The sequence below is a fragment of the Pleurodeles waltl genome, chromosome 7, assembly GCF_031143425.1.
Source record: "Pleurodeles waltl isolate 20211129_DDA chromosome 7, aPleWal1.hap1.20221129, whole genome shotgun sequence".
Taxonomy (NCBI): Eukaryota; Metazoa; Chordata; class Amphibia; order Caudata; family Salamandridae; genus Pleurodeles; species Pleurodeles waltl.
This window is the reverse complement of record NC_090446.1, coordinates 575,197,487-575,774,202: the sequence shown is the minus strand read 5'-3', so window position 1 is coordinate 575,774,202 and position 576,716 is coordinate 575,197,487. Positions and strand designations below refer to the sequence as shown.

The following is a 576,716-nucleotide window of genomic DNA, read 5'->3' as shown; positions in this document are numbered from 1 at the left end:
TTACTCATTCTAGGTATGGAACATTATGACAACTTTTCATTGATTAATCAGAACATGTTTTCCTGGCTGTAGGCGCTCTGACACTTTCCCCACTATGGGCCTGGTTTATTACCCTTTGCAGTCTTGGATATTGTTAGCGCATCTGACCTTAATAAGTAAACTTACAAGGGGACGCAAATAGGTCAATAAACCTTTTGACTCGCAATTAAGATGATCCCACCATAATTCCAGTGCATGCAGATCAATAATCAATAACCAATACACAATAGCAATAATCAACAATAATCAATAACATTAACAATCAATAGAGTCAGTAATTGTCACACACCATGACCTTTCAGCCATGAATAACCACACCTTTTAGTAAAAGTTAAAATATTTATTTCCCTATATTAACAATATTAACATCATGTAAATTGCCTTCAAAATCAAATGATACACATACAGAAACAATACTGGTTGTCCAAGGCGGCGGAGGAAACGTAATCTAATCAAAGGTTTAACTACAACACATTCTAAGGTTAAAGTACCAATTAATAACAAGGACAAGTGCGTCAACGTGATCACATACATTTAAGTTCAGCAGAGAAACTCATCAAGCATTATTCCCTATTAGCCTTAGCAGAATTTCATTAGTGAGGATCCTTAACTAATATCAGATTAGCATCAGCATGTTGGGCTTCATGCAAACCAATTTAGTAACACGAATTTGGAAAGACATTTAACTAAGGCTCTAACAAAACAGTGCAGTTGGTAAATAGAAAAAAGCAAATATGCATCACAGACACATAGATATGAGTTATACCTCTCCTCAATTGGATCGGCAACACAAGATAGTCTTCGTCATCAGGACATCAGTCGGTCAGCAAGGCATCAGGATTCAGCATCAAAGTTCAGAAAACGCAAAGTCTTTATGCAATAAAGTTAAGCATGTCTCTTGTCAAGACGCACAAGAAAATATTGACCTTTCGGCCAGCAAGAAAATGGACAATGAGCCTGTCTTTCTTCGGTGCAGTCTTGTTAAGTTGAATCCACTAAAACTATTTCCCAAACCCCTATTGGTCAAGGGATCACATGTTCACACCTTGTCCAATAAAACTAAAACTCCAAATCTATGAATTCTACCACTACTCCGTTCACATGTCGTTGATTTGTTGTCCTTTCAATGTCCTCATCATCCGGCTCGTCAGGTAATAATATTGTTGCAGCTTCTATTACAGTCAGTGTCTCCATTGTTCTCCGCCTGAGAAAGTCAGTCTTACACACATTACACACATAGGCCCTCATTAGAACCCTGGTGGACGGCAGTAATTTGGGGAAAGGTACTGCCAACAGGGTGGCGGTACCTTTTCCCAAATTATGACAAATTATGCCAATGTACCACTCCTTCCGCCAGGGTGGTAACGGCCACTGGGCTGGAGACTTCCGTCGCCAGCCAGGGGGCTGTCACAATCCCACCCTTGGGATTATGATCCCGCCTACCGCCATGATTTTCGTGGCAAGCGAACCGCCACGAAAACCATGGCAGTAGGCACCATCAGTGACAGGGAATTCCTCCCCTGGAACTGATAGGGGTCTCCCCTGCCCCCCTCCCCAGAGTCCTCCCCCACCTTCCCCCTCCCTCTCCTGCACATTTACACACCCACATGCACACACATGCACAATCATACACACACGCATACCCACATCCACCCACACATGCACACATACATACCCACACACCGCAACACACACCAACATACATTGTTGCACACACGCATTCACAACACACAACATATACGTACACTCACATTCAGTCATTCATGCACGCCATTCAATGCGACTCACACCCCCATGCACGCATACAAAAACAGACACACACCCCACACACACAACACCCCCCAAACACGCACAGCACCCCCCACCTCCCTCTCCCGTCAGAGAACCCGACTTACCTGCTTGCAGGGGGTCCTCCGGCAGGAGACGGTACGCGGCACTGCTGCCGCCAGCAGCGTCCACCAGCACAACACCACCAAGCCGTAGCATGGCTCATGATATGGTCGATGGTGTTTTGCTGGCAGCAGCACCACCTTACCGCCGTCTGCCACCATGACTGTCGACGGTGTTCCGCCAGCCTTCTGGCGGAATTTCGTCTACGGTCATAATGCGGGTGGGCAGCTGGTAGCCACGGCAACTGTATATTGGCGGCCGTCGCCGTGGCGGTAGGCAGCAGTTACCGCCAAAGTCATAATAAGGGCCATAATGATACATTTAGCAAAAACAGCATCTTCTAGCAGACGGTTCTCATGAGAAAACTTCTCATCTACGAGCACATTTAAACAATACAATGGAAAATCACAGTTAAACTCTCTAGGACAGCCATTTATTAAACTTTAAGAAATACAGCTTGACATGAGTCCTGGCAACTAGGCCAAGAACTTCGCTAAGTTAAGGCCTACAACTAATAAAGCTAATGCATAATGCATAACTCTTAATATGACATATTACTACATTAGTCAAACATATGCTCAACATTTCATAGTATTAGAATATTAATAAGTACACTTCGTGAGCATTGAAGGCCACTCATCATAATCACATTTTCAAATGCGTGCATTATTTTTCTACGTTACTATATTTTCTACACAAATCCTTTACTCAAAATACATGAACACCCATTAATAATTTTTATTAGAACACCTGCGCTAGCGGCAGTGTAGGTTTACTTTATCCTCGGCCGTTCCCACCACTGAGCAGATGTCCGACATCACCCCACGCCAGACACGAGTGATGACCTCTCACGTCCCTAGTCATTATATTTTCCCAGCTGTCGGTATAGAACTGCAAATACTTGAATACATTAAAAACGTAACTGTATTGTTTACTCATTCTAGTATGGAACATTATGACAACTTTTTATAGATTAGCCAGGACATGTTTTCCTGGCTGTAGGCGCTCTGACACTTTCTCCACTATGGGCCTGGTTTATTACACTTTGCAATCTTGGATATCGAGCAACCTTGTGTCGAGCTTGGCTTATAAGCCAGTCCTGGTTTTTAACTATTTACTATTCGAAGTGCAAACTGTACCCTAATACGTAAATTGTTGGCAGCTGAAAAGCTAGGATAGTCAGCACCTGTCATACGTTACACAGGTCATATGTCTAATTGTTCCACAGTGTCTGTCACAGATAACCCTTTCCTGTAATCAAGAGTTTCCCACTTTTTAAAATAAAAATAACTACACATAGTTAATATACACCCTTCATTAACTTGTCTGATCACATTCCATTCATTGGTGTTTGAAATGGGCAGCAAATGGACTAGCATCCACCTCTATTCCAATGTTTCTACCAATACATCTGTGCCCCTCTCCTCATCACTGTTCTGTGATATAAATTAGAAAAACAAAATTAATTCCTAAACTTTGAATCTTTTTCTTGTATTAATTTCTGCTCCCATGTAATTTAAGTACAGGAATATGCTGTGCCACCTGAGTCCATCCAGTCTGAGACTGTCCTAGCCACCCCTCTCCCCCTCTCGTTGCTTCCACTACTCTGAAGAGAAACCTAAAGGGACCTCCTTTTTATCAGCCTTGGCAGGATGAGACGCCAGGTCGGGACCTATGCCCTTGAAATATTCACACACTTATCCAACATATAAACTCTGCTTTCTAAGGCCCTTTCCTAGCTACAAGACATGTTGCTTCTTTTCCGCATTGACAGGCAAAGAGCCACAATTCAACACACACACAATTCCACTACTAATAAAAACACATGATTAAATGACATTGTCATTTACAGTGCAAATAGCTCTAACTCTCGCAAATGCGAGACAGATTGCATTGCAAATGCTTGTTTTATACTAAAGTGGCAGACAGAAATTGAGTATTAAGGCACTTTAGTTCTGCTCTTTTGATTATTCCACTAAGACTGGTCCACCAAAGTCTTAGTCACAGGGGGTGAGCAGGGAGGTGGATGAAGCTTGGAGTCTCCAGGCATGAGAAACCAAAAAAGAGACCAAAAGGCGAGGGAGCTTGCCACACTGAACAACCTTTTAACCTGTATTTCTGGCATGTCCTGGGGGCCTTCCAGTTTCATATATGCTGTCTGGACTCTCCCTCCAACTCTCCAACTTAGGTACCACCTGAATGAAGTAAATACAAAATAATTACCAGTGTGGTTATGTCCACCAGTGTTTGTGATCCATGCATCCTCTAGACATCAAGCATTGCTCAAATACAACATACATGTCCGACATGAGGGGCAAAGGACACAGTTGCAGGAAACTGGTAGACTAATTTAAAAAAGGTGAGAGAAGACAATAGGCGACTTTTCCAAGCCTGGGCAGTTATAAAGGACTACCGTGCCCCTAAGAACTGTATCACTGGTACTCTTGTCCATCCTCTACTTATCAATGAAGAAGGAGCACATGGTGTGCCCCCACGGGCAGAGCCCCACTCCGGGTCGTGATCCGTGTCACATACAGTACCTCCAACGCACATCTGGGAAGTTAGCGGAAACGTGTAGGTGTTGGGGACAAATGAGTATGTGAATAGAAAACACACCAGTCAGCACGGACACTGGAAAATGAAATGGTTGCCTGAGATTCCCTCAAACATTAAAGAATGCCTATTAGCATATCCTGCATATGCCACACACAAGTAAGATTCTTCACATGGGCACACAGTGAAGGCCCCACCGTGGCAAGAGGACAGCAAAGTGAGTGGGATCCTCCTCCACGGAAAAGTATCAAGGCTCTGAGCTGACTGAATTCATTGTCCGTGTTTTCCTTCTCCCCAGGACACAGGCGTCTGCCCACGTGCTTGTTGTGTTATGAGAAGGGCAGGAAGATTCAAGACAGTGGATCGGAGCACCCACTGCTCAAGTGTAGGCTGGGGTGGGTTGAGGGATTGCATCTTCAGTGCATGTTCATGCTCCCAGCACTGGTAACCATCATCTGGCGTTTCCCTGCTAAGCAACCCTGCCCCACCCTGGTGTTGGACTACCCCCAGCACGTTTTAAAAAGGATAGGGGTGAAAAATAGGCTGGCCTATCGGTGCTATGCGTTCATATTTTCAGGATACCCAAATGATCATGGCCCTGTCACTGCCACAGTTTGGCAGACAAGTCTAAAATGTGCACCAGGAAGAGAAGAGGGGTGGAAGCAGGAAAAGGAGAGAGAAAAATTAACAAGCATTGACAAGCCAAATAGATCTCACCTCCAGAACCTATTGGCTTTTACCAGCCTTGCAGGATAGCATCCTCGAGGCTGTGCCGCATGGCTAAAGACTATAAATAAATAACAAGTTTGATGCAGCCAGCCGTGTCATTTTGTGAGTGTCCATATTACACATGAGCACTTACAAAACGGATGTTTATTTTTCTTTTCAGCTACCAATCCAAGTTGCATTGGATTTTTAAAGCGGTGGGGGGGGAAACAACCGAGGCGGGTGTAGCAAGGCGGAGGGCGCAGAAATAACACAGGGGCAAGCGTGGAAAAAGCACATGTAGTGCAGAAGCATAACACGGGTGTGGGTGGAGGTAAGTAACATGGGAAAGTAACATTGGGAGATGGAACGAGAAAAAGAGCAACATGGAGCTGGTGGGGAGAACGCATATGGGAGAGAAGACAAATGGGAGAGGCACACTTCTGAGAGAGAAGCACAGAGCGCAACTTGGGAGGGAAAAGCACACGAAGGAGACAGCAGGGACATCCTCGCCCTCTTATAAAGTGCTAAAAAAAAGAAAAATAATGGCTGAAAAATCATGCAGTGGAAGAACACAGCAGTGCAATGCATGCTCGAGGAGTACGACAAGCAGGAAGAGGATGTAAGGTCCACACCTAATGAATAAGGCGCAAGCAAAGGAGTGACAATGAAGCCAACAAATGGGTGCGCAATGGGCAGGCTCCAAGCACACTGTAAGACAATGTATATCTACATACAGTAGATGCGCTTTCTTAAGTAGGACCTGAAAAAGTAGCGGTAGAGAAAGAAGACGGAGAAGTGTGAAAACAGGAAGGTGGAAGAGAAGTGGGAGAGAAGAGGGAGGCAGGAAACCGATGAGAGATTAGAGAGTCTTAAAATGAAGTGGAAAGAGGAAAGAAAATATACCTGATACAGGCAGACAGAATGGTGAGCGAGGAATATCCAAATACTGAAAAAGTGAGACAAAGATGTGATGACCAGAAGAAAAAAGTAAACACAATAGAATGGAGATGAGGGAATAGAGGAGCAAAATGAAAGAAAACAGACAGAAAAAGTTAAAGCAAAGTTATAGGAGAGATAAAAAAGTGCACAGGCCCAGTATCTACATAACGATGCGAGTGCTTCTTTCTGTTCGCCAATCAGAGCTGAATTAGTTAACCAAAAAAAGTAGCAGGGGAAACCCCATAATATAGGGATGTGAGTGGGCACCCATCACCCAGAGCTGTGGACTCTGGCTGCTCCCCACATAGTGGTGAGGACCCCCAACCTTTGGCCCAGACCGCACTCTCCAGTTACAGAAAATTGGCTTGTTTGTGGGGTGCCTATTTTTCTCTGCATTCTCTGAGGCCATTGTACAAGGCTAAAGAGGAATGACAGTTGGCCCTCCTTCTCCCTGCTGACCACACTGTTCATATGGAGAGACTGAAGCCTCGGGGTAGCAACCTGTGCCAGTAAATCTCACCTAAGACGCGATGCCACAGCCCCACGCAATGGACACTTCGGCGATCCCACTTCAATTTCAGCTAGACAGAAACCTGGAAGCCATTACAGACACCAAGGCCACCCCCCAAACACAAAATTGGCAGTGTGTCTGCCGAGGTGGGACTGCTATGCGCCGATCAATACAAACTCTCATATAGGTTGAAGGGCAGAGGCAAGATTTGACGAACTGCAGCTGGCCCAACAGTCTCTGCACCTACAGGTATTCATACTCATGGACAGAGTGTGAGTGCTGGAACACCAAGATGAGCTTGCAGAGGGGCACAACAACATAAGGGTGGTAGGCCTCCAAAAGGGAAAGGAGGCTGGCAACATGGTGTCTTACTTCGAGAGGTGGCTCTGGAAGGAGGTGGCTCCAACACAGTTAGCACCCTTCTTTGCACTAAAGAGGGCAAATTGTGTAGCAGTTCTACCTCCTGCGCTGGGTTTCCCCCTAACCCCCCGTGGTAGTCAAACTACTCCACTACAGGGACAGAGACGTCCTGCTACAGAAAGTGAAGTCGAAGAGCCCAATCTGTGTGGGGAACGGCACAGTGTCCCTGTTCCCCGACTACACAGACACCATACAGGCCAAAAAGGCCTCGTTCCTGGAGGTGAAGAAAGTGCTGCATGGGGAAGGCCTAAAATACTCCCTACTGCTCTCAGTGAGACTTAATATTATCATAGGGAAGACTATACATTTCCTCGCTGAATGAGCAGAAGCTTGAAACTGGGTAGAGACAAAGAGCAAGGGATGGCCTTCTAGTGGAGTGGCAGGAGGAGAGACAGAGAGTGGAGAGAGAAGAGAGAGAGCTAGCTTTTCTCCCCCCCAAAAAACCCAACCAGGTCCCAGACAAACCAAGCCCAGGCCACGGCACTCCAGACAACAGTGGAATTTACAGTACAGAGACCCTGTGGCTCACAGAGCAGCTCTTGGGAGCGCCATTCAAGGCCATGGTTCTGAGAATGGTGATCTTCCAGTGGTCACACCACAGACATTGGCAGACCTAATCTGAGGAGCGAAAATGTGGCTGAGGATCTCTCAGGCAACACTTCTCCAGCCCGCATGGGAGTTTGGATACCCCTACACCCATTGAGGGGAGATGACACTGTTGCCCGGATTGCCCTGGTCTATGGGGTGAAGCCACAGAGACCATGGGTACTGGTGACGTGCTGGGGACCCAAGCTCTGTGACCCAGGGCACTGGGGACCCCTCTCTGGGGTGGATCTCTCACTGGTACTGGACACCTGCAACAACCCACGGTTTGTTGACTCTCACCCAGGCTGTTGCAAGACTAGCCCCCGCATTCCGCAGGCCTGGTTTGTGGCAAAGTAGAACTATAGTTGAATCACATTTAGGTGGTCAGCCGTTGCTGGACGGCTCTAGGGTTGGAGAGTTTGGGGATGTTTTGTTTGTTACTTGTCTCAGGGACCAGAGTGCATGAAGACCTAGGGGTGCTGGGCCAGTGAGTGGTGGATGTTGGTGTGTTCCTCTAATGACTCCTTTACAAGACTGACACACGACAGGACACAGTACTAATGTTGTGGAACATCTGGGGTATACGATCTGCAGCCAAAAGACACTCAATACATAACTTTCCTGTGGGAAAGGGGGGTACACATTTGGCTTTGGCGCAGTCAGGTATTCGCAACAACATACTAGACCTATGCCAGAGGGGCTCTGCTCTGGGTAAGGGACAGAGTCCCCTTCGAGGTAACATGCACAGTGATTGATGGAGGGACACTACGTACTGGTAGATGGCAGACTACACGACAGGCAGGTCACACTAGGCAGCATATATGCAATGAAACAAGATTGTCACATTCCAACATACTCTATCTGCACCCATTGGAACCCTTTTGAGCGAGGCGTTGCTTCTGGGCGGGGACTCCATTGTGTGGTTGAACTGCAGGCAGGTCACTCCACTCCTCTCCCTGGGGCAGTAGCGCTGAGAACAGCAGCAGGTTTTCAAGATTGGTTGAATGACTGGGGTCTGTAGGATGTTTGGAGGGTACAACATAGTGCAATCAGAGAATACTCTTACTATTCCCACATATAACAACTCCACACCTGCCTCAACAGGTCTGACTGCTCATGCTGTTTAAACCAGTGTTTGACTGGGTCAGAATATCCGGGTCGCACTTTAGCAGACCACAGCTTGTTGCTACTGGGCCTCAACATTAAGGCAGAAAGTCCAAAGATCCCCACGTGGCAAGTAAAATCAGCCACTTTGGTAGACTCACAGTGTGGGAAAGTACCCTCTTTTTGGCATTGTTACACCCACTTTCTGCCTGATCTGCTGTCAGTGTGTTTTTGACTGTGTTCACTGGGATCCTGCTAACCAGGATCCCAGTGACTGTGGGCTCTCCCTCTCAATTTGGTTGTTCCAGACTTTGTGCACCCAACAATTGGCATATTGGTGCTCACATGTAAGTCCATAGTGTATGGTACCTAGGTACCCAGGGCACTGGGGTACCAGGGGTTCCCCCATGGGCTGCAGCATGTATTATGCCACCCATAGGAGCCCATGCAAAATGTGTCTGCAGGCCTGCCATTGCAACCTGCATGAAAAGGTGCATGCACCCTTTCACTACAGGTCACTGCACCAGGTCACTAAGTCACCCCTATGGTCCAGAGGGCAGGGTGCAAGTACCTGTGCGTGAGGGAACCCCTGTATGAGTAGAGGTGCCCCCACAAACTCCAGCTCCATTTTCCTGGACTTCATGAGTGAGGGGAAGCCATTTTACCTGTGTACTGGACATAGGTCACTACCAATGTCGATCTACATAATGGTAACTCTGAACCTGGGCATGTTTGGCATCAAACATGTTTGAATCATACACCAATACTGTTGCCAGTATTGATTGTATGATTCCATGCACTCTGGGGCTCCTTAGAGGACCCCCAGCTTTGCTCCTACCAGTTTGCAGGGTTTGCCCAGGCATCCTACAGACAGGTTTCTTCCCTCTTGCTGCTTGAACAGCTCAAGCCCAGGAAGGCAGAACAAAGGATTTCCTTTGGGAGAAGGAGGCAACAACCTCTCCCTTTGGAAATGGGTGTTTCATGGTTTGGGAGGGGTAGCCTCCCCAAGCCACTGGTATGCTTTGAAGGGCACATTTGGTGCCCTCCTTGTATAAACTGGTTTGCACCAGTCCAGGGACCTCTGGTCCCTGCTCTGGTGCGAAATTGGAAAATGGTAAGAGGAGTTACCATGTCCCTGTCCATCACCACCCCAGGGGTGGTGCCCAGAGCTCCTCCAGGTGGCCACTTGATTCTGTCATCTTGAATCCAAGGTGGGCAGACACCTCTGGGAGCATCTGAGTGGCCAGGTCAGGCAGGTGACGTCACAGCCCCTCCTGATAGGTGGTCACCCTGCTAGCAGACCAATCCCCCCTTTTAAGGCTATATAGGGTCCTCAGATTAGACATGCACGGTTCCAGCAGGACTCCTCTGCAACGTTTACTTCAACTTCATGCCACTGAAACTGCAACTGGACTTCACAGGAACCTACAATCTACAGCTGCAGCGACGACTTTGCTCTGCAACATTGTTTCTCCAGCTCCTTACAGCAACTAACACTTCCCCAGCTGTGCATTCTCTGAGGGCGGCAAGTCTTCAGTCGGCACCAGAAGCAAGATGGAATCTCCCTTGGAGTGAAGGAGTCACTCCCCTGCATCCGCAGGCACTAACTGCAACGACAGCCAGCCGCAACATGGCATGGATCCTACAACAAAGGTGGTGGTCCTGAGTGGTCCCCGCATTCCTCTCTACCAGCTGTCCAACTTTTGAGGTAGTGAGTCTTTGTCTCTCCTTGCAGGATAGTACCCATGTGCACCGCGACTCTTGCAGCTACCAAGGCTTGTTAGCCCTTCTTCCAAGGAATCTTCAGGCTCCGTGTAGCCCGGGCCTCCACCACTCTCCTCTGCAACGCCTAGTCTCCTGCCTGCTGCTCTAGCGACGTGGGACTTCTTTCCAGGTGTGCTGAGTGGGCCTCACTGCGGCTGCTGTGCCTGCTGCTTGTGAGGTACTCGTGGGGGCTGAATCCTCAACTTCTGGTTCTCCTCACTGCTGAGGGTTGCCTGGGACTCCCCGCCTTGGGTTGAGTCCCCTCTGACCTTCCTGGTCCCCAGCAGCTCTGCAACTCTTCCTCTGCAACTCTTGCCTTTGCCAAGGTTTGTTGGTGTTTTTTCTACACTACTAATTTACTGCAACCCTTCTTCCAATGTGGGACATCAACTGCATCACTTTTGGAACTCTTCTTATGCTCCTGTGCTGCATAGCCGACTTCTGGTCTTCACCATCAACCTGGTCCTGCACATCCAGAAGGGTCGGTAATGGCTCCTGCCCCAACCGGACACTCCAACTGGAACTGGACTTGGTCCCTCTTCTGTCTGGATCTATCTTCTGTTTCTTCCTGTCTTGCTTGGGTCTTGCACAGTCCTTTCACAAAGTTTCACTGTAGATTTGGGGAAAAGCAGGTACTTACCTCTTCTCTCCTGGTCGCTGGTGGGCACTTTGGTACTTACCTTTTGGGGTTCCTAGTTCCTCCAGCTCCCCTCTATGGATAATACTTACCTGGGTGGGGGGTCTGACTTTCACATTCCATTTTTTAGTATATGGTTTGGTCTCCCCCAGGGTCTTTATTGTTTACTGTTATTCCACGGTTTTCTATTGCTTTCTATGCCTATTCCTGGTTACTAAGGAGCATTGCCTATATAGTATTTTAGTATTTGTGTTACTCTAATAAAGTATCTTTATTTTTGTAACACTGTGTGGTTCTTCATGTGTGTAAGTGCTGTGCGACTACAGTCGTATTGCATAAAGTTTGCATGTCTCCTAGATAAGTCTTGGCTGTCATCCACAGCTACCTTTAGAGAGCCCTGGATTCCTAGATACTGTCTACACTACATTAGTAGGGCATACCTGGACCTAGTATAAGGTGATAACACCATAGGTGCTCACCACACACCAGGCAAGCTTCCTACTCGCAGTATAAGGAAGAGTTGTAGGAGGCCATAGTGTGGTACTTCGAGGCCAATCAGGTAACGAGGTAGACTGCATGATTAAATGGGAGGCCCTCAAGGTGGTGATCCGTGGACGTTGCTTGAGTTGCTCGGTGGGTGTGCGGAGGAACTGGATCAGAAACGGCGAACCCTTGTTCATGCTGTTGGTAATGCCTTTGGCATGGACCTAGTGGTGCAGACCAAACTCCTGCCCGCGAAGACAACACAGCGCGGTGCTGGAACACCTGTGACTTCACAACTACAAAGATTACTGGGGCCCACAGAGCAGAGGGCAGGGCAGGATGCTCTTGGTCTGGCTAGTCATAAACAAACTCGAGGCACACCCATCACCTGACTGCACACAGATGAAGGTGAGACCCTGTATTCTCCTAGAGCCATAAACTATCTTCTGTGATTACTATGTTTGCCTTTACAGACATCTGGACCCACTTCTTTTGAGGTCGGTCCATGCTCTGCTGGACTAGCTCACAGTCAGGACCCTACCACGGGAATGGACGCTACAGGAAGTTAAGACGGCCATTAAAAGCATGGCCACAGCTAAGACCCCAGGGCCAGATGGACTGCCTGCGGAGTCATACATTACATATGTGGATTTCTTAGCCTTCAGGTTTTTATCTGTCTACACCAAGGCGTGCACAGCAGGGTGACTGTCAGCCTCAACAAGGGAGGCAATGGTAGTGCCTCTCCCCAAAAGCAGAGCTCTGGGGTCCCTAGTGAGGGCATTCTTCTCATTCTCCATAGATTTCAAGGTCCTCAGCAAGGTTTTGAGAGCCAGACTCCTGCCACATATGTAGACACTAATCCAAACTATTGGGTCAGCTCCCTGAGTGTTGTTGCTCCGCTTCAGGTCTTGTGGCTGGCCTCGACTTGTGCTGCCTCTATCTGACCTCTTTTCACTTTTCTCTCCACCTGCTGCCTCTAATTTTTCTTGTTGCCTGCCTTATCTTTGTCTCTCTGTCTCGGAGTTTCATATGTTTCTTGTCGCTTGCCTGGACTTGTCTGACTTTGATTTCATTGTCACTCTTCTTCCTCCATTCCTCTTCTTGCTTGCCTGAACTTGTTTCTTTTGATCTCTTCAACTCGCTGTCTCACTTTTTTCTTTGTCTTTGTCCTCACTTTCCTGGCGTTTTCCTCCCACCACCAACTTCCCGGCAATTCCCACCCTCCTCCCCACACACCCCAGGGCCTATTTAAAGGAGACAGCAGTGCAGTCGAGCTGCGGGCGCCCCAAAGGCAAGCCCTTCTGCACCTGTCCACAGCCAGTGCCAGAACCCCTGGCTGTCCCACCCTCCAAAGTTACTCTGTGGCCAAGCTCAGAGACATCAACACCAGGAATTGAGACAACTGCTGCACACCATCCCCTCCGGACCACAGTTGGACATTTCACCTGCCTCCTATGCCGCTTCTGTTGCATCACCAAGTCACCAACTGCCTCCTCGGCTCCCAACAGGAAAGGCCGTCCACTGCCCAATACTCAACACCACATCCCTCAGCAAACACATCTTAGAATTTTGGGACACTATCACCACCCTCAACCTGGAACCTGGCTCAAGCCCTTAGCCACCCAGACATCTGTTGCACAAACCCACCAGGCTGCAAGATGATCCACAAAGTCTGCATCAACAAACAGGGTGGAGGCATCGCCATTATCCATAAGGACCACCTTCAATGCACCTCCATCGAAGATGAACCCTCACCCCACAAAGAGCACCTCAAATCCATCGTCTGCACCGATGCCACCACCACAATCAGAGGTACCCTTGTATACCATCTGCCGGGCCCCCAAGCTACCCTCTACAAAGCCATCACCGAACACATGCCCCCCCTCAGTGATCAATTCTAAATACTGCATACTTCTCTGCAACCTCAACTTCCACCTACACTATCCCAACAACCACAACTCCACCAATCTCCTGGAAAGCCTTGACACCTTTGGACTCAAGCAACTTGTCTCCAAGCCCACACACATTGCAGGACAAACCCTCATTCCCACTTTCCCAGCCAGCGACAGAAACCATTTCTCCCTCACCAGAGAAATCACATGGACTGACCACCACATCGTCCACTTCTCCATAGAGGGTAAGCCAGAACACACCACAGCCCCCTCATCACAGATGGGGTAAAATTACGGAGTCACAATGGTCCGCCACCCACAAGCCCAGTTACATAGGCCACCTCGGGGCACACACCTTTAATTTCAATGATGGATCCTCAAATGTGCCAATGAAGTCGCCCCAGCCAGAAAGTCCAAAACCAGCTGAACCAATGCGCCAGCCTCCTAGTTTCCCCCGAGCTCCAGGCATGCAAGAGGGAATGCAAGCGACTAGAAAGACAGAGATTTAGCAAAAACGCCGCAGACCGCACCACCTTCAAAAGAACACTCAAAACGTACCACTTCCACCTCAAAGAAATTATAAATAACGCGCTACACAGCCGCCTTGAAAGCCAGGAACAACCACTCGAGGGAACTCTTCAAAATCATCAAGGAGTTTGCCTACCCCGCTGCCACCACGAACACTTTTCAACCCTCACAGACCCTCTGAGACTCCCTTGTCGACTTCTTCCATGACAAAATCATGACCATGTACAGCAACTTCCCCCTCAACGCACAAGCATCGTATCACCTCCTCATCTATCCAGACGTCACTTCCAGCGACATTATCACAGATTGGAAACAGCTGACCTGCCAGGAGACAGCAGCCCTCATGAACTCCACCCAGTCTCGCTCCCCCATAACCCCTGCCTTCACCACACCTACAACCTCAGCCAGACCAAGATCAGCAGCATCCTCACCCCCATTCTCAACTCCTCTATCAAGACTGACACTATCTCAGAGATCGGGAAACAAGCAGAGGTCAAACCTCTTCTAAAAAAAAAAAAAACAACAGCGGACCCCAAAGAACTCAAGAACTACTGCCCAATCTCGCTGATCCCTTTCCCAGAAAAAGTCATAGAAAAAGCCATCAACTGTCAACTCGCGGATCACCTGGAAATGCTCAACCTCCTGGGGCCCTCCCAAGTTGGATTCAGAGCAGGCCACAACAGCTAAACTGCCCTACTCACCGCCACTGACAACATCAGACCCCTCCCTGACTGGGGCGAGAAGGCATCCCTGATCCTCCTTGACCTCTCCGCTGCCTTTGACACAGTCTCTCACCACACCCTCGTGACTAGATTCCACCTCCTGGGAATCTGTAGCAACGCCCTCTAATGGATCCACAACTTCCTCATAGGACACACCCAGAGGATAAACCTTCCTCCCTATACATTAAAACCTAAGATCATCATCTGCTGCATCCCTCAAGGGACCTCCCTCAGCCCCACACTTTTCAACACTTACATGTCCCTCCTGGCAGAGATCGTCCGAACCTACAGACTCAAGATCATTTCCTACAATGATGACACGCAGCTACTAATCTCCCTCTCGGAAGAACACTCCACCGGCAGATCCAACTTCAAAAGCAACATGGCCAACATCGCAGAATGGATGAAGTCCAACTGCCTCAAAGCAGACAAAACTGAAGTTATGATCTTCAGTAACAACCCATACCCCTGGGATGACTCATGTCGTCGAATACACTGGGTACTCCCCCTAACCCTGACTGACCATGCTCGCAACCTCGGCATCACCATAGATAAGGAACTCTCATTCAAACGGCAGATAAACGCAGTGGTCTCGTTATGCTTCCACATCCTTCACATGCCCCGGAAAACCTTCAACAGGAAAACCTGGCATGGTCCTCATCGTCAGCACCCTCGACTACGGCAACGCCCTCTACACCAGACTCCCAGCACAGCTCCTCCACCGCCTGCAAACCGCTCAGAACCCCGCAGCTAGGATCATCCTCAACATCCCCAGGCGAGCCAGCATCACGCTGTGAGAAAGTAGCCTCTTTCTAGCCTTGTTACCCCCACTTTTGGCCTGTTTGTGAGTATATGTCAAGTTGTTTTCACTGTCTAACTGGGATCCTGCTAGCCAGGGCCCAGTGCTCATAGTGAAAACCCTATGTTGACAGTATGTTTGTTATGTGTCACTGGGACCCTGCTAGCCAGGACCCCAGTGCTCATACGTTTGTGGCCTATATGTGTTCCCTGTGTGATGCCTAACTGTCTCACTGAGGCTCTGCTAACCAGAACCTCAGTGGTTATGCTCTCTCTGCTTTCCAAATTTGTCACTAACAGGCTAGTGACTAAAATTACCAATTCACATTGGCATACTGGTACACCCATATAGTTCCCTAGTATATGGTACTGAGGTACCCAGGGTATTGGGGTTCCAGGAGATCCCTATCGGCTGAAGCATTTCTTTTGCCACCCATAGGGAGCTCTGACAATTCTTACACAGGCGTGCCAGTGCAGCCTGAGTGAAATAACGTCCACGCTATTTCACAGCCATTTACCACTGCACTTAAGTAACTTATAAGTCAAATATATGTCTAACCTTCACCTGGTGAAGGTTGGGTGCAAAGTTACTTAGTGTGTGGGCACCCTGGCACTAGCCAAGGTGCCCCCACATCGTTCAGGGCAAATTCCCCAGACTTTGTGAGTGCGGGGACACCATTACACGCGTGCACTATACATAGGTCACTACCTATGTATAGCGTCACAATGGTAACTCCGAACATGGCCATGTAACATGTCTAAGATCATGGAATTGTCACCCCAATGCCATTCTGGCATTGGTGGAACAATTCCATGATCCCCCTGGTCTCTAGCACAGAACCTGGGTACTGCCAAACTGCCTTTCCCGGGTCTCCACTGCAGCTGCTGCTGCTGCCAACCCCTCAGACAGGTTTCTGCCCTCCTGGGGTCCAGGCAGCCCTGGCCCAGGAAGGCAGAACAAAGGATTTCCTCTGAGAGAGGGTGTAACACCCTCTCCCTTTGGAAATAGGTGTGAAGGGTGGGGAGGAGTAGCCTCCCCCAGCCTCTGGAAATGCTTTGATGGGCACAGATGGTGCCCATCTCTGCATAAGCCAGTCTACACCGGTTTAGGGATCCCACAGCCCTGCTCTGGCGCAAAACTGGACAAAGGAAAGGGGAGTGACCACTCCCCTGACCTGCACCTCCCAGGGGAGGTGCCCAGAGCTCCTCCAGTGTGTCCCAGACCTCTGCCATCTTGGAAACAGAGGTGTCTGTGGCACACTGGACTGCTCTGAGTGGCCAGTGCCAGCAGGTGACGTCAGAGGCTCCTTCTGATAGGCTCTTACCTCTCTTGGTAGCCAATCCTCCTTCCTAGGTAGCCAAACCTTTTTTTCTGGCTATTTAGGGTCTCTGCTTTGGAGAATTCTTCAGATAACGAATGCAAGAGCTCACCAGAGTGCCTCTCAATCTTCCTCTTCACCTTCTGCCAAAGGATCGATCACTGACTGCTCAGGACGCCTGCAAAACTGCAACAAAGTTGCAAGACGACTACTAGCAACCTTGTATCGCTTCATCCTGCCGGCTTTCTCGACTGTTTCCAGGTGGTGCATGCTCTGGGAGTAGCCTGCCTCCTTTCTGCACCAGGAGCTCTGAAGAAATCTCCTGTGGGTCGACCAAATCTTCCCCTGCAACCGCAGGCAACAAAAGACTGCATCACCGGTCCTCTGGGTCCCCTCTCAGCACGACGAGCATGGTTCCTGGAACTCAGCAACTCTGTCCAAGCGAATCCCACAGTCCAGTGACTCTTCAGTCCAAGTCTGGTGGAGGTAAGTCCGCGTGATTTGCAGCTGCTCCGGCGCACTCTTCCAGGATTTCCTTCGTGCACAGCCAAGCCTGGGTCCTCGACACTCTAACCTGCAGTGCACAACCTTCTGAGTTGTCCTTCGGCGTCGTGGGACTCCCTTTTCCGACTTCGGGTGGACTCCGGTTCACTTTTCTTCTAAGTGCCTGTTCAGGTACTTCTGCGGGTGCTGCCTGCTTCTGTGAGGGCTCCCTGACTTGCTGGGCGCCACCTCTGTCTCTTCATCCAAGTGGCGACATCCTGGTCCCTCCTGGGCCACAGTAGCATCCAAAAACCCTAACCGCGACCTTAGCAGCTAGCAAGGCTTGTTTGCGGTCTTTCTGCGTGGGAACACCTCTGCAAGCTTCTTCACGACGTGGGACATCCATCCTCCAAAGGGGAAGTTCCTAGTCCTCTTCTTTCTTGCAGAACTTCAAGCTTCTTCCAACAGATGGCAGCTTCCTTGCACCCTCAGCTGGCATTTCCTGGGCTCCTGCCCACTCTCGATACTGTCGCGACTATTGGACTTGGCCCCCTTGTCTTACAGATACTCAGGTCCGGAAATCCACTGTTGTTGCATTGCTGGTGTTTCTTCTTCCTGCAGAATCCCCCTATCACAACTTCTGTGCTCTCTGGGGGTAGTAGGTGCACTTTACACCTACCTTTCAAGGTCTTGGGGTGGGCTAGTGTTCTAACTCTCACTGCTTTCTTACAGTCCCAGCGCCCCTCTACAAGCTCACATAGGTTTGGGGTCCATTCGTGGTTCGCATTCCACTTTTGGAGTATATGGTTTGTGTTGCCCCTATACCTATGTGCTCCTATTGCAATCTATTGTAATTCTACACTGTTTGCATTACTTTTCTTGCTATTACTTACCTAAGTTTGGTTTGTGTACATATATCTTGTGTATATATCTTATCCTCATACTGAGGGTACTTACTGAGATACTTTTGGCATATTGTCATAACAATAAAGTACCTTTATTTTTAGTAATTCTGTGTATTGTGTTTTCTTATGATATTGTGCATATGACACCAGTGGTATAGTAGGAGCTTTACATGTCTCCTAGTTCAGCCTAAGCTGCTTTGCCATAGCTACCTTCTATCAGCCTAAGCTGCTAGAAACACCTCTTCTACACTAATAAGGGATAACTGGACCTGGCACAAAGTGTAAGTACCTCTGGTACCCACTACAAGTCAGGCCAGCCTCCTACATTGGTTGTGCTGCAATGGGATAAGTACTTGTAACTACTTACCACTTTGTCATTGTGTACTTTCATAAGATAATAATATACAAAACAAGTTCATGGTATGTACACCTAACCAAAAAGTTTTGCTTTTCTCCTCTTAAACTTTTTACTAAGTTCTGAAAAGTACTCTAAAACTTCTAAAAGTTTCTAAAAAGTTAGAAAATGTTTTTTTTCTCTGTTCTTTAAAAAGTTCTGAAACTTTTTCTTTCTTCTCACTGTCTCTAAGCCTTCTTCTATCATGTCTGATGTAGAGTCTGCTCTTAAAATGGTCAATACTACCTATGACAATTTGAATTACAAGAGCCTAAGGAGTCTCTGCTTAGATAGCGGTTTAGTGATAGGAAAGAACCCCACAAAAGAGTTTCTGTATAACATGCTTATTGTAAATGAGTCTCTAGGAGGCACTTCAAATGAGAAGTTAATAGATGTCTCCCATTCTGATTCAGGGGATCTCCTTGAGGGAGGTGGGGAGGGTTCTGTTCCAAATCTGCCCCTTAGCAGGCCACCTAGTAATGCTGGTAGTAATTGAGGCTCCCATCATAGTAGGGGTGTCTTTATTCCTGGAGGCCAGGTTATTAGAGTCCAGTCAGTTAGGGACAGATCTCTCTCTGTTGTTTCCAATTTATCTTCTGTGTCCAAGCATTTCCAACCCACCCACCCTGAAGACAACATGTTAGAAAGGGAACTCAAAAAGTTGAGAGTGGAAGAGACCAGACTGAAGCTTAAACAGCAACAGCTGGCCTTAGATAGGAAATCCCTAGACCTGGAGAAGGAGAGACAGAGATTGGGGTTTGGACCCCATGGTGGCAGCAACAGCAGTATTCCTGATAGTAATCCTATTAGAGAGCAGGATTCCAGGAATCTGCACATGATAGTCCCCCCTTACAAGGAGGGGGATGACATCAACAAGTGGTTTGCTGCACTTGAGAGCGCCTGTATGGTACATGGGTCCCTCAAAGGCAGTGGGCTGCTATATTGTGGCTATCTTTCAATGGAAAGGGTAGGGATAGGCTCCTTACTGTTAGAAAAAGTGATGCTAACAATTTTGCAGTTTTGAAGGATGCACTCTTGGATGCATTTGGCTTAACCACTGAACAATACAGGATTAAGTTCCGAGACACCAGAAAAGAGTCCTCACAAGACTGGATAGACTTTGTTGACTGTTCAGTGAAGGCCTTGGAAGGGTGGTTACATGGCAGTAAAGTTTCTGACTATGAAAGCCTGTCTAATCTTATTCTGAGAGAGCATATTCTGAATAACTGTGTGTCTGACTTGTTACACCAATATCTAGTGGACTCAGATTTGACCTCTCCCCAAAATTGGGAAAGAAGGCAGACAAATCGGTCTGAACAAGAGTGAACAGAAAAGTTAATACAGGGGGTGACAAGGATGGCAAGAAGAAAGATGGTGAGAAATCTCAGGATAAGCATGGGGATAAGGGTAAAACCAAAGATCCTTCTTCAAATCCTAAACACTCTTCAGGGGGTGGGGATAAATCAAATTCTTCCTCTTCTTCACAACATACACACATTAAAAAGCCTTGGTGCTATGTGTGTTAAAATAAAGGCCATTGGCAAGGGGATAAGTCCTATCCATGTAAACCCCCGGAGCCAACCACCACTAATACATCAAACTCTAGTGCCCCTAGCAGTAGTGGTAATAGTGGTAGGACTGCCGGCAACAGTCAAAGTAAGGGTGTAGTTGGGTTCACCTATGGGTCCATCATGAAAACTGGGGTAGTCTGTCCCAAGACAGTTTCTGTCACACCTAGTGGCATTGGCCTTGCCACACTGGCTGCTTGTCCCCTTACAATGGATAAGTACAGGCAGACAGTTTCAATAAATGGTGTTGAGGCCCAGGCCTACAGGGACACAGGTGCCAGTACCACTTTGGGGACTGAAAACCTAGTGCCTCCTGAACAACACATCATTGGACAACAGTACAAGATTATTGATGTCTATAACTCCACTAAGTTTCTTCCCTGAGCTATAGTTCAGCTTAGTTGGGGTGGAGTTAATGGCCCTAAGCATGTGGTAGTGTCACCTAGCTTACCTGTAGACTGTCTCTTAGGTAATGACCTAGAGACCTCAGGTTGGGCTGAGGTAGAGTTTTATACCCATGCAGCCATGCTGGGTATCCCTGAGGAATTGCTTCCTCTCATTTCTACTGAAATGAAAAAGCAAAGGAGAGGAACAGGCCTGAAAACTCAGGATCCTTCTCCAACAACAGGTAAAAAGGGCATCACAGTATCCCCTACCTACCCTGCCATTCAGGATACCATTCCTGTGGTAGGAGAAACCTCTCCTGGGGTGGCACCTGTACCAAGGGAACCATCAGCTGGCACAGCTGTACTCCCTGAGGTGGAAGTACCTCTCTGTGGGATAACTAATATTGGTGAGAAAAAGTCCACCATTGTAGTTAACATGGAGCATCCCTCCAACCCTCTCAGAGAAACTTTAGTGCAGCAAACCTGCACTGCCTCAAAACACTTAGGACAGCAGCCCTGCCCTAGTGTGGACCTCATAGGACAGCATCCCTGCCCTGCTCCAAAACAAGAGAAACAGCATCCCTGTTCTCTCTTACAGCCATTTGGGCAAAGTTTTTGCCCAGCTATGGCTTTGCTGAGACAGCATCTCTGTCTGGCATTCTCATCACTAGAAATAGGTCCAGTGGACAATTCCCACTGTTCTAAACTAAAACTTATTGATAGGAACTCTGAGAATATATCTTCACATTGTTGGTTAGCTAAAAAACTTCAAAAAAGGGTGGTTTACATCCCCACAGGGAAGTAACCATATAGTGGATGATAAAGGGAGTACCCAGTCTATTGCAGAGCTGCTCTCTACTTATCACCACTTAGACAATAAAGACTCAACTGGCCAAGGTTAGCCTTATTGTCCTTCGTTTGGGGGGGGGGGTTGTGTGAGAAAGTAGCCTCTTTCTAGCCTTGTTACCCCCACTTTTGGCCTGTTTGTGAGTATATGTCAGGGTGTTTTCACTGTCTCACTGGGATCCTGCTAGCCAGGGCCCAGTGCTCATAGTGAAACCCTATGTTGTCAGTATGTTTGTTATGTGTCACTGGGACCCTGCTAGCCAGGACCCCAGTGCTCATAAGTTTGTGGCCTATGTGTGTTCCCTGTGTGATGCCTAATTGTCTCACTGAGGCTCTGCTAACCAGAACCTCAGTGGTTAAGCTCTCTCTGCTTTCCAAATTTGTCACTAACAGGCTAGTGACTAAAATTACCAATTCACATTGGCATACTGGTACACCCATATAGTTCCCTAGTATATGGTACTGAGATACCCAGGGTATTGGGGTTCCAGGAGATCCCTATCGGCTGCAGCATTTCTTTTGCCACCCATAGGGAGCTCTGACAATTCTTACACAGGCCTGCCAGTGCAGCCTGAGTGAAATAACATCCACATTATTTCACAGCCATTTACCACTGCACTTAAGTAACTTATAAGTCACCTATATGTCTAACCTTCACCTGGTGAAGGTTGGGTGCAAAGTTACTTAGTGTGTGGGCACCCTTGCACTAGCCAAGGTGCCCCCACATCGTTCAGGGCAAATTCCACGGACTTTGTGAGTGCGGGGACACCATTACACGCGTGAACTATACATAGGTCACTACCTATGTATAGCGTCACAATGGTAACTCCGAACATGGCCATGTAACATGTCTAAGATCATGGAATTGTCACCCCAATGCCATAGCGTCACAATGGTAACTCCGAACATGGCCATGTAACATGTCTAAGATCATGGAATTGTCACCCCAATTCCATTCTGGCATTGGGGGAACAATTCCATGATCCCCCGGGTCTCTATGACAGAACCCGAGTACTGCTAAACTGCCTTTCCGGGGTCTCCACTGCAGCTGCTGCTGCTGCCAACCCCTCAGACAGGTTTCTGCCCTCCTGGGGTCCAGGCAGCCATGGCCCAGGAATTCGGAACAAAGGATTTCCTCTGAGAGAGGGTGTAACACCCTCTCCCTTTGGAAATAGGTGTGAAGGCTGGGGAGGAGTAGCCTCCCCCAGCCTCTGGAAATGCATTGATAGGCACAGATGGTGCCCATCTCTGCATAAGCCAGTCTACACAGGTTTAGGGATCCCCCAGCCCTGCTCTGGAGCTAAACTGGACAAAGGAAAGGGGAGTGACCACTCCCCTGATCTGCACCTCCCAGGGGAGGTGCCCAGAGCTCCTCCAGTGTGTCCCAGACCTCTGCCAACTTGGAAAGAGGTGTCTGTGGTACACTGGACTGCTCTGAGTGGCCAGTGCCAGCAGGTGACATCAGAGGCTCCTTCTGATAGGTTCTTACCTCTCTTGGTAGCCAATCCTCCTTCCTAGGTAGCCAAACCTCCTTTTCTGGCTATTTAGGGTCTCTGCTTTGGGGAATTCTTCAGATAACGAACGCAAGAGCTCACCAGAGTTCCTCTGCATCTCCCTGTTCACCTTGTGCCAAAGGATCGACTGCTGACTGGTCAGGACGCCTGCAAAACTGCAACAAAGTAGCAAGACGACTACTAGCAACCTTGTATCTCTTCCTCCTGCCGGCTTTCTCGACTGTTTCCAGGTGGTGCATGCTCGGGGGGTAGCCTGCCTCCATCCTGCACCAGGACCTCTGAAGAAATCTCCTGTGGGTCGACGGAATCTTCCCCCTGCAACCGCAGGCAACAAAAGACTGCATTACCGGTCCTCTGGGTCCCCTCTCAGCACGACGAGCGTGGTCCCTGGAACTCAGCAACTCTGTCCAAGTGACTCCCACAGTCCAGTGACTCTTCAGTCCAAGTCTGGTGGAGGTAAGTCCTTGCCTCCCCACGCTAGACTGCATTGCTGGGTACCGCATGATTTGCAGCTGCTCCGGCTCCTGTGCACTCTTCCAGGATTTCCTTTGTGCACAGCCAAGCCTGGGTCCCCCACACTCTAACCTGCAGTGCACAACCTTCTGAGTTGTCCTCCGGCGTCGTGGGACTCCCTTTTCTGACTTCGGGTGGACTCCATTTCACTTTTCTTCTAAGTGCCTGTTCAGGTACTTCTGCGGGTACTGCCTGCTTCTGTGAGGGCTCCCTGACTTGCTGGGCGCCACCTCTGTCTCTTCATCCAAGTTGCGACATCCTGGTCCCTCCTGGGCCACAGCAGCATCCAAAAACCCTAACCGCGACCCTTGCAGCTAGCAAGGCTTGTTTGTGGTCTTTCTGTGTGGGAACACCTCTGTAAGCTTCTTCACGGCGTGGGACATCCATCCTCCAAAGGGGAAGTTCCTAGTCCTCTTCTTTCTTGCAGAACTCCAAGCTTCTTCCAACAGGTGGCAGCTTCTTTGCACCCTCAGCTGGCATTTCCTGGGCTCCTGCCCACTCTCGATACTGTCGCGACTATTGGACTTGGTCCCCTTGTCTTACAGATACTCAGGTCCGGAAATCCACTGTTGTTGCATTGCTGGTGTTTGTTCTTCCTGCAGAATCCCCCATCACGACTTCTGTGCTCTCTGGGGGTAGTAGGTGCACTTTACACCTACCTTTCAAGATCTTGGGGTGGGCTATTTTTCTAACCCTCACTGTTTTCTTACAGTCCCAGCGACCCTCTACAAGCTCACATAGGTTTGGGGTCCATTTGTGGTTCGCGTTCCACTTTTGGAGTATATGGTTTGTGTTGCCCCTATACCTATATGCTCCTATTGCAATCTATTGTAATTCTACACTGTTTGCATTACTTTTCTTGCTATTACTTACCTAAGTTTGGTTTGTGTACATATATCTTGTGTATATATCTTATCCTCATACTGAGGGTACTCACTGAGATACTTTTGGCATATTGTCATAACAATAAAGTACCTTTATTTTTAGTACTTCTGTGTATTGTGTTTTCTTATGATATTGTGCATATGACACCAGTGGTATAGTAGGAGCTTTACATGTCTCCTAGTTCAGCCTAAGCTGCTTTGCCATAGCTTCCTTCTATCAGCCTAAGCTACTAGAAACACCTCATCTACACTAATAAGGGATAACTGGACCTGGCACAAAGTGGAAGTACCTCTGGTACCCACTACACGTCAGGCCAGCCTCCTACACACGCCCCATCTCATAAACATTCACTGGCTACCCGTCCACAAGAGATGCAAATTCAAGATCCTCATCATCGCGTACACGGCTCTCCACAACACCAGACTGAAGATCAATCACAGACTATCCTTCTACCTCCCCACCAGAAAGCTCTGTTACGCCTTCCTTGCTTACATCCCCAGGATCCACTGCAACCACAGCGGAGGGCGCGCCTTCGCCCACGTCACCACCAAAGCAAGGAATAACCTCCCTCTCCACCTCTGCACCACTCCTACCCTTACCATCTTCAGAAGACAACTCAAGACCTGATTCTTCGACCTGTGATTACCCTGCAGCTAGCACACAGAACTACTCCAGCACGTGCTTATCCCTCTGGGTGATAATTCACACTTTATTAATACCAGTGATCGACTGTTTGATTGATTTATTCATCCAGTCACGGAACACCTCCCGGTTTCACAGTATATTATACGGAGACGGGGGGCAGGTTCTGGCACATGGGGGCTGGGAGCACCCAGACTGAGTTATACATTCTGGCAGCCCAGCTCCAGTGGGCCTCTCATTGGCTGGGCGGTACCTGTCAGAAGGTGCACAGCCCACTCTGTACGGAGTCCACTCAGAGAGCATTACTAGCTAAGATGCTGAAGCTGGCCCCAAGGCTCCTGGGCATTGCCCCCCCCCCCCTACTATCAGCGGCTTTGCACTGCTGGTGTTGCTGCATACAAGTGCTCAGCCTCTATATGCCCCAGCCATGCCACCGGTGGGACCTTCGCAAGCGAGCCCCTCTCCTGCTTGTCTGGAGCACAATTGAGCAACTGGACCAAGGCAGGACTTTCATATGAGCATCCTTTTATCTCTGGAAGACATGACAGTACAGAGGATCTCCCCCAGGTCAATTTCTTACATACAAAGCAAGGGTACAGGGGTATAGAGACCTGTGGGATAGTGGTGATAAAGAGCCCCAGCACCATGAAATACTCCAGCTACTGGTGGCAATGGGTTCAGCCAGACACCTGTGACGTGTTTCTATAGGTCCCTAAATGGAATGGTGAGTAAACCCCTAGCTGGTCTCAAAGCAGGGTGGATGGTGTAGGAGGCTGGCCTGGTTTGTGGTGAGTACCCTAGGTACTTACACCTTATACCAGGTCCAGTTATCACTTATCAGTGAAATGTAGTCAGTGTTCTAGCAGCTTAGGCTGTTAGGGGTAGCTGTAGGAGAGCAGCTTAGGCTGAGCTAGGAGACATGCAAAACTCCTGCAATACCACTATAGCTACACACACTTATACACAATAAAAGACACTACTCAGTGTTACCAAAAATAAAGGTACTTTATTTTAGTGACACAAGGCCAAGGATATCTTAGAGGCAATACTCCTTCTGGAGGTAAGTATTATACACAATATATACACTGAACACCAAAACAGGTAATTAAATAGTCACAGAATAGTGCAAACAGTAGGAAATACAATAGAATGCAACAGGAAGAAATAGACCTAGGGGCAACACAAACCATATACTAAGAAAGTGGAATGTGAATCACAAATTCCCCCCCAGGCAAGTGTAGTTTGTAGAGGGGCGCTGGGAGGATAAGAAAACCACAAAGATGAGTAAAATACCCCACCATAGAGCCCAAGAAAGTAGGAGTAAAGTACTCGGGACACACTACAAGTCGTGATAAGAGTTATTGCAAGAACCAAGCAACAAATGGTGGATTCCTGGACCTGAAGACCTTTGAAGAGAGGAGACCAAGTCCAGAAGTCACAGAAGATTCCAGGAAGGACAGGAGCCCCTGTCAACCTAGAAGATGGTGCAAAAGTAGATTCTCCGGTTGGAAGAAGTCTGCAGAAGAGCACCAAAGAAGATGGCTCTGGGTTCCTGCATCATGCAAAGGATGTCCCACCTCGAGATGTTGAATGCAGGTGAGTTGCAGCACTGGATTCATCCAACAAGCCTTGGTTCAAGCAATGTCGCGGTTTGCGTCAAAATGGTGCTGCCTGGACCCAGGAGTGACCTGGGGGCCTCAACTCAGACTGAGGAGGCAGATGGTGCCCTCACACTTAGAAACTTTGCACCTAGTCTTCAGTAAACGAAGGCTAGACATATAGGTGACTTATAAGTTACTTAAGAGCAGTGAAAATGGCTGTGAAATAGTGTGTGCACTATTTCAGGCAGGCTGCAGTGGCAGTCCTGTGAAAGGGTTTGTCTAAGCTCCTTATGGGTGGCAAAAGAAATGCTGTAGCCCATAAGGATCTCCTGGAACCACAATGCCCTGGGTACCTAGGTACCATATACTAGGGACTGATAAGGGGGGTCCAGTGTGCCAACTGGAATTGGTAAATGAAGTCACTAAACTATAGTGACTACTTTGGAAGCAGAGAGAGCATAAGCACTGAAGTTCTGGTTAGCAGAACTTCAGCGACAAAGTTAAGCACTACTGACAACACACACATTAGGCCACAAACTATGAGCACTGGGGTCCTGACCAGCAGGATCCCAGTGATACAGACAAAACATACTGACAAACAGGTAGAATTTGGGGGTAACATGCCAAGAATGATGGTACTTTCCTACAGATGGCAGGGGCACTGGGGAGGCTATAGTGGGGTTAGAAATTCCAGACAATGAGTGGCACAGGTTATTGGCATAACCACATAAGGTATCCCGAAATACACAACTGATATCCATCCAGTTCAACTACACCCACATGCTCTATCTAACACCGCACAGCAAACTGGCTATTTACGGGGAGATCACAGGGGATACCCAGCGTTGCACCCACCTGGAGGCGCTGACTTCTGTCACATGGCCCCCACCTACAGAACTATTAGTCTGCTGTACTGGTCCAGTCAAAAGGGGTCCTGAACCACACTACTGCAAACACAGCAGAGACATGTCTCCTTCCCCAGGACTAAATTGAAAAGGGTTTGTAATAGATTCCTCGACTTGGCGCTGGTCCGGAGGAGGATAGCAATCGCCTGGAAGGCTAACGTTGGACCCATGATGGGGCTCTGGGATACATATGTAACCACGTAGGCTAGGGTGGAGGAAAGAGCCCTACAGGAGGAGGTGGCGGTCAAGGGTGTACGTGGGATCCCCATAGCTGGACTGTGGGCAGATGTAATCAATGAATGGGAAAACCCTTGGATGAGGTGGACCTGGGTGAGAGTGCAAAAGGCCCTCTAAAGAAGATGGAATCTGGGAAGGATTGAGCAGCACCCTGAAGTCCCTCCTCCCAGCCCAGATACAATGGTACAAGGCCCTCCTGCCAGCTTACCCCCCCCCCCCCTCAGCTGCTCCAGGAACACCCCCCACAAAAGGGAACCTGGCCCTCTCCCAAACCCCTCCACCCCTCCCAACCTCGCAAGAAGCATATACACTGTTGAGCAAGGGCTTTTCCTTCCCCTGAAGACAGCTTCTCTACATTTTTGATAAAAATATATTCTAAAGCAAACCCCAATAGCTTTGTAACTTCGTACAGGTGCCCTCCATTCAGATAGCGGAACAACAGTTTTAGGGCTTTCTAGAGGATGGCTAAACATTTTCAGGTGTGCCTTTCTAAAATGCATGGACTGTAGGTAAGTTTTTTTCAATCAAGTAAAAGCAACAGAAGGGTGACCCACCTTCAAATGTATCATAACTCCATGCACAGCAAATGTAGCAAGCGCCCTTCACAGATCTGCTGAAGCAACAGTGCTACGTTGTTTCATACATGCAGGAGACAGCACCGAGAACCACCATAGTAAAATCCCAAAAAAGAGGCAGAGGGCATCTGCCTTGGGCTGCATTAGAAGGTCTTGTAAGCAATTTAGATATTTGAATAAAATGAGCACCTACGTCGGCAATAACATTTCTAAGCCAATAGTTAATTAGGCATGCCCCTGTATGCGTGTGCATTTGGAGCTCGAAAAGTTAACATACTACGTCAACACTTCCATCTCTCAAGGACCCCTTTACAGTTAGAGCCACAAGTAGTCGAAGTTTTCAAAAGCACCGTAGCATTGTATTAAAAGGATAACAAGCGCACCTTTAAAGTAGGTCACACTTAAGACAGAATGTATACTTAATGCATTCAGGAAGCAGTGCTAATGCATAAAGACATAAGTGACTATTATCTACATTATCCTATTTTTCTCTTCAAAGAAAGTCACCCTGTTTAGTTTGCCGCATATGCCTGCCATAAGGTAAACAAGCATTTGCAAAAGAATAGGCCTCGCATTTGCTTGAGTTAGAGCTATTGGTGTTGTAAATTGATAACTGGACTTTTGTTGACACATAAATTGGTCAAGCTTGCCTCATAATTTTGTCTTTTCCTTCCACATAATTCCAGTGGTCTTGCATATAACTCAAGAACTTCCATTTACCTTCTTCCTCTATCTGGAGCAAAAAATGAAAATGTTGCCATTTAGCATTCTAATTTACATCTGCTTTAATTCCCATAGAACACTACATTCACCACCCCACTATCAGTTGTTGGCTGGCTAACAGAATTACCCCCCCCCCCCCCAAAAAAAAAAAAAAGACACAAGACAGCCACAGAGCCATGCCAGTTATAGCGCAACACAACTTAAAAGTGGCTGGAGTTGGGATTGAATTGATAGTCTAGACCTTTTGACTTCTGAGAACCCTACTTAATCATTACTGAAACTCCCACAGAATCATTATTGGACTCTAGGGACACACCCCAACCCCTCTCTCCCCCCTCCAATGAGTCATTACTGAAGCCGGGGGCCCAGGCCTAAGCATTTTCGATGATTTGAACTGCAAAACAATACAGAAACAAGCATTTAGGGAATAAATACACAAATGGTGACATGTTGTATTTAGTTCACAAATATAAATCAAAATTTTAACACAATAGTTGGATCGTACACCCCCTTCCCTTGTTTTAGTGTGGCATTAGGAAAGAGAAAGGGTCCTGTAATGCCAAAAAAGTGAGAAGGGATGATCTGAGGTAGGTAGAATAGCTACCAGCACGGCCTGCACTTAAGCACCAGTCACTGGGTTCAGAAGAGGAGCTTTCTTGTTGTGTTCCAGTTCAGGAGGATCACTCATTATCACCGAGTGGGGGCTTTCTTCAGTGCCCGGCAACATTTGGCTGAAAGTAGAAGTGGGTGTCTTCGCTGAGGGTCAGAAACACGCAAACGGAGCCAATTATTTCTATTTGTTTGCTTTCTACACAATCATCAAAGTGGAAAGTAAGTCAATGTGTGCCTTGTATATTGTATTGTTTCATGGACAGTTATGTACATTTTTGCAGTTTCGGCTATCTAAGAGGCGCAACCAAGAAACTGCAAGTAAGAACCAGTAAACCCAGACTGACCTTCATCCGCAGTCAAAATACAAACAGAACTCGACAAAGCACACGCGTTAACTACATAAAACAAACATTTTCCATGCAACACGTCTTGCATTTGCTCGAGTTAGAACTATTAGCGTTGTAAAGAAAAAAACAACTCAGCGCGATCGCACTATGTAAAATGCTTCTGTGTTCTCCTCGTTGAGATGGCGGACTTGTTTTCAGTGGAGAGAGTAGGCAGTAAAGCAAGACACCCGAACTCCTCCGCCACCCCCCACCTGAAAGTACCACAATGTGGTCCTCATGCCCAAACGTACGTGTTCTGCACACGGACCGCAACATAAAAAGTATCACTGTCACTAGCCGGAAGACTAATAAGTGGGCTTGTGACACAAATCAGAGACAGCGCAGTGGTTCTGCCGGGAATAGAAGGCTCTGTAGGGCGAGCAGATGGCGAGCAACACTTTCACGTCAGTTGGGCGGGCACATGCCACTTCCAAAACCCAGTCTGTCTCACTGATGGTACAAGGAACAACAGTCACCACAACTCTACGTGTTGGGTAAATGTGTGACGATTACCAAACATGAATCACCGACATCCATTACTTAAATCTACAGAGAAGAAAATGCAACATGACTTCCTACATCGCATTTGTTTTCAGATATTGAAAGAAGTTCAATGTTGAGCGTCAAATTCACAGATGAAAAACTCCTATATACCCCACTATGGGAAGTGATGTCAGTAAAAGTACCATGCGTTGTTGTGTAGACGCGATCTCTGCCAAAACACCAATTACTCCGAGTTAACTCTCACGAGGAACACGTAGAGGGGTCTGAGTGAGTACAGACACTGTTAGAGCACAAAGACACTGCTGCTCCCCGCACAGCTTCACCCGAAGGCGAAAGAAACAAAGCAGCAGTATTAAAGCCGGGGCAAAAAGGACCCGCAAAGCCCTTTCACTAGCAAGTTGATGGGGTGTAGGAGTCTGCGCTCCGATGCTCAGCAATGAACCGAAGCAAGTGATTGCAGATACACAGGTCACCCCTCTCTTGGAGGCTCAACGCCCTGTTACCCTCAGGAGAGAATGGTGCGGAACCACACAAACTCAAATCAATTAATCATAGCATTTCTAAGGTGCACTACTCACCCACGAGGGTCTCAAGGCGCTGAGAGAGGGGAGGGGGGGGGGGGGGGGGAAGGGGTGTACTGCTGCTGCTCGAACAGCCAGGCCTTGAGGTGCCTCCTGAAGGTTAGCAGGTCCTGTGTCTGTCGCAGGTGGATAGGAAGGGTGCTCTATGTCTTGGCGGCAAGGTGTGAGAACAATCTGTCACTGGCGGTCATTCTATGGATGCGTGGAAAGGTGGCAAGGTCAGCGAAGCTGGCGGGTCAGGGTGTAGAAGGCAAGTCGTCTGTTGAGGTATTCTGGTCCAGTGTTGTGTAGTGCTTTGTGAGCGTGGGTGAGGAGCTAGAACGTGATTCTCTTGTTGGTGGGGAGCCAGTGCAGGTCTCTCAGGTGGGCTGTGATGTGGCTGTGCCAGGGATGTCCAGGATGAGGCATGCAGCGGCGTTCTGTATGGGTTGCATTCTTTTCTGGAGCTAGGCCGTGGTTCCTGCTTAGAGGGTGTTGCCGTAGTCCAGTCTGCTGCTTACGAGGACTGGGTGACTGTCCTGGTTCCGGTGGGGATCCATATGTAGATCTTCCGAAGCATGTAGAGGGTGTTGAAGCAGAAGGAAGAGACGGCGTTGACTTGCTGGGTCATTAATAGCGAGGAGTCCAAGATGAACTCCAGGTTGCTTGCGTGGTCAGTGGGTGTTTGTGCGGTTCCCAGTGTGGCAGGCCACCAGGAGTCATTTTAGGCAGAGCGGGTGGAGCCGAGGATGAGGACCTCAGTCTTGTCAGAGTTCAGTTTCAGGCAGGTGTTAATCCATTCAGCGATGGCCTTCATTCCTTCGTGGAGGTTGGTTTTGGCGATGGCGGGGTCCTTGGTAAGGGAGAGGATCAGCTGAGTGTCATCGGCATATGAGACGATGTTGCGGTCATGTGATCGGACGATGTTTGCAAGCGGTGTCATGTAAACGTTAAAGAGGGCCAGGCAGAGGGATAACCCTTGGGGTACGCCACAGATGATCTTGGTGGCTTCAGGGCGGAATGGAGGGAGGCAGACTCTCTGGGTTCTACTGGTGAAGAAGGAGGTAATCCAGTCCAGGGCTCTGTCACGGATCCCTGCGTTGAGGTGTGTGCGTAGGGTGTGGTGGCAGACAGTGTTGAAGGCGGGCGAGAGGTCCAGGAGGATGAGGGTCGTGGTTTCGCCGTTGTCAAGACGGGGCCTAATGTCGTTGGTGGTGGTGATGAGGGCAGTTTCAGTGCTGTGGTTGCTGCAGAGTCCAGAGTGTTGTTCTCCTCGAGGAAGCAAGTCAGTTCTCTGTTGACAATCTTCAATGACTTTTGCCGGGAAGGGGAGCAGGGAGATTGGCCGGATGCTCTTGAGGTCCTTTGGGTCCGCCTTGGGTTTCTTGAGGAGGGCGTTGATCTCAGCGTGGTTCCAGCTCTCCGGGAAGGTGGTGTTCTCAAAGGAGCTGTTGTTGATCTTCCGGAGTTGGGGTGCAATGATTGAGCTCGCTTTGTTGAAGATGTGATGAGGGCAGGGGTCTGATGGTGAACCAGAGTGGATGGTGGCCATGATTTTGATGGTGGCTTTGACGTGGGTCCAGAAGAGGAGGAGGTTGGTGTGGCTGGGGGGTGGTGAGTCTGTGGTGTCGGTGGTTGACGGGGGGGGGTCTGGGGATTGAAGCTGCCATGAATGTCTGCGATCTTGCGGTAGAAGAAGGTGCCTAGGGAGTTGCAGAGGTCTTGCGATGGCAGGATGTCATTGGAACCGGGGTTGGAGAGTTCCTTCACAATGTTGAAGAGCTCCATATAGCTGTGTGCGTTTTTGTCGATGCGTTATTTGAAGGAGGTTCTTTTAGCGGTTCGGATAGGTTGGTGTCTGCTGATGGTGTTCTTGAGGGCTTTGTGGTTGTCCGGTGTCTGTTCTTGGCGCCACTTCTTCGAGTGTTCGGCATGTTTGCTTGGATTTTTGGAGGTCAGCGGTGAACCAGATGGCCTTTCTGTCACTGCGTCTGTTTGAAGGTTTCTTGATCGAGGCGAGAGTGTTGGCACAGTCATCGAGCCATTGCCTGAGGTTGCGGGCGGCTGTGTCGCTGTCGTCTGTCAATTGGTGGGTTCCGGGAGAGGGTGGTGATCAGCTGGTCTCCGGTGACCTTGTTCCAGCTGCGGCAGGGGAATCCGCTGCTGGTGGTGGTGCATTGTGGGTTTCTCGAAGGTGAAGTGTATGCGGCGGTGGTTGGTCTAGTGGAGTTCGGTGGTGTGGCTGAAGGAGACGTGATTGCTGGCGGAGAAGATGGGGTTGAGCATATGTTCTGCGGAGTGGGTGGGGTCACGACAAGCTGCTGGAGTCCGAGTTTGTCGAGCAGGCTGGTGGTGTTGTTGTCATTGATGTTCTTGAGGTGGAAGTTCAGGTCACCAAGGAGTATGTAGTCTGTGGATGCGAGGGCGTGCAGACTGACGTCTGTGATGGAGTCGCTGAACTGCTGTCAGGTTCTGGTTAGAGAGGGTCCCTCTCAGGGTGGTGTTTGGATTGGTGTGGATCTGGAAGTGTAGGTGTTCGGCAGCACTGAGGGTGTCTTCCGTGCTGGTCGTGATTCAGAGGGTATTCCAGTGGACAATGGCGATGTCTCCTCCTGATCTGTTGGTGCGGTCCCTACAGATGATCTTGTAGCCGTCTGCGATGGCTATGGCGACGTCGGGCGCTGAGGAGGGGTTCATTCAGGTCTCGGTCAGGAAGGCGACGTCCGTCGAGGCTGAATCAAGTAGGTTCCAGAGTTCGATGACGTGTTTGTGGACGGAGCGGGTGTTGAGTAAGATGCATCTGGGACGGTTGCACCCGGATCGCTGGCATGGAGGCTGGTGAAGATGAGGCTCAGGCAGGAGAAGGGTCTGCGGGTGAGTCTCCGGCTGGCCTGGTGGCAGGTGGTTGAGCGGCAGGCGTTGAGTGCGTGGAGGGTGATGAAGTCATAGCGGCCTCGTGGCGGTGGGGGGGAGCGAGAACAAGGGGTTCCGGTGCTGGGCACAGTCCAGACGTGGCCAAGAACAGACAGGCATGCCTTAGGCGCACCTTCGGCTGCGCAGCAGCCGCCATTAAATAGGGAAGGGGAGGAGAGGACAGCTGGGAGGTGGGAGTGGGGGAAGAGAGGGGGGAGAGCGAGAACACAGAGTGAGAGGAGAGTAACGGGGAGGAGAGAGTGAAACACAGAAAGTGAAGACAAAAGGGACAGAACACGGAAGGAAAAACACGCAGAGTTAAACAGAGGCAAAAGAGGAAAAAAGGAGGAGGCAGAGGGCAGCCTAGTAGAAGAGCACAGCTCTCCCACTAGACACCAGGGTTGAGGAGAAGGCAGAAGCCTGCTCATGGAGGAGGGACTTGAACTCCTGACAGAGGTCAGAGTTCGGAGGAACGAAGGGCTCTACTTGCCGGTGGAGCTACAAGGAGACCTAGCAGTTCACTGAACTTTCAGATAGCTAAACTATCGCCTCTGCTCATGGAGGGAAGTGTTAATAACTAGCACGAGGCCAGCAAGATAGCAAAAGTTCTCTGAAGTAATCACTCAAGCCCCTGATCAGGCACATACACGACACAGAACGAGCCGGGTGGAGAGAGGATCGCGGCTGAGATTAAAGGCATAACCAAAACCAGGCTGGAGGAAGAGCCATCAAAGTGCTCCAATACCACCAATTGACTTAGCGCTGTAAGAAACTCCAAAGCACGAAGGGGAGAAACAAAAGAAGAGAGGGTGCCCATGCTGAAGTGTATCGGTAATCGTGCAATTATCTGTGTAACAGGGTCAGTTTGCAAAGAGTAACAAAACAGCCTCAAGGCGGGACAAACGTAAAGCATTAACCAATGACATCAGGGGGGTTTCGTAAGGCAAGCCCAGGATCGAATGAAAGTGATGGGTGTGAGATGGGCGTGGTTAAACCCCACAAATAGATTACAACAGGTCTAAAAAGCAGTGCTTGTGCGCTGCTATGCTCAACCTAAAAACTGAAGCAGATATTTTTGATAAAATGGCAGCTTTTATTATTTTGTTACACGTTTCCTTTATTTTTGACATGCAGTACAATATCAGGAAGAAGCTGGTAAGTATGCTTTAAAATCTTCTGTGTAAGTTTTTACAGTAAAGATTAGAGAAACTCTTGGCAGTTCTGTTGCGGTCTAAATGACTTGACTTATGAATGTTGAGCTCCTTCCAACCAGCATGGTTTCTTTCATGTTCACTTCAGGGAGCCCACCATAGTGGTGTGACTAGCCCGACAGTGTAAAACGCTTTCTGACCATCTAATTTCCCACCTGTCCTGGTGCCAAATGGGCCTCAGGGTAGGGGGTTGCATCTCCGGTCTGGGGGAAGCCGGGGTCGCTTTTCATAAGCAGCTGAGACTTTGAAGTACCTGGCCTTGCTTTGCAGATTTACTAGCCATCCTGCTGGAGGTAGTGGTAACGTCTGCTTTGGCAGAATGTGTTGTTTCTGACCTCTGAGAGCACAGGCTTTCATCTCCAGGTGGGTTAGACACTCATCTGTGGTGGCAGGCTCGGCAGTACCAGTCAGCCAGCACACTAGAGGACAAGTAGGGTTTCAGGGAGCACTTCTAAAAGGTGCCCACTGGGCACATTTCATAATAAATCCAATACAGGCATCAGTATGGGTTTATTTGGTCAAGGTGTTTGATACCAAACTATAGGTTTCAGTGAAGCCATTACCTAGCTGGGTAATTCATTTTGACCACTGCCCCGTACATACCTCAAGATTGCTTCACAGCTCACTTGTAATATGTAGCAATGGTACTAGACATTACAGGGGCATATCTGCTCATGCAGATATGTCTTCACATGTGCTACAATTCACCCTTCCTTAGAGCCCCAAGTTCTGTCGTAGAGGTGGCTTACATATAGACCATGCCATGTCTTTGGCATGACACACAGGTGTGTGCCATGGCATGTTTTCAAACGTGGTATGCACCACGACACGCAGCCTGAGATGGCAGTCTGTGTGTAATTGGTTGTGGGTCCCTTAGGGTGGCATATGACAAGCTGCAGCCCTTGGGGTCCTTCATTAATACCCATTCCCTAGGTACCAGGGCTACCATTCACTAGGGAATTACAGGGATGCTAAAGTCCATGTCAACTGGGTTACAGTTATACTGTTTTAAGCCCTTCTGTGCTGGGGACGTAATGGTTACGTCCACCGGCACAGTGCTCCTGTGCCAAGGACGTAACCATTACGACCTCAGACAGGAGCTCGGAAGGAGTGCTAGCGCTCCCTCCGTGAGCTTCCCTCCCACTCTCCCCCCCCCCCCTCCAAGGCAGGGATGGAAGGGGAAGCCCTTCCCCTTCCACCCCGACCCCTCCCAGTGACGCCTGATGACGTCAGCACACAATTGCGCGCTGACCTCATCAGAGGCCACCTCCCATTCGCGCTGGAAGCTCAGCTTCCAGCACGATCGGAAGAGAAATGCAAAGCATTTCTCTTCCGATCATGTGATGAGGGCCTCAGAGGCTTCAAAGGGAAGGAAAGGAATTTCCCTCTCTTTGAAGTCTCTCAGAGCATTTCAGAAGCCAGATCATGTAGTGATCTGGCTTCTGAAATGCCCACTAGACACTATTTAACTACAGAAATTGGCATAAGGGGCGCTACCCCTTGGGCAAGGGTCGCTCCACAGGGAGGCAATATTTTTCAAAGCCTTTTTTGCCCCCACACCCTCGGGGGCAGACCAGCCTCTTGTTATTAGGCCAATCTGCCCCCAGGGGGGAGTAGAAACCACCTGGTGCCAGGGATCTTTTTTTTTTTAAAGAGGTGGGGACCGACCCCTTAGGCAAGGGTCGCTCCACTAGGGGGCAAATTATATTTAGGCCATTTCAGCCTATTTTTCTGAGGTCAATCTGCCTCCAAGGGGGGCAGAAACCACTAGACACCAGGGAGTTTTGTTTTTTTAAAGCAAATTCACGCAAAGGGAACAAATTTATTTTAGGCATTTTCTGCCCCCCACTGGGGGCAGATCAGCCTATTGTTATTAGGCCCATCTAACCCAAGGGGAGGGGGGGGGGGGGCGGGGGCAGAATACTCAAAGAGCCAGGGATCTTTATTTTTTTTGTGTCAATTTCATGCAAGGGGAGCAACCCCTTAGGCAAGGGTCGTTCCCCTGGGGGGGCAATTTATTTCAGGACATTTCTATCAGCCTATTTTTATTAGGCTGATCTGGATTGGTGTGTGTGTGTTGTCTTTAGGGGCAGCCCATTGGGTAAGGGCCGCTCCCCATGGGGGAGCATTACTGTTGGCCATATCTGCCCCCCCTTGGGGGCAGATTGGCCTATTTTTGGAAGGCCTATCTGCCCCCAAGGGGGGGGGGGGGGGGGGGGGGTTAGAAAGCCCACCAGAGACCAGGGAAGATTTTTTTTCCCAAAATAAGAGGGTGGGGGGTGTGGCCATACCCCTACCCCCAAATAAATGTAGCCAAAGTTGTTCTGCCCACCAGTGGGCAGATAGGGCAATTACCCCTGATCCACACACCAGGGGGAGGGGGGGGGCAGAAAGTCTACTAGATGCCAGGGAATAAAATTAAAAAAATAAAAAAAAAGTGGGGTGGGGGCTACCAACCAGTATGGGCCTGGTTATGCCCCCACCCCAACTGAAGTGGTAAGTCTTTCAGCTCTCCATCGCACACTAAAACATCTTATCCCACGGCAAGCAAGAGGACATTGGATTATTTTGGGTTTTGGTTTTACATTTGGGCCATGAGAGCTTGGCTAACTCAAAATCATCCCACTTGGAACGGTGAGGGCTGCACTTTTTGTACTTTGGGACGCTGCCAGGTAGAAAAATCCACAAGACCTAGACAGATTTGAAAACTAAACATCTGGGTGATTCCAGGGTGCTGTGTTTCACATGCACCCGCACCATTTTCTTACCCACAATGCCCTGCAAACCTTCCTTTGCTGGAAATCACACATTTTCCCCACATTTTTGTGATGGAACCTTCCGGAATCTGCAGGAATCCACAAAAATCCTATCGCCCAGCATGGTCTCATCTATACCGATAAAAATTCTGCTGCACTTGTCAGCCTAAATATGTATTATTATTTTTTTTCCCAAACTGCCCTTTTGGACCCGCTTTGGTTTCCCCTCAATTTCGACAGGTTTTTGGCTCTTCCCTGTCACAAGCACTTGGCCCACCTACACATGTGAGGTATCATTTTTACCGGGAGACTAAGGGGAACGTTGGGTGGTAGGAAATGTGTCCCGGTGCAGTGATCCCACACAGAAATGTGGGACAAATGTGATTTTTTTTTTTTAAGCTAAATTTGAGGTTTACTGAAGATTCTGGGTAAGAAAACATTGGGGGATCCACACAAGTCACACCTCCCTGGACTCCTTCGCGTGTCTAGTTTTCAGAAATGTCTGGGTTTGGTAGGTTTCCCTAGATGGCTGCTGAGCCCAGGACCAAAAATGCAGGTGCCCCCCATAAAAACAGGTAGTTTTGTATTTGATAATTTTGAGGTGTCTAGATAGTGTTTTGGGGGCATTTCCTTTTGCAGGCGCTAGGCCTACCCACACAAGTGTGGTACCATTTTTATCAGGAGACTTGGGGGAAACATTGAGTGGAAGGAAATTTGTAGCTTCTCTCAGATTCTAGAACTTTGTCACCGAAATGAGGGAAAGTGTTTTTTTGGCCAAATTTTGAGGTTTGCAAAGGATTCTGGGTAACATAACCTGGTCAGAGCCCCACAAATCACCCCATCTTGGATTCCCCTAGGTGTCTTGTTTTAAAAAATGTGCAAGTTTAGTAGGTTTCCTTAGGTGCTGGCTGAGGGAGAGGCCAAAATCTACAGCTAGGCACTTTGCAAAAAAACGTCAGATTTCAATGTAAAAATGTGATGTGTCCATGCTGTGTTTCCTGTCGCGAGCATTAGGCCTACCCACGCAAGTGAGGTACCATTTTTAATCGGGAGACTTAGGGGAACACAGAATAGCAAAACAAGTGTTATTGCCAGTTGTCTTGCCCTACATTTTTTTCTTCCAAATGTAAGACAGTGTGTAAAAAAAAAAAAAAAGACTCCTAATTGAGAAATGCCCTGTAATTCACATGCTAGTATGGGCACCCCGGAATTCAAAGATGTGCAAATAACCACGGCTTCTCAACACCTTATCTTGTGCCCATTTTGGAAATACAAAGGTTTCCTTGATACCCATTTCTCACTTTTTATATTTCACCAAATTGCTGTATGCCCAGTATATATACACAATGAAAACCCATTGCAAGGTGCATCTCCTTTATTGGCTCTGGGTACCTAGAGTTCTTGATGAACCTACAAGCCCTATATATCCCCGCAACCAGAAGAGTCTAGCAGACAGAACAGTATATTGCTTTTGAAAATAGGACATCGCAGGAAAAAGTTAGAGTAAAACTTGGAGAAAAATGGCTGCTCGTTTCACCTCAATGTCAATATTATTTTTATTTTAGCTGCTATTTTCTGTAGGAAACACTTGTAGGATCTACAGAAATTACACCTTGCTGATTTCAGAATTTTGTCTACTTTTCAGAAATGTTTAGCTTTCTGGGATCAAGTATTGGTTTCACACCCATTTCTGTCACTAACTGGAAGGAGGCTGAAAGCAACAAAATTTTTTTTTTTTTTTTAAATAGCCCATTTTTACTATGTCCCAGTAAAATGCTAAAATCGTGTCAAAAAATGTGGTTTCTGACTCATTCAAGTCAGCCTGGGAAAGCTGGGAAGATGGTGATTTTAGCACCGCAAACCCTTTGTTGATGCAATTTTCAGGGAAAAAAAAAAACAAAAAAACACACAAGTCTTCTTCAGCCCTTTTCCCCCCCATTTTTTTTTTTTTTTTAAAACACATTTTTTGTTCTATTTTGGCTAATTTCGTGGTCTCCTCCAGGGGAACCCTGGGTACCTCTAGAACCACTAGGATGTTGGGGAAAAAAAAAAAAAAAAGACACAAATTTGGAGTGGATTGCTTATGTGGACATAAAATTATGAGGGCCTAAGCGCGCACTGCCCCAAATAGCCAAAAAAGGCTCGGCACAGGAGGGGAAAGGCCTGGCAGCGAATGGGTTAAGGGAAAGAGCAATTTCACTGAGGTCTGATTAGCAGGCCTTCATGCACCGTCGGTGTTGAAAACCAGCATCTAGTAGTTTTCAAGAGCGCAAAAATAGAGGAGACAACTGCAACAAAATTCCAGTTTCCTACACAGAGCAAATGTAGCAAGCTCCCCTCACAGAGCTCCTGAAGCAACAGTGCTACGTTCTCTCATGCATGCAGGAGACAACACCGAGAACCACCATAGTAAAATCCCCAAAATATAGGCAACGGACATCTGCATTAAAAAGGTCTTATAAACAATTTAAATATTGGAATGAAATGAGCACCACCGACTGGTCTAAACCTTCTAAAGTAACACTTAAAAAAGCATGCCCTCTATGCTGGAGCATTTGGAGTTTGAAAAAAGTAAGGTACTCTGACAACACTTCCTACTCTAAAGGACCCCTTTACAGTGAGAGCCACAAGTAGTAGATGACGGTTGCTGGAGTGGTTGAACCGAACAAGGACTGATACTTGTTCTCCAGTAACTCAAGGGAGTTTTCAAAAGCACCACCTCAAAGGGTAGAAGTTACTTTCAAGTTGCCTTAGTGCGTTTTGATTTGCATTAAAAAGGATAACAAGCGCACCTTGGAAAAAAGGTCTAGCTTCAAACAGAATGTATATTTTATGCATTTAGGAGGCTGTGCTATGGGTAATGCCATGAGTGACAAAAAATATATAGGAGAACTAGTTAAGCAATCTTTCAATTATGCTCAACGAAAGTCACCCTGTTTAGTTTGCAGTATGTACCTCCCATAGAGTAAGAAACCAAAGCGCATATTTGTTTGATAAAATGGCAGTTTATTGTTTTGTTGCTTGCTTCTTTTATTCTTGACATGCAGTACAATATCAGGAGGAATCTGGGTTAAAGTTTTTACAATGAAGATTAGAGGAACTCTTGGTGGTTCTGATCAGGTCTAAATGGCTTGGCCGCTTATAAATGTTGTGCTCCATCCAACTGGCAGTTAAAAAACGTATTACAGCAGAAATAGCAGAAAATCCATCCAAGAAAGGATGAGGGGTTTAATCTTAACACACAGGTTGCTGTCCAACACCTTTCACTTTTTGGAATCTTAAAAAAAAACGTTTTGGCCAATCACCAACAGGAAATAGCGTTGTTTTTTTACTTTGTAGATTGCCATACATTCTAGAAAGACCAACATTTTTTTTGTTCTCCGTATACTATGTTACAGTCCAGGCTCGCCAGGGAGACCCAAAAAGCCTTTTTGGCACACATAATTAGTTAACTGCATTTCAAATGGATTTTTTTTTTGTAATTTAAACCGGAGTCTAACCCTCATTTTATGAATAAATATCACTCCTCGTAAGGTACTGCATGAAGCAGACTGCCCAATATACCAAATCAAGTAAAAGTTGTACATATGAACTCTGGCTCACCACCCATACCTCATCTCAGAGTGTGGGTCAGGGACAGTCAACAACAAATTAAACTTCTACGCAATCACATAGAGAAAGAGACCATCTCCTGCTCAAACGACCACCCAGAAGCAGTTCTATGGGTACACAAACAGGTAAGTATATCTGCTAACTCCGCATCGCCACCCAGAACTATAAAGAGCTGGGGCGATCACATCTTTCAGAGCCCATTACAATGTCAAAGGTGTTCCCCCCCTCCCCCCTAAAAACTGGCCACGCTACTTATTCCAGTAACCCAATACCACTGCATCAGCAACTGGAGTGAATAAAAACATTGTATCCATAAAAACAGTCCTTAAAGTAACAGAACATCAACAGCTGAACAGTTGCCCCAAAAACTGAGATCGTGTAGTTGGAGTCCTTATCGGAGGGCTTTGGCGGCATTTCAGGTCACAGATGTAGAAGTGCTTCGGCCTCCATTTCCACATTTTACAGCAGCAATACAATCGATCTCAGGAGGGCAGAAACTCAAGCTGATAAAAACTGGAAACTTGGCTCGCATGGCAACAAGGCAACTGTAAAAAAATAATAACAACATTTCAAACGTCCTTGCCAAGCAGTGCAGAAACACGCAGCAGCAGGACTGAGCTTGGTCCCACTGTGGGATGAGCGATTAGTCTCAAACAGGGGCAAAACTTCTCTCTGCTGACAACCTCCTTCGCTCCCTCGATTGAAGTCACTTCTAACTTCTTGTCACTCGCAGATGCATGGGAACTCAGTCTCTGTACTCTGTGTATTTCTTGGCAGAGCCGTGTACTTTGCCAGCTGGGTACTTTTGGGCATTAAGCGCCATCTTGGTCAGCACAGCCCGAGGCAAGTCCACATGGCACTTCTCAGCAAGCTCCACAAGGTAGATGAGAACATCACTCAGCTCGTGGGAGAGGTCTTCCCTCTCCTTATCAGTCCAGTCTGGAAGGCCTTCAGCGACCTCTCCTCTCCACTGGCTGCAGAAAGGAAAAAACAAAATCGGTTTGAGAGGACTGGGAAACGTTAGCAGAGCCGGTTACTCACAGGTACAGAGACTGTCATTACAGATTTATGCATGGCACTACAGCAGCAAATGTCCTGCCCAAATTAGGGATTAAGGTAAGAGGTGGAAGATATGCGAAGAAAGAATATAAAAACAACGTTTTTGTAAAAAGCAACTTTTATTTCTTTAAAAAACAAACTATGCACAGCAAGGGCAATAAGTTGTGACTTAACAAGCTCGACACCAAGATGGCGTACACAACTCATCTTTATCTGCAGGTTAAGTGTCAGTGAGGAGACAAGGTGTACCTTCAGTTTCACAATGCCCATTCTTGGGCCACAGTAGATCACTCAGACGTGCTCTCATTCAATTGTAGCTTCGCACGGCAAGAATCTACGATGTTATCCAGTCCATAAAAGTTCCTGAGGCCCCCACGTTTTCAGGATTTTTCAGTCACCCCCTACTTTAGCAATCACTCCACTTACATGCACTAATCCATTCCCAGGAACCACTTCGATTTAGTAGAGCGCACAACAAACCCTTCCACACTATCCCAAAAAGGTACCACTGGCAACAAGAGAACTTGTTGCAAACACAACGGTGAAGACTAGGATAATTTAAAACAGGCATTCACCTCAAAGGTTATGGAAAGTTATTAGGCAACACTCACAGCTCGACTGGGAACCCGGTAACACAGTAAGATATATCGTCGGTTTTCGAGGGTGACTGCATTTCCTGTCCTGCTTGTCATCGCTTAGAGCATGTTTTTTTGGCAATTCCAAGTTTCACAAATAAGTAGTTCCAAACACACTTTATTCAGTAGGATGTGAAACTTCAGGTATATTAAATGTAAGTAAACATTCATTGTTGACGGTTAAAAAATAAAAATCTATAAATATTATTAAAATTAAAAAGAACATTCGATAAACATTTGCAGTGCAAACTATTTTTTTTGCTAAAAGCAGCTCGTTAAACCCAAATGAAATATGGGGGCTATTTAGCACAGATTTATATCCAGATTACACTGGCTCAAGCCTTTGTCATGTCCAGTGATTTGTCCAAGGCCAATAAAACAAGAATCATGTATTTAATGAACCACTAACTAAAAAGCCATCTGTGTTAAAACAGACAACAATTGATGCTCTTCAGTAGTTTATGTTCACTGATAACAACAACATGCGCTAGAGATTGTCTCATCTGCAGGTACTACAGCTTGCAATGGGCCTACTATACTTAAATTTTTGCAGACCCCCGGGTCAAAAAGTCTGAAGTCCAAATGAAGATAGCGGTTCTTCGGCTCTCACAAGTTAGAAAGACCCCGATTTAGCTGGGCTTGTTTTTTTTCATAGCTTTCTGAGACCAGCTATGAGCTCGGTCACTAAACGTTGGAAGTTTTTTTTGCTGTATTTTAGATGAGCATACTTTAACAATATTTTTTAACCTTCGATAGTTTAAGTTGTAGTTCCAAGGTGGCGCCATTCCAAGATCTTAGAGCATTAAGTCAAGCACTCCATGCCATGGCATTTTGATGGAATGATTTAACAGATCAAATTCCTTGAGAGTCCTTCGATAGCAGCTTTCATATGCGTTTTTCCAGTCTGAATCAATATCTTAGTATAACTGCATTCTGTTCCAGAGACTATTTAATAAGTTGCAAGTACAGGTTTTCCTGTTGAGTTATATCAGATGTTTTCCTTATCTCTGCGGGGGAAGCTTCTGAAGGTCTTTGAGGAAGCTCGAGTGCGGGTGCTGCCAGACACCATGCGTCAGGGTATTGTGTGTTTGATGCTCAAGCCGGGAGGGAACCTGGTGAGCCCTCCTCGTATCACCCGCTTACCATGTTAAATAGTGATGTCAAGATACTTTGCAAGATTTTGGCCACCCAGCTTCAGGGATTGGTACACAGGGATCAATGTGGGTTTATCCCTGGTGGCAGTATGTCCTATTATTTGCGTCGCTTGGCACATATCCTGCACGAGACCGAAGATGTGGAGAATGAATTGACACTAGTGTCCCTGGATTTGGAAAAAGCCTTTGATACAGTTGAGCAGGGTTAGCTCCTAGAGGTCCTGCAGGGCATGGGGTTTGGCCCCAGTTCCTGTGCTTAGTGCAGCTACTCTATACTGCTCCTACTGCACAAGTACAGGTAGGGGGAAAACTCTCAGCCGCCTGGGAGAGATCAGCAGGGGCACGAGGCAGGGATGACTGCTCTCGTCGCTACAGTTTGCTTTGGCGGTGGAACCACTAGCGATATGGCTTCAAGAGTGGCTGGAGCAGTGGGGGATCCAGGTAGGACGGTCCACACATGTAATTTCTCTGTATGCGGATATTGCATTGGTATATGTATGGGATCCTCATGTTTTGGTGCCAATGCTGCTGCAGAGGTTAGATGTTTCTGGGGCTGTCTCTAGTCTCAGGGTCAATGGGAAGAAGTTGCTCCTGTTCCCCTTAGGCAGATCAGCCTACGGAACCGCTCTAAGGCAGGACTCAGGTGGGAGGTTGAGAATTTTCAGTATCTGGGTATATGGGTCACTCACTCTGACTGCGCATGATAAACAATGTTGAGCAAGTAGTCGCCGGCCTGGAATGCCACCTTGTTTGGAAGGTATTAGGCCACTGGAGTTATGCCCACTTCCCAGTGGAAGTGGTCATAATAAGGGTGCAGTCAACCTCAAGGTGGTCAGACTATAAAATGCACCTACAGAAGAAGAAAAGAAGCAGCTGACTTGGTATCAGCCCCACTGGCTTACCTGCTGAACTTGATGGACTCTGCCCAAAAAGGCGGCTCATCCTGCAGCCGAACCTCCAAGAAACCCAGGAGGACTGCCTGCCTTCCACAAAGACTCAGACACCCGTGAGCAGCAGATCTGCTCTGCAACAAAGTCTTAAGAAAAGACTCTGTACAAACATTACCCTCCATCCATACAAGCGTCCACGACCCTTTCCCCCGCTATAGCACCACAGTATGGCAGGTGCACGCAAAGTGGGCGTACATAACCACTATGCCCCTGGACCCAATGCACTGCTTGCCTCTTTTTTTCCCCCACTTTGTTACAACATGATTTACTAACAGGGTGTGCGTAAAAGTGGGAATGTTCAAATGATAAAGTATGCAAGATGATTCGGCTTTCACCATAAGTAAAATACATATAAAAAATTGTCCATAAATTTACTCACAAGTGCTCGGCAACCTCTCCCACCTCACCCACCATGGCAAGCAGCAGGTTTCGGGGCTTGTGAAACTGGTTCCAGTCCCTTTCATCTGTGAAGTCGGCTTGTCGCTGTCGGCTGCAATAAGATACAAGAGGTTAAAACAAAACAATATTACCATATCACAATATCCCTGCCTCGTGCATTACCTCATTCCCAATCCTACATTTACTCTACATTTCTCATGTTCCTACTTCCCTTATGGTGCTCATCAATCCCCCCCCCACCTAATGTTGCTCTTCCAAACACATTCTGCTGATCCTATCACATACCTACTCCCTTAGCTACCAGACCTGTAAAATCTGCCCCAACATGCATAACTACCTTTGTCAGAAACGTTACCGCACAATTACTTCAAGTTGCAACAGCTTGTACAGTATGCCACAATGCAACTTGTGTATTTTCCAATTTTTTAGTGACATTGTCAAAAAAGCGACTTTGCGTCACACTGCAATTATCAAAATAAGAGATTCACTGTACAAAAGCAATTTAGAAAAATAGTTGAGAAGGTTCACCCTTGAGGAGGAGAAGCGATAGTTTGTTAATCATTTGCAAGGATGCTCACATTTCCTCCAAAGACGGAGAGTCGCTGAAGGTGAATCCGTTACGTCTAGACTCCGTTGCACCATTGAGACTTTCCGCACCCTTTTCAATAACCTCCCCATTCTGCATTATTCCGTCCAAGGCTGTTCCTTTGTCCATCATGCAGTTTGCTTCCACTGCTGCGAATGCTACCGTGCAAACCTGAAAATAAAAGGTTGAAGATAAGTCACTGCATCGTCTAGGTACCATTGTGAAAAGGACCCGAGGGAGCAGGGCCTTTTCCACATCCTATTCAAGCAGCAGTCGCTTGAAATTGGTATTTTCCATATGCGAAGGCATTCTGAAAAATACAGAAGGACAGCAAGTGTTCTTCCATTAATAAAGACCAGATACGCATAATAAATAATTATGAAATGCAAACCACAGTGGGATACACAAAATAAAGCCTAATTCGGACATCCTGTTTTGTGTAATTACCGAAAATACAATAATTAACTTATAGTTACATCTTTCTGGCGCAGTAAACTTTACTCTGTTTAAACAATTTTGCAGAAGACTTCTCTAATTGGGCACCTCTAACATGTGTGGTGTTTAAATTCACTATCCTGCAATAGACATTTGTGAAAAAGATGTGCTGCCACTTTTCCCTTAAGAACAATCTCAGCGGGGAGCCAAGGAGTGGAATGAGAACGTTCCTAAGTCCCCTTCCTAGTGACAGGACTGGCCGCATAGTTTTCTTCGCAATCTCTTTATCAGGGTCACCCTCCTTGCATTTATATGTTTTAAATACGTGAATGGAGTCAGTCATTCCCCCTCACACCCACCTCCCTCGCCATCCACAAAACCTCCTTCTTTGAGTACAACGAGCCCCAAGGAATTACTGGCCTTAAAGACTCAAGAAGTTGAGAAGCCTGAAATCCTAGTTCTCCCCATGAAGTGTGAGAGAGGAGAGTGTGTGTTTGAATATATATATATATATATATATATATACACACACACATACCGGGGGGGAGGCACTGTTACGAGCACATAAGTATGCGCAAACACACAATCCACCGAGACAGCAAATAGTGCTGTTGCCCCAGGAGGCTGTAACGCCAGCCACGTGAGCACTGATTTTATTACTCTGTTTAGATGTTATCCAGCCCCTAATGTTTTCGAACTGTCGGAGACGAGGGCAGCGATTTGTATAACTCCATTTCGGATTGCTGTGGAGAGCTCCACGTGTGACAAGCCACTTTACTCGTGGATAACGGGGCGCTTAACCCACTCACCTAAACACACCACGATCTACCTTCAGCAAAGCTTTCGATCCCGGCGCCTACCCTAGTACTCCGCGACGTCGACTTCAAAACAATCGCACTGCTCCAGTCCCAGAAGAGATAAGTACTACAGCGCTACCCTTTAGTTATACTGCTTCCAAAAAGCTAGCGCGCCCGCTTTCTTAAACGCCGGATGTCACAAACATTTTAGTCCAATCAGTGCCAAAGCCGAGTACCCTGATAGCCAATCGGGAACTAGGATTGGGTATGCAAACTTGACCACGTACCCTCGGCCACACAACCAGCCAATAATTTTAGGCACAGTGATCCGGTTGTAATCCAACCAGAAACCAGAAGAGAAAACATTCATGCTATTCGTAGGTAACAGAAATCTTCTGATTGGATGCCATTTTTTAGACTCCGTTAAAATTCAACGGGAGTCAGGCGGGTGTGGTGAGACCAGACTGCCTCCCAAATTCGTCTGTGTACAAAGTTCCTGGCGGATAGACTTTGAGCTCATGGCAGCCAACCAGAGCCCTAGGACAGTAAAATGGAAGGGAGGGGTATGGAAATACCTGTGCCTAGCCCATCCCCCAGATTGCATCTAGCAGTAAAAAAAAAAAAACAGGCTAATTTAGAGCCTACCTGGGTGGACGCAGACGCAGTGGATTAGTGGGGTAAGAGTGCTGTACGTTATTATTCTCCAAGGTTTTGGAACTGTGTAACTCGACAGCTCTGCTTGTTTGCTCGTAAAAAAGAATGTATACGAGAACAGTGTAGCGTTGCCGCATATGCAGTTTTAGAGGTGGATGAATGAGATGAGATGCTGGTGTTGAGAGGAGCGCTTTAACGTAGGAGTTCCGACTATGGATGATTTGAGATGTCCGGATAGGGTCCTTGAGTTCTGGGGATGGTGCGGCTAGAGGGAATGATAACTTGTGTGATAGGGGTTGTGGTAGTGTGTCGATGGTCGTGGAAGCTTAGGTTTGCTGTTGATGTAGGAGCCCCGTAGATGCTTGGTGTTGGGCAGTCCTTAATTTAAGATGGTTGTCGTAGTTGGGGCCCCACCAGCACTCCTTTTTTAGGGACTGGTACTTATTTTTCTTCTTCAGACCTTGACCCAAAGCATGGGAGTGAAAACGCACCCAATAAAGAAAGGAGAGAGAGAAAATACCTACAAAATCGTGACAGAGGCGGAAAGCAGGAACTTTCAAGTTTGATATAAAGGGCACTAGTGACTATTGCTCGATTAAAGAGGATTGAGATACAATCAAGGCTACGCAGTCTTGGAATTCGGCACATAGATATTCATTAGCGCAAGCGGTAGGCTTCTGAGAATAATCTTTGTACCCTGACACCTATAAAATTAAATTCTCGTCTTGGGGTCCTGGGTAATTTTACAGGAGTTCCATAAATATTTCCAAAGTGGTGGCGTTTTATGATGCTTGATGTGGTGTTCGTGCCTTTTGCAGTGTGTTGAGGAAAATGTGGAGTTGCTTTGTTAAGTAATTGTTCTTCATCTAGGGTGCAGCTCATGTGTGTAAGTAACCTCTCAGTAGTGGCGGGCTGCCCAGGTGTTCCAGCCTGTCTGGTTGTGCCTTGCCACATAGCCTTGGGATGTTCGCTGATCTGAGGGGAGGTGGCACAGCTAAGTGTATGTCGAAGAAAATGCTGCTTGTCCTGGTAGTTTGGAGAGAGGCAGTCCACGGGCAGTCTATGCGGTGGTGAGGGTAACACATTTCTGGTTGAATGGTCATTTGCACTGTGTTGGTTGCATGCATGTAAAGGGTACAATACTGGTAGTCAAACCAGTTGGTCCATACAGGTGTAATTGTAAAAGGCAGGGCCACTGGACCTATGCGACATGGGAGGACCAAATTATGCATCAGGGTTGACTAAATTATGCAACAAGAAAAGACACATTTTGCAAGTTAAATTAGCCCATTTTGTGATAGTAGTCATACATTTGTCGTTTTCTTCTCACATTATCATTTCCTGGTCAAAGGGTTCCCTCATTGTTGGCAGTTAAACATCTAAATACTGCAATAAGCAACTGGAAAATGACCAGTCAACATTTGCAAAGGGCTTTCTACTGAGTGGCAACATGGGTCAACGTGATTTTAGTAACTTTTAATCCGTTTGAGCTACCAACATTTGTTGTGTTAAAATCTGTAGGTTATACAACAGCAGATTATGTGGCGAATGCAGGAAATACATAAGTTACGTGAAACTCCACAGGCGCAGAATCACATAATTACAGTAGCCCTGGTAATGTGGAAGCAAGGAATAGGAAAGTAGCATGAGTATTCTGTTAGTGACAACATCTTGCCAGTGCGTTGACCTCCGGTGCAGAGGAGGTACGTAGAAAATAAGTTGGGATGTGAGGAAAATGAAATGATGCAAGTGTAGTATGCATGAGCACAAGGGCTCCTATAGTTCAAGAAGGTGTTGTGTACATGTTGGGTTGTGATAGTCAACACAACAAGAGCAAATATGTCACCACCCCTAAGTTCTCTTTATGACCTGTACCTATGTCCGTGAGACCTCTTTTTGGTTCTTTAAAAAGACTCCTCACCCACCAACCTAGTTGGTGGCATGCTTAATCATGGGGGTCCCACCCCGGGAGCCTAGCGCCTCTGGGGTGTGCAACAACTCCTGATTACAGCAGAGCAGGTGGTTCACAGTGGTCAGTTCATACAGAAAGTGATCAGTGCTAAAAGAAACGAGATGAGTTTCATGTTGGGCTCTGCACACTTTCTAGCTGAGGTCCTGTGTGTTGTGGATAAGGAAAAAGGGTAGTTGTGTGTCTCTGGTTCGGAACCTAGAGCTGCTCCTATGCACTCAGATAACTAAGTGATTTTGGTCTTGAGGGTGATGTTGTAGGAAGCCATTCTTGTGAGATGGCTCCAGTCTAACTAACTGTGTTTATATTGGTATTTAGGTTTAATGTGCAGGTCTGAAGGGAAGTATTCCTGATTTGTTAAATTGTCAGTGCTCTTGAGAAATGCTATGTTTTGAATATTTGGGAAAAACAATGTCTCTTTATTTTGTGACTGTGTTTGGTTCCTGTGTTCCATTGCATAGGGACTTCTCCAGAGGGCTGTGGACCCTTTGGCTCTTTTTCTGGTTATTTGGGACAGAGAGAAACTTTGCAGATGCTGAGTAGTTGGCTTAAACTATGATTGAAATCACACTGGTTTTTGTGACATTAATATTTGATGTAAGAGTAGGATTTAGCACATACACGTTGGTGGCTTCAGATGAAAGAATAATGCCTTGACTGTGGAGGCCATTGTTATGTGTCTGTGACCTTGGCAACATTCTTTACTTTAGAGGTTGAAACTAGAAGATTAGAGAGGGGTCATATGGTGCCGGGGTGTAGCCTGACTCGAGAGGCCACAGCAATTTGTAGGGAAGGAGCGGGCCCAAGCTTTGCCCATGTGAGAGCAGGCAAGTAGACAGGGCTGCTTTATTATTGTTGTTGTTGTTGTTATTGTTATACATAACTTATAAAAGGCATAGCTACCAAAAGAGGTTTCCCAGCACTATCCGAAATTACGGATTGAAGCACTCCTGGCAGCTCAGAAAAGGGGCAGTGATTTGGAGACCAGATAATTGAAACAGCCAGGTGTTTAAACGTTTCCTGAATGCAAGGATACAATCAAATTCTCTCAGTGTTACAGGCAAGTCATTCCAGAGTTTTTGCCCCAGATAAGAAAATGCCTGACCTCCTTGGCGAGATTTCCTAATTCTAAGAATTAGAGCCAGATTCTAATTGGCCAGGTCTCAGCGGGTGATTATGGGAATATCGAGAGATCCATGATCTCAGTAAATAGGACCAGGGTTATATAGGCATTTGTGTATATAGCACAATGCCTTAAATTGCACCAGCCACTCAATAGGCAGCCAGTGAAGGGACCTTAGCAAACTGACAGAACCAGAAAACCTAGGAGAGAAAAAAGCAGGAGACGTGCAGCAACGTCTTGCACAATTTGGAGGAGTTTAAGTAATGATTTTACCACCCCCAGATATAGGATATTGCATAGTCCAGCCTGGAGATAACTAAGGCTTGAACTACAGTTCTTTGAGCTGAGGTGGAAAGGCAATGGAGGATCTTCTTAAGCAATTTCAGTATGCCAAAACAGGTGGCTGCTACCTTGCTAATCTGCTGATCATAGTGAGTTCATGATCCAGCCAAACTCCGAAGTTCCTTACAACAGGACTAGGGGAGTTGCCCATAGAAGAAGGCCACAAATGTGCACCCCAGGGTGTAGAAGGATTCCCCACCAACAAGACCTCCGTCCTGTCTCCGTTTAACTTTGAAGAGTTAGCACCTATCCATTCTGAAACTCGGGCGAGACAAGAAGGCAAAGCCGCAATATTCTGGTTGTCCTTAGATGACAGATAGAACAATTTGTGTATCATCTGCATACAAGCAAAGTGTAAGGCCCTAGTTTTCCACAATATCTGCCAGAGGTCTCACATATAATTTTACAAAGCAGAGGAGTCAGAATGGAGCCCCAAGGCACAACTGAAGATAGTGTAATTTTGATTTGTGTTTTGGTAAGTGCGCACAAAGATTTTCCAGGCTAATGCAGTAGTCCTGTATTCCCATTCCCTCTAATCTTTGTCAGAGCGTATTGTGGTTGACAGTATTAAATGCTGCTCGGAGGTCCAACAAAAGTAGTGCAGCAGCTCTGCCTTCATCTAGCCCAAGAAGCGCAGATTCGGTGCTATTACCTGCTCGCAATCCAGACTGTGATGGATGGAGTAGGTCATTCTGTTCTATAGGTTTTGTGAGTTGCAAGTTTACATGTTTTTTTATAGCACTTTAGAAAAGTGGCCAGCAAAGATATCCGTTTCTATTTAGACCATATGAGGGGGTCTGCATTATGGTTTTTCAATAACGGAGTGACTAAAGCAATTTTCCCTTTTTTTTTTTTTTTTTTTTGGAACTACCCCCTCTGCCAATCACTGATTTAACAGTTGGCCAATCCGCTCTTTAACTTTCTGGGAAAGCTTCCCTATGATATCTGGAGGCCAGGGATCCGATGGGAAACCTGATTAGATCAATGAAGGGATGGTCTTAAAAGACAACACACCCAAGGGCTGAAAACTCCCTAAAACTGTATCAATCTTAGGGATACTTGTTTGAAAGTTGGCCTCAGCTGATTTGGAAAAAGTAGCCTTAACATCATCTACGTTTTTTAAATGGAAAATTAGGCAATTTCTTCACACTGCATATGAGAGAGCGGAGTAGTTTGTGCCATCTTTGTAGGACAAAATTTTACTTTTCTTTCAACACCAGTCATCTGCAGACATGCCTCTCTTCATTTTACCCTACCTAACTGATACTGTCCCAGGCACACCTCACAGCTGTGAGTGATAGCCACCAAAATGGAAGATGGCTGGTGAGTGGCCACTTTTTTCTTTTTTTTTTTCCAATGGCTTTCTGTATCATTCTGTGTCCCCATGCGTTGTATACCGGAGCTGGGTGCTGGAATGCTGAGTAAACTATGTATTAGAATGTTGGTGTGGCGTGGAACCTGGAGCCCTGACAGGACCTACATGTTGGTGCTGCAGCTTAAGGACCTAACATGAAATGAAGAACTTGCCTCCTACCTGAGTGGCACCAAACTCTTATGTAAAGACCCTGCTCTCTAAATATAACACTTATAGTTTTTGTATATATTTGTAAAGTGCAAACCTAGCTGCAAAGTAATATATGCACTACATTATCTGAGAAGTAGGGTGACGATTTACAAGATATTGTACATCAAGTGAGAATTACACTAAAACATTTCACAAATATTTAGGCACAGAGACTTAAGTGGTTTGCCCAGAATAACACCTTGTTAAGTCTAGCATAGAGGCTGGGATTCGAACCTGGGTCCCCAGGTCCCAAAGGTAGCAGCTGGAGCTGCTAGGCTACATCCCCTCCCCGCATCTTCTTCTGAGAACAAGTAACCTTTGCAAATGTCCAGCATAGCTATTACCTTAGGTTGCCAATGCTCTCCAAATTGCTCTTTCCATTTAAGCTATGCAGGGTCATTGCTCACCAGGTATCAGCCTTCAATCAATAAGAGAACTGGGCTTTGCATGGTGACTGGGGCTGAATTATACTCTGAACTTCTGTCCGCAAAATATATCACCTAATCCACTAACAACAATATGTCCTTGGCCTGCTAATAGTTAGCAGTCATGAACTTTGGCCATCTTAACCATAGAGTGAGAAGTCCCTCTGTGCAAATGGAAAGTCCCAGACACAGAAAGTTTGCAGAAACTGGACCTTCTGACTGCAGATGCAAAACGTGGGAGAGTTTGACTTAAAGGACCTGTGTTCCAAAAGAACAAAATACAGCCCTGCCTTCACTTTCAGTAGATCCTCACTAATATTGTGTGGCTGTGCCTCCTCTGTGGGTACAATATTCATAATTAGACTGTCTGCTTGTACCCTATGAAATAGATTCCAACCACTGAGTCAGGTTTGGTTTTTGGAGGGACTGATTGTTTATACTGGATGATGAACTTGCTTCTCGCCAGTTACGTAGACATATGCCCATTGTCATGATAGCCGGACAGTGTGATGTCTTATAGAATCCAGTACAGAAGTTAGAACCAGAATGAAGATGACCGGTACTGAAGGGGTTAGTGGTTGCAGAATCAGTATCTACACTTATGGACTGTGCAAAGGTGGACAAGAATGGGCCAGTGTCTCTTCCTGTCCTATGTAAGCAAGAGGCTGGGTAGTTCTGTCTCTTTCTTTTGATATGGGTAGTGCTGCCTTCGTGGAGGGAGATAGAAAAGTTAGGAATACTAGGCATAAAGTGGTTTAAGAGTGCTGGACTGTGTCAAAGGATTGTTGTGGTGTTGTCTCAGTACTGCGGTGGGACATGGTGACTGCAGGTTGTTAAGGAGTATGTAATTGGCCGTTTAACTGGTACAGAAACATTGGCTTTGGACCATGAAGTTGGGGGGCATCAAAGGTATACAGGAGGTGGAACAAGATCATTCATAAAACAGGAGTAGCAAAAATAAGTGTTTAAAAGAAGTGGAAGAAGATTTAATAAAAAAAAGAAATGCCTTTTCATTTAATTTAAATAGCGCACACACACTGACAGCAACAGTTATATCCCCATCTGGGAAATAGATGGGGGAGTTGAAAATTCAAGTCCAATCAGATCCAACATTTATACCCTGAAACCTTTCAGAAGTGGGTACACACTCATTGTAAGTAATTTTGAGCAAAGATTCATAGTTAGCATCAAGATGCTCTTAACCCCCACTTGACAAGCAGGAGAGCCAGCTGTCGTTAGAGGGAGTACCACAAGGCTAGCCCTCCTGATTTAATTGCAAATCCTGACTGGTGAGGTCACAAGATGTGCTTATTTTCAAGGCCCTATCCAAAAGGTCAAATGCACCTGCCTACAAACCTTCCTCTAGTTGCTTATTAACAGCCAGGCCATACCACCGGGCATCTGGGAAAATATATCTGTATCTTTAAGGGATATCATGAGTACCATGAAGGGGTTTTCTGGCACTGATTCTTCCATGTGGAAGACCAACCAGACAGACCAGGTGCCTAGGATCTTTCCTGAATCACTGACATAACCTCTCAAATAAGTTAGGTCCTCAAAGTCCTAGAATCAACAGGAGCTGCTGTCTACAGGGCTTTGAGATCATTAAATACATTGGATGTATGCCTTTGTTGCTTTTTCCACCAGGATTTGTGCTCTGTTTGCGACCTTGCTTGGACCATCGCTGTTTTTAGGGCTGCTACTTTGGGTAAGCCTGCTTTTGCTGAGTCGTTTCTTCTTTTTCATCAACCCAATTTGCGGTCCATACAACAAATTAGGGCCAGACATTTGAAAGTCGGCCCGAAGTCAGTACAGGTCTTGGGGTCAAGCATCTAAGACATGCTCCTGGGGAATCTCCTATCCCCAGCTAGATATCTATATTTGCATCAGAACCTATTTGTTAAAATACTATGGGCCTCATTACGAGTGTGGCGGTCTGAGGCCCGCCACACTCCAGTTAACGGTCGAACCGCCACACTCCAGGCGGTCCGACCTCCCAATTACAAACCTGGTGAGTGGACCTGACTGAGCACCTATGTCCCTGCCCAGAAGATGGTTCATGACAGCGGTCAGAGTTGTACTCTGTGCTGTCTGGCTGATTACAACTCCCGTCACCACCAGCCTTTCCATGGTGGTCTGACCGGCATGGAAAGGCTGACGGTGACGAAGTGCTGTGGGCCACAGGGGCCCCCTTCCCAGCACCATTGGAATGCGCACTGTCTGCTCTGCAGACAGCACGCATTCTGAGGGTGCTGGTCGGCCTCCTCTGTGCTACAAGATATCACTCGACTTCTTTAAGGGAGCCGGGTGCTAACTTGTAGCACTGTTCCTGCCAGTCTGACCGGTGTGAGCGCTCTGTTGCAAGGACTGGTGGGAACATTATAATAGTGCCGGAGGTGACTCCCCCGCCGTGGCGTTGGCGTTCTTCCTGCAAATTTGATGGGACCCCCAAACTCAAAATGAGGCCCTTAGTTTCTCTTTTTATTCAAGATAGCAAAATGTACTGCTTGGGTTTCTTGGAGGATTCTTAAAGAACTGTGCAGGTGTTTCCCAAGACCTCCCCACTGTGATTTATTGAACTTATTTTATCTTTATACATTTGGCCGAGTCACTTAGTTCTGTTATCGCTTTATGCCAGCTCAAACCCAAATGACTAAGCCTACAGTATGGTCCTGTTCATCATGGCAGTTCAGACATCACTCATCAGCACTAAATATGTAGTTGCCTACTGGGTATTTGGGGATGTATGGATTGGACGGAGGCTACTCCAGATCAACACTGTCTGAGCAGTTGTCAGTTTAGGTTTCATTACTTCAAGGTCAACCTATAGGTGGTTCTACTAAAAAAACATATTGTAAGAGATGGAGGGGAGCACTGTGCAGCCTCACTTTTTTGATGTTCAAGAAACCAAGGCTGGTGGAGCATCCCCAACCAGATGCCTTATTTTAAGGGTCGAGCGCACAAGCGCTCCATCCCTGTGTTAATCTGTCTTTGGGCTTTTAACCAAGCCGGTGTCACGCCTGTCACTTTCATTGGTTTTTGGGCTTGCATTTTAAAATCTGTTTGATTTCATTAGTGAAAGGCATGCATACGTCATGCCTTTTCCGGTGTTTAGCCCTCCTCGAGCGCACGGGCCAACTACTGAAAACGTACTAGTCTCCATGTTTTCAGCCTAGTTTCTGCACTACTTTATCTCTTCTTTTTTTTTTCCACACCTCTTCATATAACACCTCAAGCCAAATGTAACTTATATCAACATGTTGAACAATTTCTTGATGAAAATAAGGACTCCGTTACAGATGCTAGTATACTTTGGGATGCTGGTAAAGCAGGCATTAGAGGAATGATTATGAGAGACTCATATATTCTTAAAAAACAACTGAATAGTGAAAGGGTATTATTGGAAAAAGAGGTAATGTTACTCTCTAATGAGTATAGTAAAAACAAATCGGCCAGAGATTTAAAAAAAGTTATTTTCAGCCAAATTCACACTCAATAACTTGTATACTTCTCACATAGAAAAATGTCTATTTTTAACTCGTCAATGTAATTATGAAAGGGGGGAGAAAGCTGGAAGACTTCTAGCATATCAATTACGCCAACAAGAATCCTCTAGAACGATATCTGCTATTAAAAATTCTTCAAATCATTTACTTACACAACCAACAGATATTCTGGCACAATTCCAGAACTATTATGAAACAGTTTATACATCATTGAATTGTGATAATACTAAAGAGAAAGATGTCTTTTTTACTAACTTGAAAATCCCAAAATTGACCCAAGAACAGTCTGGAAGGGCACATAACAACAGAAGAAATTACAAAAGCTATTGATTGTTTAGCTGCAAATAAAGCACCCAGGGAGGATGGCTTTCCTATCGAATTTTATAAGATTATAAAAGTTCACATAATCCCACTCTTACAAAACTTCTTTAACGAAGCCCTAAAAAAGGACATCCTTCTCCAGAATTTTTACAAGCATGTATTACTGTAATTCTTAAACCTGATAAAGACCCACTTGAATGCTCTAGTTATAGACCTTTCTCATTAATAAATTCTGATATTAAAATTCTGGCTAAAATACTTGCGACTCGCTTAAATTCAGTCATTACATTGCTTATCCATCCATCTCAAGTCGGTTTTGTTCCATCTCGTTCCTCTTCAAACCATCTCCGAACAATTCTACACCTATTATGGCAACAACGTAATAAAACAGAAGAAAATATTATTTTGTCCCTGGATGCAGAAGAAGCTTTTGATAGAGTGGAATGGAGATATTTATTTCGAACCATGAATAGAATAGGTATTGGTACAGATTTTATTACTTTAACTGAAGGAATGTATCAATCCCCAACTGCTGCGATCACTTGTAATGGCTTTACATCGCCATACTTTAAAAAAAATTCATGATACCAGACAAGGATGCCCACTTTCCTAGTTATTGTTTCTCATTGCTTTGGAACCTTTAGCTATTGCAATTTGACAGAACATTAATATACAAAGTTCTTTTTACCCCAGCAGGAGAGGTAAAAGCTTTTTATTATCCAGATGGTATATTACTAACATTGTCTAACCCAGATTCTTTGGTTAAAACCTTGATCACTCTATTAAATCAATTTTCAACATTCTCTGGTTACAAGATTAATTGGTCCAAATGTGAAGCTTTACCAATGAACAATAATACTACACCAATCTCACTAGGTAATTTCCCATTTAATTAGAAATCTTCAAATCTTAAATATCTTGGGATCCTACTTAATACTGGACTGAAGAATGTTGTAATGGACAATTTGAATCCAATTATAGATAAACTTAAGAGATTTCATAAGATGGTCTCAGTTGAATGTCTCTTTATGGGGTAGAGTACAGATTATAAAAATGAATACAATCCCAAAATTCAATTATGTGTTCAGTATGTTATCACTCCCAATTACTTCTAATTTCTTCAAAAGTACTTCATCTCTAAGAACTGTTTTATTTGGGGAGGAAAAAATCCTCGTACAAGTAGTTCAAAACTACACTCCTCCTCTTTAAAAGGAGGTTTAAGACTTCCACATTTGGAAAATTATTGGATAGCTCAACAATTATCACACTCAACATATATGATATCCATAATCGATAACATGCCCCTATGGGTGAAAATAGAACAGTCTTTATTGAAAATTACTACTATGATGGCTATTTATTATACCAAATGTCCAAAATATTCACAATCCTTAAATCCAGTTACCTACTCCTTTCAATTAGCATGGCAGAAGGCTCATAAAATCATAAAATTCAACGCCTATGTTCACTTAAATGCCCTAATTTGGAATAACTCTGCAATTCTCTATTGAGGTAAAGAGCTTAATTGGTTAGTCTGGAGAAATCACAAAATGAATACCCTGTCGGACTTATATACACGAAACAACTCTCTGAAATCCTTCTCCTATTTGCAAGAGACGTATAAACTTCCAAAATCGCAATTTAATAATTTTATTTTTATATCATCTATTTTAGATTCCAAAATAGACTGAACTATAGATCCTATACTACAGTCAAGTATTGCTCGTTATATATGTGCATGGAGGAATTTCAAAGTTACGGTGTCAGGCTTATACTCCATACTAATTGATAAATCTTTTTCAGATGATACTTCTGAAAATTTAAGAACATGGTGGTACACACGACTAAATATCGTCTTTTCAGATAAAGAGTGGGCTAAAGTTTTGGAAAATTATAATCAGGGACGCTGTGATGCAAGATTAAAATGTAATTACTTTAAAATACTTCATCAATGGCATTGGTCACCTTCTAAACTCTACTCTGCTAAACTTAGTCCAAATTCTGATTGCTGGAGATGCCATCAACCTAATTGGGACATGTTCTATGGGAATGTTCCGATATTCAACAATTTTGAACACAAATAACAAAATATTTAAGAACATTTTTACCTAATTTTTTGTCTCAATCACCCCGATTGTTTTTATTACACAATACCTCCGGAATGGGTAGGGTTACGTCACTAATGTTCAGGTGGTTATCTACGGCAATTAGCCTGGCAAAAGTTAATATATTACGTTTCTGGAAATCTACATTTTACCTCCAATCCTGGTTGAAAGATATGTTTGACATTGCGCAGTTTGAGAGAGTGATATACAAATTACATGACAACTTAAAATTATTTGAGAATATTTTTGGAGCTCTTTTCTAGAATAAGTGTGTTCTCTATTATCTCCTTATGATGATTCCTTGAGGGAACGCTCATAATTAGTTTTTTTTCTTCTTAGATTCTATTCATTAATCTGGTAAATACGTTTCTTGTAATTTAAGCGATTGCTATTTTCATTTACAAAATATTAATATTCTTTGTTTTTTCTTTTTATATACATTTGGGAAAGTTTATTTGTACAGAAAACTATCTAAATGTTTCTTAATAATTTGTAGTGTATTTTCTTTTTCTTATTTAATATAGAATGATTATGTGGATTCCTTATTAGTGCATTTTTTTTTTTTTTTAGATATTTGATGTATATTTTATATAATCATTGATAAACTTATGTGTGTATTTGTTTATAAAAATGTAATGAAGAATTGAAACATAAAAAAAAGAGATTCAGTGAACTGACAACCTTTTGAAGCAACACAGTTTTTTTTAACATTCTTGGCCAGCATTATAGGTAGACTGTATTTATCTGTCTGAGTCATGGTATCCACGTCTGATGTAATCTCACTCTTCTGTGGTGGTATTTACAAATTCACTGTGGTAGCTGTGTTGCCAGAAATCGACCAAGTTATACTTCACTGACAAGACATAACAAGGCCGCAATCAGTCTGGAGTTGCTTGTGTACCCTTATGGAAGGGGCCTCACTCGTCTGACAGTTCAGGCTGAACTATTCCCCTGAGAAGCAAGGTCGGAACAGATTTGAATAAGGGGGGCCTCTGTCGAGAGTAGCATAGTGAGTGAAATATTTTGGGTTGGAATGCTACCTAGAGTGATTGCTAGTTGTTGAGACTGACTGTCAGTGTTTAGAGTATTTTCAAGCATTCTAGCATCATCATTTGTATGTTTTTGGTAATTTCCTGCCTGCAGTCCCAAAGTCTCCCCCAATGCCTTTTGTGGAGAATTTGTGAGTGTCTGGACCCACACAGTTTTTCACAGCCACGTCTTGATTGTGAATAAACTGAGTTTCTTGTTGTTAAAATAATACAATACTGCTGAAGCGGGGCTGGTTTTCACCCTCTTCCACAGTAGATCGCCTAGTCACAGGGAGCTCTGTAGAGGGAAAAGTGGGCAGATTCACACCGGACGCTCCAAGGCAGATTAAGGTGCAGCCTGAGTGCTGCTGCTATGGAGTCATCACCTGTGGGTGCTTTCTTTAGTAGCTTCGGATAAGGCAGGTGATACTCTTAGCCAGGGACAGCACCATACGCTTGTTCATGTATAGTGCAGTGGCAGGTGTTTCTGCAGCCCCTCCTGTTCAGTGCCTGGCATACATTAGCTAGGTTCTCGCACGTGAGCCCCGCGTTGATTTTGACAGGACTGCAGGTGTTTACCCAAGCCTCGGGTATCAGTTTTTCTTTAGCTGGGATCAGGGGGCAGAGAAGCGGTATCAGGCATTCAGTGTTAACAAGGATGTGGAGCCTCGCTGTCCACGGGCAGGTAAGGAAGTCCGCACCATGGGTCTCGCTTTGGTAAGCCTTGTCAAGTTGGGTGGCGCTTTTTCAAGGATGTAGTGGATAAGAACCCCTTTGATCATAAGAAATTCGGAGCTCGGAAGAGTTCAAAACATGGGTGATTATAATGTATCCTTTAAAATTAAAGTGGCTTGACAGCAAAAGATCTAATGCATCCGAATAAAATTTTCCCAAGCCAACTGAATAGGGATTCTTGTCACTAAGTGTTTCTGCTTTCACCTATGTTTCCCACGATTTTCCGACAGGGACTTTTCTTTCCTAAAATGGTTAGGCCAGGCTCAGCATTGTCTCCTAGGGTAGAAGGGTTTAAAGGGCCCGGTATGGCATCTTCGGTGCCCCCTGTGCTGAGCAGGGGTACCTATACACAAACGGACCTCCCTGGTCAGTCAGAGGTATGTATAGTAATGTGCAGCAAGGTCTGGGTCCTTAGAGAATCTTTGGTTTTCAGTTTGGTAGCTGACTGGCATCGCCCCTGTATACTCAGTGTTGTACTCTTAAAACAAATCATCTGCCCGTGAGGTAATCCGTTTACAGCACTTCGTGCTACTTTGCAGTACATATCATGAATTACCATCTCTTCAACTCGGAGCATGTTTCGCCAGAGTCAAAATCAGATAAATCAAATGGGAAAAATATTTAAAATAATTGAGCATATTATAAGCTCCACACCATTTAAGACTTTCAGTAGCACTTCCATGCAGCAAACAACCGACCGAAGCTTCAAACTCACAACACTGGAATCCAAGTGGTGCAAAGAAACACTCCTACAACCCTTATACCCTATTCCCTACGTAAAGCTTTAGGCCAAGGTATGCAGGCACCACTATTTAGAAGAAGACAGAGGTCTGACCTACATCTGTGAGGGTAGATGGATGGCCTCCATGATCCTATCAAAGATCAATACAGATTATTTATGCAAAATCACTGACTCCATGTGAAGTATTTTTCCAGTACTATGTTCAGACATGTTACTGAGCAGACTTCAGGCTACATACATTCATCTTGAACATACCGGTGCTCCCCTCCAAACAACACTTCACCATGCTCAAACAAAAACACCCAAACGTAGAAAGTGACCAGAGTTCCATTTTTATTGACTTACGCTTCACAACTCTTTTGTGGTGGACATGAGTCACTGATGTATCAGACTAGAAAATTCATTATTTATCCCTGGTCAATGAACACATCTTCTGGCTCAGGAAATAGGATTAAATAGTTCAGTCCTGGCATAAATGAGTGACCACTGTTTACTTCTCAGGCGGTATGCAGGTGGGAGGCAGAGTTCTGGATTAATCTGTCATCCCTGCAGGCATGTTTATGTAACTTTCCTACTATCGATTGCCTTCTGACTGGCAGGAAAACGTAATATTATCATGTCAATAAACTAACAACATGGAAATTGACTTGGCTCACTGCAATACTGTGACTACCTGCAGGTAATCGTTCTATGACTGTGCCAAGCAGGGCACCTAAACACCACGAGTCAGTCAAATATTAAGATCTCGCAGTATCGTATATGTGTATTTCTGCTTATCTCGTCACATCCCAATATAAGCACACATGCCAATATCCCATTTAACGGGCAAAAAAATTGTCCCACTGCACATAACTGATGCAAAAAATATTGTTTACATTTTTAGTTTTTATAAGTCACATATAAAAAACTTTTCATTGGTGACGGCACAGTGATTGTGTGGTTGTAGGAAAGTACCATCTTGCCTGGCATGTTACCCCCGTTTTTCACTGTATATATGTTGTTTTAGTTGTATGTGTCACTGGGACCCTGGTAACCCAGGGCCCCAGTGCTCATAAGTGTGCCTGAATGTGTTACCTGTGTAGTGACTAACTGTCTCACTGAGGCTCTGCTAATCAGAACCTCAGTGGTTATGCTCTCTCATTTCTTTCCAAATTGTCACTGACAGGCTAGTGACCATTTTTACCAATTTACATTGGCTTACTGGAACACCCTTATAATTCCCTAGTATATGGTACTGAGGTGCCCAGGGTATTGGGGTTCCAGGAGATCCCTATGGGCTGCAGCATTTCTTTTGCCACCCATAGGGAGCTCTGACAATTCTTACACAGGCCTGCCACTGCAGCCTGAGTGAAATAACGTCCACGTTATTTCACAGCCATTTTACACTGCACTTAAGTAACTTATAAGTCACCTATATGTCTAACCTTTACCTGGTAAAGGTTAGGTGCAAAGTTACTTAGTGTGAGGGCACCCTGGCACTAGCCAAGGTGCCCCCACATTGTTCAGAGCCAATTCCCTGAACTTTGTGAGTGCGGGGACACCATTACACGCGTGCACTACATATAGGTCACTACCTATATGTAGCTTCACAATGGTAACTCCGAATATGGCCATGTAACATGTCTATGATCATGGAATTGCCCCCTCCTGGCATAGTTGGCACAATCCCATGATCTGTAGCACAGACCCTGGTACTGCCAAACTGCCCTTCCTGGGGTTTCACTGCAGCTGCTGCTGCTGCCAACCCCTCAGACAGGCACCTGCCCTCCTGGGGTCCAGCCAGGCCTGGCCCAGGGTGGCAGAACAAAGGACTTCCTCTGAGAGAGGGTGTGACACCCTCTCCCTTTGGAAAATGGTGTGAAGGCAGGGGAGGAGTAGCCTCCCCCAGCCTCTGGAAATGCTTTGTTGGGCACAGATGTGCCCAATTCTGCATAAGCCAGTCTACACCGGTTCAGGGGACCCCTTAGCCCTGCTCTGGCGCGAAACTGGACAAAGGAAAGGGGAGTGACCACTCCCCTGACCTGCACCTCCCCTGGGAGGTGTCCAGAGCTCCTCCAGTGTGCTCCAGACCTCTGCCATCTTGGAAACAGAGGTGCTGCTGGCACACTGGACTGCTCTGAGTGGCCAGTGCCACCAGGTGACGTCAGAGACTCCTTGTGATAGGCTCCTTCAGGTGTTGCTAGCCTATCCTCTCTCCTAGGTAGCCAAACCCTCTTTTCTGGCTATTTAGGGTCTCTGTCTCTGGGGAAACTTTAGATAACGAATGCAAGAGCTCATCCGAGTTCCTCTGCATCTCTCTCTTCACCTTCTGCCAAGGAATCGACTGCTGACCGCGCTGGAAGCCTGCAAACCTGCAACATAGTAGCAAAGACGACTACTGCAACTCTGTAACGCTGATCCTGCCGCCTTCTCGACTGTTTTCCTGCTTGTGCATGCTGTGGGGGTAGTCTGCCTCCTCTCTGCACCAGAAGCTCCAAAGAAATCTCCCGTGGGTCGACGGAATCTTCCCCCTGCAACCGCAGGCACCAAAAAGCTGCATTACCGGTCCCTTGGGTCTCCTCTCAGCACGACGAGCGAGGTCCCTCGAATCCAGCGACTCTGCCCAAGTGACCTCCACAGTCCAGTGACTCTTCAGTCCAAGTTTGGTGGAGGTAAGTCCTTGCCTCACCTCGCTGGGCTGCATTGCTGGGAACCGCGACTTTGCAGCTACTCCGGCCCCTGTGCACTTCCGGCGGAAATCCTTTGTGCACAGCCAAGCCTGGGTCCACGGCACTCTAACCTGCATTGCACGACTTTCTAAGTTGGTCTCCGGCGACGTGGGACTCCTTTGTGCAACTTCGGCGAGCACCGTTTCACGCATCCTCGTAGTGCCTGTTTCTGGCACTTCTCCGGGTGCTACCGGCTTCAGAGAGGGCTCCTTGTCTTGCTCGACGTCCCCTCTCTCTGCTGGTCCAATTTGCGACCTCCTGGTCCCTCCTGGGCCTCAGCAGCGTCCAAAAACGCTAACCGCACGATTTGCAGCTAGCAAGGCTTGTTGGCGTTCTTTCGTCGGGAAAACACTTCTGCACGACTCTCCACGGCGAGAGGGATCCGTCCACCAAAGGGGAAGTCTCTAGCCCTTTTCGTTTCTGCAGAAACCTCAGCTTCTTCTGTACAGTAGAAGCTTCTTTGCACCCGCAGCTGGCATTTCCTGGGCATTTGCCCATCTCCGACTTGCTTGTGACTTTTGGACTTGGTCCCCTTGTTCCACAGGTACCCTAGATTGGAAATCCACAGTGTTGCATTGCTGGTTTGTGTCTTTCCTGCATTATTCCTCTAACACGACTTCTTTGTCCTTAGGGGAACTTTAGTGCACTTTGCACTCACTTTTCAGGGTCTTGGGGAGGGTTATTTTTCTAACTCTCACTATTTTCTAATAGTCCCAGCGACCCTCTACAAGGTCACATAGGTTTGGGGTCCATTCGTGGTTCGCATTCCACTTTTGGAGTATATGGTTTGTGTTGCCCCTATCCCTATGTTTCCCCATTGCATCCTATTGTAACTATACATTGTTTGCACTGTTTTCTAAGACTATACTGCATATTTTTGCTATTGTGTATATATATCTTGTGTATATTTCCTATCCTCTCACTGAGGGTACACTCTAAGATACTTTGGCATATTGTCATAAAAATAAAGTACCTTTATTTTTAGTATAACTGTGTATTGTGTTTTCTTATGATATTGTGCATATGACACGAAGTGGTACTGTAGTAGCTTCACACGTCTCCTAGTTCAGCCTAAGCTGCTCTGCTAAGCTACCATTATCTATCAGCCTAAGCTGCTAGACACCCTATACACTAATAAGGGATAACTGGGCCTGGTGCAAGGTGCAAGTACCCCTTGGTACTCACTACAAGCCAGTCCAGCCTCCTACAGTGGTGAGAAATATGCTTGGTGCTCTAATAAACAAGATACGCATTATAGAACAAGAACACAGCCCATTTCTTATATACAGTATGCATAGGATCCATAGAAGTAGTGGAAGTTTTGATCATGAATGGGGGGGTTGTGTAAAACTGCCCAAATCGGGGAGAAAAAATAAAGAACATCCAAAGTTCAGAAAAATGTAATGTTACAAAGTGAGGTACAAGCAGATAAAGTTTAGTCGGTATTCACAGAAAGGGAAGTGTGAGCTTCTCAAAAGGAAAGAGGCGGCCGTCCCTAAAACAATATAGGAGAGTTCAGGTTATAGCCGGCACAATGCCAGACAGTGAAAAAACCATAGTAATGGTGAGGAAGACAAACTCTACCTGAATCTCAACAGGGAGACAAAAATATTCAGATGATTGCAGTGTTCAACCTGCTGGAGTATGACTAAAAAGATACAACAATGAGAAAATTGAAAAATACATCTCAGGTACCCAAAGGGAAAAAATAGAAAATTAATACAAACATTAATATAAAAAATAATTTAAGCATACTTTGCTAGTTTTCCAAAAAGAGATTTGCACCAACAGTAGGGGCAATAAGTACTAGCGCGTCAGACCTTATTAAGTAAACTGACAAGGGAGACGCATATAAGCTGATGGACCTTTTGACTGCACCTTAAGTAGTTCCCACCATATAACCCCGTACCAATACAGGTCAATAACAGCAACAAACAATGACATCAATAATCAATAGGAGCCAGTAATTACCACTCACCATGACCTTGAGATCATGAATAAACACACCTTTATGTAAAAGTTAGAAAGTTTATTTCCCTGTATTAACAATGCTAATGTCACGTAATTTAGTCTCAACATCAAATGATAAACATGCAGAAATAACACTGGTTGATCAAAGCGGCAAAAGAATCGCAATCTAATCAAAACTTGAGCTACCACACATTCTAAAGTTACAATACAAATCAATAACACGAATAACTGCTCAAATGATATAGCATACATTTAGATTCAGCAAAGAAAAGATATCAACTGTTATTACACATAGTGAACTTCATCAGTGAGAACCCTAACTAACATCATTAGAATAGCATGTTTGGGCTTCGTGCAAAGCAATTTAGTCACACAAATTTGGAAAAACATCTAACTATGGCTCCGTCAAAATAGCGGTTGATACCTAGGGACAAAAGCAAATAGACATAACAATCAGTAAAATCATCTTATACCTTGCCTCGGTATGGTTCAGCAAGCTGTGACAGTCTTCGTCAAATGGCCATTAGTTCGGTCAGCAAGACATCAGGATTCAGCATTAAAGTTCAGGAAAAACAAAGTCTCTTCAGGCAGTTCGGAAAAGATAGCTAAATGTTCAGAAAGAAGGGGGAGAATGGCGAAGAATGGCTTCTCTCCTCTTGGTGCAATCCGGCTAAGTTAGATTTCCTTACACTATTTCCCATGTCGTTATTGGTCAAAGAATTGCATGTTTACACTTAGACCAATGAAAATAAAACCCCAAATCTGCAGTTTTACTAGTACATGGTTCACATGTCGATGGTCGGCTCCTCTTCCCATCGTTCTGCTTGTCAGGTTTCAATATTGTTTCAAGTCGGTGCATCCATTGTCTTCTTCTGGGAAGGTCACGTTTTACACATACTACATTATACAATGTTTCTATAGCTAGCACAGCATCTTCTTGCAAGCAGTTTCTCATGAGAACTAACTTCAGCTATGAACACATAGTCAGTACAGTGGAAAATCACAATTTAATTCTCTAAGCAACAAATTTATAAGAGGACAGAAATTGCAGCTTGACATGATGCTGTGCACCTAGGCCCAAGGCCTCGCTAAGTTAAGGCCTACGATTAATAAAGCTAATTCATAATACATAACCTTCAATATGACATATTACTACATCAATAAAACATAAGTTCAACATTTCATATTAATAAGCTATTAATAGGTACTTTGAGAAGATTGGCTACCATTCAGGTAGGCGCAACTTCAAATGCGTGCATTATTTTTCTCTAAGCTAATTCATTTTCTACGCAAATTCAACCTTCAGAATACATGAATATTCATTAGTAAAATTCAGCGTCAACACAGGCATTAAAATACAGCCGTATCTTGGTCTCCAAAGCAAAGTGTAAAGCGAGAATAGGAGTTTGGGCTTTAGCAAGCACAAATTGCTTTGCCGCGTGCAAGTTTCAAAGTGTACTGCGCTGCATTTAATAACAAATGGAGACTGAGAATCGGTGTGTGCGAGAACAGAGTACTTTGTTGTATGCGACGTTTATAAAAGGTGCTGGGGGTTCCCATTCTATGGTCACAATACTGCATGATTGACGAGGAATAATCCATAACAAGCAGGTCTGCAAGTGGAATGCACAGTGAAGGGAGCGCTTTGCCAGCCTATAAACAGAAGTGGCTTCTTCAAAAACTGATCTGCACATGTTCAGGCCGCCCCTCACTCACTGTGATGGGAGAGCGGTGGAAAGTAAAAAAAGGCCCAAACAAATTGAGGATTAGCGGCTGCCATATTGAAAGAACGAAAATGAAACGGGGTGCAGAAGTAGAATAAGCAATAATCTCCAAATATACAGTGGTTAAATGGGGTAGTTTCCACCTATTTTTCATGGATCTAAGAGCTGCATTTGACTGGGTGTATTTAGGGAGATTGTGGTCCATTATGCTTGACATGGATTCTGATTAATCATTAGTCCATTTTTTGGCACAGATGCTTGATGGAGTTACACCGAGGGTAATGTATGTTAAAAATGGTGATTTTACTGATGTCTTTGAAATAAAAGGCGGTGTCAGACAAGGCTGGGGTGACTTGCAGTGAACCAATGGTGAAAGGATGCATGCACCTATTCACGCAGGCTGCAGTGGCAGACCTGCAGACACATTTTGCATTGGCTCCCATGGGTAGCACAATACATGCTGCAGCCAATGGGGAACCCCTGGTGCCCCAATGCCCTGGGTACCTAAGTACCATATAAAAGGGACTTATAATGGGGCAGCAGTATGCCAATTGCTGTTTGTGCGAAGTCCTAGGCAACCAAATTTAGAGGGAGAGAGCACAATCACTGGGGTCCTGGTTAGAAAGATCCCAGTGAAAATAGTCCAAACAGCCAAAAAGTGGGAATAACCATGCCAAAAAGAGGGCACATTCCTACAGTACCTTTCATACTTCCTTTTTAGAGCCTTGCCCTTGTGACAATAACCAGTCAGTCTTTGTTACATATGATATTTTTTTTGCAAGCTATATGCTTCTCCAAGGAAACGGTATCTGATTCCATTGTTGAAGCATTTGAATGTAAGGTGTTGTAGACCAGCTCTATTATATTTGCATCTGCTTCAAGCAGAGTGTGTGTGTGTGTGTATGTATGTGAATATATATATATATATATATATATTCTGCTGTATATATTACACAATTTTGGTAATATACATGCTGTTTGAATTATAGTTCTGTGTACCTGATGTTATACTTTATTTATGCTTATATATTTAACCCTTTCTCTGCTATGCTAAGCTTTTTTTGGCTATTTGGGGTAGTTTGTACTCAGGGATCCATAACCTTTTTGTCCACATAAGCTATCCATGCCAAATTTGTGTCCTTTGTTCCAACATCCTGGGGCTTTTGAAGGTGCACAGGGTTTGTGGATTCTCCTGGGGGGGACCAAGAAAATACAGAAACATTTTGAGTTTTTAAAAAAGAAAATGGAAAAAGTGTCTCAGATAAGTGTCTGTTTTTCCCCTAAAATGGCATCCACAAACGGTTTGCTGTACTAAAGTCACCATCTTCTTAGCTTTCAGTTACATGCAGAGCTAAATAAAAAACAAAACCTAATTTTGTCCCACAGTTTTGGGATTTTTCTGAGGTATCCTATTTTCGCTATTTTGTGTGCTCTCAGTCTACTCCAATTTGTGGTGGAAACCATTGTGAAACCCATGGGTGATCCAGAAAAGCTATAGAGTTCTAAAAAGTTTGAAATAAAGAAATATTGAAAATGAGTAGGAGAAAAATGAGCATTTGTGACATTTTCATCTGTAACTTTTTGTCACAATGGCTGCTTGACAAAAGCAATATACAGTTACGTCTGCTAGGCCCCTCTGGTTGCGGGTATATATAGGGTTTGAGGGTTCTCCAAGAATCCAAGGTACCCTGAGCAAACAACTGAGCTGCACCATACAATGGTTTTTCATTGAGTACCAAGTATAGACCAATACTTATAGCGAAATAGGCAGAGTAAAAAATGAGTGTCAAGGAAACTTATGTATTCCTGAAATGTGAACAACATATAGAGTTTAGGAGCAGTGGTTATTTTTACATCTATGAATTTGTGGGTACCTGTACTAGCGTATGATTTGAAGGGTATTTTCCAAAATTTCATCTTTCTTATAAACTTGATTACTTTTGAAAGGCACAAATGCAGAGAAATACTATTGGCAATAACGCATGTTCTATTATTCTATGGTCCCAGAAGTCTTGCGATTCTTTTTATTAAAAAAAAAAAATTATTAAAGAAAAAAACTTCTGTGGGTAGACCTAGTGCCCAAAATGCAACATGGACGCAGCACATTTTCCTACCCAAAAGTGACCCCCTTTTTCCGATGTGTGTAGTTCTAGATTTTGGACCTTAGCTCAGGTGGTACCTAGGGAAACCAACCTGTACATTTTTTTCTTTTTTTTTTTTTAAAATTTTTTACTAGACACCTAGGGGTATCCAGGGTGAGCAGACTTGGGTGGCTCTCGCCACTTTTTTTTTTTTTACCCAGAATCCCCTGCACACCTCAAACGTTGTTTAAAGAAAACAAATTTTCCTCACATTTCTGTGATGGAAAGTTCTGGAATCAGCGGACAACCACAAACTTCTTTGCACTCAGCATTCCCCCAAGTCTCCCAATAAAAATGGTACCTCACTCATGTGGGTAGACCTACTGCCCATTTCTTCCTGGATATCACTATCAGAGTCCTTGCTCAATCTTAAGTCAATCAATCAGTATTTGTAGACTGCAACTACTGACCGTGAGGGTCTCAAGGTGCTGGGGGGGGGGGGCCTCATCCGATGAGCCACGTCTTGAGGTTCTTCCTTAAGATGGTGAGCGACAGGCTTTGTCTGAGGTGCAGGGGCAGGTTGTTCCAGCTCTTCGCTGCAGTGTAGGTAAAAGATCGTCCTCTGCCGGTGGTTTTGCGGATGCGAGGGACTGTGGCCAGGGCCATCAGGGTGGAGCGGTGGGATCCGGTGGGGGTGTGGAAGGAGACGTGGTGGTTCAGGTAAGCTGGTCCTGCGTTGTGTATGGCCTTGTACATGTGGGTGAGAAGCTTGAAGGGGATTTGCTTCTTGACCGGTAGCCAGTAGAGGGTTCTTATGTGTTGGGAGATGTGTTCTCGGTGAGGGAGGTGCAGAATGAGTCTGGCGACGGGATTCTGGATGAGTTTAAGTTTTTTGATGTTCCTAGTTGCTGTGCCGGCGTAGAAGCATTGCCGTAGTCGAGCTTGCTCATGACTAAGGCACGGGTGACTGTCCTGCGACAATCTGCTGGGATCCATCTGAAGATCTTACGGAGTTTGCAGAGTGTGTGCCAGCAGGAGGAGTTTACCTGGCGGGTCATGGATAGTTAGGAGCTGAGGATGATTCCTAAGTTACAGGCATGCTCGGTCGGTGCAGGGGGGGTGCTGAGGGATGTGGGCCACCAGAAGTCATCCCAAGCTGAGGTGGCGTTTCCGAAGATGATGAGCTCCGTCTTGTCGGAGTTGAGCTTGAGGCAGCTTTCTCTCATCCAGGTGGTGACGGGTTCCATTCCTGTGTGAAAGTTCCTTTTGGCCATGTCTAGGTCTTCAGTGAGGGAAACAATGAGTTGTGTGTCATTGGCATATGACACGATGTTCATACCTTGGCTTCTGACGAAGGCAGCAAGTGGGGCCATGTATACGTTGAACAGTGTGGGACTCGGTGAGGATCCTTGGGGGACTCCGCAGTTGACTTCTGTGGTCTGGAGCTGTAGGACGGGAGTCTGACCCTCTGCGTCCTCCCAGAGAGGAAGGAGTGGATCCATTCCAGGTCTCTTCCACGGATTCCTATGTCGTGGAGTCTGGTGTTCAGAGTGCTGTGGGAGACTGTGTCGAAAGCTGCTGAGAGGTCGAGGAGTATAGGTGCTGCGGTGCGGCTGCAGTGTAGGAGTAATTGGATGTCGTCAGTGGCTGCCAGGAGTGCTGTCTCCATGCTGTGATTGCTGCAGAAGCCAGAGTGGGAGCTGTCCAGGGAGTTGTTGGCCTCGATGAAATTTCGTAGTTGTGCGTTGATTGCTTTCTCTAGTAATTTGGCGGGGTAGGGTAACAGCAAGATGGGCCGGAAGTTCTGATGGGTTGGCCGAAGGTGTCTTCAAGAGAGGGTGTATTTCGGTGTGTTTCCAACTCTCAGGGAAGGTGCTGTGCCGAAGGAGCAGTTGATTGTGTTACGAAGCTCGGGGCGATGGATGCGCTGGCTCTGATGTATATGTGGTGTAGGCAGGGGCCCAAGGGGGCTCTGGAGAGAGTGCTGTTCATGATATTGACTGTTTCCTCTGTGGTAAGCGTGGACCTGCCGTGGATGGTCTGGGCGGGTTCCTGTGGGGTGGGTCGGTTGCAAGTTCTAGTGCCACAAGATGGAAAGCTGTCGTAGATGTCCTGGATCTTGTGGTGGGAAAAGGAGGTGAGTTTGTTGCAGAAGTCCTGTGACAGGAGGATGCTGGTGGCTTCGGAGAGGGGATCTGTGAACTCGTTGCTGACTTAGAATTCCTTTGAGTTGTGTGCAGAGGAGTTAATGTGCACCCAGAGTGCATCCTTCCTTGCGTTCTTGATTTTTTTTTTTTGGTGGGCGGTGGTTGCGTCTCTGAATGAGGTGAGGTCTTCCCTGGATTGGCTGTTCCTCTATTTTTTTCCTCTAAACGTCTGCGGGTATGCTTTGATTCTTGGAGTTCGGTGGTGAACCAGCTGGCCTTCTTAGGTATGCGTTTGGCCGATGTCAACCAGAGAGGCGTTTCTGGTGATCCATGCGTTGAGATTGTACGATCCTGTGTTGGTGTTGTCAGAGGGGGGAGGGAGGGATTTGGAGAGCGATGAGATGAGTTGCTCGTTGGTGAATTCGTTTAATTTCCTATGGGGGGGATCCTGGAAGTGCGGGTGCGGCTGCTGCTGCTGGGTGCGGTGATTGTGAAGTGTATGCAGCAGTGGTCGGTCCAGTCTGGGGTGGAGATGGCCTTGATGGTGATCCGGTCACTTGAGGTGAAGATGGGACTGAGTGTGTGTCCTGCGATGTGTGTGGAGACCAGCTGTCTGAAGCCCAGGGTGGCGAGGAGAACGTTATGTTCTCAATTAGATATCCGGCAATATGCCTCTGCTTTGTAGGTGTCCTTATTCTATAGTACTATGCCTCGTCTATTGTTTGATGATTTGATTATGAGAGATGAATTGTTTGAAGGCATGTAGAATCTTGCGTTCATTTAGCAAGAAATATGGTAAGAAGGTCTTTTGTTGGAAGTTTTGAATATCTTTAAGAACAAACTTTTCAATACTGAGAATTTCAATGAGGGTACTGCTGGAAGTGGGTAAGGATGTAGAGGAAGAGTGGAGTCCTGGGGCTTCTGTGCAAACACGTGGTTCTGTCCCCTTACAGAAAGCTCTCAGTCTCATTTTTCTAAAAAAACAAAAACCTCATGAGATCTCCCTGTAAATCTAGAAAGTCTACTCGTTCCCTGGGAGTCTGGAGCTAAGTATTAAGGAAATAGATGCGGATGACAAATTATGTTATGATAAATTGAAAGCTGGAATAGACTGTGGTTCACCTATTCTAAGGGAAGATCTCATTGATATTGTTTCAGCTGTCTGTCTCTCCCCAGCTGTGGTGTTAAACCATTTCTGATTTCTGCCTCTCCCCATCCAAGTGGGTTGTGATTGTCATCCTCCTAAAAAACGTCAGAGTGCTGGGTGCCATTCAAGTCACCTGGCACTGGGGAAACACTGCTCCTGTGAAGAATTACACTGTTTCAGGAGGGATTCCATTAGGTATTCTGCAACCCCTGTATATGGAAAGAGCAAGTAAGGCTTGCTTTAGCCCATGGTATAACCCATACAGCTCCACTCAACTCTATTTATGTGAATGGAGGCATAACCATAGCACCGCGAGGCTTCACCTGTGTGTCAGTCGCTCAAGACGAACCATGATTGTTTCCATCACCTAAATACTGCTCCACACTGCAGTCAGCTGTTCTTGATGTATAGGGGCAACTCATCCTCTTTGACTTTCATAGAGGGGATGGTACTGTGCTGAAATTGGAATGTCCCCTCCATGATTGTAGTCATGTTACTTTGGTTTTTGATTCCTGGCTGTAAACCTCCAACTATCTTCTGTGTGCGCCAAGGCCTATTCCTGCCTCTTGACATGTGAGATCCTGATCAGTCCTGGAGATGCACACCAAGCATCCCCTCATTGCACTGGCAATGTACTACCAACCCTTTCATTGGTTTAGTACATAGAATGATGTTTGCAGCATATGTGTTTGTGAATCCATAGTTGTGACAGTCTGTGTCACTGAAGTGAAGGCTTACAGTCCCACTTCTATAAAGTTCTGCTTCTGTGTCCTAATGCAGATCTTATTGCTAACACCCCAAGTATGTGCGGTGTTTTGGGGGCAAGTGGCCTGCACGGTACCTGCACAGCATGTCTGAGTGAGCAAGAGTAACGGAGCCCTATGGGATCCATTTAGGATGCCATTAGCCTGGTTTTGTGGACAAGATGGAGGCGAAGTTGTTTTCACAGATGGTGGAAGTGTATTACTGACATTTGTAAAGCTGGTGTGAGGAGCTGCTGATTAGTCTTATTGTAGCAGTGTCATTTGATAGATGGTGGGGCTGAAGGGTTATGATGTGGTCCCTGTGGTTCAAGGTTGGCAGGGCCTCTTGGGTGAGACCACCTTATTGTTTTTCCCTGATCACCCTTCAGTGTGGATAACAGCCTTGTGCAGAAAGTTCAGAGAGAGGTGCAGCAAGACCCCTTTGCTTGTGGAATACACCGAAGGAAGAGGACAGAAGAGAGGTAACTGAGTGCCCAGGTACCTGCAGGTAGCGGACGCTCAGGTTTGAGGTTCGAGGCAAGAAATACGATTTGACCTGTGCTAGAAGAGGATAGGAGCATGCCCTGTGCTGCCGTGACCCAAAGAGAACATTGAGTCTGTCTTTGTGCTGCTGCTCTTGAGAACAGTGCAGCCTAGCCCGAGCCACCTTGACAAGATAAGTGGGGCCTGTAACAAGCCTTCTTGCCTGTGAAGTTGGCTTGTCCATGGCTAAAATAAGACCTCACTGAAGATGAGATGGAAGCGTAGTGCCTGGGAGGAGCCATGCTAGAGTCGATGTTCATGCACTAGATCTCCGATTTTAGATCTCCTGGAGGTTTTCTTCCAAATTAATAGCCCCCCCCCCCCACCCCCGCCCTCTGAAACTGAACAAAGTGAATTCAGCCACCAGGGTCTCTCTCATCTGTGCTGGGAAGTCAGGAGATGCTTCACTCCGCTCAGGCGAGCTGACTGCAGTCGTCTGTGTCATTCCTGCTTTTACTGCTCACAGCTTTTCAGCTACACTATAGTCACTGGGCACTACTTTTGTATTTCATTTGTACTTCACACCTGGTAGCTATCTCACTAATCATCTTTTTGTTATTGCAGAACAGAACAATGTGCAATTTTCGCATGCGATGATGTTCTTTCATTTGAACTAGGCTGTTCTTTTTATAAGTTCTTTGTTCCTTGAATAAGTAACATTTGGGAGCATACACCCTATGCTCACTAGTTCCTCTAACTTCCCCTTGGTTGTGTCATGGATAAGACGTGGTGGAAAGACCAGGAGAAAAGCAGAATCCTGTAAAGTTACTTCGTTAATCTGTTAATGAGAGGTTGGCTGGGTCTTTTTCTCTCCCAATTTTGCAAGATCTAGGATTAAGATGTGCTTTTAGCCTGTCCCAGAAAGCTATTTTTTTTTTCTTTTTTTTTTTCTAAGTTCAGCATGGAGATGTCGAGGGAGCACTGACTTAAGCAGAAGCTGTTGGGGTGCATGTTCTGTGTGAATGCTGGCAGGAGGATATACGTTGCAACACAGAGACCGATTTAAGACCACAAAAGAATCCTTTAGGACTGCCTAAGGGTCACTGGGTGATGTTTTAACAACACTGGTGGTTTTGGTAGGGCACTGTTGGGTGATCTAGGAGCGCCAGTTATCTTGTATGGATGTTTGGAGTTGATGTGCATTCTCTTTGGTTCCTTGTACATGTAATCTCCTGTGGTCCTACTACAGGTGCCATGGCAACTCGACCAGACTTCGGCCATCTGCTTCATCCGGTAACGCTCAAGAAGCTTGCACGTGACTGGTTAAGGGAAGACACTCCTGGCTTCGACTATGGTGGCTTTGTGGTGGGCGAGCGAGAGGAGCTTGCTGTCCTGCTGTGCAAGTCACCAGGGGTGCTTGCTGGGGCACCTTTCTTTGATGCCATCTTTAATGAGTTGGGCTGCACAGTGGAATGGTCCCACCCAGACGGCACCTGGCTTGAACCCATAGCTCGGGTGGCTTCGGTCCGGGGTAAGGTGCGCCATCTACTACTGGGTGAGCGGGTGGCACTTAACTGCCTTGCCCGTTGTAGTGGAATTGCCACCTCTGCACAAAAGGTGGCAGATTTGGCCAAGGTTGCCAAGTGGCATGGGCAGGTAGCTGGCACCCGGAAGACAACGCCTGGATTCAGATTGGTGGAGAAGTATGCTATGCTGGTGGGGGGCTGTTCCACTCACCGCTACGACCTCAGCAGCCTTGTCATGCTGAAGGACAACCACATCTGGTCTGCTGGTAACATCACTCAGGTATGTGGGGTGGGGAGAGGGAAGTCACTGCCATGGATGACAGAACCACACATTCAGTGCTAGAAACCTTTCCCTGTTCTGACACCAGATGTGCCCGTGGGACAACAGCAGAGTTATCCATCAGAGTTACAGCAGAGCAGGCCTTTGGGGTGAATGTATATCTAGCCCAGGTTAACAACAAAGTTATCCTTGCAATGCCAGTTTACGGTAGCCAAGAACTCTCCCTCAGGAGACAGCACAGTGATCTGTCCCGTATCAACACAGGTATATTGGGGAGACAACAGAGTGGTCACTGGGGGATCTCTAGGGTTAGAGGAGAGTGGTCCCCGAGGTGATGATTTAGCATTCCGTGCAGTCATTACATATCTATCTCGTAGGCTTACAGTAGGGCATTTTCTGGATCTATGGCAGATTTGTATTCGCCCGGGTTACAGCAGAGCTCTACTTAGGGTTATGGAAAAAACACCTTTGTGTGTAGAGCATAGCTGTTCATGGGGTTAAGGGACTACCGTCCCTGGTGTTACAAAAAAGCTATTTTAAGGTTACAACAGAGTTATCTTACTGGTAAAAGCAGAGCCATCTTTGGGGTGAAAGTAGGACTTCTTCCTAGGGTGACAGGGAGCTTCCCCTGGAGTGCCAGCAGAGCTATCCCACCTATGATAGAAGTCCCTTCCCTCATGTCCTACTCCTCTTAGAAACCTCTATTTCAGCAAAGTTGATCTTTACAGGGTAGACAGTTAATTCCTTGTATGGAATTCACTGGTGGTTCACACTCCCAGCAGGAACCACGGGGTAGCTGAAATGTATCCTGCAGTAAGTCATCAGAAGCCTATTCCAGGACCCTGGGCAGAGTAATGCGCCAAAGGTGGCGGAGGGCATCTTCATGCAAATCAGTGCAGGGCACCTCCACAGAAGAAGGGGATCAGGACTTCAGGAAGATTACCCACAACATGTTAATCCATCTAAATGCTTGATCACTGAGCAGTGCAGTGTCGTAAAAAATACCTCACTATTGTTTTTTCCTTGTTCATTCCATGTTGCGCATATCTCACAGACTTCTGTTTCGAACAGCAGAACTATCCTTCAGTGGCAAATATATTGTCAACCTTCTTTTCTGATTGTATTCTATGTGTCACACATCGAGTAGACATCTGCTTCAGATATCAGGGCGTCCCCTCACGCTTCACACATCTTACTGAGCTCTCTTTCCTATGTCTGACTTTCATTACACTTGAGCTCGCCCTCTATCCCCTTCTCAACTTTCCCACTAGATGGTTATCTGAAATACAAACTGCATCCGAAGTTGCCCATTCCAAGAGTTTTCTCATTGGAACCATGCATGTTTGTGTACCATTCATCTTCCTCCTCACACCCTCTGCACCTCCCATTTTTCTGCGATGATCAGAAGTAGTCTCCTGTTCTTGAAGCTTCTTGATATGAAGCCTAGTACCGAAAAGCCTATGGATCTTTTTGGTTATTTTTCCCACTGTTTTCTTCCTTCAGCTTAGGTAACTTTTACTGCAGTGCTGCAGATTTAAGCTTTACCCACCTTGTCACTAGCTGTTTGCAGCAGATATGCCAGAAAACGTCAGACCATCTTGCTTGAGGAACAGTTGTATTGTGCATGGATGAGATGTGTCTGCCTCCATTAACGCAATGTCCCCCAAAACCCGCTCTCTTCCTTGCAGAGTAAGGTTCATGGGTAAGGGAACTCCTGTGCATAGCAATAAAAGGGTGATGGCACCACATTTAGTGCACCTGCTCCCGACTTCTGCCACAGTTTCAAGACTGTCACTCAGCTGTGCCTTTGCTCTGGACCCCTTATGTCACACAAAGCCAGTTCATGACTTGTCCCCTCAAGGCACTTTCTGAAACCTCAGTTCCTTTATTCATGCCAAGTATCTCCATGACCTGCCACCACAAGTGGTTCCCTCAGGCTGACCAGCCACTGGTCCTTACCACCCCCAGCCCCCAAACTGCAGGCCTTGGCCCTCCCTGACCACTGTGCTTCTGCCTCAGGCTGTTGAAGATGCCCGAGTGGTTGCAGGCTTCTCCCTGAAAATCGAGGTGGAGTGTCGTTCACTGGAAGAAGCTAGAGAAGCAGCACGAGCTGGGGCGGACATAGTGATGTTGGACAACTTTAAACCACAGGTGAGTGAGGCACAAAGAGTCTGTGACAAAGTGTAAGATCTGCAAAAACAACACATGATGGATGGAATGTGGAACAAATCAAACATTCACCCACAGTCACAAATCTGGGTTTAATCCATCAGTTTTTTTGCTCACCATGCCATTCCAGTTTGGCCCCAGCCATATGCAAATCAGTCTTGACACTGCTTCCCATGGGAACAGTCCAGCCTGAACTGCCAGGCCAAGTCCTCCCTAGACCAGAAACAAACATCTTTGGAATGGTTTCTGGGTATCACCCCTCATCAACCAGGCTAACTTGAATCTGGTGGCATAGCGAACACAGAACCCACGTCTGGGCATACCATTTCCACTTATGGCGGCAAATGCCAAAACAACAGATGATGGACGGAATGCGGAGCAAATCAAACAATCACCCCCAGTCACAGAACTGGGTTTAATCCTTTATTTTTATTTTTTTGCTCACCATGCCATTCCAATTTGGACCCAGCCATATACAAATCGGTCTTGACCCTGCTCCCCATGGGAACAATCCAGCCCGAAATGCCAGGCCAGGTCCTCCCTAGACCAGAAACAAGCTTCCTGGGACCGGCTTTGGCGTATCACCCCTCATCAGCCAGGCTAGCTTAAATCTGGTGGCATAGTGAGCATGGGACCCAAATCGGGGCATACCCTTCCCACTTAGGGCAACAAATGCAGAAACAATGATGAAGGGTGATACCCTGAAACCAGTCCCATGATGCGTGTTTCCGGGCCAGGGAGGGACCTGGCTTGGCAGTTTGGGCTGGACAGGTCCTCTGGGGATCAAGGTCAAGACTGATTTGCATATGGCTGGGTCAAACTTGTATCGGTGGTGGGCAAAAAAGCAATGGATTAAACCCAGATCTTTGTAACTGGGAATGAATGTTTGCAATGTTCAGCATTCCGTCTATCATCTGTTCTTTTTGATAAAGTGTTAGATCTCGCATGACAACTTCAGACATGGGGTTCCTGATAATGGAGTGGGTGTAGGTACAGCTATAATATCTGGGTTGCAGGCTAAACTGGCAAATTTAGGGAGGTGTAACAGCTGGGGAAAATACAAGCTATTCTCTGATTGACATCTATGAAAACACCTTGTATGGGAGTGCCTAATACCCTTATTTTTCTGTTCTAAATCCTGCAGGAGGTACATACAGAAGCCCAAGCCTTAAAAGATGAGTTTCCTCAACTCACTGTGGAGGCAAGTGGTGGCATCACGGAGGAGAATGTGACTCGGTTCTTTGGACCGCATGTGGATGTGGTGTCACTCGGCTCAATTACCCAAGCCTACAAAGCTGTGGACTTCTCCCTGAAAATTACCAGGAAATACAAAGAGGAGGCAGTGAGCAACATGAATAATAACAACAGTGGTCCTGTGGGTGGAGTAACTGAAGTAGCACCTGTGGCTTCGCCAACAGCTCCCCCCAGTCTACCAGAGACGCCAGAGACACCAGGAAGACGCAACTTTGCTTTTTAGCCTGAGGTAGCCACAGAGACCTGCAATAGATAAACTACAAAAAAGGAAACATTTGAAGTTTTATGGAAGATGTGAAATACTGACTGGGTTCTTGACTTTAAAAGATTCGAGGTACATCATAGTTCATTAGCTCTGTACAATAATTCTAATGATTTTTGTGTTTATTGAAGTCTAATTTTACAGTTAAGCATCCTTTTCCACCGTTTTGAATACAGTTGTCCTGAACCAGTATGGACTGACAATTTGAGTGGGGCTTTGTTGGAATCAACTGTAGTTTTAAATTCAGTATAGTACAAGGATATTTCTACAGTATGGAAGATGTACATTGCAGTCCCTGTGGTTATGTAATACAAACTGGGTAGGAAGTGTACTTGCATTATGTCCGGAATTCCAGAGTGCCAAAAACGAGTTGGCTAGTACAAGCATGTTGTCACCTCCCATGTGCCAGAGAAAAAAATGCCAAGAAGTCCATGAAACAAAGATGGCATGAAATATAACAAGAGGGGACAGCTGGTCTTCATTTTTTGGTATATAGGGACACATTTTGCCCCGGTTTAATAGATAAAACCGGGTGCACGTAGGAGACTTGTTGAAATGGTAAGAATGTAGTGATTAATATAAAGGAATTATACGTTTGGGAAACCTTTTTCAAGGTGAATACTTAAAGAATTTGATATTGCTGCAAATAGGAAGACTGGTTGACTGCTGAAATTGAAGTTTTTACATCAGAAAGTAGTACGTTTGGGAAGTTGAATACTGGTTACAATTGCTTAAGTATTTTCCTTTAACCATAGATAAGACGAAAGTTTGGGAATTTTATAGGAAGGTAGTGTTTTGCAGTCTAGCAAGTCACAAATAATAAGTGTGCCAGGAAGTTTGATATCGGACAGTGAAATATTAGATGTGTGAAGAGGTTGTGACTGTGAGAGTATTAATTTGGTTTGTAGTTTCTCTTTCACTGTATTTCAATTATATGAAATGGCAGCTGATTAATGCAACTTCCAGTGCTTATACCTTGAAGATTTTTTTTATTTTTTATAAATTAGTATGAAAATGAACCTATATGTGCTGCACAATAAAAGGAAAGATGTTCTACCTTGTTGATTCAAAGGTAAGAAGAGTGTTAGAAGGCTATAATTTTAGTTTAGGAGATACTGATTGCAACGAACAGCTAATCTAATTTTAATAATCTCTTTAGAACCAGTCGTGCATTTACCAGCATTGACATTGATCTGTCAGTCTCCCACTTGACCCTATATAATAGCGAGCATGAAAATCAAAAAAGAAGAAAAATCACGTATTTCGTGTCTATGGAGTTTTAAAAAATATCATAAGCTTAACCTTAGAAAAAGTAGTAGCATATAGCTAACTCCTGGGGCTACGAAATGAAGGCACAATTTAAATAATTGAGTTTAAATACAGTAGCATGGAAAGTACAGTAGCAAGTAAAAAGTATATACATCTAGGTTGTAGGAAGAGGAGAAATGGGTTCGTATTTGGATATTATTACTGCTGCTGTGAATAACACGAATAATTCTGTCAGTCAACTGTATACTTAAACTTTACAGCTCAAAAAGATTTTTAAATTCATCCATGCCAAATCTGTTTATGAATAGGGGTTTAAAATGTATAGAATGGAAATTGTGCCTAGTGTACTATTACTCGTGAAAAAGTGAATAAAACAGTTTGGGAATATATTGGATTCTTTAAATGTTTATCAACAAATCTGTTAGAAAAAATGCAGAGTAACTATTACATTGTAGACGCCTAAGGGTATTTTGTGTAATAGAATATTCTCTATAATTCTGGTTGTTTTCTTTACAGCTCAGAGAAAGTTGTTCTCAACCACGAAACCAATGTTTGCTGTATCATGTGAGAACTAGGAACTTCTGATAAAGATTATTCATCTGGATGGCCAAAGAATGTTATAATAAATGCCCAAAGTGGTTAAATATATAATTTTATATGGACTAAGATTGCAGTGATTTACCGGTTCAGCACTGGGAGATTGAGATATTTTCCTTTTTACACTGAATGTACGAAGATGGTTTGTGACTTTTAATTTTGTTATAAAGGAATTTGAGAAAGAGTGCTGAGAAGGTGTGGGAAGGTCCTTATACTATTCTTAAAAGGGTTGAATTTACACGGCAATTCCCAAAAACACATTTTATCATAATAAAGTATAAGCCAGAAGGGTTATTGACTAAGTGGGTGGAAGGGGTGCAGGGCCGTTAGTGTCAGTTACTCCTTAAGTATAAAACACAATTAAAAAGGGGTCAGGGGATTTTTAAAAAGTGTTAATTTACTAATAACTGATACCGTTTCAGGAATCAAATGAAATCTGGCAGTCCTCTAGCTTGTTTAGTTTTCTGTTGGACTATCAAGGCTTCTGGATACCAATCAAGTGGGGATAAAAAAGTCACTTTGGTGCCTTTTTGATAGATCTGTACGGAGTTTGACAAACCTTTATCATGTTTAGCTATCTCTCGATTTATTATGATTTGTGCAGATCCATCACAGTCAAATGTTGCTAATAACTTTAACGTTGGTAAATGAAGCAGCGTAATATTTCACACACTGTTAGCAAGGTAAGGACTCTCCAGATTCAGGCAGATGTGATGGGTTTCAAAATTAAGGAGGGGGGTTGGAACATATTTTATTTGGTGATTTATCACAGACTTCTATGAACTTTGCCATATCCTTAGCATTTCTAACTTACTCTTCTTATCTTGAGTTTCATGCTAATCTGGCAAGAGGTTTTTTTTTTTTTTTTTTTTTTTTTTTTTTTTTTTAAATCTTTGTATTATTGCAAACACAACAACTTGTACCATTGACAACCGAGTCATTCCATTACAGTACATATTTATCGGATCATTTTGCAGAAAGCAAGCAAGTTGAAAATTACTTTTCACTGGGTGCTGGGGGTGGAGGGTTGGAGAGGCTGGGGGGGGACCCATAATTGTGTGCCCTGCTACATTATTGATAGTTCCAGACTGCACCTAGCACCCATCCGCCCATGATGGGCATACTGAGGTGGAACCATAGGAGCGTCGTGTGGGTATAGGTGGGCTCATGTATCACCCCTGTGCATGCCGCACTTGCTAAATTAGATCTGTGTAGAGGGTAATTGTACTACAGGTCGCGTCTGCTAATACCAGATAACAGCTCAGTATGTGTCATCTTTGGCCTCAATTGAAACTATATATTTATCCCATATGTCCTTTTATCCGTACTCGCCTGTCTAGCAGGGAGTGTAGAACCTGTACCTTCATCCTAGCCCATTTCAACAGGTCGCTCAGCCAACGTTGCGTGTCTGGTGTGTTTGGCGCCTTCCATTGCATTGCCAGAAGGCGCTTTAACAGTACAAACGCCAAGTCAATGCACCTGTGTAGTTGCTTTCCCTTTGCCAACCTCGGGAGTACCCGTAGTAGGCAGGACTCTGGGGAAGGGAATAGTGGGTGTTCCACCATTTCAGCTGTCAGGGAGGTAATAATGTGCCAGGATCGTAGAACTGGGGGCAATCACACATCATGTGATAAAATGTAGCTTTGGGCTTCCTGCATCTAGGGCATTCGTGGTTATTATGAGGGAACATACGCTGAAGACGGTGGGAGGCATAAGTAAGTTTGGTGTAAATAGTTAAATTGAGTGTAGCGAAAGCGCGGATTACTAGACACCGTTTTGACTGTGCTGAGCGCCATGCTCCATGCCATTTGCGATATTGGTGTTGAAAGAACTTGATCCCACTTAGCCCTGGTTTTAACAAGGGCATCTGCTAAACTCCCCAGCAACACGCTATATAACTGGGAAATGTTATATTGAGGTCCCATGTCCACTAGTAAATTATGTAGTAGGAATGAAACTGTGGGCTCATTGTCCCCGTTTTGCCATATCCTACGTCTGAGTTGTTGTAGTGCGCAGTAGTTTTTAAAGCTTTCTGGTCCAATGTCGTACTCTGCTGCGAGTTCAGAGTATGCCATCAGTCTACCTTACTTGAAGATATCCCCTATTGTTTGTACGCTTAATGCTGGGCATGTCTCAAGAGCAAGATGTACACTTAGCTGCCGCACCCCTGAACAGCCGACAATGGAATCTTAGGCTAGTAGGGTGGGGCCTATTCCCTCATTCAATATATAACGGTGACAGTACCCGCGGGCGAGGATGTGCATTTACATAGATATGAGTGCATCATCCACATAGAGGGATACTATCTGATGCCCGCCGCTGTCCAGGATATTCCACTGTTGTGCCCGTGTTCTGAGCTGGGCTGCTAGGGGTTCTATTGCTATTGCAAACAGCAGGGGTGATAAGGGGCACCCCTGCTTAGTTCCGCGGCCGATAGTGAAGCTTTCAGAGATAACCCTGCCCGATTTAATCCTAGCCGTGGGGCTGGAGTGCAGAGTATCGATCCAGCCCATGAATACTGGGCCGAATCCCGTATTCTTCAAGGCTGCTCTTAGAAAAGGCCAACCATGTGTATCAAAAGCCTTTTCAATATCCAAGGAAACTGCAAACCTCTCGTCGTCCAATTCCGGGGCACCTGATACGAACCGCAACAGTCGTCAGACGTTCAAGAAGGTATTCCGAACAGGAATGAGCCCTGATTGGTCTTCACGTATCAAGTGTGACATGAACGGGAGCAGACGATTCGTGAGTATTTTTCCCAGTATCTTACAGTCTAAATTCAACAACGATAAAGGCCTATATGATCATACATTTAGTGGATCCCGACCTGGTTTGGGCAAGTCTTACTATTAATGCTTCACGCTGAGAATCAGTCAGTTTCCTCTTTATCTGTGCTTCCGGAAGCATCTCTTGATACGGATTAAATATCTGTGCCATGAAAGTTTAGTAATATTCCACTGGTAAACCATCGCCACCCGGTGCCTTATTACGAGTTAATTGTTGCAGCGCCGACTTTATTTCTTTTGCACCAGTGGGTCTTTCTAACTCTAACGGTTGTGGTGACAAAAGCTGAGTGAGAGGAAGTGAACAAAAGAAATCAGCTATCCATGAGTCAGGGGGGGGGTCAGGTCTCGCCTCATATAGTGTACTGTGGTATTGCTTAAAGGTGTCATTGATGCCTGCCTGCGTGTTAACTAATGTCCCGTTGTAGAGCCGAATTGCTCCTATAGGAGTGCGTGGTAACTCACCCCTAACCAACCGAGCCAATAATCTACCTGAGCTGTCACCCTTTGAGTGTGTCATGGCTATATAGTGACGATAGTCACATTTCTGCAGGCGCATTTCCGCCTCGTTCCTACATCTGCGAGGCTCGAGGAGGGCGTCTGGTTTGATTTTACCCTTCGCCACCTCACATTCTACGCCCCACAAGTCTGTTTCAATTTGTGTCAACTTGCGCGATAATGTGCATCACAGTCCCCCTGCAATGGATAAACAATAGCCTCTTAGCACCACTTTATGGGCATCCCATTCTATTGCGCGCAATGTGGCCGTTCCCCCATTTATTTCAAACCGAACTGACCAATAGGTCTATGTGGGTGTGTAACCGGTGGACCATTGAGTAGAAGGAGTATTCCCTATCTACGGGGTGGGTAAGACGCCACATGTCGCTCATTCCCCTCTCTGAGATCTTCGTCTGAAGTGTCTTGGTTATTTGTCTTCTAGGGGCGCCGATTAGTGGTGGGTGGGACCTATCCATGTCAATGTCTGGTACACAGTTTAGATCTCCTCCCCATGTGATAAGTTGGGTCCCAAAATAGTGTGGTTTGAGCGATAGGAGGAATTCCCCTGTTTCGTGTTGGGGCGTATATCCCCACAAGGGATAGTGGTTTTCCATCCAGTGCGCCTTCCAGCAACACATAACGACCATTAGCGTCTACCATGTAGTGACCCACCGCATAGTGAACCTCTGGAGCCATCCACACCAACACCCCTCTGGCATATGCCGATGTTGTTGTACCAAGTAATTGTCCTTGCCACCTAGTATCTAGAGCATGTAGTTCTGCCGCCGTTAGGTGCGTTTCTTGCAATATTGCTATGTGTATCTTGTACTTTTTTAGGTAAGTATAGATCCTGGTAAGCTTAATGAGAGTGGCAATGCCTCTCACATTCCAGGTTAATGCATTATAAACATCGGTGCTCATATGATTTCAATATTGTGTAGTGGAGTAAGGTCAGGACTTTACTACCTTTGTGTTCATCCCCCCCCCCCCCCCCCCCCCCCCCTCTTGCTGCTGTTGGGTCGGAGTCAAGTAATATGTGCTAACATAATAACAATGAAATAAGGTGCAAACTTACTGGGCAATACCCAGCATGTGACATGTGCGCACAACCGGTGCAACATAAAACAACAGTGTCAACTGTGTCTCTACGGAAACCCACGGGATATGGAGGGGCATGGATGAGAGAAGTAGATGTGGCATGGGCCTGTGGCCCAATCAACTGGTCTGTTTGCCCGTTCTAACTTATCTGCATAGTCTTTTGTTGCGCCTGTATTTCAGCGACAGGCCCCGGAGGGAGCTCTGAGCAAGCTGATGCATAACCACTATAGAGGGGAGACTCAGCTCTTCCAACAGTTTCCTTGCTTTTCATGTGTAGCCTTGTCCATTGAACCAGGGAGTTAGCAGCCTGGGTCATGAGGCCAGGGCAGGGCCCACAGGGCCACACATGCCGGCCAAGACTAGAGGTCATCTGCTATGCGTGGGGTGAGTTCCGGGCCAAATGCCGATGGGGACGTGGATGCACTGGAGCGGCCTTGTGATGAATTCGAGTCCATGCTTTTGTCCTCGCGGAGGGGAGCTTATTGATTAGAGGAGAACTGGTTAGCTTCCATCAAGGCTTGTGCTTGGTTTGCAGCTGCTTGCGCCCTAGATGGGTGTGTTGTGATTCCGGATTTTTTCTTGCGCCATGTTTGGGGTGTGACCCAGTCATTTGTTTTGGTTGTGTCACTTTCAGGCGAGACCAATCCTTTGGCATGCACTCAGGTCCATGAGTTCTTCGTGGAAGCGAAGATGTGAATTTTTTTCCCCATCTACCACCCTGAGGCATGCCGGGAACAGTAGGGAGTAGGTGATATTGCACTCCCATAAGAACTGTTTAACCTTCGTGAAGGACGCTTGCTCTGGCATTGTACTTCCATAGTGTAGTCGGGGTATGCGGTAACGTTATCAAATTGCCATGGTCCCTGCGATCTAAAGTTCTGAAGAATCTGCTCCCGATCACGAAAGTTGAGGAACCTTGCAATCAACGGACGGGCCGGAGCCTGCCCGGGATCCGGTGAGCGCGCTCAACCGCAAAGGAAGGTGATGTATAGTTCGCTAGCACTGTGTCCTTTAACCATTGTTCCAGGAATACCTCGGTATTAGGGATCTCGGCTTGCTCTGGGAACTCCACAAAGCGAACGCTGTTTCTCTGCGATCTGCCCTCCACATCCTCCTCTCTGCGTTTCAATGTTGACACTTCTGTTTCCAAACTCTGCAACTTATTCTGTATTGCGGCAATTTCGGGTCGAACCGTTATAAGTGAGGTTTTGTTGGCAGATACCCTGTCTTTTAGTTTGTGTTGGTCTGCTTTCAGTAGATTCACCTCAAGCACCACTGAGTCTATCTTGCCTTCTTGGGTCATTTTAGTATCTAAAACGGCCTGTAACAATTTGTCAAATTGTGAAGAGTGGGACTGTAATGTCTCGTTCATTTGCTGAGGGGATACAGCCTGGTCACTTGCAGCAGTTTTGGGGAGTAACATCTTGTCTCCAGTGGATGAAGGCGGTCGTGCCTGCTTCGGTTTGACCATGATGGTGGGTGACCGTATCTCTGGTCATGCAGTCGCACATGTTCTGTGTGGCTGCAATTAAGTTGCGCCCGTCTTCTGCGCAGCCCACCCTCGTTGGCGATGCAACACTATATGTAGGTGTGGATACCGGTAAGAAGCCTTGGGGGGTCTACCTTCGCACCCCCCACGAAATTTACTGCTCACCCGGGACGTGGCCAGAGCGTACTCCTTAGGGCCTATTTGAGACGGCCTGCAGAAATCATCAACACTCGCTCTGAGTTAAATATGCATGTGGCATGCCTCCCTTCTGTTATGTTTGATCTGTCCCGCTTTGAGGCCACTCACCAGCTCCAGCCTGCCGCCCCCGTGGCGAGAGGATCTTGGTCCCAAGAGGTCCGCGCCACTGTAATGTATCAGTGCCAGCTGGTCATTAGTTCTCTTTACGTCCCTTGCAGGACTCACTCTGCGTCCACCCTAGGCACTGGAGCGTTTTGGGCAGGACTCCTGGCACCGAAGTGCCCCGCAGTTATGCTGTGCCATCACCTCTGTGCGCAGGCTCGTGGGGTCTCCACCATCTGGGCCCAGGCCGCCGATGCGTCCACCAGCCGCCGCGTTCCTCTCCTAAGGGACACTGACTCCTGTTCCGAATGATGCCCCTGATCCTCCAGGCTACGTGGCACTGCTCTGTCAGCCCGGACGGCCCACGGGGCGTGTGTAGTGAAATATGTGTTTTTGACCACTGACTTTGTGTTGCACCACTTTGCAACTGGATTAGCTGTTCATCAGTTGCAGACTACATTTTGTATTCAGTTTAGCTGCTCATTGACTTTATCGTAGCGTTAGACACTGCCATGTTAAATCTGTTCCTATTTTTCCACATTTCAAACTGTGCTTGTTTTCGTACTTTTTCTCACCGAAGAGCTAGGACATATTATCATCTAAGAACTAGTACAAAATTTGGAGGAGTTAGGCAGTCAGCACAATGAGAATGTATCAGACTGATGTTCATAGTGCAAGCAGGGAACGGTTTGACTTTGGGAGGGGTGCCTTGTGATTCTGGCCAGGTCCCAAGGCATTTCTTTCAGAGCTTACCTAAACTAGCCAGCATTTTTTTAATATTTCTTTTTTATGGGAGGGGTTTTCTAGAAAGCCTTTCTCCAGTTCTTTAAGATATCAAAAAGACGCAGTGCAACAAAGAGAGGAGTGGCCCCAATCAGGATTCTTGACGTCGGATGCCTGATATCTGTCCCGTGAAGGTGGTTATCTCTTTCTCTTTTGCAGTCGAAAGGGGTCATCGTCTTGCTGGCATGAGAAAGATGAAGAGCTTGGCAGGCCCTACGGTGTTGAATTTTTACCTCATTATTTGCTTTCCAATTATAATATAACTACATATATTTGCTTTGTACATTGCAGTTGAGAATCATTTTGGTATGTTTTCCTTTCCTTGCTGTGACTATTTTTTTTAATGTATGCTTTCAACATGCTAACCTCCTTTTTAGGAACCTCTGGGCGAAATAATAATAAATGTCTTCTTTGAACTGAGAAGTGCATTCCAGAGATTTTTGTCAGCTCGGTCATTAGTGAAAGCAAAACAGTGTGCCCGCAGCTGCTCCCTGCCAGGCACCACCCCGCCGGGAGGCAACGGAGCAACCGGCAATGATGCCACCCCGATGCGCGCAAGCCCACGAGTGCACCAATGGAGCCCAGGTCGCCGGCGCGACCACCTGCTGTATACGTCTCCCTAGGGACGCCTCACTCCGCCAGGCCGCACTACTCCACTCTAACAGTTCACGCAGCCCGTGAAGCGTGTACGCGCAGGCTCACGTCCAAACCCCCCAGGGCTCCCCGCGAACACATTAGCAGGCCAGGTCAGGGTGGGATGTGGAATAGGGTCATTTTTGGGTCAAAAGCGGAGCACACTATTTAGCGTCCACTCCGGTGGCCATCTTGGCCTCGCCCCCTAATCTGTCAAGAGTTAACACAGGTACCAGGGAACCGGGGGTGGTAGAGACGTTTCAATTTGCTGATAACTTTGACACTAGTTGAGGAGTCTGCACTGTATTTGTCAGACTCTAAGAATCCCAGAGGAGAGATCTCATGTTTCAACATGATCTGACAAGGGACTGACCAGGCCATGTACTGTGGTTGTTGTCCAGTCCCTGCAGGGTACCTACAGGGCGAAAGGAAGTGAGCCACAGGGCATGGCCTGTGTTTTTGTTTTTTAATATATTTTTATGGGTTCACATACACTGTTCTGGGGTTCACAGACTCAAACTTGGCAATACGGATCCGAAATTAACAACAGGAATACAAAGTTTGTTCATTCAAAATGGACCTTTATTTTAAACTTTAGGTCTGTGAACAGTCGACAAACCTTGGTTTGAGGACTGTCCACGCACTAAAGGTTTACATATGTGTAACTTTTAATCCTTCCGAGCCCACTAACACATTGTGATGCTTATATCTCAAAGTATCGGATGTACACCAGACCAAAAAAAGCACATTCCTGAGTACATTTTTAGTTTCATGTTAAGTTTGCTGAAATTCCATTATGGGTGTTTTTTCTGTAACAGGGTGAAAATATTCCAGTATGAGTTAAACATAGGAGATGCTGCTTTTTGACAACAGCATTAGGTATTTCCCCACTCTGTTGATGAATTTGCAAGTACTCCAGATATCAGAATTAAGGTAAACATGGTAGGTGTCTGCCAGGTGCTGTACAAATCCATAACATTGAATCGAAGTTATTAGAAAAGAAATGATTTGTTGATCATCAATTACCTTTGTCATCCTTGTTGGATTCCCAGTAGACCTAAAACTCCTGCACTGGACTTAATATGCTAACAGACTGCCAAATTTCATGCAGGTTTATTAAAAAGCACAAAAGCTCTTAGCACCTGAACATGTTTTTTGATCTCCTACCACCTTTTTACCTATGCTTCCTCTTGTTGGGTTTGCTCCAAAATAGTCAAGCCCACAGAACACTATACAAGCTAAATGTCTGCAGTTTCATGTGGATTTGTCAAAGGGTACCATAATTATTAGCAAATGTACACTTTTTTTTTTTTACCCTACCCCCTTTTTAAACTGTGCTCCCTTCCACAAATCTTCACAACCTTATAAACACCAAGAGTAAGATAAATGTGACAAATGTCATGCAGATTCATCACACAGCACTAAAGTTATAGGCAAATCACAAATACACCTCTCCCACTGTCAATATATTTCTACAATTTTACCTCTTTATGCCCTTATTTAATTCCTAATTTCTCAAACAACTTAATGGATTCACACCAAACCAAGCAAGGGCCCTTACTTGGCTAAATAGCTACTTTCATGCCACGTTGGGTGTAATTCCATTGAACTGTTTTTTTTTCTGTATCAAGGACCAAACAATCCTATGAGAAATTTCACTTTTGGAGATCCCTCCCAACACCTTTTTCTGTCCACATCTAACGGATCTGCATGAAACTTACCAAAAAGAACCCAAAGTAGATTAACTTTTGAGCAGATTCACTGAGGAGCGCCAGAGTTACTATCAAAGCAAAAAATGTCTCTTCAATGTAAAGTCTGACCCAACTGTACTTAATAACTGCTTTTGCCGGCTGTTTACTTTGTGTGTATGTATATATCTATTTGTGTGTGTGTGTGTGTGTATATATATATATATATATATATATATTGTATTATCTTAATTGCATCTCAACACTCCCCCCCCCCCCCCCCCCCCCCCCAACAAACTGATATAAAGAGACCCATCTTGAGATAGAATTGTAAAAACAAATCTGCTGGATTACATAAATCAGGGTCGAATAGCTGGTATCGGAGAGAGGCTGGAGTCACGAGGGTTGGACTATGATTGCCAACCTATACACAAATGACATGGAGGGCAGCAATCACCAACACCATCCTCTACTGAGGGACCAAGGGCATCCGAAGAAACAGCGAGTCCTTCAGAAAGGTAGTGAGCATCACTGGGGAGGCGTTTATTCCCGAGTTGTCCTGGAGAAACAGAGCAGGCAGCACCTGAGCAGCGGTGAGAGAGGCGACCGTACGGGGCAGCACTACGAAGCCAGCGAGAGGAGTGTTTATCCGAGTCCCACACAAGGTAAGGAGAATAACATGCTCTAGGGCATGTTTATTTTTCAGCTCATTCACTGTAGCATATCTACCTTTCAGCTTACGCTCACCATGGACTCCACCACCAATCACACACAAATACTGCATGTGGCAAGGCTGCTAGCTATAAACTCAACGAATCACAAGAAAAACTGTAAATAAGTGCGCGCTGTTCAAGTTTTTTTTTTGGTTTACATTTTGCATAGAAATGTTACTGGACTAACGTTTATTTAATATAAAATGTGTTGCTGGTGCCTTTCACAATTTATATTCTATTAGCAGCCTAAGGGAGGGAACATAATCTTGCATGTTCACGTTATTCCACCTATACCATTCAATTGACATTTTGAGTTTTTTTTTCTATTTGTAGTGATTGATTCTCCCATTGCCTGGATTTCAGTAGTGATTTGCATACTTATAGAAAATCAACAAATAGGCTGTTTATTTGCAGTGCTCTAGCAGTGGCTTTCCCCCATTTTACCCAACATGAAAAAATTAAATGAGACTGGCTTTTACTTGCCTCACTCATATTACCGTTTAACAACGTGCTGTAGAAAGGCTTAGTCAGATTTCAAGTGGACTGAACACCTCAAAAAACTTTGTAGTTGTTGATACCTTAATGCAAGTATTCTTTCTTGGCTGTCTCTAGACAAACACTTTGTGTAGTGATGCCCCTCACAGCAGTATAGTCTCCTGCTTAGAGCACGTACGAAAAGGTGTGAGGTCTTTGCATTTGCCTATGATCAACACTCTTCTCAAAAAACCCAAAGCAGACCCGGAAGACCTCCCAAACTACCGACCCATTTCTCTTCTCCCCTTCCCCACAAAGGTTGCTGAGAAGATAGTAAACGCACAACTTTCTCGCTTCCTAGAAGAAAACAACATACTCAATGCCTCCCAGTCTGGATTCCGCAAGAACCACAGATCGCCCTCATCGCCTGCACAGACGACATCAGGACCAGAGTGGACAAGGGCGAGACCGTCTCCCTCATCCTCCTAGACCTCTCTGCAGCTTTTGACACTGTATGCCACCAAACTCTCCGCGCATGCCTTTTCGACGTCGGAATTCGCCACAAGGCCCTGGACTGGCTCACCTCCTTCCTCCCCGAAAGAACCCAAAGAGTTTGCCTCCCTCTTTTCCGGTCTACAGCCACCAAGATTATCTGTGGGGTCCCCCAAGGATCCTCCCTCAGCCCCACCCTCTTCAACATCTACATGGCTCCTCTCGCCAACATCCTCTGCCCCCACAGTGTCACCATCATTTCATACGCTGACGGCACCCAGCTCATCATCTCCCTCACCAGGAACCCAGCCACCGCCAAGATTAACCTGCATGCCGGACTCCTTGACATCGCCAAATGGATGACAGCAAGCCACCTCAAATTGAACTCAAACAAAACAGAGATCATCATCTTCGGCCCCAACAAGACAGCATGGAACGACTCCTGGTGGCCCACCACCCCCAACACCCACCACCCACGCATGCAACCTTGGCATCGTACTGGACTCATATCTCTCCATGACCCAGCAAATCAATGCCATATCATCCTCCTGCTTCAACACCCTTTGCATGCTATGCAAGACTTTCAAATGGATTCCTTTAGAAACAAGAACAGTCACCCACGCCCTCATTAGCAGCAGACTGGACTACGGCAACGCCCTCTACGCAGGGACAACAGTCAAGCTTCAAAGAAAACTCCAGCGAATCCAGAATGCAGCCGCACGTCTCATCCTCAACCTCCCTCGCCACAAACACGAATCCACCCACCTCAGATCCCTACACTTGTTGCCCATCAACAAAAGGATCATTTTCAAAGTCCTCGTCCACGTTCACAAAGCCCTCCACGACACGGGACCGGCCTACCTCAATGAACGAGTAAACTTCCACATACCAACTCGACAGCTCCGCTCCGCCGACCTCGCCCTCGCTACAGTCCCTCGCATCCAACGCACCACCTCCAGCGGCAGATCCTTCTCCCACCTCGCCACCAAGACCTGAAACTCCCGCCCCACCAACCTACACAAGACCCAGGACCTCCTAACCTTCAGAAAGCACCTTAAAACATGGCTTTTCGAGCAGTAACCGCCCCCCTCCACCCCCAGCTCCTTGAGACCCTGCCGGGTGAGTAGTGTGCTTAAGAAATAATTTGATTGATTGATTGAACAAGAAAGACCGAAACAGACTCTACACGCCCATCCTGCCCCTACCATTTACCAAAGGACTGTGCTTCAAGATGTTTAACAAACAGACCGCTTGCTTACAAAGTCTTCATTTCATTTCTAAAGGGCGCCCAGCCACCATCTTCCTTACCTCAATGTCTGTCTCTTTACCCTTTAGAAACAGCAATAAAGGAAATACGCTTCTGCTGTCTAAGTTGACCTCCCCCTCCATTTTGTGCCATGCTGCAACCAGGGGCATCAAAAGGGATGCCACTTTGCTTTCTATATTTAAAACTGTGATGCATATTTGAACATGAACATCAGCAGTCTTGGCACTGCAACGTTTTCAGAATCTCTTTCTCAGTGTTAGCTTTGTTAACCAATCTATCTTCTCACATTGCTGCTTCCTTCAAGCAAAGCCTAAAGCTCTTGATACTACCCAGTAGATGTGTCCAGCCATTACTTTATGCTTCCAGCCTGTGAGCTGAAAGACTGTTTACCTGATTCTAGTGCATATCAGAAGTACCTAGCATGTCACAATCTTCACATACAAAGTACTGTTTTGTCTACAGTCTTGCAGACTCAGATTGCATGATGTCTCAAAATTCAACCCCTATATTTCTAAATCATGCATGAAAAACTGATCTACATAGAACGGATTGTATCCTCTCCCTTTTGTCTTTAAAATGGCTCTTTCCTTCACTAGTCTGCATGCCTCCTTTCTCTTTCTCTGAGCACAACTTTCTCAAAACCAATTGGTTACTTGCCTCACTCTCTCTGATTGCATTATTGAAAGTGCCCCACAACTCAAATAAAAGAACACAACCTGTTGTTTGAAAGTCATAACACTGAGCTGTTAAGGGATGTTTTTCGAACTATGGGGTTTCCAGTGGAGGAGATATTAGGCACCTAAATTTACAAGGTAATAAGACAGCTACAGAGAGCTCCCTCTTCTGGCCTCTTACTGCATCAAATATTGTTGGATGTGATTAAAATGGAATAGAACAAGCGAGGTAAGATTAATGTCTCCAGATTTATGCCTAAGCTGTATCCTTTGAAATCATGGATAGACATGTCCCAGAGTCATTCTCGTTGGTGGCCATTCTGTTAGGAAGAACAGCCAAGACTGAAGACATCATTCTTATGGATCAAACAGCAAGAAAATAGATTCAGCCCTTAAAAAGCTATGTGGAAGCATATTTAACTATCCATGTAGCCTGTACAAGCCAGTCATTAACATCAGATTTCAAATAACTTTTTAAGAAGGTACAGATTGGTTAGTGTTTGACTTGTCTTTAGTGTCTGGTCACCCTCTGTGGTGAAGGTGCTTCTATGTCAACCAGAAGAAATGTATGCATGAGAGACATGCACACAGCTTCTGAACAAAGACAGCACTACCCATGCCTTTGATGGAAGCAAATTGTTTGGGTCAGAGTAAAAGGAAAATCTACATTGTCTTTTTAATTAGAAGAAACATTCCTCTTCATTTCAACAGACTGTTTGTATTTTTGTTTGTGTTCTTCCATCCAAACATTCTCTCAGGCACCATTTTGGCACCCATTGAGAAGATCACCAGGTCACCAACAATCATCTTTTTATAGGGGGCAAAGGAGTGAGACTTATAAATCCAAGGTGATCAAAGGGGGAACCTCAATCACCGGGAAAAAAACGTTCCTGATTGTGATGAATGGCATCTTGGCTGACCATGACGTGCTAGCAGCCATTCGGGACTCAGACTCAAAGTGCTGGCAGCAAATCAAATCTCAGCATGAGATCTGTCAGATCTTCAGAGAATCTGCATTCCTAGATATACAGATTTATTTTTCCTTTATTAATTCAAAACTACTGAACGGATTTACACACAATTACAAAAAGGGCTCTTTCTGGACCAAGAGCTAGCTTTCTGCCAAATTTGATGTAATTCCGTCCAGCGGTTCAGGCTGTAGCCGTGTCTAAAATCCCTATGGGAAATTGCATTGGGAAAACGTGTTTTAGGACCCCCCTCCTTTTTTTTCGGCCCGCTTACAAATCACCCTGAAACTTTCAAGACAGCAGCTGAAGTGAGTGGCTTACTAGTTTTGAACATTTTGTGGAGATTCATGAAATGGCACCAAAGTTTTTGGCAAACCAAAAATCGTTTTTCCCATCGAAACTAGGTCCTAACTAGAACTACCTACTGGTGACCGCCAGTAGGTTATATATAGCAAAATCTTTCTGCTGCCAGAAAAATAGACAGGCACTCTAGGATGTGTTGCCTGTGAACAGTGCTTCAGACTAGTTTTGGCTCCCATGAGCCTTGGTCAAAAGCTTATGTGAGTTGAAACACGTCTGAGTGTTAGTTTGAGGAGTTTGACTGTCCCAAGCACCTTGGACCTGAGCTATGGAGTTGTTTCAGTAAAAATTATATATACATATATATATATATATATATATATATATATATATATATATATATATATAATAATATATAAATATTTTTCAGTGTGAAGAGGCCATAATAAAATGAATGTTTTCTCTTCAGTGGATTGGTTAATAGTTTGTTCTATCTGGACATACGTATTGCTCCTTAAAAATCAGCAAGATGAGGTCACAATCAGTTGTGTCGGAATAAGGGCACATGCTGGCATAGTAATGGAGTTTACTATCTCACTGAAAGTTTCAAAGAAAAATCTTCTTAAAATAAAATAGAACTGGTCTAACCGCGTGTTTTTTTTCAATTTTTTTGACCTAACAGCCTTTTTTTTTTCCCTCCAAACATTTTTTCTTGGAGATTTGTTGGTGGCTTGCACATTCGAGCTGAGCAGGGTTTATTAGATATCTCATATTTTCAAGGTTAATGGAGTAAGGCCTGGGTCACTGAGAGACATGTAGGTGTATATAGATATCCTCTATCTGAAGAACTCAAGTTGCTAAAGGGATATCCATAATCAATGGATTCTCTTTATGGCCTCAGGACTATGACGCAAGTCAGATAACTATCTTCTTTTATTTCACAGCTTTTAACATAAATATTTTGCTCTTTTCTAGCGTTTCTTCCTTGTACATAGTATATTGGAGGCACTTGGATGATAAGGCAACAAACATAGGTGCTGGAAGTAGGGCAGGTGGGTGCTGCAGCACCCCCCCTCTCCTGAAATAAACGTGCTACAGTTCAGAAGGTGATTGAACATTAAGGATGCCTTTACATTTAATCTCCCTCTTATCACTTTTGCTCATTGTTCAAAGGCAGAGGCCATGTCTTCTAAAAAATTGCTGCTTATTAGTTTCACATGGATAGTGATATTTGCATTTCTTTCTCAGACTGATAAAAGAGAGGATTTTGTAAAGTGAAATCTAACAATCTTGCTGGAGTACAGGAAATGTAAAAGGAAAGGGTGTAATGTCAGTTTTTTTCTAATACCATAACATTTAAATACCTGTATATAAACTGTACAAATAGTTAAAAATATATCAGAAGTTAGAAAAGCACAACTGAAGCACTTTTTTTTGTAATTCTAAAGTCTGATGGAAACAAAGATTTCAATAGGATCAAAACAAATCAGGACAATTTACTTGGTGATGTGCAAATGATAAATGTTTGCTGAAACCTGATTCCTAACACAATATTGTCTGAGTGCTTTATAGTATTATCAGTAAAGCTTCATGTCAGTGTGAATTTTCTGGTCCTCTCAATGGGTAATTTGCTGTCTATAAATGACACTGTGCTACCACACCATGCTTTAGTAATATATTTGCAACTGTGTGCTCCAAAGTGCACCACTGGATGCAAGCCACGCCTTTACCATTCTCCTGTTGAATGGGCTTAATTGCTGTGCTTGTTTATGTGACATGCTAGAATTTTTCACAGTCTCGATCACTTCAGTAACATAACATTAAATGCAGCACCCCCTCTTTGAAAACTGTTCCAGCATCAATAGCAAAATGTTTCCCTTTGAGTAAAAGGCGGGGGGTTGTTCTGGCTGAGGTGTGCTTAAGATAAACATTGTATCAGGATATTAAGTTTGTGTTAGGACGGAAAAGTCCTCTGCATGGTAAAAGACGTGTACCCCAGCCCTGAGTGCCCAACTGTAATGGCTGGGTCCCTTATGCTGATTTTTCTTGTCCTGGGCAAACACGATCAGGCGTGTGCACCAGGAAATACTCCTGTCTCACGGATTGCAGTCGTGTTGGATAGGGATGGGCACCCAGAGCGTTACATTCATAGTGGTGGAAGGCTACCACCTTCACCAAGGAGTTAAGTAGCACAAGAAAGTTGGTGGCAGTATACCGTGTAGTGATCAGTAGGAGCGAACAGGTCCTTTTTACCCTGTGTCACTGGAGTGCAGTGCTATAAAGGGATAGAGCAGTGCATGTATGAGTAGTTCATGAACTGAATCTATGTATGTATGCCCATGAAGAATACATTACATGAGAGATGTACTGCTGTGCAGTGTATGTGCAAAGAAAGCATGTGCTGGGTGTATGTGTGCCTGCAAGACATGCAATATATGAAGTATTGTGCAACTCGCACTTGGTGAGTGTGTATGCTGGAAGTGTGTATATTTGCAAATAGCATACCATGGTACAATACAAAGAAGCTACAGCACTGAACAGTGCACACAGATTGAATATGTGTGTCTGTGGTGGCACAATACATGTAGGTAACTGTGCTGGACAATGTGTGTGCTGTGTCTGTACACCGAGTGCAACTGAGCCTGTAATGGTACATTACAGGAAGGACTCTGTGTTCCATTTTAGGAAGCCCAGGCCTGCCTGGTGAAGACATAAAGAGTAGAGGAATTCCCCTAGACAGATTTGTGTGTTGTTGCGTTTCTGTGAGCGGGGAGGGACACATTGGGGGAAAGGAGTGAAAGATTCTCCCTCTACACTTCAAAGGGGTGCTCTTTGATTGAGTGATAGATCACAAGGAATGGAACTGGACACATCTCAGGAAAGGAGATAGGGCTGATAAGGGAATCATAAAGAGTGGGTCTAGTGGCCTAGGATTAACCTTTTGATGCACATATTACTGTGGCTGACATCCAGTTTTGAACTCTAATCACTTCCTTAGTCGGGGTTTTGGGACTATCAGCTTTGGTGACTCTTCTGCCGTGACAATCTTTCAAGAAGAAAGAAGAGAAAGAAGTCTACACTTGAAAGAAGCATAGCCCTAACATAAAGCTTAAAAGACTGAGGCCCTAAATCTAATTTAGTGGCTGGAAAGGACCTATAAGAAGGGGAGGTTGAGATTTCAAAACGTGTTATCTGCTAAGCAGCCAGACTGACTGTTTGAGGAGGGGAATCTCAGCAAGCCTTCTCCCTGTGACCAGGACATAGGGCAAAGGCCCTCTAGTCTCCCTGCTGGATATGGGGACATCACCCAGGGAAACTAAGACCACCTGCCCTGTACCCCCAGCACCTGCTTGCCAAGACCAGTGTACGCTGTGAGGAAGAATAGAGCTTTGGAGAGAATGAGGTCCAGTGGGAAGCCCTACTGGGAGTTCTCCCTGTGTGAGGATACAGCTGTGCACCGATTGGGTTGTTGAACATATTCCAGATTGAGTAAGTGACTTGCATGACAGGAGAGCCCCATAACAGCTCTACACCAGCCTCCATCAGCTCCTCACAGATTGGACTGCTACCAGGCACCCCAGAGGAAAGCTGTAGATACACCAAGTGAGCAGAGGGGGACAGATAGTGACCAGAGATCTGTGATCCAGTGTGTCAATATTTATTGTTTCCACAGCTGGTTTCTTCCTTACCCAGTCCTGGGCCCATGCAACAAACAAGATGAGGCACCCACTGAAGTGACGGGCTCAGGCTCAACTTCATAACGTTTTTTAAAATGAAACCATATACAATACCAAACACGTGTTACTGTAAAGTAATCAGTAGCAGGGAAAGCAGCTCCCTGCACCCTTCCTACAGCAGCCCATCCCCTCTTGAGATGATTAAATTGTTGCCGCTCACTACTCCATTGTCCCCTTTGGCCTACTTTGCCCCCATCAATTGAAAAGAATGGCGTTTTGGTAACCACTCCCAGGGCCAGTGTATATGCTCCCAAAAATCAACGCTATAAATCGTGTTGTGATTACCTATGCCCTCTAATAGGATGTCACTGCTGTAGCATGTGCCTCCTGGTTGAAAACCACCTTGTTTGGCTGGCACATGTGCAGCAGGAAATTTCCAAAATCCATCTCTCTTCCCCCCCCTAAGAAAAATGCACAGATTCAGACCACTTTATCACCGAGCAGCAAGTAGTCATTTCTTTTGGCTGCTTTGTGTTTTTTATTCTCTTCTTGTCTCTACCATCAAGGTGGTAGGGCAGTGCCCCTTACGGCAGTTAACACCAGCCGTCCCTGCCTGTATGCCAGGAGATTGCTGCTGGTACTAAGCTGTCAGAGTTGGAGCCACTGCGCAGGACAAAACTGAGGCTTCAACCAGCGGGTCAAGCCCAGTGTATCAAGATTTGCCCCTGATCAACCCCTGAGTACCTTCGAGGATGCCGAGGAAGACGTTGCACCTAGGCTGGGGTCTCTCCCTTTAAACTTGGTTGCTTGGACCCCAAACACCCCACATTTGGCATACTGGTGCCCCCTTGTAAGCCCCTAGTATATGGTACCCAAGTACCCAGGGCATTGGGGCACCAGAGGTCCCCCATGGGCTGCAGCATGTATTATACCACCCATGGGGAGCCCATGCAAAGTGTATCAACAGGCCTGCCATTGCAGCCTGCGTGAAAGAATACATGCACTCTTCACCAGAGGCCACTGCACCAGGTCACTGTAAGTCACCCCTATGGTAGGCCCTCCTAGCCCAGAGGGCAGGATGCAAGTACCTGTGTGTTCGGTCATCACTGCATGAGCAGAGGTGCTCCCACAAACTCCAGCTCCATTGTCATGGACTTCGTGAGTGCGGGGATACCATTTTACGTGTGTACTGGCCATAGGTCACTACCTATGTCCAGCTACAGAATGATAATTCCAAATCTAGGCATGTTTGGTGTCAATACCCCAATATTGTTGCCAGTATTGGAAGTATGATTCCATGCACTCTGGCGGCTCCCTAGAGGACCCCAGCATTGCTCCTACCAGCTTTCTGGGGTTTTCCAGGCAGCCCAAGCTGCTTCCGCCCCCAGATGGGTTTCTGCCCTCCTGCTGCTTGAACAGCACAATCCCAAGAAGGCAGAACAAAAGATTTCCTTTGGGAGGGGGGTAACACCCTCTTCCTTTGGAAATAGGTCTTATATGGCTTGGGAGGGGTAGCCTCCTCAAGCCACTGGTATGCTTTGAAAGGCACATTGGGTGCCCTCTTTGCATAAAACAGTCTGCACAGGATCAGGGACCTCCAGTCCCTGCTCTGGTGCAAAACTGGACAATGGAAAGTGGAATGACCACTCCCCTATCCATCACCACCCCACGGGTGGTGCCCAGAGCTCCTCCAGAGGGTCCCTTGATTCTGCCATCTTGAATCCATGGTGCCTAGAGGCCTCTGGGAGCATCTGAGTGGCCAGGTCAGGCAGGTGACGTTCAGAGCCTCCCTGCCCCTGATAGGTGGTCACTTGGCTAGATGACCAATCCTCCTTCCAGTGCCATTTAGGGTCTCCCTCTTGGATGGGTCCTTAGATTCGACAAGCAAGACTCCAGCAGGATTCCTCTGCATCGTTTACTTCGACTTCTGGCCACTTGAACTACAACTGGACCTTCAAGCTGCATCCACAAGGAAGACTCTGTTTGCAACAGCGTTTGCACAGCTCCTTCCAGCTTCTGCACCATTTCCCCAGCTGTGCATCCTCTGAGGGCGGCAAGTCTTCAGCCTGCACGAGAAGGAAGAAGGAATTTCCTTTGGAGTGAAGGAGTCACTCCCTGCATCTGCAGGCACCAACTGCAACGACGACCGGCTGCGTGGATCTCCCCTCACCTTGAGTTGCATGGATCCTGCATCATGGGTGGTGGTCTGGGGTGGTCCCCTTGGTCCTCTCTGCCAGCTGCCCAACTTTGGTGAAGGTAAGCCCTTGCCTTCCCATTCAGGACAGTACCCCCATGCACTGCACTGTTGCACCTACCAAGGCTTGTTGGTACCTCCTTCAAGGGATCTTCAGGCTCGGTATAGGCCCAGCACTCTTCCCTGCTATGCTCAGCCCTCTGCATGCTTCTCCTGCAGCGTGGGACCCTTCTTAAGTTGTGCTGCGTGGGCTCCTCTGCAACTCCTGGGTCCTCCAGTGGATCTCCTGTGGGGGCGGCCTTTTCTTCTGTGGACTCTCTGCATTGTTGAGGGTCCCCTGGGACTCCACTCCGTGGGTTGAGTCCTTCTGGACCTTACTGTTCCCCGGCACATCCACTTTTTGTCTACTACGACTCTTGCCTTTACCAAGGCTTGTTGTTGACTTTTACATGCCACAGACAGACTGCAATCTTCCATCTGGCGTGGGACGTCGACTGCATCCTCCAGGAACTCTTCACCGACTCCAGGGCTGTATTGCTGACTGTCTTCGTCCTACCGTCGACCAACTCCTGCAACCACAGACAGGTGGATAGTGGCTCCAGGTACTCCTGCGACTTCTGGACTTGGTCTTTCTCTTCAGGAATCCACCGCTGGTTTCTTTCAGTCTTGTCTGGGTGGTGCATTATCCTTCTTTTCAGTCCTTTTGGTGGTTTGGGGAAAAACCAGTAACTTACTCCTTTCCTCCTGGTCGTTGGGGGGCACCCTGGTACTTACCTTTTGGGGTTCCTAAATCCTCCAGCTCACCTTTACAGATTCCACTTATCTGGTTGGGGGTCCTGCATTTGCATTCCATTTTTTTAGAATATGGTTTGGGCTCCCCCTAGGATCACTATTGTCTATTGCTATTGCACTGTTTTCTGTTTATGCCTATTTCTGACTACCAGTATACATATTTAGTGTCACTTACCTCCTATTGGAGGGTTGCCTATGTAGTACTTTTTGGTAATTGTGTCACTAAAATAAAGTACCTTTATTTTTGTAACGCTGCATGTTTTCTTTCATGTGTGTGAGTGCTGTGTGACTACAGTGGTATCGCATGAGCTTTGCAGGTGTCCTAGTTAAGCCTTGGCTGCTCATCCACAGCTACCTTAAGAGAGCCTGGCTTCTAGACACTTCCTACACTACACTAATAGGGGATACCTGGACCTGGTATAAGGTGTAAGTACCTTAGGTACCCACCACACACCAGGCCAGCTTCCTACAGAGAGCATCTCCGATCACGGGGAATAGTCGGTAGCACAGCTTGGGAGATTGCCTGCATTTGATGGGTGCTAGTGCGTGTACAGCAAGCAGCCCGACTTCACTGAACAGGATAAGAGCTTGCAAGGGCTTGCAGCCAGGGCCCCCGCTGGCACCTGGAATGCTACATTTGATTAACCTGATATGATTTTGTATACGCCTGTTTCTCTTTGCCTTCCTGATAAATAACCTTTTTGATTGAATCTTTTTTTGATTGAATATCCTTACTTAAATGTTGATGAATTCTTTTCCAAAGGACTTTTATAAATAAATAATTTCATAAGTATTCCCCTTGTTAGCATTTTAGCTTATAGTTTTTATACTTTGGCCTCTTCAACTTCCCTATTCCTTTCCACTTCTTCCTCTAATCACTCAACATCTTCCTAATATTAAGAAAAAGGCAGCGTAGGTGATAGTGGTCCTTCCATTATGGCATTGCAGAACAAGGTTTCCTGAATTTATGGCTGTGGCTGTGCCTCTGCCTTTGAGGGTTTGACTATCTCTGTTTCCTCTTCAAGCACCAGAGTATCTTCCTCTTTACTGTCATCACTATCAACCTGGAACTTCAATGGTTCAAGCTACCAGACGAGGAGATTCCAGCCGGGACTAACCAGAATTCTAGATGCCCGTGAACTCTGAAAGCCTGCACTAAACACTGGAAACAGATTCAACAAAGGTGGGATCTAAGATTGTCCCCATTTGATTGTAAAATTTCTTATGTGCTTCAGTTTTTGTATGATTGGTTTGGAAGGAATTAGCTGTAGCTACTCGTAAAGCTTAATGATCAGCGATTAAAGCTTTCCTTGGACCTTCTGATGGATTTGAGAATGATGCAAATCGTGGATTTCACCTGTTGAAAGGGTTTGCTAGATTCAGACCTAGTACAACCTTCCCTACCACCATGATGGTTGATTCTGTTACTTGCATGTCTTCAGAATTGTCCTTTTGGGCCTTTAAATTATGTGGAACCGAAGTTCCCAACTAAAAGGGTGGTATTTTCAGTGACAATCACATCTGTAAGAAGAATTGATGAGATTGGGGCATTGTTTTGTAGATCTCCTTTTCTGAGACACATGGAAGAGGGCACATTGTTAAAGCCAAACCTGACCTTTATTTCAAATGTAGGTCTGTCTTTGTTGTACAGAGCTTAGATTACACTGCCAGTATATTTCCCCTCTCCTTCTTCTAGGAAGATCTATTGCACCTCTCGGATATGAAAAGAACATCAAATAAAGTGTCAAGAGCTTTATGGCAACATATTTGCTGCATTGGAATTAATATTATTTGGTCAAATTGATGTTTTCTCATTGACGAGGGAATATGAGTTATGTGACCTCAAACTTGTTGCCTTTTTTCTGAGTATGTGTCTTCAATTAGGAGGATTCATGTTTCTTGATAACATTGGCCAGAAAGGTAGGACTTGAGATGGGGGTGATTAAGGCGAACATTGAAGGAGGTCAAGGTTAGCTTTCTTAAGTAGTTGGGGGGTACATGTGCAGCTTTAAGGCAGTTTGGTTGAACCTCGTTTTGAAGAGATGAATTTGTGAGGACAGGCCGATGAGTTAAAAAGACCTAAACAAGGTCTTTGGAAATGGAGAGTGGACTGGATCACTGGAGTAGGAGCAGGGTTTGCTATTAGAGACAACTGCGAGAGGTGTCTCTGCTGAGATAAAAAATAAAAAAAATTCCAAGGAGGGCTCGGTTTGGTGTTGGGGTACCATGTGGAATTAGGAGGAGGGATGTTGTAGAGCTAAGCCATCATTTTTGAAGCTTCGAAGTTCTATCTGTTTTTGTTATTTTGTCAAAAACATATCTGGAAGCATTTTGACGAGAAGATGGCGTATTTTCTTGGGTTTTTTATCAGGGACGCTGCTCTTGCTGGGAGGATGGGTTGGAGCTGGGTAATTGACTGGAGTGTGTTTTTTTTTCAAGCTCCACATCCTTTCTGCTTTTCTAAGAGTATGTCTTTGAGACTGCGGCTTGAAGACAACCATTTGGAGGCCTTGGCTTTTTGCAGGGTTTTCCTAGAGCGAGAGGTTGATGTCATCAGCAATAGCTTCAATGAGACAGTTAAATGTTTTCGAGTTTGGCATCACAAGAGTCAGGTGAAATGATGGGGGAACAGAAGATGGTGGTTCTCTCTCGGTCTGGAGTTGATGCTCTCTGCATCTAGTATGTTCACGTTGGGTTTGAGCCTGTGCACCAGTGAGGGGAGCAGGAGGGTATAGCTTGGGGAAATAAGGAAACGCTCAGACCAATCCTGTTAAAGTCGAGGATGGAGCCTTTGCTATGGGTATGTCTATAAGGTTTTGAAGATCCTTATTAATTGGGAGAAAGATACCAATTCACAAATGATCAGGTCAAAAGATTTGTTCAGCCTCATTTTGAAATCCCCCTGAAGGATGGTGTCAAATGGGGGAAGGTTGGGGTGTGTGCTTAGGAGACTGTTTCCAGGGAGGTGGCAGATAGTAACCTGTCTCAGCTTGATGACGTTGGTAGGGCAGATCTGTGAGAAGGGGTTTAAAGGGAGTAGGCTAGTGCAAGCCAACAGGACCCCATTTTACCCCTCTTAGTCTTTCTTCGTAAAATAATTATGGTGGACGAGGGTGCCTATGAGGGACTGAAAGAAGTGGTTAAGCCAGCTTTCAGTTACACATCAAGAGTGAGGCTGTGTGTGTTCAGAGACGGTGGCGCGGTTGGATGCTGCAGCGCAGGAAAGCACAGGTTAGAGCAAAGAAGAGCTGATAGTCAGGGTAGGTGCTCTGGGAAACATGACTCTCAATGAGATTAGCAGGACAGGGTCTTCGAGAGAGGAAGGAAGGGGTCCCACAGAGAGGGATCAGAGGAACTGGGCGGAAGTGAGCAGCTGATGTGGAGGGGGGGGGTGGGGAATGAGAAGTCACCGGGGAGAGGTGGTCATTCCGAAGGCATGTGGAGGCCCATCAGGATTCAATGAAGGAGACATGTGAAAAGGTCTGTGGGGAGGGGCGAGAGATAGAGCAAGAGGTCGAGTGGAATGCAAGGTAGACATTTCCTAAATGTGATGAGATTTTATTTATTTTCCTAAAAAGGTCCAGTGTAGTGGAGAGGTTGTGTAGGAGGAAGGAATGGGGGAAAAAGGTTAGTTGGTAGGATGTTGGATCCAGAAGGGCTGAAGAGGGCATTGTACCCTAGAGAGGGGGTGGTGGGAAGGGCTTGAGAGGAAGGGGGAAGAAACTGGGGGATTTTAAAACTATAGATGTGGAGAGCTAACATTTTCATGAAGGAGGGAGTATGTGGAGGGGAGGGGCAGTCATTAGTGCATGCAGTCTAGCTGGATGCACATTGTTATGTCCAGAGGCAACAGGCTTGCGTGCTGCAGAGGTGGAAGGAGGGCCTATTTCTCTAACAGTTTGGAGGGTTTGTTTCTCTAAAGGCACACTTTGTCTTCAGGTGGGAGGAGGGAGGTGAGAGGATGGTGCCAGGCAAGGCATTTTATCAGTGGTGGGACCACTGCAGTGACAGCTAGGTCCAGTGGCCCGGCTTCCTCTGCACCGGCTGCAGTTTAAGGAGAGGGCTGACCCTCAATAATATTGGTCGTCTCCCTGTGCACTGGCTCGTCCCCGAGGAATTGAGGGAAGAGTCACTGTCACTGAGGGGGAGAAGTAGACACAGGCCCCGGATATTCGCTGGAGAACTTGGCATTGAGAAGCCAAAACATGGAGCTCGTTATACGAAGGAGGTAGAGGAGGAGAAAGAAAAATGATGGGGGAGACCGGGAGGAAATTAGTGAGAAGGAATATAGGAAGTAGGGCAGAGAGGAAGGTGAAGACCACAGCTAAATGTGAAAGCAAAGGAAGGAAGAGGGTAGGCGGGGCAAGGGGATGGGTGGAGAAGATGCATAGGGAGAAGTGAGGAAAGGAGGACAGGATAAAGAGAAGAACGAGTAACCGTGTGTGGGGGGGGGGGGGGGCAGAAAGATGAGTGGGAGAAGAGACAGTGGAAGTGGATCGGGAGGAGGACACGTGAAAGTGCTGAAGATGGTGAGAGGAGAGGGACACAAAAGGAAAGTATTGAATATGGGACGCTGCGATCTTCAATGAGTGCGGCAGCCGCAGGGGCATCGGACCACGTGGGGTGGGGGCGCTGGGACGCACTTCACTCTATTATTGGCTCTCTTAATACCATCCGTTGAGTAAAGGAGACTGTTTTCTTTGATTGATTTAAGGACGATGACAGCTGCGCTACCGGAAACGGGACCGAGGGCAGTTCAGGAGAGCTGCTGCCACTTCTGAGAGGGGGTGAGTCGGGAGGCACTAGAGGGGAATAGTGAATAGGGAGAGTGATGGAGCGTGCAGTGCCCGGGAGAAAGAGTTAATGAGAGTGTATCATGTGGCTAAGGGAGAGGGAAACGGCAGAAGGTGGGAGTGAGCGAGTCAGAGGATGGGAATTTAGAGGGTGTGAGTGAGGGGGACTGGGGGCTGGATGCAGGAGGTGGTGGATATGTCGGTGTAGTGCTGAATGGTGCACATTTATTGAGTCAGAAAGGGGGGCGGATAAGATATGCATTTGATATGTAATAGAGACTTGGACGAAGAGAGGGTCGGCTACCAGGAAGAGACCTGTACACAAGTGGCGGCTTGGGTGCCACTGAGGTAGAGACTAGGGCATCATTGGACAGTGTGAATGCGCTGCAGACGAAGGGTAAATGTAGCACCAGGGAGAGAGTGAGGTAGAGCGGGGGCATAACACAGTAGCATAAGGCACAGGGGCGCAGGAAGCATGCACCGGAAGAGCAAAACCAAGGGCAGAGGGAGCTCTGGACTGCAAGGAGGAAATGAGGACCAAAGTGAGAAAGAGACACCAGGGAGTTTACTAAAGGTGGCCATGTGATAAAAGAACGAAACCAAATGCGTTGGGGAGCAGAGGATACGGAGGTCGAGCGGGAAACATTCATTGTGACTTGACTGCCGGGGGCCGCTTGGGGGCTTCTGTGAGACCTGTGTCCCAATGGCCGGATGTTGTCTCCGGACGTGAACCTTGCGGCGATGTCGAGAGGCCAATTGCAGCGCCTTCTTCCAGGCTGGAGCCCACCCCTCCCATGCCCACCAGCCCCACCCTGAAAAGATATATCGGAGACAGAGAAAGAGTACAAACAAGACGTGGGTCTCGGTTTATTGAGCACGAGCTGAGCCCCCCCGGTTTGGTTTTCGGAGCCCTCGCCTGTTCGCATTCCTTAAGACTTCAGTGCCGGGGTGTGGTAGAGATGGGCACAGGTGGAAGGCTGTGGGGGCACCGACGTTTTCGTGCACCCCCTTCCCAGGACTCCCCTCACCCCTCCGACCCACACCCGCCCCCCAAAAAAGAGCATGGGGCTGTTCAGAGTTTTTGTACGTTTATAAAACAAACAAAATATAAATTATGGTACAGAGCGGAAGAGGCGGGCGAAGCGGCCGGCGCGGGGCCGATGTGCGGGCCGGTGGCGGGAGCGGGGCCGGCCTCACCCCCCTCGGGCAGGGTCTGGAAGGATGCTTTATTCCTGGTCCTTGTCCTCTCCGTGGGTGATGACGTAGCAGATGTTCTTGTAGTCCACGTTGCCAGCGACATCAGGGGGGAATGCGGTCCACATGTTCTTGATCTGAGGGAGTAAGAGACGTGGTCAGAAGGAGTGCAGCGGCCCGAGGGTGTGTGAGAATGGCATCAGCTGGTGCGCTGCTGGATGATACACAAGTCTGGGTTCCTATGGAGGTAAATCATCTGCTGTCTAGGGTTGAAAAGCCCTGCATCCCAGTGGATGATAGCTCTGCTGTTTGTACAACCTTTGTACCCTGAAGAACAGGTCACTAATCTAGGGGCTGCTTAAGATATTAATGTAGAAATAATAGCTTTGCAGTCTAAAGACTTTAAGAGCCGCGTATCTAGAGATCTGCTGTCTAACGGCTGTAAGAGGCATGTAGCCAGAGGGATAACTCTGACATCAAATGGTTATTAAAGCTGCGTATTCTGATGGACAGCTCCGTTTTTTAAAGGCTGTAAGAGATGCAAATGTACTCTCCTCTTAAATCTGAGGGTTGTAATGGCTGTTACTTCCGTCGCTATTGCAGGGGGGTTAAGCCCCCCGTGAAGGGGTGAGTTGTGCTGTGTAAGCACCAGGAAAGCGTGTAGTTACAGTACACCTGTTTTTTTTTCCCACCCCTACCATCCGTGTATTCTTGCTTTTGCTGGAGTGATCGGAGGATGGGAGCCTGGTGTGGACACTGCAAGTGTGTGCAAGAGGGGGGAGCGTCAGTGAAAAACAAAAAGGTCAACTCACCTCTTCTGGGGTGAATCTGTCACACTGGGTGGTCAGCAGCTCCTCCAGACTGTGGAAGGGAGAAAAAGAAGATGAGAGGAGTGGAGGCACTAAAGAGCGGGGTGAAGGAACAATCGGGGAGACGGGGTAGAGTGAGAGGTCTAAAAGGGAGTGAGTTGGGGAGTAAGGAGTTTGAAGCGGAATGAAGACACAGAAATGAGAAGGGGAGGGGGTGTAGGCAGAAGTGTTCATGGGGTGGAGAGACCGGGGAAGGAGGAGAGGGGATAAAGCCAAAGGGGAGACATGGGGGCACATGCGGAGAAGGGTGAGGAGGAGAGTTGCATGGGCGGGTGAGGGCGCCCTCCGGGGGGTAAAGTGAAAAGAGGCGCTACTTACAACTGCTTCTTGATGGTGCCCTTGCCCTCTGGGTCAAGGACCTTGAATGCGCCGGTGATGACGTCCTCGGGGTCTGCACCTGTGAGGAGAGGCAGGGAAACAGTGAGGGAGGGTGATGGACTCTGCGCGCCCCTTGCAAGGAGAGCTCAATTTGAAGTCCCCGCCGGGATCAGCGCCCAGACTTACCCTTCAGCTTCTCGCCGAACATGGTGAGGAAGACGGTGAAGTTGATGGGGCCGCTGGCCTCCTTGACCATCTCATCCAGTTCCTCGTTCTTCACGTTCAGGCGGCCTGCGGAGGAGAAGGCGCAGCAGGGTTACCTAGGGGTCTGGGCACCGTGCCCGTCTAATGGATGGAGTTTAGCTCCACACCTCCGTGTGCCAACCACCTGCTTCCGGACTCCCCCCGCCGAGAGGTGTGTAAAACAAGCGGAAGGATCTGGGCCTCAGCAGAACCACCCCAAGTGCATATCCCATTGCTACTGGCCATCTGGGGCATTTAGGGTAATGGTCCGTGTAATCGGCCACACAGGGATGTGTAAGGGCTGTGGGCTCGGGGGAGGCATGGCACTGCAGTGCTTCACTGTTACTGCCCTTCGTCCAGCAGACACACAGCAGTAGCAGTGGGATATGGCCAGCCCTGCTGGAAGGTGGGAAGGTCTGGAGTGCAGCACATGCTGAAGGGCCACTCAATTAGATCTCGTTTCAGGACGCAGGTGGGCACACAGAAAAATCTCCCAGCCCATGCCCTCAGAGGAAATGTGGGCCGACATTCAAGTTCCTTTTTAAGGACTTTTTATAGAGGTACCAGAAATACTTGCTGAGAGATTGGTGTCTCAATGCCATTTTAAAGACCGGGTGCATTTTCCAATCTGGCTGCGGACAAGTCACGATCCCCGCACCCCCACTGCAGGCCGGGAACGGGCAGGTTCACTCACCCATGGCAGCGAAGGTGTCCCTCAGGTCTTCCTTGTCGATGATGCCGTCCCTGTTCTGGTCAATGACGGTGAAGGCCTGGAGTGGAGGTGGGAAAGAGGAGAGTGTTAATTGAGGCATCATAAAGAGGGAGACAAAACGCCACAGCATCGGCATGTGCCAGCAGAACAGGGTGAGTATAGAATATGACACAGCAATCAACCCGGTGTGCAAACCCATTTAATGGAAGTATCTCATGGGAAGAAGCGGGGATATCGAAGTTATCAGAATCATGGTCGATGGGAAGGGACACCACAACTAAGGGGTTTCCTCTTCAGAGGGGGGTGGTATATCCCAAGGGATTCCGAGGAGACCCATCAGAACAAGCCCATCACAACCGCACTGTGGAGTGTGCTGCTTGCAAGTCTGTCCCACTGTGTGAGTGAGATGTGTAACAGAGTTCTTTGTAAGTGATTGAGTGGGCATAGTGGCTTTTCTATTTCTTTTGTGTTTTCGTTTGCGGGGAATGTGTATGCAGGAGTCGGGCACTTAGTGCGTCTCTATGTGTGGCAGTAGTGGTAGTGCGTAATGTTCGTGTCTGTGGAAGTTACGAGGTGTGAGGTGGGTGTGTCAGTCCCTGTGGGCGGAGTCATCTGATCTCAGGATATTCTGGGCCTCTGGGATAACTGCGTTTCTGTTTAAGGAGCCTTGAGGTGTAATTCAATGCTGCCGTCAGCTGTCTGTCCCCTGAGTCCCTGCGGCACCCGCACAGCAAGTCCGACAGCTGTTGCTCCCCCCACCCCTCCTCATGTTCTGCTGATGGAAGGAATGCTCTTACGCAGAAGATGGTTGCTTGCTATCACTGTCTTGGCATGTGCTGCCCCTTATATCCGTCCCCTGAGCTCACCCACAGGTGGGCCTGCCTCGGGCGCCACCTCTGCCGCTTCTAAATCCTGGGGAGTGTAAAATGTGGCCACTACAAGCCCCTTTCTGGGAGAACCTGGACAGGACAAGCAGAGATCTTGGTATGTCCAGTACATTGAATGAGCAGGTACTCTCCGCTACTGGTTACCTGCACTTCTTTCATTTGAAGGGGAGAGTTCCTGCACTTCTCATCACTCCTGTAGTACTTTATGAGTTCGAGCACTTCTGAGGAGCCAAAAGGTACTCTTAATAGAGAGTACCTGCACTTCTATATTTCAGTTTAAAGCACTGGGCATGTCCCACGTCAGGTGGGAATTGCTCAAGTAGGCCTGTATTGTTATCTGCATTGTTCATGCAAGACTACAAGTACCACAATGCACAGCGCAACAAAAGCGGACAATATGACTGGGAAGATGTTTACATTTGACATGGAAGTTCCTGAGTTTTAGACTACACGCCATCACCCTCGAGCTGCCGTAGGCTCCTACAGTCATTTCACTTACAAGGACACACCCTCAAATCTCAGCAGGCTTATCCTCTACCGGCTTTCTGGAGGCACTAGGCTAGGAGGAAATATGCGATCGCCCTGTGCCCCAGCAGCTGAGAGGAAAGGCCAGTTCTCACCACCCCAAAGCCACTCCCGGGTCCCGGTGCACTCACCTCCTTAAACTCCTGGATCTGGGTTTGGTCGAACATGGAGAAAACATTGGAGGAGCCGCCTTCTGCTGCCTTCCTCTTGGCCTTCTTTGCGGGTGCCTGGGGAGAAAGGACCGGCGGTTAGAGAGGCCGGACAGCCGCACACACTCCCTAGGCGCAGGCCTCGCCTCCGAGGCATCGCCACTCAGTGACCACAGAAACTCGAGATAATCCTCGCACACATTGCATGTTTGGTCCCCAGCTTTACCCAAGCGCTCAGCGCTGTTGACACTCCCTATTTTGCCCGTCGCCCATTTACAGTCATGCCCCTTGGCACATGGACCTTGTTATGCCTCTATTTTATTTCCGTCCTGTAATGACTGGCAAGAGAGGTATGCTATAAAATAAGATGAGGGATGATCCGAAAAGCACTTTCGGCTGCTATACTACCCAAAAGCACAATAAAAGATAAGTAAATAACACATGTGGGCTGCTTCGCCCATTGTTGACCCCAAGGTGGCCTGTATACCTGTGCAATGATGGGGTTCGCAGAGCCAGGGATAGAGGAACAGGTAGATGAGGTGACGTCTTTGAGATCACACAAAGACTCAGTGGGAAGCCAGAATTAGAGCACGCGAGGTGCAGGAAGTTGTCTAAGATCACACGAGTCAGTGACAGAGACCGGCTACATAAACCTTAAAGTGGTGGTACATAGTCTATTCTGCAGGAAAATGAAGCCCCCATTCAAAAGTGGACTGAAACCCTTATTAGGGAGAGGGGTCTTAATTAAGCTAGACCCACTGAGCCCACCCCAAACTTCTCAGTTTTCCATCCACCTGGTTTCATCCGTCAGAGGCTGCACTGACAGCTGTCAGAGCTCGAGAGAGAGCAGCTTTAGTGAAACCGGGAAGTAGCAAAGAGCCCCCTACAATCCCATTTGGGAGCAATGAACCCCCTCAGAATTCGACAACAGCCCTAGGAGACCCAGATGCGAGTGAGCGCCCATTCCAAGTCTTTGAAAAGCAGCCCTTGGGGGCGCCAAGTGGACCACAGGCTCGGACAGGAGTCCCAGGAGGCAGCCAGGTTTCTTCGGCCTGCGGGTGCAGTCCTTTGAAAGTTCGGCTGAGAGCAGACAGTTTGGCCGCAGTCTTGTAGCGCCTCGAACTCCAGTGAGGCAGCCTTAGTGGTTCTCTTCAAAGAGCCCTCAGAGAGCCCCTCCGTTAGCTAGGGACACCCTGTGAACATCTCCGGAGATCCTGCTGGCAGGTCCCGGCCGTCCTCGGCCACCTGTCCGGACCCTTCCTCGGTGGCCTGGACACCCGTCGAGCAGCCCCATGGTCGTCGCTCCACACTTACCATTGCTCAGCTGGTGCAGGTGGTGATGTTCCTAGGAGACTGGAGGCTGCCGAGTGACATACTTCCACCACAGGGCCCGGCCCTTATATACCCGGCTCCTCATTTGCATGAGGGCCCTAACTTTAGCTGCATCTTCAAGTTTGGCTCGGGGACCCTTGGGGAGGGCGAGGGAGGGAGGGCTCGCGTTCCCAGCACCGAAATAGACCCTCGGGCTCCTGGCAGGACGTAGAACTCCTTTCTTGGACACGGAGGCAAGGAGGGGACCCGGGCCCATGCGGTCGGACCGATACCTCAGCAGCACAGCACATATTGGGGGGGTCCTACATAGATCCCTGGGGTACAGGTGTGAGCTTAACAGGACGGTGACCATGACGGTGTGCTGCAAAAACGTGGGTACTAAGGGGTACACTTTGCGTTAAAGCAAACGTCGACAAAACAAATCATCCTAGGGTGAACTAAAAAAAATATGGGTTCTTTTACATATCCTTCAAAGAGACAATGTCTCAAACGTTGTCTCCCACACAGTAGTAGTAGTGGCTTAAAAGGATGTCGTGGCGCTAATGCAAGGAAGAGATACGGGTCCTCCTGTCCTATGATTTGCAAGTAAAAACATATTGGGGTTCAGTGAGTGGCCTACTGATAACTGCACCCCGCAAGACAATGTTCATGTGAAAAACTCCTTCCTGGGCCTTACGCATCCGAAGCAGTGGAGGGAAAACCAGGCTGCTGTGGCTTGCTCGGAAGAGACATGCCGGTTGGGCATTAGTTATCCCTGTTTTTTTGATCCATGCCTCAAAAGAAGAGGCGGACAATTGTTTGAATTCCTACCAGCTGAACGGTTCATGCCTGGTAGAGACAGAACTGTTTGCGTCTGGATTGCCCGCTTCCGGCATATTGCATGTCTGGGGCTCAGACCTCTGAGTTCATCACAGCATTTAGTTAATTAAGATGAAGCATTAAACAAATACACCCCGGGAGCGACTTGCTTCAAATCCAACATTGGGGCATTGTAGGAGGCTGGCCTGGCTTATAGTGGGCACCTTGTGGTACTTACACCCTGTGCCAGGTCCAGTTATCCCTTATTAGTAGAATAGAGGTGTTTCTAGCAGCTGGGGCTGATAGAAGGTAGCTATGGCAAAGCAGCTTCGGCTGAACTAGGAGACATGCAAAGCTCCTACTATACCACTTATATAGCACAATATCACAAGAAAACACAATACTCAGAGTTACTAAAAATAAAGGTACTTTATTTTAGTGACAATATGCCAAAAGTGTCTCAGAGGATACCCTCACTTAGGAGGTAAGTCATTTACACAAATTATGTACATACAAACCCAAAACAGGTCCTGTGTAAGAATCGTCTGAGCTCCCTATGGGTGGCCAAAGAAATGCTGCAGCCCATAGGGATCTCCTGGAACCCCAATACCCTGGGTACCTAGGTACCATATACAAGGGAATTATATGGGTGTACCAGTGTGCCAATGAGAATTGATAAAATCAGTCACTAGCCTGCAGTGACAATTTTAGAAAGTAGAGAGAGCATAAACACTGGTTAGCAGAACCTCAGTGATACAGTTAGGCACCACACAGGGAACACATACAGGGCATACATTATGAGCACTGGGGTCCTGCCTAGGAGGATCCCAGTGACACATGGGCAAAAACAAACATACATACAGTGAAAATGGGGATAACATGCCAGGCAAGATGGTACTTTCTTACAGGCATGCACATTAGACTTCTTGAGAGACCTCGATGGCGGAAAGGCCAAGAGCAAAACATGTGTTGCATCCAATTAATACCTATACCCTGTGCCGTTGAGCCGGGTTCACCCCATTAATGCGTTTGGTAAGTTATTTAACAAATATTGCAAAGCCCAGAAGACTGACCTTGTCAAGCTCTTGCAGTGGTTACTTTTAAAAACATTTTTTTTATCGCAAGCGTATGCGTTAAAAATAAGAAAGAAAAAAGAAAACACGCACCTGCCTAAACCTAGGTATTGAAGTGTATTTCGTTTTGGGTTGATGCACATATGTGATCAGGCAAAATGCTGCCTCACCCTGCCAGAGAGCTAATGGCTGAAGTGGGCTGACCCATTGTCCCCATTCTGTATGCCGTGGTGGGTGGAAGTAAAATGTGACTCATTCCTGAACAGACCAATGGCTTACAGGACTGTCCCAAAGGCTCTCTACGTATGTAGATGCATTTTTTTTAATTAGACAAGGTTTGAGAGACTTAATAAAAAGCAAAATATAGTTGGACCCAAGAACTTGCCTATCACTCCACAATGAGAGCACCTGATACGCGGTCTAAAACTTATATCAAAAGATAGTACACCTACTTTTCTGTCCACTATAGTTGACGACCTTAAATGCACCTGGGTTTGGCAGAAGGTTGCAACACTTCCTTCCCATACATTGAATTAAGTATATTTAAAACCTTTCAAGTGAGTAGGGCATTTGCCTGATATACATTTATGGACTAGTGTAAAATTGTTAAAGTTTGCTGCGATGGCTGAAGTGAGGCCAATGTAGATGCTTTAATGTAAGTTGAATGTGGTTGGGCTTTGAAATCCTAGCCACAACTCCAGCAACTAAATCGTGGATGGTAATGCCTTCTGTGCTCAAGCTGTAAGGTTAATGCCTGGAAAGGACTAAATAATCAGTTCTGTTCTCCCTGTATTTGTGCTGTTATCGATTGTAGTTTTTGGCTCATTGGGGACTCCATGGATTGATGTTGGCCATCCCTGGTATACTGCTGACTCTTACCATGCTAGCGATAATTATTGTTATCTGTGACATGAGATAGCGTGCATAGACATGAAAGCAGAATCTATCTGTTTTTTAAAAAGTTCATTTTCATGTAGCGCAAACGTGGCCAAACGAGGTTAGAAGCCTTTACATGCAACTAGTATTTACATGAGAACTAAATGGAATGCATGTGTTTTTTTGAAGACATGGAGGATGAGGAATTTTCTCAGAATGACAGGATGCTGAGGCAAGGGCAGGATTTGAACCTGGTTCCCCAGTTCTAAAGTCAGCAGCTCTAGCTGAATACAACACAAAGCTAATTAAAGTAACATCATTATACCAAAAGAATCATGGAAGCTGCAAATAAACAATAAGATACATTTAGCATCTTAAAAGAAAAGATTACTGTCAATATGAGATGCACCTAGGATCTGTATGATACATTAACTAGCTCTTTATCGAAAAAAATAAAGTTGATCAAAGACAGTATTACTAATAATCATACAAGAATACCTTAGTCAAAGTTGGAGTTTAACTCGGTTGCACTTACATGCTTCACTGAGATTGATGAAGTCTGACTGTGTGAATTAACATCTAAAGTGAGTTCTGGGTCACCGAGGGACCTGTGCCATCTTAAAAGTGTTATTCTCAGTAATAAACAATTCATTGAGAAGCTTACTTAATAATTCATTACGTAAAGGTGCTGTGCCACACGCTTTCAAACATGCAGAAGTAACCCCTTTATTGAAAGAGCAAAGTGAGGACATTGCAGTTTTGAAAAAAACTATTGACTGAATTCCCTACATCCTTTCCTGGCAAAAATATTAAAGGCACATTTTGCTAAAAAATTATGTAGACATCTTAAGAACAATGACTTTCTCCGTCACGCCCGAGTTGGCTTTCGACCCTTGCACAGAACATAATCTGTTGTAATGTATTTTTGGGATGATCTGAGATGGGAATATGATCAAGGGCAGGTATCAGCCCTTCTGCTGCTGATCTGTCAGCACTAGTGAACACGGTTGACCATAAGGTCCTAATGAAACATGTGAAATAAGCAGGAGTTCAAGGCAGCTCTCTGAGTTGGATCAAATCGTTCCCAGCAGAGAGATCACAGGAGTTAAACTGAGGAAATTCTCAGCAAAACCAATCACGTTAGAGTGTGGCAGCCTACAAGCCTCATCTAGATCTCAACATTTATTCAACCTGAATGCCAAAACTCTGATAGTGGAACTTGTCTCTAGAGACTGCAGAATATACAATTACATAGGTGATTTATAACTGCTATTCCACCTCAATAGTACTCCTGCATCATAAGCAAAATTTAAAAAAACCAATGAGATTTATTGCTGTTTTTTTGCCCTCATATTACCCTAGTCGCCGTCACAGGCAGCATACCATAAACACAAATCTCCTACCTGATGCGATTATCAGTGGCACCTGCCACCTCTAGGCTGGGTTGCCAAGCCCACCAAATCTGGGCATGATGGTATAAATACAGGACCACTAAGATTCCGTTACTGACACACCTTGTCATCTAAAATAATCAGCCCATTTATCTTCTGCCTGACCTGAGGGGCTCGCCATATCCATCTCACTAGTCCACTGCAGAGCTCTGCACAGCTTTGCGCCACTCCTCAGGAGAGCAAGCGGCCGGCGCTAGCCAGCGCTTGCAGACTTACTTTCTAGCCAGCAGCAACATGTGGAATAACAGGGACTGCGGCGACCCCTCCGGGTGGCACCTACCTCGGAATCAACTCCCAGCAGCACCATTGCTGGGTACAGCATAACCTGATGTCCCAGGATTTGAACAATGACTTTACCCACTGTACTCCAATACCTACTAAGCACAGGACACGTAAAACACATATGTCCATTATTTGCCCGCAGGAGACCCCATTGCCTTCAACTTGGAATTGATGAATGCGCATACTTTGCGATCTTCTGCAGAGTCAGTAAAGCCTGCTGAGGGTAAAAAAGTGATTTCTCTTTAAGTTAGATGGCTTAACCGTGATGTACAGTAGTCGTAGTGAAGACTGCCATATCTGTGGGAGCTCGGATTCCTCCACAATGCCTTCCCATGTCCGTCCTCATACAGCTAATGCTTTGTCCCCTATATCCAAAAAATGTCAGTAGAATAACAAAACTCCTTATTAATAGTACATGGTCTCTTCATATGTGATTCCGCTTCCCAATCGCGGCTAAATTCCTGCCTGGCGCTAATGTACCAGGAGGAGAGCTGCAGATATTTGGATCTAGACAACAGCCCCCGAGTTTTATCCTTCAACCCTTACTACGGTATCAGCCCTTGCTCCGTACTCAGGTCCCCCGCTTAATAACCCGGCCCTCATCAAGGGAAGGTTCATCCCATCACGTGGACACTCCGGAGTGCCCTTGGAATCCCACCCAGCAGCATAGCTAGAGTAGTAGCCAGTATCCATTAACGCTTGGATTCTATACCATAATCTAAGGGATGTTCCTAAGGTCCTTAAGACAGACCTTTATAAAGAGCTTTGGTGGTCTGAATTTACATCGTAATCCTGATGCTCCCACCCCAGCTCTCATTTCTGAAAGAATCTCTCCCCACATTGAGTTATCTGGGGTACCCAGGAGTACCCAATTATTCTTAAACTGGATAGCTTCACAGTACAAACTTAAATCTGAGAAAACCAATCCCCCCTCCCAACAGCCTCCTTCTCATTTTTCTCCGGGAGAGCCTGGCCCCGCCGCTGCCCTACAGAAAACTTGTCATTTTCCCTTGCATTTTGGCAATATCTTTCCTAGGACATTCGAGAGTGATATAATTAAAAAGATACATCAGCTTGGGGAGGATTATTATATTAATTAAGTTTCCTCTGCTGTAAATCGTCAAGGTCAAATTCCTCCACAAACACATTAGCTGAACTATCTCTTTTGCTTCTCTCGCTAGATAGAGTGCCGGGACTGCTCCAAGATACTGGACAACTGAAATACCCAAGTATTTAAATTCTGGGACTATTCTTTCCCAATTATCTATATTCCAACACATAATTTCTGATTTTGCAGTGTTCATCGAATACCCCGACAAGGCCCCAAACCCCCCTGCTAGTCCTGTACACGGGATGTATAAATGATCAGGTCATCGTCATCGATATACAATACAACTGTAACCTCCAATTGGTTTATGATAAAGGGGATTACTTGTTGATCCCTTTTAAGGAGATGGGCAAATGGTTCAATATATGCATCAAACTAGATCGGAAAGAGGGACACCCCTGCCTCGTACCCTTGGAGATCAGAAAACTCTCGGTTTACTCATTGTTAAACAGAATTCTAGCTGTGGAGTTGGTATACAAATTACATAAAGTGGAAATAAAACATGGGTTGAAACCCAATGCCACCAGAACCTCCCACACGAAAACCCAACAGGCTCTGTCAAAAGCCTTAGCAGCGTCAATAGTAGCTACTGCCAAGGGACTTGACCAATCCATGGCCACATATATGCAACCAATTAACTGCTGCCTAAGCTCATGAGTTTGGCGCTTAGGGACAAAACCCTTTCAATCCTGATGGATCAGATGGGGTGCTACTTTGGCCAGTCTGCCAGCTAGGATACTAGCAAAGACCTTATGGTCTGGATCTAAAAGAGAGAATTGGCCGCTAAGAATCTGTCTTCTTTGAATCCTTAGCTGGTTAGAATAGCAAAACTAATGTAGCTTCCTTCCACGACTGCGGGATCTGACAATTATCAAAATATATGCTGTTAAACAGTTCCTCCCACATCAGCACCAGCACCTCTTTTAGCCTCTTATACAGCTCAGAGAGGATAGCATCTGGCCTGTAGCCTTCCTGTTCCTAGCACAGCTCAGATGTTCCTGAATTTCAGTAACAGCAATCCATGCCCCAATTGCCTCTCTTCCCGTCTTTGTAAGACCAGGAAGGTCCCTGTCCCTTAACCAATTACTGATATCTTCCACAGCTGGATGGACCTCCTCAGTATATAATGCTGCAAATATGGCTACCAAGTGCTCCTGTATTTCCCCTGATTTCTTAGAGATATTTCCCTGTGGGGATGATAATTAACACCTTGATGACATTCCTAGATATGTCTGATTTTGCTTTCCAGGCCAAGAGTGCCCCTGCTCTCACCACGTACTGAAGTAAATTGAAACTCTTAGCCAGCCATCTCTCCATGTGTTTTTTTCCAACAAGAGTTTAAAATCCATCTGGGCTTCATCCAGTTTCTTTTGAATCAATGCTTTATTCTGAGAAGGACTTTGCCCTTGCCTGGGCCCATCACCATGCCCTTGCAAAATCCCTTCCAGTTCCCCGATTTCCTGTTCCATGGCTGCCATAGCTGCCTTTTCTAGTCTATGCTTCCCACTGGCCAGACTATGCACCTCCCCCACACAGAAAAGCTTTAAAAGTATCCCAAACTACTGCGTGAGAGACAGTCCCTTTACTGCCCTAAAAAAAGTTCCTGCTGGCCTTTTCCAGCTTTATAACATTTTCCTCATCTTGCAAAATGGCACAGTTGACTGTCCATCTAAGATTCTGCCTTCGTGCCAGACATACAGCAGTAAGGCGCAGAGCCGCATGGTCAGAGCTATGCCTGGGTAAATGGAAAATCCCTTGAGGGAAGAAATATGGCAGGTGTGTGCTAGTCGGTCTCAGGCCTCCGGAGTGACTGCTTAGAGTGCCCCTTGCCCCACGATTCCGGCAAGCTGGCTGCCGGAGCAAGCAAGAAGTGCTGAGTTTGGTGAAAGTTGTGTCTACCTGGGGTCCTGCGCAGAGATGAGTCAGCCCTATCAGCCTTACCAGCCCTTCCCTGCGGCGCCTGATAAGAGGCATTTACAACCATCTCTAGCATCCATGGAGAAGACTCACTGTAGGCTGGGGCGAAAATCAAGGTACATCCTGGGAGTACATTGTTCAAAACAGGCTACAGTAAGCATAGATTTAAACTTGGCCCCTGGGACCTCTAGGGTGCTGGAAACCTCTGCAGTACCTGTTCAGAAGATACCCGCCAGATATTCTGGTGGTGATGGTAGGGGTGTACGTGGTAGGGGTCAGACGGTTACTGCAGCCCAGTGCAAAGCTTGGAGTAGGGTACTCCCTCCCTGAATCATTTTTTTTAAGTGATGGCTGTAGCAGTGTCAAGTGCAAGATCGGAGGGGAGTTTGGTCATAGGAGCCCAAACCTCAATAGGCCGTTCCCCCTTCCTGTTCGCAAGAGGAAGGCTCCTCCCCATAATAAAGGGCTATGCAAGGTTGTCCAAGGACCAGGCCCTGTCGAGGTGGAAGCAGCTTCAGAAACATTCATACCCTCTACAAATACCTACTAGCAACCGGCTTGGGGCGTTGTCACCTACTGAGGGGACAGAAACAGCAGAAGACTCAGGTCTGGTATCCAAGGACCAGCGACAGGGTGTCAGTGCACCCTAGGGGGGGAGGCTAGTAGGCCATCAGGGACTGTGACTGCATCTGTGGGGGCCTCTGAGGATTCTCTCACAGCTTTATTGCAGTCTTGAGGGCTGAGATTAAGTCAAGGATTGAGGTCTCAGAGGCTAACCAATCTGGAATTCAGGTGGCCTGTTCAGCCTTATCTCTAAAAATGGATGAAGTAGCTGAACGAATCGGGAAACTAGAGGAAGAAGTCATCTGGATTAAGCATGGCATTAAGCATAATATTTCTCACCTGACTAAGCAGAATCAAGACCTCAGGGAGGAGCTGGAAAGGGTTGAGAACCATGCTATAAGGAATACATTGAGGGGGCTGAATGTTCCAGAAATGGGGACGGTGCAGATATCAAGTCTTTTGTATTAATGTTATTAAGGAACATAGTCCTGAAAGTAAGGTCCGACATAAACTTAGAGCAAGAGATTCAGAGAGTGCATAGGGACCCTTTCAAAAGGAAACTATATGTTTAAAGGGTATTCTTTCTCCAAAAGGTCAGATTCTTCTAAACCTACTGACCAGAGGCAGTAGGAGCTGGGTTCGGGATGGATGAGGTGCATAAATTAAGTGCAAAGGCACAGCAAAAGTTCCTGGGATTGCTGCATATCATGTGGAACAAACAGATGTACAATTACTGGGTCCCAGATGAGGTTGATGAGTTGATCGATTGGCATTACCTTGAGGAGAGCGAGTCTCAGGTTATGGTTCTGCAGGAGACCCATCTAACTTTGCTGGAAAGTAGTAATGTCTTTTCGAAGTGTAGATGGATCGAAAGCTATGCAGTTTCTGACCAGGAGGAATTCTGTAAGGGGGTGCTATTTTGATGAGCATAGGGATGGGTTTGGAGATTCTGGCCTCAAAAACGGACAGAATGGGCAGATGGGTGGTTTGTATGTGCTGGGTTCTATGGTCCGAATGCAAATGATCCATCTCCCATTTCTACTTTGGAGTGGAATTTGATAGAGTCCCCACTGCTGATGATACTGGCTGGTGATTTCAATACTTTATTGGATCCCGTTTTGGATAGATCGAAGAGGAGGGACTGTGTCAATACCCCCAGGACTAGGCAAGCCCTAAAGAGCATGCTGCAGGACTTCAGGTTGGTCGACGTGTGGCACTATATCATGGGGGGAGACTAGGGGTACACATTTTATAGTAAGAAATGTTGGTCACATTTCCAGGCTGTATTATTTCTTTGTTGATAATAACAATGAGATTTATTGCTGGTTGCATGAGTATCAACTAACTACGGCTGAACACAGAAAAGACGGAGATTATTATACTAAGTAACAAAACCAGCTAATGAAACCATCTGTATTGGCCAAGTGAACTGGGTCCTGTGCACTCTCCAACAACCTCAGCAAAGAGCTTAGGTGTTGTTTTTGATGGTAAACTGACACAGCGACCACAGGTAAGATCAATAGTCTTTAAGTGAACCTTTTTACTTAAAATGGTGGAGAGAATTGCACATGTATCTTTGTAGGCCCGAAAACTGTTCTCTATGGTAAGAATGACTTGAAGACTCGACTGTGCGAATCCTGCCTATGTACGCTTGCTAACACCATCCAGCACAAGCTTCAATTCATTCAAAATGAGGCTGCAAGATTTGTGTTTCTACTTCCTAGAAACACCCATGCTACTTCACTGTTAACCCCTTCTCTGCTAGGCCTCCCCGTGCTAGGCCTTCCCGTGCTAGGCCTTTTTTATTTTGCTATATTGGGTAGTTTACGCTTAGGCCTTCATAACTTTTTGTCCACACAAGCTATCCTCATCAAAGATGTGTCCTTTTTTCCCAACATCCTGGGGATTCTAAAGGTACCCAGGGTTTATGGATTCGCCTAGTGGGGACTGAGAAATTAGCCAAAATACAGCGAAAGTTTGGGTTTCTTGGGAAAAATGGGAGAAAAGTGCTGCAGAAGAAAGTGTCCGTTTTGTTCCCTGCAAATGCCATAAACAAAGGGTTTGCAATGCTAAAATCACCATCTTCCCAGCTTTCAGGAACAGGCAGACTTGAATCAGAAAACACATTTTTCAACACAGTTGCAGCATTTTACTGCTACATAGCCCAGTTTTCCTATTTTTGTGATTTCAACCTCTTTCCAGTTACTGGTAGAAATGGGTGTGAAACCAATGGTGGCTCCTGGAAAGCTATACATTTCTTAAATATAGACAAAATTCTGAATTCAGCAAGAGGTCATTTGTGTAGATCCTTCAAGGGCTTGCTGTAGAAAGTAACAGTTGAAATAACAAAATATTGAAATTGAGTTGAACAAAACAGCCATTTGTGTCTACGTTTTCATTTTTAACTTTTTCTAAGTATTGCAGATTTTTGAAAGCAGCATACTGTTCTATCTGCTGGACTCCTCTGGTTGTGGGAATATATAGGTCTTTTAGGTTCACCAAGAGCCTAAGATACCCAGAGCCAATAACTGAGCTGCACCTTGCAATGGTTTTACATTTTGTACCAGGTATACAGCAATTCATTTGGTAAAATATAAAGACTGAAAAATAGGGATCAAGGAAACATATGTATTTCCAAACTGGACCTAAGATTTGGAGTTTAGACGCAGTGGTTATTTGCATATCTTTGAATTTGTGAGTACCCATACTAGCATGTGAATTAGAGGGCATTTCTCAAAATGACTTCTTTCTTACTCACTGTCTTACATTTGGAAGTCACAAATGCAGAGAAAAACAATTGATAATAATACTTGTTTTACAATTCTGTGTTCCCCCAAGTCTCCTGATAAAAATGGTACCTCACTTGTGTGGGTAGGCCTGCTGCCCGCGACAGGAAGCTTCCCAAAACGCAATGTGAACACATCACATTTTTCCACTGAAAACTGATCCTTTTTTGCAACATGCCTAGCTGTAATTTTTTGGGCCCTAGCTCAGCCTGCCCCTAGGGAAACCTAGTAAAGGTGTACATTTATGATAACTAGACACTTAGGGGAATCTAAGATGTGGTGACTTGTGTGGCTCTCACCAGGTTCTGTCACCCAAAATCCCCTGCAAACCTCAAAACTTGCCCACAGAACACATGTTCCTGATATTTCTGTGGTGGAAAGTTCTGAAATCTGAGGGAAGCCACAAACTTTTTACAACCCAGCATTTTCCTAAGGTTCCCGATAAAAATGCTACCTCACTTGTTTGGGTAGGCCTAGTGGCCACAACCGGAAACGGCCCAAAACGCAACGTGGACACATCACATTTTTCTACTGAAAACGGACTTTTTTTGCAACATGCCTAGATGTGTCTTTTGGGCCTAAGTTCAACTAGCACCTAAGGAAACCTAGCAAACTTGTACATTTTTGAAAACTAGACACCTGGGGAATCCAGTGTGAGGTGGCTTGTGTGGCTGTCACTAGGTTCTGTCACCAGCATCCCTAGCAAACCTCGAAATGTGTCTAAAAACACATTTCCTCACATTTCTGTGATGGAAAGTTCTGAAATCTGAGGGGAGCCACACATTTCCTACCACTCAGCGTTCCCCTCAGTCTCCGGATAAAAATTATAACTCACTTGTGTGGGTGGGTAGAGTGCCTGAGACAGGGAAGGGACAAAAATGTGAAGAGTTTGAGGGGAAACTTAAGTGGGTCCAAAAGGGCAGGTTTTTTTTATACGTTTTTAGGTTGACTCTGCTTTAGACACCCTCGCAAGTGACCTATCGATTTTCTCAGGAGACTGAGGGGAATGCTGAGTGACAGGAAATTTGTGGTTTATTTCTTTTTGTGGAAGAATATGGCAAAGAAATGCAAGGAAAATGTGTGATTTTAGTCAGATTTTGAGGTTTGTAGGGCATTGTGGGTAAGAAAACCTGTTTGGAACCACCAGAGGCACAATACCCTGAACTCCCCTGGGTATATTTTTTTCAAACATATCTAGAGTTGGTATATTTTCCCTAGGCAAGAAACGAGCACAGTACCAAGTCTCTTATGTCTGTGATGTCCCAAACACTCAAATTGTGAAAAAAATGCCCTTTTGTTAAAAAGACCCCTCACCCACCAACCTAGGTAGTGGCATGCTTCATCATTCGGGTCCCACCCGAGACACCTAGTGTGCCAATGGTGTGCTTCGGAGTGGAGTGGGTTTTTTCGTGAGTTGAATTCCCAACAGTGGAGTGGGTTTTTACAGTGGAGTGGGTTTTTTCGTGAGTTGAATTCTCAACTGAGAGGAGAAGTGTAATAAAATTGTCTTTTGGTTACCAATCAATATGGTGTGATTTTAAACATGGCAACCTTAAACAAAGATTTAAAACTGTGATTTTCATAATTCGAGTGTTTGGGACCTTACAGAAGTAAGAGACTTGGCAGTGTGCTTGCTTCTTGTGGTTGTTGATAGTAATTTGGGAAGGTGAGCAAGCACTCTCTTCTCACTCTCTTTATTGGTACACACATATCAGGGTTGGATTTGGCATAAGGGTGAGTGAAGGTTCAGAACGTAAACTTTTATTTACAAGATATTTCACAAAAATGAAATGCATTGTTGATATCTGAAAGATAAAAAAACTGATCCAATGACTCACAGGTCATCACAGCTATCCATTCACCCACCTTTCATACGTGACACACACAAGACCATTCACACCGCTGGTAGCAGGCACAGCACATTACAACACTCATATCAACAGGCAGGGCCATTCGAGGGCCCATCACTTTTATACACCAACATTCCCGACACCGCAACCACAATGCCTGACTGAGTGTGTGGACTGGCGTTTGACTAACAGGGTGTGCAGAAAGTCACTACTCACACCGCCAGCCAAGGGCAAGCTCACACACACACCGCCAACCAAGCACAGCTCACACACACCGCCAGCCAAGCACCAGTCCATGCACACCGCCAGCCAAGCACCAGTCCATGCACACCGCCAGCCAAGCTCCAGTCCATGCACACTGCCAGCCAAGCACCAGTCCACGCACACTGCCAGCCAAGTGCCAGTCCATGCACACTGTCAGCCACGTGCCAGTCCACGGGCACCACCAGAACACATCAGTCCACGCACACAGCCAGCCAAGAGGCAGTCCACGCACACAGCCAGCCCACGCACACCACCATCACATTTGTTTTAACAAAAAAGAAAACCGAAACCAATATGTAAGTAAATGCAAAAATAAAAACACAACAGCTCGAAATAAATACATCACACTAATGCCAAACATGAAACTGAACAAAAAATATAAAACGATACAGACCAGTCAGTTCACTTTTTTACGCTCTCTGTTGGTACAAAAAACTCTTGTGTGTGGTATAATCTAAAACTCGAGGGCACACAAAGCCCAGGTTTAGGATGACCCTCAGGTTGGTGCATATGACTCTCCTTCTGCATGCCTCTCTGCATGTAGACTCTACAGCTCTTACAGGGATTGTTTTTTTTGTGGGGTGTTTGAGGAATGTAATCAGCAAAGTGGCAACCTTTTAATATAGCCACTTCCTCTACCACTCCAATTCTAGAAACATTTGCCTGTTCCATGCAACAAGCCTGCCTATCGTAGACTCTTGAAACTAAACAAATGTCATCTTTGACTCTGGAGGACAATCCTTGAACACAACAAAAGCATTAAGGTTTGCTAAATGGATGTCAATGTCTCATAGCAAATGTAAGCCTTACGAACAGCAGTGTAATTTTCCAACCTCTGATCTACTCTATCTACGCCACCCATGTGCTTATTGTAGTCTAAAATGCACACAGGTTTGCTTACTTCTTCATCCTGACCCTACACAGCCACAGGCGACGTTCTTTCTTCATATATGGTAGTCAGAATGTAGCCCTCCTTCAGGTCTGTAAATTTCACAGCTAGCAGGTCATCACTTTGCAAGGCACTGCACTGCCCTCTCTCACGTTTTTTATTTATTTTTTACAAACAAACTAATTTGGGTAACCTTTACAGTTAGAGCTGACTGTGCTACAAGTAACAATGTCCACTTTGAACAATTGCACACCAGTGTAGAAGTTATCTACACATAAATGGTGACCTTTTGTTAAAAAGTCCTCTATCAAGTTCCCACACTATTCTCTCACTTACTCCGAAAGTGGACAGACAACCAGGGTGGTCAATAGCGGAATTCCTACCAGTGTACACCCAGAAATGATAGACATATTCTGTAACAATCTCAGTCAGCATATACATTTTAATTCCATAAAGGGCCCTCTTGCTAGGAATGTATTGCCTGAAAACCAAAAGGCCCTTGAATAGGACCAAAGACTCGTCCACAGCTATTTATTTTCCGGGAACATAGATCGCTGAAAATCAATCTACAAAGTGATCAAGGACAGGCCAAATCTTCAAAAGACGGTCACAATCAGGGTAAACCTGTGGCAATGCTGAAGCATTCAGAACAAAATGCAGCATCCGAAGAAGAAGCAAATACCTATCACAACTCATGATTGCAGGAAATATGGCTCTTATGGATGAACAGCTTCATCTCATCCACATTTGTGGGAGTCTACTGGGTACCTCTATAGCGAGTTTAAGTCTGGCACCGTTGTCCCTCAAATACTGTTCAGCATACAAATTAGTCTGCTTAACAATCTCACCAACAAATGCATTGTCCATAAACAACTGAAAGTAATTTATAGGGAAAACGTTTTCGGTATTCACTCTGTACCCTGCTACACTAATAACGGCAGGCCATGCCAGCTGCACCACATTTGGGGCATCCCAGAGCTCACCTGTTCCAATGGGAAGCCTTTCACCCCCAGGCTGCAATCCAGATGCCTCTTACTGCACTATCGGTACATCAGTATCCTCCTTCAAAACAGGCACTTCCTCCACACTGATAGTGGATTCATCATCCGATGGTTCCTCTCGGACAGAAAATTCACTACCAGAATCTTGCACTTATTCCTCTGCCTCAGATGCAGAGTCAGTCTCATAATCATGGTCAGAGGAAGATTATAAAAGTATACCAACAATTTGCTGAGCGATAATCCTGTGCCTAGCCATGATCCTTACTAATAAAAGTAACTTGACAAATAAGTCAACAAAAATCAACACTGCGTAAAATAAGTAATGAAAAAAGCATGACTTTATCACAAAGACCTATATACTCAAAAACGATACCGCTCACTTGCCAGAAACAGCTTTTGCAGTAAACAGTACATCAAAGCTTTTCTTAGCAAACACATGCAACTACACAAACTGCAGATCTACCACAGCAGAAACCGCAAGCAGCAGTCACAGTAAAGGAATAAAAAGTTTGCACTACAATTGAAAGGAGAAATAAAACATTATGACCACAAATGCAAATGATGTTCCAGTCCACACACACCCAGCCACCAAACATTCAGAAACTTTCCCTGGTGTCCGGTGATTTTCTCCACCCATTGAGGCAGATGGGCCTAAAAACAATGGAAAATCTGCCCCCAGGGGTGGCAGAAACAGGCAAAATATTTGCCCCCTAATGGGGAGCGACCCTTGCCCAAAGGGGCCGCACCCCATCATTGCCAAAATACACATCCCTGGTGGCCTAGTGGTTTCTGCCCCCCCCGGGGCAGATGAGCCTAAAAAAAGGCGATCTGCCCCCAAGGGGGCAGAAATGGCTGAAATACTTTCTCTCCAAAGGAGAGCGACCCTTGCCCACGGGGCTGCTCCACAACATAACCAAAATTAAGGTCCCTGGTGACCCAGTGGTTTCTGCCCCGCTTGGGGACAGATGGGCCTAAGAGAAAGGCCAATCTGCTGACAAAGGGGGCAGAAATGGCCTAAATACATGCTCCATAAAGGGGAGAGATCCTTCTCCATGGGGCCACTCCCCTAATATTGCCAAAATAAAGATCCCTGGAGGCCTAGTGGTTTCTGCCCCCCTTGGGGGCAGATGGATCTAAAAAAAGGCTGATATACCTCCCAGGGGGACGTAAACGGCCAAAATACATGCTCCTCAATGGGGAGCAGCCCTTTCCCAAGGGAGCTGCTCCCCAACAATGCAGATACACTAACATACACAAATGAATCCCTGGTGTCTAGTGGGCATTCTTGCTACATGATTGTGGCCCTTTATGCGATTGTGCAGCAGGAATGCATAGCAAAGAGACATTGGGGAAAGGAAAGACCTTTCCTTTCCCCCAATGCCTCTTTGCTCTCCCCAATCCCCCTCTCTGACTGCAAACATGCCTGTAATCCCCTGAACATGCTGGAAGCAAATGGCTTCTAGTGCGTCCCAGCAACTTTTTATGAATTGGCACACTGTGCACGGTGATGTCATCAGTTGCCGCTGGGAGGGCTTGGGGATGGCAGCGAAAGTGCTTCCCTTGCCATCAGTGGGGTGGGTGTACATGTGCATCTCATGGGGGAGAGCCCACATGTCCACCATGGGTGGGTGCCAGGACGGCTGGGAGCGGTCCAACGCACATACCTACCATGTTGTTAAATGGCTCCCGGCCGTCCAACACTGGTTACCAGTAAAGGAACGTGTATAGTTTAAAGTTTGCTGCACAATGTTCAAAAACATGAATGGATTACCACCCAAATTTCTATCCAAAAATGCACATAAGTATATTCCCACACACAACTTAAAATCAGCGCAAGCAAATTGACTTCCAGTCCAGCAAATGCAGATCAGGTGGACATAGCCTTGCAGCACTGATCTCTGGAATTCTTTGACGGATAATATTTGGCATAAAGAGAACAGATGGGAGGAGGTGGGGCGTGGTTAGATTATTAAGATGAAACCAAGGCAAAAAGTGATACTGCAACTTCTTATACCTTTTGCTGATCCTGAGTGGGTTTTGTGCTCTGATACACACGTCTGTATGATTATGTTATATTTTCTCTGGATCATCCATTGTTTGTCACGCCTTGTTTATTAAAAAGATCAATTAAAAAAAAAGATAATATTTGCCATGAAACTGATTTCAGTTTATTTTGTAAATTCTTAAAGGCAGGGTTGTTTAAAAAAGCTTTTTGAACTGACCTAATTCGCAACAGTAGTTGTGTGTTATTTAAAGCGCCAAGAAACCACTGGTGAATGTGCACTATATAAACTTAATAAACATAACTTACAAGGCACTGGATGGAAAAAAAGGGAGTGGCCTTTAGGAGTGCAGATACATGGTAATGGAAATGACAGATCATGTGAAATTTCATTTTTCTCATCTATCTGTATGAGCTATGCCTTTTTGGACTTTTTGTAGAGAAAGTGGGCTGAAAATGCACCATTATACAACCATTTTTCTCAAAACTGTCTTCGGCCAGGCAAAACTGCAACATTCCAAGTCAAACTTAGTTTGCACACTGTATAAGTAGTGGAATATTTCAAGCGAGCTCTATCAGACTTTTGGTTTTATGCGAACATTTTGAATGAATGAATAATTGAAGCAGATTTGTGGAGTGTGAATATCTGCCCAGAGAGTGTCCCGGCGCTAGAGGATAGAGTATAAAAGACGGGCTCTAGCTGACAAGGTTCTCAGGGCATAGGGAATAATCAGGCCTTTAACTTTTTAACGACACAATTTGAAAGTATTATCTGAACATATCTCGAAAGGAAGAAATTCCATAAAGTAGGATCAAGAAAATAAAAAGATCTACCATCACACTTAGAGCACCTAGTACGTAGTACAACCATAAATAAAGCATTAGCAGAACAAAGGTAGCTGGTCAAAGGATACCAGATTAGCCTAAACTGGATAAACACAAGATTTGTTTCCTAGAACACGCAGTGACAGAAGCACCGGGTATTAAGCTGGACATGTGTGTGCGCCGGCAACCAGTGCAGTTCCCTTTGGTAACGTGACGTATGGCAGCAGGGAGGCAGAAAAAAAGAAATCTTGCTGTAGCACTTTGAATCTGTTGGTTTAGCTCAAAAGCCATTGTAGGGATGGCAAGAAAAAGCTGCTGCGGTAGTAGATGCATGACAAGATGCGAGCACACAACTGTTTTTCAAACTGTACCCTGGAAGAGTGAGTACAGGAATATTGTGATACCTTAAAGTCATAGCCATAATATAGAGGATCAAAATATTAAAAGGTAAGTGCATATAGGGAAGCCTAGATTTAATACTCTTACCAGAATCGTGAATATATATACATGTTGTTCATATATGTGGAGTTAGGTATAGAAAATCTTTGCACAGTTACTTGTCAGTTTTTTTGTCTTCAATATTTTGGGCACAATGTTAAAGCATAACAATATACACTACATGATATTCAGAACCCACACGTTTTTCAAACAGATTTCAGATGGACAGCGTTCCATAACAGGCCTGATTTAGATGTTGGCTGGACCATCCCACCAATGCTTTTTCGTCAGATTTTCTACCCCCTGGCTTGGCGGTGCACTCGCCCTGTTTAGATGTTGGCAGGACCATCGGCGAAAGACCACCAATTCCGCCAGGCTTGGGATCCCTCATCGACAGAGTAATGGAAATAAAATGGCTTAGAGCGGAACTGCAGACACTGTTCCCACTGAGCAGAATTGAATCTGCCTTCCAACCAGGCCGACTGTGGCGGGAAAACCTCCAACCAAGGGTGGCAGATTGGAGGAGGAAGGGGGTGAAAACCCTTCTTCTTTCCTGTTTTCTTTTACCTTTTCCACAGGAACATGACTGGAGGACCCCTGGCAATGATGCTGACATTTGACACAAAGAGCATTGACCCTGCTGTCACCAAACACAAGTACATGAGACATGTACACAAAGAGGTGACACTTTACTGTCAAACGCAACCCGACAGTCAACATACATGTAAGATTTTTTTTTTCTTGGGGTTGGAATTTGTGTTGACATAAGTTGTTGCATTCAGTGCATGAAACACACCTATATCAACACATATATCCAATGGGACACTGACCCTTCATCTCTAATTCACCGCCGTCACACCTCCGGTACAGCAGGAACATCTAAATCAGTATGGCGGTGCACTGCCAGCCTGAAGGTGGCAGAGATCACTCTGCCAGCAATCAGAAACTATAGCGGTGGTTGTTTGTTTCCCAACCGCTAGAATCTAAATACGGCGGGCAGGAGACCGCCAACGTGATGGTCTTTTTGGGCCTACCGCCAACACAGCTTGGAGGTAATGCTGCCAACTTCTAAATCAGGCCCTAAGTGTCAAGATCTGGTCTTCTAGGTGACAATGGAGTGAATTTATTGGAGCAAAGATAAGGCTGTGAGAGTGTGTTTTGTCCTCCAGGTCAGGATTCGAAAACCCTGGCACCAAGGTCGATGGGATAATTGGATAAAACTCAACACATTCACTCAATTTCCAATCACTACAACAACAGATTTAAACAACATACTCAATTTGACCATAGAAACAAAACTCTAATCAATAAAAAGTCTCAAAGCTTTATTACAACCACAAAGCCAAAGTCATGTAAATAGTGCATAAAACTAAGTTATAAAGATAAAAGAAAATGATAGACTGACCAAATCTGCAAAACAAGTTTAATCTACTTAACACCAATACCATTAAACATTCAAGGGGAATTATGCACACAAGCAATGATATAATTTCTGCAACAGAAACAGATTTCAAACCACTAGATGGTGACATCAGTCAATAGTCAAAATCAAAGTTCAATACATCGATTTTATGAGGATGTTTCTCCCTACTGCAATCTCAAATTAGGACAAACGTGTGGGAATGGGCTAACGCATGCCTAAGTAATAAAAGATAAAAATAATTTAGAAAAATCATCTATCTCAGGTTAGATAAGATTAACTTAAAATCAAAATTAAACAGGTGTCAGCATGCAAATATAATTGAATTCGGCAAGGGGACAAATAATTTTATAATTGTATACCTCTCCCAGGAACAGCTTACATGTCAGGTTTAAATGCAAAACACATCAGATTCAGCAAAGTACATCAGGAACATTACCAGAGAAAAGTGCAGAACATGAGCTGCACATCAGGAACATGCATGGGCAAGTTAACATTTAAATTCAAAGAGCAATTTGGCAAATCATAAAGAACTTAACAAGATGAAGACTGAATAGCATGAAAAGCTAAGAAGGACCAAGCAATAGAAACATCAAGTGAAGACTGGGCAAGAGGACTGAATAGCATGAGAAGCAAGAAGGGACTGACTAAAAGTTTCAAAAGTCTCTGCCTAACTAGAAATGCCCAATGCAATTTGATTGGCCTACTGTGTAGGGCCATATTTCTTAAATGACAATATCCAATTAAATGTAGAGTGCCCATTAGGTGTGCAACATCTCCAGATTCTCTCAGGATAGGTGTGAAGTCATCTCCCCTTCTGTGTGACTCCTGGAATAACTATTAACTCTGTAAATTAGTTGATACATTCCAGAATCTACCCATGTCTCACAACAGTTTTCTCCTTTCACATGAGAATGAATTATTAAACAATGGGATCTGTCTTAATGTCCAATTCTCTAGTGCTCTCGATTTACCAGTTTGAAGGTAAAAAGCTTACACATAATACAATAGACTCTGCTAAACATTTGAAACAGTCTAATGGAAAAATTCAGATTCATTACTGCTACAAATGCAAAACTTCAGGCCTAGTTATGCTAACACAAGACATATAATGCATTAATATGACCAGTAATAAAACATGCAAAACATAAATAACTAATGAATATATCTCACTAATAATATATCATAAAATATGTAAAGCATTAATTGCAATCTTTGTTAACGAATTACATTAAGTATGACTGTGACGTGCATTTATTTTTCTGCACACGTGTAACTTTAAACTAATAACTCATATCAATCAACATAAACCATAATTATTTCCTACTCAATAATTCATTCTAATGATAAATTATTCTTAAACATTGTTATAAATCAGCTTAGCATTTTATTAACATGGTTGAGCACAATGTCTGCCATGGTAAGTACAATGTCCACCTATGGTAGTCCACCATGCGTCAAAACATGTACACTTTAAAATACATATTAGTGCACCTCAGTTGGGCTTGTGAATGTGAATATCAAATCACCTAATGCTGACTTCTGTGCCACTAAAGCATTACCATAATCTCCACTCTAACAGTTGTTTATCACCAGAGGCAGGGACGAAGGCCAGAATGACATCCTAGGGTCCAGAACTGCTTCATGGAATAATAAAGGAAAAAGGGGAAACAAACTGGAGGTTCATGAAAAAAAATGCACGCTGGTACAGATCCGAAGCGGATTCAGAAAAAGGCAGCAAGCAGAAGGCGAGAAGAACAGGAAACTGTGGACACCCACAGAGACCAGGAATGAGCAATGAAGAAACAATTGCAATGCAACTGGCTTCAGAACAGAGTCCGCTTTTATAGTGAAAAACAGGAAGTGACCTAAATTGGAAAAAGGAATAGCTATATAAGATTGGGAAATGCATGGAAAGAATAATGAGGATATTTAACGTAATGTATTTGTAATGTGAGAACAATTAGTGGATTTCCTTTGATATTCCCTAAACCCTTTTTTATGTTAGAAAACCTGCATGTGGCATATTTCAACAGCTTGTGTTTAGGGATAAGCCGCCCACACACACCAATTTGATGCCCAATCCAAGATAAGGACAGAGTAAGACACCTTTGCATCACCACCGTCACCATAACAAGCCACCTGAGGGAGCTGCGACCTACCAGAAAGGCCAGAAACTGCTGCAGGCCATGCAGATAAGGTGAGAGAAGATTCCACCAGCCGAGCAGCAATGTTATTAGTAGGCCTGGGCGGAGTTCGCAGTGTTCTGCTACGTGGAACTCTGCAAAATGCAGAAAAAACTCCAGCATGCTACTGCGAGCAGAGTTTGGGTACGTCGCACTGTTTGCACTGATTTCCGTGCCAGGAGTTTCTCTGGTGCTGTAAAATCAGGGTGAACGGCATCACGTGGAGCGCCGGAGGCACTAACTTCTTTTTGCCACTCAAGTAGACTTTCTACTCGAGCAGCAGCTTTCTAACACGAGTGGTAGTGACCCTCTGTGACCGCTCACATTCATAAATCTTGCTCGACAACTTAGCGATTATTTTCGCTTGACAACTTTACGTCAGCAAAACGCACAAGAAAAAAACTCCACTCTGCATCGTTTTTTCGGAACTCCACATGAAGCGCAGAGTGGGAAAAATGCCACAAACTCTGCCAGCAGAGTGGAATTCCTTGCCCACCCCTAGTAATTAGGACCTGCCACCACCGCAGCACAGATAAGGAAGTCATTCTCACAGTAAGATAGTAATAATGGGAGGTTCTGATGGAATTAATTAAATTTGCATGAGGAAGCAAAGTATTCATCTTAACTCCGAGGTTACCACTTCTTTAGGAGTTGGGCAGAGTCTAAATCCTCATGCCTCCATTGTGGAGATGAAGATGAAGAGGTGCCCCTGGTCGGGAATAACTCAGTTTTGTTCCCTTTCAGTTTAAGTGAAGGGTAACTCACCCAGCTTGCCACTACAAACATACAGTCGATGAACAGTTGCCTGGAGAAGTTCGGATAACAGGCCAAAGACAGGACAATTTGTGCCTCATCACACAAATAATAATTCCAAGCGGTAGAGCAGACAAATTGTTGCAGAAGTAATATATTTACGTATCAAATGACTTAAAGCAATACAGTTGAGTGTTCAATAAATAAAAACAAAGAAAAGTTCCCCAAAAATTGAGAGAATACTGCGAGCACTGAGCACGGATTTATACCAGTAAATATGTAATATCTGCATAGAAAAGTATGTGCCTCTCTCTTCCCTCCGTTTATACTTAAGTATATTGCATCTACAACAATTTGTTTGTTCTACACATGGAATCATCATTTAAAGTCAATATTAATTGCTCCAGGGTTCCAGGTGGTTTTATTGAATTTGGGCAGCCCCTGTTTTGTTACAGTTCATCAGCATATGACATCAGCACAAATCCAAGGCTATAAATGAGCGTATCAGTAGATGTTGAAAAGAGTTGAGCTAAAGATGGAACCCTGCGGAACACTACACCTCAACATCCTCATGATAGGGCTACTTGACTTGAGGTTGACAGCCTGGGATCTCTCATTCATGAATTATTAATTGATCAACAATTGTAATGCAGTCCCGCAGGTACCAGTCATACTAAGCTGGTCCAAAAGGGAGGAAATGCAAAATGGCATCAAAGGCTGCACCCAGATCCAGTAATATCAGTGCAGCCAAGCCTTCACTGCCCGACCTCATTCAGATATTATCAGTAACTGCTAGCTTGGCAGATTGATTTGAGTGTAATGGTCAAAAACCAACCTTGTGAGAGTCCAAGAGGTTATTGGACTAAATGGAGGTGGATAAACAACTGGTCACACTTTGTTTAAGAGCATAGCTGGATAGGGAGGGAGAGAGGTAAGTTGGTAATTGGTCAGAACCTTGGGGTTAGCGGTGTTTGTTCAACAAGGGGACCACCAGGACTTTCTTCCATGTCTGAGGGACAGTAGTGATGATACGAGATTCATGACACAGGCACCGTAGGATGGGAACTAATGGATCCCTTGTGTGTAGAACACAGAGGCAGGACAGGGATCATCCTGAGAGCCAGATTTATTGAGGTCATAGAGTGCTCAACCTTCCCTAGGCTCAAGGTAGAGGAGGTCTAGAGTCAAAGACCTACAATGCAGTAAGGCAGACAGATTCTGACTTTGTCTTGTAGTACAGCAATGGAGAGGTGGAGAAGCAGCTAGCCATGGAGCCATACAGTTTAGAGGTTTTTTTCTTCAAAAAAGCAGAGAGAGAATCACAAACTTCTAGGGAAAGCTCAACGATGGTATTCAAGGCATGTGGGAGAAACAGATGTTTCACTATTTTAAACACTTTAATAGGCTGGATATCAGCCAGCTGTTAGTGTGATGGTAACTCTAAGGGAAGAGTGGGTCCAGAGGATCCATTGATTTAAGATTCCATAGTAAACAGGCTCTCCAGCTTAAAGGATTTGATGAACGAATTAATTTCCTCTGCATGACCCAGAAGTGAGCAGACATTCAAAAGCATACATTTAAGCTTAGGGAAAACAGTACGCAAAACTGGCTGCCTTAATATCGATCCAGCAGCACATATAGGATGTCTAGGAAGCTGGTACTTAGTATGGGAGGACCAGATCACCAAAAAGGTTCCCAGGCGAAACACAATTAAAGGTTCCCTAGGAAAAATAAGTCGAGCATCATGCCTAGTGCCTAGCGCTTCAGATGTGTTGATGGGTGCAGATAGGATTGCCTTTGGCACGTCCGTGGTGCACCCACTTGGTGGATGACTAGCCAATGTGTATTTATAGGATGCTGCGTCCCGCCTCGTAGATCTTGGTCCTAAGACTAAATGGCCAACTGGGAAGTTTTAAGTGATGGTTGGTAACACTAATTAAAGGTGGAGAGCCATGTGTTAATGGAACACTACAGCTTCTTACAGCCACCCTCAATAAAACTCCTAAAAGTGCAAACTGTAAACAATTAGGCTCTGAGAACAGTATCTACCCACAAGCCCCCCGCCAACAATACAAATAATCTTATATTAGCAGTTTGTGAACTTGATCTTGTAATACACCAGCCAGTTAGTGCGATTGCAATATGGCACTGTGTTGTGTAGAATTACAGGCAGCTGCTGCTTAGCATATAGAACCTGCCCCCAAGACTAGACCGCCGACCTCAACGTTGCAAAATGGCGGTTGGAAATACAATTAAAGGTGGAGAGTGGGGGTATGCTGTAAAAGTCAACCTTCCCTGAAAAACGTCCAGAAGCTTTCTCCTTTCCGTAAAAGTTGTGAATCCTGTTTCATCCGTCCATTTCTGGATTTGTTTTAGGACCTCTATTTTTGTGCTCCCTCATCTTGTCATGTAATCCACTTAGGCCGTATGAACAGTTTTTCAACGCTTCATAATGTAACACATAATATTGCATGAAAATGCACTACCGGATCTCATTTGTATTTCAAAATGTTCTAGATGCGTGACCCCTTCCAAATCCCTGCTAAAGGCAGCTGGACATGCTTGATTTTCGCCCCTGGTAATTCGGCACAGGTTTTATACCTAAACCACTGTCAAAGATTCGCCGCCTCCACTGGATGGGCTGGTGTTTGTATGGTTTATGTGTAGGGGGATGGCTGGGCAGGCCTGGTGTTCCCTGTACTGTTATTGCCTGGTAATGACAGGTTGGTTGAACCCTGTAGTCCCTGTATTGTACAGCTCATAGCTGCTAGACACATACTTGTTCAGCCCTGCCTGTTCGTGTGGCTCATTCCTGTGATGTAGAGGCTGATTGCTGCTGCATTCCTTGAGTTTGGATGGTCTATGCCAGTGCTGGAAGTGGGATGAAAAAGGTGGGGCTCTGCAAAGAGGGAAGCAAAGAAATGTAACTAGGAATCCTTTCCAAGAGGCCTATGTAAACATGGGCATGGCTAAAAACGTGAACTGAAACTATGTGCTTCACTCAGTGGGGCATCTGACCCTACTTAGGTGCCTCTCTGTGTTTTCTGTTACTGTATCCAGACATATCACACAACAACCAGCATTCACCTAAAACAGGCAGAGCTATTGGCCGCAGCCACTTAAACATGACTAAATCTGTGGAAGGGGTAGTAGTCTCCTGAGTGTCTCAATTACGCTCATGCTCCTTTCACAACACTTCCCTCTGCAGTCTTTCACGCAGATAGACAACAACTTTCTGAACTCTCCCATCTGCATACCTTACACGTCACCTCCTTCCTCTTCGTCACTTTCAGTCGATCCTTCTGTATGTACTTCCTTGTGTTACTTCCCCTCACCACTTCCCCTTCACAATGGCCTCTCTCTCACACACACCCTCTCTCTCGCCTCACCTGGAAACACAGCATTTTCTCTTCTTTTAGTGCTATCGATACCTCAAGAGCTGTGTCTACGACCTTCACACACTTTCACATAAAATAATTAGAACTGCCACATATGTGACCATTTGCTCTGCAGAGGCCAGGCATTGATGAGCACTTAGTCTTACAACCCAATGACCCACAAACATACTGTCAGACACTTGCATGCCGTTCACCCTATTCCAGAGCTCTCAATCGTGCCCCTCATGAAAACCCACCTACAACCTGAACTCACCCAGACACCTAGAGGCGACTCATTTCACAGTTTGCACTATACAATTGTTCATTGCCACATATAAAAAATACGGAAACATTACATCTAGAGAAAGCAAATATCTTTGCCAATGCAATATGAAGTAAAGCATGTGAAAGGTAAACTGAGACTGCATCACTGGCGTGAGTTATTTTAAGGGTTTTTAGTCATTGTTGAGAAATTGATCTGTGTTTTAGCCCACAAAGTTAAGTACATGAAGATAGAGCCCAGTAGGGATCTATTTCAACGTGGATTTTTATTTACTTTAGGGTCTGAAACCTGGCAGGACCACACCCACTTACAGCACTGGTCTGCGCCTCGTAGGGACAGGCCGTAAATGCCCTGCATTGTTTGGAGGTAGGCTGGTTTATCTGTAAATAGAAAGAAATGACGAGTTTGCAGTTTCTTGATAGTTGATGCATGCAAAAGACCTTCTATCTCAGGCACACACTGTAGATCAGAGAGCAGCCACGTCAGATCTCAGAGCAGTCACAGGCGACCACAGAACACCCACTATCAGTTATCAGAGAGCAGACACGCACGTGTTCAGAGAACATGCACTTTGGGATTGCAAACAGAAGTCACACATAGGCAATTAGAAAGCACTAACTATAGGACATCAGAGAGCAATCACACACAGGAGGTCAGAGAACAGCCACACATCCGGAACTGAAAGAGCAACCTCTATATGATATCAGACAAAAACTATCATAAGAGGCAAGATAGAAGACAGCAGCCATGCTCAGGATATCATAGAGCAGCCACTTTACAGCATAAGACAGCAGCCATCATAAGAGGCAAAATCATTGGGAGATGAGGTAGCAACCACACACTTGAGATCAGAGGGCAGCCACGGGCACTATAGGAGATGAGATAGAAGCCACAGTGATCCAGAACAGTATCCCCAAACAGGAGATCAGAGAGCAGCCACACAAAGGAGATGAGACAGCTGCCAGACAGGTGGCACGAGGAAGATTACAGAGCAGCTACCAGAGGAGATCTGATAGTAGCCACACTTGAGATGACATAACACAGGAGATCTTAGTGCAAATTGCAAAGAGGAGACAGGAGAGCCGCTAGACAAATATAGGAGTCAGAGCTAAGATATCAGAGAGAAGCCACACCTGGGTGATCATATACCAGCCGCAATTGGAGTAAACATCAGCCAACATAGAAGAATAAGTAATCGGCAAATACCAATAGGAAGAAGAACTTTGGGATCTGGAATAATAATTAATTATATGTTAAATGGTCTAAGGCCCAACATGCACTTAGGATGTATTTGCGATATGATTGCCCCAGGACTGACTATTGATATAAAGCAAAAATGGGAAAGTATAGCAAGCTCCATAACAATAAAAAGAAGGAGGCTAAAACCATAGCATTGGAACTGATGGCTTGGGTTAATTAAATCTATTGACAACAATCAATTCTGGCCAATGGTTAAGAAAGGGAATACTCAGCCCCAGGAACAAACCATTTCTCATATTTGTAGTCAACAAGGGGAAGAGTGATTGGAAACCTTACAAGGTTACTTACTGGTTGATTAGACAAACTCAGACACTTTTTCAAGTGTCCAAGTGTTAGTTTTAATGATTCGAGTATTACAGATGTCATCACTAACTTAAGGCTCACCAAATCTGCAAGCCCTTATACAATTACTAGTGTTGATTACAAAACAGATCCAGCACTGCGGGCGAAGTTTTGGCACCCTTATTTAAAGCAAATATCGAAGAGGCTCACTGATTAACTCCAATCCTCAAGAAAGGAGGTGAATCCATCATCTTCTTACTCAGTCTCATTGTTAAATGAAAACCCAAAAATATTTGCATGTGTTCTGCAGCTCTCCATCGAAAATAAGACAGCGAGCTTAGGTTTAGTGCCAATGATACAAGCATGGTGTGATAATGTGTTTGTTTAAGTTTACATGCTTACTTTGTGCACTTACCTCGTGCGTCCTCCTTGAGGATTGCGTTGTTGCAATTATGATTCCACGTACGAGTTTGACACATCCAGGAGTTCCTTACCGCTGGCTGGGCAGCCGGTTGGTGCCCTCCTGGTGGTGAACAGCGCTGGACCAGGGCTCCTTGTATTCAATAAACTACTGCTCCGTACTTACCTGCCTTTACGCCTCTTCTTACACACAGGGTTTCTTCAAGGTCAGTCCACCGTTGACCACATTTTTGCACCAAATTGTGTTACGCATAGGGCCTCATGATGTGTCTGCTTTGTGGACTTCAAGTCAGCGTTTGATATTGTGGATTGTGGACTGGTACGGTGTAAGCTTGCCACTATGGAGATGGCCTGCTGGTCGTGTTTCATACCAACGCTTTGACTAAAGTCAAATGCTGGTGAGTGGGATAGGGTGGGCAAAGAAGGACAAGGTGGAGTCTAGTACAAAACGGCTAAAATAAAGGGTTTTCATCATTGTTTTCTCTAATTTTTGCTCTTGACCTACAAAGGCAATTATCAGCCCTCAAAACATACTGTTGACATCGCAGGTTTATAATCAACACAAAAACAAACATGTTGTGCATGTCAGGGGCAAAACCTGTCATTACCTTGGGCCCTAATTAACACACAACTTGAGTCTGTGACCGGGAGTGATATTTAGTAGGCATTGCATCTCTGAGAGCATGTACAGGGCGCCTGGCTTGTGGCAGGCTATCCCTTTTGGGCCTATTTCAGTTTAATTTTCATTATAGTGGCCTGATGTTTGAACCATTTTAAAACCACATTCAGCGAGAATTGAACCGATTTTGAATTACAGTGTGATTGGGTTACTGTTGCCAGAAGTTTTTGATTTAAACAATTTGAAGTTTGGCCATTTGGTCAAGATTTAATTTAGGTTTAAAAGCTTGCTTTGGTCTCAAGGTGTTTCATTCTGAGCTAGGACTGAGCTCTTCCCATTTTAAAAGTGAGGTTGCATGTATTAGTTTCCTAATATCTTTAACTAACCAGAGGGGCGTTAGTTACAGTATGGGTGGGTGGTATGCCTGCAAAAGTGCAGTGCATCTTTATTTAAAAGTTATGATATTTATAACACGTTTTGTCAGTTGGTAACCCGATGACTGCTAATAAAAAGGCCCCAAGGCAACTAATTAAAGATAAATCACTTCATGTTGACAATATATTAAACTGAAAAGCACACCATCTCCCTTTTCTAGGATAACGTTTAAACCTGGAATTGCTTATTTCTTGTGACCGTCTTTAATCCGTCCTTAAGCTGACACTTGTTATCACCGAGAATTGTTGTGTGTATAATATTCTTTATAATTTAAATAGCGCCATTATTCTTTCCCGGTGTCATCACCATTTACCACATTATTTATTGCGTCCCTCTGTACTATTTGAGAGAAAAACAGTAATGAGGGAGTCTGGATCGCTGACGTTTTAATTCTATTATACTTCTGATATGTGTTTATATCGAGCAAGTAGAATACATGATGATTTTACAAAATGTAGAGGAGGTTAGAGAGCAACCACAAAAGAAATCCAAGAGCAGCTGGAAATCATAGTGCACCTTGCACGAGATGTCAGAGAGCAGCCACACAAGGGAGATCCTACAGCAGCAACACACCAAAGATCAGAGAGCAACCATACAAGGGAAATCACAGAAAGGCCTCCATAGATAAGAGAGCAGCCTCGCAAGGGATATCCTACAGCAGCAACACACCAGAGATCAGAGAGCAACCATACAAGGGAAATCACAGAGAGGTCTCCATAGATAAGGGAGCAGCCACGCAAGGGAGATCCTACAGCAGCAACACACCGGAGATCAGAGAGCAACCATACAAGGGAAATCACAGAAAGGCCTCCATAGATAAGAGAGCAGCCACACAAGGGAGATCCTACAGCAGCAACACACCAGAGATCGGAGAGCAACCATACAAGGGAAATCACAGAGAGGTCTCCATAGATAAGGGAGCAGCCACGCAAGGGAGATCCTACAGCAGCAACACACCAAAGATCAGAGAGCAACCATACAAGGGAAATCACAGAAAGGCCTCCATAGATAAGAGAGCAGCCACACAAGGGAGATCCTACAGCAACAACACACCAGAGATCGGAGAGCAACCATACAAGGCAAATCACAGAAAGGCCTCCATAGATAAGAGAGCAGCCTCGCAAGGGATATCCTACAGCAACAACACACCAGAGATCAGAGAGCAACCATACAAGGGAAATCACAGAGAGGTCTCCATAGATAAGAGAGCAGCCTCGCAAGGGATATCCTACAGCAACAACACACCAGAGATCAGAGAGCAACCATACAAGGGAAATCACAGAGAGGTCTCCATAGATAAGAGAGCAGCCACACAAGGGAGATCCTACAGCAACAACACACCAGAGATCGGAGAGCAACCATACAAGGGAAATCACAGAAAGGCCTCCATAGATAAGAGAGCAGCCTCGCAAGGGATATCCTACAGCAGCAACACACCAGAGATCAGAGAGCAACCATACAAGGGAAATCACAGAGAGGTCTCCATAGATAAGGGAGCAGCCACGCAAGGGAGATCCTACAGCAGCAACACACCAAAGATCAGAGAGCAACCATACAAGGGAAATCACAGAAAGGCCTCCATAGATAAGAGAGCAGCCTCGCATGGGAGATCCTACAGCAGCAATACACCAGAGATCAGAGAGCAACCCTACAAGAGAGACTAGAGACAGGCCTCTGTAGATTAGAGAACAACCACACACAGGAGGTCCTAGAACAGTCAAAACAGATTAGAGAGCAACCACACAAGGGAAATCAGAGACAGGCCACCAAAGATAAGTGAGCAGCCACACAACAGAGATCAGAGAGCAGCAACAGAAGGAAAAACAGAGAAAGACTTCCATAGATCAGAGAGCAGACACACTCAAGAGATCTTAGAGCAGTAAAACACCAGAGATCAGGGAGCAACCACACAAGGGAAATCAGAGACAGGCCTCCATAGATCAGTGAGCAGCCCCACACGGGATATCAGAGAGACAATCTTTGTTGGTGCCCCCCTTGACCTCCATCTCCAAGGATTACCTCATCACCACCCTCCAACAGTGCCCCCCCATCTCTCCAAAGCCCCTCTCGCATGTATTTCGTTTGTTTTATAGCACTACTCAAACCTGGGTAGGGTGTCAGAGTACTTTACATCACACACACATTATACAGATACAATAAATCTTACTTGTGTAAATCAATGTATAGGAAATGTTACATAGGTAAATGAAGACTACGTGGTGTAGGAATCGCATAGCATTAATACTGGTAAACAGTATAGTTTGACTGCTTGATTGGAGAAGCACAAACTCAGGATTCAAAATGTAACACAGTAGTTGATGTTGGCTTTGCTAATAAGAATTTACTTCTACCCAAAATAATCCTTTTTAGCAACATTAGAATATTGAAAGACTGGGTACAAAACATAATGTTATAACCAATATCTTGCAGTTTGCATGCAGCTTTTTGATGACAGTCACAGCTCACTGTGCTATAGTACTAGTATGTGCTATATCTGACAAAAACAGTACCCCACTAAGCTCTTGATAAAAACAAATCTGTTATCTGAATGCTACACATCATTTGCAGCAGGCACATTAACCCTCTGCGCTAATTTATGAAGAATCAGAGCTGCACTAGACAAAACTCATTCAGATGCATTAATCACCAGTTATCTTGACATACTTATTGCTGCCTGAATATTGCTTTAAACACAAGGAACTCTGCAGCAGATGATTTTAAATCCATAAGACAGTTCAAAATACAGAGCCCGAGAGCTTGGCGCACAGTGAGGTGGCACTGGTCACACCGCCCTGAAGCCAGCCCTGTCAGGAAACAGCCCCACACCGAACACGACTCTATAGATCAGACAGCAGCCACACACGGTGCAAGAGTGCCTGTGTTGCATTCAGGATTGGTTTTGTGCAGGAAGGGACGCCTTCCTGCACAAAAACAATTCTCTGAGGAGGTTTGGTCCTTCCATATGTGCTGCACCACGCAGCACACGTAGAAAGAGGAAAAGATTAGGAAAAAAAACATATTTCTCCTTGTTACGCCTCCTCTGGGAAGGCGTGCCATTCTTACCGATTCCCAGGTTCACCAGTGTTAGGAAATCTGGAATGTGCCAAAAACCGTGGGTGGATACGTGGGAACACCCACGCTCCACCCATGGAAAGCCTGCCCAGCACAGAGTAACGCACGCTGCCTTGCATTACATCAGATTTACTATTCCCATGCAGAGCCGCATGACAATACTACATCTCACTTAAGGGCTTGCGTGCCCTTGCATCATCTTGCGTGACGCAAGAGCAACGCAAGCCCTTGATAAATTTGTCCCCAGATATCAGCCATAGAAGGGTGATCAGAGAGATCCTGTGTGGATCAGAGATCAGCGACTGGAGGCCACAAGACACCAGCCGCAGTGTGCTCAGAGAACTACTGTCAGCGAGCACAAGCCAGGTCGGTTTTGGTCCTCTCTGCTGCTTTCAGGCCCTGTCCTGTGGCCCCTCCCCGGGGTGACAGGTGCAGCTGTCTCTGCGCTGGCAGAGGCCCCCTAAAGATAGACAGCCTCGTCTTTGGGAGGCGGAGATTGCTGAGGGGGTCATTCTCGCCCTGGGAAGGGATGGCTTAGCCAGCACGGCCGGGTCTGGTTATTCCAGGCGTGAGGTCCTTCTTGGGCCCTTTAATCGTCGTAGAGGGTTATCCCCCGCCTAATCATGGTGGAAAAAAACAGAAGAGTGATTATATACATCATAGTTTGTAAAAAATAGTGAGCTAGCCGCACACAGGATTTAAAGTACATACTATTCCAATTAAACCCGGTTGTGTTGAACTGATTGCTCCCCCAGCCCCCGAAGGATAAAAGGCTGGGTCAGCCTCGCTGGGATTTGATCCGTCAAAAGTAGCTTTACAAACTAATTTATACACGGCGGTAAAATAGTGCCTAGAGGTAAGGGTTCAAGGCAAAGTCGGATTGGGAGACAAAATAGGCCCATGCACAAAAATAAAAGTGGGCGCCATTAGCCAATCAGAGAGCTGAAAAAATACCCACATTTGCAAATCAGGGCAGTTTTGTACTTGTGAAGACATGGGTTATATAGGTGTTTTGCGAGGGTATGGGAAATTGTGTATTTGTCCCTGCTGCAGGCAATGTTTGTGGCAATATCGGGTAAATCGACAGTAAAAACCGACCCACCATATCATAAACAGGCCCACAAACAGCCATACAAACGGCCTAAGCACAGACCTGCCACACCAGCCCTTCGGGCACTGCCTGATTGCCCCATGGTCCAGCGCGACCCTGGTTCAGGGGGAGACCTGTGCACAGATTCGAATCTTGGAATGGTTCAGTCGGTACTTTTTCTTTCCAGGCGTTATTTTGTGTACCCCGTTCCCCGGCTCATTTTCTCCTACTTCAGAAGTGGAAAATTCACTACTATTAAAGTGGATTCAAGTCTAATCTACTCTTCACAGTTCTGCAAAACGTCGAATTAGCAGTGGCATGCGCTACGACCGATGTATCACAAATCAGGCGCATTAACCAACTGCACTATCTTGCTTGGACAGTTTTCTGTGATTGCGGTTTAGGTACGTGGAGCCCCGCAGCGGTGCATAACACGCTAAGGTTGTCTAACCGGAGGCGGAAATCCTAGATTCTCTGCGCACTGCTGCAGCTCGCCATTTTCGTGATGTCAGCAGGTGCAGTGGCACCGGGGCCCGGGGGAGGTGAGGGGTCCACTGCATTGAATTATGGCTGTGTTTGTACTGAAGACAGAGTGGTCCATTCTACTTGCTTGTATTAAGGCCAATGGCAAAGCCACAACGCCACTGGCGATGCCACACACTCACCTCTTGGGGGTCATGCTCCCTGATGCCCCCCATGGGGACAGTCAAGGTACCCTCACACAAGTTTTAAGTTGGAAAAGAGTCGCTTTTCGTACACGGGCAAAACGGTACGGACACGCTTCACCCTCAGCCTCCATCATCGCTTTACACACCACTCAGATTCTAATCATCAAACTGATGCATGGGTGTCCTTGTACCTGCCTCCGCCCCTAAACAAAGTCACTCTTCCTACTTGGCTTTAACACCTGTGCCTTGTCATCTGACCAAAGGAGATGTCCACCTCCTCCATCTCGGGGCTTCAGGGTCCCTTGTTAGACGTCCTGCCCCCTTTTAAATTCTTCACTCCTGAAGAGGCCCGGCTTCTTCTGTACCTGGATGACGCACGAAGACGCATAGGGGGAGCAGGTGAAAAACAACAGGGGGCGAGAGGTCACGAGATCAGCAGTTAAAGGCACCAACAACATCTGGTCAGTTTTGAAATGTCTGAGAAGTTACCTATCTTCGTAATGTTGAAGCTAATGGTGAGGACTATTAGCCATGCACGGTGTACAGTTTCTTCTGTGAGAAGGGATGCTGACCAAAGGTGCAGACTGTGCCTTGTGCCGAGTGCCCAGGGGCATTACTGCAAGCCATGACCACTGGGTACTGGGAGCAGAGTACTGGCACAGGCTACAGCCATTAACTGTGACTAATGGCTGGTAGATGTTGCCATGCCCATCCAAAAATGCAGAGAGAGGTATTTTGCCTACAGGTAATTTCTGAAGTCTATCTGATGTGAATTATGGGTTCTTCAAGACAATTCTTCAGCCAAGGCCTGACTGCCAGGCATGTCTAACAGCTGTGGCAGACTGGATGTCAGCTAAGACATTAAAGTTAAACTCTAAGAAGATGGAGGTGCTTGTTATGCGGAGGCCCTCAGCTCCTCCTCCATCAGGACCTCTTCTTGATGGACCCCTACCTTGTGTTGGTAGCCATGAAAGTAAACCTCGTCCGAAGCCTTTCCGGTTTAACTTTTACTTAACAATTGAATAGGCTAGTCTATATTTCTTTTCTCCCCCTAAGAATGTTGAGGACAATTGTCCCATTTCACCACATGGATGGCAAAAGACTTGTTATGCAAGTTACTTTTAGACTAGTTAGATTCTGAGATTGCCCTATACCTGGGCTTGTCCAAATTTTAGATCAATACAATTCATGTAGTCAAAGATATGGCTGCTTGACTACTATTGGGCCTGAGAAAAACTGAACTAATGTCTTCACATCTGCAAAGATGCACTGACTCTCAGTACCCAAGAGAACCTCTTTTAGAGTCATACAGACAGTTCACTTAGCCTCTCATGAGGCTGGACCAACGTTTTTACAGAAGAAACTCTTGTTATCTACCCATGTCGGCTCTTAGGTCTGCTGATTAGACCACTTGAAAGGTTTGTGTTTTAGTCACTTCTGCGTAGGTGGCCACTCCTTCTCTTATGCAGGAGTGGCTTTGTGGGACTTGTCCCACCGTCTTTGTGACTAAATCAGGTTTTGCCATAATTTTGCATAGAAAATAAAACCCTGTTCAGAATCTAAAGTCTTCAATGTTAGATAGTGAGCACCAGTGTAAGGGCATCATTAGTAGATGTGAAATCAATACATTAAAATAATGACATAGATTCAGAGATCCCCTTAAAGCACCAGTTTTTAAAATCTGTTCCTGTCTTGACATGCACACATAATCTACCTGGGCCTCTCTTTAATTAATAAGTGGTAAAATCCTCCTCTTCCATTTGTGGGAAAAGCTTTAAGTGTGTTCAAGATGTGAATTCATAGTCCACGATTATCTTTAAAACATTACATGGGTAGATCCCTCTTACCAATGCAGGTTCGCACGTCCAGTCACTTTCCTGTTGAAATAAAATGGACAGTGTTTGAAAATACTGGAACCAAGGCCGCCTCATTAACTTTAAGTGACCCGTGAAGCCGAGCCTTATACAATGTGTAAAGAATGTACAATAGGACAAACAAGTGTAGATTCAAGTTAACAAAAACACACCAAACTTCAGCTGAGCCTACAAAATTAGAACAAGAATCTACTTTTGGAACAATGGGTGCAGATGCACAAAAGGTTCTCACGGGCATCACTTTTATAGGATTCAATTACCATGCACCAAGTGAACTGACAAGTAAAGAAGCCTTAACTATTCCAGAAAACAATACTGCATGAACAATGCCCTCTACTAAACAATTTTGTAAAAATACTTATTCAGATTCCCAGACTGGAGAACTCTTTAATGGGTGCTACACATCTATGCTTAATCACTGTCATTCAAGTAATACAACATTTACAACAGGAGTGAAGTATATCTTAATTGTACTGCTGCATTGGTACAATGTACTGAAATAGAACAGCCATTGTGCTTTTGAAAAATCACACGAGTACCATACAAACGTCTTACCTAATTCAAATGATCACCCCCTATTCTAATACACGACTCCCTTCTGTACTCGGGGATAGGTGTGGTGTACGTGTGTCGTTTCTTTTTAAAAGCACCTTCACCTGTAACCATAATTTCAGATTTGTTTAATTTGTTGTAGCTTATATCTGTTGTAACTTTAATTTCCGTTGATACCTTTATTTTTCATTAAACTATTATATCATAATTTGGGGTTACTTGGCACTTGTTGAATCATATGTTGTCACTTTGTAGCGCTGTAAAAGATAAAAGGTTCTCTTAGTCAACTGAGTCACGCCCATTTCACCATTCTCAGAAGGATGAATTCTGAGATGCCCCTGCCGGAAATCAAACCAGTGTACCCTTTGTTAGCTATAATTTCCTACAAAAGGCGCAGTGTTGGCACATAAATCCATCAATATACCCATAAAGATCAGGTAAATTGAGAAGTATGAATTAAGTAGAATGTTCTTTGTTTAACCTTATGTCAGGACACAGTATTTCTTTGTTTTTTTAATGCAGTTTTCTATAATACAAGCACGACCCGGAGATGTTGGAGCGCCTTACATGAGCACATGTTACATCACACAAGAACACTTTCATTTTGTGGTGTGCACGGGGAGATTAAGTCCCATATTTATACTTTTTTAGCACCGTATTTGCGTAATTTTTTTACGCAAAAACGGCGCAAATTTCAAAATACAATCTTGCGCCGATTTTGTCAGAAAATGACGCAAATGCGGCACTGAAAAAGTATAAATATGGGCCTAAGTGAGTTGCCCAGAATCAGGGAACGTTGAACCAACGCCAAGACTAATCGGAAGCTCTGACGGTTACACCACATCTACCCTCAGCTTTTGTCTAGGAAGACTCAAAGTTCCATCGCTTTGAAGTGCAAATTGGATAGAACTAACTTTTCTTTTTTTTACAGCACTCCGATGTTTGGTATTTAGCACTATTTAGAAAGTTATTATTATTTAACTTATTTGTTTTTAGTGCATCTCACGTTAGGAAGAAGACCAAATAAATACTGCTAAGATGTATGTGTTCTAATTGCATGTACATTTAAATGTACCTTTCTTTGGAAAGCAAAGTCATTTTCTAATTGTTTTTTATCTGGTTGCTGCTTTTGTCTCGTACGTCCTTTGTGACAAGAGTTTCTAGTTTCTTTTCTTTTCCTGGGAGTGTCACAGGGTACCTCTGATGTCCGTAACCTTCCATCACTGATGACGTCATACCTGATGACTTCACACCTGCCCCAGGCACCTCACGTAGCCCAAGTATTCGCTGGCTACTGCTTAAGTTGCGTGATTGAGTAAACAGCGAGCTGGACCCCCCCCACACAATCATTTATAAACAAGCATTTGCAGTGAAATGGTCTCGCATGTCTTGAACAGGTTGTCATCTTTTGACAACAGCCCCACGAGGAAAAACAAAAAAAACATGAGTGGAAACTGAGAAAAGGCGACTTAACAAAATAAAACAAAGTAAGCTTTAAAAATGAAACTTTGCAATTGTGTTTGTAGTGCTAGGCAACGGGCACCCTTTTGCCAGTCAAAAGCCTTTTGTTTGCAGGGCACTACAAGTTAGAACAAAATAGTTCCTTGATCAGGTCGGGAGCAGCGGATGGGCACTAATTAAGTTGAAATCAATTAGTTCTTGATCCCTGCTCCACACAGAGGAACAGAAATGATGCCAGGTGTGTCTTGACAAATTATGAGGCTGTAAAGTAGAGTGCCCCACAAACCAACAAAAGGTGAGCGACAGACGGGCACCAAGCCCTTTACTGAACACAATAGTCTCGCAAATGAGACGCATGCGCAAGCGCATGCACTCACAGGCTCGACCCTAAAAAGATCAAGGTTTCCATTGGTGAATGGGCCTTGGGTATGCCACAGAGAGGTTCTGTGGTGGGGTGGCTGTTCCTCTCGCCCCCCTTCTAGAGCAGGGTCTGCATCTACCGGTCTGTCTCCTCTCCTGGGCCGACTGGTACCTGACCAGCTCGCCTGCTCTGTAAACCAAGGTAATTCTATTCCGAACCCTCTTTGTACCACTGAAATACCAACAACTTAACTAACTTGTAAGCAAAACCTAACCCTCAACTTTTCTTCACCTTATAGTTTTAAAGTCAACCTGAAAAATCCTCGTCAGCATGTTTTAGTATCCTGTCACCTTGGCCTCTCTCTCGCTATCCAACTAAGTTAAAGCTTTCATCTGTGTCGCTTACAGAAAAGTTCCACTCAGCATGTTCCTTTGGGCATTGAAAAAGTCCAGAGTAGAAAATCAAATGACCCTCTTGTCATTTTCTGCAGCCTAACGTTTGCCATTTTGTTGAACTGTAACACTACAAAGCTAACACCCATCAGTTACCAATTGCCCCCGCCATTGCTAGTCTCTGACACATTTCAAGTGGATGAAAGGCACTTATTACTTTGTGACGGTCAATGAAGCACCAATGACAGAATAACACAGCACACACACACACAAAATACATTTAAAATAGAATCTTTTATTTCCCAGAATCTTCTCTGTGGTATAAGAGTAGTAAACCATTGTACTGGAAATTCTGGATGAAAAGACCCATATATGCAATGAATCACATTTATGTTGATGGGGCCTAGGTGCCATTTTATTCATGCTTACAGACATTTAAATTGCTCAGCTCTGAGTTGCCAGACAGCAGATTCTATGTAAATTTTTCGGTGATTTACAAAAATCAGATGATTATGCAAACCTGCTCACTTTAAAAACCTTCTCATTTCTTGTCAAAGGAATGGAAACAGCCTCAATTACGTCTAGGTAAATAATGTACCATTTGGTCTGAAGACGCGGGTCTTACTGTGTCAGATTGATCCTCTGTATTTTGTGCAAACATGTCATGGATTTTAGCCTCCCTTAAAATCTGCAGAAGTTATTTTTGAGAAAATACCACCCAATATTGCAGACTGGTTGTTCTGTGTAAATGGGACCTTACAGAAGTGGATGTGTGCTGAGGGTGCTACAAGGTGCCTGGTTCTTTTTGTCATATCATGTGGTATTGTGACAGAGTCTCTGCTTTCCAGAAGAAGTGCTCATACGTTTGAGCTTTGTACTTGCTAAGGAATATAAAGAATCTCTTTCTTTGGCCTTGAAAGACTTAAGAGATGTTTTCTTTTCACTACATTTGTGTTAGAGTAAAGTTGTATTTTGATCATTAGCCACTTCCAAAAATGCCATCTTATGGCTTCGGCAAACAAGGCATAAGACTACAGTGCTGTTTTGTCTGAATGACTCAACAAGATTGGGCAATTTTGAAAAAGCTCTTTACGTTTAGGGAAAATACCCCTTTTTTGCGTGGTCACGTCCCGTTTTTTTTGCAGAATTTTCTTGCTGCTTTCTAGACCCTGCACACTTGGGTGCTGCCATCTACTGACAATGTATGTGTCCAGATTACTAAAACATGTCAAAATAGCCAACCCTGATCGACATGTTTAAGTTGGATATAGGTTCCTATTATATAGTGTAGAAAAAGCACCCAAGGTCGGGAAAGGTAAATGCCATCTGTGGACTGCAGCACCTACTGACCCTTCACAGTGCTTGCCTATAAAACATGGCTTCAGGCCTACCATGTGTAGCCTCACTGCAGCAGTCCAAAACATGCTGCCAAACCTGTCAAAATAACCCTTGGTAAACATAACGTTTAAATAATAGTAAGTCACCCCTAAAAATATCTTGTCGCCCACAGGGTAGTGTGCCTGGCATTTAAAAAGGGAACCAAGAGCAAAATGAAAGTTGGCATGTTCTTTCACTGACTAGCCCCCAAATGCTATTTTCATGGGCAGGGCTTTAGCTGGATCCTAGAAAATGTCAAATTACAGATTATAAACTTTAACCTGTAATTTTTGACAGGAAATGTCTAAAATGGTCGTTCTACAACTATTTGTCAATTTATAAAAATCCAATTAATCTGAAAAGTTAGATTTTTTTATAAATAATTAGCCGAGGTAACCATTAGAAAGTAACTTTTCCCTGATTGAAGCTCTTAGAGGCTAATTTGCATTGGCCTGATAGTAGCTGCTCGGCCAATGCTTGACATTGCTCATTACACTAAACCCACCCATGTCTGGCCAGACAGGCTCCCTTCAAGGGCTGTAGGCCTGTGCCATCTTGAATCTCCCTCAGGGCCGGACTGGGAACCCAAAGCAGCCTGGCAGTTTTGTTGGACCACTCTTTGGGGGTGGAGAGTGGGGGACAGCAGGGGTGGCGCAAGTGTGAAATCACTGCTGCTTTTGTTACTGGAGGCCGATATTGTAGCACGCTTCAAAACCAGCCCCCGGTAACAAAACTGTCCCCCACAGCTGCAAAACCAGTTCCCACTCTTTGAGCCTCCTGGGGAAAGGCCTGATGACCGCTACAGCGAGTCCGACCCTGATCTCCAGTAGAGTGGTGCTATGTGGGATCATTTGCACTAAGGCAAACAGCATGTATTGCAAAAGTATAAAGGGTTGCCTTCGGTAACTTTTTCCCCATTGGTTAGGGAGTGTCTATGAGTCACCACCACCCACTGGCTAGTGAAACCTACAAAGCTGGCATCTCAACCTCAGCTTCTCAGTATAGTTTCTGGACATGTGGAAGAACAGAATAAGAAAAATACCTGCTGACCAAGACCTGTGAGGGGACCTTAAGGGCTTGACAAAAAAACTGACTCCAGAGGTCAGTTGTCTGTCCCCCTGTGGCTACAGGACACAACAAGCTGCAAAATACAATTTTTGTGAAATGCCCATAGTTGTAACTGACCAGTTGTAACTGGATCTGGACTGAACCTTTCTGGTGGCCTCTGCTGAAGTGAGCCCTGACCTCCAAGTACTGTGCCTGTACTGTCGACTGTGTCTAACTGGACTTCTCCTACAATCTCTAAAAACTGTGAGAATTATGAAAATTCTGACTTCCTGCTGCCAGAGAACCAGGACCAACCACCAGAGCCAATCCAGTCAAGGCACAACTTCTCTGGGCTGAAGAAACAGTTTTCCTCCCCTTGGAGATTCTCAGCAGCAGCAATTCTGTTTCACCAGACCCTCGACAAAAAGGTATACGGCCTGGTTGAACTCATCGTGGGAAACAGCATGTAACCTGCTGAGTCCAAACGCAGAAATCTTGACCAGGCAAAGGTGTGAAAAGTATTTGACCAATGAGAGGACTTCCTTCAGTGTGAAATGTCAACTTTTCCCAACAAAACCAAAGGCTTCATTGGGACCTTATCCAATGGCTATCTGGCTGTGTGAGGACGTCTCAGATACAGCCTGCAACCTTGTCTTTTGCAGGATTTCGAGTTCCATTTTAGAGACTAGGGGCCTGATTTAGGGTTTGCTGGATGGGTTACTCCATCACAAAGGTGATGGATACCCCATCTGACATATTACAAGTGCCATAGGATATGACAAAATTGTAATACGGAGTAACCCCGTCCACCAAACTTGAATTCAGGGCCTAAGTCCTATGGTAACATTTTTGACCAGGGCAAACCTGCTTGGCATATCTGTCCTGCAATCCATTGTGGTCAGCCTGAAATCATGCCTAGGCCCTAGTCACTTGTGAATAGTGATTACTGATTGGCGCTTTACTTTTCCTTGGTGCTTTGTCTCCTACATCTGTAAAAATTAGTAGCTCCAGTTCCACTGAATGGAATGTGGTCATTTTGGAGTTATTTTGATTATTAAATTGTACTCTGTGTTTATAATTTGGAGTTGAATTTTTATTGTGTTATGGCCATTTCCCCTTCAGTTTGCTCATTTTTCATCTACTAAAGGCTTATGTAGCTTTCATGATGCAAAATTAGACATGTATTAAATGTTATTTGACTGGTCTTCCTGCCACCAGAATATTGCCTGCAGAGTTATTATTTATAATGATATTGGCTTTCATTTCAAGATATATGTTAGACATGGGGTTTCTGGTTGGCTAGGGTAGGCACATAAATAAGGGAGAACCCACAATTCTAGTCAGGGCAAGTAAGTTACACACCAAAGATAACCTGTGCTCACCCATTGGTAGCTTGGGACAGAGCAGTCTGGCTCATCCCCGGAGGAAATGTGTAAAGCGTTTGCGCAACAAACTCACACCAGTGACACAATAAATACAGTACAAAAAGCGACTCCACATACAATTATATAAAATAAAATATGTTTCTGTATTTTATATTTATATATCTTAGACCAAAGGCATCAGGAATCATAGATTCTGTGCATCCAATGCAATTTAGGTTATGAAAAGACATTATCGAATTATAAATACTGTGCAGATTACATAACTACTGAAGTAGTACTCATTACTCTGACAATGCAGGCATTACAACAGTGTACATTATAGTAGCAGTAGAGCATGAAATGGAGCAGTTTGGTTGGAAAAACATATAAATCACCAGGTATCCTTGTGAAAATTCAATTTCCCAACTATTACCATAAAATCTTAGTGCCTAGCGCTCTTCTTCAACTTAGTATGATAATGAGGGATACCCCATAGGGCTCAGGGGCAGGGGGCACCCATTGTAGGACCCTACTGGGAGACCTTGCTGGGTCCTCGGAAGTCCGACAGATGTAGCTGTGCATAATGCACAATCCAGGAGGCTGCAGGAGACCTCTCTCAGTCCCAGGCTCTATTGTCCACATCTGCATGACCCCACATGGGCCCGCTAGGGAAGGAGTGCGAGGACGCTCCACCAGGACCTCAGCGGCCCAACCTCCTGCTCCACGCACTCACATCCGGTGTCACAGTCCCTCTGCTAATCAGAGCTGCAACCCAAACCTGGGCTGCCTCTGAGGGAGTACCAGACGGTGGTGCTTCCTTGGGGGACCCTACCAGGCCGTCTTCTTGGCAAGGGGGAGGCAGCTGCCCCAGGAGAGTTTACTGACACAAGCAAGTTTGAAAAGCTACTTCTGTGGGTGGTGCAATCTGTGCTACAGGCCCACTAGTAGCATTTAAATTACAGACTCTGAAGGGGGTGTGGCTGAGGCCTCAAGATGGCGGTCACACTTTAGAAGTACTCCCGACCCCTCCGTCATCCATCCTCGATTAAGCCCTACAATCCCGCCATTCCTCTTGCTGGCTTTGGTGCCTCGGGTGCCTGTGCAGTCGGGGGCAATAATTGTGGGGTACTAGCTGGAGATCGGTCCCCCTATGAGGCGTCCTCGTGTAAAACGGCAGCCGCTATCGGATTGGCGCATTGAGGCGCTGCCCCTAATTGCCAGGGGCAGCCGGGACCGGGGCATCGGGAAAGGCAAGTGAGGCAGAGGCAGGGGCAACCAGGTGAGGTGTCCTGCAGCCCTCTGACTGATCTGGGGCCTAGGAGTGGCTCAGAGTGGGGTCACACCTGCAAAGAAACTTCGCCGCCCGCCCACTGAGACTGTGACGGTGAGGGAGGGCAGCGGAGGCTTGACCAGTGAAGGAGGGACCTGGGGGCCTGATCGGGGCCCAGGGCGGTTGGACTGGCAGCGGAGGCGGCCCTCAGAGGCAATGGCCGATGAGTGTGTGGCGCCTGAAAGGACTGGAGAGGGGCGACGGCCCCGGAGATAGGAGGAGACCATATCCGGAGGCTGTGTGCCCCAACAGTGGAGCGCCTCTGTTGGGGCACACAAACATACTTTGCTGGAGTGTAACAGGCAGAGGAACCAGCTGAGAGCCATAATGGGCAAGGACAACCCAGCCTAATCGACATCAGCACAAATGTGCATAGATCAGTTCGCCAGGGCCCTGGGCCCGACCCCTACTGGCAAGGGAGGACCAGGGAGAAGTCCTTGCCCCCTGGAGATGTGACCACCATCCTTCAGGCCATATATTCCTCCCAGGCAGCAGTGGAGACAAAAATCGGGGATGTCAGAGTGTATGTGGCCTTGGTGCGTCAAGATGTGCGCAATACTACCACAAGAATCCAGGCTTTCCAATGTGGAAGAAGAAATGAGTACCCTAAAAACACAGGTCACCCAGCTTCTTGTGCGGACATCTGATTTACACCGCAGAGCAGAGGATGCCGAAAATCATTAACAACGCAACAACATTTGCATAATTGGCATCCCTGAAACCACAGAGACTTCCTCCCTCGCCTCCTATCTAGAGGACTGGTTTAAATCCTGGGTGCCATCGAGCTGCCTCACACCGTGGTTTGCCATAGAATGGGCCCGTAGAGCACTGCTGGCCAGGCTCCCTCTGGGATCTCTGCAGAGACCAGTAATACTTCGATTTTTCAACTATAAAGACAGAGATGCGATGTTGCAGGCATCTCACACTCATGGAGAACTGCGCTACAATGGAGCAAAAGTCCTGGTGTTCCCGGATTACTCCAGGGAGGTACAACATCAGTGCCACTCTTATGCAGAAGTAAAGCAGAAACTGAGGGCAATGGAGATATCATACTGCCTTCTTTTTCCGGCTCGCCTCAGAGTGGTACACGCCATCTAAACCCATTTTTTTTAGTCTCCCGTGGCGGCCTGGACATGACTGACAGAAAAGATTCCGCTGACAACATCTGGAGGCTTCGGCGGGGGCGGCCCACTCCGGCCTTCGATCGCCTGTCTACACGACCACAGAGCCAGCGATGCTGTACCAGGTCAGGGAGGCACAGAGAACGGCGGGGGTCCCGGCCTGGTTCTCGCGTGTTGCGGCTGCAGGGAGGAGCTGCTGGTCCAGCCCGCAAGAAGAGAAAGACACAAATGAGACTCAAGGAGCAGTAATGGAACTACTGGAGGGGGTGGGGGTCGCCCTTGGGCCCAGGGGATCCCTGCAGTGACTTTGATCAGTCCCGAAGCCCGAGGCTTTGAGTGGCCGGGAGGAGAGGGGACAGGCCAGTCAAAACCAATACTTGTTTAATTCTGGTTATGTAACTATCTACTGAATTTAATCAATACATCCGGCATTATGGAGGGGTCACCACGACTGATCAGATTAAGTTTGGGTTAGGGCCTTCAAGAGTTTAATGTTTTTTTTCCTGTAAGGTCGAAAGAGGCTTCTGGGGGGAAGTATGGAGTGGGGCAGGAGTTGGGGGTTCAAGGGTACATCTGCGACAGGGCAGCTCATGTAGATGTTGAGAGTTGTTATTTGCTTTTCTTTCACATCAGACACACAGGGTTTTAGACAAACACCTTGGTTAATAGGACGCCTCGATGGACATGGGGACGAGAGGCCAACTTGCTCACTTTGCAGAACTGGGGGTACAGCACCCGACCACGATGTAACACCGACTTATGCACGTACAAATGGTAGGACCAATACAGGTTCTCTCTTGGAACGCCAACTGACTTTTGGATAAGACTAAACGCATGGCCTTCCTCACATATGCCCACCGTCACCAGCCTAACCTGCTCCAAGAGACACACTTACTTGGGGATTACTGTCCGTTTCTAGCATGTAGGGGCTTTGACAGGGTTTATCATGCCGGGTTTGTCCGTGGCTCAAGAGGGGTGGCGGTGATGCTGTGCAAATCCTTTCCCATGATGGTCACGAAAGTACAGAAGGATCCTCATGGGAGGTTCTTGGTCCTGTCTGGGCACACCGAGGGACTCACACTGGCCTAGGTCATTACAACATTGGCGGTAAAAGACGCTTACCGCCGTGCAGAAGACCGCCAACACACCGCTGCGGCTGCGGAATTCCGCCACAGCTATGACCCACATCTCGGAACCCGCCAAAATTCAGACACCCACACAAGTCCGCCACACCAAAGGTCAGTGATAAACTGGCGAAAACAAAACCGACACCGTCACGCCAACAGAAATACGCCCACACTATCACGACTCACGAATCCACGCGGCGGTCTTTCAACCGCGGTATTCCATTGGCGGTACACACCGCCGCGCTCAAAATACACACACTCATACAAAACACAGCCACATTGGACAATTCAAAATACACACACCTGATACACATACACACACCACTCCCACACACCCAATACAATATAAAACACACACCCACATCACCCACAAACCCCTATGACAAAAATTGAGAACGAAGCACAGAGAGATACACCACCAGCAAGTACAACAGCATCCACAGGCACATAACACCATCACCCACACAACTTCCACACACCTCACACAACACACCACTACATATCACCACACTTATCACCACACACACCACCTCACACATCACCTACACCACCCCATGGCACGGCAAAGACACCCCAGGTTCTCGGAGGAGGAGCTCAGGGTCATGGTGGAGGAAATCGTCCGGGTAGAGCCACAGCTATTTGGAGCACAGGTGCAGCACACCTCAATTGCAAGGAAGATGGAGCTATGGCGAAGAATAGTGGACAGGGTCAACGCAGTGGGACAACACCCAAGAAATCGGGAGGACATCAGGAAAAGGTGGAACGACCTACGGCGGAAGGTGCGTTCCGTCGTCTCAAGACACCTGAACCTGGGGGTTCAGCGGACTGGCGGCGGACCCCCACCTCCTCACTCCCAACTAACAACATGGGAGGAGCAGGTCTTGGCGATTCTGCATCCTGAGGGCCTCGCAGGAGTAGGTGGAGGAATGGACTCTGGTAAGTCAAATCTTAACTATTACATCCCCCACCCTACCTGCATGCTATCACATACCCCCACCCTCGCCCCCACCCCTATCACTCCAACTCATCACAAATGTACCAATATCACAAACCACACATCCCAACACCAAGCCCTGCATGCAACAACAAAGCATGGACACCCATCACCAAAGCATGCACACTGCACATACCCATACACACCCCTAAACCATCATCACACAAGCTCCCACACAGGAATGCCAGCACTGGGGTACACGGTCACCCACCCATTGCACACCATGCCACACACAGATGCAATAATCATGCCTTTCCACCCCTGCAGGACCCCTACCCAACGTCACCAGACAGGAGGGTCCAGACATGTCCACTCCACCCACAGAAGAGGCCCACAGTGATGACAGCACCTCTGTCCAACTGGATCTAGATGACCAGCCCGGACCATCGGGGGCCTCGGGACAGTTGGTTCCCCTCACACAGGCACAGGCCACCACAGACCTTCCCCCCTCTGGAACCACCAGCACAGCACCCACCCAGCGGGCCCATACCTCCGTCCCCAGGACACGTCAATCAGCTGTGTGTCCACCACTACAGGGAACCCAGGATAACCCACCACCCCAACAACAACAGGGACCTGGGGGCAGTGGCAGTGGGCACACGGTCCAGGGGACGGAGGCCCAGAAACACAGGGGAACTGGGAGGGCTGCCGTGCGACAGGGGTCGGACAGGCCAAGGGAACCCACTCTCCACGAGGCCCTCTCCTCCATCATGGGAGCATACCACCACTCCCAGGAGACGATGGCAACGGTACTGGCCAAGTTTCAGGAGACGCAGCGCATGCAGGAGGAACAGTATATGGGCTTCAGGGAGGAACTCAGAACCATCAGCTCCACCCTGGGCACCATCGTAGGGGTGCTGAAGGAACTACTTAACACCAGGAGGGACACTGTGGCACTCCAAGGGGCCCCTGACACTAGCATGGATGATGAACTGCCCACCACCTCCACCAGCGCTAGTTGACAGGACGCCCCACCACAGGACCACCACACCAGCACCCCACCCCCTGCAGAGGGAGAACCACCACGCAAAAGGTCCCTGAGATCCAGGAACAAGACAGAGCACAATGCCAAGACCCCCGCCAAGAAATGAGACCGCCCTGATTGTCATCCCACTGTCCCACTTTGTCACCCTGTCCATAATTAAACTGCCCCAGCTCTACTTCCTATGCCCATATGGGCAATGCACCTGTGAAACTAATAGACTGGACTCTGCCATGGACACTCCTCCGCCATCACCCCTCACCATTTAACTCCCCCCTCCAATATTTTGCATTTAAATAAACACACCTAAAGCACAAAATGATCTGGAGTCTGTCTGTGATTTCGAAATAGTGTATTTGCAATTACAGTGACCAAATGTTCTTTAAATATAAATGTCAACATACCTATGTCACACAGCTCTAGTCCATGAGGAATCAAAGCAGATGACACACGTTGGGACCCACATCTGTGAAACCGTGAGGGAAAGTGACAACTCAGTGACCATACACTGGGTGAAAACGACAGACAGTAGAGAGGTAGTAGTGTAAAAGTACATATAGTAGGCAGGAATGTATTCTCACCTGTGTTTCACTGGAAATATTGCTGGATCACTGAGTCCCTGTTCTGCATGTCTTCTTCCTCTGCTTTATCCTCATCACTGTCCACAGGCTCCACAGCTGCCACAACACCGCCATCTGGACCATCCTCCTGCAGAAAAGGCACCTGTCATCGCAAAGCCAAGTTGTGAAGCATACAGCAGGCCACGATGATCTGGCACACCTTCTTTGGTGAGTAGAATAGGGATCCACCTGTCATGTGGAGGCACCTGAACCTGGCCTTCAGGAGGCCAAAGGTCCGCTCCATCACCCTCCTAGTTCGCCCATGGGCCTTATTGTAGCGTTCCTCTGCCCTGGTCCTGGGATTCCTCACTGGGGTCAGTAGCCATGACAGGTTGGGGTACGCAGAGTCACCTGCAAATGGTGAGGGAGAACTGTTAGACACACACTAACCTGTAGGGATAACCCCAGACAACCATTCCCACTGTCTTGCTTCCAGGGGCTCACCTAATAGCCACACACAGTGCCTCTGGAGTTGACCCATCACATAAGGGATGCTGCTATTCCGCAGGATGTAGGCGTCATGCACTGAGCCAGGGAACATGGCATTCACATGGGAGATGTACTGGTCGGCCAAACATACCATCTGTACATTCATTGAATGATAACTCTTCTGGTTTCTGTACACCTGTTCACTCCTGTGGGGGGGACCAAAGCCACATGGGTCCCATCAATGGCACCTATGATGTTGGGGATATGTCCAAGGGCATAGAAGTCACCTTTCACTGTAGGCAAATCCTCCACCTGAGGGAAAACGATGTAGTTCCGCATGTGTTTCAGCAGGGCAGACAACACTCTGGAAAATACGTTGGAAAACATAGGCTGGGACATCCCTGATGCCATGGCCACAGTTGTTTGAAATGACCCACTTGCAAGGAAATGGAGCACAGATAACACCTGCACTTGAGGGGGGATTCCTGTGGGATGGAGGATTGCTGACATCAGGTCTGGCTCCAACTGGGTACACAGTTCCTGGATTGCGGCACGGTCAAACCTGTAGGTGATAATCAAATGTCTTTCCACCATTGTCGACAGGTCCACCAGCGGTCGGTACACCGGAGGATGCCGCCATCTCCTCACATGTCCCAGCGGACGGTGCCTATGAAGGACAACAGCGACCACAGAGTCAAACAACTCAGAGGTACGTACCCACAGTTTACACAGAACACCAATCATACACAAAAGGTGGCCTGTATGTGTGTTGAGACTAGGCCTAGGTATGTGTGACGCCGTTGGAAATTAGGCCATGTGGGCCCATGAAATGGCAGCTGTCTGACCTCTAAAGTGGGACAATGGGGTGTGAGGTAACTGCGCTGGCGTTGTACACTGTCGCGGTAGGCGGTCGGAGACCGCTGCGCAATGCTGCATTGGTTAACATTTGACCCTATGGGTCCCAGGAGCCAATGACGATGTACGCCGGCGGTGATGGTACGCACCGCCGCGGACGTGACCGCCGCGGACTTGACCGCCATTTTCTATCTGTTGAATCACTCGATACCTGATCTTCGACAGGAGAGGACCTACACTGCAAGTGCTGCTGTGACCTCAGTTTGGAAGAGACAATGGCTCGTGCGTCTGGGGAAAAGGCCCCTGCCTTCACATCGGAGGAATTGGAGAAGCTTGTTGATGGGGTCCTCCCCCAGTACACGCTACTCTACGGTCCTCCAGACAAACAGGTAAGTACACAGGGAGCATGTTGTATGGGCTATGCCTGTGTGGAGAAGGCTGGATGTAAGAAGGAAGGGGGCAGAGTTCTGCGTGCATGAAAGATGGTGGGTGCATGTGCCACATGGCAAGGGTAGGGATGGGGGTCACTCACTTTGACGGTGCAGTTGGTAATGACTTCTCTTCTTCCCCTGTACATTTCATGTAGATCAGCGCCCACCAGAAGAAAGATATTTGGCGTGCCATCGCCAAGGACGTCCGGACCCTGGGGTCTACCACAGACGGAGCACCCTCTGCCGGAAAAGATGGGAGGACATTCGCCGCTGGAGCAAGAAGACGGCGGAGGCTCAGCTGGGGATGGCCTCCCAACGTGGGAGGGGTGCCCGTCGAACCATGACCCCCCTGATGTTCAGGATCCTGGCGGAGTTGGATGGGCGCTTGAGGGCATCACAGCAGACACAAGGGGGTGAGTACACTCTCATTCAGCTGACTTTGCGCGCAGTGGAGTTGTCTGGGTGGGGGAGGAGGGCTGTGGGTTTCCCTAGGCCAGGACGAGTTCCGTAGGCTAGGCCCCTCCGTAAGGCATGGCCCTGTGGCCCCCTACCCCACCTCTGTAGAGTGCCAAGTACAGCTATTCATGCCCCTGTGTCATCTATGTGTGCAGATGTCATCCATAGCCTTGTAGGCCATTTCCCAGGAATTGCACTGTAGACCCCAAGAGCGCAGCGTAGTGCAGGGGGCTTCTGTGTCTGTCTTGTCCGCCAACGGTAGCGGTAATCTATGCACTCAACATGTCTTTCTTCTGTCCCCCCCCCTTTTTGTGGTCTCCCTGTTCTTGTGTGCATTAGCATCATCAGGCGGAGGAGCAGTGGCACTGGAGCACGAGGGAGCTGCATCCCACATGGCCATGGAGGGCCACACTACGGACTCTGAATTCACCAGTGGGACGGAGGGCGAGGGGAGTTCCACGGCAGGGACAGGAGGTGACACCAGCAACACAGACTCGTCCTCTGATGGGAGCTCCCTTGTGGTGGCGGCAACATCTGTGCCCCCCGCATCTACAGGTACAGCCGCCAACCCCCCTCCCAGCACCGCCCTCCCAGCAGCCCCTCAGCCTTCGCCCCGTGCCCACTCACCCAGGAGGGTGGGCATCACCTTCACCCCAGGCACCTCAGGCCCTGCCCCAGTTACCCCTGCTGCCCTCAGTGAGGAGGCCATTGACCTCCTCAGGTCCCTCACTGTTGGGCAGTCTACCATTTTGAATGCCATCCAGGGTGTAGAAAGGCAGTTGCAACAAACTAATGCATTCCTGGAGGGCATTCATTCTGGTCAGGCGGCCCTTCACCGAGCCTTTCAAACTCTGGCCTCAGCACTGATGGTAGCCATTGTCCCTGTGTCTAGCCTCCCCCCTCCAACTTCCTCCACCCAGACCCAATCCCCTGTACCTCTGCCTATCCCAAGCACACCATCAGACCAGCCTGCACACACCTCACCACACAAGGGAAGCTCAGGCAAACATAAGCACCACACATCCCACAGGCACTCACGCAAGCATCACACACATGCAGACACACCAACATCCACTGCCTCCACTGTGTCCCCCTCCTTGTCATGTCCCTCCTCCCTCCCAGTCTTGTCTACACACACACCTGCATGCACTACCTCTACATCCACTACATCCCTCACCAACACACCCACGAGCACACCCCGCTTACGTGCAGTCACCACCCCCATTACCATTCACACGTCCCCTGTGTCCTCTCCCAGTGTGTCTGTGACGCCCCCTCCCAAGATACACTAACACAGGCACACACCCATCCAACAGCCATCCACCTCACGACAGCCTCCAGCGAATGCACCTGCACCCAAAGTCACCAAACGTACACCTCCTACTACCACCACCTCTTCCTCCACTCCCAAACCCCCTCCAGCTACCCGTCCCAGTGTGTCCAAAAAACGTTTCCTGTCCAGCCTTGACCTTTTTCCCACACCTCCCCCACCCCGTCCATCTCATAGGTCCCGAACTAGCACCTCATCCACAACATCTCCGGGACAAGTGGTGCCTGTAGTCACAGGTATGTGGAGTGCACCGGCCACCAGGACAGCCAGTGTGGCACGGAGCCACAGCACAGCCAGTCCCCCCCGTGAAGCATCAGAAGTTGGCCAGTGCCCGGCGGGAGAGGGGGAAGACTCCAGCCACCAAAGCCGCTCCCAGGGGGCCCGGTAGGAGTGTGGACTCAGCTGTGACACCTCCCAAGGTGGGGAAGGGCCACAAGAAACCCGGCAAGTCTGGGAAGAGCAGCACGGCGGAGAAGACCGTCATCATCCCCGTTGCCCAGGAGGCCACCGCCAGCCCCATCCAAGCTGCCCAGGAGGCCACCACCAGCCCCATCCCAGCTGCCCAGGAGGCCACCGCCAGCCCCATCCCAGCTGCCCAGGAGGGCTCCGCCAGCCCCAAACCAGCTGCCCAGGAGGGCCCCGCCAGCCCCAGCCCAGCTGCCCAGGAGGAGACCGCCAGCCCCAGCCCAGCTGCCCAGGAGGGTCCCGCCGGCCCCAAACCAGCTGCCCAGGAGGCGACCGCCAGCACAAGCCCCGCTGGGCCATGAAGGACCGCCAGCACAAGCCCCACTGGGCCATGAAGGACCGCCAGCACAAGCCCCGCTGGGCCATGAAGGACCGCCAGTACAATCACCGCTGAACTTGGCACTGCCAACTCAAGCACCGCTGAACAGGGCACTGCCAAATCAAGCACCGCTGAACAGGGCACTGCCAAATCAAGCACTGCTGAACAGGGCACCGCCAAATCAAGCACCGCTAGCCCATGAGCAGCAGGGGCACTGACGCAACTGGGACCGTCACGGGATGAGTGATGCACTCTAGGCACCAGTCCCCCTCCAGAACCAGTGACGACATCCATCCACTACCTCTGTCCTTAACAGGATGAAGCACTCTGGGCACCAGTCCCCCTCCAGAACCAGTGGAGAAATCCATCCATTACCTCTGTCCTTCACAGGATGAAGCACTCTGGGCACCAGTCCTCCTCCAGAACCAGTGGAGACTGTTATCAACTTGAGAGACTGTGGCTTTGCACTCCCCAGGATTGAACAGTGGGCAAACCACCCAATGGAGAGACTTGAGAGACTGTGGCTTTGCACTCCCCAGGATTGAACAGTGGGCAAACCACCCACTGGAGAGACTTGAGAGACTGTGGCTTTGCACTCCCCAGGATTGAACAGTGGGCAAACCACCCACTGTAGAGACTTGAGAGACTGTGGCTTTGCACTCCCCAGGATGGAATAGTGGGCAAACCACCCACTGTAGAGACTTGAGAGACTGTGGCTTTGCACTTCCCAGGATGGAACAGTGGGCAACCCACCCACTGTAGAGACTTGAGAGACTGTGGCTTTGCACTCCCCAGGATGGAACAGTGGGCAACCCACCCACTGTAGAGACTTGAGAGACTGTGGCTTTGCACTCATCCGACTGAGGTGCCCCCCCTTCCCTTCCCCCTGAGGTGCCTGTTGTATTTCTATCTGATTCCCCTGCAGTGTTCTCTATGTTTTGATCTGGTATCGAGTGTGGGCCTCGCCCATGCATTTTGGGCCCAGTGGTCCACGGACTATAAATGGTGCAATACCTGGACTTGTATTATTGGTGTATATATTTGTTTATAATGTATATATATTTTATAGTACTGTATTTTAATAGATTACAATGGTTACAATCATTTCCTTTGGTCTTTGCATTCTTCCGGGGGTTTGGGGGGTGTAACTATAATATATAGATATGTATTAGTGTGTGTGTTGTAGTGGGTGGGGGTGTGGGTGGGGGTGTTGCGTGTGTGTGTCCCTGTATTTTGCCTCCCCCTCCCCTGTGTCGTAGGCGCAGTACTCACCGTGGTCTTCGCCGCCGGCGTTCGTGCTCCTGGTAGAGGAGCAGGAAGACTATCGCAGGTAGAATTTGGAGTTCCGGGTCCATGGTGTCCTTGTTCCTCGTGGAGTGTGTAGAGGTGAGCGTTTTCCCTTCGAAATTCCTGTTTCCGCCGTGTTTTTATACGCGGTGAATCCGCCCCAGAAAAGGTGGCGGATTGGCCTGTCATAATAGTGTGGGCGGTGCATTGTCTTCTGCCTGTCTGTTGACGGTGACCGCCGCGCTGTTTGTTTGTACCGCCGTGGCGGTCGGAGTGTTAAAGTGGCTGTCTTTGTTGGCGGTTTCCGCCACGGTCGTAATTGCTAATTTTTTACCGCCGGCCTGTTGGCGGTCTTACCGCCGCTTTAACACCGTCCACCAGGGTGGTAATGAGGGCCTTAATGTTATAAGCGTGTATGCCCCACCGGCATCCCTGCACGCCGTTCTAAATGACTTTACTAAAATACTCCTGGACTTGCCTCAGGAGATCACCCTGATAGGTGGAGACTTTAACACGGTCCCAGACCCCTTAAAAGACGTGTTGGGACCCCCATTACACCATAGGAAGGTGGCAGCCTACAACCTGGTAAACTGGATGGTATCCTTGGGGCTATATGATGCCTGTTGGCACCCGCAACAAATTCAGTTTATACACACCTCGGCAGCACACCGAACACAATCTAGAATAGACCTCATTCTCTTGCCGGCTACAGACTGCAGCCGACTTATGCACATTGAGATCCTCTGTAGGGGCATCTCTGGTCACATTCCGATGCAGCTCATGCTAGGGTCCGCTTCAGTGGCTGACCACCAGATGTGGCGGATGAGTGCATGGTACCTACAACACAAACCCTTTGCCCAACAAATACAGGGAGCTATTCAGGAATATTTTTCCCTAAACACGAACTCAGTCCCATCGGCGGGTACCCTATGGGGAGCGTGTAAAGCAGAGGTAAGGGGGGCTGCAAGGGGACTGGTCTGCATCCGGGAGTGAGCCCAGAGCCTTCATATTTCTAATTTGGAAAGCCGAGCCCTCTGCCTGGAGGCTAAACAATCCACACATCCCACTGAGGAACTGAATAGACATCTCATGCTCATACGGGAGGAGATACGCAACCTCTCTTTGGAAGCAGCAAGACATTTATGGCGTGCTTCCACCGCTTGTGTATATGGATGAGGAGACAAAAATGGGAAACTGCTTTATTGGTTGATATCACACCATCAATCATCTAGAATCATCCCCAAGATTAGCGACACTGGTGGGGTGAGGTGGTCACTAAGCTGCAGGAAGTAGCAGACACTTTTGCCTCTAACTACAGCAAATTATACAAAACGTCCTTGATGATTATCCCAGAGCACACTCGACAATTCTTGAATGACGTCCCCCTCCCGGTGTTGGTACAAGCAGACATAGACATCATTGACGAACCTATAATTGGGGAGGAAATAAGTGAGGCAATTAAGGCACTGGGAGGGGGGGACTCCAGGACCCAATGGGTTTCCGCTGGAATTATACACAATGTTTAAAGAAGGGTTGACGCCGCACCTGCAGGCCCTCTATGATGAAGTGGCCCAGGTTGGTTCCTTTCCGGACGGAATGGACACGGCCAACATAGTGGTGCTCCTCAAGACGCAACCGCCGACCAGGTCTTGCGCAGACTACAGACCAATCTCACTTATTAACAATGACATAAAAATCTATGCCAAAATTCTGGCGACCCGCCTCAAGAGGGTCCTGCCACTTCTGATCCACCCGACCAATGCGGCTTTATGACCAGCCAGAGTATGCGTCATTGTATACGCCATCTCCATATAGCATTGGCTTGACGTCACCGCATTCCCTCTCATTTAGCACTCCTTTTTATTGATTCCAAAAAGGCCTTTGACACAGTGGACTGGGACTACTTGAGTTTGGTGATAGTCCGGGCGGGCATGGAACCAAGATTTCGCCGGATGGTCCAGGCCCTGTACATCAACCCAGTAGCCAAGGTTCGGGTGACAATACGTTATCCTTTGCCTTCACCATTTGTCGAGGGATGTGTCAGGGCTGTCCTTTATCCCCACTGCTATTTGCTCTGGCGGTCGAGCCCTTAGTTCACCTGATTAGGATGGACCCAATATACTGCAGGTGGAGGTGGGATCACACACACGAGGATCTCATCACGCCGATGACATTCTGCTATATATGGCAAACCCCAGTGAAACTGGCCCACAGAGCCTTCATTTGTTGCATTGCTTTGAGGAGGCATCAGGCTTGCGAATTAACCTGGCTAAGTCGGTGCTGGTGCCACTGGCCCCAGCACGTGACTGCTATGACTGGCAAGACCAAGTCCCTATCCGTCGACTGAACTTTAAATATTTGGGGGTCTGGGTGACTCTCCTTCCTGAGCTGGCATGGGCCCTGAACATGACCCGACTGGCTTTGCGGGCGAAGGCAGACTTGGCGAGGTGGCAATCAGTGCCATTAAACGCTTTGGGACGCGTGGCCTAATACAAAATGATGATTTTGCCACAGTTCTTCTATGCTCTTCAGAATTTTCTGCTTGCTTGTGGTTCTGGGCTCTGGGTAGAGTGGCAGCCTCCTTTCTTTGGCGTGGTATGAGACACCGCATTGCGCCATAGTATTCTCAGAGGGGTACATGCGAAGGTGGGATGGTCATGGCCAACCTACAACTGTACTTCTTGGCAACACACAGCTGCTGGTCATTTATGATTGGTTTAATGAGGGCTGGGCGGACCCGGCTTCTCAACTTGAGCTGACGGCTCTCAGCTTTCCTCAGATATTAGCTCTTCTTTATGGCTCTCCAGTCCCTCGTGACTGAGAACCAGTGACCAGGGTGGTCTTTCTCACCTGGCGGGCAGTTTTACGGCATATGTATTGGGAGAATGTGCTTACCCAGTAGACCCCCCTATGACATGGTACCTGGCTGACGGAATCGGCAGCTTTGCATGGGTTTGGGAGGTGGGATCTGCTGGGCCTATCTCTACTAGGGGATGTGTGGAAGGGGGATCCATGAGATCCTTTCAAGACCTTCAGGCTACCCATCAGCTTGCCCACACACAGTTTTAGAAATACCTCCAGCTTCGACATGCCCTTCACATACACTTACCATGCATTGACACAATACCAAAACGTAACCCGATAGAGGCTAAGGTATCGATGGAAGCTCTAGGGAGGGGGGTATCTCCCAGCTCTATAGAATGCTAATTAATAATACTCCGGGTGACTTGGATCATCTTCGGGCCCGCTGGGAAGGTTGGTTGGGTCCTCTGGGGGACGGGGACTGGCGGGACACTTTGATGGCGCCCAGGTTGATAACCATATCATCCAGATTGAGAAGGATACAACTGTGTTTCCTGTACGGAGCATACTTTCTCCGGTGCGGCTGCCTTGAGCTACGCTACGAACCTCCCCCAATAGCCCCTGGTGCACGGGGTGACTGGCAGATTGTTTTTGCATGGTATGGGGATGCCCCAAAATTGTGTTATATTGGTAGAGGCTTTTTCAAGAACTGCATACGGGAAGGGGGCTGCAACTGTCTCTGGAATTGGTTTTGTTGGGTGTGATGGAGGGAGTGGGGGATCGAGGGCAGAGAGAACTTTTATGGGTACTGCACTGGTGGTGGCAAAACGAGACATTGCAGTGCACTGGAACTCCTCCACTGGTCCAACCCTTCTGAAGTAGAAGCACAGGGTTGACTGATACACTAACCAAGAAAGGTCAGTTTACAAGGCGAGAGGATGTCCATACAAAGATACAAAGGTGTGGGGGAAATGGCTCGGTCTCCTACCATGAATTTTCAAGGACACAAGGGACTTGGGATTGGCGAGCGGATTTTGTTTTGTTTAATCGCTTTTCAAGGTGTACGATTTTATGCATGTAATGAATCTTATCATCTTCGTCAATCTATGTCTCCTACCCTGTGGCGTACTTTCCTGTATCTTCAAAAAACAATAAAATTGTTTATATAAAAATATTTTTAAAAAGTCATTACAGACTCTGGGCATATGATATAGCACTTTTCAAGGGACTTACAGGTAAATTAAATTTGTCAAACAGATGCAAGCCAATCACACCAAGTTTTAGGGGAGCGAGGGCATGCACTTTAAATCCAGGATTTGCAAAGAGTGACAAACCACCAGTGATGGTCTCAAAGGCTGCATTGTAGGCTCGGGGAGATTAAGTGATGTGTCCAGAATCACAGGATGTTGAGCCAACACCCAGTCTGGAACCTGTTTCCTCCAGCTCTGAAGTCAGCAGTTCATTCTGTTATGCCACATACTCTTCCTTCAACAATTAGCAGTGGGAAAGTGCCCAGAGTCCTAAAGCCAACAAATTGAAGGTCAGAAAAATAGGAGGAGAAAAGCAAAATGTTTTGGGATAACCCTACAGAAAAGGCGATTTCCAACACTATAGTAAAGTTCCCGCACTTGAGAATAGGGAGGGCAAATTAAGTCTTTTCATTACAAATAAAAAAGAAACTCTCAGCTCACGAGGTTGAAAGTTTTTTTTGCATCAAATAAGTTAAATATCGATGGAATTTTTAAGGCCACAAACAGATCAGAGATTTCTGACAAATAAATCATGTTAGAAATCAGATAGCACTTATATATAAACCGTTTGATACCTTTGAATTTGAACCAATGAAAAGCACCACAGGGTTTTGCTATATTCTGATTATAATCAGAATTTAAGAGTCTAATTGTTTGGTAGGAAATGGGCTCATGAGGTGATTTATTTGGCTTAAAGAAACTAATCAAAATGCCTGCTTGAAATGACAAAGGATAATCCCACCCGTAGGGATGCAAATAAACAATGTAGTGTGTCATACCATTCTGCAGGAAAGCCACACTTCTCCTCAGGCTTTGGCATTAGGGAGTGATGCAATGTCCTCAGCCACTTCGACCAATGTGAATGGAATAGCAAGATGATCCTATAAACTCTTGATCCAACTTGGAAAAAGGTATTCTATCCAAAAATATCTCCATTTCCGCTGAGATTAAAGTTGAACTAGAATAGATATTGAAAGAGTGGTCCCAAAAGATTTGACTAATCTTGGTTGCATCATGTGTCACATGATCTATAATAATAATGTCTATCAGATTTCTTGATTTTGCCACCAATCAATTTTATTGTTTCAGTTAATTAAAACAATATCAATAGTACAATTGTAAACAACTACATTGTATTAAATAAAAGCAAAGGTGAGATGCATCTGTGCGAAGTAGAAAGAACATAATTACTCTGTATTTCTAGATAAATTGGCATTTTATAGAATATCAACTGCAAAAGTGATTATGTGATGTGATAATTCAACTGAAACAAGTTGTCCGATTTATGATTTCATCGCAAGCAGTTTATTAAAACTACTTTATTCCCACCAGACATGCTAAAAATGTTCAGCCCTTTAATTTTCCTTATAAACTGTTGGCTGTAAAATATTTGAATTCATTAGCTCTTGCTGATAAAACAATCTCTCAGGGCAGTGTGGGCTGCCCCAAGTATCACATAAGATTCTGGAGAATGCAAGATAAAAAAAACTTGCTCTGCATCCAAGACTCTTTTCTGCACGTTCAACTTAATTTGATGTCTAGCTACTCCTGTAAAGTAGGCAAACTCTGACCCAGAGTAGTCCCTCTAAAGGCTTCCCAGAGAAATGCAACATATGTGGAGCACGGATTTCCTCAGCAAAAGGTTAAAGAAAAATCGAAGTGAGGAAGCGAGGTAGACATTCTGACTGGTTTGAAAAAGACTTATTACAGTTTAATACTGGTCTTTCAACCTTAGAATATGTATTATAGTACACTGCAAGACCCACCATGGAGGGATCTGAAAAACAGGCTGGCAGGTGTTGGATGTAGCCTTATCGAGTACGAGTGACGAAGAACGGTTCCAAGAGGCACTTTTATGGTCACCAGCATGGGAGGTGTCATATAATACCTTGTGTCAGGGTTATGACGGTTCCAAAGATCAGTAAGTCGCAGTTGGTCACATAACGCTTGCAGGGTTTCCATCCTCGAGGCATTATTGTACAACCTCAAGGTATTTGAGGCACAGAGGGAATCAGTGCCCTCCAATCATGATTGCCACTGGACTTTTTGAAAACTGACAAAGAAGTTCATTTATTGCCACTGTTTCTTCAATAATAACAATATAACAGCTCACCAACAGAAACTATTCTTTAGCCATCTGACAGCTCACTCTTACCCACCTCCTCTATGGTAATGTGTAATCAAGGCCGGCTGCAGGGCGTTGCGACCGGAGCGGCTGCCCCTCGAGGGGAAGGGGGGGGGGGGGGAGGGACAGGGCATTGTGTTTAAAAATAACTTATGGCGTTAAAGCTGGTGAACTTCCTTGTGAGTCCAGCGGTTTTCAGGCAACAATAAAAATGTCAAGATGACTTTTGTGATTAATGTTTCTACTGGTGAGAGATCGGTATTGTGTCTAGTGGCAGTTTTGACTCATCATAAAATAGTGCAGAGGGTTAATGTGCCAGCTGCAAAGGACATGTACCATGCAAGTCACAGAACTGAGTGTGAGTAAACTATGAGTAGCACCTTAAGAAAATTAAATGTGTGTCAGAGAGGGGCTCTGGAGAGGTGAGGGCACTGTTAGAGTGGTAGTGAAAGAACTTGTGGAGAAGGAAGTCATGGGGAGGGGCGGCGCAAAAAAAGACCGTCGCACTGGGTACCACCAGCGCAAAGCCGGCGGTGTGTGATCTACTCAATCCTGCCAGGAAAGCTATTGTGACAAAGTACTGTAATGCGCAGATGGGAAACCGTAGAAAATGAGAAAACTATATACCCCGGACAATTGCATGGGAGAGTTATTTAATTCCCTTTCTAGAAGTACTTTTCTTGCAGAAAGGTTGCCAGGGCTGTTTGGATTTATACTAAGCCATTATACTTTGCATTTGTGTTGACTAAGCAAACCATTCACGTTTAGACCTAGGTTTTTACCTCTGTCAGTTATGCCTTACACAGTGTAGAACAACATTTTACCCGTAATGGAATTCCAATACCAAAAAAGCACAATGCATCTAGAACAGATTTTTTTAAAAACATGTTCCTATGTCCCACCGCCGTCCACAACCATGGTTGGACAGGAGTGCTGTCTCGAATAACTTCAGTTGATGTCATTACTAAGTATTGCTCTTATCTATAATAATAATATCTACCCTATACTTTTCTCTTCTCCTCCTTTTTCCTTTCTCCTTATTCTCACCACAAGAATTGACATATGTAAAATACATATGTTTTAAAATTCGCATATAGTTTACCATGTTAGAATGCTTTCGATCCATTAAACAATGCCTTCTCTTTATTGTTATTTTTATGTACTTATTTGTCCTTAACATGAAATTAAAAAAAGAAACAAATGGGTTTCTCTGAGGGTCGAAATGCCATAGGCTCGCATACAGCTTAGGTCTTGAGAATTTGCTATTATATTTGTTCTTCTACCCTAATATAACTAAGCATGGTGTCAGCTTTGACCATTTCCTGCCACGCACATCATATTCTAGCACACATAATCGGTACCCTTTAGATCTAGAGGAGCGGGAGAGTGCACAGTTGTAGCACATTTGCTATTATCGTTTGGACTTTTATAGTGCCTATTGTGTGTGAGTGTCCAAATAATGATTTTTTTGCAAAAACATCTTCCCAATTCTATGGAATTATCTCTACTCCAGAATGCTGGGAAGTATGAACCAAACCCATCTCTCAATTCAAATTTCTGGGTACAATTATGCAAAGCAGAACTTACTTGATACTCAGTTTCTATTAATTTTAATTTTCATTGTCAAGTGATGCAGTCAGTAAACAGTGAATAATCAGTATAAATCACGCCTTGATTGTTTTGATTTCTGATTTTGGACAAATTTGGAAATGTATACGTGTCTGGGATTTGCAGATTCTGGGGAAATTAGCAGTACATTACTTTAATACATTGGTTTTCAGTACAAAAAGTTACAAATCTCTCTTTTTCCCTTTTAATTCTCTGCTTTGTGAATTGAATGCTAATTTTGTTTGGGAACACCTTGGCTGATCTCCATAATATGACTGCTCGGTTCATCAGTTTTCCAGAAATGTATAGCCAACTTGGTTCACTTATGGATTTCGCAAGAGGCAGAAACCACAAAAAAGGAAAAAACATGACCACACGGCTTTAAAAAAGTGAAACAATTATGTGAATGAAATGTTTTGTTTTGCACAATTCAGTCCCTGAAGGTTGGGAAAAGAGCAATTTTAGCAAAGAAAACATTTTGTTGCTTCCATTTTTGGATACACTTTCTTTCGCAGTATGTTTTTTAATTTTTTGCAACAAAACAAAATGTTGTGTAATAGTTTGGCATTTTTCTCCGAGTCCTCCACCCTCCAAAGTAAATCACAAACCATAGGTACTGCGAGAATCTCAAAAGGGGGTGAAGCGCTCATAAATGTGATCTGTATAACATTTGTAGGATACAATTATGAAATATTAAACATGAACAGTCCCAAGTGTCACTTCGTAAAGAAACATAATTTTAAAAAATTGCCTTTATATTGCTAATCACAAACTATACAATATACCACTTAAGAATTGGCATCTATTAAGGTTGATTGGGAAGTTGGTCATACATAGGAAGCTGCAACGTTTTCTAAATTTGAACTTTGAGAGGGCGTACATGTTACTATTAACTAGAGAAGCCTAGCAGTGTAAAACTATATTCAAGGCGAGATTGGGAATTGGGAATATAATATAGCTTGATCCCTTGCCGAGTGAGGCATCAGAATTATACATACAGGTGGACAAGGGGTGATGGATACAAGAAGATGCTTCAGTACAGTCACGGTATGTTGTGTCTTTGTATGGAAGCACACCTTAATAATGTACACTGTATAATTGAGAAACATAGGTACCAATGAATTTGATAATAGTCTATTTTTGCCTTTTTTGACTGGTGTGCTTGTGGTGAGGATATTGCATGGGTATGGCATGTTAGAAGACATTCTATTTTATCTGCATCAAAAAACCACACTACACTCAGAGAAGGGCATGATATTGGCGTTAAACAAATGGTGGTCATACTCACTGACGCTAAGTTTATTACACATACTTAACAGGAAGGAAGGGTTGATGATACTACCATAAATATGTTAAGGGAACCAAAATAAAACCCATTAAGGCAAAACACTTTTGCCAGGGATCTGAAGTTTCCCGTGGGCATTGGTCCAGCCCATGTACGAGTGATGTAATGAGATAGAAAATCATCACTAGTTCAATGACACCATGCCTAGTATAAAAACTGGTCCAAATTGAGATCTGACATGCCTTTTATGTGGGTTAGTAGATGGCACTTTAATTCCCTCACAGTGCACTGCCCATGTACCTAAAATGTCTTGCAAAACGTAGACTACACATTGAATGAAACACTTCCACTGTTTTCCTGAACCAGTCAGCCTCAGTGGCATAATAAAACTTAAGGACCCCCCTACCAAGTACCTGGAGGGGGACCCTCCTTCCTGAATCTAGTCAGGGGGCTTGTAGCCTGTGCACAGTATACTGTGCTGAGGGGGCCACTGGAGCTTACCCTACCCCCCTGCCACCCCCCACCCCCGCAGGGCCTTTGTTACACCACTGCTCAGCCTTTGTACAGTGAAAATAGTGTTTGGGTGCAAGTCACCGGAAGGACACAACTTTAAATTTCTACAGATCTTACTTTTAAATACCATGCAACATGCCTTCGAGGTTGCAAGGCCTACCTAGGGGTGAATTAATATTCGAAAGGAAGGCTTTTACAAGTCAAAAGTATTTATTTAGTCAGGCCAAACAGCAGTTTTTACATTACTACAGTAAGGCCTGAACCATGTTTTCACTGCAACTGTAATGGAGCATGGGAAGGAAAGCTTGGGCGGAGAAGAGGCTCTCCATGGGAAAATCATCCTGTTCATGCTGCACATGCATCGCCTCATTGTGGCAAGTAGCTGCCTTATGAAGGACCTCATGATAAGAGGCAACAACATCTGTGGGTGCAGGATATAGGTCTGTGTCCTTAGAGGTACCAAGGCACACCAATGGTAGTCCATAGGATGTTCATCCAAGTGGAAACAGTAAAAACCAAGTCCAAGGGCACGATATTGAAACTGATGAAGGTTTGTTCTTGTTGAAGAAATAATCAGTCAAAAGTACAGCCGACACGTGTTTCGTCACATAGACTTTATCAAGGCCATAGGTTTAACATAAACGCAGGAGTCCAGTATTCATGGACGGCGTAGGTGCCAATCAAGTAATAAAATAAACCAGTGTTGCACCAAATGTTGAAATTTTAGTGTTCTAAAATCGAACCTTTTATCAAGGTGACTTGTCAAGGAATGTCACTATAGGCGAAGACCATGATAAGCCAGATGAATAGTATCACCGTGCATTAAAGTATCGGAAGGTCGTGGAACACTAAAATTTCAAGATTTCAACATGTGTATCTACAGCCACAACTGCCACAAACAAACGTTTCAGGAACAAGGTAGTACATAATGGGTGACTGTAAGGTACTATCTGCAAATGCAGTGAATACAAACATAAGAAAAACATAGAACTGCTGTTGTTTTGAATCACGGAAAAAATGCAATCCAATACCCTAGGAATGATAAGCAGAGGATCCACAAAAGCTTGTACTCCAAATTGGGCTCGTCCTTTATCATTCGGCTTGTGCTTAACAAGGGCATTGGCTATTGCCACTTCCACAGCACCAGCCCCTGCAACTAACTACGCAACTGCCTTCCATTTCAATCGCCGTCTTAATGCAAAACCATTTTGCCACGCTTTCTACCTTTTGTGGCACGGACTTCGGGCTCCTAGCAGGTAAGTGAAGAACAAAGTATGTGTTGCCATTCTGACATCCGATCTTGCAGCAGCACACTTGCAAGTCAGGTCCCTTTGCTGTGTCAGTGGGTCAGGCTCCATACACGCCATCACACCCGATTCTCGAGTTCTAAAGTCCCGAAGATCTGTACTTTAGCTGTCTCCCGCAAGTCAAAGGAGAAAATACATTCCTTAATTTGTTTTTTTTTGTCCGAATCTCCTTCTTTGCAGCTTCATGATGCTGTCATGTATGTTACAAACATGAGTAAACATTGAGCAAGTTGTGCTTCAAAAATATCGACGTCCGGTGCTTGATTGCTGAGGAGGGAGTATGAGCCTCAGCATGCTCGGAGTTGAGCATCGCTGAGTAAGCTGGAGATGAAATATTTGATTTTCTTTTTGCGTTCAAGGCTTGTGCAACCCTCGAGCTACAAAGAAAGACGCACGTGTGTGTTTCTCTTCAGGGTTTTGCCAATATATCACTCTCAGCTACAGCTTGTCAGTCTTTCAGTCACCAATTTTGAGCAATAGGCAGTAAGTTGTGCTGCTTGAGGGCTCTCTCCTATTCTGAACCCGTGGGTACCCTGCCACCTAATGGCAGGATTGGAAACTGCTTTCAGACTCGGTAAACGCAGGTTATTCGTGGTCGTTTGTCGTGTGTGGGCGATCACGTAATATTGTGTGGCCATGCACAGGTACCCGCCACTTCCCTTATTTGTAAAACTCTTTGTAGAATTGCATTCGGTGTTTCCCTACTCCCAACCCCGAGCCGCTCAACCTTTCTTTGTCCACACGTGAGTAGTTCATCCAGTTAGGGTTATAAAAAATATGTTCTGAGACTTGTAGTTCTGGTTTTATAACGTGAAAAGTAGGACTACAAGTCTCACAATGCAAGGTAAAAAATCTGAACTGGATGTGCTACTCACGCATGGATCGGAGAAACGTGAGCGGTCAGAGCCCTTCAATACCTTTTTACATTTTTTTTACGTGTATTTTTCCTGTCTCATCCTCGATTCAGACGTTACCCTGGTGAAGAAGAATTGAGGATGAGTGCATCAAGGCACAGTTTGCAGGAACTGGCTTGTAATAACATTGCTTACCCTGCTCTCCATGGCTCCATGCGTGAAGTGCTGCGCCAGTCTAGGTTTATTTCTTTGAATTCTGGGACTTGTAGTTTTGTTTATTTCATTATAAAAAATAAATATAAGTCTCATAATTCAAATAAAAAAACCTGGACTTGGGCAGCACATTATGTATGTACCTTGGAAAGTTAGCAGCTATGTGCCACTAGGGTCCATCTGCTGCATGACTTAACTCTATGTGCAACCTCTGCGGCGTAATCTTCAAAAATCCGTGTGTCCCTTTGTATTGTATTGCAGCATTTATATAGTGTTTACTACACCTATGTGGATTGCTGAAGCGCTTGTCTGAAGGGGTGTCTTTGTGTTGATCCTATGTGGGAAGTGTTTCCATGTTCTGTATGTCCACCACTGAGGTGTGATTGTTGTGCAATAGGATGCAGTGTTTGACTTTGTGATGAATGAAATAGTGTGAGAGAGAGAGAGGTGTGCAGTTTATGAGGTTCAGTGTTCAGACAGAGTTGAGCGGCTCTGCAGGTCCCTTTATGGTACTTTTTCTGCTCATAGCCCACTTACCTGGTTACTGCGCTGCATTGCCCATTCTCAGGTATTTGTTGAAGTTTATGGCCCTGAGCAGGCATGTTAGAAGGAGACATGATGGAGAGATCTGCTTGGATGGACTTTGATAACACCACCCATAACTGTCATTGTGAAATGTCAATAAGCGGTCGTTATATGCATCTGTTCTGGACCTGCAGTGGTGGACTAAATTAAAGTCCTCTGTTACCCAGTAGCACGTGGCACAACTCGTCAGTTATTCCATGCCTATTCGCTTGGTGACGGGCGGTTTATTTCTATGGACAGGTACAGTACTGGGCAATGGACGTGACCAATAGAAGTTGTGTTTTATGCATATATCAAAGTGTCAAGCAGCATAATGGAATCATTATGCAGCCTTTATGAACTACAGTTGACTGCCTGACCAGTGAGTGTTATAGTATTAAGTTTAATTTTGGCCTTGGGGGATTATGTATTGTGTTGTAATTCCATTTATATAGAATTTACTAAAATTGATGAGGTATTAAAGCCCTTTCTGCCACCCAGCACACTGAATTGTTTAAGCAAATTCAAAATGCTAAAGCCCATCTGTTCTGTGGTCTGAAGAAACAGGATCATATCTCTTCCACAATTAATTCACTGCACCAGATGATAGTTCCCAGCGCTATGTTTAGCTTAAGCAAATTATCCCATAATGCCCTAGTGCTTCATGCTTCTTGTGCTCTCACAGGACTTCGGACTTCCTTTAGTTCTAGCTGGTTGAAAAGCTTACACCCACAAGCTGAAATTCCTCAACTGATTTGGGGTGAAAATGGAATTTAAACTTCAGAAAAAGGCCACAGACCTGACTTTACCCACAATGTAGCTATGTTATGTTATATATGTTGCTATGTTACATTCCCATATGTTATGTCTATATATAAAGTGCACTATAACCCACAATGGTATCCTGGTGCCCAGCAGGTTCATGTGCCTATTCCTGCCTTGAGTAGATTGGTGATCTGAAAAGCCAGGTCTTCAGCTTCTTGCAGAATTTTCAAAGAGAGGAGGTCACTCTGATGTGTAGTGGGAGGCATGTCCATCCTGTAGGAGCGATGTAATAGAACACCAGTCCTCCTGATCTGGTTCTTTGTATGTGTGCGAGTAGGAATTCTGCGGAGCGGAGGTGTCTCGGTGATTGGTGAAGTGCTCAGCAGCTGCAGTTTCCTTTACTGGCTTCCCTTAAACAGAGACTCCCAAACCCTTTGGTGCTATTTGCACTTCCCAGAGTTCATTATCATAAAAACTGCTTTTCCGCATCCTTTCCTCTGCTTTGTGAATTAATATCACTGCAAGAGAAGTAAGCCTACTAAAGTGTGTATTGGAGAGGTGTTGTAACCCAACTTACACCACATGTATTTAATACTAATGTAAATGGTACAATTGAATAGTAAAATGTGCTAAATACATTCATCCAAGGAAGCATTCTAAACACACATTATTTGCCTAAGGACCACAGCTCTGAAAATATTTGGCCATTTCGATCTGTATATGCACTCCGTAATACCCACATTCTTGTATTTGTATCAGGCTTTCCACTGTGCTTGTGAAGCTTTCTAATACATATTACATTGACAAGTCTATTGTGCCTGCTTCACATCTGGCTGAAGGCTGAATCAAATTATTTAACTTATGCGCATCTTCCTACATGGTTCATGTAATGCTATCTTTTATCTGTTAAAAAAGATATATATATCTATATATCTATATCTATACCTAAATCTATATATATATATTCCCTAAAAAAACAATGTTGCACAAAACCATAGGACTTCACCAGTTATACAGAGAGTGCAGAATTATTAGGCAAATGAGTATTTTGACCACATCATCCTCTTTATGCATGTTGTCTTACTCCAAGCTGTATAGGCTCGAAAGCCTACTACCAATTAAGCATATTAGGTGATGTGCATCTCTGTAATGAGAAGGGGTGTGGTCTAATGACATCAACACCCTATATCAGGTGTGCATAATTATTAGGCAACTTCCTTTCCTTTGGCAAAATGGGTCAAAAGAAGGACTTGACAGGCTCAGAAAAGTCAAAAATAGTGAGATATCTTGCAGAGGGATGCAGCACTCTTAAAATTGCAAAGCTTCTGAAGCGTGATCATCGAACAATCAAGCGTTTCATTCAAAATAGTCAACAGGGTCGCAAGAAGCGGGTGGAAAAACCAAGGCGCAAAATAACTGCCCATGAACTGAGAAAAGTCAAGCGTGCAGCTGCCACGATGCCACTTGCCACCAGTTTGGCCATATTTCAGAGCTGCAACATCACTGGAGTGCCCAAAAGCACAAGGTGTGCAATACTCAGAGACATGGCCAAGGTAAGAAAGGCTGAAAGACGACCACCACTGAACAAGACACACAAGCTGAAACGTCAAGACTGGGCCAAGAAATATCTCAAGACTGATTTTTATAAGGTTTTATGGACTGATGAAATGAGAGTGAGTCTTGATGGGCCAGATGGATGGGCCCGTGGCTGGATTGGTTAAGGGCAGAGAGCTCCAGTCCGACTCAGATGCCAGCAAGGTGGAGGTGGAGTACTGGTTTGGGCTGGTATCATCAAAGATGAGCTTGTGGGGCCTTTTCGGGTTGAGGATGGAGTCAAGCTCAACTCCCAGTCCTACTGCCAGTTCCTGGAAGACACCTTCTTCAAGCAGTGGTACAGGAAGAAGTCTGCATCCTTCAAGAAAAACATGATTTTCATGCAGGACAATGCTCCATCACACGCGTCCAAGTACTCCACAGCGTGGCTGGCAAGAAAGGGTATAAAAGAAGGAAATCTAATGACATGGCCTCCTTGTTCACCTGATCTGAACCCCATTGAGAACCTGTGGTCCATCATCAAATGTGAGATTTACAAGGAGGGAAAACAGTACACCTCTCTGAACAGTGTCTGGGAGGCTGTGGTTGCTGCTGCACGCAATGTTGATGGTGAACAGATCAAAACACTGACAGAATCCATGGATGGCAGGCTTTTGAGTGTCCTTGCAAAGAAAGGTGGCTATATTGGTCACTGATTTGTTTTTGTTTTTGTTTTGTTTTTGAATGTCAGAAATGTATATTTGTGAATGTTGAGATGTTATATTGGTTTCACTGGTAATAATAAATAATTGAAATGGGTATATATTTTTTTTTGTTAAGTTGCCTAATAATTATGCACAGTGATAGTCACCTGCACACACAGATATCCCCCTAACATAGCTAAAACTAAAAACAAACTAAAAACTACTTCCAAAAATATTCAGCTTTGATATTAATGAGTTTTTTGGGTTCATTGAGAACATGGTTGTTGTTCAATAATAAAATTAATCCTCAAAAATACAACTTGCCTAATAATTCTGCACTCCCTGTAGTTATATTTATCTCAAGAAAGTATAACTTGTGCCCTGAGGTAACTGTAACTCGCGCCCCTGCCATGCACATTTTTCTCATCAATAATTCTATTGCAAATATTGCAGTGAGATTATCAATGATGTCATAGAAGATGTAGTGACTGATGTAACATGTGGAGTAGCATTGCATGGCGGGGTGAGTTATAGTTGCTTTAGGGCACGAGTTGTAGTTTCTTGAGATAAGTATAACTATAACTAGTGAATTTCTATAGTTTTGTGTGTGTAAAATCTGAACCTAACTATATTGTCTCTGTAACCTATGGTCTTTTTTAGTGAATTTCTAAGGATTTTTTATTTCTATTTCCTAACTATACCATCCCTGTAACCTTTGTTTTTTCAGTGGACTTCTAAGCTTTTTTAAGGTTATGTAATATTAAATTACCTTATGTCAATCCAAACCTTGCTGCGCACAGCCGAAATCTAGGCACAGCGGGTCTGACCGCAGGGCCTGGCCTGTGGTCAGGCCCTGTGGCCAACCCCCCATAGGCATCAAACCTTGGGCGGAGTTTGGGCACAGGACCTAGCCTGTGGCCAAAACCCCCTAGGCACCCTAACCCTGCACCACACACATCATTTGGGTGTTCATGGCAGGGGTTGGCCGCCCAACCACACACTATGCATGGTTCTTTGGCTGTGCGCTGTGGGAGTTGACTGCAGCCTGTCTCCCTTGGTGTGAGAATAGTTTTAAGAGGGTGTATCTCAGGATGAGAGTAGCTGAGAGAGTCTCTGGGTGTGAGACTGCGTGCATCAAGGTCTTAGTGGGTCAGTGTCTGCACAGGTCTGTGAGTGTCTGTTTGAGGGTATCAGTGGGTCTGTGAGTGGGTGTGTGAGAGTCTGAGAGGGTGTGTGAGGGGGTGCGTGAGTGTCTGAGTAGGTGCATGAGGGTCTGAGTGATGTTGTGAGTGGCTGTGTAAGGGTCTCAGTGGGTGTGTGAGTGGGAGAAAGAGAGAGAGAGAGAGAGAGAGATAGAAAGAGAGGGTTAGAGAGATAGAGAGTTTTTCAGGCTTTGATACATGATATACTAGAATGAGATATTGCTGCACAATTTTAAAAGAAGAATGTATTTGTCGTTTAAAAATAGTAAGATCATCTTTCAGTATGAGCCTTAAACATTTGCAGGTGAAAAAAAAATTAAAATTGGCTGCAGCAGTCAAAGCTGCAGCCAAGCCACAGCAATATCCCAGAGGTGGGTACCCCGGGACATAGCAGGAGCCAGCCCTGGTGGGTGGCGGTCCCCAGGGCCATCATTGGCTCCTTGAGGGGTGCCGCGCCAACAAGTATAGCCCCGGGGAGGTGGTGGTCCCCAGGGCTACAGGGGGTCTGAAATGGACCCCCTTCACTTTTTTAATGTTTACCCTGGGGAGGTGGTGCTCCCCTGGGCAGCGTGGGGGCTGCACGCCCCCACCCTCCACACTGAATATTAAGAATGCCCTGCAGAGGTGGCGATCCCTGAGGCTGAGATGGGACAGGCACCCCCCTATTTAATTAATAAAGCCCCGGGGAGGTGGCGGTGTCTGGAGCTGTGAGGGAGGCTGATGGGCCTCTTGCGCGCCAATAATTAATTTAGCCCCGGGGAGGTAGGGGTCCCCAGGGTCCCGGGCTACGTGCCCCCCACACATAATTAAAGGTTGGCCCCAAGTAGGTGACAGTATCTGGGGCTTAAAAAAGACGAAGCGCAGGAGCCCGCCCTTTGTTTTTTAAAAACAAATTTTGCCAGATCCGCAGATGTGCCATGACTTGCAATGAAAAATTTAAAAAAATGCTTTTGGGCCCAGAAGGGGGGTGTCCCTCCGGGACCCCAATACCAGAACTAAGGGGTATGGGTATCTGTATCCTGTCCCCTTTTCTTTCTTTCTTTTTTTTTTTCTGGGACTCGGCTGCAGAGTCCCAAGATGGCAACTAACACTTCCTGGTTGAAGTGTTGACAGCCAATCAGATCTCAACATGAAATCGGGAGGGTCGCGAATCCTTCACATCCCTATATATACAAATTTGCTTCCCCCTTAATTTCTCAAAAACTACTACTGAACGGATTTACACCAAAACAAAAAATTTCTTTTTCTGGACCATGACCTACCTTTCTGCCAAATTTGGTGTAATTCCGTCCAGTAGTTTCAGTGCTATCACTGTTCAATCTTTCCCATGGAAAAATGAATAGGGAAAAAGTGTTTTGGGACCCCCCCCCCCTCTTTTTCTCGCACCGCCCCTCCCCCCCTAAGCCCCCTGAACGGATAACCCAAAAACTTTTCAGACAGCAGCTCAAGTGAGCGTTGTATTATCCTGGAAAATGTTGTGAAGATTCGTCAAGCGGCGCCAACGTTATTAGAAAAAGAAAAAACGTTCTTTCTATAGAAACTCGGTCTTAACTACTTAGTGGCGACCACCACTAGGGGAGATATGAATATATATATATATATATGGACTTGTAGGTTTGCTTTCCTTTGGTGGGTCTAGCCCAAAGCAGTGCTGGACGCTAAAACATCAGGACGGAGTGAAAGCCAGCTCACGATGGACTGCTAGACTGAATAGGAAATTCTCGAAAAGGTTTTGACGAAAACTTTGTGTGTAGCCTTTGTTTTTTAGTCAGGTGGTTGGTTGCCTCCTGCCCACAAACAAACTTACCCTTTCACCAGAAGCGATATGGAACACTAATTAACGTTTGTGAGTTTTAAATTAACATTTGACCGTTTACATAATCCCCAAAAATGATTTCACGTGCAATACAAGCTTTCTTTCTTTTTTCAAATAGCGCTGACACTTTTTTCCTTAAGAAATGTCGCGTTCCTCGCAGTGAGATAACGAAACTGAGGGGGACCCTCTCCCCTATGGACCGTGTACAATGTACTGTGCTGAGGGAGCCCCCTTGAGTCGGGGCTCAGGGGGGGCGCACCGCGGGTGCTGCGGCGGGGTGGGGTGGAGGGGGAGGCTTTGTTATGCCACTGCTTACTCGCTCAATAATCGTGTCCACATTAGAGCAATTTTATTTTTCACGAAACTTCAGTTTCAGTTAGTAACACAATACAAATGCAGTAAAGGGTTGCTCGGGGCCATGTGCATTTTTGGCTGCGAGTATTTTAGACCCTTCCTTGTAAGGCTTTCTGTGCAGACAGGTGCTGCGGCCCCGCGGCCAGGACCTTCCATGGCACAGCGCCATGTGCTCAAAGGGAAAAGACGATTATGCAGCAGGCCCGTACTTCAGAAAGGCAGACAGGGCTGGGATCTAGTCTGTCACACTAGACAAGTTCTTCTTAAAGACTGTCAGGCTTGGGGTAGGGGCTCAAGTTTGAAAGGCTGACAGGGTTGGGGAAAAGTAAATAACGGGCCAGTGCCAATAAAAAGCCAGAAGGACTCTGGATAGAGTGAGTCAGATTAGTCATTCGCAATAATGGGTCCAAATATGGCCTGGTGTAGTCAGTCATATGTCTGGCACGTTTTTCTGAAAACTCAAGAAGACAACACGGTGTCCGTTGCATGCTAATCTGATGGACCTGATAGACCAGCGGGGTTTCGAAAATGCAGAGCTCTCAAGTTTCCCAGTTCCCTGCACGCATAGCGCATCCAGTCAGGAATTCTGGGACTTGTAGTTCTGGTTTTATAATGAATTAAACGGTACTACAAATCCCAGACAGTAGAGAAGAGCTTCACAACCACGAAACTGGATATCTTACGGGCTCTGAAAGAGTCATTCACATGCCGAGATCTCTTCTAATAAGCCAGTAGATCTGAGGTTTTGTCAGAAACTCAGAGGCCTCCAGTTGTTGTCGCTTGTCCACTGCTCATTTACTATTCATTCAGGTCTTGTAGCCATGCATGCATAGGGAAAAGCAAATGTACCCATGTCACAAGGCAAGGAATGTAATAGAGCATGGCTGGATAAGCTACTCCTGACTCACGCTGCCACGTACAACGATTTGAGATCTCCTAGTAGAAGTCAGACGGCTGCTTTTGAAATGCTGCCAGATTCGTTTAAAATTAATTAGTTCCATTGACGTGGCTAGCACAGAGCCTGATCCATTTAAAATCAGTGTCTCAGGAGCTGGGATAAAGTCAGTCACATGTTTTTGGAGCAGTCATTTATGGCAGGAGAGTGTGTTAGAAAAGTCTGTCTATTTCAAGCACTTACCACTGAAGGAGGCAGATATAGGTTTAAGTTCACTGAAAAGTCAAAGTTTAAAGTAACATTATAGTTATGTGTGATAAAAATATTTGTTTTTGTCTTTAAAAAAACTTAGAAATTTACTGAAACAAATAAAAATTCAAGTAACATAGGTAAAATTCTCAGTGACAATGTTAACGTTTGAACTAAAAAAAGACACAGAAATTGACAAGTAATAGTTATCATCACTAACTATAACTTGCATCCCTACCATGCACTGCTTATGACCTCACATAGGACATCACTCATGACATTTTCTATGACATCTCAAATTACATCATTAATGACATCACTGATTGCATCACTGACATCTCAAATGACATCATTTATGATATTGCTGCTATTACTTATAACATTATCCAAACTTCGTTACACCATTTCCAGTAACTCTCCTTCCCACAGTAGCAATTGTGCATATTACTGTGTATTCAAAGATCACCTACTCCTTTCTAGTTTTCATGATCCTGAATGTCTCACATGATCGTCACATAAGAATTAAGCATCTACTCATCACAGTACTTATCTCTTACACACTTCCTCTCAAAAACAAGGACCACAATATGCATTTCTACTAATGGAGTGTACTGAGAACTCAACTAATGGAGTGTATTGAGAACTCATCTACACCTTTTTACTACTCAGAATCCCACAAGAGTCCTGCAAGATCATGAAAATTAGATAAAAACAGCATACATTTATTTTCTTCACAGTAGTTATCCCTTAAATACCTCCTATCTAAACTTAGAGGGAAGGCATGACTTTCTGCTGCCCCCTTATGCAGCTTTTTTTACTTCATTTTCACAACACCTGCAGTTTTTCACAGTAAATAGTAATGGCACCCATTTCATTTCTAACATTCCAACAGCCGGCCTACCAGAGCGCTCGTTCCTGCTGGACTCGCAGGAGCCTCTCGCTCCCGGGAGAGCGTGAAGGCTCACAGGAAAAACAGGCCTCTAGATCAATCACAGAGCTCCACTTTTAAGTTGCGCTCTTGCGGCAGGCCAGCGAGGCTCTTGTGAGCCTAACCATCCAAATATACAATTTTTTTTTACCCTTACTTTCTCAAAAACTACTGAACGGATTTACACCAAATAACAAAAAGCACAATCTGCGGACCAAGATCTACCCTTTCTCCAAATTTGGTGTAATTACATTTAGCAGTTTTTGCGGTAGGCGTGTCTAAAGAAGTCTATGGAAAATGTCTGGGGATTTTATATTTTGGGACGTCGCTTTTTCCTTGGCCCCTGCTTGACGCATCACTTTGAAACTTTCTAGGAAGGAGCTGAGGCAGATTAACTTTTTCTGAAAAGTTTCATAAAGATTCATCAAACAGGGCCAAAGGTATTAGTAAACCAAAAACCGCCCATCTATGGAAAAGCAGACCTAACTATAACTACCTACTGGCGACCACCAGTGGGTAATATTTCAAAGCAGGAGGTGCCCACCCCTTGCGTTCGATGTTATTACTGTAGCAGACCTTGAGCAAAAACGACCAGGAGAGTGACCCAGCTGTCATAAGCCGAAAACTAGGGGCTTAAGGGAGGGCTGCTATTAACCTATGGTTTGTGAATGAAGGATTAATTTGCAATAGGATCACAGGGTCATTTCGACCAGAGGGTGAAAGTGTCTCTGGACCTCACTAGACTCATACCATCAAGCGGTAGGTAGAAAGTGACAGGTTGAAGCATGGGTGTGAAGTTAGGGTGACCATGTGTCCCTGATTTGCCGGAACAGTTCCGGTTTTTCACTTGCTGTCCCGGCAGATTTTGACAAATTTGGCTTATATCCCAGTTTTTAGAGGGGGTCGACTGAAAACTGTGAAAGGCACTTTTTTAATGTTTTAAAAATGTTGTAGTTAGCAGATATCATAAGTAAGCAAAGTAATTAACAGGTATGATGCTGGTTTCAAAATTACTTATTATTTCCTTTCATAGTGCCTCTTCTATGTTCTTAAGTTGATGAGAGCTGCCATTCAGGTGCTCCGTTGACGTAAACTTGTAGTCCTTCTATTTTTGCAAAATGTCCCGGTTTTTTGTTCTCAAGATCTGGTCACCCTATGTGAAGTGCCAGGTGTAAGATGCCTGGTGTAATGTGCCAGTCATGGCTTTCATCTTGCCATTCAGGCCGGTAGGGCTGGAGAAAAGTCACATGCCACGAGGGCGCCTCTTAGCAGGAGGACTGAGACACAGTCACGCACTTGGAGACTGGGTACAACATGAGTGAAATCACACGATTCGGGTTTTATCTGACAGATGGGTTGGGCTGGGGAGAGGCCAGTTACAAGCGAGCCTCTGCCTTTTAACAAATGCTACTGTGGCGGGACAAGTCATTCACATTCCAGGCATCTCTGCCCATGTAAGACCAATAGGATCCAGAAATGTCTGAAGCATGTATCTGAGTGGTGGTTCTGACAGGTTGATGTATTCCGATAAATACTGTTCAGCATGTGCCTCTAAACTGTCAGTAGGCCTGTGACAGAGTCAGTCACATTTGAGACAGGTGCCTCCGAAGGGCTAGTAGGCTAGGTCAGTGGAAACAAGTCCTAGTGTCTGTCAGGTGTTCAGATAGCAGACTTGGAAGGAAGCTATAGGGCCGGTGCAAGCAAATGACCCATTTGACCCCTGTCGGGAGTGATAAAACCTAGGTTCAATGCGCCCTTCAGCGCCCTGGGCTCCGGGGCCACTGCACCTGCTGCACCAATGTTAGCTGTGCTCCTGTGCTCAGGGAGGCGGCCATGACACCAAGCACCGACCACGGCCCAGCCACAGGACAGAAATAACCAGAGGGAGACTATTTCTGTTCTGAGCTCCGGCCCAGCCAGTACTCCATTTCCTGAGGCGGCTCGCGCTTCCTGTTTCTCCATACAAGGGTCCGGAACTGCCGGAGAATGGCTGACACAATACGGTTTGGGCAACGATGAGATCATTTCCTGCCACTGACAAACAAAATCTGGCTATTCGGATTTCGGTTCGGGATATATATATCATAACAATGAAACACAGCATGCCATTTCATTATTATATGTAATAAATGCCATATACAGTATGAACATACCGCATTTGTTGTGGAGACAGGCCGTCATTACGAATTGATCGGACTCCTCGGCCCCTGTGCTTGTAGCCATTCTTGCAGGCCCAGTGTCTCCGGGTAAGGAATTATCCGGTCTGCATTTTTCAGATTTTATAATTCACTTGCAATTTAGATTAGCGTTATCTCAACCAGAGTTAACACTCAGGGTGAAATAACGCAACTCGAAAATGAGGGGCTTAGTTACATAAACAGCCCGTGATACTATTACTGCTCAGTGTTCATAACCGTTATCGCTATCTTGCCCTCCCTTCATTTTTCTTACTTAAAGCAAGCCCTTTTAATGCGAGGTACCGGTAAATCACATTTCGCACCAACAGTGTAATTTCACGGAATGTCCAGTTTTGCATAAATATGCAATTTCACACGTCCTACTCATATTGTTTTGCAAGCCCTTTATTTTGCAACTCCCTGCAACGTACTTGACAGTACACAAGATGGAGCGATCGGGAACTGAACTCCCAGATGGGGCGTGACCTAGAGAGTGAATGTAAGGGGTGTGATTATGAGTTTGTTGAGCACATGCCGCAGATGTTTTTCCACTTGCAGGTTCAGGCTGCATCCCAGCGAGGTGGGTTAGGAATTTAAGTGTTGGATACACTGAAGACTGTATAACCCGCAGGTCACAGCTTTAAAGGCAGTGACATAGCCTGGTGGGCTAGTGCACCAACTGCCTTGGTAAGCATATGGGTACGTTCTCAAGGTTATTTTTATTTGAAGTGACATATTTTGTACACCATATGCCTGACCCAAAGGAACAGCAGGGGACTTTACAGAGAAATATGTTCTGTTTCAACCTTAGTGTGGTTGGTGTAGGGCGGTGTGTTGTCTCCCCCCTCCAGCCCCCCGTCCCCTCCCAGTGATATTACATTATACAGAAGGGAATTTTGGTATGCAATGGGAGGGGTAACAAAATAATTTACTAACACCCCAGGCAGAACAATGCATAGTACTTTTTACCTACACATTTTTAAACATTACACATTTACAGCGTGATGTACATAGATATTCAGCGATTTTGACACCATGACGCCATATTTAGTCAACTGCTGAAACTGGGATTAGAAGCTACGTCTGCAGGTTCCAAAGTCAACAGGCATTTGCAAGGCAACGGGTCTCGCATTTGCTCGAGTTAGAGCTTTTAGCCTTGTAAACTCTTAACCGGACTTTTCTTGCCACATAAATTGAAAGAAGACAAACGAGCGTGATCGCGCTATGTAAAACCAAGCGTGATCACGCTGCTTGGAAAATAAATAGATAAAGTAGTGTGTAAACCACACTGAAAACATGGAGCTTTGTATGTTTTCAGTAGTTGGCCGGTGTGCTCGAGGAGGGCTAAACACCGGAAAAAGCATGACCTGCATGCTTTTCACTAATAAAATCAAGCAGATTTTAAAAGGCAAGCCCACCCACCAATGAAAATGACATGGGCATGGTTAAAAGCCCATAGAGAGATCACCACTGGGATGGAGCACTTGTTGCGCTCAACCCTAAAAAGGGTGCGTTTGACTATAATAATAATAATAAACACTCTTCCTCGCATTAAGTTAATGCACTGGAGCCACGAGGTGTGCTAAACACCATTATGTCACATACGGGAGGGGAAAGCGGGGGAAGAAAGGGGACAGTCCACCACATCGATAGGAGATTAAGGTGGTCATTATAACCCTGGTTGACAGTGCTAAAGCGGCGGTAAGACCGCCAACAGGCCAGCAGTAAAAAAATTGAAATTACGACCGTGGCGGAAACCGCCAACAAAGACAGCCACTTTAACACTCCGAACTGCCACGGCGGTACGGACAAACAGCTTGGCGGTCACCGCCAACAGACAGACGGAAGACAAAGTACCGCCCACAGTATCAGAACCTACCAACCTGCCACCTTTTCCGGGACGGATTCACCGCGGACAAAAACAGGACGGAAACAGGATCTCGAAGGGAAAACGCTCACCTCTACACACCCCACGAGGAATCCGGAAGCCATGGAACCAGAGCTGCACATCCTGTCAGCCCTTATCTTGCACCTACGACACGGGGGGGAGGGAAAAAACAGGGACACACACACGCAACACCCCCACCCCCACCCTCACCCACCACAACACACACACCAATACAGCATGATACATTACAGTTACACCCCCAACCCCGCCAGAAGAATGCAAAGACAAAAGGAAATGATTGTAACCATTGTAATATATTAAAAGCAAGTACGCAAAAATATATATATACACCATAAACAAAATATACACCAAGCTTAGTAGTCCAGGTAGTGCTCCAATGAATTCCGTGGAACACTGGGCCTACACGGTATGGGCGAGGCCCACACAAGATCCCCGACCATGACGGAGAGAACACTGCAGGGGCATCAGAGAGCAAGAAAACAGGCACCTCAGGGGGAGGAAAGGGGGGGCACCTCAGCCGGTTGAGTGCACTGCACCAAATCCACGAGAGGGCCACATGCCCACTGTTCCATCCTGGGGAGTGCAAAGCCACAGTCTCTCATGTCTATACAGTGGGTGGGTTGCCCACTGTTCAATCCTGGGGAGTGCAAAGCCACAGTCTCTCAAGTCTAAACAGTGGGTGGGTTGCCCACTGTTCTATCCTGGAGAGTGCAAAGCCACAGTCTCTCAGGTCTGTACAGTGGGTGGGTTGCCCACTGTTCAATCCTGGGGAGTGCAAAGCCACAGTCTCTCAAGTGGATAACAGTCTCCACTGGTTCTGGAGGGGGCATGGTGTCTAGAGTGCTTCATCCTGCTAAGGACAGAGGTAGTGGATGACAGTCTCCACTGGTTCTGGAGGGGGCTCTGTGCCCAGAGTGCTTCATCCTGCTTGGGACGGACTCAGTAGCGTCAGTGCCCTTGCCGCTCATGGGCCAGCGGTGCTTGTGGTGGCGGTGCCCTGTTCAGCGGTGCTTGAGGCGGCGGTGCCCTGTTCAGCTGTGCTTGTAGCGGTGGTGCCCTGTTCAGCGGTGCTTGAGGCGGCGGTGCCCTGTTCATCGGTGCTTGTGGCGGCGGTGCCCTGTGCAGCGGTGCTTGCAGCGGTGGTGCCCTGTTCAGCGGTGCTTGAGGCGGCGGTGCCCTGTTCAGCGGTGCTTGTGGCAGCGGTGCCCTGTTCAGTGGTGCTTGAGGTGGTGGTGCCCTGTTCAGGCGGCGGTGCCCTGTTCAGCGGTGCTTGTAGCGACGGTGCCCTGTTCAGCGGTGCTGGAGGCGGCGGTGCCCTGTTCAGCGGTGTTTGTGGCGGCGATGCCATGTTCAGCGGTACTTGAGGCGGCGGTGCCCTGTTCAGCGGTGCTTGTGGCGGCGGTGACCTGTTCAGCGGTGCTTGAGGCGGCGGTGCCCTGTTCAGCGGTGCTTGAGGCGGCGGTGCCCTGTTCAGCGGTGCTTGTAGCGGCGGTGCCCTGTTCAGCGGTGCTGGAGGCGGCGGGCTCCTTAGCAGTGACTCCGCTGCTGGCGGTCCTCTGGAGCCCAGCGGGGCTTGTGCTGGCAGTCATCTGTAGCCCAGCGGGGCTTGTGCTGGCGGTCCTCTCTAGCCCAGCGGGCCTTGTGCTGGCGGTCCTCTCTAGCCCAGCTGGGCCTGTGCTGGCAGTCCTCTCTAGCCCAGCGGGGCTTGTGCTGGCGGTCCTCTCTAGCCCAGCGGGGCTTGTGCTGGCGGTCCTCTCTAGCCCAGCGGGGCTTGTGCTGGCGGTCCTCTCTAGCCCAGCGGGGCTTGTGCTGGCGGTCCTCTCTAGCCCAGCTGGGCTTGTGCTGGCGGTCCTCTCTAGCCCAGCTGGGCTTGTGCTGGCGGTCCTCTCTAGCCCAGCGGGGTTTGTGCTGGCGGCCTCTCTAGCCCAGCGGGGCTTGTGCTGGCGGTCGTCTCTAGCCCAGCGGGGCTTGTGCTGGCGGTCGTCTCTAGCCCAGCGGGGCTTGTGCTGGCGGTCCTCTCTAGCCCAGCGGGGCTTGTGCTGGCGGTCCTCTCTAGCTCAGCGGGGCTTGTGCTGGCGGTGGCCTCCTGGGCAGCGGGGATGATGCTGTGGCCTCCTGGGCAGCGTGGATGATGGCGGTGGCCTCCTGGGCAGCGGGGATGATGGCGGTGGCCTCTTGGGCAGCGGGGATGATGGCAGTGGCCTCCTGGGCAGCAGGGCAGGTGCTGGCGGTGGCCTCCTGGGCAGCAGGGCAGGTGCTGGGATGATGGCGGTGGCCTCCTGGGCAGCGGGGATGATGGCGGTCTTCTCCGCCGTGCTGCTCTTCCCAGACTTGCCAGGTTTCTTGTGGCCCTTCCCCACCTTGGAAGGTGTCGCAGCTGACTCCACACTCCCACCGGGACCCCTGGGAGTGTCTTTGGTGGCTGGAGTCTTCCCCCTCTCCCACCGGGCACTGGCCAACTTTTGATGCTTGACAGGTGGGGGACTGTCCGTGTTGTGGCTCCGTGCCACACTGGCTGCCCTGGTGGCAGGTGCACTCCAGATTCCGGTGACTACAGGCACCACTGGCCCCAGAGATGTTGTGGCTGAGGTGCTAGGTTTGGACCTGGAGAGTCGGGCCATAGGAGACGGATGGGGTGGGGGAGGTGGGGGAAAGAGGTCAAGGTTGGACAGGAAACGTTTTTGGGAGACACTGGGACGGGTAGCTGGAGGGGGTTTGGAAGTGGAGGATGAGGTTGTGGTTGTAGGAGGTGTTCGTTTGGTGACTTTGGGTGAAGGTGCATGCGCTGGAGGCTGTCGTGAGGTGGATGGCTGTTGGGCGGGTGTGTGCCTGCGTTTGTGTATCTTGGGAGGTGGCGTCACAGACACACTGGGAGAGGACACAGGGGACGTGTGAATGGTAGTGGGGGTGGTGACTGCACGTGAGCGGGGTGTGGTGGTGTGTGTGCTGGTGATGGCAGTAGTGGCTGTAGATGTAGTGCATGCAGGTGTGAGTGTAGACGAGACTGGGAGGGAAGAGGGAGACGAGGAGGAGGGGGACACAGTGGAGGCAGTGGATGTTGGTGTGTCTGCATGTGTGTGATGTTTGCGTGAGTGCCTGAGCGATGTGTGGTGCTTATGTTTGGCTGAGCTTCCCTTATGTGTTGACGTGTGTTCATGCTGGTCTGAAGGCGTGCTTGGGATAGGCTGGGGTACAGGGGATTGGGTCTGGGTGGAGGAAGTTGGAGGGGGGAGGCTAGAAACGGGGACAATGGCTGCCATCAGTGCTGAGACCAGAGTCTGAAAAGCTCGCTGAAGGGCCGCCTGACCAGAATGAATGCCCTCCAGGAATGCATTTGTTTGTTGCAACTGCCTTTCTACACCCTGGATGGCATTCAAAATGGTAGACTGCCCAACAGTGAGGGACCTGAGGAGGTCAATGGCCTCCTCACTGAGGGCAGCAGGGGTGACTGGGGCAGGGCGTGAGGTGCCTGGGGCGAAGGTGATGCCCACCCTCCTGGGTGAGAGGGCACGGGGCAAAGGCTGAGGGGCTGCTGGGAGGGCGGTGCTGGTAGGGGGTGTGGCGGCTGTACCTGTAGATGCGGGGGGCACAGATGTTGCCGCCACCACAAGGGAGCTCCCATAAGAGGACGAGTCTGTGTCGCTGGTGTCAGCTCCTATCCCTGCCGTGGAGCTCCCCTCGCCCTCCGTCCCACTTGTGAACTCTGAGTCCGTAGTGTCGCCCTCCAGGGCCATGTGGGATGCAGCTACCTCATGCTCCGGTGCCACTGCTCCTCCGCCTGATGATGCTAATGCACACAAGAACAGGGAGACCACAAAAAGGGGGGGGACGACAGAAGAAAGACATGTTGAGTGCATGCATTACCGCTACCGTTGGCAGACACGACAGACACAGAAACCCCCTGCACTACGCCACGCTCTTGGGCTCCACTGTTCAATCCCTGGGAAATGGCCTACAAAGCTATGGACGACATCTGCACACATGGATGACACAGGGGCATGACTAGGTGTACTTGGCACTCTACAGAGGTGGGGTGCCACATAGCCTCCCTTACGGAGGGACCTTACCTACTAAACTTGCCTTGGCCTAGGAAAACCCACAGCCCACCTCCACCACCCAGACACCTCCACTGCACGCAAAATCAGCAGGATGAGAGTGTACTCACCCCCTTGTGGCTGCTGTGATGCACTCAAGGACCCATCCAACTCCGGGTACGCCACCGTCAGGATCCTGAACATCAGGGGGGTCATGGTGCGACGGGCACCCCCCCGACGTTGGGAGGCCATCCCCAGCTGAGCCTCCTCCGTCTTCTTGCTCCAGCGGCGAATGTCCTCCCATCTTTTCCGGCAGTGGATGCTCCATCTGTGGTAGACCCCCAGGGTCCGGACGTCCTTGGCGATGGCACGTCAAATATCTTTTTTCTGGTGGGCGCTGACCTACATGAATTGTACAGGGGAAGAGAAACTTTATTACCAACTGCACCGTCACAGTCATTGGCCCCATCCCTACCCTTGCCATGTGGCACATGAATTAATCGTCGTTTCATGCACGCCTCAATCTCCCCCCCCCCCATCTTTCATCCACCCCACCCCACTCAGGCATAGCCCATACAGCATGCTCCCAGTGTACTTACATGTTTGTCTGGAGGACGGTAGAGTAGCGTGTACTGGGGGAGGACCCCATCCACGAGTTTCTCCAACTCCTCCGATGTGAAGGCAGGGGCCCTTTCCCCAGACACTCGAGCCATTGTCTCTTCCAGTCTGAGGTCACAGCAGCACTTGCAGTGTAGGTCCTCTCCGGTATCGAGTGATTGAACAGATAGAAAATGGCGGTCATGTCCCCGGCGGTGCGTACCGTCACCGCCGGCGTACATCGTCATTAGCTCCTGGGGCCCACAGGGTCCAATGTTAACCAATGCAGCATTGCGCCGCGGTCTTCGACCGCCTACCGTGACGGTGTACAACGGCAGCGCAGTTACCTCACATCCCATTGTCCCACTTTAGAGGTTAGGCAGCCGCCATTTCAGGGGCCCACATGGCTTAATTTTTAACTGCGTCACACATACCTAGGCCTAGACTCAACACACATACAGGCCACTTTCCGGATTAGGATCCGTGTTCTGTGTAAGCTGTGGGTACGTACCTCTGAGTTGGTTGACTCTGTGCTCGCTTTTGTCCTTCATAGGCACCGTCCGCTGGGACATGTGAGGAGATGGCGGCATCCTCCGGTGTACAGACCGCTGGTGGACCTGTCGACAATGGAGGAAAGACATGTGATCATCACCTACAGGCTTGACCGTGCCACAATCCATGAACTATGTGCCCAGCTGGAACCAGACCTGATGTCAGCTATCCACCATTCCACAGGAATCCCCCTCAAGTGCAGGTGCTGTCAGTGCTCCATTTCCTTGCAAGTGGGTCATTTCAAACAACAGTGGCCATAGCATCAGGGATGTCCCAGCCTATGTTTTCCAACGTGTTGTCCAGAGTGTTGTCTGCCCTGCTGAAACACATGCGTAGCTACATCGTTTTCCCTCAGGTGGAGGATTTGCCTACAGTGAAATGATATTTCTATGCTCTGGGACATATCCCCAACATCATAGGTGCCATTGATGGGACCCATGTGGCTTTGGTTACCCCCCCGCAGGAGTGAACAGGTGTACAGAAACCGGAAGAGTTATCATTCCATGAATGTGCAGATGGTGTGTTTGGCAGACCAGTACATCTCCCATGTGAATGCCAAGTTCCCTGGCTCAGTGCATGACGCCTACATCCTGCGGAATAGCACCATCCCTTTTGTGATGGGGCAACTCCAGAGGCACCGTGTGTGGCTATTAGGTGAGCACCTGGAAGGAAGACAGTGGGAATGGTTGTCTGGGTCTGGGGATATCCCTACAGGTTAGTGTGTGTCTATCAGTTGTCCCTCGCCATTTGCAGGTGACTCTGGTTACCCCAACCTGTCATGGCTACTGACCCCAGTGAGAAATCCCAGGACAAGGGCAGAGGAACGCAACAATGAGGCACATGGGCGAATTCAGCGGATTATCGAACGGACCTTTGGCCTCCTGAAGGCCAGGTTCAGGTGCCTCCACATGACAGGTGGATCCCTATTCTACTCACCAAAGAAGGTGTGCCAGATCATGGTGGCCTGCTGTATGCTTCACAACTTAGCTTTCCGACGACAGGTGCCTTTTCTGCAGGAGGATGGTCCAGATGGCGGTGTTGTGGCAGCTGTGGAGCATGTGGACAGTGAAGATGAGGAAGCAGAAGAAGAGGACATGGACAACAGGAACTCGGTGATCCTGCAATATGTCCAGTGAGACACAGGTAAGGGTACTGACCTGCCTACTACATGTACTTTAACACTACTACCTCTCTACTGTCTGTCGTTTTCACCCAGTGTATGGTCACTGAGTTGTCACTTTCCCTTACGATTTCACAGATATGGGTCCCACTGTGTGACATCTGCTTTGTTTCCTCATGGACTAGAGCTGCGTGACATAGGTAAGTTGACATTACAATTGTAAGAGCATTTTGTCACTGTAATTGCTAATACACTATTTCGAAATCACAGACTGACTCCAGATTGTTTTGTGCTTCAAGGGTGTTTATTTAAGTGCTAAATATTGGAGGGGATTGTAAAATGGTGAGGGGTGATGGTGGAGGAATGTCCATGGCAGAGTCCAGTCTATTAGTCTCACAGGTGCATTGCCCAAATGGGCATAGGAAGTGGAGCTGGGGCAGTTTGAGGATGGACAGGGTGACAAAGTGGGACAGAAGGATGACATTCAGGGTGGTCTCATTTCTTGGCGGGGGTCTTGGCATCGTTCTCTGTCTTTGTCCTTGATCTCAGGGACCGTTTGCGGGGTGGTTCTCCATCTGCAGGGGGTGGGGTGCTGGTGTGGTGGTCCTGTGGCGGGGCGTCCTGCCCACTATCGCCGGCGGAGGTGGTGGGCAGTTCATCGTCCATGCTAGTGTCAGGGGCCCCTTGTTGTGCCACAGTGTCCCTCCTGGTGTTGAGTACTTCCTTCAGCACCCCTACGATGGTGCCCAGGGTGGAGTTGATGGTTCTGAGTTCCTCCCTGAAGCCCAAATACTGTTCCTCCTGCAGGCGCTGGGTCTCCTGAAACTTGGCCAGTACTGTTGCCATCGTCTCCTGGGAGTGGTGGTAGGCTCCCATGATGGAAGAGAGGGCCTCGTGGAGAGTGGGTTCCCTTGGCCTGTCCTCCCCCTGTCGCACAGCAGCCCTCCCAGTTCCCCTGTGTTCCTGGGCCTTCGTCCCCTGGACTGTGTGCCCACTACCACTGCCCCCAGGTCCCTGTTGTTGTTGGGGTGGTGGGTTAGCATGGGTTCCCTGGAGTGGTGGACACACTGCTGATTGACGTGTCCTGGGGACAGAGGTATGGGCCCGCTGGGTGGGTGCTGTGCTGGTGTCTCCAGAGGGTGGAAGCTCTGTAGTGGCCTGTGACTGTGTGATGGGAACCGACTGTCCCGAGGTCCCCGATGGGCTGGGCTGGTCATCTAGATCCAGTTGGACAGAGCTGCTGTCATCACTGTGGGCCTCTTCTGTTGGTGGTGTGGACATGTGTGGACCCTCCTGTCCGGTGACGTTGGGTAGGGGTCCTGCAGGGGTATAAATGGATGTTTATTACATCTGTGTGTGCCATGGTGTGCAATGGGTGGGTGACCGTGTACCCCAGTGCTTGCACTCCTGAGTGGGACCTTGTGTGATGATGGTTTAGGGGGGTGTATGGGTATGTGCAGTGGGCATGCTTTGGTGATGGGTGTCCATGCTTTGTTGTTGCATGCAGGGCTTGGTGTTGGGATGGGTGGTTTGTGAAATTGGGACATTTGTGAGGAGTTGGAGTGATGGGGGTGAGGGTGAGGGTGAGGGTGGGGGTATGTGATGGCATGCAGGTAGGGTGGGGGATGTAATAGTTAAGATTTGACTTACCAGAGTCCATTCCTCCATCTACTCCTGCGAGGCCCTTAGGATGCAGAATCGCCAAGACCTGCTCCTCCCATGTTGTTAGTTGAGGGGGAGGAGGTGGCGGTCCGCTGCCAGTCCGCTGAACCTCAAGGTGGTGTCTTGAAACCACGGAACGCACCTTCCCCCGTAGGTCGTTCCACCTCTTCCTGATGTCATCCCGATTTCTTGGGTGCTGTCCCACTGCGTTGACCCTGTCCACTATTCTTCGCCATAGCTCCATCTTCCTAGCTATGGAGGTGTAGTGCACCTGTGATCCGAATAGCTGTGGCTCTACTCAGACGATTTCCTCCACCATGACCCTGAGCTCCTCCTCAGAGAACCTGGGGTGTCTTTGCCGTGCCATGGGGTGGTGTTGGTGATGTGTGGGGTGGTGTGTGTAGTGATAAGTGGGGTGCTATTTAGTGGTGTGTTGTTTGAGGTGCGTGGAAGTAATGTGGGCGATGGTATTGTGTGCCTGTGGATGCTTGGTAGTTGTTTGTAGTGTCTCTCTCTGGCCTTCTCTCTGTACTTGTGGTCGTAGGTGTGTGTATGTGTATCAGGTGTGTGTATTTCGAATTGTCCAATGTGGCTGTGTTTTGTAAGAGTCTGTGTATTTTGAGCGCGGCGGTGTGTACCGCCAATGGAATACCGCGGTTGAAAGACTGCCGTGTGGATTTGTGTGTCGTGATAGTGTGGGCGTATTTCTGTTGCCGTGACGGTGGAGGATTTGTTTTCGCCAGTTTATCACTGACCTTTGGTGTGGCGGACTTGTGTGGGTGTCTGAATTTTGGCGGATTCCGTGCTGTGGGTCATAATAGCTGTGGTGGATTTCTGCGGCTGCGGCGGTGTGTTGGCGGTCTTCTGCACGGCGGTAAGCGGCTTTTACCACCAATGTTGTAATGAGGGCCTAAATCAAAGAAGCGATTTACGCTGATGAGGTACCATGGATGGAACTGGGGTAGGCAGTTGTACTCATGCTGAATGTTGAAATAATACGTGGGGAACTGTCTGATCGGATCCCTCAATATTGGGAGAGGGGTGAGTGGCAGGGAACGACCAAACACAATGATACTGCTACTAAGAAAACTGTTGTGTGTGTAACCCGGCCCGTAAATTGGCACCTGCAATCTGAAATTTTCTGTTGCTCTCCTCTTACTTGCCTACCTTTTAGTTAAAACTCAGATATATAAGTATATAAAATATACATATATATTTCTTTATCTGGCCATATAGCTTGGGTGATTGAGGCAGAGAGGCAGGGATAAGACAAGACTGACATGGTTCAGATGAATATGTGTTTGAGATTCTGTAAAAGGCACAGAAAATTCTTGATATAAATGCTAGAAAATTGTTTATTCTTTCAGTAGTACACCCAAGCAGCTTGTGATCAGGAGTTGTAAAATTGAGCATAGTGGCTGTAGAGAGCAACCTGGGCTCTCCCATACTTTGTTACCCTCGGTGTGATGAGGGTTTGGTTCTGATAAAGCAAGATTATAAATAAAGTGGTGCAGGGACCCTTGTGGTTCTAGACCAGTGACCACTGCCCTGAGACCTCATGTTTTTCTGTGCCAGCTTTCTGCGTGCTAGCTGCCCTAACAGCGGGCCAGTAGAACACTTACCTCGCTCCTCTACATTGGCGACGAGGCAGAGCTCTATCCACGCCAACCTGAGGCCCTCAGAGTCATTTCTCACCTGGGGGTGTCGCCCTGCCACAGCTCGTCCACGACACGATCAGCCCCTCCGGACAGCCTCCCCGTGGTCACAGGCCCCACTAGTATCTGGCGGACAATGGGACCGTGCAGATTCCTAACTGCACAACGGCGACGGCTTGCACCGGTTTGAGTGCAGCCCACCCAACCTGAGATGCATCGTTGCCCGAGGACCTGAGCCTCGAGAGCACCTCCTCCGCTGCTGGCGTGTGGTTTTGAGACCGTGGTGGAGTGCAAGGACCCCGGGGCTGCCCGGCCCACTGCCTGCTGTGTTGGGGTGATTTCCTCAAAGGAGCCCTGCCTCGGGCACAACGACCCAGCTGGACAGAGAGGGCCCCTCACAGGCCTAGAACAGATCCGATAGGCCTGCCAGGCCCCAGTTCATCTGCACCACCACGTGGTGCCTGTAAAGACTCCAGGTGACTAGGTCTATCCACCCTTGCAGCAGCGCATGGGCATGGGATGTTCTATGTGAAGAGGCATGCCTGAGTACCCACCGGCACGGGTGTTAAGGGGACCGACCATCAAGACCACAGAAACTGTCCTGTAAGAAGGAAGAAAAAAGAAGGATAAAAGAAAAGAGAGCGTCAAGCCAAGCCCCTGCTTAAAACCATGGGCTCACCTCTGCATGCAGAGCACCAGCGCCTAGGGTACAACACAGCTACACATTCATACGTCACAGCACTACCCCCATTCAGCCAGATAGCGGACCCAGCCACAGCTGCACCATGGTGGCGCCTCCTGCTTGGCAGGCTGAGGCACTACTTTTATGCTACGTGGGAAACTGATGGTGCAGCGCAAAGGTCCCTCATGCTGCACTTTGGGGGTGACAAACTGTTCAACCTATTTGAGACATTGCCAAACACTTGCAGTGACAATGATTTAGACACAATGGTTGATTCCCTCAACAGGTACTTTGACCCACAGTTTAACCCAGACTATGAGAGGTTCAAGCTGAGACAGGCGCAGCAAACCAACACAGAATCAGTGGACATGTTTTACGCATGACTGAGCAAGCTGGAAAGCACCTGCACAGGTATCAACCAACATGAGGAAATAAGAGCCTAGCTAATAAAGGGATGCCACTCCAAGCTACTGCGCAAACTGATTCTGCCCCAACCCGGCATATCGCTAGACAAAATACTCTCCTTAGAAGGTCACATGAGCTGTCCAACAGTTGCGCGGACGGCATGGCAGCCGCCCTGGTGCGGTCCGCCCAGACGCAGGGACCAATGAAACTAGGCCCAGTGAAAGAAGAACAAGTTGACGCCATACAGAGACGCCAGAGCTCACTGCAACTGTCTTGAGCCCAAAAAGCGGAGGAAAAGGGCTGTGGAATCTGCACCCTCGACCATCGAACATCAGGAGTGTGCCCGGTGAAGTGAAAGAGCTGCTCCAAATGCAGCAAGCCCAACCACTTTGCCAAGGTTTGCCGGGGAGGGCGGCCCAGACCAGGGGCCACGTTTGCAAAGAGAGTGGCGGTGTGGCAGGTAACGCCAGTTGAAGACATGGGCGCAGCAGCAGCAGGTACCTACCCAAGCACCATCCTCTCCGAAGACGATGAAGACGAGGACATATTCATCATTTCATTTGCTAACAGACCTGACCAGAGGCGGCAACCTAAACCTATGTGCACCATAACCATCAATGGCACGCCAGTAACCGCGGTCATCGACACAGGGGCATCAGTAAACATCATAGACATGGAGAAGTACAGCCAGCTATCTCCCCCACCTGAACTCAGACCGTGCCTCACCAGGATATACATCTATGGAGGCCAAGACCCTATACCCCTACGAGGAGCAATCAAGGTTACCGTGGGCAGCGACCGCCACTCGACATGTACCAGATTTCATGTGGCTGAAGGCAGGAAAGGGACCTTAGTAGGATGCCACACGGCGGAAGGCCTTGAGCTACCGTTCTTCACTCGCAACATCCACGACTCTCACGCTGAATCTGTGTTGGCAGACTTCCCAGAACTCTTCTGAGGGCTAGGAAAGTTGAAGGGGAAACAATTCCACCTGAATGTCGACCCAGTGATATGACCCACCGCTCTAGGGGATTGACAGGTGCCCTTTCACCTGAGACCCCAGGTGGAGCGAGAACTGCAGACCCTAGAAGAGCAAGGGGTCATCAAGAGGTTCACCGGTCCGACCCCGTGGGTGTCGCCTTTAGTCATCACCCCAAGCCAAAACAGCCTGGCGCCATCCACCTGTGTGTGGATATGCGGCTACCCAACAGCGCCATTAAGCAGAAACGCCACATCACACCCACCATGGACGATATTATAGCAGACCTCAATGGAGCCCAATGGTTCTACAAGATGGACTTAAACTTGGGGTACCACCAGCTGGAGCTAACCCCGGAGACGCAATATCACCATATTCTCACCTCACGTCGGACTCCAATGCTACAAGTGGCTCAGCTTCGGGGGCTCCTCAGCTGTTTAAATATTCCAGAGCGACATCCAAGAGACACTTTCGGGGTTGGTGGGCGTCATCAATCTGAGTGACGACATTCTAATATTCTCCAACACATTAGAGGAGCACCATAAAGACCTGCATGCCGCACTTCAGCTTTCGTCGGAAGCCGGACTGACCCTGCACAGAAATATTGCACTTTTTACCACAACTCGATTGATTCCTTCGGCTACATCTTTTTGAGGGAAGGGCTAAAGGTTGACCCCAAGAAAGTAGGCACCATCAGAGGGGCTTCAGTACCTCGCAACGCCTCCGAGGTCAGGAGTTTCCTTGGTATGGCAACATACTGTGGGAGATTCATCCCAAATTTGGCCACACTGGCCGAACCCTTTTGGTGCCTCACGAAAGTCAGCACATTATGGGAGTGGACCCCCGAGGCAGACAAGGCATTTTGTGCTGTAAAAAAGGCACTTCTGGACACGGTAACCATGGTGTACTTCCACCCCCGAAAGAAAACCGCAGTAGTAGTAGATGCCAGCCCCGTCGGGCTGGGTGCCATGCTGCTGCCGGAACAATGTCACCAGCAGTGGACTCCGGTGACCTATTCAAGCAGAGTTTTCTCAGCAATGGAGGCCAGATGCGCAAAGATTGGGCGAGAAGCGCTTGCTATCCGGTGGGCTTGCCAGCATTTCCACTTTTATTTATGTGGACACGAATTTAAGGTATTCACCGACTACAAGCCACTGGTGTCCATCTTTGCGGGTGCCGCCAGGCTTGCCCTGCCGAGAATTGAACGGTGGGCGGTGCTCCTCCAACCCTACCAGTTCCAGGTCATCTACCGGCCAGGAGTCAATAATCTTGCAGATTACTTGTCACGTCACCCTCCTCAGCCGTGTCCACAAGAAGAAGAAGGAGAGGAGGATGAATGGATGGAGAGCTTTGTGAGCATGATAGTCAACATGGCTTGCCCCATGGCTCTGACAGTCCCGGAAATCATGATGCTTCCCCAAGGATGTTGTTATTGGCCGAGCTAAGGAGGCTTTGGAAGCATTTCCTGGTCAAGACAGGAGCCTTTAACTCAGAAAAGCGCAGGCCCATGCAGCAGATTTGGAAGGTGTGGTCAGAACTCTCGGTGAAGCCAGAAGGCCTCCTGCTCCGTGGGCAGCGATTGGTGATACCCGGACTTCTGCAGAGCCGAGTGGTAGAGTTGGCACACGAGGGGCACCAAGGGACTGCGAAGACCAAAGCCTGCCTACGCAACAAAGTATGTTTCCCCAGGATGGATGCCATGGTAGACAAACTAGTGAGGAGATGCCACCCATGTGCCATCACTGCCCAGGACCCCACTCCTGCCCCTGTGGTAAAGGAGCCACCCAGCACTTGACGGTGGTCCCGGATTAGCCTGGATTTTGGTTGCTTCCCGGAAGCAGGTTGACAGAGGTGATGATAGACTCCTGCACCCGTTTCCCTGTGGTGGAGCTAGTGGTTTCCACGGCATTCAAGCACGTCCAGCCTGTGCTAGAGAAGACGTTCGCCCTCCTGGGTTTGCCCGACGAGATACGAACAGACAATGGCCCTCCATTCCACGGCCAGGAATTTCAGGACTCTCTCCATTCACTGGCTATATCCCAGTAGCGAATTACTCCTCAATGGCCCCAGGCGAATGGGGACATTGAAAGATTTGTGAGTACCCTGAACCATGCCCTGAGAATCGAGTTAGACCAACAAGAGGACGCTGAGCGGTGCCTACACACGTTCCTGCAGGCCTATCGACAGATGCCCCGGAGTACCACGGGGTGTGCCCCGGCAGCCCCGTTGTTCAGGCTGCCTCCCTGGGACTGCATCCTGGCAGACACTCTGTGGCAACCAACTACCCTGGATGTCTCCAAGGTGCAACAAAAATGAGATTGGACGAATGCTAAGGCCAGCAAGAGGAGGAGGGATGAAGCACCCCGACCTATGTGTAGCGGAGTCCGTCATTCTGAAGGATCGCCACCCGGGGTGGAAATTCTAGCCCCCCTGCTAGCCTGACATGTGTAGGGTGGAGAAGATCAAAGGGACCATGATCACGGCCAGCAGAGGGGAACAACGGGTGACTCAAAACATTTCATGGTTCCGAAGAGTGGAGCCCCGAGAGAGAGATCTGGGATCCGGACACAATGAGGAGAGTGACAAGGAGCACACTGGGTGCGGTCACTAGCAACTGGGGTCTCCCGACGGAGGTCGACCAGCAGGTGAAGGCGTTCCCCGAGGGGACCATGACAGACCCTGTTCCAGTGACCCTGAGACTGAGATACGGCCGAGGCTGGCTGAGAGAAGGGAAAGGTACAACCTACGGCTCAATCCGAACCCCAGCCAAAGGTTGAAGGATTTCATGTGTTAATGGTACAATGCCTTCCTGGGCACTTAGAGGTTTTTCTTTCTCTCTCTCACTCTCTCTCTCTCTCTCTCTCTCTCTCTCTCACTCTCTCTCTCTCTCCGTTTTCTTTCCTTCCCTTTTCACTGTTACAGCACCCTGTTTTCAGCATGTTACTATGTTTGATTAAAACAAGAGACATATGTAGAGAGCCATCTAGGCTCTCCCATACTTTGTTGCCCTCCGCGTGATGATGTTTTGGTTCCGGGTAAAGCAAGATTATAAATAAAGTGGTGCAGGGACCCTCGCGGTTCTTGACCAGTGACCACTGCACTGAAGACCCCGTGATTTTCTGTGCCAGTGTGCTGCGCGCTAACGGCCCTAACAGCGGGTCAGTAGAGCACTTACCTCGCACCTCTACTGCGGTCATGTGGCAGTGAGAATATTAGCAGTGCAACACTCTCTCCCTAGCTTGATGGCCAGCGCAAGCTGGTCTGGGGATGTGTTGACTTCTCCCCTTACTAAATCCTTCACTGAAGCTCTTTAGGGTAGCTTAAACCATATAAGTCAGCACTTTCACAGATGGCTGTCAAGTTCAGGTTTTCCAAATTATTGTGACTGCGAATGGCATGCATTGCTAGTGCTTGGGACGTTTTCTCATACCTGTGAGCCTGACTTCCCCGTGCATCTGGTACAAATCATTCTGGATATGTCACCAAGGGTTGGTCTAAGCATTTTCCATGGAGGCATCATAGAAGAAGACTGTTGGACCTGGCCTTTTACAGGGTCATTCCCCAAACTTTTTGCCTTTTTCCTCATTATTTTCCTGACCCTTGTTGGCTGACATTATGACTCTAAGCACTTTTTCACTGCTAATCAGTACTAAAGTGCATGTGCTTTCCCTTGTAAACTTGGTATGATTGGCTTATACCCAATTGGCATATTTAATTGACCTATAAGTCCCTTGTAAAGTGGCATCTCTATACCCAGGGCCTGTAGATTAAATTCTATTAGTGGGCCTGCAGCGCTGCTTGCGCCACCCACTGAAGTAACCTTTTAAACCTGTCTAAGGCCTGCTAGCGCAGGGCCTGCGTGCACAGTTTTCTGCCACAGGGGCCTGGCATCTAAATTTACTTGCCAGGCCCAGAACTTCCCTTTTACTACATGTAAGTCACCCTAAGGTACGCCCTAGCTAGCCTTATTGGCAGGGTGCCATGTATGTAGAGGGCAGGACATGTGCCTAGTAATGTGGCCTCTCCTGGTAGTGACAAACAGTCTATTTTGTTTCTCACTGCTGTGAGTGCTGCCTTCTCATAGGATTGCATTGGAAATGCCCTGCCTTATGTGTAAGGGGCATTGTCTGATTTATGAGGGGTAGCGTAGGAATGTTTGGTACGGTTGTAATGGTAGTGAGAAATGCCACATACCGGTGTAGGTGGATTTTTTATTATCATTACAGAAATGCCACTTCTAGAAACTGAGCATTTCTCTGTGCTTATGACTCTGGCTTTTTTGCAGCTTCACTCCAATCCATGTCTGGGCAGAGTAACAGTTGGGCTTTGTGCATACTTTTCAGACAGCCTGTACACAGGAAGGGTGGAGTTGTCACAAAGGTGCATCTACATACTGAAGAGTCTTTCTGGGCTGAGAGAAGGGGCGGGGCACACCTGCATTTGTAAAGGCTGTGCCCTGGCCTCACACAATAGGGTTGTTTACCCCCCACTGATGTTTGGAGCCTGTGCTGGAGGAGAGAAGGGGGCACACCCAGAACCTGTTGTAACTGGTTGGAACCTCCTCTCCCCCTCTTTGTAAAACACACTGTAAACTGAGTATAAGTACAGGGAAATTTCCCCCACAATTTAGACTTGAAGAGACTTACTTGAAATTGGACACAGGACGCTGCTGAATGGACTCACCAGGATCCACCTGGACTGCTGCTGCAGTGCTGACCTGTGACCTGCCTGGTCACTAGGAGGGACTGCCACCATCTGCATCCCTTGTGCTGGCCTGTTGCTGGGCCTGCTAGCTCTGTGCTTCCCCTCTTTCTTATCTCCAGGGGCAGGGTGCCGTGGCCCCTCACCCCTGTAATTATCCACAGCACGAGGAGTGCTGCATCTCCTCATAAAGCGCCTGGAAGAGAGCTTTTGTTTAATGCCCCCTGCACTTCTAAGCACATTGCCGTGCCGGAGCACTTCGAAGAGCGCGTCGCCATGCAGAAGTCACTGCCACAGGCCGGGCCTTTGAAGATAGCCGAGCGCATCTGGCCCGCGCTGTTTTGAATCCCACCAGGGCACAGGAGCGCTAGAAGAGTGCCCCCACGGAAATCCCCAGGCCCTTCCTTCTGCGAGGATCAGAGCCGCAGCCCGGATCAAGCAGAAGCGGGCCTCACCCCATTTGGGGGACACGCTGGCCGATGACTCCCTCAGGCCACGGGGGTAACCTGTGTCTTTTTGCACCATATACTTGCTGATGTGCCTTTTAGGGGTCAGGCATGTTGTTTTGTTTTGATTGCTTTCCATATGGTTTTATAATGTTTTATAATGTTCCTGATATAGGCATTTATTATACTTTTATGAGAAGTGCATTTATTTCTTTACTGACTACTGCTTATGTTGCAGATTCTTATGTGTTCTAATGTGACTCCTACTAATGTGTCTACTGCGTATTCCTGCAGAGTATTAGTAACTTGTGTAACTTTCTGACAACTGCTAAGGTAGCAGGGTATTTCTGACATGTAATGTTTGGTCTAATTAGGTTTTGTGCAATACAGTTTATTTTTCGATAACTAGGTGTTGTGTTTACTTTGTGGAGTATCATGTGTGTTGTGTGTGTTGTGCAAACGCTTTACACATTGCCTCTGGGTTAGGCCTGACTGCTCGTGCCAATCTACCAAGGGGTTGAGCAGGGTTTATCTTGGACGTGTAACTCCCTTGCCCTGACTAGAGTGGGAGGGCTCTGCCTGGCTTAGGTGCATGCCCTATCCAACAACAGAAACCCCATTTCTTACAAAGACCACAACAATTTTGACAGAATGGGCATAAGGGGCTATTTGTCTTCAATGCCACCAGCACAATTTCTGCAGAGCATTGCAATTCGATTTTAATCCGAGTACATTCTAAGCTGGGTGACCTCTCTGCTGCTGAGGGTGGTCCTATCACAGAGGGGCTGCTGTTCAGAGACGGAAATGGTAAATGGTTAGGTAAATTCATTAACACCTTTAGTGTGCTAGATAAGCCAAGTTGTCCATGAAAATAGTGTTCAATCAGGGGCTTTTTGTTGGGACTGGACATGGTCAGGTAAGCTTATGACTTATGACTGCTACCTTCAGTATGGTCTCCACACGGCACTGACTTTGGAAAGAGGAATGTTTGGGCCAGAGGTAACAGAAGACACTTTCCCAGAGGCGGCGCTAGAAGAATCTCCAACAGAAGTTGCAACCAATGATTTGCAGGTGAAGATTTTCATGTTTTATTAAGTATTGGGATGTTGTTTACGAATGCTCCATTTCAAATAGGTCTGCTGATGAACAATTGAGCAATATATGAGTCTTACAGACAATTCAGGAGTTATGGATGGAATGGTTTGGGTGTTCGTAGCAGACTTGCTGCCAACGACCAATAACAGATGAATCTAGATGAGCAAATTGCACAGCTGGGAAGGAAAAAGGTGATCCAGGAGTCCTTACTCCAAACCTGGGTTTCCTAAGCAATACATTTGTGGTAAAGACAGGTTGATTTCAATGGTTAGTGGTAAATCTGATAGAATCCAACTTTTGTCTGAGCTATCACCATATCAAGATGGAGTGAATCCATCTCTTAGGGAACACTTGGCGCCAGGGCGACTGGTTGATTTGGGAGGATCTAAACAATGCTTATGTGTCCTTACCTGTGTTAGAGCCCCATCACAGCTTTCAATTCTTCCTTTGGCAGTGTCAAACATATGAGTTCACAGCCGTTTGGTCTCTACTCCACCTCTGTGATGCTTCACCAAAATACTGAAGCTAGTGACAGAATTTCTACCAAAAGGATCCGTTTGATTGTCTACTTAGATTACATGCTATCATTCCCTAAACCCTTGAATTCTATCACAGCACTTTTTGATTACCATTTCCTTACTTTAGGACGCAAGTTTACTGATCAACATGAATATGTAATTATTGGTCGTGGGTCAGCTAATGGCACACCTGGAGTTCCAAATAGATGCGTTCAAGCTTTCTCTTTTGCTTCCTACATTGACAAATAATACAATAAAGAAAGAATGTCAGAAAGTTCTGGCAAAGGACCAAAAGCCTCTGAGGCAGCTGGCAAGAATTGTTTGTCTCCTGTCACCTTCAATTCATGCCATTGTCCCCGGACTCCTTCACTAAAGGGTTCTTCAACTGTTTATGTTTGTTCACCTACACATTGGTCCCTTTTAGGGAGATATAGGGGGTCATTATGATCCCCGGCGGTTCAGACCGCTGTGCCGGCAACGGGGGCAAAGACCACCACCGGCATGGTGGTCTGAACCGGCATATTATGGACACAGTGAGGGCCGCTTATGGTGGCCCTCCTCCACCGCCAGGCTGCCTCCGACAGGCAGCCTGACGGTGGAGGGAATCATTTTCCGACAGGGCAGCGCTGCAAACAGCGCTGCCCCTCGGATAATGATCCCTTCTGCCACCAGCCTTTCCCTGGCGGGTTCCCCTGCTAGACAAAAGGCTGGTGGAAGGGGTGCTCCGGGGCCCCGGTGCAGTGCCCCATCACGCAGATCACTGCCTGATTTACGGGCAGTGATCTGCACGATGGGTGCAGCTGCACCCGCTGCACACCAATATTAGCGGCAACTCCCTTTGGAGCCGCTTTCAGTGTTACGGCCCTTTTCCTCGCTCGAAAATTGACCGCCAGTAATGAGGGCAAAAGTTCTCTTGATAGAGGATGGTAAACAGGAGCTGCAGTGGTGGTTGGACCAGATAGAAGTGTGGAGCGGGTTGGCAATCTTCGGCTCACTTCTAGACTTGATGATAGAGACAGATGCCAGCAAGGCAGGTGGAGTGCCAGATATGGTTCCCTCTCCACAGGATGGAAGTGGTTGGGCAACGATTTGTATTTACATATCAATTGCTTAGAGCTTCTGGTGAGTTCCTTTGCATTGAAATGTCTGATGAGAAACATGTTAGAATGTTGTGTCTGCTCAAGATAGACAGCACTTCATCAGTCAAATACATCAACAAGTTAAGCAGTACAGGATTAAGGGCCTGATTTCGAGTATGGCGTAGGGGTTATTCCATTACAAATGTGACGGATATCCCGTCCACCATATTACAATCTCCATAGGCTAGAATGGGATCGTAATACAGCAGACAGGGTATCTGTCACTTTTGTGACAGAGTAACCCATCTGCCAAACTCTAAATCCAAATTGGCCAAAGACTTTCAACATTACTGCCTAGACCGCAGTCACAGCAGAGCACTTGCCAGGAAAGCTCAATCTGATCATCGGCAGGAACTTCAGGTTCATCGTGGACAACAGCAACTGAATGCTAAAGTGAGAGATCTTCCTGAGGTTGATGGATCACTTAGCTCCTTACCAGAAATGGCCCTGGTAGCCCCTCTGTGGAGGTCCCTGGAATAGTATCTAATTCTGCTGCCACTCTCATATGAATTCCTAGTTCTTCCAGAAATGCAGGATGTATTTCAGACCAACAAGGGAATCCTTACCAAATGGTCTAGGAGGGACATCTTCAACTAATCATCTGTGAGGTGGCAGGTGTCAGGGGTTTCATAGGGTGGTGTAAAAAACATCTTCAATGCCTGGGCAGATACAATCAACAAGCATTACAGTTCAGCATGGGGGCGATGAAGTAGTGGTATTTGGAGCAGTTTTGAATCTGCTCATGCAGATAGTGTCCAGTTTATACATTTCCTAACTGAGCTGGTTGTAAGTAGTACGGGCTACGGAATGCTGAACACTTAAAGATCCATTATTTCAGTAGGTTATATTTCAGCTACCCACTCCCTAGCTTGGCAGCACCCTCTAGTATAAAAACAACTCAGAGGGGTTAGGATTACAGTACCTCTGGAAACAAGGTACACTAGACTATTGGACAGGAACTAGGTCATGAGGTTTTTGTAACAATGGGCAACAAATGCAGACCCCCTAGAAAAAACTAATGGGCAAGTTAGCTGTGGTACTTTGAATTACTGCAGAATATCTGAAGTTAGAGCTTTAACTATTATGGGTAGGGTTTTACTCTCGAAAGTGTAACCTTCACCATTGCCAGAAGAACAAAGCTGCTAGGAATGTTTCTTAACCATGTTTTCTTTGACATCAGAATCCTTGAGTGGTTCGGAGTCTGAAAGAATACAAATCAGGTTTGGGTAAGTAAAGTTGTTATTTTGTTTTTGGAGCCTTTATCCCTGGTTTCTGTCACCACTTTGGGGAGATGGGTAATATCAGAAGCGAGCATAGATATTTCTGTCAATTTTGCACATTCAGTAAGAAGACCTTGGTGGATGACGTACAGCTGGAAGAGATTATTAAATGTAATGATTGAACCTCAGAGTATGTTTGAAGTGTTTTTACTTCAGGCCTGTGTCTAATGATTATATTATGGTGATTAACAAGCTTTAAACTAAAACAATAGTTGTCTCAGGTCCTGACACAGAGCCTTCAATTTCCTAGCTTTCATAAGTGAAAGATTTTGTGACCTTAATAGAATTGAAAACTTTCAGATGCAAAACCTAAGAAGTTTTACATTGCTGCTGATCTGGAGGAATCCAGAATTGACGCTAGCTCATCCAACCAGACACCCAAATTCCAACCAGAGAATGCATTTATTTGGAGGCAGGGGAGTAGGAGAGATGACCCCACAAACTGAAGGACTATCTTTTCATAAATGTCAGTTTTAATGCATCTCTTCATTGTGGTGCCAAAATGTCAAAAGGCTGTACAATTGGTCTCTTTTTTTTGCTATATGGGGAGCACACCAGATGGCAAAACGCTATTTTGCCTGGTGGATTGAAAATCTCTGCTCTGTCCTGCACACCCACCCTTAAGATGCACTTGTAACCATAGGAACCCAAGAATCCAAAATCAGTGTGGTAAAAACACATAGCTGTATGTGCATATAAATTCTCCTTAAAGCACTAACGACATGATATATGAGTGCTATTAATTCACCAAATCAATTTATCCAAGTATAGTATAATCCCAATGTTAGTGTAAGATAGCCCTACAATACTGTAATATTATGTATGGGTAACTGCTATTAGAGGGGCAGACACTGGGTGTTTGAGATCACAGTTGAGTTTGTGGTTTTGAGGCCAAGGAAGATGGCTGATGATTAGATTCCTTCACAGTGATTCTACACATGTAGCTATTGTTTCTACAGTTTTGGCTTCCTCCTATGTACGAACTACCATAGCGGAATACATTGGAATAATTTGTACTTTTCTTCTTCATGTCAGGTTAGCTGCAGCGCATTTCTGTTTTTATGCTAGGCCTGGTCCTTTTATATTTCTTTCATGATGCAGCAGCCATCTTAGATCTCTGCAGATGACATACTCTAACTAAGAGGTTTTTCAGGTTATAAACTTATCTCCTCTATGCACATTGATTTATTGAATTATTTTTTACTCGAAAATGAACATTTATTAAGCACGTTTCTTTTGCTGCCCGACGTGTCACCTTCTTGCAAATGGTGGTGGCAGCCATTTTATTATTTTAAACTAGAAGTAAGGAATATAGGAGGCTATTCCTAGTAAATAAAGACAGTTGGTTAACAAGCCACACATTATTACTAATTCTGGTACAGAGACCAAATGTTTTCTAGAGCCTTCATAATGTTAATAAACATTTTTCTCCTATTCATGTCTGTTTTTTGACTTGGTCTTACTTGGCAGATTGTTGGCTTTATCATTTATATGAAGATCAAGAAAGTTTAAAATCTCCTGCAAATATACAGTAGATAAGTTGATGCAGATTCACGCATTGATCGTTCCACCTGTAAATGCTAACATGGATTTCTCAGTGACTGAGGTATTTGGGTACTATTTATCATACATGTGGATTCCTAAACCTTAATCTTCTATGGTTCATGTCACTTCAGCCCGAAAAGGTCCAGCTTCAGTTTCAAATGCTTCTAACAAATGATCAAAGAAAGACCCACCTGTCTCCTACAAAGTGTACATTTCCCTATACAATCAAAATGTTTCAGAAATAGGATCATTAAAGCCTTTTATGGAATAGGTGAATCAAAAGCCTAAGAAAACTGATGGTAAATGGTCTTCTGTTGAAAGAATTTCTGAAGTTGAGCGGGGTATTAGTGATGTTGCAGATGTTATACAAAAAATGGTTGGCTTGGAGCTATAAGTTAAATGGCTTAACAAGCATTCAGAAGATATGGAGAATAGAATTAGGTAAAACAATCACAGGGTCTATAAAATTCCAGCGGGTAGTGATGTTAATGATGTTGCAGATTTTATCAAGAGACTGTATAAAGACATTTTTGTCTGACCTTCTTGAATTTAATAGTTTCATATTCAGACTGTGAATGACGACTGAAATACATGGAACAAATGCAAACTAACAGAAAGACTCTTTTTTTCCCTAGAGAATATAGATTTGATGAAGATAATAATGGTTTCAAAAGAAAAAGTAGCTGATTTGGTCTGAGGTTATATTGCTCAAGATGTTGCTAAAGCCACTGCAAAGAGACAAAAAGTTCTGGACCTTAGGCCAACACTGAATCAGATTAATGCACATTAAGACCTGATCTGCCCTTGCTAATGTAAAGTTATTAATGATAATAAGACAGCACTTTATGAAGTGCCACTCAGGCCAAAAAGGTGTATTTGAAAGTACCAAACTGAGGAAGTGAATGCTTGTTTATCTGGACTGAAATGTTTTTTTCTTATTGTTTTGGACATTATGCCTGTTATAAATGCCTGGGATTTGTAAATTGGATATTTTGTATATATATATATATATGAGTCTAATATATTTCTTTGTTGGTTTCTTTTTTCTTTTCAGGTATATTGTATCTTTTTTGACTCAAATCAATTTACGTTTGTACTGTTGTTTTAATGGCTGTAGTTCAGAGTTGTCATTTGGAGACGAGATTGTGTTGTCTTCCAGGTAGTTCCACCATTCTTAGTTTACTTAGTTTCATTGTATTTTAGTACATACATATGTTAGCATTTCGCTCCTGACTTGTACTTGGTTTTGTTGTGATAATATCTAAATTGTTTGTCTGGCATTCTTATTTCTTCGTTCTAAACCTCTCTTTCCGGAGTGTTATATTTTGTTTCTATTCCTTGTCTTGTTTGTCTTTTTCGTTGGTATACTGTATATTTGTTACTATGTTTCAACCATTATATTTTGTGCTTGTATATAGTTTAATATTAATTGTTTGGATTGATTTCACAGAATGTTAACGGTTTGGGTAATCCTATTGTGAGGTACATAGTAATTCCCCACTCAGCTAGACATAAAGGAAACACTGCATTGTTAGAAGAATGTCACAAATGTAAGAAGAAGCAAGGAAACTAAGGAGGTTTTGAAAAGGTCAAATATTAACAAAGAGTGAAGTTCAACGCAATCAACAGCCAAACGGAATACCAAAGATGCTACAGCATATAGCACCTGCTTGTATGGAACAACCATCAATACTTCCTATGCCTCTTTGACACACACCTAGTGAATGTTTCTGCTGCCTCCACCCACTTCTCCCACATGTGCTACATCCTATTAACCATGCTAACGCTAAATCAAGTTGCCTTTCTAGCTCTATATACACTCTACCCCAGAACATAATATTTCCTAACCCATAATCTGCTTGTATCACTATGCATTTGCATGTTTGCACAAAACTACTAGTTGGATTGACTTTTCAAATTCCTCTAAATCATTTAAAAAGTGCCCACATTTTAATCCCCTAACTAAACAAACTAAACCAAATCTTCATAACACTAACCAAGATCTAAGGCATGCAATGCATTTTATATACATAACACCAAAAGGTATTACATTTCGACCATGTGTGTAAATATTACAAATAATAATAATAAGCAATAATAGATGAACCCACTAACCCTGGGTTTTTCTCCTTACTGAACAAATGATTCAACACCTGCACAGGGGTGCTAAACACTATGTAAATGCAGTTACAATGCATACAATAAATTGTGAGACTGATTCCATACAGTCCTAATTATCACAAAAGTTTTCCAGCTCTACTCTGGTAAATCTGTGACTGTCACAGGTTTCCAGCACTTTTTCTGGAAAGGGTTGTGCATTGCTGAAATGTGTAAGTCCGCATCCATGCCAAGCAGTAAACCTGTAGGTTCAGACTTATACATTTCTTTGTAAATATGGCTTAAGTGTCCTTCGATTGTTGCTGTACTGTTCAGGTTGGACTGTTCCCATGAGGAGCAGGGTCAAGACTGATTTGCATATGGCTGTGTCCAAACTAAGGTGGCATGGTGGGCAAAAAATGATGGATAGTGATGCAGCCCTGAGTGATTGCAAGTGGCTGACACTAATTCAAGCATTCCATCCACCACCTTGTTGTTCTTGTATCCAATACATGACATGGACTGCTCCTTGATCGCTCTTTGGTGGAACCTACAGGGAGGGCATTTATGAAAAGATTGTTTAGAATTTTTACAGTGGTTGCCTGCATCCAGGGCATGTTGTGGGCTGTTCCTCTTTGGATGAACCCTGTGCAGTCTTAATTCTGGCAGCATTTTACCAGTCCCTGAGTTGTCCCTTTTGGATATTTAACTTTGGCTGCCTTCCTGCTTCTGTGCATTATCCTTGTTGCTTTTCTGTGGCTTAGAGTATACAGTGAAAAGCTGGTCAATCAACTGTTCCTCTGAGTAACTATATAAAGCCTCTATCACAACTGTCTGAATCTAGGCAAAACTGAGAGGTGCTCCTCTGTTGTCCCACGGGTGGAATCAACACTCGATTAAAATAAACTGCATGTATGCTCCTGTTACATCTTCACGCTGCAACCCAAGATAAAATAAGATCACCAGTGAAGTCACTTATAAAGCACACTACAACTCTTCCCACATAGGCCACGTTGCAATACAACACTCTTCCAACACATCACTCCCTCTTGGTGTAGCATGCTACTAGGGCGTTAACATGAATTATTGCCTGTAAGACCTGTCAGCCTTAGGGTGGTCTTCCCTCAAACATTTTGCCTTTACCCTCCTATTTTTCTGAATTTATTTTTGATGGCATTAGGACTCTTGTGCTCACTCCCTAAAACATTGTAAAATTGGTTTACACCTGACTAGCATATTTAATTTACTTATAAAACCCTAGTAAAGTGGTATATTATATACCCAGAGCCTGTAAATTATATGTTACTAATGAGTCTGCAACACTTATTGTGCTACCCGCTGGAGTAGCCATTCAAAACATGTCCCAAGTCTGCCATTGCAGCCTGAATTCAGTTTTAAGCTGCTAATTCGACATAACAAAATAACCCCCTTGCAAAGCCTTGAACTCCCCTTTCATTACATATATCATCCTCAAGGTAGGCACTAGGCAGTCCATAGGGCAGGTTGCATTGCAATTACAAATTGGACATGTACTTTTAAGTTTTACATGTACTGTTAGTGAAAACCACCTACATTTGTTTTTCACTACAGTGAGGACTACCTGTCCCATAGGACAACATTGGGTGCCTTATTACATTTAATAAATGGAAATTTTTGCTTTGGAACAGGCAAATATTTCATGTTTGGTGTCTGAGAAATTGTAATTAAAAATCCTCTTTATTGGTAAAGTCAGCTTTTACATTACAATTTTGAAAATGCCACTTTTAGAAAGTTGGCATTTTCTTGCCCCACCTATTTGATACCTGCAGCCAGTTTCCTGGGCCACATGAATGGGTGTAGTTGGCAGATGGACTTTGTTTATTCATCCTAGACAACCACACAATAGAGGGATTATGTGTGCCTGAATAGGCCATCACTAGCAGGATAGGGGTGGAGGTGGGCACAGCCCCACTTGCAACTAAATAGTCTGTGCCCTGCCTTCACACAAAGGACTTGTCACCACAGCTCATAGGACTAGTTATATAGGACTAGTTATATTTTCGTCTTGATCTAAGTAAAATGAAGGAGAACAAGTGGAAACACTAGCAGAACAACAATTCATTCAGAGCTTTTTTGAAGGCAAGATGACTTTCTGTTAAGAATGTGATGGATAAAGTCTTATTTGTGAAGTATCCATTTAGAGTTGATATTACAGTGACTGGAAGTTTCATTTAACTCTTTGTTTGTCTGACATTTCAATGATGTAACAACACATGAATGTCTCTGAATTACGTACAACAAGAATTAGATAGGATGAGGGAGACTTTTCTCTCATCGTCCCTTTTGGATCTGTGATATCAGTATTGGAAGGGTGGATCCATGAGATCTAGGTGGCTGTTGCAAGAAAATTCAATTTTGCAACCAGATTAATTCAGTTATGTAGCATTTTTACAAGGTGGCTGGCATGTGCAACACTAAGCATTACTTACGGGCACTATTTTGTAAGGCTGAGACAGGGCAGAAGAACACCCTGCAAATGTGTCTGTGCTTTTTAGATGGTTTCAATGGAGTTAGGCAATGGCAATTGTCATGGATAACAAGTGAGCAGCAGTTCACTGATACATCAGACACAAAATGTTTAAGAGCAATATTAAGTTTAGCATTGTGTGTCAGGGCATGGCTGCCTTCTTGGCAAAGGTCTGGCCTCACAATTGAATATCATAGCATAAGAGCGCTTTCTAATTCTGGTGTCATTGTTGCTGTGATCAGCCCAGTTGACAAGCAAAAAATTGGTGAATATGGTTAGACAACATGGTAGCAATCCTAATCATTAATGTGCAAGCTGTTTTATGTCCCACAGTACTGCATTTAAGAAGACATCTGGTGCGCACCTGTCTCCCACATTATGCTGAAATTATGGGAAGACGTGCTAGGAATGTGGAGACTGGGTGGATAATGTGTTTTCTCATTTTCAGTGGGAGGGGTTCCAGGTGGAATAGCCACAGGCCAACTAAGAGACTCCTTTCAAGGAGCAGGTTTTTTGGGAACACATGCTCTAAAACTGCAACTACAGGGCTAACAGTGGGGACAAGGTGATGATACCAGTGCAGTCCAGGAGATTTTTAGGGACAATTCCACAGCAGGTGGTACTAGAGGGAAATAATTTGGTGCCTTGGTGGGTTCGGTCAAGCAGTTCGTCATCTGAGCTAAAAACATGGGGTAATCCAGGTGTGACAGGATAAGTAATAACGGAGACTGGAAGGCGTAGTATATATAGGTTTAATAAGGTCTCTTTATTTATTTCTTCCACACCTTGTTTTCTCTCTTTTATATCTTTTTACTATTTGAACTGTTGTCTGGAGATCTTCCTTGGTTCTTTTCTGGGTTGTTGACTTTCTTCTCCTTTCTCTCTTTTTAGGTTGGCGTCTCGGAGATCAGCAGATGAGGTTTTACAGGAGGAGAAGAAAAGAAGAAGCTGTTTTAGAAGGTACTTTAATTTTATATTTGATACTTCTTTTCCCTGTCTTCTTTATTTCTTCTCTGTCTCTCTTCTCTCTCTCTCTCTCTGTTTCTCCTGAGTCCCTGCTCACTTTCTCCTGGTAGATTTAGGATTCCTTTTCTTTCTCTCCTTTCTAGTCTGAAGTCTCCCTTCTCTTTTGCTGGTGTTCTATACTTTTTCTACACTCCTTTCCTTTTCTGGTGTCAGATACCATTTCTGCTTTCTTTTCCGTTGCTCTATTAACCAGTACAGTGCTCCCCTTCTTTCATCACCTCTCTGTGCCTTTCTTAATTCTTTTGCCTAAGCGTGTGACTTCCTTATTGGTTTTCTCCCAGTGTTTCACGATGTATTATAAACATTGGTGCCCCCTTTATCTCTATCCCTCCCCCCTGTTCCCAGTATAAACTCCGTACCTGATCTGGCCACGTTCTTCCTAGAACGTGGCCACCTTCTGCGCGTCTTCTCCCTCCTCAATTGACTGGATCCTCTGTGACTCCGTCTTCTTTCGGTTTCCCGTCTCCTCAAGTTTCTGAGTTTTCGTCTTCGTCCCGCAATCCTCCTCCACACACCGATGTCTCTCCGTCTCTGTCTGTTCCTCCTCCTCGTGTTCTGTCCGCTCCGTCCCTCTGTCTTCTCCTTCTTCTGCTGGCCTCCCATTGCCATTTCCTAAGAGGCTTATGACCCCGTCGCTGCCGCATCATCCCTGCGGCTTCCACTCCACTGTGGTCCTGCCTCTTCCTTTCCAGGGTCATTGTGCCGAGATGTGCCCCCGGGGTACTTCCTCTCTGCGCCGAAATCGATGCACTATCACATTCACTCGCTCTGGAGAGTGGCTGTTGGAGCCACCCATTGGATGGATATCTAGACAAATAGTCTGCATTGGAAAGACGGAACCCAGGGGAGTGTTGGATCTGAAATGAGAAAGATTGTAGGGATAAGAACCATCGAAGTACGCGAGAATTGGTATCCTTGTGTTTGGATAGCCAAGTTAAGGGGGCGTGGTCCGTAAGAGAAGTAAAGGATCTCCCTGATAGATAGTTTCGAAGAGATTCAATGGCCCATTTTATTGCGAGACATTCTTTCTCCACTGTGGGGTAGTGTCTTTCCCGGAGTAAGAGTTTTCTACTGATATACACAATGGGATGATAGTGTCCGTCGTCCCCTACTTGGGACAACATAGCTCCTAATCCCTGATCGGAAGCATCGGTTTGTACTTGGAAGGATTTGTGAAAATCCAGGCAATGTAAAATGGGTTCAGTAGTTAGTAAAGTTTTTAAATGAAGGAAACGTTGTCTCTCTAAGTCTGTTAGATGGGTTATTTGATTTGGTCGGTTCTTCTCGAGTAGGGCAGTAAGAGGGGCTGCGATGTTGGATAAATGGGGAATAAACCGCCTATAATAACCCACCATCCCCAGGAAAGCTCTGATATCTTTTTTGTTCTTTGGAACAGGGATTTGTTTAATAGCGTCCACCTTCTCCATCTGTGTTTTCAGGGTTCCGTGTCCTATCACATACCCTAAATAATTGATGATATTCTGCCCTAGTTTGCACTTCTCTGGGTTGGCCATTAAGCCGCCTGTTTAAGTGCTTTTAGTATGTGCGACAAGTGGGTTATATGATCCTCCCACATTTGACTGTATATGAGGATATCGTCTAAATATGCGGCCGTATATTCTTGAAAGGGTCGTAACACAATATCAATCAATCTCTGGAAAGTGGCTGGTGCCCCATGTAAGCCAAATGGCAGTACAGTTAACTGATATGATCCGGAGGGGGTCGCAAAGGCTGTTTCCTCCTTATCAGTCGCCTCTAGGGGAATCTGCCAATAGCCTTTCATTAAATCCAAAGTAGTCATATATTTCGCCCGTCCTAATTGTTCTAGGAGATCATCTATACAAGGCATGGGATAGGTATCGAAGTGGGAAAGAGAATTAATTTGCCGAAAGTCTATGCAAAACCGGATAAAGCCATCTAGTTTGGGGACTAAGACTCTAGGGGAACACCAGGGACTAGACGAAGGTTCAATGACACCTGCTTTTAACATCTCTGTAACTTCCTTCTCTACCACCTGTTTCCGGGCTTCTGGTATACGGTAGGGTCTTTAATGAGAAACCCGCCCGTCTAGGGTACGAATGTGATGCTTTATAAGATGGGTTTTACTGGGTTTTTTGGAAAAGACTTTAGTATTATTACGCACTATTTCTTCCAGTTGAGAACACTGAGCAGGAGTGAGGTTAGTACCAAAGTGAGGCATACTTTGTTGTTCGGGTTCAGGGGGAGTAGGAAACAAGGGTATCTCTGTCTCAGAACAAGTAGTAATTTACAAATCTCTACTCTGTTCTTTTTCATGCCATGCCTTCAATAGATTAATATGATAAATCTGGCTTCTACCCGACCCTATTGGTATCTCTATTCTGTATGTTACTGGAGTTACTTTTTGAAGTACTGTATATGGTACCTGCCAACGGGCCAGTAATTTATTCTTGGTGGTTGGTAAAAGTATTAATACTTTTTGCCCTATAGTTAACTCACGCGTTTTACTTTTCACATCATAATGAGTTTTCTGTCTCAGCTGGGCTTCTTTTAATTGTTTATGGACGTCCTCTCATAGGCTATGTAAGCTATTCTTTCAATCACTAGTATATGTGAGTACGTCCTTCATTTCTTCTTCAGTTTCCTCCCATTGTTCAGCCAGCATCTCTAACATGGTGCGTGGTTGTCTTCCGAACAGGAGTTCAAACGGACTATGTCCAGTGGAAGACTGTATGTGTGTTCTTATGCCATATAATACCAATGGTAATTTCTTCTCCCAATTCTTACCACACTCGTTAATGACTTTTCGCAAGAGATTTTTGATTGTTTTATTATACCTTTCTACTAAACCATCTGTCTGAAGATGATAAACCGAGGTCCGTATTTGTTGGACGCCGAGAGTTTGACAAATCCCGGACATTAACCGGAACATAAAAGGGGTTCCATGATCAGTTAGAAGTTCTTTAGGGAATCCAACTCGAGAAAAGAACTCAATCATGGATTGAGCCACATTTTTCGTAGTCATACTTGCCAAAGGAATAGATTCTGGATATCTAGTTGCATAATCTACAAGCACTAAGTGGTATTGGTGTCCTTTAGTGGATGGTATCAAGGGTCTCGCCAAATCCATACCCACCCAGGTGAATGGGGTGTCTATAATTGGTAATGGAAGGAGGGGAGCCTTGTGATCCCTAGAGGGGTTAACTAATTGACATTTGGGACACTGCTGGCAATGCTTCCGTATATCGCCATAGACCCCAGGCCAATAAAATCTACTTGTTAAGGATTCTTCCATCTTATCCCTTCCTAGATGACCTTCTCCTGTGTCACCATGTGCTAGGTTAAGTACTTTGTCTCTGTTGTCTTGTGGAACTACCAACTGGGGTTTCCTACTCCCTGGTTGAGGATATACTCGATACAATAAACATTACTAATTTGAAAATACGGACCTACCATCTGGGACTCATTAGTTAGAGCAGCATGCCAGGCGTTTTTTAAAGTAAGATCATCCCGCTGAGACTGCTGGAACTGTCCTGCAACCGACAGAATCGGCTTCCTGGAATTCTCTTTAGGGGTGTTATCATGCTTATCTTCTCTGTAATAAGCCATCATTTGCTCTTGTTTTTGTGATCTGGTTAGTTTTTCCTTTGGTATAGGGTTCTCTATTTCTGAGGAGAAAAAAGGTACCTTGTTCCACCAGGATTCTGTTTTAGAGCTATGACTTAGGGTATCCAAGAGTTCAGGAAAAGATATATAATCAGTTCCTAGATTGAGTTCTTCAACAAGGTCCGGGATGGATCCTACGACAAGGGATTCTTCCTTTCCTCGCCAGTTTATTTGTGTGATAGTGACGGGGTAGGTTTTACTATCTGAACGCATGTGATCAGTACCTGTTCACCTGTTACCCATTGGTCTGGTCAGATGTATGTCTGGTTAATAACACTATGACTACAACCAGAATCTATCAATGTTTTCCTTTTCTTTTGATTCACCAGAAGGAAGGTGGAATACCGAGGCATTGTATTACCTAACCACAACACCCTTCCTCTGGTCATCCCTATCTTCATTGGTTCTCCTTGATTCCTTTTCAGGGGACAATATCGCGCTATGTGTCCACATTCCGCACAGTTAAAACATTGAGGGCTCATCGTGGGTTCCTTGGAAGGAGTACGATAAGGACCTGTTTTATCTGTATTTAAGCCCATTAATGGTTTAGAAGGGAAAGGTTGGGGTGGAATTGGTTTTGGGAGAGGCATTCGAGGTTTTGCATTGGAGCCCCGGAAGTCGGGAGCTCGGTGATAGGCACATGCTAATTCCATGGCAGTGGCGTTATTTAGGCCAGGATGTTGTTGAATCCAATTCCTCATGGAGGTGGGTAGTGCATCTAGATATTGTTCTAATACTATTGCCTCAAACATTTCTTCTTTGGTGGTGTCAGTGGCGTTCAGCCATCTGTTGGCTTTATGGGAACCCTGTAATAAAGGGTACGGGGATTTTCTTGACTCACCCATTTCGTACGTCGGAAGCGAAGGCGATAGCTTTCCTGGTCTAGTCCTACCGTTCCAGGATAGCCTTTTTCATTTCTGCATTGGGAGTTATGCATCCTGGATTAACTGCTTGATATGCCGCCTAAAGAGTCCCCGTTAAGAGTGGAGCGATATATTGACCCCATCTTTTGATAGGCCAGTTAGCCGAACTGGCAACCCGTTCAACGTTTGTGAAGAATGCATCAGGATCTTCATTCTCCTGATATTTCTGTAAAACGGTGCTGGGTACATTTGAGTGAATTCTTGTTTCAGTCAGTTTCCTGATGGCAGTCTCATGCACTAACTGATTATTGGCAATAATTGTCACTTGACTTTTCAAGGCGGTTTGTAAGGCTTCACGTTCTTCTTTTGCCTCTTTTAGGTGTTCTTCCCAGACAAGTTGCAAATATCTTTGGCCCTCAGCTAACTGGGCGATCATATACGCTAAGGTAGGTTTCTCCTCCATTGTACTTAGTCTGTCCTTAAAGGGCAATTGGATCCCACTTCTGACACCACTGTGACAGGATAAGTAATAATGGAGACTGGAAGGCGTGAAATACATATAGGTTTAATGAGGTCTCTTTATTTCTTTCTTCCACACTTTGTTTTCTCTCTTTTATATCTTTCTACTATTTGAATTGTTGCTGGAGATCTTCCTTGGTTCTTTATCTGGGTTCTTGACTTTCTTCTTCTTTCTCTCTTTTTAGGTTGGCGTCTTGGAGATCAGCTGATGAAGTTTTACGGGAGGAGAAGAAAAGAAGAAGCTGTTTTAGAAGGTACGTTCATTTCATAGTTGATACTTCTTTTCCCTGCCTTCTTTATTTCTTCTCCGTCTCTCTTCTCTTTCTGTTTCTCCTGAGTCCCTGCTCACTTTCTCCTGCTAGGTTTAGGATTCCTTTTTCTTCTCTCCTTTATAGTCTGAAGTCTCCCTTTTCTTTCTCTGGTGTTCTATACTTTTTCTACACTCCTTTCCTTTTCTGGTGTCAAATACCATTTCTGCTTTCTTTTCCGTCTTCTGTCTGCTCCGTCCCTCCATCTTTTCCTTCTTCTTCCAGCCTCCCATTGCCATTTCCTATGGGGCTTATGACCCCCGTCGCTGCTGCATCATCCCAGCGGCTTCCGCTCCACCGGGTCCCGCCTCTTCCTTTCCAGGGTCATTGCGCCAAGAAGTGCTCCTGGAGTACTTCTTCTCCGGCACCAAACTCTACGCACTATCACACCAGGTCTTGGGTGACCGGTCATCTGGCAGAGGTAGCATATCAGGCAAAGCTGATGAATTTAGGAAAGCAAACAAAAGAATATATTTTCCAGGAAACCTTGACGAGGTGGGCTAAAATCAAAGAGAAGAATCAGGATTTCCCTCCTCCTTTTGTGTTTCTTTTTACAAACTGTTTCGGTCATTGTGCACTTCTTCATATCTAGTGTGGTGGAAGAAATGGCAAGAAGGGTTGGATGTTGTGGTAATAACATAGCGCACATCGTTATTGTCTGGAGTCTTAAGTAAATGCATGTTCACTCCTGTCCAGTGTCTGCCGTAGTCTGCTGATGTTCTATGTTCCACATAGAACATACAACTTACATAGCAACAGCAGAACCCGCTCATGAAAACATAACACATCCCATTCATTTTAATAAACAAAACAAAAATAAAGGTATATATATATATATATATACATATTTAGTGCCATTTATGCTATACTGTAAATACGTTTACTATAACTCTGTATGATTACACCGTACCTTACAGGAAACTAAAATTGTGATACCATGCATATATATAAGCATTCTTTACCAAGGAAAACTTTTTCCCCACAAAGTCTTTAAGCCACTTAGGAGGTTTCCATCACACCTTCACACATTGAACTGAAGGAGTCTATTCCACTCTCATTATTTTAATTAAATTGCCCTTAACTACTTCCAGTATCATCATCCAACCACCAGAAGTAATCTTTTCTAGACCAATTGCCATTTTCCTTAGCCTCCTTGCCCACCTTGGCAACCCGTTTGAAATTCCATACTTTTCTGCTTACTCTGACTGCATTGTTTAATACTTCTACTACTTCCTCTGGTTCAAAACACTGACTTTGTTCTTTTATTACCTTACAGGTTTTTTAATTCAAACCCAATCTCCAACAAAAATATTGACTGGTTTTATCCTATGATGCTCATCACTTGACTGATATAACCAATTCCGATTGTACTTAGACCTGGGTTTACGCCTTCTAATAATTAAAAATGACGACATCCCTGTGACATTGTTCCTCGTTACTCTATAAGCCCGTACTGCCTTGTGTACTTGCACCTCCCAATCCATGTCCTGAGCCATAGCTGACTGAATAACTCCTTTTACCACCCGGTTAAATCTCTCAACCATACCTTTGCAACTTGGATTGTAAAAGGAGGTGGTTTTATGTTGCACACCAATCCTTTTAAAGTAATCTTTCAATGTATTAGATGGAAACTGAACTTCGTTGTCACTTAACACAGCTTTAGGTAGTCCTTCAGTTACAAAAACCTTGTCTAAAAATTTCAATATGCATTTTGTGTCAGCCTTTTTAACTAACTCAAGAACAGGCTACCTGGAAAACAAATCTATCAAAACAATTATATACTTCTGCTCTTCACCTACTGGGCCTACAAAATCTATTGCTACTAATTCCCAGGGTTGTTTTGGAAGAAAATGTTCACTCATTTGTTGTCTTAAGGTTTGTAGTGTTTTATCTGCCCCCAGAACACCCAGGACACTCCATCAAAAACCTTTCAACCTCATCACCAACATTTGGCCACCAGAATACATTCCTTACTATATCTTTTGTTCTCACAATGCTAAAATGGCCTTTGTGGCACAATTCCATATTAGTTTTCCATAAACCCCTTGGGGGAACAATTCTTTCACCTTTTACAATTGTACCATTATCTACAGAAAACCATGACCTCACTTCCCAAAATGGCTTAATCTCCATTTGCAACTTACATTTCTTCGGCCAGTTTTCTTGCATATATTTCGTGACTGATATTAACAACTTCCTTGCACACTGCATGACCACCATCTCCATGTACAAAGGCTACTTGAAACTCATCCAATTTTCATCTTCACATTGCACTAACTTGGTTGGCATACTCGATAAGCAATTTGCCACCACATTGCAGGTAAATACACCAGTTTATGTGTATAATCCTGCCTCTGTGCTGACAACCTAGCAATTCTTGCCAAAGCATTCACAGTATCCTCACTTGTCAATAACCTCGCCAGAGGTTTATGGTTGGAAAGCATTGTTACAGATTTGCCCCACACGAAAGCTCTAAAGTGATTCAAAACCCATGTGCATGCTAACACTTCTCCCTCAATTGTGGGGTACCTTTCCTCAGTTGGTGACAGGGCTCTGGACGCAAAGGATATTATCAATTCTTTCCCCTCCTTGTTTTTTTGGCTTAACACTGCTCCCAAACCTTTACCGTTGCCATCTGTTGTAATATAGCTGTTCAAGTTTGGATCAAAACATTGCAAGGCTGGACCTTTATCAATTTACGATGTGATACGAATACATTCTTTCTGGCATTTCTCAGTCCATCCAAATCTGACTTTCTTTTTCAACAGTTGTCTGATATGAAAGTGTTTTTTTTTTAAACGTGGAATAAATTTGGTGCAGTATTCAACTAACACCAAAAACGATATGACTTAATCCTTACTATAAGAGGCTGGAGCTTCCTTTATGACATTAACAACAGATTCCTTTGGTTTATCTTCTTGAGCTCCAACATCATGTCCTGAATTAGAAGCACTTTCCCTCCCAAATTTGCACTTTGAAAATTCCACTGTTATACCACTTTTTGCCAAAATGGTCATTGCATCATGCAGCCTCGAGTCATGCTCCTTTTTATCTCCTCCATAGACTAGAATGTCATCCTGGAAGAATTTGATACTAGTTTTTTTTCCAAACAATTTAAACATGAATCTCTGAATGACTGCAGCTACAGATGCCAGCCTAAAAGGCATCCTTCTAAATTGAAAGCACCCAAAAGGTGTGATAAATGCTGTGTATTTTATGGAGTCAGGCGTCAAGAAAATCTGATGATAAGCAAGTCTATATCTGAACGTATTTTTGCACCCTTAAGGCACATACGATTTCATTTCGGTAGGGGGAAACAATCAATTACTATATTATCATTCAAATTACGCAAATCCACACATAACCAGATCTTTCCATTGCTGCATCTGGCTACCACGATTGGAGATATCCATTCAGAGGCTTCTATTGGTTCAATAACTCCTGCCGTTACCAATTTATCCATCTCCATTGAAGATTTGTCTCTGACCATAATTGGAACGTTCCAAACTTTGTGCAGCTTCGGAACCTCATTGTTTTTTTTTTATTATTCTGTGTTTGAATCCTTTCAGATTACCCAATGTAGTGTTAAACACTGACAAACAAATCGCACAACATCTTTTTAGTAAAGTTTGACTGCTCATCCACAACTTTCACCTGTTCATCACTATTAGGGTCAAGAATGATACACAATTTTCCCTAATCAAACTAGCCCAGTACTGGGGACCTTTCTTAGCTATATACAGTTTGGCCCATGTGTATCTAATTTTGAATCTAAATGTTAACCAACTATACCCCAACATATCAAATGTTTCCTCCACTGTACCCTTGTGGTTGTACATTTGGCTCACATAACTCATTGCCAATTTTTCCTATAAATGTTTCCTTCCACATTTCTTCATTTACGATGGTGTATGGTGAACCAGAATCTGCAAAAAAATGTATATCAACCCTACCAATGCTTATCCGACACTCAGGTTTGTTTTTCATGCACTCTTCACTGATTTTTAAAATCAATTTGTTTGAAAGATTCATTACACTGTCACACCCTCTATTGCTACTCTCCCCATCCTCTATATACTCCTGCTCGTAGTTTTCAAGTATGCACTTGATGTCACTCCTTTTTCCTGCACACCTTGGGGAAATGCCCAAACATACCACAATTACTACATTTCTTTTTAAGTGCTGGCCAGGTCTTGATGTAAGCCAAATGATCTTTGCTGGTGCATCTATGACATTTACTTTTACCTTTTGAAGAAGGCATTGATTGAGCATTGAAATTCTTATTTGTGGTCTTAGAATTTACTTTACAGACTAATTATATTCCCTTATCCTTTTCCAATAACTCCTTAGCACATCTACCAGACATTTCTGCTTTACGCACAATATTCACTACATCCTCAAGTGGTGACTCCCCGTTAACCCATAAGCGTTCTTGAATCCCTTGGTTTCAGACATGCACCTCTACTTGATTCCTAGTCAATTAATTTTCTAATGCCTCAAAATTACGATCAATAGCTATTTGTTTTAGTTCAGCTACATAATTGACCACTGACTCACCTTCATTTTGCTTACCTTGGAAAATTGTATATTAGTTACGGTGATGCAAACTTTCGGGACAAAATAAATGTTAAGATCTTTCAATTCCACCTCAAAGACATTCAAGTCCCCCACTATACAGGAGCCTTCAACGTTTGATTTTACACTTTTAACCCATAAGGACCCAAAGAATGTAGCAAGATTCTCTTCTTTTGTTCAGCTGACATCTTTACAGACTCATCCACAGTTATCTATGTAATTAACAAAATACTCCTTCCACTCTACCCATTTGAGAGTGGGTTCAGTACCTGTTGGCCGAAATGCATATGGTGGAGAAATGCTAAAATTCTGTGTTGCCATGGTGTTTCACATCTTAAACGTGTATGTAAAGTCAAAGCAAAAAATATGGAATAAGGTAAAAAAAGAAAAAAATTAAATATATTTTTTACAATATTAGGTGTGTCAATCACCGTGTATTCACTTTTGAAACTTGCACTTGTAATAATCAGTTGCAGGAGGAGCAGGCACGTATACTGTGAGGTGTGCCTATCACCGGTAGACAGATCTGTTCATCGATATTTTTATGAAACTAATTGAGTTTATCCCAATGTTTAAAGATGGCTGCTTTGTGTGGTACAACGTAATTTCTGTAGGAAAAAAGCCTTGAACAAGGCTTCCAGTGTTGTTTCTATGAGCAGTAGTTATATGAATGCAGGGAGGAGATGCGTCCCTAGTTCGCGCTGATGCAACATCATGTAGCACGATGCGCGCAGGATTCCTTTGGGCACAAACTTGTGCTGAGGCTCACGCATCTCTCCAACTTCCTGGCCATGTCAACACGCACACTTTCAGAATGCGCCGTTTATGCTGTGAATTACAAAGGCTGTTGCTAGGGTTTGGAAGAAATGTGGAGCAGCTATGGTGCAGGGGAGGACTAGCTGGCATCAAAGTCGCCAGCAAGGCATGGCGGTACTCAGATTGCGATCGTAAGTAAAAAGGACAAACAGCTGAAGGGGAGCAGGCGATGCTCAGAACCTAGGATGGAGGATGTCCTGGCAGTTCATTACAAATATTTATAACATTGAACTGGAAGGAAACACACCAGGCTGAAACTTATGATCGGTTACAATTTAGTGCACGAGTGACTGCGTCACCTCTAATGGTAAAGCTGCCCCAGTCCAGGTTTTTTCTATGAATTCAGGGATTTATAGTTCCATTTTACAGTGGAAGAAACAAGACTACAAGTCCCAGAATTCAAATAGAAACTCGTACTGGGGCAGCACATCAAGCATGGATGAAAGGTTATGTAAACAAACATTCGGCGGCTAGGAATTGTTCTTTTATAGAAGATTTATTTCTTGTGAAGAAAGGAGCCCACAGTGTATTGTCTTCGTCCTGTGCCATCTGACCGCACTGTCCTTAAGTTACGTTAAGAATGCACAGGTCGTTGACACCCACGAGCAAGCAATTCAAATGACAACATAAATAACATGGTATCATGTCAATGTTTAAACACAAATAATTCCATCACTCGCGCATAACTCAGAAGTCATTAAACAAACAAGCATGTACATTACATCTTCTTTCCCTTTTTGCAAACAAAAGTATCATATTTTTTAAGACATTTAATAAAGAAAGAAATCTTTATACTTTGTAGGTACAGAAACATTACGTGATGGTCGGCAAGCTTTATCATGAGAGTGAAAAACTTCATTAGCAGCTAGTGACATGCCTGTAGCAGGTAGATAATGACTTGTAGCACTAAAGTGCAGTGGCGGCTGGTGTTCAAGGGCTAAGGGGCTGCGCCCCTAGCCTTTTCTGGCCTCTCTAGTGAAGCATATATTTAATTACATGATGAAAGTAAAACATTTTCTGCACAACATTTTCCGAGTGAAAGTTGTGCACTTTGAAAAGCCCCACTGCGCCTGCGTCAGTATGTGGCTGAAAGCTGCACAGTAGGGCTGACAGGGCTTACCCACGCAAAGCCCTTACGTTTTCTCAGAACGCAGTGACGTCCCTGGCTTATCTCCTCCTCCACCAGAAGCCCTGATTGTAAACAGCCTGGAGTATTTTTTTTTCAGCCCGGGTTTCTGAAAACTTCATGTCACTCCGATATTATTCTCCACCCTTTCCTATTTACTCAAATGGTGGGGTGTGATCAGAAGGGTGTACGTACCAGAGGTCACATTTTATTAAAAGAATATGGCATTGCGCAAAGAAAATCTCCAGTCTGTGGCAGAGAAATGGAATAAATACAATAAATAAGTCCATCCAGGGCTTTCTGGGAGACAGGAGTGTGACCTGAAGACCTCAAGTCATAAATATGCCAAAGACAACCCTGCACACAAGTAAGTTGGAGCTCTATCTTTTTTACAGACAATAAGAAAATAATCTGTTCTCTCAGCTCTCCTCTCCTTTCACTGCCTCTGTAGGTGATTTTGTCTCTCAAAGGCAGTAATGGTTCCAGTAATTTATCATGGTTAGTTATTGTTTTATTTCTTCTGCAGACTAATGACGTGATATGTCATATTAAACATGTAATCTGCAGCTCAAATAAACGTGCACCTTTTATCACTGAAAATGCTGGATACTGGATGGGTGAGGCAATGTGTGTTTGTTTGAATGTGTTTGCAGGGCTTGACAGAGTGGCTGAGAAAATGTGGGTGTTTGTGTATAAGAGTTGTGTGAATGGCAGTGGGTGACAATGTGGATGAGTAAATGGGTAGGTGACCAAAGGCAGTGGGTGAGTAGGTGAATGGGAATACGTGGGTAGTGAGGCTCTCTCACAAGGTGCAATTCCATCTTGTATTTGTGCCCCACCACTGCTTTCAGTCACCAGCCACCACTGTTAAAGTGTGACTGATATTTCATTGGCATGCTCTGACTCACCACCACTTTGAGAATCAGTATGTGATGACGATTGAGGAACTACTGGATCATTGACTTTATCAATATTTTATCATTAAAAAACAAATTAGATGTTTCTTGTAGGTCATCTTTTGGATATTTTTGCTATACAAAAATAGTTTTTGCCTGTTCATGAGAAGGTTAAACTACACATCTTTTGCTCCACCATCCCTTTTTATCCAACAACAAAGAACCTTTAGATACTTTCACTATGTGAACTGGTTAAGAACAAATAGATGCTCCTTTTTAACTCAGACAGGACTTTTGATTAAGACCCAATTGTGGTGTCTAGGTTACTACTGCTATAGTGACTGGACGCCACGTTTGAGATCGAGAGCAGAGAGCGGTTGGGAGTGGAGTGAAGACGGGTCATATGAGGTTGCTCTCTCTCTAATAAATACTTGAATTACACCTACCTGCTTCCGAGAAGTGATTACAGAATGGCGATGAGAGAGGATGATTGATACTTCGAGAGAGAGAGCAACTGGAAATTGGAGCGTAGCGGCAACAATGAAAGAGGGGAATAGGAACATTTCTTCTGCGTATCCCTCACTGGATGTAGAAATTACAGGAATAAACAAGGAAACGGAACTGCAGTAGATCACTTAGATCTCGGGCTGTTAGGGTATCGTTTCTTTCTTCAAGAGTATTGGTCTTACCTGAACTCGCTATGAGCTCACGCTAGTTGTGCCGTTGCTGGACTTGATACAGAGGAGCTTGGACTATGCTGCTTCATGCACTACGAGCTTGCGCTGCATGCTGATACTGATACACTCTGTCATTGATGCATTACGCGCGTCTACGTAGGGGGCACATTTGTGCCCTGGACATTTTAGTTTGGGAAGATGTGCATCTTAGACCAACGCTGAACTACTACGGCACAATTCTTATTGTATTTCCCCGATGGCAACAGCGTTTTCGTTTATGGCGGGAAAAAAACAAAACATAAAAAGAAGTGTGTTTATGGCAGCAAATTCAGCTGTGATATGCACATAATTTATTTTTACAACTGTAAAGGAAGAGCTGAGATTTATTTGAGCACACTATTTATTTACAAAACATTAAAGGAAGTGTTGAGATTTAAGTGAGGAATATGTGTGCCCAAACCCTCGGATTAACTCCTCCAGTACCATTTCTTCCTAGACCAGGAGAACCTTTACTTAAATGGACAGACTGGAAAGAGTATTTTCTAAATTACTTGTCTTCATTAGAGGATGAAAATGAGGAGCAGTTTACTCTGTCCAGGAAAAAAAAGATTTTATTGCACACTCTGGGTCCTGAAGGCTTACCCATTTATAATCAAATGGAGAAAAAGGATAGACCAACTGGAGAGACTGATATATTTAAAGACGCATTGGATGATTTAGACTTGTATTACCAACCTACAGTCTGTGTAGCAATTGACAGATATGCATTCTTCCAAAGGAAACAACCATTGAATGAAACAGTGGAAGATTATGTTTCGGCCTTAAAAAAACTGGCTATCAATTGTAAATTTGGCATATTGCATGATGACCTAATCAGAGACGAAATGGTTATGCATTCCAACAACACGATCATAAAAGAAAAATTGTGGGTGCGTGGCAAAGCATCTCTAAATTAGGTGGTAGCAATTGTTAAAAAAGCGGAAATGTCCAAAAGATGCGCAAATGTGGTTTTAAAAAATAAGAATAGGGAAGAATCTATTTGCAAAATAAGTCATCCTAAAGATCAAGGAAAGATAATTACTCTGTAAAGGAGAAAATTATTAAGAGTAATTACAATCAACCTGACAAAGGTGCTGTGTGTTTTAGGTGTGGGAACAAAGGACATTTTGAACGCGATGAGAATTAAATGCACATTTTGTGGAAGGGTGGGACATTATGAAAGATTGTGCAGGAAAAAGAAAAGTACAAAAAATTGTAGAGTAAAATGTGTGTTGAATGGGGATGAAACAGATGAATGTGAGTCCATGAGTGATGAAAACATTTTGAGCATTGGTGATGGTGATACAATTTTGGATGTTACTTGTAATTCTAAGAAGAAACCTAAGTGTGACATAGGCATAAATGAGGTTAACATACAGGTGGTTGCGAACTCTGGGTCTCCTTACTCAATTACTCAGCGATCAGTATGGGAGAAAGAATTGGCAGCTGTATCGGGGAGAACAATTGCAGCCTATAGACATACATCTTGTCACCTTTACGGGTGAAAAGATTCCTTTGGTCGTGTTAAAAAAAGCATGTTTAAAATTCAAGAACAGAGTAGCCAATGGGAAATTATACATTTCAGAGAAAGGTCCATCAGTTCTTGGGCGGATAAAGCAAGGAGCTTTGGGTGTCATGTTAGATCCGAATAGTGTAGACCAAGTGATGGTCATCAAGGATTCAACTTCAAACTTTGAAGGAATGGTTGTGGAACAATTTCTGAATGTATTTTCTGTTACTGTGGGGAGATTAAAAGGGTTCACACATAAAATTAAATTGAAGGAGGGTGCCATTCCAGTGTGTCACAAAATGAGGAACATACCTATGTGCATAAGAGGTGACGTTTTAGAAGAATTGGAAGCGTTGGTATCTAAAGGGATAATTGAAACTATAGAAAGTGCTGAATGGTTGGGTCTGTTGGTGGTAGCTCGTAAAGCAGATGGACGGTTGTGCCTTTGCATTGATTTAAAAGAATTAAACAAAAACATTATTATTAACAAGTTTCCTCTACCTAAAATTGATGACCTATTGTCTCAATCCAAAGGCGCAAAATGGTTCTCTACAACAGATCTTACTTCAGCATACCACCAAGTCCAGTTACATGAATCCAGCAGGGATCTAACAGCATTCATCACCTCTTTTGGGTGTTACACATTTGTAAGAATGCCGTTTGGGTTGGCATCAGCAGCAGCTGTATTCCAGTGGCTGATGTTTGAACTATTTAAAAGAATGGGTAAAGTAATTTATTTCCAGGATGACATATTAATTATGGGCCACAGTGGAGAAGAACATGATCAAAACCTCAAGTTGGTATTGGAGAAACTAAATGAGGTTGGATTAATCGCAGAATTAAGGAAGTGTAAATTTGCTGTGCAATCAGTATCTAATCTGGGCCACGAAGTGAGCTGTGAGGACATCACACCCAAGAAGGATAGTATTAAAGCAATGAGTAACTCACCGGCACCTACATCAAAGGATGAAGTGAGATCCTTTTAGGTCTTACCGAGTTTTAAGATAAGTTGGTGGAGAATTTTGCCATGAAAACATCCAAATTGAGACAGTTGCTTAAAGTTAGGCAAGAGTTCAGTTGGGATGAGCAATTACAAATGGATTTTGAAAATATCAAATGAGACATTTGTAGAGCAGGTCCTTTACAAGGATTTAAAATTGGTGGACATAGCATAATTACAACGGACGCTAGCGGAAAGGGCCTAGGTGTAGTACTTACCTAAGCATCTGAGAATGACAGCGAATACACATTGGCATATGCTTCCCATTCACTTTCACCTGCAGAAGATACATTTTCTGTGATAGAAAGGGAGATATTAGCTGCTGTCTGGGCAATGGAAAAATTTAGACAGTATATATGGGGAACAAGATTTACACTAAGGACTGATCACAAAACTCTGGTGAAAGTTCTTACTTCAGGCGGTAATTTCAAAGCAACACCATGTATTGCAAGGATGACTTTGAAGTTATTGGATTATGTATACGGTGTAGTATCCTTACTGGCAAAGTTGAACAGAATTGCAGACTATTTAAGTTGATCTCCATTACCCATAGAAGAGATTGAGACAGAATGGGATGATTACAATGTGGCTGTGGTGAATGATGGGCACAGGGCCATTTTAGAGGAAGAGTAGGATTTAGAATATGAAAAAGATGAGAATTTAAATATAATTAAGCAATTTATTGTCAAAGGGTGGAATGCAAAGGACAAACTACAGGAGGAGTGCAAGAAGTATTGGGAGATTAAGGAATAACTATCTGTAAGTGAAGCAGGGTATATTTTCAGAAATGAGAGATTGGTACCTCTAGGGGGGTTGAGATTGAGGATTTTAGAGTTCAATCATAAAGGACATTTAGGGATAGTGAAATTGAAGAAAATAATGAAATCACTGTACTGGTGGCCTGGTATGGACGTGGCAATTGAAAGGTTTGTGAAGAATTGTATTATTTGTTCCAGTGCTGAGAAATCCCACTCTGTGGTTAGGCCTTCCATGGGAGAACACACACTTCCAGAACACCCATGAGAAGAAGTTAGTATAGACTTATTGGGACCCATTTGGAATGATGCAGAGATTGGTAAATACATTATAGTTGCCGTAGACAACTATTCCAAGTGGCCCGAGATTATGGTAACAGAGACTATTCAGGCAGAGGATATTGTCAACTTCCAGAGAGTTTTTAAGATAAGGTATTTAGTGACAATGGTCCACAATTCATCTCTGAGAAGGTGGTCAAGTTCATGAGAAGGAATGGAATCCTTGCTAAAAAAAAACTCCAGTTTACCATCTGGATGGAAATGGCATTGTAGAACGATTTAACAGAGTAATTATGGGCAGTGTACAGGCTGCCGTTCAGGGGGGAAGGACTGGGAGAAGGAACTGTTTAGAACTATTTGGGCATACGGAAAACCCCAACTGGGATTGGATATAGCCCTTTCAGGATTTTAAGAGGTAGGGAACCTTTCACGAAAGATAATGTAATTTGGCAAAACAACAAAATATGTAGTAAATGGTAACCCTCAGTGGTTAAGAGCAATCTGAGGAAATTGCAAGAGGAGTACAAAAAGCAATTTGATAAAAAACACAATGTTAAGGATGTATGTTTATCTCGAGGTGATTGAGTTAAGGTGAAACTGGGTCATAGGACTAAGAAAGGATAAAGCAAATTTTCAGTTCCCTTACGAGTATGTGAAGTGTACAATAAGTCAGCCCTGTTGAGTGATAAAAAAATATGGCATTTTGTCAGAATGTTTAAGTGCAATGATTTGATGGTGCAGGAATTCCAAAAGAAGAGGAATTTACAGAGTGATAATATGGGATGGCTACAGGAAGATATTATAAATTAAGATACACAACATGGTTGCACATCTGAGTCTAGGAGCACGGCTCCAAGTGTTCAGCTGGATACTTATGATAATTTACCACAACCTACTGATGTACTTGGTACTCATTTCTGTAAAACAACTGGAAGGGGAACAGAGGTTATATTACCTAAGAAATACAAAGGTTTTGTTATGTGAAATGGTTGTTCTGTGAAATTTAGCGGGAGGATGAGTTGTGGAATGTTACATTTGTGTTTTCACACAATGGTATATCTATAAGTTTAGTGATAGGTTATACTTCTATTATGAATAACTTTTGTGGAATCTTCTTTGTTTAAATGTAAAATATTTACACAGTAATATTAATGTTAGCAAAGAGAGGAGATGTGGTGTCTAGGTTACTATTGCTATAGTGACCGGACGCCACGTTCGAGATCAAGAGCAGAGAGTGGTTGGGAGTGGAGTGAAGACGGGTCGTAGGAAGTTGATCTCTCTCTAATAAATACTTGAATTACACTTACCTGCTACTGAGAAGTGCTTACACCAATCACCTATTAAGAAGTTGTGATCTTTTACCTGATGCGTAGTATCAAAATGAGTTTTCTGCAAATTTTGTTTAACACTTGAGTTAATTCTCATTTTATTTGAGTCTAAGTATGCATAGCATTTTGGTTGCCCTACTAACTCTTTAATCCAATCAGGACAGACTACACTCTTTGGGTCTCTTTTATGTAATAAACAGAAAGGAGAAATCCCCATAGCGGAGTGCGGGGTGATCAAATAAGACCAGAAATGTTTATTCAAAACATTTTCTAATGGAGTATTAACAGCAAGTGCATTTTGTATCCCCTCCTTCATAAATCTGTTCATTCTTTCCACAAGACCATTTGAAGAAGGGGAATACACTGCAACCTTGAGATGTTTCATGTGATGGGAATCTAAAAAGCTTTTCATTTGAGTTGCAGTGAAATGTGAGCCATTATTGGTTATTTGGGGGGTTATTACAACTTTGGAGGAGGTGCAAATCCGTCCCAAAAGTGACGGTAAAGTGACGGATATACTACCAGCCGTATTACGAGTTCCATAGGATATAATGGACTTGTAATACAGCTGGTGGTATATCCGTCACTTTACCGTCACTTTTGGGATGGATTAACACCTCCTCCAAAGTTGTAATAACCCCCTAATTCTTTTGGTGCTCCTTCAAAACTAAAAATCCTGTGTAAAATTATTACAACTGATGCTGTATTGGTTGTATTAGTGAATTCATAGTAACCCCATTTTGAATAGTGATCAACCATTACTAACAGAAATCTTTGTTCAAGGGGTAACAGATCAAATGGACCTGCAAAATCCAAAGCAATTTTGTACCAGACTTAGGAACACAGTGTAATGGTGTAAGTGAAGTTTTCCAATGTTTACTGGGGCAGCTGTAGTGTATGACTTTATGCTGTATTCTAGTATGTTTCTATATTGTAATCCGTTGTGGAATGAGGTTGCATTGTGGGATTCTTTTGCCCTGATGCAATCCCATTCCAATTCTATTTTGAGACTGTTGTCTTTTGGTTTCTTGGTGAGAGGCAGTTATTCTGAACCTCTCATCTAGATGGCATTTTAGCCGTGGCTCTTCTTTGTTCCTGTATTCTTGAAGCAATAAACCTCCACGACATTTATCTACTCTACGTGGGACTTTCCCTTTGGCGCCCGCACTACAATTGGTACCAGGAGTGAGGTACTCAGTTCATCGGGTGACAACTATACAGACAACGCTTTCCAAAGAGTCACAGGCACCTGTTTAACACTCGCCAGACCTGTGATGTTATTCAAGATTTATTCAAGGTGCATAACGCGGCCTGCGCTCTGACAAATCTTAATTTTTACAGTTGCCACTTACCGTTGAATTGTGCTGGTGCGGCCATTTCGTTCTCGTGCTGCCGTTCCTTTGCGTGCCTGATCCTGACACGCACTCAGCACGTATCCACTGACGCGCTCTACAACAAACTCTACCTTCTATAGAAACAACATTTCTTCAAATCGGATTACGTTTAAGCGGCCATTTTGAAGAATTGGGACGGTTTCATTTATTTCAATGGACAACAAGAGGTCTGATTGATTTAGTTATTTCCCGGTCATCTCTTACATTTAACAAAAGAAGTGACTATTAATTCTACGTTTCATTTTTACAATTTTATTGCTATTTTGCATGTAAATTATTAGATTTTATTTAGAAAAAAAAATATATAAAGAAATAAAAGAAACAAAAGAAACAAAGAAATAAGATCTTCCCTCATATTTCAGTAGTCGCTATGTTCTCCAACTGCGGTATTTACCATGGCAATACCACAGAACGTCAATAATCCACCTCCTTTTTTATCAAGACCTGGCAAACCTGAGATATAATGGAAACGCTGGATGCGTATCTTTGAAAACTATTTGGCAGCCATAGATGGTCTTTCATATGAACCACTCAGAAAGTTTGCACTGTTGTTTAACCATCTAGGAGTAGCGGGCAGAATGTTTTTGACAATCTTCCTCAAGTACTCACTCCCAATGGTGACGGTGTGTGGAATGTCTATACTGAAGCCATAGAAAGGTTAAAGAAACAATTTGCTGAGTAGTTCAGCGTGTTGGTAGAGAGACACAGCTTCTACAAACGCAAACAATCCAGTGATGAGTCGGTGGAGGAATACATTGCAGCATTGCACATTTTAGCAGCGCCATGCAAATTTGAGAATTCCGTTGACACATACATCAGAGATCAATTTGTTTTCAACTGTTTTGAAAAAAAATGCAGGAAAGGTTGCTTACTTGTAGGAATCCTTCTCTTTCAGAAGTTATGGACATTGCCAAGACCATTGAAAGATCCATAGTTTCCACACAAGATCTTAGTAATCAAGATGGTTTCTCACCTGTCTCTTATATTTCAGGTGACTATACTATTTCAACTGTAAGAAATATGAAGGAAAAGTAAAAAACTATTTGCTACAGATGTGGTTCGTGCAATCACCTGGGAAACTATTCATCATGTCCAGCGATGGACAAGAAATGTAGGAAGTGCAAAAAAGTTGGCCATTTTCAAGCTGTATGTAGATCTTAATCCTCAGGCACTAATGTTAGGATACATAATGTTGCGGTTGGATCTTCTCAAGACACTATAGATAGCTATGATACTCAAGTTCAAAATTGTTCAGACAGATTTACTAATGTAATTATTACTGTTGATGATGTTCAGTCACATGTTAGTATTAAGGGGTCTGTTTGTCTAGCTCTGATTGATGGCAAATCCCTATCAGAAATGGCTGACTTGGGTGAACCTATCACCATTTTGGCTGACAGTACATTACATTATCTTTGGCCGACAACTTTTAAATTAGAAAATCCAAATATTAATGCCAAAGCATTTGGTGACAAAGAGATTGAATTGCTTGGCTATTTTTATTCATGCTTGCAAATACTTAGTAGAAGTACTTGGACTAAAATTTATGTGGTGGTCAATTGGAGAAACATTGTAGGTTGGATGGATTTAGCCAAGTTGGAAATTCATCTCAAACCTGGACAAGTTGATCCTATTGTTTTGGGAGAGCTACTGGTATTATCTGCTGAAACGCATTCTGATATTTTACCTTCTATGGTTTCCAAATCCCCAGGTGTTTTCAAATCTGAGATTTGAACTGTTTTAGGTTTTGAACACAAAATCAAGCTGAAACCCAATGCTAAGCCAATTTCTCACAAAGTGAGACTAGTGCCTATCAGTGTTCGGGAAGATTTGAGAACACTATTAGAACATTTGGAACAAGAAGGGATCATAACTTCCACTGAATCATTTGAATGGGTCTCTCCCATTGTTCTAGCCAAGAAAAAGTCAGGAGAACTTTGTTTATGTGTAGACCTTAGGTCTCTTAATAATAATATTCTTGTAGACTGTCATCCTCTACCTCGCATACATGAAATGTTAGCCAATATAGGAGAATCAAGGTATTTTTCTGTTATTGGTTTACATGCTGTCTATCATCAAATAACCTTGACTGCTGAATCACAAGATTTTACTACTTTTATTACACCCTTTGGAGCGTACAAGTGTCTGAGGTTACCTTTTGGGCTCGCCTTGGCAGCAAGTGGTTTTCAGAGGGTAATGGATATTCTGTTTAGAGAATTACAAAATGTACAAGCATTTCAAGATGACATTCTGATTTTCACTGAAACTAAGGATGAAAACTTCACTGTTTTGGAGAAAGTGCTCAATATTCTGAACGATAGAGGGATCACTATCAGACCAGAGAAATGCAAATTTTTGGCACAACAAATTGATTATCTGGGTTATTCCATATCCCCAGAGGATATCAAGCCAAAATTTTACAATGTAGAAGCCATACTTAAAGCTCCAGCATCCACTGACAAAGATTCACTAAAGTCATTTTTGGGTTTATGTGAATACTATGCTCGTTTTGTACCCAACTATGCTTCCATAGTTCAACACATGGGAAAGTTACTCAAGAAGGGTGCCAAATTTATATGGTCTACAGATGTGGGAATTTAGTACTCAAAGCTCCTGCTTTGAGTCCCTTTATTCGTGGCCAAAAGTGTTTCATTAATGTGGACGCCAGCATGAAGGGTCTGGGAGCTGTATTCGATCAGGAAGTTAATGGCAAGCAAACCACTACTGCTTTTGCATCAAAAAGTCTCAGAGTCTGAGAAGAATTACAGCACAATTGAAAGGAAAGCTCTACCCTGTGTCTGGGCGGTTCAGAAATGTAAGACTTACCTATGGGGCAATTCCTTTGAGCTATACACAGATCTTAAACCTCTAATGTATTTGCTTCAGGGTGATGGTTTAGGCAAAGCATCTGCTCGCCTTGCACGCTTACTTTCTAAGTTGCAAGAATATGTCTTCACCATACATTACATACAAGGTGGAAAGACTTTTAGTGCAGATTGTCTCTCACGGTTATCACTGCCTGATGTCGGTGACGTCAGTGAAGATAATGAATGTGTTGTTGCTACCACTGATGCAATGTCAGAGCCCCTACACGGGGCTGTATCTGAAAGAGAGTGTCTGGAAGCCACGTCTCAAGATGATATTTTACTGAACCTTGTGGCATAGGGGTTGGCCACCTATTCGTAATCTTGAAGCTTTTATGAGACTGTATGGTCAAATTTCAGCAGAGCTATCGTGTGAGAATGGCATTTGCACTAGAGGCGGATGCTTTATTCCTCCTACTGGATTAAGGGAAAAATTAATTTCCTTAGCGCGTAAGGGTCATTTAGGTATTACTGCTACTTGCAGAAAAATCAGGGAACACTATTGGAGGCCTGGAATTAACAGCCAAGTTACTTCATTTATTAATTTGTGTCCACAGTGCATAGTTTCTGACAAACACTGGAAGACAGTCGAGAAGCTTCTCCATCCTGTTCCATTCCCGGATCAACCCTGGAAGAAAGTGGCGTTGGACTTTATGGGTCCATTTGGTCTACTCACATCTAGTTCTGATTGTATTTGTTGACTACTTTTCTAAACGGATTTAATATTCCTTTGTAGAGTCAGCAAATACTAAACCTGTTATTCAGTTTCTTGAAAATGTTTTTTCCATAGAGGGAGTTCCTAAAGAAATAGTAACAGATAATGGTACTCATTTTATTTCCAATTAAATGAGATAATTTCTCGCTAACCATGACATTAAACGCCTTCAAGGAGCCTTATATAGCCCTTCTGCAAATGGTTTAGTAGAAAGAGTAAATTGTTTTCTCAAATAGTAGCATTCATTCTGCTCTTTCTTCTGGCGTAGAAGTGATGAGCTTTCTGAGAAACAAAATTAATGCTTATCACACTACTCCTCACTCCACAACGGGTGTGTCTCCTTTTGTGTTGCTGAGGGGAAGGAGATGTTGTCAAAGGTTTTGCCCAATTGGTTAGAGCGTATACATAAATGCCCTGACCTGGTTCAACCGTTGGTTCAGGAAAGGGTGCCAATTAAACAGGCTCAACAAAAACAATATTTTGAGTCTCATAAACACGTGAATGGGAGACGCTTTAATGTGGGGCAATGGGTACTCATCAAAAAACCTTACAAAGTTAGCAAACAAATGTATCAGTTCTCTTCTCCTTTGAGAATTGAGCGTCTTTCTAACAGTGCAGTCCTTTTGACAGGTAAGGGTTGGTGGAATAAAAGTAGGTTAGTACACATTTCTGATACACAAAGAGATATTTATAATAAAACATGTGCTATACCAAAAGACGATTCCATAATTTTCGAAGCAAAGAGGCAAAGAAATGATGAAAATCATATAGTTCCCGATTCGAATAGGTTTTCTGGTGTGTTGGGTTCAGAATCATCTGAAGCGTTAAGAGAACAGTTTTGCTAACAGTGATGACAATTTTGACAATTCTACATTTCTATTTCCACAGGATTCTGTTGCTACAAAAAGAGTTTCCAAATTGCCCATAAAACTGTTAAGACTATGATCTTAGTTAATTTGTTAAAAGAAGGAGATGATGTAGTGTATGACTTAATGCTGTGTTTTAGTATGTTTCTATTTTGTAATCTGTTGTGGAATGAGATTGCGTAGTGGGATTCTTTTGTCCTGATGCAATTCCGTTCCAACTCTGTTTTGAGAATGTTGTCTCTTGGTTTCCTGTGAGAGGCAGTTATTGTGAACATCTCATCTGGATGGCGATTTAGCCGTGGCTCTTATTTGTTCATGTATTCTTGAAGCAATGAAACCTCCACAACATTTATCTACTCTTCGTGGGACTCTCTTCTTTCCTTTTGGCGCCCGCACATCAGGCATGGACCTGGGAAACTTGGCAGAGCTAGAGAGGTGACAATGTTCGCACTGTATACTGACACCCATTCCTGTTCGGGAAGCACGTACAAATAAAATAATGCACCAGGCGTAAACTGTCGCTTGATGAGCTGAAAGGAGACCGCTTGCCTTAAAGAAGCAGGTAAAAGATGATGCCGGAAATGAAGGGTGATATTTGGTCATGCCAAGAAACGGCGCAATCCCTTTTCTGCCCGCAACCCCTGCAAGTATCTCTCCGGGGTCCGCTATCACTCAAGAACGGTCACTCGAGGGTGGGAAAAAGAGGAGACTGGACACTACCCGCGTCAAACTGCGACGAGGCATGAAAACAAAACAAAGACTAATACAGTCAGCCAGTGGTAAAGCTCTCCGAGCTGTCCGATTCATTGTCTCTTTTTTGTTTCGATGGCCGTTTGGCATAAAAAGTGAGTTATGGCAGTGACACGACAGGAAGTAGCTCCACGGCTGTGCGTTGACATACACCCCACCTTAGGCGTGTGCGCACGCGCGTTATCCCGTTCAGAGTAGGTTCAATGTTGTGATAAGCCTACGCGCATGCGCTTGCGCACCCTGCCGTTGAGCTCGGGCATGCGCATTTGCACCGAGGTGTCAATGTGTGGAGGAGGAAGGAAGGGCCGAGCCGGGTCTGCCGAAGGGAGTCCGACGAGGAGGAGGGGAGAAGACCCAGGAGCTGGACGCTCGGCACAGCGGCAGCCCGGGAACGAGAGAGGTCGGGGTAGGGACACCGCGCCCTGGGGCAATAGCGTATGAGGGCCTCGAATCCCTTATCCATTCACTGTGGTAACCATGATCGGGATGGAAAAGGTACAAGATGAGGAAGAGCTTCCCACCGTATTTATAAGCTCCTAACCCCCCCCCCCCCCCTCTCCCCGGGCAAACGAGCACTTTACACAGCACAAACCCAACATATTGTATGTAGGGCGTAATATAATTAGACCACCAGCAAGCAACCACAGGGTAGAGAACATACCCTGGTTCACGCTCAGCCCTGTGCCTTTAGTGTGAGGCATAATAACGACGTATACACTTCCACTGTGGAGAGATCGAAAACTCCTAAGTACACACAGCTTTAAACCTACGGGTGTGTGAAAAGAGAACCATCTTTCCCTGAAATAACCCCGCCAGTCTAGTCCTGTCTTTATTCATGGTCAGGTCATCTTTTGTACACTACCATCCCAAAGGGAGGGGGCGAAGAAAGCATGAGCCGCAGACACTTAATATAAAAGGGTGTGGGCTCCCTTCATACATATGAACTAGTTAGGAGGGTAAGGGACAACTAATAATTTAACAAGAAAATTGTTATACTAGTCGCTAGTTAGTGTGACAGTGCATTCAGATGTATGGTGGCCCCCCTGTTATAGGTCTAAAGTGGGGGAACACTTTAAAGGGGCTCAGAGTGAAGGAGCCCCTCCTCCCTCAGTATGGAAGCCCCTCTGCCGCAGCCAGGTGTCACTAGCCCACCTCTCCGACCTAAGCCCATCCCCCCTCCTCGCAATCCATCTTTCAGACGCGGATCCCAGGACGGTCGAGTACGGCCTGATGGGACAAGGAGTCCCAGCGGTGGTAGCAACCCTACCAGTCCCCCTACAAGCCCGCAGCGGGAGCCGACCACAGTTCTAGAGCAGCGGCATGAGTTGCGACGGAATGGTGCCAGCCCAGCCACAAGTCCCCAGAGGACACTAGATTCCAGCAAGACCTATGTTAGTCCTCAACATCCAGCCGAGACCAAGGGTAGTGAGGTTTGCCCAATAATCAGCACTCCACATATTTTGCCGGATGCTCAACAAAAATGGGCAATAGAGGGGTCCCACCAAAGCATGCCAGAGTTTGAGACCAGAGTGGGTGATGGCAGTTCACTTGCAGCACCTTCCATCAACCAGAAGTTGTCATCTCCAGTCTCAAGCCTGCAAGGACCTTTCTTCATCGCCAGCCCGCAGCGGAAGCCTGAAACCGGTTTAAACGACTCCACTCTTCAGGGGCCACCTCTTGCCACCAGCACCGGATGGGTACCTCCAATCACAAGTCCGCAACGGCGACCAGAGACCAATACACGTGACGCCGGTCTGCAGCGAGTGCCATTTGATGGACCAGTCTGGAGAAATGAAATGAGCACAAGTTTTAGCAGTGGTCCTTTGCCTGTCCAGTCTGACACTAGTGCTAACCATGCCACAAGCCCACAACAGATCCTTGAACGCAGTAGGCATGGACCCACTAGCCCACGGTGGGTGTTGCCTGGTAACAGGGAGACTGAAGCTGTCAGCATCCAACCCCCCTTGAGGACAAGACGGAGTCCCACCACAAGCCCGCAAAGGGCACCACAGATACTGAGTGATGTCTCTAGCACCCATGTTGCTCCAGAAGCAAGATTAATAAGCACCCCGCTTCCACATAGGGAGCACGAGACACTGCCTGACATCACTGGGCCTCAAGAAGTTCCAGGAACCAGGCCAATAACTGATGCCACCAGCCAACCAGCAGCCCAGGTGGTGTCTCCAAAGCGTGTATACTCCTACAGTGTTATACTTACAGGCACCTCCAATACTCAGTCTGGCAGTGGGACACCAATTGGTAGTGGTAGCCCGTCTCATGTAAAGTTGGAGACTGCAACAAGCCCAGTCCTATCTGCAACATCTGTGGCCAGCACGCGGTTTCATTCCCATGAAATGCCTACTAATGTGGTTACCACCACCTCCGTGAGTAGCACTACCTCCTGTAGTGGGCCCGAGACCCGGTCCCCTGCAGAACCAGTCTCTGAGGGCCGGGCTGTAGTGAGCCCTGCCAGCTCCCAGCGGAATCTTACAACCAAGCCACCTTTGCCAGGAATGTCAGGGCCACGTGGCGGCAGCAGCGCTGGCCACTTAGGCCCCCTGTCTTCAGCACCCTCCTCGTTGCAGTACATAGCCCCAAAGTCCAGTCTGTACTCTAGCCTGAGCCCAGTGCAGGAGCAGCTTCATAACAATACAGACCGTGTCCTCCATGGTGGACCTAGCTCGGAACCTATGGCACAGTCTGGATCAGTTTTGTTGCTAGAGTCAAGCCTTGCCTCTTCCCCACGCAGGGATGCTGGGTCCCTTTCCAGCCTGGACCCCAGTGTCCCATCCTTTCGTAGCCAACAGCCTGCCCCGGACTCCATGAGTTACTTGGACTCTGTCAGCATGATGTCGGGCACTGTTGAATCCCTCAGCCTGTTGGACGATGCAAGCTCCCTGGGTTCTGACTCCGAGATCAACGGCATGAGCTATCGCCGGACGGACAAATATGGCTTTCTGGGTGGCAACCAATTCTCCGCTGGCACGTGAGTATGGCTCTGGAAATTAAACTGTGTTTAATGACTATCTTGCTCCAATATTGTCCTACATTGAGTGACTCTTACAGCCAGTCATGTCCTTTGACTCTACAGCAATTTGCACTCTAGGCTAGTAGCTTTGATTTTCTCATTGCAAGTAGGTTTCCAGGTTCAGCCTGCTAAATGCTGTTTGCTTAAACCCAGGACCTGCTTAAGCAAGTGGCACACAATGTGGAGCCTTTTGATTGCTATGATTTCTCCCATCAACCAGTCAGCTCTTTGGATTGTATATCTGGCAAAAATTGATACTGCGAGTGGTCACTTTACACAGACACATCTCACTAAATGGCATACGTTGGTATCTTGCTTATCTACGATTGATTGAATGATAATTTGCAGTCAGTTGGAGATTGTCAGCATTTCCGTTTGAGCTTTTCTCAAATCTATTCAATATTACCTTGAGTTGTAGAAAATTCCCTGTCAAATGCCTTTTCTTTTTCAGTGGTGGGTCCCTAATCGTATAACATGGAGAGGAGTGGATTAAAACTGTACCAGATCAAAGTCATATATTGGAGGTTAGAAGGCTGGATTGGAAAGTCAGCTCCGGGTTCTAGCTGCTCGATGAACCCTTGATTTGGTCATTTGTGTAACACCTATACCACAAGCCATAGACGTGCAAGCAAATCTCATTGACTCAAAGGTCGCAGAACGTTTTCAGTGATGATTATCAAACAGTAAAGTCTTGGTGCTTCAGAGCTAATCACAGGGCTTGAATGTTATTGTGGCTAAGCATTTTGTTGTTGAATTCTTGGGTTAGAAGATATGGTCATCTTAAGAGAGAATTCTTCAGTGGCCAAACTTTTGGTGACACAAATTCGATGAATATTTGACTGTGACTGCACAAAGAGGAAGATGTTACTGCTTACCAACATATGTGGATACTAATGTGGCATTTACAAAGGTCAGTGGAAGCAGTTTACCTTTGGGCAAAAGGGGGCAGATCTTAAAGAGATACTTTAAGGACGCACACCAGCCTTTGGGATGATTGGTTTGGTTCTAACTGCAATATGTAAAAGAGATTGCTTTTCTCTGGGTCAGTAGCACATGGATTCCTGCTAGCACTTGAGGACTTGCGCTTGTTGGTGCAGCCGAGTGACCGAGCAAAGGGAAATACTGCTCTGTGTATGATCACTGTCTGCTTGATGTTTTTTCAGCTGGCGAGCATCAGCTGTACTCCACTCCAGTTCACGAGACAGTACAATAGTCGAAACTAGAATTGATGATTGCAATAAGGCAAATAGAGTACTTGTTTGTGTTGGTATTTTTTACTTCATTGCTCGTTTGATGTGGGGGTGATGTTGTGCACAAACTTAGTCATTCATGGGTCACTCGTCCTGGTCCTTCAGGTCCTCAAGAAAGCATTGTTAGTGTTCTTCATGTCCTTAACAGTTCATGCTTTTGTGAACCCCGATTGTCCTACAGCTCATGGAACAAACACAAGTGCATTTTGATTTCATTACAACTCAGTTTATGGATTAAGGTTGCATTAATTCTCTTGCAGCAGCAGACTGAGCCATTATAAGATGTACAAAATGCTGAGGTGGTGTCTAGGCAGTTTTATGAACTCCCTTTCTGGGTAACTGTTGGTCTCCATGATTTCCTGGGCACACTTTAGTTGTGTTATGGTACTTGGGTCCAATCTCTGGAACTGTAGAGACAAGTGAGCTATAGTCGAGGATAAAAGGCATGTTTCCAGTATTTGTCAGTATGGGGCAGCTTCTCTGTGGGGCCTGTGGGAAGAACACTGATGGCAGACCTTAGCCAGAATGGTCTGGTGTATGAAATAGCCCACGATACCTGTTAAGATCAAGTAAAAGAGTTATCTCTTTGGAAAAATAAAGTAAGCAAAAGGGTTGATGGTCCTGATGGCCTTTTTCCGTAATATACATGCACACTAGACGAGGCTGGTAGGCCCTCCCTCCCTGCATATAACTGATTGGGTGGATTGGCCAAGGATGCCTCCGTCTAAAGAAACTACACTGGTCTTAGAAGGACCATAATGGAAATTGACTGTCAATTTGGTAATTTGTATTTGTAGGATATGAAAAACTAGCTGTACCTGCTTGAAGACAGTACCCAAAAATAGACTTTTAAAGTATGTCTATTGGAGTGACAGTTTCGGTATGCTTGGTGGGATTTATCTCCAGAGAATGGATAGTCTAGGTTGGCATTGTTGGTTTTATGTGTAGAGAATAGCCTGACTAAATGGGATGGGGGTTTGTTTTATTTGTAGGAACTGCAGGATTGTATGGGCTTGATGGCCTTTAACTGAAAGAAAGAAATGCATTATAGTAATATGGGTTCTATATGTTTAATCAAATAGACAGATAGATTGGGCTTATTGGTTGGTGTTTTCCTTCTGGAATGGATCGAGTCAGTCTTCATGATTAGAAGATGTTGATGATTTGAAGCACATAGGTCCTGCAGTGGACGCTGATGGACACATCAGCTCTACCCAAGCCATAGTACTCACAAACAAAAGTACTGCTCGTGCGTCCATGCCAAGTTACCAAGGTCTCTGTGAGGTGTGTTACTCTATTATAGGTTTTTCTTTGAATTATGGGACTTTTAGTCGTGTTTGTTCCATAATAAACATAACTACAAGTTCCAGAATTTAAAGAAAAAAAAACAGCCTGGATCAGTACATCACGCCTAGAGCGGAGAAACTCGGCAGCTATGCTTCTACCCTGGTACTCACCATCTGAACTTTATAGTGAAGTGTAGCCCTCATGATGTGTTGTTTCCTAATGACCCGTGCTGAGCAGTTCTGGAGTTGTTCCCACATTGTCAGCGCCATGCCCAAACCCTTACTCTCTGTAGTCTCCCTGTGGCAGCCACGCAGCACGTCTTATACCAGTGCCATGCTCCTCTTTGAAAAATACCTCGGTAGTGGTGTATTAAATAGCCAGGTAGCCAGCAATCTTTGACATTGCCACGCGATGTCCCAGAGCATAGACACTGTGACAATTGAGATGCCTATGTGTGGTGCCCCGGCCCCCTTTGTCTCCGCTGTGTGTGCTGCCTTCCGCAGAAGGTCTTCGTGTCTGAGCTTTACCCATCACAGAGGCACAGGCCTGTGCTGCGACCACAGCTAGACCATAGACCAACCTCTTCCATGCCAAGGCTTAAGAATGGGCTCTATGTGCCCCTTCCATGCTCAGCCAAAAGCAGCTGCCCCCATCCTCCTATCGCTCCCAACCAGAGGCGGCATGCCCATATTTCGAGCGATCGTTCTGTGCCTGTATCACACACTGCCTAGGAGTACAAGCTCGGTGTGCCATTTGCATGCCTGCCAAGAAGCACATGCACTCAGCCATGTCGTTGAAACCACAGACCTCGCGTACTCTGTCATTGTCGTCCACGGAACCCAGAAGGTACCCTGCAGTACTCTGCTCCAGTTCAAAAGCCGCCAACGACCGTGCCACACCCAGTGCGCCCCGCCCTTCAGGGGCAGTGCTCAGCCCCTGCTCACGGGCCCCTAGTACCAGTGCTAGTCTAGCGTCAGAGCACAAGCTCGCCTTTGTACGGCAAGTGTCGGCTGAGCGCCTGGCCCCGCCTCGCTGTTTCCAGTGGCCTCACGTGTGGGATCTCTTAGTGCCAGTGAGCAACAGAGACACACATTCCAAGACCGCCTTTGTCCGGAACTACCGGGGAGCTTCCGCCTTCCGTTGGTCAGAAAGTAATATTCAGGAAGGCTGCAGATCTGAGAGCAGCGAATGACCAGAAATCCGCTGTAACCTTGGCTGGGGACGTGTCCGTCTGCCGCCTCATTCCCTAAGCGAGCTCCTTTATCGGAGCTCCTTGTCAACAGTGCCTTCCACCTCTCTGACAATGTGATGTGCATCGAAGGGTAAACGTAAGAAAATGGGGCATGCACCTAGAGTCCGAATTGAGTGGAACGCACACTATTCTCAGTCAGATTGAGACTTGGCACTGTGGGAGAGGTGGCATCTAAATTCTTAAGAGATGCTATGAATGGCTCATAAAGGGTATGTGATGAGTGGGGGGGGGGGCGGAGGAAGGTAGAATTAATAATGTGACGTGTGTTGCAAACCTAACACGCCTGTCTTCAGGGCTGGCCCTAGATCGGATTGACTGGGACAGCGCTTTGGGCGGAAAGGACATCTGTTGTGCGACACTAGTAGGTGTGAGGAATATGGGAGGAGGGCAGAGAGTTGATGGGGTACTAACAGTTACGCTGAGGAACATTAAGGGCTGATTACAAAGACTTTAACTGAACCTAGTGAGGTCAAGTGAGATGGATGAGGTGCATTTGCATGATATTAAACCAGGCAGCTCCCTGCTGCACCCCTCGAAATATTGGCGCCCTTGGCCCAACGCACCCATGCCCAAGGCTGGTCCTGCCTGTCTTTGCCGAGGACAGCTTTAAATCGCTGCTGGCGAGCCTCTTGGTGAAAAATGAAATTTGAGACCAGGAAAAAGAGTTGGCTGTGCAGGATGCGGTCCGACGTCCCCTAATGATTCAAGTTTTACTGCTTAATCAGGATAAGCGATGCATGTTTAATATCTTGCCAAGATTGATCGGAGCCTAAGCCTTTCCACAAGGGCACCATTGCGGGAACACAAGGGTAATTTGCCATGTAATCTCTAACCTCAATGCTCTATCCAGACTTTGGCCCAGCATAAATAACCTGGCTTCTGGTATCACTAGCCCTGTTTATTTGTTCGTGTGTTTTGTTGAAGGCTGTGTCCGTTTCTGACGTTTCAGATCACTTCTGTATAATAAACAGGTAGTGTTTAGGTTGACCGTTATTGTTCTGCAATTACTGAGCTCCAGAACCTCAGTGGAATGTTTTTGTGTACGATCTGACCAGTTAGAGAACACAAATCATGTTTGCGTGTTCTTTACTTATGCGGACTAAACGTCACTGTGAAGGTCTGTGCTGATTTTGTGCATCTTCCTATTTTTGAGGAGGAGGAAGAAACCATCTAATCTCTCTGATTCCCTTACTCATCGCTGCTATGAAAAGTTTTGGTTTGTATTAAGGTCAATACGTATGTTGCCTAGCTCAGTCCTGGCTTGAACATGTTTTGACCATTAAAAGGGATGGAGACTACAGTGCTTTAGATCTAAGGAGTCAACACACTCTACTCATTTCCTGTCTCCCTGAAGCTCACAACTGCCGAGGTGCTGTAAGAAGTTAGCATGATGGGCACAGAATAGGCATCAGTTAGGTGCGTAAGGCATCTGTTCAAGTTCTCTGAATTTCAAACCCCATGCCTGGGTTTACCCCTGCTTACTTTTAGTTTGTTAGTTGAATTTTGGTTATGGCAGAAATCCATAGTCAGTTCGCTCCCCACAACGACTTCCGAACTCAGCTGGTCCTGATACTTACATATGTCAACCTTAGCCACCATCCCAGCAAAGAGCTCTTGGCAGATTGGACAATTTCCTTTCGATCTTGTGGAAAAGAAGACTGGCTGCTTTTGTTAAGTAGTACTGCACAGATTAAAAAATTGTGGGGAGTCCCGAAAGAAGCCTATTTCTATAATTTACTGTGACCACGGCAGTAACACTAATAGTATTTTGAACAGTGTATAGAAAGGTCGTAGAATAATTCTAGCTGGCTTCACAGAAAGTCTCTTGTTTCATTCTCAGGGTTCTTTATAGATTTCTGTTTTTCATTTTGCCAAATGATTTCGAGCGTTTGACTGACGTGGCTTTTCTCAGGATGGTGTTTCAATGGGTCATAGCTTTCCTTTGTTTCTACCCCTGGTTAGATCTGTTTCATTCATTTAAGTACATCGTGTCAGCAGTTTGATGTTTCTGTAATGTCTGCTTATGAGGCGCGAGGCCTGCATTACATGTTCCAGGCTTGCCTTGGTCTTAGATTGCCCTTGTCTAGAATTTGAATTGCCTCGCACTGGAACCAGGATTGCCTTTGCGTCGATCTCTAATGATCTCGGAGTGAACCCAAATTATCTACCTTTCCACTGTCCATTCAGATGCATTCTTTGTCGTTTAGGAGGCCTAAATTGTCTTTTGCTAAACTTGTTAATAATCAGCAAAATAATTTAATTAATTGTAGATCTATTAATTGACTCTCCCAGTCTTGCTTGTTAGCTAGGTCACGATTGATTCATCGCTGCGTAAAGTAGACTCCGTTTCTTCTGCCCATTGCTTTAGCCACATGAGAGCAGAGGAGATCCCTGTATCTTGGTTGCTATTAGGTATGAGGCAAACTGGTACTTGAGGGGTTCCACATGGGCTGAACCTGTCAGATGGTTAGCCCCTTAAATCGATTTTGTGTCCAGTTGAGGGTTATCTCTAGTTTAGTATACAATGACACCATATTCATTTGGCAACAACATGTAAGTTAAATGTAGGCCAGTGGTGACTTTGCTCCTGTTAGTCTTAGTCAGCATTATATTGTTGAAAAGCTGTGCGGAAGATGCATACATTTAAGCTGTCTGGAACGTAAGAAAACTTATGGGAAATTGTGGCATGAGGGCTGGGACGGTATGTGTCCCTTGAAGGGAAATCTCTGGTTGATGAATGGTGTTGTAATGCGGCTCGCGGCTGTTTGAGCCTCGAGCCAAAAGCCTGGAATGTTGGTCCGGTGTTCTCTCTCCTGGCAGTTGCTTGCTGATGGGGAGAGGGAGCACCGCGTCTGAGAGGAGCTCTATCAATAAACAGTTTCTTTATAAGTGTGACGCTGTTCGTGGTCTCATCACTACAAATGGCTTTTGACTAGCTGGTGTTCATAGTGTGGAAAGTCAAAGACCGATGCCTACAGATGTTAAAAAGTGACAGGATGTTGTTGCGGTGGCATTTCAAGTGTATCTAGTAATATTGTTAACAATGCACATTTCAGTGCCACAGTGCATAATAGTATTTCTTACAATACCTTTCTGCAGTTGAGCATTTTTATTGTATTCATAACCTTTGGAAGAACTATCTCCTCCCCATTGGGTAATTAACCTAATGAAGATAGCCAGACAGAAGGAACAACTTTAAGTTCAAATAATACTACTTCACTGTAATGAAATGTTGCTTCGATTCAGCGCTCACCGGTGTTAACCCCTTCCCCAGCACGGATGTAATGGTTCCGTCCGGTGACGCTGCGTTGAGATGCCACAGATGTATCCATTATGTCCGGGTAAAAGCCCTCAGGGGAAGTGTTGGTGCTCCCCCGCTGGTCCCTCCACCCCCCCTGTGCAGTGCTGGAAGGGAAATTGCTTCCCCTCCCACCCCCGCTCCCCCCCACCGAGGGTCGTTTCCACCCCCCCCCTTCAGTGACACGCTGACCCCATCAAAGGTCAACTCCCGTCACTCTGGAAGCAATGCTTCCAACGCAACCGAGGAGATACTGATTAGTTTCTCCTCTGTACGGGGGGGAGAGGGGCATGAAAAGGGAAGGAAAGGCTTGTCCTTCCCTTTTCATGTCTTTCTGTGCATTCCTGCAGCACGTTCGCATAGCGATGGTGCTGCAGGAAGCCACTACACCAGGGAATTTATTTTGTTTTTGGAAATTGTCATAAGGGGAGTGGCCCCATGGGCAAGGGCCGCTCCCCAAGGGGGATATTTTTCTATTAGGCCTTTTCTTCCCAGAGGAGGCAGGAAGCCCACCAGGGAAGTTTTTTTGTTTTGTTCCAAAACAAAAGGATGGGGGTAGGTTGTTCTGCCCACCAGTAGGCAGATGGGGCAATTACCCCCAATACGCACGCGGGGGCATAAGGTCATCTAGATGCTAGGGAATGAAGAAAAAAAAAAGTGGGATGGTGGCTACCAACCAGTATGGGCCTAGTTTATGTCCCCAGCCCAACTGAAGGGGGTAACAGTATTTCAGCTCTTCCCCCGCACACTAAAACATCTTATTCCACGGCAAGCAAGAGGACATTTGATTATTTTGGGTTTTGGTTTTACATTTGGGCCATGAGAGCTTGGCTGAGGGCTGCACTTTTTGGACTTTGGGACGCTCCCATGTAGAAAAATCCACAAGACCTAGAGACGTCTGACAACTAAACATCTGGGTGAGTCCAGGATGGTGTGCTTCACATGCACCCTGCACCATTTTCTTATCCACAATACCCTGCAAACCTCTAACTTTGCTGGAAATCACACATTTTTCCCCCATTTGTGTGATTGACCCTTCTGAAATCTGCAGGAATACACAAAATTACTACCACCCAGCATTGTCTCATATATACCGGTAAAAATTCTGCCCCACTTGTCAGCCTTAAAATGTATTTTATTTTATTATTATTATTTTTTTCAAACTGCCCTTTCGGACCCGCTTTGGTTCCCCATCAATTTCGACATGCCTTTGGCTCTTCCCTGTCACGAGCACTTGGCCCACCTTCACAAGTGTGGTATCATTTTTACCGGGAGACTAAGGGGAATGTTGAGTGGTAGGAAATTCGTCCCGGTTCGTGATCCCACACAGAAATGTCAGAAAATGTAAATTTCTTTTTTTAAGCTAAATTCAAGGTTTGCTGAGGATTCTGGGTAAGAGAACACTGGAGGATCCACGCAAGTCACATCTCCCTTGACTCCCTTGGGTGTCTAGTTTTCAGATATATCTGGGTTTGGTAGGTTTCCCTGTATGGCTGCTGAGCCCAGGACCAAAAACACAGGTGCCCCCACCCCCCCTGCAAAAACAGGTAGCTTTGTATTTGATAATTTTGCTGTATCCAGATAGTTTTTTGGGGCGTTTCCTTTTGTGGGCACCAGGCCTACTCACACAAGTTAGGTACCATTTGTATCGGTAGACTTGGGGGAACGCTGTGTGGAAGGAAATTTGTGGCTCCTCTCATGTTCCAGAACTTTCTGTAACCAAATTGTGAGGAAAAATAATGTTTTTTTTTTTGGCCACATTTTGAGGTTTGCAAAGGATTCTGGGTAACAGAACCTGGTAAGAGCCCCGCAAGACACTCCATCCTGGATTCCCTTAGTTGTCTAGTTTTAAAAAATGTGCAGGTTTGGTAGGTTTCCTTCGGTGCTGGCTGAGCTAGGGGCCAAAATCCACAGCTGGACACTTTCTAAAAAACAGCTCTGTTTTCTTTGGGAAAATGTGATGTGTCCACGTTGTGTTTTGGGGCATTTTCTGTCGTGGGCGCTAGGCCTACTCGCACAAGTGAGGTACCATTTTTATTGGGAGACTTGGGGAACGCTGTGTGGAAGGAAATTTGTGGGTCCTCCCATATTCCAGAACTTTGTCACCAGAATGTGAGGAAAAGTTGTTTTTGGCCAAAGTTTGAGGTTTGCAAAGGATTCTGGGTAATAGAACCTGGTGAGACCCCCACAAGTCACCTCATCCTGGATTCCCCTAGGTGTCTAGTTTTCAAAACTGCACAGGTTTGGTAGGTTTCCCTAGGTGCCGGCTAAGCTAGAGGCCAAAATATACAGCTAGGCACTTAGCAAAAAACACGTCAGATTCTAATGTAAAAATATGATGTGTCCATGTTGCGTTTCCTATAGCGAGCATTACGCCTACCCATGCAAGTGAGGTGCCATTTTTACTGGGAGACTTGGGGGAACACACAATAGCAAAACACGATTATTGCCCCTTGTTTTTCTCTACATTTTTTCCTTCCAAATGTAAGACCGTGTGTAAAAAAAGACGTCTTTTTGAGAAATGCCCTGTAATTCACGTGCTAGTATGGGCACCCAGGAATTCAGAGATGTGCAAATAACCACTGCTTCTCAACACCTTATCTTATGCCCATTTTGGAAATACAAAGGTTTTCTGGATACATATTTTTTACTCTTTATGTTTCAGCAAATGAATTGCTGTGTACCCGGTATAGAATGAAAACCCACTGCAAGGTGCAGCTGATTTATTGGCTCTGGGTACCTAGGGTTCTTGATGAACCTACAAGCTCTATATATCCCCGCAACCTGAAGAGTCCAGACGACGTAATGGTATATTGGTTTAAAAAATCTGACATCGGAGGAAAAAGTTACAGCGTAAAATGTGGAGAAAAATTGCTGTTTTTTTCACCTCAATTTCAATATTTGTTTTGAATTTCAGCTGTTACTGTCTGTAGGAAAACCTTGTAGGATCTACAGAAATTGACCCTTGCTGAATTCAGAATGTTGTCTACTTTTCAGAAATGTGTAGCTTTTTGGGATCCAGCATTGGTTTCACACTCATTTCTGTCACTAACTGGAAGGAATCTGAAAGCACAAAAAATAGTAAAAATGGGGTTTGTCCTAGTAAAATGCCAAAATTGTGTTGAAAAATTGCGTTTTCTGATTCAAGTCTGCCTGCTCCAGAAAGATGGGAAGATGGTGGTTTTAGCACTGCAAACCCTTTCTTGATGCCATTTTCAGGGGAAAAAAACACAAGGATTCTTCTGTAGCCCTTTTCCCCCATTTTTTAAAGGGAAAAAACCCCCAAAATGTTCACTGTATTTTGGCTAATTTCTTGGTCTCCTTCCGGGGAACCCACAAAGTCTGGGTACCTCTAGAATCCCTAGAATGTTGGGGGAAAAAAGGACGCAAATTTGATGTGGGGAACTTATATGGACAAAAAGTTTTATGAGGGCCTACGCGCAAACTGCCCCAAATAGCCAAAAAAGGCTTGGCACCTGAGGGGGAAAAGGCCTGACAGCGAAGGGATTAATAACAGTACTTGGGAAGGTTTTGAATACTAGGCAGACATCCATACTTTGTAAACTTAAATGTCTGCCACCATCTTAAGTTTACAGCCTCTACCTTGAGGCTTGTAAATACAGTGAGAAGCACATAGGAACAGCTATTTTTACTGGCATTCAGCTACTTGATTTGCTGTGACATCAAAATATCTACCCGGGGAAATGTTTGTTTATACATCAGAAGGAAGAAAGATGTCTATTGGAGTGGTAAAGACAGAGACACTAAATTACCTAAAATGTTTTATGCAGTCACAAGGGAGCAATAGTGCTTAGAAAGATATGGTATTGCTGCAAGCCATAGAGGAATTACCTGAACGTTCTGTGCACACACCTGTATCTTTGTGCCTCTCTAACTCCAGCCCTACCATGCAGCGGTTCAATTGTTCCTCAGCTTGAGTTTTGACTTTGGACCTCTTGTAAGTTGCCCTTTGTTCAGCTGTCAGTCTTACAGCCAGTACAAGGACGTTTCACTGCATAACTGCAGCCCTTAAAGATCTTTAGTGTTTACCTGTTCAGACCCTGATAGTATTTAGAGTAGCCTGTCGCACTTTCAAAGCTCTTTTCCTAAAGAAAAGAGCCTATTAACACTTAACCATCTTTGAGAGTTCCCTAGAACTGTGAAGCAGAGCTCTCTCCGTGTTCCCCGAAAACTATGATTTAGACTCAAACGGGCTTCTTCAGAAGAGCAGTGCCTCCGAGTTTGAATTCGTATCCTTCTGAGCTGTAAGGCCCACTTTCTTTGTTGTCATGTCACAGTAAGTTAAAAACTTTTATTTTCCTCGGTTTCCTAAATGTATACCTATTTTTTTCTCTTCCTTGTTTTCCTGTAGTGCAGTTGTTTACCAATATGATTTTCCTCATCGTTAAATGTGCCTTCTGAGTTATGTTCACATCCCATCATTTCAACCCAGTTTCCCACCTACCCTAATCTCACTTTCTACTGCTCCTTTGCCTTTCTCCCAGAAGTATTTTTACAAGTGCTCTTCTGAAATACTCTGTGATGTTCTCTGAAGTTCCTCAGGGTAGAATAACTGTACATACAACATGTACGTTGATAAACTGACCTGGAGAATAAAACTGGTGGGACATTTGTAATAGTAACGGTATTAATTTATTTTGCATTTGTACATAGTGGACTAGACCTCATGGGTGTTGGAGCGCTTTACATAATAACAGTTACAATACGAAAGCACTTTAGTTTTGCTGCAGACAGGTTTCAAGCTGCAAGTTAAAATCATACAGAATTCATTCCTGTGAGACATTTCGTATGTTTCCATGTTTTCTCTTCTAATTTCTTGGTGGACGGACCACATCCTCAGGCTGAAAATGCAGGCCAATAATAAACGGTAGGATGCTGTTTAGAGTTAAATGTGCTTGTGTTTAACTTCTTTATTGAAACAAACTACCCATGTACCCGAGCTTGTCTCGGGAAAGTTTGTTTTTAGCCGAGGACGATTCGGAAAAAGCAAAACACCAGACAACTTATGCCACTGTGTCCTTCATGAAGTTTGTCATTCATTCCATCTCACGCTGATAAGGGAATGGTTTACACTTGGACAGAGACAGAAGGACAAGCCGGGGGAAAACAACAGGCATTATTTTTTACCAACAAGTTTTCTACTTCTTGTATTGCTGAGAGCAGCATTCTTTACTGCAGCAGCCTTAAGATTGCGTATAGAGCAGAAAAGCAGGATAAGAACTAGACACTATAAGGTTTGGGATCAATGTAATAGTGAAGAAAAATGTTCTTCGCAGACGTTTACCAAATTTCTGTCTCTCCATATCAGCGTGCAATGGAACGTCTGACTCCATGTAAATTCTACTGGTATGACCTGTCTGTGGGGAAACTATACAATTCTATCTGTATTTCTCAATTAATTATTTCTACCGCAAATGAGGTAATCAGTTTGGTACATTGGATTGTTTGCGCTGTAATGACATTGTTATGTGCAACAGTACTGAGCATGATTGATGAATGAAACAATACAATCACATTACATTTAGGTAATTACTGATTTCGTAGACAAAGTAATAAAAAGTTCGCGTGTAGCAGGAAACCAACTGTTTTAATAGTTATGCCTGTTCATGACTAGGATATTGACAAATATTTATTGGCTTTATAGGGAGTGACATGGGCGAAGCCTGCTTATATTTATTGCCTTAAACTTGGCGGTCGCTGCATTATTGAAGGATGTGAGCTTCATGATGTAGCTGAATTGAGTGCCCGGATTCCTTGTGGTAGAAGAGGATTTGTTTGTTGGCAGGAAAGGAGAGTTGCATAGTTCGACCGGAGTCTAAAATGTGCTAAGCATAGGGAGTAGTGTGCTTTGTGTCAATTAACTGCAAGACTGAGATTCTGATTTAAAGATCAAAGGTGAAGGATCGAAAGAAGAACAAGATCATTAGCTGAGAGGTGACGAAATAAGCTGAACAAGGAGAGGACGGCAAGTGAGGTATTGGAGGAAAATATTAGAAGATCCAGCATTGAACATTCGGGAAGCCCACAGGGGGTAGGTAAAGAATGCAGGGCGCTCTGGAAGATGGAGTTTAAATATGTGAATCAAGAGAGCACTACGCCAATTATTCCCAGGGAGGCAAAAGTATTCCACTTAATGGAGAGGGCAACAGTTCAACAGTATCCTCTGCTGCACTTAGGTCATATAATAGCAATATAAAGTAATATAGACATAAACGTAAGGGGATGGTTGGTGGGGAACCTTGTAGACGAGTGGTGTAAGTAGAGTGGAGTTGGTGAAATACAGATTGTGGGGGTTCAATTTTGTCTGGTAAGGTTGCTCATTAGGCGTTCAGTGCTTTTTAAAAATTGAATTGAGACACTGAGTAGCATTTGGAAGGAGAGGATGGTTCGGTCAATGGCATCTTGAGCATTAGAGTAAAGTACAAACTAAAAAATGCTAACTTGTTTGAAAGAATTGACAGTTCACCGGAAGATGGTTAATAGACTGGGCCAAGAGAACCGAAGGGCTTAAGGGAAATGGAAGAAATCGGCTTTCAAAATTAAAGGAATAGAGAGACAGGGTGTTTATCGCAGGAGCTGTTGAATGGAGGAGTGAGTGCCTGAAGACTATTGGTGAAATTATTTCTAAGGAAGGTGATTTTATGAGAAAGCAGAAGGCAAAGTCACTATCTGAGGATTTGGATGTTGCGTGGGAAAGCGAGAGAAAATGGTGTTTGGTGTTCAGGATCCACTCTTCTTGGTTTGTTAGTTGACCTAGGGTAACCGGTAGGCAATGTGGACCTCTTTTGTGTAGCGCAAGTGCTTAGTACTACCTTCATTTGAAATGGTGTTTTCCTCTGGGTCCTGAAGAGAGAACGCTGTGTTGGAATGCCAAGGTTCTGGGGCTTGGAGCTGGAGCATGAAAGTGCTGGAGGGATATGGACAGTTATTGCTAAACTAAAGTATGTAAATTATGGCTTTGTAGATTAAGTTGAAGATAGAAGTATGGTCATGGTGGATAGTTTCAAGCAAGGGGAGATTGAGTCAAATGGAGACTGAGTGGGTGATAAATATTTTTTTATGTTATTATCGAGCATTATGTTTCGTCAAGTGATGATACTGGAGAAAGGTTTTGCTGGATCGCTAATCGAGCAATGCTGGTGCTGTGCATGAGGTGAGATTAATGTGAATGGGAAGGAGCAATTGGGAGTGGCTAAGGCATGGACAGTTCATTGGGATGCGATGTGTCCACACACATCATTGAGGCACAATTCACCAAGATGCTAATTTCTCTGCAAGGCAAGGATTCACCTTGAGGCGACAGTGTAGCATGATGCAATGGGAGCAAGCGCTGAGTGCACTTAGGTAGTATACCTTCAGGTAGACATGCTCCGAGCTAACACGGCGTGCTCCCTTGTATTATCCAGATATGATTGGGTAGCTGTGAGGCCTCTCAGTATACCTTCGCGATTCCCTCTCTCAGACAGCCACTTCAGATATGTCTCTGAGTCTGGCATAAATCCGGTGCCCAGGCATGTTTAACGGGATGTAATCTAGAGGAGCGATCAGTATACTGGAAAACCTTAGATGGCAAGTAATTTTAGAAAGTATTACTAGTGAACGCAGTTAGAGAGTTAAAAGAAGTTTGGTTATGTTTATCTTCATAGATGTTTCGGTGAAGTTCTCTCTTTTACTTGGCAAGTTTTTGTACATTTGTAATTAAGTGTACAAAAAGTATATTTCTGAAACTGGGTATTATTGTGTATCTTGCTCTACCCTCGCCTCTTCAGTCAGCGACTGCTTTCCAGTCGGCCTCAGTTTCCCTCGCCTGCTGGGCCCCTTAGCGTGTCCCTTTACTGCCGTTCCAATCTGCCCCTCTCTGTGTTTCTTTGTGGTATCTTATGACAAACTCTCGGCCACGGTCTGCACCTACTCCCTGTACTGTGTCACACAACTCTCCACCTTCTGCCTTCGTTTTCCAGCCCGTCTCACCCTTCACTGTTCCTACTCCCGGGCGTTTCTATTTCCAATCTGAGCAAAACTTCCTCCACTTCCTGCAGACATTCATATCCATTGCAGACAAACGGTTTATTTTCGTTTTTTTTACAATTAAAGGAAACAGTCTGCCTCGTTGTTCCGCACGCAGTCGGCCACTTCCTCTTTACAGGAGCAGTTTGGAGTAATAAGGCATGTGTGCTAGGCTGTCTATGTGAAGCCCAGACATTGCCCTAGGTTTGGAGACTCATGATGGGCTGTTTGAGGTCGGTCACGCTATGGCGCCATTTTAGGATACACAGTGGCTTCTGGATCAAACGCTATGTGTCTCTTTATACTGCGCTCGTCGAGCCCCATACAACCACTGCCAGATCAAACCCTTTATAGGTGTCTGGTTGGTTGCCAGCTACCCTTAGAAATATCCAGCGAGGCAGTGCAAAATGTTGGAGTCCTTGGCAATTTTACGTTAGCCGACCACTTCACAGATCAGTGATGTATTGGGAAAAAAATGTATCCCGGCAACCCCCAAATTGGGGATGAAGGTGTGGCAGAGTAAATGGAGTGGAGTCCCGATGGGTGGAGCTTGAAAAGCCTAGTCTGACAGCCAATTTTATATTTCCAGAAAAATTGCAAATAAATTGGCAACAAGGACATATGTGACAGTAAATCTGTCCAGGCCTTAATTAACAGGCCAGAGGCTGCATTTTAAAATATCTTGGGGTTAAGACACCTGTTGCAGGAATGTTAGCAATTTTGAAGATATTGTAATAGAGGTAAGATAACCTGGTGGTTAATGCGGTTCTGGGAGAGTTCTGTGTTTTTGTCCAGTAACAGTTTTGACGTGTAAAGTGGGATAGAGGGTTAAAGTACCTGCTGCAAAATATATTATGTAACTGCACATCCCAGATTTATAATATAGGTAGATAGGTAAGTGTGCTACTGCTTTTGACAATGAAACAATTTTGTTACTTACAGCTCATAAATACCCATTCTAATATAGCACAGTGATCAATGTACCAGCATCAAGGAGCTGCAAGCGTACTGTAATTCATGTGTTTAGGTCCTTATGTTTTTTCTCAATCCGTTATCCTAAGGTTTCAAAGATTACATTGGGAAGTAATAAAGTCTTTTCAGTAGAGACAGCCTCAATCACTGTTATGTTTTATATCCTGACTTTGTGTTTCTCCTGACCATTCGCTCTTAACATATAATGTCTACAAATATGTACAATATGTGATTCCTACACCTTAAAACAATTTTTCTTATGTAAAATGCCCTTTATATTGATTTACATACTAGTAAGATTTATTGTCCCTGTGTGTGATATAAAGCGCTCGGACACTCTACACTGGCATGAGTCTCACTATATAAGAATTAAATACATTAGTGTCATTCAAATCATTATTGTATAATTATTTGTACAGACAGATAAATCTTGCATTCTTACAGTGCAAACACATAAGGAGTTGATCGAAGTTAATAACCTGCCTCTAATAGTTTCTCTTGATTACTTATGAAGTCATAACAACTGTACACCTTTGTTTCCCTCTGTTACATTGACATCTGGGTGTTAGGTTCCAGATTGCTTCGAGGCAGGATGATACTGTAACAAAAAGAGGGCTGATGGCCACATAAATGAGGCCTTTGTGTTGCCCCGCTGGATGTTTAAATAGGAAAGCTCCATTGCTGCCTGCAGGTCGCTACTCGGAACAGAAAGCAGACGCCTGTGGTTGCTGCTGAATTATGTCCTTATGTTGGAAAATGACACCCGGACAAATTCAGCACATTTCAGTGGGTCGGGCAGATCCCAGGCATACCTGCTGCAACCTGGTTCTGGCAGGAATCCCCTACATTCCAGCATTTGATACACAAATTATTTTGTCGATTCCTAGATGTCTGGAGGTGCACATGAATCACAAGTCGGGGCTGTCCTCAAGGAGTTCGATGTCAGAGGCTGTGTTATGGTTCTAGAATTGTTATATGCTTGTAGAGGGTTTGGCAATGTGTTTACAATAAAAAAAGTCTGTGTTTAATCATTGGATCATAGAAAATATATGCATTAATCTTTTAGGATTAGATTGGCATAGATTAATGTACTGCGGGAAGTCCCAGTTAGTGGTGTTACATCTAGTGGCAAGCAGTTTGTAGGTTCCTAATTAGATTAGATGTGAGAGGATATATTTGCTTGCTTGTGTGATGTTTAAGTCAAATAAAAAAGTAAGTGTTTTAGAAAACCAAAATGCGATTTAGTAATATATTGCTGTAATGACAGCCAACGTCTTGACAGTGCTGATAGGAGGTATTCAGAGATGAAAGTGCAAAGAAATTATGGCAAATATTGAGATGTTTTAGATAACGCCAAAATGTACTTGTATGTTGGCAGGCCTCTGGACCAGTGCAAGAAGCCAGCAGCTTTTAGAGCCTAATTTCTTGGAAATGTTTGAGACCATGAAGGTGCTCTGTTGTAAAAATTGTTAAGTTTGTTCTGGGGCTTTCAAAGACGTGGTTTGACTTCCTAGTCCTGATATGTATATTATTGGTCCCTGGTAACAATAGGCCACTTGTTTAGCTAAGCTCCCATATAAAGGTTGCTTTCCATGTTTCCCTCAAAAAAGGAAGATGCCATTCAAAAGACAAAGAAGCATGTATATGAAAAACAAGGAAACTGAATCCCCTGTCTCACTCACTGTAACGGTGAATTCCTGGGATGCGAGCGTTTAAGTGTATGTAGTGCACAGTGTTGCCTAATGTTCCGAAATAATGAAGGTAGAATAGGGAGAGGTAAAATCTTGAAATTTTTTGGAAATGTTTCTGAAAAAATAAAGTCAAAGCTCTTTTAGTCAATTGGCTCTGATCAGAAGGTCTTGGAATGAAGCACTGTTTAATCCGAACAGTGGGATTTTAAATTCTACATGTGACAGTAGACAGTAACTTTGACCTGCTGGGGTATTGATCTGATAGGATTTCGGGCATTAGACAAGCAATTTTAAATGGTATGTGTCTTGGAAGAAAAACAGCTAGTGGAAAGAACTCCTTTCATCAAACACATGGTTTCTTGTAAAGGCATTTTGTTAGTTTTTCCTTTAGAATTCCCCTGAAGCCTCCTGAAATCTGAGGTGAAATGTTCTTATGGTTAAGCTTATAGACTTCTTTAGTCATAGGTCCTACACAGTGTTTTGTTGATTGTCTGTCATCCAAGTACCTAGCTTACTGTCCTGCTAAATACTTGGGTCTTCCTTAAACAGAAAGCAAAAGGCTAAGTGTACTGATGAAATAATGGAAGACTAGTGGGTCTCTTGATGACATCTAGCCAGACTTAGCATGATGGCCTCAATAACCTTACATCTACTTGTAACCAATGATTGTACATCCAATCTCTTGTGGATTTCTAATGCGCTCCACCAAGGCATGTAAATGGGAGTCATTTACGTTAGTCCTTTTTACTCTTCCCAACAATGTAGGACTGGCTGAATCCAGTCAAGATTTTAAATAAAAATAAAAAGGGCTACTGAAGTTGATTTGAGCATGTTACTGAGAAGGGTGGAGTTGGGAGACGTGAGTAAGCCGGTGGAAGAGGTTGATGAGATAATTAAGTTTGCAAGCTTAAACTATTCATCGTGCAGTTTAGGGGTGAACACTATTTTGGGAGATATTTGTATGTATTTTAATGTGCACTCGTATTTATTTTTAATGCAATTAAAGTGATTTTGTTATTAGACTTTTTGGAACAGTTGCATCTCTGTTCGGAACATCTGTGTGCTATTTGGTCTGTTGTAAGGCAATTTCACTTGCGGGCAGCTATTCACTTGTGAGATTGCAGAGTGATCAAGGTTCTGCTGGAAGCTTTGAGCGGATTGGCATAAGAAGCTGATGCCAAGTCAGAGACCAAGGATGAAAGGCAGGTGTTAGCTGTGTCACGGAGAGTCAAATGTGAGCTGAGAAACAACAGGAATAGGTTCTGATAGCAGCCGCGAATCAGTGGGAGGAGAGTCTGAAAGCATAGGGTCAAATGTAAGCAGAGAAGAAATCGGAATAAAGTCAGATGTAAGCAGCGAGATTCAACGGGGATAGGATAGGCTAAGACATCTGAATAGAAGCAGAATGAACAGGACCAGTGTCAGCAGAGGAACAGTCAGAAAAGGGACAGATATCAGAAGAGAAGCAGTGGAACAAGGAAGGAAGGAGAGGCATTCGAAGCAGTCCCAGATAGCCTTAGCGAGGTAGTATTATTCAAGGCATCTTACATGAATGCCATAAATGCCGTAAGGGAGGCAGCCAAGAAGTGAGCGAGAGACCAGCTTAAAATTCACAGGGTGGAGAGGGGCATACCAACCAAGATGCAGTCGGGGCTGAGGCAGACGCTAGCTGGAAGGCAGTTGGAAAAGGCTTTGAACTCAATGCAGCTAAGATATTGGAATACACAAGGGGAAGAGAGAATGATACACCAGAGGAGGAGGAGTGGGACGTGGGACATGAAGCAGATAAAGGAAAATAAGAAGATGTTCAAATTCCAGGTTGGAGGGAACTGGATGATGAGAGTTTCTTCTGCTGTCAGGCCACTGCTTGTTATGTTTGCCAGTGTGGGGTCGACTGGATTCTGAGGAAAAAGAGAGGTGCTAGTGCTGTGAGGTGACTAGAATGGACCTTTGCGTCCTGGCCCTTTGGCAGGGTTGAATCTCTGTAGGGAAGTTGACAGTGAGTTGAGGTGCTCGTTCTGTGAGAAGAACGGTACACTGGAGTCATTCCCATGGGCCTGAACCTTCCACTGTATTGGTCTCATAGGGTTGTTGACAGAAATCTGTAGACAGGTGTCGTAATGGTCCCTTTGATGTTCTTTCTTGTGTGTGTACTTTTCACTGTGGATCTTTCCGTTTCCGTGTGTGAGATTGTCAGGGCTTTGAGGCAGACGAGATGCTAGTGTTGTGAGAAACAGTAGTGCATTGGCCTCTATCTCTTGTGAATGGTCCAGTCACTTTGTATAAGTCTCGAGTCTGGGACTGACAGGACGCTAAGGCAGATGAACTACAGGTGCTTTCGACTTATTTGTTTCTATCTGGCCTCTGGATAGGCCTGTGCGGTGTTGACTGGGACCTGTTGCGGAAAGAATGTGTTGCTTCGGTAGAGGCACCCTTGTGTCAGATCTCCGGTAGTATCTGCGGTTGACCCGGTTCTGAGGCAGATTAGGTACTCGTACTTTGAACCCATCCCCGCATGTTTGAAGCCTCTGGAGGGGTCGCCCTTTGGTGTTAACGGAGCTTTAAAGCTGACGAGGTACTGATACTTTGGACACACGCCTCATCTGTATATGCCTGTTGCTGTATTTTTTTTTTTGCGAGCTAGTCAGGCCTCAGAGGCGGATAAGGTGCCGTGCTCTAGGCCCACCCTCTACTGGGTTGCTGAGACGTATGAGCTGCTGTGCTATGGCACACCGCCTCCTTGAAGGGCTGGTGAGACTCTGAAGGGCTGTGCTTTGGCACACTTCTGTCTGTCTGGGCCTCTTGTGATATAGCTGTGTTGACCGGACTCTGAGGCAGAATCCGTACCGTGCTTCGGCCTCATGGTGTGTTTCATTGAGGAGTTGTCTGGGCTGTAAGGCAGGGCCTCGTGTATTGGGCGCATCTCCCTTTAGGTTGCTGAGTCGGATGAGGTGCTGTGGTTTGGCACACTTCCTCCTTGTAGAGTGGATGAGGCCGTACTTTGGCGCACTTCTTTCTGTCTGGGTACCTTGGGGGGGTCGCATAGCTGGTGAATCTCCTTAAGGAGTGGACGAGGCTCTGAGGCAGTAGTTCCGGCGCAGCGGGAGGTTTCGGTGCGTGGGACGCGCTCCCTTGCGGCTGAGCCCCTGGGCGGGTCTCGGTGCGGTCGGACTTTGAAGCACGTTCGCTCCAGGCTCAGAATGCTGAGTCTGTGCTGACAGCGCGGGCTGCCAGAGCTGCCTCAGCAATGCAGGGCTGCTCCCTGGTCAGGCCCTGGGCCCGTCTCCTCGAGCGGAGTCTTTTGTGATTGCAGGAGCGTGAGTGTGTCTTTTGTATATTGACTGGGTGATCACAGCCCTTGAAGCTACCACCGCCCGTGATAAAGTGTATTACTCGGTATGGAGGTGCTGCATGGCAGTGCTTCCCGCTCCATATGAAGCGGACCTCAGTTACTTTCTTAATTTCTTTTGTTTTCAAACAAGTGGTACATACCTTCAAAGACTTATCCCCTCCACTTGCGATGCCTTCCAGACCTGGAGTGGCCTGGTTTTCAATGCAGGAAACACACGATACATTATTGACATAACACCTCAGATCGACACTGCAGCAACAACGTGGCTCCTGGCTGGTTTCTGGGCAGCGTTGTGTTTTCCTGCCTCTTAAGATGACGTGGTGCCTGCTGCCCTGTTTCCCCTGTCTTCTTGGTCACGAGTCAGTTTGAATTTTTGGGAGCTTTTTTGGCATTTCAGTCTGTTGGGCTGCCTAAGCACTAACTCCCTATATTGCATGAGAAATACCATTTGTGTCTAGTTTTGTACAGTAGGATGGTGGCAGGTGGTGCTGCAGGGTAGGGCTAGTCGCCAGCATTGTGACGCAGGATTCTAGCAAAAGGTTGGTGCTTTTGGGAATTGGTGCCTGTTAATAGTTTTATGCTCCAACTTAATGATACGGGTCTGTTTGACTGGGGTATTAAGGATTAAAATATATTACTTGTTTCTAGATGGCAGAATATCACTTTTTCTTGAAATTATTTTTTATTCCTTTTAAATTACCATTTGTGCCTCTTCTGAGCACCAAAATGATGCAGCTGGATGTATGTCATGTTTCTGCACCCTTGTACCATGGAGTGAACTTCTAAATTTGTTTTGTTGTGTTCTGAAGGCCCATATTCAGTCTTTTTTCTTTAGTGTGATGTTAAAATGTGATTCAGTGATTTGTAGTTGGTCTGTTCAAGCGATTGATGGTAAGCACAATCTTATACAGTTCCTCAGTTGAGCTGTGAGTTTTACATTCTACTGGATACAGATATGTCCCAGAGTTTCTCAAAGGACAGATGCTCTTTGAAACCCCTTATGTGGATTTTCAAGGCTTTTTCATTTTTGACCATTATTAATTAGAACGTTCACCCACCTCCATAAACTGATGTGTCCTTGGGCACCTAGGTCTTCCTCAAAAGAATAGCTTTCACCTGATAAACCAGTTCTAAATTTCAGATTTATTTTTGCTGAAAACAGTAGCCGTTTTGTGTAGCGCATGACTCGATTCACAAGTGGCTTTAAAAAGGGTGCACTTCTTGGCTGGCAATCAATAAGGATGTGAATTTCTGGTGAAACATACTCTGACTTAGAGTTTGTGGCTGCGCTCCGGTGAGGCAGCTTCAGCATTTTATAGTATTCCGGTGGAGGGTGGACTTCCTAGTGAGTCAGCAGTGCATACTGGTATTTAAAGCCTTGTACTATCAGTTTTTATCAATCTTCAGTGGCGCTCAGCTTTTCAGCAGTTGCTCTGCCTTCAATTCTTCTACCAGTAACCGACAAATACCTTCACCATGTGCCACACGTATTGTTCCGCTTGCTAACTCGGCCTGATGATTTGCTGAAGACCAAATGCATCCTTGCAAACAGTTATGGTTTTGAAGCTTTCATGTAAGAGCTACTGTTGAAAAGCTAGGCTAATTAAAAGTACAGAAAAACTGAAAAAATGTACATAAGGACATTGTATGCAATAAGACACCAAATTTAAATTGACATCTGTATGAATGATTGTGATGTGAAAGATTGCACGTTCCAGATTGCCTCAGTGTATCACTTACGGTGAACCCCTAAGTACTTCAGTTAAAGTGATGCAAAAGTACCAGGATAAACTGGGATCCGGTACTTTAGCATTCTATGTGTTGAAGTTTTCCTTAGTTGCTTGCAGTCACAACTTCTCGTCATATGTTTTCTCAGCATTTAAAATGAGACCAATTACGACCTAGAGTCTCTGGATTGAGATTTTAGGTAAACCGACAGACACTTAATACCATAGTCCAATTTCAAGAGGGCAAGTGCCCCGGTGACCTGTTTATTCTGTGCGGGTTAGATTTTCTGAAGCCCTTGCTAGGCATGTGCCACGGGTGACCCCGGAGGTGTAGCAAAGATGATCTGCGTCGAAATGCACACCATGGGCCAACCTACCCCTAGATGGGGTACTTATAGATTTGGTTGCTGTTGTACCTTCAGGCCCCAGGACCTGGTGACATTGCTGAGGCTGACGTAATGATAGCTGGGCCCAGACAGTCACCTATCTTCATGTAGTAAGCATTCTAACTCCTGAGCCATTCTATGCTAGATCTCCAATTTGTGACTTCTGCAGCAGATTTACCAGCTCAAGTTTGGTCTGATACTTGCCCTCCAATATTTTATTACGTGTTGGATGTTACGGTTTAAGTGCATTTTATCTTCACCTCGCAGTTGATTGCGTAATATGTCATTTTTTCTTTTTTCTTTAGGATTTCCTACTAATTACATTCTGTAACAAAGTCACATTATGAAAGACATGGATTCCAACCGAAGTGAAGTTCTTTTATGATGTATCACAAGCCAGCAGGAGTGAAGTTCACATAGTTTTGCAGCCAGCAAAAAATAGGGCGCCCCAAAAAAAGGGTAGAAAAATCCTGGGTGACCATACAGAGACGACAGATGTCCTAAGTATTAGAACAGAGATTCCAACCTGTATGGTTTTTCAAGCAAAGCACACAGTTTTCCGCTGGTTTGCTGATTTCTTTAGGTGGATGCTGTCCTCTCGTGGTTCTTTTCTTTGCTATTGTTCTCTTCCAGTGGGCACTACCCTCTTGAAACCCATGCATCTCTAATATTGGATGTCACGTGTCGTTCGATAACCGTTCTGATGTTGCTTACAACCTAATAAAGTTCTGCGGGAGCAGCAGCAGATTTGTGTGTTAGACTGAAGGGTTCTTCCCTGGAGGCTTAAGGCACAGCATCCCTCTTTGCCTCTGCCATCATTTTTGGCTTTTTTAGCTGCGATACTCGACCCCTTGGATCTTCGCTCATTTCAGTACTTAAAATGCTTGTTACAGTAATGCTGTACATTAGTCAAAAATCCAGTACTAGTATGCATGCCTAGCACATTACATTTAAACATAGGAATACATTGAATTAGAATAGAGCATGAACCAAGCACTGTAGCTCCCTTTTAAAGATGCAGGTAGGATCTAGGATTTTTTGGCCCAGCGCTTTCGAACTTCGAGGTGTGAGAAGGTCAAGCACACCTACCATCTGGAGGAGGAAGTACTGCAGAGTCATCCTGAAAGTACTCCATGCACACCATCACACATCGGGAGTGATGTACAGGTGGAGGGGCAGACGTCGGTTTAATGACTGAAAGAGAGATGTGGCAGAAAGGGGATGGAAGGCGATATTTAGAGCAAGTTGGAGGGAGTAGTACTGCACATGATGTGACGACCATCATTGGGAAGTTTACAAGGTTCTGTTACATTAGAAGTCAGTGCATGATGCGAGTGAACTTGGGGGATGCGATCTTCCTCTGGGTGGCATAGTTAAGGGCTGAAAATGGTGTAGCAGAAGACTGGGTCAGGCTCGTTGACCAGTGCATTGCATGTGGTTTTATTGGGGATGATGGTGAGGTAAGCAGGCTGAGGCGGTCCGCGCTGACGAGCATAGTAAGGAGTGAAGAGAGGGAAGCCTGCTGCTGTTCCGTTGGATGCCTAAGGCTTGGACGAAGGGGACAGATATTAAGATGCCCGTAGACCGAGGAGTCTGCGATGGGAAGAGGAATGAGATGGAGATGGAATAATTTTTTGGGACTGTGGATGGGCGAAAGTAAACGGTGTCTTTGTAGCTGGAGTTGAACCGGAGACGGCTCCATGCCATCCAGTAAACGACTGGTAAGATGAGAGCACCCGTCAATGCGCCATGTGAGAGCTGTGCTTACTGGCATACTCTGATGGGCGAGGTAATCCTGAAAAGCATTACCAGAGGAGCTGACTGCGCCGTTTAATGACTGGTGTGAACCATAGTTCAGGGATTTAAAACGCACTCTCAGCCAGAGCTGGCGGGGTGAGGATTGCTGCCTGCAGCAGTCTGCACACGCGGGCAAGAAGGAGCAAGTCTACTGCTGCCGCAGCCTTCGCGTGGATAGGTTAAGCTATAGGAAGGAGTAAACGCGGTGGCAAACACCAACATCACATCACATTACTGTTCTGAAGCCTGCTCTGCATTTCTGTATCTTGACGCCTTCTTGGTGCTGTTCAGCGCTCTATAAACTCTTCCTAGAGCCTCTTTCCGTTTTCCATGTGGTGCGGAAAGGGTTAGCGTTTACTTCTTTAAAAAAATAAAGTGTTTTAGATGCACAGATCCTTCGTTCATGTCCAGGTCATGAGCTTGAAGATGAATTGTGGCAAGGGAGCGACGTTCTGAAAGTACGAGCTTCTGCTTCGCACAGTTCCACACCCTCTTGCATCACTGACCGTGGCTAGTGTTGCTCTGCTAAATACGCAGATAGTTAAAACCAGAGGTGTGTGACATTCACATAACTCGCTTTTGCGTAATTCTATGAACTTTTGGGAAAAATTATGTGACATTGTGGGTGAATATACGGAATGCAGATCCGTGATTTATAACTATATTATTTAGCGCGCAGTGAGTGCTTGTCAGTTTTTGGCGCAAGAGCGCATTTTGCAATAAAAAAAACGTGTGGAAAACACAAGTGGCACACGCTACGGCCGCTCATGTTATGGTCGATATTGTTATTCCTGCACACTATCAGTAAAATTGAACTGCAAATGGTACGTAATTACACAATGTTGCATTATTCAATGTGGAGAAGTGTGGCACAATGGTTAGAGAGGCAGACCCTGATGCAGAGATCTGGCCTGGGACCAGGGTTCAATTCCCGCCTCAGCGGTTCTTGGGCTCAATTTCCCTGGACAGGATATTTCTCGCCTGGGTGCCTAAACTAACTCATGGGTCTCACTCTGCAACTCTGGGCAATAGCTTGCTTAATCTCCACAACGGCCCCAACAGCGCTGGGATGCCTGGCTTCACCTTGGGGGTTGCCCAGGACTGGGCATCTTACAGGGAAAGCCAGGAGGGGTTCCACAGCGGTATGCGTTCAGCGCCTCCATACCTCCGGGTCGGAGTGCGCTTTACAAGTACGAATTTACATTTACATTATTCGGAAATTTAGCATAATCTGAAATTCCCCAAATTAGGAGAACTATGCCGGTGTCATTTTAATTTTACCCAGGCCAAGTTAAAGACCCAGAATTTTTGCTGAAGAAGCAAGTAGTGAGATTGGCCGATACGACTTCGGATCATTACGATTTCCCTTTTTGTAGACAGGTACAATAAATGCCGATCTCCAGGTAGCCGGAATTCCTACACTAACTGCTGGATTGAGGACTTTAAGCAGAATGGGTGCCCACAACTGTGGGCAATGTTTGTATACATCCATAGGAATAATATCAGGGTCCGGGGCTTTATGGCTAGCACTGCGTTTCTTAGCCTCCTTTACCTCCTCACGGTTAAACCTAATAGGTAAATCTGGGGGGTGTCCCTGCTGTCCCTTAAGTCCCCTATAAGGCACCCCGAAAAGATTCCACAGAAATGGGCCACCCAAGTCTCAGGGGCGATATTGCAGCCTAAACCCTCAGAGGTGTCCGTCTCAATAGAGCCCCTGTTGACCACCTTCCAGAACAGGCCTGGGTTCTTGAGTAATGATGCACATTCCAACTCCTCCCAGGCCTGCTCCTTAATCCGTTGCTTCCTGGCCCTCAGAACAGATTTATAGTGGGCCCTCGCATCTCTTACAAGAAATTTATCTCTCGGTTGGTCCTTTAATGCCTTCCACAAAGATTTATTAGCCTCATAACAGGGCTTACTAAACCAACCACCCTGTTGCTTACTCAGAGGCTGAACAGCTGCGGTCATACCTTCTTTGATGGCTACATTTACTTTAAATATGGAGTCCATGACTTCCCCTGGACTGGAAGAATCAGCCAAGAGAGTACCTAAAATCAGGTTTAGATTTTTACCCACTACCCTCTCTGTTACTTGCTGGATGTTAACCTGTTTCCAGCCGAGTCGTCTGCCCTGATCTTTGGGTCTCATCGAGACTGGCCCACCCCACACTGATTTCCGCATTGTCTCAGGAAAATTGAAAGAAATCCTAAGGGGATTGTGATCACTGAAATGCTGCACTACTACTTCACCATCCTTGACCATGTTCTTTATGGGTGGGGACACAAAAATATAGTCAATTGTTGTTCCAACCCCCCTACCTACAAAAGTAGGGGCCTGATGTGTACCCACCACTTCCAGGTCGCAGATGTTCAAAAGACCCAAACTCCACAGGCCTTTAATCAGAGTCCCACCCCTCGCATTGTGTGATCCCTCGGCTGAGTATATCTCATAGTCCTGCTCAAAAAGGTTCATCGTAGTACTCTAGCTCCCTTTTTTGGCATTAAAATCCCCTGACACCACAGCACAGAAAGCTAGCCCAAACCCCTTCAGTCTACACTTCAATTTCTTCAAAACAGAATAAAGGACCTCAATTTGGCAACCAGAGTCCCAAACAGCATTGTAAAAGTTAACCAATACAACATTAAATTTGTTTGAAAAGACTACCCAGGTGATTTAGAAGCCCTGATGTTTACAAGTAATTTGATAGGCTCTCGCTATTTTAGGAAATCGAATTAGGGTGACTAAGCCCCCTTTAGGGCAACCGCCTTGAGACCTTACGGCCGGGACTGCAAATCGTTGAAAACCATCCCACACAGCCAGCCCATCCGACCAGGTCTCTTGAAGAAAGAGGAAATCATAGTGTGCCACAAACTTTAGCCAATTGTTGTCCAAAAGCTTAGAATCAAACCCTGCTACATTCCATGAAATAAGGCAACACTTCACGTTTGATCCATCCCGACCTTCAGTGATCAAGGCATCGGAAGGAGATTTTATCACCCCTTCTACGTGTCTCTGTACATAGCGTCAATCCACCCTCTCCAAATCTGGGGTTGAAAAATCATAACCCATACTATTTGGCTGTAAAACACCCTGCCCTGGGTTGGAGTTACTAGTTGAAATATCGTCACTCAGCTGGGTATGATTATGGAAAAAACAAAACAAAGGGACCATACCAATCTTACTCTCCAGCTGGAATGCCAAACGTTGAGACAAAAGGATCCTCTGGGCCAGGCCTGGATATCTACAATTTACAATCACGCGATCCCCATTGCCAACCTTTACCCGAGGCCCGACCCAGTCAATTCTTCTGACAAACTGAATATCCTCAAAATCCTTACAGACAAAGTCACAGTTTTTACTCAGCCAGTGGCAGGTCTTGTTCTTTAGTTGGACCGTGGATTCTCTTGTGCCCAAGGCTAAAGGGGGAACATCGGTGAGCAGCACCACATAGGGTGCACAGGCTGGAGGAAGCTCTAAGCAGACAAGGGGGGACCTTTCGCCAAATGTGGGTTTTGAGTCTCGCTACTACCTTGGGTCACACCCACGTTATCCATATACCCACTGCCAAGTGTCTGACCAACCCCCCCCCACCCCCCCCCTCCTGCAGTTTATCCAAGAGGTTCCTGAAAAAGCTCCCGAAGCGGTCTCCGCGCAGTCTCCAGCAACCTTCAAGGTAAGACACCTTAGAGGTTGTTGGGTCTCTCTTAACAGGGGCCTAGGGTTTTCTTCTTGTTGAAGCACCCCCTCGACCAAACTACTTTTGAAACCAAGAATCCAAGAGGCCCCCTTTGGCAGAAGCCAACCTTGGCCCCTCTTTTGCGCTCATCCTGGCAACTGCAGTTTCAAGCTCCCGCAGTTTCTCCATAACCGGGACCATACAGGACTCAATCATATCTTTAAATTTTAACAATAGGTTTTCTAGACGGGGACCTACGCACTGATCCACAGTACCCAAGGGGATCAGGTTAGGGTTGGCAGGCAGGGGCAATTTTGTTATTTCCCCAGGTCTTTTTACAGTCTTATCCTTTTTGGAAGGAGGACTGCTGCTGCCAGGAGGAGAAACCATCAAAAGCCTCTTGCTCTTCCTTACACCTCCTTCCAAGCGCTTTGCCCATGATGCCCCTGTTTCTGCTTGCACTGGGGTTTTGGGCAGATCCCCCTGGCCAATCCGAGGCTGTCCATCCTCAAGCTCAATGATCCCCCAAACCACCATCTTCTGTAGAAGCATGTTGCCAGTCACCCATCTCCAACGAGAGTCTCTTTTCTGCTAGGTCGATCTCCCTCGTGACTACCCCAACAGCACGCACAAGAAAGGAATCCAATGTTGAATTTGTTTTCCTCTTTTCCCCTCCACTCTGATCCCCATTTAGCAATGACCTTCTCCTGCCCATCCTCACGGATTACCAGTGGGGCCTCTGGGGCCTCTCGAGTCTGTCAGACAAAGCACCGACAATTTAGATTACTGATATTTCAAAAAGAGAAGCTTCTCTCCACCATAAAAATTATCTGAGAAGGGGATTATGCAAAGAAACCATATACAGTCCATATAAAGTCTAACCACTTACCCCCTATTGCCGAGACTAAGATGGGCAAGGGACGGGCCCGCCCTTGGCTGCGCAGTGGTGTTGTGGCAGCGCTTTTGAAGCGCTTGGTCTCTCTGGCTCCGCCTACTCCTGCACCGGCCTCCTGGGACACAGAGTCCTGAGTTTCCTCTATGCGCATCAGGTTTCATAAGTTTAAACAATTAAGCTTTATTTTGGCACACAGCCATAAAAGCACACAATAAAAACTCATATAAAAAGAATAAAAGAATCAGCAGATAAAACATTTAAAAAGTGGTTAAGGAAGTAGGCATGGACATAATACCCAGTTGTGCAAAACAGAAATACAGTACGGGCTCCCAATCAGTGTGGGGAGTCACGGTATGAGTCAACTCATACATAAAATTCAACAACACATAAAAAGTAACTCGTGCATAAACGTCACTACCCTATGGTACCGCATAGATAGGTGCCCGAGTATAACAATAATACAATTAAAAGCTCTCCATCATGGAAGTGTGGGATCAAGCAAGACTCAATAAGAGTTATAAGGCACATCCATCATTCAGTAGGATGTTGGGACTTATGCTTTATAAAGCTGCAACCACTCCCTTGGCCACGAGTCCAACATGCACTATTTACCTACTCTCCACATTACCAATAAAAATCTGCTTGCAGAAAAGGCAATTGTACGACTGGCATCATATCTTAGCATCCTAGTGGCCTCTGTGATCGTTGACTTCCATATTCCGACATAACAGGATTAACCAGTTTCTCCTGCATATACTGTATGCTGGACAAAAAAAGCAAAACGTGCTCAACTGTATTTTTTATTTTTTTTATTTTTTTGTGATTGCCGCACATTAGTCACTGGGCTTTCAGGGCCTTTTTATGTTGTGCCCAATTTACAGTGTAGGAGGCCAGTGGCAGGGTTCCGTACTGAAACTGCAAATACTGTTGCCTGGCTAGAGACAGTTCTATTTCATCCAAGAAATCCTCCTGCCAGTATGAATCTTTAACAATTAAAAAGGCTGCTGTCAAGTGTCCATATCTCGTCTGGGGAAAAAAGAGCAGTCTTTGGATTGACAGGACGCTTGTTTAAGCACTGGCTTGGTTGTGGTCCTAGCTTCACCTGGGGAGCTTTAAAGACTCTCCAGCCCTATTCCCAGCAGAGTGGCCTTAATATACCTAATCCATGGGATATCAGTGGAATCAGGATTTTCTCTAAACCCTTGCGGTAGGAAGAGTGCTCGGGGGTAAACCACATTCTCCTGCAATAAAGTAGAGGACGCAACCATAATTTATCTAGGAGAAGGCTCAACCCTAGATCGAGCCTGATCAGAGGCAGGGGGATTACTTATAGGGAGCTCAGTCAACTGTCACATAAAGCGGTTTTCCACTGGTGTAAACGTGTTCACACCAAGATGTCTCCACAATTCAGCTCCATAACAAGATTTGTAGGGCAGGTTGAATAGGGCGGAACTGGGATCTTAGTAGCATTTTAATAATGCCGCCCGCCACTTGTTACAACTTCAGCCTGCCCTGCATGATGTGTGTGCCATCCCAGATGCTCAGTTAACATTATACCCAGATAATCAAATATGCAGACCTGCTCAAGGGGAGTTCTTTTTAACCTAGGATTTAACATAGTTGAGTGCCCAGGACTCGGTCATATACTTCTTTTTGCTCACATTAATCTCCAGATCTGTGTCTACAGAAAATTTCAAAACGTCAACACTCTGTAATCCCATTGACATTTTTGAGAGTAGAGTCGTCTGTAAACATAAGTGCAGGTACCCTCTGGTTTGCCAACTTAGGTTTTTCATTATCGCATAAATCTAAATGGTTGATGAGGCCATTAATGTACAGTGGAAATAACTTTGGAGCAAGAGCGCACCCCGCGTGACCCCACTGTTCACAGGGAAGGCATCCGTCAATTCACCTACTCTGCCACATCTCACATGGGCATATTCGTCAGTATGGAGTCTTACTAAGATGTCTAGTATAAAACCCGGGATCCCCATCTCCGCAAGGATCTTCCACAGGGTCTCTCCGGGGACTAAGTCAAAGGCTGAGCGAAGGTCTACAAAAACAACATATAAACAGCATTTGTACAGGGCAATTGTTTTCCAATTCAGCATTTGTAGTCAGAAAACCTGGTCTGTAGTGCTAATAGACTCCCTGAACCCCGCCTGCAAAGGAGTTAAGGTGTTATTTGAGGTCATCCAGTGCTGCACCCTGCCCAGTATTACCTTTCTATCTAATTTTTGCCCACAGTTAATGAGGCTTATGGACCCATAGTTAGTGGGAGTATCTTGGGAGCCTTTTTTATGAATATGGATAATTTCTGCTCCTACCCATGTGGGTGGAATAGAGGGGGGGTCTTTCATAATGGGAGTAAATACTTTTAGGAAGTAGGCTTTCCATATGCCATGCTCATTCCGAAACAAATCGCCAATAAATTTGTCAAGACCTGGGGCCTTATTTGGTACAATCCTACCTGTGGCTTTTAACAGTTGTTGTACTGAGATCTCAGATGGGCCAATATCATGTATGTGCTTTGTAATCGCAGAAGATCAGCCACAAAGCTTGAATCCTCTCTCATAAGAACACTGCAAGACCTTCTAGAGGCCCAAGGGTCTACCATATTGACTGAGGAGCCCAACTGTTCCCCACTTTCAGAGTAGAGGCTGGAAAAGTTTGTGACCCAGTCAGTGGTTGAGATATTGCTGTCCAGTGTGAAAGCACCATTCCAGTTTCTTATTATGGCCAGTTTCTTATTATGGCCAGTTTACAGAAGGAGTGTTGATCTTTGGATCTAGCAGCCTCTAAAAGGCCTTCTCATTTTTCCCTCTCCCCTTTTTAGCATCTAGCAGTGCTTTTTTATAGCAACATCTAGCAGCTAGAATCCGAGATCTAACCAGCTTCTTCACTGCATTAACTAATTTTACTCTAGCTCTTCTACACAAGGCATTATACCAGGAGCGTTGATGCCTTCCCCTAATTACCCACCAGCCCTCCATACAAAAATAACTATCCCTTCAATTTAAGAATAACTTGCTGTTTGTTAATACAACTGCCTCCAAATCCTCCGAAGCACCCCCAAGGGGGTCCGCTGTTAACCACCCCTCCAGACTGTCAGCAACCTGGCTATAGATCCCGCTAATGTAATCCTGTTGCAGTTGGACCCTACTCCACTTAACTCTGATCTTCTTACTAGTGACTGCCAAATTTCTGTCAACGATTTCATCTAACACTTTAGTCATAACATTAATGGTCCTGCTCAGTGTAAGTGACATGGCATTGTGATCGTTGCTAGTAAGTGGGGACACTATCGTATCGATTAGATTTGGCCTTAGTCTGACATCTAGCAATATGTAATTGATAAGGCTAGCATGGTTAGCTCTATTAAATGTTTGAGTGTCTAGTCCATCAGATATGGTTCTCCGTTGCATGCCCAAAACCTCTAATTCAAAGTAAGGGCATTAATTTGTAGCACTATGGTGGAACAATTCTTAATGTGCGCAATTTCAAACTTAGGAATATGCCAAACGGTTTCCTATTTGGCCAGGGGAGGCCAACTATCAATGCTAAGGGGCTTGAACTTGCAATTAAAGTCGCCACCCATTAACTTCCTTGCAGTTTCTGGAATGGTGGACATGTGGGCGTCCATAATGTCTAGCTCATTTGACTCCAGTGTAGCGCCAACAGACCTTGCATATATGTTATAGATGAAATAGGTCACTTCGCCAGAACCAGTGAGTCTAACGCATAGCAGGTCAGGTGAGTCCACCTTAACCCCCCCTTAGCTGTCCTATAATAGCAGGTTTCACACATATCGAAAAGCACCTGAAGGCCTACCCGCTCCCCATGAGATAGCCACCTTGTAAAATTGACAAACCCCGGAAGATACAAGGGCAGCAAAGCCCAGGTTTCCTGGAAGAGGCAGATATCAGTCAATAATAAATTTGCACCACTCTTGGTTTACCAGTTTAGGGCAAGGTCAGCTATGTATCACAAGATGAGCTCTCTGCCTACAGCTTTGGGTGATTGCGAATCCGTGACTGCATTGTAGGGGTCTAAGGGATCTAGACTATGATGCACAACTTTTTGTAACAGTTGTTGGGTGGAGGAGCTAGGGAAGGGGGGGTGGGAGGCGGATAGTTGGGTCCTGCACTTTGGGTTGCCGAGAGTTGGTGGGCATTGATCACATTTTATCTTTGGAGAGTCAGTCTACTCCTAAGGATTTGAACGGATAGTAAGTGGGTATAGTAAAGATATCACCACGTCTGGGTTGAGAAGGATTGGATTGGGCAGGGGAAGGAAGAAGCTTCTCGGGTTGTCTATGGGTGATAACATGCTGTCTGGCGAAAGTCCTGTAGAAGTACCTCAGGGGAAGAGGTTCTTTGATGCTATTTGCCTCAAGATAATTGCATACCCTATCGTGAAGCACTCATCGGGCCAATGAGGGAAATCTATAGTTGTCAATAATACAGTCTCCTTCACAGTCCCCCTACCAGGTGCTAGCCAAGCAACCTGTTGTGTTAATAGTATATTGCAGGCCTGAGACAAGGGAAAGTCTTCATGTTTTATGAGCTATCCTAACATTTTGTTGAATAGCTCCTTATAGGTCTCTTTCTGATCAGCATGCAATATCGGCACTCGACTTAACAACATACGACAGGAGGCTGGAGGGAGATTTATCCTTAGGAGCCTATGCCCGTAGCACATCTGCCTGATCTACAATCACTTTGGGTAATAGGATCCTTACTACTTACCCATTCCTTGCTACGCTGTGGCAGGTTTTGTTGAGTAGTGGGGAGGAGGGTGGGAGGGCAGTAACCAGGGAACTACCGGCATGCAATAGGGTGGCTGATAGATGTCCCCTCTCCTGTTGGTGTAAGCTAGAGAAGGCCTCACTACAGTTGGTTGGGTGCCATTTCTCTGCAGTGTAGAGAAGTCACTATTTTTGGCCTGGTTACCTCCATTTCTGACCTGTTATCAGTGTGCTTAGACTGTTTTCACTGGGATCCTGTTAACCAGGACCTCAGTGATAGTGCTCTCTCCTCTAAAATTGGTTGCTTTGGCACCCTTTTCACCCCAGGATTGGCATACTGGTGTACCTCTGTTGTCCCTAGCATGTGGGACTTAGGTACCCAGGGCATTGGTGCACCAGGGGTCCCCCATGAGCTGAAGCATGTATTATGCCACCGATGGGAGCCCATGCAAACTGGGTCTGCAGGCCTGCTGTTGCAGCCTGCGGGAGAAGGTGCATGCACCCTTTTATTGATGGTTACTACACCAGGGCAATGTAAGTCACCCCTATGGTAGGCTCTTTCAGCCCAAAGGGCAGGGTGCAGGCTCCTGTGTGTGAGGGCACCCCTGCATGAGCAGAGGTGGCCCTACCAACTCCAGTACAAATGCACTGGAATTCGTAAGTGCGGGTAAGCTATTTTACCTGTGTACTAGCCACTGGTAACACTACCTGTTGTCCAGCTCCATAATGGTAACTCCGAACCTAAGCATGTTTACTATCAAACATGTTGTAATCATACCCCATTACTGGGGCCAGTATTGGTGGCATGATTCCATGCACTCTGGGGGCTCCTTGGAGGACTCCCAGTATTGCCTCTGCCTGTCTTCCAGGGTTTCCCGACTAGCCCACGCTGCTGCAGCCCATCAGACAGGTTTCTGCCCTCCTGCTGCTTGGCCAGCTAAATCAGGAGAAGGCAGAAAAGAGGATTTCATATGGGAGAGGGGATGCAACATGCTCTCCCTTGGAAATTGGTGTTACAAGGCTTGGGAGGGGTAGCCTCCCCACACCACCGGCTTGCTTTGAAGGACACATTTAGTGCCCTCCTTGCATAATCTGGTTTGCACCAGTCCAGGGACCCCCGGGCCCAGCTCTGGTGCGAAACTACACAAAGGAAAGGGGAATGACCACTTCCCTGTCCATCACCACCCCAGCAGTAGTGCCCAGAGCTCCTCCAGCTGGCCACTTGATTCTGCTATCTTGGAAACGAGAAGTGCAGAGGTCCCTGGGAGCATCTGGTTGGTCAGGACAGGTGACTGAAGTCAGTGACCCCCTCTGAAGGTGGTCACCCTGCAGAGTGACCAAGCCCCCTTTTAGGGCTATTAAGGGGCTCCCTTGCGGGTGGGTCCCCAAATTCAACATGCAAGACGCCACAAGGACTCCTCTGCATCGTCCCCTTCTGTTCCTGGCCACAGAGACCGCTGCTGGACTTCACAGTAACCAAACAAGCCAGCAACTCCTGAGACAACCCTGCCTTGCAAAATTGTTTCTCTGGCTCCTTGTAGCAACTGCAACATTTCCACAGCTGTGCATCCCCTGGGGTCGGCAAGACTTCAGCTGCACCAAAGAAGCAAGAAGGAATTTCCCTTGGAGTGAAAGAGTCACTCCCCTGCATCCACAAGCACCTAAGGCAAGGACGTCTGGCTGCTGGGATCTGCTCTCCACAGGAACTGTGTGGATCCTCCAACACAGGTGGTGGTCCTGAGTGGTCCTCTTTGCCTTATGTCCAACTTGGGAGACGGAGAGCCCTTGCCTCTCTTTGTAGGAGAGAATCCCTCTGTCCCACGGCTCTTGAAGCAACCAAAGCTTGTTGACTCCTGGTCCGAGGGATCTTCAGGCTCCAAGTAGCCGCTGCATCCAGCACTTGAGCCTTGCAAGGACAGTCTCTTCTCTGCTGCTCCAGAGACATGGGACTCCTCTCCAGGTGTGGTGACTAGGCCTCACTGAAACTTACTGTGCCTGCTGCCAGTGCATTGCCTTTGGGAGTTACGACTGCTTCTGCTGGCTCTCCCTACTGCTGAGGGTCAACCAGGATTCCTCTCAAAGGGTCAAGTCCGTTGGATCTTGCTGGTCCTCTTCTCTGCAAATCCTCTTCTTCCTAGATTTGCGTTTGCCCAAGCTTGTTGGTGGTCCTCCTGAACACTGACCCGACTGCGACTTGGCAACCGGAGTGGGACAGCCTCTGCCTGTCTTCAGGGACTCCTCTTCAGCTCCTGGGCTCCACAGCTGGCCTTCATCATCCACCGTCAAGCTGGATCTGCACTCACTGAAGGGTGGGTAGTTATCTCCTGTCGCACCTGGACACTCCTGGTCCATGTTCCCTTCTTTTGCAGGCCCTCTTCCGGAATACACAGTTTGGTTCCACTGGACTGTCCCTGTTCTTCCCAAGCCCCCTTATTAGTCTTTGGGAAGACCAGGTAACTTACCTCTGTGCTCCTGGTCTCTGGAGGTCATCTAGGCACTTACCTCTTGGCATTTTGAGTTCTCCCAGCTCCCTTCTAACTATTCCACTTCCTTGGGTGGGGTACCTAACTTCACATTCCTCAATTTTTGTATATGGTTCGGTCCCCTATAGGGCCCTAGTTATTTTCTGCTATTTCTTACCAATGCTTGTTATTTTTCTATGCTAATTCCTAATACTTACCCTGTATACATAGTGTGTACTAACCTCCAGTAGAAGGACGGCCTATAAGTAATCTAGTTAAGTGTTACTGTAATACAGTACCTTTATTTTTGCAACATTGTGTGGTTCCTTTCATGTGAGATAAGTTGCTGTGTGACTACTGTGGTATTGCAAGTGTTTTACACTCCTCCTAAATACATCTTGGCTGCTCACCACAGCTACCACTAGAGAGCCCTGGCTTCCCAGACACTGTCTCACTAACTAATAGGGGTTGCCTGGACCTGGTATAAGGTGCAAGCACCATAAGTATCCACCTCACACAAGGCCAGCTTCCAACATGTAGGACCAGCTTCCAACATGTAGGACCTCCCAGAGTGGTTCTGTTGTCCCTGGCATCCGTGTAGTACCTGGTTCTGAGTGTCTTTCATCTTGTCTAAGAGAGGAGAGTTATTTTTCTATGGACTCAAGTCGGGCATAAAAAGTGATAAATTTAACCCAAAGAAGCTCTTTGATATTACTCATGCAATCTGCAATAAATTGCTCAATCCATATGGGTTTGTACGTAAAGATATCACGGATGGGAGCCTCACTAAGAACCCCTGTCTAGGGGTTCAATATCACATGTCTGCCTATCAGGATTTGCGGTGGCAGACGGAGTAAGTTTATGTGGTGGGTGTCTGGATCTCTTGGTTCCCCCTGACTGCTTTGGGCAGAACTGCTGCGTGAAAACTCAGGATTGGAAGTCATACGTGTGCAGTGTTTCATTGGGATGTGCCTATGCAGGGAGATCGGTTCCTTATCTAGGTTACAAATAGTCAGGGCTGGTGAGTCCCCCAGAGATTGTCCTGCCTGTAGGGAAAGTCTGCGTTCTGTAAGCTCTATCTCAGTGGTGAGGACCCCCAATGCCCTATTGAGCATCTTATCGATACAGGTGTACTTGGGGAAGAGGAGTGGATATAGGTTGTGTCTACATCTTTCTTCTTATCAATCCTAGAAATCCATAAATGGGAACAAAAGCACTAAGGGGGAAAGCTCTTATTTTAATATGCACTTATGCTCAGAGGTGCAAAAGAAAGTAAACCCCTGCTAGGGTAGGTTTATCTAATTAATGCTGGAGGCACAAACCAGACAACACCCAACCTACTGGAAACCTATTCCATTTAGTTACAGCCCGGCACAAGTAAGACACTGTATGATAAACACCTACTACCCACACCTGAGGGAAAAGAGAGCTGTCACCCATGCTACTTGCCCTGCAGAGGCGCGGGGGAATGGAAGTACCACAGTGAAACCCACCCCACACATAAAAATAGATTTAGCCAATAAAAGTAAAAGGCGGGGCAGATTCAGGGATGTGGAATTCCTATCGTCCAAAGCCTGGTACTTATTGTTTGGGGTCGAGGACAACAAGTGTTTGTTTATTTTATCTTTGGGACAAGCAGGCAGAAACCCTTTGGCTGCCAGTTTACAGAGAAGTAAACTGTCTGCAGTTGAGGTACTGTGTGTCCATACTTCAATCCTGTTCAAACTTGTATTTATGGTCCATTAATGAAAAGACTTCATTTTTAGGATGAATGCTGTAAATAAACTTTTTAAGGTCACACTGCACTACTGACAGAAGTTCCAGTTTAAAAAAAAAAAAAAAAAGTACACTTTGTAAAGTTAAACAAAATGACGCTAAGTATAATGCTCCCAGAATGATCTCTGATTAGATGCATATGTTTGCAGAAGCTTGAAATCATGAGTGATGATGCTTTGCTTTCAAAATGAAATGTTCAGAAAAAAAACAATTTGCTACTATGAAACTTTATGTGCTATTAAAGCATCATTTAGTAAAATGTGTTGATGCATGCTGGTATTTCCCAAAAATATTCCTAATGGAAAATCAGTGTAACAATTTTCAACAAGATTATGGGAAGCATGAAAATAAACAAGCACTGGCAAAGCCAATTGATCTGACATTTTTGTGACTCTTTTGGTTTTGTCATTGCGTGTCGTTTTGACATGGCTTTTCTAACACTTTATTGTTGTGGCTGCTGCCAGGCCCTCAACATTGTAACAAACACTGGCAAAAATGAAAAGGAAAAAAAAAGGTTTCTGGTCTCAAAAAGCACACATTGCCAACAGTGACGTTACAAAGGCCCCACAGCCCCCCCTCCAGGTGGCCCCCTCAACACATCACCTGCCCTAGTGAGTCTGAAGGGGCCCTCCATGTTCTTTGCAGGGGGCCCCCTCCAATTTTGTTATGCCACCGATTGCTACAGTAGTTCCTAAGCACAGAACAAAACTACTTTGTGTTCCAATATGCTCATTATGGAAGAGTAGAATACGATCACTCACAGTAAAGCCAGCTGATAGATAGAGAAATAGAAGTTTAATAAAAGCAAAATGTTTCTGTTAATGCCAGATCTAATTAGGGGCCCAATTCTTTAAGAACGTCACAAAGGTGCACCCATGGTATAAGTCTTTGAATTAGTGGCTTTCATAAATTCGCAAGAACTTACAGAAGTAGACCAGGAAATCGTACTCCTAGAAAAAAATGTTGAACTATATTTTAACACGAGAAAATGTATAGAAAAATGTAGATTTGCTCATGTGAAAATCTGTTGAGTATTTACACGTTCACTTTCCCTCCAACCACTTTTTCCCCAACCCTGGAAGAACTTCACTTCTGCCAGTGTCAGGAGTACATTTCCAGCCTTTCTCCTTATGGGAAAAGATTAGAGAAGTGCTGGTGAAAATCCTTAAAACATGCAAGTTAGTAGGCTTGCAGACACAAAGGCATTTCAGCCCTGAAACTATTGTTTACTGCTTCCTTCAGCCCCAGTATGTAGATCTGCAGAGAGGTGGCAAAATAAGGAAATTACTATAGTATGGACTGAAATTGCAAGTATTCAAGCCCTAGTAGTAGCCCTGGCATAATCAGAGAAGCTATTATCAGAGCGCTTACATAATGAGATTGCTGCCATAATTTGTTGCCACACTACATGGCACCAAATGGACAAGTAGATTTTTTTTTTTTACAGGACAAGTAGATTTAAGAAGCAACTTGTCCCATGGACAAGTAGATATTTTATTAAATTTCACACCCCTACGATTAATGAGCCCTGCCCCCTATTGCAAACAAGAATACCCAGTATCCGAGGGCCCAAGGACAAACAGTGCAAACAGCCTCTGGGTAAATGCACCAGGTCCAGGGCAAGGAAAATTGGGAAGAAATAAAACATTAAATGAAACTGTAGGGGAGCCTAAATTCAGGAAGACTCAATTTAATCTGTTCTTTGGGTACCAGGGCGACAGAGGACCAAATGCAGCTTTAGATAAGACTACCAGTGGGAAGATCAACTGCTTAGCAGCCCAGATATCCTTCAAATTGTACAAGAAGTCACTCAACACAAATCCAAAATGCAGCTTTAGGTAAGTCTACAAGTCTTAAAGTCACTCTGGGGGAGTATGCCAACAGCACAGGAAGATATGTTGACTGCTTAAAGGTTTACGCATCCAGACAAATAATTCGCCCCTTGGGTCAGGCAGATGTTAGAGGGATGGCCCAGGTCAGCCTTGTCTGGCTGCAGATGGGCCCACTCTTGGCCCGGTCTTTGCTCGGGCATGCACCCAGGTGCGTCCCGCACCAGGGTTGTATTGAGCTCATTTTTTAAAGGAGCCAGGCAGATCAACACAGCTGCAGGTGCCCCCCGTGTGAAGTGCCAGATGCTGGGTGGGATAGGAAGTCCCCCGTAAGTAAGTGTGTCCCCCAGGTAAATTGAGCCTCTTTTAAAGGAGCCGGATTACTCAACATGGGTGCACGCATTCCCTCCTCTCCACATGTAGTGCCAGATGCAGGGTGGGATAGGCAGCACCCCTGGTAAGTAAACACGTCCCACGCTGCGGGTGTATGGAGCCACTATTAAAGGAGCCTGTTCAACACAGGTGCAGGCAGCCCATCCTTCTCTCTGTGTGCAGTGCCAAATGCAGGGTGGGATAGGCAGTCCCGCCTGTAAGTAAGTGTGTCTCCATAAGTTGTACATCTACAGTTGTTTTGCACCTAATCTAAAATTGGCAGTATTTGTTTAGGTTCAAAGGCTTTGTGACCAACTTTTCCAGGGACATAACATACATTTCTATGTATGTATGCGCTGTTTATATAGCGTGAAGTTATCCAGAGGCAGGAGACTGCTGTACATAGGCAGAGGCATAGTAAAAGTGTAATTAAACTGATCGATGGTTACTGAGAGAGGCAGTGTGCTGTTTATAAGTTATGGTCTAGGCCACTGGAATAATTTGGCAGGAGAGGGCAAATTATTTGGCAGGGTTGAGTAAATTATGAGTCAGGAAAAGGCAAATTATGCAGCATAATGCAGCACATTTTGTAATAGTATTTCTTCACTATGTCATAATTTTTTTGAACTTGGTAACACTCTCTGGGCATTGGTTGCACCTCACTAGTACCAGTTTAATCTCCAAATATAATAGTAAGCAACAGAAAGGTGACGAGACCAGCTTTACAAAGGGCCTTCCACTACACAGCAATGTGTTGTCTCATTCTTAGTACCCTTTGGACCGTTTGAGCTAGAAACAAAATGTTCTTTTGTTAAAATTTGCAGATCATGCAGCAGATGATGGATTATGTGGCAAATGCAGCAAATCTATACAAATGCGAAAATTGCTGCGCAGTTGCATAATTCCAGTGGTCCTGGTTATAGTTCAGCACCTGTTAAGTGATGTGTTTTCAGCTCTTTCCTAATTTGGAGCAGGGTTGGTGCAGTCCTAATGAACATGGGGGTGTCATTTCAGATACTGGGTGTATAGATGGGGAAGCCATGTTGCCTTGTTTTTTTTTTTTCTTTTTCATTTTTGCACTTAGTCCCAAATCTGATAGTGCCTTGGCTGCAGACGTACAAAGAACAATCTGAGATGTTATCCTTGCCAGCTGAACAAGAATGGGAGGGGACCGTCGTGATGACTTCGTAGACGGTACAACTGGTTTTAAACATGGGGAGCCAGTGACTTTCTATCAAAATGAAGGCGGTTTAGTTATTTCTTCAGACCCTTAACCCCTTCGCTGCCAGGCCTTTTCCCTTCCTGTGCCGAGCCTTTTTTGGGCTATTTGGGGCAGTTCGCGCTTAGGCCCTCATAACTTTTTGTTCACATAAGCTACCTATGCCAAATTTGCGTCCTTTTTTTCCAACATCCCTGGGATTCTAGAGGTACCCAGACTTTGTGGGTTCCCCTAAAGGAGACCAAGAAATTAGCCATAACACAACAAACATTTCTTTTTTTTTAAAAAAATGGGGAGAAAAGGGCTGCAGAAGAAGGCTTGTGGTTTTCCCCCTGAAAATGGCATCAACAAAGGGTTTGTGGTGGTAAAATCACAATTTTCCCAGCTTTCAGGAACAGGCAGACATGAATTAGAAAACCCAATTTTTCAACACAATTCTGACATTTTACTGGGACATACCCCATTTTTACAATTTTTTGTGCTTTCAGCCGCCTTCCAGTTAGTGACAGAAATGGGTGCGAAACCAATGCTGGATCCCAGAAAGCTAAACATTTTGGAAGAGTAGACAAAATTCTGAATTCAGCAAGGGGTCATTTGTTTAGATCCTACAAGTGTTTCCTACAGAAAATAACAGCGGAAATAAAAGAATACTGAAATTTTGGTGAAAAAAAACTGCAATTTTTCTCTACGTTTTACTCTGTAACTTTTTCCTGCGATGTCAGATTTTTGAAAGCAATATACAGTTACGTCTGCTGGACTCTTCAGGTTACGGGGATATATAGGGCTTGTAGGTTCATCAAGAACCCTAGGTACCCAGAGCCCAATAAACGAGCTGCACCTTGCAATGGGTTTTTATTCTATACCGGGTATACAGCAATTCATTTGTTGAAATATAAAAAGTGAAAAATAGGTATTAAGAAAACCTTTGTATTTCCAAAATGGCCACAAGATGAGGTGTTGAGAAGCAGCGGTTATTTGCACATCTCTGAATTCCGGGGTGCCCATACTAGCATGTGAAAAGGGCATTTCTCAAATAGACATATATTTTTACACACTGTCTTACATTTGAAGGAAAAAATGTAGAGAAAGACAAGGGGCAATAACACTTGTTTTGCTATTCTGTATTTTCCCATGTCTGCCGATAAAAATTATACCTCACTTGCGTGGGTAGACCTAGTGCCCGCGATAGGAACTGAACCAAAACACAACATGGACACATCACATTTTCACAAAGAAAACAGAGCTGTTTTTTGCAAAGTGGCTAGATGTGGATTTTGGCCTCTAGCTCAGCTGGCACATAGGGAAAACTAGCAAACCTGCGCAGTTTTGAAAACTAGATGCTTAGGGGAATCCAAGATGGGGTGACTTGTGGGGCTCTGACCAGATTCTGTTACCCAGAATCCTTTGCAAACCTCAAAATTTGGCCAAAAAACACTTTTCCCCCTCATTTCGGTGACAAAGTTCTGGAATCTGAGAGGAGCCACAAATTTCCTTCCATCCAGTGTTCCCCCAAGTCTCCCGATAACAATGGTACCTCACTTTTGTGGGTGGGCCTACTGCCTGCGAAAGGAAATGCCCCAAAACACTATCTGGACTCATCAAAATGATCAAATACAAAACTACCTGTTTTTGCGGGGGCACCTGCGTTTTTGGTCCTGGACTCAGCAGCCTTCTAGGGAAACCTACCAAACCCAGACATTTCTGAAAACTAGACACCCGAGGGAGTCTAGCGAGGTGTGACTTGCGTGTATCCCCCAATGTTTTCTTACCAGAATCCTCTGCAAACCTCAAATTTTGCTAAAAAAATATCACATTTTTCCCACATTTCTGTGTGGGATCCCCGCACTGGGACACATTTCATACCACCCAATGTTCTCCTCAGTCTCACGGTAAAGATGATACCTCATTTGTGTAGGTGGGCCAAGTGCTTGTGAAAGGGAAGATCCAAAAACGTGTTGATATTGAGGGGGAACCAAAGAGGGTCCAAAAGGTCAGTTTGCAAACAAACATTTTTAGGCTGACAAGTGCAGCAGAAGTTTTATCGGTTTAGATAGACAATGCTGGGTGGTAGGAATTTTGTGGATTCCTGCAGATTCTGGAAGGTGAGAGGTGCCACAAATTTCCTTCCATCCAGCGTTCCCCCCCAAGTCTCCCGATAAAAATGGTACCTCACTTTTGTGGGTGGGCCTACTGCCTGCGAAAGGAAATGCCCCAAAACACTATCTGGACGCATCAAAATGGAAGGTTCTATCACAAAAACGTGGGAAAAAATGTGTGATTTCCTGCAAAGTTGGAGGTTTGCAGGGGATTGTGGGTACAAAAAGGGTGCGGGGTGCATGTGAAACACACCACCCTGGAATCACCCAGATGTTTAGTTTTCAGATGTGTCTAGGTCTTGTGGATTTTTCTACATGGAAGTGTCCCAAAGTCCATAAAGTGCAGCCCTCCCCATTACAAGTGGGACGATTTTGATAGTTAGCCAAGCTCTCATGGCCCAAATGTATAACTAAAACCCAAAATAATCAAATGTCTTCTTGCTTGCTGTGGGATAGGATGTTTTAGAGTATGGGGGAGAGCTGAAAGACTGTTACCCCCTTCATTTGGGGGTGGGGGCGTAACCAGGCCCATACTGGTTGGTAGCCACCACCCCTATATATATATATATATATATATATATATATATATATATATATATACACACACACACACACACACACACACACACACACACACACACACACACACACACACACACACACACACACACACACACACACACACACACACACACACACACACACACACACACACACACACACACACACACACACACACACACACACACACACACACACACACACACACACACACACACACACACACACACCCACACACACACACACACACACACACACACCCCCCCCCCCCCCCCCCCCCCCCCCCCCCCCCCCCCCCCCCCTAGTAGACTTTCTGCCCCCCGGGGTGTGGATCAGGGGTGGGCAGAACAACTTTGGCCCCATTTATTTGGGGTGACCCTCTTACTTTTGTAAAAAAAAAACTTCCCCGGCCTCTGGTGGGCTTTCTGCCTCCCCCCTTGTGGGCAGATGGGCCTTCCAAAAATAGGCAGATATGGCCAACAGTAATGTGCCCCCATGGGGAGCGACCCTTACCCAACGGGCTGCCCCCCTAAAGAAAACACACGCATACACACACCAATCCCTGGTGCCTAAGTGGTTTCTGTCCACATGGGGGCAGATTGGGCTAACAAAAATCGGCCGATCTGCCCCCAAGGGGGGCAGATATGGTCTATATACAATTTGCCCTCCAGGGGAGGGACCCTTGACTAAGGGGTCGCTCCCCACATCTAAAAAACAAAACAACAACAAAAACCAAAACATTTTTTTATTTTTATTCCTGGCACAGAAGGGGTTAATGATGCAAGCTTTAGTGTATAGGGATTCCTTCTGGGAGGGCTCTGTGGAGTCTTGGAGGCACTGAAGCAGGGCATTGCCACAATCCAGTGTGAGAGCATGGCCCTTGTGCAGCAGTTCAGAAGTCTTTACAAGGAATTGTTTAACTTTCTTTAAGTGGAAGAGCATAGGTGATAATTTAATTCATAGGTTGCTTTGTCAGTCAAGGCAGTTTTAAAAATCTTTGTTCCTATAGCCCCACAAGGTGTTAGAACCTTTTTTCTCATTTTCATATTGTTAACCGTATTCTTTCACACATCGGTAAATAAGCAACTATTCTTTTAAAATTATATATTTCTGACGGAACAAAGTGTATATGCATTTCGAACCTTCTTCCTTCTCATAGAGAAAACTGTGACTGCTTGAATTTGCTACACCAGTTGAGCCCAGTGTGTCAAGAGAGTGACATTGTTAGACAGTTGCAATGAATGTAACAGTATCTGAGGCTGTGGGACTGTAGTGGTAAACTGCCAGCAGTCTCTTTTTGCCCCAGGACCCTTTGAACAGGACTTGCATTCGGTACAGAAGTAATTTGTTTCCTGAAATACAAAGAAGAGGATGTCACTTCCAAGTAACCTCCAAAATAGACATTGTGGCTTCAAGATGTCATGAGTGAAATTAGTGACATCACATGCCCCTAGACCTCTGGCATTGCAGGATTGCCCCATTTTAAGTCCCTCAGCAGTGTCCACTTGGTTTCCGAAGGACTGGGAAGGGAGAAAGCAGCGCAGACTATAGAATGTAGACAACAGCTTCTATAGACCTGTTAACTTTTTAGATCAAGCATAAGAGTACGGCCTCTTGTATACTTTTAGTGTACGTCTGTGGGCTTAAAGCCATTTCATTTGTTTGCTTCAGTTTCCTTCAAGAATCCTTGCTTGTTAGTGGTCAGTCCGGCCTCTTTGACTCTCCTTTTTAGGGTCGAGCCTGCGTCACATGCGCTTAGCTTGCGAGACGCTTTAGTAGTTAGGAAAGGGCTCGGAGCCCCGTCCATGTCATGTCAGTGTCTTTCATTGGTTTGTGGGCTTGCCTGTTAAAATCTGCTTGCTTTTATTAGTAGAAGGCATACATACGTCTTGCCTTTTCCGGTGGTTAGCCCTCCTCGAGCGCAGCGACCAAGTACTCCTGCTTGTGTTTGGTGAAGCTTCCCTTATCATTTCAACAGCATTCTTGCTCTCAGCTAATGTTACCATGTTGTTCCTTCTTACAGTTGGCATACTTTACTTAATCTAGCATTCTCTACGAGGGTTTGCTTTTTTTCAGCCAGAATATTACTCTTGTCTCCCCTCTCTCATAATCAGAAAACGGGCACCATACTTCACTTTTCAGTACGGCACCCGAAAGCCATTAGGGATGTGTGGAATTCAAGATTGCAGGGTGCAGTAGCTTATGTGGCCAAAAGAGGTCCTAAGGGACACCTAGGGACATCCTGTGGTACTGTACCCTTTCCCTGCTTCGTGCACATTAGAACGTTAATTGTGGCAGAGTTTTTTCAGCCAGCATATTAGAAGTGTAAAAGCGTCAAGGTAACCATTTTGTTCCTGCTTACAATCCAAATGCTTTACATAATCTTGTTTTGCTTTTTCGCTACTGACTTTGTGCCATGATCTGAACCCTGTGCACCGGATCTTGACACATTATATTAAGGATTTAAATAAATAAACATGAGGAGATGGTGTTACATGTGAAGGGCTTCAGGTAACAGAACTAATGCTTAGGATTTTTTTATTTTAAAAAAATTACTGGTCGGAGGCTGGTTTTTAACCCATTTCCTCGTGTACTCTATGAAAAGGCTACAAAGTGACTTTGGCCTCCTGTTCCACACCAAAGATTGGCTTAAAATCACCAGCCTGAATGGTCCCACAGTGTGCTTTTTTTACATAAACGTTCAATAAAATTTGCTGACTACCTCGTGTTTTAGGATGTATCTAGTGTTGTATCCCACTTGGGTGCTCTCTCCCTCCCCTCACTTGTGGATCAGTTTCAGAAAGTGAGGTACAGCCAATAGTGAGGTACTGACGCACCCGCAGACATGGCTGTGAACCTCAGCAAGAATGGTACGGGCATGCAGGTGGCTTACGCCCACGTACTAAATGAGAAGACCGGGACTGACTGGTGAGTGTGCCTTCTTCCCTGCTGTCCACCCCCATGTGTTTTTGCCGACACTGTACTTTAAAACCCGTGCTGCACCTCCATCCCTGTTGTCTCACACCCATGCTGCCTCTTTTACCCTTGCACAATTCCGACAGTTTCTCTTATTCATTCTCCACCATTCTCTTCCAGTTGTGTTCCTCCGACTTCACCTATGTCCAAATTCACTTGCTTCATTTTATTTGCCCCATCTCGCTGACGCTGTGATCCTTCCAGCTGCGCAACAGTAGGTGGAGACCCCATGCCTCACACTGACACGCGTCCCGATATAACGCTTCTTACCCACTGAGCCCCGCAGTCCCTGAACCATACTATTTTCCCACTAGCTCCTTCAGCTGTTCCTCTGGTTCTCCCACCCCTTCACAGGATGCCCCTCTCACTGCGCCACATCCCTTTCGAGCAAACAGGAGACCACTTCCCAACCCCCTTCCCTCTCAAATGCAGCCAACTCTCCAATGCCCCCTCGCTTTACTGCCTCAGGAGCAGCTTGCCTCCCTCAGTCTAGCCAGCACTTCTAGGTGGGAGGAGGGACAGGCACTCAGGTAATAGAGCGAACTAGAGATGGCCTAAGCATCACGTTGGTCCTCTCTGTGACAAAACCACCACCTTCCTGTCTGGTAGTGGCAATCAGAGTTTAATCAGACTGCTGACTATGAAATACCACCTGGACGTGGCAGTCAGTCGCTCATGATGTCTTGTCAGGTTTAATTTATCAGGCTAGGTGTGTTGAATTGCTGGAGGGATTGGAAAGAGTCAGTCAGAAGTCCGACCGTTACTTCTGAAATGGTGCCAGAGCTGGGGCACCTTCACACCATATTTCCAATGCCAGTGCAATGGAAAGTAATGTCAATCAAATTGACTGGTGCTTCTGAAAGTGCGAAGGGACTACGGAGAGGTCCGCCAATCAAAAAATAATTAGAGACAATTGGAACAATCTAAGTAAATATCTAGTAGACACACATGCAACCACCATAGAAAATATATCTCTACTTTTAGTGTCCTTTGCAGTAGAGCTCCTTGAAGTGAAATGTCTCCTAAAACAGCTTAAACCAGTAGACCTAGCAAGTGGGCCCAAAAGAGTTTGGATAGCCACTCGTGGGTCTAAACTTTGACATTATGTTGGGGTCTGTTAAACCTACCAATTTCCTTTCACGTGCTTTGCTTAATCTTACATTCTCGGAGTTTTTGATTTTTCCAGGATGATGTTACTTATTTTTGTTTTCAGCCAGCATATTACTCGTCTCCCCTCCCTCATAATGTGATTGCACAGCGTAAAACTTTTCACAAAACTGGTGCTGCACTTAATTTTTCAGCACAGTGCCTGGAAGTCATTGGGGATGTGTTGAATTCAAGATTGCAGGGTGCAGTACCTTATGTGGCCAAAAGAGCTCCCTAGGGCCACCTAGGACAGCTTGTGGTACCGCACCCTTTCCCTGCATCGTGCACATTGGAACAGTAAATGTTGCAGGTGTTTTTCAGCCAGCATATTAGAAGTGTAAAACTGTTAAAATAACCATATTGTTCCTGCTGACATTTCACATGCTTTACTTATTCTTGCATTCTCTGTAAGCGTTTGTTTTTTCCAGTATGTTGTTACTTCTTTTTTTCCCTCAGCCAGCATATTACTCTTGTCTCCTCTCCCTCATAATCTGGTTCATATTTTCTGGTTCTCGAGCGCTGCAAGGTCATACGAATGGCAATAGCGCTATGCAAACATCATCACTCCACTGCATCCAAAGAAAACAAAAGTAAAAAAAAAAAAATGCTATTTTTAGCGCCAATAGCTCTAACTTTCACAAACGCGAGACCGATTGCATTGCAAATGCTTGTTTATTCCTGCTGATACCTTCCTCACCTCGGATACAATGTAGCAAAGGCAGTGCCAGAGGTACCCTAAAAGAAGCCAGAGTAATAGCAGTTATTTTTGGCTACTCCTACTTGATTGCCTTGTCTGCCAGACATCTATGTGTGCAGATGCCATTTCTTACCCCACCCCCACGCTCATTGAAGTGGTAAGAAATATCCTTTTTCTTGATAGAAATTCATGAGAAAATATGTTGGACAATCTCAGTAGAAGGTGGGCGGGGGCTGATGAGACATCCAGCTATGAGTCAGAATTTATAGACTAAGCCTTTCTTTTGCCAGGAAGCCAGAGCAGGATCCGCGGGCCTGTAGATTGTCTATGTAGAGCTTTTTTGAGTATCTACAGGGGTAGGAGGATATTCTGAAAAGTAAACAAACTTATTGTTGACTATTTATTACTTAGCATTTCGGTCCCTTTGTTTTATTAACCCGCTTGGCTGCTGAACCCTTTTCTGATATTTAGGATGCTTTCCGCATACACCTTGATAACTTTATTTACACATAAGGTATCAACGCCAATTTGCGTCCTTTTTCTCCCAACATCCTAGGGATACTAAAGGTATCAAAAGTTTGTAGTTTCTCCTGGAGGGAACCGAGATAAGAGCCCAAATATAGCTACACTCTATTTACAGGGTTTTATTTATAAAACTGGAATCAACATAAGGTTTACTGTGCTAGGATCACCGTCTCCTCGTTTTCAGGAACAAGCAGAGTGGTATAAAGAACATTATTATTTTTTTTTTATTATTTTTTTTTTACCTCAGTCTGCATTTTTTTTCCTTTTTTTGTCTGGTTTCAACCTAGTTGCAGTTTACTGTGAAAACAGGTTTGAAACCTAGAAAGCTATACATTTCTGAAAAGTAGAACATTTTCTGAATTCAACACAGAATTATTTGCGTAGATCTCTCAATGTTTTCCTGAAGAAACTATTCCTTGAAATAAAAATTAATGAAAATAAGTTAAAAAGAAATAGCACATTGGTTTCCAAATAGTCACCAATGGTTATTACGCCCAGAGACCCTTTTGGTTACCAGTAAATATAGGGTTTGTAAGTTCTCAAAAACTGCATAACTCCTAGAGCCAATAACTGAGCTGCAGCTTATAATGATTTTTCATTGTGTACCGACCATATAACAATCCATATGGTAAAATACAAGGAGTAAAATAATGGGTATGAAGGAAACATGAATTTCTGAAATGTGCACACTATGCTGAGTTTAGGAACAGTGGTTGTTAGTATGGGTAACCCAAAAATTAGAAGTGTACAATCATGTGATTTTGGGGACGATTTGCATGTCTTCTTTCTTGTACACTAGCTTACATTTGGAAGCCCAAAATGCAAGCAAACACAATTGAACGATTGGCAGAAACAAATGATTTACTATTCTGTGACACCACAATTGTGTGGCCTGGAATAGCGCTGTTACACAGAATACCCCATAACACAACTTAGAGACAAAGGCGTTAAGGTTGGTGTGTTTTAAGTTGATCTTACAACTTTCTTTTTCTTTTACTCTGAAGCCCATGCAAGCCTAAAACTTTGGCTGAAAACACATTTCGCTCACACATTTCTATGAGTCATAGTACAGATATCTGCGTGATATTTATTACCACCCTGCGTTCCTCCAGGTCCCGATTAAATGTTTTTACCCCAATTCCGTGAGTGGGATGGTTGAATAGGAAAGGACCCAAACCGCAACATACACAAATCTAATTTTTATGTTTTAAAACCACCCTTTATTTAAGATTGACTAGCTGTGAATTTTCAGCCTGGGCTCAGCAGCCACCCAGCAAACCTATCCAACCCAGACATTTATAAAACTAAACACCCAAGTGAGTTCAGGGTGTTTTTAGCTTACCTGGATCTCACAATGTGAGTTTTGCCTTTTGTTCCCCTTTAGCTCCCCTTACTGATCCACCCGCACACTCTGAAACATTTGTTGGTTGCATTATGATTTCTCAAACACACTATGAAAATGTTTGAGAAGTTTCTCTGCAATAGAAGTCACTGCTAAGATGCTTGTCCAGGTAGTACGGGGTCTATATTCAGGGAAATTGTGCCTGGTATTAGTTTGAGCAGCTAAAAGGCTTTCTTTAGATTGAATCTGGATTCATTTCACTCGAAGATAAGCAATTGCTCCTGTGTTTCTCTGGAGCATAATTTAGAGCTAAATGTTTTAAAAGTGCATAGTTGGTGTTGATGCACATGTTTATACAGTGGTGCTCTTCCTGTATGGAAGCCATGACGTATGTCATGTTTTCCTTCCAAGCCTCTCTGGAAATATTACTTTGGCTAAGGATCTCTTCAGCTACCTACTCCTTACCCTGTGCACTGCTACATAAGAAACAAACCTGCACACACTATGTGGTGCTGTAAAGAAAGGTAAAGTTACTTGTAATGCTAGTTTTCCAATATGGGAATAGCCATTAAATTGGAAGGCATTGAACAGTCCCCCTCATTTGTGGGATCCCACAGCACTTTCAAAAGAGACCATATTTCTTGCCTAATGTTTTATTTACAAATGCCTATTTGAAGGCTACATTGGATCTTCCTTGCTAATTCTGATAGGAAACCTCCAAAACCTATTAAAAATATGAAAGCTGTGGGATTTATTCAAGACAGTGATTGCCCTACCCACATAGGTAGTCATACTCTAGACTTGATCTTTACTCTATTACTGGATTGGAGTAGATAATAGCAAAGCTAGAAGCATGGTCTGACCATTAATTAATTAACATGTATGTTTGATTTGTTATTTCTATAGCACAAAAGTATCTTGCTAGCAATGGAGTGCTGCATGGGAATCAAGCCCCAGTGTGGATAGATAACGGTGGGAGAGAGGCAGAAGGAAGTGCTAGTGAAAGGGTAGAGAAGTTAACTGATCTGATGCAGTGGTCCTTAAAGATGAGTTTTCAATTTTTTCTGTCGCCGTCTAACATTGTGCACCAGTTCTGTTCTTGTATTGAGCCAGAAACCCAAATCATTTCCCAGCTAGACAGTTAATGCACGCAAAGAATAATTTAATAAAATGTACAAAGCAGTTGGCACACAAACCCTAACCCTATCGAACCTGGAGACCCAGTTGGACACCCTCCATTGAAAAAACACTTTTGTGATGAACATTCTGGTTCTCTACCATTTAAGAAAGCAGAACCCCAGATAAACCACCTCTATGAAGTGGCACAGCAGCGAGCTGGTGGAAATAAAGATACAATTTTGCAACATAGAGCACAAATTCTGTACATCTTTGCAGAAGCAAAGCAGGCCAACTCCACAACTCAAAGAGGCTGGGAGTTAATACTAAAGGGCTGTTAAGTGCACAAAACGACTTACTTTGCCTTACTCCTTCTAAAATTCCTGAATCAAATGAAACCTTTAGGATCCTCCCAGGACTGACAAACTCTGACATGCTGAAAAACTGACCTAATATATTCCAACAACACTGCTGCAACCTCTTGTACATTTAAAAAAAAAAAAAAAAAATGAATATCTATGTAGCTATTTCTAACCGTACCTCATGAACCACCTTTTCCCTCTCCATTCTAGCCACATCTTTCTTCACACCCTTGATGGACATCAGTGAAAACATAGTAGCAGATGTTACAAATGTAGCCAGTAGCACCTTCCTAAGGGGTTTGCAGATGGACTGGACAATGCACTAATCACCTCCTTGGAGAATCCAATGGCAAACCCAAATTGTTTTTGATTCACCATCAAATTTCCGGCCTTCCCCTACTTGAGCAAAAGTGAAGTTACCATTCAACCTGAACAAATCCCCATAGTGAATGACCACCGTTCACAGTTTAGGATTTTGTGGGTCACAGGATCAATCAATTTTCACAGACCTTTCCGTCACCCTTGACAATGGTAAAAGCAACCTTGATTCTCCTTGTAGCATAAGACAAGGTGTGCCATGCCTTTGGTATAATGATTAAAGATGCAATGGAGATCAGAAAGTAAGATATCCGACACTTTCTAGGAAACTGTCTGCTGAAGAGTCTGCCACTCTGACTGAATAGAAAAAAGTCTCCCTGAAACAAAACATTTTGCCTTTCAGTTTTTGCTCTTAGGTAGTGGTTGATCTAGGTAGGAGTTAAAGTTAGCATGTAGTGGTTGAAATTTAACACATGTTTTCCAAAAGAGAGCAGATCATTTAGCAGTTATGACTTGCCGTGTGGTAGTTTCAGGCGTTTATTAGCCAGCTACACGGAGTGAATTAATACATTTCTCTGAGATGTGCTGGTACGATTACTATGATTTAGAAAAATGTGTTAGTGCAGATTTCTGGCCATATGGGAGCATTTTGGACAAAGTGATTCCTCTCCAACACACCTCAGGCATTTCCTGTGCTTTTATTGTTGTTTGTGTGATCAGTTGTACACATTTATGATTGGAGGAACATTTAATGAAGATGACTTTATTGGTGGGAAAAGACTACATTTGATTTGAAGGTATCACCGTTTTGCACAATAATTAGGGTCCACTTAAGTTTTACAATTTGGTGCTACTTAGTGACTTGATTAGAGAAGCTTCCTCCATAGCATAATAGCAGTGGTTGGAGATGGGAGTCCTTTTTTTTTTCCTGAGACAGTAGTCCTTCCTACTACGTGGGACTTATTTTGAGGGGGATTTACAAGGGGAGTTGAACTACCTTTCTTGCTGCCGAGTTTCTTAAGATCTGTAATAGTGTGTTTTTGAAACTCTATTTTTTTAAAATATTTTTTTTTATTTTATTTCCCTCCCTCCCCAATTTTCGGGCCCACAACTCTTGGTGTGTCTGCTTGTGCCTTTGTGCTGTGTTTTTCGACATTTATGTGACTACTGTAGAAGATGTGCTGTTGATAAGGTGATTGAGGATCTTCTGCAGGAAATATGTTTAAAGACCCCCAAGACTGAACTAACAAGATATTTTACAATCAGACCACGGTACTATATGGTGTACTACAGCCACAGAGAAATCAGGCGCAAAACAAATGAGCTGGCCTTCATTCAAGATTCGTATCTTATCACATGTCATAACGGAGTCCTTCGCAGACCTTTGCATGGCCTCTTGGAGAAATCCATTGTAGTGATAGCCATGTCAGTGGAGCTACAGACTGTCCTTCCCATGGAGCTCAATCTTTCCCTTTCTTTGTCAAACAGAGCTGATGATAACGAGCCAACAGAATGCTTGTTCCAGACTCCAATCAGCATAACTGTGTTTGGCTGTGAATTCACCAGTGGGAACAAGAGGATCTTGTGTTCATTGTGGCTTATATTTTTTTTCATGAACCATAGTTAGGGCTTTTTCTAACGTTGAAACTAAGCGGAGCTACATTTTACTGTCAATGAGACTTGAAACTGAGGGCAGTTTGATTACTGATTGGTTTTTGAAGGATTTCAATAACTGAAGATTTTTTTAAATATAGTTACCATGAAGATGTTAGCTTTGCTGCAACAGTTGCTGAGATGGCTTGAAATTACTTGATGTACTGGGGAAATCCTTTTTTTTTTTTTTAACTTAAGGTAACTTTTGAGATACCAAGTGTATCTCAAAAGAAGAAAAGAAAAACCATTGCCCTCTTCTCGTTAGTGATATACACTTACATCACAATTAGGGCAGCATTCTCAATAAGCTTTCTGTGTTTACAAGGATGGCGCCATTTTGTGAATAATTTTGTGGACACATGAACAGGCGGCTTTTCAACAGAGTGTCAGGGAAGTATTAAAACTAGTCTAAATGTTTGTATCGGAAAGCGAGCAATCAATTTCTACATACTCTTAGCAGAGGATAACCAGGAGAGAAAGAAGAAAAAATAAAAATAGCCTCTTTTCTCAGATTAGAGTGGATGACAAACTGGTGAGAGTGAACCTCAACAAAGGTGGAATTGTTACCTCAACAAGCACTATGAACCACAGTCATATGAGAGAGGACTTTTACATCCATCTTGGGTGCTTTTATTTATTGGCAAGTGTTCTCTTGACTGGTGTGGTGAAAATACAAACCCATTAGCAATACCCTTGGTCGTTAGTCTCGATGGAGAAGGAGAAGATGAGGATGTTTGGCTTTTTCGTGTTACATGTTCAGAGTCGGCATATATTTTGGCTTCTGGTTTTGTATCCAGCTCTTCATCTCCGTGGCATCTGCTCCATTCTCACCTCCACAACAACCTCCTCCTCCCTTCTCAATCATGTAGGCAGTGAGTGTGAATCTACAATTGTGTGCTGCCTATTATCTGCACACAGGTAGCCTGTAGCAAAGAGGACTTTCTAAATAATATACATACCACAGACTCTAAAATTTCAGCACAGAGCTTCCACCATTAGATCTCCGAAGGCGCCAATGCCCTAGCACCCTTCCATAAGGCCTCAAGTAAACACCACTTCAAGAAGACCACCTAGTTCTTCCCCGCACTCCAGGTGCACCTGCAGATGGCTAGAGAACAGATGGAGAAACCGCAAGTCCATGTAAGACTTTGAGGCTGTCAAAGCTGCCACCAAATCCCACCACATCATCAGAGTCACCAGGAAAGCTGCCCTGCAGGATCATATCAGCGCCACAACTCAGAACACCAAAGAGCTCTTCGCCGTGGTCAAAGTGTTTGCCAAACCCCAATCGGAAACAGCAACCATCCCTCCTTCTCAAGACCTCTGCGACAGACTAGCCACCTTCTTCCACCGGAAAATCAAAGACATATATGACAGCGTCAGACCCAAAGACCCTCCGAGCCTTCCAACAACCCCCCAGTTCTGACTCCCTGAGCTGTCGCAGATCCTGCACCGTTGGATCACCCTCACCACAGACGAAACCCGCACCATCATGAGCAGCATCCGTTCCGTAGCCCCTAGAGACCCCTGTCTTCACCACATCTTCAACAAAGCCAACACCCCCATCGTACCTGCACTCCGTCACCCCCTCAACTGTTCCTTAGATACAGCCTCCTTCCCAGAGGACTGGAAACATGCCGAGATCCACCTGCACTTGAAGAAACCCACTGCCAACCCCCTAGACCTCAAGAATTACCCCCCCATCTCTGCTGCCTTTCCTAGCCAAGGTCATCGAAAAGGCATTCAACACTCAGCTCTGTAAGCCGGCAGCATACACCATCACCTGCACCTCAGGTGGTCAGTAACATCAGACCTTTGGGTTTTGCAAATCGTCCAAAGGGGCATTTCCTCACTTTCTAAGAGGCATTTTCTGATGCAGTCAAACATTTTACCCCTATCAAAAACAAGCACATGCTTGTGGATATTCCATGTGCTTTCATATCTTCAAAGCTAAAAAGCTCAGAATACTTTCATTTACGTATTCCCTCTTCAAATTGCTTTGTTATCGAAAGAAAGTAGAAGTTCATCTCAGTTCTCTTTTAGGGGATCTCCATTGATAATCGTAAGCAATGAATAGTCCAGCCCACTTGTGGGGACCCTAGAGCAGTTCTTTCAAAGACACATTTATTTCACCATACTTTGGAAAGGCCAGGTGGCACATGTGACACAAACTTTAAACTTTGCAGTCTTATAACAAGCTACATTGGTAATTATATTGAGTTACTTTAACATTTGGATGAAAAAAAAGGCTTAAGCCTTTAAAGATCACTAGAAAGAATAGAAAGTAACCTTTTAAAAACATCCTTCACGAACTCTTTATACCTTTTTTTTAACGTGAGAGACGGGACAATATATGGCAGTGTAGCTGTGCAGGCTGCAGCCTATGAAACCATGAGGATGAGAAAATGCGCATTTAAGGGCACCTTGATCTCCAGGGTCCTGTCACACATTGCAGGTGGCAGTTTGCTGTGTTCTTATTTCTGCCTCTTGCTAACAGCAAAGCTCTGCATTTTTTTAAGGTTCCTTAAACTTTTTTCCATCTGTTGCTTTATAAAGTGATTCACTCAATGCCCTTTAGAGCATGGAGTATTTTTAGATATTTTTCTAACACAAAATATATCTGATTTTAATCAAAATGCCATCTCATTTTGCGAACTGCCTAGAATGTGGCATAAAAATGGCAAATACAGACCCTCACAAGATCTGCATTGTATATTTGCCTGACTCCCGTGACCACAAGGTGTCGCCACTGCTAGACTCTTTCCAGGCGCACTTTAGGTCAGATAGAGAAGATTCACCTCCATGGCCAAATAGAGCACCGCAGAAGACAATATTTTTGGATGGAGAGACTTCTGAGTTGTGAGGCGAGACTGTTCCCTCTACCAGTGCCTCTGTATCAGGCTCTTAGGACTCCTGCAGAGGGAGCTTCAAAAAGAGAAGATCTGACAAACACTATGCTCCCTTTTAACATTGAGGACATCAACGAGAAAAGATACAGCACCTATGTGCTCGCTGGTTTGCTATTGACACATACTATGTTGTAGAGAGCGACATCTATGTCAAGAAGTACATCGACATCAAAACCTTATTCAACTTCTGTGACCAAAACAGCGGAGTGGCTTTCAAGGATGAAATTGCGCAGACTTCCATCAGAGTCTGCCTTGGAGTACTCCAGGGCCTGTTCTCCATCCAGGCTGACTTTTCCAGTGACCATTCTGTATTCGCCAACACCTCCTCAGGCTCAACGGAATCCACTCCTCCACATTAGTCTTCTCTGCCTCTTCCTATGCATCCTCTTTCCCCTCCTCCTAAACCAGCGATTCAAGAGGTGATTCCGCTGCCAATGTTGCTGGGTGATTTTTTGCTACCACAGTCTCCTGTTCCAGTGGCTTCTGCGCCAAGGAAACCTAGCTCTCACTCCTGTCACACCAGACCTTGCAGCCATAGGTCTCAGTCAAGGTCGAGATCCCACCCTTGTCACCATCCATGATCTCATACATGTTCACGCTCAAGATGAGTAGATATTCTACATCCAGATTGAGTTCCTCATGGTCTCTTCATACCACATCATCTCCATCCGAAGTTTTACCAACAAGGTACACTGGGGAATGCCCTGTTAATCAATTGGCCAAGCAAATTACTTTATGACTTTCCTTCAGTTCCTGACCTGCCAACAGTGTTTATCCACCTGTCACGCTCAAAGGCCAGAATGATGCCCATTGCTCCAGAACAGCCTGACATTGTTAGCTCACAGATATCCTTCACTTCCCTGAGGGTCCGCACAGGATACTGCTGTACAGACCGGATCGTCTTCAGGTGCACAGAATCCGGATTCAACACCCCAACCTTCAGTCATAGAACTTAGCTGCTTAGCTCCTGAACTCGCACAGTATGTTCACATGAACCTCCCTCAGGAATGGATGGATCTGTTAAGCGAAGACAATCTACCAGCTACTAGAACTTCCTATATGTTAAAGTGGGTGGAAGGGATTTTGCATCTTGCTTCTCAAGAAGAGGAGGTTCTTCCATACCTCTTCCATTTGGCTAAAGCAAAATTACAATTCTCCTCGATTAAAGTACATCTCACAGCTTACCAAAAACATTCTTTTTTATAGTACCTGCAGTCAAAGATTTTTTACAGGGCACTAAGAAAAAAATATATCCTCCTTTTAGGAGACCTTCTCCTCCAGGGGAGTTAAATATTGTCCTTTCTCGCCTATGGGTTCTCTCTTTGATCCATTCAAAAGACTCCTTTCTAACACCTATCCTGGAAGGATTCCTCCTTGGTCACCAAAACCTCTACTCGTAAAGTTAATAAGATACAGGCGTGCTGCTTCCAAGAGCCTTAAAACACAATGTTTCATACAAACCGAGTGGTGATGAGGACCCATACTAAATTCCTCCCTAAGGTAGTCTTGGATTTTCATGTCCATCAGACTATTTCATTATCTACCTTTTTTTTTTTTTTTTTTAAGAATCCCTCTTCTCCTGCTGCGAGATCTCTTCATAATCTTGATGTTAGGATGGTGTTTAAGTTCTACCTAGATAGGACAAAAGCTTTAAGGAAGCCAGAACAACTTTTTGTAAACTATGGTCACTTACAAACAAGTTTGGCCACTTTAAAAAAATCCTTATTTAGATGGATTGTCTACTGCATATTCCTTTGTTATCAAAGGGTCAACAAAGGCCCATCCCTGGAAGTCCTAGAGCCCATTCCACAAAAAGTAAAACAGCTATTGCTGCATTACTGAAATATTCCAGTTACTGAGATTTGCAAAGCTGCAACTTGGAGATCCGTTCACACCTTTACAAGATACTATTGTCTTGATTTGGATGTGAGGGCAGATGACCAGGGTTAGGCAAGCCTCTCAGAGAAATTTGTTTGCTTAAATATTTATATATATATATATATTTTATCTTCTCCCTTGCAAAATTATTGGGGATGTGCTTGCTAATCTATTCACTGCGTATCATTTATTAGTGGAGATCTCCTGAGAGAGAAGGAATTGTTTCTTTCCTATAATCCTAGTTCTTTCTTTGGGGACTCTCTTTTGAAATCATAAGCAATCCTCCAGAGCGAAGCGATAACATTTTATATGTGTGTGCTGCAAATTTGTTAATCAAAAAGAACTAATAAACTGCCACCTGTAGGGCATGATGGAACACTGGAGCTCAAGGTGCCCTTAAAGGCGAAGTTCCCTATTCTCATTGTGTCCAGTGCTGCTACTGTACAGTCACATTGCCATATATTTTCCCTTCTCTTACTTCACAAGAAGTAAAAGGAGTTTGTGAAGTGCATTTTTAAAAGGGCACTCACGTTTCATTCATTCTAGTGACTTTTAAAGGCTTAAACCTTTTTTCTTCCAAATGTTAAAGTAATTCAATATAATTGCAATATAGCCTTTAAAAAAAAATGTATCACATGTGCCCTCTGACCTTTACGAAATAAGGCGAAGTAAATGTGACTTTGAAATAATTTCTCCAGTGTCCCCCGCACATGAACGGGTCAATTCAGTGCTTATAATTTCAATGAAGATTCCCCTAAGAAAGAAATAGGATTTGAGGTAAGAAACCATTCCATATTCAATGTAATATTTATATTTAATTACTTAAGGATATTATTAACGTAGTCTTGGTAGAATCAAAATGCTTTATGCAGAGGAATGTAAATGTTCTGATGCATTACAAACTCATCATGTTCAACACGGACACAAACGCACATCACACAATCATACAGCTTAATTTACCACACCAACATAATCACATGTACAGACGTACTGTAACCAGGGCCACTGGAATTATGCTGCAGAGAAGGACCAAATTATGCAGCATGGTTGACTAAATTATGCGACATAATGCAGCTCATTTTGTGATAGTATTAATTCATTATGTTGTCATTTTTACACCTGGTAACATTGTTTGCAGGCGGGGAGAAGAGATCACCTTATTAGTACCAATTTTACCCCCAAATTCAGCTATAAACAACTTAAAGATGACCGTTCAACGTTTCCAAAAAGCCTTCTGGTACTCAGGAATCTGAGTTGCCAATTTTTTTAACTTTTGATCCGTTTCAGCTAGAAACAATTTTATTTTTGTTGCAACATCTGCAGATTATGCATCAAACGATGGATTATGTGTGAAATGCGGCAAATCCATAATTATGCGAAAATCACCATGGCCGCAGAGTTGCATGATTCCGGTGGCCCTGACTATACCACAAGCTATTACACTCCTGCGCCATTACACATACCAGTACATTGTTACGTGGATCATCACACTCTCACATATAAATAAGCATTACTTTCATACATTTTCATACAAACACACAATCGCACATACTGTGAAGCTTCATTCTAGAACCTTCTGCACGCATTGTTCTGTGAAAGACGTTTGCATTGCTGCTGTATATTCTGTATGTCTTACTGTTATGTTTGATATGCTGCCTTCTGACTACTGCATAGTGTGTGTAATTTTGTGACTGTGGGAGAGATGTTGCGCTGCTACCGTTGTTCTTTTTGTTAAGGACGCTTGTCATGCTACTGGGTATGTTGTACCCGCCTTGTGTTTAATTCTTGGTAGAACGTTAGTGAGAGTTTATCCAGGAAGGATGATTTCAGATGGAATCCTTATATTGCCTTTTGCAGCACCAAACCTGTATGCTTACCAGAGGGGACATTAGTCACATAACTTACTGGGGCAGTTTTTTTCATCATTGTGTTTTTACACTACAATATAGTGTGATATATATACATTATTTAGCTAACATGTTTTTTTTTGTATATCTATCTATGTGAATTTGTTATCAAGACCAGTTATTCCTTTAAATAGTTCCTGTATGTTTGTAAAGCTGAAATTCCCAGTTCACAAATGATGCTGCATTATTCTAAATCCATCCATTTCGCTACAGCAGCTCAGCTTAATGTGTACATGTATTTCATTTGCCGCCGTAGCATCATGAAGCATAAGTGCACATGCGTGAGAATGCATATAGGCAGTACACATCATTTCTCTTTTCTGTCAATGCTGGTCAACACCTGGAATAGCTTTTCTTTTTTTCACTAATGCTGTTCAGCATCGGCAAAAACACTGACAAAGCCAAGAGGTCTCAATTGGCAAAACCAAAAGGCGAAACCTTGCTTGTTTTAATTATAACTCTGCTTTTTAAATAACTAAAAAAAAAAAAAAAATCTGTCATGGTCGTGTGCTGATAGGAAACTGTGTGTGTTTATAAAATGACACCACTTGGAAGTCTACGAGGCCATGTGCTCCTTTTTTGCCAGGCTAGGTACAAGCGTGGAATGGAGTGTGGTAGAACTGTAGAAACTACAGCCCAAGGGAATTCAGAGAGCTACATGATACTGAACAGCCATGTCATGAGGGAGAGTGGTGAACTGCAGGAGCTCCACAATGGCAACTCCATGAACGAATAATGGCAGCTCCTGGAGTGCCGCAGGTGCTATATTATGAGGCTGGGCAGGAAGTTGCAGAAACAACACTACTGTCATACGGCAGGAGGAAACCTGGACCAGCACACTTAGAATGGTTCCAACGAAGGCATTGTATACCTCGGAATTCTCCGGTTCCTTAAAAGATAACTGTGTGGGATGGGACAGTGTCATTTCCAAAAGACGCAAAATCCCTCGGGCAGTAGATGGTATGTCATCATGTGCTATACTATTGTGCAGTGACTTACTATATTGAAAGACTCTGGAATGCTGAAACATTGAACTGTCTTCACGGTTGAAACCAGTATCAGTTGATGCACTGCACTGAATTACCCTGGAGCCCTGCCTCACAAATAAGTATCCTTTTTTGATAAAAGAATTGTATGTCGACCCACAGCATGAACAAGTTTAGAGGGCTGTGACTGTGGCATGTGTCATCATGTGCAAAACCATTGTCAAATTACACACTGCGTTGCCGGACCCTGGAGTGCTGCTGCCGAACAGCCAAGAAAATTTCTTCTTGTACAAAGCAGTTGTAGTTTGACCCATTGGACAGAACAGGAATAGAATGCATAGAATACTGTGAATGTGGTAAATGTTTTCATGTGTGAATCTGGTGTTCGTTGACCTATTGCATCTGAGGCTTAAGAGAAGCCCAGTAAGAGCAGCATTAAGCTGCGGTCAGAGTTTGGTTGGATACTTTCTTGCACTGTAGAAAGGCGAGTGTCCAACATCACATTCTGAACTATGGTGGTTGTGTGTCCTCCAGCTGTTCACAAAGATCTGTCAACATCTCAGTATGTTGTGCAACATGGGGAAGGTTGGCTATTGGCTGATAGTGAAATTGGACTTTTGGATTGAGTTATGCTTTTTGTTGAGATTGGGTTGATCGCCATTTTGTTGTTGGGGGAGAAAAATAATCCTTCTGGCAGGGAGAGGTAGGTAGTGTTTTGCTGTATTGCAAGAGCCATTGTGAGGGCCCACCCCTCAATTGTTTTGTGCATTTGAGGGCTGATTTGAATTTGAAAAACAATATTTCAACAGAAAGGCTGGTCATACGCTGCCCACCAGAATTACTGTTTCTACTGATATAGCATGATTACTTAGTTTTCAAAGCCCATTCTCCTTACTGGGATCCGCTACAATATTCAGAAACAATGTAATGTGTCCGAGGTGTGCCTGAACTGGAGTCTGAAATCCTGACCATGTACTGAGATATGCACTTGTTTAAGAACGTCAGAGATAATCCCAGAATAGATAACTAGGATTGCAAGTAAATACCCTTTTCTTTTCCTGCTAAGGGAAGGTTTTCCTTTAATGGATAGACGACTATTTTATGAACTGGCACTGAAGTACTGTGGGGCCTGAACTGCTTACAAATGGGCACAACAGAGGTGTTCGTTCTGCTCTATGTAATTCCTTCCCTCTAACTCTTTGGAAGGCAAGCGACCATTAAGCCTTCCATAAAGCTTCAGATACATCTCTTGCTGATTTTATGCTTTGGTCCAATGTTTCCCCCTTGGATGGACTCCAATTTCAGTGCCAAGAGGTATAGTCCTATTCATACCCTTAATAAATAAATTCTGCCTACCAGTCTATCAAATTCACTAAGGTCAAAATAGATTGACATGATTATTATGCCTTGAATTGAGAGAAATTTGTTTACTACATGAATGACTATAATGCATTGTGAACCGAGAATTGTGCATTGTGCATTTGAACAGGCAGTTGAGTAATTGATAAAATGTGAAAACTATTACTACATGGCCCACTATGCAATGCGGCACTAGAAAACGAGAAATGGCTATTAAGTATTGCCAATTATTCATGTTTGTTTGTTGCAATGCGCAACTTCACAAGTTTTTCGATCAATGCCACAAAGTAACTTTTCCGCTCCATGTAAAGAACTTTCGTCAAGGTGTGCTCTTCTGTCAATCAATTGTGGGATTACAGTGCATAAAACTCACAAAAAAAAATTGAATAATATATGGAACAGTTAAAAAAAAAATAGACCAGACCTCACTAAACATAAAGAACACAAGTGTAACATAACCGGTGAAGTAGCTAAACGTGTAAATTTTATCAAAGATAATCACTGGATAAATAAAGGAGAATAAAGAAGGGAGGCCACCCAGTGGCACCAGCTGTTGTTGAGACTTTGTTATCCAGTTATTGGACTGGCTTTCTATTTCCTTCGGATGTTCCAGGTTGACCGTCTGCCTCGTCTGGCCATCGGAGATGTCGGATCTTTATTTGTCGTGTTGCCTAAACCATGGATGACTAAGCTTTCGTCTCTTCCTCTGATGGTTGTTGCTGCCATGTGAACTTCCTATTTCTGCTTTTCATGATTGGTGGAAAGCAGAAGTCAGTAGATTTGTTGTACCAGAGATGGTGTATTGATACAGGGTGATAACACAGGCCTTCCTGCATGCCACCTATAATAGCAGTCTCCAGTTACAGCCTTCTCATGATTTGAAGATTGATCTTTCTCTATCTGCTCCACAATACGCTGATAGATAATATATTGCAAGCTATCCCAGGGGAATGTTATGCAGCATTTTGTACCGATAGCCTCGTACGTTATATTGGGACTAAGACCGTCCTCTGTAGAGTTGTCTTCGCTCTAATGGTCTGATGTCCAACCCTGTCCAAATGCTGTTTTGCTAAACTCGGTAAAATATCGAAGTGCAAATTGACTGCTTGGAGGAATATAGATAACTATGCTTGCTTTCAATAGGGAGGCATTGTAAGTTGACTTGACTATACAATCCAGACCTCTGGAATGTGACTGTGGAGGACCAGGTTATGTGGTAAGAAAAGTAATTTGTGCAACACCCCTTAGTGTTAAACAGCGAAGCTCTGCAGAGACTTATGGTACATTTCATATTTATCAAGCACTAGTAGGTGGTTTAGTATTCAAGATATGAGACCTCAAAAAGAGATGCCCGATTCCTGTACTTTGAGTGTCCTAGTAAAATACCTACAGCGTTGAGAAGAGCGTCTATGTTCACTCAACATCAATTTGTGGTTAAAAAAATAATGACAAAGAGAAATCTTAACCAACCTGCGTGAGTTCCATTTAAGCATTGAAGACTAGTTTCGTCCTACCGATTAAAACCCCTTTCTAGTCTTTTAAAACTGAGATGTCTCTTTCGGCAGCACTTTCACCTCTTTTCACCTGAAAAAACCAGAGAGCTGGCGGAGGCAGTTAACTTTGATAAAGCCTCTGGTAAAGCTTCCCTACTTAGTGCAGTAATTTTAATATCTTCTGAACTGTTGGAGTTACAAACAATTATTATTATTTTTTTTAATCTGCAAACTATGTAGCAAATGGCGAATATGTGACAAATGCGGCAAATTCATATATACATGGAAAATGTTGTAACCTCATAAACAAGTTTTTCTATAGCTCTCCTTGGCAAATTGACCTGCCCTCTTCCGGTCGAGCCCCTGTAAAGTGGCATGCCATGTCCATAAGTGGTAAATTCCCATTCTCACCTCTTGAATCTAAGGTAAGGTGCAGATGCCGGGGCAACCCTACAAACACCTGATCAAAGGCTGGGGTTGGTGCATTGGTTAAGGACCCACATAATGCCTATGTCTCCGAGGCTACGATTTAGAGCTCATTATGTATGCCTAGAGACATCTTCAGTTGTCTTGCTAGCCTAATTAAAAAAAAACAACAACATTTAGATTGATTTTATAGTAGCCCTGTTCGTTCGTGGTCTGTGGAACTGTCATTCACATTATGGGTTCGGCCACCGCTGGACCTGCCCGCTTTAGTCATCCTAGTATGTTTAAACCTTGTTTTCAGGTAACAGTAATTGAAAGCCATTACCCCTTTGCTGCTAGTCCGCCCCACCCCCCTTATTTGGCTATTTGCATTATTTGAGGTAGTTTTCACTCAGTCCTCCGTAAATTAATGTGCACATAAGCTGCACACATTAGATTTGTGTCTTTTTTTTGCCCAACATCCTGGGGATTCTAAAGGTGCACAGGGCTTGTGTATTCCCTTGGACGGGACTGTGAGAAAATTGACATAATATAGCAAGAAGTTTTTTTGTTGTTGTTGTTGTGTTTTTTTTTTTAAATATAGGGAAAAGTGCTCCACATAAAGGTGTCTGTTTTTTCCCCCTAAAAATGTCTTCTACAAACGGTTTGCTGTACTAAAGCCACCATCTCCCCAGGTTTCAGGAACATGCAGAGCTGAATTGGAAAAAAAAAAATTTTTGGTACCACAGTTTTAGCATATTCCTAAGAGGTAGACTATTTTTCCTTATTTTTGTGCTCTCAATCTACTCCCAATTTGTGGTAGAAACCAGTGTGAAACCCGTGGGTGATACAGAAAAGTTATAGATTTCTGAAAAAGACAACATTCTGAATTTGGCAAGGAGTCATGGGTGTAGATCCCTCGCGTATTTCCCGAGGGCAATAACGGTTGAAAAACAGAAATATTGAAAGTGACTAGGGCATTTGTAACAAACTTTTCATCAGTAACTTTTTGTCACGATAGCAGATTGACAGAAGCAATATACCGTTACTGGTTGCAGGGATATATAGGGTTTGTAGGTTCTCCAAGGTACCCAGAGCAAACAACTGAGCTGTACCTTACAGTGGATTTTCATTAAGTACCAAGTATAGACCAATTCTTATAGCTTAATAGGCAGAGTGAAAAATGGGTATCAAGAAACATGTATTTCTGAAATGGGCACAATATATATAGTTTAGGAGCAGTGGTTATTTCTGCATCTCTCTATTTGTGGGTACCTAAACTAGTGTATGGTTTGGAGGGTATTTTTCAAAACGTCATCTTTCATATACATTGGCTTACATTTGAAAAGCACAAATGCAGTGAAATGTAATTGGTAATAGCAAATGTCCTACTATTGTATGCTGCCACAAGTCTCCCAATAGAAATAGTACCTCACTTGTATGGGCAGGCCAAGTATCCGCGACAAGAAATGGCACAAAAAGCAACATGGATGCATCCAATTGTTCCACCCAAATCTGACCCTCCTTGCCCAATGTAGATATCTCTAGATTTTGGGCCCTAGCTCAGCTGGCACCTAGGGAAACCTAGCCAATCTGTACATTTTCTTAAAACTAGACACCTAGGGGTATCCACAGCGGGATGACATTTTTTTTTTGCCCAGAATCCCCTGCGGCCTTCAAACATTGGCTACATTTTCCTCACATTTCTGTGATGGAAAGCTCTAGAATCTGCGGGGAGCTCGAAACTTCCTTCCACCAGGCATTCTGCAAGTCTTATCATTAAAAATGATACCTCACTTATGTGGGTAGACCTAGTGCCTGCAAAAGGAAACTTCCCAACACGCAACATGAACTCAGCTGATTTTTCCACTGAAAACTGACCCTCTTTTTCTGATGTGAATTTTGGACCCTATCTCAGCCGGCATCTAGAGAATCCTAGCCAACCTGTACATTTTGTAAACCAAACACCTAAGGGAATCCAAGATGTTGTGATGTGCATGGATCCCATTAGGTTTTTTTTTTTATTTATTTTTTTACCTACAATGCCCGGAAAGCCTCAAACTTTGTTCTTAAATCACGCATTTTCCTTACATTTCTGTGATGGAAACTTCCGGAATCCACAAAATTCCAACGCCCAGCATTGCCCCACTTGTGTGGCTTGGCCTAGTACCGCCACACAGACAGATCAAATCAAGGACAATGAGAGCCCTTGCGTGAAGACTCCTGTTGACCTTGGTTTTATCCGTTCCGGTCACTGGTGCTAGGCCCAGCCAGACAAGTGAGGCAGAGTTTTCATCAGCACAGGTGGAGCACTGCTGGGTGGTAGGAATTCTGTGGATTTCTACAGATACTGGAAGTTTCCATCACAGAAATGTAGGGAAAAGGTGTGACTTCAGGCAAAGTTGGATGTTTGCAGGGCAATGTGGGTAAGAAAATGGTGTAGAGTGAATGTAAATCACAACACCCCAGATAGCTTCTTTTCAGAAGTGTCTGGTAGGTTTTTTCTAGGTGGCAGCCTACCCAAGTCCAAAAAGTGCAGTTGTTCACCATTGTAAGTGGGACCGTATTAAGAGTTATCCATGCTCCACTGGCCCATATATAAAATCAACAACCAAAAGAGTCACATGTCCTCTTGCTAGCCATTGGGATGAGATGCTTTAGTCCACAGGGGCGAGCAGAAAGACTGTTGTCCCCTTCAGTTGGGGTGGGGAAAAACCATGCCCATAGTGGTGGGTGCCCCCCCTACCCCACACACACCTCTATTTTTTTTCCCCAATTCCCTGAAGTCTAGTGGGATCTGCACAATCACCCCCATTTGCCCCCGTTTTTTTTTTTTTTTTTGGTTAGCCATAACAATAAAGGAGGAGCAAAAGCCCTTGTCCAACGTGGACCGCTACCCCTTCTCTGGTGCCTAGTGGGTGAATCCCTGCTTGGAGATCGCCCTCGTGCAATGATCCCCAATCAAGGATCCAGTAGGGATCAGCACCTGGGATAGGTAGAACCAATCAGCAGTATTGACTGCCTTCTCAAAGTCTATGAGGAACATTGCCAACTGGGGGGTGGGAGTGGATCGATGACTGTAATCCAAGGCCATGTGCAGTTGTCTGAGACAATGTTGCGTGCTGCGGGCAGGCATAAAACCAGTGTTCCCAGTGGATTAAGGATTGAAGTACCTTACGCAGGCGCTGAGCCATAATAGTGGGTGGGTAGGCTGCACACAAGACTGGGGGCTGGGGGGGGGGGAGGGGGAGTGCAATGACTTTGGAATAACTACTGCTGTAGCCTGATCAAGCTCAGGAGGGAAAGCACCTTTCTGCACTGCCTACGCATGCAAGTTCATCAGGTATGGAGTTAGATCTTCCCTAAATTTACTGTAATAATTTGCAGGGTAACCATCTGGTCCAGGTCATTTATGGGCTGCCAGCGCTGAGATGGCCACGTTATTCTCCTTCAAGGTAATAGCCTTGTCGTGTTCCTGCCCTTCGAGATTAGAGAGTCGGTGGAGTGACACCTTTACGAGGTGGGGGGAGGGGGGGGGGGCACCTGTGCGGCAGGAGGGCACGGTTGCAACATTTTTTAGGCATAATACCGATAGTAAAAACTTTTATTGTGGTGGAAAAAAATACCTTCACACTAACTTGCCGAAGCCAGATCCAAGGACGTTGCCATGGCTTGATTTTGAAATATTTCCCACCAAGGTATGTAAGGTATGTTGACAAATAATTATAATGCTAATATAATCTTAACATTTGTGGTTATAATTGTGTTAGTAGCAAGGTAAGATTTCTGGCACATTTCAAAAACGGAATTAAATTCCTGGGCCCAGTCATAGAAAACAAGATACTCACTAAAATACAGTGCATTTCGTAAATGGTGTATTTATTTTTTGCGCTTTTTAAATGTAGGCATCAGTTTTTCAGTAGAAAGCTGCTTTTGTAAACCCAACACTAGAGAGAGGCACCCTTATGACTTCAGGGAGTGACTCATGATAGAGGGTCCTCATGTAATAAACCTACAGTATGCTGTTGTCTGATCAGGGACACTTCCAGGCGAAATGACCCCAGACAGCCAGCCACGAATCACTTGAATTTGGGAGGGCCAATAGGACAGGTGTGGGTCAGCTCTACCCATCCCCTCTCATAAATGGATTGTATGCATTTGTAGGAAGCTATTTTAGGAGTTTTGTTATTTCAGAGAAAGGCTTGTATCCTAATCTGAGTTACAATTAGTGTAACGCAGCACAACGTAATGAGACCAATTGCTTCCTGTAATTGAACGTTGTGTTCAGCAATCAAAGTAACAACCTGTACCGATAAAGTAATCTGTGATCTTCATGAATAAAAACAAAGGTCATTCTTGTGTAATCCAGTATAAATTTAGACCATTCACATGACTCGTATTCTGCTCAAGTGCAGTAGTTTCATTATGTAATCTAGTTCAGGTAAAGGGGTAATCAGAATCTCCCTTTAAAATAATTCACGGTAAAGTACTCTGAGGAATAGATTTCTGTATGTTGATGCAAGATGGAGCAACTAGATAAATCTAATAGATTGTTGTTTTTTTTGTTCTCCTTAATCCAAACAGTGGCAATCATAATACAAATTGAGCATGAAGCTGACAGATGGTATGTGTCAGAACTATGTGCAGCAGCTACGCTTTTTATAGTATTTATTTTTGGTTTTGTATCTGTTAGGTATAAACGTTTTAAGGCTTTAAACCGACATAAGCGTTCTTGGGCTCCTCCAGCATTGGTTCCGATGTGAAGCTCGAGATTGATTTAGTTTACTGTTGAAGATAAAACTTTATGATTTAGAATTGTTAACCATATACAGAGAAATTGCAAAAGGTGGCAATTTCACAATCCAGTTTTGAGTGATAAAGGCAGAAATTATTTTGATGATAGGCTTCATCAGGGTTTAGAAAGAGTTAATAATTAGTCAACCAGTGTGTAATCTTGGATAGTGCTTTGCTATATTGGGTATTCAATCTGGTTGTGAGATGCTTAGATAGAGCTCAAGTATAACTTTGTTGTTGCCACACTGATGGAAGTTTATTAAAATAAAATAAAAAGATATTTGAGTAAGTTGGCCAGGGACGTCATATACATATTGAAAGGAAAATAGTAAGTATGCTCCCTGAGGTAGCGTTTTTCAACCTGTGGTCGATTTGAGGCCCAGTTGATGGTGCTGAACCTGTCATATTCATGTGTTTGTTTGGAAGATACATCAACTGCTTGTTGCTCACGCTGTAAACGTACAAAGTTTGAGGAAAGCTTGTATAGTACCTCTATACTTCTTCTGTTTATCTTCCACTTGCTGTACATGTGGGCTTGGAAGTGTTCCTTACTGTTGCCCAGATTGTCCTAGGGTGGAGGGATGGAGGCTTTTGGTGTGCAAATCGATTTCTGCAAGCCATTAAAAAATGTGGGCGTGGTAGAAATTCTGTGAGTATGGCTGTAAACGGAGTAGATTCACGATATGGGGCATTTCAGGGTGGGCCACCATGAAACCGAGATAAAACTCGCTCATTTTCAAGTTTGGGGGCATTCTCATACCTCTTACAGGTAGTTTCCGGCTGTGGAAACGACAGCAGATTTACTCTGAAAGGCCTTTTAAGTGTCAGGAAAGTACAGGAACATCCCAGTATAAAACAGGTTTATATAGTGTTCTTCCATTGAAAATTGAAGTTACTTGTGGAAAAGCACAATTCTACTTGATGTATTTACCTGCTCCCCCTCCCCAGTTGAAAAATTCACGAGTACATTTTGTACATTGTTGTTCTGCAAATCTCCGACCGCCCTAAACCCACAGAATTAATTATGGGATTTTTTGTGACTCCAGTAAAGTTCCAAATCTACTACAAATGTATGATTGCTCCAACAGATTGCTTATTTCAGAAGCTTCCCTTTTTGGTCAAAGCCTACTAAACCGTGCATCTAAAGATGTATTGGGGACATTCAGAAACCTTCCCTGGGAATGTATTCCGCCCGTTGGTTACGATTGTTTTTGTTGTTTGTAACTCACCTTTTCTTTCTTTCTAGTAGCTGGCTTTGTTTTTGGCTAACCAGCACAAAGACTTTTCACACTACCTCTCCTTGTATTCTTCCACGATTGCGCCTTTCTGTAAGCAGGCCTGTAAATCTTCTTTTTATCTTGTTACATTTGCTGAGCATTCAAAGACAGAGGTCAAATGTCAGACTCTACTTTCCAGGAAGCTTGGTGTTAACCTTTCTTTCTCTGACTTAAAGTGAGAGGATTTAGGTACAATCTTGCTGGACACTAGTGGTAGAAGAAAGGTTCTTTTCTGGAGCACAACAAAATTGAAATGAACTGTGCAAGTATTTTGCAATATATCTGAATTAGCAAAGCATAAATCATGCATATTTTTTGTTAATTCTGAAGCGTTAGAAACAAATACTTAAATATGATTAAAACAAATTAATACATAAGGTAATGCCATTTCCACACTTAATGGTGTGTGTGCTGTGTAGCTTTTTAGTAAAACAGTATGCCTGTGTAAATGTAATTGTCAATTGAAAATGTGCTGTCTGTAATGGGAGTTTGCTACCACACCATGCATACTTCATTCTAACCCACTCTACTCTACTCTGCACCGCTCCACTCTGTGTCACTGCACTCTTTTCCACTTCACTCTGTGCCTCTCTACTCTACACCACTCTACTCTATGCCAATGTACTCTGCGTCACTGTTCTCTACACTACTCCAGTCTAGGCCACTCTGCTCTACTCTGCAGAGCTCCACTGTACTCTGTGGCAATACACTTTACACCAATGCACTCTACTTTGTCCACTCCTCTCTACGCACCTTCACTCTATGGCAGTCCATTGTAAGCCACTCTAATCTCCCATTTACTCTATGCCACTGCATTCTACATCACTTTACACCATTGCACTATGCCACTATACTCTATGCCACTGCGCTCTACCCAGAACCACTCCAGTCTAATTCACTCTGTCACTTCACTCTACTCTGAAACAATCTACTCTATGCCACCGCACTCTACGCCCCTCACTCTACACCACTTTAAAGCACTGCACTGTACAACACTCTACAACACTATACTCTGCTGCACTCCGTGCCACTGCACTCTTTGCCCCTCCACTCTGTGCCACTATACCCTATTCTTCACCACTGTATGCATCTGCACTCTGTGCCACTCTATTCTATGCCATACCACTCTACAGCTCTGCACTTTACTCCATTGTATTCGACACCACTGCGCCCCTCTATACCATTCTAATCTGCATCACTACACTGTGCACCACTGTGCTGTACTATATCCTCCAGAAAGTGCCCTCACTGTAAGTGTGGGACTACCTCCTTGCATCCACAACTTGCACTATCCTCAGTGAACCAATTTAAGCACATGAGTTGGACTCTGATCAGATTCACCGTGAATTTAAATTTTATAGCCTCATTTGTTAAACATCACTGGGATGTATCAACTTCCCTTCGGATCATGACACTGATGCGGTTTTCTTAACAGAAACATGGCTCATTGAAGCCTCTGGGCCAGAGATTCATTCTGCTCTTTCCACTTCATGTAGGACTGTGGGATAAGATCGCAAAGGTGAAAAAGGAGGTATTGCCATTATTCATAAAGAAAGTTTTGAGTGTAAAATTGACAAGTTGACAATCATGGATAGTGAAGCCTTTCAGTTTTCATTGTCCTGCTCCTCTGCTCTACACCACTCCACTCAATGTCATTGCACTCCATTATACAACACTAATCTATGCCACATCATTATACGCTGCTGAATTCTACGCCACTGTACGCCATGCCACGATGCTCTGCAACACTGTATGCCAGTGCACTCTACATCAGACCACTGTGCTCTATGCCATTCCACTGTACTCTGCACCACTAATCTTTGCCACTCTGTGACACCGCTGTATGCCACTTCAGTACATGACTCTCTATGCCACTCATCTCTACAACACTCTTCGCCACTCTTTGCCATTCCACTCGATGACACTCCACACCACTCTCTTCCACGCAACTATCTTTTAGCTATTATGAACAGCAGCCATGCTGGTGTACAACATGGTTAAATCTCATTGGTAAAGCCCAAAGCTCTTGCATAGGCAGGACCTATTGGCTTTGCCAATGCTTGTTTGATTGGGCTAGAAATGAGAGAAGCATGCAGAGCTGTGTCCATGAAGTAGCTATTTGATGCGTCCAATTAAAGCTTGCAAAATGTGTTCACTATACATAAGCCTAAACAATTTGGTTTGTCAGTGTTTTTTTTTCTTTCAATAGACCTCTCGTCTTTTTTCCCATGAAAGAGAAAGGACTAGTGCGGGGAAATGACTAGTGCAGGATTGTGGTGCTATGTGTTTTCTGTGTGTATCATGGTAAAATTAGAGAATTGTAATTATGTTGTTTACTGGTACAGTTGCACGAAAGATTTCCTCTAGAGTTTCCCCTATATATTTTTATATATTATTTAATTTTTATGTAACAACTTTAAAAAGGATATTTATCAGTTGTTAATATTTATTTCTTTATTTCTAGATGGTTGAAGGTACTTTCAATCTGTGTTTCTCCATTTTAATAATTTCTATTCTATGGAAACCCTCCCATATGTAAGGTGGCTTTGTTGTAACATTTGACCCTTACAGGATGGATGTGAAAGAATGCCCCATCAGGCATCCCAGTGCCGGTGTATGTTAGACTGCAATAGATAGTCTCCCATGTACAGTAGTGGTGCTGCTCCGGAAGAGGTCCTGTCAAGTGGGTGATTGCAGAAGCAGGCCTCAAGGGTAGCACAGGGGAGGACCCAGCAGTATCTCTCTCCCTGGGGCATGACGAGGTATGCAGTAGAAGAGACCTCTCCAGGCCATTCATTAGAGATCACGTCAGCCGGTCCTTACAGTGGGGACAGCAAGCAGTAACAGACCAACAACGAAGAGAAAGGGGAGACTGCAGCAGTAAGCTTCTCTAGGGGAGCAGGAAAGTATGTTACTACCGTTATGGGAGAGATCCCACACAACATACTTTCTGACAGATGACAAACTGTAGCAGGGTACCTCTGCAGGCAAATATGGAATAAACATCAATAGTAGGCCACTGAGGGGCAATTGGAGAGCCTTTAGCAGCTGACATTTTTGGAACAGTTCGTGAGAGGCTGCAATAGATTGGTTCCTCATGTGGGTGATTTTGCAAAGGGTGCATCAAATGCCTCCAGTGGTCATAGAGCCCGTAGAGACAAGCCTTCCAAAGTAAGTATTGGAGGGGCTACAGTACATGTCTTGCAATGGGCATATCAGAGAGTTCAACAGCATCGTCCAAGGGGATGAACACCAATAGCAGGATTTGTGACAAGTGGAGAGCCCCTTCTGAGGACCATAAGCATGTTCCTTTCTCCAGGTTACTGTTGGAGAGTAAAAGGAAGAAAGTCCCAAACTGTTCCAGACACTTGTCTAGCCCTGCATTTGTCACAGTTTCCATGCAAGTTCCCATTGTGGCTATTTCAACTAGTGGAAATCCACTCCATTGTTCAACAGCTTGCTAGGTGGGTTGCCAAAATTGTCCACCTGTTTTGTCATTCGAAAGTAATCTCCCTTTCCTGGATAAGCAAAGGACTTTCTGTTTGGTCACAGTCAACAGAGTACTGAATCCACAGCCATATTACTGTACTCATGAGTTTATTTATTTTCTTTGCAGTGGACCAACCTGTGAAAAGAAATTGTGCTGCCTCCTATAAACGGATGTCTGCTTAACCTCAGTTTGTTTTGCAAAATATTATATAGAATTGCAATTTCCTCCTACGGGGGGGTGCAATATTCTCCACCAGAGGGATACCATTTGTACTTTGCCGTCTTCTCTCCTGAAACGTCAGCTGAAGTACCCACCACAGTTCCGATACTGCCCTTCTGGCAGTTGTTGAAGATGTTCAACAACGAGTAGACTCAGGGGGCGCTGCCACCATCATTCTATTGTACATAAGCGCTGCTTTCAACACCGTAGATCATAACATTCTGATTCAAAGAATTTTCTATGCAGGCATCCAGGGGCGTGCTTTGAAATGGGTCTCCTCCTTTTTGAGGGATAGAACCTTTCAAGTTCTTGATGGCTCCTTTTTTTTTTTTTCCAACAGTCTTCCTCTCAGCTGTAGCGTTCCCCAAAGCTCCTCCCTCAGCCCCACACTGTTAAATTTCTATATGTCCCTTCTGGCTGAGATGGTAGAACCTTATGGTTTGTCACTGGTTTCCTATGCTGACGACTTGCAGCTGATCTCCTCATTTTCAACCATTTCTAAGACAGATCAGCCTAATTTGACACCCTGCCTTCAAGCAGTAGCTAGATGGATGGCCGGCTGTAAACTTAAGCTAAATGAAGATAAAATCGAAGTGATGCTTGTGGGTAATTATGGCCCACTCAAATCATCTCTGTTCGCTGAAGGGCTGGAAGGCCTGCCTCCACCAAGAGACAACATAAAGTTCTTGGGCTTTTGGCTGGACTCCCGCCTCACTATGGACTATCAATCTAAAAAGCTGGCAGCCACCTGCTTTAGTCTACTAAGACTTCTTAGAAAAGTCTTTAAGATACTTCCATTTCAAGCCAAAAGACTAATCACTCAGGCTTTCATAATTTCACACAAGAACCTTGGAAGTATTCTTTATTTGAGTTCACCTTGATATGTACTAAAAAGACTTCAGGTGGTGCAGAATTCCATTGCACGCCTACTCAAGAACATCCCGCAAAACCTGCTTAGCCTTCCTCCATTGACTGCCTGTGGAACAACAGATCAACTTCAAGGTCCTCTGCACTTTGCACAGAGCACTCCACAATAAGGGTCCAGCCTTCCTTAAATAGATCAAATGCCCTATATCCCTCAAAAGGCTCCCTAATTGATGTCCCATGGATTAAGAAAGCAAGATGGGGAGGCCGATCTTTAACATATAGAGCCTCAAATCTCTGGAACTCCTTTCTCTTGGAGCTTCCTTAAGATAGCCAAGAACCTCCTTTTCGCAAGAATCTGAAGACCCTTCTGTTTACAGCTTAAGTCAGCTCCTTGTAGTTCTGTTTTCGCTCTAGATCTGGGAGGAGGCCTTCGGGTAGCCATGCACTTTACAAATTCCTAAAACCAAACTAAACTAAATTGTTCTGTTGTTAACATGTTTTTTTCCCAGATTTTTGGTTTGAGCTTCAAAACACATACCTTTCAGCCGTGCTGTTCCCCTCAGTTTGGTATGGAGAGGGCTCTTGGGTAATGACCATTGCTTCTGGAACAGGAAGATCATTTGTACTGAAGGCCATGCAACAAGTGTGTGAATTGTTGATTTTGAAGAAGTTGATAGAAGTATTTATTTGCAGTTGTATTCATGAAGAGTTGCAAAATAATCTATTGTGGATTATTATAGCCTTTACCTACAAGTATGCAAAATGTGAACCCAGGACAATAATGTAAACTAGAGTTCCCTCTGTGAACGTATAAGCACTTTTGAGTGATCTCAAACAGGGAAGCTGGCACCCTTTCTCTTTTTTAATCTGGTCTGCCTTGACAGCTTTCTTTTGTTTATTAGGTCTGACTTGATGGAACAGCTGTTACAAAACCTTATATGATACAGAAAAAGAGTTTAAACACCCACTGAATGAGAAGCTCCTGCTCTGCCTACATGTGGATCTCTTTAGATGTGGTTGGGCATAAATTATGTGCTTCCCCTGAATGAGTACATCCAACAAAAGAGTGGTTCTGTTGCACAGATCATGCTCAATATTGTAAACCTTATTTGGGTAAGGAGACCAGCCAGTGATCCTGCCTGTGGACCTTTTTGGCTTATTCGGAACACTTACATCAGATGCCTTGGGCATGTTTGAATATATTTTTGTGAAAAGTCGGAGTTAGTCAATAAAACATTAAGGGTGGATTGTTGTTGCACTGTATTAACGCACGTAGACAAGTATTTTCTAAGATGATTACCACAGATTACCTTACTAGGCAAGGTACTGTCTTGACAATTCCTTTTTTTTTATTTCATTGCTTTTTGGCCTGGCATGATAGTGATAGTATCTGCGAGGGTATATATGACCACCAGAAAAAGAGCTAAAGAACGTCATGCTAAGAGAGGGGTTGTGAACTACAATACTTTGATTAAAAATGTTAATCTGCCATAGAAATAATTCCATTTATCATAACTGATAAGACATTGCTATTAAAAACTGCAGGTCAGATACAGTGGGAAGGGCCCTTGTGTGGTGTTCCCTGACCAATACAGTAGGAAGAGCTTTCGCTTTGTAAACTGAATTTATTTTAGGCAGATTGGCCTATTGTTATTAGGCTGATCTGCCCCCAGGGGGGCAGAAACCTCTAGGCGCCAGGGATCATTTTTTTAATTTGTTTTGTTTTGTTTTTTAGAGGTGGGGAGCGACCCCTTAGGCAAGGGTCGCTCCCCGGGGGGGGGAGGGGAATTTATTTTTGGTCATTTCTATTCCCCTCGGGGGAGATCGGCATATTTCTATTAGATCACTAAGGCACTAAGGATTGGTGTGTGTGTGTGTTTTCTTTAGGGGGCAGCCCCTTGGGTTAGGGTCGCTCCCCATATGGGCACATTACTGTTGGCCATATCTGCCCCCCTTAGGGGTAGATTGGCCTATTTTTGGAAAGCCCATCCGCCCCCAAGGGGGGGGCAGAAATCCCACCAGAGACCAGGGAAGTTTTTTTTTCTCCAAAATAAGAGGGTGGGGGAATGGCCATACCCCACCCCAAATAAATGGGGCCAAAGTTGTTGTGCCCACCAGTGGACAGATGGGGCAATTACCCCTGATCCACAAAATAGGGGGGTGGTGGCTCCCAACCAGTATGGGCCTGGTTAAGCCCCCACCCCAACTTAAGGGGGTAACAGTCTTTCAGCTCTCCCCGCACTCTAAAACGTCCTATCCCACAGCAAGCAAGAAGACATTAGATTATTTTGGGTTTTGGTTTTACATTTGGGCCATGAGAGCTTGGCTAACTCTCAAAATCGTCCCACTTGGAATGGTGAGGGCTGCACTTTATGGACTTTGGGATGCTGCCATGTAGAAAAATCCACAAGACACATCTGAAAACTAAATATCTGGGTGATTCCAGGGTGGTGTGTTTCACATGCACCCTGCACCATTTTCTTACCCACAATGCCCTGTAAACCTCCAACTTTGCTGGAAATCACACATTTTTCCCACGTTTTTGTGAAGGAACCTTCCGGAATCTACAGCAATCCACAAAATTTCTACCACCCAGCATCTATTCCAATAAAAATTCTGCTGCACTTGTCAGCCTAAAAATGTATTTTTTTTTTCAAACTAAACTTTTGGACCCTCTTTGGTTCCCCCTCAATTTCAACATGTTTTTGGCTCTTCCGTGTCACAAGCACTTGGCCCACCAGACTGAGGGGAACGTTGGGTGGTATGAAATTTGTTCCGGTGCAGTGATCCCACACAAATGTGGGAAAAAAGTGGTTTTTTTTGTGTTTTTTTTTAAAGCTAAATTTAAGGTTTGCTGAGGACTCTGGGTAAGAAATCATTGGGGGATCCACACAAGTCACACCTCCCTGGACTCCCTCGGGTGTCTAGTTTTCAGACATTTCTGGGTTTGGTAGGTTTCCCTAGATGGCTGCTGAGCCCAGGACCAAAAACGAAGTTAACCCCCCCTCCCTCTCCCGGATCTCCCCCACCCGCAAAAACAGGTAGTTTTGTATTTGATAATTTTGATGTGTCCAGATAGTGTTTTGGGGCATTTCCTTTTGCGGCCAGTAGGCCTACCCACAAAAGTGAGGTACCATTGTTATCAGGAGACTTGGGGGAACGCTGGGTGGAAGGACATTTGTGGCTCCTCTCTGATTCCAGAACTTTCTGTCACCGAAATGAGAGGAAAAAGTTTTTTTTTTTTTTTTGGCCAAATGTTTAGGTTTGCAAAGGATTCTGGGTAACAGAACCAAGTCAGAGCCCCACAAGTCACCCCATCTTGGATTCATTCCCCTAGGTGTCTAGTTTTCACAGGTTTGCTAGGTTTCCCTAGGTGCCAGCTAAGCTAGAGGTTATAATCCACAGCTAGGCACTTTGCAAAAAACAGCTCTGTTTTCTTTGTGAAATTGTGATGTGTCCACGTTGTGTTTTGGGGCATTTCCTGTCATGGGCTCTAGGCCTACCCCCACAAGTGAGGAACCATTTTTATCAGGAGACTTGGGGGAACACAGAATAGCAAAACAAATGTTATTGCCCCTTGTCTTTCTCTACATTTTTTCCTTCCACATGTAAGACAGTGTGTAATAAAAACGTCTATTTGAGAAATGCACTGTAATTCACATGCTAGTATGGGCACCCCGGAATTCAGAGATGTGCCAATAACCACTGCTTCTCAACACCTTATCTTTTGGCCATTTTGGAAACACAAAGGTTTTCTTGATACCTAGTTTTCACTTTCTGTATTTCAGCAAATGAATTGCTTTATACCTGGTACAGAATGAAAACCCATTGCAAGGTGCAGCTCGTTTATTGGCTCTTGGTTCCTAGGGTTCTTGATGAACCTACAAGCCCTATATATCCCTGCAACCAGAAGAGTCCAGCTGACGTAACTGCTTATTGCTTTAAAAAATCTGACATCACAGGAAAAAGTTAGAGTAAAACGTGGAGAAAAATTGCTGTTTTTTTCACCTCAATTTCAATATTCTTTTATTTCAGCTGTTATTTTCTGTAGGAAACACTTGTAGGATCTACACAAATGACCCCTTGCTGAATTCAGAATTTTATCTACTTTTCAGAAATGGTTAGCTTTCTGGGATCCAGCATTGGTTTCTCACCCATTTCTGTCACTAACTGGGAGGAGGCTGAAAGCACACAAAAATAGTACAAATGGGGTGTGTCTCAGTAAAATGTCAATTGTTTTGAAAAATGGGGTTTTCTAATTCAAGTCTGCCTGTTCCTGAAAGCTGTGACGATGGTGATTTTTTCAGGTAAAAAACCACAAGCGTCCTTCTGCAGCCCCTTTTTCCCCAATTTTTTTTATTTATTTTTTTAAAACAAACTTTCCACTGTATTTTGGCTATTTTCTTGGTCTCCTTCAGGGGAACCCACAAAGTCTGGGTACCTCTAGAATCCCTAGGATGTTGGAAAAAAAGGACGTAAATTGGGCATGGGTAGCTTATGTGGAGAAAAAGTTATGAGGGCCTAAGCGCAAACTGCCCGAATAGCCAAAAAAAGGGCTCTGCACAAGAGGGGAAAAGCCCTGGCAGCAGAGGGGTTAAATCTCTTTGCAGTAAATGCTTGGTGCCTCCTGAGCGGTACTTTGTGTCCTTGACAATATATACATAACATGTGCCTAAAATGTTAGATGAATCTCTTTAGACAGAGACCACATGGTCATGTTTATTTTTATGTTAAAACCTAAAGGCTTTATTTATTGTTTTTTTTTTTCTTTTCTTTTTTTTTAATGTCAAAGGCGATAGGTGCTTCATTTTCCTTTATGAATGACCTGCCAATATCTTTAGATCTTTTTCATTGTGAAAAGTCTTGTGTTTTGCAATAGGTTCTTACAGGGGAATGACTGGTTGTTAGGATTAAAGCTTACCAATGTGCAAAAAGCAACCTGGCACCTCACCAATAACAGAAGTGATATGCATTAACGGGATTAGCTGCCCCAGTGCCATTTCTGTTTTTTATGTGACTTGCACCCTAGTTAATCTGTGAGGCCCCAAAAGGAAATGTTCCAATGTGTAATAGAACTGAAATCATGTAAATATTTGCATTTTGAGTTAAGTGTTGTATGTGTATTAAAGTACTTCTACTTAAAAAAAAAAAAAAACATATTGGTTGAATGTTGAGTTATTGTGTTATTCTGTGTACCCATTTCTGGGTTTCTAGCTCTCAACACCTCCCTAAGTCAGTCTTGGACTACTCCTCCTCAACACCCCAGGAGCCAGGTTTTAGATTGTGATCTCTCAGACAAATGCACAAGCAATGAGGTTCACGTTATGTACTCCCTGAGAAATGGAGTAGGAAAGAGTTTTTATTTTAAGACACGGTAACAACTACAATAAGGTCTTCCTTTTGTGAACCCCTTGACAAACACTATCGGGAGGTGCTAAACGCTGTTCAACACACAGAGGCTGTCTGTCACACATCTCTGTTTCAGGTGGAACTGTTTTGTTCCCTTATTTCATTGTCTAGATATGTTTAGAATTTAGTTGTGTGGCTTAAAGTATTTTTTCTTTTTAAAAGTACAAACCCTGGACATTGATTAATTAAGAATTACTGTGCACTGTGTAGGATCCATAACTGTTTATTTAACCTCTTTAGAGGCTTTCATTTGTTACTTTAGTTTAAACTTCACTTTAAGTACAGTGCTGATTCATATTGAATTCTTGATATTTATTAAGCTGATATTAATTCTAACTTTCCCCTTAAACATCAAAAATGTCTAACTTTAGTCATATGTTGTATGACCAATAACTTTTTGAAGTTGAATGCAGATAAAACAGAGGTGTTGGTTCTGAGGAATCACCCTTAGAGCCTGATCTCCATTTGATAGTCACTAGCTCTTGGTCCATTCCCTGCCCTAACTACTTTGACCAAAAATGTTGGCGTTAGTACTAATGCTGATCTTGCCTTCTGCCCGCATGTCCGCAAGATAATTGGTATAGTACTCCCTTTCAAAGAGCTTTCAGAGGTTGGTGACCCAGACAACTATTTTATCCCGTTTAGATTAAAGGAATGTATTATTGCTTGGTTTACCTAATATTTTACGTGACACCTTCAGAATGTGCAAAACACAGCTGTAACACTTGCTACTTGATTTACCTCCGTGCACTGCTATTAAATCCCAGTTAAACTTCCTCCACGTTCCCACTAAATAAATCTATCATGTTAATGACACTTTGCATGATGCACAAGAAACTTGCTGCAAATTGTACTTAGTGTAACAGTTCTCGGTTTCGTCTCTATTTGCGCCCTCGCATGCGCATGCTTAGTTCCCCCTCTCATACTTTCTTGGTTGTGCTATAACACCAGTGTAGGCAGATGCTCTTTTTTGGTACTTGTTTGTATTCCCAGTACACTAGAAATAAAATACTCTGCCCATTTAAGTGCAGGGTGAGTGGTGTGACTGAGAATGCAGCATATTAATGCCAGACATGCTGGCGTTGCCAATACTTGTAATTTGAAGTTTTTCCTCAGGTATTGCAGTGCATCTTGGTTTCCTTTAAAACTTAATGGAAACTGGATATCACTAGTACTGTGCATATGATAGTCCTGGCCTGTTCTCCGATAGGCCTTCAACTTAGTAAACACTATCTGTGGTTATGCTACAGATGTTTCAGAGTAAAGCCACGAAGAAAAGTATTTAAAAGTTGGCAGATGCTGAATTAGAAATTCGTTCATACTGCACACTAGGAATTGCCTTCTGCTGAGCCCCAAGATATTAAACGGTTCACATATTGAAAGGTGATTTGAAAGCCAAGTGAACTGTGGAAGAGCTATGTAGACTTCCTGAGATTTTTGGAAGTAGTACCATAAATCCTTTTTCTGATGGATACAACTACCTGTGGATTCCTCACCTAAAGAATTTTCCCCACGCGCCAGCTTTGACGGAAATTTTCTCCTAGCTCTGCACGTCGACGATGACATCACAATTGCCCGACTCCACGCGACGCCGGCCGAGGTGGGAGATCAGCCCAACTGTCTCGCCTCCTCCGACGTCTCCAGCTTCTCCGACGTCTCCACGGTTGGTTTATGAAGTGGAACCACCTCAGGAGCCGAGGGCTTCTCCGGAGCAGGAGATGCCTGGGCCGTCATCGGCTTCCCCTCTGGTGCTGGTTCCTCAAGGTTATCCGGCTTTCCCGGCGCCGGGCACGGACCCCGCAGCATTTTTGAATGCTATGTTTAATATCTTTGCCACCATGGCGCCTGGTGGTGGGCATGCGGGTCCGTCACGTCCTTTGGCCTTTGACTTGGGTGCTCCGGCTCCTTACAAGCCAACACCCTTTATGCCCTTTCTTGCTTCTGGAGGTACTGCTTCGGCGCCAATGCCTTTGGCGTCACCCAGAAGGCCGGTGATGCCAACGACGTCCACTGTCCCGGCACCGATGAATTTGCCACGGATCCAGTTGACTGTGAAGTTACCTGTGGCGCTGGAGGGTCCCGGGTCGGATGGCTCTGAGGGTCGGCGCCGTCTAACATCTTCGGCGTCGGCTGACGCCTTATCGACGCCGGGGCCTCGAGTCCAGGCTCCGCTCCAGGAGGTTGGCTTTAAGGCTACTGGAAGAAGAGTAGGAGAGGCAGCATTTGGAGGAAGGTCAAATCGTGGAGCCTTCAGGGGAGACCTGCAAGGCTTAGATACGGCAAGTGGCCTGGACACTTCCCCGGAATGGGACCTGGCTTCCCCGGGGGAGTATACGGAAGAGGCTGCTTCATTTCATGCTGTGGTGAGGAAGGCAGCAGACTTCTTAGACCTTCCATTTCCTGCTGCAGAGGTGAAGACAAACCTCCTGACCGAAGTGCTGCATCCAGCGTTGACGGTGGCGGAGCCTCTTCTGCCTTTCAATGAGGCTCTTTTGGACCCTATTAAGGACATTTGGAAAAAGCCAGTGACTTCGGCGGCCGTCAACAGGGCGGTGGCGAGACGCTATCGTGTAGCACCAGGTGATCCGGACTTTCTGACCAAGCACCCAACTTCGGAGAGTTTGGTGGTCCAAGCGACGTGCTCCTCCCGTTCTGCTCCTGGTTTGTTCCCCGGGCCCCTGCAGACAAGGAGTCTAAGAAGATGGACCAGGCAGCTAAAAATACCTTTTCTTCTTGTAGCATGGCTTTAAAGTCTACCAATGCGACTTGCATTTTGGAGCGTTATATTCATGCCCTTATGGATGAGGCTAAGGGCCACCCTGGTTTGTCACAGGAGGTGTTGAACCTGTTGGACGCTCCGGTGGCGACCCAGGTAATTCAGTCTGGGCTGGACACCTCTGATTCGGTGGCCAGAGCTATGGGCAAATCCATAGCAACGAGACGGCAGGCCTGGCTGTGATCGTCAGGGTTCTCCCCTGATGTTCAGACTACTCTCCTGGACCTGCCATTTGATGGAGACAAACTTTTTGGATCAAAAGCCGACTCTGCTCTAGAACATTTTAAAGAGAGTAGAGCCACAGCGAGGTCATTCGGTCTCCAGGCAGCCACTTCCTCTGCTTTCAGATCTTTTAGGAGGTTTAGAGGTTTTGGTTGTGGCGCTTCCTTTCGTGGCAGGCTCCATGCGGCAGGACAACAATCTGCAGGAACTCTTCCTTACAGATCCTTCAGGGGGAGGGAAAAGTACGCACTAGAAGTGCCACCCAGCAGCACTCTGCTTCTTCCTCTTCCTCAGGAGGGGTGCCACAGGGAAAGCAGCCTTAGTCCTCCACCACTCCCTGCTCACACGTCTCCGGTAGGGGGGTGACTTACTCACTTTCTTCGCATGTGGGAGTCCATAACATTAGACTCCTGGGTCACCGGCATTGTGGAGAAGGGGTATGCTCTTCCCTTTTGGGAATTTCCTCCTCCCTTCCCTCCCCGCCCCTCCTTCTGTTCAGACAACATCTTCTGTTATTGCAACAGGAGGTGATGTCCCTTTTGTCGAAAGGCGCAGTGGAGTTGGTCCCAGAGCAGGAGAGGGTTCAGGGTTGCTATCCAAGGTACTTCCTGATCCCCAAAAAGGATGGTCGGTTGAGGCCAATCCTGGACCTGAGGATTTTGAATTGGTTCCTCAAGCAGGAAAAGTTCAAGATGCTGACCCTGTCACAGGTTCTTTTGGCGTTGAATGAAGGAGATTGGATGGTGTCTGTCAAATAGCAGGATGCGTACTTCCATATTCCGATCCTCAAGTCGCACAGGAAGTATCTCTGGTTTGTGGTGGGGTCGCAGCACTATCAGTTTGCGGGCCTTCCGTTTGATCTTACTTTGGCACCTCAAGTCTTTACGAAGGTGATGGCGGTGGTAGCAGTGGAGCTCAGAAGGAAGGGAATAGCAGTATTTCCTTATCTGGACGATTGGTTGATCAAAGCCAAGTCTCCAGAGCTCTTGTGGTGTCACCTACAGTCGACAACTCAGTTGTTGTTCGACCTGGGATTCTCAGTGAATGTGCCCAAATCTCACCTGGAGCCCTCTCAACGCCTCCTTTTCATAGGGGCAGTACTGGACACAACATTGTTCCGCAGCGGATTCAGGACATTCAGCCGTTGATTTCAATGTTTCAAGATGGAGCGGTCGTCCTAGTCCTCCAGGTCCTTTGTCTGCTCGGTTTGTTTGCTTCTTGCATTCTGCTGGTCATGCATGCATGCTGGCACATGAGGGCTCTTGAGTGGTGCGTCCGCAGGCAGTGGTTTCAGCACAAAGGAGATCTTGAGGATTCGATAAGGATCTCCAGAGACGCTGCAGCAGATCTTCGATGGTGGGCTGCGGTCAGCAACCTGTCACAAGGAAGGCCGCTCTCGCTGCCTCTGCCAGTGGCCACAGTTGTGACCGATGCTTCCACTCGAGGGTGGGGAGCTCATCTGAGGGACCTGGAGATCAAAGGTTGTTGGTCTTCAGTGGAATAGAGGTTTCACATCAATCTGCTGGAATTGCGGGCGATACGTCTGGCTCTCAAGGCCTTCCTCCCTTCCCGGTCAGTCAGTTCAGGTCCTGACGGACAACACTACCGCAATGTGGTATATAAACAAACAGGGAGGAGTGGGGTTGTATCTTCTCTGCAGAGAAGCTCTTCGACTCTGGTCCTGGCTTCAGAACCACAAGATTTGCTTGGTAGCAAATCATTTGGCCGGAGTTCTGAATGTGCGTGCGGACTGTCTCAGTCGACTCAACTCGACCGATCACGAGTGGCATCTTCATCCGGATCTGGTTCTTTACATCTTCCAGATGTGGGGGTATTCTCAGATAGATCAGTTTGCCACTCAGGAGAACACGCACTGCCCGTTGTTTTGCAGCCTCCAGTATCCGGTGCAAGGATCTTTGGGGGACGCATTTCAGATGTCCTGGAAGGGTCAGTTGCTTTACGCGTTTCCCCCCATCCCCTTGATTCCTCGGGTTCTGAGGAAGATCCGCCAAGACGGGGCCCAAGTCATCTTAATAGCCCCAGATTGGCCAAGAAGGGTGTGGTATTCAGACCTTCTCCAACTCTCTTTTTGCCCTCCCCTCCGTCTCCCGTACAGGGCAGACCTCCTCTCGCAGTTGCAGGGGTAGGTTCCACACCCCCACCTCCAGAGCCTGCACCTTCATGCTTGGAGATTGAACGGGGCAATCTGAGTTCATTTTCTCTCCCCCCGGAGGTGGTGGATGTTATTGTATCGGGCAGGCGACACTCCACCAAATCGATCTATGCAAGCAGGTGGGCCAGATTTGTCAGTTGGCGTGGAGAGAACCAAATTGATCCCTTGAAGTCTGATGTATCGTTATTTGCTTTAACCTTGGCACAGAAAGGTTGTGCAGTTGCCACAGTTAAGGGCTATTTATCAGCGCTGTCTGCTTTTGCCCAGACCAACCCTCTTTGTTTAGGTCACCTTTGTTATTGAGGTTCATTAAGGGTCTCACTAATAAGTTTCTGCCCACTCCGTTTGTTATGCCACAGTGGGATCTTAATTTAGTATTGACCTTTCTTATGGGATCATAATTTGAGGCGATGCACTCTTGTTCCTTACGATTCTTAGTTTTAAAGACTGTGTTTCTAGTAGACATAACATCGGCCAGAAGAGTGCGTGAGCTCCAGGCTCTTAGTGTAGAGTCCCCATATCTTTCCTTTTTTTTAGAGACAAAGTGGTGTTAAGGACCAAGGCGGCTTTCCTCCCGAAGGTTGTTACACCCTTTCATTTGGGGCAGTCTATTACTCTCTCTTCCTTTTACCCTCCGCCTCATCCATCCAAGGAGGAAGAGAGGCTTCACCGGTTGGATCCACGAAGAGCATTGAGCTTTTTTGTCGACAGGACGAGGGAGTTCAGGCAAGACTATCAGCTCTTCGTTGGATACGTGGGGAAGAGGAAAGGCAGAGCAGTCTACAAGAGAACGCTGTCCAGGTGGGTCATTCTCTGTATCAAACTTTGTTATTCCTTAGCAAAGAAAGAACCCCCTGTAGGGCTCCGAGCTCATTCCACCAGGGCTAAGGCTGCTTCATCGGCCTTGGCTAGGGGTGTTCCTGTGGTTGACATCTGCAAAGTGGAAACTTGGGCGTCCGTCCATACTTTTGTCAAACATTATTGTTTGGACTCTGAGGTCAGGAGGGATGGCCATTTTGCCTGCTCAGTGCTGCAGGATCTCTATGTTTGACCATTCAGACACCCACCTCCGGAGGTAGTACTGCTTTAGGACTCTATTCTTTAGGTGAGGAATCCACAGGTAGTTGTATCCATCAGAAGAACAAGTTACTTACCTTCGGTAACGCCTTTTCTGGTGGATAAATTAGCTACCTGTGGATTCCTCACGGTCCCACCCGCCTCCCCGTTGCCTGATTGGTCTTACCACGAATTCCTTGGGTGAGCACCGGTTTATTGTATATTTGTATATAATAATGAGATGTAAATATATATTTCTTTCTATATATGGTATTTTTCAAAGGAAACATGCTTGTATATGTGTATATATATTTGTTTCCATATGAGTGTGTTGTTTCCATTAGTATCATTTTATATTATTGCAATAAATGTTGGTATATAATTTTACTTGATGTAATTATATTTCTCGGCAAAGTCAATGTTCACCTGTTCGCCTCAAAGGCACGTAAAAAATGGTGATAACTGACGTCTGCACGTCGACGAGGGCTTCTTATTGCCTGGATGACGTCATACGGCGTCGCGTGGAGTCAGGCAATTGTGACGTCATCGTCGACGTGCAGAGCTAGAAGAAACTTTCCGTTGAAGCTGTGGCGTGGGGAAATTTCTTTAGGTGAGGAATCCACATGTAGCTAATGTATCCACCAGAAAAGGCGTTACCGAAGGTAAGTAACTTGTTCGTTAGTGACACATATGTCGGTAGTAGTACCTGTTCTGAATGTTTTTGTGATTGACCCAAGTGTGGTTAAGGTGCGAGTGACTATTCGAGGAAATTTTCTTTGGAAAACCCAAGAACTTTGATACTGGGGACGTGATTCCGGCCATTGCAAATGGAGTACTTATAAACTCCAGAAGTGCACGCCATTACAATGGCAGCATACGCGGTATACTTATCTCTGTTAAGTGACAGCGATAGTACTGGCCGAAACTCTAGTTTAAGGCACACATGAGATTAGTTTGGGAGGTCTGAAAGACTCGAAGTGATAGTCATAATGCTGTCGTGTACAACCATTGATAAAGTTTTGGAGTAATGGATCAGTTTAATGCCACAAATGTGATTGTTTTAGAAATTAAAACAATTGGGAAAATGGAATGTAAGTAGAAGCCTTTTATATTATGTACAGATATGTAACGTACCACTAAGTCCATAGTTTATACAGCAAAAGTATACTTGAATGATGACGATGCAAAATATGCTGTGCTCTCTATTTTTTTCAACTGCCTGTTGAGTATTTATTAAGTTGGTGTTAAATCAGCGGGAGTTGAAAACGGCTCTGGCAGGGTGGAGTAATCTAGCACGTTATTCTGTCATCCCGAGCTGTACATATGGAGATTCTTATTGAGAATTTACACTTAACGTCTATTTGGATTCTAGATTTTATAATAGTATATGTATAAAATGTCCGGAGGATACTGGAATGACTGCAGCCAGCTTGGATTTTTTATTTTGAACTGTGTGGGCATAGGGTTTGATTATGTGATATGGGATGTGTTTAAGAAAATATTTAAACATCGACATGAAATAGTTTAGTAATTATATTGTATGATTGCTTTTATGTTGTGATATTGGGGTTTTCACGGTAGGCCACAAAATATTATTTTATTTTTTCGTGCTAGAAAGTAGAGTCTTGCTTCAGTGATCTTTAGTTTCGTTTTCTAGATGCGCAGGTGTCTTCGCTTAAAGATGCAAAAAGGAGTGATCTCGCTGCTCTCAACATGGCTGAAACAGGACAACTTTTCTGGTGACGATTAACTGGCCAATAAAGTTTCCCAGTCCTCCCTGTTGTTTTATTATTCTTTGTTCGTATGTGCTGGTCTTGGAGTAAAATCCACAGTCCCTGTTACTTGCAACCAAAGGCATTACTGTATGCCAACTCTTGGGCACTAGCTGGTCGAGTAGTAAACGCTCTGGTGCTTTGTAGGTGTTGCACCCTTTATTTCTCTTATACATATTTTCTCTTCTAATTCTGCTGACTTAAACAGCACCATGTGCCTTTTGCAACAGGCCTCAGAAAAGGGGAGGGTTCGTCCTCGAATCTTGAACTTACTTTTTGAACCTACTTTTATAGTTAGTTGTAAAACTTTGCTTCAGCCTACCAAACCCATTCCCCTACCAGCTATTCTCATAAGCAAATTACATGCATGGTTCCCTTGTTTTTGCCTTAGACCGCTATCCTGCACTCCTTGTCCCTGTGGTTTAAGGGTGAGAAGTCTTGAAATGCTTTATATTCAACTGTTAGACTCATCACGCTTTTGAGGACAAGCTCACTCAGACCTCCATTACTACAAAAGGGTCTGCTGTTGCAACTGATGCACTAAATGTGGCAAGGGTACACACCAAAGGTTCAAACCTGTAGGTAACGGTACACTGTGACCCGTCCTTTTGGTCACCTCAGTTTTGAGCTTTGATTTTGGTGCTTGGATATGGCCTGGTAGCCCAGTGCGCAAGCCTGGCGATTAGCTCAAGTCTGACAAGACTAAGCTCATCATCATCTTCAGAGACTCCACCACAGCTTGGGACGACTCGTGGTGGCCCACATCCTACAGCAACTACTGAGCACCCCCGCAACATAGGCATCATCCTTGGCTCCTCCCTATCCATGACCCGCCAGGTAAACTCAGTCGCCTCCTCCTGCGGGTGCACACACCGCAAACTTCTGTAGATCTTCAGATGGATCCCAGCAGACTGCAGCAGAACAATCACCTACACCTTAGTCAAAAGCAAGCTCGACTACGGCAAAGCCCTCTACACCGGCACCTCGACTAGAAATGTCAGAAAACTACAACTCATCCAGAACACCGCTGCCAGACTTATCCTGGACCCCCCCCGATGCCGAAACATATCTCCCAACTCCTGAGTACCCTCCACTGGCTCCCGGTTGAGAAACAAATCACCTTCAAGCTTCTCACCCGCATGTACAAGGCCATACACAATGCAGGACCAGCCTATCTGAACCACTGTGTCTCCTTCCACACCCCTGCCAGATCCCTCCGCTCCACCCTGCTGGCCCTCCCCACCATCCCTCGCATTCGTAAAACCACCACTGGAGGACGATCTTTCACCTACACTGCAGCAAAGAGGTGGAACAACCCCCCTCTTACCCCCCGCACCTCAGACAAAGCCCATTGCACACCATTTTCAGGAAGAACCTCAAGACGTAGCTCTTGGGATGAGGCCCCCGCGCCTTGAGACCCTCAAGGGTGAGTGAGTATCTGTGCTTTACAAAAATTGATTGATTGATTAGTAACATCTCCACCTTTCTGGTGTACAGAGGAACGCGATTGTGCTCAAGTAGACAAGACTCCAATGCTGGCTCCTCAACACGCTTCCTTGCTATGCTGGATCCTCTTGGTAGTGGGGTCTACTGGAAGCGTTTCTTTTACATTTTATTACACACACAGTACAGGTACTTATCTTTGAGATTCACTGTGCTTGTGTGAGCTAAACATTAAAATGGGTTAACAATATGGCAAGGCTGCAGACAGACTAAAAGGATGTTGGGATGCGGAGTGAGGGAAAACCAGCAGAAAGGAAGGTTGTATTAAGAATGTAACATATACACTTCACTGATAAAACCTTGTCTGGGTTACTGAGTCTAGTTCTTTAGGAACCTTTCCTCCTGAAGTGCTGTTTGTTTTCAAAGCCGCAAATGGAGTATTGTGTTCAGCTCTGGAGGTGACATCAGAAGTACTGAGTCCAGTTGCAGGGGGGCTAAATTAATTAATGTGTCTACTTCGAAAGGCACATTCTCACTGCCTCATCTGAAGTATTGCAACTAGTATGGCATCACATACCATGTGGTCTTTACAATGCAGGAAATTACCACGCTCTCCATTTTTAGGTACCTTACAATGCCTGACTACCACACAGATAGTCTCTTTTTTTTTTTTTTGAGTGTGTATACATTACTTTATTGAGGTGGTCGCCACACCACTTTTTATTTAGATTTAGGGTTGTCGTGTTTCCACAGGAAATAGTTTTTTTCGTTTGCTGTTAACTTAGGCGTCATTTGATGACTCTTCAAAAAACGTTTAAAAAAACATTAAATAAAAAATAAAATAAAAAGGTTTTCCACCTCCAGTGCCTTCCTGGAAGGTTTTGGGGTGATCCACCTAGCAGAGGCAAAGAAAACAGACTAGGGCACTTGCTGTAATGCTTCTTGATTCGAATATGGGCCGCAATGTGTTGCGTTTCTATTTAAACCTCATGTCTGTGCGATTACACTCAATACCATTAGTTTTTTTTGTATTTAGTCCGTGTGTGATATGGGGTATATCAACTGATCTATAAAGCACCTCTGTACCACAGTGTTCTTTCTTTTAGTAGGGTTTATTTATTGCATGTGGATCCATGTGGGACAATAACTATATATAGACAAAGATGAATACTGATTTAATTGTTCAAGATGGCACCTATCTTTGTATCCTTGAGCTCATTTTCCTTTGTTTATGTCGATACAGAGAACATGTCGCCCTGTTGTGTTTCTCCTTCTTTTTGTCTGTTGTTTCTATTTATTTTGCACATTATGGAGATTTGGGTTATGTGAACAAAGCCCAGAGGCCGAAATGCGTCTTGTATGTGAGATTACAATAAACACCACTGCGATAACTAACTACTGCCTTGCGGATAGTGTTTTTGGTAAATTTGTTTTAATAAATAAATATATATATATTTAAAAGAATACTTATGTCGGTAAAAAAACAGTTTTAAAGTTTTGGCTGTAGTTAAGAGTAGTCAGTGATTTTTAAGTTTCAGCAGTGGGTAGGGGTAAAGGGTAGTAAGTGTTTTTTTTTTAGGGTTTAACAATCAGCAGGTGGGCTTCCAGTAAAAAAAAAAAAAAAAACTATATGTAGTAGTTTACGGAATGAAAAAAAAAAAAAAAAAGAAATATATATATATATATATATATATATATATATATATATATATATATATATATATATATATATATATATATATATATATATATATATATATATATTTTTTTTTTCTTGTCTATATCTTTTGCACCGGTTAATGACTCTCTGCATATTTTCCCAAAAAGTATTCCAGTGAATCTTGTTGTACATGGTAAGTTTCAGGGTGATCCATCAAGCGGGTGGAGGGTGGCGTTGGGGGTGGGTGTGGAGGGGTTGGTAGGTGTCAAAATATGTGAGTTTCCTATTATAATTTCCATAGGGATTTCAGTACGACTACTGCCCGAACAGCTGGACGAAATTACACCAGATTTGGTGGAAAGGTAGCTCTTGGTCTAGAAAGAATGCTTCTTGTTATTTGGTGTAAATCAGTTAGGTATTTTTGAAATATTAAAAGAAAACTAAATATAGATATCTAGAGGCACGAAGGGTTCGCAAACAACAAAGAGCTCATGCTTGGAAATGCAGAGCTATGATTGGCTGCCAGCACTTCATCCTGGAAGTGTTGGCAGCCGTCTTAGGACTCTGCTTCAGCTGAGTCCCCCCAAAAAAATTACAAAGAAAAGGAGCCAGAGTAGGGACAGCCTGACCCCTTAGCACTGGTGCTGGAGTCCAGAGGGACCTCTCCAGGGAAAAAAAAATATTTTTTTTTAGTTGCTCAGAATTTGCAATGGATCCACAAAATCACCCCAAAAATAATTAAAAAAAAAAAATAAAAATGTGGGCTGCTGCAATTGTTTTTAAGAAGCTCTCTGGCGGGCCAGGTCCTAGGGATATTTTGAAATCAAGGAGGGGGTCTCCCCCCTAAAGCAGTTCGATTCCTTGGGGACCTCATGTAGGAAGCTGGCTATGTATATACTATCTCAAAGTACGAGATAGTGTGCACCAAGTCCAAGGGTTCCCCTTAGGGGTAAGATAGTGGAAAAATTAGATAATTCTAATGCTTTATATTGTGGTAGTGTGGTCGAGCAGTAGGCTTATCAGAGGGTGGTGTTAAGCATTTGTTGAACACACACAGGCAATAAATGAGGAACACACACTCAAAGACTTAACTCCAGGCCAATAGTTTTTATATAGAAAAATATATTTTCTTAATTTATTTTTAGAACCACAAGTTCAAGATTTGAAGTAAATACATAACATGCAAGGTACTCCACACAGTTAAATTAGGAACTTTGAATTAGAGCAATAGCATACACAGTTTTAGTAAAAATGGCAATATGCTATTTTAAAAGTGGACATAGTGCAAAAATCTGCAGTTCCTGGGGGAGGTAAGTAATGGTTAGTTTGTCAGGTAAGTAAGACATTTACAAGTCTCAGTTCCTGGGCATAGGCAGCCCACCATTGAGGGTTCAAGGCAACCCCAAAGTTACCACACTAGCAGCTCAGGGCCGGTCAGGTGCAGAGGTCAAAGAGGTGCCCAAAATACATAGGTGTCTATAGAAAACAGGGGTGATCCGGTTCCAGTCTGCCAGCAGGTAAGTACCCGCGTCCTCGGAGGTCAGACCAGGGGGGGTTTTGTAGAGCACTGGGGGGGACACAAGTAGGCACATAAAACACACCCTCAGCAGCACAGGGGCGGCTGGGTGCAGTGTGCAAAGCAGGCGTTGGGTTTTGTATAGGATTCAATGGAGGGACCTGGGGGTCACTCTAGCGGTGCTGGCAGGGCACGGGGGGGGGCTTCTCGGGCCAGTCATAAACTGGGCTAGGCAGAGGGTCGCCTGGGGGTCACTCCTGCACTGAAGTTCGGTTCCTTCTGATCCTGGGTGCTGCGGGTGCAGTGCTTGGTTCAGGCGTCTGGTTCCTTGTTACAGGCAGTCGCGGTCAGGGGGAGCCTCTGGATTCTCTCTGCATGTGTTTCTGTGGGGGCCCAGGGGGTCGTCTCTGGCTACTCACGAGGTTGTAGTCGCCTGGCAGTCCTCCCTGTAGTGTTGGTTCTCTGTAGGTCGAGCCGGGGGCGTCTGGTGCAGAGGGTGAAGTCTCACGCTTCCGGCGGGAAGAGTGAAGTCTTTAGATGTTGCAAGAAAGTTGCAAAGTTGTTGCTTGTTGTTAAGCAGAGCTGCTGCTCACAGGAGTTTCTTGGTCCTTTGGTTCAGGGCAGTCCTCTGAGGCTTCAGAAGTCGCTGGTCCCTGTCCAATGCATCGCTGTTGCAGTTTTCTTTGATTCTGGAGACAGGCCGGTAGGGCTGGGGCCAAAGCAGTTGTCATCTCCGTCGTCTATGCAGGGCTTTCAGGTCAGCAGTCCTTCTTCTTGATTCAGGTTGCGGGAATCTGATTTCCTGGGTTCTGGGTCGCCCCTAAATACTAACTTTAGGGGTGTGTTTTAGGTCTGGGGGGCAGTAGCCAATGGCTACTGTCCTGGAGGGTGACTACACCCTCTTTGTGCCTCCTCCCTGAGGGGAGGGGGGGCACATCCCTAATCCTATTGGGGGAATCCTTCAATCTAAAGATGGAAGACTTCTAAAGGCAGGGTACACCTCAGCTCAGGAAACCTTAGGGGCTGTCCTGACTGGTGGGTGACTCCTCCTTGTTTTTCTCATTATCTCCTCCAGACTTGCCGCCAAAAGTGGGGCCAGTGGGTGGAGGGGCGGGCATCTCTAATGGCTGGGATGCCCTGGGGTGCTGTAACAAAAGGCATGGGCCTTTGAGGCTCACTCCCAAGTGTTACAGTTCCTGCAGGGGGAGGTGAGAAGCACCTCCACCCAGTGCAGGCTTTGTTTCTGTCCTCAGAGAGCACAAAGGCTCTCACTCCAGGGGGGCAGAAACTCGTCTCAGTGGCAGGCTGGCACAGACCAGTCAGTCCTGCACTGAAGGATTGGGTAAAATACAGGGGGCATCTTCTAAGATGCCCTCTGTGTGCATTTTGTAATAAATCCAACACTGGCATAAGTGTGGATTTGTTATTCTGAGAAGTTTGCTACCAAACTTCCCAGTATTCAGTGTATCCATTATGGAGCTGTGGAGTTCGTTTTTGACACTCCCAGAACATGTACTTAATATGGCCACACTGTACTTACAGTGTCTAAGAATGGACTTAGACACTGTAGGGGCATATTGTTCATGCAGCTATGCCCTCACCTGTGGTATAGTGCACCCTGCCTTAGGGCTGTAAGGCCTGCTAGAGGGGTGACTTATCTATGCCACAGGCAGCATTTTGTGGGCATGGCATCCTGAGGGGGATGCCATGTGGACTTTGCCTTTTTCTTCCCACCAACACACACAATCTGCAATGGCAGGGTGCATGTGTTAGGTGAGGGGTCCCTTAGGGTGGCACAACACATGCTGCAGCCCTTAGGGACCTTCCCTGGTCACATGGCCCTTGGTACCACTGGAACCCTTTATAAGGGACTTATCAGTGTCCCAATTATGCAAACAAAGGTACATTTTTAGTGAAAGAACTCTGGTGCTGGGGCCTGGTTAGCAGGGTCCCAGCACACTTTTCAGTCAAGTCAGCATCAATATCAGGCAAAAAGTGTGGGATAACTGCGGCAGGGAGCCATTTTCCTACACCGTACCTCCCCGGGACTTATTTATAATGAGTGCGCCCCCGCACAGCTCTGGGGGCCGCCACCTTCCCGGGGCTATCATCAGATAAAATGCAGGGAGCCGCCAGCCCATCCCCACAGGCCTGTGGGCCTTCACCTTCTTAGGGCTATCATCAAATTAAATGTGTGGGGGGACACCTGCCAATCCCCACAGGCCCGTGGGTCGCCACCTTCTCAGGACGATCAGGACTGAAAAGTGAGCTCACTCTTTTTATTTGACAAACATTTTTCTTTTCAATTTGTCCAGAAGTATGTCATTCTAAGTATATCATTAATCAAAGCCTAAATCACTCTCTCAATCTCTCACTTTATCCCTCTTTCAATCAGGGTTGAGTGGTTAGGGGGGGGGGGGGGTTGACTGGAGGGACTGGACGGAGGCCGGGTTCTGCAACCAACCTCTGCCACAAACGTCCAAACACTGTGAGTGACGGTAGTTGGATTAATTTATATTTATGAAAATTACTATAAGTTTAAAAAAAAAAAAAATAGAAGTTCACTGAAAAAAAAACAAAGGTTTCAGGATGTTATAGTTAGGAAATAGAATTTAAAAAAACATGGAAATGTATTCAAAAAACGAAAGGTTACAGGGGCGTTATAGTTAAGCTCAAATTTTAATCATATAAAACCATAGAAATGTACCTGTTATAGTTAACTTTATCTCAAGTAACCATAACTCATGCCATCACTGTGCACTGCTAATTACTCCACAAATTATGGCACTCATGACATCTTTGATTATATCATTGTTAATATCAATGTAATATTTGTGTTCATTATTTTGTTTAAAAAAACTGTGCATGGCGGGGCACGAGTTAATAGTTACCTAAGGGCGGCACGGGTTATAGTTACTTGAGTTAGCTCGAACTATAATTGCTGAATCTCTAAGGTTTTGTACATTTGAAATGTGAGCCTAACTATAGTGTCTTGTAAACTTTGTTTTTTTAAAGTGAATTATATATAATATTTATCAGCACTTTTGGTTGGTAAGGTACAATGTGTAGTAAATTGTAAAGTTCCAACAAATTGTACTACGTGCATTAAGTACCACATTGTAAAGATATGCATGGTGTCGTCTGACATTCATGCAGCTGTGTTTTGAGGCCAGTTCAGACATCTTCTGCTCATTTCTAGCAGACATTTCTGCGGTATTATCTCTGGTATTGGATCCCTTATATGGACTGTTGTGTCCAGTTCTGGAGCCCTCATTTGAAGTGTTTCCACTTCCAGAGACTCTTTAAGCACTGAATACAGTTCAATATGCCATCTTGTTGATTTGTGTATTTCTGGTGGCATCAACTAATGTATCTCATTCACTTCTGGTAGCCATGTTTTGTGCATAATATTTAGTGATGGAGGCATTACCTGGAGTATTAATTCAGTTGTGTAGCCTTCATCTGGGATACGGTATTATTTTTACAGTCCTTGTCTGGAATTTCTGGTTCTTTTGGCCACATATTTTAAGTTGTGAGAGGCATACCTATAGGATACGTAACCTTAGTAGTATTGCCTTGTTGGCCTCATAAGGGATTTTTTTGGTTTCTCTTTTTTAGGATTTCAAATTGTATTACAAGGTACAGTGCAGTATACATTGATAAAGACATCCCTGGACATAAAGTTAGGGCATTCACCCATACCATAGGTTAGTAAAGTAGCACAACAGATTGATATTTAACAGATAATCCACTATCGATAATATTTAAGATCAGCAATATCTACCTGCATAACAGCAAGAAGTTAGCGTTTCTTGCCCCAACAAAGGAAACCTACAAGTATTATAATCTACAACTGAACAATCATAATTTGCATTAACATTGTGTGAAACACCCTTCCCTCCCTCCCGTGCCCTCCCCCTTAGCGTCCAACCGGTTATCCTGTCATACAGTGAGGGTTATTCTCAGTTCTTCCTAGTGCTTCTTCTGCCAAATTTTTGAATGTAGATATTCAGTAATTCTCAGATATACATGCCTTTGCCTCTAAGACTGCTCTACCATCCTGTCACTGTCAGTCACCCAGTTTGACTGATCTCCCTCAGGTGGCTCCAGCAGTGCTTGCGTCATTGTGCCCCAGCCCATTTGAGCAGTTCTCTCTCCCAGGCCTCCCTTGTCGAGGATCGGGCACTCAACCATCTAATTGTTGTGCACGTTTTTGGCACTGTGAGCCCCAGTATTGTGTAGTGCCTTATTAGTGTCTTCATCTGGTTGTCAGGGATTAGTCCCAGTACACATAGATTAATCTGGCGTGACACTTCCCATCCTGTCACACACTTAAGACAATATCTCGTTCCAGTAGGATAAGACAACTGAACAGTGCCATATCACATGCAGGAAATCCGCCACCCTTGCGCCACATTGGGCACCATGCTGATCTCTATTTGGGTAAATGGAGTGCAACCTCTGGTGTACAGATGGACCATATTGTACTGTATTTACTTAAATCTAGCACATTGACTCTCTGCAAAACCCTGTGTGTATTTTGAGCCAGGCTTTGGGGGCGATAGTCTTGTCACTAACCTTGCTGCCAGACCTCTTCTATTCGCCGTGGCACCAGACACTTCCATGCGTGCAGCATATGGTATAAGTGTGCTATGAGCCTGCATCCACTTGCTTAGATGATATAGTGACCAGTGTGTGTGAGGGCTCAGGGGCCTCAGAGAATGTCGGCCATAGCTTGTGTGCTTTAGCTGCAATTTTAGCATGCCTTCCTGCCATGACCTCTCCAAATTAGGATCGCCATCTACCCACTGAACAGCAAACTGCAATTGTGCCGCTGGACAGTATAGCCCCCAGTTCAAGAACCTCCATCCCTCCTTTGTTACATTCTTTCTTCAGGTTATTGAGATCTACTCTCCAACTCTTACCAGCCCAGAGGAGTTCCACCAACAGGGAGTTCAGTTCTCAAAACACCCCTGAGGAATCTCGAACATAGCACCCTGCATGACGTTTAAGCAGCACAGTAGTATCACCATTTTTATTAGAACAATTATCCCCATCAGGGACAACTTTAAAGTGTTCCTTCACTTGATTGAGTGGTGCAAATTACAGAGCACTCTGTCCAGCGTCTAATTGGTACGTCAGCTGCCCTTCATCTCCAAGCTTTATGCCAAGGAACTTAACATTGTCCACCCCTAACCCCAACCCCGTATACCCCATCCATGTAGGGTCTGCCTTAGTCAGCAGGCCAGTGGCTGCATCGCATTAGCGAAAATCAGTGGGGATAGCAGGCAGTACTGTTGGTGCCCCTCTGTAAGGCAGTCTGCACTGAGACTAACTGTCCTGTTACCACCTTTGCCGTTGGGCCCTCTTAGAGCAACTTAACCCAGTTAATATAGTTGCACCCCAGTTCCATTCTATCCAGCACCCACAATACATAGTCCTGTTCAGTATCAAGAAATGCAAGCGCATACTGGTCATCTTCCAGGACAGGCACATGGAGAACATGTGCAAGCCTGTGCAGGTTGCGCAGTGTATTCCTCTGTGGGATAGAACCAGACTTATCTGTATGGATCAGATGTGGAAGATGGGGGAGCAGTATTGCCGCCTAGACATAGCTGAGGATTTTGTGATCAATATTCAGCGTGGAAAGTGGTTGGTAAGAGCCCGCCTCCATGGAGTCTCTACCCAGATTCGGTATCGTTAAGATTATGGCTTCTCTCATGGAGTCTGGGAGCACCCTCTTTCCAGTGCCTCAGCGTACACTGGCAATAGTTTGTCAACCAGGGTCTCGGGAAAGAGCTTAGAAAATTTTGCAGGAAGCCCGTCACCTCTAAGCGCCTTAGCAGGTCTCAGTGTGGTCAGTGCAATCAGCAATTTCTGCTGTCCAGAGGTGCCCCCAGAAGCTCACAGTCCTCAGAGGAGAGTTGTGGGAGTGGCAGCTTCACCAGATGTACTGTCAGTGAATGGTTCTCCATATCACATGAAGGTACCGTGTCCACTTACTGCAGAAGGGCTTCAAAAATGTCATTGATTGCCTGCTGAGTGTGTACAACTTGTCCCTGACTGCCGAAATGGGCTGTACCTCTGTCTCGGATCTAATCAGTCGTGCCAGCAAGTGTCCAGCCGTATCACCATTCATGTCCCTGTGCCGCTGCCGCATAGTTTGGATTTTTTTTGTAATGATCCCATAGTTCATATATCCTGTGTCGCTGCCTATCCCAATCTCCCAGGACCTCTGGATTGGTGGACAGTGCTCTCTTGAGTGCCCCCAGTGCTGCCTCCTGGTGCTTCAGATCCTTCCATTGTTCGGCAAATACCGACAATGGTTGTAAGGCATACCCCATGGAGCACCACCTTCATGGCTACCCACTCAGTCTCCCTGCTGCTCCCGCTATCCCCGTTATGCTCGAATTATTGTGCGAGGGCCTCTGTCAGGGTAGCCTTAAAGGCCTGATCCTCAGAGTATCAGTCTTGATCATAAAGGGTGTTTTTCAGTTTAGAGTCCTCCCCTGAAGTACAATTGTCAAGGCTGTGTTTGCAGTGTTGTTAGGCCCAATTGTTAGGCCAAAATCTGTAATATTGTACCACTTCTGAAGGGCTCATGAAAAGCATTTTGTTCTGCACTTTATGCCTTATCTTAAGTATGCTATCCTGTCTTATCTGGAATGGCCAGTTCTCTACTAGTTTAGCCCCTTCTGAAAGGTTAATCTGCAGTGTTGACCTGTTCTAAGGATTCATTGGCACTGTTGCATTCAGTTCTGGAGGGCACCTCTATTGTGCTGTATGACGGTCCCATCAAAAGGATTGACTAGTTCTGGAAATCAAATTTGGAATGTTATGTCAATTTCTAGAGACCGCCAACAGCCTGTTGTAGCCATTTTGATTGGTAGCTTAAAGAATGTTGTATTCTGTAGTGGAGCCATGATTGAGAGTATTGTGTCTAGTTTTGAAATCCTGATAGTGAGCATCGTCCTGTAGAGATTTAGTATAGAGTTTTTTGTCTAATTGTGGATGTGCTTTCTGACATATTCTGCAGTTTTGGAGTCTGGTTGTAGAAACCGCATTTAGATTGATTTAAGTGCCTGTAAACTTGGAGTACTGTGCTCAATTTGTGGTGCATCCTTGAAATATACCGATTAGTTTTGAAGGCCACACTTTTCACAGTATCAGAGATTATAGTTCACTAGCGGATCCAGTCCAATTTTGAAGTGGCTATCTGGAGTACTACACTAATTGTATCTAATTCTGGAGACTGACACTGATTATTTTTCAGCCCACTTCTGTGTGGAGGCACTTTAGTTGTTTTGTCCAGTTGAAGGGTTTTCATATGGAGTGCTGGGTCTAATTCTGGAGGTCCATATGAAGTATTGCCTAACCTTTACTGCTTCACCTGAAACTTTGCTGCTATGTTTAGATATTGCTTCTGCTGTCTAGGTCCAATTCTGGAGTCATTTATACTGCTGTGCTCCAGTCCGATGTCTACATTTCTCTATTTCTTTATTATGAGGAATGTATCCTGTGTTTCCTTATTCCCTGTATGTACGCAGAGAAACCCTTAGAAGGAAGCTGGGAGGTTCTTTCCTCTGGCTTGCACGTGACTGCTCGTCTGTGATTACATGTCCTGCGTGCATAAATGTTGTATGGTGTCATTGTGAATTTACAGGCATGGCTAGGTAGCACCTCATGTCTGAGGAGGTTATAAGACTTGCACGTCTTTGACCGTTCTACAGTCGTGGTCACAACTTAGTTGTTGTCTCGTGTTTTTTGTTTGACATGTTATCTGGGGAACCATGTGGCTTGACTCGTCAGAGTTTCTGTGATTGTTGTCTTTGTGGATATTGGGGTGTTTAACAAGGTGTTGTTTGGTGAATGTGTAAGCTAAACATGTTGGAACGTGAGTAGTTGTGAATAATTGTCACTGTACTTAATATGCGTTGGAATGGCTGTCCTTTGTTTCATTGTTTGTAGGAAAGAGGTGTGGGTAGTATCCTTTTTTTCTTAATGCTAGTTTGCCTGGGCTGATGTCTGGAATATGACCTGAGAATCATATAGTATTGATGTGTGGTCTTGAACGAAAGCTAGGAGATGGGGGGGGATAGCTGCAGAGAGGTTGGACCCCTGTCAGGACCTATCTGCTGTTGCTGGAGTCTGGGGTCCTACCATGAAATAGATGAGTGACTTCAGACTCATATATGAAGACCGTAACTACAACACAACATTTCATATGTTGCATCCAGTTAAGGGTCCCCGTCTGGAGTTTCGTGTTACGTTCTCAATGCTTCACCTACAGTATTAAAAAAGACTCCAACACCCTACTAATATGGGCGGAAGACTGATGATACGACAACACATCATATACATTTGGGACCTAAAAATATTATTACTTTTTCTCTTTTGAGAGCACACTGTTTGGACATTTCTTAATTTTAATGATCAATATTTTGGACTAATGATCACAATAAATAATTTGAACAAATAGAATATTATGTTGAACGAGATTGTCTAAATGAATTTCTTATTTTATATTGAGGAGCTAACTTTTTTCTTCCTATGGTAACATACCATTAAAGAGATATTTCTCTAGGTTCCATATTAAGGATTATGGGAGATAGGATTAAATAATATGCTATATATTTAACAAAGTTTACGATTATTTATAACTATTAAGAGATCATTGAACAATGTTAATAGTATAACTGTAATTGATACTGATGACTTAGTATCTTGAAAAGATTTTCGAATTGTGTTTCATTATGACCAAACAAACATCTGTGTAACTTACAATTTGTTTACGTACGGGTGCCTCACTTGGTGGTGTTTAGTAATCATGCTGGTCCTGGTATCTGCTCTAGTTTATACACATTGGCAACAGATGTGTAATCAGTGTTAGTAGCACCATATGTAAACCTTATACTTCTTGAAACTGTAGGGATGTGCATTCAGGATTGTCGTTGTTGCCTTGTGTTTTATTCACCTACAGTATTGCCAGTGTACTTAGAAGCTTCACCCATTAGAATTAACCCAATACTACAGTCTCCTTCTGTAGTATTGTATTCAGTTTTGGATGCCACGTCTGGAACGCTGTGCCTAGTTCTACAGGTACCTTGTGGCCTATTGTGCCACCACTAGAAGTCAATCCAGTGTATTGTTTACAGTTTTAGAGTGTACATCTCGATTCTAGTTAAGTAGACTTTACTTCTAGTGTTATATTCCGATCTAAAACATCTGATTCCAGTTAGAGGTCTACTTTTTTTAAGTATGACCAATTCTAGGGGCTGACCTACAATTTTTGTGTCTAGTTTCCGTTGCTGTATCCTGAAATATTGCTACTATGTGTAGAGATTTCGAATTGCATAGTGTGTCCAGCCGCGGAGGCCTCATCTGTAGATTTGTGTATTATGAAGACCACATCTAGAATGCAGTGTCTAGCTCAGGAGTTCGTCTAATTTATTTTAACGGAGATTTTTATAGCAATGCATTACAATTACTATAGTTGCGAGTGAGGCGAGAAATGACAGCACTTCCTTTATAGAGGAGGTATTTTGTATCACGGAGCGAACATTGACCAAGTCTGGTATACAAGACTGAAGGCTGGATGGGAAAGTGAAGATGATTTGAGAGTAATGAGAGCAAAGATGGTCAGAGAACCCAAACGAGAGGTGATAACGTCCCCAAGAGAGGTGGTGAAGAATGAGAAAAGGTGTGGGGCAAGGTTGGAGACTTACACCCAGTGGGAGTGTGGTGGCTTTTGATATCTGAAGTCATAGGCAAGAGAGAAATAGTCTGTAAAGGTAAGAGTTTAGCTATTCTTGTGTGAACTCTGTGAGTGTAGTGTTTAGAGTGGGTAGTAGCGTTTGATGCTCTACATTGTCGAAGGCAACAGCTAAGTCTTAAAGTATGTTTTTAAAATAAAAACTATTGTGATGAGTCTGTTAAAGATGGATACATGTGAAAGTGATGTGTTAGTAGAGTGAAGGATGTGACAACCTGACACCTTTCAGTAATTTGAGGAGCAAAAGGAATTGGGAAACCAGGCAAGAGACAAAGGCTTTAATTGTTAATGCCTCTAGTTGAACAATCCTGAGATATTGCCCTGATAAATATCCTCTAGGCAGACTTTTCTTGGAAAGAAAAATTTTAAGTTTCCGGGTACCTTTGTGCGTATGACCCATCCCTTCACAATCTCTTCACTTTCTCAGATAGGACTTTGAAATCCCCGAAGAATTGCCATTTTCTCTGCCTATAAAGACAACCAACCCAGCACACAAGTGAAACTCCGCGGCGCACTTTGCCTTTTTCTGTAGAATTGTGCTCAGGTCTAATGGATACCTAGGCCTTATTGTGTCCATCTCTGGATGCCTCATTGGACAGCGAGGCTTGTGGACGGTTGTGGAGGCCTCTTTTTGAGTTATCTGTCCATTAATGGAAAGCTCATTAGATATACTACATAAAAAAATCGGAATTGTTAAACTGTTTGTTTTAAAAAACGAGAAAAAATTAAAAATATTAAAAACATAAACAATTTAGGGTCCCAGCAGTCGTCTTCCTGTTGTACTTAGGGGTAACTAGTCTGAATATTTGCACCTAATCGGAGAAGAACGTGCGTTTCTGCAATTTTCGGAATTTGAGAGGATATCGTGAATACCGTGATGCGTACGTGCTCACGTGCCTCCTGCAAAGCTCCATTTCTCTAGTTATACATTGCAAGAACCAGTCCGTATACTGTTTCCCCACACCCGACATTTTCAACATTATAACAATTCAGTTGCTAACCTGACTGTACCCCTTCTATTACCCAGGTTACATCGAATAAAGCTTATGGTGACCTCAAATTCAAACATTCTTGTCCAATCCGTCTAGGTATTCTTCAGATGCAGTGTAAGTAGGATCTGTCTTTTACCTTGCTCCCTCCAGATCTTTTACATCACTTTCGGAAGTGGACTCATTATTTTGCTCTCCTTAACATTTGTAGATGGGGGCATGGTTTTACTGTTTCTGCCTTGTACGTGCTCTTTCAAAGAAAGGTGTCCGTCATGCAAACCGCTGTGATAATATCAACATACGCTCTAAACTGAGATACTGGTGCTGTTCCCTTCCAATACAAACCAATGTCTCCTCACCCATGCTACGTACAATTAACGCCAAACCTTGGCTAGCTAGGTGCAATGTCCAGATTTATCATTTGTGCAGTTAGAGGAGTAAAGTACAGTTTCATTGTGCATGTAATGTGTAAACGCTTATTTTTTTTCTTTTCCAGAGACCTTTCTCACATGCATTTCTTCATGTGTTCTGTGTAATCCGTAATTAAGCATGCTTTGGTTACTGGGCCTTGTAGCAGTAACATTTGGTTTAGGTAATGCAATGTGTGTAACATATAATGTTCCGGGGAAGATATAGTTTTATATCAATGTGATTCTTGCCTTTTGAATGTGTTTTACAGAAATTAGTTTAACGATGTGGCCTTACAGTCGATTGATCTGTTCTGTCCTTTCAGGGAGTCTTCGCTGTCGGTGGAAGTGGCTCGCCAGCGAGAGCTGAAATGGTTGGACATGTTTAAACACTGGGACAAGTGGGTGTCGCGCCGCTTCCAGAAGGTAAGTGTGGATTGTAGCACCTATATTTCCAGTGAAGGAGGTTGGGGATACAGAAACTTATAGTCATTCACTAGAGTTTTCACCACGATCCACCTGGGAGGTGGTTGGAAAGGATGTTAACTCTGTGCTGTCCATCACCTTTGTTAGAAGGCAAAGCACGCTAGTCATTGAAAATCAAGGGCCTGATTTAGAACTGAGTGGAGGGGTTACTCTGTCACAATGGTGACGGATATCCTGTCCGCCGAGATCTAAATCCCGTTCTATCCTATGGGATTCAGATTTCGGCGGACAAAATATCTGTCACTGTTGTGACAGAGTACCCCGTCTGCCAAGTTCTAAATCTAGCCCTAAGTGTCTTATGTAGACATGTCACCCGTTCAGATGTAGCAATGATGCTAGCTAACCAGTTTTTTTCCAGTGATGCTCGTCATTTTTAGGTCTCACCTACCAGACAGCACAAGCAAATGGCCTTTTGTTGGTTTACTTAAAGCCTACTGTGGACTTAAATCCTGCCAATTGTTCACCGTTGGCTGGCTTTTTTGTGTCACTCATTTGCGTGCTTCATATAATTTAAATTGTCTTCCTCTTCGTGTGTTTGTCCCTACCCTGGAGCATTTACCATCCTTTTAATTGGCTGACTTGTATCCTTCTGGTGTTCACTTCAGGGAAATGCTTGTTACTTTTGGTTAAGCATTTCACAAGGGTGCATGTGTTTTCCAACTCTCACCCTCACGTCCTTCCCTTTCCTCCTCAAAAACCCTTCCGCTCGCGTCCTGTACACCTCACTCTCTTGTCTGCTTCTCCCCTGCCAAACTCCTCTGCTGCTGTATGTTGCTCACTCCCTTCTGTGCTGTTTTCCCTGGCCTCTCCTATCCTCTCGCTGTTCCTCACCACCGCACCTCTGTTGCTCCTGTCCCACCCGCCCATTGTGTGCCCATTTTTAATTTAGAGAGCAAGACGGCAAATTATTGACCAACCATCCGCTTTGCAAAAAGCACTTTTGTGCTAGTGAAATTTAATTTATTGGTAAATAAAAAAAAAAAATGGCACTGCCTCATTTCATGTGTGCACACATTCATCATCACTCGTGTGCACACCTATGAAATGACGTGCCCAGTAGCAGCGAAAGCCTTTTTCCTTTTTTTATTTTTTTATTTTTATAAAAGGCAAGACCTAATGGCGTTACCCTCCCACTCTGATTAGTTCCATGTATTGATTTATTGGTGTTTACTTGATTATTAGTCGCTTCTTTCATGGATTGTAGGTGAAGTTAAGATGTCGAAAAGGAATTCCATCTTCTCTACGTGCCAAGGCATGGCAGTTCCTGTCTAACAGCACAGCGCTTATTGAGAGGAATCCAGGAAAGTTTGAGGTATGTGCTGGAAAGGTGATCAGGGGATAACGAGCGGGGGAAGCAATGCATTTTATTTAGTGGAACTGGTAGCATTTTGTGAAGCAGGTGCTGAAATAATTAGAAAATGTTGCCTAGCTCTCAATTACCGTGAGACTGAGGCATCTGCAGCACCCGTGGTTCTCTCTCTAATATGCTTCTGGTGTTTATGTTGGCGTCAATCATTTCTGGTTTGATTTGACCCCTTGTGTTAGTAAAGACCTCTGTTAAAGCTTTGAATAACCTGCTTATTCTGTGTACATTAAGAATTCTGTGAGTACGTGATTTCTCTTTCTTACCTTATGGGTAAATTTACCTTATTTCCCTGCCTGAAGTGTGGGTTTTTGTTTACTTGTTTTTACATTTATTTATTTATTTATTTTCAAATGTGCTCATCTGTCTGCCAATAATTTTGAGCATAGAATATTCCCCACCGCAAGAATGCTGCACGAAACTTGTAGAAAAAAGTTATTTTATCCATTTCGTCTGCCCTTTTCAACTCTTGGCTTACCACCCTACTTTTGTAGTTTTCACATGCTGTAGAATCCAGCCTCGAGTCGATACGAGAGAAAAGCAGGTCATATGGTAATGAAATTTGCTCTAAGGATGAGTGTTAATTTGATACCGTAGTATATTTCTATTATCACCCCCTCCCTTCCGGCAAAGACTAACATCTGTTGTTAGCTAAGATTTTTCATTTTTGATCTATTAATTATATATAACGTGTAGTGATAGAGCAAACTTTCCAGAGGAATAGCATTTTTTGTTTTGCTACTAACTTTGGTACCATTTGACAAATCTTCACAAAACTTTAAAAAAATATATTTCATCCTCCTTTTCTTCCTGGAAAGTTTCAGGATGATCATCATGCAGGGGCAAAGAAAAAGTGGGTCTCAAAAATCACTTTTTCTACGTGGGTTCCACTGCAAAGTTCGGACAGTGCTGCAGCAAAAATGGCTGAACTGAATTTTATCGAATTTGGCATAGTAGGCGTTCATTTTGTGAATTCATGTAAATCCATTCAGTAGTTTTGGAAAATGAATGTTCAAAAGTTTATAGACATTTATTGTTGGTCTGGCATTCAAAAATTTAAGCCACCTGATTGGCTGAGAAGGCTTTTAGTCCCGTCTTGAAAACGTATAAAAAAAAAAAAAGTGCATAAGGGGGCAAGATAGGGATATATATTGTATCATGGTTCTGCAAGAGACTGAGGGACCGACAATAATATAAGAAAAAAAAATGACTGCCCGCTTAAAGGGTAAGTGGTGGAGCATTACTGCGCTCTTCAAAATGGTCCCAGGTGGTCAGTGCTCCGGGACCAGGGGAAACCTACCCAACTTGAACCTTTCTGACAACTAGACACCGGGGAGTACAGGGTAGTGTGACTTGTTTAGTTCTCACCAGATTTTCTATCCAGAGGCCCTTCAAACCTCAAACTGTGGCCAAAAACAAACATTTTCCTCCCATTTCTCTCAAGGAAATTTCTTGAATCTGTGAGGAGCCATACATTTCCTATCACCCATCATTCTCACATGTCTCCTGATATAAATGGCACCTTGCTTGTGTGGAAAGAGCCCAAACTAACTTGGCCAGATTACATCTTTCCACTGAAAATAAATAGTTTTTTTGCAATTCGGGTGCCATTGGATTTTGGGCACTAGCGCAGCTGGCACCCATGTAAACCTACCCAAACCCACACATTTCTGAAAACTGAAGGTCTGGTGGAGTCCAAGGTGGCTGACTTGTGTGCCTCTCATTAGCTTTTCACTTGCAAACCTCAAATATTGGCTAACACAAACACACATTTTCCTCACATTTCTGAGAGGGAAGGTTCTGGAAACTGTGGAAAGCGAACATTTCCAACCACACAGCATTCTCCCACACTTTTCGAATAAAAAAAAAAAAAATTAATAAAATAAAAAATGCCTTTCTTGTATGTGTGGGCCTAGCTCCCTCAAAAGGAAAGGGCTCAAAGTGCAAAATGGGCAGGTCAATTTTTTTTCATTAAAAACTAACCCTTTTTTGCACTTTGGGTAACTGTATATTTTGGGGCTTAGATCGACCAACACCCATGAAAACCTACCAAAACCCACACGTTTCTGAAAATTAGACACCCGGTAGAAGCCTCTTGTGATGTGGCTCATGTAGATCCCACAATGTTTTCTTACACACAAGGCCCTGCAAACTTCAAATATCCCCCCCAAATCGTGAATTTTCTTCACATTTGTCTGAGGGAAAGTTCTGGAATCAGTGAGGATCCACAAATTTCCTACCTCTCACCGTTCCCCCAGGACTACTGATAAAAATGGTACCTTATTGGGTGGGTTGGTCTAGCACCCATAACAGGAAAAGGCCAAAACATGCCCTGTGGAGATAACAAAGTTTCCTATTTAATAAAATGACCTGGTTTTGCAACGGGGTTAACTGCCATATTTGGGCTCAGGCTTGATGGCTACTCAGGAAAATGTACCAAACCCGGACATTTCTGAAAACTAGACAGCTAGTGGAATCCAGGGAGGTATGCATCATGTGGATCCTATGACGTTTTCTTACCCACAATGACATGCAAACCTGAAACTTTGTCTAAAATTGTGAAATTGTGCATTTTTCATGCATTTCTGACACAAACTTCCAGTAGCCGCACAATTCCTACCACTCGCCCCCAATTGTTTTTCACTTATATTTTTTTAACTGACATAGAATATATAGGTGTGTGTGTGTGTGTATGTATGTATATATATATATATATATATATATATATATATATTGTTTTTCTATTAAAAAAACAGAGGTTAAAGGGACGTTGTAGGCTCAGATTTTACATGCAAAAAAACATAGAAATTCAGCTGTTACAGTTAGTTATTTCAAGTATCTGTAACTCGTGGCCTAATTATATAATGCACCTCGGCCATGTACATTTTTCTCATCAATAATTTTACTGCAAATGTTAGTGATATTGTCAATGATGTCATAGAAGAGGTCATGAGTGATGTAATATCTGGGGTAATTAGCAGCTCATGGTGAAGGCGCGAGTTAATGTTACCTTAGGGCACGAGTTAGTTACTTGAAATAACTCTAACCCTGAATTTCTATTGTTTCGTGCGTGTGAAATCTGAACCTAACTATAATGCCCCTGTTACCTTTGTGTTTTTTTGTGAATATCTAGTTTTTTTTTTTTTTAAAGTTAAGTAAGACGCCAATTGCAGTGCACGGTGGAAGGAGGGAGATTTGGATGCTGGGCCTGACCTGGCATTGTTTTGCCCCCACCCAAGCTCGCTGATCCTGCCCCACTCCTCCTTGCCATCCATTGTCCAGATTCATGCCCCTGCTCTCTCTTGACAGCCCTGTGTATCTGTTGCACTGTTACAGCACTTCCCATATTCCCTGAACAGTTGGCTTGCTGCTCCACCCACCTTCTCACTGCCCTCTGTTATCAGAGTTCATTAACCAGCCCCCTCACCCCTGCCCTGCCTGGTCTGCTTAGGTTGATTAGCTCCTCCGTTTAGCTTGATGTCCCTGCCCACTCCACCTGCCCTTTGTTGCACACTCCTATTCACCCCTATTGGCCTCCTGCTTAGCCTCTGTGCTTAGCTTGCTGCCGTTACTCTCCTTCCCTTGCCCTATGAATGTCTGTGTGCATGCCCCTGCTTCTTCCTTTTTGCCCGCCATGTTCCATGGACCTGCCATTGCCCCTCCTATCTACTCTGAGTGTTTTGTTGAGCTGGCCCTGCCCCTCCCACCTGCCTAGCATGGTCAGATGGCTGCTGCCTGTCACTGCCACCTCTACTCTGCCTGTCCGAGTTCCATGCCCTTATCCCCTCCCTTCTGTCCTCCATGGTCCATTTTGCTGCCAATCCCGTCTGCTTCCATGCTCTCTTGTGCTGCAGCTGCTCCTCCTGCCTGCCTAGCGTGGTGTGTTGTGAAGGCCCTTCTCCTCCCCTCTCTTGTCTGAGTACAGGCCCTACCCCTCCTTTCTGTCATCCATGGTCCGTTGTGCATGCCCCTGCCCGCTCCCTCTTGCCCACCATGGCTGTTGTGCTGCCACTACTCTTTCCGCTTGCCATGCATGGTTTTCTGTGCTGCCACTGCCCCTCCCACCTGCCCTGTGTGGTCAGCTTGCTGCCCCTGACCTCCCACTAATCTTCTCTCTGTTATCTGCAGATAAGCCATTATAGTTTCACTGTTGCCCTCCAAGGTGTGTTTTGCTTCCATTGCTTGCAGTGCCCTCCTCACCTGCCCTCCATTTTATTTTTGGCAGTTTTATATAGCGCAAACTTGACCCGAAGGTATTGGTTGCTTTTACATGAGCACCTGTTACGTTACACAAGTATACATTCATTTTAGGTTAGTACAGGGAGATTAAGTGATTTGCCCAGCATCACAGGATGTTGTGCCAAGACTCGAACCTGGTTCCCCAGCTTCAAAGTCGGCAGCTCAGGTCATTACGCCACATCCTGCCCCTGGTCAGCTTTCTGCTCCTGCTCTGCCCCCTTACCACCTGCCCTCCATTTTCCATGTTCAAGCCACTATCCCCTCCCTCCTGCCTTGTCTGGTCCGCTTTCATGCCCCTGCCCTCTCCCGCCTGCCCTTCATGGTCGGTTAGGCTGTAACTGTCCCTCCTGTCTGTCTGGTACGGTCAGCCTGCTGCCCTTACCTCTTTCCTCTTATGTCCATGTCCATGCTCATGGCCCTGACCCCTCCCTCTTGCTTTCCATCGTCTGTTATGCTGCACTACCGTTCTACTTGCCCTGTGTGGTGTATTGTGCTGCTGCAACCCCTGATGCCTTTCCTTGTTTAGTGCCCCTGCCCATCTCCCTCCTGTCCCTACCCCATTCCTACTGCCCTCCATGATCCAACGTACCATTCTTGCCAACATTTTGAACATGGTAAGAGGGAACTTTTGGGGGAAAAAGCCCTGGAAATTAATTTTCCCCACTGACGTACATTGAAAAGGGTGAGATTTTAGTTAGAAGACAGATAAAGTAAATCCCTTTTGTGCTTAAAACCACTCCTGCCTAAATAGTGTCTGTTGGTATGTATGGTTGTACTGCCACTGCCTCTTCCTTCTGCTCTCAATGGTCTGTTATATTGCTGCAGCCTCTCTTTCCTATACTGCATGATGGATTTGTTTCCCCTGCCCTCCTTTCTTCTACTCTCCATGGTCCGTTGTGTTGCCACTGTCCCTCCCGTCTGTCCAGCTTGGTCAACTTGTCCCCTTTGCACCTCCTCCCTGCCCTCAATTATCTGAGTCTGTGCCCCTGACCTCTGCCACCCCACAATATTCCAATGAACCACTAGATTGACAACAATCTCTATCTATTACAAAAATGGGGCACACCTGACGTCATCTTGATGTAATCAAAACTGTTAATACCTGAAGCGTTTACTTTAGAATTATAAAAATTAGAGGGTCTTATTTCCGTGGAAATTATGGCCTAGTGCTCTAAAAAACTAGAATGAGGACATATTGCCTAAGTTCTTAAAAAGTGACGAAGCACTTATAAATTATTTGCTATCTTTGTTTTTTTTATCCAGTTGATCACTTGAGTATATGTTTCACTTAGGGAAGAGGATGTGGCATTACAGCCAGAGGTGCATACTTTGCAACTGGGGCACCAGGTTCGAGTTTTGGCGTCAGCTTAACATCCCATGATTCAGGGCAAATCACTTAATCTCTCCATGCCTAAAACCAAAAATGAATGTGTCCTTGTGTAATGTAACTGATCCTTGTGTAAAGCACTCCAATACCTTTGAGTAAAGTCTGCACTATGTAAAACTGCAAAACAAATAAAGAATTTAAGTGTTTTGCACACTTCTGACATTGGACTATACTTGGGCTACATTTGGGTGATATTTGTGCTACATTTGGGCTCATTTTTCTCTGGTGGCCATCTTGGGAGACTTATTTGTTATGAATCTCCCTTATTTCTTCATTAAATGCAGTATCCTGAGTAGAAAATGATTTCAGTTCCTTCAAGATGGTGTTAAGATGTGTCCCACTTTTGGCATAAATTCAGAATGTTGGCACTCTGGTTACTCATTAGAACATTGTAGTAAAGCCGCTGATTACCAGTGAGTTAACTGTCAATCTGCTGCTGATGTTGAAAGTGCATATTTCAGTCTGCATGTCAGAAAGTTTTAATGGAATAGAAGAGGAAGAGATTTGAGAACTCACTTGAAACATGTCCTAATTTCCTAATTTTTCTTTCTACAGCAGTAACCATAATTTCTAGGACAAAATGAACCCCCTTGTTTTGTTCCTTTCTGAATGAAATGTTTTAAGGTTTATTAGTTTGATTCAATCAAGATCGCTTAAGTTGTGCCACACTTTAACACTTTTGTCATAAATAATACCTTTAATGCTCTAGTTGTTCTTCAGAATACTCTGGGAAGCTGCAGTAGAACACAAGGGAATTAATTGACGGGCTCCTCCTGTTGGAATTTACTGACAATGTCAGACCTCATTCTCATATGGCTGAGAAAGATAGTGTGAATTAACAGAAAATACACTCTCATTTTAGCTTCTGGAGTACCTTCCATAACCTCTATGAGAAATTCAAGAGAAAATGGTTTTCTCTCATAAATGATTCTTGAAATCTGAGCTGTGTAAAAATCACCTCCCTCCTCGCCCTCTCTCCTCTGCAACCCACCCTCGAGCAGGTCCTGAACCTTTACTCCGTCGCTGCCAAAGTGTTCTGTGCTCTGTACTGAGCCTCCCTCCTGCCCTTATATTGCCCTCTGTTTGTCCGCTGTTCTTCGTGCCTGTTTTGCCCTCCTTTTTTTCTGCTATTGTGATTGCAGTCCCACACATCGTGCCCTGGCTGCGCTCTCCCCAGGACCTACTTAAAGTTAAACGCAAGCCTGTCTGCACCTGGAACACATCCAGTGCCAGGACCCCTGGATCTGCAGCACGGCACCGATACTCCTCTGACGAGATCTGAATACTCATGCCGAAGACCAGGAACACAGACTGTAGCATCGCCTCGATCCACAAAAGGCCCCTTATCCTGCCACAACTGCCTCTTCTCCTGCAACGTATAAACCACCACTACCTCTGCCCAACAGACTCCCAACCACAACTCATCTGCGCACTACTCAACGTCCGATCCCTCTGCAAGCATGGTATGGAAATATGGGCCACCATACCCACCCTAACCCCGACATAATGTTAATCACTGACATCCTCCCCCCCTAACGATATTGCAACCACCCCGACAGACAAGGCGGGGACATCGCCATTATCCACTGGAACTCCCTCAACTGCACTGCTTCAGACGACGGCTCAAAACCGATCATGGAACACCTCAACTTCCAGATCAAGCCTGATCCCAAAACCACCATCAGAGGAACCCTTGCCTACAGATCCCCTGGCCCCCCACCACAGCTTCTGCAACTCTATCCCAGAATTAATTGCCCCTCTGGCAATCAACTCCAACCACTACATCTTCCTGGGGGCCCTGAACTGGCTCCTAGAAGACCTGGATGATGCCAACTCCACCTCGCTCCTTGAAAACATGAGCATCATCGGCCTTTCACAGTTGGTCACAGACTCCACGCGCAGCGCAGGACACATATTAAACCACATCTTTTCTACCAGCGACAGAGCCAAATTCTCCTACACAACAGAGATAACCTGGACTGACCACAACATCGCCCACCTCACCATTGACGGACAGCCTGAAGCCCTGACGAGCCCACCTCTCCCCCAAACATCCCACGACGCAACTACAACAAAGTCACTGAAGCCCCCGGATCACCACCCTCAAAGAAGCTAGACCCATCTCTGCAGACACCCTTGACCCTGCATGCAGAACTTCTCCAGCTGGATCTACTCTGCCGCTGACACCATCGCCCACTGAAAAACTTTACCAGCTGCAAACCCACCAAGCAAGCCAGATGGTTCACCCAAGAACTTCTGCCCCTCAAGCGTCATTGGAGTAAACTAGAGAGACACTGGAGATCCAACAAGACCGCCGCCAAGCTCGACTCCTTCAGGTCCATCCTAAACAGCTACCACCACTGACTCGGGGAGACCAAGGAAGAAGCACTCCCCACCCGCATCGAAGCAATCTCCAACCATGCCAAACAACTCTTCAGTCTCGTCATACAATTCTCCTGCCCCTCCGCCACAGAGAAAACGACCTACCCCTCCTAAGCCCTCTGCGACACGCTATCGGATTACTTTCACCACAAGATTGCCGACATCTACAGCAAATTTGACCCCCAGCTCACCTACTCGACTGCACCCAAACCCTCCCCCCCTACCAGCTCACAAACTGGAAGCAGGTCTCCACCGAAGACACCATCTCCTCTTGAGCACCATCCACTCTGGATTCCCTATAGACCCCTGCTAGCACCACTTCTACAACCTGGGGAAAGAAGTAATTTGGAATCTCTCACAGAAATCCTCAACACCTCCATCTCCACATCGTCAAGCCCCTCCTCAAGAAACTCTCAGCCAACCCCACAAAAAAAAAAACTATTACCCTATCTCGCTCCTCCCCTTCCCAGCCAAAAGTCTTGGAAAAGGCCATCAACCGACAGTTCACGGACAACCCCCAAGACAGCAACTTGCTCGACCATCCCAATCCGGCTTCTGGCCCTACCTCAGCACTGAGACCGCCCTGATTCCAGCAACCAACACCATCAGGCGTCTCCGTGACCTAGGGGGAACAGCTGCCCTCACCCTCCTTGATTTATCGGCAGCCGTCAACACAGTCTCACACCACTCTCTCATCCCCACACTCATCACGAGACTTCACCGCATTGGCATCCACGACAACACACTCAACTGGATCGCCTCCTTCCTCTTTGGCCGAACACAGAGGATCCTCCTACCACCCTTTGCTTCTGCACCCAAAGACATCATCATCAGCAGCATTTCAAGGGCTCCTCCCACAGCCCCACCTTCTTCAACACCTACATGACCCCACTGGCAGACATTGCACGTACCCACAGACACAATATCATCTCCTTCGCCAGCGACAACCAGATCGTCTTATCTCTCAGATGAAGCCACCACACGAACCACCTTCCAGAACACCATGACCGACATCGCTATCTGGACATCTGGACAAGGACCACCTGCCTCAACTTAAGACTAAACAGAGGTTTTATTCTTTGTGAACAAGCCCTCCCCCTGGGATGACACGTGGTGCCCCGCCGCCCTCTGCCCCACTCCCACTGCCACCAGCCACGCTCGAAACCTTGGAATTATCCTGGATACCCATATAAAAAACCGTCTTACAATCTACCGACTGACCAGAGAACCCTGCTCAGCCACCATTCCCCAGGCCCACGTCTCCGACATCGGTCGCAACTACTCAGAGGTCATTCCTCATACCTCACCACCAAGTCCTGGAATGACCTCCTCCTTCACCTGCACACCTCCTGTTCTCTGAAAGATTTCAGAACGAAGCTTCAAGACTTGGCTCTTAAATCGCCATTTCCATCCAGACGAGGCTTGCAGCATCCTACCTGTTCCTGGAGACCTCCCAGGCACAGCCCCCCCTCCCCTAGTGACTAGACACACTGTGCAAGATCACCTTGATTGATTGACCTTAGAACATACCACAATTCCTAAAATTTGTATGCACCATCAACAAATGATTTATATTGTAACTAAACTTTATTATCACCCTTTATACGTTCTCCTTTTTGTGACCCTCAAAACCTGCCATTCACTACAGTGCGTTTCAGTGGGGTGCTACTACCATAAAATTAGGTCCCAAGATGGCTGCCAGCACTTCCTGGTTGAAGTGGTAAAAGCCAATTCAAACTCCCCATGAGATGTGTGCTTATGCTCTGCCCAGACACTACCGAATGGATTTACACCAAATAAAAAAGCGTGCTTTCTGGACCAAGAGCTACCTTTCTGCCAAATTTGGCTCAGTTCCGACCAGTAGTTCAGGCTGTAGTGGAGTTTAAAGGAATTAACCTGGGAAACGCACTGTTCCATGGCAGGTGTAGCTGTAGATACACATGCTTTGCATAAGTCCGCCATCTAGTGTCGGGCTTCGAGAGTTACAAGTTGTTTTCTTTGAAAAATCTTTTCGAGTCACGAGATCGAGTAACTCCTCCTGTCGGTGATACTGTGCATGGGCATCGAGTCCTTTGTTATATTTTCTTTCTGCCGTCGAGTTCGGACATGTTTCCTCTCAACCCAGTGAATCTCGGTTCAGTATCTTCTGAACTTTATTCCACCTTTCTTTTAACATCAGTATAGGCTTCGATTGTGCTTTCTATACTTTATAGTCGATCTGAGTTACATCGTCGGGGCCTACTTACGCCCTTTTTGGGCCTACTTCATGCCATTTTTGGGCCTACTTTGACAAACTTTAGTCGAAGAATGATAGGATGATAGAACAAACTCCATTTCGGTTCAGTCCTCAGTGGCACTCCAAGTTTCCTTACACTGACCATCACTTGGGGTGTAATCTGCGTCTGTCTCCAGAACACAGAGAAGAGACCTGTGACGCCTGTAGATCGTTTCGATCAATGAAGACTCTCTGGGACTGAAGAGCACGTCGAATAGAAATGGCATCCTAGTCAACAGAAGACACACCTGACATCTTCGTAGAAGAGCACGCGCAGGACGAAGTAGGACAAAGCACAGCCTTCTCCATTAAAGACTCTGACTCGGATCGAGACTCTGATTTCGAAAGCCAATCCATCTCACCCGCGCAGTACATGAGTACATCAACCCCATCGCACTAAACAAAGACTATTAAAAAGACTCCTGAATTGGTAATCAGTCCTCTACTGCCCTGGGGCCGTCGTTGGAGATGAAAAATACATTCCGATGACTAACCTTCGGGTTTGGTACTGAAAATACATAAGACCAAAATGCATTTGGCACCGACCAAACAGACAGCTACATCTGTGTTGGTATTGAGCCTAAAATCAGACATTTCTACGGAAGAGCCGAAAAAGTTAACTTCATTTTCGGAGCTGACATTTTTGGCTTGAGTCAAACATTCAGTGTCCAAACCTTCGGAATCTAAATCTGCCATCATTAAACATTCTGCAGTTACTGAGGAGTCATCTTCCATAGAACCAATACTTGAAGTGATGGATGCTGAGCAGTGCAAGCTTTAAATACAAAAAGGAACAGGAAGGATCATAGCCTCTTCTCCTGAGCCAGTTAAGAGGAAACTCACTTTTCAAGAGACTTTGGACACTGGGCCTCCACCTAAGAAACTGTCTAAGGAAAAGAAGAAGGAAAAGGCTACAGAGCAACCTCCGCTTTCACCACCACATTCTCCTTTATTTCCTTCTACCCCACCACCTCCACCCTCTCCTACATATTCCACACAATTCTCTCCACAAACATCAGCATCACCTCATAGGGATAACTATGGCAACAAAACCAGGGATCACACTTCTACTATAGAGGTTCATTTAGAGGTTCATACAGAAGCTCAAGGTTCATACAGAAGTTCAGTTAGAGGTTCATACAGAAGCACAAACAATAGAGGAAGAGGTAAAACATCTTCCTCTAGAGGTTCCTCCACCTCAACAAAACAGTGGCTTTTTACAAATCCCCACAATGCATGCATCTCCTCTGGGGGGGGGGGGGTGGAAGACTGGTAAATGTTTTACATTTTTATCCATAATGGTATAACATCACCACAGATCAGTGGGTTCTATCAATTATCCAACATGGCTATTGTCTAGAACTCATTTTCACTCCACCAAACATTCCTCCTCGTTTCCACAAACTCTCTCATGACAATCTTACTCTGTGAAAAGAGGAGGTACACTCTGCTCTTTTTAAAGGGGCTATAGAACCAGTACCGACTCCTCAGCAAGGGTTAGGAGTATACTCACTTTGCTTCCTCATACCCAAAAAGGTTGGTTCATTAAGACAAATTTTAGACCTCAGGCCTCTCACTCCATACATACTTTCAGAGCATTTCCACATGGTCACTCTGCAAGATGGTATTTCTCTATTACAGCAAGGGGCTTACATGACAGCATTGGATCTCAAAGACGCTTATTTCCATATTCCCATACATCCAGCATACCATAAATATCTAAGATTTGTCATTGCATGCAAGGTATTACTGTTCGGGTTAACAGCAGCCCCAAGAGTACTCACAAAATGCTTGGCAGCAGCAGCAGCATTTCTCAGAAGACCACGCATACATGTTTGAAAAGATGTGACAAGAATGAAGATTCCTGGTAGGATCAAAGAGAGTGGAGCCGCCAAGAGCAGCACCAGCACCCATATGGAAGCTTAATCCAGTTACTCTGACAGCTCATGGCAGAACCATTTAAACCGATGCACAAGACAGAATTGAAGTTCTTAACCCTGGAGTCAGTGTTCCTAATGGCCATCACTTCACTCTGCTGGGTCAGTGAGCTGCAAGCTCTGACAATCCTAAAACCATACCTTCAAATCCAGAAGGACAGGGTTGTTCTGAGAACGAACCCAGAGTTTCTACCACAGGTGGTATCGCCATTTCACTTTAACCAGAGCATCTAACTGCAGGCTTTTTTTCAGGACTGATGCAAAGAGGGCACTTCATACCTGTGACATGCAGAGATGTACTACATACAGGAGACCAAAGTAATCCAGAAGGGGACCCATCTCTTCCTCTCCTTTGCCAGTGCAAGCAGCTGTACACTGGTAACCAAAGAAACAACTGCACAATGAATAGAGGAAACTATCAATCTATGGTATGAAAGGCCGGGGAACACTTTCCCCACACAAACCGAGAGGGCACTCAACCAGGAAGAAGGGCATAACCCTAGTGTTCCTGGCAAACAAACCACTTGCCGACATCTCCATGGCTGCCACCCCGGCATCCCCACACATCTTCACGAAATATCTGTGCTTCTGTGTTCAAATGGATGTGCACGCAGTGATGAGATAAAAGGTACTATGACCTCTGTTTGACAATTCATCCACATTTCATCCTGTCTTTCCCAAGGAACCAAACACAACTACGTAATGAGATGTACAGCATGTGAATCCAGAAAAAAATCATGCTGCAAAACAAAATGGCTACTTAACAGTAGGAGTAATTTTGCAGCCTGCAGAGTTTTCTAGATTTACATGCAACCCTCCTGTCTCCCCAGAAATGGCAGAGAGCAAACAGATGTGGAAAACAGCGATTGAAGACGCATGTAAGTTTGTAGAATGGCATACGCGGGGAAAAAAAAAGACAAAAAGAAAAAAATCTGAAGATGGCGGTTACTCGCAGGAACTTCCAGGGCTCCGTCTGACATCACACAAGGGATGGACTTACCACCAACTGGTGACTGACAGTGCCCATAGACAAAAACAATAAAAAAACAATGGTAAAACATAGATGTTTAATGGATGTGTGGCTGTAGGTACACATGCTCTGCATACTCCTGCCATCTAGTGTTGTGTCCGGGTATGTGCAAGTTGTTTTTCTTCAAAGAAGTTTCTCGGATCACAAGTCAAATTGATAATTCGCATGGGCATGGACTCCATTGTTAGATTGTTTTCTTTCCGCCATTGGGTTCAGACGTGTTCTTCGATGCTCTGGTTTGAGATCTTTTTCAGGCTACCTTCGGTCCATTGTTAACCTCTTTACCCGTCAGACTCCATTTCGGTTCTGTCCCAGCTGCCAAGTGAAATACCCGCACACCGACCTCCATCAGGTTTGCGGCCTGTGTCTGTCTCTGTTAGAAATTGGGTCTCTAGTTGGCAGGGGTATGCACCCAGTGCAAATAGGAACCACATTCCTAGTCAGGGTAATTCTCAACACAGCCTAAATTATCCTGTTCTCACCCCTCAGTAGCTTGGTACAGAGCAGTCCGGCTTAACTTAGAAGGCAATGTGTGAAGTATTTGTGCAATAACTCACACAGTAACCGAGTTAAAACACCACAAAATTCGCCACAACTGATTAGGAAAATAGATAATATTTATCTGAATAAAATAAGACCAAAACAACAAAAATCCAATATTCACAAGTCAATATATCACTTTTTAAGGGTTTAAATAAGTCTCGATCTTTAAGAATCAGAGGTTGTATTCTTTGATCACAAAGTACCTTGAATGTGTCAAAAATAGCGATTCCGAGGAGCTGCAGAGGAGGAGAAGCGTCAAAAAGTAAAGCGATGCATTGATTATTTTTTTTTTTCCCCTGTGTGGCTGGCAAAGGTGATGTGAGGTTTCTTGCCACAATGTAAGGTGATGCATCGGTTTCCAGGAGCACAGCCTTTATTCCTCACTGCAATGCAGGGATACTTTGATGCCCAGGAACGATGCGTTGAAAACCCAGAACTCATTGAGCAGACAACAGGTGCTGCATTGATCTGGCAGGCAATGCAGTGATTTTTCAGCCACATAACAATTGCTGCGTCAATCCGGCAGGAATTGCATCAAATTTAGCTGACATTGCATCAGTTTTCCAACCGCTCGTTTTTCTCTTCTTTGGTGAAGTCTTTGAAAGCCCTGAGACCTCAGAACAGGAGGCACGCTCAATCCAAGCCCTTGGAGGGCGCTTGAGGAGGAAGGCAAAGTCCTTCCAGCAGAACCCGGGGTCAGCAGGCAGGAGGGCAACAAGCAGGCCAGCAGTCCTTCCAGCAAAGCAGTCCAGATGAGTCATTTGGGAAGCCAGGCGGTCCCTCTGACAGAGTCCAGTTGCAGATCCAGAAGTATCTGATTTGGTGGGGTCACAGACCCATTATATATATATCCAAAAGTGCCTTTGAAGTGGAGGAAACTTCAAAGAATTGTTTTGAATTTCACAGGTTCCCATTCAAACAATTTCTGTCTGCCAGGAGCTCTGTGGGGGTTATCAGTCCTTTTTGTGATGGCAGGCCACTGGCTTTTGAAGTGTAAGAGGGAGCCCCTCCATCCTTCCTGTCCAGGGAAACCCATCTGTATGCAGATGAATGCAGATGCAGCTGAGTTTCCTGTGTTTATGGATGTCTGGGTGGAATGCACAAGGGGGCTGTCAACTAACACGACGAGATGTGGATTAGAGACAGGCTGTAAGGCACAGTTGACAGTAAGGTCAGAGAAATGCCTACTTTCTAAAAGTGGCATTTCTAAAGTAGAAGTGTAAAATCCAACTTCACCAGTAAGTAGGATTTCTCACTACCATTCCAACCCTACCAAATGTGAAAGGATTTCTCCTTTTAAATCAGAAATTACTACTTAAAAGCATATGAGGGAATTTATAATGCTAGCCTATGAGAGGAGCAGGCTTTACAGTAGTGAAAAATGACTGTGGGGGATTTTCACTACAGGACATGTAAAACTTGTGCTGCCATTTACTTGCATGGCACCCTGCTATATGGGTTTCCTAGGGTCTACCATAGGGGTGACTGATATGTATTAAACGGGTATTTTAAGGCTTGGCAAGTAGTTTTAAATGCTAAGTCGAAGTGGCATTTAAACTGCACACAAAGGCCTGGCAATGGCAGACCAGAGACATGGGGCTACTTATGTGGGTGGCACAATCAGTCCTGCAGGCCCACTAGTATCATTTAGTTTACAGGCCCTGGGCACATCTAATGCACTTTACTAGGGACTTACAAGTAAACTAAATATGCCAATTGGGTATGAGCCAATGTTACCATGTTCTAAGGAATGAGCACATGCACTGTAGCGTTAGCAGTGTTAAAATACCAAAGTCCTAAATCCAACAAAATGAGGTCAGAAAAAGAGGAGGAGGAAGGCACAAAGTTTGGTGTGACGCCTCAGAGAGGGTAATTTTCCAACAGTCTCCACCCACAATGAGGAAAATTGTGAGACCTGTCGATCTTTTTGGTCAAAGAAACCAGTGCAGGATCGTCGGGTGCATCAGAGAGATATACAGCGCAAAGACCTGGAAGAGACACTGGACATTTTCGATCACCACTATGTTGAATAAGAGGAAGACATGCACGAGGCCTCAGCAGCAGAGGAAGAGGCTTTTTCCATACTGGACTCTGAGTCAGACTCAAAAATCGAGCTTGGCATGCAGATGCAAGATCTTCCTTCAGGACAGCATGCGGTGAGTGCCCATGTCCCTGCTCAGCCCACCAAGAGACATTCAGTTCTGACTGCAAATATAGCTCCTTGGTAACCACTGCTGACAGGCCATGGAAGGTATTGGCCATCTGCTAAGGATGCCCTTGCGTTGGACGCAGCTCCGAAAGCCAAGTCGAAACCTCCTGCAGCCGTACAGGACCGCCCAATCCTGGTGCTGAGCCGACCATCTGCATCATCGGCTCCGAGCACCTCAGCTTCCACCATTTCACCTCCGACCACCTCAGCACCGGAACCGATCCTAGAGACTTACTGACAGGCTTGAACTGAAGCAAAATAATATTCACTATGCACTCTACTTGTCAATTTTGGCCACCAGTTCTCTACAGCCATTTTTGCCTGCTTATCCTTCACCTCCTCAACTTCCCTCACCATCAACTCCTTCATTGCATCACTCTGATATACATGATGTTACTCCACAGGGTTCCCGGCAATATTACACTGGGGTCAGGGAGGGGAGATGATGTCAATCAGCCACCCACAGATCCATGGGACACTCATAATATTGATTCCCCGACAACCCTCACCCAGGAACTACCAACCCAGACCGCTACCCAGCAAGCTATCACCCCCCAGATGATGTAACCTCATCCAGGACCTTAAAGCTAGGGCAGCTGCATATCATCAGGTCCCTGACACGAAAACCCTATAGAGGATGATTTTCTCTTAAGACACTTTCTCCTACTACTAGGGCATGCCAATATTTGCCCATGTTAAAAGGGATGACCTGTCACATAGATAAGATCTTTAAATGTCCAGTACTCGTCTGTGTTATTACACAAAGGGTGATTAAAAATACAAAACTGCACCCTCAGACCCTCCCTACATCATGAGCCAACTCCCTACAGACTCACTGGTAGTATCTAATGCCTGTAAGTTGGCTAATTTTCAAACAGCAGATGCCCCTCCACCTGATAAGGAGTCCAAGCTCATTAATGCATCAGGTAAAAGGGTGGCAGTAAAGGCAGCCAACACACTGACGAATTGCCAACACTCAAGGGCTGTTGACAAGGTACGACATAGCCCGCTAGGATGAACTGGAGGAACTCCTCCAACATCTCCCTGAGAAGTACAAGAAAAAAGGCTAACAAATTGTTCATGAGGGTAAACTGATTTCGAACAACTCAATCAGATGTGCTGTTGATGTAGTGGGCACAGCTGCCTGGGGCTTAAATACAAGCATACTATTGCTCAAACTCCTGGCTACACATTTCTGGCTTTAAACCAGAAGTACAGCATACACTTGTGAATGCCCCCTTTGACCAACAGCATCTTTTTGGTCTCCAGGTGGATCAAACTTTAGGAAAAAAAAGAAGAAAGATATAGAAGTTGCCAAATCCATGGGGGCACTTCAGACTCCCACTTCTCGTGGCTCCTTTCGGTGTCCCACATACAAAAGGCACCAAAACATCATCATCAGATGCATCTACCTCCTCTTTTAGGCAACAGTATTAAACCTCCCCTTCAAGGGGATATTACAGAGACATATATTGGGTACACAACTCAAAAGGTCTTGAAAAGGGTTCCTCCACTCGCGCTACCCCATCCAGATCCCACTGACCATCTTGCACCTGTTGGGGAATGTCTACAGCTTTTCTTCCCCACTTTGAAAACCATAACAACAGACCAGTGGGTGTTGGACATTTTCCTAAATGGTTATTGTCTGGAGCTCATCAAAACACCTCCAAACATCCCATCTCACAAACACAAACTTTCCATAGAGCATTTAAATTTGCTGAAAAAAGTACAGGCTCTCATTCACAAAGGGTCCTTTCAGTCTGTTCCTCATAATCAGCAAGGCACAGGAGTATACTCCCTATAGTGTCTAATTCCCAAAAAAAGATGGATCACTTCAGCCTATTTCAGACCTCCGGCCACTAAATAGTTATATCCTGTCAGAACATTTTCATATGGTAACTGCAGGATGTGATCCCTCTGCTACAACAGGGTGACTTTGTCTGCAGTGGACGCATACTTTCACAGTATCTATCCAGCTCACTCCAGATACCTCGGGCTCATTATACAGGTAAAACATTTTGAGTTCAAATTGCTCCCACTCTGAGTCACTCCCGCACCTTCTATGTTCACCAAATGTCTGGCCGTAATCACAGCACATCTGCACAGACAGTGCTTTTATGTCTTCCCATATCTCGATGACCGACTCATCAAATCCAGTAAGCTTTCATTGTACCTGCAACACACCCAGAACACTACACACCAGGGGTCCGCAAACTGTTCTGTCGCAAGAGCTATTTCTGATCAGTAAAACTCATTGTGAGCTACCGAAGGCTAAACAACTTACACATTATTACAAAACACCCCCATGCCCAGCGTCCTTGGCTTTAAGCCTAATGCACATCCAGATACTATGGTTTGAACAAAATACTTTGTCTAAGGGTACTATGAGAGGGCTGCCATGTGCGTCAGTGAGAGTGTGGTCTTTGGGGATGTATGAACATGTGTGCTTATGAATGGGCTATATGTGTATGGGTAGCTGAGAGCCTGTGTCCTATGTACTTGTGGCACAGGACATACCTTTCGCCATACGTGGCACTGTTACATAAACATACAACCATTTTTTTAAATGGTAGAAATGTAAAGTGCAAAAATGTTCATAATGTGGAACTTTTTTTCTGCAGTTTAAGCTTTTCCCATTTAAACAAAAAAAATGACTTTTTCAATTATAAAATTATAAATATAGCACAGTTATCTACTGCCAACTGGGAGCAAGTGGCCTGCTGTTTGTAAATGCAACACTTTGAAAAAAGAAAAAGGGGTCAATTAAAATGAAAGTTAACTTAACTTTTCATTTTAATTTTCTCGAGTTTAATAGCATTGAGAAACCTCATTTTGTTCCCATGCCCCAATATTGAGTTGGTTAAGATTTAAATACCTTAGTTCTTCACCTTTGTGTCCTAGGTCGTAAATCTGACTCCAGCACTGCTCTTTATCAGGCCTTGCGATCTGGAGCCGGATGATAATAAAAAAGTAAAATAAACACAGCTTCCCTTAACATTAAAAGGAAAATTGTGACCCTGTGCTTATTTAAAAATGAACTCCAAGGCTGTAAGCTTCTTTGAAGGGGTCTGGAAGCTACTCGTAGCTTGCGATTGACTGGTTGGTGACACCTGCTGTACACCTTCATCAACTGAGGTTTACCATCAACGTACAGAAATCACACCTTCATCTTTCACATGTTCAGCTGTATCTAGGAGCTATCATCAACACGCAGCTAGGGTTAGCTAACCTGAATGCAGTCAGGATTCAGAACATCACAACCCTGATGCAACCGCTTCATGCCAATCAACGCTTAACAGTCAGAACAGTTCAGCGCCTTTTAGCTATGGTGGCATTTTGCATTGCAATTGTACCACATGCAGAACTACACATGGGCCCGTTGCAGGAATGTCTGGCGAGTCAATGTCTCAGTCACAAGGCAATTACAAGATCTAGTGTTGGTAGACAGCTGCACTCATCACTCTCTGCAGTGGTGGAACACACACAACCTCTCAAAAGGGTGGCCGTTCCTCCACCCTGTTCCCCAGATAGTTCTCATAGAGGTCGCGTCCCTTACAAGATGGGTTTGCTCATCTACAGGACCTCACAATCCAGGGTCTCCAAACACCAAGTCCTACACAACTTCACAGAGGTTCAAGCCATTGATCTATCACTCAAAGCCTTCTTAGTTCACCTGACAGGCAAGGTTGTCTTAATCCGGACAGGCACCACAACAGCTATGTCTTATCTACAGAAACAAGGGGGGGCACTCTCTGCATTTATCACGCCCATCTCAGACGAGTTGGCAGTGGGCAATATGTCACCACATGCACCTGTTAGTGGAACACCTCCTGGGGATGGACAACAACTTTGCCAACCTCCTCAGCAGGATGCAGCAGCCATCCCATGAATAGGAACTCCAGCCCCAAGTCCTCCTCCCATACTTTCACAGATGAGGGTTTCCACACATAGATCTGTTCACAACGGCAGGCAGTGCAAAATGCCCACTCTTGGTCTCCAGGCTCCCACACCCACTTTATAAAGGCAATGCTCTATGGATTAACTGGTCAGGGATATTTGCCTACGCTTTTCCACCTCTCCCTCTTGTTCCATTTGTGGTTCGGAAGCTCAGGCAACCGTCTCTCTCCCTCATTCCATCAGCTCCCACTTGAGCTTAACATCCATGGTTCACCACACTACTCAAGCTCTCTGTAGTTCCCCATGAGAAGCTTCCCCTCAAGCAGGATCTTCTTACTCCGAACAATGGAGAAATCAGGCATCCAAATCCAAAGAAACTCAACCCTGTGATTTGGCTCCTGAAGTCATAGAATTTGGATACTTGACTCTCCCTCCAGAATGCTTGGCCATTCTTAAGGAGGTACGTACCCCCCCAACCAGAGCATGTTATGCTTCTATGTGGAAAAGTTTTTTTTTTCTATTGCCATAACACACATTGATCCCTCAAATGCAACTTTTCTAAATATTGTCTGCTATTTACTTCATTTACCTCTGGTCTAGTGTGCACTTCAGTACGCCTGCATCTGGCTGCTGTAGCTACCTACCTGCAAACCAGACAATATGTATCATTGTTTAAAGTACCAGTTATTAGGGCATTCATGGAAGGCCTTAAAAGAATAATTACAACCATGGTTCCCCCATGCACCGCCTTGAAATCTCAACATTGTACTGACCAGACTTATGGATCCACCATTTGAACCTTTGCATAACTGCCCTCTTCATTTCCTGTCATGGAAGGTAGCCTTTTTAGTAGCAATCACTACCCATACAGGTGTTAGTGAGATGTGGGCACTAACCTTGGAAGAATCTTTTTTCCAACTACACAGGGATAGGATAGTCCTTTGAATTAACCCAAAATTCCTCCCATATCTAAATCTGGCATTCGAAGATGAATAAGTAAATGCATTCAAAACTTGTTACGCCAAAGCAAAGCTAAAAGAACTTTGCCCACACCTCTTAGAGCACACTGTACCCATAAGATAGGAGCATCTATGGCTTTCCTGGGCAATATTCCAATAGCTGAGATTTGTAAAGCAGCTCCATGGTCCACTCCACACATTTTCACTAAACATTACTGCATGGATGTATTAGCATGCCAACAAGCAAATGTAGGACAGGCAGTGCTGTGTACCCTTTTTCAAACAACTGCACCACCCAGAGGATAGCCACCTGTTTCTGGAGGGTACTGCTTTACAGTCTGTGCAGAGCATGTGTATCTACAGCCACACATGCCATCAAACCAATCACAATACTTATCCTGTAAGTATCTGTACATGGCATGTAGTGCTATAGATGCACATGCGCCCACCCTCCTCCCCGGACACCTGTGACCTTTGCAGTATCTTATTATACTTTCATATACATGGACATCTCTTTCTAACACTTACTCACACTCTATTTTCACCCAACTGCGGGAAAACAGTGGAGACAAAGTCCATGCGCATTATCACCGAGAGGAGGAGTTACTTTGACTCGTGTCTCGAGAAACTTCTTTGAAGAAAAACAACTTGCTCACATCCGGACCCAAAACTAGATAGCAGGAGTATGCAGAGCATGTGAATCCACGGCACTACTTGCCACGAACAAACGGTTACAGGGTAAGTAACATGATCCTTACCTGTAGTTTCCAATTTTTCGATGGAGAGTAGTTCTTTTACATGGAACACTCTGCAACACAATATAGCTGACAATCTAAACTGCTCATCTGAAATGTCTGTTCTTCTAGCAGAGTTTTTAAGCATAGGATTTACATGGTGCTATCCACTGTGAACTATAAAAGTGACAAAGTCCTTTGCCATGTTTTCAGCTCAGTCTTTAAGAATAGGATGAGCTAGTGCCATTCACGCCAAGCTGAAAAATTACAAATGGCTTTTGCCACTCCAGGCACTGCTTTACAGTTTTGGATTGGTAAAATACCATTCAAGCCAACCTGAAACAAATAAAAAAAAAGTCCCTGACACATTATTAGAGCTTGCCAGAGAGACCAACGAGAGACATCTTTGTCCAGACGCAATGGAGAAAAAAATGTGTAAACTACACAGAGTTCCCTACTTTGTTATTGCATCATGTGTGTGGCACTCAAAGCCTGATACGGTGTTGCTTTGACTTCTACTGGGTGGTCCCTTGTGTCTGGACAAAGCTATGTTTCTCTGACTTGCTTGAAACGTGTTAGGGACTGTTTTTTATTTGTTTCAGGTTGGCTGGAATCAACATGGCAAATTTTGTGCATTGTTTCACATTTTAACTCCCACAGGAATCTTTCAGCCTGATTTAGAGTTGGGCTGATGAGATAGTCATCACATCTGTGATGGAGTAAACCGTCCGCCGAACTGTAAACCAGGCCCTTTGCTTCCTGTTGTAGAAAATATAAGGCAGGAATTACACTAAGTGAGGCAGGAGACTACAATTTTTCTTGGTATGATGTAAGTCCGTTCTCATGTTTCTAAGTTATTGACTTTGCAAAAATCTGAGCTTTTTGGACCTTTAATTTGCTGATTGTCCGAGGATCTGTGAATGCTTGGAGGAGCCGCAAAATACATTTACACTAAAGGAGTGTCATTGGATGAGGGAGCTTCTTTTCTCCAGTCATGCACTCCTGATTCATGAATCCGGCTGGGGATTTGGATATCCAGCACTTTCACATTACAGAGAAAGTTAATTTGAAGCCACCATTATACACAATGTGGTGCATCAAGCACCACACTAGGACAAATTAAGAAAAATAAGGCATAATGCTGAAGGCTGAGTATAGCCTGACAACTAGGCCCATAAGAAGAATCAACCAAGGGACCTTCTGCATCAAAATAATATTTCTGTGGGGTTTGAGGATCTACTGCAGAATTTATGATCCTAAAGTCTGCATATGACACTGTGGATCACCTTATTCACAAACCTGGCCCTGGATCTGTGAATTATGAGGTAAAAAAGCACAGTATGACTCTCCACAGCTGTAGAAGACCAATGGCTGTGTGCAGCTAGCATTCCTCACAGGGCCTGGCTATAGCGCAGACCCCGCAGCCAGCCCCTGCTCTGCATAGATGATGGTCATGTGCAGCTGATGTGGCTGCTGTCAGAGGGGTGGGCAAAGGTTCTGACTTTTTGCAGAGTCTGTGCACAGTCAGGAGTTGCCTACTGTTCACAGTGAGTTGGGTGCAGGCCCATTCATTAAGTGACACCTTGCGTACAACCCCCACTGCACATGGCTGAAGGTTAGGCGAATTGGGATGTATTTGCTATAATAGAAATTGGATATTATTTCCTCAAAGTAAAAATAGAAATTCACAGGAGAAAGTCAGTTGATGTGGTGATGGTTTGCTTGGCTGTTTTGTGAGTTATGCTTTGCGCCACTATCCTTAACTGGTGCATGTTAAGTGTCTTTTTTTTTTTTTTTTTTTATTCTTTTTTTTTTTTTTTTATTATTCCTGAACTATTATTGTACTACAACATTTTTAAATGAGTATGTGTGTGTGTTAGAAGAGATGCCATTGGTTGTAAAAGTGCTCCTGGATCCCTCACTTGGGCAGCACTATTCATGACTTCCTTCCTGGAGTTTTGTTGCTGTTTGTGCAAGCCTTTCATTAACAATGTGACTTTTTTTTTAGTCTGTTGTTTAGTTGCCCAGTAGACATGCATGATGTTTTCACTTTGTTGTCTCCTGCAGGAATTAGAGCGGAACCCTGGAGACCCTAAGTGGTTGGACGTTATTGAGAAAGATCTTCACAGACAGTTTCCCTTCCATGAAATGTTTGCAGCCAGAGGAGGACACGGGTGAGAAAGTGAATGTGTGAGGCACGGAGAATAGGACAGGACAAGAGCTATATGGCTGAGATTAGAGGCTGATCGAAGGGAAGAATTGCATGGACTGCATTGATGGAAATGTAGCAGGGAAAGTGGCGATTGTTTTTTTTACGGCTGTAGCAGTGTAATAATAAATGTATGTGGTGTGGCCTGAGGGGCTAAGATGGCGGTCGCTCCTTAATCGATCTCCGTAGTAAATCCCCCATGATCTGACTGCAAGCCACCAACTCTGCTGCTGTCCCAAGATTTCCAGATATCTCCATGAACGGAGAAGAGCCAGGGGTGGCACATTCCAGATGATCAGACCCATCCGAGACCTGCGATTGGTGCTCCATGACGGAGGTGGGGCAAAGAAGGAGGCTGGGCGGCTGAGGCGGATGCGATGGGTGGTCACAACGCAGCCCGAAACCCCTCAGGGACTGTCATCTGCAACAGCTGACCTTCCCCAGATGATGCAGCAGTGGGTGAGGGGCCCTTGACACCCCTTCGAAGGAGAGTATGATGCAGTCCGCCGAGACGGGCCGGGGGCGTAGTCTAGGGCCCGTTGCCACAGAGGATGAATTCCTGCGGCCTAACGCCTTAAAGTCCAGTGGAAGTCCAGCATGGCTGGGGCTCTGGCGGTCCTGCTTCTCCCATTCCCCCCACACTCCCCTGCGGAGACTGAGGGGGAGGCAGCCTGGATTGGACAGGTCCTGTCGGGGTGAGAGACAAAGCCATGCACCGCACTGGGAGCAGCGAAGCAGAGGGCCTCCCTAATCCATTCCATTTCAGTGGAGGACTGATTGTTGTCCTTGGAACCTGTATGTGTTTCCTGCTGATGCCTTCCTCCCACCGCGCTTGGCCTGCCCCCACCTTAAGATCTGCCCAATGAAACAATCCTACTATCCTTACAGTATATAGAATACATCTGATAGAGACTTCTAGTTGCAGATTCCTTACCTTAGAATTTTCCCCCAGGCGTCAGACTGGATCCGGAGACTGGATCCGGAGATTTTTTTCTTCGAGCAATACCCTTGTGCGTCGGTAGGTGGTGTCCGTCAACTCCATAGGCGTCGTGGTCGCCGTGATAACGTCGGGAGTAGTACATAGACGCCGCACTCGCGCAGTGACGTCATTTATTTTCTTTCCGCGCCACGCGCTGATCCGAGAGAGCTACCCTCGGCTATATTTTGGTCGAATTCGACCATTTTGTCTATTTTTTGCTGCGACCTTTGGTGCGTTGAGGATGTCCACAAAGACCGGGTTCAAGCCGTGCGAGGACTGCCACCGCATGATGTCGGTGACGGACCCTCATCGTGTCTGCCTGTGGTGCCTCGAGCACGACCACGACCCGAAGTCGTGCTTCAAGTGCCGGGCGATGCATCCGAAGGCTTTGAGGGAGCGGTCCCTAAAGCTGACGACAGCCCGGCACTCGACTCCACGTAGATCCCGATCTCGCTCGAGAGGAAGGTCTCGATCGGGCGCGGAGCCACCACCACTCGTCTTCTTCAAAATCTTCGGGTCAAGGTAAGAAGAAGTCGAAGAAGTCCCATCGCTCTCCGACTTCACCCCGTCGCTCGGTTGACGCAACGTGGGACGAGCGTCCACGAACTAGGCCTCCGTCCTCGGAGCCTACGTCTGGGTCGACTCTGCGCTTCCCCAAATTTCCCAGAGCAACCCCCGCCCAACTCAAGGAGTTCTATGAGGCCATGCGCCTCATCTTTGGGTGTGCCGACCCCAAAATGGCACCTTCGGGCCCAAGGGGCTTGGCTGAGGGGCCTTTGGGTTCTGCGCCGGTGGCTTTGGCCCCGGCCACTGAGGTCGCCTCCAGATCCGTGCGTGGATCCGCACCGCCGCCGGTCGTACAGTCGAGACCTTCCCCGGCGCCGGGTCGTTTAGCGATGCTCCTGACGCCGGTAGTGCCCACTATCGACGTCGACCCGATTCTTATTCCCGACGACTTGGAGTCGGAGCGGGGTCGGCCGACGCCGCCATCGGCTTCAGTGGACCCTATTTGCCCGAGGTCGGATTCTGACCCATTTTCCTATGAGTACAAATACGGGGAGGAATTGGAGGGATCCCTGGACCCTTATGAATACCAGGAAGACCCTACTATGGACTGGGCACAGGACTTGGGCGAAGCCAGTGGTCTTGATACTTCTCCTGACTCTGGCATGCTGTCTTCTCCTTCCGTGGCTATGGTGGAAGGAGCTACCTATGGTATGGTGGTTAGAAGGGCGGCTGAGGTCCTTGGCCTTGAGCTACCTACTGTCGAAGTCAGGTCTAACCTCCTGACGGAGGTGCTTCAGCCTGGGGCTTCTACATCTGAACCCCTTCTCCCATTTAATGAAGCTCTCACTGACGTCCTTTTGGGTATATGGTCCAAACCCAACACAGGGGCTCCTGTGAACAGGATGATCGCTCGCCGCGATTGGCCTGTGCCAAACGACCCGAAGTTCCTGTCCCAACATCCTACGCCTGATAGTCTTGTTATCCAGGCATCCTCTTCTTCCTCCGGACGCGTTCCCTTCCGCACCCCCTGATAGGGAATCCAAAAGTTGGAACAATTTGGAAAGAATTTATTTTCTTCCTCCAGCCTCGCGCTGCGGTCCGTGAACACCGCATGCCTTTTGGGCCGTTATTCCCACTCCCTGTGGGATACGGTTGCGCAAGTCCTGCCGCACATACCGTAGGAGGCACGTGCTATCGTCTCCCAAGCAGTCAAGGATGGGAGAGACGTGGCGAAGTTCACAATCCGTTGTGGGCTGGATACGACTGACTCTCTGGGCAGATCGGTTGCTACGACAGTGGCCTTACGGCGCCATGCCTGGTTACGGACTTCTGGTTTCTCGGGGGATGTCCAACAGTCAGTCATGGACATGCCATTTGATGGCACCCGTCTCTTCGGAGACAAAGCGGACTCGCCCTTGGAGAGGTTCAAGGAGTCCAGGGCTACGGCTCGGTCCCTTGGCCTTTCTGCCGCCACACGTCCCCCACAGTCTGCTTTTCGTCCCTTTCGTGGCCACGGAAGGGGCGCCCTGTCGCGTCCTCAACCCAGCCACGGGCCATGCACGCTGGACAGCCTATGTGTGGCAGGGGGCGCGGAATCCCATGTGGTCGTGGGACAGGGAACCAGAGGTCTGTCCAGTCCACCCCTGCCCCCGCAGCAGTCTCCAAACCTTTCTAGTCCGTCCCCTCCTGCCCAGTAGGTGGCAGAATCCGCCATCACCTGCCCCACTGGGCACATATCACCACGGACGGGTGGGTTTTGCAAATAATTCGGATGGGCTACTCTCTCCCTTTCGAATCCGCACCACCACACATGCCACCATCCTTCCATCCCCTTTCGGAAGATCATTTGGTGCTTCTCCGCCAGGAAGTCGCGGCTCTCTTGGCCAAGGGAGCTATAGAAAGGGTCCCTGTGCCAGAAGTAGGTCGTGGTTGTTATTCCCACTACTTTCTGATACCAAAGAAGGACAAAGGCTTGCGCCCTATCCCAGATCTTCGGGACCAGAACTACTTCCTTAAGAAGGAGAAGTTCAAAATGCTCACCCTGGCTCAGGTTCTGTCTGCCTTAGAGCTGGAAGACTGGATGGTAGCGTTGGACTTGCAGGACGCTTATTTCCACATCCCCATCCTGCCTGCCCACAGACGTTACCTACGATTCGTGGTAGGTCACGAGCACTTTCAGTTTACCATGATCCCTTTCGGCCTTACCAGTGCCCCTCGGGTGTTCACGAAAGTGATGGCGGTGGTTGCAGCTCATCTGCGCAGGTTAGGGGTCTCAGTCTTCCCCTACCTAGACGACTGGCTGTTGAAGGCGCCTTCGCCCCAGAGAGTGGTCTCACACCTCCAGACTACGGCGAACCTCCTGCACCAGCTGGGGTTCACTATCAATGTTCCGAAGTCACACCTGACTCCCTCTCAGACGCTTCCTTTCATCGGGGCAGTTCTGGACACAGTGCGGTTTCAGGCTTATCCTCCACAAAAGCGAGTTCAAGACATTCAGGCTATGATTCCGATCTTTAAGCCTTGGTCTTGGGTTTCGGTAAGACAGACTCTGAGGCTGCTGGGCCTCTTGGCCTCCTGCATCCTGCTAGTAACACATGCCAGGTGGCATATGCGGGCTCTGCAGTGTGACTTGAAGTTTCAGTGGGCGCAGCATCAGGGGAATCTCTCCGACATGGTCCAGATCTCAGAGGGGACTGCAGTGGTGGCTTTTGAATCCCAATTGGGTCAATGGCAGATCCCCCTCCCTTCCCCAACCAGATCTCTCAATAGTGACAGATGCGTCGCTTCTGGGTTGGGGTGGCCACATGGGAGAGGCAGAGATCAGAGACCTCTGGTCTCCGGCGTTGTCGGGACTCCACTTAAACATGCTGGAGCTCCGAGCGATCAGACTTGCGTTGAAAGCATTCCTTCCCTCTCTCAAATGGAAAGTGGTGCAGATGTTCACGGACAACACTACCGACATGTGGTACTCCAACAAACAAGGCAGGGTAGGGTCATGGACCCTATGTCAGGAGGCACTACGCCTCTGGACATGGCTGGAACATCAGGGCATTACCCTGATGGTCCAACATCTGGCGGGCTCTCTCAACGCCAGAGCAGATGAACTCAGCCGCCGACGATCACGAATGGCGTCTTCATCCAGAGGTGGTGCATGGTCTCTTTCTCAAGTGGGGAGATCCTTGGTTAGATCTGTTCACCTCTGCAGAGAACGCGCAATGTCAGCTATTTTGCGCGTTGGAGTTTCCAAGGCGGCACTCGCTCGGAGACGCTTTTCGTCTCGAGTGGAACTCCGACCTCCTTTACGCCTTCCCGCCTATCCCTCTTCTGCCCAGAGTTCTCAAGAAGATCAAGAGCGACCGGGCCCAAGTTATCTTGGTGGCTCTGGACTGGGCTCGAAGAGTGTGGTATCCAGAGCTACTGAGCATGTCCATCGATCCTCCTCTCAGACTGCCTCTTCGGGCGGATCTTCTGTTGCAGCAGCAGGGGACGGTCCTCCACCCGAACCTGTCCAACCTCTGCCTTCATTCTTTGGAGACTGAGCGGCAACAGTTGACGGCATTTGCCCTTCCACCCGAAGTCTGCAATGTTATCTTGGCAGCCAGGCGTCTCTTGACTAAAACTGTATACGCCTGGCATTGGAATAAATTTGTGGCATGGTGCACCAACAAATCTGTTGATTCCCCCTATCTGCCTCCTTTTAGAGGTTCTTCTATTCATTCTTTCATTAGCCCAGCAGGGCTCTGCATTGGGCACTCTTAAGGGGTATCTGTCTGCCATTTCCGCCTTTCTTAGGCTTCCTGATCAGCCCTCACTCTTTAAATCTCCTCTTTTGAGTAGGTTCTTAAAGGGGCTCACCCACTTATTTCCTCCCACTCCCTTCATCATGCCTCAGTGGGATCTTAATCTTGTGCTTACTTTCTTGATGTGTACTCCCTTTGAGCCTATGCATAATTGTCCCTTACGGCTCCTCACATTCAAAAGTGTCTTTCTCATCGCCATCACCTCTGCTCGCAGAGTGTGTGAGCTTCAGGCCCTTTCTTCAAAGCCTCCGTACTTGTCCGTACACCCCGACAAAGTGGTGTTACGCACTAGCGCTTCCTTTCTTCCTAAGGTGGTTACACCATTTCATGTAGGCCAGTTCATCTCTTTGCCCACCTTCTACGCACCCCCACATCCTTCCCATGAGGAGGAGAGACTCCACCGTCTGGACCCAAAAATAGCGTTGGCGTTCTATCTCAATCTTACTAAAGACTTCCGGGTGGACGATCAACTCTTTGTTGGCTATGTGGGTGCGAAGAAAGGGAAGGCAGTGCAGAAAGGTACCATCTCTCGATGGGTGCTTCTTTGCATCAAAATGTGCTACGCTTTGGCGAAAAAGCCACCTCCTGACGGCTTGCAGGCTCATTCTACCAGGGCCACTGCTGCATCCACTGCGTTAACAAGCAGAGTTCCTGTCCTGGATATCTGTCAGGCAGCTACGTGGGCGTCTCTGCACACGTTTGCTAAATATTACTGCCTGGACAGTCTGGTCCGTCGGGTCGGCTACTGTGGTCTTTCGGTCCTGCAGGACTTTCTAGTATGATCTTAGTTCACATCCCACCACCGAGGATGGCATTGCTTGGGTATCTATTCTAAGGTAAGGAATCTGCAACTAGAAGTCTCTATCAGATGTACAAGTTACTTACCTTCGGTAACAAAATATCTGGTAGAGACATATTCTAGTTGCAGATTCCTTACCGCCCACCCATCCTCCCCTCTTGCGAACTGATTTCTAGGGACAGGGATTACCCCCTTTCAGGTCCTTAGCTCTGGCGCACCAATATCAGTGTTCTTAGCAGCTCTGCGCTCTGGCGTGGAAAGTCGTTAAAAGAAACTGACGTCATTGCACGATTGCTGCATCTATGTACTACTCCCGACGTCATCACAGCGACCACGACGCCTGCGGATTCAATCGACGCCACCTACCGATGCGCAAGGGTATTGCTCGAAGAAAAAATCTCCAGATCCAGTCTGATGCCTGGGGGAAAATTCTAAGGTAAGGAATCTGCAACTAGAATATGTCTCTACCAGATATTTCGTTACCAAAGGTAAGTAACTTGTACATTAGTTTGAATGTAGTAATAATAGATCAAATTATTAATAGATAAGATAAACCGTTTCACTAATTAAATATGAAAGGCAGGTGACATGGAAAACAAAGTGGTGATAGCCCCCATTTCTCTGTATTGTTATAGCAGAATCAGTGAAAAGGAACTGCTTGTAGTGAGCACAACAAACAGCGAGTATCACAAAGAATCGTATTGGATATCTTACTATGCCATACTCCCAGCACATGCTTAAGTGCATGCTGTTAACTAAGGCTTCATTCTATGATGCTTGTGCTATGGGCAGTGCTTGTCATTGTCCTCTTACTAGGTGTGTCTTTTGTTTCTGGGGAGCCACTGTCTGGTGATTTTTTTGTTGTTGTTGTGTGTGTGCGCCTTTTTTTGGTTGAGCTTGCTGAGGAATCCATGTCAAAAGTGGAACTGGTTGTTACAGAGACTGTAGATGTAGTAGCAGGGAGCAGATCTTGCCTGTAGGTAAAAGGCATTCAGGACCAGAACTGTTGTGTTCTATTAGTCAGCAAAACTACTGCTACAGGTGGGAGGATTCCCATTGCTGTTTTGGGGGCCCATACCCACCTGCTTAGGAGGGGGGATTCTCAAGTAACCTGCTCTTACGCAGACCTTGGGGCCCCCAACAAGGAGTTGCAGGTATCAGTGTACTCCTGCCAGCTCAGCCTGGCATGGGTCACTGTGATTGCTCAGACTTCCAAATCCAGCTGCTCAGAAGATGGTTGATATTGGCCCTTGCCAAATTCCTTTGCTCCATGTTGTACCGTTTTTTCTGTGATACGGGTATATGGAAGATGGTGTAACTCCACAGAAGCACCAGAAAAAACATCTGCTTCTCTTATCACGTGTCACAGGAAAAGGAAGTTGGGCACAGGGTTTAAGGTAAAGTCATTATGCCTGCTAGTCCGACCTCCTGTCTTGGAAAGGCCGCTTTAGTGCATACTCACAAAACACAAGATAAGAGAAACTAAGTGGTTGGACACACATATAAGGAGCTCGGTACCAGATACTGTGCCTTAATTTCCAAATCTAAACCTGTAATTCAGTTTATCTCGCGTATCTAAGGTTGTGACCAGTTCAAACTGAAACCTTTAATACATTGGGTTTCAAACTTAAACACAGATTCACGTCATTAGAATTTCTTATGATCAACTTCAGTAGCTATTATTGCAACCTCTGCAAAACAGCAGTCATATGATGGACCAAGTTTTGAAACACATTTTATCTTTGAATCAGGTTTCTAATTGTTTCTCACCAATGTTTATGTACCGAGGACAGTGCTGCTTAATGGGTTTTGTAACACGGTTAGCACAGGTTCTGTGACTAATGATACTGGTAAATCTACAATTCTTTCACTGAAGAGTTTGCTCCACAGAGAAAGGTATACATGAAGTAATTAAACCTATCTTTCCTATAGCCAGTGCCAGGTGGGCCCCATGGATCCAGGGCTGCTCCACCCGCGAGCCTGCAACCTTCCAAGAAGCCTGCTCCTGTGTTGTTGATTCCGGCCCTGCTGATGGCCTGCAGGAGCCTCTGCCCCATTGTCAATCCTGATTCCAAACAGAGCCAGATTGGCATTGCCTGATGCCAGGGACAGCCGGTACTGTGCCTTCTGAGTTGACCCATTGCCTTTTTCTTTTGATAAGCCTGTGGAGGGAGGCAATTGGGAGGGATCGGAGGACCCTTATGCAGTTCACCACCCTTTTAGATGGACCAGAAGGCACCTGGTATGAGGAACTGGCAGATGCCAGTGTGTTAGGCACTTCACCCAACACTGGCTTGGTCACTTCTGCTACCATGGCTACAGAGAAGGGAGCCTCCTTTGCATTGGTGTGGTGCCTGAGGGCGGCTGAGGTACTGTTTATGCTGTCCTCTGTGGCAGTCAAAACAAATGTCTTGACAGAAGTGCTTCGGCCGGGAGCCACCCCCTAATAACCTCTACTCCCATTCAATGAAGCCCTACAGATGTCCTGCTTGAGGTCTGGTCCGAGCCCTGTGCACAGGATGATTGCCTGACACTATCGCCCTCCTCCTGGGATCCCCAGTTTCCTCACTCAACATCCCACCCGGAGAACTTGGTGGTCCAAGCCTCCATCTCTCAAGTTAAACATGGCACATTCCCTACCACCCTAGCGGATAGAGAATCCAAAAGACTGGACAGCTTTGGCAAGATGATGTTCTATTCTGTTAGCCTCGCACTACAGTCTGTAACCACTGCATACCTTTTGGGCTAACATAATCTATCTCTATCTCTATCTTTCTATTCTCCCGCCCCCCTCCCCCCCTTGAGCCATACTTACCAAATCCATTTCTGATGGGGTGTGATGCAGCAAAGTTCACTATTAGATGTGGCCTGGACACAGCTGACTCATTAGGCAGAGGGATTCTGTCATCAGTGGCACTCAGAAGGCACACCTGGTTGAGTACCACTGGCATTCTGGGGGATATCTGGAATTTGTCATGGACATGCCCTTTGATGGCTGTTGCCTTTTTGGAGAAAAGGCAGTCTCAGTGCTGGAACACTTTGAAGACAGCAGGAAATGGCCAGATCTTTGAGCCTATCCATGGCTTCCTACCAAGCCCAGTCTACCTTTTGATCCTTCCGTGGCTTTATAGCAATTACCACCTGCAGGAAAATCTGGGCATGTTTGGAATCAAACATGTTTCAATCATACCCCAATACTGTTGCCAGTATTGTTTGTTTGATTCCATGCACTCTGAGGGCTCCTTAGAGGACCCACAGCACTGCTCCTACTAGTCTTCTGGGGGTTTTCCAGGCAGCCCAGGCTGCTGCCACCCCTCAGACAGGTTTCTGCCCTCCTGTTGCTGGACCAGCTAAGGCAGAGGAAGGCAGCTGATATCCATTCACACTCCTTATATTTAGTAGTCCATAATCAATGTTTACTGAATAAAGTTAATTTCTCCATAGTGTGTCTTCTCATATATTTGTTATAATTCATCAATATCCATCACCAGCCTTCACAGCCTTCATACCCATCCAACACGTGTTTGGTCAGGGATATCTCCCACCAGACTTCCTCAGGGCTTGTCTTATTTTTAATGCTTGCATTTGCCAATCTCTGCATTGGGTTTCTTAATCAAGATGTTAGCTTTTCATGTGTAGTTGTATTTCGTTTCCCTCTCCGGCTCCAATGTGAGTACGTTCATCAAGTTAACAGGACATCCCACCTCCTTCTGAGTTTCTGCATTTGAGAGTTTTATTAAACTTCTCAACTAATCCATTTGTTTGAGGATGGTAAGGCGTGGTGAATTTATACGTGATGCCACACTCCTTCCACATGGCTTTAAGGTAAGCAGACATGAAGTTTGCACATTAGTCTGGTACCATCTGTTTAGGAAAACCAGCCCTTAAGAAAATTCCCTGGAGGGCTTTGGCCACTGCAGGAGCTGTAGTGGTCCTAAGAGGGATGGCCTCTGGATACCTGGTGGCATGGTCCACCACCACCAGTATAAATCTATTGCCAGAGGCTGTTGGAAGGTCCAGGGGGGCAACAATATACACCCTAACCCCTCAAAGGGCACCCCAACCACTGGTAGAGAGATTAAAAGGGCCTTTGGAGTGCCACCTGTCTTGCCACTGGCTTGGCAAGTGACACAGTGGCGACAAAACTCCTTGGTGTCTTGCTTTGCCCCAAGTGGCCTGCAAGGGGAAAGACATGCTCTAGAGTTAACAGGAACTCCCTAAAATTCAGAGGGATAGATAGTCTCCTGGTGGTACCAGGTTTAGGGCCCCTTACTTCTGAGTAAAGGAGACTGCTATGCCAGTACACCTTATGAGTGCCACTGACATCCCCTGCCTCTTGTGCTGCAGCTTGCTACCTTAAGCTCTCCAGTTTGGGATAGGTTTTCTGTTCCATACTGAGTTCCTCCCTGGTCAGCCCCCCTGCACCCACGAGCTCAGCTTTGATCTCCTCTGGTGTAGGTTCCACCCAATAAGTAGATTCCTCTCCCTCAGGAGTTAAATCCTCACTGGAGGCTGGAGCAGGGGGATACCTTTTTACCCTTTCTGCTCTGTTGTTTACAAACCTCCTGGGCCAGTGTTCCAGGCTCCAGTGCTCCCTGTTCCCTGTGTTTCTTGGATTTTGCTCTGGTAATGACAAAGAGCATTGCTGCATGGGTCTCCAATTCCACTTCAGCCGAAGCTGGAGTCTCCAAGTCTTTACCTAGCAGACATTCTACAGGTAGATCAGAGGGCACTACAACCTTTTTAAGGCCAGTAAACCTCTTCCCCCCCCCCCCCAAAGCTAAAGTAAATAACTGCCATGGGATGGCACAAAGTGTTATTGTGAGCATCAGCCAATTGGTACGTGTGACCAAGTAGGTGTTGCTCAGGAGACACCTTTTTTTCAGTCATCATAGTGACACTGGCACCTGTGTCCCTCTAGGCCTCAGCCTCAACACCATTCATTAGGGGACACTGCCTGTACTTTACCCATGTTAAGGGGACAGACAGCTACGATGGCAGTCAGTGCCCCCATCGGAGACCAACACAGCCTCAGTAGTCTCTCAGACTAGTCCAGATCCCACTACAGTCCCCAAGGTGAGCCCAGCTTCAATTCTGGACTGACTACTGTTATTGTTACCACTGTCATTGCTAGGGGCACTAGGAGTAGAGGTTTTATTAGTAGTGGTGGGGGCTTGGTGGCTTTCTTAGGACATGAGCTGCCCCCTGCACTGTGGCCTTTGTTCTTCCAGATGTAGCACCAAGGTTTCCTAAAGTTGGGGTAAAATGATTTATTCTTACTCCCAGAGGAGTTTTGTGGGCCTGATGACTCTTTAGTTTTATCCTTGTCCCCACCCTTTCCTGATGCTTACCTGCTTTCCTCTTTTTGTGGTCACCCCTGTGTGAGTTTTTCTGCTCACCCTGGTGCTGACCCCCTTGTCTGCCTTCTTTCCCAATTCTTAGGGTGATGTCAGATCAGAGCCCACCAGGTATTGATGCAGCTGATCAGATAATCAGTCATTCAAAATGTGCTCTTTTGGAAGCAAATTGCATAAGCCCTGGTAGTCACTCACTTTACCTCCATGCAACCAGCCTTCCAGAGCTTTAACTGAGCAGTCCACAAAATCTACCCAATCTTAGGAGGACTCCTTTTTGTTTTCCCTGAACTTAATCCTGTGTTGTTCAGTGGTCAAACCAAAACCATCTAACTGCATTTTTGAGTGCTGTGTAATTGTCTGCATCTTCCTCCCTGACAGTGAGGAGTTTGTCTGTGCCTTTGTCAGAGAAGGACAGCCACAAGATTGCTGCCCACTGCCTTTAGGGAACCTTCTGTACTTCACAGGCCCTCTCCAAATCAGCGAACCATTTGTAAACATTATCTCCCACCTTGTAAGGTGGAACTATCTTGCCCAGGTTCCTAGAATCATAGGAGTCCTCCCTGATTCTGGTGTTGCTACAGCTAAGATTGCTGCCACCATGGGGTGCTAACCTCAAACACTATCTCTCACTTTCCACTGCCAATGTCTCCCTATCTAGGGCTAGCTGTTGCAGCTGCAGCCTCAGCTTGGCCTCCAACCTCATTTTCCTAAGCTCCATATCTAAGGAATCTTCCTCTGAGGTGTAGCAATGGGTCCCCTCAGATACTAAGGAGACATGATTATGGACAGAGGAGGACCTATCCCTCCTTCTGGGGGACTCCCTGGACCAACCCTCTGAGTAAAGGTGGCCATACTGACATGACCCTCCCCCCGACTATCTGAAGTGCTCCCAACAGGGCTGTGGTGTTCCCCATGTTCTTCCTGACCCTCCCTGGTGCAGCCTAAATCTTCCCTGTCTAGGACTGGGGGCCCCATTTCTACTTCCTCCTCCTCCTCCTGGCTGCCAGCATTGTCCTGGTCAGCGTGGAGGAGTAACCCTAGAAGCAGACTCCTATTGGGATTTCTCCCTTTCTTTAGTTTTCTAGAGGCACACAGCTTCCTCAGCTCTTGGACAGTAAGACCCTCATAGTGAGAGTCTGGGGCATGAGAGTTGTGCTGTACTGAAGACATTCTTGCTAGAGTTGTAGGTGTACCTAACTACTCTAACAACTAGGCTCCCTAGGAAAGTTTGGAGCAAGGGCAATGCTAGACCCCTAGTGTTCCCAAATTTAGGAGACCATAAATACTGACAACTAAGTGTATTGTGTACTTAACAGCTAGTACTAGTCTTTCCTTTGGTAAGTGACTAGTGACAGAGTGGTAAGGCAATTGCAGGTGTCTTATCCTACTGCTGCACCACCAGTGTAGGAAGCCTGCCTCATGTGTGTTGAGCACCTATGGTGTTATCACCTTACACCAGGGCCAGGTATCCCCCATTAGTGAAGTGTAGGCAGTGTCTAGGAAGTCAGGGCTCTCTAGAGGAAGTTGTGGATGAGCGGACAAGACTTATCGAGGAGACTTACAAAGCTTATTCCATACCACTACAGTCACCCAGCACTTTTACACATTAAAGAACCACACAGTGTTACAAATTAAAGGTACTTTATTATAGTAACACAAACATATATAGGCAATACCCCAACTGGAGGTAAGGGAACACTATTATATACACATTAGAAATCAGTACATAGCATAGAAAGCAAAAGGCGTTTTGTACCTTAAACAGTGAGGGCCCTAGAAGAGGGCCAAACCATTACTAAAAAGTGGAATGTGAAAGGCAGTCCCCCACCCAGGGAAGTGGAATCAGTAGAAGGGAGCTGAAGGAACCAGGAACCCCAAGAGGTGAGTACCAGAGTGACCCCAGCGACCAGGATAGCAGAGGCAATTACCTGGTTTTCCCCAAATTCAACAGAAGGATTTTGGAAAAGGATTGTACAAGACTGGAAGAACCTAAAGGTGGATCCTGGCAGAAGAGGTCTTGGAAAGGAAAGGGACCAAGTCCAGTTCGAGTTGGATAGTCTGGTTGTGGCCGGAGCCACTATTCACCCTTCTGTGGATGCAGGACTAGGTTGACGGTGGACGAAGGTCAGCGGTGTAGCACAGAAGCAGAATAGGAGTTTCAGAAGTTTTGCAAATGATGTCCTATGTCGGCAGGCGTGATGCAGTCTGTCAGTGGTGCTGGAAACCCAACGACAAGCCTTGGCAAATGCAGGAGTCTGAGAAGAAGGTTTTGCAAGGCTGAAGAGGATCAGCAAGGTCAGGGGGACCTGACCCAAGGAGGGGAGTCCAGGGTGACCCTCAGCTCCTGGGAGAGTCACAAGAGGAGGGGACAGCCCCCACGGGCAGCAGGCACAGGAGTCGCCGTGAGGCCCACTCGCCACATCTGAAGAAGTGTCCCACGTCGCTGGAGCACCAGGCAGGAGACTGTGTGTTGCTGGAAGAAGTGCTGGGGGCTGGGGCTACACGGAGGTTGAAGATCCCTTGAAAGAGAAGCAAACGAGCATTGGTAGCTGCAAGAGTCACAGTGCACAGGAGTACTGTCCTGCATGGAGAGGCAAGGGCTTACTGTTTCCCAAGCTGGACAGCTGGTAGAGAGGACCAAGGGGACCGCTCCTGATCACCATCTGTGATGCAGCATCCAAGCAGCTCTGGACTAGAGAAGATCCACGCGGCTGTTCGTCATTGCAGTTGGTCCCTGCGTATTCATGGGAATGACTCCTTCACTCACAGGATATTCCTGCTTACTTCCTGTGCAGGCCGAAAACTCATCCTCAGAGGATGCCCTGCCAGGGAAATGTTGCAATTGCTGGAAGGAGCCAGAGAAACAATGTTGCAGAGTGGAGTTGTCTCTGAAGTTTCTGGATGGTCCAGTTGCAGTTCCAGTGTCCAGAAGATGAAGTAAATGGTACAGAGGAGTCCTGCTGGAATCTTGCACGTCAAATCTGAGGACCCACCCAAAAGGGATACCATAAATAGCCCATGAAGGGGAATTGGCCACCTAGCAGGGTGACCACCTCTCAGGAGGGGGCTGTGACATCACCTACCTGACCTGGCCACTCAGATGCTCCCAGGGGCCTCCGCTCACCTTGGATTCAAGATGACACAAGCAAGTGGCCACCTGGAGGATCTCTGGGCAGCACCCCTGGGGTGGTGATGGACAGGTGAGTGGTCACTCCCCTTTCCATTGTCCAGTTTCGTGCCAGAGCAGGGACCGGGGGTCCCTAGACTGGTGCAAACTGGCTTTTGCAAGGAGGGTACCAAATGTGCCTTTTAAAGCATACCGGTGGATTGGGGAGGCTACCCCTCCCAAGCCATGTAACACCTATTTCCAAAGGAGAGGGTGTTACCTCTCTCTCCCACAGGAAATCCTTTGTTCTGCCTTCCTCTGCCTGAGCTGGTGAATCAGCAGGAGGGCAGAAACTTGTCTGAGGGATGGCAGCAACGCGGGCTGCCCGGAAAACCCTAGAAGACTAGTAGGAGCAATGATGGGGGTTCTCAAAGGAACTCCCAAAGTGCATGGAATCATGCAACCAATACTGGCAACATAGTGACAGTGACATGTTTGATACCAAACATGCCCAGGTTCGGAGTTACCATTATGTAGCTGGACACAGGTAGTTTAGTGACCTGTGCCCAGTACATGGGTAAAATGGCTTCCCCGCGCTTATGAAGTCCAGTGTAATGGAGGTGGCATTTGTAGGGGCACGTCTGATCATGCAGGGGTGCTCTCACACACAGATTCCGTCACCCTGCCCTATGGGTTAGGAGGGCCTACCATAGGGTGACTTACAGTGACCTGGTGCAGTGATCTGTAGTGAAAGGGTACATGCATCTTTTCACGCAGGCTGCAATGGCAGGCCTGCAGACACGTTTTGCATGGGCTCCCATGGGTGGCACAATACATGCTGCAGCCCGTGGGGAACCCCTGGTGTGCCAATGCCCTGGGTACCTAAGTACCATATACTAGGGACACCAGTATGCCAATTGTAGGGTGTGCAAAGTCCTCAGCAACCAAATTTAGAGGGAGAGAGGACAATCACTGGGGTCCTGGTTAGCGGGATCCCAGTGAAACCAGCCAAAACACACTGACAGCAGGCAAAAAGTGGGGGTAACCATGCCAAAACGAGAGTACTTTACTACACCATGCATGTCATTTTCCTCCTAGCCACCAAGGCCAACAGGCTTCCCATCCATTACGCATCCACGGACGCTGTTCACGCAAACCATATGGGCCCACCGTCCAAGACAGCCACCGCCCCATGCCCCTTTAGTTTGCCCTCATACCAGCACAGCAATCCAGTGGAGGCAGGATGTGCCATCACCTGCCCCCACTAGCAGTCCATACAATCGGACAAGTGGGTTCTTCTAATTGTCTAGAGGGGCTGCTCCATCCCTTTTCTGGGACCCCCACTGGTCTCACAACCGGCTGACTGAGTACCATCTCTCATTGCTCTGTCAGGAAGTATTGGCTATTTTGGCCCAAGAACCATGAAGGGGTGCCAGCATTAGAAGCATGTCGTGGTTGCTTGCCCGCTACTTACTAATGCTAAAAAAGGACCTAGCCCTTTGTCCTATTCTTGTGATTCACTTTCTGAAAGTCTTCGTGAAGAAAGAAAAGTTCAGGAGGCTCATGTTAGCTCAAGTCCAGTGTGACATCGACGTGCGAGACTGGATGATAGTGCTAAACTTTCAGTGCACTGTGCTCTCCTTTGGCCTTACAAATGCCTCTCGGGTGTTCACTAAGATGATGGAGATGGTTGCAGCACATCTGCATAGGTCAGGGGTTCCAGTCTTCCCCTACCGTGACATTTGACTGTTGAAGGCGGAATCACCCCAGGCAGTTGTCTACCACTTCCAGACTACTGTGGACCTCCTGCAGTCGCTAAGGTTCACTATCCACGTGCCAGTCACACCTGACTCCCTCTCAGATGCTCCCTTTCATCTGAACTGTTATGGATAAAGTGCAGTTTTGGACGTATCCTCCCAAACGGAGAGTCTAGAATATTCAGGCTATCCTGCCGATGTTTCCTAGATTTCAGTGAGGCTGACTCTGAGGCTGCTGGGTGTCATGACCTCCTTCATCCTGCTGGTAACACATGTCCATTGGCCTATGCAGCCTCTGCAGTGGGACCTGAGGTCTCAATGGGCACAACATCAGGAAAATTTCTCTGACTTCATACAGGTCTCAGAGGAAGCTGCAAATGACCTGCAGTGTTGGCTGAAGAACTGTAATTGGGGTAGTGGCAGACACTTACGATGAAAACATCTTTTCTGGTGGCCATAACATCATCCAGGAGGCACACGGATATCAGAAGAGATGTGAATGTAAGAGTGTACACCCTTCAGTAGACTGTTATAATGAACCAAGGGCATCATTTTTACTTCTTAGGATTGTAGATAGCATAGAACAACAAGCTGAGGAATTCATTTTAAAGATAAATATATTTTACATCAAGAGTCCATGATACTTCTTCCCGCCCAAAACATTTTGCTGTTTCAATAAGACTATTGTTCATTAAGTCTTTCATTTGTTCATTCTTTTCTTTCTTTGAAAGACTATGTTTTACTTTCTAGAAATCCTCAGAAATTTTAGGTTTTGAAAAAAGGAAACTGGGTGATCTGTATTTTTTGGGTTTAAGGAGAAAGTGGCTAAAAGAACATGAAAGGATTCCAAGTGCTATCTACTTTACTAACTTTAGTGCCTTTGATGGAGAAGTAAAGCAACACTATTCCATTTGCAGATGCTATGGTGTATCGAAGCAACTTGGTTTGCCTCTTAGGTATGTGCATCATTTTAAAATGACCAATTGCCATTGTCTTTCCAGACAGCAGGACCTATACCGTATTTTGAAGGCATACACCATATACCGGCCAGACGAAGGATACTGTCAGGCTCAAGCACCTGTAGCGGCTGTCCTGCTAATGCACATGCCTGCTGAGGTAAGGACTTACAATAATTTTTTCCAAAGAAAGGGAATTACTTACTGTAGCAGATAACCAAATACTATGTCTTTACTTATCTTTACGTAGCATACTTAACTGTGACGTATCTTTGTTACATGATGAATTATTTTTAGAGCACAGTAAACACTATGCTTTTTACAGCTTAAAGCTAAAACAAAGGCTTAAACCGTGGAAAGAAGCATAACTAGGCCTTAAGAAACAACAGTTTAAATCAATTACAAGTAAATTAAAAATTACTGATTGAACCTTGTTTTGAGGCTTTGTGAAATCTCAGAAGAGTAGATTCCTTCCAAAAGTAGGAGGAAAGGGAGTCCCATGTCCTAACTGCTTCCATGGAGCAGGCTCTGCTCCTCGAGAGTTAGATTTGGGTATTTGGAGGATGACCTTTTCAGCAGAATGCAGGAAGCAACCTGGTCTGTGCCATTTTAAGTTAGTAGCTAGGAAGTCAGGAGATGATAGATAGACATCTCCTTACCAGAGTACCTTAGCTTTACATTTTCTTGTTTCACACTGTATCCAATGCTGTGCCGACATTGGCTCGCCTGACCACTTCTTGGAAAGAATGGTTGCAGCATTCTGAAACAGATGAATAGATGATATCTTGCAGAGATGGTCATTGGAGCAGCCAGGTAGATGGTGCGCTAAAGTTCAGTCTACACTAAATCAAGGTGTTGACTGCTGGAAGTTGTTATTAAGCTTGAATAAATACCACCACATTTCAGGGTCTGTGTTTCAAGAAAACTGATGGAGACACATTTGGGTGAGTGAGAATCAAGTATAAGATTGGCTCGGACAGATATTTTTAACAAAGTCTGATGGCTTCTCTGTTTCGCAGGCAGACTGATTGAATTCCAAAAAGCAGCATTGTTTTTAGTGATGAGTGTTTTTTTCCTCTGGGTTGTGCTTTAAAAAAAAGTTCATGGATAACAGCTTCGGTTGAAGGATAGACAGTTGCTAAGTACTTTCTGCGTTGTTTGCAATTAGTACGTTTTGACAAGCCAAAAATCAGCTGTGTATCATATCTGAACATGCAGAAGTAGACTCCTACAAAATGGAGACATTTAGCCTAGGGTCTCTTATAAACAATTATTAAAAACTGAGATCAGATGGAACCTGAGGAAGAAGTGCATTGCCGTAAATCCACTGAGCAGAATTTATTTTTAGCAACCCCTGGTTTTTCTCTTCCAAAAATATTGTAATCCATGTCAACACTTGGCCTGAAAAACCTAATTCTTCCAGGGTCATCTCCAGTATGGCATGATGGATGCTGTCAAAAGCAGCTTAACGCCTAAGAAAACTAGTACTCTGGCACCACCACTTCTAGTCTTATAAGCCAGATTTAATATTAGGTTGACATTTCTCTGGCGTCTTTTGGTTTGTATTATGCCACCCTTTTGTATTTTACAAGGGCAGATATCGAAGATTTGAAAAAGAATGAAACAAAATGGAGTGACCATATAAATGGAATTCGATGTCCCCACTACCATTAAAATTTGATAAATGCAAGGTCCAGCTTATTGACCTATTCTGTGGTTGGCTTCCTAGAATCAAAATAAAGCTGGCAAGGCAATTTTTCGGTTTTAGCAATGAGCATACTCAGTCATTGAGTCAGATTCCAATCTTCAAGAAGAACATTCTCCTTTTCAAGGGTCAAGGCACCAACCACTTCATCCAAGCCTGAGACTTCGTTACTGCTGACTGGGATGGCAGAAAAGGTTTTACTTTTACATTTACATGAAAATATCAGCCAGTTAATATCTGTTTCTAGTTGTTTGTCATCAGCTTATGGGCTACAGCAGCCACTCCTCCAACTAATTTACCCACCCTTCCATGCAATGGCTTTAGTAGCTCCAGGGAGCCAAGTCATCCAACATCAGACAGCTGTGTTCCTGTTTGACATTGACTAAATCATATTGCGTACACCCGAGATCTGCATTTGGAATCTTTCTGTAACTGAATTTCTGATTAATACATCTACCTGTGGATTCCTCACCTTTTGAACATCCCCAGTGCGCCAGCATTTAAAGGAAACTTTACTCCATAGCTCTCCACATCGTGGACGTCATAATGCTATGGCTCCTCACGCAACTCCGTCTGATGTCATCAGAGCCATAAGAAGCCCTGGTCGGCATGTTGACGTCGGTTCCCTATTTTCCACGCCTTCAACATGTAACGTTTTTTTAATAGCTCTCAGTTACACATTTTAGATTTCCTTCAGTACTTTTTCTCCGGAGTTGCAACTTTGTTGCTGGAAGAAAGAATGTCTCCTCCAAGGAAGTCTGGATTTAGGCCGTAAAAGGAATGAGAAGGTCAGATGTCTATTACTGACCCTCATGATGGTTGCCTTAAGAGTTTGTGTTCTGATCATGATGTAGAGACATACTTACCATGTCAAAAAATGAACCCCAATGTGTTAAAGGAGAGGGAGGAGAGGTTTTTCATGGCGAAAGCCAAACAAGGAAAAAGAGGTTATCGGAAGTCAAAGTCGCCAAAGCCCCAGTTTTCAAAGTTGTTGAAGAGAAAACACAAGAAAAAGCAGCGTCATTCTTCTTTATGCCATTCTTTGAGGGATGATTCTCTGATGTCGGGCTCACAGAAGTGAGGGAAAGAAGATAGATGTGTGAGGTGTCTCCAACTCTATCTTCGATGCCCACACCGACATCGCCTATGAGCCCGGCTCTGACTTTGCGTGGACATCCTGATCCTGGGTCTGAAGCATAGCCTGTGCCTTTTAACTCACTTAATCCTCTGGCCCAGGAGCAGATTTATCCAGCATTTCTAGCTCCAGGGACAGATCCATTGGAGTTTCTAAATGCCATGTTTGGCATCTTTGCAAGTGCGTTGGCTCCATCTTGTGCGCCTGTGGGCTCATGGGTATACAATCTTATTCAGTGGGTGGATTCCCAGCGCCGTACCAGCAAGGGCCCTTTTTTTACCTTTTCTTCCTATGCTTAAGGTGTCTTGGCCTCACCCAGCGCCGAGGAGGTCAATTTTGTGGTTTTTTCGGAACCGGTTATGCCTTCTCTGATGTCGGTTTGAATTGCTGCAACATTTCGTCATTCGACTCCAGGACCCTCTGTTCCTTTGACCCAAGGTTCTAAATCACCAGCGCCATTGCTAGATTTACCAGTGCTGCTGCCGCCGCCGATTAAGTCAAGGCAGAAATCTAGAATAGAGGCTCAGAGACTTCTAGAAGAGGAACACTATGCTTTGGAAAGAGGCAATCTTGAACAAGGGGAGATAATTCAGCTGGACTCGGATTATGAAGGGTTGGACACAGCAGTTCTCCTAAATGGGATCTGTTAGCTCCAAAGGGTATCTCTCCTCCTGAGGCCATGTCGTATCTCTCTGTTTTAAATAAGGTAGCTGAGATGTTAGATCTGCCTTTACCCTCGACTGAACTTCAGTCAAATTTGCTGACCAAGGTATCACATTCTTCGACTTCTTCTCCTGAACCCCTTGGTAATTTTTATTGCTGCATTGACATAGGCAATCCTGGAGATCTGGCAGAAGCCCATAACTTCTGCTACTGCGTCTGGGCCGATTGCAAGAAGGTTCAAGCTGGCTCCTGGAGACCCCTTGTTTTTGTCTTCACATCCCTTGCCTGAAAGTGTGGTTGTGTAGGCCTCGTGTTCCAGGTTTACTCCTGGGCCATTTCCTACTTCCCCCGGCTGATAGAGAGCCAAAAAGAATGGAACAGTCAGCAAATAAGGAGTTCTCTTCATGAAGTATGACCTCAAAATCAACTAATGCAACATGTTTGTTAGGTCGCTACCTACATGCTCTGTTGGACTCTGCTAAAGCAGTAGTACCAAAATTGATGGAAGTTGTCCATGGCCATTTTGTTGAACTCCTGAATAATGGTCAAGCTGCTGCATGCTAGGTCATCCAGTCAGGTCTGTACACTGGTAACTCTGTGGCAAGAGCAATGGAGACCTCAGTTGCTTCCAGGAGGCATGCTTGGTTAAGAGAGTCTTTATTTCTCCGAACATACAAACAACCTTGTTAGATCTTCCATTCGATGGGTTGAAATTGTTTGGTGCTGATTACAAATTAAGGCACACGTCCTGAAATGTCCAACATGGTATTGTTATCTTCGCATTTTATTTTCATCTTCAGCTCAAGCTCTAGCAAACACGTATTTTGTGTGGGATGTAACCCATTGACTTCATCAGGGCTGTGAATGATATATATACATAGCATTGTAAAATCATCCCTACATACTTATGTCATAACCACATGCCAAACCAGTCTCCAGTGTGAAACAGGCGGGAACTAGTGTGAACTAAATAACACTCTACTATGCTATAAGGAGTTTAAATTCTTTGGGATTGAATATGGGCCTAAGAACCCTCAGGGTGCTAATAGAGAATTGCATCTCAGAAGGAGAGTATCGTTATGGATCAAGTGTTTAAGGGTGGTGGAGAATGGGCTTGACACTGATAAGGAAATGGTATATTTTTGGGGGGCTTAATAAAATGTATGTTAAATAATATGAAGAAATTGTGAGGCATGTAAATAGTGGTAGCAGTTTAGATTTGGAATGACGGTTTGGTTAATGTATCATTATGAACTATGAATTGTTATTTATTCAATATTGTAATTAAGTGCACACATGTGGAACGAGTATCAATAGCACTGAGAGATCATAATTACATTGGTCCTGTATGGGTTATGGACTGCGGTTCATCTAAATCACAGGGAAGTGCATACATACGTGGAATGAACAATAATAATGTTGGGTCATTATGATTATAATGGGTAGCCATGAATAGCAATTTTCATATTCAGTAGGAGAATAGGGAGGTTGAGGTGCATTGTTTAATTTTAATATGCTTATGTTCTCCAGTAGTTAACACTAGGATGCTGATGAGAAGAAGGTTGTACAGTTCATGTTACAAATGGACATTATGCAGTATGTCTTGTATTTTTCTTTTTTCTTTGTTTTTTGCTTGGCACAGAGCATATGTTGAGCCGGAAACGAACAACCTCTTCAGGGTGGGAATATTTTCTTTAATAATTGGTATTATGGTGTTTGCTCTATCTCCATTGCTTGGCATATAGGAATTTATATTATAACAGAGTTCAGGACAGACTGCACTTTTCTGATTGGATTAGTGAGCATACTTGCAGTGTGTTGTGATATGACTAGAACAGCACAGGGAGTAGGTGGTTGAATATCTGCAGATTTGACATTATTATGAAGTCTAGGTAATACACTAGTGAGTGGTCGCCCTGATAATCGGCATCTTGTGGCTACAAGTTTTATTGGGAGTATGGTGTACCCCAGTATGGCAGCGGTATTTGGCCTCTAATCGGCTACTTTTGCTATCAGTCTTACTTTTATTTTGACACACATAGGTTCACAATACAATCAAGTAAAAGACGGAAATAAATAGTTTTTTTTTTTTCTTTTTTTTTTTTTAAGTAAGCACACTCGTAGTTGGTTTGCTAGGGCTTTAATATCACTGGGAAGTAGGCTTAATAATTTTGGGATATTAAGAAGTCCTTAAGTGGATTGAATGAGTTATGGTGTCTAGATATATATGGTAGGAAGGGGTGATCTGGATTTACACCTTTGTGTGGATATAGTCCTCTTTTGATGTTGATGCACAGCAGTATATAGTGAGTCAATCGAAAACAGACAAGATCGATAAGTCAGTGCACTCACAGCATGTATTTGAGTTGCTGATTACCGGTGAGTTGGCAGGTGAATTGCTTAGAGTTGTAGAAACTTGTAGTCAAGTCAGAGGAATCGTGATGTTTAGCGATAGTTGGTAGGTTGCATTTTAAATAATACTGAGGACGAATATTGTTTGGTTGAAGTAGGAACAGGGAGGAGCGCGTCAGTAGTCTGGACTCTTGCTGGAATACGTGGAAGTGTGTGTGTAATGACACGGAGTATATGGGGCGAGTGGTTGAGCGTGGAGATGTCACGTTAGTCAGGATTGGCTTTCGCGTATGGGTACTTAATTCTGAAGTTGGTGCAATGTTAGCCGAGGATTGAGATGTTATGTGGTTACTTCTGTAGGAAAGATTTCCCAAACATAAAGGGAGAATGATTTGTTGAAGAATTTGGGATCACAGACTAGTGTGGTTTTTAAGGGGTACGTTCATTTTGTATTTCATTTTTCTTGTTCGACCACCCATTCAGCCCATTGAGGTCGACGTATGCCTTAATTTGTAATTATGCTTTTTAACAATCATTGATTGATGTATGGGGTTTTGGGTGTGTTCCCTGTAAAGAGCTCCGCCTGGCAAATAGTTTTGAGGTGAAATACAGAGTATAATTTAGTATAAAATGTGCACGATTATGAGCGCCATTTCCTCCTTTAAACAACCCATTTGTAATGGTGGCTCGGCTTTAGAGCGGTTCAAAGAGAGTAAAGCAATGGCAAGATGTTTGGGTCTGCAAACACAGCCCAAAGACTATATACCGTTTTGGAAGTTTTGAGGATTTGGAAGGTCGTCTTCCTTTTGGGGAACACAACAGCAGCAGCAATCAAATCCCCTCTAGAGAAGTTACAAAGGGTGGGCTGTGGAAGGTGGTGTGGAGCTGCCCATCAGCCTTCTTCCTAGTCTTCCTCCACAGCCAGTGTCTCAGGAAAGCAGCCCTAGTTCTGCTGTCTTGGAGCATGCTTTACCCATGGGAGGGAGGTTTGTTCGTTTTCTACAACAACAGTGGAGGTCCTTATCATCGGACCTTTGGGTGTTGAGTATTGTAGAAAATGGGTATGCCCTACACTTCCAGGTGCCACCAAACCCCCTTCTTCTCCCAAAAAGTTTTTGTTCAGAAGAACATCTTCTGTTTCCTCAACAGGAGGTCCAAACCCTACTTTTAAAGGGGGCAGTGGAGTTGGTTTCGGAGCAGGAAACAGGGTCAAGGATGTTACTCACAAAATTTCCTGATTCCCAAAAAAGAACTGTTGTTTACGTCCAATTGTAGATCTCAAGGTTTTTTGTTGGTTCCTCAAACAGGAACAATTCAAAATGCTGACCCTGGCACAGTTGCTTCTTATGCTGAACAAAGAGGGCTAGATGGTTTTAATCGATTTACAGGATGCATATTTTTCACATTTTCATTCTGCAGTCACACAGGAAGTATCTCCTCTTGATGGTGGGATCACAAAATTACCAATTTGCCATCCTTCTATTTAGTCTTACTTCCCCCCCTTAAGTGTTCACGAAGGTGATGGCAGTGGTCGCAGCACATCTCAGAAGGTGGGAAATACCAGTATTCCCTTACCTGGACGATTGGCTGCTCAAAGCCAGGTCTCCAGGGTTGGTGCTGCATCAATTGCAGTTCACAAATCAGTGGTTGTACAACCTGGGCTTTTCCATAAACGTGCCCACGTCTCACCTGGAGCCCTCTCAGCACACCCTGTTCATAGGGGCAGTGTAAGGACATGCCTCCTTGGCATGGTTACCCCCTGACTTTTTGCCTTTGCTGATGCCAAGTTATGATTTGAAAGTGTGCTGGGACCCTGCTAACCAGGCCCCAGCACCAGTGTTCTTTCCCTAAACTGTACCTTTGTCTCCACAATTGGCACAACCCTGGCACCCAGGTAAGTCCCTTGTAACTGGTACCAAGGGCCCTGATGCCATGGAAGGTCTCTAAGGGCTGCAGCATGTCTTATGCCACCCTGGGGACCCCTCACTCAGAACATACACACTGCTTGCCAGGTTGTGTGTGCTGGTGGGGAGAAAATGGACTAAGTTGACATGGCACTCCACTCAGAGTGCCATGCCAACCTCACACTGCCTATGGAATAGATAAGTCACCCCTCTAGCAGGCCTTACAACCCTAAGGCAGGGTGCACTATACCACAGGTGAGGGCATATGTGCATGAGCACTATGCCCCTACAGTGTCTAAGCCAAACCTTAGACATTGTAAGTGCAGGGTAGCCATAAGAGTATATGGTCTTGGAGTCTGTCAAACACGAACTCCACAGCACCATAATGGCTACACTGAAAACTGGGAAGTTAGGTATCAAACTTCTCAGCACAATAAATGCACACTGTTGCCAGTGTGCACTTTATTGTAAAAATACACCCAGAGGGCATCTTAGAGATGCCCCCTGAAAACATACCCGACTTCCAGTGTGGGATGACTAGTTTTTGCCAGCCTGGCACACACCAGACATGTTGCTGGCCACATGGGGAGAGTGCCTTTGTCACTTTGTGGCCAGGAACAAAGCCTGTACTGGGTGGAGGTGCTTCTCACCTCCCCCTGCAGGAACTGTAACACCTGGCGGTGAGCCTCAAAGGCTCACTCCCTTTGTTACGGCGCCACAGGGTATCCCAGCTAGTGGAGATGCCCGCCCCTCCGGCCACTGCCCCCACTTTTGGCGGCAAGGCTGGGGGAGATAATGAGAAAAACAAGGAGGAGTCACCCCCCATTCAGGACAGCCCCTATTGTGTCCTGAACTGAGGTGACTCTTACTTTTAGAAATCCTCCATCTTGTAGAAGGAGGATTTCCCCCAATAGGATTAGGGATGTGCCCCCCTCCCCACAGGGAGGAGGCACAAAGAGGGTGTAGCCACCCTCTGGGCCAGTAGCCATTGGCTACTGCCCTCCCAAACCTAAACACACCCCTAAATTGAGTATTTAGGGGCTCCCAGAACCGAGGAAGATAGATTCCTGCAAACTAAAGAAGAAGAAGGACTACTGACCTGAAGCCCTGCAGTCAGGACGGAGACGACAACTGATTTGGCCCCAGCCCCCCCGGTCTGTCTTCCTACTTCGAAGAAAACTGCAACAGCGACACATCCAACAGGGTCCAGCAACCTCTGAAGCCTCAGAGGACTACTCTGCATCTAAAGGACCAAGAAGCTCCTGAAAACAGCGGCCCTCCTCAAGAAACTGCAACTTTTTGAAACAAAGAAGCAACTTTTAAAGACCACACGTTTCCCGCCGGAAGCGTGAGACTTTCCACTCTGCACCCGACACCCCCGGCTCGACCTGTGGAAAACCAACACTACAGGGAGGACTCCCCGGCGACTGGGAGCCCGTGAGTAGCCAGAATTGACCCCCCTGAGCTCCCGCAGCGACGCCTGCAGGAAATCCAGAGGCTCCCCCTGACTGCGACTGCCTGCTTCAAGGAACCCGACGCCTGGAAACCACACTGCACCCGCAGCCCCCAGGACCTGAAGGAACCGAACTCCAGTGCAGGAGCGACCCCCAGGCGACCCTCTGCCTAGCCCAGGTGGTGGCTACCCCGAGGAGCCCCCCCCTGTTCCTGCCTGCACCGCTGAAAAGACCCCTGGGTCTCCCCATTGATTCCTATTAGAAACCCGACGCCTGTATGCACTCTGCATCCGGCCCCCCTGTGCCGCTGAGGGTGTACTTTCTGTGCCTGCTTGTGTCCCCCCTGGTCTACCCTCCGAAGACACAGGTACTTACCTGCTGGCAGACTGGAACGGGGGCATCCCTATTTCCATTGAAGCATATGTGTTTTGGGCACCAATTTTGACCTCTGCACCTGACCTACCCTGAGCTGCTGGTGTGGTAACTTTGGGGTTGCCTTGAACCCCCAACGGTGGGCTACCTTGGACCCAACTTTAAACCCTGTAAGTGTTTTACTTACCTGGGAACTTAACATTTACTTACCTCCCCCAGGAACTGTTGATTTTTGCACAGTGTCCACTTTTAAAATAGCTTATTGCCTTTTTTGTCAAAACTGTACATGCTATTGTGATTATTCAAAGTTCCTAGAATACCTGAGTAAAATTCCTTTAATTTAAAGTATTGTTTGTAAATCTTGAACTTGTGGTTCTTAAAATAAACTAAGAAAATATATTTTTCTATATAAAAATCTATTGGCCTGGAATTTGTCTTTGAGTGTGTGTTCCTCATTTATTGCCTGTGTGTGTACAACAAATGCTTAACACTACCCTCTGATAAGCCTACTGCTCGACCACACTACCACAAAATAGAGCATTAGAATTATCTCTTTTGCCACTATCTTACCTCTAAGGGGAACCCTTGGACTCTGTGCATGCTTTTTCTTACTTTGAAATAGTATATACAGAGCCAACTTCCTACAGGCAGTACTTTACACTATAGTGAATTGTACCCACCCTCCTCCTCACAATATTCAAGAAGTTTAGGCTATGATTCTGATGTTTCAGAATGGAGTTATTGTTTCAGCTCTGAAGGTCTTACACCTGCTAAGTCTGTTTGCTTCCCGCATTTTGTTGGTCACCCATGGACCCTGGCACATGAGAGCCCTTCAGTGGTGCCTCCATAGGGAGTGGTTTCAACACAGTGGAGATCTGAAAGAGTCGGTAAAAATCTCCAGAGACACTGCAGTGGGTCTTCAATGGTGGGTGTGGACAGCAATCTGTCTCAAGGAAAGCCCTTTTGTCCTTTACCTCCAGTGATCAGGGTTGCCTCCACTATAGGTTGGGGAGCTCATCTAGGGAATCTGGATATCAAGGGACTTTGGTCTCCAGGGCAACAGTTGTTACACATCAATTTGTTGGAATTACGGGTGATACGCCAGGCTTTCAAGGCCTTCTTCCCTTCCTTTTGTGGTCAGTAAGTGCAGGTCTTGACAGAGAGTACTTCCACAATGTGGTACGTCAATAAATTGGGAGGTTTATGGTCGTATCATCTATGCAGAGAGGCTCTACAACTCTTGTCGTGGGCTCAGGATCTCAGATTTGCATTGTTAAAAATCACTTGGCGGTAGTTCTGAATGTACTTGTGGACAGTCTCAGTCTGCATTTTTCAGCTGATTACAAGTGGTGCCTCCATCCGGAGGTAGTACTGCATATCTTCTGGATGTTGGAGACCCCTCAGACCTGTTCGCCACTCACGAGAACGCGCACTGTCCATCAGTCTGCAGTCTCCAGTATCTGTGGCAGGGAGCACTGGGGTGGGGGGCGCATATCAATTGAACTGGAGTTTCCTGATGCTCTGTGTGTCAAGCATCTCACCCCTCCCCCCCCCCCTCCCCCCACCACCCCAATTACCCTCGATTTGTCGGGTTCTCAGGAAGATACGCCAAGACTGGGCCCAAGTCATATTAATAGCACCAGATTGACCACAAAGGGTGTGATACACAGACCTTCTTCACCTCTCGCTGGGCCTGCCGCTCCGACTCCCTCACAGGGTAGAACTCCTCTTGCAGTCACAGGGGCAGGTTCTGCACCCCCACCTCCAGAGTCTGCACTTGCATGCCTGAAGGTTGAACGAGGCACCCTGAGTTCTCTTTCTCTTCCCATGAAGTGGTGGATGTTAACTTATTGGCCAGGTGACACTCCACCAAATCAGTTTATGCTGGCAGATGGGGTAGGTTTGTAAAGTGATGTGAAGGAAATTCTATTAAAAGCCAATTTTTCTGATATTTTACGTTTTACGCTTTTTTAACGCAACAAGGTTATACAGTTGAAACAGTTGAAGGTTATCTGTCTGCCCTTTTGCCATTCCGTTGTTTGTCGAACAACCATCCCTTTTAAGTCCCATATTGTGCTAAGGTTTATAAAGTAACTTACTAATAGGTTTCCTCGCACTCCATTTATAATGCCTCAGTGGGATCTTAATTTAGCTCTTACTTTTTTAATGGGTTCTCCATTTGAACCGTAACATAGTTGTCCTTTGAGATTACTTACTTTTAAGACCCTTTTCCTGGTGACCATGTTTGCTAGACGAGTCAGGAAGTTACAGGCCCTTAGAGTTAGGCCTCCTTTTACCACTTTTTATGCAGATAGGTTGGTGTTGAGAACCAGGGTTGCTTTCCTGCCAAAGGTGGTTACCCCTCTCCACTTGGGACAGTCTATCACCCTTCCTACCTTCCTACTTTCTATCCTCCTTCACTTCCATCTAAAGAAGTGGAAAGGCTTCATCGCTTGGACCCTAAAAGGGCTATGAGCTTCTATACTGATAGGACATGTGACCTCCGGCTGGACAATCACATTTTTGTCATCTACATAGGCCAAATGAAAGGCAAGGCTTTGCACGAGAAGACATTGTCCAGGTGGATCATCCTGTGCATAAAGATATGCTACACTACGGCTAACAAGGAGCCACCTGAAGGTATCTCATTCCACTGGGGCTGTCTTCCACTTCTGCTTTGGCTATAGACGTGCCAGTGTTTGATATTTGTAAAGTGGCAACTGGGCCTCCCTCCACACATTTGTGAAACTTTATTGCTTAGACTGTGAAGTGAGGAGGGACAGTCACTTTGTCTGTTCTGTTTAAAAGGATTTTGTGGTGTAGACAGACAGACACCCACCTCCTAGTGTGAGATTGCTTGGGAATTCTTTTCAGAATGTGAGAAATCCACAGATAGATGTATCTAACAGGAGAATAAGCTACTTGCCTTCGAAAAAGCTTCAGCTTTTTCTGGTGGATACAGTATCTACCTGTGGATTCTTCACTGATTCACCCGCTTCCCCGTTGCTTGTCTGTACATAGCAAAAAGAAATCTATTTGTATATTGTGTGTATTTTGCATTGCATATACATGATGTGTATATATATAAATCCTTGATTTAAGTTTGGCAAATGATGTTGTACTTGTGATGTTTGTTTCACCCTTTTAGAAATGGGGTCTCTAGTTGGCAGTCGGTTTGCCTCCTTGTCCAAGTAGGGACCCTCACTCTAGTCAGGATAAGGGAGATACCCGCTCAGATAACCCCGGCTCACCCCCTTGGTAGCTTGGCACGAGCAGTCAGGCTTATCTCAGAAGCAATGTGTAAAGCATTTGCACATAACACACAGTAATAAGTGAAAACACTACAAAAGGACACCACACCAGTTTTAGAAAAATAGCCAATATTTATCTATATAAAATAAGACCAAATACGATAAACATCCAACATACAGTAAGAAAAATATGAATTCTGCAAGATTTACTCATAACTACAGTTCCTTGAAGTCGATAGCTCCACCTGGGGCTATCACGGCATCGCAATCAACAAAACCAACCGTTCAGGCCGGCCGCGGCGTTGTGGGCCAGCTACAGTGTCAGGAAGACCAGCAAACAGTATCTTAGATTTGCAGGGCGTCATGATCCTCGCGGTGAGCTCCGGAAGGCGGCGTCACTGACGTCGCGGTGTCGGGTCCAGAGTCAGTGCAGGAGTTATCGGGCCCTTGAGGTCACACGCATTGCAGATCGAACTCCAGGCTGATGAAGTCAGGTGCGCCGGCGTGGATGGCGTCGGGGCTGCGATGTGACGATGCAACGTGTGGTGCTCACATGTCACGGTGCAGGCAGCGGCTCGGTGATGGCATTCAGCCGGCATCGGTGAAACCAGGGCTGCGGTGTGAAGCGGGGCGGTGCGATGTCCACAGGTCACGGTGTAGGCAGCGGCGTCGTCATTGCTGAAGCGCTGTCATCGGTAGGCCCAAGCCAGCGGTGCGGGACGGGACGGTGCTTCGTGACCCTCACGAGCGGTGTCCATACCACGGTGCAGGCAGGATGCCTGGGGATGACACAGGAGTCGAGGATGCTGTCGTCGGTTGACCAGGGTTGAGGTGCGGGATGGGAAGGTGCTTCGTGTACCTCACGAGCGGTGTCCACAGGCTACGGCGCAGGCAGCGGCGCCGGTGTCAGCAGGAGCGTCTTCGTCGGGGATGCCCAGGCTACAGTGTGAGCAGGCGATGCCGGAGTGCGGGGCCCACAGGTCGCGGTGCAAGCAGCGGCTTGTGAAGTCGTCCAATGACGGCGTCGGTGAGACAAGGGTCGCGGTGCGAAGTGGGGCAGTGTGACTCCGTGTGGCTTCGGCAGGTCAGCGGCGTCGTTGGCGGCATTGCAGTGGTTTCTCCTCTTGAACAGCACAAAACACATAGGGCCTGATTCTAACTTTGGAGGACGGTGTTAAACCGTCCCAAAAGTGGCGGATATACCACCTACCGTATTACGAGTCCATTATATCCTATGGAACTCGTAATACGGTAGGTGGTATATCCGCCACTTTTGGGACGGTTTAACACCGTCCTCCAAAGTTAGAATCAGGCCCATAGTTCCCAGTGCTGCAGGTCAAAGAAACTGGAGTCTTTGGTGTCCCTGAGACTTCCAACAGGAGGCAAGCTCTACTCCAAGCCCTTGGAGAATTTTCTCAAGCAGGACACACAGCAAAGTTCACCCTTTGCACTCTTTTCAGGCACAAGCAGCAACTGCAGGCCAGTCCAGCAAAGCAACACAGCAAAGGGACAGTACTCCTCTTTCAGCTCTTCAGCTCTTCTCCTGGGCAGAGGTTCCTATTGATTCCAGAAAGATTCTAAAAGTCTGGGGTTTTGGGTCTTCTTCTTATACCCAGTTCTGCCTTTGAAGTTGGCAAACTTCAAAGCAAAGTCTCAAGTGTTTGCAAGATCCTTCCTTGTTCAGGCCAGGCTTCGGACGCACACCAGGGGGTCGGAGACTGCATTGTGTGAGGGCAGGCACAGTCCTTTCAGGTGTGAACGACCACTCCTCCCTCCTCTCTAGCTTAGATGGCCCATCAGGATATGCAGGCAACACCCCTGCCCCCTTTTGTGTCACTGTCTAAGAGAGGTGTGAACAGCCCAACTGTCAAACTGACCCAGACAGGCAATCCACAGACAGGCAGTCACAGACTGGTATAAGCAAGAAAATGCCTACATTCTAAAAGTGGTATTTTCAAACAGACAATTTAAAAACCAACTTCACTAAAAGATGTATTTTTAAATTGTGAGTTCAGAGACCCTAAACTCCTCATTTTTATCTACTCTCAAAGGGAATCTGCGTTGTAAGGATATTTAAATGCAGACCCCATGTTAACCTATGAGAGAGATAGGCCTTGCACAGTGAAAACCGAATTTGGCAGTATTTTACTGTTAAGACATATAAAACACACTAGTATATGTCCTACCTTAAACATACCCTGCACCCTGCCCGTAGGGCTACCTAGGGCCTATATTAGGGGTGCCTCACATGTAGTAAAAGGAAAGGTTGAGGCCTGGCAAGTGGGTACACTTGCCAGGTCGAATTGGCAGTTTAAAACTGCACACACACACACTGCAATGGCAGGTCTGAGCCATGTTTACAGGGCTACTAATGTGGGAGGCACAACCAGTGCTGCAGGCCCTCTAGTAGCATTTGATTTAGGGGCCCTGTGCACCTCTAGTGCACTTTACTAGTAAATCAAATATGCCAGTCATGGATAAACCAATCAACAGTACAATTTCTATAGGGAGCACTTGCACTTTAGCACTGATTGGCAGACAATAAACCAGCAAAAACAGACCTAAAAAAATAGGAGGAAGAAGGCAAAAGGTTTGGGGATAACCCTGCAGAAAGGGCCATTTCCAACACACCCATTTGCCTCAAAGGCACAAAACAAGTGGGTGGAAACTGACGTCAGCATGCCAACGAGGACTTCCTATGACTCCGATGACATCAGATGGAGACGCATGTGGAGCCGGACCATTATGCCGTCCTTGTCGACGTGGAAAGCTCTGGAGAAAAAGTTTCCTTTGAATTCTAGGCATTTGGAATATTCAGAAAAGTGAGGAATTCACAGCTAGATACTATATCCACCAGAAAAAAATGTTACAGAAGTTAAGTAACTTATTCATCTGTCATCAATCAGTGTTGCTTTTAGGGATACCTCCCTAAATTGCATTAAGTTCTTATTAGATTTTAGCTGTTTAACTATGCCACAATTTCTCCAACTGGTAAAAGACTTAGGGTGAATAATCTTAGCACAGACTGCAAAATATATCAAATGCCCTTAACTTGTCCCATCCTAACAGTGAAATCACTTTCACTTTGTCCTCCCTTCACTTTATCTTGCTTTCAGTTTGTCTCCATCCTTATCCATTATCTTTCCATAATGCTGAGTTTTGCTAATGTTAATTTAAATTTAATTTAACAGCATTTCAGTTTAATTAGCATAATCCTTCTCTAACCCTAGATCTAAATAAACTGTGTATTTAGTTTACATAATTGAAATGTTAGCTGGTATTACAAACATATGCTAACTCTATTTTTCTTAATAAATCTGATTTAATTACTTTATTATATGACAACGTATATGCAATCCTAACTCAGTTTACATTTAACATTCAGATGAAAATGCAATTCAATTATCTTAAATGGGTTCTTATCTTGAACCTATATTAAAACTTTGGAAACCTTATTTTAACCATAATGCTGAAAGTAACCCGATTTGTAATAATGTAAATGCATTTGCATTTTCATTTTATCAATTTAAATTAATATATTTAAATGTGAATGCTATTGCATAACACTATTTAAGTGATGGCATAACTGCACAAATACAGCTGAAGTAAATATGTAGTGACAGCAGGGAAGTGAATGTCCAAAGTAATGATGGCATAGTGCAGTGGTTCGCAACCTTTTGACTCCTGAGGACCCCCAATGAATCATTACTGGAAGCCGGGGACCCCCAGCAATTTGTACGATTTAATTTTCAAACATTAAAACAGTAATTCACAAAACATATAACAAGTTCACAACAAACAAATACTCAAATTACTAAAGATAAAATTCTTTTATATTGAAAAAATATGCAAAAATCTAAACATTTTATTGGGAAGGTTGGCGCTGCATCTCGGCAACTACCTTTTCAATGTTTGGTTTTATTTAGGAAAGGTGAATCCTCAGGTCAGATTCTACCTTTCCGGAGCGATTTCAGTTTTTATTTTTTTAGTTATGCAAGATCTGAGAAAGAGTTTTCACATAAATAAGTGAAGGGGAAAGGAAGTAAACCATAAGGGCCTCTCATCTCTCCCTAGCCTCTCTGTCACATGTACTTCATTTGTTTTATAGCACCTCTCATACCACTGTAGGGTGTCAGGGCACTTTACAGGGGACTACAAGGTGTAGGATTCACATGACGTTAGCACAGTGCTTCATTTGTAAATAAAAACGTGCCGGTGCCCAAAGCCCCCCTCTTAAACTCGTGGCTGCTGCAATTAAATGTGGGCACACGGAATACTGAGGAGGCATAATCCTGAAGCCATCTCTGGCTGTTCAATCCATATAAAGCCACTCCCTGCCACTTCATCTCACTCTAGCAGCTTTCTTCTTTCTCCCTTTGTGACGCTTTTTCATTTTTCCCTTCCTCCGTCTTTCCCATATGTATCTATTGCTCGCAGCAAATGCTTGAGGCAGAAGAATAAGCCCCGGCCCTCAAAAATAAGTGCCGGTGCTCAGCACTGGAAACAACAAGCACAAATTAAGCACTGCGTTAGCAATAAGAATGTACTTCTATACAAGCAAACATTTTTTTTAACAGCATAAGGAAAACGAAAGACTAGGAAAAAAACAACTTTCTAATTTGTGCCATACAGTTTGCATGCAGCTCTTTAATGGCAGTTCACAGCTCACTGTGCTAGATTATGATTATGAACTGCATAGTAACAAAATAATCTCTGTGACAAAAGCAATAACCCACTGTGCCATGCATATAAAATACTGTTCTTTGCATGATACACATTCTTTACAGCAGGCATAATAACCATCTGCGCTACCTTTGAGTCGAAACTGCCACTGCACAAAACTCCCATCTCTCTCCAGCAGATACATTAATCACTTGAGTTAGCTTGAAGCTTTTATTTTAGCAGTACAAGGAGCTTTGCAGTCAGTTTAAAACTGCTCAACAAAGGAAGTAATAAATCTGAAAACACGCAAGCACGTGTTTGTCAGAGGGCCCAGCTGGAGAAGTGCCTTCCTCCCAGCCCAGGCCTGCGGACCCCCTGGGAATGTGTCACGGACCCCTGGGGGTCCGCGGACCACAGGTTGGGAACCACCGGCATAGTGGATGGTGATGACCTGAAAAACTAGGATTACGTGTTTACATACATAAAAGTAAGTAATGTTTTCTTTTATGCTTTTATGCACATGGACAGCTGCTTTTCTGGTGTTTGCAGTAGGGACCACTCATCTTCCTAGGCTAGAACTGATGCTTCATAGCATGGATCCTCTCAGATATACGAATTTTAAATTATCCAATCTTACCTTTAGAAAGAGGGTCCTTCCTCACAGCACATGGAAATTAAATGCTTCATAGTCTGGGAGAGATCTATATTTGAGTCATTGTAAATGGTGAAAAGCTTTCCCAAAGACTAGACCCTCCACTGATTAGCTGCTTGGTGTCATTAGCAATCTTGGAACTTTAACCCCATGACTGCTGGGGTGTGGACATACGCCTTTGCCAGATACTTTCTCCAGTGTTAGCACAGATCTTGAGAAAATATTGTAGAGGTCCTTACTTGGAAAGTTGTGTCTTGTGCCCTTGACACGTGTATATATACGCCATAAGGGTGCACTGGGTACACCTCATTTGTAAGCACAATCAGAGGTTAAAGGAGCACTTTTAGTAGACAGCCAGTAAACTAGAAATCTGTACTTTGAACTGCAAAACTAAAATCTGAGTTGATCGAGTTCCCATCTCACTGTACATCTTAAGTTTATTTTTTCATTGTGTTACTGTATACTCTGGACATGTCTTCCTTTGAGTTTTTTTTTAATGAACTAGTTTACTAACTCCTCAGTCTTTCAGTTAGCTAGAAGGTCTAGTAAGTATGCTTTTGTTACTGAAGTTGCAAGCTTGTGGTTGTTCTCATTGATTGAGTCCTTTTTCTCTTTGAGTGTGTCAGATGTCTTGTTTCCACTGACATGGTGAAGGAGCCTTGGCATAGTAACTGTTTGGGGAAGATAGAGGCTAATTCAAGCTTGCCTTTGTAAGCGTTATCTAGTGCTGATCACACTGGTAATCTAGGGTTCAGACCAAGGATGAGAGAGCTCGGATGATATGTTACAGACTATGGAGTATTGAATACGAGGAGCTCAGGGACGTTTAGAGGAATGAGTGAGAGGAACAGTGGGGATTCCCTACGACCTTGCTATGTCGGATAAGACTGCACAACAGTATTTGCTCTAGGCATTTTTGCATCTGATCAGTGTCTATAGACTGCGATAAAGTATCAGGAAATATCCAGCCAAGGAGATAAATAATACTTTAGAACTCCACCACTGTTTTTAGAGATTAGCAATATAATCCTCTTTGCAATTTATGTAGATATAAGCAAATAACCTGTTTGTTTTGTATCAAGTCAGCATGCTTTAGTTGAAGCAACTTGGACCAACCTTCCATCTTAAACAGAGGCCTTTCCATATATCAACAGACTGAATACAGTATCCCCTTTTTACATTGTGTGTAAAATACATGTTTGATGGCATGTGTGGCTGTAGATACACATGCTCTGCATATTCCTGCCAAGTAGTGTTGGATCCAAAGTTATGCAAGTTGTTTTTCTTCAAAGAAGTTTTTCGAGTCACAAGGACGAGCGACTCCTCTTTGTGATACTGTGCATGGGCATCAACTCCAGTATTAGATTTTTTTTTCTCTCCGTCATCAGGTTGGGACATGTGTGCCTTTGCTCTGTGTTTCAACTCTGTTCGGTTCGGTTCGATTCTTCGGTTCTTTACTGTCCCCTTTGGTATTGTTTCTTGTTCGCCCTTTCAACACTTTTGAAAACTCCTCAGTTCAAATCTGTTTTTCCAAGCGCTCTTTGGGGCACTGCTCTTTTGGGCCTACCTTCAGCGTCTTACCAGCGCCTTCGAAGATATGTTGTTGGCGCTGAAATGCGCACCCTTCAGATTCTGCCTTCATTGCCAAGAAAAATACCCACACATGGACCATTATCTTGTATGCAGTCTGTGTCTTACTACTGACCACAAGGAAGCCGACTGCAGTTCGTGTAAACTGTTTCAGTCGAAAATAATCCTAGGAGCCCGGAAGGCATGTCATCTGGAAATGTCACAAAAGGCCACAGTTGACACTCCTGACATCTTTGGTGAAGAACATGCCCAAGAAGAGACAACAAGTGATGAAGAAGACGCCTTTTTGATCTAGGATAGCTCCGATATTGAGGTAGACATGGATATGTAGGAAGTCCCATCCGCTCAGCGCGAGTAGTGTGACCCCTGCCCCTCCACCCAAGCCAATCAAGAAATCTGCAGCTTCAGCACTCCCACCACTAGCGGTCGCCAGACCACCACTGCCTTCTTGCCATGGTTGGATCTGAAAAACTGTTTCGGACGCCACGCCCTCAGGCCAGGAGCCAAAGATTGCTACCAAGGCCAAGCCTTCGGCATCGCCATACTCGAACCGAGTGCATGTTTTAGCACTGACCTGACCTTCAGTGCCGACCCGGCAGCCGTCGAAGCCTCAGACCTCGAAGCCAAAATACTCGATACCGAAACCTTTGGAGCTGAAAGACTCAAACATCATCGGCTCAAACATCTCCTGCTGAGCCTATTCTGATCCAAGTGGGGACTGGTTGAATTATTGCTTCCCCTTCCTCTTCTCCATCGCTAAAGATGAAATTGACTTTTGAGGAGGTACTGAATATACCCCATCCTCCCAGAAAGAAAACAAACGACAAGGCCACCAGCCCTGCCCATCATCCACCTCCTACACCACCATCCCCCTCAACCCCTCCCCACCCAACCCCTCATTCTCATCATCCATTGTTACCAGCACATGATCCACTGGATACCTCGCCTCAGACCTCATTACAGTCGGACAAGGTGGGCTAGGAGGGCCATTAGGAGTTCCTGACCCACAGGACATTTATGAAATGGATCCCACTACACCAAACAATCCCAATCTGTACCCAGCTCGTCCCTCCCCTCCTGAAGATGCAACCTCCTACCAGGAGGTCATAGCGAGAGCAGAAGCATTCCATAATGTCGAATTACACAGCGAATCCCTCAAACAGAATTTCCTATTTGACATATTAGCCTCTATGCACAGGAACACATTGTATCTGCCAGTGTTATCCGACATGATGAGACATGGAGACATCTTCAAGGAGCCTGATAGAGGCAGGTTCATCACCACCCCTTGCCCCTTCCCCCCCTCCTTAAAAAAAGAAAAGCAAACGCATAGATGCTCCAGGGAAGATGGTTGCAGTGCAGGCTGCCAACCATTGGCGTATTGCCAATTCTCAGGCTACCTTGGCCTGTTATGATAGAGTCCATTGGCATGAGATGGAGAACTCCTCTAGTACCTCCCAGAAGAACAAAGAAAGAGGGGACAACAAATTGTTCCAGAGGGGCAGGCCATTACCAACAATTCTACTTGCTGTGCCCTCGACACTGTAGATACAGCAGCTAAAGGAATAAATACTAGTGTTCTTTTTGGGTGACACGCTTGGCTGAGGTGTTTTGGCTTTAAGCAAGAGATCCAACAGGTAGTTCTTAACATGTTGTTAGATAAAGATCATCTCTTTGGCCTGCAGGTGGATTCTCTCTTAGTAAAAATGAAGAACAGCACTGACACAGCCAAAGCTATGGGGGTGTTACAAACTACCACTCCCAGGGGCTCCTTTCGTTGCCCAAGCTAAAGGGGTACCTATAAGTCCACCTCAGAGGCATCCACCTTCCATCAGAAACAGCCCTAGACCCCTTACACCAAAGGTTACTATGTATTCTGTTGCATAGGAAATAATAAGGGTAGGGGCAAGGGTGCCTCCTCTTGCGGAGCAACACCCACTGCAAAAAATTACTACCCAGCGTTGAAAGCATTCCTTCCTCACCTCACTGGCAAAGTTGTCTTAGTCCAGACAGACAATTTGACAGCTATGTATTAGCTACTGAAACAAGGAGGAACACTGTCGCCACAACTATCACTCCTGTCGCAGAGCATTTGGAAGTGGGTTCTACATCACAACATTCACTTGTTAGTGGAATACCTTCTGGGAACAGACAACGACTTTGCAGACCTGCACAAGAGAATGCAGCAACAAGCCCCCACAAGTGGGCACTCCACCCTCAAGTCCTCTAGTCATACTTCCAAAAGTGGGTGTTCACTTTTTCACCACAACAGAAAATGCAAAATGCCCAAACTTCGCCTCCAAGTTTCCACATGCCCTATGGATGAGTTGGTCAGGGTTATTTGCCTACGCTTTTCCACCTCTGCTCAATCCATTTCTGGTTCGGAAGCTCAGGCAAACGTCTTGTGATGGTCCTGGTAGCTCCCACTTGTGCATATCAGCCCTGGTTCAAAGCACTGCTAGATCGCTCCGTAGTTCCACACAAGAAGCTCCCCAACAGGCTGGACCTTCCCACTCAGAATCAAGGACAAATCAGACACCCAGACCCCAAAACTCTAAACCTAGCAATTTGGCTCTGAGGTCGTAGAGTTTGGCTACCTTGGCTTGCAACAAGAATGTATGGTTATTCTTAAAGAAGCACACAAAGCCACCACTAGAGCAGGTTATGCAGGAAAATGGAAACATTTTGTTTGCTACTGTCACTCAAATCAAATTGACCCTTTCAAAGTCACAGTACAAGACACTCTCTGCTACCTGCTTAATTTACAAAAGGCTAACTTAGCGTACACTTCTACTCGGTTGCATCTGTCTACAGAAGCTGCTTATCTGCAAAATAGGCACCACCTTTCTCTTTCCAAAATTCCGGTCACCAAAGCCTTCATGGAAGGTCTTACATGAGTGATTCCACCAAGGACTCCTCCTGCATCTTCTTGGAATTTTAATGTAGTGCTTACAAGACTCATGGACCCCCCCCATTTGAACTTCTACACTCATGCCCTCTTCAATTTCTATTTTGGAAAGTGGCTTTCTTAGTCATCATCACTTCACTTAGGTGTGTTAGTGAGCTCCAGGCTTTAACCTTAGAAGAACATTTCTTCCAAACACACACAGATATGGTGGCTCTTCTTACCACCCCTCAATTCCTACATAAGGTTGTGTCTCAATTTAATTTCAACTAATTCATATAATTTACAGTTTTTTTCTCTCAACTAGATTCTGTTGCGGAAAGAGCTCTTCATACATTAGATGTTAAAAGAGCACTTATGTTCTACATTGATAAAACTATAAAACATTTAGAAAATCTAAACAACTTTTTGTTGACTTTTCACCACCTGACAGGCAACACTAAATCCAAACCAGGCATAGCTAGATGGACAGTAAAATGCATTCAGACTTCTTATGCTAGAGCCAAAATACCTTTACCTGTTCCTCTCAGAGCACACACACTACTCGCAAAAAAGGGAGCAACCATGGCCTTTCTAAGAAATATTCCCATAGCTAAAATATGCAAAGCAGCAACATGGTCCACACCACACACTTTCACCAAACCCTGTTGTGTGGATGGATTAGCAAACCATCAAGCAAATGTAAGACAGGCAGTGCTGCATACTCTTTTTCAAACCACTGAAACGCCCACTGAAACACCCACAGGCTAGCCACCATTTCTAAGGGACTGCTTTACAGTTTCTGCAGAGAATGTGTATCTACAGCCACACATACCATTGAATGGAATATGTTACTTACCCTGTAAGCATCTGTTCGTGACCTGTAGATTTGCATGCACTTCCCTCCTCCCTGGACACCTGTGACCGTTATACATTTACATTTAGCCTGGCCTTCGCATTACTTATACATATTTTACACTCTTTTTTTTCACTCACCTACGGGAAAATAATTTAACAATGGAGTTGATGTCAATGCGCAGTATCACTGAGAGGAGGAGCCACACGCCCTCGTGACTTGAAAGTCTTTGAAGAAAAACAACTTGCACAACTCTGGACACAACACTAGATGGTAGGAGTATGCAAAAGATGTAAATCTGCAGCACTACCTAACACAAACAAATGCTTACTAGGTAAGTAACATACTCCTTATCAGAAGTAAGCAAGGTAATGGAAATAAAAACAGTGAAGGAGAAAATAAAGGGTAAATTGCTCACTGACATGCCTAAACCAACCTACATTTCGGAGTGCAGGGTTTGAGGTCTGTCAGGTGATTCTTTAGCATATTTCCTCTAGGGATGTATAGTTACCTGGACATTTTTGCACTGTGGTGTTCAAAGAATCCACCCTCGAGCAGTTTACCAGGGGAAAACACCGGCAACAGTGGCTAGCTAGAAGGCATGCCACCACTCTACATTTGCTTGTGGTCTACTGGCTATCTGGTGCCTCTCTGTTATCCTGAGCTGAGCCCAGGCTATTCGGTCTTCAGCTGTGTCCCACACCTCTCACTGTCAGCAACCAGTGACGACTCCCTTGGTTAAAAAAAAAAAAAAAAAAACTGCATCAGGACTTAAGCAGATTAGGAGTCCAAGAATGTCACCTTAATTTCTCCAATCACCTGAATCCTGCTACCAGGGCTAAGACAGATTTGCTCCTCACTCATATTTGTGTATGTAAATTGCAGGACACACGTCTGTGTAGTTTACATTGCAGTTTCATGGCATCTGTTGGTCTCGATTAACCACAATTCTCATAGCTTACCCCTTTCCTACCCACTGTTCTGAGAATCTCATTATCCCGGAATGACTAAGTCATATCACTCGCCGATAAGTCTTTCTCATGTCAGTAGCCCTATAGAATATGTGCCTGCCATGAGATGGTTCTGATCCACTAGCATTCTATATTAAAATGTTCTGCCTGTTGCCTGGGAAGATGAAGAAGTGAGAAACTATTTGTCAGTAACTGCAGTTAGCAAACTCGTACTACAGTTGTTAAATGTTAGAACGTGTTATGTTTCTGTCTGGAGAAACATCGATTAAGAAGTCTAACCAGCTCTTCATTCAGGTTGGTCCATTCCTTACATGTTTAGCCACCTTGAAACAGTTCATCTCGTGATGGATTTTGCCTTGGATCTCTTCATTTGTTGGCAAATAAACCACTACCTTTAAAAGCCTAGGCTAATTCAACTAGAGTTAACACAGGTACTACGGCTGGTTGTGAAATATTCAATTAGCAGAAATTTGTTGGGCTGCCACCTGGAAATCTGTTCACACATAAGACACTAATTTCTTGTTTCTGATATGGGTACATTCAAGTGTATGTCAGGGCATGCATAAGAATCTTTGTCTGACAGATGTCCTAGTGTTAGTTTTTAGTTGTTTCAGGTTCCTATCCCTTATGGCTGAGGGCAGCAATGTTGTGGTGAGATTGACTCTCTGTTCTAGCATTTATGTCTATCAATTCAAACCCTGCAATGCAAAAAAAAGGGTTCCTTATTTGTATTCCTGATTCTGCATCACAGTGATCTTCATTGAAGTAGTAATTGACCTCCTTGCTGCTGACTTTTCTGTCAGCCATGTGGGATAATTGTAAGGATTTTTACTGGCTCTGAAAGGCAACTTCCAGTGGAAGACTTCATGGGACTGAAAACCTATAACTTTCTTTTAGACACAGGTATTCTTTTGTGTTTAACTGTTACCACAATGAGTCTGTCAGGCCTCACTTTTAGATCTGACATGACTGCGCAGCTGTTGCTGACCTTATGTTAAAAAGAGCTATCGTGAGTACTACATAAGGTGGGTTTCGGGTCCACCCAGATGTTAATTCATCTGAGTAAGTCATTTGATTTGTCAAAAATGTGTGCTTCTATAGAAAGAATGGTTACCCTCCAACGAACTGTGATAATTTGCCCACCTGCTTGAGCCAAGCTCTTTATCGAGCAACACTATTCTGATAGGCATTTGAGACTGTTGTTTAAGGTCACATACATGCTAATAAGATGCTATTAAACAACTTGCATATAATTAAGTGGTTATGGTGTTTGTTCTTCTCAGGTTGGTATATGTGAAAAACGTATAATTAATACAGCAGGGCTTTGTTGGTTGTAGTGGCAAGCTAATGACCAAGGCTATAAACTAGATCTGTTTATTTAGAAATAGCTGCAGTTGGATTGACTTATTTATTGTCAAAAAGATATGTTAAAGTCCCTTGGCAATTAAGGGCATACGCTAATAAAATCTTCAGTGAGGTATTTGGTTGCATTGAATCTGCATCTTTACCATAGTAGGCAAGAGTATTAGTGTTGGTTATCCACTCTGACAAACCACGGAGGCAGAAGATTTATAGTGTGATAATCCTTGTTAGTCCCTCTTAGGAGATCCTTTCATTTTGCTTTGCCTACTGTTAATGTTGCCTCTCTTTCTGCTTTTGTGACTGCCAGCATGTTAATTGCCATGTTGGAAAGCTTATGCTCAATACAGTGGGCATGAGTTGGTTGTGATAAGCCTATGAAAAACGGTACAGGCCTCATTGATTCTCCGATAAGTTATGTCCGCAGTCTTACATGTAATCACTTAATGATAAAACATTACATGGTAGTTGGCTCGGCTTATTTATTGTGAAAAGCATCTGTTAAAGCCAATATGCCAAGGTAGTTTCATACACAGGGACGTGTAAACTAGGGAGCAGTGGATGGAAGGGAGAGATGGGGAGAAAGTGAGAATTATAGAAAGAGTGAGGGTGCTGAGAAGTGGGGCAGGAAGTGGAAGGAGGGGCTATGGAGGTTTACTGAAAGTGGGCTAGAAGAGAGGTATAGTGAGGGTGATGAAGGCATTGTGAGAGTGCAATAAAAGGGAGGGAAAGAAGATTTGAAAGGGGTGAAAGCAAAGGGGAAGGATTTGCAAAAAGGGACACATCACCCACATCCTGCTGGAACTCATTTGCCGCCCCTTGTCAGCCTGCACTATTGTCAGCAACAGTTGCATCACTTACAATGTCACCACTACCAGAATCCCTGCTTATTTTCAGAATCTGAATCAACATCCCATCGTCCATCATGATCTCCCCAACAATGCACCAATTTAGGAAAATATTGAAGACTCACCTCTTTAAAGGACACTATATCACAGTGCATTAACAGTTTGTAACCCAGGGTCCTCTCCTAACACTCGTTGACTTTATGCTTTTCTTTGACCCTGTGAAATGCACTGTCTTTTGCCATGGCTCCCTGTATAGAAATAGCAGATACATACATACAAGATGGGGAGCGCGATCAATTGTAGAAAATAGGATATGTATGGAACAGGAAGTCTTAAGGAGACTGGTACATTCTAAATGGATGTTTTTTTTATGTATTTGCACAAAGATTTAGTTTGAAGTCTGCCAGAAGAGAATTCAAAAGAAAGGAGGCTGCTCCTGAGCAGGAATTATGTTGAACATGTTCGGTCTTGAAACAGGATGACTCAGGAAGATTATTTTTGTTTCTCTAAGTTTTTGAGCTGCCTGTCCATTTGACTTGAATAGCTTTGTAGGCCAAGCAACTCAATTTGAACATAATCTTGGCCTCAATAGGGAACTGGTGCAGCTTGCAGAGACTGGAGTTATAGGGTTCAATTTGTTAGCAGATAAGACTGACTGCATCACGCTGTACAGTTTTGAGAGATGCCTGCAAGTACTGTATTGCGTAAGTCCTATTTTGGAAGAACCAAAGACTGGGCCATCGATTTTAGAAGGGATGGTACATAAGTGGCTTGATAAGGAGGCGTAGATAAAAATGAGTTGTGATAATTAGTTTGTTGATGCATGGGATCCTGGATAAAGATAGTTCCAGGGTGATTCCCAAGTGAAGAAGCATTGGAAGAGAGTTGTGGGGAGAAATCAGGTATGTTTAGATTGACTATCAACTGGGAGAGAATAGGATGAATTCTGTTTCTTGAGGATTTATGGTGGGGTGAGGACTTTTCCGACACCCACGATTTAATATTGAGAAAAACAGAATGAAGCTTCTTGCCACCCTACATCGGATGACCCAGTGATGCTCATGGTGCCCACCGTGCGGAGGGTCCCGGGACCACTCTCGCAGCCACTCCCTACAATTGTTGTCGCACTCCAAGTTGTCAGATAAGTCCCAAAGGGGAAAGAAGTCGAAGCAGTGTTTGACTTCCCCGTGCTGATCCCCGAAGAGCCAAGGGAGCATCTGCACTCTAGGCCACTCTGTAATGCAGAGCTTGTGCCAGGGTCCACTCTGCGTTTCCCAGAGTGTCCTTGTGCGACACATTTGGGTGGCCGACCCCTCTGGAGCACCATCAGGCTCCAAGGTTTTGGGCAGAGCCCCTACTGGATTTTTGCTGGCATCTCTGCCATCTGAGCCTGTTGGTCCCCTTAGATCCAATGCTAGATCAGCAGTGGCGCTGGCCGCTAACTTCGTTGGCACCTGTTCCAGTTCCATTGCTCGTGGTGCTGCCAGAGCCCCATGATGGTGCAGGCCTCAGCCTCATACCCGACTCCGACATGGAGCCGGACGGGCGTCATCTGACGCTGGCGCCGACCAGTACCATACACCCGAATCGGAGCCAGTGTCTTTTTCCTTTAACAGGCCTGGAAAAGATAATGATTGGAAGGGCAGCTGAGGTATTGGACTTTCAATTGCCTTCTGTGACTGTCATGATGAACGCCTTGACAGAGGTACTTCAGTCAGGGTCGCTCTCTCTGAACCGTTGCTCCCATTCAGTGAAGCCCTTACAGGTGACCAAGCCCTGCACAGGGGCTCCTGTGCATAGAAAAATTGCCCTCTGCCATAGCCCTGCTCCCGGGACACCACATTTCCTTGCCCAGCACCCTACCTGGAATAGCTTGGTGGTACAAATCTCCACTTCCCAGAAAAAGCCCTGGTGCATTTTCTACCACTGCACCGAACAGGGAACCCAAAAGGCTGGATACCTTTGTTAAGAGGATGTGCTCTTCCGCCAGCACTGCCAAAGCCTTTTGGGCTGATACACCCACCTGGATGGGATTTGGTTGTGCAAATGCTATCCAGGGTCTCAAACGAGTCCTGAGCCATAATCTCCCAAGCCTTTGCAGATGGGCGAGATGCAGCAAAGTTCCCCAGCAAATGTGGGCTGGACACGACAAACCTGCTGGGCAGACCAATTGCATCATCAGTGGCACTTAGACGCCAGACTTGGCTGAGAAACACTGGGTTGCCCTCTGATGGCTCTCACCTTTTTGGTGAAAAGGCTGAATCCGCGCTGCAGGGCTTCAAGGACAGCAGAGCTACAGTGAGGTCCTTGGGTCTATCCATTTCCCCTCGCCAACCTCAGTCTGTCGTTCGCCCTTCCTGTGGCTACAGTAGGGGCTACCAACCAAAGCCGTTTCCATCCAGCCACCAAGGTCAACAGGCTTCCCATCCTTTTCGTAGATACAGTTCCCAAAAATCATGTGGGAACACCAGGCAGAAGTCGGGCCGGTCCTCCCCTTCCCCCGGCAGCCGCAACCTCTAAACACCTTTATTTTGCTCTTGTGACAGCATTGGCATGCAGTTGGAGGCAGGATTTACCATCACCTGCCCAATGGATAGTTCTAACATCATTCAGATTTTTTGCAAATCGTTCAGAGGGGCTTCTCTATCCTCTTGCTGAAAACCCCTCCACAAACTCAAAACTGGCTGATGGAGGACCATTTCTCCTTGCTTCATCAGAAAGTGTTAGCTTTTTTGACCAAGGGTTCCACTGAGGGGGTATTACCATCAGAAGTAGTTTGTGGTTGCTGTTCCTGCTACTTTCTAGTGCCCAAAAAGGATGGGCCTATCCTAGACCTGCACCCTCTCAACTTCTTCTGGAAAAAGGAGTTCAAGGCGCTCACTTTAGCTTATCTTCTGTCTGCCCTGGACCCTCAATGGTAGCATTGGACTTACAGGACGCATATTTCCACGTTCCCACCGTTCCAACCCACAGGTGTTTCATGCAGTTCACAGTAGGCCAAGAGCACTTGCAGTTCGCCTTGCTCCCTCTAGGCCTTAACAGCACCCATCTGATGCTCACCAAGATGATGGCGATGGTTGCAGCACACATACAGTGGTTGGTGACCCAGTATTTTTCTACCTCAACAATTGGCTAATGTATGCTCACCCACAGCAGTGGTCTCCCTCCTCCGGACTGCGGTGGACCTCCTGCATTTGCCTGGGTTCACTATCATCATGTCAAAATCATACCTAACTCCCTCTCAACCTTCCCTTACATCAGCACAGTATGATACCGATGTTTCAGCATCTATCTTGTATTTCGGTGAGACTGACTGTGAGGCTGTTAGTGACACATTACAGTTGACATATGCAGCCTTTGGAGTGGGACCTGAAGTTCGACATGTTTCAGATCTCAGAGGGAACTGCAGAAGTCCTGCAGTGGTGACTAACAAACTGCAATTGGTCAGCTGCAGACCCCTCTTCCTTCCCCAGCCAGTGCTGACTGTAATGACAGGTTGCCACATGGGAGAGGTGGGGATCAAAGGACTTTTGTCTCTGGTGGAGTCTGGACTCTACGCCATCCTGTTGGAGCTTCGGTGGTCCGATTGGCATTGAAAGTTTTCTTTCTTTGATCAGGGGAAGGCTGGTGCAGGTAATTAGTGACAGCACCACCTCCATGTGCTACTGTAACAAATAGGGCAGGTTGTAAAGAGGCCCTTCATCTGTGAACATGGCTAGTACGTCGGGCATTTCATTGGTGGTTCAGTACCTGGCAGTCTCTCTGAATTCCATGTTGGACTAACTCAGCCGTCGATGCCTAGCAGATCACGAATGGTGTTTCCACTCTTAGGTGGTGCTAGCCGTTTTTCAGGAGTTGGGAGAGCCTTGGTTGGATCTCTTCGCCACTGCTGAAAACATGCAATGTCATCAGTTTTGCTTTCTGGAGTTTCCAAGGCAGCTCTCGCTTGAAGGCACTTTTTGGCTCGAATGCCACTCCTGGCCTCCTGCACGCCTTTCTGCTGATACCACTCCTGCACATAATTCTCAAGAAAATGAGGAATTACCAGGCCCAAGTCATTCTTGTGGCTCTGGATTGGGTACGAAGAGTCTGGTATCCCGCGTTTCTGAGCATGAGCATCGGGCCTCTAATCAGGCTGCCCTTTTGGGAGGATTTTCTGTCGCAGCAGCAAGAGAGGGTTCTGCATCGAAACTGGTCACCCTCATACGTGGAGTTTCAGCAGTGACAGTTAACTTTTGACCTTTACCCCCCAACTCCTGTGATTTTGTTCTGGCAGCCAGGCATCCCTCCACCAAGACTGCATACGACTTATGTTGGGCTAAATTTGTGGCATGATGTGTATCCAAAAACATTGACCCTCTTTCTGCATTAATTCCAAGTCTTACTGCTCTTTCTCTGGTCTGGCAGGGCTCTGCTCTGGGCACAGTTAAAGGTTATCTGTCTGCCATTGGGCATTCTTGTGGTTGAGGACCAACCTTCTTTGATCAAGTCACCGCTTGTGAATAGGTTCCTGAAAGGTCTATAACATATGTCACTCCCGGACCCCCCCTCCCCCCCCCCCCCCTGAAAAATCATCATGCCCCAGTGGAACCTTACTCTAGTCCTCACTTTTCCCATGTGTGCACATTTGAACCGCTACACAACTGTCCACTTCGCTTGCTTACTATCAAGATTGGTTTTCTAGTGGCCATCCCATCAGCCTGGAGGGTCAGAGAACTGCAGACACTCTGTCCACCCTCCTTATACCAACTTTTACCCATACAAGCTGGTTCTGAGCACTCATGCCTCCTTCCGTGTGAAGGATGTGACACCCTTTCATGTTGGCCAAAAGATCACTGTGTATCTTCTTTGCTCTGCCTCACCCTTCTAAAGAAGGGGAGAGACTCCACTGTCTAGAGTCAAAAAGAGCATTGTCGTTCTCTCTTGATCATGCAAGAGTTCACAGTGGGCGATCAACACTTTGTAGGGTATGTTCGAGCTAAGAAGGGGAAGGCAGTGCAGGGACTGACCACCTCACTATGGATAGTGCTCTGCAATCAAGATCTGCTATGCAGTGGCCAAGAAGCAACCCTCAGAGGGCTTGCATGCTCATTCTACCAGAGCCAAGGCTATAACCACTGCGTAGCCTTATTGAGTCCCTGTCCTTGACATTTGTCATGCAGCAACATGAGCATTGTTAGCCATGTTCACATATCATTACAGTCTGAATGGCCAGGTCTGTCATGACACACAGTTTGTCCATTTAGTCCTGCAGGACTTTTTTGTTTAATCCGTTTTGCAGACCCATCTCTGAGGTGGTATTCCTTGGGTATGTATTCTAGGTTAACAAGTCTGTGGTTAGAAATCTCTGTCAGATGAACAAGTTACTTACCTTTGATAACACCTTATCATGTAGAGACTCCATCTAACTGCAGATTCCTTACCGACCCACCCATTCTCCCCACTCTGCAATCTGATTCAGTAGGCTTACGTTTCTGAGGACCTTCGCAACACTCACCAGTATGTCAGCATTCTTTGTAGGTCTGTGCTTCTAGTATGGAAAGTTGCAAAAATAAACTGATGTTACCGCTCTTGGATGGCCTCTACATAGGCACCACACACTTCTCTTACGGCACGGATGCGTCAAATGATTCCACCTGTTGGTCCAGTCTCGGGCCTGGGGATTATTCTAAGATAAGGAAGATGCGCCTAGATAGTCTCTACTAGATAAGGTGTTACCGAAGGTAAGTAACTTTTTCTTCTGGCATTGACTTTCATAATCCTATGGCTCTGCCAAGTTATGCTGGTACTTAAGGTTGTTTCTGAACTTTCGGTACAACCTGTATAAGAGTTCATAAATATTTATGATTTTCAAGACACTTTATGAATCTTGCTTCTTTTTTGTACCACAAGAACAGTGACTTGAGAGAGGTCATATTTATTTCACTTAAATTTTTACTTACTTATGTAAGTTCTTTTTCCTTGTTTGGCCCACGCTAGACATTTCTCCAACATGAACCTCTCCTCTCTCCTATTTACATTCAGCTTCCTGCTGTGGTGTTCAGGAGCGCACAGCATTCTCTGCATTTAGTATATAACATATACAAGAACATCATTAATACTGGTTTACACCACCCTTGCTACTTACTCATATAATGTGAGCATCTGCTTCCCTGTAGCCTACAGCAGTCTCCTGAGATTTCAAATGATATACCTGAGGTTGTGGTCTGACAGTACTCTCTGACTGTGTTTTAACCTTGAACACAGATAAAAATATCCATTTAGCTCAGTCGTGAGCCTTCTCAGAAAGTTACAATTTAGCCTTCCTTTTTATACCATTTGGGAAAAACGAAGAACTTGTAGCTCACTGGGTCGCTGTTTAAGGAAAATAGTGTATCTTCTTTTCATTTTTCAGAATGTCAAAACATTGTTTCAGAGGTGCTTGCCCACAACTATCTTTCTCCAAGCTACCTGTACAGAGGTTCTAGTTTCTAAGAACATAAGAGGGTCATTTATAATCTGTAACAGAACACTACAGAGATTATTGGGGAATGTGATCTTACTATGTAATCAAAAAGGTATTCATGATATATTTTGCAGTACTTGAAGTCAAATGCAAAAGCTATTAGTGTACTAATGTGAAGTAGCTGGGGATAAAAGGATGATGAAGTCCAACTGTTTCTGTAATTTCTTAAGGTAAAAGTAACTACTCAGAAGAAAGAAATGCCCACAGAAGAAAGTGCTAATCTACTCCACAGGCTGGATAAATGAGATTAGAGGTAATAGAAGTAACAAGATGTCAGCATCCCAAAGTGGGGATATTTTTAGCAGTTTGCCGTTCTTGGCAGCTAAAGTGCTAGAGCTTCTGGTGTTGTATTATACAAAATGCCTCCAGGACAAACCAGGCATGTGCGTGTATGCATGAACCCCTGATGCACATTGTTATTATAGAAGCAGTAACAGACTTTTCTGAGACCCCATATATATTGTGGATCAGGCCAGTGCAAAATGCCTGTCAGCCTAATCTTAAGGGAGTGTTCTCTCATTTGCACAGGACATGGGTCCACTGGTCCCTGTAGGAATTCTGCTGCTGGAAGGTGCAATAACACACTGCTCTCACCTACTGGGGATAGCTGCTGTCTCTATAGACTGAGCCCAACCACCTCCAGTGAAATACAGATGTGTTCCATCTTCAACTAATGCTCTCCTCAGTGCATGTTTAGTACAATATGTCTGTTCTGGGTGCACCAAGTTTAGGGTGACTCTTCACACAAACCAATATGGTGCAGTTTATGTATAATTCAGGCCCTTTTCACCTGTGCCATCCTATGGAAGAACTTACCACTTTTAGGATTATAAGGGTTTGGTATCAAAATAATTCCTGTAAAACATGCTGTTCGCTATTGTGAGAAGGTGACCTGAAGTATAAACATGTCTCACAATAGTGAACCTTGATGGATTCTTTCCTTAAAATCAGACAGGGCCAGAGTGCTCTGATTCCACATCAACTACTAGTTCAACTTCATGAAGCGCATCACTTTGTATGTTCTCTCTTCCTTACAGAGTCAATTCAAACCTGACTTCAGGCTGGTTGTTAAAACATTGGCCCTTTGTGACCTGAAAGAATGCAAAATCTTGTTTGCTGCATACTGTACTTCGCCTTATCCTCTCTTACAAGCTTTCTCCATGTGGCTCACATCGCACTTTAATAACTGCATCGCATTCAATACAGTGAACTACCAACACACTACCCTCCCGTGCTGACGAGATCAAGAACTCTTGTGGACGAGCAACACAGGCATCAGCTACCCTGCCAGGCGTCAGAGTGCAATAAGAAGACAAGGTGGCAAGCCACTTGTTTTAAGTCCAAAATCTAGAATTCTTAACACAACACAACACAAATTCATAACATTCCATCTCTCTTCCATTAACAGATAACAGGACATTCACCCCTTCAAGAAATCATTCATCTGCAAGTACTACTAGATTCTTCATAGACGCTCTGTGCAGTAGCTCCGCTACATGTAATAAGTTGCACTTGCATTCCCCTATTTCATACCACATCTTCCTGTACAGTGTTTAATTTATTTACGACTAGGATTTCTCCATTAAGTGCACTTTCTATTGACACAAGATCCTGATGTTCTGGCTGAGTAGAAAATAACCTTGCTGTGAAGCATTCTAGGAGTGACCCTTATCATGAGTGATCTTTCCATTTAACAGGAAGAATTTGTTTTCTTTGTTGACTTAAAAACAAAATATAGGGATACAGTCATACACAATTGCTCTGGGATCTAGGGTACAGCAGTTACTTATTATGAACTGATATCTCCTTTAAGGCCATTATCACTTGTAAGTAACCTTTTCCTTATTTACAGGCCTGTCAATGTGAGATGCCTCTTTAGTGATCCGCTACTTTTGAACTGTTTAAATCTGTATCAGAGGTCTTCTCTGTTGTCCACACAATGTGAGGAGTCTTGTCGTTGCTTCTGGGTCTCATCTTTGCCTTAAATCCAATCTGAGACATTCTTCTCCTTTTTTTGCTGTTTCTTCATGTAAAGCTCCACAGAGCTCTTCTAGTGCCTGATATGTACTTTCTTATTCCATTACAGCAAGCCTTCTGGTGTTTGGTGCAAATCTGTGAGAAGTACCTTCCTGGTTACTACAGTGCTGGCCTAGTAAGTATCACCAACTGGAGGACAGAGCTGAAACTTCATGGGGGACCCTTGAGATTTTACAAATTTTTACATGGGTATCCTCACCTCAGGGGAGTTAATTAAAAAAAAAAAAAAAAAATGCTGTGCGCTTGGTTGCCATAATGTCTTATTCTTAATTTTCAATCCCTCCTGTCCTGTGATTGGGAGATTATTTCCCACTAGACAGTAGAGCTCCACCCACTGATCGGCCTCTCTTTCTTGGCAGCCAGCATGCTTCTGCACTACAGTTCATTTCTCTGCCTGAAGAATGAATGAGTCCCAACCAGATCCACAATTGAAAACCCTTTTTCTCTTAAGCGGGGTCTGCATTGATAGTCATAAGCACTGAATAGTCCCGCCCATGTGCGGGGATCCTGGAGCACTTTTTCATAGTATATCATCACAAGTGTAGAAGTGTGCTTTTCTTTGGGAAGGCCTGCAGAGTCATTAAGATACAGAACAATATGCAGCCTATAGAATCAGGCTACAATGGCCCTGTGCTTCATATTGTACCTAGAAAATGTCCAAGCAAAACATACAAACTTATTATTCAAAGCTTAAATATCTTTTACAAACCCTTTTTTGTCAGGTAAAGAAATGAAGGATAGCAGGACAGTGTAGCCCCACAGGCTGTCATTTTGTGACTTTAAAAGAGAGTCTGTCCCTTTTAAGATCTCAGGGACCACCAGTATCCCATAATACTCAGCAGGTCGCAGATGCTTTAGTTATTTTTAACGGCTCCTGTTAACCGGATCCTGGAGCATTGAGCTAGTCATTTAGGCTTTTTCTCATCAAAAATTTCCAGTAGAATTTGATGACTACCCTTTTACTCAACAGTTTTCATCTCTCCCTGCTTTTTCTGACAGAAAAGTAAGGTTTTTTTGTCAACTAAAGAAGGCAATTTATTTGACAAGGTTCCTGCCTGTGGGAGGAAGAAGGCCAAATCAGACCCGCACAAGGTCTGCATCATTTGCCTTTCAGTATCTCATGTTCCTGACTTTTGTAATCATTGCAGGAACTTTTTGTGACGTACCATGAGAGAGAGGGAGAAAATTTGCCTCCACGGGACTGCGTGTAGGTGGAGACAGCAAGCACATAGTGAAGGTGTAGGACTTCAGAGCGAGGGTAAGGTCGGTCTTCCATCAGGGCTCTTTAATGTACCTCTGAAGGACGTGGGAGGTCCAAAAAGCGGGTTCCAGCCCAAAAAAAGACATTGGTCCTGGTTGACGTCGAGACAAGGTATGGCTCCCACCTGTTCGCCATCAAGGGCTGGATTGACGTCGAGAAAGAGATTGTTGTCTATGTTGAAGGTCCATATACATCAACACTCAGACTGCGTTCGATGTTGAGGAGTGTCAACATCAGGAAGGAGTGGATTGACTTTGCGGCGCCGACAGAGGAAGACGTTTAGGAGCAGATAGATTCTGAGACATAATACAGTGTCACCGTCTGAGTTTTTCGACATTGAGGAGACATAAGGAGACAGGGAAGAAGAGGAAATGCATTTACTCATCCCCAGATTCTCAGTATTCGAGAATATAATCTCTTTCTCCCATTGTACTACCTTCTTCGTCCCCATCTCTTCCACCTACTCCTCCGCCACCATCTTCTCTGCCACTGCCGGCGCCTCTTCCAAAGCCAGTTCTACCACATATGGAGGCTCTTTTACTACAACATGGATCACGATCCCGAACTTCCTGTTGCTCTCACCATCACAGACAACATAGTTCCAGGTGCTCATCACCATTTTTGTGTCATTCTCACCAGTGATATTGCTCACACCGATCAAGGTCAAGATCTAGGTCATATACAAGATCCTGGCATTGATCTAGAGATTCTACTTCCACCGATACGAGAGGATACTCACTGACATTGTCCGACTCTCCACTGCCTTGTAGCTCTCCGGTGGATGACATTACTACATTCCAGGAGGTCCTGATATGTGAAGCTGCAAAACGTAACGTACAGGTATTGGTTCCTACACCTTCCACATCTATAATATTAGAGAGACTATACCAGCGTACAGCATCAAGACTACCACTACTATTACTACTGCTGCTGATCCCTGGCCCACTAGAGCCAGCCATAGAACTTTTTTGATCCCGGCCTCAGTTAAGGCTTCAGCATCAAGGCGACATAAGAAATGTCGGCCTTTGGGCTACGATCCTATTTTCCCCTGCTCTGGTCTGCCTCCAGACTCTATGGGTTACCTGAGCAGCCCAAAAGCATCATGCCACTACACCATCATCAGTCCCTCCTTATAAGCAGAGTAAGAAACAGAACTCTGTTGCAGCAGTGCTGCAGACATTGTGGCCTGCAACCATGAAAGCAGTCAGTGCAACTGCTCTCCTCGGCAGATATGACAGAGCTCTGTGGGACACTATGCAGCATTTCGCAGAGCATCTTCCCAGGACAAAGGGGTAGAGCTCATGGAAATAGTTTATGGGAGCTTAGTGGTGTCCACTCAAGTTATCAGAGTGGCAGCATATTCTTTCCTCTTAGCAGCCCATGAATACTGTCACGGAGTAGCTTTAAGGAGACATGGTTAGCTCCATTTAACATCTCTCATGCCGGAGTCTCATAAAAAGGATCCAAAACCTACCATTCTCAGGCTCCACCCTCTTCACCCTTATGATGAGATGGTGCACATGAAAACTGAGATAAAAACCCTTAAAGCTGTGGATCTAGAGAGACCAAAAGAACAAAGAAAATCCTTCAGACCCTATCAACGCCGATTTTACCCTCAGAGGGTTCAAACCCCTCAATGGTATCAAGGTAGACAACAGCAGCAACACCAAAGACCTTACCAACCACAACGAAAGCAGATGAGAGGAAGATCCATCCAACAGCCTGCTCACTAAACAGGCAACAGTATCCAAACCATGAGTCCTCTCCTTCTCCCCTTTCCTGTTACCCACTCTAGTAGGGGAAGCATCTCTAATTTTCTGGCTGAGTGGCAAAAATTAACACAAGACGCCTGGGTTCTGAATATTGTGCAAAATAGGTATTGTTCAAGGTTGATCAGTCCCCCACCGCCCATACCTCCGAAACCGTCCAATTACCATCTCACATTACTGAGGTCAGAAGTCAACATCCTCCTACAAAAACAGGCAATGGAAGCACAGTCAACTGGGAACAGGCATTTATTCCAAATAATTTTTGGTTAAGAAAGAAAAGAACAGGTTCACACCCATTTTCGACCTAAAAGTAGCCAACAAATGGATTTGGTGAGAAGAGTTTTGGATGCTGGTATTGTATCAGATCTATCCTTAATTACAACAGGGAGACTGGTTGTGCTCCATAGACCTTCAAGATGTGTACTTTCATGTACCAATTACCAAGAAACATTGCAAATTCCTGAGGTTCGTAGTAGGGCAGGATCACTCTCGATACAAAGTACTTCCATTTGACCTCAAGTCAGCACCTCAAAAGTTCTCGAAGTGCATGGCAGTAGTAGCTGCCAACCTCAGAAAGCATTGATTCTTCATCTGCCCATACCTAGACGATTGTCTAATCAAGGCCTCCACTTCTCAAGAAGTCCAACTGCATTACAACTGGCCCTGCAATCTCCTTCAACATAAATCCCTGTTCAGACTTTGCATTATTTGAGGGCCTCTATCAACACCATTCAGGCAAAAGTGTGCCCTTCGGAGCAGAGACTGTTAACAGTCCTTCAGAATTGTTACTCTCTCATGAAAGCCTCTCATCCCATGATGAGGGCATTTTCACCCCTCCTCAACTCGATGCACTCCTGTATCTTCCGGACTACAAATGTCTTGAGGACCAGCGGAACCAGCTCATGGGCAACTGGGGCGGCAAAATTAATCTATCCCTTCTTACAAAGCATTCCCTGAAATGGAAGTTGTAGGAAGTTGGCTCTGTATGTACTATTTCAAAGTAAGAAATAGCATGCAGATAGTCCAAGGGTTCCCTTAGAGGTAAAATAGTGGCAAAAAGAGATAATTCTAATGCTCTATTTTGTGGTAGTGTGGTCGAGCAGTAGGCTTATCAGAGGGTAGTGTTAAGCATTTGTTGTACACACACAGCCAATAAATGAGGAATGCACACTCAAAGACAATTCCAGGCCAATAGGTTTTTATATAGAAAAATATATTTTCTTAGTTTATTTTAAGAACCACAGGTTCAAGATTTACAATCAATACTTTAAATTAAAGGTATTTCACTCAGGTAGCTTAAGAACTTTGAATCAACAAAATAGCATGTACAGTTTTGGCAAAAATGGCAATAAGCTGTTTTAAAACTAGACCGTGCAAAATTCAACAGTTCCTGCGGGAAGTAAGTATTGGTTAGTTTTGCAGGTAAGTAAAGCACCTACAGGGTTCAAAGTTGGGTCCAAGGTAGCCCACCGTTGGGGGTTCAGGGCAACCCCAAAGTTACCACACCAGCAGCTCAGGGCCGGTCAGGTGCAGAGGTCAAAGTGGTGCCCAAAACGCTTAGGCTTCAATGGAGAAGGGGGTTCCCCGGTTCCAGTCTGCCAGTAGATAGTTACCCGCGACTTCGGAGGGCAGACCAGGGGGGGTTTGTAGGGCACCAGGGGGGACACAAGTCAGCACAAAAAGTAAACCCGCAGAGTGCAAACAGGCGTCAGGTTTGCAATTGGTTTCCAATGGGAGACCCAGGGGTCTCTTCAGCGAAGCAGGCAGGCAAGGGGGGGGGCTCCTCGGGGTAGCCACCACCTGGGCAAGGCAGAGGGCCACCTGGGGGTCGCTTCTGCACTGGAGGTCAGATCCTTCAGGTCCTGGGGGCTGCGGGTGCAGTGTCTTTACCAGGCGTCGGGTTCTTTGAAGCAGGCAGTCGCGATTAGGGGGAGCCTCTGGATTCCCTCTGCAGGCGTCACTGTGAGGGCTCAGGGTGGTCAACTCTGGCTACTCACGGGCTTGCAGTCGCCGGGGAGTCCTCCCTGTAGTGTTGTTTCTCCGCAGGTCGAGCTGGGGGCGTCGGTGCAGAGTGGAAAGTCTCACGCTTCCAGCGGGAAACATGGAGTCCTTTAAAAGTTGTTTCTTTGTTGCAAATTTTAGTCTTTGTGGAACAGGGCCGCTGTCCTCTGCAGTTCTTGGTCCTTTTAGATGCGGGGTAGTCCTCTGAGGCTTCAGAGGTCGCTGGACCCTGGGGGACGCGTCGCTGTTGCAGTTTTTCTTGAAGTGGGGAGACAGGCCGGTAGGGCTGGGGCCAAAGCAGTTGGTGTCTCCGTCTTCTCTGCAGGACTTCAGGTCAGCAGTCCTTCTTCGTCTTCAGGTTGCAGGAATCTATCTTCCTAGGTTCTGGGGGCTCCTAAATACTCAATTCTGATGGATACAACTACCTGTGGATTCCTCACCTAATGAATACTCCCATGGCGCCAGCATTCGACGGAAATCTTCTTCCTAGTCTCTGCACGTCGACGAGGACTTCACTCTAGCCCACGCGACGCCGTTTGACGTCATACAGGCAATAAGAGGTCCTCGACGACGTGCCGACGTCAGTTCCCTTTTTTCCGTGCATTCGAATCGGTTATCTTCGAGGGAGCAACTGTTACTTTTGTGGTTACAGTGTATTTTTTGCTGCGTAGTCCTTCGCTGCAGTAATAATGTCGCAGAGAAAGTCGGGTTTTAAGCCTTGTCGTGAGTGTGGGGGCAAGATGTCAGTTACGGATCTTCACTCCGACTGCCTTTGGTGTTTAAGCTCCGACCACGACGTCTCGACTTGCGATTCATGCCAGCACATGAATCCAAAGGCCCTCAAGGAACGTGAGGCGAAGTTGTTTATGGCGAAGTAGAAAAAAGAAAAACATCATAAGAAGTCTTCTTCGCCAAGGCATCGGCGTCATCGAGACTCCCGGCGCCGTAGAGAATCACGGCGCCCTTCAAGCAAGGAGACTCGTTCCAGGTCTTCGGATCGGCGCCAGAGGACTTGGGAGGTCAGTCCCACGGTCACGCCGCATCCATCGACGCCGTTGCCCTCTCCGGCGTCACCGACTTCACCTGGACAGGCGTCGGTGATTGAAGTGCTGCAGCCTCTGGTGTTGTCTCCGGCGTCGAGGCCGGCGTCGGGGTCGCCTTCGATACAGGCACCCCAGTATCCGGCTTTTCCCACCCCTGGAGCCGATAGTACCGCATTCCTGAATGCGATGTATACCATCTTCCAACAGATGGCTCCAGGGGGTGCTCCGGCTGGCCCGTTGGCCTTTTCATTGGGTGATCCTGCGCCTCTACGGCCGGCACCCTTTATGCCCTTTCTCCCTTTTGGGAACGTGGGCTCGGCGCCGGTGTCGGCGCCGGTGGCCACTCCGGTGACTTCGGAGGGATTGGTCCCGGAGATTTCCATTCCGTCTTCGGGATTTCGTCCTGTGACTCCAGTGGGTCCATCCGCTCCGAGTGCTCTTTCATCGGCGCCGAAGTTACCTGTGGCGCCGGACGCGGCGTCGGTGGCTTCTGAAGATCGGCGCTGATCTTCGGCTTCGGCTGAGGCATTGTCGACTCCGCGTATCGAACAGAGGCTTCATTCGAGGAGACGTGCTCTCCGGTTATTAGAGGAGCAGGAGTACCAACGAGTCCTGGAAGAAGGAGAACTAGAGGACTCGGCTGATGGACTGCATGGTCTAGATACAGCCAGTGGGCTGGACACTTCCCCTGAGTGGGATCTTTCGTCTCCAGGGGAATACACGGAGGAGGCTGCTTCCTTTCACGCAGTGGTACGGAAGGCAGCTAGTTTTCTAGACCTGCCTTTGCCGGTGGCAGAGACAAAACAGAACCTTCTGACAGAGGTGCTTCATCCGGCCTCAGCTGCGGCAGAGCTTCTATTGCCGTTTAATGACGCTTTGCTGGATCCGGTGCTAGAGGTGTGGAAGAGACCAGTATCTTCCCCAGCGGTTCATAGAGCCGTAGCCAGGAGGTATCGAGCTGCACCAACTGACCCTGGCTTTCTTTCTAGGCACCCTACACCGGAGAGCTTGGTGGTGCAGGCCTCCTGTTCATCCAAATCAGCGCCTGGTTCTTTCCCGACGGTGCCTGGGGACAGGGACTCGAAGAAACTGGATGCGCAGTCCAAGAAAATCTTTTCGTCCTGTAGTCTGGCGTTGAAGGCCACCAACGCAACTTGTATCCTGGGGAGATATATTCATGCTCTTATGGATGACATTTCCTCATCATTTACGGAGCTTCCCCAGGGTCTTTTGGATGTTGTTTCAGATGCCCAGGCTGCCGTGACCCAGATTATTCAGTCTGGGCTGGACACGACCGACTCGGTGGCCAGAGCAATGGGCACGACTGTGGTGGCAAGGAGACAGGCCTGGCTCCGTAATTCGGGGTTTTCTGCGGATGTGCAGTCAACCCTATTGGATCTCCCTTTTGATGGGGACAAGCTGTTTGGCGCCAAGGCAGATTCGGCCTTGGAACGTTTTAAGGAGAGCAGGGCCACAGCCAAATCGTTAGGACTCCAAGCTCCTTCTTCCTCTGCCTCTTCCAGGATTTTCAGGAGGTTTCGGGGATTTGGGCGTGGCTCTTCCTCCTCTTCCTTTCGGGGAGATTCCAGCAACCTGCCTCTTCCCATCCCTATAGATCTTTTAGAGGGAGAGGGAGGGCCCGCACCAGAGGAGCCTCTCAGCAGCACTCTGCCTCTTCCTCGTCCTCTGGAGGGGTGCAGCAGGGAAAGCAGCCTTAGGCTTCCACCATTTCCCACTCACTCCTCTCCTGTAGGGGGAAGATTACAGCATTTTCTCCGCAAGTGGAAGACTATTACAACGGACACTTGGGTTCTCAGTATTGTGGGAAAAGGCTACACCCTTCCCTTTCGGGAGTTCCCGCCCCTCATCCCGCCCTGCCCATCTTATTGTTCAGAAGAACACCTCCTGTTGCTAGAACAGGAGGTACAAGTCCTCCTTTCAAAGGGCGCGGTAGAGTTGGTCCCAGAGCAGGAAAGGGGTTGAGGTTGTTACTCAAGGTATTTCCTGATTCCCAAGAAGGATGGTCGGTTGAGACCAATCCTGGACCTGAGGATCTTGAATTGGTTCCTCAAACAGGAAACGTTCAAGATGCTGACCCTAGCTCAGGTGCTTTTGGCGTTGAACAAGGAAGATTGGATGGTGTCTGTCGACTTGCAGGATGCTTACTTTCATAGCCCGATACTCAAGTCACACAGGAAGTATCTCCGGTTTATGGTGGGATTGCAGCACTATCAGTTTGCGGTCCTTCCGTTTGGTCTTACTTCAGCACCTCGAGTCTTCACGAAGGTGATGTCGGTGGTTGCGGCAGAGCTCAGAAGGAAGGGGATAGCAGTATTCCCTTACTTGGACGACTGGTTGATCAAAGCCAAGTCGCCGGAGCTTGTGTCGCATCATCTGCAGTCAACGACTCAGTTGTTGTTCGACCTGGGTTTTTCGGTGAACGAGCCCAAATCTCACCTGGAGCCCTCTCAGCGCCTCCTGTTCATAGGGGCAGTACTGGATACAACATTGAGTCGAGCCTTTCCTCCGCCTCAGCGGATTCAAGATATTCAGGAATTGGTTCCAATGTTTCGAAATGGAGCGGTAGTTCCAGTCCTCAAGGTCCTTCGTCTGCTCGGTCTGTTTGCCTCCTGCATTCTGTTGGTCACGCATGCTCGCTGGCACATGAGGGCTCTTCAGTGGTGCCTCCGAAGGCAGTGGTCTCAACACAAAGGAGATCTAGAAGGTGCTGTCAAGATCTCCAGAGATGCTGCTGTGGACTTGAAGTGGTGGATTGCGAGCAACAATCTTTCACAAGGAAAGCCGTTCGCGCAGTCGCCACCAGTGGCCACGGTCATAACGGATGCTTCCACTCTAGGGTGGGGAGCCCATCTGGGGGATCTGGAGATCAAAGGCCTTTGGTCTCCAGAGGAGCAGATATTTCATATCAATCTGTTGGAGTTACGGGCTGTACGTCTGGCTCTCAAGGCCTTCCTCCCTTCCCTTCGTGGTCAGTCGGTACAGGTCCTGACGGACAATACTACCACGATGTGGTACATAAACAAACAGGGAGGAGTAGGGTCGTACCTTCTCTGCAGAGAAGCTCTTCGACTATGGTCCTGGGCAAAGGACCATCACATTTGCTTGGTAGCAAATCATCTGGCCGGGGTCTTGAATGTACGTGCGGACGGTCTCAGTCGCCAATTCTCGGCAGACCACGAGTGGCGTCTCCATCCAGATCAAGCCCGTTTGATCTTCCAAAGGTGGGGGTTTCCTCGGGTAGATCTGTTTGCCACTCTGGAGAACGCGCATTGTCCGTTATTCTGCAGCCTCCAGTATCCGATGCAGGGAGCGTTGGGGGACGCGTTTCAAATAACCTGGTGCGGCCAGTTGCTTTACGCGTTTCCTCCCATACCCTTGATTCCTCGAGTATTGAGGAAGATTCGCCAAGACCGGGCGCTAGTCATCTTAATAGCTCCGGATTGGCCAAGGAGGGTGTGGTACTCCGACCTTCTCCAACTCTCAATGTGCCCTCCGCTCCGTCTCCCTTTCAGGGCAGACCTCCTCTCGCAGTCGCAGGGGCAGGTTTTACACCCCAACCTCCAGAGTCTGCACCTACATGCCTGGAGATTGAACGGGGCAACCTGAGTTCCTTCTCTCTCCCGCCTGATGTAGTGGATGTTATATTAGCGGCCAGGCGACACTCCACTAAATCTATCTACGCTAATAGGTGGTCTAAATTTGTTGCGTGGTGTGGAGAGAGGCAGATTGATCCCTTACATGCTCATCTATCGGACGTTTTGTCTTTTGCTCTATCTCTAGCGCAGAAAGGTTGTGCAGTGGCTACCATTAAGGGTTATTTGTCGGCCTTGTCAGCCTTCATTTGTCTTCCAGACCAACCATCGTTATTTAAATCCCCTATTGTTATCAGATTCTTGAAAGGTCTTCTAAATAAATATCCTCCAAACCATTTGTTATGCCGCAATGGGATTTGTCCTTGGTCCTGACTTTCCTTATGGGGTCCCCTTTCAAGCCTATGCATTCTTGCCCCTTAAGGTATTTGGTTATAAAAACAGTTTTTCTGGTAGCTATAACATCTGCAAGGAGAGTGAGTGAGTTGCAGGCCTTATCGGTAAAGCCCCCTTATACAACTTTTTATGTGGATAAGGTGGTGTTGAGGACCAAGGCTGCTTTCCTCCCGAAGGTTGTTTCACCCTTCCATTTGGCTCAGACAATTACTTTGTCCACGTTCTATCCTCCGCCTCATCCTTCTAAAGAGGAAGAAAGACTGCACCGTCTGGACCCAAAGAGGGCATTGAGCTTCTTTATTGATAGAACAAAGGATTTCAGGCTGGAGGATCAGCTGTTCATCGGGTACGTGGGCAAGAGGAGAGGAAAGGCAGTCCACAAGAGAACACTCTCCAGGTGGGTGGTTCTTTGCATTAAAATCTGTTACTCTTTGGCAAAGAAGGATCCTCCTGAGGGCATTAGAGCTCATTCCACCAGAGCTAAGTCGGCCACTTCGGCCTTGTCCAGAGGTGTTCCTGTGGTTGACATCTGCAAGGCCGCAACTTGGTCGTCCCTTCACACTTTTGCGAAACATTACTGTTTGGACTCTGAGGTCAGAAGGGACGGCCATTTTGCACAGTCAGTGCTGCAGGATTTCTTGGTTTGTCCATTTAGGCACCCGCCACCGGGCGTGGTACTGCTTTGGGGGTCTATTCATTAGGTGAGGAATCCACAGGTAGTTGTATCCATCAGAAGAACGAGTTACTTACCTTCGGTAACGACTTTTCTGGTGGATACATTAGCTACCTGTGGATTCCTCACAGTCCCACCCGCCTCCCCGTTGCCTTTCTGGTCTTACCAAGTAATCCTTGAGTGCGCTCCTCTTGGTCTTCAAGGTATAGATGTTGTATATATGGATACTTGTGTATATTTATCTGTATATATATATATATATATATATATGTGTATATATCTTTGTGTACATACATGATTTGCATATATTTGTTCATTATATTAAATTTACAGCTATTCATTGCAATATTGTGTATTTTACAAGGTTATGGGATGTTGCCTTGCTCTTTCATTGCATTGGGTTGTTGTTCTCATGCACGTAAAAAATGTTGGTACTGACGTCGGCACGTCGTCGAGGACCTCTTATTGCCTGTATGACGTCAGACGGTGTCGCGTGGGCTAGAGTGACGTCCTCGTCGACGTGCAGAGACTAGGAAGAAGATTTCCGTCGAATGCTGGCGCCATGGGAGTATTCATTAGGTGAGGAATCCACAGGTAGCTAATGTATCCACCAGAAAAGTCGTTACCGAAGGTAAGTAACTCGTTCTTTAGGGGGGTGTTTAGGTCGTGGAGGTTAGTAGCCAATGGCTACTAGCCCTGAGGGTGGCTACACCCTCTTTGTGCCTCCTACCTGAGGGGAGGGGGGCACATCCCTAATCCTATTGGGGGAATCCTCCATCTGCAAGATGGAGGATTTCTAAAAGTCAGAGTCACCTCAGCTCAGGACACCTTAGGGGTTGTCCTGACTGGCCAGTGACTCCTCCTTGTTTTTCTCATTATCTCCTCCGGCCTTGCCTCCAAAAGTGGGGCCATGGCCGGAGGGGGCGGGCATCTCCACTAGCTGGGATGCCCTGTGGCGCTGTGACAAAGGGGGGGGGGGGGGGGTGAGCCTTTGAGGCTCACCGCCAGGTGTTACAGTTCCTGCAGGGGGAGGTGAGAAGCACCTCCACCCAGTACAGGCTTTGTTCCTGGCCACAGAGTGACAAAGGCACTCTCCTCATGTGGCTAGCAAAACTGGCTGGCAAAACTAGTCAGCCCACACTGGAAGTCGGGTATGTTTTCAGGGGGCATCTCTAAGATGCCCTCTGGGTGTATTTTACAATAAAATGCACACTGGCATCAGTGTGCATTTATTGTGCTGAGAAGTTAGATATCAAACTTCCCAGTTTTCAGTGTAGCCATTATGGTGCTGTGGAGTTCGTGTATGACACTCCCAGACCATATACTCTTATGGCTACCCTGCACTTACAATGTCTTACGGTTTTGCTTAGACACTGTAGGGGCATAGTGCTCATGCACCTATGCCCTCACCTGTGGTATAGTGCACCCTGCCTTAGGGCTGTAAGGCCTGCTAGAGGGGTGACTTGTCTATGTCATAGGCAGTGTGAGGTTGGCATGGCACCCTGAGGGGAGTGCTATGTCGACTTAGTCATTTTCTCCCCACCAGCACACACAAGCTGGCAAGCAGTGTGTCTATGCTGAGCGAGGGGTCCCCACGGTGGCATAAGAAATGCTGCAGCCCTTAAAGACCTTCCCTGGCATCAGGGCCCTTGGTACCAGGGGTACCAGTTACAAGGGACTTACCTGGATGCCAGGGTGTGCCAATTGTGGAGACAAAGGTACAGGTTAGGGAAAGAACACTGGTGCTGGGGCATGGTTAGCAGGCCTCAGCACACTTTCAAATCATAACTTGGCATCAGCAAAGGCAAAAAGTCAGGGGGTAACCATGCCAAGGAGGCATTTCCTTACAGAACCAACCTTCTGCAAGGAATGCCATTTCATCAGTAGGTTCCCCATCAAGATTGTAGTGATGAATGCTTCACTACTAGGGTGGGGAGCCCACATGTATCACCACCAAATTCAGGGCACATGGTCCCCGAGAGAGATGTCTTATCACATCCATCTCCTCGCATTCCTGGCAGTTCTTCTGGTGTTGAAAGCTTTTCACCCATCCTTCAAAACTCAATCACTGCTTTTTCATACAAACAGTACAACAACAATGTACTACCTTAAGATGCAGGTGGGTACGAGGTCCAGACTCTTATCACACTAGGCTCAAAAATCTAAAACTGGCTCATAGTCATAAGCCTGAGAATCACGCTTCAAAGTGTACAAAATGCTCTAGCAGACCCTCTCGGACGAGTGCTAGAAGAAAACTATGAATGGGTATTGCACAGTGACGTCGTACAACAGATCTTCAAACAGTGGGGCTTTCCAAGCATCGAATTGTTTGACACCGTGGACAACAAAAAATACCAAAGGCTTTCCTCAAAATACTTCCAACCAGGGACACTGAGGAATGCACTATTGATTAGTTGGTCTGGCAAATTTCTCTACACTTTTCCGCTAATTCTCCTGATGCCGGAAATCCTCATCAAACTGGCACAGTCGAGAGCCAGGATGGTCCTAATACCTCTGGAGTGGCCACACCAGTGGTGGTTCATGGACCTGCTTCACCAGTCAGAGCATTCACATCTCAAGCTGCCATGCAGACCATACCTGCTAGCGAAATCTGAAGGCCAGATGGTTCACCCCAATCTCTCCTCCTTGAATTTGGCTGCATGGCTCCTAGCTAGTGCAGGTTAGACCCTTGAACCTGCCACAAGCCTGCATGGACATCCTCAGGGAGGCTAAGCGCCCTCAACCCATTCCGCATATGCCTTCAGGTGAAAGAGATTTTACATTTGCTGTTCTTCCAAAAACGCACACCCTGCAGTTTGCAAGGAAGATGTTTTTCTTCTACACTTATTACATTGGGCAAAATGTGGCTTGACATTCTCTTCAGTTGAAGTTCAATTGACAGGCCTTACTGCTTACAGAAAATGTCCTTCAGAGACCAGTTTTTTTTCAAAATCCCCATGATCAAGGAACTCCTAGAAGGGTTGTAGAAGGTTTTCCCTCCCATTAGTTGTCCTTCGCTTCCCTGGGAGCTTACCATTGTTCTTTCGCAGCTCATGCAGAACCCTTTTGAACCCATTTACAAGTCATCCCTGAAACATCTCTTTTGGAAAAACGCTTTGCTCATAGCAATCACATCAGCTCGGAGGGTTAGCAAGATCACAGCATTATGTTCCCATGAACCATACAAGTCTTTCAGTTTAGCAAAGTTGGCATGAGGACTCACCTGAAGTTCCTCCCGAAGGTTATTTCGGATTTCCATATCAATCGTACTATTTCATTACCAACATTCTTTCAGCGTCCTTTAATCTCACCTGAAAGATCCCTTCATGCTCTTGATGTAATTAGGGTCTTGAAGTTGTATCTAGAGAATGCACTTGCCATATGCAGATAGGACCAATTTTTTGTTGATTATGGCCTGGTCCACTGAGGTTAAGCCACCTTCAAACAATCCATCTCCCGATGGATAGTGTCCTGCAGTCTGTTATGCTATAAAAAAAACAACAAGACTTTATCAGCTGGACCAAAGGCACGTTCTACTAGGGGCAAAGCGGCTGCTGCAGCATTAGTGAGAAATGTCCCTATAACTGAAATTTGCAAAGCAGCTACATTGAGATTTGTTCTCACGTTCACCAAGCACTACTGCTTGGACTTGGATGTCAGAAGAGATGTTCAAGTAGGACAAAATGTTCTTAGAAATCTATTTGTTTAAATGGCTACATTACCCATTCCTCTGTCTTTTTGCACTGCAATTGGTGGGGATGGGCATTCTACTCTATCCGGTGCTTATGATTATCAGAGATCCCATAAGAGAGAAGGAATGGTTTCTTCTCTTTCAGGGGATCCTCATCAATAGTCATAAGCACCAAATAGTCTCAACTACGTGCAGGGACCCCGGAGTACATATTAAATATATATTCTTTATATGTATAACATAAACATTTTACCTAGAAAAGTGTGTGTGTGTGTGTGTGTATATGTATTTACATACCTCTATGCAGCCTATGTTAAAGGCAAAAATGCCTAATTTACATTGAATTTTTGTTTAATAAACATCTCTCCACACTCCAGCATTTCTGTAAATCAGAAAAAAGAGCATAAAATGCAAACAGCCTTTACAGAAGAGAAAACTGCAAGGAAATGCATAGGCAGTGTTAGTTAACAGACAGCATTAAAAGCATATCAAGAGAATACTGGCACCATCCCTTTAGGAACTCCAGGACATCCTGTTTTCCCATCATACCCCAAAGGTGACAGTTAGGTGAGCTATTTTTCTGGCTCCTTCAGTGAGGATTCTGGAGTACTGATCTGTACAGTTTTGTTTTTTTGCTGTCAGTTTTGTCACCATTTTTTTTTAGAATTAACATTTTCACTTCATTCAACATTTTTAAGTGCCTGTACTTAACACTATTTTCCCGACTGAAAAGTATTTGTCACAAAATGCCATCTCTTTTCATCCAGTGCCCTTCAGGTGGCGAAAAGAGGGTGCAATCTGATCCGCACTCAGTGTACATTGTCTTCCTTCTTATCATCCTGAAGGACAGGAAGAACATTAAGCAGCACGCCGTTCAGGAGAGAGGAATGGTAGCACCTTCAAGTGTTTCCCATTGTAGTCAGCAGGTAGGAAATCGACTTCAGAGGAAATACCTGTATGTTTGCCGTTGCAATCCCCATTGATGTTGAAGCACACAACATTGGAAAGATCCCCATCGAGGTGCTCGCTGACAACCTCATCGACCCAGAGAGTGTCGACTTCGAGGCCCCATACTGCAAAGACTTCAAAATCAAAGTCAAGACATACTGTCCACTCATTCAGCCTCGCACAGAATATCAGCTACAGGACACCAACCTTCGCTTTCAGGTAGATCAACATCACCCCGGAGATCGACGTCAAAGCACACATCAAAGTCTCCACGTTCTACGTGAAGGCATTTAGCGGGCCCTGGGGTGACGTTGACACAACATGTACCTCCAGTAGAACTACCACAAACGTCGATGTCGGGACATTCATCAACGGTTGGGAATTTACAGCATGCTGCCTATCAAACAGAAATATCTAGATCACCGTTGAGAGATAGAAGATCGACATTGAATAGCTGCTCTCACTCCTTAGAACTTTCAGTTGTGTAGCTTTCAGGCAGTCATGACTCCCTAGTTGCGAAATAGTGTCCAGCCACTTACCTATCTCCAAGTGGGATTGGAACCCTAAAAAAGAAAGTGGTGAACCTCATCAGAGTCAAGGTTTGAGTATTCTCAAACATATTGACCATCTAGTTTCTCATCATACGCCAACACCAAAACGTACTCCTCTTGCTACATTTTCTCCAAATGTTCTTCCTCAGACACAGGCAAGATATTCAAGAAGGTCTGGGTGTCCACAGAGACATAGATCACAGTCTAGGGCTCCTCGAAGACGAAGGTCGAGATCTAGAACACCTCACAGAAGCAGATCTTCTTGGTATCACTGGTCCAGGTCTCAGAGAGAACGTAGAACACCTTCTTGGTCAATCACATCTCGGTCATCGGTGAGAGGCTACTCTCCAACATTGTCATATTCACCTCCTGTGAGGGTTTCCTCTGGACGACCTCATTACTTTTAACGAGGCTCTCATTAGAGGAACTGCAAAGCTGAATATTGTCATGCCTGTCTCATCAGCATCTGTCATATTCGAGACGCTCCATCACAGAACTGCTGCAAGACCTCTCCTTCCTATGTTCCTAGGTCTGTTGGAGCATGCAATGTAATTTTTTCTGACTCCAGCTTCTTTATGAGCGTGGCCACCGTGTATACTTGAAAAAATACAAGGCTCCTGACCAAGACCCACTTTTCTTGAAATCTGATTCTCCACCAGATTCTGTAATGATTGTAGCTGCAAGAAAAACACATTGGGTGGAATCATCGTCAATAGTTCCTCTGGATAAGGATAGCAAACGAATTGACTCTTTAGACAAAAAGATGTGCGGTACATCTGCAACCTTTATGAAGGTGGCCAGCGCCTCCACACTATTATGAAGATATGACAGATCACTTTGGGACTCTCTGTTGGAAAATCCTACATGAAGACGGTCTGGTTGCAAACCAGGTGATTAGTACGGCTGCGGACGCTTCTGTCCTTGCGGCTCATGGTTACTCCCATGGGATTTGTTCCTGGCGCACCTCATGGATCAGACTTACAGGCCTAAAACCTGAGGCCTGACAAAGAATACTGAACCTGCCATTCGCAGGGAATTTGCTATTTGGCACACCTGGGGATGATGAAACTGCCAGGATGAAATTGAGCTAGATACACTCAGGGCTGTCAGTCTAGACAAAGGAAAGGAATTCCGTCGCAAGTTCAGGCCTTACGATCAGCAACCTTGCCGTCAGAGGGTTCAGACCCCTCAGTGACTACCACATCAGTAAGCCAGATCACATTACCATCCACGCAGTCCAGCTCGAAGAAAAGGAGCTTCTGGTTCATCAGCATAATCTTCCAAAACAACTGCAAAGCAATGAGCTCTCACTTCCCCTTTCTCTGTTCCCCACTCCAGTGGGGAAAAGTATTGTCAAACATGTGGACGAGAGTGGCAAGATAAGAAACAAGTGGGTCTTGAGTATTATTCAAAATGGTTACTCACTCAAATTCAAGTCCCCTCCCCCTGCTGTACCACTGAAGAAAACATTGTGCATCAACAAGCCTTGTTGCAAAACGAAGTAAACACTCAACTTCAAAAGGAAGCCATAGAAGAAGTCTCATCTTCTCAAAAGGGCTGGGAATATACTGTTGTTATTTCCTTGTAAGGAAAAAAATTCCCAAATGAAGAATACATATCCATCTTAGACTTAAGACTTCTCAACAAGTTTATACGCAAAGAGAAGTTTCAAGATGTTAGCCCTTCACCAGATCTACCCCAAACCCCATCATGGGGGCTGGATGTGTGACATCGATCTTCAAGATGGCTGCTTCCACATCCCGATAATCAGGAAACATCGGGAATGTATCCGCTTCAAAGTAGCATCCAAGCACTTCCTGTACAAGGTATTTCCCTTCAGACTCAAGTCAGCACCTCGCACATTCTTGAATTGCATGGCAGTAGTTGCAGCATTCCTGTGGAGGAAGAAATTATTTGCCTACCCATACTTAGACGACTGGCTGATCAAAACCTACTTCCCAGTGCTTGCACAAGAGCATGATCAGATCTGCTGCAACACCTTGCAGATTCTGGACTTACAAGTCAACTTCAAAAAGTCCACTCAAATACTGACTCAAAAACTACACTACCTGGACACAGAATCAACACGAAATGTATTTTTCTCCTACACACTCCTCGTCCATCAGCCAGGCAAGTGGCATCACTGCTGGGGGTGGATGGCCTCTTGCATGTTCATTGTCCCCAATGCCAGATTACACATGAGGCCACTGCTTCCCTCCAAGGTTGGTGAGCGCACAAGGGCTCTCTACAAATTCAAGGCTTGTGGTCCGACAAGGAGCAGCTGTAGCACATAAACATGTTGGAACTCAGAGCAGTCCATCTGCCCTGAACTGCTTTTATCCATCCATAAAGACAAATTCTCTCCTAATACAGACAGCACAACCACAATGCATAATCCAAACAAACAAGGAGGAACTCGCCCCTGTCCTCTGTCGCTGGAAGCACAAGCCATCTGGAAGTGGCTACTGGCCAGGGGGCCTAACTGTCTCTGCGATTCACCTGCCAGGGTCACAAAACACCCAAGGAAACTCACAACTTTGCAGAAGCTTATGACTGGATTCTAAACAAGGATATCACTCAATACATATTTCGGGAATGGGGGCAGCCACAAATCAACCTGTTTGTGGACAAAAACAACAAAATATGCCCAGACTTCACATACATGTTCTACCGATCAGGAACAAAGGGGAATGCCCTTTCGATGGACTGCTCCATGACAATTTTTGATGCCTTTCTACTCGTTACATTGTTTCCGAGTAGTTCTCAACAAACTGTACTGACCCAGGTCAGAACCCAGAAAAACATGTCTACAGATAATAGCACTATCTGCACCAACTTTGGAGAAAAACTACAACATCTCTGAAGTAAGCTTACAGCATTTACCAGGATGCAATGGGGGTGAACTGTGCTGGGATAAGAGGCAGTGTGCTCCCTCCTTCCTTTGTATTTAAAAGGCTCCCTTGAGCCACTGAGCCGACGGGCTCACCGAGGATGCGCCTGTGGAGTGGTACTGTGACCAGTGAAGACTTGGGAAGCAAACCAGCAACCCTACATGACTTTTTTCTGCTCTCTAATGATGAAGGGCTAAACACAGAAACACATGTCTAGAGATAACAGCACCCACTGCACCAGCTTTGGAGAAAAAATCTACAGCAGCTTTGAAGAAAGTGTACAGCATTTACCAGGATGCAATGGTGTGAACTGTGCTGGTATGAGAGGCAGTATGCTCCCTTCCTCCTTGTGTATATTTAATATGTATTCTGGGGTCACCGCATAGTCTTTATGACTTTGATGAGGATTTCTCTGGAAGAGAACTAGAATTACAGGTAAGTAATTTATCATTACCTGTAATCTCAGTTCTCTCTTAGGGGGATCTCCATTTAAGTCATAAGCAGCCCGCCTGCCTCCCCGGTGGAGAAAACAGAGGCAGTTACGGTACCGACCTATCATTCAACCATCCAGTCAAAAAGAACTGAAGCAACTGCCACCTGCTGAGTATGATCGGATACTGGTGGTCCCTGGGTTCTAAAAGGTGCAGACTCTCTTTTAAACTCAAATAATGACAGCCTATGGGGCTACACAGTCCATCTATCCTTCATCGCTTTACCTTAGAAAAAGGGTTTGTGAAAGATATTTAAGCTGTTTTTCAAAACAGTACCTTTGAATGATAAGGTTATATGATTTATTTGACCCTTTTTAAGTGCAGTGTGAAGGATTGGGCCATTGTAGCCTGCTCATATAGGCTGCATAATGTTCTTTACCTTAAGTGACTGAAGGCCTTCCTGAAGAATGGCGAACTTAAGATGATATACTATGAAAAAGTACTCTGAGATCCCTGCACGTGGGCGGGGCTATTCAGTGCTTATGATTTCAATGGAGCTTCTGCTAAGAGAACTGGGATTACAGGTAAGAAACCATTCTTTTCAATTAGGTTGTTTGTTTTTTGACAGTCTATAGTGTCCTTTACTTCTTCCCTGGAATCTTTCGCTCTCTTCTCTATGCCTTTAAAACTAGGTTATTGGACGCACTGTCGAATGTTTCAGGAACTTCTTTTTGATTCTGACCTTCATTCTCTGCTTTGTAATGGTCGAGCCTCCACAAAGTTAACACGTGCCCAGTTGCACTTCTTTTTCATACAGTATATTATTACGTTGTCTCATTTAGCATGCATTTTCATGGCTTCATATTCTTTACAAGGTCAGCAGTAGTAGACCATGTTGGAGTGAAACCCATCTTGTTTGACCACCCATTTATCTGGAAGCCATGGCAACAGTTGTTTAGCAGAAGGGCGAACAGCACTAAGTATCAAGATACTAAGCCCACTTTCAGTGAACAGGAATTAACGTAGATAGCAGCCTCAAATCAGTTGAGAATGTGTGGTATTTTCAGGACTGCTGTTCTAGTGACATAAAAATGTCCTGTTAATTTCAAAGGCTTTTATGGTGCTCGGTAGTGGCCAACGTGGTGGGGATCCGAGGGGCATGACATGCCCATAGAAAAACAGTTCCCCTACTCTCTTTGAAAAGACAATCATGCCAGGGCGGTTAATTCTGACAGTTGAAATGCTTCAGGTAAAGTGCAAGGCAGGGAGTATCCTGTGCTGTGAAACCATGGGAGGCACAGCCAGCTTAAAAAAAAGCCTTCTTGCCAGGATGGCTGCTTACCAAGAAAAAATGTTAAGTGCACACAAATGGTTAATCTGCAATTGTAAAGGGTGCTTGGAAGCTGGTATTGGCTTTAATTGATGGAATCACTTGAAGCTTCCTGATGACACATTTAATCTTTTTAGGCGGTATTACTAAGGTATGTAGGTATTACTAAAATCAATATTTTGGAAGCACTTTTTCATCTAAACCTTTTTGCACATTTTGTAACAGCCTTTCTTATAGTGTGTGTAATACAAGTTTAAAATAACTATCTGATAGAGACTTCTAGCTACAGCTTCCTTAACTTAGAATTCCCTGGAGTCAGCTTCGAATAGGACTTTTTTCTGAGCAGTACCCTGCGCGCGCGCCGTCGGGCGGCGTCGTTCGGATCCACGTACGTCGACCAGCTCCGCGGGCGTTGTCAGCGTCGTTGGAGCCGTCTATGACGTCACGGTTGTCTATATAGACGGCGTCTCTGCGCGTGTACGTCAGTTCTTTTCCTTCCGTGCCGGTTAAGCGCAGTTCTGGAAAGAGCTACCCTGCTTTGATTGTTTGTCGACGCTTTTTTGACTGTTTGAAGTCATGTCTTCGAGGATGACAGGATTCGAGCCATGTGGTGCGTGTCATCGCACCATGTCGGTGACGGACCCGCACCGTGTTTGTTTTGGTGTCTGGAGAAGGACCACGATTCCACCTCGTGCTCCGACTATCGGGCCATGGCGCCGAAGGCCTTGAGGGAGAGATCCCTTAAGCTTCTTGCGGCCCGACATTCGTCTTCGGTCGGCACGACTCCGCGGAGGTCATGGTCGCGGCACCGCTCCCGGAGCCCCAAGTCCTCTTCCTCGTATTTGAGGTCATCCGAAGGTAAGAGGCATAAGAAGAAGAAGTCCAAGCGGACTTCGTCTTTGCCACGCCTGTCGGCAGACGAGGCATATAGGGGACATCGACGTTCTGAGCACGGTTCTGTGGAGCCGTCGCCAGGGTCGACTCTGAGTCTTCCCCCCCTTTCTGGGGACCGGATCGACCCCCGCTCAAATAAGAGTTTTATGAGGCCATGCGTCTCGTTTTTGAGCGGGCTGCATCCTCAGGTGGGTCTTCGGGCTCCGCGGGGTCAGCAGGGGCCCCTTCGGATTCGGCCTCTTCGGATTCGACGGCCTCGTGCCGTTGGGGACCCCAGGATCCGATACTGGATCTGGACTGGCGCCGGTCTCTCACAATCAACCTTCTTCGGCACCGGGTCCGACGTCGTCAATTCCGCCACCGGCGCCCACCCCATCTTTATTCCGGATGATCCGGAGCCGGAGCCGGAGCAAGGTCGTACGACGTTGACTGACTTCGACCGAGCCAATTCGGCCCATATCATTGTCTGAGCATTATTTAGATCAGCCAGACGCAGGAGAGGAATGGGAGGGGTCTGAGGACCCTTTAGAATGTGGATTACAACAGGACTGGTATGAGGATCTAGGGGAGGCCAGTGGACTGGACACGTCTCCAGATACTGTTATGCTCTCTCCTCCTAATGTGGCTACGGAGGAGGGTGCTTCTTTCACTTTGGTGGTGTGTAGGGCAGCTGAGGTCTCGGACCTAGATTTGCCTACGGTGCCAGTCAGGACAAATATCCTGTCAGAAGTGCTTCATCCGGGGGGTGACAACATCAGAGCCGATGTTGCCCTTCAATGAGGCTCTTACAGACGTCCTTCTGGGTACATGGTCCAAACCCAGCACAGGGGCTCCTGTGAATAGGACGGTCGGCCGCCGCCATAGGCCCGCTCCGAGCGACCCTAGTTTCCTGACACAACACCCCACTCCTGAGAGCTTGGTTGTCCAAGCCTCTACTTCCCGTGGGGCCTTCCCTTCCACTCCCCCAGATAGGGAATCCAAGAGGCTGGATCAGCTTGGGAAGATGTTTTCTTCCACCAGCCTGGCATTGAGGTTCGTAAACACCTCTTGCCTATTGGGCCGTTATTCCCATACTTTATGGGATACAGTGGCACAAGTGCTGCCCCAGGTCCCGGAGGGCGTACGGGACACTCTCACCCAGGTTGTCAAGGATGGGAGAGATGCAGCCAAGTTTACGATCTGGTGTGGTTTGGACACGACCGACTCGCTGGGCAGAGCGATTTCATCATCAGTGGCCCTACGTCGCCACGCCTGGCTACGTTCTACTGGTTTCTCAGGGGATGTCCAGTCCAGCTTGATGGGCATGCTTTTTGCTGGCTCTTGCCTTTTTGGCGAAAAGACAGACTCCGCGCTTGAGAGGTTCAAGGATTCTCGAGCCACGGCCAGATCCTTGGGCCTTTCAGCGCCAGCACGACAGCAGTCTGTCTTTTCACCCCTTTCGAGGCTTCGGAAGGGGCGTGGTACTAGGCCAGCCACAGTTTAGCCACCGTCCTCAGGCTTCACAGCATCCAGGAAGAGGACGTGGTCGTGGTACCATCAGACCCAGAGGGTCTGGCCAGAGGTCGGCTGCCACACAGCCCCCCCCCTCCACTGCGCCCATGCCCTCCTAGTATGGTTCAGCGGGATCACGTAGTTACAGTTGGAGGGAGGCTTCGTTTTCATCTCCCTCACTGGCTTTCCATCACCACGGACAAGTGGGTCCTGCAGATCATACGGAAGGGCTACTCTCTTCCCTTCCAGCCATTCCCTCCTATCCCTCCGACAAAGGAATGGCTGATGGAGGACCATCTGACTTTGCTCCGTGAGGAAGTTACGGCTCTCTTGGCCAACGGAGCCATAGAAAGAGTCCCGATATCAGAAGTAGGCAGTGGTTGTTATTCCCGCTACTTTCTGATTCCCAAAAAGAACAAAGGCCTTCGCCCTATCTTGGATTTAAGGGACGTCAATCTCTTCCTCAAAAAGGAGAAATTCAAGATGCTCACTCTTGCTCAGGTTTTGTCTGCCCTAGACCAAGGAGACTGGATGGTAGCGTTGGATTTGCAGGATGCGTATTTCCACATTCCTATCCTGCCAGCCCACAGGTGTTACCTGCAGTTCAAGGTAGGCCACGAGCACTTTCGGTTTACCGTGCTTCCTTTCGGTCTCACCAGTGCCCCTCGGGTGTTCACAAAGGTGATGGCGGTGGCGGCAGCTCATCTGCGCAGGTCAGGGATTTCAGTCTTCCCCTACCTGGACAATTAGCTGTTGAAGGCTTCTACACCCCAGGCTCTCGTCGTCACCCACCTCCAGACGACGGCGGACCTCCTGCATTCGCTGGGGTTCACTATAAATGTGCCGAAGTCACACCTGACTCCCTCTCAGAAGCTCACTTTCATCTGAGCTGTTCTGGACACAGTGCAGTATCGCAAGGACTCTTTCAGCGGTGGGGAGAGTCTTGGTTAGATCTGTGCGCCTCCGTAGAGAACGTGCAATGACAGCAGTTTTGCCCGTTGAAGTTTCCAAGGGGGCTGTCGCTAGGCGATGCTTTTCATCGTGAGTGGAGTTCAGGCCTCCTGTACGTCTTTCCGCCTATACCACTTCTGCCCAGAGTTCTCAAGAAAATCAAGAACGACCGGGCCCAAGTAATCCTAGTGGCTCCGGATTGGGCATAGAGAGTTTGGTATCGAGAGCTTCTCAAAATGAGCATTGGTCCTCCAATCAGGCTGCCTCTTCGGGAGGATCTCCTGTCGCAGGGGAAGGTTCCCCACCCGAACCTGTCAACTCTGCACCTTCATGCGTGGAGCGGCGACAGTTGATGGTTTATGACCTCCCTCCCGCGGTCTGTGATGTCATTCTGGCAGCCAGGCGTCCCTCTACTAAGTCGATCTACGCCTGCCGTTGGAAACGCTTTGTTTCATATTGTACAGAGGGGTCTATTGATCCTCTTTCTTCTTCTCTGTCTAACATCCTTTTGTTTATATTGTCTCTTGCCTGGCAGGGTTCCTCCTTGGGGACTCTCAAGGGCTATCTTGCAGCCTTATCGGCTTTTCTTAGTTGCCCGATCAACCATCTCTGTTTAAATCACCTATAGTACAGAGGTTTTTGAAAGGGCTTGTGCATCTGTTCCCGCCTGTGCCTTTCGTTATGCCCCAGTGGGATCTTAATTTGATTCTTACCTTCCTTATGTGTGCCTCCTTTGAGCCCTTGCATAAATGTCCTCTCCGGCTGCTCACTATTAAAACAGCCTTTTTGGTGGCAATTACATCTGCCAGGAGAGTGAGTGAGCTGCAGGCTTTATCTTCAAAGCCACCTTATCTCATGATATATCCTGAAAAGGTAGTGTTAAGAACTTGTGCCACTTTCCTCCCCAAGGTGGTGACCACTTTCCATCTGGGTCAAAATATCACCCTGCCCACCTTCTTTGCACCACTGCATCCCCCTAAGGAAGAGGAGCGTCTCCATCGGCTGGACCCAAAAAGAGCGTTATTGTTCTACCTTGACCGCACTAAAGAGTTCCAGGTGGACAACCAACTCTTTGGGGTACGTTGGTGCAAAGAAGGGTCGCGCGGTGCAGAAACGATCCATTTCGCGCTGGGTCGTTCTCTGTATAAAGATCTGCTACGCTTTGGCAAAGGAGCAGCCTCCCGAGGGCTTGAGAGCTCATTCTACTAGGGGGAAAGCTGCTACCACTGCGTTAGCATGTGGCGTACTGGTGGTGGACATCTGTCAGGCTGCAATGTCTGCTTCTTTGCACATGTTTGCAAAACACTGCTGCCTGGATAGCCAGGTCAGAAGAGAGGGGCATTTTGCCCGGTCTGTTTTGCAGGACTTCCTAGTGTAAAAATCTCCTTCAGACCCACCGCCAGGGGTTATAGCTTGGGTATCTATTCTAAGGTAAGGAAGCTGCAGCTAGAAGTCTCTATCAGATGAACAAGTTACTTACCTTCGGTAACGAGGTATCTGGTAGAGACTCTATCTAGCTGTAGATTCCTTACACCCACCCAAGCCTCCCGCTCTACGGATATTTTTATATATATATATATATATATATATATATATATATATATGTATGTATGTATGTGTATATATACATATGTATATATATACATATGTATATATATCATTTGGCATTTTTGCCTTTCTTAAAGGCATGAAAGAATTTTTTGTTCAGACAGTCAAAGAGGTAAAATCCATAATTGTTGGTTCTTCCATGACTGCGCTTCTGGTTGGAAGTTGTGGAAAAGAACTGATGTACGTGCGCCGAGACGGCGTCTATATAGACAACCGTGACATCATAAACGGCTCCAACGACGCTGACGACGCACGCAGAGCTGGTCGACACACATGGATCCGAACGACGACGCTCGACAGCGCACGCGCATGGTACTGCTCAGAAAAAAACTCCGGATTCGAAGCTGACGACAGGGAATTCTAAGGTAAGGAATCTGAAGCTAGATAGAGTCTCTACCAGATACCTCGTTACCGAAGGTAAGTAACTTGTTCTACAGGTTCATAATGCTTTCTGTCACAGACTGTGACCTTGTAGCACTAAACATGCACAAGTCACTATTCTGCACCAACCAGGATGCTGGTCTCTTGCTCTCTGGTACAGTGCATTAACTAATAGAGGTTTAATAATGTGCAGTGGTACATTTCCCACTGGCTAACATAAGTTAGCTGTGCGTTATTTTTATATGTAGTTACATGAAGATGAAAGATCAAAAAAAGTTACAGAACATTGTTTTTTAGCCATGCCTTTGACCACGCTCCCACACCCAGCCCCCACTGCGCACCGCATCATAGTCCCCATACTTTTTTTTAATGCACTTTTGACCACTGGTGCTCAGTGAAGGCTGGCTACTGCACTTGTTCACCCCCACTCATTTCTTCATTACCTCCCCCACCACTTGTGGAAACTAAAAAACAAAATGTATACTTTTTTGGAGGGTCTGCAACTACTATTTGCTTTTGGGCTGCTTCACTTTCTTTAAGAAAAAAAAAACTTTTGCACAGCTAAACATATGTTTTTCATTTACCGATCCAAGTGGCATCTGCCATCTTGGATTTGTAAATACGGAAAGAAAAAGGTCCACTCAGTAGGCACAAACATGCATGCACCTACTGAATGATGCAGTATACACACTATGCTTGCATCACATCATAGTGCACTTTTTTCCTTTTGCAAAACGACTTGCTTTTTACCAGTTCCGTATAGTTTCACCAAAAAGCATTAGCAAAGCAAAAAGGTGCCAAAGGCGAGACCTGTTGGCTTTGCCTAGGCTTTTTTCTTTCAGTACCTCATCGAAGTATGTGTATTTTCTTGCACCCTCTCTTGTGTACTGTTCAGGTCTCAAATCCTGCGCCCCAGCATTTGAGGAATATTGGTCTACTTAGCATGACTGTAAAGGAGATGTCTCTTCTCATGGAGGCCCACTCACCCGTTCCCTGATAGCAGTAGCAAAAAACGAAATGATTGTGCATTTATTGCAAATTGGAGCCCTGTTGAAACTAAATTAGGCCTTATAAATCTTTTGCTTTAACTTATCACACTCAGTATTTTACTTTAAATTCTGGCACATCCTTATTCTTTTTAATTTCTGTTCAGTTTCCAGATTGAAACGTATTTGCAAAAAAAACATTCCATTTATGAAGATTGAAATAATGATTGAAATGCACAGTTTCTAGATACCCTTCTTTAGGACAGTGCTTTAGTTGACACTTGTGTTACAAAGCAAGACCCATTGGCTTTGCTAATGCTTGCTTTTTTGGTGGCTGTTAACTTTTTTCACTTTTGAGGGATGCAAAACTTTGTGGTATGCTTAGATTGTTCGTCCTTTCTTATTGGTTTTTTTTTTTTTTTTAATACTACCTGGCCCTCTGTTCAAGATTATCTGGTTGCAATGTTTATTTAGATTGTTTTCTTTTGTAACCTAGTTATTAAGGGGTTACTCTTCGCCTTTCTCTTATTTAAAAACACTTTGTGGCTGGAACCATGTGCAAGGTGAAAGAATGGGAGGCATTGAGATTACGGTGAATGAAAGGCGTATTCCAAAACGATATCCTTCAGTCACTACTTCTGGGATCTGGAGATTAGTTACAAGGAAGGCTTCCTGTTTCCATGTTGATAATTGTGTATACATAAATACATATGGAAATATATTTGTTTTCTTGTTGGTATTTATACATAGCTCACGGGGAAGGCCTTTTTAACTTGTTTTCAGTACCGACTCAGTCAGTCCTAGGACAGACCGATGGAAATGTCCTTTTCCTACCCCTCCCTCTGCATCTTTTATAGGTGAAGCTTTCGTGGTGGCGTGGGCTAAGAGGCGCAAGAGCAAAGAAACATTCAGAAGAAGTGTGAAGAGCTCTGTTGGAGTTCTGCACTTGTTTTTCTGAGCTCCAGTGGTCGAAGTGGGTGGGGTTCATTGGCAACAACATTCCCAAACTTATTTCATTTTACTAAAACAGTTCTCATACTTTTTGCTAAACAAAACGGCTGAAAAGGAACAATTGGGTTGGGGCGCGGGGTTCTTCTGTACTGTGAAGCGAAAAAAGGGACAGACATCTAAAAAGAATCATGGCTTCTCTTTAGGGTGTCTACTACCAGGAAGAAGTCTAAATGTGTGCAGTTGGTTAATCAGCAAACGTAAATGCTGCTTGGGAGTCGGTGTAGGCTTTAATTGATAGAAGCATTTATAGCTTTGTGCTGCTAGCAATATATTATTTTAAAGAGTTACTGTAAGGTGGTACTAGTTCTGGAATGTCGTTTCAAGGGAAACCTACAAAATTGTTTTGCACCCGTTACTGCCAGATTGTTTGCAACCAAAAATCTAACTTTTGAAAGCAGTCAGCACTTGAATACTTCATATTTTTGCACATTTCATGGCAGCCTGTCTTGTAGTTTGTAAAATAAATTGCTAGATCTCACCTACCAGTTGCGAAAGACATATTGTTGGGTATATATTAGAGCCCGGCCACTGTTTCCAATTAGGTTATTACTCTCATGTACTCGCCTCTTATCTATGGCTTGCCTTTGTTCTCTTGCTCCTGTTTCTCTCTCCCCTGGAGTATATACCCTCTTTGGCATTCTTTTAGTCATCTGACTTCTAGCCTCCCATTAACCATATTTAGGGAACTACTTTTAACTTTAACCACTCTATGAAGAGTGCATGTTCTTTCTTGTTCTCTCCTGAATGTGCTGCTCTCCACCCTCAAATTGCCCTCCCACATGTGTACACCCTTTCCCACTTGCTCTTGCCTCCTATGCTGTTTTTCCAGTCCCATGCCCTCACATGCCCACTCCAATTGATCAGTGTCCCCCCCCCCTCCAAAAATTCCAATCGGTTCCAACCACTCACTCCACCCAACCATACTTTCTTTGCTCCCCTACCGTTCTTTATACTCAATTTTATTTTCCTAGACTAATTTGGAGCGCCTGGCAGTTTTCAATTGCAGCTGGGCCTTTCCGCTTTCGTAAATGTGCCATCTTGGATAAGTAGTAAAAACAAACAAAATGCTGCCTGTCACTGGCGGCTCTCAACATTCTTTACCGTGCATCGCCAAGGCTGGAAATACAGAGCCTGTCTTTCTAGAGCACAGTCATTTGGACTGCGGTGAGGCGACGCCAAATAACAATGACCTACTTGATTACTGAAATTTCTCAATACATGAAAAACTAAAGAAACAGCTCAGGGTGCCGATGTGAATGAACACTTGAATGAGAATGGTGCCAGAACTTGCATTTTCACTCATTCTTCCCCTATACGTACTTCTCATTGAGTTAGGCCCCCGCTCTGGTGACCTGTCTGTAACCTACTTGTCCCTTACGCTTTGTGTAGATGCTCTGTGAGCAATGAAATCTTGTACGGCTCTGCCCTGCAGAAATTGTAAGAAATGTGCAGTAAAGCACTTATGCCTTCTGTGAGAGAAGGAAGCTTGCTTTGCTACTGCCACGCTGTCCCTGTTCTGAATCAGTGAAGCTTAAACTGCTGCTTCTGTCCGATTTGTACCTGTCCAGAAATGGGAAGCAGGAAAAGCTTGTGCCGATACTACGTTTCAAACAAACATTTTTTGAAGTGGAGTAGGCAACTTTGTAAAATTTTAAAACACTACTGATACATTTTTCCCATGTCATGTACACCTATCCAGCCAGTTATAGCCAACGACAGTTCGCAAGCTGGGGTTTTGAGTCAGTAACGAAAGGTTAATAGCAAAGTTACAAACTCCACAATACAGCAAGTTACTGTCTGGAAAAAAATAATTGGCAGCCAACGCGTCTAATTGTGAAATGGAAAATAAAATGTAGCTGCTGGCTTTCTGTTTGTGTTACGAGTTAAATAGCCCAGTGGGTGGGGTGGCATAGAATACGAACATCTGCTGCCAATGGGCTAAAACACTCCCTGGATAGCTAGCTTGCTGAGGGTAGCTTATGTAACAAAAGAGTGATTTGCAGCCGTTAACTGTGCCCCGAGAGGGAGAAAGAAAATATAATGTCTCGTCGCCCCTCTTCTCCAGGCCATCCTAGGGGTTTGTATGATGCTTTTAGCCACACCACTGTTATGCGCATGTGTTAAACAAGTGCAGCACATACTGCAGGTTCTGCCCCATGAGGGACTGCGAGTGTTGTCTGCGTCATTAAGTAGGTGCGCGCATGAATGGTGACGCATTAATTAATACGGTTGCATGCCGTCATCATGGGTATGCACTCATCATTTTCTTTACTTTTCTCTTTCTGCTTGCGCTGCATAGCATCCTTAAAGACCATTTTGCTTAAATTTTTTTTTAAAAAAACTGGCAAGCCCTGTGGGTCGGAAAAGGAGATATTTACTGACTTTGCAATGCTTGTTAATATGGCACCTGACAGCTGGGCAATTGGTGCTGCAGAAGACGTTTTAGACATGTCAGTCTCCTGCTGCACTACCTAAAGCTTCATTGACATCGGAGACGGAGTTTTCATCTGCAAAGGTTAGAGAGTTGTGGGACTTTGTGCTTTCCTGCAATGCAAGGGGTGCGATCCTATTTTGACCGAATTCTCTTCCGTTCCGCTTCACAACGGTAGATGCCATCAGCGGCCCTCTTTCATAGGCAGTAACATATCTGTCTGTACCTGGCTCTACCCTCTTTGTCTTCTTCACTGTCAGGTTGGTGACTTGAAAGCGGGAAGCACCATCATGTGAGGAGCGCTTCTAGTGGATTTCTATACAGATATCAGTTTCTCCCAAGTTCCACTAGGTGGCGGTAAAAGATTGGACATTGCAATAAACGATCATGATTTAGTCAGGGAAACAGAAGACAGTCATATTTTTAAATTCGGCTCTACGGTCTAATGACAAAAGCAAACAAGCAGTTGCAATGCAATTGGTCCTGCATTTGTGAAAGTTGAAGCTCTTGGCTTTGAAAATGGCTTTTTTTAATTTATTTTTTTACTTTTGTTTTTGTACGTAGTGGAGTGATGATATTTACATAGCGTTATTGCCGTTCATATGACCTTGCGGCGCTGGAGAACCAGAAAATGGGAAATAGGTTATGAGGGAGGGGAGACAAGAATAATATGGTGGCAGAAAAAAATACCTAACAGTAGAGAATGCAAGATTAAGTAACTGGTGAATGCAGAGAATACATATTCTGACTGAGGAAGGCAGCAGACACGTCAAGTTTAATAATGAGGTAGCTCCTTAAAAGTTCACAGACCCCCATCAGTAACTCAAATAACCAGAAGAACCCAGGCCTAACATGAACATGCATCAGAGAGGGAGGAAATGAGCAACAGTCGCGTTTCACTTGTGGAGCAGTGCACTGGACACTAAATCAGACGCAATGCACTGCTGTCCAGACAGCATTCATGAGTAGCACTGCAGCTTGTCATAAGCAGCAGTGTGCAGTCACAGTGCCTCAAGGGGCAAGTGTGACATCTGAGCTAATACCAGGGCTGCTTTGGCGTTATGCTTCGTTGCCGAATCTGGATTTGCAATGAAAAGCGCTGCGTATACTGCATAAATCACTGAAACTGATGCCCTATAGTGTCTGTCAAATTGCATTTAATTCTGCATCGCTTCAGTCGGTCTGTACAGGGGCTCTGCAGCTCAGGGGCAACACTGGAGTCACTGGAGCAGACAGTGCAATGCCTCACAGCTTGCAGACATGGGACGGGGTATGCAGACAAAGCTTCACTGCACTGGCCGTCACAAACACAGATACTGAGTACAGGGACAAAGCAGATGCCCCCACCGAGGCGACGCCCATTGCAAATGCATCAGAACAGACTGGGGTGCAGAGAACGGGGGGAGGGGGCGTGGTAAGGGAGGCTGTTCACGTGTTTTGGGTGGTTAAGGGCACAGTAAATAGGCAGGTACCGAGTACCTGTACTTTAATGTAAAGGGGAAAGTGCTAGCTCTTCTCAATGGAATGCATTCCTTTTTAACAGTGGAGTACCCACAGTTTTTAATGTCAAAGGGTACACTAGGATAGTGGGAACCTGCATTCTAACAGCTCCATTTCAAAGCCCTTGTGGGTCCTGAGGCGGGGTACAATGGTGGAAAAAGAGTTCAATGTACCACACACGTGAACTGAGTTTCACTTTGCGGGGAGGCATATCTGAGGTTCGTGGGGAGGAAGAAAATGAAGCAGGATGTGCTTCGACACATTTCAGATGGGAGGATGGATGTTGAATGCAGGTCAACATATGCAATTTGAAACTAGCTTTGGCATAGCCAGTAGGTCTTGCCTTTGGGACATTATAAGTGTTTGACCATGGAGCACATTATCCTTGTGTGCTGAAAAGGGAAGCACTTAGAAGCAGATTAAATGGAGGCATGAAGCGCTATACAACATACTGCCTTGCGCTCTTTTTACGAGTGCCATGTCCTTCAACTGTGTGTGCAACATTCTTGCCAGTAGCGCAAGGCTCATGACATCTGCATTCTAGAGAGCGCATTTGCCTCCCCGTCTGCCCTGGGAAGTCCCCGACAGCTGGTACTACAGACACTGGTGACATCAGTCGTCCAGCGTGCCACCACCTTGCCACTAAGTAATCCACTGAGCAAAGACAGGCCAAGTGCCCCCGCTGTGCCACACACCACCAGCGCCTTGTAATTTTACACATGCTAAGCAAGTTTTAAAAAAAATATTTCCGTACAGTGCCCTCTCCGAGCGACCTGCGGACAAATCACTTGTGATATTGTGAAGTGTTTGCCGTGGCATCGGTGGTGACAGTGTGCCTTTGTGGGGCATCAGGTGTCTGGGGGAGGGGCGCAGATAAGACTCATTGCTAATAATAGCAGAACACCAGCAGGAAACTAAGTAAACAATCCAAGGCAAAAGAAACACGCGCCCTCGCTCCGCCAAGCACCATCAACGCTTTGTAATTTACATGCGCCAAGTAAGTTTAAAAAAAAAAAACACATCTGCGCAATACCCTTGCAGATTGCCCCGCAGACAAATGACTTGTGATATTGTAAAGCGCTTGCTGTGGCATCGGTGGTGGCAAGGTGCCTTTGTGGGGATTGGGGGAAGCAAAGCAGCGAGACAAAAGAAAAAAGTAGTGTCCACACACAAAAATATAAAGCCAATCTTTCAATAATCCATGTAACAGGGTCCGTCTGCAAGGCGAGACAAACACAAAGCATTTACCAATGACATCAAGGGAATTTGGAAAGGCAGGGACAGGAAGGAATTAAAGTGATGGGCGTAAGCTGGGCGTGGTTAAAGGCCATAGAATAGACTACAACATGACGATCAGAGCAGCGTGTGAGCGCACCTATGCTGAACCTAAAAAGGCATGATATTACCAAGAATGCCTCGTCCCTGAAAGGCTATTGAGGCTGAGTCCTCTGTTTGTTCCACTTGGGGTAGGTGGACTTTGTGTGGCAGAACCTTAAACTGCTTTTCCAGATTGTAGAGATAGTGACACGAGAACACCTACAATTCCATTGGCGAATACTGAGAGTATTTTCTACAGATGGGCACAACTAGCCCTGAATTATCCCAGGTGTAGAAGGAGGAGAGAAGAAAGCTAAAAGGATAATCACTGGAGGCGGGGCAAACCCTTAAAACTGTGGGGCAGAGATATCCTTAGAGCCAATACAAGAGAACAGTGTTCAATTGTGTTTTTTAAAAAACATAATGGTCAAACCCACTGTAATGTTACAACAAACATGTTTTAGTAGCTTTAACAGTGTTTATAGGCAGAGATTTAAAAAGGGAAATTAATTAACCACTAAAAAGCAGCTTCTACACGTGTAGTTACAAAGCACTTTAGCACCATTTTCACAAGTGTTTTTCAAGACAACAGTCCTTTTTGCCAAGTCTCTGAAAATCTCTTGTGTGAAATGACAGCGAGCTCATTAAATATTTTTAATTCCAGATTCAGTGAGATGCTTCATTCTGACTATTGAACAAAGTACATTTTAACTCTGCTCATCGGGATGTGAGAGGATATGCTTGTTGGAGGCCGCGAACATGTACACGTGTCAGGATATTGAGCGTAGTGGGTTAACACACCTGATTTGTGAGTGGCAAGTCATTGATTTGATGCCTGTTGCATCTTCCAGACCTACTGAGATTGAATACATGTGGGTCATCTGTTGAATGTATTGCAGCCAATTAATTACTCTGCCAGGAAAGTGCACTGTCCGAAATCATAACAAATAATTGTTCTTAGCACCTCACATTCAGCAGTTCTCATATGAAATACCTGAACTGCATTAATTTAGGAAGCCACCAGGCGTAAACAGCTTGCAAAAAGTAATTGCCTTGAAATAACTGCAAAGAATTATGTTCCAGCATGCAAATAATATTAATATTCATTCAAGCTCCAGAACATATAGAATGTGTGGCTGATAGACAATGTCCTGAAAAGAGATTACCCCAAAGGAAACAAAATTCATGCTCCTCAATAGCAAATGCTATATTAAAAGCCATTCTTTCAATTCTTTTCTGAAGCCCTCAGTACACGTAGTGTGGAATACACTAAAATATCAATGTTGTTTTCAAATCCTACAGAAGCATTATGCATTGTGAAATGCAACAATTGTTAAACATTTCTCGACAATTTATTTGAGGAGAATGACCAGATTCTCTTTAATGGTTGTTCCTAACTGTCTATAGTAATTATAACAATTAACATGGTTTGGGTAGAGACATTGAATCACTTAAATAGCACAATAGAGACATCAGGCAGACAACATTGTTACCAATTTTTCGGTGTAGTACTGGAACAAGTAGTACACATATTAGTGTTTCTGTTGTGCAGTGCTTTTGCATTGGTAACCCCTTATGCACAATATCAGAGTTCTGCTGCTTTGGACTGATCCATTTAGTATGACATTAAAATGAGGCTTCTCAAGCATTTTGCTACTAAAACTATAGAGATCGCAGGAGTGAAGAGCCAAAAGGAAGGAATCGCTTAAACTTGGAAGCAAACCCACAAGCAGCATGGACCTGTTCCATAATAGGGTCTGTGGGGAAATTAGAGTGCCTTATAATGGACCACTCTTGAAACTGGTTACCAGTGCAGCTTATGATGAGCCTTTGACAATCTATCACGTTTCCTGACATTCATGATAAGTCACGCTGCCATATTTTGTATCCCTTGAAACTTGTAGAAAACTGACTCAGGAGGACCTGTGTAGCAGGCATGGGCATAGTTCAATTTAGGAATTACAGAAACATTTACAGCATCGCAAAAAATGCATTTTGGTATGTAACAAGTCCAATTTGCGATTCAGTAACTTGTTACTGAATCGCAAATTGGATTTGTGACTATGTACCGATTCGGTATTAGGAAGGGGCGTGTCAAGGGCGTCCCTTCCTAATACCGAATCGCAGAGCTATGTATGATTGCTTTGTGACCGTGAATGCGGTCGCATAACAATCGTAGTTACCACCAATTTCAGATTGGTGGTAACCTATTCGCAAAGTGGAAGGGGTCCCCATGGATGCAAAAACGTTTTTTAATAGCAGACAGTGGTCCCACGGACCACTGCCTACTCTTAGAAACTGAAAGACAACTTTTCATTTTTAAACGCATTCCGTTTGCCCTTAAGGAAAACAGGCTGCATTTAAAAAAAAAAAAAAAAAGATTACTTTATTGAAAAGCAATCACGGACATGGTGGTCTGCTGAGCCCAGCAGGCCACCATCCCTTTGATTGCAGCCATTCGCAAAGGTTTTCAAATTGCGACCTACCTCATTAATATTAATGAGGTAGGTCCATTTGCGAGCCCTTGCAAATCGCACTATGAAACTCCTGGAGTTTCATACATTCCAGTAGCGGTTACTTAATTGCGATTTGCAAAAAAATCACAATTAGTTAATCACTATTGTAAAGAATGATACACCTGGCCCTAAGTTTGAAGTGGCATAGAATGAAAAGGTTTTTCTCAAGCTCCTCATTTGGCAGTAACAGGATGACACCACTTCAACAGTGGGATGAGGCAGGTGTAAATGCCATGATTGTACGCTTGCCTGGCATCTTTTAATACAGCTGTAAGAACAGCCACAGTCCCTAAACAGAGCCTTAAGCTCATCTTGGTGGTGTCTAGTAACTGGCTCTTGACGATGTTTTGAAAGCCGTTGAGCCTGAGCTCATCACCAGTTTTATTCACTGCCTGCAAAAGGTGACCCTGTAGTTAAGCTTCTTCCCTGTGATCAAGTTTGACTTCTTTAAAAGGGGTTTGATGACCCTTTTCTTCCAATCAACATGGACAGTCAAAGATTAAACTTGTTAAGGATGATGCTAAAAGCAGTTGTAACAGTTTTAGAGTCCTAACTGGACATACTTTATCAGGAGGTCCCACGTTTAGAGAGGTAAGCAAAGCAGAAATCCGCTGCTCTCCCTCTAGCATTGGGAGAGCTATTAGGAGTGGCAAAAAGAGTGAAGGCTTGAAATCCTGCAGTATGACACATTGAAACTGGAAGCTAGGCGGTAGAATTCCAAATGGCCTTGATCTCTTGATCTTCTCATAGAAAAAAAGGTCAAATTGTCACAATCAGCTTGTGAGGGGAAGTAGTCATTTTGAGACAGGGCAGCTTGTTGAGACTGGAGACTACATGGAAAAGATCCACTGATGGGTTTGAGCCCTGAAAAATAAAATTTGAAACTAAAGAAGTCTTAGTAGCAGTAACAGTCGATCTGTGTTTATTGAGTTGTTCACATTTATGTGGTTCTTTCAAAGTCTGATATATGTTTCTACATACAAATTGATCTTTTGCTAATTAGGATATTTTTCTAACATACAAAAGTGACCGGTTTACATACAGAGGTGGAAAGGTTGCAGCCATGTATCTCTTCCAGGAAATCCCCATCAATAGTTATAAGCACTGAATATTCCCACCCATGTGCGGGGACCCTGGAGCATATATAAAACACACATGTATATACATTATTTGTATATGTAAACATAAAATTATACATAGAATTGTAGTCCATATATGCTCATATATAAATGTGTCCACACATTCATGCAGTCTGTTGAAAAAGGCTAACAAATGCTGTATTTTTGTAACATTTTTCTTTAATAATCATTCAAATCAAACTCAAGCATCTCTGTAAAGCAGGAAAGAGAGGCATAAAATTGTAAAGCATCATTGAAGAGAAAACTGTAATGAAATGTAAAGGCATTGCTAGCCAATAGACTGCATCCAAAATAACATAGCAGAACAAAAACTGGCACTGTGCCTTAAAGGCTTCCAGGACCTCTAATATCCCATCAGGCCCCAGAGGATAGAGTGAGGTGACAGTTGAATGACAGTTAGGTCAATTCTTTTTTACAGTGACATGAAGAACAGAACACCACTAAGTATTAACTGCTGAATGAGAACATCGACTGGGGAGGTGGGCGGGTTGCTTATGACTTTGAGGATTCCCCTAGAAGAGAACTAGGATTACAGGTGAGTAACTTATCCTCATCTTCCAGGGGATCCTCATCAATAGTCATAAGCACTGAATAGAGTAGCAAACCCACCCCACACCTCTGCGGACAAAGCAAGAGTAAGCAAAAAGCAATTGCCCTGTTTATTTAAAATGATTACATAAGGAGGCATGTCCTACTTGGATGCCTGTCTTAGTATCTGAATCTAGACAGCAATGTCTTCTTAAAGTATGTACCGATCTCCGTGTCGCCGCTTTGCGGATTTTGCCGATGGGAAATTTTTTCAAAAGGGCTGTTGTTGCTGCCTTGCCCCTTGTAGAGTGGACTTTGGGCCTGGCAGTCAAATGTTTGTTAGCTAACTGTTAGGCAAATACAATACAGGAAACTATCCATCTGGAAATGGTTTTAGAGGCAGCGATACCTGTTTTCATAAGACCATAGTTCACAAACAAATAATAACAGATGATATCTTTAGTATCAGATCAGACAGTATCTGATACTAAAGTTATCAGATACTGTCTGAGTGTTATCTAAATAAAATTTTAGTACTCTTTTCAGATCTAAAGAATGCAAAGCACTTTCCGCTGGTGTAGATGGCTTAGGAAAGAATGTTGGAAGTGAGATTGTCTGATTAATGTGGAAGTCAAATACCATCTTGGGCACGAAACCAGGGTGGGTCCTCATTACTCCTCTGTTTAGGACAGAGAGCCTGAATACTGCTAACTCTGCTTTCTGAAGTGATAGCAACAAGAACATCTGTCTTCCATGTAAGATGTTGCAGAGAAGCTTTATGTATCGATTCACAAGAGGGACCCGTGAGCTAGGATAGAACGACATTCAGTTCCCAAGAAGGAGAAGGTGAATTAACAGGAGGGAAAACTTTTCTTAAGCCCCCTAGAAAATCTTTAACAACAGACATTCGAAAGAATAATGTCTGAGGGTGATTTTCGATAAGCCGTAATAGCTGCAAGATGTACCTTAATCGACAAGAACTACAAACCTGATTTTGCTAGGAGAAGGGAGGTAGGGTAGAATGAGACCCTCCTGACCCAGAATTAGAGGAGTCATTCTGGATAGACTGTATATAAAACAATTCCCACTTGAATGAATAGGAACCCTGTGTTGAAGGTCTTTTCGACTCCTTGACAATGTCCATGGACTCCTGCGAAAGACCTAGATTGCCATGTTGCAGAAATTCAGGAGCCATGCCGTCAAGCTCAACAAGGGAAGGTTGGGGTAGAGTATCTTCCCCTCAAGCTTGTGAAGGCAATCCGGTCTGCACAGCAGTCTCTCTGTGTTTTTGTGGTAGTGGAGGAGGTCCGTGTACCATTATAGGCGGGGCCATTCTGGGGCTATTAGCCTGGTCCTGGCTCTGGAGCTTGTTGACTTTGGGAATCAGAGGAGTAGGTGGAAAAGCGTACGAAATGTCCCTGGCTAGTTTTTCATTAGGGCACTCCTCTTTGACCTGGATGCAAAGTCTCAGCATTTTTTGCTGTTTTTGTTGACAAACAGGTCTATTTGAGAATACCCCCATTCTTGGAAGTTGTCTTGCACAACATCGTTGTGGAGAACCCAGTTGTGCAAGTCAGTGAGAAAGTCTGCTCATGTGCTGTGGACTCCCAGAAGGTGAATCGCTATGATCGACACCTTTCTCGCTGTCAGTAAGTTTCAGATGGTCTGTGCTTATCGAGCTACGGGCCGAGATCGAGTGCCACCCTGCTTGTTCAGATAGGACATTATGGTTGTGTTGTCTGTTTGGACCAGGAGAGACCTGTCCTGTATTGATGGGTAAAAAGACTTGAGGACTAGAAGTACTGAACGCAGCATCAGCAAGTTGATGTGGTATTGCTGTTCTTTGCCCGCCACAAGCCCTGAGTTTGGATGGAGCCCATATGAGCTCCCCAGCCCTAAATAGATGCATCCGTTACTGTCTGAGTAGGAATGTCCTGATGGAACGAGGCTCCTGTTAACAAATGCTGTTGGTGAGTCCGCCACCACAGTGAGTTTCTTGCTGCTGGTGACAGTTAGACTGTTGTCCAATTTGTCTGCAGATTGGCTCAGTTGATCCTCCATATTCTCTTGTAGTGGTCTCATATGTAATCTGGCATCTGGAGCAATGAAAATGTAGGATGCCATGGACCCCAGGAGTGAAGCTATTTGTCTGGCAGTCAGGGTGTGAAGAATCTTGTGACACTTCTGCGCTTTTGCTAATAGTGTCTCCTCTGAAGGATACACTTCTGCGAGATTTGTATTTGTTGTTGCCCCTAAGTAATGTAGCCTTTGGGTTGGAGTCTCTGGATTTTTCTAGATTGGCTTGAAGACCGAGCTATTGGAGGGTTTGCAAATAGGTTTGATAGTGTTGCATTGTCCGAGTTGGAAATAAGCTTTTCACAAGCCAATCGTCGAGATACGGGTAAATGAAAATCTTTTTCCTCCGCAGGTGTGCTGCCATTACTGGCATGCACTTGGAGAACATACAAGGAGCTTACTTCAGACCAAAGGCTAATACTCTGTACTAGTAGTGCCTGGATCCGACTGTGAATAGATGGGTTTGAAGTCTTTCTTTGGACCGTTTTTCTTCACAAGAAAGTAACAGGTGTACACCCCTTGTCCCTTTTGGGAAGGTGGGGCGTCTTCAATAGCTCTTTTTTAAAGTAAAGTGGGAACTTTATTTTTTAGGAGTAGCTGAGTCCCGCCGTCAGGTTACTGTTCCGCGGTCAAAAGACCGCGGCGGTAATTCTGACATTCCCGCTGGGCTGGCAGGCGGCCGCCTTCAGGCCGCCCGCCAGCCCAGCAGGAAAGAGGCTTCCACGATGAAGCCGGCTCGGAATCGAGCCGGCGGAGTGGAAGCTGTGCGACGGGTGCAGTTGCACCCGTCGCGTATTTCACTGTCTGCGCAGCAGACAGTGAAATACATTTAGGGGCCCTCTTACGGGGGCCCCTGCAGCCGCCTTGGAGGATTCCAACGGGCAGCGGAAAACCGGCGGGAGACCGCCGGTTTTCCTGCACTGACCGCGGCCAAAGCGCCGCGGTCAGAATGCCCTGCGGGGCACCGCCGGGCTGTCGGCGGTGCTCCCGCCAACCGCGAGCCTGGCGGTCACAGACCGCCAGGCTCGTAATGAGGGCCTATGTGTTTTTGATGGTGGTAGCAATGGCGGATGAGATTAGAAGCATAGCGAATATATTCATTTTCTACAATATTGAGAAGCCATATGTCTTTGGTTATAGAGCACCACTCGTGCAGATGATTGCTGGTACTTTTCCCTACCAGAGTGGATGAAAAAATTGGGGGAAGCAACATCTCATTGTTTTCCTGTCATTTTGGACGTAGCTGCAGTTTGTCTGCTAGTTCCTCGTACCCTTGTTGGTGTACAGGATTGGTATTGGGGGTATACCTTGTCATTGTTGCCTTGGGTTCCAGTGAGGGGTTTGAACCCTTTGATGGTAGGTGCCCCGGTCGTAAAGTCTGAACCTTGTGCGGAAGTCTTTACATTTATCAAGACCTACTGCCTTAAGCGTATCCAATTCTGTCTTCATTTTGGCTATCTTATCATCTATGTCAGACCCAAATAAAGAATTGCCTGTGAACGGGAGGTTCATTATTTGCTGTTGTGCCTCAGGTTTGAAAGCAGTTAGGCGAACCCAAGATGAACGTCTGGCACATATTCCATAGGCATAACCATGAGCCGCTAAGTCTGTGCTGTCCGCCCTAATTATTTGATTAGCTGCTAGGCCTCCTTCTTGTAGGATTTCTTGAAAGTTTTGCCTATGCTCCCTGGGTAGTTTTTCAGCAAATCTGGATAGGGAATCCCAGAGAAACCCGTTGTATGTCCCCAAAAGTGCCGATGCGCTAGATACCTTCATAAAGGAGGCTGATGTGCCACATATTTTTCTCCCCAGAGAGTCGAGGTGTTTACTTTCTTTATCTGTGGGTACAGATGATGAAGAAGCAACAGAATGTGTCTTCCTGGCGGCAGCGAAGATGACTGAGTCTTTTGGGGAACCGGCTCTAAGAAATAAAGGATCCTGGTCTGGGGCCTTATATTTCTTTAGAATTCTTGCTGGAGCCGCACGTAAAGATGCTGGAGTGAGGAAAATGTCCATTACTCACTGTAGAAGTTCTGGCTCAGGGGGAAGAGTTACCTGGAAGAGGACCGATGGTGCAGAGTCTAAAAAATGACACAATGTAGTGGGTTCTGGGATGTCAATTTTTTGTTTGTTAGCTCCTTTCACCAACACTTCATTAAAGGTGTTAATATCATCCATCAGGGATACTCTTCTCAGGTGGAGCGTCTTATCAGGGTAGGTGAATAGTCTCTTATAGAAGATGTTGTAGAAGACCAGGAAGGAGATCTGTGCTTTATATGACGTGATCTAGAGCGATGAGATCTCCTGGTAGGAGAGATTATCATGCTCTAGACCTGTGTCGTGATCTACTTCTTGTGCGTGACTGGGTAGTATTAGCAGCCCTGGGTACCCTGGAGTGAATTGGTGACCCAGGTGCTGTCCTATGCACAGCCTTTTCAGTTTGAGGAGTTAGTGACGGTGGCCTGGAGGAAAGTGCGGGGTGCGTATAGGCATATACATTTGACAATACTGTGAGTCCTGACTGTGTTGTGCCAGGCCCTGACAAAGGCTTTACAGCAATCTTGGTGACACATTAATAGGAGACAACTGTTGTGTTGTAGATGACCGTAAGGAAACTCTTGAAGATGCAGGCAAAGGTCTACTTTCTATGGTCTTGGTAGTAGGTCGAGAACCGTGTCTGGACGTCCTTTGAGTTATTGAGTCGATAGAGGCCTCGTAGATGAAGTCGTCACCTGGAGAGTGGTACTTAGACGTCATACGACTGTGTATCGACATTGACTGAGATCGTGATCGGCCATGTCTCGATTTTGAGTGATGTCTTGACGTCAGTTGAGATGCCACAGGGGAATTATGTCTCGATGTCGAACAGCACCTGGCTGCCACCGACAGAGAACCAGATTACCTTGACGCCAATGATGGGTGGTGTGTAGTTGTCAGTCTTCACCTTTGGGAGTTGCTTCAACGTTGATGGGCTGCGATGCGCCCACGACAGAGTCTTAACACAAAGGTGCTGGCTGGACGTCAAACGGTAAATAACCGTCAATAGAGACTTGTCTACTCTACGTGTCGACGATTGGCAATGTACAACTGTCATTATGTGTTTTGTCCTCTACGGAGGATCCTCTGGTGTTGAGTCTCTGGATGTTGGTTGACATTGTTGATGTGATGATGCCGGTGCTGGAACTGTTGATGTCGGTCTCAATGCCGATGGTGAGCAGATAGGTATTTCCCTACCTGCACATTGTTTTTCATGGTTTCTGCACTTCTTTCCTTAGAGACCTTTTTATGAAGAGAGGTAAATCTTATTACCTCTGAGATTGCCTTTCCCCTCCCTTGCAAGCCATGAAAACAAATATTTTCTCTATCTTTCAAAATTATTTTTTAAAGGTGCTGGCAGTGTCTGCCAGGCTCAGGATGATGAGTGTCAGGCAAACACAAGATGCAGACTGAGGGTCGACCTGTTCCTTCTTTTTGCCACAGGAAGGGCACTTGACAAAAAGGGATGGCATATTATAACAGGAAGAAAAAACATTCCTGTCAGAAAATTGTCTAACTCCACTCAAAGTAGAAAGATGTAGAGTAAAGTCTTAAAGAGCAAGTTAAAGAAGTAATTTCCTGGCAGAAAGACCAGAAAATGAGAGCTCAACGCTCCAGGATCCTTAATGAAGGAGCCGGAAAAAATAACTGACCTAACTGTCACTCAGCTGTCCCCTCACTCTTACCTCTGGGGCATTATGGGATACTGGAGGTCGTGGAAGGCACGGGCCAGTTTTTGTTCTGCTACGATATTTTGGATGCAGCCTATTGGCTAACAATGCTTTTACATTTCATTACAGTTTTCTCCTCAGTAAAGGATGCTTTTACACTTTATTCCTCTTTTCTGCTTTACAGAGATGCTTGAGTTTTATTTTGATGATTATTAAAGAAAAACAGAACAAAAAGACAGATTTTTTAGCTTTTTTCAACATATACAAATTATTTATATACATGTGTGTTTTATATATACTCTGGGGTCCCCGCACGTGGGCGGGAATATTCAGTGCTTGTTTATTGATGGGGATCCCCTGGGAGAGAACTTAGATTGCAGGTAAGTAACTTATCGTTCTCTTCACCTGACCTCCATCAGATATACTTAAACTACATCCATCCTGTTGTGCTCTTGGATTATATTTGGTGTTTTATTTAACAATGGGTGTCTTATGTTGGTACTGGAAAGGGCACTGGGGCCTTCGTGGCACCAAAGCACCGGGAACAAAGACAGAGGTGAAAACTAAGAGTTTAGGGGAACAGCAGCATCAGTATAGCTGTGGTGCTTCGGCCCTGCCAAACTATTTGTTCCCTCTTTCATCGAATTGGGGGAAGGGCAGTGTTTACACCATTGGAGCATCCACTGGCTTTGCTGTTAACCGTCTGCTGTGACAGCCCATCTGCTCAGGGCTTGCCAATTTACAGTGTTGGCTGTCCCATCCTATAAAGGGTGGGGCTACCATTACTCATTTACCCTATCCGAGGCGTGGTGGATACAGATAGGGAAAACATAGCATGGCATTCAAATGCAGGGAGAAAACTCCCTGCGCGTCAGGCCATATTTGATTTGTATTAAGTAAGCATGCTTCCGCTCTGAGTGTTTATTTTCGTAATACAAAGAAGTTTGCCCAGTGGGTGCTTTAAAAATGGTACCCGCAGAGCAAGCCTGTAGTTCTCTCAAGAGGTGCTGCTTCAACAGCTGCCCATACAGCACTGAAATCCCAGTCCAGCAGATCGAGATCTCTAAATAGGACTAATACTCTTTGTCTAAGTGGCAGAGGCCCTTGGATTGCATCCAGTGGCACATTTGTTGACTGTCCACCAGGTTCTAAATGCCTGCCTAACCATGGTCCACAAGGTTATAGTAGGTGGGGCACTTGACATATTGGGTGAGTTGTGGTTTTTGTATATCATCAGTATTGCATGATTTTATCTGTTTAGCTATCCACTAGGATGTAAACATAGTGCAAGAGGAAACACAGATCTGGTGATTGCAGGAAAATGGCCAGACTAGATGGGTCCCTTCACTCTCTCACCCACTCTCTCACCCATCCCAGGCGCCACTCGCTCCTCTATTGTTTATATTCTGTCATTTTAAAAGGTAAAAGGGCACAGGTGTAGTTCTATTAGAGGCTGTGCAGTTACAGCAGATAGAAAAATGGGCAAACTAGGCGGGATTGGTGACCCCAAATTGAGACTAACATATTGTAAGCTGTGTACCTGTATGGGTGTCATCATGATAGGAGCACAAAGACCGATTTGGAGACTAAGGTCATGGTCCCATGTTATGTACAATTCAGGAGATAATTAGTGCACCCTGCAATCACTGCTACCTTAGTGTGGGATATTTAATGGGTAGCATAATTAACCTCCTGTGAGTTTCCTAGCTCAGGATGAAGTCCGACATTTGGATTCAGTGTTTGTCAGACATATTGCTGCATGTTTTGCATTTATCTTTTATCATTTTGTCCAGATAGATTACAAAAGAAATCTTTGAGTAGTAAACTGCAGAGTGAGGTAATTGACGCACATCTCAAAATTCTGATCTGTGTGAGAACATCCATTTGCAGTTGTAGCGGTTCTGGGCACAGTGCAGTTTTGTGTCTATCCTCCTGAACTTCAAGTCCACAATATACGGGCTGTGATTCTGATGTTTCAGCCTCCATCCTGGAATTCATTGGGACTGACTCTGAGCCTGGTGGAACTCATGGTTTCCAGCATCGTGCTAGTGATGCATGAAGTTGGGATATTCAGGCTCTGTAGTCGGACCTGGAGTTCCAGTGGACTGAGCATCGGGAAGATCTCTCTGTCCTAGTCCACATCTCGGAGGGAACTGCAAAAGACCTGCAGTGGTGGTTAACAGACCGCATTTTGGTCAGTAGCAGACACCTGTCTAACCATAGATGACAGTAGTGACAGATGCGTAACTTGTGGGCTGTGGCGTCCATATGGGATAGGTGGAGATCGGAGGACTCTGGTATCTGGCAGAATCCTGGCTTCACATCAGCTACAGGTGATCTGGCTGTAATTGAGAGCCTTTGTTCCTTCATTCAAGGGAACTCTGGAGCTGGCCAGCAACACCACCACCGCGTGGTACATCAACAAACATGATGGGGTGTGGTCGTGGACCCTGTGTCAAGATGCCCTGCTTCCCTGGACATGACTGAAATGTCAGGGCATTTCCCTGATGGTTCAACACTTGGTGGGGTCTCTGAATGTCAGAGTGGACAAACTCGGCCATCGATGCCTAGTAGATCATGAGTGATGTCAAACCGGAGGTGGTGCACAGTCTCGATTGAGGAGAACCTTGGTTAGATCTGCTCGACATTGCAGAGAATGTGCAATGTCAGCAGATCTGTGCACTGGAGTTTCCAAGGGAGCTCTCGCTTGGAGATGCTTTTTGTTTCAAGTGGAGCGCAGGCCTCCTGTATGCCTTTTAGCCAATACCAATTCTGCCCAGATTTCTCAGTAAGTTCAGAAATGACCCATGCTCAAGTCATTCTTGTGGCTCCGGATTAGGGAAGGAGTTTGGTATCCTGAACTCCTGAACAGGAGCATCAGTCCTCTGATCAAGCTGCCCCTTCAGGAGTATCCTCTTTGTCAGAAGCAGGGCAGGATGCTACATCCAAGCCTATGTACTTTCTGCTTCATGCTTGGAGGTTGCACAGTGACAGTTGACAGCTTCCCCCCCCCCGAAGTCTGCATTGTTATTCTGGCAGACAGGTGTCCCTCCACCAAGACTAAATGGCTGCCTTTGGGACAAGTTTGCGACATGGTGTGCCTCCAAGAATGTTGACACTTTCTTCACCCTTATCCCTATAAGTTCTGTTGTTTATGCTTTCTCTGGCCTAGCAGGGCTCTGCTCCGGACACTGTAAAAGGTTATCTATCAGCCATTTAAGCTTTCTTGCGGTTGCTGGTCCAACCTTCTTTGTTAAAGTCATCTGTTGTGACTCATTTCCTGAAGGGACTCCAACACCTATTCCCTCCAAATCTGGTTTTGACCCATCTAATGTGTTCGTCCTTCAAGTCTCTACCCAAATGTCCACTCCGCTTACTCACCCTCAAAACATTTTTTCTGGTGACCAGAACACCAGCTAGGATGGTCAGCATACTGCAAGGACTGTCTGTGGTCCCTCCCTATACACCATTCTTTCCAGGCAAAGTGGGTCTGAGAACTCATGCCTCCTTTTTTCCAAAAGTAGCGACATCTTTTCATGTGGGTCAAAATATCGCCCTGCCTACCGTCTTTGCTGTGCCTCTCCCTTCTAAAAAAGAGGTGGGACTCTTCCACCTGGACCCAAAAAGAGTGCTGTCATTCTACTCTGTCCGTATTGGAGTTCCTGGTGGACAATAAACATTGTTGGCTGCGTTGGTTTTTTGTAGCATTTGTGACGAAAAAACTATGTATGGCAGGTTTTGTATGTTTAAAATGTGAGCCTAACTATAACATCCCTGTAACCTTTTGTTTTTCCAGTGAATTTCTGTGGTTTTTAATGTAAAGTAGTTTTCATTACTTTACGTTAATCCATAGGGTTTGACAGCTCTCACTCCCAGACCCCAGCACCAGAGCTAAGGGAGTCAGGGTGTTCAATGGTGCAGAGTGCAGTGGTGCTTTCATATATAATTTGTTTTTGTTTTACATTTCAATAATGCCGAGGTACTATCTTGATAATTTCCAGAGAGTACCGCGATGCTCTGTAAACTGTTTAAAAAAATATATAAATCATTAAAACTACTTTTTCCTAACACTACTAAGATTGCTGAACTGCCTCATGTCTTACTATACATTACAAAAAGTGTAGTAATGTAGATTTCACATTATAATACATAATAAAGACAAGTGTGATATATAAATAAAATGGCTGCCTTTTTATTTTGCAAGGGCTTAGATTGACTAGTAATATTGTGTTTCATCATCGCCACGTATTGCAGTATACCACAAAGGTACTGCGACTATAATTTGTATTTCTGCCAAATTTCAAGTAAAACCTGTTTAACCTTTTTTCTCCTTGTGTTTGGTTAGAGAGCCTATAGAAAATGCATTGGTGAAAAACGTGTTTTGGGAGACCGCCCTTTTTTCTTTGCACGCTCTTAACCACCACAAAACTTTGTATCATCAACCAGTGTAGAAACAATGTGTGTTTGTCAGACAGCTATATCCTTATGGAATATCTGCCTCCTCCTTTTCAGAAATGCCTGTCCATCGCCCTAGTAATCTTGAGTTAGAAGGCATGAGAAGCAGGAGTTAAAGTACTCGGTAGGGAGAGACTACAGCCAGGTGTAAGGCTGTCTGTAGAAGAGGGTTAGGAGTATAGTTCTCAGTACGTTGTGTAACTTGCACATCATTGAACATAAGAACTAATATTCAAAGGTGGTTATTTGGCTACAGTGAAGTGTTTGCAAGTAATGCTCAGTGCTTGTAGGAAGGAGAAAGACCTGACCCCCTCTCCTCATGTCTACGCAGGAAGCAATTCAGTTGGATGGGGAAATATTTTTTGCCCTCTTGCGCAGGGCATCGCCAATGGCATACCGGCACTTGAAGAAATACAAGATTGATCCCATACTCTACATGACGGAGTGGTTCATGTGCATCTTCTCACGCACGTTACCCTGGTCCTCAGTGCTGCGTGTCTGGGACATGTTCTTCTGTGAAGGTAAGACCAAGACTCACTTAACTAAATGTCCAACTAAACAAATGTTTATTCGCCCTGCATTCACTAATATTTATAGAAGGTACAATACCTCTGCTCTAGTGCAAGATCCTGGGTCCCCATTTATAAAATGTATATTTTCAACTCTCAGTTGTAGATTTTATAGGGTATTTGTTTTACTAGTGAGCTAAAATAGAGTAAAAAAATAAATTTCTCTGAAAATGTCACCCAAAGCAATGTAACCCTGGAGCAAAAGAAAAACAAGGAATCCCCCCCTAAAACAATATGTGCACTTAATGAAAATAGAAGCTGTTCCTTTCAGACTCTGAAGATTCCACTATGTTATCATGCCCCGAAAAGTGTCAGGCAATTTTTTTCAGTTTGTGATCCTTATCATTATCTTGCTTCATTTATAGGTATGTTTAACTAAAGCATTTTTTTTAAGGGGAGTAGGGGCTTCTACAAAAATCCTTTGGATGTTACCTTTGTTCTCTAATTTTCCTGGATGGTGTATCACCTTCCTTTTGCTTTTCACCGGAGTTCAGCATTGGGTTATCTTTCACTTGAAAGACCTCAGAGGATAGTTTCTTTTCTCCTTCGGAGCTTGCAGATTTACTGATTGATGTCTCAAAAGAGGATTATGGCCAATCTTCTTGCTGGTTCAAGTTTTCCGCTGAGGGTTCCGCCACAACAGCATCCTCAACTTTCTTCAGACTCCCCAGCTACACGTCACGATGAAAAGACTTGGCCATCCTTATGAGCGTTATCACAGGTTAAGAGATGTCACCATCTTGGTGTTCCTTCATGAGACTCAGAGACGAGGAGCAGGAACATACCTCGCTTCACAAAGGCAATGCACTCCACTTTTCTGAGTCTCTGGGATGGCAAGGTGAGCAAAAAAACTGATGGATTAAACCCAGATCTATGACTGGGGGTGAATGTTTGATTTGGTCTACATTACGTCCATCAACTGTTCTTTTTGCATTTGTCACCCCATGTGGGAAGAGTATGCCCAGGTGTTGGTCTTGTGCTCACTATGCCACCAGATTCAAGCTAGCCTGGCTGATGAAGGGTGATACCCTGAAACCGGTCTCAGGATGCTTTTTTCTGGTCCAGGGAGGACCTGGGCCTGGCACTCGGGCTGGACTGTTCCCATGGAGAACAGGGTCAAGACTGATTTGCACATGGCTGGGTCCAAACTGGAATGGCTTGGTGAGCAAAATAAAAAAATAAAAATTAAAACATATGACTGATTATACCCAGATCTATGACTGGGGGTGAATGTTTGATTTGGTCTACATTACGTCCATCAAGTGTTCTTTTTGCATTGTGGGGAACGGAGGAGGTAGGTACAGCAGTGGTCCTCTACTCCTCGGTCCGGGGCTGCTGGTTGCAGAGGTGAAGTGGACTGCCAGGCTTCCATCGCCAGGGAGCCAGAGGGGAGCTTGCAGAAGGAGGCTGTAAGCATCATTGGGAAGTCTACGGTGGACAAATTCAAGGTGGGCTTCATCTCTGGAGGGCCTGGGAACCACACCTCGGAACCATGATTCAACTCACACTTCAACTCGGGCTAGGAGGCACAGGTGCACTGGTACTCTCCGGCGTTGTGTTTTGATGGTCCTGGGTCCTCTCAGTTCTTGAGTAGCCTGCGGGTGCAGGGAAACAGCTCCTCTGCTCCAAAGGATATTCTTCCAGTGATTGGCGAAGCACTGGCAGCTCTTCTGGTTTCTTGGAGTCTTCATAGTTGCAGCACAAATCAGTTACTCCACACGGGTCGGGTTCAGCAGGAAGGCTGGCAGGGTTGGCGGCAAATCAGTTGTGTTGCTCTGGTCAGCAGTCTTCTTTGTCCACTCCTTCTTTTGTGTCCAACAAAAATCTGAGGTCATGGTATAAGGTCCCCTAAATACTTAATTTAGGGGCATTAAGGGGAGTGAGGAGTATTGTCCAATAGGCTACTTACCCCTGGGGTCACTGTGCCCTCTAGATGACCATTTCCTTTGGGGAATGGGTATCACACAGTCCCAGGATTCCTAATTACACAAGATGGTGGAATTCCTAATTTTGTGTCCACTTAAGGCTGGTCACCCTAAAGGTGTGTTCAGCCTGCAAGTGCAACACGCCTCCTGCATAGCTAATTTTCCTGCCTATCCAGGTGCCAAATGGGCCCTGGCCAGGGGGTCAGCATCTCCTCACCTCTGAAGGAATCCAGATCTGCATACCAAAGGCAGTGGGCCCTTTGGGGCTCCCTGTCGTGGAATAAAGATTTTCAGGTCATCCTGTTGGGAGGAGTTGTAACACCCAGCTTTGTTCCTGACTGGCAGAGACTACCAAGTGATATTGTAGGCATTGATACATGCTTTTGGCGTAGATTGTGTTTTTGGAAGACTTATCAAGGTCCATCACCCGTTATAGACTATACTACGGCCATCACATTACTACCACTCACCAGCAGTTGGGTCTTGACTATCCTGTGTGAATAAAATACGGGACTGTGACGCCGGATCCTGTATGTATTTCTGTACCATTTTGGGAACCATCTGCATAACGCACTTTTAGGGACATTAAGCTTTGGACTTTGAAGTTATTCTGATTTGAAGCCCTGATGACTGTTCTATACGGATAGCTTCCGGTTTGTTTACTGATTTATGATTGATATCATTTAGTTTTGTACGGAGCCTTGAAGTCCTGGGCAGGGACGAAACAGTTGTCGGCCAAACTCTTCATCTGACCAAGATCATCTATGCACTAACGTTTTTTTGTATTGTATTTATTATACTAATTTCTTGTTGTTAGGCAGAATTCCTTATTGGAATGAGATCATTAATGTATTTCTGTGGTCTACAAATTGTATGAATATGGCTGACTCCAAAATTAAGTAAAGTGTGTTTTTTGATTGAATCTTTTGACTATTTGTTCTATATACATTTGATATTTAAATTGTTTGTACTGACATATGTTCCTGGACCATATTTTTAAAAACATGTTTGATTACAGTTGAGTGCTCCGCTACTTTTTGTATATATTTGTTCCTGACTACCCAAGGACAAAGGCTCTCACCCTTAAGGGTCAGAAACTTGTCTGTTGGTGGCAGACTGGTGTGAACCAGAAAGTCAGCACACCAGTAGTTGGTAGGTTTTTCAGGGGGCACCTCTATGGTGTCCCCTCTGTGCATGTATTAATAAATTATTCACTGATATCAGTGATGGTTTATTAATACGAGATGTTTGATACCAGACAATCATTGTTTCAGTGAAGCAATCACGTAGCTAGGGAACTCGTATTGACCATTGTCAAGCACATGGACTTAAAATGTCATCCCTGGTCACTTACTATGTCTAAGAATCAACAAAGACATAGCACGGGCATATCTGCTCATGCAGATATGTATTCATCTGTAATATATTGCACCCTGCCTATGGGCTATAAGGTGTGAGGTGGGATGACTTGTAAATATTACTGGCAGTGTTAGGGGACATGGCACACAAGTGTGTGACATGTCGTTTTTTCACTTTTTGGAGCACCTTGTCACGCAGCCTGCAGTGGCAGTCTGTATGAGTTTGGTGCTGGGTCCCTTAGAGTGGCAAAAGCTATGCTGCAGCTCTTAGGGGTCCCACTTTAGTACCTATGCCCTAGGTACTGATGGTACAATATACTAGGATCTTACAGAGGTGCTAAAGGCCTGGTCACTTGGGGATCAAGTGACCAGTGGTCTTGTTTTTGGGGAAGGAACACTGGTATTGGGGACTTGGTTATCATGGACCCAGTGCACGTCAGTCAAAGTTGTACCAAAAACCAGGCAAAAGGTAGGGGGGCACTACTGCAACCAAAACCCAGTTTCCTACACTGGATTTATATCTCCTGTGATAAAAGGAATTATCTTTGAGCTCAATCTGTAGGGAGCACTTGACAGGTTTCAGGAAGATATCTGCTGCTGAAGAAGGTGTACCCCTCTGTCTCTTTGGCTGGACTGCCTTGTTCAACATGATCTTCTCCGATTCCTATATCTTATCCAGTATTGGATCTTCCATAGATTCACATGCTTGAATCTCTTCCGTCGTTGGGAGAGATTCAAGCATGTGAATCTATGAAAGATACCAATACTGGATAACTGCAGTTACAGGTAAGTAACTAATTTCTTCTCCAGAACCTGCCCTACTGTGTTCCAGAAAACTTAATCTTAAATACCTGGATGATTGATACCTACATATGCTATTTCGAGGTTGCCACCACCTCAAAAATTATGCTCAAGAGCTCTAGCAAGACATTAAGCCAAGGGGTCTACAACTGTGGCATAGCTCTATCCAAACTTCGAAAATATTACTGGGCTTCCCAATTTGTGGTTGCAAACTAGTTGGCCTTCTCAACCCATAAGGACCCTTCCTTCATGATGGATAGACATTCAATGAAGTCCTGTAGTTACCTTATGACCATGTTTCATAACTGAGTAACATTTGCTTGATTGATTGAAATGTTTAATAAAAATAGGAATGGAGAATAAAACACACTGTTGTGTCGGTTTAATACAAGTATAAGAAGAATATCCTAATCCAAAGGCCCTGATATACAGAATCTAAGATGGTTAATCACATCATGGTAATAGAATTTCCATTTAGACACTGCACATTTATTGATCACATCAGGTCAGTGGAACTCTTAGTTTGGCACTACATATTACAAATAACCATCCGATCTGAATCAAATATTTTACACTTGTTTTCTGTTTTTAATGGTAATGAATCTAGACGTATGTATAAAACATTATTAAGTTGGATCTGTCTTCCAGAACTACTTAATTATTTACTAAACTTATGGTCCTATTGACTAAAGCATCAACCGAAGAATTTAAAAACTTGAATACACTTTTTCCTATTAAAACCCCTGGTAATGAGAAATATAGCAAGAAGTAATCTGCCAATTTACCTGAGCACACATTATGAGCAATGGTCCCATGGAGTTCTACCTCTGTGAGTCTAGGCCGATACCTCAACAAGATGCACACTCCTGTGGGAAATCATCTTAAAGGTTTTGGGTGCCTGGGTGGTTTCCATAGATGGGAAATTATAGGTATTAGCACATAGGAAACGTTTGGGACTCAACTGGGAGTAAAACCTTTTTAACTCCTGAAAAAATTAATACAAACCAGAGAACAAAGAAATATTCTGATGCCCACAGCTGAGGCATCCCCTGGCTGTCCATGCCCTAAGTAAAACCTCACTTGATTATAGTTCATCTTTGTAAAACAGGGTTCTGTCAGAGCTCCTCAATTATAAAGTGATATCTAATTTTACAAAAAGAATATAATAACTTGGTGGACACTCCATGAAAACTAAAAGAAAAATGAGCCATGGATTTAGAATAGCTTGGAAGCCTTTCTGGGCCTGAGAGAGAGCCATTGGAGAGAGATTCAGATATGTCCAAATCAAAATCTTACACAGAATATTTTACACAGTAGCACAGTACAATGTGGTGTAGCCAGTTGTGATCTCTCTCAGGGTATAGGCAGGTGAGACCCATACCTTGTGGTCCTGACCTCACTTTCAGCCCTTTCTTTTTTCTTAAACACAAATTCTGTTTATTGCAAGTTTTTTCAAATGTACATAGGGCAGATAAAAAAGAAGCAAGTGACATTATGCAATGTATTAGCACTACATTATATTCTTGGTAAATGAAGGTAGGCCCGTGCATTTTGTATAAGAAAACGCATCATAAAGAACTGACAAATAGGAGAGGGGGTTGAACAAGAGTAGGAGGTGAATCAGCCCTTGAGTCGAAGACGCCAGACATAAGTTGGCAGTGGTTGTCAAAGGTAATGTGTTTGATGGCATTTGTAGCGGTAGATTCACGTGCTTTGCATAAGTCCACCATCTAGAGTTTGGCTTGGAGTATTACAAGTTGTTTTTCTTCAAAGAAGGTTTTCGAGCCATGAGAACGAGTGACTCCTCCTCTCTGTAATACTGCGCATGGAAGTCTTTGTTAGAATTTCTTTCTGCTGTCGAGTTCAGACGTGTTTCCTCTCGCTCTGGTGGATCTTGGTTCGGGCCTTCTGAACTTAATCTACCTTTCTATAATACCATCTGTATTATTTCAATCATGTTTTCTATCTGTAGTCGATCCTATTAAACCATTGGTGTCGAGTTTTTCGCCCTTTTAGGGCCTACTTCAATGTCGAGCTGATGGAACAAACTCGGTTTCGATTCTGTCCTCGGTGTCCCACCAAGTTTCCATACACCAACCAGCATTTGGTGTGTAATCTCTGGCTATCTCCCGACCATTGAGAAGAGACTTGCGAGGCACTCATATAATTTAGATCTAAGAAGACTCTTCAGGACCGAAGAGCTTGACTGAAAATGGCGTCCAAGTCCACAGAAGATACACCCGATATTTTAGGTGAGGAACACGCGCAGGAAGAGGAAGAACAGAGTACGGCGCTTCCCTTCAGAGACTCGGATTACGAACATGACTCCGATGCGGACAGCCACTCCATACCTCCGGCGCAGTATGAGAGTACACCTTCCCCGTCACACCACCCAAAGACATCAAAAAAGTCTCCAGCACTGGTCCTCGGTCCTCCACTGCCTACAGGCCATGGTCTGATCCGAAAAACAAGTCTGGATGACCAACCTTCGGGTTTGGCACCGAAAATAAAGACAAAAGTGCATTCGGCACAGACAAAACGGACTGTTCCAGCTGTCTCAGTACCAAGGCGAAAAGTAGAGACATCGATTTTGGTGTCGAAAAAACATTTATTAATTTCGGAGCCAATACTTTTGGTTCGAATAAAAGGCTCCTTGACTAAATCTTCGGAGCCGAAAACTAAAAGTAGTAAGCCTACTACTTCCACACGAGAAACCTCTGACATACAACCAATTCTCTAGGTCATGGACGCTAGACAGCACAAATTACAAATTTAAAAGGGCACTGAAAGAATAATTGCTTCTCCCCCGGTGACTATTAAAAGGAAGTTAACCTTTCAAGAGACATTAGATGCTGGACCTCCAACAAAAAGGGTCTCAAAGGACAAAGAGAGAGAAAAGGCTTTTCAACAGAAACAGCCTTCTCCACCACATTCTCCTCTTCTTCCTCTTACCACATCACCCACTTATGAGGTGCAGTTCTTACCACAGAAATCCTCAGCATCACCACATAGGGAGGATCTTGGTGATATTCAGCAAAATACAGACCAATGGGATCTATATGACTCTGACCCCCTTACCTCAAATGATCCAGACTTGTACCCCACTAGACATTATCCACCAGAAGACACTACAGCATTCAGTCAGGTCATAGCAAGAGCAGCTGCATACCATAATGTGCAGATGCACACAGACCCGATAGAGGAGGATTTCCTTTTTAATACACTAACAACCACACATAAAGAACATCCAATGCCTCCCAATGCTACCTGGGATGCTTAGACATTCACCTGATATTTTTAAGGAACCAGTCAAAGCCAGAATTATCACTCCTAGAGTAGATTCAAAAAAAAAAAAACAGCTCCTTCAGACCCAGTTTTTAAAAGAACTCAATGACCACCAGTTTCAATAGTAGTTATTGCAGCAAGGAAAAGGGCTAACAGCCAATAAACAGGGGATGCATGCTCCTCCTTCAGATAAGGAGAGCAAAATGTTAGATGCTGCAGGAAAAAGGGTAGCCTCACAAGCGGCAAACCTTTGGAGATTAGCTAACTTACAAGCTGTCTTAAACATGCCCTTTGATAAGGAACATGTGTTCAGCCCAGAAGTGGACACAACTATAGAAAAGCTGAAAACAGATTCTGAAACGGCTAAAGCAGTGGGTGCATTATACACCACACCTACTAGAGGGGGCTTTCGTAGGCCACAATTTAGAGATGGTTTCAAGCCAGTGGCCACAATAACAGCATCCACTTCACAGCAAAAACACACATCTCAGATCTACACAAAGGTTCCTACAGAGCATCCAATATTAGAGGAAGAGGCAAACCATCTTCCTCCAGAGGTTCCTCTACTGCAGCAAAACATTGACTCACACACTAGTCCCACAGGTAACACATCTCCTGTGGGAGGAAGACTGGTAAATTTGTATCCACAATGGCAAGACATCACTTCAGACCAGTGGGTTCTGTCAATTATCCAACATGGTTATTGGCTGGAACCCACTTCTATTTCACCAAACATTCTGCCTCGTTCACACAGACTTACCCAGGACCATCTCAACCTACTAAAAGCGGAGGTACAATCACTAATGCTCAAAGGAGCCATAGAGTTACTGCCCATATCCCAACAGGGATCAGGAGTATTTTCGCTGTACTACTTAATACCAAAAAAAGATGGTACATATTAAGGCCTATTCTAAGTCTCAGGCCTCTCAATCTATACATTCTCTCAGAACACTTTCATATGGACACTCTACAAGATGTTATTCCCTAATGTCAAAAAGGACATTACATGATCGCATTAGATCTCAAGGATGCATATTTCCACATTTCACATCGCAAATACCTAAGATTTGTCATCGCAGGAAAGCACTACCAATTTCAAAGTATTACCATTCGGTGTAACAACAGCACCAAGCGTGTTTACCTAATACTTAGCGGTAATTGCAGCATTCCTCAGAAGGCAACACATACATGTCTTCCCATATCTAGACGACTCACTAATAAAGGTCAGTAGAAGCCAAGTCTGTCAACAACATACTCCGTATACAATAGATCTCCTACACAGTTTGGGCTTCACCATCAATTACCTCATATACCATCTACAACCATTATAAATACAGCTGTATTTGGGAGCAATTCTCAACACTCAGTCAGGATTAGCAAGGATTCAGGCACTTCAACACTTAATATCTCAACTACAGTACAACCACACTTATACTGTGAAGTTAGTGATGGAATTAGTAGGAATGATGGGTTCATGTATAGCTGTAGTTCCAAATGCAAGACTGCACATGTAGCCACTGCAGCAGTGCCTCGCAACAGTGGTCTCAGTCACAGGGTCAACTTCACAATCTAGTGTTGTTGGACCGCCAAACCTACCGCTCTCTGCAATGGTGGAATCACACCAGTCTGTCAAAAGGGCTGCAATTTCAGGTCCATGTGCCTCAGACCACCATCACAACAGATGTATCACAGATAGGTTGGGTAGCTCAACTCAACAATCTCACCATACAAGAGGAATGGGACTCCAACCAACAGACTTACCATGTAAATTACTTGGAATTACTTGCAGTATTCCTAGTACTCAAATTTTTTCTGACACAAATTGCACACAAAGCAGTGTTAATATGCACATAAAATATGAGAACAATGTAGTATCTGCAAAACCAGGGGAGGGGACACTTCTCTCAATTATCCCTTTTAGCCCAGTCAATTTGGAGATGGGAGATTCACAATCACATTCAAATAGTGGCAGAGTATCTCCCAGAGATGGACAATTAGTGGACCTCTTAAGCAGGACGCAGCAACAAGGCCATGAATGGAAAATTCTCCCACAAGTAATTCAGAAATACTTTCAAATGTGGGGGACTCCATATATAGACCTATTCGCCACTAAAGAAAACTCAAAATGCCAAAGCTTTGCATCCAGGTACGCACACCCACAATCCAAGGGCAATGCTCTATGGATGAACTGGTCAGGGGTATTTGCTTACGCTTTTCCACCTCTCCCACTCATTCCATTTCTGGTAACGAAGATGAGACAAACCTCGCTCACCTTGATTCTCATAGTTCCCACATGCGCACGTTAACATTGATACACAACACTGCTGGATCTATCTGTGGTACCTCATCACAAGCTATCAAACAGACCAGATCTGTTGACCCAAAAACAAAGGTCAAATCAGACACCCAAATCCCAGCACACTCAGTCTTGCGATATGGCTCCTGAAGTCATAGAGTTTGGTTAACTACAACTACCATCTGAATGTAAGAATATTCTAAAGGAAGCACGCAGACCCACAACTCGACAATGTTATGCTGCTAAACTAGAAAAGTTTTGTGTACTATTGTCAACCCAAAAATATTGACCCACTTAACGCTTCAGTACAAGAAATTGTATGCTATTTGTTACATTGACAGAAAGCAAATCTGGCATATTCCTCTATTATGCTTCATTTCGCAGCTATAGCTGCTTATCTTCAAAACAGAGAGCTTATTCTATTATTAAAGTTTTTATGGAGAGACTTAAGAGAGTAATCCCACCTAGGATTCCTCCAGCCCCTGTACGGAATTTAAACATTGTACTTGCAACACTTATGGGCCCACCATTTGAACTCATTCATGCTTGTACTCTACAGTTCTTATCATGGACATTTGCCTTTTTAGTAGCAATAACTTCTTTAAGAAGAGTTAGTGAAATTCAAGCTTTCACTTTAGAAGAACCATTCTTTCAGATTCATAAAGACAAATCCGTTCTTAGGACCAATCCAAAATTCCTACCAAAAGAAATTTCACGTTTTCATATCAGTCAGTGGATTTGTCAGTCTTCTTTCCACAGCCAGATTCAGTTGCAGAAAGAGCCCTACACACCCTTAATGTTAAAAGAGCTCTCATGTACTATATTGACAGAACAAAAGATTTTCGAAAGTCAAAACAACTTTTTGTAGCATTTCAGAACCTCACAAGGGTAATCCTATCTCAAAAAACAGTTTAGCCAGATGGATAGTGAAATGTTACCTTAAAGCTAAAAGACAGTTTACCAGTAGCTCCTAAAGCTCATTCCACTAGGAAAAACGGAGCTTCAATGTCACCTTTAGGGAACATACCAATAGCAGACATATGTAAAGCTGCTACATGGTCTACACCACACACATACTTACTAAACACTACTGTGTAAATGTTTTAGCTAGCCAACAAGCAAATGTTGGACAGGCAGTACTTAGGGCATTATTCCAACCTACTCCAACTCCTACATGCTGACAGCCGCTCATTTGGAGGAGACTGCTTTACAGTCTATGCAAAGCATGTGTAGCTACAGCTACACATGCCATAGAATGGAAAATGTTTCTTACCCAGTAGACATCTGTTCGTGGCTTGTAGCGCTGTAGATTCACATGGCCCTCCCTCCTCCCTGGGGGCCTGTGGCCATTGCGGTACCATATATTGTAATGTGTATAAACATTGCTTTTACATCTTATTTCTTGTGTCTATCAAAATACACACTCTTTACTTCACCCACCTGCGGGAAAACAGTCTACCAAAGACTCAATGCCCATGCGCAGTATTACCGAGAGGAGGAGTCACTCGATCTTATGACTCAAACCTTTTTCGAAGAAAAACAACTTGAAACACTCCAAGCCCAACACTGGATGGCGGACGTATCCAAAGCATGTGAATCTACAGCACTACATCCCACAAACCGATGTCTACTGTAAGTAGCATTTTCCCTATTGCTAGTTGAGGGTCTCAGAAGAAAGGTGGTCTTGAGAGCGGTGTATACAAAGGAAAAAAGAAAGGAGATGAGCAAGTAAATGTTAGGCCACTTGGATATGTAGGTGAAATCTCTGCGCTACTGATGTAAGATGTGCTAGTTGTAGGGTCACTATTTCCCCCTCCCCCAAGGGGGTGAGCTCCAAGTCTGGTGCAGGTTCTGGGCATTTTAGACTCGTCCGTATTCTGGCTTCTTTTTTTATCCTGTTTTGTGCTGTGCAGAGAGTATCCCTGTACAGTTGATTGCTGGCATGAGTATCTCCATAGGAGTACCTGTAGACGAGTCTTCACAGAGAGTAAATGGTGCCTGGGCACCAGAGGTACCATAGTATGTAGGGTTTCCTACCATCACAATATTGTTGATTGCAGTGGGCAGAGCAGTGTATGTTGTAGGGTAGTTAAGAACTGGTTCTCGTCAGTTCAGCAATAGGTTACAAATATAGCCTCTGAAAGCCAATATATATGTCAATCTCTTTTTATTTGTCCTAAGGAGTGAAGATTATTTTCCGCGTGGGACTGGTAATACTACGACACACACTGGGCTCTGTGGATAAGCTGCGTAGCTGTCAAGGAATGTATGAAACCATGGAAAAGTTGCGAAACCTGCCCACAGAGTATATGCAGGAATCATTTCTAGTGAATGAGGTAAGAAGTGTTGGGTTGAACACATGAGAACATACCTTGCAGCTGAAAACCTCAATTACCATAGGTCTTGTGTGTATGATTTTGAACAAATTCCCACAGTCAGGAACTTCAGAGGCGCTGCCAAACATATTTATACTGCGGTGGGTTCACTTGTCTCCTTCATGCTAGCTTGAGTCTGTTAACACCCCTGACTTTTCCGGAGATATCCATCTCTTTTGCAAGTGTTATGGGCCAAGAGCACAATTTTAGGCTTGGTATATGTATACATATATGTCTATATATATATATCCTCTGCTCCTGTTAATTGGCGGTAGATGTATACTTGAGCCACTGCCTCGCATTTGGAACCTAAGCTTAGAAGCCTGTGAGGGTTTCTTTTACAACTTTAATTATGTTTATATTGGAAGCCTGAGAGTTGGTTGCACCGTTTTCCTGATAAGTAGGAGGCATTGTTTGCCATTGATTAAATGTTTGTGCAGTTGTATTGTTCTTTTCTTAATTAGAACGTCCTTAGGCATATTTAGCTACCTGAAAATGGTTTTAAAAATTCTGAAGGCCATTGACAGCATCTCCATAATTCAGTGTTTCTCTCAAGTGGTTTCTTCAATAATATGCATGCATCTGACCTTTGCCCAGCATCAAGCTGAGTCCAATATCTGTGGGCGGTCTTCTTCCCAAAGATTTCCAGGACCTGTCTGGGAAAATTGGAGAATGGAAACAAAGCTAAATGTGCCTTTTTTCTAACATCTTCACACAATAGTCAACCCACAGCCACCTCTGCTGAAAATCTAACCTTATTTTATGTTGAATCCAAGATTTCAGCTGAAGCAACCTACTTTAGCATAGTTCCGGGAACTCCTCCTCCATGGTAAATCTGGGTGTTCCAAGGTGTGTTGTTTAAGTAGATCAGTCTGCCAATAATGCAGGAAAATATCCAGATTAAAGTCGGAGGGATCTAGATAATCTTTGTTTAACTACCTCATGTGACTGGTTACTTTTCACCACAATCTATGCCTATTTGCATTTCGTATCTTCGTGCAAATGATTACATGGACCAAACACGGATGTGACCAAAGCCCACATATCCGGTTACAATGAATTTATTGAGCTGGTGAAGAGCGTCTTCCTGCATTCACACACTTTCTGCACCACGCAGCACTGTTATTAGGTGCTTATTCTTTCTTTTACAGGAGTTCTGCCCCATACACAGCGAGGAATGAGCATAGAGTGGAAGCATAGGTCTTTTTGTCTCTTTATGCACAGCAGGACGCCTTTCAGGCTATTGATTTTACTGGTGGTACCTCTTCATCTGATAGTGATTTTTAGCTCCAGACTCCTTACCTTTGATTTTCCCAGGCGTCAGGCTGAATCCAGGAACTTTTGCTGAGCAATACCCCTTGCACAGGCTGTCGGTTAGCTCCATTCGGCTCTGCGTGGCGTCACTATAAAGGCGCCACCTAGGTGAGTGGGTGTCAGTTACTTTTATCATAACTTCCCACACCGTAAGCGCAGAGCCATGACAAGAACTGACGCAATGTGTGTCCGGGACATCACGTCCGACACCAACGACACGGCGTGGAGCCGAAAAGAGCCACCCTATGGCGAGCGCAAGGGGAATTGCTCAGCAAACGTTTCCGGATCCAGCCTGACGCCTGGTTAAATCAAAGGTAAGGAATCTGCAGCAAGATATATTCTCTACCGAAGGTAAGTAACTTGTTCTATTGTACCATAATCCTTCCCAGTCCTTCTCCTCCGCCCTTTTTCACAAATTGCATATCACTGTCTAAAATTGGGACTGTATTTCAAATGTGTTTGTGACACCTCTTCAGCTCCAAAGTCCATTTATTTTCCCATAAACATTGACATCCTCGGTTTCAAAAACATGTCTCAAGAAGGAAACAATTAACACTTTATCAGGCAGTGCAGTAGGACCAACCTCCCATAAATAGCTGTTTCATACCATAGCAGTTTATTCACCAAAATGCACGAGCTAGTTGAACTGGCTTAGTGGCTTTCTAAATCCCAATATCTGGATTTGTTGACATAACATGACCTTTGAATCAGCCATCCTGGTACCATCACAAGAAGTTACATGTGCCTGATTACCTATCCGGACTTAAGATCACTAAAAACACGGATATCCTGCGGTAATCGCATATATGTCTCAAAATACAGCATCAGTAGTCCACACACCGTTATTGTATGACCAGACATACCCTGAAATGCTGAAGCACAGCTTTAGTTGTTGAGACACAGGCTCATGTCTTAAGTCATGGCTTCAAAGGCTCATGTACAGCCTGATAGGACCAGACAGAAGGCCAAAATAACGAACGTCAGCACTAAATGTCCAATTACAGTCTTTCATGCCCAGATATGTCATTAGATTTCCTAGCACATCCATCATATACCAAGGTAGCACCTTACATGCCCATGCTTAGCTTCAAATGTTAAGAAACATGTAGAGCTGGTAACCGCCCTGCCATGCTGTTTTAAAACTTAATTTATACTGCCATGTGTATATGGTCAGAATCTTTAAAAAAAATCTGGGAAACCACATCGGATGTGTCTTGCTATCCAAGTAAGAGCTTTTGAATTGAGTATGATTTCTAGTGGCTCTTGCTTCGCTGGGGTACATAGAACCAAGTGCCTTTCCTGTATACATCAAAACTTTCTATTTCAGGGGGCCCATAGTCAAGTTTCATCTGTTTAATTAATTTGATAAGCCATTGCTAAAGAGGTTTCACACCTCCATGCATTCGTCCTCTGGTTTTCACATTCCTCATTAGCCATCTTCAATGAGAATTCTGAATTGTCGAGCAATGATGTAAAGGCAAATGAAGTGAAGTGAATACGTTCCTGTTTAATGCCTATTTTATTCCATGTTTGCAGTGTTGCTCTAACAAATGGTGAGACATAGAGGTTCTTAGCTCTCAATTGTTTCTGAACCCAATACCTCTAAACGGCGCTGTTCCTAAAGCATATAGTGAATGAATCTCCTGGCGTTCTATGTCTTTCCTGAGCCAGTCATGCATAAAACTCAACTGTGACCCCAGACAGTACTGTGGTAGATATGGGGTAACATGGCTGAAACCTATACCAGTGAAGGACTGTTCTCACTCTTCTGGCCCCTCATTAGTTATGTTTTTGAATGTAGCTTGGAGCTTCGTCTCCCGGGGCTGTTAAAGTGATACCTGAAGTTTTGACAAAGAAAAGGAGGCCCTTGTAACAATTCTGCCCATACTGTCTGTCTGTTGTGAAGACTTCCCAAGCTTTTTTCTATCATTCCATACATTATTTCAGTACTTTGACATTAAAGTTCCTCATTGTTCAAGTACGATATCTGCCTGCCTTCTGGGATATTCTAATGCCTTGAGATCTTAAGATAAGGTATTCGCTTTAAAAATGGTCATATTGACCTTCAAATGTGAGACTAGTTGTGCAGGCTAGTAAGCTTCAAGCTTAGTAAGAGCCCAGGATATGATCAGTGACTGAACATATTCAGTTTGAAAACATCCCTCTCCAATATGATGCCCTGTATTGCCGTACTTCTGCACATTCTTTTCCACCTTAAGGGCAAAGTTACCTTAATTCCAGTACAAGTTGACTTGCATCACTGTTACCTGTCCCATGAAGAGCTCTTCAAACCCCGTTCCCATCAGCAAATCATCTAAAATGTCCAATCCACTGTATTGAATGTCTTCTTTTAACTGCTATACTTCACAACGTTTGTTTATATGAAGGCCCTCCGTTGTGTTATTCCCTGTTTGCACCCCATATAAAACTTGTCTGATTTGAGTTTACCGGTTGAGGCATCACCCTGTCTAGTCTTTCCACTAGAGATCTGCTAAAAAATGTGCGTTTCACATGCAGAAGTGAAAGGTAAGTTAGCTGTAAACAAATCCAGGATTAGCAGTTTCACCCTCTTCGGGAGACTGACACAACTTCTTCTCTTGCAGTATGTTTCCAATAGAGCCCAATTCTCTACAGTCTCTTTGTATTATTGTTGCCTGTTAAGGATCATAATAAAATATGATGTCCATTAAGGCTCATAACTATGATATTAGGCAAGAGCAGTTACATTTAATTTCATAGTCCGCTTGTGCATGTATCTTTGCTTGATGAACTCAAGCAATCTGAGAAGTGAGGTGGCACATAAAATATAGTGTTGGAAAACTGCAATTTCAGCTAACTAACTTTTTAATCCATGGCTCTTCTCATTATTCCATTAGACGCAACTCAGTGGATCCAAGCTTCAGAATTTTATTTAACAAGTTTAGCTTGTCAGTTTGGTACTTTGCTCTTTACCCACTTGCCATTTCCTCTTCTCAGCCAAGAGAATGGTTGTTGTGCTGTTTTCGCTCCATCCATTTTCTTCTCTCCCTCTCCTCTCCCACACCACTCCCCTTCCTCCCCTATTTCCCTTCCACCACCACAGAAAATCCTTCTCTTGAAGTAAATACTGGTCTACTTGAAGTAGAGCGGACACTTCCTCAACCACATGTTGCTGAATGACATCACTGATCCTATATGAGCAAGACCACACTGAAGATAGAAGAGCTGGAGAAGATAAGCAGCCGAGTGCTTCTCGTGGTGTCAGGGTCCATCGTGGAAAGGATGTGTCTGTTTACAGTCAAATATCACAAAAGCCCACAGTCTACTGTGCTCATTTCTGTATTACAGTATGTTTTACTGATGCTAAGGAGACATTTGTACACACCTGTCCATCCCCCCATCCCAGTGTAGACACTGTTTATTAATAACCACTGGGTTTGTTGCAAGTTGATATGGAGAGTCGGGGAAATAGTGACTGTTAGGAAGTATGCAGGCTAATGTGTACTCCTGGCTTACACATAGTACCACTCATCACAGAGGTTTTACTTTTCACGATTTGTCTATTAGTGGGACGTTTAAGACACCAGGGAATTCAAGGAGTCTGAGTAATGTAAATATTCACAACCTAAAAATGCGTGTATTATAATGACATCCTCTTTGTCTTGCAGGTAAGTGCTCTGCCTGTGACAGAGGCCTTAATTGAGCGCGAGAACACCACCCAGCTAAAGAAGTGGCGTGAGAATCGTGGTGAGTTGCAGTATAAGCCATCACGTCGACTCCATGGCACACGTGCCATCTTCGAGGAACACCACCGCATGAACCCACCACTAACCACGAGCTCCAGCCTTCTCAGTCTGACCAGCCTGCGGCGGGCCTCCAAAGAAGATAGGTGGCGTGACAAGGGGCAGAAAGATGCTTCTGGTTTCTCACCAGCCCACTCCATTGGCAACCTGGCAATTTCCTCTGGGCCCACAGCCGCCCCACCTGCAACTCTAAACGTGAGCTCTAACAACATAACTAAGACCAAAGGCCAGAAGACAAAGGGGAAGGCAGATGGGGAAGTGAAAAAGCCAACTCTAGGGCCTGTGCCTTCTGTCCAGGTGGTATCTGAGGGACTGCACCCGGCTCTGCCCTCTCCCACAGGCAATATTATGCCCCTCGGGGAGCCAAAGAAAGCCAAGGACCGCAAGAAAGAGAAAGATTATGAGAAACAGCGAGCCAAGGAGCAGAGGGAGAAAGAGAAACAGGACAAGGAGCGAGAGAGGCTGGAGAAAGAGCGTGAGAAAGAGCTTGAGAAGCAGCGAACCAAAGAGCAAAAAGAGAAGGAAAGACTAGACCGAGAGAGAGAGAGACTGGAAAAAGAGAAGGAGAAGAAGCTTCAGAAAGAGAGGGCAAAGGAAGAAGCCAAGTTGAAGAAGGAGCGAAAGATGTCCTTTCGCAGGAAGGAGTCTTCCGATGTACTTTCAGGGGCTCAGGAAAAAGGGACTGGAGATGCCTCAACAGTCTCTGAAAAGGCAGATGGTAGTGACAATGCAAGCATACCAGTGTCTCATGTGGCAGCTTCGGAGAAATCTGGCCCTGCTGACAGCTCTGGTGCAGCTGTGGTTCAGGATTCCTACTTCTGAGGTAGAAAAAGATGTGATATTGGATAAGAGCAGCAAGCTGGAGTGTTCTCCATTTGGCCAGCACAGCTGGCACTGTCACAATGATGGGAGCCATCCTGTGTCGTAACCTGATGCACTAGTTGTATACCCATCACAGCAGGAGATAGGCAAGATGAGGCGGTGGCAGAGCCAATAGCTGGGTGTCTCTACTCATCTCTCCACCCTGTTGGACTTTTCTGTTGCTGTTGTAACGTAACCAAGCTTGGGACGCTCCTTCTAGCTTGATCAAATGATGTAGGTTTGAAAGACTGACAATATTTCCACAATAACAAATATTTGTCTGCTTCTCAGTCACCTCGGTTCCCCTTAACCACTTCACCACTACTTTTTGGTCTTAATTTTGAACTCCGTGCTCGTCTTTGAACACAGTTGAGAATTTGTCAAAATCCCATAGGTGCGTTATCACTTCTGCATACCTCCTCCTGTGCCAGGGAAGGGTCAAGTCTTAAGAATGGATTGTGTTGTTGAAAGTCTGTGGGATAATCCTCATGTTTTAGGGAGAATGCAGAGATTTGTGGGAAGGTGGTTCCCATGAATGTGTCACTGTATGATGAGTGATTTTTCATGATGTATGAAGGCAAATGACTGCCTATGGCGGCGTTCAAATGGAGGGTCACTGTGACAGATAATACCATTCTGGGACAGGATGCATGGCCTTTTTTTTCCACTGAAGTAGTGAGGGTGATGTATTATCCTCTACAGAGGTTTAAGGGTGTGGGAGAGGAGGAACTGGAGGAAGAATTTGAATAGGAAGAAAGTAGAGATGACTGTGTTTGTTAGCACTTGGATTTCTGGGATCTGTGTAGCAAGATCTGCGTTTGCTGTTCCATTGCCCAAACAGTCATCTTCCCCAGAAAAAACTATTTGGCCCCACAAATGGGGCACCACACAGGATTATAATTAAGGTACAGAGGCACAAGGGCTCTGTAACGATATTGCAGTGTCTTCTCTCTGTTTTGTTGCCCCTTCATAAAGCTGTTTACTGACACCTAATCTAGAGCCACAACTGCAGCAGTTGAGCTCAGAACTAAAACCTGCTGTTAAATTGACCAACATGGATTCCGTGGTCCCCTGGCATGCGTTTCCTGTGGAGGGCAAGCCTTCATCGACCAAATAGGATACGTCTTTACTAGCTTTACCCATTTAGGATTTGACTTTGTAATCACATCCCATGCATTACACCACCTCACCAAACCTTGCCTGTGTTGTACATGCCTTAGCTAAGCCCTGCCGGTGTGGTACACCAAGCACTGCACATTTAGGAAATGCCTTTCCCAAGCTCCGCACATGAAGGACATGCTTTTTCCAAACGCCACTCATGTAGACACACAACCAAGTCCCACTAATGTAAAATAAGCCTTTATCATCCCCATCCCATTTAGCATACGTGTTGCATAAGCCATGGCCTTGAAGGACATAGCTTCAGGGCATATCCCTGTAGTGCATGCTGCTACCAAGAGAGAGCCTTGTCAAGGCAGAATACACCTTCTTCAGTGCAGCCCTTGTAGGCCATGCCTTGCCTCTGAACTCTGATCTTAATCAAGCCCAATTCGTGTTGACCCCTTTTATGCAAGTACTGCCTTAGTTAAGGCTAAATCTATAGTACACACCTTCTCAAACTCTGACTTCCTGATCTACATCTTCCCTTAAGCCAGCCCTTATGGTATGACATACCCTGTCTGAGTAGGACACTTTTTTCCGTAGGTTTCCTCATCTACTACAACACTGTTTCTGAGCCTTGCTTAAGTGAAGTTTGCCTTCTTCTCCACCCCCTTAGTCCTCCAAGCTCAATGGTTTTACAGTTCTGAGGCACGGAGACTACATGGGCTGCATTTCAGAGATATCTGAAGGCTGACAGTGCCTCCCTTTCACCTCTGGGGTTTAGGGGCTTTCATCGGCAGTACCTCCTTTCTTCAATGTAGAGACACTGTGGGTCACACTTACTGGATAGCAGTTTGTGGCTCCTCTTTAACTGTACTTCTGTCAGCCTCTATGCCACTTTTCAATTCCTTTTTGATTTTTCACTCAGGATTAACTACATTTTTATGAACAAGTGAGTTAATTAGCCAAACACCTTCCTCTTACTTATTTGAAATGTGGTTTACATCTCAGAGTGCACTCACGGCTTGGCCACCATGTTATGATTAGTCCTGCATATTTTGCCGTATGTACTTTGCTTTTGGTCTTGTAGGTTAGGCTTGGCTGATCTGTGCGCTCTGAGAATTGCTCGGCCCACTGGGTAAGAGTTGTGTATGCAAGGCTTGGACTTACCCCTAGACTACAAGTTCTGGACACTGGGCCATTCCAAGTCTCTGTTTTCAGCATCTTAAACCTGGGGCATTGCCAATGCTCTGTTCTCTAGGTCCTGCTGTTGGGACCAAAAAAAAAAGGACCTTTGTTCTGCAGGTAAGTCTGGGGCAGGACTCTGCTCTTGGTGTACGGAAGGTCAGACAAACCCATACTGCCGTAATCTGTTCTCTCTAGGTCATTGCAGGTGGGCTCTGACCCGCTCGCTTCTTAATGAAAACTGCAAAAGGATCCTTGCCTATTCTTGGATTTCAGAGCCACGCTGTTAGATCATGACCCATAATTTCTTTTGTTTTGTCCTGCAAGGCACTAAGGGGCCAAGCGGCATGATCATGTTCTGAGAGTGTCCTCATCCCCTGTTTCACTTTGTTGTAATTTGCACTGTTGCTCCTTGCTGTTGAAAAACTATTTGATCTTCTATTTGGAAAATAAAGCCCGAATGGTGTGGTTTACAGCAGTAACACGTTAACCATAAACTGGAAAATACCTAGACTCGTATCCTGTGTGTGTTGGCTGGACATGGAAAGAATAACTACAGTGATGATATCTTTGTGCTGGGGTCTTCCTCTGCAACGAGGTGGTTTATACCAGGTCGTCTAATCTTAGAAAGCCGATTCTAACTTGGCCTGACTATCCCAATTTTAGGTATGGACATGTGTGAAAAAGACCTAGCTTGCTGGTTGCTTCCCAGGAATGACCTATGTGGATGCTGAGCTCAGAGCCCAGCAGAACCTTTCGCAATCCTGGCATGAAAATGTAGATGCCAAGCCCAACTAAACTGTTTGTCCATGGCATAGTACAAAGCAGAAACTGGAAACGCAGGGCCCAGTTAACCTGTCTGCCAGGACGAATTGAAGCCTGTCCTGCGCAAGCATGTTGCCATACAGATGATCTTGTGGTTCAATCAACCTGTAACTCCCAAGCGTAGGAACATAATCACACAGGAAATCTATGGCCCAACCAATCTATCCTTACCTTCAATTGTACCATAGAAATACAAGAGGCCAAGGGACCAAAACTATCAGCCCCTCGAGGGCAAACTATCATACAGATCTGGTAAAGGGAATTCCGGGCCTAAATTGCCTGTGCCACACAGGTGTACCACCATAACACTACAGGTAATCCAGGGTTTGACCCTCCTGTCAATGTTGATGTTAAGCAGGAAAGTTTTGTGAGTAACCATCCCAAAGGTCGGTCTCTCTCTCCCTCTCTCCCTCTCTCTCTCCCTCTCTCCCTCCCTCCCTCCCTGTAATGTGATCGACCCCCCCCCCCCCCCCCCCATTCTTCAACACGGGCTTCGTGGCATGGCCATTCATTGCAGACCCCACTGATGAAAGCACCTCATATGCAGTGCAACACCTTTCCCTTTGTAAATATTAAAGTATATAAATATATATATATAAATATCCCTTCTAATTATATTATGTCCATACACAATTTTGCCTTGACCTTTTATTTAACGGACTGACACTGGAACAAGTGTGACCCCCCCCCATCTCCTCCATGTGGCGCTAGCAAGTGCACTTGGAAGTTGCTCTTGTTGCGCCAAGACGTCGTGTTTACATTTGTCATTTTGTTTCTTTTTTAATAGTGTGTATGTATGACCGCTTGTTCTTGGACATACCTGGTAGGAACAAAAAAAGCGACTGCTTTCTCAGTTTTTTCTGACTATGCTGTAATATTGTTGATCATGTGAATGAAATCCTCGCCCTTTTCCATTGCAATACAGACTGCTTTATTCTAACCAATCTCTAAGCCACACGGCTTGTGTCTCTTGTCTTCATTTCTCATATCACCTTGCATCTTGCCTATGAAGACCCCAGATTCTAACTGCCTGTTGCAAAATTACAAGATCCCAATCCCTGTTTCGACATGAAGTTCTTCATATAATGTTACGTGTAATATATTGTTTTGTAATTAATTGTATATAGCACTTTATACTACCCACTGAGATGAGCCAAATCATATTATCTAATGGGTGACATTCTCCCCTTCAGTCTAGCTTCTGTATCTTACGCCTTACACCCACTTTGCAGCCAGTCTTACAGCACATATTAGACAGCATCAGTACATGCCATCTCCATCTCTGTACATTCTTCCTAACCACCTCACACATCCTTCAAGAACTCAACTCCAACAAGTATAGTACATAACTCGAACACAGATAGACTTGGCTGGCTAAGCAGTTATGTAATCCAATAAATCTCTGACCTTTGGCAGGATTTCTTAGCAGCTTCAGTGTCATCTGGGTTCCAAGAGCTTTTCACTGTTTAGTCATTGATACTTCCAGTCCCAGCATAGGGCCCCAACAGGACTTTTCAGTGTGATTAACATCCTCGTTGAAACTACTAAGCAGGTAAAATAGCATGTTGAGCTCTTCTGCTAGGTTGACCCCGTAGACATCTACTACACTGTTAAAGTAGAAGGGGTTCTGAACAGATGGTATTATTTACCAGTAACTGATTAAAAAATAACGGGTTTAACAGCACATGAAGCTGCATTGCTGACCAAACACTTCTCTTGTTTAATTTGATTTTTACCTATAAACAAAAGAAAACCTTTCATAGAGACATACATACAAAATACATTGTTGGACTAGGGCACTTAATAATCTCAGAATGCACCACAGTGGCAGTTTTACTCGAGGCCGTTTTCCTTGTTTACCATTAGGATCACTAGACTCCTCTTGGTACTTCACGTTTTTAAAAAATAATAATTTTTCGTTACTTCACACATTTATTTTAAGTTCTGTCGGGCAAGTTTATAAAATTAGTTAAAAAAATGTCATGGTTGATCAGCAAATAGAGACTACTTTTTTGGTAGGATTCAACCAGATGCTCAGCTGATCGCTTAACAAACCTTATGTCCTCCTTGGTGTGGGGGTTGGGAAATGAGAGGCTGACTTTGGGCTGGCCTTGTCTGTGTCCTCCCTAACCAGAGTCTATACAAATACAGGAACAGATAAGTCCAAAATGTTGGTTTCTGTTTCTCTATATGCATGGAGCAGGGATTCATACAAAAATGTATGGCCTGGCCACGCACACCAGCCTGGGTGCCATGGTTCGTCATTGGCCCGTCACACACACCAGTAAATACAATAGTGGCGGGTAGGGTCCGTTCAGGTACCAGGAAATACTTTGTTGCAATAGTGGAATGTGGGATGCAATATGTGAGTATATAACAATATTTGCTACCTTCCCAGTTAATTCACCTTATTGCTGGGAATGCCCAAGAGAGGATTAAAAGAATCGTGGTAGTGCTTGGGATGCTAATTACCCCTCCATCTTCTAGGCTGACATGTTTCAGCCCTTACATGGGCACCTTAATGGGGTCGCTGGCTTTTTTCAGGACCAGTGAATCTCTTATCCTACTTTAGTTTCTAATCACATCCATCCAGCATGCAAACTTACACTACCCACTTGTGTTTGTCAGCCGAGAAAAGTTAGCTGAAATCAGCGTTTGGTGGTGTTGGTGGCCCCTAAACTAAATTGGAGCTGGCCACATGGATGGGGTCACAGGAGGGAACCTTGTAGTCATACAATCATCAGAGGTCCTCCCTCACTGGAAACCTGTAAGTATAAGTGAGCTCTTCAGGTCTAGGGCCCTCTTCAATTTAGTTTAGCTATCATTCCTATTGGAGACTCTCCATGATAGAAGTTTATCTCGTTCAGTGTTACCTTTGTTTCCTGTTCTACTTGGCCCTACCATGGACCTGTTATTAACACCTGAATCTGTAGTGCATACACCAGGTAATTGGCATACAAATACAGCCCTCTTGATCAGGATTTCCTATTTTGAAAGGAAGACCCAACACCTCACTCGTAGCAGCTACAAAAATGGGCCATGCAACTGCTCCTTCACTGTACTGCCAGAAAATGAAATTAATGGGTTATATACAGTTTGCCTCAAGGTATGTGGCATACCAGCAGCACAAGTGAAGTCTGCAAGTCGCAGTGCTCTTCTTTACAGGGATGATTGCATCCTTTAGGATGTTCTTCAAAGATTTGCAGATAGCTGTCCACAAGAGGAAAAGGATGCCTTCAACTGGTTAATTTCTAAGGCCATGCTCATGTTCAACCACATAACGTGTTTTCTGCCTTAGCAGCTCATGGCTAATGTTATGACTTAGCAGTAAATTTTGACTGTGCCAGCCCAGAAGTGAATTTGGAAACTCTGGCACTTCCTTCTTTGTTTTAATGCAAATGCAGATGAAATGCTGGACAGAAATCTGAGACAAGGTTGCATAGAGGTGTTGGTCTGGAGTGATATAGTATATAGAACATCATTACAGAACATGTCTGATAGAGACATCTAGCTGCAGATTCCTTACCTTTGAATTCTCAGCCGTTAGACTGGATCCTGTAGATGGTGTCAGTCAGCTCTGCGTCCGTCGTCTGCGCTGGATGAGACGCCACAGGTCCTATATAGGTGCTACCCTGGCACGCTGATGTCAGTTATTTTCTTTCCGTGCCAGCAAAGCGCTGATCCGAAGAGCGCTACCCCTCACTCAATTTTTGACTGCCTTTTTTGACTTTTTGTTGAGAAATTGTTTGAATTTTACTACTGGTGCATCAAGGATATCTTCTAGAAAGACAGGATTCAAGCCTGTAGGTCCTGTCATCGGGTGATGCCCGTGACGGATCCACACCTCTCACTTCTCCTCACGCGTCGCCCAACGAGACGAGAGCACATCAACGCTCTAGGCCTCGTTCTGTGGAACCTGGGCCTGGGCCGACTCCGTGCCTCCCTGAGTTTCTGGGAGCTGGAGCGACTTCTACCCAACTCCAAGAGTTCTACGACGCCCTGCGCCTCATTTTTGGGCAGCCCGACCCTGCTGGAGTGCCTTTGGGTCCCGAGCAGTCACATGGAGAGCTCCTTCAGGTCCCGCGCCAATGCCTTAAGTCTCTGTGCCGTGAGGCTACCAGGGGTCCAGTCCTGTATCTGGACCAGCGCCGGTCATGCCTCCTCAACCTAACTCTATGCCAGTCTCAACGCTGTCCATGCTCACAGGCGACACCATCCCCATTGCAATCACTGACTCAAACACAGCCTGTTGGGCGTCCTACGATGTCGACTCGGGAGCCGACAGGAGCTCTGCCTCCTTGTTCGGATCCTCAGCCCTTCTCCTATGGGCTAGGCTTCGGCTATGAATAGGAGGTGTCACTGGACCTTTTAGAATGCCAGCCCCATGATCAAATGGGATGGCGTGAAGACTTGGGTGAGGCCAGCGGACAGGATACTTCTCCAGGTTCTGGCATGCTTTCTCCCCCTACCATGGCTATGTAGGAAGGAGCATCTTCTGCTATGGTGGTGAGGAGGGCCGCCAAGGTCCTGGACCTTCAACTGCCCTCTTTGGCCGTCAAGAAGAACCTTTTGAAAGAGGTGCTGCAACCGGGAGCTTCCTCCTCAGAACCCCTGCTCCTGTTCAATGATGCCCTTACTGACGGCCTACTGGGTACCTGGTCCATACCCAGCACAGTGGCTCCTGTGAACAAGGCGCTTGCACGCCATCACCTTGCACCTGGGGACCCAAGTTCCTTATCACAACACCCCACCCCTGAGAGCTTGGTGGTCCAAACCTCTACCTCTCATGGCACGTTCCCTTCCGCTCCCCCAAACAGGAAATCCATAAGGTTGGACTCACTTGGGAAGAAGATGTTTTCTTCCGCCAGCCTTGCATTGTGGTCCACAAGCCTTTTGTGCCATTATTACCACACGTTTTGGCATACGGTTGCACAAGTGGTGCCACTGGTCCGGAGAAAGCCTGGGCTGTACTCTCTCAAGCTGTTGGAGACATTAGACGCAGCAAAGTTCACAATTTGTTGCTGATTTGACATGACCGACTCGCTAGGTAGATCGGTTTCTTCTAAAGTGGCGCTTAGGTGCCACACCTGACTGAGGACGTCTGGCTTCTTGGGGGATGTCCAGGTTTCTTTGATGGACATGAACTCTGATGGCACCAGTCTCTTCAGAGACAAGGCAGACTTGGCGCTCAAGTGCTTCAAGGATTCTATGGCCAGGTACTTGGGCTATTGAACCCTCCCCACCCCCCTACCAGTCTGCTTTTGTGGCTACGGTAGGGGTCTCCAACTGTGCCCATTCCCGGTCAGCCACCTTTCCATGAACGCTGTCCTCCATCTGCTTAGCGTAGGGTGTGGGACTCACCAACCTTGTGAGTCAGGTAGCCAGCGGTCTGGTCAGTCTGTCCCCTTCCAATCCCTCCCCCAAACCCCCTCCCCCCCCCCCCTGTTTTTTGCAGCAGCCTCAAAACATTCCTAGTCTGACTCTCCCTTACCATAGTCGAGCTGGGGGCAGGATTCACCATCACCTGCTCCACTGGCAATCCATTAAATCAGACGGATGGGTTTTGCAGATAGTCCAAAGGGTCTACTCCCTCCCCTTTGACACTACCCCTCCATTCATGCCACCCTCCTACGGAGGATCATTTGTCCTTTCTCTGTGAGGAAGTTACAGCTCTCTTGGCCAAGGGAGCCATAGAGAGAGTTCCTGTGCCAGAAGCAGGCTGCATTTGCTATTCCCACTACTTTCTGGTTACCAAACAGAACACGGGTCCCCGCCCTATCCTAGACCTTGAGTCCCTCAATCTCTACTTCAAGAAGGAGAAGTTAAAAATGCTCACATTGGTTCAAGTTCTATCTGCCCTGGACCAAGGAGACTGCATGGTAGCATCGAACTTGCAAGATGCTTATGTTCATATCGCCTTCCTGCCTGCCCACAGATATTACTTTTGGTTCACAGTAGGCCATGAGCACTTTCAGTTCACAGTGCACCCTTTTGGCCTTACCAGCATCCCTCGTATGTACACCTAAGTGATGGCGATGGTTGCAGCTCTTCTGTGGAGATCAGGGGTCTCATTCTTCCCCTGTCTCAAGAACTGGCTGTGGAAGGCAGGCTCGCTCCTGGCTGTTGTCTCCCACCTCCAGGTTACAGTGGACCTCCTGCATTCGCTGGGGTTCACTATAAATGTGCAGAAGTCACAGCTGAAGCCCTTTCAGACACTTCCTTTCATCTGAGCTGTTCTGGGCACAGTGCAGTTTCAGTTGTATTCTCCCAAGCAGCGAGTCCAGGATATTCAGGCTATGATACCGATGTTTCAGCCTCTATTCTGGATTTTGGTGAGAATGACTCTGAGGCTGCTGTGCCTCCTGCATCCTGCTGGTGACACATGCCAGATGGCATATGCAGGCTCTGCAGTGGAACCTGAAGTTCCAGTGGGCGTTGCATCTGGGGAATCTCTCCAACAAGGTCCAGATTTTGGCAGGAACTGTGAAATATCTGCATTGGTGGTTAACAAATCGTGATTGGGTCAGAGGCAGCTATCTTTCCCTTATCCAGTATTGGATCTTTCATAAATTCACATGCTTGAATCATCCCCCTCGTCGAAGTGGGAGTCCCGCTGTACATATAATAGCAATAATTAACACATATTTTTTTTTCCTATAGGCTATAATGGAGACACCAGCCACTTATATAGCCCATCTAAGTCCTTTTGTGAAAAGGACCCAAACCTGCCTGCTGGCCAATCAGGCACCAGCACCCTCTAGAACACTATCCAGAGAAGCTCCTTCCCTCAGATTTTCTACCACACATCGTGTGAAGGGAGTCTCCCTGAGCTCTGCTCAGTTTTCTACTTCTTCAGAAGTATTTTTCTCTCAAGAAAACTCTAAAAATGTCAGATTCTTCTAGAAAAGGCCTTTTCCGCCCTTGCAAGACCTGTGGAAAGAAAAGGCTCCATGTGGATGATCCACATAAAGACTGCTTGTATTGCCTCTACCCACAACACCAGGTGAAGGATTGCAAGATATGCTTTACTTTCTCCACAAAAACCCTCAGAGACCGTGAGGGTAGACTTCTGACATGGTTACAGGCAAAATCCTGTACTTCAGGTAAGGAGAGTGGGTCAGGAAGGCCACACAAAAGGTCAAAATCTGAGGACCTGGGCCAGGCAGAAAGATCTAGAAAGCAGCAGAAATTACATAATGGACATGCAAAAGGCTTACAAGGCTCAATTCCTTCTGAGCCATCCTCTCCTCGTCAAAAGAAGGAGTCGCCCCACTGTTCTCCTTCCTCTGAGTCTTCTACCTCTAGAAAGGTAACCATTAAAATTAAGTCGACGACGACGCCACCGTCAACGACCGTGACGACATCTACCGTCTCCACCACTTCGTCGACGAGACCATCGTCGGCGACGAATACCTTGACGTCGACGGTAAAGGCTCCTATTTCCTCTATTAAACCTCCGTCGACGAGGATTCCAGAAAAGAGCGCGTCGCTGACAACATCGACGCCTCCGTCGACGACAACATTGTCGTTGATGACATTGTCTACAAAAGCCCCGTCGACTGCAACACCACCGACAAGAGCTTTGTCAGCTGTATCACCGTCAACGAGGACACCGTCGACGAGGCTGTCGTCGACGATACCATCATCGACAGGACCACCGTCGACGAGACCACTGTCGTCAACACCATCGTCGACAAGACCGTTGCTGATGGAAGGATCGTCTCTGATAACAGTGCCGTCGACAGCACCATCATCATTGACACCATCTACGATGCCATTGGTGCCTGTAAGTCAGATAGAGGCTATTCCTACCTCTTCCAGGTCTCCTGATCTTCGGGCCATGGTCAAGATCACATCTTTGCCCAGATCGGAGATTTGTCCTACAGACACGTCACTAACCAAGGTGTCAACCTTATTACCCAGTCATTTGCTGGACTGGGAGGAATCGGATGAGGGTCCATTTGGAGATGCACACAGCCCATCCCAGTTACATGTTAAATACCAGGAAGAGGACGATGATGATGAGTATGAGCAATACCAACATTATTACTCACATCAAGAACACTATTACCAACCACCTCAGCCAAGAGACTCTGTACAGATGCCTGCCTCCTTGATCCAGGACTTACAATCAATGTTGCAGGATTATAGGAGGAGGTTCCCAGTTACAGCAGAAGATCAACCACCACCACCAGCTTCTCCTGTTACACCAAGGAGCGTCCCTCCACCGCCAGCTACTCCCAGGAATGACTCCTCATTCCGTGTAAGCTGCCCCCCCGGAGAAGAAGGTTCCACATCAGGGGAAGAAGGGGAGATATCTACGCCACAGCATCATACTGAGGAATGGGATGACTACTTAGTCCCCACTCCTTCTCCACCGCCTCCTCGCCCTTCAGATTCTCCACCTGAGGATATAGGTGGTTTTCACAATCTAATGGACAGGGCAGCCGCACAATTCCACCTTCCAACATCTGTTTCGCAGTAGGAATGCTTCCTCCATGATTTTAAAGAACAGTCAAGGAAGTCTGTAAGGGCCATTCCTATTATTGACTTTATATGGAGCGAGGGTACCAAGATCATGCGCAACCCAGCAACAGTCCCACCAGTGCCACAAAAGTTGGACAAAAAATACAAGGCAACTCAGGACTCTCCGGCATGTCTCAGTGGTCACCCAAAGCCAGACTCTGTTATTTCTCAAGCGGCTCAAAGGTGTTCTAAGAACCCGTGGATGCCTATCTCTACTCCTCCAGATAGAGAAGGAAGGAGATTACTTAACGTAGGCAAAAGATTCTCCTCCATGTCAGCATTTACTGTTAGAGCAGCAAATTCCTTAGCAATCTTGCGCCGTTATGATCAACAAATGTGGTCAGATATGCAGCCTTTCATTGACCTCATCCCTGAAAGCAAACAAGCAGAGGCACGGAAGATCCTCCAAGAAGGTGAGCGTACGTCGGAGGAGATAATTGACTGCGCTCTAGATATAGCCTCCACCGGTTTTCGTGAGCTGGCTGGTGCTGTAGTGTTACGCCGGCAGGGTTGGCTCAAGGCCACATCTTTCAGACCGGAAGTGCAGTCCAGAATTCTCGACATGCCTTACGACGGAGAATCTCTCTTCGGCAAGCATGTAGATGACGCGCTGCTGGCCATCAAGACCGACACAGATACTGCCAAGTCCCTAGGTACCTTGCAGTACCGGAAACAGCCCTTTTGGGTGCAAGAGGAAGAGGATTTACCTCATTTCGAGGTTCCTTTCACAGGGAGTATCAGCGACCCCTATATAGGCCATCCTATCATCAGCAGTATAGACAACCATCCACTGCCTCATACGCCAGACAGGGAGGAAAGAGAAGACAGGGTTTACAAAACCGAGATCAATCCAGAAAGCAATGATCGTCACCAGGCACCGGCTATTCTTCCCCAATCTTTACACAATCATCAAGTAGGAGCAAACATCTCCAATTACATCCAGGAGTGGAAAAACATAACATCAGACAAATGGGTGCTGGATATAGTGACAAGAGGTCATACCTTGGCATTCATACAAAAACCACCACATCATCCACCAAGAACATCCAGACCGTTCCATCTTCGTCTGGTTCAGCAGGAAGTATTCCTGATGCTTGCCAAGGGAGCTATGGAAAAGGTTCCAGTTCAACAAAAAGGTCTTGGTTTCTATTCCCGTTTCTTCCTGATAAAGAAGTCAGGGGAATGGAGACCGATGTTAGATCTCAGGAAGCTCAACAAGTTCCTTTGGAAACAATCTTTGAGGATGATCACGCTGTCTGATATCCTGCACCTTCTCAATCCTGGAGATTTTATGACAACAATGGATCTCCAGGATGCTTATTTCCACATACCAATACATCAAAAACATCGCAAATATCTCCGCTTTACCGTAGCCGGTGCCCATTATCAGTTCAAAGTTCTCCCATTTGGTCTGAAGTCAGCTCCACAAATTTTCACGAAATGCCTTGCCCAAGGCACAGGCTTTCTCCGCAACAGGGGTTTCCAAGTGTTTCCATACCTGGACTGGCTCGCTCATAAAAGCTCCTTCTTCACTACTGGCGTCCAGGGCTACAAACGCTTGCCTGAAATTATTCTGCAGTTTGGGGCTAACAGTAAATCTACAGAAGTCGGTAATCCTTCCCTCATGCAGGAGAGTCTTCTTGGGTGCAGAATTAGACACCATCAAAAACAAGGCATACCTCACCCCGGCATGGCAGCAGAAACTAACCAACTTGGCTGTCAGTATTTCCAGAAAAAAGTTTGTTTCAGTACGACTGTTCAAGTCGCTTCTGGGCATGATTTCCTCAGCCATCGTCCTAGTTCAACTGGCAAGATTGAGAATGAGACCGTTACAAGAAGAGTTACAGCTCCAATGGACCCAGTCGCAAGGATCCTTCGACGACTTGATAACTGTTACACCAAGAATTCACCAGGCTTTGAAGTGGTGGTCTCAGACCAACCATCTCTCCCAAGGACTGACTTTTCTAACGCCAGTAACAGATTTTATCATCACCACAGACGCTTCCTTGGAAAGCTGGGGAGGCCATTTACAAGACATGCGCATTCAGGGAAGATGGTCCGATCTTCAGAAAGGAATGCATATAAATCTGTTGGAAGTAAAGGTGATCCACCTCACGCTCAAGGCTTTTCTTCCACGCATTGCAGGGTCATCAGTGTTGGTCAGGACGGACAACACAACAAGTATGTTTTATGTCAACAAGCAGGGAGGAACAAGATCCCTCTCCCTCTCAAGGGAAGCTCAATCTCTTTGGGACTGGCTCACACTGCACAATATTCGCCTCATGGTGGAGCACCTGCCAGGGGTCAACAATGCTCTAGTGGATTCTCTCAGCAGGACGGATGACAACTGCCACGAGTGGGAACTCAACCAGAAGATACTCGACTGCATCTTCCAACGCTGGGGTCAACCGATCCTAGACTTGTTTGCCACAAATCTGAACGGCAAATGCCAGTTCTACTCTAGTTAATACCCACTCCCGGGGTCGTAGGGAAATGCTCTTTTGATGAGATGGTCCGGGATCTTTTCCTACGCTTTTCCCCCCATCCCGTTGATCCCCCAGACTCCTCAGGAAGATGAAGTCAGAGTGCTGCAGGATCATTCTCATAGTGCCCAGATGGCCCAGACAGTTCTGGTGCACGGAGCTTCTACTCCGGTCCGTGGCCAATCCTATGCGCCTTCCCTGCAACCATGACCTTCTCACGAACAATCAGGGTAAAATTCTTCATCCCGATCCAACATCTCTTCAATTGCACGCTTGGCTCCTGAGTTCCGAGAGTTTCAGGGTATGAACATTGAACAGGAATGCAGACTGATTTATCTAGGGCACGAGCGGACAGTACAAATAAGACCTAAAAAGCTCAAATGGAAGAGATTTTGTGTTTGGTGTTCTCAGAACAAATTCCACCCTTTACAGATTAAGCCGGAACAAATTCTCTCGTATCTTCTCACACTCTCAAAGGCTGGTCTATGCCATGCATCCGTCAAGATTCATTTGGCAGCTATAGTCTCTTATAGGCGCTCTGCTGAAATGCCCTCACTCGGCTCATCCAGAATTATTAAACAGTTCATGAAAGGCCTCTTCCGCACTTTCCCTCCGGTGCGTCCACCTCCGCCAGGGTGGCATTTGAATATAGTCCTGTCCCAGCTAATGACCGCTCCTTTCGAACCTATTCACAAAGCTGAACTCAAGTACATCACATGGAAGGTGGCAACCCTGCTTGCTCTCACTTCCACCTGGAGAGTCAGTGATATACAGACTTTTACTACTAAAGAACCTTTTCTGTTTTTTTCGGAGGACTTTGTTCTGCTCAGGACCAACCCCAGGTACATTCCTAAAGTGCCATCATCATTTCACCTCAATGAGCCTGTGATACTACGAACTTTTTTCCCAAACCCAACTACAATCACAGAAAAAAGTCTGCATTCTTTGGACATCAGAGATGCCTCAAATTTTACCTCCAAAGTACCAAACAAATCAGGAAATCAGATCAGCTTTTGGTATCTTATTCTCTTGGACGGCAAGGAACAGGGGTCACCAAGGCCCCCATAGCCCGGTGGATTGCTTCTACAATTTAGTTTTGTCACACCAAAGCAGGAAAACCGTTGACTAGGCGCCCGAGAGCCCACTCCACGAGAGCAGTTTCCACATCGGCTGCTTTGTTTCAGGGTATTACCCTGAATAAAATATGTCAAGCTGCGACATGGAAGACTATGCACTCCTTTACGCAGCACTATTGTTTGGAGTCGTCGCAGAGAACTGACTCTCTAGTTGTACACGCTGTTTTACGTCATCTCTTTCATTAAGGTGAGACCTTTCCTTATTGTGTAGAAACTATTTTATATGCAATAGTCTATAATTGCTATGCAATATAGTTTGACATGCTGTTATAGCTATATATATATATATATATATATATATATATATATATATATATATATATATATATATGGATATTTAAGGTATTTGTGTGTATATGTTTATATATATATACATATGTATGTGTACATGTATATATATGTATATTTGTTTTAAGTTCATAATACAAGTTTTATGAGCTAGTTATTTGATAACATGTTTTAGAGGATTTCTATGCTCGCACCCTCCATCCACTGTGAGTATAACGTTTATCAACAGTACTGCTGGCTATTCAGATTCAACCATGTGAATTTATGAAACATCCAATACACTGACCCTTTGTCAAAAAGTTCTACGTCAGTGGATGTGGCTGAAACAGCAGCATATATACCTGGTGGTTCAACATCTGGCGGGATCTCTGAACTTTAGAGTGGACAAACTCGGCGAAAATGTCTACCAAATCATGAATGGCATATCCATCCAGAGGTGGCGCAAGGTCTCTTTTAGCGGTGGAGAGAGCCTTGGTTAGATCTGTTCGCCTCCCCCGAGAACAAGCAATGTCAGCAGTTTTGCACATTGGAGATCCCAAAGCGGCAATCACTCGGACGCTTTTCGCCTCGAGTGGAGTTCAGGCCTCCTGTAGCCTTTCTGCCCGGACCACTCCTGCCCAGAGTTCTAAAGAAGATCAGGCGCGACTTGGCCCAATTAATCTGTGTGGCTGTGGACTGGGCACAGAGAATCTGGAATTCCGAGCTGTTCAGCATGTCCATTGATCCTCCAATCAGACTGCCTCTTCAGGAGAATCTTCTGTCTCAGCAGCAGGGGAGGGCTCTGCACCCAAACCTGTCCACTCTCCCTGCCTTCATGCATTGAGATTGAGTGGCGACAGTTGACAACTTTTGACCTTCCTCCAGAAGTCTGTAATGTAATCTTGGCAGCCAGGCATCCCTCCACCAAACTGTATACGCCGGGCATTGGAAGAAATTTGTGGCATGGTACACAGACAAGTGTGTTGACCCCCCTTTCTGCCCTTCTCTCTGAGGTCCTGTTGTTTATCCTTTCCCTTGTCCAGCAGGGCTCTGCTCTGGGCACTCACAAGGGATATTTATCTACTATTTATGCTTTTCTTTTTTTATTTATTTTTTATTAAGATTGTCTGATCAACCTTCTTTAAGTCGCCTATTGTACATCGGTTCCTTAGTGGTCTTACACACCTTTTTCCTCCATCTCATCTGTTATGCCACAATGGAATTTGGTTTTGATCTTTCTGATGTGCGCTCCTTTCGAGCCTCTCCACAATTGACTTCTCAGGCTTCTCATGTTAAACTGCCTTTCATTTGGCAATCACTTCTGCCCGCAGGGTGAGTGCACTGCAGTCGTTGTCATCTAAGCCGCCCTACTTTTCCATCTATCCTGACAAAGTGGTGCTTCGCATTAGGGCCTCTTTTCTATGTAAAGTAGTAAAGCCCTTTCATGTAGGTCAATCCATCACTTTGCCTACTTTATACTCACCCCCACATACTTTTAAGGAAGAGGATGGACTCCACTGCCTGCACCCAATAAGAGCATTGTCGTTCTGCCTTGATCATAGGAAAGATTTCTGGGTGGATGACCAATACTTTTTAGGGTATGTGGGTGCGAAGTCTGCCTGCACCCAATAAGAGCATTGTCGTTCTGCCTTGATCATAGGAAAGATTTCTGGGTGGATGACCAATACTTTTTAGGGTATGTGGGTGCGAAGTCTGGCAGTGCAGAAGCGGACCGTCTCTAGATGGGTCGTACTGTGCATTAAGATCTGCTACGCACTGGCCAAAAAGCAACCCACCCCCCAAGAGGGTTTGCTTGCTCATTGTACCTGAACTAGAGCTGTGACTCAGAGTTCCAGTCCTGATCACATGCCAGGCAACATCGTGGGCATCTCCGCTCACATTTGCCAAACACTACGGCCTGGACAATCTGGTCCGTAGAGACAGGCACTTTGCCTGTTTGATCCTGCAGGACTTTCTATTCTGAACTTGGTTCACAGACCCACCTCCGAGGATGGTGTTGCTTGGGTACCTGTTCAAAGAAATCTGCGGCTAGAAGTCTATCAGATGGACAAGATACTTACCGTCGGTAACGCCTCATCTGATAGAGACTATATTTGCAGAGTCCTTACTGACCCACCCATGCTCCCCATTCTGTGAACTGATTTCTAGGGGCAGGGACTCCTCCTTTAGGGCGTTAGTTTTGATGCACTGGTAGTCAGTGTTCTTCATGTCTGCGCATCTGGCATGGAAAGTTGTGAAAAGAAACTGACTCGGAGTGCCTGAGTGGCGCCTATAAGGGACCCGCAGTGCCATATTCAACGCGGATGCCGACGACTGGCTCAGAGCCGATATTGTCACCTTCCGGCACACAGGGAGTTCTGCTTAGGGGAGGGGGCTGGGAGGTGCGTGTGAGAGCGTGTGTGAATGCATCTGTGTTGTGATGTTTGCGTAGTTGTATGCGTGTGAGAGAATGCATGTAAGAATGGTGAAGTGAGTGCATGTCAGTGTGAATGTGTGAAAGAATGTGTGTGTATGTCTGGAAGTATGCATGTTTGAATGCGTCTATGGCAGTGTTAGTGAATGGGTGCTTGCGTGGTGCATGTGGGTGGCTGTGCGTTTATGTGGGGGGGGATGGTCGCTGTGACTAGTAGGGGTGGAAGGGGGTGATGTGTGTGGCTGTGGGGGATGGATGCAGTTGTGTGGTGTGTGCGTGTCTGCGGGTGTGTGTGTTTATGGGGGATGGTGGGTTGAGTGAGGGGACCAGAGGGGGCTGGGAGTGTTAGTTTGTGTATCGGGCAGTGGGAGGGGTGTGAGTGTATAGGAGGGGTGGGGAGATGAGTTTGATTATAAGTGGTGGCGGGGTTAGTGTGTGTGTGGGCTGGTGGGGTGATGATTTTGGATGGAGAGGGGTGGGAGGATAGTGTGTGTATGGAGGGTGGGTGGGGGAGTTTGGATGGAGGGGGGCTGGGGGATGTCAGGTGAGTGTTTGGGGGGTGGGGGAGCTGCCTTCGGGTGACAGGGGAGGAGTTCCCTGTCACCGGTAGGACCTACTGCCATGGTTTTCGTGGAGTTGCTTATGCCACGGAAACCATGATGGTAGTCTGGCTCATGATGCCAGGGGTGGTACTCTGTCAGCCGCCAGGCTGGATATGGACTTCTCTGGCCCAGTGGCTCATACCGCCAACCCGCCAATCTCATAATGTGGCGGTATGTATCGCCAGCCTGTTGGTGGTAATACCGCCACATTACCTTGGCAGTCAGAAGACCGCCAGGGACATAATGAGGGCCATAGTCTCTACCAGATAAGGCGTTACCAAAGGTAAGTAACTTGTCCACCAATGCCGTTTATATCAACAGGGATTCAAACCCATCAGTGACCTCAGCAACAGCAGCCAAAACCACAGCACCAGCAATGCAGACCACAGAGAGGCAGAGGTCAGCAATATTCTGTAGGTTACAAAAAAGCGAATTGCTAGAACGCAGGAACTTGTCACTTTCATCTATCACTCTGGTAGTGGAAGAAACACAGAACATAGCGTAGTAAATGTTAAGAAAGGCAAATGGGTGATGAGTATTGTGTGACGTGGCTACGCTCTCAGGTTAAAGACCCCTCCACCGCAGTTCCTCCAAAGAAGCCCATGCAATACTTCAACGTGGTCAATGGCTTCCTACTAAAAACAAGTGGTGGAAAATGTCCACAATCTTCAACAAAGCCAGTAGGTCTTGCTAATTTAAACTTATGGCCTTTGTCAATTTTTTTTTTACTTTGAAAACTACGGATGAGTGCATACCTGTAAGAGGCTGGCCTGGCTTGTAGTGGGTACCAGAGGTACTTACGCCTTGTGCCAGGTCCAGTTATCCCTTATTAGTGTAGAAGAGGTGTTTCTAGCAGCTTAGGCTGATAGAAGGTAGCTATGGCAAAGCAGCTTAGGCTGAACTAGGAGACATGCAAAGCTCCTACTATACCACTTATATCATATGCACAATATCATAAGAAAACACAATACACAGAGTTACTAAAAATAAAGGTACTTTATTTTTATGACAATATGCCAAAAGTATCTCAGTGAGTACCCTCAGTAAGAAGGTAAGTTATATACACAAGTTATATGTACACAAACCCAAATCAGGTAAGTAATAGCAAGAAAAGTAATGCAAACAGTGTAGAATTCCAATAGGTTGCAATAGGAGCACATAGGTATAGGGGCAACACAAACCATATACTCCAAAAGTGGAATACGAACCACGAATGGACCCCAGACCTATGTGAGCTTGTAGAGGGTCGCTGGGACTGTAAGAAAACAGTGAGGGTTAGAAAAATACCCCACTCCAAGACCCTGAAAAGTAGGAGTAAAGTACACCTACTACCCCCAGAGAGCACAGAAGTCGTGATAGGTGGATTCTGCAGGAAGAACAAACACCAGCAGTGCACCGACAACAGATTTCCAGACCGGAGTACCTGTAAGACAAGGGGACCAAGTCCAATAGTCGCGCCAGTGTCCAGGGGGTGCAGGAGCCCAGGAAACCCCAGCTGAAGGTGCAAGGAAGCTGCCACTGGTTGGAAGAAGCTTGGAGTTCTGCAAGAAAGAAGAGGACTAGGGACTTCTCCTTTGGAAGACTGATGTCCCACGTTGCAATGAAGCTTGCAGAGGTGTTCCCACGCAGAAAGACCGCAAACAAGCCTTGCTAGCTGCAAGGGTCACAGTAGAGGTTTTTGAGTGCTGCTGAGGACCAGGAAGGACCAGGATGTCGCCTTTTGGAGGAGAAGACAGAGGGGGCGATCAGCAACTCAGAGAGCCCTCACAGAAGCAGGCAGCACCCGCAGAAGTACCCCAACAGGCACTTAGAAGAAAAGTGAACCGGAGTCCACGTGAAGTCACAAAAGGGAGTCCCACGACGCCGGAGGACAACTCAGAAGGTTGTGCACTGCAGGACGGAGTGCTGGGGACCCAGGCTTGGCTATGCACGAAGGAAATCCGGGAAGAGTGCACAGGAGCCGGAGCAGCTGCAAATCACGCAGTACACAGCTTTGCAGTCTAGCGTGGGGAGGCAAGGACTTACCTCTACCAAACTTGGACTGGTGAGTCACTGGACTGAGGGAGTCACTTGGACAGAGTTGCGGTGTTCCAGGTACCACGCTCGCCGGGATGAGAGGGGACCCAGAGGACCAGTGTTGCAGTCTTTTGGTGCCTGCGTTAGCAGGGGGAAGATTCAGTCGACCCACAGGAGATTTCTTCGGAGCTTCTGGTGCAGGGTGAAGGCAGGCTACCCCCAGAGCATGCACCACCAGGAAACAGTTCGAGAAAGCCGGCAGTATTAGGCGCTACAATGTTGCTGGTAGTCGTCTTGCTACTTTGTTGCGGTTTTGCAGGCGTCCTGGAGCAGTCAGCGGTCGATCCTTGGTAGAAGGTGAAGAGGGAGATGCAGAGGAACTCTGGTGAGCTCTTGCATTTGTTATCTGAAAATTTCCCAAAGCAGAGACCCTAAATAGCCAGAAAAGGCAGTTTGGCTACTAAGGAAGGAGGATTGGCTACCAAGATAGGAAAGAGCCTATTAGAAGGAGCCTCTCACGTCACCTGCTGGCACTGGCCACTCAGAGCAATCCAGTGTGCTCCCAACACCTCTGTTTCCAAGATGGTAGAGGTCTGGGACACACTGGAGGAGCTCTGGGCACCTCCCCTGGGAGGTACTGGTCAGGGGAGTGGTCACTCCCCTTTCCTTTGTCCAGTTTCGCGCCAGAGCAGGGCTGGGGGATCCCTGAACCGGTGTAGACTGGCTTATGCAGAGATGGGCACCATCTGTGCCCATCAAAGCATTTCCAGAGGCTGGGGGAGGCTACTCCTCCCCAGCCCTTCACACCTATTTCCAAAGGGAGAGGGTGTAACACCCTCTCTCAGAGGAAATCCTTTGTTCTGCCTTCCTGGGCCAGGGCTGCCTGGACCCCAGGAGGGCAGAAACTTGTCTGATGGGTTGGCAGCAGCAGCAACTGCAGTGGAGACCCCGAAAGGCAGTTTGGCAGTACCCGGGTTCTGTGCTAGAGACCCGGGGGATCATGGAATTGTCCCCCCAATACCAGAATGGTATTGGGGTGACAATTCCATGATCTTAGACATGTTACATGGCCATGTTCGGAGTTACCATTGTGACGCTATACATAGGTAGTGACCTATGTATAGTGCACCCGTGTAACGGTGTCCCCACACTCACAAAGACCGGGGAATTTGCCCTGAAGGATGTGGGGGCACCTTGGCTAGTGCCAGGGTGCCCACACACTAAGTACCTTGGCACCCAACCTTCACTAGGTGAAGGTTAGACATATAGGTGACTTATAAGTTACTTATGTGCAGTGGTAAATGGCTGTGAAATAATGTGGACATTATTTCACGCAGGCTGCAGTGGCAGGCCTGTGTAAGAATTGTCAGAGCTCCCTGTGGGTGGCAAAAGAAATGTTGCAGCCCATAGAGATCTCCTGGAACCCCAATACCCTGGGTACCTCAGTACCCTATACAAGGGAATTATATGGGTGTACCAGTATGCCAATGTGAACTGGTAAATTTGGTCACTAGCCTGTTAGTGACAAATTTGGAAAGCAGAGAGAGCATAACCACTGAGGTTCTGGTAAGCAGAGCCTCAGTGAGACAGTTAGGCATCACACAGGGAACACATACAGGGCACATACTTATGAGCACTGGGGCCCTGCCTGGAAGGGTCCCAGTGACACATAGACTAAAACAACATATATACAGAGAAATATGGGGGGTAACATGCCAGGCAAGATGGTACTTTGCTACAATACCTGTGGTGGCTATTTTTAATTGTATTTGTGATGCTTCAACAAGTGTTCAAAATGGCTACTGTGGATGCGTGCACATAGGCAGCAGCTATCTTTGAGTGGCAGTTCTTACAATAAAACCATAGTTCTTGCTGCGTTGCTGTGTGCATGCAAGTGGCCATCTAGAAAAATAAAATGATTCTAGATGGCTGCTTGCCGATAGTGTGGCAGGTGACCAAACGTGCCCACAAAAGCAATGGGCGCAAGGTGACATTAGGTGATGTAGCATGGAGAAGAGGGTTGTGGTGAGCATGGAGAGCAAGGGATAGAAAATGGTCCCTCCCAAGCACATAGTCATCTAATCAGAGCACTGGGAGACTGAAATGCTCATGGGTGGGGGCAGCAAAAGAATAGGGACAAAAGCCATCAAATCAAGAGCAGGCATGTGAGTTAATCAGCCAATAAAGACATCCAGTCATAAGAAGGGGGGCTCATCCAGAGCCCACTTTGTTTTTGCTTTGTGTTGGAAACAATTTGCAGTTGGTCTTGCAACAGACACAAGAATAGGGAGGAATGCCAAGAAATTAGGAGCAGTTAAATAAGACAAGCAACAAGGACTTCTAGTCATGGGCCGGGGGCTGATATGAAGCCACTCTACCTAAATGTAGTGTATTGCAAACAGTAGGTTTTGTTAGCACCCTGTAGCCCAGAGAAATGTATTCCTATAAATTCTAGTTCAAATGAAATGGTTATGGATTTAGACCTCTTCTTAACCTAAAAATTGCAATCAAATGAATCAAGTAAGAAAAATTCAAAAATGTGGTCCTCTCCGACTTATCTTCAACTCGGTCAAGGAAATTGGTTGTGCGCCGTAGGCTTTCAGGAGTGCATGTTTACATTTGTATCAAAGTAAAGCATGACAAAACCCTAAGGTTCTTGTTAGCAAATGACCATTATCAGTACAGAATCCTTCCATTCGGGTTGAAATTGGTTCCTAAAACTTTTTCAAAGTGCACCGCAATGGTGATGGCAAACTTGTAGGAAAAATATGTTCATAGCATAGGCTCTGCATTCTATTGCCTTCTAGTGTTTAGCTCTGATTGTTTATGTTTGAAGAAGTCTTTCAAGTCACCAGGTATGTGGCTCCTCCTTTAGCTGACATTGAGCATGGGCACCAACTCAATTGTTAGATTTTATCAACAGTGCTCCAGGACTCTGGTTGTATTTTGGGGCCCGCATAGTTGAATCCTCCTCCTGTGGGCGCCAAGAAGACTTCTCATTGTCGGTTCTTCCTTTTCCGCTCCCTCGACACGCTTTAGGGACTGTTACCAAAGACTGGGTCCCTGACTCTCCGGGCACCCCCAGCCGTTAAGGGCTCCACGCATCTTCCATTGTCCACTCTGGAGAATGAAGAGGTGTAGTGGATGGAACAGATACCCTTGTGGAAATGCCCTCAGTGCAACGCCAAATGCCCCTGGGCTTACCTCAGCATGGTCTGTAATCTGTCTCTCCCCCAAACACATTGATGCCTTATGCATCTCCTGCTTGGTCTTCGGGTACATGAAGATAGTTTGCTAACAGAGACCCATGTAGACGCATATCAGAATGCAGCTGTCCCCAAAAGACACACAAGACATCTTTAGAGAAGCTGACCAACTCCCTCTCCTGTACCCTCACCCCTCCGGAGCCAAATGATAGGTGGAAAAGGTGAGGCGAAGCATCCAATCCTTAGCCCAGCCGCCACTAATTCTGGTTCCTGCCAACCAGAAGAAGAGGGGGGATGAAGGCATTCCATCCCCTTCACTTGATATCGGCCCTCACAGCAAAGTAGATCCGAGAGCTGAGTATGGTCAAACCTGAAGCACATAGACCTTGCACAAAAATGCATGTTGAGGCCCAGCACCACCCCCAGGGGAGTCAGGCATTGAGTCTTGTGGGTAAGCCATTGTCATGTGAAGGTCCTTTACTGCCTCCGGTCAGCACCTAGGCCATTATCAGCGCAGAGACTGGATCCACCCAAGAGCTCTAACCTTATCTGCCCTTGACTACGAAGAAGCCTGACTGCGGCGAGGCCAATCAGTGCCTCCAGCTCATTTGGCACAGAAACCGCCTGCCATGATTAGGTCAGAGTATTCCAACAGGCTCATCCTTCAGAAGCTTCAGGAGGAGTTTGATTAGAGACATAGGTAGATTTTCATCCATCCACATACCAGGAAGATCTCTTGGGGCACCACACAGACACTGCTGAAGAGAAGGAGGCTGACCTTCGAGGACATGCCAGAATCCGATAACTTCCCATCCTGCACCATCCAACAGGCGCAGAGACAAAGCAGCCAATCCTTTACTATCACCACCTTCACTTCCTGCTCCTCTGCTTCCTCCCCGTTCACTCCCACCATCTTAATTTCTTCCAGTTTACCCTCTTGAGTCACCACAGTCATGCACTGACAATCCTAGTTCTAGTCCCTACTCCCCAGCATAGGACTATGGCTCCCCCTTTTACACACAGCCTACAGAAGACCTGTGGAATGATTAAGACATAGAGCCTGATGGGAATTAATACATAGTGCAAGTTCCATTGAGGGCTTTCCTTTGCCCCACCAGGGCAGACTGCAGTATACTATGTGGTTAATCAGGCGGTAGACGCATATTATAGGGTAGACATGCACACCGTGCCTGAGGACAGTTACTTCCAGAATAAAATGCTCCATCCAGTTCCTTCCAGTGTTAAAGGAGATGCTGAAAAACACCTCTGACTTGTAAGGAGCCTTTAAAATTCCAGGTGGTTACACCCAGTGTGGTGCACAATTTGCAACCCCTTTCCTCTGACCCCCCCCCCCCCCATACATCTAGGGACACATCTTTCCATACATCTCGTTGGTACATACTGCCTGCGAGCTACAGGTGATGCTTTACCACCTCACAAAGAGAGCAAGCACTTAGATGCAGGAAAAAGGGTAGCAATTGAGGCTGGTACCCACCGGGGCATCACCAATTCAGTAGACTGGTCATGCTACATCAAAGGCCAGTGGGAAGAAATGGTGGCAGCACGTCCCAGAGGAGGTGAGAAAAAGGAGAGGAGATTGTTTTGGAGGGCAAAACCATCTCTAACTCCACCATATGTTTTGCCCTTGACGCAGCTAATACCACACCAAGAGGAGTAAATACATCTGTCATGCTCCAGTGGCACTCATGGCTTCCTACATCTGGCTTCAAGGCTAGAGTTAAAGTAGCATCTCATTAACCTGCCATTCGACAGGTAACACCTCTTCAATCTGCAGGTTTATGAAATGCTTAGGAAAATCAAGGACACCAACACAGCCAAGGCTATGAGTGTCCTCCAGACCCTGGGCACTAAGGGCTCCTTTTGGGAACCACAATACAGGAGTGGATACAAGACCCCCTCCCCCGACTAGAGCCAGCCGTACTAGACAGCAGGAGTTCCTACCACCAGCAAAGGGGTAGAGTGTACATGTAAAGCACCTTCTGGGGGAACAGCCCCAGCAAAGGCACACCCTATAACGGAGCCTCTGCCTCCAAACATTGAGTTGCCGCATACCTCCCTCGATCACACAGCACCTGTTTGGGTGAAACTATAAGGGTTCCTACCTTGCTGAGAGGAAACCACCTCACCTATCAATTCTCAAGCACGGTTATTGTCTAGAACTCCTTTCAGCTCCACCAAACATTCGACCCCGCGCACACACACTCAGCCTGGAACGCCTTTGCCTCCTAGAAGAGAAGGTTCAGGCTCTCCTAAAAGGAGTCATAGAGCTAGTTCCCCCACAACATTCTAATCTTTTCTTTATGAGTCTCCAGTTTTTTGTGATGGCTGTTCCTTTTCCATAGCTCTTTTCATAGCATCTTCCAACACAGATATCGGATACCACCTCTTAATAAATCTCTGATACATCTCACCTCCCTCTATTTTGAAATCACTTAGTGCAGAGCAGTTTCTTCTAGCTCTTAAAAATTCTCCGTAGGGTACACTCCATTTAAGCGCTTTAGGATGTGAACTGTTGGCAAATAAGATGCTATTACAGCTGGTAGGTTTATGATATAATTTTGTGCAGATCTTTTCATGTTTAATGTAATGTTCAATGTCCAAGAAGGTTGCTCTCTCGATTTATTTCAAATGTTAATTGCAGTCCTAATGGGTTATTTTTCATTGACTTCAGAAACGGCTCTAATTCATTCCGCTCTCCTTCCCAAATAAGAAATACATTGTCAATAAACCAAACCCATAGGACCACCTTATTGAGGGTCTTGGTATTGTCTTCTGTCCATATATATTCTGCTTCCCAGTGGCCCATCATGAGGTTAGCATAAGTGGGAGCAAAAGATGTTCCCATCGCTGCTCCTTTCTTCTGAATATAGTGATTGCCATAGAAAATAAAGATATTTTTAGGGAAGCAAAAATCCATTTCCAACAGCATTTGTGTGTGCTCTATGATCTACTGCGTAAAAAATATGCACAGGCTTTCAGACCATCTGCATGTTTGATTGAGGTATATAATGATAGAACATCTACTGTTGCTACTATATATTCATGTTTCCAAGGTATGCCGTTGTGCCGACTTAAGAAATCCATGGAGTCTCTGATGTAGGAAGGAAGCGGCATCACATATGAGAATAAAAAGATGTCTAGAAATCTTGATGCCTTTTCCAGTAATGAATTACAAGAACTATCAGGCGTCCTGGTGGATTTTTCATACTTTCATGTATCTTTGGTAACACATATTGTTGGTGCTGTGGGATTGCTCTTTTTAATACACATCAATTCCTCATCTTCCAACAAACCTTTTTCATGCCAGCAATTTAATTTTGTGTGAAAGTCTCATTTCTTTCATGGGATCTTCTCTCAATTTCTCATACTTATCTTGAATTGATAATTGTCTGTTAATCTCCTGAGTGTATCTACAACGATTCATCACCACTATATTCCCTCCTTCGTCTGAGGCTTTTATCACAATACTTTTATCCTTTTGTAAATCTTGCAATGCCAACCAATCATCATGTGTCATGTTTGTAATGTAGCTTGAATGTTTTTGTTTCTCCCTTTTAAAAATATCTCTCAAATCATCAGCCATTAATTCTCGAAACTCATCTACCATGTTGCCTGGTGGTAGTTGTGGACAAAATCTGGATTTCTATTTACAGCTACTCATTCCAGGCTTGTTAGTTACTACTCCAATTTCTTTACAAAAATGCCAGTCAGATGCTGCTCCTTCATTCAAAATTGTCATCATATCGGACTCTTGTTCTAACTCCCATAAGTCCCATAATGGTACTATATCCTCTGATGTTAAACTTGACATAGGTCAAAGTGTTCCTGGGCTTGTGTCTGTAGAGGGCTTGTTCGTAAAATATTTGTATTTATTTCAATTTCCTGCAGAATGTATATAGGTCCATTCCTGCACTCAGACAGAATGTCAAGCCTTTATTCAACAACCTAATCTGTTTATTATTAAGGAGCTTTGAGGAGAGACTGATCACCAAATTATCAATTAAACCTGGTTTCATTTTCTTGTGCTTCTGTTTCCTCTTCCTACTCCGTCTTGTTCTTTCCAATTGGCCTGATTACCTGACCTCATCATTTCTACACCTCTTCTGCGAGTCGACATCTGTAATAGTCTTATTTCCCATGTAAAGTCCAGTTTGGTGGTCAGTGTCAGGGATGATACTTCGCCCCCCAAACTCATTTCAAAGCTTCCCACACTGGAAAGTGTTCCCGATTTGTTTTGGACTTGATCCATCACCTGCCTACTGTACATTGCGTCAAGTCGTCTTGCAAACGTATATACCCTGCCAGCTGAATAATCCATTTTATCTCTGTTAATTTTTTAAAATTTTTTCTGTTGGACTTTTTTTTATGCTTGTCCAATTTATTTTCAAGTTCCTCAAGACTTCTGGCCCCTTCCTCAGTGCCATTATATTTCTCCAAGGCTTTCTCCAGCTCTTTTATTCTTTCTATAGCTTGTGCAAGCCATTTTCAACATGAGTGATTAAAGTATTCATCAGTTTATTTGAGCACTCAGCTGTATCCATTTGCCACTGTTCCAATAAGTCTGGATCCATATCATTTAACATTTGTAAAATAAAAAATTGCCACCCTCTTGGAATTCGATTGCATTCAATATATTTTTTCAAGGTGAAACTTTCCCACCATTTATTTATTTATTTCCATGGTGTGTGCTTTTTCCAACTCTTTCAATAATATCTTGTTGTCAGTTCCTTTCACATTCCCTTGCATCCATACTTTCTGTGAGACTTCGCTATCATTTTTATTAAACATTTCTCTAATAAATTCCTCACGTTTCAATCTTTTTTCCACCATTGTATCACATGCATTGGTGGAATCGAGTGTTGCTCTAATATCTGTTTAATTTCTATTATCTTGAATTACAAATGAAAGCTCAAATAAACATTTCCACCTCTTGACTTTAGATGGCAGGGTGGGCTTAATTTCTCCCCCAATTCATATGATGTTATAGTCTCACTGCCGATCGAGTCTCTGTTTGAAAAAATAAGTTGTGTTTGCCAGGACAATTATCTACTTCTGTTTCAAATATCAATACTTCCATTGTTGTTTCTATTCTACAATTGTAGTCCATAATTTATGCTTCTCTTTCCCTTGATAATCATTCCTTTTAGTTACTGACATTTGCCGTGGTCCACATTGTCTTTAACACTGTAGCTTGCCTCTTTTCACCCAATGTTTAATTTTATTTTCCAAAACAGCACACCGTACCAAATTTCCTTATTTGAACACTGATATGCTGTGGTCTGTACTATAATTAATAGGCCCTCATTTTATCTATATTTTCCTCTCACAGTGTTCTGGATTCCAGACTATGGGCGTCTCTCCGTTTTCCACGTACCCATGACAAAATGCACTACAGGCTTAATACGGGCAGGGTTCCCGTTTTCAAAATCCCTCCTCCGAGAAATAATGTCAATTTCCCCCCTGTCCCGTTACCTGTTTTTTCGTTGCTTGTGCATAGATTCTGCTCAATCGTCTGTTCGTGTCTTGACCAGAGGCATTGGGCCTCTGGTCAAATCCTTTCCTTTACTTTGTGCTGGAAGAAAGCCCATTCCTCATGTCCGGGTGCTTGTCTCATGCGATCCGGCAATCACATTCATCATATATATATATATATATATATGTTCGATGGCATGTGTAGCTGCAGATACACATGCTGTGCACATCCCGCCATCTGGTGTTGGGCTCGGAGTGTTACAAGTTGTTTTTCTTCGAAGAAGCCTTTTCGAGTCGCGAGACCGAGGGACTCCTCCCATTTCGGCTCCATTGCGCATGGGCGTCGACTCCATCTTAGATTGTTTTTTTTCCGCCATCGGGTTCGGACGTGTTCCTTTTCACGCCGTGTTTCGGGTCGGAAAGTTAGTTAGAATCTCGGAAAAATCGTCGGTATTGTTTGCGTTCGGTATCGGGTTAGTTACAACAGATCAACACCGACTTTTGAAGAGCTCCGGTGACCCTTTGGGTTTTTTTCGATCCCCCATCGGGGCCTGGTCGGCCCGGCCACGTGTCTCTTCAAGGCTGATGGAACGGACCCCATTCCGCTTCTGCCCAAAATGCCATAACAAATATCCATATACAGATCAGCATCTGGTCTGTAACTTGTGTTTGTCGCCGGAACACAAGGAAGATACTTGTGAAGCCTGTCGAGCGTTTCGGTCCAGGAAGACACTAAGAGACCGAAGAGCAAGGAGACTGCAAATGGCGTCGGCGCCGATAGGACAAGAGCGTTTCGAGGAGGGGGAAGAAACATTCTCCATCCATGAATCGGACTCGGATGAGATCGATCCCGAAGAAACGCTGAAAACCGTGAGTAAGACGTCCAAACACAAAACTCACGAAAAAACCACTAAAGCCCAGGGGACGCCACCGCCAACAGGCCATGGCTTAACCCGAAAAATAGGTGACTGATCATCGGCACCGAAAAAGGGCACGCTGGGGGCGAAGTCATCCGACTCCGGTCGAGATACCGCCACACAGCAATCTCGGGCTCGAGATAGTGGCTCCGAGCAGGTTCGCACCGAGATAGCGGCACCTAAATGGGTCAGCACCGAGAGACCACGACGCCGAAAGTAAAGAAGGTTTCGTCGGAAACATCCGGCCTCGGAACCGAAAACAAGTTCCTACACTGAGGAACAAGGACTGTCCACACAAATGAAGACACATAGATTTGGACAGGAATTGGAAACAATAGAGCCAGACTATACACAAAGAAGGCTCCATATCCAAAAAGAAACAGGGAAGATCAGTACTCTCCCTCCGATTAAAATGAAACGCAAACTTGCCTTTCAGGAAAAAGACAAGCAGCCACAGGCAAAGGTGGCTAAACAAGTAACCCCGCCACCATCTCCACAATGCTCTCCGCAACCATCACCGGTAGCCACTCCACCAATGATGCAATCCCCAACTCATACAGGAATGAGTCAAGATGACCCTGACGCATGGGACCTTTATGACGCACCAGTGTCAGATAATAGTCCTGAATGTTATCCAGCTAGACTGTTGCCACCAGAGAATAGTACAGCCTACGCACAGGTGGTGTCGAGAGCAGCGGCATTTCATAATGTCAGCCTGCATGCTGAGCCCATTGAAGACAACTTTCTTTTTAACACACTGTCGTCCACACACAGCCAGTATCAAAGTCTTCCTATGCTACCCGGAATGATAAAACACTCCAAACAAGTGTTTGAAGAGCCTGTAAAAGGAAGGGCCATTACTCCAAGAGTGGAGAAAAAATATAAACCGCCACCAACAGACCCCGTGTACATCACACAACAGCTAACACCGGACTCAGTTGTAGTAGGGGCTGCGCGCAAAAGAGCGAACTTACATACTTCAGGAGATGCACCACCTCCAGATAAAGAAAGTAGAAATGTTGACACAGCAGGCAAAAGGGTGGCGGCACAGGCAGCAAACCAGTGGCGTATTGCCAATTCATAGGCTTTGTTGGCCAGATACGATAGGGCCCATTGGGACGAAATGCAACACTTTATAGAACATTTGCCCAAGGAGTTCCAAAAGAGAGCGCAGCAAGTAGTAGAAGAAGGACAGAGTATCTCCAACAATCAGATACGGTCAGCAATGGATGCTGCAGACACAGCTGCTAGAACTGTCAACACAGCAGTAACAATAAGGAGACATGCATGGCTGCGTACATCAGGATTTAAACCAGAAATACAGCAAGCTGTGCTGAATATGCCATTCAACGGACAGCAATTGTTTGGGCCGGAGGTGGACACTGCAATCGAAAAACTTAAAAAAGACACTGACACGGCCAAAGCCATGGGCGCACTCTACTCCCCACAGGGCAGAGGCACATTTCGAAAAACACAGTTTAGAGGGGGGTTTCGAGGACAAAACACAGAACCCACAACCTCACAGACAAGACCCACTTACCAGAGCCAGTATCAGTGGGGAAGTTTTCGGGGACAATACAGAGGGGGACAATTCCAAAAGAATAGAGGAAAGTTCCAAAGTCCCAAAACCCCTCAAAACAAACAGTGACTTCCAAGTCACACATCCCCAACACATAACATCTGTGGGGGGGAGACTAACCAAATTTTACAAACATTGGGAGGAAATAACAACAGACACTTGGGTCCTAGCAATTATCCAGCATGGTTATTGCATAGAATTTCTCAAATTCCCTCCAAACGTCCCACCGAAAACACACAATGGGGGTCATTCTGACTTTGGCGGGCGGCGGCGGAGGCCGCCCGCCAAAGTCCCGCCGTCAGAATACCGCTGCGCGGTCAAAAGACCGCCGCGGTAATTCTGAGTTTCCCGCTGGGCTGGCGGGCGACCGCCAGAAGGCCACCCGCCAGCCCAGCGGGAAACCCCCTTCCATGAGGATGCTGGCTCCGAATGGAGCCGGCGGAGTGGAAGGGGTGCGACGGGTGCAGTTGCACCCGTCGCGATTTTCAGTGTCTGCTTGGCAGACACTGAAAATCTTGGTGGGGCCCACAGGGGCCCCACGACACCCGTTACCGCCAGCCAGGTTCTGGCGGTCAAAACCGCCAGAGACAGGCTGGCGGTAAGGGGGTCGGAATCCCCATGGCGGCGCTGCCTGCAGCGCCGCCATGGAGGATTCCCTAGGGCAGCGGGAAACCGGCGGGACACCGCCGGTTTTCCGTTTCTGACCGCGGCTGTACCGCCGCGGTCAGAAATCCCCTGAAGCACCGCCAGCCTGTTGGCGGTGCTTCCTCCGTCCCCGGCTCAGAATGACCCCCAATATGTCAAAACAAAATATAGATCTTCTAGGACTAGAGGTTCAGGCATTGCTACTAAAAGAAGCAATAGAATTAGTACCAAAACACCAGAAAGGAACAGGAGTTTACTCTCTGTACTTTCTCATACCCCAAAAAGACAAGAGTCTGAGACCTATATTAGATCTCTGACCAAGACTACATGACAACACTAGACCTAAAGGATGCATATTTCCATATACTGATACATCCTTCACACAGAAAGTACTTAAGGTTTGTATTCCAAGGGATACATTACCAATTCAAGGTGTTGCCATTCGGAATAACAACTGCGCCAAGAGTTTTTACAAAGTGCCTGGCAGTCGTAGCTGCACATATCAGAAGGCAGCAAATACATGTGTTCCCGTACCTAGACGACTGGTTAATCAAAACCAACACGCTAGAAAATTTTTCACAACACACAAAGTATGTCCTAGAAACCATCCACAAACTAGGTTTCTCAATCAACTACACAAAGTCACACCTTATACCGTGTCAAACACAGCAATACTTAGGGGCGACAATCAACACAGCAAAAGGGATTGCCACTCCAAGTCCACAAAGGGTTCAGGCATTTCACAATGTAATACAGGCCATGTATCCAAAAAAAAAATACATGTCAAAATGGTGATGAAACTCCTAGGCATGATGTCCTCATGCATAGCCATTGTCCCAAACGCAAGGTTGCACATGCAGCCCTTACAACAGTGCCTAGCATCACAGTGGTCACAGGCACAGGGTCAACTTCTAGATCTGGTGTTGGTAGACCGCCAAACATACACCTCGCTTCAATGGTGGAACAGTATAAATTTAAACAAAGGGCGGCCTTTCCAAGACCCAGTGCCACAATATGTAATAACCACAGATGCCTCCATGATAGGGTGGGGAGCACACCTCAATCAATACAGCATCCAAGGACAATGGAACACTCACCAAAAACAGTTTCACATAAATCACTTAGAACTATTGGCAGTATTTCTAGCGCTGAAAGCATTTCAACCCGTAATAAGCCACAAACACATTCTTGTCAAAACAGACAACATGACAACAATGTATTACCTAAACAAACAGGAAGGGACACACTCAACACAGTTGTGTCTCCTGGCACAAAAAATATGGCATTGGTTGATTCACAACCACATTCGCCTAATAGCACAATTTATTCCAGGAATTCAGAATCAGTTAGCAGACAATCTCTCTCGGGATCACCAACAGATCCACGAATGGGAGATTCACCCCCAAATACTGAATACTTACTTCCAGAGTTGGGGAACACCACAAATAGATCTATTTGCAACAAAGGAAAACGCAAAATGCCAAAACTTCGCATCCAGGTACCCACAAGATCAGTCTCAGGGCAATGCGTTATGGATGAGTTGGTCAGGGATATTTGCTTACGCTTTTCCCCCTCTCCCACTCCTTCCATATCTAGTAAACAAGTTGAGTCAAAACAAACTCAAACTCATACTAATAGCACCAACATGGGCAAGACAACCTTGGTACACAACACTACTAGACCTTTCAGTAGTGCCCCATGTCAAACTACCAAACATACCAGATCTGTTAACGCAACACAAACAACAGATCAGACACCCAAATCCAGCATCGCTGAATCTAGCAATCTGGCTCCTGAAGTCCTAGAGTTCGGATACTTACACCTTACACATGAATGTATGGAGGTCATAAAACAAGCTAGGAAACCTACCGCTATGCAAATAAGTGGAAAAGATTTGTTTATTACTGCCATAATAATCAAATTCAACCCTTACACGCATCTGCCAAAGACATCGTAGGATACTTACTACATTTGCAAAAGTCAAAGCTAGCTTTTTCTTCCATTGAGATACATCTTACAGCAATTTCAGCTTACCTGCAAATTACGCACTCAACTTCTCTATTTAGGATACCAGTCATAAAAGCATTTATGGAAGGTCTAAAGAGAATTATACCACCAAGAACACCACCAGTTCCTTCATGGAACCTCAACATTGTCTTAACACGACTCATGGGTCCACCTTTTGAGACCATGCACTCTTGTGAAATGCAATACTTAAGATGGAAAGTTGCATTTTTAATTGCCATCACATCTTTAAGAAGAGTAAGTGAGATTCAAGCATTTACCATACAAGAACCATTTATTCAAATACACAAGCATAAAGTAGTTCTACGGACAAATCCTAAATTTTTACCAAAAGTCATATCACCGTTCCACTTAAATCAAACAGTAGAATTACCAGTGTTCTTCCCACAGCCAGACTCTGTAGCTGAAAGAGCACTACATACATTAGACATCAAAAGAGCGTTAATGTACTACATTGACAGAACAAAACTAATTCGAAAAACAAAACAATTATTTATTGCTTTCCAAAAACCTCATACAGGAAATCCAATTTCTAAACAAGGCATTGCTAGATGGATAGGTAAGTGCATTCAAACCTGTTATCTTAAAGCAAAAAGAGATCTGCCTATTACACCAAAGGCACACTCAACTAGAAAGAAAGGTGCTACCATGGCCTTTCTAGGAAATATTCCAATGACCGAAATATGTAAGGCAGCTACATGGTCTATGCCTCATACATTTACCAAACACTACTGTGTAGATGTGCTAACGGCACAACAAGCCACAGTAGGCCAAGCAGTACTACGAACATTGTTTCAAACAACTTCAACTCCTACAGGCTGAACCACCGCTTTGGGGGAGATAACTGCTTACTAGTCTATGCACAGCATGTGTATCTGCAGCTGCACAGCATGTGTATCTGCAGCTACACATGCCATCGAACGAAAAATGTCACTTACCCAGTGTACATCTGTTCGTGGCATTAGTCGCTGCAGATTCACATGCGCCCACCCACCTCCCCGGGAGCCTGTAGCCGTTTAGAAGTTGATCTTGAACATCTGAATATTTGTAAATATATTACTTTAAACTACATTATGTACATTATTCCATTGCATGGGCACTATTACTAGCATACACAACTCCTACCTCACCCTCTGCGGGGGAAAACAATCTAAGACTTGTAACACTCCGAGCCCAACACCAGATGGTGGGATGTGCACAGCATGTGAATCTGCAGCGACTAATGCCACGAACAGATGTACACTGGGTAAGTGACATTTTCCATATATGTGTATATATATATATATATATATATATGTGTTCGATGGCATGTGTAGCTGCAGATACAAATGCTGTGCACTGTTCCTGCCATCTAGTGTTGGGCTCAGAGTGTTACAAATTGTTTTTCTTCGAAGAAGTCTTTTCGAGTCATGGGACCGAGTGACTCCTCCCTTTCGGCTCCATTGCGCATGGGCGTCGACTCCATCTTAGATTATTTTCTTTCCGCCATGGGGTTCGGACGTGTTCCTCTTCGCTTAGAAAAACATCGAAATCTGTCGGTATTGTTTGCGTTCGGGACCGGTTTAGTATAAATACATCGGCACCGACGACACAACCGCTTCGGCAGCCCTTCGGGGCTTCCGCACCTAACCGAGGCCTGGTCGGCCCGACCACACCAGTCGTCAAAGACTCATGGACCGACCCCCTTCCCTTTCTGTCCGACGTGTCACGCCAAGTATCCTTATACAGACCAACATCGGGTCTGTAATCTGTGTTTGTCGCCAGAACACAGAGAGGATACTTGTGAGGCCTGCAAAGCTTTTCGATCCAAGAAGACCTTAAGAGATCGACGTGCAAGACATTTGCAGATGGCATCGAAGTCGATGCAACACCTAGACGTCGAGGAACAAGAAATGAGAATTTTGATACAAGGTTCTGAATCGGATGACTCCGACGGGGAACGGCCACCGACGGCGGCACAAAAAGTGAGTACACCTCCCCCGACCCAGCCCCAAAGTCAAATGAAGAAACAAAAGGCCTTGGGGATGCCACTGCCGGAAGGTCATGGCTTGACCCACAAGAAAGGCGGTGACCAAATACCATCATCAGCACCGAAAAAGGCCAAGATAACGCCGAAGTCTTCATAATCTGTCGAGAAACCGGCACCGAAAAGAGTCGACATCGCTTGGTCGAATCGAGCAGGCCTCGAAAGAGCCTCTCGGAGCCGAGACCGACAGTATCCATGGGGGTTTCGGTACCCAAAAAAACGGCTTCGAAGCCGAAAAAGACTTCCTATTCGGAAGAGCATGGGCTCTCTCCACAACTCAAGGAGAGGCACAGGTTTGAGCAGGAATTGGATTTGGAAGAGCTTGACCAGACTCAACCAAGGCAACAAATCCATAAAGACACAGGGAAAATACAAACCATCCCTCCGCTCAAGTTCAAAAGAAAACAGGCTTTTAATGAGACTGAAACTGGGCAACCAAAAGCCAAAGTGGTTAGAGAAACGTCACCACTCCCACATTTCCCACCACAAACGTCCCCACTTCACTCGCCACAACGGTCACCAGTTGGCACACCAATTGCACAGTCACCCACACATACTGGGATGAGGCAGGACGATGCAGACCCCTGGGATCTATACGACCCACCAGTTTCGGACAACAGTCCCGAGTGTTATCCTTCAAAGCCTTTACCTCCATAGGATAGCACATCTTATACACAAGTACTGACCAGAGCAGCAACATTTCATAATGTTACTATGCATTCAGAACCAGTGGAGGATGACTTTCTGTTTAACACTCTGGCATCCACACATGCTTCGTATCAAAGTCTGCCAATGTTACTGGGCATGCTTAGGTATGCACAACAGGTTTTTCAAGAACCAGTAAAAGGACGGGCCATTACACCAAGGGTTGAGAAAAAAATATAAACCTCCCCCATCAGACCCTGTGTTTATTGCACAACAGCTCCCTCCGGACTCAGTTGTAGTGGGGGCCGCAAGAAAGCGGGCAAATTCACAATTGTCAGGGGATGCGCCACCCCTGATAAAGAAAGCCGTAAGTTCGACGCGAAAAAGAGCGGCTTCGCAAGCGGCCAACCAGTGCCACGAACAGATGTACACTGGGTAAGTGACATTTTCCATATCCTACTGTAGATAGTTATAGTTAGGACCAACTTTTCCCATAGATGAAGTTTTTTGTTTTGCTACTAATAACTTTGGCGCTAGTTGATGAATTTGCAGAAATTTTTCAAAACTAGTGCACCAGTTACTTCAGCTCCTGTTTGGGGTGATCCGTCAAGTAGGGGCTAAGAAAAATGGGGGGTCCCAACTTGATTTTTCCCAATGCAATGTCTATGGGGATTTTGCAGTTTTTAGACATGACTACAACCCGAACCACTGAACAGAAATACAGCAAATTTTACAGGAAGGTAGATCTTGGTCTAGAAAGAGCTTTTTCTGTAATTTGGTGTAAATCTGTTAATAGTTTCGGAATTATTAAAGAAAACAAATATAGATATCGGTGACCTGGATCCTCCGTGAATCTGCGGGTACCAGTGGATACGGAAGAAAAGCAAGATCTTGATTGACTGGCCACAACCTGAAAGGAAAGTTGATGTCCCCATTTTGTTTTCTGGTTGGGCTCCCAGGGAGAAAACAAATAAAAACACAGATGAGGGGTCAGGATAGAGGTATCCTGACCTCTCAGGACACCTGAAGGGGTCTTTAAGAGACCTCTTATGGGCAAAAAAAATTCAAATTTTTGTTGTTGTTTTTTAAAAAAAAATTTGGGCTGCACAGAGCAACCCCTGGTGTAAATCCGCAATGGATCCAGAGATCTGAAGCCAATGGAGAAAAAAAAAGCCTTGCACACCATACCCCCGCCACGCATTGCTGAAGTCCGTGCACAGCATGGTTTTTGGTACATGAGAGGTAGCTGTGCACGGCAAGGGTTGTATTAACGTGTGCTATTAATATATTGCTTTATGTTAAAAAGCATAGAAATTCACTGAAAAAAACAAAGGTTTCAGGGACGTTCTAGTTAGGTTGATGTTTTACCCACACAAAACTACAGAAATTCAGCAGTTATGCCTATCCGAAGAAACTGTAACTTGTGCTTTAAAGTAACCTTAGGCCACAAGTTATATTTTCTTAACATAAGTATAACTACTGAATTTTGTATTTTTTTCTTTTTACAGTGTGTTTATGTGTGTGTATATATATATATATATATATATATATAAAATAATGTTACCTAGTGGTGGTCCCCACTAGGTAGTTATACTTAGAACCTAGTTTTTATAGAAAAGGTTTTTTCTTTCTTTTTTTTTTTTTTTGGCTAAGAACTTTGGCACCATTTGATCAACATTTTTAAAGAAAATATGATGCTCACTTCAGCATCCTTCTGGAAAGTTTCGGGGTGATCCGTCAAGCATGGGCTGAGAAAAAGTGTGTGGGGGGGGGGGATGGGGTGGAGGAGGTCCCAAAATGCTTTTTCCCCATTCATTTTTCATAGGGTTTTTGAACAGCAATTATGCAGAAACCACTGGAAGGAATTACACCAGATTTGGCAGAAAGGTAGCTCTTGGTCTAGAAAATGACCCTTTTGTTATTTGTTATAAATTCGTTCAAACGTTTTATAGAAATTAAAGAAAATTCAAATTTGTATATACAGGGATGTGAAGGATTTGGGACCCCTTCTGATCTTATGCTGAGATATGATTGGCTGCCAACATTTTTACAAGGAAGTGTTGGCAGCCATGTAGGGGCTCTGCTTCAGCCGAGTCCCAGAATTTTTTTTTTTAAATAAGAAAAGTGGCCATTGTACGGACACTTTGACCCTTTAGCTCTGGTGCTGGGGTCCCAGAAAAACTCCTCCTGGGCAGACATTGAGGTGGATCCACAGAAAATGAAAAAATAACACAAAAGTGGGTGTCCCGCTCTTGTTTTTTAATAATCCCCTAGGTGGGCCAGGTCCCAGGGGCATTATTTTAATAAGGGGGTGGATCACAACCTTCCTGCGGCTTTAATTAAATTTAATGCAGCGGGGGGCACGAGTTCCCATACCCCCGCTGCCTCAGGAACTACCACCCCTCCCATTTAATGCAGCGGGCGCGTGGCCCTCCCCAGGGCATTAAATATGATGCAGGGGCCGTGCCCCACCCTGCCCTCCCCCGCTGCCTCGGGGACGCCACCTCCCCAGGGTTTAAAGCAAGTACGATGCGAGGGTGCGCGGCCACCCCTGATGCCCCCGGGGACCAACACCACCTCCCCATGGCTTTTCATTCATTCTCAGGGCATTAAACAAATATGCAAGGGACCACGTGACCCCCACCTGCCCTCTGCCTGGGGATGACCACCTTCCTGAGACAGTAAACAAATATGTTGGGGGGGCTGGGCAGACAGGGAGCTGCTGTCTCTCACAGGAGGTGGGAAGGGGAGCCAGCTGGGACCATGGGGGCCTTCAGGCACCCCCCTCCCCACCCACCCCGGGTCACTTGGCTGGGCCCCATGGGCTGGGGTCCCCAGGGCAGCGATTGGCCCTGAGGAGGGGGGTTACGCAGGCCTCCTCCCCCCCATAAAATAAATAGGCCAGGCCCTGGGGGAAGGGGTCACCGGGGCCGAGATTGGCCCTCTGGAGGGGTGCCACGCAGCCTCCCACCCCAAAAAAAAATTTGGCCAGGCCCCGGGGACGTGGTCCCTTTGGTTTAAAAACGGCTGGGGGAGGGGAGGCTTGTGGACCTGCTGCCAACTACTGCTGTGAATGGCCATAGGCCATGCGCAGCTTGGGGCTAGGTGATTATAGGGGTTGGCTGCAGGGTCTGGCCGCCGCAGTGTTGGTTTGATTTATGTATAGTAATGAAAATTAGATTTAATTAGAAAAAAAATAGAAATTCACTGAAAAAACAAAGGCTACAGGGATGTTGTAGTTAGGCCCACATTTTAAACATACCAAACCATAGAAATGTGTCTGTTATAGTTGAAGTTATCTCAAGTAACTATAACTCGTGCCCTAACGGAACTATAACTTGCACCCTTGCCATGCACTACTAATTACCTCACAAATTGCGGCACTCATGACATCTTTAATAACATTGATAATATCAATGTAATATCTGCAGTAAAAAATTTGATGCAAAAACTGCATGGTGGAGGCGCGAGTTATAGTTGCCTTCAGGTACAAGTTATAGTTACTTGAGCTAACTCGAACTATAACATCCCTGTAGCCTTTTTTTAAATTATATGTGTGTGTGTGTGTGTGTGTGTGTGTGTGTGTGTGTGTGTGTGTGTGTGTGTGTGTGTGTGTGTGTGTGTGTGTGTGTGTGTGTGTATATATATATATATATATATATATATATATATATACATATACACACACACATATATATATATATATATATATATATATATATATATATATATATATATATATACATGCACACCCACAATAACCATGTACGTACTTTTTCACACATATATGAACATAACCCAGCAGCCTGTAGAAAAGGCTAAAAATGGGCAGATTAGATTGCGTTTTCATTTTAAACAATTGTCCCAACACAGGAAATTGTCATTAAAACACAATGACCATGTATAAAGTTTCACAAGCCTTTATTTAAAAGGAAATGTGAGCCATTATTAGCCAATAGGGTGTCATTCAAAGAATAATAGAGAGAACTGTCACTGTGCCTTTAAGAGCCTCAAAGTACCCCCTGTGTCCCATCATGCCTCACAATGGACAGATCAGTTCATTTTTTCAGCTCCTACTGTTAGGATCCTGGAGCACTGAGCTCTGCTTTTTTGACAATTTAGTCAGAAAATACTTTCAAAGGCTTTCCATTTAACATATGTTGATATTTCTCAGTACCTAGAGTTACAGGGAATATTTTTCTGACAGAAAACATTTTGTCTGTCAAAAGTGCCCTCACTCTTTGTAGAGTGACCTTTTTGTGGTAAATAAAAGGCTCAGACTGATCCTCACTCGGCCTGTATTGTTTGACTACCAGAGACCCATCACTCTGAGACCTGTCCCCACTGCCAGAATTTATCGAGGCGCACCCTCAAGGACAGGGAGAAAATCAGACTTCATGGACTCAGAGTAAGATCTGTTGAAAAACACTAAAAAATACATTCCTGATCGACATAGAGAGGTATGGCCATATGTGTGACATCAAAGACACAATCAAAGGTTCAATGTTGGAGCACACCTGTTGCTCAAAGTAAAGTAGTGTTGCCAGCAAGGTCTTCAGTGACTGTTTGGAAGAGCCATTCATTGACGTCAAGGCCATCATTGTCAAAGTCACCGTCAAAGGCTAAGAAATTTACCGATGTCAAAGGCACATAATTCGATAGCGATGCAATGGAGAAAGGTTGCATAACATTTAGGAAGAAGCTGTCAACATCATGTTCATGAATGTTGAAATATAAGCAGTTGACATCGACAGAGGCTGAACATTTACCAATATATCCACCTAAATCAGTGCCTTGCTCTCCATCGAGGTCTAAGCCACATTCACCAACAAACATTTCACCACAGTGATTGGAAAGTTAGACATGACCTGTGCCTCATTCCTCTGACTGAGTACTCACAAACATTCTCCCCTTCAGCATTGCCTATAGGAACACCTTCTCCAAGGTTCTTGCCAGGCACACAGTCAATACCTCCTATGATCCCTTCGGGATCTTTAAGACGTTAGCACCTACCTCTGATATGACTTCTCACAGATCAAAAAGTCCTCTCCATCATCGACACAGATTTAAGACAAGATCTAGAACCAGATCACAATCCAGAAGATCTTATTCTTGAATGTTCAAGGATAGGAGACGAACACCATCCTGGTCTATGACTTCTTGCTCCTCGGCATGAAATTATTCTCCAATGTTAACGAACACACTTCTGGCAAGAGTGTCTCCAGTGAACGATCTCTTGACTTGTAATAAAGTTTTAAGCAGAGGTTCAACCAAATTAAACTTTGACATTCCGACTACTACAGCCACTTAATCTGTTATTTTGAGACCCTGCATCATAGAGCAGTATCACAACCACTCCTGCCCTAGTTCCGGGGCTTTTGGGGCTTGCAATGCAATTATTTTCAAACCCAGCATCATTAAAGTCTGCTCCATCTCCTTTCGTAAAAAATACAAAGCTCCTGATCAGGACCCTTTGTTTTTCAGGGCTGATCCTGCTCCTGATTCTGTAATAGTGGCTGCAGCACGGAAATCTCACTCTGCAGTTTCTTCCTCCTTGATTCCACCTGACAAGGAGAGTAAGCAGATAGACTCCCTTAGTAAAAAGATATGCTGAACATCTGCATCGTGCCCGAAGATAGCAAGTGTGTTTACTAGGAAGATACAGTAGATCGACATAGGATTCACTCGCCAGATTTACAGAGAACAGACTTGATTTCCAGGAAATTCTGACTAAAGGTGGCCTGGTAGCTAATCAAATCATAAGTGCAACTGCACATGCATCGGACCTAGTGGCGCATGGTTACTCACTTGGCATCTGTGCAAGGAGAGCCTCTTGATTATGCTTCACTGGCTTAAAACCAGCGGCACAGCAGAGGATCATGAACTTACCGTTCTCTGGTAACACCCTTTTTGGCAGCCATGCGGATAAAGAGATGTTCATGACGAAGAATGAGATGGACACTCTCAAAGCTGTTGGTCTGGAGAAGGAAAAATAATTCTGCAAAAGATGCAAGCCCTGACAGGAGGATTCACTTGAGTTCAAACCCCTCACTTGACTCAACAGTATCACCAGCAATTAGGAATGCACTATCATCCTCACAGACCATCTAGAGGAAGAAGGTCACAATAACAGCCTCTATCCACAGGAAAACCTCATGTGAAACAGTGAGTCCTCACTTATCCTTTCTCAGTTACCCACTCCGGTGGTGGTATCATCCATCATCTGACAGAGTGGTAATGGACAACAAAAGACAAATGGGTCTTGAATGTTGTTCATAATGGGTATTCTCTTCGATTCAAGTCCCCCCTCCTCCTTCTTTCCCACCAGTAAAAACATCACGGTTCCAACAAGACCTTTTACAGAAGGAAGTCAGCATTCTGTTACAAAGCAGGCAATAGATGCGGTCCTATGTCATCAAAAGGGACTGGAGATTTATTTCCACTATTTTCTAGAAAAGAAGAAAGGACCAAAACAAGAGTTCAGACCCATTTTAGATCTGGGAGTACTAATCAAATACATGTGAAACTCAAAAGTTCAGAATGCTGGCTCTTCATTGGATCTACTCACAGATGCATCAGGGAGACTAGGTGTGTTTGATAGATCTTCAAGATACATACTTTCACATTCCAGTTTCCATAAATGTAATGTTCTCTGTTCCAAAGAAGGTCCTCAATACTATAAGTTCAGAGGCCTGCCTTTAAGCCTAAAATCAGCTCAACAAATGTTCTCTAAGTGTACGCACGGTTCGCTGCATACTTAAACAAAACAAAAAACAGATCTTTGTATATCCTTACCTAGACGACTGACTGATAAATGGTTCTTCACCATCACAAACGGGAGAGCTGTATCATCTTTGTGCCAAGACAGTAGCAAATCTGGGTCTCCAAATTAACTTCAACAAGTCGCAGTGTGTCCAGTTTAAAAGGTTGTAGTATCTGGGAGCTACTCTGGACACACAGTTATCAAAAGTGTATCCTTCAGAGATAGACTGTTATTGATCGATCTGAAGTGTTGCAGTCTGCTACAGACTCACCATCCATCAGCGAGACCGATTGCATCCTTCGTACGATCGAGGGCCTCTTCCATCTTCATAGTTCCTAATGCAGGATTACACATGAGGCCTCTGCAGCAGTGTCTAGAAGACCAGTGGAATCAACTTTCCAACCTTTTGGAAAACAAGCTGATACTATTGGCAGCTCCGTCAGTCTCTTCAATGGTGGTTGAATGGAAGAACCTGCTGGTAGGGGTAGCATTTCATCAGGTTGTACCAGGTCAGACACTAATGATAGATGCTTCTTTCAAAGGGTGGGGTGCTCCTATGTGCCCCTCTCAGACCCAGGGAATTTGGTCAGACAAGGAAAAGAGGTATCATATCAATATGCTGGAATTGAGAGCATTTCATTTGGCTTTAGCGTCCTTTCCAGCGCAAACCACATAAAATGCCAAGATTATGCATCCAGTTCATCCAGTTAAGGTGGAAGGGGAATGCCCCTTTGATGAATTGGTCAGCGAAATTTCTCTATGCATTTCCCCCAATTCCTGTCATACCAACAGTGATTGTCAAACTGTACAAATCCAGAACCAGGATGATATTAATAGCACCAAAATGGCCTTGTCAGTGGTGGTACACGGACCTTCTGCATTGAGGCAATATAAGTGACAGATACTACATCCCAACTTTCCATCACTGAGCTTGACAGCATGGCTCCTGAATTCCTCCAAAGAGGACATTTAGGCCTTTCTAAAGAAAGTGTGGACATTTTAAGAGAGGATAAAAGACCTTCGACTAGAAGATCATATGCTTTCAAATGGAAAAGGTTTTATTTATGGTGTACACAAAATGATCACCGTCCAATTTTGTGTCAAGAAGATGTGGTCATTCCGTACCTTCTCCATTTATCTAAATCTGGACTACAGGATTCTTCCATTAGGGTACATCTTGCGGCCATTACAGCCTATAGGAAATCTCCTTCACAGATATCTTTCTTTAAAATTCCAGTGGTCAAAAATTTTGGAAGGGCTTAAAAAGGCATTCCATCCAATTAGGTCACTCTCTCCTCCCTGGAAAGGTGGCATTGTCCTTTCCAAACTGATGGGTCCCCCATTTGAACCAATACATAAAGCTGCTTTGCAGCATCTCACCAGTTTTTCTTGTTGCCATTACTGTTCGTAGGGAATGTGAATTACAAGCCCTATGTTCTTAAGAGCCATTTACAGTTTTTCATTCCAATAGAGCAGGTATGAGAACTCTTCCCAGTTTTCTTCCAAAGGTAGTTTTAGACTTCCATATTAACCAGAACATTTCACTTCCTACCGCCTTCAATAACCTCTCCACTCCAGCTGAAAGGTCACTTCACTCTTGATATAAAGAGTGCTAAAACTTGGACAAAACCAAAGTGATAAGGAAATCAAGTCCCCTCCTTGGTAACTATTGTCTGAGAACAGGTTTTGCTTCCTCTAAACAAATTATTTCTAGGTGGATAGTTTCTTGTATACTCCTTTCTTGCCATCTAGCTAAAAAAATCCTTACTTGCTAGACCTAAACCACACTCTACAAGGGGAAAACTGCAACTTCAGCTTTATTAAGAAATGTACCTGTTTCTGAAATTTGTAAATCCGCTATTTATTGTCTAGGTTCAGATGCTAAAGCAGATACTCAAGTAGGGCAGGCTCCTTTGCGGAATCTTGTTGGTTAATTGTTGGAGCTGTTTTTGTTTTCAAGTCCGTGTTTTGTGGGACGGGCTTGCCATTCTATTCAATGCTTACGACTGTTCAGAATCCCCAGGAACAAAAGGAAAAATGACTTACCTGTAATACTAGTTCTCTTCCAGTGGAATATGCATCAAAGTCATAAGCAACCCTCCCACCTCCCCCGATGGAAACTATTGCCGCTATCAACAAATTCTGTACCCAGTATTCCTAATTTCTGTAAAAATGACCTGACCTAATTGTCACAGAGAAATATCAAAATATGTTAAATTGAAAAGCTTTTAAAACGATTTTCTGACTAAACTGTCAAAAAAAGCAGAGCTTAGTGTTCTAGGTTCCTAACAATAGGAGCAGAAAACATGAACTTACCTGTCAGGCATGATGGGATACATGGGGTGCTGTGAGGATCTTAAATGCACAGTGCCAGTTTTCTGCCTTTCTTTGAAAGGCAGCCTATTGGCTAATAATGCCTTGCATTTCCTTTCTTTCTAAATAAAGGTTTGTGAAACCTTTTATATGGTCATTTTTTTAAAATAATAATATGATTTCTTGTGTTGGGTTAGTTGTTTAGAATGAGAACTCAATGTAATCTGGCCACGTTTAGCCTTTTCTGTAGGCTTCGCAATGGCTAAGCCAGCACTGAAAAATAAAACAATAGAGAGGTGCGGGTTGGGCCAATGGTATGGGGGAGAGGCGAGGGGGAGTGGAGTGCACATGTGTGTTTGGCCAGCAGTCTTAGGCCGGCCGCACACAAATGCATTTAGGTTTCTCCACCCCGGCTGTATTACACAGCCTGGTTGGAGAAACTGCACAGACTCCCATGCAGCGTCTGAGCGGCAGACCAAGCCACTCAGACTAATCCTAGCGCTGCTCTCATGCTAGGTTTAGCATTAGAGCAGCACCAGGATTGCATGGGAAGCCTGTGCTGGTGTCCCAGTGACTGCCAGGGCAGCAACACAATATAGAGGGAGCAGGAGCGAGGCAGGCGGCATCAGAAATATAAGGTTTTTATTTTTATTTCACTACCTCATACCCCAAAGCCAACCCCCCCACCCCTTAAAACTTACAACAGATGCCGCTGTGTTTCCACCCTAAAGCTTCTACGCTCTACAGTAGGACAGCATGGACTCGCTAACTTGCTTCTAGAGTTTATTGGGGCCTGTGCACTATGTACCTGTTCATAGACATGTTTATGAAACTTCAGCCAAGAGAGAGTACTTCTTCTAAAGGAAAAAATGATCAGCTGTGCTTAGCTCTTCTCATCAATAGTGAATGTGCCATAAGTCTGGCAGGACCTCTTGTGATAACCTGGTGTGAAGGCCTCTCTAATTTATTGGTCAAGTCAAGGGGTTTATATAAGATATTGAGAACTGACTTTCAGCCTCCATTACAAATCTTTTGGATACTTTCCAAATCTGAGATGTAACCAGTCTAAACCAACAAGAAGAAAATATGTCAACTCAGACCACATATTTGTTGTACAAGTCCACTGTCAAACTTTGAAATGTAGAAACTACGTAGTTTTGTATCACTTGATATTATAACAAATCATTGTTTGTTTATATGAAGTTACAGTTATGCGAAAGATAAGGACATGCTGACTGTGGGCCTAAGACAGATAGGCTAACAATGTTTTAAAAATGGAGTTTAACTTGGGAATTGACATCACTTTAGCATGAGGTTCTCTCATTTATGGTAGAACTTCCACTGTGGTCAGTGATGTGTGATGGCACTCGCGGGTAGCCAGTGTACGGTTACTAATTGGGACTTCTAGCTGCAGATTCCTCACCTTTGAATATTCCACAGGTGTCAGACAGGATCGGGAAACTTCCCAGCAGTACCTCTGTGCACCAGTAGGTGGTGCCATGCAGCTATGTGCTGATACCTTTCTACTCCATAGATGTAGTGCGGAGCTTATATAGGTGCCACTCCTACACGCTGATGTCAGTCCTCTTCTTTCTGCTTCACCAGATGCAGAGCCAAAGCTACATCTTGTCTCTTTGAGACCATTACCTCGATCAAAAAAAATTTTTTTTGCAGTATGCAAGGGACATAACATCCCAAAACGACAGGTTTTAAGCCCTGTAAAGGCTGTCTCCAAGAAATGTCTGTGACAGATCCTCACCAAATTTGCCAGTGGCGCAAGGGTTCAAGGCACGACTGTAATGCCTGCAGTGACTGCGCCTCAGTGAACCCAAAGGCCATACAGGACCATAAAGTGAAACTCTACATTGCTCAACAATGGAAAACTCCACCACAATACCGTTCAAAGTTGAAAGTTTAGGGGCAAGTCCCGTTCAAGATCCAGAAGTTGCTGAGTCGTTCCAGAGGTAGGTCGTCTCAAACTAAGTCTATGCATATATCAAAGAAAAAAATACAAGAAATTTAAGCTGGACTCTGCCCCTTCCTGCCACTCTAACTCACTGAAATTACACGAAAGTCAGCACCATATGTCTTAATCTTGATCCCAAAGTCATACGGCCTTGTAGTGGATCCTGCAACCTGTCTGGACACAACCTGAGTTTCTAGGGTCCTCTCTCACTCCTAAGCAGAACAGAATTTTGCAAGACCATGCTCCAACTCTTTGTTTTCCTGAAAACTCCCTCTGGTCATCTCTGGGCCTCATGGAGTTGAGAGGTTGGATTACCGTCTGCAGGCTCATCCTCTGCACTAGCTGGACCCTCCAAATCCATATTGTTGCTGCGTCTGGCTCCAGTTTCAACTCTGCCTCCGATGCCACAGTCCACGCCAGTTACCAGAACCTTGATGCAATGTTGACCCCATCTATGCTGGAAGATCAGGCCAATTGTCCTCTATGACATTGAATTGGCACCAGTTCGACCTCAACTGAGGCTGTGCCCAGCCACTGCAGAGGATCTCCTTCCTCCACTTGATCTGCCTCCATAACGACAAATGCACACCCTGCATTCGCTGTTCGACATGGATTTAGACAATGACTTCTATGAGGGTGATGGGATTGGTCACGCATATCAAGAGGTGGATTGGTATGATTAACTGCAGGAGGCTAGTGCCATTGATATGTTCCATGAGTCAGAGCTCCTCTCACTCCCTTAGTCCTGCCACTGAGAAGAGTGTGTTACACTGTGGTAAACCGTAGATTAACATTTTTAGTTTTAGCAGCAATGGAAGGATACACACTGTTTTGTAGTGCCTGGGTAAGCTGAGAAATGGAATGGACAATAGATTAATTTTGATTCCTCTGGTGAATGTGAAAGCATGCAGCATCAGAGAACGTGATGAGTTTGGTCCTAAAATATTTTTTTCAATGTTTTTTTCTATGCAAAGAGTGAACTGCAGAAAACCTTTGAAGTTGATTTGCTCTTCTGAAGATAAGATCTCAGATGCAATAAGTACTATATAACTATTGGACCTTCATCAAGTCCTGAGGATGGTCCCCAAACATGACTAAAGGGTGACAAACAAATCTACAGAATATGAGCTTCACTGGGCATCACTATGCTGGGATGAAGGACGATATTGGATGCCTGTTTTGAAATACTAGGAGGGCTCAACTTTCCTTATTCCTTTAGCCCTGGTGCTTGCTTCCTTAGATGATTTGTTTTTAATTTTTTCTGGATGTCTTGCATTTGGTTTTCAGAAGACATTTTTGATGGGGTTCTTTTTTTCTACCCTGGTGGTTTGTACGGAGTATCTGTCTTTATGTTAAGAGTCTTCTTTATGTTGAATACCATTTTTCTACATCTAACTTAAAAAAAAACAAAAAAAGGATTTATATATTCTGTGTTGTTGTCTCTTTGACCTTGGAAATTAAGCACAGTAAATGAGAATTGAATGTTTAATTGACATACAGGTTTAATTAATATCCAGTGGGTGTTTTGTTCAGTTTTAAATTTTGTACTGGTTACACCAGCCCCTTGCATTAGACAGAATATGCTCTATTTTGTGTTGCACTTTAATACGGAAAGTTGCCATAGTCCTTAACTTTCGCTCTCCATATTGGAGGTCAAGAATAATGTTCTTACAGAAGTTCTTCAGCTGGGACAATCATCTACTCAGCCCCTTTTACAAGTTAACAAGGCCCTTCCACTTGCAGATGCTGTGTTTGGGCCATGGGCTAAACATTGCTCTGGCCACCAGATCAACTGCCAGATTGCATGGCCATGATGCCCTGGGCCGGGGATCCTTTGTTTTTATCTTAGCACTCCCCTGAAAGCTTGGTAGTGCAGGCATGTGCAAGTAAATGTAACCACCAACACAACACCCCTCACTCGAAATCAAGAAAGGTAGAGACCTTCAATAAGTAAATGCCAGCTGGGGCACTAGATCCCTGCCCTTTAGGATTCAATGGCTCAAGTCCTCCCAGGCTTGTCTGAAAACCTCTGACCTGTCCTCACCCACACCATACAGGACGGTCGTGACACACCCTAGTTCACAATTTGTTGTGGCTTGGACATCACCAATTGCATTGGGTGGGCCGTTGGCACCAATGTTGCCCATTGCCGCCACACTTGGCTGCGGTCCTCTGTTTATTCGGACGATGTCCAGTCATCCCTCATGGACATTGTGTTCTACAGGACTTGCTTGTTTGGGGACAGACTGCACTCTAGAGCAGTTTAAGGAGAGCAGGCCCACAGCACGCTCCCTGGGCTTATCTACCTCACCTCGCCAACTGCGTCAGCTCTAGTGCTCTTTTTGTGGCTTCAGCAAAGGGCAGCCAATCTAACCCCTGCAAGGTGCCTAGTAGTTTCTTAGCTGAAGCTGTGGTGCCCCTGTGGTCAAGGTCAACCGGCCACCAAGTCTGCTACCCCCATGCAGTACCACCTGCCAAAACCCTTTAGCATGCCCTTAGAGGAGCACATCCACCATGTGGGTGGCAGGATCTGATGATTCTTGTCAGGTTGGCTGTAACAGGTGGCTTCTGCAAAATCTGCGGAAAACTATGCCCTACCCTTCCTTTTAGCACTATCACACTGTCCACTGTGCCTCAGCAACTGACAGAGGACAATCTATCCATTTTGTGGCAGGAATTTCAAACCCATTTGGCCAAATGGGGTATTGAAAGTGTATCTGTGCCAGAAGTAGGAAGTGGTTGCTTTTCCTGACACTTTCTGGTGCCCAATAAGGATGGAGGTATTTGTCCTATTTTAGACCTCCACCCTCAAAGCATTCCTTTGGAAGGAAAACTTAAAAATGATCACACCGGCCTAGGTCTTGTCTGCCCTCAATCCTGGAGACAAGATGTTGTATTTGGACCGGTAGGATGCCTATTTCCTTATCCCCGTCTTGTAGGCTTATCAGTGCTACCTGTGGTTTGTAGTGGGAAAGGAGCATTTTCAGTTTGCTGTGCTCTCATTTGGCCTCACTAGTGTTGTGCCCTATGGTGTTCATAAAAGTGATGGCGGTGGTAGCGGCAGACCTTCAGAGGTCAGGGGTGCATTCTTCCCCTACCTCGATAAGTGGCTGTTGAAGGAGAACCTCCTCCTATCCAGAATCCAGGACATTGAGGCTATGACTCAAATCTTTCGGCCATGGTCTTGTATTTGTGAGATAAATTCTGAGGCTGCTGGGACAGGTGACTGCCTGCATCCTGCTGGTCAAGCACCTCCTGTTGCATATACAGACTTTGCAGTTGGATCTAAAGTCTCAGTGGGCCTAACATCCAAGGGGACTTTCCAGCCACATTCAGATTTTGAAGACTGCAAGTGATCTGCAGTGGTGGTCTCTAAATTGTGATTGGGTCAGCGGCAGACCTCTCTCCCTGCCCCACCTAGAGCTGACACTGGTGACCAGTGCATTGCTTCTGGGTTGGGGTGGTCCTCTGGGAGAAATGGGGATTAGAGTCCTCATCTCATGCGGAGTGCGGGCCCCATAGCAACCGTCTGGAGCTGAGGCCCATCTGCTTGCTGTTGAACACTTTCCATCTATTCATCAAGGGGAGACTGGGACAGGTGCTCACTGACAACACCACTGCCATGTGGTACTGTAATAAACACGGACCATATGCTAGGGTGCCCTGCACCTCTGGAAATGGCTGCACATCCAAGTAACCTTCCTGGTGGTAAACCATCTGGCAGAATTGTTGATTGCCAGTAGGGACGAACTCTGTGTCAGCGCCTAGTAAATCACAAATGGCAGTTTTTCCAGGAGGTGGTGCAAAGTCTTTTCCACAAATGGGGAGAACTATGGCTCGATCTATTTGCCACTGCCAAGAACACTCAATGTAAGCACTACTACAAACTGGAGTTTCCAAGGCATCTCTTGCTTGGAGACATGTTGCTCCTTGAACTCTGGGTTCCTGGATGCCGTCCCGCTAATACCACTCCTTCTCTAAGTTCTGAAGAAGATTAGTATCGAACTTCCCCTGATGAAAACTGTATACACCTGTCGTTGGGACAAATTTGTGGTTTGGTGTGATGTTTACCAGATAGACCCATCCAGGCAAAGCTGTCCGATGTTTTGGTGTTTGTTTTATCCCTAGCCCGGGAAGGCTTTGCTTTGGGCAAAGTTAAGGGTACATTTCAGCCTTTTTTTAGGTGCTGGATCAGCCCTCACTGTTTAAGCCTCCAGTTGTCATGTTTTTGTTGAAAGGTTTACATTTGTTTACTCCCTCTCTCTTTGTCATGTAACAGCAGGACCTTAACTTCTGCCTCAGATTTCTTATGTGCACTCCCTTCACAACTGCTTTGTGCGAATTCTCACCCTTAGGACAGTGTTTGTTATTGCCATAACACGTGAGTGAGCTTTAGACTCTCTCTTTCAAACCACTGTACACTTCATTCCCAGGCAAGCAGGTTTTGTGGACACAAGCATCTTTCTTGCCTAAAGTTGTGACGCTGTTCCACGTCGTTCAAAACATCATCTCCCAGGTGGTCAGTGCTCTGCCTGACCCCTCTGAGAAGGAGGAGAGAGTCCATCGCTTGGACCCCAAGAAATCTCTGATCTTTTACATGGGTCGTACCAAAGAACCCATGAGGAATCTTCATGTGGTTTTCTGGTGTGGAAAAAGGCAAGGCTGTGCAGAAAAGAACCATCTCCCGCAGGATCATATTCTGCATTAAGGTCTGCTATGCATTGGCTGAAAGGCAGCTTCTAGAAGCACTGCGTGCAGAGGTACTGCTCAAAAGTTTCCGCATCCAGTCTAACAACTGGGGAATATTCAAAATGTGAGGAGCCAGGGCTAGTTAGTCTCTACAAGAAAGAACGTAAATAGAAGTGTGTTGTAGTGATATGAAACACTATTCCACCTTCCTGCTGGTTCCTATGCTTGTTTCTCTCGGAGGGGATGTCCATTGATAATCATAAGCACTGAATAATAACATCCATGTGTGGGGATCCCAAAGCAGTTCTTTCAAAATCACATCTACTTCTCCTTACTTCGGAAAGGCCAGGAAACGTGTGACAGATATGTTCAATTTTTGCAACTTTAAAAACAGACCATATTGCTAATCTTTATTGAATAACTTTAACCCCTTGGGTGCTGTGGCTGAGGTGGTTACGTCCACTGCTGTGACGCTCAGGCGCCAGGGATGTAACCATCTCGTCTATCAACGGGCCCTCGTGGTAGCCACTCCCATGGGCACGAATGGAAGGGAAATAGCTTCCACCCCAGCCCCCCCGACCCCCACAGTAATGTCTGATGACGTCAGTGCGCGACTGCACACTGAGCTCATCAGAGGCCGCCTCTGAGTCGTTTCTCCTCGGTATCGGGGCAGCGGAGGTCAGAGAGGCATGAAAATGGAAGGAAAAGCCTTTCCTTCCCTTTTCATGTCTCTCTGAGCATTCCTGCAGCACGATCTCAGGAATGCCATGAGACACCAGGGATTTTTTGTTTTCTTATTTATTATTGTAAAGGGAGTGACCCCTTAGGCAAGGGTCACTCCCCAGGGGGTAATTGTATAATTAGGCCTTTTCTGCCCCCCCAGTGGGCAGATCAGCCTAAATATTCAGCCAATTTGCCCCCAGGGGGGGCAGAAGCCACTATGCACCAGGGATTTTTTTGTTGTTGTTTATACTCATAAGGGGAGCGACCCCTTAGGCAAAGTTCACTCCCCAGGGGGCAATTAGTTTATTAGGCCTTTTCTGCCCCCCTGGAGGCAGAAGCCACTAGACACCAGGGATTTTTTTTGTGTTTGTTTACACTCATCAGGGGAGTGACCCCTTAGGCAAGGGTCGCGCCCTGGGGCACGGGTATGGGGGCAATTATTTTATTAGGCCTTTTCTGCCCCCACTCGTGGCAGATCGCCCTATATTAATTAGGCGATTTGCCCCCAGGTGGGGCAGAAACCACTTAGGCACCAGGAATTGGTGTGTGTGTGTGTGTGTTTGGGGGGGGCAGCCCCTTGGGCAAGGGTCACTCCCCATGAGGGCATATTACTGTTGGCCATTTCTGATGGATACAACTACCTGTGGATTCCTCACATATTGAATACCCCCATTGCACCAGCATTCAACGGAAATCTTCTTCCTAGCTTCTGCACGTCGACGAGGACGTCACAATTGCCCACGCGACGCCGTCTGACGTCATACAGGCAATAAGAGGTCCTTGCCGACGTCCGTTCCCTTTTTTCCGTGCCATTCGAAACGGTTATCTTCGATGGAGCTACTGTTGCTGCTCGACGTAGTTAGTGTTTTTTGGCTATTTTTTTTTGCTTTGAGACATTACAATGTCGCAAAGAAAGTCAGGATTCAAGCCCTGCCGAGAGTGCAGAGGCAAAATGTCGGTTACGGACCCACATTCTGACTGTTTGTGGTGTCTAAGTTCCGACCACGACGTTGACAAGTGCGATTCTTGTCAAAGTATGAATCCAAAGGCCTTGAAAGAACGTGAGGCCAAACTTTTTCTTGCGAAGTCAAAGAAGAAGGAGAAAAGACATCACCGAAAGTCGTCTTCACCGAAGTCGCATCGGCGTCATCGGGACTCCCGGCGTCGTCGAGAATCTCGACGCCGGTCGAGTAAGGAGAGGTCTCGATCGAGGTCACCATCAACTCGACGTCGAAAGACTTGGGAAGTTAGACCACAGTCTCTCCCCAGCCGCCGATGCCGTTACCATCTCAGTCTTCACCGACTTCACCAGTGTCACCGGTTAATCCTCATTCGGTGTTCGAGGTTCCACAGCCTCAGATATTTTCTCCGTCCATGCAGACGTCCGGACCGGCTTCGATGTCGCCTTCGAACCAGGCACCTCAGTACCCGGCTTTCCAGGCCCCTGGAGCCGATAGTACCGCATTCTTGAATGCAATGTTCTCCATCTTCCAACAGATAGCTCCAGGTGGTGGACCGGCTGATCCGTCAGGCCCTTTGGCCTTCAACATGGGTGCTCTGGCTCCACTTTGACCAGCACCCTTTATGCCCTTTCTTCCCTTGGGAAACGTGGGCTTGACGCCGGTATCGGCGCCTGTGGCTTCGGCTCCTGTGGCGTCGGTGTCTCAGCCAGCGACGCCGATTAGACCTCCACCGACTCCGGAACAGTCTTCAGTCCGTCCTGCTCCATGTTCGGTGCCGAAGAAATCCATGGCGCCGTTAGATCCGGCGTCTGACGGATCCGAGGATCGGCGTCAAGCTTCGACATCTGCTGACGCCTTGTCGACGCCGAGGATAGAGGAGAGACTGCATTCGAGGAGGCTTGCTCTTCGCCTCCTTGAAGAGCAAGAATACCGGAGACAGGCATTGGAGGAAGGGGAGATTGAGGACTCTCGTGAAGGTCTCCATGGCTTGGAGACTGCTAGTGGTCTGGACACCTCTCCTGAATGGGACTTGTCATCACCTGGGGAGTACACAGAGGAGGCAGCGACTTTTCATTCAGTTATTAGAAAGGCGGCTGACTTTTTGGACCTCCCTTTGCCGGTGTCTGAGACCAAGCCGAACATCTTGACAGAAGTGTTGCACCCTGCCTCAACAACTGCAGAGCTACTTTTGCCTTTTAATAAGGCACTACTGGACCCCATTATGGAAGTCTGGAAGAAACCGGTGTCATCTCCGGCGGTGAATAGATCTGTGGCTCTGAGATATCTGGTTGCACCGGCTGACCCAGGCTTTCTTTCCAGGCATCCAACTCCTGAAAGCCTAGTGGTTCAGGCTTCTTGCTCAGCTCGATCTGCTCCTGGATCCTTTCCAGCTGTGCCCTCGGATAGAGACTCTAAAAATATGGACATGTCATCAAAGGTTTTCTCATCATGTAGCATGGCTTTGAAATCCACCAATGCTACGTGCATCTTAGGGAGATACATTTACGCCCTGATGGACGAGATTAAATCGACACACACTGAGGTTCCTCAAGAATTATTGAGCCTGGTTTCTGATGCTCAAGCAGCGGCAACCCAGGTTATTCAATCTGGGTTGGATACATCTGACTCTGTTGCGAGAGCTATGGGTACTGCTGTGGCTACGAAGAGGCAGGCCTGGCTTCGTAGCTCTGGTTTTTCCTCTGATGTACAATCAACCCTCTTGGAACTTCCTTTTGATGGTGACAAGCTTTTCGGTGCCAAGGCGGATTCGGCTTTAGAAAGGTTTAAGGAGAGTAGAGCCATTGCCAAGTCGTTGGGCTTGCAAGCCTCTTCTTCTGCTTCCTCCAGATTTTTTAGGAGGTTTCGAGGATTTGGTTGTGGTTCCTCCTCCTCCTCCTTTCGAGGAAAATTCCAGCAACCCACCTCTGCTCTCTCCTATAGATCTTACAGAGGGAGGGGTAGGGTCCGCACCAGGGGAGCCACTCAGCAGCACTCTGCCCCTTCCTCTTCCTCTGGAGGGGTGCAGCATGGGAAGCAGCCTTAGGCTTCTGCCAATTCCTTCTCACTCCACTCCTGTAGGGGGGAGGTTACTGAATTTTCTCTACAAGTGGGAGGTCATAACATCGGACTCCTGGGTTACCAGCATTGTGGGGAAAGGCTATGCCCTACCCTTTCGGGAGTTTCCGCACCCCATCCCGCCCGTCCCTCCTACTGTTCAAAAGAACACCTTCTGTTACTAGGACAGGAGGTTCAAGTCCTCCTTTCAAAGGGTGCAGTGGAGTTGGTTCCAGAGCAGGGAAGGGGTCAGGGTTGTTACTCGAGATACTTCCTGATCCCCAAGAAGGATGGTCGATTGAGGCCAATCCTGGACCTGAGGATCTTGAATTGGTTCCTCAAACAGGAGAAGTTCAAGATGCTGACCTTAGCTCAGGTGCTTTTGGCGCTGAACGATGGAGATTGGATGGTGTCTGTCGACTTGCAGGATGCTTACTTTCATATCCCGATACTCAAGTCGCACAGGAGGTATCTCCGGTTTGTGGTGGGGTCGCAGCACTATCAGTTTTGCGGTCCTCCCATTTGGTCTTACTTCAGCACCCCAAGTCTTCACAAAGGTGATGTCGGTGGTTGCGGCGGAGCTCAGAAGGAAGGGGATAGCAGTTTTTCCTTATCTGGACGACTGGTTGATCAAAGCCAAGTCTCCGGAGCTCGTGCTGCATCACCTTCAGTCGACAACCCAGTTGTTGTTCGACCTGGGTTTTTCAGTGAATGTACCCAAATCTCACCTACAGCCCTCTCAGCGCCTCCTGTTCATAGGGGCAGTACTGGATACAACATTGAGTCGCGCCTTTCCTCCGCCTCAGCGGATTCAAGACATTCAGGCGTTGGTTCCAATGTTTCAAAGTGGAGCGGTCATTCCGGTCCTCAAGGTCCTAAGTCTGCTCGGTCTGTTTGCTTCTTGCATTCTGTTGGTCACTCATGCTCGCTGGCACATGAGGGCTCTTCAGTGGTGCCTCCGGAAGCAATGGTCTCAGCACAAAGGGGTTCTCGAAGGATCAGTAAGGATCTCCGGGGACGCTGCAGCGGATTTGAAATGGTGGATTGCGGACGGCAATCTTTCCCAAGGAAGGCCGTTCTCGCAACCTCCGCCGGTGACCACGGTAATAACGGATGCTTCCAGTCTAGGGTGGGGAGCTCATCTGGGGGACCTGGAGATCAAAGGTCTTTGGTCTCCAGTGGAACAGATGTTTCATATAAATCTGTTGGAGTTGCGGGCAATACGTCTTGCACTCAAGGCCTTCCTCCCTTCCCTTCGCGGTGAGTCGGTTCAGGTCCTGACAGACAATACTACCGCGATGTGGTATATAAACAAGCAGGGAGGAGTAGGGTCATACCTTCTCTGCAGAGAAGCTCTACGGCTTTGGTCCTGGGCAAAGGACCATCAGATTTGTTTGGTAGCAAATCATCTGGCCGGAGTCTTGAACGTGCGTGCGGATTCTCTCAGTCGACATTTCTCGACCGATCATGAGTGGCGTCTCCATCCGGACAAAGTCCGTCTAATCTTCCAGATGTGGGGGTTTGCTCTGATAGATCTGTTTGCCACCCGGGAGAATTTGCACTGCCCGTTATTCTGCAGCCTCCAGTATCCGGTACAAGGAGCGTTGGGGGACGCGTTTCAGATGACCTGGTGCGACCAGTTGCTTTACGCGTTTCCCCCATACCCTTAATTCCTCGGGTTCTGAGGAAAATTTGTCAAGACCGGGCCCAAGTCATCTTAATAGCTCCGGATTGGCCAAGGAGGGTGTGGTACTCGGACCTTCTCCAACTCTCACTGTGCCCTCCGCTCCGTCTCCCTCTCAGGGCAGACCTCCTCTCGCAATCTCAGTGGCAGGTTTTACACCCCCACCTCCAGAGCCTGCACCTTCATGCCTGGAGATTGAACGGGGCAACCTGAGTTCCTTTTCTCTCCCGCCTGATGTAGTGGATGTTATCTTATCGGCCAGGCGACACTCCACTAAATCTATCTACGCTAATAGGTGGGCTAAATTTGTGATTTGGTGTGGAGAGAGGCAAATTGATCCCTTACGTGCTCACTTATCAGATATCTTGTCTTTTGCATTGTCTCTGGCACAGAGGGGTTGTGCAGTGGCTACGGTTTAAGGATACTTATCTGCCCTGTCAGCCTTTCTATGTCTTCCAGACCAACCTTCTGTATTCAAATCTCCAATAGTTCTTAGATTTTTAAAAGGTCTTATTAACAAATTTCCTCCCACTCCTTTCATTATGCCTCAGTGGGATTTAAACCTGGTTCTGACTTTTCTTATGGGTTCCCCGTTTGAGCCTATGCATTCTTGCCCCTTAAGGTTATTAGTCCTAAAGACGGTTTTCCTGGTAGCAATTACTTCCGCAAGAAGAGTGAGTGAGCTGCAGGCTCTATCTGTAAAACCCCCTTACACATCTTTTTATGGGGATAAGGTGGTGTTGAGGACCAAGGCTGCTTTCCTACCGAAGGTTTTTTCACCCTTTCATATGGCCCAAACGATTACTCTTTCCACGTTTTATCCTCCGCCTCATCCTTCAAAAGAAGAAGAGAGACTACACCGCTTAGACCCAAGGAGAGCGCTAAACTTTTATGTGGACAGAATGAAGGATTTCAGGCTGGAGGATCAGCTCTTCATCGGGTACGTGGGAAAGAGGGGAGGAAAGGCAGTCCACAAGAGAACACTCTCCAGGTGGGTCATTCTTTGCATTAAAATGTGTTACTCTTTAGCAAAGAAAGAACCCCCTGATGGTATAAGAGCTCATTCCACCAGAGCTAAGTCGGCCTCTTCGGCCTTGGCTAGGGGTGTTCCTGTGGTCGACATCTGCAAGGCCGCAACTTGGTCATCCCTCCACACTTTTGTGAAGCATTACTGCTTGGACTCTGAGGTTAGGAGGGATGGCCATTTTGCACGGTCAGTGCTGCAGGATTTCTTGGTTTGACCATTCAGGCACCCACCACCGAGTGCGGTACTGCTTTGGGACTCTATTCAATATGTGAGGAATCCACAGGTAGTTGTATCCATCAGAAGAACGAGTTAGTTACCTTCGGTAACGACTTTTCTGGTGGATACATTAGCTACCTGTGGATTCCTCACGGTCCCTCCCGCCTCCCCGTTGCCTGTCTGGTCAAACCAAGTTGTTCTTGGGTGTGCTCCTCTTGGTCTTGAGGACTTGTACATATACTGTTTATGTGTATATATATATATATATTTATTTGTGTGTTTATTTATTTAAAAAATAATAATAAGTTCTTGAAGTGATGTATTTATCTTGAATGTCATTAAATATTGCTATTTGTTTATTTATCTCAATGGCCTATTATTCTCAGGCACGTAAAAAAATGTTGGTACTGACGTTGGCACGTCGGCGAGGACCTCTTATTGCCTGTATGACGTCAGACGGCGTCGCGTGGGCAATTGTGACGTCCTCGTCGACGTGCAGAAGCTAGGAAGATTTCCGTCGAATGCTGGCGCAATGGGGGTATTCAATATGTGAGGAATCCACAGGTAGCTAATGTATCCACCAGAAAAGTCGTTACCGAAGGTAAGTAACTCGTTCTTCTGCCCCCCTGCTTATTTTTGGAAGGCCCATCTGCTCCCAAGGGGGAAGAAAGCCCAGCAGAGATCAGGGTAAAACTTTTTTTTCTAAAAAAAGAGGGTGGGTGTATGGGCCATACACCCACCCCAAATAAATTGGGACAAAGTTGCTCTGCCCACCAGTGGCAGATGGGGCAATTACCCCCGATTCACTCCACAAAATTCCTACCACCCAGCATTGTTGCATCTAGACCGATAAAAAATTGTGCCCCACTTGTCAGCTTAAAAATGTTTTTGTTTTTTTTAAATGCCCTTTTGGACCTGCTTTAGTTCCCCCTTATTTTCAACATGTTTTTGGCTCTTCCCTGTCACAGGCACTTGGCCCACCCACACAAGTGAGGTATCATTTTTACCGGTAGACTGAGGGGGAACGTTGGGTGGTAGGAAATTTGCGCTGGTGTGGTGATCCCACACAGAAATGTGGGAAAAATGTGATTTATTTATTTATTTTTAGCTAAATTTGGGGTTTGCTGAGGATTCTGGGTAAGAAAACACTGGGGGATCCACACAAGTCACACCTCCCAGGACTCCCTCGGTGTCTACATTTCAGAAATGTTTGGGTTTGATAGGTTTCCCTATATGGCTGCTGAGCCCAGGACCAAAAACACAGTTGCCCCAACCCACCTCCCCCACAAAAACAGGTAGTTTTGTAGTTGATAATTTTGATGTGTCCACATAGTGTTTTGGGGCATTTCCTTTCGCAGGCAATAGGCCTACCCACACAAGTGAGGTACCATTTTTATTGGGAGACTTGGGGAAACATTGGGTGGAAGGAAATTTGTGGCTCCTCTGAGATTCCAGAACTTTCTGTCACCGAAATGAGAGGGAAAAGTGTTTTTGCCAAATTTTGAGGTTTGCAGAGGATTCTGGGTAACAGAACCTGGTGAGAGCCCCACAAGTTACCCCATCTTGGATTCCCCTAGGTATCTAGTTTTAGAAAATGCCCAGGTTTAGTAGGTTTCTCTAGGTGCCGGCTGAGCTAGAGGCCAAAATCCACAGCTAGGCACTTTACAAAAAACAGCTCTGTTTTTTTGGGGAAAATGTGATATGTCCATGTTGTGTTTTGGGGCATTTCCTTTCGCGGGCACTAGGCCTACCCACACAAGTGAGGTACCATTTTTATCCGGAGACTTGGGGAAACACTGGGTGGAAGGAAATTTGACTCCTCTCCGATTCCAGAACTTTCTGTCACCGAAATGTGAGTAAAAAGTGTTGCTTTTTTTTGCCAAATTTTGAGGAATGCAAAGGATTCTGGGTAACAGAACCTGGTGAGAGCCCCACACCTCACCCCATCTTGAATTCCCCTAGGCGTCTAGTTTTAAAAAATGCCAAGGTTTGGTAGGGTTCCTTAGGTATTGACTGAGCTAGAGTTCAAAATCCACAGCTAGGCACTTTCCAAAAAACACATCCATTTGCAATGTAAAAATGTGATGTGCCCATGTTGCGTTACCTGTCGTGGAAATTAGACCTACCCACGCAAGTGAGGTACCATTTTTATCGGGAGACTTGGAGGAACACAGAATAGCAAAACAAGTGTTATTGCCCCTTGTCTTTCTCTGCATTTTCTTCTTCCAAATGTAAGACAGTGTGTAAAAAAGACATATATTTGAGAAATGCCCTGTAATTCACATGCTAGTATGGGCACCCCGGAATTCGGAGATGTGCAAATAACCACTGCTTCTCAACACCTTATCTTGTGCCCGTTTTGGAAATACAAAGGCTTCCTTGATACCTATTTTTCACTCTTTATATTTCACCACATGAATTGCTGTATACCAGGTATAGAATGAAAAACCATTGCAAGGTGCAGCTCCTTTATTGGCTGTGGTTTCTTGATGAACCTACAAGCCCAATATATCCCCGCAACCAGAAGAGTCCAGCAGACGTAAGGGTATATTACTTTTGAAAATCTGACATCGCAGGAAAAAGTTACAGAGTAAAACATGTATAAAAATTGCTTTTTTTACCTCAATTTTAATATTTTTTTATTTCAGCTGTTATTCTCTGTAGGGAAACCTTGTAGGATCTACACAAATGACCCCTTGGTGAATTCAGATTTTTGTCTACTTATCAGAGATGTTTAGCGTTCCGGGATCCAGTATTGGTTTCACACCCATTTCTGTCACTAACTGGAAGGAGGTTAAAAGCACAAAAAAATAGTAAAAATGGGGTATGTCCCAGTAAAATGTCGAAATCGTGTTGAAAAACAGGGATTTCTGATTCAAGTCTGCCTGCTCCTGAAAGCTGGGAAGATGGTGATTTTAGCACCGCAAACACCTTGTTTATGCCATTTTCAGGGGGGAAAAACACAAGCCTTCTTCTGCAGCACTTTTTTCCCATTTAAAAAAAAAAAACTACATTGTTGCTCTATTTTGGCTAATTTCTTGGTCTCCTCCAGGGGAACCTACAAACTCTGGGTACCTCTATAATCCCTAGGATGTTGGAAAAAAAGGATGCAAATTTGGCGTGGGCAGCTTATTTGGACAAAACGTTATGAGGGCCTAAGCGCAAACTGCCCAATTAGCAAGAAAAAGGCCTAGCACCTGAGGGGGGAAAAGGCCTGGCAGCGAAGGGGTTAACATTTAGAAGGAAAAAATGGTCATACCCTTAAAAATTACTTCAGCAAAAAGGAAAGTGATCTTTTAAATATATCCTTCACAAACACTTTTTACTTGTTAAAGTAAGATACGGAGTATTACATAGCAATATAGGCTGCAGCATTGAAGCAATTTAAATAGGACACTGCGCCTTTTAGGGCCTTCTAACCTCCAGTGTCCCATCAAGCCCTTTAGGTGGCAATTTACTTGGTTCTTTTTTCCGGGTCCGGCTGATAGGATCCTGGAGCAGAGCTCTGCCTTTTCTAAGGTTTTTTCCTCATTAATTTCATCTTTGGCTTCTTAAAGCTGATTCACTCAATGTGACACATACACCAAGAAAACCTAGCTCTCGTTCCTGTCATACCAGACCTCACACCTGTAGGTCGAGGTCATGATAGGGATCCCACTGTCATCATCGATCTCATAGATTTCAAGCTGCAGATCCCTTACCTTTGAATTTCTCCCAGGCGGCAGACTGGATCCGAAGAATTTAGTGAGCAGAACCCTTGCACACTGTTAGGTGGTGTCGATCCACTTTGTGTCTGGCATCATCCACACCAGATATGATGATGCAGTTCCTATAGACGTGCCACCCCGGCACTGTGAGGTCAGTTCTTTTCTTTCCGCTCCAGAAAGTGTTGATCCAGAGAGAGCCACCCCTCTGTCACTATTTGACTGGGTTTTTTCAGCTTTTTGTCAAAGATTTTTTTGACCACTGGTGCATCAAGACTGTCATCTAGAAACACCGGCTTCAAGCCCTGTGGATAATGTCATCAGGCAATATCAGTGACAGATCTGCACCTCGTGTGTGTTTGGTGCCTGGAGCACGATCACAACCTGAAGTCGTGCTCTGTGTCGGGTCACACATCTGAAGGCTTTGAGGGTGCGGTCCCTAAAGCAGACAGCAGCTCGACGCTTGACTCCATGCAAGTCGAGATTCTGTCAAGAGGAAGGTCCCAGGATCAGTAGCGGAGTCTTCCTTCTCCGTCCCACTCCACGTCCTCGGAGCAATCGGGTAAGTCGAGGCATAAGAAGAAGTCTTAAGAAGTTGAAGCATTCTTTGACTTCGCATCCATGGGCAGACGAGACAGAGCATCCATGTTCTAGGCCTCGCTCTGCAGAGCCTGGGCTGAATCCACTCCTCCCAGAGTTTCCGGGAGCTGGAGTGATCCCTGCCCAAGTCAGAGTTTTACGAGGCCATGTGCCTAATTTATGGCCAGCCCGACACTGTTGGAGCGCCTTCAGGCCCAGTGGAGATGGAAGGGGCCCCTTTAGGCTCTGCGCCAGTGGCTTTGGCCTTGATGCTGAAGGGCACCCAAGGATCCAGTCCACGCCCAGGGGATCCGGAACATCCCATTGTAATCCAGAACTCTGACATGGTATGACACCCGCAGGAGCCTTGCCCCCTAGGTCGGATCCTGAGCCCTTTTCCTATGGGTTAAGTTTCAGAGATGAATGGGAGAGGTCACTGGACCCTTTAGAATTCCAGCGCCACAAAGAACCTGTGGACTGGCATACGTACTTGGGTGAAGCCAGCAGACTGGATACTTCTCCGATACTGGTATGCTTTCTCCCCCTACCATGTCTACGGAGAAGTGAGCTTCTTATACTATGCTGGGGAGGAGGGTGGCTGAGGTCCTGGATCTTGAGTTTCCATCAGTGGTCATCAGGACTAATCTCTTCACAGAGATGCTATATGTAGGAGCTTCCATCACAGAACCACTGCTTCCATTTATGAGGCCCTCATGGATGTCCTACTTGGTACATTGTCCAAACCCAGCACAGAGTCTCCTGCGAGCAGGACAATTTCCGGCCCCCACTGCCCAGCTCTGGGGAACCCAAGTTTCTTGATGCAACACCCCACCTCTCAGAACTTGGTTATCCAAACCTCTACCTCCTATGGAGTGTTCCCTTTTGTTCCCCCAGACAGGGAATCCCAAAGGTTGGACTCACTTGGAAAGATCTTTTTTTTCTGCCAGCCATGCATTGCGGTCCATAAACACTGCATGACTTTTGGGCGGTTATACCCACACACTGTGGGATACGGTTGCGGAAGTGCTGCCACAGATCCTGGAGTAGGCCTGGGGAGAGATTCAGCAAAGTTCACAATCTGTTGCGGTCTGGACATGTCCAACTCGCTGGGCACAGTGGTTTCATCGCCAGTGGCTCTGAGGTGAGGACATCTGGCTTTTCAGGGGATGTCCAAGTTTCCTTGATGGACATTCCCTTTGATGGCACCCATATCTTTGGAGACAAGTCTGACTCAGCACTCAAGGGCTTTAAGGATACTCAGGCTACGTCCAGGTCCTTGGTTCTTGTGGCAGCCCCACATCCCCCCCGACTCCCAGTCTGCTTTTCGCCCTCTTTGTGGCTACAGAAGGGGCATCCAACCGTGTCTATTCTCAGTCAGCTACTGTGCTGCACATGCTGCGCAGCCTCTACGTGGCCGAGGGCATAGGATTCGCCAACCTTGTGGGTCAGGGGGCCTGCGTTCCGGACCATCCACTACAACCCCCTAGGTCTGCACCAGCCTCTAAATTTTCCTAGTCTGAGTCTCCCCCCAACAAGGCCCAATTAGCGGCAGGATTTGTCATCACCTGCTCCACTGGCAATCCATGACATTAGACAGGTGGGTTTTGCAGAGAGTCCAAAGGGGCTACTACCTCCCGTTTGAGACTGCCCCTCCATCCATGCCACCATCCTCCAATCGGGTGGCGGAGGATCAGTTGTCCTTTCTCTGTGAGGAAGTTACAGCTCTCTAAGCCAAGAGAGCCAGAGAGAGGGTCCCAATGCCAGAAGTAGGTCATGGTCTCTATTCCCATTACTTCCTGGTCCCCAAAAAGGACAAGGGCCTCTGCCCTATCCAAGACCTGCAGTCCCACAATCTCTTCTTCAAGGAGGAGAAGTTCATGATGCTCACTGTGGCTCAGGTTCTATCTGCCCTGGACCCAGGAGACTAGATGGTAGCGCTGGACTTGCAAGATGCTTATTCCGATATCCCTGTCCTGCCTGCCCACAAATGTTACTTTTGGTTTACTGTAGGCCACGAGCACTTCAGTTCACTGTGCTTCGTTTGGCCTTACCAGCACCCCTCGGGTGTTCATCAAGGTGATGGCAGTGGTTACAGCTCCTCTGCTGAGATCATTGGTTTCAGTCTTCCCTTATCTTGACAACTGGCGAGTTGAAGGCGAGTTCACCCCAGGGTGTTGTCCTCTGACGTTGAATCACTCTATACTAATGAATCACGCTACACTAATATCCCCCAGGAAGCCACACTGGTGGTTATATGTGACCTCCTTGAAGAGAACAGAGGGAATTCACGTACACCCCCAGAATTCATACTTGATCTAGCACACCTAGCACTAACAAGGAACTATTTCTGATTTTAAAATACCTTTTATCTACAAATACAGGGGACATCCATGGGCAGTACTTTTGCTCCCAGTCAGGCCTGTTTATACGTAGATAGTTTAAAAAAACAAGTGGTCCTCCATGATGACAACCCGTTCCTGGGGCAGATCAAACTATGGAAACTTTACATAGATGACATCTTACTTATCTGGACAGGAACCAGGGACGAGGCCTATGCCTTCCCTAACTGGCTTAACACTGCAAACCCCTTTTTTTTATTTTACTATGACAATAGGCGATAATCAATTGCATTTCCTGGATCTACTAATCTATGAGAAAAACAGATCATTGGCCACAGAGGTCTATTTCAAATCTACAGATCGCAATAACCTACTCCAATTTCAGAGCTTTCACCGGAGGCCCCTGCGGGAGAACCTCCCAGTGGGCCAGTTCTTACGTTTACGACGGAACAGCTCGGATCTGTCAGAGTATAAAAAACATGCTCAAAAGCTGTCTACTAAACTGCAAGAAAAAGATGACCCCACATATCTTGTCAGGAGACCAAACAAAAGGGCACTGAACAACAATAGAGATCAATTGTTGCAACCCCGCGAAAGCAAACCTAAGACAGAACAGATAGTGTGTGTGACTACATTCAACCCTTTATCTAACAAGATCCAGAAAATAATCAGAGATGACTGGAAAATTCTGACATCTGGCGGCCTCCCTTTCCAACAACCGTTGCATGCCTATAAAAGGGCCACAAACATACGCCACATGGTGGTGCACACAAGACCCACCAGGAAACCTCTCAATAAACAGACAACACTATGGTTTCTACCACCCCTAACGGGTCACCACCCGTGTGGCAACTGTAGTGTTTGCCGGTTCACACAGAAATCCACCACGGTAGACCTTGGTCTAAAAACACCATGGATATTGAAATCACTCACAAATTGCAACAGTAAGAATGTCATTTATATGATCAAGAGTCCCTGCAAGTTTAAGTACATTGGAATGACAACCAAGAAGGTTGGCACCCGCATCTTTGAACATAGGAGCACCATCGGTGCAAACGTGACACCACCAAACTTCCGAGCCACTTCATTGCGAGTAACCATTCCCCAGAGGAATTGGAATGGACAGTTCTAGAGCAACTACCTCCAACAACAAACAGCATGACACAGAAGCTGTTTTATTATGAACAACAATGGGTCTGGAGACTACACTCAGATACCAATGGATTAAGTGACGAAATCCCGTGGTCATCACTCAACAAGTGACATCACCAACCAGCATTGACATATACCAGCACACATTAAACACCCCTGCTGCCCACCCTTGCCCCCTACCATCCTCCCTTCCCCCTTCCCTTCTGTCCCCTCTATTGTCCTCCTCTCCCCCTTCCTTCACTCCCCTTCTCTCTTCTCTCCTTTTTTGTTTGTTTTCCTCCTGTTGTCCTCTTTTCCTTTTTCTCCCTCTACATTATCATTTTCACTCTTTAATCATTTCTATTGTTAGATTTCTTTTTATTTTTAGTTTATTTAATTTATTTCTATTCATCTTATTTCTTTTTACTTTATTTTATTTCATTTAATTTCACTTCATTGGTAAAATCGCCCCCCCACTCCATCCTCCTGCCCCCTCTCCCCGCCCCTCTTTCTTCTTATATTTTTTCCCCCGCCCGCCTCTTTTCCTTTGCTCTCCCCCCCCCCTTTATCAGCAACACCGTCGTCTGGGCACTTCGCATTCAGGGTGCAGCCTCCCTCGCCACCTGCGAGATGCACACGCACGTTCCTTACAGCTGGGAACTACACTTCCCAGTGCTGTTGCGGTGTCACGTGATAGTCTCACGTGATCCTGCCACGCCCTGGGCCCCGAGATCCGGTCCGGCCAGCGGCGTTGGGCGCGTGAGTCGCACGTGCCGCCTTCGCTCCTGTTTTCTCATTAAATACCGCCCTCACACTCGACCGGGCACCTCAAGCGGTCCAGTGAGGGGACGGAGTAGGTGCCAAGCGAGCGCCTCCTTTGGAGTTGTGAGTCAGTGTCTCTTTCTTCTGCACACAGTGGTAACCTCCCACAGCACAGATAAGATTTTTTCAATTTGCTCTGCATTTCCGCTGCCAGTTTGGCCCCGTGGGGTAATTTAGCCTGATTCTGGCCGTTTGAACGATCTGTGTGATGTATGCGTGATGTGATCAAAGTTTGTCAATATTTATACTATAGACCATTTCTTTGTGTATGTCTCCTACTGTTCCTTGACCAGGCATTAATATTTGGTGGCTCACGCCGCAGTGGGCTTTGATTGTGACCATTTAGTGGCCCCTTCCTCATCATATATTTCTATATTCTCTTAATTTACTGCCTTCTCCTGTTTTACCATATCTCCTCCTATCCTTGGTGTGTGACTATAAGGGGACACTCCCCCTCCTGGCGACCTGGGGCCAGTAGCCTTCATGTATAGGGTAAGATATTCATCCTTCCCTTTAGACATGTGTTACCCACGTACGCATTGCATGACTTTTTGCTTGCTGTGTCACTTTTGCGTGTGTTTTGCTGTGCAGTGTTGTGTCTCACGTAGATGCCAAAATTTCTTGCTTTTGTTTCCTTTAGGCCTCCATAAGGTATTTCCTTTTCTCACAGGTAGGCCCCATAAATATATTTCCTATATTACTTCACTCGCACTCCTGATTAGCGGAATGGGTTATTGGTTGCAATGCATGAATATGAGGGATCCTAGGCCCTGAAGAATGCCCCCAGACCTTCCTTGGCTCTTTGTAGTGGGCAGAAACATGTTGGCCAGTAACTTTTAGATAGGTGACCCAGTGAGTCCTTGTTCTCACAGAGGTGTCCCATCCTTGCTCTTAATCACACCAGCAGACACCACTAATAAAAGTGTATTCTTACACAGGTGACTGTCTAGGTGTTTTTACTTCTACCCTAGTATAGCTGGATCCCATATTTTTCCAGACAAACTGAATTTACGCACTCCCTCCTGTTCTTTTATCAGTGAGCTTAAGTCCGCCCAGGTGGCACTGTCCTACCTGGGTGGGGCAAGGTGGTCATATGATGAAGCATTACACTATATAGTGTGTGAGACCACCTAGTCCGTAAAGGAACCCCCCCCCCCCCCCAACACCACACAACCCTCCACAGCATCCAAACAGCAACTCAGAGTGAGTTCAAGGAGCCCCAGGGGAAACCCCCTGCCAGCAGCTCCTCAATATAAGCGAACCCCATACCCTTTGTGTTTATGGTTGTCTCCCACCTTAAGGTGGGCCTCCTGCATTTTCTGGGGTTCACTATAAACATGCCAAAGTCACACCTCACTTCATCGCAGATGCTCTTTCATCAGTGCTGTTCTGGACAAAGTGCAGTTTCGGGCTTATCTGCCGGAGCGGCGAGTCCAGGATATTCAGTCTATGATACTGATGTTTCAGGCTCTATCCTGGATTTTGGTGAGAATAACTGAGGATGCTGGACCTCATGGTCTCCTGCATCTTGCTGGTGAAGCATGCCAGATGGCATATGCAGGCTCTGCAGTGAGACCTCAAGTTCCAGTGGTTGCAGCATCAGGGAAATCTCTCAAACAAGGTCCAGGTTTTGGAGGGAACTGTGAAAGATCTGCAGTGGTGGTTAACAAATCGCAATTGGGTCAGAGGCAGATCCCTCTCCTCTCCCTAACCAGATCTGACAGTAGTGACAGATGCATCACTCCTGGGGTGAGGTGGCCTTCTTTCTAGGAGTGATGGAGATCAGAGGCATCTGGTCTCTGGTGGAATCAGGCCTCCACATCAACCTGTTGGAGCTCCATGTGAACAGCCTAGCATTAAAAGCATTTCTTCCATTTAGCAAGGGTAAGATGGTGCAGTTGTTCACAGACAACACCATTGGCTTGTGGTACTTCTGCAAGAGGCTCTGCGCTTCTGGCCGTGGGTGGAACAGCAGGGCTTATCCCTGTTGGTTCAAGATCTGATGCGATCTCTGAACAGCAGAGCAGACAAACTCAGCTGAAAATGTCTAGCACATCACGAAATATGTCTCCATCTGAAGGTGGCGCAAGGTCTCTTTCAACAGTGGAGAGGGCCTTGGTTAGATCAGTTCGCCTCTGCAGAATCTCACAATGTCAGCAGTTTTGCTCTTTGGAGTTTCCAAGGCGGCAATGGCTCGGAGACATTTTTTGTCTGGAGTGAAACTCAGGCCTCCTATACACCATTCCGCCCCCATACCACTTCTGCCCAGAGTTTTCAAGAAGATTAAGAACAACCGGGCCCAAGTAATCCTTGTGGCTCCGGACAGGGCACCGAGAGTCTGGTATCAGAGCTGCTGAGTATCTCCATCGATCCTCAGATCAGGCTGCCCCTTTGGCGGTATCTTCTGTCACAGCAGCAGCAGGGGAGGGTTCTGTATTCAAACCTGTCTACTCTACCTTCTTGCATAGAGATTGAGCAGTGACAGTTGACAGCTGTTGACCTTTTTCCCAAAGTCTGTAACTTAATCTTTGGAAAAACAAAAGGATGATGGACGGAGTGCTGAACAATGCAAACACTCACCCCCAGTCACAGATCTGGGTTTAATCCATCGTTCTTTTGCTCACCCTGCCACCCCAGTTTGGACCCAGCCACTTAATCTTTGGAGCCAGGCGTCCCTCCAACAAAACATTATCCGTCTGTCATTGAAAGAAATCTGTGGCATGGTGCACAGACAAGCCTGTTGACCCACTTTCTACCTCTCTCCGAGGTCATGTTGTTTGTTCTTTCTCTCACCGAGCATGGCTCTGCTATGGGCACTCTTAAAGGTTATTTGTCTGACTATTCTTCTTTTTGAGGTTGCCTGATCAGCCTTCTTTGTTTAACTCCCTTAGGTTCCTCAAAGGTCTTACAAAACTCTTTCCTCCATCCCCATTCATTATGCCCCAGTGGGATCTGAATTTGGTTTTGACATTTCTGATGTGCGCTGCATTTGAGCCTCTCCAAAGTTGTCCTGTCAGGCGTCTCACTTTTAAAACATCCTTCCTTGTGGCATTACATCTGCCCAGAGGATGAATTAGCTGCAGGCATTGTCATCTAAGCCTCCCTACCTTACCATCGATCCTGACAAAAGTGGTGCTTCGCACTAGGGTGTCCTTTCTGCCAAAAGTGGTTACGCCCTTTCATGTAGGCTAATCCATCACCATGACTACATTTTACGCATGGAAGAAGAGAGACTCCAACTCCTGGACCCAAAAATAGCGTACAAAAGAGTTATGGGTGGATGACCCACTGTTTGTAGGTTATGTGGGTGCAGAGAAAGGTTGGCCAGTGCAGAAGCAGACCATCTCCAGCTGGGTTGTACCCTGCATTGCGATCTGCTATGCACTGGGCAAAAAACAACCCACTAAAGGTTTTCATCCTCATTCTACCCAAGCTACAGCTACAACCATGCGTTAGCACGTGGAGTTCCAGTCCTTGACATCTGTCAGGTGGCAACGTGGGCATCCCTGCACACTTTTACCAAACACTACTGCCTCGACAGTCAGTTCGGTTGGGACAGGACTTTGCTCTTTCGGTCCTGTAGTTCATTCTCGTATGAACTTGGTTTGCAGACATACTACCAGGGATGGTATTCCTTGAGTACATATTCAAAGGTAAGAAAACTGCAGCTAGAAGTCTTTATCCTATCAGGTGAACAAGTTACTTACCTTCGATAACGCCTTATCTGGTAGAGACAGTATCTAGCTGCAGATTCCTTACCAACCCACCTGTCCTTCCCGCTCTGTGAACTGGTCCCTACTCCCCTTTAAGGGCCTTAGTTTTGATGCACCAATAGTCAGTTTCTTTATGGCTCTGCGCTTCTGGCATGGAAAGACGTGAAAAGTAATTGATGTCAGAACGTCGGGGTGGCACCTACATAGGAACTGCCATGTCAAATTAGGTGTTAATGATGATGACGACGGGATGTGGAGCTGATCAACAACACGTAACAATGCACAGGTGTACTACTCTAAAATCTCCAGTCTGACACCTGGACAAAATTCATAGGTAAGGAATCTGCAGCTAGATATTGTCTCTACCAGATAAGGCGTTACCAAAGGTAAGTAACTTGTTCTTCAAGGTCTCACACACTCAGAATAGAGATGGTTCTCTACATCTAGGTCAGGATCCTCCCAATCCTGTTATACATCATCTTCAGGGTTGTAATCACCTACCTGTATAGATTCTCTTCCACCAAGTATATCTCCAAAAGAGGTTAAGAACACCTTCCTGGAAGTACTTATTAGGAGAGCTAACTAACTTGAATATTGATTATCTAACTGCTACTACATCCACGTCTGTAATTTTTGTGGCACTTCATCAAGGGTCTGCAGCTAAACCACTACTTCCTTTGGTTCCAGGCCTCATAGAACCAGAGATGGAACTTTTTCTGACACTGGCTGTTGTGAAAGCTGCTCCATCACGCCTGCAAAACAAAATACAGACCTCTGAATCAAGATGTCTTTTCATCACTCAGATCCAATGCCAGATTCTGTCATTGTTTCAGCAGCACGCAAACTTCATGCCACGGCTCCATCTTCTACAGTACTTCCTGATAAGGAGAGCAATAAATTGGATTCAGTGGGCAGAAAGGTCTGCAGAACCTCTGCAATTTCCATGAAAACTGCTAGTGCACCTGCATACCTAGGATGCTATGACACTTCTCTTTGGGACTCCAATCAGCAGTTTCTTCCTAGAGACAGGTGTTGAGGTTTTCAGGAGATTGTTAATGAAGTAATGATGGTGTTAACAGTGCTGCAGCTGATTTCTCCACTCTAGCAGTGCTTGGTATTTGTCATGGACTAGTGCTTCGGTGTTCATCTTGGCTGAGACTCATAGGTTCGAAACCAGAAGCCCAAAACCAGATTCTCAATCTGCCTTTTTCAGGTAGCAATTCATTTGGTTCTCATGCTGACAAGATGTTTAGGATGAAGTACGAGCTTGAGACTCTCAAAGATGTTGGAAAAAAATAGAGAATATAGGAGATATTCGTCTAGGCCCTATGGCCGCTGCTATTGCCATCAGAGTGTTCAAATCTCTCACTGGTCTACAGGACAGCAGGACTCATATAATCATCTCAGCCACATAAACATCAACAACAGCGCCATCAATCAAAAAGCAGAAGGGGACAGCAATCATCTGCCGAAGCTACTAAAACAACGGGTGGCAAACAATGAGTCATCTTTTTCCCCTCTTCCATTGCCTGCTCTGGTAGGGGAAAACATAACATCTTTCCTGCAAGAGTGGCAAAGGATAACCAATGGGTTCTGAATATTGTAGAGTAGAGCATGGATACTGTCTCAGATTAAAGTGCCAACCACCATCTGTTCCACCGAAGAAACATTCCCTTTACCAATTCAATCAACTGTAACCAGAAGTATCCATCCTCTTGCAGAAACACATGGTGGAAAAGGTCCCATTTCGCCTGAAAGGAATGGGAATTTATTGCTGTTATTTTTAGTGAAGAAAAAAGGACCCAAAAGCGAATGCAGACCCATTTTGAACCCCAAGTAAGCAAACAAATGGGACTTGCCACCACAACTGGGGCTGTGTCCAGGGGACGAGCATCTCCACTATCTTGAGTGCACTGGGGCACTGTAACAGGAGGCCTGAGCCAAGTGTTACAGTTCCTGCACGGGGAGGTTTGAAGCACCTCCACCCAAATCTGGCTTTGTTTCTGGCCTCAGAGAGCCCAAAGGCTCTTACCCCATGAGGTCAGAAACCTGTCTTTTATGGCAGGCTGACACAGACTGGTCAGCTTTACACTAAAGGGTTGGTTAAAATACAGGGGGCATCTCTAAGATGCCCTCTGTGTGCATTGTACAATACATCCAACACTGGCATCAGTGTGGGTTTATTGTGCTGAGAAGTTTGATACCAAACTTCGCAGTCTTCAGTGAAGCCATCGTGGAGCTGTGTGGTTCGTAATGACAAACTCCCATCCCATGTACTTAACATGGCCACACTGAACTGACAATATCTAAGAATGGACTTAGACACTGTAGGTGCATATTGCTCGTGCAACTATGCCCTCACCTGTGGTATAGTGCACCCTACCTTAGGGCTGTAGTGCATGCTAGAGGGGTGACTTACCTATGCCACAGGCAGTGGTTTGTGGGCATGACACCCTGAAACGTTTTCTCCCCCCCAGCACACACAATCTGCAATGGCAGTGTGCATGTGCTTGGTGAGGGGTCCCTTAGGGTGGCACAATACATGCTGCAGCCCTTAGGGACCCTCCATGATCATAGAGCCCTTGGTAGCACTGGTACCTTTTATAAGAGACTTAGCTGTGTGCCAGGGTTGTGCCAAATGTGGAAATAATGGTACAGTTTAGGGCAAGAACACTTGTGCTGGGGCCTGGGTAGCAGGATCCCAGCACACACTCTGTCAAGTCACCATCAATCTCGGGCAAAAAGTGTGGGGGTAACATGCCAAAAGGGGCACTTTCCTACAGGTCTGCAAAGAAAAATGCAGGATGTTGGCTCTTCATCAGATCTACCTTAAACTCCATCAACGGGACTGTCTATGCTCGAAAGGCCTGGAAAATGCCTAATTTCACATCCCAATAGCCAGAAAATATAAAATTCCTGAGGTTCATTGGAGGAAAAGACCACTAATAATGCAAGTTCCTTCTTTTTGGCTGCAAGTCTTCACCGCAAAGTTTTTCTCCAAATGTATGTCGGCTGTTCATCCCACCTTGGAAAAAGGAAAATCATCATCTATCCATATCTGGGCAATTGGCTTATCAAGGCATCTTCCTTTCAGCACACAAGCCAACATTATCACCCAACGGTCATGACTCGTAATCGACTAGGTCTGTACATGAATCAAAACAAATCCATCTCATTACCTGTCAAATCCCTGCATTAGCTGGGTGCACATCTAGACACAATATACACAAAAGTATTTTCTTTGGAGGAGACACTTAGCTATCCTTCAGAAATGTCACAATCTGAAGAAAACATCTCATCCAACAGTGAGACAGGTCACTTACCTCCTGGATTCCATGCTGTTGTGCATCTTCCTGGTCTCGTATGCACATCTCTTCATGTAGCCTCTCCAACAATGTCTGGAAGAGCAATGGAATCAGATCTCAGATGGAAAGACAGAGTGATTCTAACCACTCATGTGAAACAATCAACCAAATGGTGGTGCCCCTCAGAATCTCCTCAAAGGGATGAATTTCCATCAAGTCATTCCGGCCCAAACCATAATGACGGATGCTTCCATGACTGGTTGGGATGCTCATAAGGACCATCTACAGATTCAAGGCATGTGTCTGAAGGAGCAGTATTGCCACATCAACCTTCTGGAACGGAGAGCTGTACGTCAGGCCCTGAAGGCTTTCCTCCCGGCATTCAGAACAAACTCTCTCCTTGTTCAGATGGACATTACAAAAACCATTCATTATCTGAACAAGCAAAGAGGGACAAGATCCAGACCTCTGTCCCTGAAAGCTCAAACAATCTGGAAGTGGCTCATCTCTGGGGATCTCATGATTACAGCAGTCCATTTTCCTGGAACCCAGTATGCTCAGGGAGACTCACTCATCGGTTGTTCAAAAAAATCACAAATGGGCTCTAAACAAAGCTGTACTTCACCACATCTTCTCCGATTGGGGTTTTCCCAAATAGATCTTTTTGTATGTGGAGAAAACAACAAATGCCCAAGCTTCACCTCAAGGTTCTACCAACTGGGCGCACTAGGCAATGCCCTATGGATTGACTGGTCAGGCACATTTCTTAACGCCTTTCCTCAATTCTCCCACTGCAGACAGTGATGATCAAGTTCTCACACTCGAAAGCCAGAATGATTCTCGACATTGGGGTACACAAATCTCCTTCTCCTCTGCGTGTCCACACAGGAAGTCACTGTGCAGAATGGATCTTCTTCAGAAGTTTAGGGGGGCAGAGTCAATATCCCAACCTCCCCTCTCTGAACTTGGCTGTATGACTCCTGAACTCACACAATGTGGCCGCCTAAACCTTCCTCTGAAATGACTGAATGTGCTAAGAGAATTCAAGAGACCACCTACTAGCTTTCCTATTTATTCAAATTGAAAAGATTCTGCATCTGGTGTTCTCAGAGCAATGTCAATCTTATTACTTGTCAGGAAGAGGCTATCATTCCATATTTTCACCACCTCGCTAAAGCAAAATTGCACTTCTCAATTAGAGTGCATCTCTCAGTAATCACAGCTTTTCGAAATGTCTTTCACAAACTTTTGTTTCCAGAATGCCTGTTTTCAAAGAATTTCTGGAAGGCATTAGGAAGATATATCTTCCCCTTAAAAAACCCTGTCCTCAATGGGATTTAAACATTGTTATCTTTTGCTTTATGGGTCTGCCTTTCAAACCCATAAGGCTTCTCTCCAACACCTCTCTAGGAAGGCTTCCTTTTTGGTAGCCATTACTTCAATTTGCAGTGTTAGCAAGATACAGGCTCTTAGTTCACAGGAACCTTACACAGTATTCCATAGCATCAGGGTAGTGATGAGGATCCTTCCTAAATTCCTACCTAAGGTAGTTTCTATTTTCCATGCTAATCCTACTTTTACATTACCTACATTTTTTCAGAACCCCTCTTCTTCTGCAGAGAGATCTCTCCACACTATTGATGTTAGAAGGATTTTGACGTTCTATCTAGATAGCACAAAATCTTTAAGAAAATCACAACAACTCTTTGTCAACTATGGTCCTCTATGGATAGGATACAGGATATGCTACTTCCAAACAATCCTTATCTAGATTGGAACACACCTTTTTTGACACGTCCATTAATAACCACCACCACATCATCAACTTCACTGTTTCATCAGCCTTCTCGCTCTCGAATAAGGAAAGTTCCAGCAGAATGTACCATTACAGTGGCCGATCTGCAACCGCTGATGCTTCACTTGTCAACGACTGTACTGTCATAACAGATTTTCTGCAACCTCCTCCAGTTGTCTCAGCACCTTCTATGGCTGTGTCTTTGATGTCATTACTATCAGCAATGTCAACTTTGCTTTTGATTACATCCCTCCTGTCTTTACTGGAGTCTCCAAACTCCAGTGAACATTTTGCAATGCGCATCTTCAAGTCATGACAGTGGTGATATAGATGGGTGGCCAAATTTAGATTAACTAGGCATCTTCTTTAGTGAGGATTGGGCGAAATCAGAAGATCAATGAG

At 45.4% G+C, this 576,716-nt stretch overlaps 4 protein-coding genes across 7 annotated transcripts; 2 read left to right on the top strand and 2 right to left on the bottom strand.

Annotated features, from left to right (window-relative positions):
• Nucleotides 1-40,996: 40,996 nt before the first annotated feature.
• Nucleotides 40,997-47,842, bottom strand: DCTPP1 (dCTP pyrophosphatase 1). 2 transcript variants are annotated; one of them, XM_069244380.1, is made up of 4 exons: nucleotides 47,651-47,842; nucleotides 46,399-46,577; nucleotides 45,801-45,911; nucleotides 40,997-42,597 (listed from the first exon to the last, which is right to left on the bottom strand). In XM_069244380.1, the coding sequence occupies exons 2-4, from the start codon at nucleotides 46,536-46,538 to the stop codon at nucleotides 42,369-42,371; spliced, it is 480 nt and encodes a 159-aa protein (XP_069100481.1). In that variant the 5' UTR covers nucleotides 46,539-46,577; nucleotides 47,651-47,842; the 3' UTR covers nucleotides 40,997-42,368. The 2 variants fall into 2 exon arrangements, with proteins under 2 accessions (XP_069100481.1, XP_069100480.1); XM_069244379.1 differs by having other exon boundaries at nucleotides 47,702-47,840.
• A 216-nt stretch (nucleotides 47,843-48,058) lies between these two features.
• Nucleotides 48,059-82,572, top strand: QPRT (quinolinate phosphoribosyltransferase). 3 transcript variants are annotated; one of them, XR_011205556.1, is made up of 6 exons: nucleotides 48,061-48,315; nucleotides 76,406-76,962; nucleotides 78,982-79,113; nucleotides 80,276-80,719; nucleotides 81,655-81,719; nucleotides 82,433-82,572. XR_011205556.1 is itself a non-coding variant. In XM_069244378.1 (4 exons), the coding sequence occupies exons 2-4, from the start codon at nucleotides 76,411-76,413 to the stop codon at nucleotides 80,606-80,608; spliced, it is 1,017 nt and encodes a 338-aa protein (XP_069100479.1). In that variant the 5' UTR covers nucleotides 48,059-48,315; nucleotides 76,406-76,410; the 3' UTR covers nucleotides 80,609-82,572. The 3 variants fall into 3 exon arrangements, 1 of the variants encoding a protein (XP_069100479.1); XR_011205555.1 differs by having other exon boundaries at nucleotides 81,655-82,572; XM_069244378.1 differs by having other exon boundaries at nucleotides 48,059-48,315; nucleotides 80,276-82,572.
• A 26,395-nt stretch (nucleotides 82,573-108,967) lies between these two features.
• Nucleotides 108,968-114,453, bottom strand: MYL11 (myosin light chain 11). Its single transcript, XM_069244377.1, has 7 exons — nucleotides 114,341-114,453; nucleotides 113,009-113,104; nucleotides 111,448-111,523; nucleotides 110,697-110,801; nucleotides 110,511-110,589; nucleotides 110,136-110,184; nucleotides 108,968-109,460 (listed from the first exon to the last, which is right to left on the bottom strand). The coding sequence occupies exons 1-7, from the start codon at nucleotides 114,341-114,343 to the stop codon at nucleotides 109,356-109,358; spliced, it is 513 nt and encodes a 170-aa protein (XP_069100478.1). The 5' UTR covers nucleotides 114,344-114,453; the 3' UTR covers nucleotides 108,968-109,355.
• Nucleotides 114,454-246,806: 132,353 nt separating this feature from the next.
• TBC1D10B (TBC1 domain family member 10B) lies at nucleotides 246,807-502,191 on the top strand. The gene is made up of 9 exons (XM_069244376.1): nucleotides 246,807-249,524; nucleotides 355,480-355,579; nucleotides 356,844-356,951; nucleotides 380,662-380,768; nucleotides 398,110-398,224; nucleotides 433,314-433,379; nucleotides 481,183-481,372; nucleotides 493,267-493,421; nucleotides 498,422-502,191. Exons 1-9 carry the CDS (start codon nucleotides 247,651-247,653, stop codon nucleotides 499,376-499,378), a joined length of 3,672 nt encoding a protein of 1,223 aa, XP_069100477.1. The 5' UTR covers nucleotides 246,807-247,650; the 3' UTR covers nucleotides 499,379-502,191.
• Nucleotides 502,192-576,716: the final 74,525 nt, after the last annotated feature.

Excerpts from the sequence above, each read along its gene's own strand:
- DCTPP1 (XM_069244380.1), bottom strand. The coding sequence starts at position 46,538 with ATGATGGACAAAGGAACAGCCTTGGACGGAATAATGCAGAATGGGGAG. Across the intron at positions 45,912-46,398 it reads TCTCCGTCTTTGGAGGAAAT|CCGACAGCGACAAGCCGACT; the intron begins GTGAGCATCCTT and ends ATCTTATTGCAG. Across the intron at positions 42,598-45,800 it reads GGAGAGGTTGCCGAGCACTT|CCAGTGGAGAGGAGAGGTCG; the intron begins GTGAGTAAATTT and ends TCCTTTCTGCAG.
- QPRT (XM_069244378.1), top strand. The coding sequence starts at position 76,411 with ATGGCAACTCGACCAGACTTCGGCCATCTGCTTCATCCGGTAACGCTC. Across the intron at positions 76,963-78,981 it reads CTGCTGGTAACATCACTCAG|GCTGTTGAAGATGCCCGAGT; the intron begins GTATGTGGGGTG and ends CTTCTGCCTCAG. Across the intron at positions 79,114-80,275 it reads TGGACAACTTTAAACCACAG|GAGGTACATACAGAAGCCCA; the intron begins GTGAGTGAGGCA and ends TAAATCCTGCAG.
- MYL11 (XM_069244377.1), bottom strand. Across the intron at positions 111,524-113,008 it reads AGATCCAGGAGTTTAAGGAG|GCCTTCACCGTCATTGACCA; the intron begins GTGAGTGCACCG and ends CCTCCACTCCAG. Across the intron at positions 110,185-110,510 it reads GGCACCATCAAGAAGCAGTT|TCTGGAGGAGCTGCTGACCA; the intron begins GTAAGTAGCGCC and ends TCCCTTCCACAG.
- TBC1D10B (XM_069244376.1), top strand. The coding sequence starts at position 247,651 with ATGGAAGCCCCTCTGCCGCAGCCAGGTGTCACTAGCCCACCTCTCCGA. Across the intron at positions 398,225-433,313 it reads TAATGCACATGCCTGCTGAG|CAAGCCTTCTGGTGTTTGGT; the intron begins GTAAGGACTTAC and ends ATTCCATTACAG. Across the intron at positions 493,422-498,421 it reads AATCATTTCTAGTGAATGAG|GTAAGTGCTCTGCCTGTGAC; the intron begins GTAAGAAGTGTT and ends TTTGTCTTGCAG.